Raw genomic sequence first — 576,716 nt, forward strand, 5'->3', positions numbered from 1 at the left:
AATGGTAGCTTGAAAGTATATTTTTCGTGCAACGAAGGGACAAAGCAGCAAATGCAAAAAGAACAGATGATGGACGGAATGCTGAACCAATCATCTATTCACCACCAGCAACAGATCTGGGTTAAATCTATAGATTTTTTGCAGGCCACACCATTACAGTTTAGACCCAGCCATATGCAAATCAGTCTTGACTCTGCTCCTCATGGGAACAGTCCAGCCCGAACTGCCAGGCCTTCCCTGCACCATAAACAAGAATTCTGGGACTGGTTTTGGGTTTCACCTCTCATCAGCCAGGCTAGCTTGAATCTGGTGGCGTAGTGAGCATGGACCCACATCTAGGCATACCTTTCCCACTTAGGGCGACAAATACAAAAAGAACAGATGATGGACAAAATGCTAAACCAATCAAACTTTCAACCCCAGTCACAGATCGGGGTTAAATCCATCATATATTTGCACGCCACGCCATTCTAGTTTAGACCCACCTATATGCAAGCAAAGCAGTCTTGACCCTGCTTACCATGGGACCAGTCCAGCCTGAACTGCCAGACCTGGTTTTCCCTGAACTAAAAACAAGCATCCTGGGCACAGCAAATTGCAGCTTTAAGGCCCCCTCCCCCCTAAAAAAAATGTATGGACTGTGAGGGGATTGGGGAGCAACATGGGTGTGTGAGCATGAAGATACCAAAATAAATAAAAGAAGCGGGAGCCAGTGGACAAGCTTGGGGGAGAGATGAGGGAGCAACAGGGAGTGCACAGGTGCGGTGGGTGTTTATGGGAGGGAAGCACAACACAAGAGAGAGAGATAGAAACCACACGCTTTTTCAGAAACCAATCAGTTCTATCCCATATTGTGCTGAATTTCCAGCAGAGAAAGCATCAAGGGTGGTAAGCGAGTACTGAGGTACATAGAGATGAACAAACTGATCCTGGAGTCAGACTGGAAACTCACAAACCTAGCCTTGTAACTTATCCTAAAAGACTTGACGAGTACGAAGGAGCTAATACCAGAAGCTGTAGCAATAAGCAAAATCACAGTGATTGTATGCTATGCACACTTGGCGCCACCGACAGGACTTTTGTGTTTATTGTACCAATCGATCCCAGGTCCTGAGGTTCATTGGGTCACCCCATTAGATTGTAATGCACTTGGCATACCAGGCCGAGCGGGCAATGTGAACCAACACTGCTCATTCTGCAACTGCGAACCGACATGCAAATCAAAGTAGGGGTTCCTTTATGAATGCTTAATAGAATAACCAGTGACAGTAATGAGCTGTGTCAATGCATGTCACCCTCGGAGAGCAGTAAAACTCACTGAGAAGTGCAGCAACTACACCAGTGTACAATGACACAGCATCCTGCTCTAAAAACCGTGCACCATTGGGCCTTCTCAGGGCTGCTCCCCTTAACAAGTCATACAAAAACAATATCCAAACATTTATAAGAAATATTAAAGCCGCCGCTCCCTTAAAATGCTCATTTTATATAAAAGCAGAAAATATGTGATTAGTAGAAACATATATGGATCTGCATTCTATGATTCATTATGTTATGTGCCCCTATGTGCACATTATGGATCCAAGTAACACAGCGGCACTACAAAAAATAGTTTTCCTTGGTCATAAACATATTCACATATGTCCCATATTGCACATCACTGTGGATTGTTTCACTCATTTTGTCCACCACCATATCATTAAAGTTGCTTGATAGTTAGACATGTGGAATATGTAACACTGTGAAGGTCATAACTTTTTCATTTTAATAGTAAGCCCTGCAACATGAGTTATTTAATTTCTGGTGAAGAGGACTTTACCAGCTTGAAACGCACATTATATCAAATCACTGTAAACTGAGATAGATTTATTATTACACCTTCGCAAAACAAAAATGTACTGAGTGGTTTATGTTACCAACACAATGTGGTGATGTTACCGTATGTGTCCGCGACTACAGATTAATTGTTCACGATCAGAACTAGAAACAAATCTTTACTGTTGATTAAGTATCTATTCTGTGTATAAAATTATCGGTGCACATCATGTTTTATTAGATACACATAAAAAAGAAGGAACAGCTCAGTGTCCGGCTCTTACATGGCGCATTGGAGGTTCCAGGTTACTGTTGGCGTGATAAAATTGTCACCTGGTGAAGAACAGCAGGATTGGGGATGTTGCGCTAGCACAGAAATGAAAGGGGGTGCTATGATGGTGTAGCAAAGAAGGGACACGTTGCTAGGGGGCACTACGAAGAGAGCATGGTGTTGGGTAGAAATTACTTGGGGGAAACTGCTGTGACACTGGAGTGATGGGGGCACTAAAGTGTGTTGCTTCTCATCTTATTGTTGTAATTGTTTCTAATTTATGGTCATGTGGCAGCTGGTCATTTGAGGTGGGCAATAGGGAGTTGGTTACCTTATATGTGACTATACTGGGTGGTGCAGTAACTTATGCCTAGCTGCCATTCTTTGTTTAAAAACTCCTACCCAGGATGTCTGCCGCCTCCTGCAGAAGTTTGGGTGGATTCTGAACTTGGAGAAAGCCCATTTGTGCCTCACTCATGAACTGCTGTTATTTGGGGGTAGGGGTCTTTAACACAAGGGTGGGGAAGGTATTCCTGTCAGAGCCTCAAAGGCTGACCCTGGTACAAGAACTGAGTAAGGTGTTGGTCTCTCCTTCGTCCACGACTCGTCAGTGGTTGAGGGTTCATGGATTGATGTCTACAACTGTGATGATTGTTTCCTGGGCCCAGCTGCACTTGTACCCTCTGGTGAATCATGTTCTGGGGCATTGGTGTCTGGGGTCTCAGGATTACGACCAGTTGATTCCGGAGGGTATGGAGATTTCCCAGGAATTGTTCTGGTGGCAGGAGGAACAGAATCTCCTTCAGGGCTCTCCGTTTGTGTCCCAGGAGCAGTTGGTGCTGACTCCGGATGACAGCGAGCTAGCTTGGGGGGTTGTGATGGCTCAGTAGTCCATTCAAGGGAGCTGGTCGGTCCAGGAAGCAGGGATGTCTTCCAACTGGAGGGAGTTGAAGGCCATTCAATTGTCCTTGACACATTTTCTTCCTTGGATCCTGCAGTGGGATGTACTGGTGAGAATGGACAACACGGCGGTGGTGTGTTATGCCAACCGCCGGGGGAGTGCCTCAACTTGTTAGCACAGCAGATTTGCCAGTGGGCAGAGTTGAACTTGTTGTCTCTGAGGGCGTTACACCTGCCAGGGGTGTTGAACTCGGAGGTGGATCGTCTAAGCAGGTTTCCCACCCTGTTGGAGATGTGTTTGAAGCAGGAAGTGTTTGGGGTGTTCTTGAGAAAGTTTGGGGTCCCTGTAGCGGACTGGTTTGCAGCCCAGGGGAATGCCTTGAGGGAGAAGTATTGCTCTCTGGTTCAGTCGGACTCGGTTTGGAGGGTGGATGCTCTGTCCTTTCGGTGGGATGGGGGGCTTGATGTATGCCTTTCCTCCGATTGCCTTGATTGCGAGAGTCCTGCTGACGGCCAAGTGGGACCCGGCATCTGTGATCCTGGTGGCACCTGCCTGGACCCAGAGGCCTTGGTTTCCTCTGTTGTTACGGTGGGGCCTTGCTGTCCGTTGCCATTGGTTTCCTGTCCCCTGTCATTTCCTCCTCCGTCCCAGGATTGTCTGGTCCGGTTGTATCTGGTGGCCTGGCTGTCTAAAGGATGAACCTCGCGGCGCAGTTCATCCAACAGTCCCGGCACCATTTGACTCTTAAATCCTATGCTCAGCATTGGGTGTCTTTTCAGGATTGGTGTGTGGATAGGGACTGGTCTGCTTTGGAGGTGGATCCTGTGCGTGTCTTGGATTTCCTGAAGGATGGATTCGAATTTGGTCTGGCTATTTCCTCGTTGCGGGCTCAGTGGGCGGGAGTGAGGGCCTTTTGGGGTCAGGCCTGTGAGACGGTTGTTCCTTTGGCGTCCCAGCTGTTGAGTTGTTTCCTCAAGAAGCTGGTGGTTAAAACCTTTACGGGCCACGGTCTGAAGCCCTCTGGTGCAACTCTCAGTAGGTGGCTGAGTTAGGCTTCCTTGGCTTGTTTTCAGGGGGCGTCTATGGCTGATATCTGTAAGGCAGCTACTTGTAGTACTCCACACACCTTTATGTCCCATTATCGTTTGGTGGTGGTTGGGACTGGGTCTGCTGGGTTTGGGGACGCTGTTTCGTGTTCTGTACAGGTGGTGTGACTTTTTGCTTTTTTGTTCCAATAAAATCTGTTTACTGCTCTGTGGTGGAGCTGATTCTTGCTGTGGTATCTGCTCATATGTTAAGGACTGTGACGGGGAGGTCTGACGAGGTGGTAATGCCCGGTTACTTACCAGTAATATTCATTACTTTGAGTCGTAGACCTCCCCGTCACAGTCCTGGTTCCCATACCTCTCTCCCTGTTCAGCTTTTTTGCTTCGTGCTACAGGATGTGATGCAGTAGGTCAGGGGTTATGTGCCACAGGATGTGGGAGTGACCTGGAGGGTAGGGTTGGGACCAAGGGAGTTTTTCTCTTGGAAGTTCTGCGGGGAGGAACTATTGCTCATATGTTAATGACTGTGACAGGGATGTCTACGACGCGGAGTAATGAATATTACTGGTAAGTAACTGGTAATTTGCTAAACATGCACATAATGAGTATAACATACTTGTAATTGTTAGGAGGGGGCATGTCAATAAAGTCCATTTACAAACTCTTGAATGGTCCTTGGGGCGGGGGAAAATGACCTGGTTCAGTGGGCGTGCCTTCGCCAACATGATATTCTGCACATACAGTGCAACTTTTACAATCTTTGAGCTTCTTGACAGAATTGATGAAACCAGCAACACTGAGGGTCGAAATAAGCATAATTTCATTCAGTGTGTCTGTGTGTAATGAAGTCTTAAGAAGCTTGTTAAAAGTACAGTTGGTTAATGCTATTTCTCTGGCTTTGCAATCAACAAATGTATTACCCATAGCACATAGTCTTTTTGAGGATATGTAAGCTAAACGTTTCATCATTTTTCAATTGGCCGAAATTATGAGTGATACCAAGTGCATACTGGCTATCAGTATAGATAATGACCTTCATTGTAATAGCAATAAAACAGGCCCTTGTCAGGGTCATCAGTTCCGCTGCTTGGGCACGCCTTATACCCACCAGTTGCTGACCTTTAAACAACGTTTGTGCAGTGCAAACAGCATAGGAAGCCCATAGGGTGCCTCACTGGTCCCTCAAACAAGTTCCATCCACAAAAAGGTCGCAGCGGCATCAAACAATGGTGTATCTTGCAAATCGGGGCTTATTTTTGTATAGCGGTCAATAGCCAATACACAATTATCGAAAGCATTGTCACTCAACAAATCATTATGAGTAGGTAACAATGTAGCTGAGTTCAAGGCTGTAAACTCTTAATCATGATATGTGATGGCAATAATGTGAACTCATACAGCTGTGAAGCCCTCGAACAAAGGCACGGGGCAGCCCCATGGGCACTTTGTCTAGTGTTGCAGAGTAGTATGGAACCAGGTGAAAGTAAGGGCCATGCTTCTGTGTCAGTCCAAATCTCCCTTTAAGGCTTGGGAGAAGATAGAGGGGCTATCGGTATACCCCTGCAACAGACGAGTCCACGTGTCCCTTTTATTTTAGAATTGGAAGGAGAATAGGTATTGGCTGTCAGGATGCAGAGGTATAGTGAAAAAGGGGGAACTCAAATCTAGGAGAGAAGTATTTTGCTATAACTTGGATATTTGGTCAATACGGTGGCTGGATTGGGCACCATAATCTAATTCATTGCCTTTAAATTCTTAACAAAGCAAAAGACAGAAGTCCCATCCAAGCCCTTGGAGGTTTTTTTTTACAGGGAGTATCCGAGTATTACAAAGGCTATCTCTTATTTCCCTCAATATCCCCTGTTGTATGAGAGCTTGGATAACTGGTGCAATTCCCAATTTACATGCTCTTGAATGTTTGTTCTGGGGTATTCTAGGTAAGGGGGCTTCAGGGCGAAACTAGATCTGGACTGGAGAGTAGTCCAGGACCCGTCCTACATCTTTGGGGTGTCGGGCCCATGCATGTGAGACGACACAATGTTGGAGTTCAATGCGCGTACTTGGAATGATTGTAGTAACAGGCCCGTAGTCTTGCTTTCAAGAAAGACACCATCTGGGCTGCAGTGAATGGTGCATTGTAGTTAGCACAACAGGTCTCAACCCAGCAAATTTACAGGACGAGTGTGGCTTAGGAGAAACTGGTGATGCTCGGTGATAGGTCCTACTACTATTTCGAGATGTTGTTCGCTTCTCTACAACAAATTCGCCTGTTAAGCCAACTGCTGTTATAGCAGTTCTCGAAAGTGGCCATTGGGCACCTCAGATGCCTTTAGAATACATATTGTAGCTCAAGTGTCTATTAATAACGGCCCATTATTCTTCCAGTTACATAAGGGCCCTTTTTGTCTATCTGGATAGAAGGAACTAGGAGGTAGTCGTCACCTTTTGCGCAGCCATAAAATGTGTAGTGAGGGGGTAGTACCCATTAGTTGTGCCCTGATCTCAAGGCCATTGAGCCTGAATCTGTGCGGTGGCTGCTGGGCTCGGGAGGAAATGGTGCCCCAACCTGGGCATGGGGTGGGGGAGGTGGCACATATGCAACAAAAAGATTGAGGGTGTAGGGAGTAGCTACAGGCCCTGTGTATTTATTTATTTTGAAGGTTTTATGTAGCGCTGGCTGAACCCGGGGGTATCAGAGCGCTTTACATGAGTGAAGCTAATACAGGCATACTACAATTGTTCAAATCATGGAGCTCATATAGGTTCGATTGAAGAGAACAAGTAGCAAAATACAAATTAACATATGTCGCCGCGAGAGGGATAAGAAACATAAATAACTGGGTACAAGTGGTCGAGTAATATATAGCATCCTGAGATGGAGGAGGGCTTGGAGGTAGTAGGGTGGAGGGATTGGGGCGTGAATGGGGGTAGAGAAGAATAGACAAAGGAGGGGGGTAGTAATTAAGGCGAGGGAGTACAGAATGAAGATGGTGAAGAAAAATAAAACATAGCTGCTCTGTTTGCCATCTGTAACATTGGGCATGCATTTTGCCAGTGACCAGGCTGGTTACAGTTAAAACAGGTATTTCCTTGTCCACCCCCTGGCCCAACAGGCCTTCCACTGCCTCTGCAATGCCCTCACCATCTTCCTTGGCCAAGTGCTCCTCTGCCTACTTTTCCTGTCTGATTTGCAGTGTTGCAGCATTGGTAATATTGGTTGCACACCACCATCAGCCTTTCCTTCTCTTTTTTAAGTTTCCACTCTTGTTCCTCTGGCAGTCGCTGTTGATAATCTGCACAGGATTTGGCAGCGCTAGTATTTTTTCAGTAGGTTCTTATTGCCCGCAAAGGAAATGCATTTTAATGTGAGGGCGGTAACAAAAGCAGGCAGATACTCACCCAGGAGCTTCTGCATGCTGCTACTTGCAATAATAGCTCATAACAGACATGCACTGTTTCATCTTTAGTCAGTGGTACTTATAATTTTAGACCAATCAACCCTGTCCTCGGTAACTTACTTTCTAGGATCTATCAGGCCCACCTCTAGTTTCTTGCTGACATCTGGCCCTCAGCCATTGTTAGAGGATCATGGCAGTTCCATTGCCAGCCAATCAACATCTTTTTTTACAATCCTAACCCAAAAATTTGGTGCAATAATGTTAAACAGTACATCTAGGTCTGTGAAGAAAGGTTTTCCCATGGCAATTAAGCAATTCAGTTCAGTATATCAGCAATGGAGTTATGTTATTCACGCAATTTATAAGTCTTTAGTAAAAGACAATAGGTCAACCGGTGACCAGGGAACATGAACATGGGCTGCTGGTTGATCATCAGCAGTGGGACTTCACGCTGTGGAAGCAGCCGGGCAGGAAATGCCTGCACTCGACATTACCCCCCCCCCCCTCCCTGTGAGTAATGCAATACATTTAGCCGTGAGGCAGCTTATAGCCGCTTTTTCATTTCATTGGGCCAGATGTACTAAGATTTATTTTTAGGTCGCAAACGGCCCGATTCACAGAATCAGGCCATTTGCGACTGCAAAAAAGGCTTGTTTAATGTACAAAGTGATTCGGTAAACTATTACCGAATCGCAAAATGGGTTTGCAATTTGGTATTAGGAAGGGGCGTGTTAAGGGCGCCCCATCCTAATATCGAATTGCAATGGTATGTGTGAATGTTTTGTGACCGAAATGCGGTCGCAAATTATTCACATTTTACTGCCTACTTCAAGTAGGTGGTAACCCATTTGCAAACGGGAAGGGGTCCCCCAGGGACCCCTTCCTCTTTGTGAATGTTTGTAAAACGTTTTTTTAGAGCAGGCAGTGGCCCTACGGAAAACTGCCTCCTCATAAAAAAAAGAAAACTTTTAATTTTTCATTTTGAAACACATCTAGTTTTCCTTTAAGGAAAACGGACTACATATAAAAAGAAAAAATAATTGCTTTATTTAAAAAACAATCACAGACATGGTGGTCTGCTGTTCCCAGCAAGCCACCATCCCTGTGATTTTTGCGATCTCCTAAGGGGTCGCAAACCAAGACCTACCTCATGAATATTAATACGGTAGGTCTATTTGCGACCCACTGGGAATTGCCAAATGTGTGAAACACACATTGTGCGTAGCTGTTTGCGATTACCAAATTGCGAATCGCAAAAATTTGCTATTACGTAATTGCAAACTCAAAGCTATGTACATCTAGCCCTACGTTCAGTAACCGCTTGGTCAAGATAGGATAGCAATTTAGTGCAGTCCCCACCATGTAGTTCAGAAGCATCAAAGCAATATTCAGTCGATGACTACTGGTATTGTGAAGGCAGAGAGGTGCATTTGCCGACCAAGCAATGAGCATAGGTGGCATGAAGTTTAGGAGGTGTATCCAACAGACACTGACAAGCAGCTACAATTCGCAGTAATAATCTTGGGAACACAAGGTAGGCAATTGAGATACCTGAAGCTGACCATTTATTAAAGTGTTTAAATGTCTGGACACTTGCTTTTATCGCATCTGAGAAAGGGTTTGTCTTGAAGTGCTAGCACTGCCAGTGATGGCGGCGGAGAGATAGGGAATGGGGAGCTGCGGATAACATAGTAGAAAGAGCAGCTCTTGCATGGCAAAGTTTAGCAAAAGTAATTAAAGCTCACAATTAGTTGTTGAGTGGGAGAGACAGACATGGTAGGGCAATGACATTCATCAGAAAGGTCAGAAGAAATAGATACCTTGGTAGTATATCATGGTGATAATAAGGTGTGGACGTCCTCATAGGCAGCAGTTGAAAAATCAGTGGTGCCCTTTATTAAAGCAGACAGACAGACTGCATCAGAAATTGCCCAGACAGCAGATTCTAACAGTTCCTTTTTTGTTAATTTCTGTACTAACTCATAGCAAGATTGCGCTATCGGGCCGGTGTTGTGTCCTTGGAGGTATGGGGTACTGGTGTTGTCAGGGGGCATGTGGTAAGGGTTTGGTAAGGTGTCCAAAGAATATTCTCTAGCATGGGGTCAGACTCACCCTTGACTTCCAATGCCTGTGTGCTAGAAACGGATAATTACCCACCAAATCAATGACTTCCTGGTGCAAATTCTCCTTCTATCTCTGATTACAAATCTTTCCCGTAGTAGACTTGTGTAAGCTTAAAAGCTCTCATGAACTTTACCCTTAAAATACAGGGTGGGTGCACACTGTCTTGGCACCCCAGCACTCAGTTCACTCAGATGTAATCTGGTAAATGCAGGGCATGGTAACACATGTGACCTGAAAACAATGTGAGCAGCATTTCCAACACCTCTAAATGTATGTGTTACTCTCTATTGGTGAAGGACAACTATCCTGAAACATGACCTTATGTCTAGAGATACTCAGCATTGCCTCACCAACCATGGTGAAAACGAAAGATTTTTTAATGGAAGTAAGTGTTATCATGCACTGTATTTACCAAAATGCATGAGTGAACTGGGTGCTGGGATTTCAAGGCAGTGTGCTCCCTCCTTTTTTTTGTTTGATAGGGAGCCTTTGAGCTGAGGAGCTCTGAGTGATGCACCTATGCTCCAGAAGTGGTATCCGCTAAACTCTAGATAAGCCAAAATTGATTGAGGAGGTGTGCCTCGTGATAGACCATGTGGCATGCAATAAATCTCCGGGGACGGATGAGTTTCCTGTGGAATTTTTTTCAACCTACAAGGCGAGCCTTGCACCAAGGCATTTCCAAATGTTTCAGCGTGCCCAAAGCAAGGGAGCGCTAACTGAATCAATGTAGGAAAGTTACGTTCTGTCGAAGATCTTTCTTTGTGAACTTTTCGTGAATTGGGCCCATAGTGTCTATAAATCAGCCTTTTACATTAAAAATAACTTTAATCTCGCAACATTGACTTTTCATTCACCCAGAACCTCACAGCATAATTGAAGGTCACTTAGGGAGGGACGCGCGCGAGCCTCTTTAGCACCCCCTGACTCACTTCACGCATAATCAAAGGAGGGTAAATCCTACCAATAAACTCCAGAAAATGAAAGTGTGGGGTCGCGTGGCCTCCAGGAATTCCATTACCGCTTTTTGCTGCGTGCCATGCAAGAGGTTATTTTACAGTCTGTACCGTCTGAGGCACGTTCAGCTGATCCCCACCCCCTCCTATGACACGATCGTGCCTAGGTGCGCGGTTGCCTTTCCGTGTTTCTCCTTGCGTATGTAAACCTGCCAAACCCCAGCACAATATCCCTCGCTGTTCACCTGCAGTCCATCCGTCCCCTCACCCAAAGATGTCTGCCTTTGACCGAAACCTGATACGAATCATGTCCACATCAAGCCGTGAGCGTGCACGCTCCCGAACTTCGGTTTCAGGATGTGCACGCTCACGGCTGTCGTGGGGCGGGACTTCCATCTTCTGCGAGAAGCCCGCACCCACGGAGTGGATGGCCCAGAGGAGCGGTGGCAGCAGAAGTCAGGAGTGGCAGCTAAGGCCGCTGATGTGGTAAGTGGGGCTTAGTCGGGGGGGGGGCCGCGGTGTGTGTGTGTATGTGTGTCCGTGTGTGTGTGTGTATGTGTGTCCGTGTGTGCGCGTGTGTGTGCGTGCCGGCCTGCGTAAGCGTGTCCACAGACCCTGATCGGCTCCTGCACCGGTCTGTACCACTTGGAAGGGAAAACAACAACAATAGGTCTCGCTGGCGACATGCGTCACCTAGTGCGAGACCTAAAAACGAAATTGGCAGTATTTTACTACCAGGACATGTAAAACGCAACAGTACATGGCCTACCTTTTAAATACACTGTGCCCTGCCAATGGGGCTGCCTTGGGCCTATCTTAGGGGTGCCTTACAAGTATTAAAAGGGGAAGGTTTGGGCCTGGCAAGTAGGAGCACTTGCCAAGTTGAAATGGCAGTTAACAACCTGCGCTACACAGACACTGCAGTCGCAGGCCCGAGACCGGTTTGCTGGGCTACTCGTGGGGGTGGGAGAGGCACAATCAGTGCTGCAGGCCGACTAGTAGCATTTGACTTACAGGCCTTATGCACACCAGGTGCACAGTACTAGGGACTTACTAGTAAATCAAATAGGCAAGTCATGGAGAAACCAAATACCATTACATTTTAGACTGGAGCACTTGTATTTTAGCACTGGTCAGCAGTGGTAAAGTGCCCTGAGTCCTACAGCCAGCAAAAGTGAAATCCAGCACACAGTCAAAAACAGGAAGTCAGAGGCAAAAAGACAGGGGGAACCATGCCAAAAGAAGCCAGGTCTAACAGCCAGGTAAAGAAGAAATCTTTCATAGTGACTTGGGTCCACAGTGTATGTTGAGTATTGCAGGTGGTCCCTCATGACACCAGTCATCAACCTGACCTATGGTAGGAAGGATGAGGAACAGATTAGGCACTATATCGGTGATACTCGAAGTACAACCCGGGGGCCGCATGCGGCCCTCCTGACCTTTACATGCGGCCCCCTGGGCAGCAGCTGCATTGGGCTGCTGTTTACTCGAATCAGCACTAACATGAATACAAAGGTTTTAGTAATACCTTCATTTTTAAAGACCGCAAACATGTAAAAATACATATATTTCATTGACCTGTAGAACCATTTCACCTTAGTAAATCAAATTTCAGCAGTGCATTCAGAAGTATTTTTCTTAAAGTGATGTTTATCAAACCTTAATTTAGAAACGTTCAGTCTCTTCTCCCCCCACCCTGACAACAATGCCATGATTACATCCAAGCACAGGAGATGGTTTTGAACAGCACACATCCTGAAGTCATGTATTTCGAGTTTCTCTTAAATATGATAATGAAAAAAAGGAGGGAAATTGAAATAAAACAATTGCCCAGGGTCACACAATTCGGTCAAGTGGAGAAGCCGAGATTCATCCCAGGTTTTCTGTTTTTACATTGCACAATTTTCAGCCACTAAATATTCATGCTATGCTTCACCTACTCCGACTTTACACCCCCGCTGGCAGCAGTGAGGCCATCGGTCCCTCGATTATCTGCAAGATGTAGGAGGATGGATAGGTTGATTCCAGGATGGTTCCCTCATTGTTGTAAACTTGTTTTCCATCTATCTCCTACACGGTGCAAATGATGATGGTGTTGCCATAACGTTGAAAAGATGCCATGGGCTGCCCTGGCTGGTTGTATTTCTTTGCCTTGGTAAACAGCAAGAGATTGATACCCATCAATAATAAGGCTGCTTCTGGGGGCACGTGGTAGCAGGTTGGAAGCCTTTATGCTTTCATGGGGCACATGGTGCTGTTCACCCCTCGGCTGACACCAGATAACAAGGACAAAGCGGGTATGGCCTGGGCACATAAGGAGGAAGCACTTGTCGATTGTCAACTGTCAGTTGCCTGGTGGCACATCAGAGTGGCAGTATAGACCACAGGACATGGTATATCTCTCATGGTATTTGCGGTTTGCGCGACCACCCATCAATGTATTTCTTATATATATCATCAAAGAGAATGACATGGGGTCACAATATCAGTATATTTTTGGCTGAGTGTTTGCACATATGCCAGCACTCCTGATTTAGGCAGAAGACTTGTGATCTTTCGAGCCACAAATTGTTTTATTTTAGAATTCTCGATATTAGAATTCATATCATATGAATGAAAATTAATACAGAAGTTATAGTCCCACATTTTTTATCTGAACTCCCTCTTTGATGCTTCAAAATGTTGGCAAGAATGTGTGTCTCTTTTGACAGGCCAGACTAATAGAAAAACATTCGTTTTGGGGAGTGGGGATAGATAGTTTATCTTCAATTAGAACTAAAATTTAGTAGCCCTGTAAATCACCCAAGAAATGACATAAAATGGAAACATCTGGACCAGGCTTCACCAACAAGTGGCTTGCCAGCTGTAGCTCTCTATGAGCGTGTAAGTAGCTCTCCTATATGAGCCTACCCAGTCTACTAAATTAAATATTTTTTCTTGGCTGAATTAATATATGCTTACCAAAATTTAAAGGTGTGTATTAAGGTGAAAACGTGTGTATTTTCAGATCTCGGAAGCGGATGTTTGGAGAACAATTATCGAATTTCGAAAACAGATTTAAAGCTGGCATTTGAGTGATAAATCATGCAGCTTTGTGGGGACTTATTACAAATATTATTACCTTGGTGTGAGGGGCAGTGCAGCTGTGGGTGTTACGTATTACCTCATAGAGGCAGTCCACATTGACAAAATCATTAATACATTCATTCTTGCAGCCATGTCAATGAACTGTGGTGGTCACTGCTGATAATCTTGCATGTGATGGCCACCGATGTAATCTGGTCTGATCTGGTCGCTATAACAACACTAATAATTCAAGAAGCTTGGAATGATTTTCGTTCAACATAAGTAGATTTTCTTTTTTACTCGAAACATTTGTTTATTGGTTACCAGATCATTACAAACAATTCTGCTGTGAGGACCACAGCCAACCATATGCAAGGAAGAAAAAATCATAAACCCAGTACATAAAGGTATAAATAAACCCTAACTGGAATAAGAAAAGAAAAATAAGGGGACAAGGAAATTAAGCATCACAAACTTTAATGACATGCACCTAATCCCTCGTACATTCTAGGACATAGTGAGATCAAAATCCACCCTACTAATGGCAGTACTCAGGTGGCCAAAACTGGAAGTGCATGGAACTGCGGTGCCAAGAACAACAAGTAATCTTGTATTAGTGCAGATTTTGCAAGTCTACCCGAGGGACAGCACTTGCTAGTTGTTTTAGATGAATATAGTAAGTACCGAGAAGTTGAAGTTGTGGGATCTATGATAGCTGAAGAACCTGTCACCAGAAAAAAATGTCAGCCCACTCAGAATTCCACAGGAACTCTGCACACACAATGGCCTATGGTTTCAAGGATGTAATTTGGTGTGCTACCGCCAGTCTCTCAGCACAGAAAAATAATGCCCGGTGACCCTGTGCTAATGGAGTAACTGAACGCTTCAAGGAAACACAGAATAAATTCATCAAGATATCTGAATTTGAGCGAGGAAATTAAAGGAGCCATCTACAAATTCTTCTGAGATTGCAGTATCACACTGATTGCACCAAGAAACAATATCACAACTGTGATGCTATTTAAATGGAAACTTTTTGGTATCACACCGAGCCACGCATCTTGCGCTCCAGCTCTCATCATACACAAGTCGACACAGGAAAAGAGAAAGCAGAACAATTAAACAAATGACAGATTATTACCAAACTTCTAGCCAGCAAGAGCATGGTTCTGATGTTACTTTGATGCCCTCACTGGCTAAGGAACTGGCGAACACTTGCTTGAGAAACTACCCGAAAGCCCCCTCCCTGGCTCAAAAGTACAAGGACTATGACACCTGAACGCAGAAGACATGACTGAGCTTGGTAACTGTTAACCTTTAGCTTATGTTTACCTTCCTGTTTTGGGACGAATGTCATGTCCAAAACCTTTGGCTGCTGGGTTTGCCTTCACATTACACCCTGAATGCATCCCTGTGTTATTGTTTCTACTTAGACTATCCTAAGTGACATCACTGCATAAATACAATGCCTTCCAAGAGCAGTGCACCCCCAGGTGATCACCTTACTGTGGTGTGTCCTTTATTGTTAACACTGCACGCTGGTCGAGTAATGCAACCTTTAACAACTAGTTGGATTCTTCATATCAAACCGGGTGTATGTCTCCTAGGGTGTGAGGGTTGGCTAGAAGGCTGCTAGGATGTATATGTTGGGTGGTTCAAAAGTGTCGTGTTCACTGTCTTTCGTAAGACATGTCATGCATGCCAGCAGACCCCATTCAGGTGGGAGACACAATGTTTTTAAGCCAAAAATTGCTTTATTTTAGCTGTCTCCCATCTAAAATTGCCTTTGCCCTAATATATGCCAATTAGGAAAATTAAGTAACCCGATTTTTCAACAACAGAAATTTTGCAGAGAAATGTTTTCGTTTCATGCAGTATCCAATATTTTTTTAATAGATCAAAACAGGACCTCACAAATGTGAAATGGTAGGGTGTCACAGAGAATATTTGCTGAAATATTAGTGAGCTGCTGCTGTGTTACAATATCAACAAGCATTTACAATGCAATGGTTTCGCCTTTGGAAAAGTTAGAGCTATTGGCATTGTAAATGACAAAATTTGTATTTATGTGTTGGTTTTGAAAACAGATAAATAAATGGCATTGTCATTTACATTGCCATTAGCTTAATCTCTCGCAAATGTGAGACCTATTGTACCCTACAGACGAGCTCAGCAGACAGCAATTACTACCACACACACACCCAGAGCCACACACACACCCCCAGAGCCACACACACACCCCCAGAGCCACACACACACACAGAGCCACACACACACACACACACAGAGCCACACACACACACCCAGAGCCACACACACACCCAGAGCCACACACACACCCAGAGCCACACACACACCCAGAGCCACACACACCCAGAGCCACACACACACCCAGAGCCACACACACACCCAGAGCCACACACACACACACACACACACACACCCAGAGCCACACACACACACACCCACCCAGAGCCACACACACCCAGAGCCACACACACACACAGAGACACACACAGAGCCACACACACACCCACCCAGAGCCACACACACACACCCAGAGCCACACACACACACAGAGCCACACACACACACCCAGAGCCACACACACACACACACCCAGAGCCACACACACACCCAGAGCCACACACACCCAGAGCCACACACACACACACCCAGAGCCACACACACACACCCAGAGCCACACACACCCAGAGCCACACACACACCCAGAGCCACACACACACACACACCCAGAGCCACACACACACACACACCCAGAGCCACACACACACACACACAGAGCCACACACACACACACACAGAGCCACACACACACACACAGAGCCACACACACAGAGCCACACCCACACCCACCCAGAGCCACACACACACTCAGGGGGCAGGGAAGCAAGCACAGCGAGGGGGCAGGGAAGCAAGCACAGCGAGGGGGCAGGGAAGCAAGCACAGCGAGGGGGCAGGGAAGCAAGCACAGCGAGGGGGCAGGGAAGCAAGCACTGTGAGGGGGCAGGCAAGCAAGCGCAGCCAGGTGGCAGGGAAGCAAGCACAGCCAGGTGGCAGGGAAGCAAGCACAGCCAGGTGGCAGGGAAGCAAGCACAGCCATGTTGCAGGGGAGCAAGCACAGCCAGGGGAAGGGGAACAAGGGGGCGGGGGAGCAAGCACAGCCAGGGGTCAGGGAAGCAAGCACGGGCAGAGAAGCAAGCACAGCCAGGGGGCAGGGAAGCAAGCACAGCCAGGGGGCAGAGAAGCAAGCTCAGTCAGGGGGCAGAGAAGCAAGCACAGCCAGGGGGCAGGGAAGCAAGCACAGCCAGGGGGCAGGGAAGCAAGCACAGCCATGTTTCCAGTGCTTGGCTATTCTGAACAAACCATTGGTATCCGGCCTGCCACTCAAACGAATACAACTCCCAGAATACCTTAAATAGCTAAATGAAACCTCAAAAGTAGAAACATTATGTCCTGACTACACGAGAGAGGCTGCAATTGTAACTGCGAGGGACAAATACCACCTGAACCACACACCGCGGATCCCCTACAAAACGACAAAGTTAAATTGCCCCTGTCCAACTACTTTGCCAAGTAGCGATATTTGCTTAAAATGTTGAAAGTGACTTTGCATGTCAGAGTGTATTGCTCAATATCTAAATATAAAAATACAAGCACACAGATGTAAGCACATAGATACAACACCTTTGTAGGTGGTCCCACCTGTTTATTGTGTAGCCCAATGTGTGCACTCTAAAATGTACTTCCAGAAACGCCACAAACACCAAATCACACTGCGCAATAAACACGCCCTCCAAGACGCACACCCACAGCCTCGACCCTGTGCATGTCTCCAGACCACTCACGCCACTTTACTCCACTCCTGCAGCACACCTCGTGGGCGTGGTCGGAGTGCTGTGCTACATGCAAGCGAGTAGTTGGGGGGGCGGCAGCGCTCCTGCGTACACACCGTTGTTATCGCTGAACGCCCAAGATTTGCTTTAACCAACTTTCTGGCTGGTTTTGACGCCATAGTAAGAGTCCGTACACCGAGGGCTATAGCGCTAGGTTAATCTTCTCACTAGCCCGCCCTACAAACCGCTGCAATCCTCATACTCCTGTGTATTACCGAGGCGTGGCTGTGCGTTAGGGGCACCAGAAGGGGTCCTTTACGGAGTAGACGCAAATCTACGTCAAAAGAGCCAACACACACCCCTCCCAGTCACTGCAATTTGGACAGATTAATGTGCAGAAGCGCTTCAAAGTTGCCCTAAAACTGTTTTGAAGCGAGGCGAAGTCTGTCCGGAGCCCCCAAACGGAGGAGTGCGGGGCAAGAAAATCGTCTGAGCCCAGAAAAGTTTTGCAATCCAGGGACACTCTGGAGCCCGGGGGGTGTCCAAACACGGGGAGGGCTCACGGACCAAGCTTCGAACCCAGGAAAAGTTTCCGAGCTTTGGTTCCGGTGCAAAGGTCCAGTTGGGTCCATAGCAAGTGGGCGCAGGTGAGCTCCTTACCTGTCCTTTTGGGGGTCGGGCTTCTAGGCGGCCATCCCGGGGGGGGGCTCCCTGGTGAGGTCCACTCCGGCTCTCGGTCTCTGCACACGCAAAGCTGAATGCCCAGCTCGAGTCCCGGGGCTGGGCTCTTGTAAAATGGGATGGGAACAGCCAGGAGCGCCTGGGTGTGTCTAAACAGAGACACGGACAGCGGGGGGGGTGGGGGGGGGACGGACAGCGGGATACACAAAGACACGGACAGCGGGAGGGGGGGGACGGACAGCGGGATACAACCATGCGGGACCAGGACGATTTTAGCAATGAGTAAAAACATCCACGTTAAAAAAAAAAAAAAAGTACACGCCCACAGCCACATGACGTGGGCAAAAGCCTAAAATTCTCGGGAACGCCCACAAATCTGCTCCGGCATTGACGGACAGATCTCTGTTCCAATGGCTAGCCTCCATTTATGGAGCTAGCCAATGGAACAGAGGGGCGGGACAACACACACATACTGTACACATAAGATTTCGCCTGTGCCGAAAAGCTGCGCGGTGCGCAGCTTTCAACAGGCGAAATCTAAAAATGGCCATCTTAGCCATGACACGTGTGCAAGCATCAACGCACTTTAGGACATCAGTATCCGTCTTGGAATGAGTTTTTTTTAACAGAAAACCTATTGCACGATTGCTACCTAGGCTTGTGCATTAATCTTGAAACATCCAGTTGGGGAAAAAAGCTTCTTTATGTCATCAATGGGCAAACACACTTTCCTTGTGACACAAGACATTCCTGACAGCTAGCTGCACCACAAAGGCATTCCCAGCATCCGTGTGTAACAGCACCACTGCCTGAACTGCTGTGTGAAATGGTTCAAACTGGTACAGCCTTCAGAAGACAACTGAAACTTCAATGACAACTGACTAGCACCATAATGTTAACTATAAAGACTGTCCACATCCCAAATGGCATTCAGATGGCTAAATGCAATACAGCGGGCACCAACTTCTCCAATACAGTCAGCCTTGGAAAGGCAGCTGGTGTGCACGCACAGAATGGGGGAAATCTGGTTTAGACAAACATCCACATGAACCAATCGTGGCTAATTACTCCAGAGTGCCAGAGGAACCATCCTTTTCGAATCTTGAACCACTGCAGATTCACCACAAAGTATCTCAGTTGAAGTGAATGCCCACCCTTGGGGGAACTTGCAGGGCCTGGAAGACCCAACCCGACATACAACATCAGAGGCCCAATTCCCACAGGCCACAATCTGAGTACAGGAAAAAAAGAAGGCACCGTGGTCATCCCTGGCCTACCTGGGAGGGTAGAATGGCCATCGGACTCAGCAGGTTTCTTACTCAGATATAAAGGGGGAAAAAAAGCCCAGCAGATCACTAAGCAACCAAGAAAGAAGCGTCTAATTTCTGGTGGGGACAGACTAGCAAGAAGAATTCTGAACAAAGTGGGGCATTCATGACATGCACAAAAGTAACAAAAATCAAAAGCATAAGAGAAGACATAAAACACTGTGGAAGCCGGCGATGACCCCATAAGCGGTACCTCCTGAAGGATCGTCGGGGAGGCGAGATGCAGGCCGGCTCCAGTGGGGCTGAAGGGTCTAAACGCCCTGCTCAAAACACCCGCGGTCCCGCCGCGTGGAACGAAGTGCTGGTGAGAACGGGAATCTATGCAGAATAAACCCATCACGGGAGAGAAGGGGGGTTTTCCTGTTAAAAGTGAAAATAAACTCAAGGCCGCTGCCATACCACGACGGGCAGGTCATGCAGCGAAAAGCACCCGCCACTCCCTTCTGGAGACAGCTCTGTAAATGTGTAAATGCCCGGAGACACGGGAGCCCTGATCAATCCAATTAGAACACACACTGCAAAAATACCTAAGGTCTTACACAAGAGCACACGTTACAAGCGGCGAGGGGCTTTGCAGCGGGCAGCTGCCCTGCAAGCCTCGACATGTCTGCGCCATTCCAGCTCCGTGTGGACAGCCTGGAATGTCAGCCTCCCGGCACTGCCCTTTCCACTCACCGCAGCCTGGCACCGAGGTGGCAGCGTCTGATATTAGTTCAAGTTAAGATGTGACTATAAAACAAAGCACTTGTGCAAACCGTGGGTCTCAGTCTGCCAACAGCTATGAAGAAATATTCGCAGGCGCCCTCCCGTCTAACTTTCACACACGGGGAACCGGTTTCTCCGGTTTGTGTGTTGTGTGTGTGCTTCGCTTACCATTGCTCGTCCGTATACAACAGCCACACATACTCACTCCACTGTAAATATCACCGGACTTGGCAGACTGCTGCTTCAAGGAGCTCTGGGCTAGCGAGCTGCTTGGAAACGGGAAGACGGGCTTCACCAGGGCATAACACGCAAGCAGGTCTCCCTGTCTTAACAATGCGTGTAACAACTTCGATTTACGTTCTTTACACGGATGCTTTAAACGGGCTTAAGGGGGGGGGACAGCGGGATACACAAAGACACGGACAGCGGGAGGTGGGACGGACAGCAGGATACACAAAGACACGGACAGCGGGAGGGGGGACGGACAGCGGGATACAACCATGCGGGAGCAGGATGATTTTAGCAATGAGTAAAAACATCCACGTTAAAAAAAAAAGTACACGCCCACAGCCGCATTACGTAGCGAAAAGCCTAAATATCGCCGGAACGCCCACGAATCTGCTTGCAGAATGACGAGCAGAACTCTCGTCCAATGGCTAGCCTCCATTTATGGAGCTAGCCAATGGAAAGAGAGGGCGGAACAACACACACATACTGTACACATAAGATTTCGCCTGCGCCGAAAAGCTGCACGGTGCGCAGCTTTCGACAGGCAAAACCTAAAAACACATACCTGAATATCTTTGATGTAAACACATTTAGACACCCAGAAACTTTTAAAGAAACTGTTGAACACCCTAAACGCCTCTGCCAGACCCATCCTGAACATCCCCCGCTGTAGCCATGTCACTGGTCACCTGAGAGACCGCCACTGGATAGTGATCAACAAAAGAATCACCCTCAAGCTCCTCACACACGCCTACAAAGCCCTCCACAACGCCACACCTGTATACCTCAACCACGCCCACCGGACATCTCCACTCTGCCCAACTGACCCTGGCCACCATCCCATGAATCTGCACGACCTTGGCTGGAGGAAGACCTTATCCTACTTCGCTGCGAAGACCTGAAACTCCCCGCCTCTACATCTCAGGCACTCACTGTCACTGCCTCAATTCAGGAAAGACCTCAAGAACTGGCTCTTCAACTGAACCGCAGACCCACCCCCACAGCGCCTTGAGACCCTAATGGGGGGGGGGGGGGGTAGACGTGGTGTATAAGCTACCTGGTTGATTGAGGAGTGTGCCTGTCTTCTGTCAGTGATCTGACCAAAGAGGGCATGAAAAAGCTGAAATTGGATCATAAATTCAAAGTTGTTCCGAACAGGAGCCTCTAAAATACGTTTGGCCCCGGGCCCCCAAAATCCTTAAGATGCCCCTGCATGTCTGCCTGCTGCCTATGTCATTCAACGGCATTGAGTCTTTCTTTTATTACACTCGTTGAATTCCGTTAGAGATGTCCCTGGGGAGGGAGGGAGGCATCTTAGTCCTTCGTCCATGTTCACGGCCCTGTTTGGCAGTCGGATTCCCTTACGTATGGCGCATTGACGTCACCGCCGCAGCTAGCAGCAGGGCTGGGAGGAGGAGCCGCCATCTTGGAGGCTGGTGGTCTGTGCAGGGAGCGGCGGCGCCCGAGACACGGGCTGGAGGGACAGGTGAGAGCCGCGGAGAGAGGGGACGAGTCAACCGTGACAGACGTCTCGGGAGGAGCACGGGTGACGGCCGGCGGGGCAGGGAGGGTTCTGGCACGCAGAGATGTATGAGTGGGTGGGTCTCGGTTTTCCTGAAGGGGGTGTCGACTGTAGCCGCCTGTCTCGCGCTTCCCGAGGTCCTGACAGCTCGCATACGTCTCGGTAAGCCCCCGGGGGGGCGAGGAGCGTTGCTGTCCCCAGTGATGGCAGCTGACACCGCTGCTGAGATGAGGGTGGAGCAGACGCCGAGGACCGGTGGTGTCCGCTACCCGGCTGGTAGATATTAACGGTGACACCTCCGGTGCGTGTAAGGGAGATGCATGGGGGGTGACAGGCTACCTCCACGGGGTGCAGAGAAGAGGCATGGGAGCTGAGGTTCCCGGTGATGGATGCTGAGAGGCAGGCAGCCTCCCTGGGTGGGGGTGGGTGGCAGAGCACGGGTGTGTATACAGTATCTCCAGGGGGGCGGGCAGAGGCATGGGTGCTGACAGACTGGCTATCTCCAAGGGTTGTTGGGAAAAGGCATGTGTGCTTGTAGACAACATCCAAGGGCGTGGGGGAGAGGTACGGTTTCTAGCTTGCATGCTTCCTCCAAGGGGTGTAGAGTAGATGCATGGGGATGACAGGCTACCTCCACGGGGTGTAGGGAAGAGGCATGGGGGCTGAGGTTCCCGGTGTTGGATGCTGAGAGGCAGGCAGCCTCCCTGGGTGGGAGTGGGTGGCCGAGCATGGGTGTGTATACAGTATCTCTAGGGGGGCGGGCAGAGGCATGGGTGCTGACAGACTGGCTCCTGTCATCGTATCCAGATATAGAATACCACAAGTAACGTTACACCTAGAACAAGTAACGTGACTTACACCTAAAGAACTATTGGCTTTGACAATGGTGGTTAGTTGCATAAAATAGAACAGCAGCAACCATGGCTTCCTTGAATATAATATAATGAAAATGCGACAGTTCTAAAACGATGAGACTTTAATCCTTTCCTTTGATCTTCTTTCACCCCTTCCTCTGATAACCTGGATTCTCACAGGCTGTGCGGAATAGGCATGTGCGCTTGTAGATAACATCCAAGGGCGTGGGGGAGAGGTACGGATTCTGGCCGACATGCTTCCTCCAAGGAGTGTAGAGTAGATGCATGGGGGATGACAGGCTACCTCCGCGGGGTGCAGGAAAGAGGAATGGGAGCTGAGGATGCTGAGAGGCAGGCAGCCTCCCTGGGTGGGGGTGAGTGGCAGAGCATGGGTGTTTATACACCCCCTCCAGGGGGTGAGGGCAGAGATATGGGTGCTGACAGACTGGCTCATGTCATTGCATCCAGATATGTAATACAACAAGTAACGTTACACCTAGAACAAGTAACGTGACTTACACCTTCAACAAGCCAGAACTATTGGCTTTGTCAATGTTTGTTAGTTGAATAAAATAAAGCCGCAACCATGGCTTCCTTGAATATAATATTGAACATGCGATAGTTCTAAAACGATGAGACTCTGAAAGAACTATAATCCTTTCCTTTGATCTTCTTTCACCCCTTCCTTTGATGAACTGGATTCTCACGGGCTGTGCGGAATAGGCATGTGCGCTTGTAGACAACATCCAAGGGCGTGGGGGAGAGGTACGGGTTCTGGCCGACATGCTTCCTCCAAGGGGTGTAGAGTAGATGCGTGGGTGCTTATAGGCTACCTCCTCCAGGTGTGGGGCTGAGGCATGGGTGCTGACAGGCGGATTACTTCCAAGGGATGTGGCTAGGGCTGCAACCTTGACATATGTTTTGTGGCTCTATAGGCAATGTGCCGATCCTGTAATAGCAGTTAATATAACATCATCTGTTCTTGTGTTCCGTTACAAACATCATTCAGACCAATAAAGGCTGGTTATGTGGCAGCCCTAGGTAGGTTCATGTGTGCTGAGGTCTCCGGTGATGGTCGCTGGCAGAGGTGTTGTTGGAAAGGAGCGTTGCAGATGAAGTGTTGACATTGGTCCCTCTCTCCTGTGGGTGACTTTGGGGCAGAGGGATGGGTGCTGACTGACCGGCTACCTCCAATGGGCGGGGCAGCTCGTGAACGGTGCTGGGGAGCGAGAACCCTTGTACAGGATGCTGAAAGCCCAGCCTCACATGGGCTGTACGTGGATTTAGTGCCCAATCTGTTATATTATTCGGAAGATGAGCATAATCATCTAGTTATGTTTTGGTGTGCTCATGGTGTTTCTTTTTTATATCAAGTGGTATCGTATTAGTCACAAATTGGTAAACTATGCGCACAGTAAGCTCTGTTTTGGGTAGTAAGCGCTATATAAATGCAATTACAATACAATGCTAGTTGAAAGGAAATGTGTCGATAGGAGACCAAAACGGAAGCTATTATTGGAGAAACCTTGCGAGTTGTAGGCAGTGATTGAATTTACAGTTCTAAAGCGCCGACCAGCACCGCACGCCGATCTCCTAATTGATGCATTTTGTTTCCGTAGAATGAGGTGACGAATGCTCTAAAGAGGGGTTATCTTCCCACTAATTTCCCATGCTCCTTTTCATCTGAATGTGATGTTTCGAGAAGCCACGCCTGTTGTACTGAGTTATGTTGCTCAGCCACTGTTCTTTGAATAGCACTATTGAGCATTGGGGCCATTTCTGGAAACAGATGAATGAGGGACGTCGAGCAGTGGGTCTGATGTTACAATGTGATGCTTTGCGGTACCAAATGTGCTTTAGGATATTAAGGAATTCGTTTTTTCATGTAGTACAATCAAATTATCACTTAAGGTAGCCAGCCACAAGAAAACACCGTGCTGTCACTACCTGTAGGATTGTTTTCGTCCCCATTGATAGTCATTTTATAATGGGACCAACATTGTTTTGGTTTTAGCTCGTGGCAGTTTTCTCTGCCCATGTTCTGACCTGTTGTTATTGTGAAATCCGTGGTATATTCGTTTTTCGGCACTGTGAATACTCTTGTTCCTCTTTGTGTACCTTTTGGAACTACCACTGACTGATGATGTCGCAGTTGGAATGCGTTTTCGCTGCTATCGGGGTTGGGGGGCGGGGGAGGGGTCATTGATAAGGCAGTGACTGTCACCGAAGACCCATGTCCGCTGGTATTATCCGGGCTTCTCTCGGGTCATGGCTTTGACAATGGTCTGGAGATGTTGACTATGGCAGTGTTGATAATGTGTGACTGCTTCCGAATTACATTGTTTTGTTGAGGGAGGTGATGAAGTTAGGTTTCATAGCACAATATCTTCGCCCTTGCTGTTTTTTTGGCATTTTTTGTACTTGGCTACCATCCTATTGTTCCATACAGTAGGACAAAAATGTGCATAAGAATCAATATTCTAAGGTAGCCCTACATTTACATATGTCAACTGAAAATGAAAGTTCTCCAGACTACTGGTGCAGTATGTTACTAAATACATAGGTGGGTTAACAGTCCCACACTGTCACTGCTGCTTGCGAAAAAAAACTGTCTGTTCAAATAATAGACTACTTTGATGTTGCCCTAATTGCATGTAACACAGACATTTTTCTGCATGTCAGAGTTCTTTTCCCTAAACTACCTTTCTATATGAGATCACACATTTTGCATAGCACATACCACATGCTTTATTTATAAGATTCAGTGAGATGACGAGCCGGTATTGTCCTAGAGGTCTATGGCCTTTTGTCAAGTCCAAGCCCAACCCATAAAATGTTACCCATTATGGATGATTGATAATTGGTGAATGCCTTCTACTAACTATTGGGTGCGAGTCAGTTTGGTGATAAGGGCAACCTAGTGATGGGGTTGTAGAGAATAGGCTGAATCTAATATACACATTTCTGCTGTTGAGAACTGGTAGCCGAGCAACAAACACTAGTTGTCTGCGAAGGTTTCCTACGATGACTGATCTGATTCTAAGAGGAGATTGCGTATCTCAAACAGCAAATACGAATTTTCTGCTAGTAATAGAAAGGGGTTGGAGTGAAGAAGTACTATTTTAACTCCTACTTGCAGCTTTTCTTGATTATCTTTTATTCCCCAGCTTTGTGTGTGTGACTTTTGCTACAGTTTCTTTTGGGAGTGTTTTTTAGGCCAAATGTTACATCTACAGCCATCGTTGAGACTGATTAACACTGGTACTGCTACAAGAATTTCAGCATCATGCTTTGTTTACTGGATAGCTACGAACTGCAGTTTTGATTGTGTTATGCTTGTGCCTTGAATTTGGTTTATTAGTGTACAATATTCCTTATGGACCTTCGCCCCTCCAAAAAAAAGCCTGCTGAGAAGCTACTGGTTTGCAGGGCTGGCGTTTGGAGCTGCATGCAGGACTCTTGCTTGTCTTCTCCACAGGCCTGTCCTGCCCCACTTCCGTCTTCCCCCGCCTTCCTTCCTCCCTCTCTTGACAGCTGTAGAAGACAGACATGAATGGCAGATGCCCCAATGCTGTTAGTGAGCACGCCCTGTGCTCGTGTGTTTATGTTTATGTTTTTGAATTTTTTATTGCACACAACTACCCGAGGGTGTCTCGGCTTGAGCGGTGTGCCCACTACCCACACTTTCAGAATAACCCTTCCATAATGATGGCATATTGTGGCCATCCATGGTATGATAGCGCCTGTCTTTGGCATATTGGTAGACTAGGCAGATGTAAATTCATGATTTATTATGGGCATCCATGGCACAGTGGTGCCCACCCATAGCCTAATGGTTGCCCTGGCATTATGTTGGAAGTTGGTGGCGTATTGTAGGCATCCATTGCACATTTGTCTCCATACTTAGTATCATGTTTACCCTGGCAGAATTGTGGTAATTTCTGGCATATTGGGGACATTCATTTCACAATGCTAGTGATTCTCGACACTGTGCACGTCCTTGACATACGAAAATCAAATCTTTGCTCCTATTTATGACAATAATTCCTAACCTTTTTTGCGCATGTCTGCCATGATTGTGCCCACCAGTGCATAATGCGGGTTCTTGCTTAGTGGTAAAACCAGCTCTGTTGAGGTTACGGTGTTGCTGGTGTTAAGGCAGGAATGCAAAAGAGTTATGAATACACTAAAGGCCCTGAAATGCAGAAGCAGAGCAAGTGAAGATGTGTAATGTATATGCTAGTGTCTGCCCAAACCCCAGAACTCCATGTCTTTAGCTATGCCTGCATTTTAAAGAGCGGTTTGGGCAGTGCGAAACAAATTGCTTTTGTAAATTGTTTTTTGTTTTTAATATACTGCCTTGCTCTTAATCTTGGCTTTGTTTTTTTAAGCACCGTGGCGCCGGCATTTTGCTGAGACCATATCTTCTTGGCCTTCAGGAGAATGCACCGGAATTTCGTTAGTTAACCCTTGCACTTGAACAGTTGCGTTTTCCTTTCCGATAAATCCCCTCCCCAGAGCAGAAGATAACCAGAGGGCCAGCTGCCTGGATGATAAGCCACGACCAGCCCCCACCCCTTCCGCCCCACTGGCTGGATCCTCTCCATGGAGCTCCGGTGTCAGACTAGAAGCTGCTTGTTTTCTATCTCACTTCTTTAGTAAACGAATTGATGTACCAAGTGGGAGAGGTGCCCAGAGTGACGTTTTCTGCTCCCTTTCTTAGCCGGTACTGGTGAACTTCAGGAGGCTTCCTGAAAGACGATGGCCTGTAGAGCCCAGCTGAGCTAGTGTATGTGCACCCGCCTGCAACATGTGTGTCATTAGAGAAATCTAACGACTAGATCATATAAGCCACCCCTGTCCCTTTTAGCAAGGACATCACTTTCAGGCATGAAGCTGCCTTTCTGTGTTCCTTGTGAACAGAGTCGAAGGATGGATGTGTCTAGTGTTTTTGAGGGATATGTGCTCGGCATCCTGTTATTTCCCTGTGGCATAAGTAATGTGGTGCCCAGTTGGGCTGTAGCAGTCAGTCTGTTTTACAGATCTTTAATGGGCACATGCCTTTTCCAAGTTTTTTAGTTAACCTTTTTAATGGGGTCTTATATTCTGTGCGTTTAATAAGTCTTGCGCTATGCAATCGGGATACCTGGATGCACACATTTATGATTTTATGCAGTGCATTAGAGCTCTGCTTTTGATCACTTCTTATCATAGTATCGAGGCCTGGTGGGCTCATTACCCCACCGTCTGGCTTGTGACTATCGTGTTGATGCTGCTACAAAGGTGCTGATGTGGCTTGTTGTGCACCAGGTGCTTGTGACTGTTAGAAAATCCCCAGAGACTCTGAAGTCATCCCTGCGAAGTCTTAAATTACATGACTAAAAAAATATATATTTTGACTGCATTTTTCAAAGACAACTAGTTTAAAAGCTCTGAAGTGAAGACATTTCGAGTGCTGTCATTAGCCAAGCAAATGTCTTGCTTTTATGAATTGACTGTTTGGCCAGTGTACCTGGGCCACTTGTGCATGTAGTGTGTGGCTTCTTTACTGTGTGGATGCAATAGATTGGAAGGGGGGGGGGGTGATTATCAAAATGTATGTTTTGTCTATGTTGATAGTGTGTTCTTCTCGTCGCCTAAAATTGGGACTTTGTTTAATGCTGAAGTGCTTTACATAAGAACTGTCAACCTTTTGTGTTTAGATTAAGTTGGTCTGCAGTTGTAGTGCATACAGTATGTCACTTACTTTTTGTCGGGCAGTGTTGCATGCTTTTTTTGCTCCGCAAGAAATTAAAGCTGCGTTTGCATGCATTAAAAAAAATATGTAACTGTTTGTAATTTTAAAAGCGGTGATGTTAGATTCCCATTGCAATCAGTTTATGTTGTTGTTTTTTTGCCATCACCGTGTCGAAATTAACATCAGCTGTACTATTGTCTTAAACCCTTTAGCTAGAGGGAGTGAAGTATGCCAAGATGGTAGATGTCTTCCTTTCCGTCTCTGTTTGGATGGTGTAGGTTGTAGAAAGTTACTGAAAGGCTTGTAGGATCTTTCTGTTGTGATTGACTCTCGCAGCATACCAGATCAGGCGAAGGAGCGGGATAAAAGTGCATGTGGATAATTGGCCTCAGCAGGATCTTGAGAATTTGTTTTCGTAGTACTTACGAAGCTTCAGCCTACCCTCTAAGGAAGCTAATAGCTGTACATAGTATCATGGAAGGATCCTGCTGCTGGACCTGTGATTTTACAAATAAATGCAAGTATGTTTACAATGAGAGCTGAGGGCAAGAAGCGTGAATAAATGGAAGAGAGATCCGAAACGCAACCCAGCAGTTCAGTGAAATATGGAGGGAAGGGATGTAGTCTCAGATTGTACAGTGTTCGAAGAAGTGGTTTATTAGCTCTTTCCCGAATTGCATCAGCAAAGGAGCCAGTTTAACTTGCGAGGGGAGGTTGCTCCAGAGTTTGACCCTATGCAGAGAATACCTGTTGGTGAGCTCATTCTTAAAGTCTTTTGGATTTCCTGCGCAGCCAGGAATGCGCACCAGTTAGTGCTGATGCCACTGAAATGGCAGATTTTACAGGCATGGAAATCTGAGTTATTTGGCTGCATACCTGATCACGTAGCAGGATTGAAGTGGGAAAGCGAACTAGTGCAGTTCTTTAAATGTAGGAAGATGTGCTTAAACTTTCTTTGGTAGGTGATTAGTTGTCTTCTTACAGAATGGCTTTGATAGGTGTCTCTTGGAGGCAAGTAATTCGTGTTTTGCCTAGGAGGAGGTCTTCCACCATAGTCTGGAGGTTTAAGGGAGGAATGGATTCATTTTTGGAATGATTGCCCAGAATGAAGTTACCCATGGTTGTCTGTAGAGTAATCCCAAAATGAACTTTTTTCTGCAACCTTCAGCTCTTTACAGAGTAGCTTTTAGCATCTCACCAGGCTCTGAGTGATGCACATTCTTTCTGATATGGTTCAGTAACTGTGCATTGAGGGTCCTTGGATATATGTAGTGTTTAAAGGCACCCATGTCTGGTAAATTGAGTACGATTACATTCTGGTAGTCTTCCTAAGACTAGGAATAACTAAGTTCAAACTGAACTTTACCTCTTTGTCCTTCAGAGATCTTGCATACAAGTATTAATAAAGCCGCCAAGCTTTTCCCGGACTTTCATATAGCATAAACCATGCAAGCAAACACATTCTGCAACACCTTTTGTAATTGTATTACACTGTGAGCAGAAGTAATCTACACCAAATCTGTAATTGCAAGGTTTAGTTTCGCTCCAACCTGCAGTACTGTACCAAGGTATGGGGAGAAATCAATGGGGCTGCCCTATATGTGTCCTTCTTCTCTTCCTGTGTTGCCACCATATTGGATCAGATCTACACCAGAGTATAAGCCATGGCATTGATGGTTCTTGGCCTGAATACCTTCTTTCCTGGCCAGCTGGTCCAAAGCTGATACATTTTCAACACCCTCAGTTGACTGTGATAACTCCACGTTCTATGGTTTGTTCAACCTGCAAGTTCATCGAGAGATCATAAATAGAAACCCCTGATTTCGATAGAGATACCATAATGTAAATTAGGCATAGAAAAACTACAAGAGTCTTCTGACTTCAGTTTGTATCAGATGGCTTTGTAGACATTTAATTACTCATAAGACAGTCCATTGATTCTTAAAGGGAAAACTCTGACAAACCAAGGCAAAACACCCCTGTAAGAATTTAACCCCTTATGTGTCTACTCTTTTAAAGCACATCATTGGATACAGTGCGTTTAAGTGTAATCATGTCATCTAGTAACCATAGTGTCACCTCTTAAGTTTGTGAAGACATAACGTCCTCTGCGTCTAATGAAATGTGCCTTGCATGGACATATCAGCCATATTCAGCCAACAATATGTCATATAAATGTGCAGCAAATCTGAAATTGCATCTTTTTAGATTAATATATCACAAAATTAGGATTGCCAGGTTACTTTTAGCTATTCAGAGCAGTTAATATTGGTACCTAAAGTAATATGACAACCCAAATTGTGTTATACGGTAATAAAAACATTTAAACATGGAAATACAGAATTCCTATACAGCCTTGAGCATTCATATTTTCAAATAATTAAGCATGGTACCGTAACTGGATTGATTGAAGCAGACTAACATTTAAACTTCAAAAGAGCACCGAATTGCAGGATTATAACCGAGGGCAAAAGCATATTTAGCAAATATGGTGAGACATTCAACCTTTGGCACGTGCCATGGGCTAGAATTGCAAACTTCTAACTAAATATATTCGATTGATCTTTATGGTGTTGACAGTTTGGCATATTAATATACCTGTATTGAAAAAGTTTCCAGATGGCATCAGTTCAGATTTGTTTGCTCCAGTGTGTGTGGGGGCATGTTTATGTTCTCGTAGTCTTACCATTGACACATGTTTACTCTGCATCTACTTTTCTGGAGACTTGAAGGTTTCCATGCAAGGTATGCACATAATGCGTTGTTTACTGGGCAGACCGAGTTTTAAGATGGCCATCTAAATAAAAAGGTTGTTACTTCCGACACCTAGCTTCAGTATTTTTATTAAGTGCTGGATTTACGTAGTTCAGCTGTACCAATGGAATCCAGAGAATACTCTTTGCCAGGTGAATAGGCTCAACGTCATCCGTGAAGCTTGATGCATGCATTCCCTCAACCAAATGCAAAGATGTGAAGATGTCATGACATACCTGTATTCCATATTTTAAATGCATTTTTCATGGATTAATGCTGTAGTTGTCGTTCATAATCAGTCTTTAAAAGTAGTGTGTGTGTGTATATGTGTGTATATATATATATATATATATATATATATATAATCTTTTGTTAATGTGAACGTGATTCTGCAGCAAATGGAAGACATGATTTTGTTTTTTGATAAACATTCTGCTTGGTTTTTGGCATTGTCAGTACTAGATGACTTGCAGTCCAGTAGAGTGGGTCAGCTTTTGTTTTATGTCGTAGAACGAGTGCCAGCCAATGAAATGACATCTTGGCATGCTCTGCCGCGTAGCCTGGCGCATGCATAGGTGTAAATTACCCCTTGCCCGTTTCAACTCCTTGGCTGTACTTGATAGTCATGGAGATTCCATGATGTGTAGGTATTTGATCCGTCTGACTCAAGTTATCTCTTGCAAAATGTGGCTAACTTACCCCTTCTTCAGCGTAGCTGTGAGTCCGTTTCCGTTTTTGTAAACTTCACCTAACTCGCCTCGATATTGAGATGAATTTCATACTAATGGGCCCTATTTCTGCACTCTGGGAAATGTTCATCGCTGCTTGCACACAGTGGTCTAAATTACATCCACCCCATATTTTTTTAGATTTTAGTGACCTTCATTCTTGTGGAGGGGCACATACTTCAATAATTACGGTACTTAATATTTCAATATTTGTATCAGGCATTCAATAATTGATTAGTATCAATTGCTTCATTGGTAGTAGTGTTGAATAAGTGTGCTAACGGCTTTAAGAGCACAGAAATAGCCCTGTAGTGGATCCTGCAACTCGTGTTTTGTTCGAGGCCCTAACCATCACCATTGGGCGTCTAAAATCTGCTTTACTGTCTTCAGGTTTGTCAGCTTCCTGATTAATCAATAGCTGGTCTTCTAAAATGTGTTTTTCGTGGGGTTTTTTGTATTGAAAGGGGTACAGCTAGATCAAGTGATTAGTGTTTGGAATCAAAACTCATGTACTGACTTTAGATGGGCCTGACTGAGTATTTTTTCCTGTAATCTTTTTTTCTGACAAGCTTTCTCCTTTAGCCTGATTGACTTGATTCAGTGGGCCAGCTTTGCTTGGTTGGTCCATTTATATTTTAATATGCAGTGAACTGGTGTTAGTGTCTTATTGATTGTTGACTACCCATGGGTGGAACTACATTGTCTAATTCGTTTTTTGCTTTTTTTGAGGGGATTGGTGTGGGTGTTTTATTTTTTTTGTTTAGTTTTTTTAGTTTTACTTTAAAGGTTATGTCCTACCTCCCTAGCTTCTTTATTAATACTTGGGTCAGGGTTTCGTATTGGGGGATTATTTGTTTCATGGTCTGGTAAAACATCCAGAGCTAGAATCTCATATAGGAGAGTAGTATGATTCTGTCTCAGAATTACTCTGATAGCTGAATTTGGATCCATTGAAGAAAGGTTATGAAATCATGTGTTTTAATAATGTGTGCATGATATCTAGGACTTCAGCATATATTGGATCCTTTGTCGATTATTTTACCCCTCTGCACATCTGGTGATCCTTTTGCACAGGGAGAAGAGCAACTATTTATAAAGGGTACGCTGTGTGCAGCAATTGTACAGCTCTTCAATCCCTGTTGGCACAGCACCCAGGGTAATGTGCTGCATGAATAAACACTTATACGGTCTTGTAATGGAATAGTACGCGCCTCGCCTTATGCCAAAGATCTTGACAAGCACAACAAAATCCTTAGGAAAGTGTTGTCCATTTAGTTAAATAAAGATATGACTGTGAAGTTGGAAAAATGCAAGTTTTCCCCGAATGACTTGGTGTATCTGGGACATACCGTTTCTTGCGATGGTATAACGACCAAAGATGGATATCACAAGAAGGAAAAGGGGCTTGGGAGGTCCAGCACACATGCCCTAAACAAATATCCAAAATCCAAAAGTGTATGCTGTTCCTATGAGGGAGTAGAAAATTGGGAATAGGAGGTTAGGGGAGGGTTTTCAACCAGGTGCTGGAACAAGAGAATGCGTAGTTGGACTGGGATAGCTCCAATGAAGAGCAAAGGCCCTCACACACCGAGGGATATCATGCTTCATCATAGGGCAGCTCCTCGTTGGGCAGGCGCTGCAATGCCCAATGGGCCCTGTGAGGAAGTTCTTTGCCAAAGGTCTTTCCTGGTTGCCGTCATGAAGCTAAGGGTATTGTGAGAGGGTTTATGTGTCGTGAGTAGAGGTGGGATGAAGTGAGTTTGATCTAAAAATTGCTACATGGATCTCCAAGGGTAGTTTTATTCACTGGGATCTTGTGCTATGGGTTAAATTACCGACTGATGAGTCGTAGCCTTAAGGGGGAAATTATATTATACCCGCTTCAGTTTGAGGGAATGTTTAAGGTGTGCGGAGGGTCGACACATTTCATGCCCTATAACGTCCAAAAGGATCTAGGCATTTCTTCAGTATTTAAATATCTTCTACTCATAAGTGATTGCTTTGACTAAGTGAAACTCAAAAAGAAAGTCCTGTCTCCTAAAGTCTGGACTCAAAAGTAGTCCTGCGAGTGGTGAATAAAAAAGGTTAAAAAGTATACCTTCTGGGAGAAAGGCACCTCTTTTGAAGGATTAATTATCCCCAATTGTATCCGGCCAGGGTGACTGCTAATTTAGCGATTGAGAGAAACTCCAGTTGAGTTTCCAATCTGTGCGGGACCTATCCACATCTGGCCGTCACGGGACCAAAGAGTCATTGACTAAAGCCATCAGTGATGCCAAAGCCTCAGAGGACCGAGATGCCCATCGTTCATTTCTTAGTTTGGCAGAATACTATGCATGGTTTGTCCCTGGTTATGCACACTCTGTTGAGCCACTAAGAATGTTAAGGAAAGGACAAGTTTGTGTGGCTGGAAGCGCAAAATATAGCTTTTGAAGTGGTCAAAAAAACGTATCATAACAGCCCCAGCACTGAGTGCGTTTTGTGAAATTCTTCTATCATTACAGCGGATGCCAGAGCGCATGGTTTGGGCACTGTACTCAAAGGGTTAGTGGCAGTGAGAAAACTCTGGATTTTACGTCCAGGTCACTCAAGGTATATGAAAAGCAATACAGTACCATCGAAAGGGAAGCTCTGGCCTGTGTGTTGGCGGTCAATAAATGTGGAACATATATTTGGGGCACTAGGTTTTATTTGTTGACTGATCGCAAACCTTTGATGCACATTTTTACGAGACGTGGCAATGGAAATATGTCATCTTGGCTTACTAGCTTGGTTTCAAAGTTGCAGGAATATTACTTCACCATTAGTCACATCCCAGGTGGAAAGAATTTTCGTGCAGACTGTTTGTCACGCATGGCACTTGAGGAGGAAGATATCTCTGTGGGATGATGCGGAATTGGTGGCATTGGTTAATGCTATTTCTGAATACAAATCAGTTGTAAGTGAGCAAGACTGGATCAAGCCTTCAGAGGAGGGTACCGTGATGATTAGTTATGCAATACACAATCAAAGGATGGCCTGAAGTGAGGAATGTACAAGGAGAGTTGAAAATATTTGCTCAGGTTGCTGATGAACTTTCGGTGAAAATACATTTGTGCTCAGGAGAGCTTTTGTCCTGCCAAGCTATGTGGTATAGTTATATCACAGGCTCATGATGGACATTTGGTGTGTACCAAGATGAGTATGAAAATTAAGCAACATTGGTGGCCATCTTTGGATGCTCAAGTTAAATCTTTGATCAGTGTTCTGAGTGTTTGTCTGACAAGAATTGGAAAGGTAAGAGTATCCCATTGTGTTCAACCCCCTTTCCTGATCAAACTTGGGGAAAAATTGGGTTGCATTTTTCTGGACCTTTTTCCCCCTTACCAGAATCTGAGTTGTACTATATTACCATGCATTTGTTGCATCAACATACTCCGTCTTGAGTTTTTTTAGACCAAATATTTGTATTGGGGGGGGGGGGGTAATACATTTCTGGCCCCAAACAGTGGCACACATTTCGTTTCTGAATGCATGAGGAATTTTTTACAGAGCATGTATGTTGAACATCTCATGGATTCATTGTATGCACCATCTTTTAACAGTTTGGTTGAGCGTGCAAATAACAATTAAAGAAGGGTTGCAAACCGCTTTGGCTTCAGGACTGGATGTTACGAAATTTGTTAAACGCAAAGTCTGGGCATATTATAATTCTCCTCGTTGCACTATTATTGAGAGGTCAGAACATTCATACTACTTTGTACCCTAGGCGGTTGAGTGAAAAAACGCAAGTAAATGCTGAAATGAAGCCAAGTAAGAGAATATTAGCTGCTAGAGGTGGTGCACATGAAAACCAGATTTGATGGTGAACATAGTAATTCTGTTGATTTACACGCAGGTGATTGGGTTATGATAAAAAATCCCATTAGAACAACGAAAGGGGAGGCAACGTTTTCTACTCCTGTACAGATGGATATAGGGTAAGCAAAGGTTCTGCACTTATCGTGGGAAAAGGGTGGTGGAATAAGAGACGGCTTGTCAGACTGACCTCTGATCAAGTGACTATCATGAGCAAAAGCAGAGAAATGGCAAAAGAGGCAGGTAGTGATTACTTATTCATAATCCCCAATCTTAAGGTACACTTATTCAGGCACCCACAGCTGCCACAAGTAACATATCCTCTGGGATCATGGTTACAGCTCCTGGTAGTACCTGCATGCATTCGTTGGGTTCTCCAATCAGGAGAATTCCAAAAAAATGTGGTGATTGTGTGTCTGTTTCAAATATATTTTGATTTGTCAGATAAAAAGGGGGGACATCTTGTAATGGAATAGTAAGCGCCCCACGCGCAGGGTTACCTAATATTCTAGTGCCGAACGGGCTCACTCTGCACACCTGTTATCTATTGCAATGTTTGTGTATGTTTGATTGTTGCCTACGTTCGTGTCACGGGTGTTCTCTTAGGTTCCCGTTAGTCCGTTCCTCTGCCGGCATCCCAGTGGACAGAATGTGCAGAGTCGTGGGCCATAATTTATTAAATAATCTTACCTTGAATAATCCTTTCCACTTGTGGATGACAATAATTTCAGGTCCCAAAGGAGAGACCTGTTGGCTATGGCAATGCTTGTTTCTTTTTCATTCAACACTCCACGAGAGTGCATGTTTTTCTAGCTCTCTTCCTCGTGTGCTGCACCCAAACCGTATACCCTCCTTGTGCCGTTGGTCCCCATCGCTCCCAGTTTATCTGTAGAAGCACTGGAAGAGGATTATATTTGCAGGGGTACAACCAAAGAGCAGACTTTAAGGGCGTTTTTTGTATCTTCTGTACTCCACATATTGCATAAATGAAAAAGCCTTGGCACACAATGGCTTTTATAGCACCGGGGTAGGGTACCGCTGCCGCAGTCTCTCAGCTGGTGTTTGATTTGTATTGGGCTTTTAGCTTGACTGAATAGGAGCTTTCTCTTCTCTGGGGGAGGCATAAATCTGCTTCCTGGAGAGAATTAAATAGCTGGAGCAAATGTCATTTCTGCATCAAGAGGAAAGTAAAATAGGCCGGGATGAGCGATTTCATCTAAATTCAGACACTTTGTTTTCTTTTTAAATGTTAGGAGTTTCCTGAGTGACGTATTTGAAACCTATGCAGGCCATTTCTAAAAAGTGACTATTGAATTGAATGACTACTGCTTTGAAATTTGTGAAGACATGCGTTTAATTTATCTCCTGTATTTTGATTTTTTTTTCTTTTACTTTTTTTAAAACCGTGCTTTACAAACTAGCTTTTTCGTAAAGCCAGTAGCTTGGCACTTCCGTTTAAAGATATACCAGTGATACCAATGTTGGTTTGCTTTTGTATACTGAAAATATTAACAGGGTTTGGTCATGGACAGACGAGGTTGCGCTTGAGGAGCAGTGGTGTTCTTCTGTTGCTCATATAGAGGGACTATTGCACTCCGGCTGCACATGTCCTGGCTACTTCTTTGAGGAAATAATGCACTGCTGCCACCTATTTTGGTAGCTCTTATTTTTGTGTGGAAAGCATATACTACTGGTGTCCATGTGATCGTGTTGTACGTTAATAGTTAGTGAACGCTTTTTCACTGTGTCCAAGTCAACTTTAAGATTGGGACTATCAAGAGGGGACTTGGTATGCAAAGTGAAATACTTATCTTTCCCATACAGAATCTATGCAGCACAGGCAACACCATTGCTACTTTTCACTGCACCCACACAATAGGTACAACATGGGAACCAGCAGTGATAAGTGGAAATGTATTTGACACACATCGGGTATAAAGCAAGCAGCAGCAGTTCTTTCCTACCACAGGCACTGCCAGGGCGTCAGCGTAAACTTCTTGTGCAGCACATCAGCCTGAAGTTCCTTCTGTGTTAGTGCCCTTACAGCAACTTGGCTCTGTTGCATTAGTCCACGTCTGTCAACACCCACCAGTGTTTCACTGTCTGTCGACTCATTGGATCATCAGCTCGCTGGTTACCTGCTTGGTCTGCTTGCCTGCTCACTGCTGGGATAGCTTAGTAGCTTGGAGTATACTGTGGTTTCTCCGGTGGATTGGGGCTATCGATGTCATGGCACTGTGTTGAGTTTTGGGAGCTTGGTTGCCACTGTATAATGGAAGATGGGGAGTCGGAACACAACGCTTGTTGTATACACTCCGGTCTGATCTAAGATAGAGGCATGCCATTCTGACGGAATTAGGTGCTATATAGATCCTGGAGAGGTCATGACGCCTTGTGGCAGTACTGGGGTAGCCTGGAGGAGAATTACTTTTAGTCCAATAGTTCTGAGGCATGAGGTTTTCTTCTCTCCCTTTTAGGGATTGGTGGAGCCCAAACACTTTGCAGTGACAGTTAAAAGAAGACTTATTAGGTGGTGCCTTGTGGTAGTGTTGGTGCTTAAAAGTAGGGAGTTAATTTCGTGCTCCTCGAGGATTCTGTGAGAAAGGGTTGATGATGCGGTAAGGAAAACAACTACTTTTTAGAACTAATATACTTTACAACTAGAGGTTTGTTTTGTTCCTGATTTTAATTGGAAATTGGATCAACTACTTTATATTCTCTTAAATGATAGATTGCAGTTGGCAAAATGACAATTAAAAAAAACTCAGAAGCAGGCGAGTGAACAGTTCCACGTTACAAGTAACAATCGGTTCTGTCGGGTCAAACAATTTCTTTGTGGTATTCAAGTAATTAATATGAAGGAACAATTAAATTTACACAACTTGAACACAAACAAAGACAAATTTGTCTCACTCGGAGTAAATGATATTTTACTTCATATTTGTTAACTCAATGGTTAAGGTAAAGAATTACCACAACATTAAAGGAAAGAGTCTTTCCGATAATTCAATTAGAAAAGTGGCGCATGTGAGCCCGAGTTAAGTGACTCAGTGACAATGCGTATTATACAATAAGGTGAACTAATACTGTACATATATTTACACAGAAAAGTATTAGAGACAAGATCCAATTAGACATCAGATAGTGGCAGTCACCCTGGCTAGGTACATAAATTACATAAATTAGTGTGCTAGGGGACCTGGTGCATGGACAAGACAACCGTCGACGTTTCGACCCTGACAAACAGCATAAATTAACAATGTCGACGTGGCTCTTCAGGACAGACGGGGGTGGACAGCCGATGCTTCAAAAATCTTTTGGGGCGCACGTAAAACTCTTCCCCCAAGGGCTTGGGGTGAGTACACCAGGTGTTCGATCCGATAGGTGGTTAGGCTGACTCAGTTGCCTGATTATGATTAGGTAGACAATTGTTCCTGGCGTACAGGGATCTCAGTCAGGTTGATTGAATGATTTGGAGGCACTGGTGAGCAGTCACATAGCTACTGCTTGTGAAACTGAATTTCTAAATGCTCTGAAAAACACAGGCGTTTGGACGTGTGAATCGTACCAAGCCTGACTCCGATATGAATCAGGGCATCATACTGACTTTGCAGTGCTGGCCGGCAGCAGATATCCGTAAAATGTGAACAGTTCCAGCAATTGTTAGAAACAGGAAATCAGCATGTGGAAGTGCTCTGAGCGTGACCCCCCCCCCCCCCCCCCCCCCTCCGGGAATTCACTGCCTGATATTGATGTGGCATTTCAGGCTTCTTTAACATTGATCAAAAAAAGTAAGGTCTTTTTAACAACACTTTGAGTGATGATTTCCCGCCTTTGGATGATATACCAAACATCAGATATTCCTATGAATGTTTGCTCTTATCATCTTGGACACTACATCAAAGAGGTAGAGACCATACATGTGTTGCATGGTATCCGTGATTCCATCTTAAAACTGATTTTTGAAAAACAGCTAATTTAACTCTGGTCATGTATTGGCATACTACCTATAATAATGTTGGCGCCTTACATAATTCTTTAGGTCAATCCCATGACTTGAATACTAGATCTATTCCAGAATCAAGATAGTTAATAAAGTTTGCAGGGGACAATGAGTCAGCAATTGTAAATTTTTTGAATAAAAGAAATACACCTACCTAAGCTGGAAACGCAGCATTTGGAAAAAGTATGAAACTGACACTGCTTGTGTTAATGCCTTCCTTGAGTAAATTGTCCACAGACAGCATCAAATGTATTTATATCCCCTAAATCTGATCCATCTTCTCAATCTAATGCTTCTCCTTCTTGTTTCCCGATTTTTATCACACATTCATAAAGAATTGTGCAATCTCAACCAAATAGAATTTGAGAAAATAAGAAGGAAAGTTCAAAGGAAAGTGATTCTAACAAGTAAAATAGTAAAAGCAAAAAAATTTAGAATAACTAAAAAGCGATCAAAACAAGTAACATTCTCTCCTGATCTATTAGTGCTGAAGCCATCTAATAATATAGATAATGCTGTTATAGGGAAATATTCCATTCCAGGATATTAAAACTATTGTGGTTTTATATCAAAGGCTTTATCTGTTGGAAGATGAATTTCAAAACAATCCCACAGCTATCAGTTGGCGAATGGGACACTGGTGCAAATAAGAAACAGTAGTATAAATACTGGTTTTACAAACTCGTCACTACGGACAACACCCCACTAAAAACACACACTATGCTAGCTGGATGAAATTAAGTTAGGCCAGTTTATTGATTCGTACAATCAGTCAAAAGGAAATGCAGATTTTTGGTGAAGTCTAGTGCTATCCACATAATTGAAGTAGTTGTGACGTCTTTTGGAAACAAAATTGACATATTGCCAGTTCAGTCTATTTAAATCTCCCATATATACTTTCAGGATAAATGATGATACACTGGGATATTTAATAATGACTTTAGTACATCTCAAGAAAACACTTTGGACCTACAAAATCACACACTCAGTAATTATCCAGGTTAACTCTGACAGTAGGACTGTCGAAGCCTTTCAACAGGCTATTCTTGATGGAAATAATGAAACTAAACAATTAGTTTAACCAAAACGTTTCACTCCGCTCATGGAACCTGTTGGGACTACAGGAGGAAATAATTAATCATCAAATACATCTTAATGCCACTATTCTATGTATTAAGTAATCCTGAGCCATCAAATTTTGCAGTACAAAAATTGTAATTTAGTTGCCCTGTCAAAATGGAACATGTAAAAAGGGTGACTAAAGTACGCATATCTGTAGACTAGAACTGGAACTATTGGATAACTTCATGTTCCAGTAATACTCTGCAATGTATTAGGATTGGTTTTCCTAGGGTGAAACATACTTGGAGCAACACTTTTCACTTATTCACTATTTACACTCTCCCTAGTCAATAATACAATTCAATGTTAATTTCTATTTCGATTCCAATAAAAGGGAAGGAAAAAGACTTAATGGGGATTGATGATCGGATTTTTTATTGCCAAGGTAGCGAATAGCATTTTTCAGGCATATAGTAATATAGAGCTAAAAAAAAGGCTTGGGTTATATCCAAAACTTTATTTCCAACTAAGGCTGATCAATTTTGTTTGCTGCTGCCAAAACAGCTGAAAGCCTTGGGGGATTTAATAATAAATAGGAGATTAGAACTAAACACCCTGGCTCACTCATCCAGGAAAGGGAATACTGATGCTTCAATAATTGACTAATTACTACCCATTGCTTCCAGAAGTAAAATATATTAAATATAATTATAGCGATCATTCCATATTTCAAGCCATTCTTGAACTTCAACCCACTACCGATTGGTCCTTAGAAATTGGTAATGGTTAGGTTGATATTCAGATAAGTAGTGGTAGTTTACACTGGAATGGGTTTTATAATAATTTTTGCCCGAATGATATTTTCTTATGTTGATGAACGTATTTTTGAGTTCGGGTCCTATATACAACATTAGTAAAGTATATGGAAACATAAGAAGATCGAATACGTTTATTAAGGAGTCTATGGACTTAAAATTATAATCAAAAAAAACGTATTTGCAAACCATTTTAACAGTGGTCCATAAGACAGCTGACGAACATCTGGCTACTTAGGAAAAAACTAAACATAAATCTCTATTTTTCAAATAAGACCAATCTGACAAAAGTGGTAGGATCTTCAAATGGCTGCACAAAACTAAAATTCCAGGCGGTTTTAGTGAATTGCAGCAAAAAATTGTGGGCTAAAAATCAACATCTCAGTGAATTTTATTTTGCACTGCTCTGGATAGGTTACATCTCTAAGCTATGTGTGGTATATGCAACTACTTAAAACAAACGGTTTTTATCATCCTCCCCAGGCCTCCGCGAATATATCTCTCCCCCCAAATTGCGGGCAGCTATGGGTCCGTTATATAACTGGTATTATTCACTGTTAATTGTCAGTTAGTATTCTGTTTCCCTTCTATAAAATAGGCTGTAGTAAAGCTCCTAGTAATTATAGTCAGATTGGTTTCTTAGATACAGTTGGGAAGGTTTTAGCAAGGAGTGTGTACTAGAGCTTTTTCAAATGTGGACCCATTAGAAACATATTATCCTCTAAGAACAATCAGACCTCAGAACAATCTGTTCATTAACACAGTGAGAACATTGTTAACAGTAGCTATTTCAACTAATTAATTGAGATTTGTTTATTTGATTACATCAACGTGGTGTAAAGTACTACTGGGGTAATAAAGGTCTATAACAGCTGATAAAACCACAGAATGGTCTGTTGATTGGCTCCCCTCCTAGTTTTCTCTGTCTTCATGATCTGCCGATTCAATTTGTCAATTTAAAGAACTTCCAGGATTCTGTTCCCATGTATTGCATGTTTTGGTTATGTTTGAGCACGATAGGCCTCCAGCACAATTTAACAGAGTAGAATCAATATGCCTAAACCGTTTATCAATATCTCAAAAACAACGATAGGAGCCTTCAGGGGAAAGAAACAATGTAAACCCTACTATTGGACTTTGGGGTAAGACTATTGAGGTCGTAAAACCAATTCATACCTCAGTAGAACGTTTGAGTGACTAAGGTAATGAGTATCATTTTAGTCAACTAGGGAATAAGGCTCAGCCCTGAGGGATATCTTCAATCAAGATTTGTCCTGTAGTATTGATAAGGAAAGTACCTTTACATAAAATTTAAAATATATGCGCTTGACAAGTTTGGTCTCCACGGAGTATGCAATAATTTCTGAAAATTTCTATTCCATTATTTACCTATATCTCAATGTAAAGCTATGTGCAAAGTTAAAAATCTGTTATTTCCTGAAAGCGTATCACCCAAACAAGCCCGGTTATTACATGAAGATATAGTGCGTTAAGACTTATGATAAAAATAAACATGACATTTACCACTTAAATCCCTATTAGAGAGAAAAGCAGGGCAGACTTCTGCTCAATTTAATTGTGATCTGTCAGTGACGGAATCACAGCCTCTATCATGTAGTGTGCAACAGGCTTGTGCTGCAGTCTAATTTATTTTTAGTAGTTTAAAAAAATATTTTTTCAATAAATGTACGTAGGTTGGGAGATTTTGTTTTATGTTATGTTTATTCATATATTGTTTCTCAGTTGAGGTCTAAATTAATTATTAATAAACTTGAAAGAGCCATGTGCAGATAGCCACACCTGATAATGCATGGGTATTAGTGCTGCAAACTTCATTTGGTGTGCAGCTGGAGCTTGGACTCCAAGAAATTGGAGTATCTGGCACCCCTTCTCTGCAAGGCAAAGTCACTGTCTCTCTAAGCCACTGGCCCTGTAAGGCGGCCGGTAGCATGAAAGGTATGTCCAGACTCGGGATGAGGTCATTCTGAGCACTGGGTGCACACTTAGCACGGCAGCAGCAGGCGGAACATGGGTTGCACTGACAGTCGGGGTAGAGGGAGCGAGGGGCAGATGAAGGAGCAGCTGGAGGCGATGTGACTGCAGAAGTCTCACCACCAGAGCTTCTCTGTGCAATGTCCAGTCAGACAATTCCTTCCATAGGAATAAATTGCTTGCCACCATGGATTTAGTTCACATTGGTTACCAGGGTCTTTGGGTGACTCACACCTGGCATCGGCTCACTGAGATGGGCACAGAGACATTTGCTGAGTAAAGAGCTATTATTTGTGTTTTCGTCACTGGAATCCTGAGCCTAAATGGATACCGTAGGAAGAAGGCAAAGGAAATATTTTACCATGGTTGGGTGAGGGGGTTCTCCCTGTGATCATCAGCCATAGAAAAGGGAAAAATAGAAGCTTCAGAGAGACGCGTGACTCTAGAAATAAAGCTTAAATGGCAACCCCACGTTAGTCTCCAGACCTGTTATGAGGCTAAAATTGCAGATAATTAAACCTCACTAGAATTACAAATCCTTCCTCTTCGGGTCTAGGCTTGTGTTTTGCCAGTGTTTTCCCCAGTGTGCCACTGAGGGTGGTATTCATTGACTACAACTACAATTAAAGATTAAATCGACATAGTTTACAAAACTTTGTACAGAGCAATTATGATGCTAATGGCTCGACTGTCAGGCTTGAACATCAAAGAGGAAAGCATGCCCTGAGAAGTCTTTAGCTCACTGATCTCTTTAAATCCTATCCTATCTGCTGATAAGCGGGAGTGGATTTGCTTTAGTGACTGCTTTTGTGTGGAGAGGCTTTTGCTTGGCTATGGGTAGCTGTGCACCCTGCCCATGTTTTTCTGAATAGTCCTGTATTTTTTCCACTTAACTAAACAAGCATGCATGAGCAGTGGAGGTGGTCTGTTTGATATGATGACATAAGGGGGACAAACAGCCTGTATCCACTTTCTCTGTGGAAGTTGACACTTCTCACTCAGCTTAGGCAATATGGAGAGTATGGTGGCAATGTAATTTGTTTATACCAGGGGGTGAACTTTTTTACCTCCCCCTCTGGCCAGACTTCTTACCTGCTTTCCCCTGTAAAGATCCATTCATTACATAGAAACTGGGTACTTTCTCTTCTGTGGAAGTCATAGTTGTGAGACGTGTAGATCAGGACCTTGGGGGTGGAGAGGAGTGACAGGTTTGAATGGCGGTGTCCATTTGTGCTCTGCTCATGCCCATTTCACATCAGAGCCTGGACATACATTCTTCCTTTAGTAGCCCAACCCTAACCCCCTCTCCACCCCTCCACTGTGTGCCTGCTCGGTGGGCAGAGTTTCCATCTCATTCCTAGTTTAGAATGTATGAAACTTGCCTACCACCCCTTTCGTTTGCTTTAACCATCTCATGACAGTGGAAGCAGATGCAGACTTCAAAGCAAAGCCAATACATTGAACACCTTTATCAGTCAGACGTTTTGAATTGTACGCTCTGGCACGGAGGCCCATCATATCTTGTCAGCAAAACAGAATATTCCTTTTGGATTTGAAGAGCAGGCAGCCTCTGAATTTGGCAAACTCCTTTCTTAGGGTTGGATACTGAAGCTAACCAGATTGGTGTAAGAACTTGGACCCTTTGATCAGTATTTGGTTAATTGTCTGGGCAATGAGGAAGCCTGCACAACAATGTAGGAGAAGAGGATAATGGGTCAAGAAGTGAAAAATGTGTGTGAATTCCCTTTTTCCTCCAGAGTGGAACCTAATCCTAGTCTACTGCCCCTCTGCATTGCCACAGAGCACTTTATCTCGGTTGCTGTCTAGTTTGAACAATAGGACTTCTAGAGCTGAACTGGAGGCCTGGCTAAGTTATTTTTGTGATTGGCTCTGTATAGTGTCCGACCACTAATGAGCATGTAATGGAATACTCAGAAGATCTGTTGTATGTTAGCCATGTGGCCAAATCTTTTGAGCGTCCAGGAAAATAATTTTCTCTGAAACTGCTTGTTTTTCTCACAATCTAATTTGCATTTAAGAAAAGTCAGTTGCCATCCTGATTGTTCCAGTAAGCCTGTGCGTTGGTGGAATTGAATACCGTAAAAGATTCTAGGTGGATATCCAGAGAGTCTGTTGTAAAGAGTAAGTGATATTTCAGGTGCTAGTTTGGGGCACCATTGTATACTTTGTGGCTAGAGGTATGTTTTCCTGCCAACCTCCTTGCAGAGACCTTTTGAATGTTTGCTAGACTGTGCTAGTTAATGGAGTACCCATTTGTTTACAGTAGCATTTTAACCAATTTACTTTTATTTTGGGAGAGCTATTTTTGGCAGGGACCATCTTCTGCACTTTTTTTATGACCATTGTCAGTGTTGAAAAGACTTCGGTTGTAGAGGGTCAGCTTTTAATTTGAGGTTTAAAAAATATGCACTCTTAAAAAACAAATTACTTAAAATGTTTTCTCAATGTTTAGGCAGAAAAACAATACTATGTGACCTTATCAATTGTTCAATTGCAGAGGCAACTGCCAAAAATAAAATAAAAGCGGTGGGCTGATAACCAGTGCCTTGATCATGATGTGACATTGTGTAAAAGAATGACAAACACTGCAATTGGAAAATTCTCTGCTCTCCACCTTCCTTAAACTAAAATACTTGGCTTGAAAATACAAATCCAGGATATAAACGGGTAATGAATCTGAGTCACCGACAGAATATCGACTACCATAATATCGAGGTTCAAAAACATCGTGACCTAAATATCGATCTCAAGAATTTCGACATCCTATCTACATCATGGTAAGTACCAAAATACAGAGGAAAAAAATATAGTTGTAAAAAATATCGTTGTTAAAAATCGTTTTTTAGGTTTAAAAATAATATAAAATAAATACATATAATTAAAAAAGGTAGTTATAATTATAAAATGTTTAAGATTAGAAATAATAAATATAATGTAAAAAAATTAAACACATAAATATGTTTAATAATAAACAATTATTATAATACATTATAAAGTGAACACATTTTTTATATTTCTATATATCAGTAAAATATGTGTGTATATATATATGTGTATATATATATATATATATATATATATATATATATATATATATATATATATATAATATTTTTATTCTCTTAAATTACATTTTACACTACAATAAAAGCAATAGTAGGGAAAGTGTTGTATGGCGGAGAGGAATAATTTACTATTCTGCTCCTGCGAGTGCAACAGTAGGGAAAGTGTTGGATAACGTAGGGGTAAAAATTACTATTCCCACTCCTGCGAGTGCAACAGTAGGGAAAGTGTTGCATTGCTTGGGTGAATAATTTACTATTTCCACTCAAACAAAATAATTAAAATTAACAAACAATTAATTAAAAAAAAATTGCCTCCAACCATATTACCCTATAAATGACATCAGTGTGGTAAAACAGAACACTATTAACATAATTATTAATTAATTAAAATTAGCAAGCAATTTAAAAGCAATCAATAATAATTTAATTCACACAATTAACCGTATAAAACAAATTAACCCCTTCGCTGCGGGGGGTAGTCCCCCGCTGTGCTGGGGGGCGCGCACACAGCGCCCCCATGCTCATGACGAGCTCAGCTCGTCGTGAGGCACGGCACTCCGGTGCTCATGACGAGCTGAGCACGTCACAGCTGCACCCGTTCCTGTGGAACGCTCAGCACAGCAGGGGAATTATCCCCGCGTGTGAGCGTTCCACGGCTCATGACGAGCTCAGCTAGTCATGAGCACCGGAGCACCGTGCCTCATGACGAGCTCAGCTCGTCATGAGCATGTAAGGTGTTAAAATACATTTTATAATAAAAAAATTGACTTTGAATTACTTCCCAGCCTACTCCCCTAGCAACCCATAACGCGCTCTTACAAAAATGACACAAATAACATAATTCATAATTATTATTAATAACCAATTAATAAATAACAATATATTTACCACAATTTACATTATAACATGTTAAATACATAAGTATTAATACAAAATATACAAAAAATTGATTAAATTATTTCCCACCCTACTCCCCTATAAACCCACAACCCGTTCCTAAAAATAACACAATTTACATATTTACTAATTAATTATTAATCAAAAAACCATAACTAATTAAGAATTTATTAACCACAATTAGCAATATGAAATCATAAATACTTAATTATTAAGTATTAATGAATTATAATAAAATTACTTCCCACCCTATTCCTCTATAAACCCACAACCCGCTCCTAAAAAAAGAACACCAGTAAGATATATGCCAAATCATCAATAATTAACCAATTAATAACTAATTAATAACAAATTACCACAATTAAAAATGTAAAATATATAAATATTAACTAGCAAAATATTAATTATAATTAAATTACTTCCACCCTAATCCCCTATAAACCTACAACCCGCTACGAAATAAAAACGCAAAATTTAATTAAATAACTTCTAAAAATGATTGCGTTTATTATAATTAATATACTTACGACCCTATTCACCTATACACCCGCTATGGAACTAAAACACAAAAGGTACCTAAACATTTTTTTAACTTCTAAAAAATGTAATGCATATATAAAAAAAAAATACTTAAAAATATAGAACACGTACGTTTAAAATACATAACACTAATATAAACATCGATATTATTAACCATATTTTTACAAACCATATTACTGACTTCGATATTCATTAAAACTAAATTTCTTACCTTCAAGACGATTTCTGGTCCACGATATTCTTGCAGTCGATATTCTGTCACTTTGATATTCACAACTCAATATTATGGGACTTCGATATTCCCCCCTCGATATTATGTTTGTGCACCATAGAGGGAGAATGACGTTCAGGCTAAATCATGAAGAGTCCATACAAAGTGATGCTATTTTGGAAACATGTCTTTATTGTTTGTGAGCCAAACCCAGTCATTTGAATGGCTAAGTCATACTGGGTTGCCTTGTGGCATTGCTGTTTGGCTTTTCAGACTAAGATTAGAGCTCAAAATGGTAAATCATAGGATTGAATATACTCTGATTGTAGATTTTAAATGTCAGTTAAAACCATTGAGGGCTTTGGGTCCGCGTGGATTATCGATCTATACTTAAATGATGGCCACAACAGGGGGCCTCCTTATTTTAGTGGTTCTTGAAGCAGTTGATCTAACAGGGAGCTGGCATGGTGGCTGGTGGGATTCTTCTTTATTTCAGATTCCCAAAAAATTAGTGATTTGTATAACTTAACATTTTAGCTGGTCCCACCCTCTATAATTTTCTCACAGCGGTTCTAATAATTACATCAGTGGATGGAGTTGTTGACCGTTATTACACCTCACAATCTAAATTCAGTAATGTTATGTCCACAATGCACATTACACCACAATGCACATTGCAGCGGTGGTGCTGATGGCAAGCAATACAGCGTTGCTTGATGTCACTATAGTGCATTTGTGAACTTGAGTAGTGAATTTCACAGTATTGTGGCATAAGTTGCGTCATGAGGGAGCCCAAATTGTCTTTTCATTTTGATAAGTTTAATTGGACATAGGTAGATATGTGTAATTTGTCCAATAACAGTTATGTTGGAAGAATGTTGCCTCTACTAATCAGTATATCAGTGACTTGGAGAAGGAGATTAAAAAGCACACCGTTTTTTTACTCTTAAAATTAATAGGATTTTTTTCCAGCCTTATTGTATATTGTGCTACTTGCTGTACTCCGGTTTCAGGCTTTTTCAGCGTTTTGATATTTTAGGGTTTACTTTGCTTTAATCTGGTTATTAAAGTTATTAGACATTACCTCTTTAATTGCAAGTGTAATTTCTTTCTCTTCTAAACTGAAAAGTGAGATTAAGTGGTAGGATTTGGCGGATAGGCTGTCTGCTATTGCTGGCACCACTGAAATCCAGAGGGCTCAAAGTCAGGGTTCCCATAAACTGAGTCGTTTTTCCAAACGCGTTTTGTTCTGCCTACACAGTTGCCGCTGTGTGCTTTGATGAAACCACTCTACAACATTTGTGCTTGAGATGTGCAGCAAATGCGTGCATGTCAATGTAAGATGTCGCCTTCAAGGGGTTTCCTTGGAAGAGCATGGCTACTATTAGTAGAAAGAACATGTTAGGGTCTCAAATGAGGTTCTTGTGGGCAGTCTCTGGATAACTGTAGGAAACCTTCGGCTTCTGATTTTAGGTCCACACTAGCTTAATAATGAAAGGCACCTTTTGTATTTTTCAGGGACACTACACATCTCCGTGCATTATATGCAAAAAAGAAATCTGAGCAGCCAGGAAACCCACCAGCATCCCTTGTGGTTTCCTTCCTCCCATATCTATTTCCTGTTGGATTTGTGGGCTGGGAGGGTGTACGCAGGCTGCTCCTCATTGCAGCTACAACTTCCTCTTCCGTTTCTTCTCGCCTAGTCTCCTTCCCTCCTCCAATATTTCAAGCTTTTGGAGAACATCCAGCATAAAGTGCTGACGAGTCGTTGTATTCTAGCTCTTCCTCCTCATCACGAGTCACTCTCCCTAAGATCCTTGTGGCAAGAGACGCATTTGCAAATGTTTTTTTTTTTTACGATGCATGCAATCTGGGTGATTATTTTGATGTGTCCTGACCAAGGTTGTTGTGCAGATGTGTGCAAACATACTGGTTGATCCACACTTATTCTTGTTTTAAACAGTTTAGGCACTTAAAAATAATTTCGTTTGTCACTTGCTCATGTCTGTGATGTTGGTGGTGATGCGAAGGTTTTGTAATTCACTGACGAATATGGCACCCTTAATTTTGAATAAACTTCAAAAATGTATTAGATGGTGTGGTCATGCTGTAGGAAAAGGGATGCTGTCCTGCCTCTCCAGAAGGTAAAGAACGAGGCAGACCCTATTTTCTGCAGATTTTACCATATGTATTGGCAGGCCATCCTATTGCCTCTGGAGCAAATGTCTTGAATTGCATCAGCTTATATGCATATTGATGCAGGCACCTCAAGTACTGTTATTGGGTCCCTACGTCGTCTTCTCCAGTTTTGTGCTTGTGTTCATACCGGCCTCCACCAGGTACATATCCGGCTGCAAGGGCAGTATTTTCCTCGCAAACTGGATATTTATCCTGCACAAAGACCCCTTTTCACCAACAGTTGGCCCTATTTTCTTAAAGCAGGCTTCTAGTTGTGCTCCAAATGTCAAAGGTAATTATTTGTTTATGATTTGCTTTTGTGAATGCAGGTTTCATTTGATACACTTTGTTTGTTTTTCCCTGTGATAACATTGTTTTCATTTCTGTTTAACAGATCTAATTTAACAACTATGGGAAGAGAAAACTAAAGATTCACCATGATTGGAGGGCTGTTCATTTACAACCACAAGGGGGAGGTCCTCATCTCCCGGGTCTACAGGGATGACATTGGGTGAGTACTCGGTGCTCTCTGCTTTCCTGTTGTACATCTCAAACCAGCCCCTTCTTAAACATTGTCTATATGTCTGTTTGGTATACTGACGTGTGCTGGCAGAACCTGTGGAGGCTAGAATGTTTTTTAACAATGTTTCCCCCGAATATTAATACGCCCCTTGTGATAGGAAAATTGTGGAAGGATTGAGCTCCACACAGCGGCTACAGGTAATAGTTACAAAGATGATCACTTCAATTGCTGAAGAAACTCCATACATTGTTTTGCTTTTAGTTAATAGTTAATTTCTGTCCTTGTCCATCGAAATGAAATCGCTGAGGCAGCTGGGTGTATGGGGCGTTTATTTGATGTAACTGCAGAGATACTGCCCCCTGGGTGTGAGGCTTTGACTGCCTAAACCTGTATTCTGAATTCAGGGCAGCTGGGGTTTCGTGGGTAGCTGTCTCAGGAAAGTCTGAAACAGAAAATTGACGCCCAGCCTTTTGTAAAACTATGCTGAATGCAGCTACCCCACCTCCAGCTAACTTACTCGCCTAGCGTCCCTCATTGCTTGTCGCTCACATTGGTGGGTTAGAAGCTCCCTCTTCTGCCTTGAGTGTCACATGCTGCTGGGATCCACCACAACTGTATACATTCATGCCTGACTACACAAATAGTTGTGAAGCACTTTATCTGTATTTGAACTTTGATCTGTTCTCTAGAACGATCCCTCATTTTGATGGCAGCATCTTTAATATCACATTTCCGCTTCTGGTGAGGCGGTGCAAAGGTTTCCTGACACTCCTTTACTCTCTTGATGTAATCCACCTGTCTGACTTTAATTTCTTCTTGCTTTGAGTTATTAGTTTACCTTTTAAATTGTATGGGAATCTTCGCCTTCTCAAAGCATACATCGGGTAGAAGCAAATAAGTCATTTAATATTACTGCGGAGCTTTAGGTATGATTTGTTTACTATCTTTTGCATTACTCCAAGCAACAGACTCTGGAAATGTAGAACGAGAGAAAGGCAGAAAAGAAAGGTAGGCAAAAAATCAGAAAAGGAGCAACCACCGATGGAAAAAGAACCCTTACCGGTGAGTTAGACCGAGACTGAAAGTGTAGGATAGAGGAAGCAAGAGGCTTGAGATGGAATGAAAACTAGACAGCCTTGATAATATGCAACACCAGCCTTCAGCAGCCATTGAGATTGGCTCCTAAGTACTTGTTCACTCATTTATATTTTACAACGTAAAGAGTGGCCCTCTGTTGGCTGTGACAATATTTGCCTTGGATTCACTGCTTCCTCCTCGACGTGCCTACAAGCCTCTATAGAATGTTCCTGGTATTTTTCTTTTCAGCCCCTTCCTCCGGCAACCTTTGAACTGTTTTTTTGTTTTGCTTTTACGGTCTTGCGTTGTATTTTAGTTGCCTGCTGCTGAAGCCCTCACTGGAGCTTGTTTTACTGTTTTGGTAACTCCCCCAATCTTCTAACTCGTTCAGCTTCTGTCTTGCCCCTGGTTCTCCAGGAAAAGTGTTAGTTAATTCCCAGTGACTGTGATGCATGGTTGAGTGAAATGAACCAATACCAAGCCTGGTACTTAGGACAGGAAAAACGAGCATCAACATTCCGAAGGCTGTCTCTGATCCTTCCCACTGTGTAGGAAACCTGTTCCCGGAGCGAATAATTTCTCTTGACCAAAACTGATGGTGTGGTTCCAGAATAAGAGTGGATTGTAACTGTAATGTACAAGTCTATTAGTAATTTACCGATGTATTCCTGTGAGTGTCAAGTCTGTAATACACAAACAGTGATAGATAATCTCAAAGTTTATCAGGTTTTGAACAAGTCTTTATAGGCCGCCTCCTAATATCTGTCCCTTAGGAAGCACAAGTGAAAAAACGTGGTTTATGGGGGTTCCTCTTTTTGGGTTGTGTCTGGCATAGTCTTGTAGCAAGCAATGGCTCGGACTTCATGAGACCTGTACCAAGAGTAATACATTGACCCTTTGTACATAGTACCTCCGCAAATATAAATTTATATGATTCTGATGAGGGAGAAAAGCAGCTCCGAGAAAGAAGCCATGTTCTGCTTTCTTTTAGACCCTTTACTGATGGCTACCCTTCTTTGGCAAATCATTCTTCTGACAGGAGTATGCTTTGCTGCCAGTTCAGTGTGGGAGCTTTGCGATCACAGAACACAGTAACTTGTCAAATCTGCAACTTGGGTAGTATATGTTAGCAGAAATGTCTAAATAGTGTAGTATATCGTTGTGAGGCAAAAGGTACTAAACTACAAATGTTTGCGGCTGTGAAGATGTTCTTAGTGCAGAATTAACCAGACTCCAATGAAAAAACCTTTGCTGTGGACAGGGACCCACTTTCTCACTGATGAACTGGTTCAGGAAAATGTGACAGTCATTGGAACAGGTGTAAAATCCAGTGCCGTGGTCTCAGTGGCTCCCTGTTAATTTGGTAGTGCTAGTTTCTTGCACAATATATCTGTGTCAAGCTACAGAGATGGCTCTTTAGCTTTTACTCCGTATGAAGCAATCATTTTGTTCTGAATAATCTATTTTTATAAATATCAGCAATGGAGTTTGATTATGAACTCGAACCAGAAACTGCAATTCATGACTCCGATTTTATATTAATCTGTTTTAGAGTAGCGTCTCAATTTGCCAGAAGAGTATATATCTTAGTCTGATACGATCACGTTTTTTTGTATGTCTGTTTGGAACTGACCACTTGGATCAGCACTTCAACGGATCTCTTAAAAATCACTCCTACATCAAAGCCTGCTTAAACATGACGCCACAGACAAATTAAGATTCCTTGGATAAATGTGCTATCTATGCTTTACTGCTCTCAGATACTGTTATAAATCCTAGCTACTCAATCAATTAGTAGTTTAATGCAGATCATAATGTGAGGTCAAGAAATCAAGGTTAGTCAATACAGGGTTCACTCAATGTTGAGTCCATTATACATATTATATCTTTATACATTAATGAGCGCTTAAAAGGATGCTTGTGGCTTTCCAGTTATTCTTCAAACATTCTTTCAAACTGATGACTGTTGAGCAGCTATATTCTCTTCATTAAACACACGGGTCATATAGGAACCTTCCATTTTTGGAGGGATATGATGTCTTGTACTGTGTTGAAAGATTTTATATCCCGATCCGTGGTTTGTCCCCTGTCTCAAGGCTTAAAATTTGCAGTAATAGATTGGATTACTGTGCATCTCAATTAAAGAATGAATGATAAAAGTGAAGGTACAGAACCATAAAAATAGCCTTCTGATCAAATATTTAATTTTAAACTATGTCCGCTCAAGGGAGGATGAATCAATGACAGTACAACCTGCAGCAAACAAAAGAGAAATTGGTGTTAAAATAGTGGATACTTTATGTTGAAAAAGGAGTGCCACAAGCGACTATCATTGCGCATGATAAATTTACCAAATTCTAGTACTTTCCTCCCCTTTTCCTTAGCCCACAATTGTGGGTACAGCGCAAGCTCTACAAACTCTAAATAGGATGAAACGGTCAGAGAGAGTAACACTAATTCCTCAGTGACCCCTCAGTTAATACTCCAGGCTGAAGGACGATGTGTGCGTTAGCAGGTAGTTTCTGCTGTGATCTAATCTAAAAAGAACAACTGATGGACAGAATGCAAAACAATTTCATACATTCACCCCAGTAGAGATCTGGGCCTAAATCAATCGTTTTTTGCTCCCCATGCCATTTCAGTTTGTACCCAGCCGTATGCAAATCAGTCTTGACCCTGCACCCAATGGGAACAGTCCAGCCTGAACTGCCAGACTAGATCCTCCCTGGACTGGAAACGAGCATCCTAGGACCGGTTTCGGGGTTTTCCCCCTTCATTACCCAGGATAGCTTGACTCCAGTGGCATCATTCTTAATCTAAAACAATCTGAGGGACTGGTAGGGAGAGGGTGCCTGGGAGGGGGAGGGAGGGAGTAGATGCCTGAAATCTCACTCTCTGGCATCATTTGGTGACTGGCACAAGCTAATGAATATGCAGAGGTAAGTTTGCGAAAGACGGACATGTTCATTTTATTTCACCAGTTCTGTCTCCATTTCTGGCACAGGGTTTGATGTGTCGCCAATCATCAGTTGGTCTTTTCCTTCTTTCTGTTGGGTTCATTGTGCTTTTCTCTGTTTTTTGTGTGTGTACTTTATTTTATTTTCTCTAACCCTTTCTCTTGTTGCTGTCAATCTCCTTTCCTTGCTGGTGCCATTTCTGTCCATCTCATCTCCTCATTGGCTGCGATAGCAATAGGTAAGAGGCGCATGGCAGACTGTGTGGCGAACACTCTTCCATAAAATCTGTGTTCAATAATAAATGTTAAAATGTTCTATGGTGATACTTCTATTCCTCCTCAAATGGTATGGTGATCACGCGGAGTCATACAGTTGTACACGAGTCATGCAGTTGTATAGTTGGTCTCCTGGTTTAGTGCACTGGGTTAGTCAAGCATGGATATTTACAGCTCCCTACTGGCACACTAGTATCTTGAGTAATATACAAAATAGTTTGCATGAGCCTCCTATTTCTGTTTAGCGATAGTTGGCAAGAATAGGGCTTCTCAAATGTCACTGCATGCTGAACCCACGTCTCCATCTTCCGTATTTAATTGAATCGTTGTTACTCCAGAAGTTATTGTGCACAAACTGTCCTTCTTGAATACAAGGTCCATCTTTGGGAGCCAGTTTTCCTGAAAGTTTGCAGTGCCTGTGTTCCACTGTAGGCACCATACTGAGACTGTGCCCAGCTGCACCCACAACGTATGATCTGTCTTTACTGTGGTTAACTATCCGTCAGTCTTCATTCTGCCAATCTCTTCCCTAGCCCTTGGATCTTGTCTAGTCTCTTCAGTTCTGTCAACTTTGATGTCCCTCCCTAGCACTGCACCCTCCTTCCTTGCCTTCCTTCTTGCTGACAATTTGTCAGGTTTGTGGTGATTGGCTGTACTCAAGGGAACAGTGGTGAGGACCAATTAGTAAATCTAAAAAAATAAATTCTATTAAAACATGTATGTCTCTGTGGAAAGAGAAAGATTTGCATCACTAATGTACTAGTAATCTGTCCAAAACCCTCTTGCTCCTTATTGGGTGAAAGTCTTTCCAACTTGGAAGTTCTGTCTCAAAGTCTCCACTGAGTTACAACTCTCTATCCGTCATATTGCTTGAGTCTGGACACCTGTTTGTGGGAATAAAGGTGAAACCTCTTTTGGCTGCTCCACTTTCTGAACTGTTCATTCCACTTCCTTACCGACCATCCTCCTAATGACTGGCTACTTTCCACAGGACAAGTTGGGCTAATCTTTGTCTCCACTAATATACAGCCAGCCTTTTCAGTACCCTTTCCTTGGTTGCAAACATTGACCAGAGGACTTTATGTCCACGAACTATAAAGAACACAATAGTTAAAACATGCAATTGCGCAACACTAACATCCCGGTTTCTCAGGAGGATTGTGGCCACATGAATGATTCGGATCTTACTATTTCCAAAGAGACGGTTGCACAGTATTTTATATCAGGTTGTCTCTGGTGACTATTTTTTGTTTTCTGATTGGTACTACAAGGTCTGCTCTCGAGGAATATTTGCTTCACTTTCGCTACAAACGTATCGTACAAAGTAGTCGCATTCAAGAAAATACATGTCCCAATAAATGCTGGTTATCATGCACTAATATGCAGTGCCCTATATGTTGAATAAGTTAACCTTTTGCATCAGTGTTCAAGTATAACCAGCTCCTATAGGAACTTTTACTACTCAAGTCTGTGTATTCCAACTTGCCAACCACGCATTCAAAAGAGAAAGATATTGGCTTGCACTCTACCTCTCACACCTGGTAGAAGGATGCACTTAGCTGTTGTGTTGAAGCCAAAGAACGGTGCTTCATTGTTCTTCCTCCACCAAGTGGTAGATCTGCTCCTCTTAAGCTCCTCAATGCGAAGAATCAATATCTTGAAGTATGTGGTATTTATAGAGCCTGCTACCCAACATACCTGCCAGGAGTGCACGCTCGCTGGTCTTGAAATCCATGGGTTGAGAGGCTGTGCTTCCCATTCTTTTACTCCTGTGTCTGTAAATGTCACGCCATCTAAAGGCCCTGCCCATTTGGGCAACAACACCTAAGACGTCATTGAGGCTTCTCTCAACCAGTGCTTAAATTGTAAACGTATAACTGCCAGTGCCTGATGCTTCTCTCAGAAGCCAGCGGCCGATGCAATTAAGTCAGTTCGCCTAATACCAGGATGGTAGTCTTAAATCTACTGTATGCCTCTTAAATCCACCACCAGACATTCCCTGCCCCTTTAGCTCTTGCAGGTTCCAGCTTTTTCTCTTAGTGATGGCTTTGCATGCTTTCTCTTCCTTCGCCTTTAAGACCTGTGTATTTTTCCCCTGTCTTGCACGATAAGAGAAAATAAGTGCTGGTCACAAAAAATAAGTACTGGTGGCCCTCACCAGCAACGACAAGTGCTTATTAGGCACTGCTGTCAATTAGTATCCTGCACTGCACCTGTTAAAAAAAGATAGAAAATACCTCTTTCTTGCCCAAATCTGCCAGAATTCTCCCAAGAGAAACACCCTATTTGTTCTAGTTTTCTTTTTTTATTTTTAATGTTCGCATGAAACCGTACAAATTATAACTTATGGCGTCAGTTTACCGAGCACAACAGATGCCTTATAGTTGCATATATGCACAGTTGCCCTTCCAGCTGCTCCCCTCCCCACTTGAATTCTCAACACGCATTATCCTTCTCTATGATGACTCTCTCATGCATCTTCTATGTAATATTTAATGTAGGTGCAAGAGTGGCTGGTCTATTCCGGGATTCCCTTCTGGCACTGTGACTAGAAGTTCCAGCAACATTCCTGTCCATTCAAAACAATTCTCTGCCATTTTATCATCCGTTCTAACCTCTCTTCATTCTTCAGCTAGTACCCATTCTCTAGATTCAGCATTCTATTGTGTATATGTCGGGCCCATAGATGACCGCCCTCTAATAGCTACTCGTCTGTGTGCTAACACTAAACCTGGCAGTGCTAATCTATAGTGAACCCTACACCCACTGGCATGGTAATAGGTGTAGTAGACAATGACTGGCAGTATTATCTATATAGATCTGTCACCACCTGTTGTTGTTGGATAGTATCCCGGTAGGGTACCAACACCTTGCCATACCAAGGGCATATGTCTGACCTAATCAGATTTTATGCAGTCTCGTCTGCGACAAATAAGCACGATGCAGGACATAAAAATGTGGCAGCTGAAAACGCACATTACAAGGTATGACCCTCAGCAGTGCACATGCTTTACTTTAGTCCCCATCCCCAAGAGCGTTTGTGAGGTCTCTGTCCGTCCCACGGGTTTGTGAGGTCTCACCGTCCGCGGGATCTTGGGCCTATCGGGTTTGAGTATGCTATATAAACGAGATGCCAATTTCCAAGGAGAACCCATGTCCACCAACACCTGCAATGTCCATGACTGGTCTGACTTTTGTGGAAAGCCCGTCCATTTTTCACTAGCTGTTTTAAATAACGTGGTAAATTGCACAACCTGCCTGTTGTGTACTCCCAAATGTCTACTGTGTCTCTGTAAAAATAATGCACCTCTATCCCGGATGCAGGTCCCATAATGTTTCGCAGCCGCCGTCTTTCCAGGCGGAGACAGACCTATCCTTTCTAATGTACACGAGGGGTTGTAACTGCCATGTTGGTTACATTTCTAGAGAATAGAGGTTTTTGCAGTGTGTACTTAATCGCTAGTTCCCATGTCTGCGCCATCCGCCTCACTACATAGGGGCAGCTGTCATTCAGGCGAGCACCCTCCATGAGACCTTGAGGTAAATTTTCTGCACCCTGCGTTCCAGCCAGCAACTGTTTTTACCGTTTAGCCCATCTGTGCACCACTTGGGAGCATGCTAGAGTTGTTCCGTTATATAGTATAGTTCCATGTCCGGTAAACCAAGCCCTCCTCCTTCCATGTCTTCTAGTTTCAGCATTTTTAGCCCAACTGTGCTGCGTTTTCTAGCCCTTATGAGTGAAGCTTAGAGGCTGTCTAGTCTTTTAAACATTTGTCGATCTCTTGGGCATTTAGGCAGAAGCACCACCTTTGCTACCTTAATCCTACCTGTAACTGACAACCGCAGTTTATTCCAAGAGACCACTGAGGCCGTAAATCCGGTCACCACTCTGTATATATTACACTAGTACTGTTTCTCGGTTATATGCGTCACCTGCATACCTAGATATTGAAAGCTTTCCAGTTCCCACCGTAAACCTAGGTCAGGGAAGGAAGTCTTTACCACCTACGGCCAGTCTTGTGATGGGTAATATTAAGAATTTCGCTACATTGATTTTTAAATTTCTGCAGTGCAGATATGAAAATCTGCACAGCTTGTTCTGGCTATCTCATGTACACCAGGGTATCTGTGTGGAGGTAAAGTGTGTTCTGCATCTCCCACCAGTATCCCCAACCCCTGTATTACTGCCCGCAGGTAGGCCGCCAGCGGCTCTAAGGGAAGCGCAAATAAGAGGGGAGGCGAGGTTCCTCTTTGTAGTTTCCAACCATCAGAGATATCTCACAGACCGAACCTTGGCTGTCTGTGCGGAGTACAACACAGATCTACATCTTAGCAAGTTTGTGCCAAATCACATGCATGTTAAAACGGCCCTCATAAAATCTTACCCGATCATATCAAATGCTTTCTTGATATTTAGGATGGCAACCGCCATTTCATTATGTTGGTCCTGTACAGAGTAAATGACGTAAACATCCGGATATTCTTGAGGGTCCCTCTACTGGGGATAAAACTGCATTGATCTTCATGCACCAGTTGTTCAATAACCCCCTCTAATCTATTCGCTAGGATTTTGGAAAGAATTTTCACATCCACATTTAATCATGCAAAGCTGGCACGAGGAGCTGTCCTTTTCCGGATCTGGTTTGGGGAGCATGGATGTAAGGGCCTCTCCTAGTTTGTGGAAGTATTCCCACATACTTTGTTTTGTGAAAGACCTCGAGGAATTTCTCTGAGATCACTTCTGCACATGTAAGGTAAATCTCTGGAGGCTGTCCATGTCTGGTGTTTTGTATCTTGGCATGTCTTTTATGACAGCCAGCATCTCCTCTTTAGTGAGTGTCAACTTTTAAGTCTCATTTGTGAAGTCTCTAGTCACGGTAAGTCCACCAAGAGCTCATCTACTTCAATAGCATCACAGTCTCCTTGTCGCTGGTATAGCATCCCCAGATATCTTTGAAGTTCCCTGTTGATTGAGGGGTATGTCATGACCGACATACTGTCACCTGTCTCTAGGGACATGATCAAGTTTGTCTGTCTCTCCCTCCGGAGAAGCCACACCAATAGTCTGCCAGGTTTAGCCCCTTCTTTGTGTAGTAACTTCCTGTACTCTTTCAGGGTAAATCTGTCATGTCTAGCTTAAGTTACACTTGTTTTAGTTTTCTTTGTGCAAATTGCTGGTAGTGTGATCCTTGGATGCTGCTCCCTGACTCAGTCCATTTGTTTCCTCCTGTTTCTACAGCTTCACACACCCCTCTACAAGTGTATGTCCTCCAAAGCACTTTGGACATATCCTTTTCCTACACACAATCATTCTGAGCTATTTAAATCCTTTTCCTACACACAATCATTCTGAGCTATTTAATTTCATCTTTTGGGGTCTAATATTGTCTCTTAGAAAGACACTCAAATTCTCTACGGAGTTAAAACAAACTGCCTTATGCTCAAACTGGATACATTCAAACTAATCGGCTTCAAGGTTATTTCGCACAAATATTTTGTCATCATTAATCCATTTTTCTTTACGTGTGACTTTCAACCTTGGAATGACATTGCATATTGCTCATCGTGAAAAATACATCTCCCTACCTCTCCTTCCTCTCTGGCAAGACCCTGATTGAACCATTGGTCCTCAGCAAACTGAACTACGTCTGCAATATTTATCTACACTTTCTTTGTGATTTTAAACCCCTCAATCTCCGTTCTTTCACTTCCACCCTGTTCAACTTTGCCTACATGCAACAATCAGTTTGGCTTGTAGGGTGCTATAGATCAATCTGAATAGTTCCTTATACTTGTCTCATAACCTTCAAATGCCTTCCATCACGCTCTCAGTAACTTGTTTTCATGTAGTGCTTCATTCTACTCTTCTGCCGTTTTTAAGCGCCATAAAATAACAGATGTTACTCTTGGCCTGTAAAGATACTACCTGGCATAGATTACTCCAATCTCTATCAATACCCTGTCATCAGAAGCTCTCCCCACAGCTAAACCTTCTGCACATCTAAGATGCTCCTGTTTTCCCTTGTGGCACTTCAAGCCCCCCAACCCCTCCTCCCATCAGCACTTAAAACCTATCCTTGAAATCCATCATTTTCAAATGGTGGTGTCTGCTGCTCTCTTCCCCTACATGGGAATTATAATTGCATTCTGGACTGAATATTTCCCTTTTTTTTTTTTAACTATAGGCTAGCAGTTTATCTTTTTCCCAGCTTAACATATTAGCCGTTCTGGGCAGTGCCAGATGCTACCACTAATTTGTTTTACTTTTTTAGGCTGGATCAAGATTTGAAAAAGACTAGACTTTATTCTATATCCCTTTTCTTAAAATCTTTTGAGAATGGTTTAATCAGGTGACACCCTTACAAAACTTGTTAGCGTTCCAGAATTATATCAAACAAAATAATTTTTCATTGCCTGCAAGTTGCGGTGGTGGTTGTCCAAAATCTGACAAAACAGCAATAATTACTTCCACCAGTACAGCTAAGTTTTTCTTTTCTTTAATGTTATTTTGATTCAGTGTAAATGTCCCTAGACAGAATATGAACCTATAAATAAATCTGTTAGGTAAGCAGTTTGTTTTCTTTCTGTAAGCTAAAATTTCAAATTGCGGGAATCTGACAAAAGATCAGCTGTTTTCAGCAGTTGCAATTCTCCTTTAGTTGCACTAGCTGCCTTTGGATCGCAGAATTCTTTTTAAGACTGTTTGACCCATAATGCCTATTATGGTCTAGGCTCGGATGCCATTAAAGCAATGTTTCATCGCTATGTCCCTACCAAGCAGCTACGGTCTGCCAGGAAGAATTTGCTGGTAGTCCCCAGGTACAAAATGGTTAGATGGGGAGGCAGGGCCTTCTCTACTGCCGCTGCTAGGTTGTGGAACTCTCTTCCTGATGGCTTATCAGGCCTTGTGTCACATTCTCTTTTTCGTAGGGCTTTGAAAACCTGGTTGTTAACACAGACTGTGATATGATTTTCTTACTCAGCCGTGCACTAGTTCTCTGTAGCCCCTTGATGCCCTTGGGCTAAGTTTTTTGCGCTTCATAAATGTAATATTCAGTCATTATTCATTCATTCACTGTATCCATCTACACTAAAAGCACGGATCCGTTTCTTTACTTTTACTGAGTGTTTTTACAGGTTTTTATAAGAGCATCAATTCTTAATAAATGACCACAGAGCATGTCAGTAGGGATCTGTGAAAAGAAGACCCACTTCTAAAACCATGAGACCAAATTTCACACTTACCCAAAACTGCATGCCACATCTGGACTCTGGGCAGCCTCACTGTTTTTCAGTTTGACTGGTCGAAACCCCAAAATAGAATACATGGGTACATTTTTACATTCACAAGTTTGAAGTGTCCTGCTGATTAACCATATAGAATGCTGCTTTTGCATGGACTACTAGGAATTCTTGACTTCAATATGCGACTATTACTTGAAATGCATTAATGGATAATATTGTATTGTGAAATTGTATAGGCCAGATCAATAAGACAGCTGCTTCATGAGCATATGCTAAATATGATTACCATAAACCACATGTGTAGCTGCCTTTTTGGGACAGGTAAGGGGAGCTGTAGTAGAGGACTTCACCAAATGGTGGATTTACCGGAGACTTGATATTTTAATATGTTGCTGTTTGCTCTTTTCCTTTGATCATGTACAGTATACTCATCTTCCATTGCCATTTTCTCCTTCAACAGAATGTCCATTCATAATCATAAGCACTGAATAGTCCTGCCCACGTGCAGCAACCCCAGAGCACTGTTTCCAAGTTCACATTGTGTGTAACGTCTTCGCCTTACTTTGGAAAGGCCAGGAAGTACATGTGAGGCAGGTATAATTTAACAACCAGAAAAGGCTAGATTCCTTTTCCATTCATTTGCTTTAAAAACAGGGGAAATACATAAAGACTTGGGGAGAAAATTCACATTTTAAAAATGTCCATCAAAAACCCTTTTGATTTTCTTTTAAAGTGAATGAAAGGGAAGGACAGGCCAATGTGGCTCTATATGCTGCAGCTATGTTAGAACTGTCGACATTGCACCTTTAAGGTTACCTAGATCTCCAGTGTCACATCATGCCCTATAAGTGGAGGGTAACTCATTTCTGTTGTCCGGCTGTTGCTGACAGGATCTTCAAGTACTGAACTCTGCATTTTTACACCACAACTATTTTCAGAACCTTTTTGTTATTGGTTCACTTTGTGTCCTTTAGGGCAGAGTATTTTTCATTCCCTCCTTTACAGGGACCCCTGAGACAATGTTCCAGATTGCTGTCATCACATTCCTGACCTTATCACGGGTCTAGGTCAAAGTCAAGCACACATCGTCGCCTGTATATTTCCCAATTCCTCACATTCCCAGTCGCAACGCAGACCTGATTCCACATTCGGATCGTCAAGTGCTTACCACTCGTCCACATAGACGCTCTCATACACTATCTTGTTATGTATGGACGTCATTAGTACTCATAAGGAAGTTCTTATAAGAGGGGTAATACAACTAAATATCATGGTTCGATTTGAGCCTGCCATGACAGTTTTTGACTCCAACCTCTGGTAAGACAGTTTCTTCTAGTTGTCAAAAGTACAAGTCACCAGACATGGATCCATCTTTCCTCTGCATGGATCTTCCCCCACATTCCATCATTGTATCAGTTACTCGTAAATTTAACACCACTGCTCCTTTAGCTACTTTACCTCCTTATAAGGAACAAATAGCTGGATTCGGTAGGAGGGAAGATATGTGGCATAACTGTCACCACTAGGAAATCGGGGGGCGCCCTCCTAGATTGCTGCGATAGGTCATTCTGGGACTTACTCCAACAGTCAATGGACAACCTTTAAAGATACTGATGTAAAGACTTAAGAGAAATCTTAAATGAAAGTTTGATGGTATCCAATCAAGTAATCAGTGCTGCAGCAGGCACGTCTCTTCTCACAGCCCAAGGATGCTGTTGTGGTCTGGCTTTATATAATTTTCCTTGCTAAGACTCGCAGTTCTCAAACCTGAAGCACATGACCAGAGTTTGAACCTCACTTTTTTTGGGGGAACGCATAATTTTTGTCACATGCCAATGATGAGATGTCTTGAAAGAAAACTGAATTGGCCGGTCTACCAGCAGTTTATTTTGAGAAAGTTATATAGGAAATAATCGTGCAACCCTTACAACCGTCGATATTACCTCAAAGAATTTAAACCACTCGATAGCCTCAAGGTAAACAACACCACCGGAGGTGGAATCGGCAGAGAAGGCAATCCAGAGGCCTAGGAGGTTACCAGTAATCTTCCTCTGATGCTAAATCTATCGCTTGTGACAAGCAAAAAGTTCTCACATCCTCTTTTCTGTTGACCACTTCGGTAGAGGAAAGCTTAATAACTTACACGAAACAGTGGAAATCCATGACTAGCAACAAATCTGTTCTGAATATTGGGTGAAATAGATACTATCTTAGGTTCAAATATCGTCCACCAGCAATTCTGAACAACTTTATTTATTTTATTTATTTATTTATTCAAAGTTTTATATAGCGCGAACAAAGTTTTATATAGCGCGAATTTAGCAAGAATTCCCCGTTCTCTCGAATAGGCTGTCCAGAAGGTCCCTTCTCATACAGGTGGGGGAATTTATTCCCGTATTTTCTAAGGGCCAAAGAATGAATTCAGAACAGGGTCGTACTGGCCTATAGGTCAATCGGGCAGTTCTGGAGGGGCTGGTCTGATAGATCAGTGTGTAGGCTGTTTTTGTGGAGGTTTGTGGGCCTATTTTATGGTATGGTGGTTGTGTTTTTACTGTTTATTTCGATTATATTAAAACAGGCATTGCCTGCAACAAGCAAAAATGCATGCAGTCTCCCGTACCTTGCAAGATACCCTTACACTTGTCGCTACAAGTTCTAAACTGCCCTATTTTCAGCGTGGGCCACTTTTATTTTAGCTATCTTCTTTGCATATTGCATTGATGGTTGTTTGTTTCCATCCCACTGTAGTTCCTTTGTTACCTGGGAGCAGTTTTGGATACAGTAAACACAAGTGTTCCCTTCAGAAGAGAGACTATTATTTATCTTTGAATTGCCAAATCTGGGTAAACATCCTTTCAAAGAAATGAGGCAAATATCTTCTCTTCTAGGTTCAATGACAGACGTTTGCAACAATATTTGAAGGATCTATTGGAACCGTTCTCAGGCGACTGGGAAAACCAGTAACACAAACAGAGCAATCATTCAGTTGGTGTCTTCAGCAAAATCTGCTCAAGGAAATGAGTTTTCATTAAGACATTCGAACACTGACGATAGTAACGGATGCCTCCCTATCCAGTTGGGGTGTTCGCGTGGATCATCTTCATGGCACTTTGTCTCTGAAGGAACAAGTGTACCATATCCACCTCCTAGAGTTCAGAGGTGCACCTAGCCGTTCAGCCATTCCTTGTCCAGATCCACAGTCTAACTAATCATGCATTATCTGTATAAGCAGGGTGGAAGAGTTTCAAAACCTTGTCTGTAGAGGCCCCAATAATCTGGAAATGCCTAATATTCATTAATCTCAGGAGTACAGGTGTTCATCATCCAGGCATCCAGAATGTTCAAGTGGACTCTCGGACATTGTTCAAGAGAACAATGCAGATTTGTAAGGCATATTTTGCCATTGGTGTTTCCTGCAAATGGACCTCTTTGCAAACAAATGAAAATAAATGCCCAAACCTAGTCACTAGGTTTATCAACAAGGCAAATAGGGCAATTCCCAATGAATCAACTGGCCAGGCACATTTTCTATCCCCCCCCCTCAATTCCCATGTTGCCAACAGAAATTATCCAACTGACTTATTCGAAGGTCAGAATGATACTTATTGCTCTAGGGTTGTGCAGTTAATGGTGATTCACAGACCCTCTCAACATCAGAACAACACACAGGATACTTCTGTACAGACTGTAACTTCTGCACACGTTTGGAGGCTATATTCTTGCACAGGTGTTTTTATAGTAATTGGGTAGTAATGAGCACTTGCCCCCAAATTCCTCCCGTATCTTCTCTCACATTTTAATGTTAATCAATTTATTACTTTACAAATGTATTCAGAATCCCTCGTCTCGGGCAGAAAGGTCCCTCCATACACTTGACTTGAGAAGTGTTAATGTTTTATCTAGACCAGACAAACTACTTTAGTTCAGACAGTTGTTTGTCAACTATGGTCCATCAAAATCTATGTAGATGGATTGTCTCTTGCCTACTTCTGTGCTATCGAAAAGCTAACAAAGCTTTACCCAATAGATCAAAAACCCATTCAACCACAGGTAAAGTTGGTTATCAGAATTACTGAGAAATATTCCTTTTTAAAAAAAAAATATTTTTTATTGTTTTTAGAGTATTTTACCCCCTAACCGAGGGTAAGAGGCACAGCGTATCATAAAATAAAATTTCTTTTGTACAGTTAAAGTATAGCATACATGAATTTAAAAAGGCATATAATATACACAATTCAAAGAACAGAAAAAAAGAAAAAGAAAAAAAAAATATTAGAAAATCAAAAAGGTGATAACTTAAATACATCATAAATACTTCATCTTATCTCAATGGTTAATAAATTGATACAGCTCTATATATAATTCTATTATCCTACATCTCTTCCTTCCATCTAGTTATTGGTCCCCATATTTTCAATCCCAATTTCCTCCCTTTCTTTCCCCTTCTAGCATAGATTGCTTTTTCCAGATTATATACATTCAAAATCCTTGCCAGCCAATGTTGAAATGTCGGTGGAGTTGGGTCGAGCCAGGCTGAAGCAATACATAACCTAAAAATCGCCATAGCCACAAAAGTAAAATAACATTCTTCCCCCTGAATACCATCTGAAGTTACACCCAATAAGATTAAGGAGGGGGTTAAAGTAACTCTTAGTTTCAATGCCCTGTGCATATAAGTCTCTATTTCCCTCAAAGTTGTGCATAATTGTGGGCATATTGCAAATACATGTACAATATCTGCTTGTAAACTTCCGCATCTTGCACAGTTAATACCTGTTGTAGCCCCCCACTGTGCAATTTTTGCCGGGGTGTAATATAGCCGATACAATGTCTTATAATGTTGCGCCTGTAGGGCTGCAGAACACAAAACATTCTGACCCAACTCTAATGATATATTAAAGCAATCCATTTCAACATTTAGTTTAGTTACCCAACTTTCCCCCCATTTCTCCAAATCATCTTGTTTTGATTCTATTAATTCATAGTAAAACCTTTTGATACTACAATCAGTTCCTTGCTGTACCAACTCCAAGATATTATTTTTCTCAAACCCAGCAGTTCCCCCTCTTTTGTTTAACAAAAAACTTCTCACTTGCAAATACTTAAAAAAATACCTTGTTTCTATCCCATATTTTGTTTGTATCTCTGAGAACTGCATGAGGCCTTCAGTTCCCATCAAATCGCCAATTTTAATAATTCCTTTTTCAACCCAATCCATAAACACTAGATCGGAAAAGATTTCATTAGGAAAATTAGAATTATTCTTCATTCTTGTATATCTATTATTTTTACCCAAGCCATATCTCTTACTAAAAGCCTTCCAGATATTATAAGCTGCCATCAGTGTCTTAAAACGTGTCCTCTTATAATATACTGAATCAAAATTTCTAAGGAGTACATTATTGACATCTTCTCCCAAGAGGAGTCCATAGATTGCCAGAGTTCCTAGTTCATCTTCCCCCTCCCTCTCTGCACCACCAATTAGCCCCACCATGTATTGCAGGGCAGCTGCCCAATAATAAAGTTTCAAATCCGGTAATGCCCAGCCTCCTCGTTCTCTTGGTAGTGCCATAAAGCGTAGTGCTCTTCTAGTCTTTCCTTTAGACCATATGAACCTATTAATCAAAACTTCTAACTTTTTAAACCAAGAATTGTCAAACATCAATGGGATCGCCCTAAATATATATAAAAACTTTGGTAGCACTAACATCTTTATAATATTTATTCTGCCAACTATTGACAGGTGGAGATTGTGCAACCTGTCCAGGTCCCTTCGAACCTTAGTTATAATAGGGGCTATATTCAATTCCACTACCGTGTCCAATTCTGAGGTAATTGTTATACCGAGATAAACGCCTGTTTGTACTACCCTATGATCCTGACAGACTACATTATTATTCTTAATTATTTGCGTTTTATTAGTATTAAAGGAATAGCCTGAGACCCTTCCAAAACTTTTTGCCTCTATTTCCACATGTCGAATAGCCTCTGTAGGTGATGATGTAAGAACTGCCACATCATCAGCATAAGCAAGTATCTTGCATTCCCCCCTATGCGTATTCAGTGGAACTATGTCTTCATTTCCATCCATTCTCCGAATCAAGGGATCCAAGTACATAGCAAACAGTAAAGGAGAGCACGGGCACCCCTGTCTTGTCCCCCTCTTAATTTGGATCTCCCTAGTTAACCCCGAATTTACCCTTACAGCAGCTACCGGATTCCTAGAGTGTTTTTATTGCATTCACGAATCCCTCGCCAAACCCCACTCTTTTTAAGACACACCATAGATAGTCCCAGGAAACCCGATCAAAAGCCTTCTCGGCATCTAAAAACAATGCCGCCATCGGGCCCCCTGAGACTTCCATGGTGTCCAATAAAGTAATAAGTTTCCGAGTATGGTGGGTCGTTCCGCGTCCTGGTATGAATCCATGTTGATTAACGGAGACTAATGGTGTTATCACATTTGCAAACCTTACCGCTAGTGCCTTAGAATAAACCTTTGTATCAGCATTCATAAGTGTGATAGGTCTGTAGGAGCCCGGTTCACTTGGTGATTTACCTTTTTTTAATATAACCACAATTTCAGCACCTGACCAGGAGCCTGGTACAGATACCCCTATCTGTGCTTGTTGCAGGGTCTTCACCATATCCTTTCCTAGTACTTTCCAAAATACTTTAAAGAACTCCATAGGTATTTGATCAGGCCCTGCTGCCTTTCCAGAGGGTAAACTCATGAGGGCAGCTTCAATCTCCTGAGAATCTAATGGTAAGTCTAATTTCTCTCGTTCTTCCTCTAGTAACATCACTTTTTCAATACTTTCTAAATAAAGTGCAATTTCCCCAGGATCTTTTTCTTGCTGCTCTTCGTATAATTTCATATAGAAATGTCTAAAAACTTCTCTAATCTCCTGCGTATCTGTTACCTCAATCCCTAAACTATCTTTAATTGCCCTAATCTCTCCTATCGCAGTTTTTTGCCTTGCTCGTACTGCTAACGTTCGCCCCACCCTTTCACTAGCTTCATAGCACTTCTCTCTATTTGCTACGTATATTTTTGCTGCCTTGGTTGCTATATTTTCCTCTGCCTCACTCCTTATCTTTGCTAATTTAATAAGCAAAGCCTCCAATGATTTTCCTGTTACTGTACATTCATTTAGCTCTTCCTCAGCAAGGAGCATTTGTGATTTTACTATTTGAATTCTATGTTGTTCCTGTTTACGTTTATTCGCACTGTAACTGAGTCTCCCCCCTTATCCCCGCCTTGAAGCTATCCCATACAATACCATCTGATGCAGTACCTCTATTTATTGACAAATACTCCCCAATCCATTGCATCATATGTTGAATATAATCCTCATCCTCCAAAAGCACTCTTTCAAAAGTCCATCTTGTACCCCCCCTAGAACTCCGCTTGGCAGTGTAATTTAAAATTAACGGGTTATGATCAGACAATAAGCGTGGCATCCTCTCAATCTGAGATTTAGATAAACAGTTACTTGATATCAAAAAGTAATCTAGCCTTACACTGACCCTGTGTGGGGCAGAGTAATATGTAAATCCCTTGTCTTGTGGATTTAAACTATCCCATAGATCTATTAAGGCATTGTTCCTAGCCAAAGAGCAAATTGCTCGGAAAACTCTTTTCTTCCTACCTTTATATGTTGTATAAGATCCTGTATAAGATCCTTCCCTTAATCCTAACCCCCCTACACCATTGATATTAAAATCACCTCCAAGAATAATACAAGGTGCCCATGCAGCTAGCTCTACGTCCAAGTATTCAAAAGTTTCAGGATCATCCTCTGTAGAACCATAGATAGAACCTAAAGTTATCCATTCCCCCCCGACCATACACTCTACCAGTGCCCATCTCCCCCAAACATCCTCTAATTTCTTCCTCGTAACAATAGCCCTACGTCTTGATAGTATTGCCACCCCCCTATTTCTAGATCCTTGTCTCGAGAAAGCTAAGGTTACAAAACCCAGTTGTTCCAATAAATATATTTCAGATGCCATAATGTGTGTTTCTTGTAAAAGTAAAAAATCAACTCTCGTATTTTTTAACAAAAGAGATACCTTCTGCCTCTTCTGCCTATCATTCAGGCCGCATATATTCCATGTCATTATTCGTACAGCCATTAATGGACATCAAACACATATCCAATCCTTTTTAGCCATTTCAAATCAAATGCTTGTTTCAAAAAATATAGCCTCCACCTTTTATTGTTTATTTTCTTTTGATTTCTTTTCCTTTTCATATATAGTTTTTCCGTACTGTGCCTCTTACCCCCAAACCCTCCCCCCCTCAGAGCCCCCCCCGTCTATCCCTCCCCCCCCTACTGGCAAATAGGTCCGTGGGACCTATATGTGGCAACTGTGACCCCCCCAAGGGTGACGCACTCTCTCTCCCATCTCCATTTCCCCTATACCACCCATAAAGCACACCACTATCCCCTTCATTACCCCCCTGCACTACCCTTCTTCATATATTCCCCCCCCCCCCCTCAGACTCTTGAATATATCAGTCTCGTAGTCTTCTTTTCAGGTTCTATTGTTTACATTTTCTGGTTTCCGTGAGAAATCAAAGCCACTGTACCATCCTGAGTTCTGTTTTCTCTCAACCACTTGGGCCTTTATCTCCGAGTAAAATACTTTAAATTGCCCATTCTTCACTACCTTTAGTCTACTAGGAAACATCAAATATGCCTCATATCCTAATTTTTGAAATGGAGTTATTAACTCTCTCATCCTCCATCTCCTCTCAACTGTTGTGTGGCAGAAATCGGGCCTAGCAAAAAATCCAACATCTTTATATCTGCATTTAGCCTGGGGTTTTGCCTTTGCCATGATTTCTTCCCTTAGTAAATAGTTTCCAACATATATAAGTATTGCCCTAGGTTTAGCAGACATATTGCCCTTACTCTGTACAAACGGGAATCTATGTGCACGTTGTATTTCACTTTCCCAGTTCCAACCTGTTATATCCGGCAGTGCACCTCTAAGCAATTCAATTACATATGCCCTCACGTCTTGGCCCTCCTTCCCCTCTGCCACACCTAGTAATCGTATGTTATTTCTTCTCTGTCTATTCTCAAAATCCTCGAGTTTCCACAACACATCTGACGTAGTTTTTTCTTGATCTTGTTTAAAGTCTTGCCACTTGTTAACTTCATCTTCCAAATTTCCAGTTCTCTCCTCAACTTCAGTAACCCTCCCCACAAGGTCTGTATATAGTTTATTAACTTTCCTTAGAGAGCCTTGTATCTTCTTACTCTCTTGTCTCGCTCTGCGGCTCTCCACTCTAGCCTCCACTTGAATCTGTTTCAACATAGAGTACATTGTTTCAAATCCAAGTGGGTCTTGGCCTTGACCTGGAGTCTACCCCTGTGGCATATCTTGAGCTGGTGCAATACCCGTTGTCTCTTGGTACAACTGAGATGTCGCAGAGTAGTCCCAATCGTCTTTTTACAACCTTTACTTGACTTACACCACTTTTAGATCTCCTCCTCCTTTTTCTCGCTAGGGTCTTTGATATACGTCTGGAGGGGGGTTTATGAGCTGTTTCCTCCCTCAATTCCGAACTATCTGAACTATCTGAAATATCAGATTCTAATCCGGATGGGTGTAGTTCCACTTCAACATCAGTATCAGAACCTTTTGAGACATTAGTTGACTCTGAGCTTGAGCCAAATTCAGTCCCTCCCACCGCTCCTTCTTCCTCTTCATCACCGCCCTCATTGAGTGAAAAGAAACAATCGTCACTTGGTGAACCTGGATTTTTAGGAGACTGTAAATTAACACTCCTGGGATTAGAGACCAAAGCTAATACCGTTTTATCAATCTGTGACTCTGTTGATTTGGTCATTATCACCTCCATTTTTCCTTGTTCCTCTATCCCTATAGTTTCTTCTACAAGGACCGTATCATTATTCACCTGTATTATAGCCCCTACCTCCTCCATACCCTCTAATACTAACTCCGCATTAAAGTGTTCCTCCCCCTCCCCCAGCGTTACCTGCATTGTCTGCATTTGTTTTGTCCCCATGTTAACCAAGGTCTGGATGGAAGCAGGAACAGTCTCGAAATCCTGTATCTGTTCCCCTTCATTACCCAGCGCAGCATCTGACCGTTCTATTTCATTCACGATGTGTAGCGGAGCCTGCCCTGACCTCTGCTCCAGGGACTCCGAGTGCCTCGCCTGGTGATTCTGTGAGGCTTGCCCTGTCTGCTGCTCCATTTGTAGTCCCGCCTCCTGCACAGCCTGTGTTCCTCCGGTCCTCGCGCCTGTCTGCTCCGTAGCGCCGTTAGTGCCGCCATCGAGTATACCGGTGAGTATCACATTCACCTCCTGATGACTCGTTAGAGGGCGTACCTCAGGATTCATTGACAGCGGAGTTTGAGGGATTGCTTTACCTGCCGGTTCAATTGTTTTAGCGTTCACCATCGCCTTAACGTTCAAATGCGTTGTAGCAGCTGCAGGAGAAAAAGCCTCCAACACCGTGGGCTGTCTCAATCCTGCCTGCTCAAGTGTCTTCGTGCCGGTATTATTCCTCCTGGCTACGTTAGACTTTTCTTTTAATTTCTCCTTTTTCTCTTTTTCCCTTTGGTTTGCCGCCACACTGTTAGCAATTATCTTGATTGATTCAGTGTCTCGATCCTCCATTTCCCGTGTGTTTGTTTTGGTTCGGAGATTTGCCGCTGGAGCGTCAGGATCGCTACAAATTACTTTCTCCTTTGTATTTTTGTGTTGTTTCGGTGCCATGATACACTCCCTCCAGCGGTGCAAACAGCAATGAGTTGTAGCGATAATTCTGCCAAACAGTTCACGAGTGCGAGTCAGGCTCCCTTTAATGCTATCCTTTAAATCCAGGACATACCATAAAGTCTCGGTGTGAGAGCCAAAGTCGGTTGATAACCAGCTCACCGTAGATAACTTCCTTTGATATTTAACGTCGAAGAAACCTTTAATTTTCATCGGGAGGTTTTTCTTTTCAGAAGGGACTCTTCATTAATCCTTCTTTCATCCCTGTCAGTTAGCCGAGTGGCGCGCTCTGTATTCCATTCAAACTACAGCTTCAGGAGTGAGGAGAGAACACGTCTTCCCTCTACGGCCTGCCAGCGGCCATCTTGCCCCCAAATTCCTCCCGTATCTTCTCTCACATTTTAATGTTAATCAATTTATTACTTTACAAATGTATTCAGAATCCCTCGTCTCGGGCAGAAAGGTCCCTCCATACACTTGACTTGAGAAGTGTTAATGTTTTATCTAGACCAGACAAACTACTTTAGTTCAGACAGTTGTTTGTCAACTATGGTCCATCAAAATCTATGTAGATGGATTGTCTCTTGCCTACTTCTGTGCTATCGAAAAGCTAACAAAGCTTTACCCAATAGATCAAAAACCCATTCAACCACAGGTAAAGTTGGTTATCAGAATTACTGAGAAATATTCCAATTTCTGAGATTTACAAGAACCCGGAGACCTGCTCACACCTTTTCAAGATACTATTGTCTTGCTTCATATTCTAGCGCAGATGCCCACATTGGGCAAGCCTGTTTAAGAAATCTTTGTTTAGGTATATTCCTTTTATCTCTTTCTCCGCAGCTTATTGGATGAGCTAGTCATTCTATTTAGTGCTAATGAGTATCAATGGAGATCCCCTAAAGGAGAAGGAATTGTTTGAGCTGCAATTCTAGTTCTCCTTCAGGGGAATTTCCAGTGAAATCATAAGCTGCCCTCCATACTCTCCGATGGAAAAGATTTAGTCTAAACTTACATTTTTACTTGCGGCATGGAAAAGAACTGTTAACTGCCACCTACAAGGCATGATGGGACACTCGACCATGGTCTAAGTGCCTTTTAAAGGTACAGTGTCCATTGTCATTTTAACTTCGCTGCAGCCTTCAGAGCTATGTTATTGGGTTTTGCTTTTCATTTGCTTTAAAAGAAAAACAAATGGTTTGTTAAGAATGCTTTTTAAACTTCATTTTTCCTCCTTATGAGTGACTTCACAAGGTGTTATGCATTTCCCTTCTGTCAATATATTTCCTCACGTTTCCAATGTGAGGTGAAGATGTTACACAAAATCGGACTTTGAAAAAGTTCTCCGAGATCATTGCACATGGGACATATGCTTATGATTTCAGTGGAGATTCCTCTGAAGGATAACTAGGATTTCAGGTAAGAAACAATTGCTATGTGCACCTAAAATCAAACTACCATTTGAGTTTATTTAGAATAGTCTTAAGATCTCAATTCATTCTATGTCCGGAGTTAAAGATCATTCTGTCGGGGACTAAACGTACTAGAAACACCATGACTTGATTAACTTCTCATTTATAGGCATTTTGTTCTTTCAAAGGTTTAGTAGGGTATTTTTTTTGTTTGTAATTGGTACCTGTCTGATCTCAAATGGTGAATGTGCTAACATCATAGGGGTCCGTGTATTTACTGTTTTCATCTCCATGGCTCATTACTCAAAATGTAATGTTATGAATAATTTAGTTTTGCACAAGGCATCCATGTGCAACATTTTATCTTACTTTTTTTGATGACATTACACTAAAGCAAGATTTTTTTTATATACTTTGCCTCCTTAAACTGAAGGCATGTCAAACAGTCCTGATAGTTTCTTTGATGCTTCGCGTCTTCTTATTATTGGTATAGGGATTAACCGATTTTGTAGGTCTGTTTGAACTTCCTGCTCACCTGTGTTCTGAACCACACATCTGAGCAGATCCCCAATTTGATTATAGTGTTATGTTCCACCAGGAATGGCCATCTACAGGCTTGTTGTGTGATTTTAGGTGGACTTTTCTTCAGAAATAGATTACGATCACATCTAATGTACTCCTTTGTCTTCTTGTGTGTGGAATTCCTGCAGACGGAACGCAGTGGATGCCTTTCGTGTTAATGTCATTCATGCCCGGCAGCAGGTACGCTCCCCTGTTACCAACATCGCCCGCACAAGCTTCTTCCATGTCAAGCGCTCCAACATTTGGCTGGCAGCCGTCACCAAGCAGAATGTCAACGCTGCCATGGTATTTGAGTTCCTTTACAAGATGTGTGATGTCATGACCGCCTACTTTGGCAAGATCAGTGAAGAGAACATAAAGAACAACTTTGTGCTGATCTATGAACTGCTTGATGGTGAGTAGGACCCTTACTCTGTACCCTAACTGGCCTGTTGAGCTTCTGGTACTAAGTGGGGTCCAAATATTTTAAGGGGCTCTGGGATGAGCACCTGTTTTCTCTAGGAGGTGCTGGATGAAGAACAGACATTCTTGAAAAAAGTTAAGAGATAATTTGATTTATGAACTTCAGGATGACTTTGTAGACCATGCATGAGGTAGGACATTTGTCCATTTTGCACCTCCATCGATTCATTTGCAATCTGATCTTCAAGCAACCTTGCACCTAAAGCAGGTGAATGGAATGCATGAGTACTAATTAGGTACTTGTGATCGGTCTGCTATGCAGACTTGTGACTTTGCAGTCCGTCTAATATTTGGACTGCTGGATAGCGCAGAACCCATTTAAAAAATGTTAGTGAGCTGGATAGAGGAATTATCGTGGTGCAAATTGTTAGTCTCATTGATCTTTGTATATCTAGACATTAATGGAGGCATATAAGGTGATGTCTGACCACAGTTGTGTGTGTGTGGGGGGGGGGGGGGGTGATGCTAATGGACTATTTTTGGCAGGATTTGTTCATGATTCACAAAGCATCAGTTTGCTCTATTCTGTGGTTCTTATTGCTTTTACTAGCTCAGAGGTTCTTATCCTGTTACAGGCGCTGGATATCAAGGGTATGGTATAAAGTGTTGGCACCCTGGTACAGCAATACCTAACTCCCTGGCATTGCCATGTACAATAGGCAGATTATTCATTTATGCACCTGCCTTAGGCTGGCCATACGTGTTAGTGACAAAGGTTCAGTGCTTTAATTGGAGAGTCAAATGAAGCCAGTAATGTTATTGCCATCTTGCATTGCCATCAAAATCTAAATACAATGTACAGTATCCACAATCAGTCTACTTTAGTCCTGTATCTAATGTGTTGGCAAGAAGATTAACGTCCTAATAGTTCCTTCCTTGTTGGAAACATTTTCCCTAACTCGTGCAGAGGTGGTGTCTTTATCCTATGTCTCAGAGTAGTTATTGTAGCTCCTTGATGGGCTATACATACTCTGCATATTTTTCTAAAGCTGTGGCACCTGCTCTGGAAAGCCTTTTGTATTTATTTCCCCAGTGATTCAGCAATCAAGCAAATTCACTTAGGGTGTTTCTACTTTCTACTTTGCTTTTGTGAGGCATTAGAACCAGACTCAGAAGCCACGGGTCGACCAAAGTGCCCTCTTTGTGAAAGTGGCTAGTACCCCCTCATCCCAGACTGAGAGGCTGATAGTTGTGGCAGTAGTGGGTATACAGGTCTTTTTTCCCTGTACACCAATTTACCCATACACCTACACAGGGACAGCCTACTAGCTACCTCCATGTATAGTAGATGCAGTTTTCCATAACTGGGGCCTTTTATTTTCTGGATGTCTGGGAGGGATCGATCTGGTGGTGTCCTTTCACTTATGTGCTTGGTTTGGAAAATGGTTGAGGCCATCTCTCTCCACTTGTGTTCTGTGTGCTCACATCTCCGGACTCCTCCCCCTTCCAGTAAAAAAAAAAAACAGGTGTCCACTGGGTGCCGAGCGGGTTATAGTGGGTGGAAAGTAAGAGGCTTAGTACATCAGATTTTCTGTGATACAGCTGCAGTTTCCATGCCATAGTCAAACCTACCTACCCCTTTCCTGTTTGAAATCTGCATCTCTTCTGGAGTGACCCATCGTCTGGAATCATTTCACCATAGCTAGCCTCAACCTAGGATTGGCAGGATAGCTAGGACACAGGCTTGAGGTGATCATGCAAGGATCACCGCCCTCCAGACCATTTGATTTGTCAGACCTGTACATCACGGGAAGATTAAGACTGCCCTTATAAGGAAGTACCTTATTACCTGGATTGTACACAGGGGTGTTCTCTGCAGCAGCATGAGGAAGAAAATGTAACATTCTCTTTACACATTGGGTCGAAGTCTGGGAGAAGTCGCTGAGTCACTTTTCTGTTTACCCTATGTTGAGGAAACCTGCCTGCCATGAAGAGTAGAACTGCACCTACCGGGAGGATTGACTTAGACTGCAAAAGAGGAGCACTGCCTGGAAGGGCGTGCATGTTAAACATTGCGATTAACTGAGGCTTACACAAGAGCCAAGGTATCCCTAGCCAGCTACCCAGGAGATGACATCCTGGTCAAGGAGAACCCTTCATGGTCTTCAGCCATAGAGAATGGTGGGCCGTCTCTGCCCCCCCTCCTGCTTATAAGTTGACTGTACCTACCTCACTGGCCACCCCTACAGTCCTGCGAAAACTTACCTTTGACCCCTGGCCAGTGACCCCATCCGATTAGCTTGAGGAGGTGGCCCCCATGCCAACATGATGATCTTGCTCGCTGTTACAATACCATAGGTATCTTAGTTTGAACTCCTTTGTTAAGTACCCAATTGTCTAGACTAATTACCTGACCACTGCAATTCCTTCCTAGTGTCTGATGTGGATGGCCCTGCCACTAGAAAGTCCGTTCCTGTTTAAAAGAAAGGCACATCTTGTTGAGTTAGAGATCTCCTGCATTCGTACATACCAGCCCCTTCCACCTCGCAGTCCTCTCTCAAAGGATTGGTCTTTCAGAAGGGCAGGAAACTGTCTCTGCTCTTACAGGAGCATGTCTTCCCATAAGGCGGTATCCATGGGACGGTGTCTACCACTCAGGCTGTCCAAAATATTTAATATATTTGATATAGTCCATTACCATTCTCCCCTTTTGAGTACCTCTGGCAGCATGTACAGGTTGTGCATGTCTGCTAGCAAAATTTTATTTTTACCGGTCCGCATAATCATCAAGGCACAGTACTTAATGTTGTAGCTGCGTGGCTACATAATATAGAAAGACGCCTGGTAGTCCAAGGCCTCCCGTATCTCCAAGGAAGCTTTAGTGTGTCTAGTTTTACCCATACCAGAGCACCTAATAGCTTATCCAATTGCACAAATGTGTAAAGCTCAACCTGGCACATTGCATTCTGCAGCACATATAATGCAGCAAAACGATTTTAGCCACTGAAATTCTTCCCATCATGGAGAGTGGGAGTGTTTTCCAGAACTCAATAGACAGAGCCAGTCCCTCCAGCATCCTGTCCATGTTAAAGTCCTACTGTGTTCTGGGGCACTGTGTTACCACGATCCCGGGGTAGCAATGTCTCGCTCTCACTGTAGCCCCCAGTCCTTTGGGAGGGCTAAATCCGTGCACCCCAGTCCGGCTAGAGGAAAGATCTACGACTTCACTCTGTTTGTATATAGCCCAAGACATTTGCAAATCTACTCGATTATTCCAGCAGAACCGGGACTGACTTCTCCGGATCACTCAAAAACACCAGGGCAGCCCCGTTAAATAATTTAATTAAAAGCTGGCTTTCTCTGTTTCCAGGCGGTTTTTGTTAGTAGTATGAGGTTCCGAACTCTACTTTGTCAACAAGGGTGGTGTTCGCAACACACCCGTCTTTTAGAATAATGGAAACATGTGACATCATGAGATTTTCTGTTTCGGTCTGTTCCCACATTCTTCTGATGTGTGGCACAATTCAGATGTGGGGTGCATCCAAAAACAGGATCACTGCATGGATCTTCACTTCCTCTCCTATCACACTGTAAAATAATTGAACAGCTAGTTTCATTTTCAGTAGAGATAAGGCTGTATTCCTTGCATTTTAACAGCAAATATTTACAGGACAGCTACATGGGGCACTCCGTAGACAACATTCTGCTAATACTTGCTTCTAGTTGATATTTATTGCACAGTTTAATCCTGTGTGGTCTTTTAGAGCATTTAAACTTAATTCTCAGGCATCATGGCACTATCTTTTTTATCTCCATAATTTGAGCTCTTGCTATGGAATTTAGCCACTGAAAAGGATAAATGAACTTTCATAACTGTAATTCATAGTCCATATGGTCTCTCCTTTGTCCAACCCCGTAATGCCCCAAAACCTCTCCTTGCTCATTCCCTACATCTAGATATGCCTCATTTCAGAAAGCTGACTCTGCAGATGGTGTCCACCTCTTTGTGTCAGAGATGCCATCCTGGTTGCATGAAGTACCGCATGCATGGTACTGGCCAGCCAGTGCTTGTACTTTATCAGCTTTCAGAAGCAATTTCTGACCCTGCTGTCAGCTAGTAGGGTTCTCGGAGGTTTAAAATTAACTTACCAGGCAAGAGGAGGATAAATGTCTAAAAAAAGAAGTTCTTTATAGTGAAGTTTAGCAGGTAGGAAACCTTTCTCCGCTGTGTTAAGACGTAGCAAGCATTACTTCGCATGTAAATCTGTCTGTAGTAAGAGTTATGACCAGTCTACATAATATTCTCATCTTTCAAGAAGTTGGAAGGAAAATGTTGTTTATATTGGTTGTTTACTCTTTCTTGTTTTTTTATTTGCTCATTTCTAGAAATCCTGGATTTTGGTTATCCTCAGAATTCTGAGACTGGCGCATTGAAAACTTTCATCACCCAGCAAGGGATCAAGAGCCAGGTAAAATAACTGTCCTTGTAGGATGGAGAACAGCAGTATCATTCATGATTTCTTTTAACACAATGACTCATGTTCTAAGGTGGGCCATCTCACTGAGCTCACAAGCACCGTACCTGCTACTTAAGGTAGAAAGGAGAGATTTCAACATCACCCTATTGGGAGAATGAAGGAGACCCGCCATCATTGCCCCACATTTTTTTTTATTCTTCTAGGGGTAAGAGTGGTCTGATGTACACTGGTTGCTTCTACACCATATATATCCTTGATGAGAATTCAGCTTAACCGCTTCTGCACCTAAAGTATAATGTATTTCACTTGAAAGTGCATCAGTACCTTCTATTTCTTTATATATAATGTTCAACAAAGTAGCACTGCTGCTTTCTCTGAAGGGATTCAAAGTTTTAGTTGAAATGTGGGCACTGCTTCTCTCGATTTAACCACACATCTATTCCACGCTAGTGATCAGAAGAAAGGCAATTGCTCCAGTGGCCAGATAACTGCCCCAGTGTGGCAGATAATAATAAAATAAAAAGTAAAGCTAGCCGTTCTCTCCCACGAGGCATTAGCTTTTCTGTATAAACTGTGGCTTTAATGGATTGCAGAAATTTTCCTCAGTCTATGGACCTGTGGGAAAAGGATTTAATCTTGGCCAGTGTTCCTGATACCTTTGCCATCTTGTAGAACTGTAATTATCACTCATGTGCTAGTGAGCTTGGTACTACACAATGTCCTATAGATTGCGAGCGATGGAAGTGTCTTTGCTTGCTAAAAACATATATCGGAACCGGGTTGGATTGAAATTCAATAAGGATCAGACCACCAAAATACGTGACCCAGTTAACGAACCAGATAGCTAAAAAAGTGTTCAATTTGCAAATCGGGGTAGTTTTGAACTTATGAATACTTTTTCTAGGTGTTTAGCCAAGTATTGGAGACAGCATGCATGTTGTTTTTGCTAATATTGAGAAAATCTGCAGTAAAAAATAGGTCAAGAAACGACCAAAAAACTACCCACAGACTGACTTGCCAGACCTGCCATTTTGGCACTCCTTGTTTGCCCTATAACCCAGCCTCTGTCTGTATAAGAGCCTCTAAGCCATTGCTTCAATTTACATCCTTCCCACTTCCACATATCTACTTGTTCAATTTTAACATCCACATTGCTTGGCCCACAACAACTTGATGCATCTACACTTCCACTTCTAGGCTTCTTATCTCCAAAATTCTACCTATGCCACTTCTGCTATACCAACTCATCTACTCCATTCTCCAGTACCAACTCATGCACACCTGTTACGCCGCAATTTCCCTCACATTTCCTTCCAAGCCTACAGTTCTCACATTCACCTTACCATTTCGCTGTCGATACCATCTGGCTCTAATTTCTTAGTGTTTATTTACTTACACTTTTTCGCTAGTCTCTTTTCTACTTATATCGGATCTTCTCTCCCCCTTCTCTCCCTATCTTCCTCCTATCTCACGTTGCTAGCCTGCCCTGAATTCCCCTCACCAGCTTATGCCTTTCTGTGTGTATAAATTGAGGGCTCCATGTTTCCTGTTCTCTTTCCACTTGCCTTTAACTACAGTCAGTGACTGTCAATGCAGTGTAGTCGCCATTGTGTAGTCAAACTACCCTACCTCCATTCTGATCCTCTGCCACATGGACGCAGCTCCACACCCTCACTTATCCTCACTCCTTTGACAGCCGTATTTAACCTGGCTTTTTTAAATGTTTTTGTTTCCTCTTGCCTTATGACGTGCTTGCCTGTTAATCCTTCGTGTGCTGCACCCTTGCTGCTCTCCTTGGCTGCTTCTGTCTTTTGCTGCGTGACTGAACCCATCTATAGCACCAGGTATGAAAAATAAATCCCTTGACTGATTGCTAACACGGCTCTTGAACTTACAGGTGCCAGCGGATTCAAAAGGCTGTTCAATTTTACTTTTTCTGTTTAGGTTTCAACATTCTGAAATTCATTTATTTTCTCATAGAATTTTGAAACCATTACAAACAGTACACCCAGTCTCACATTTATGCCTAACTTCTGAATATGCTTAAATTACAAGTTTTTCAACCTCCTCCTATATCCTATCCTTTATTTAGTATAAAACCATTTATTGTAGTCCTGACACTTTTTTTAAGCTGCCCTTCCATTTTCGTTACTCTGCACCACTTCTGCTCTTACGCTTGAGTTTTTAAATATTAAATATAGTTTTCAGTTACTCCACAATAAATTTGGGAAGTATAGTAATTATGAAAAAAATAACTGGTGCAGAGCTGTAAGAGTTCTTTACCTCTTGTAGAAACACTGTGGAGCTCATCACGTTTGACTTTATTTGGAAGGATGCTCGGGAGGGCATTGACAATGCATTGATTTTATACTTTGTTGAGTCACCCTAGTTATAGCTTAAGCTCCACAAGAACTGTACGTGATCCAGTGCTCTGCATACTATCATTATGAGACCATGTCAGGGTTGTGCGGCAGTGTTTGATTAGTAGTATCCGTGTTGGTTACTGTTCACTCTAATTGGGTAATCAGGTTTCTCTACTGGTACGCTTGTGGTTATTGATGGGTGCCGTCCAATCTTACTTGATGAGGTAGTAAAGAGTATGGCACATAAATAATGTAACACAATTAATGGCTTTCCAACTCTGTATCTCATTTGAACTATACCTCTACCTTTAAAATAGTATTTGCACCCACTGGAGTTAAATCTAATAACACAGAAGGACCTGTCCTCTTCTGGTGCACTGCATCATCAAACGGGGCCTTGCTAACAAATACCATGGGACGCAATAGTCAGTGCTACTTTAAGGGCAAAGATCTTGTTGTCTTCGGTAGTCTTCGTGAAGTCGAAGAGAACCTAATTTTAACATTTGTCCATCAAATAAATGGTTCAGATATAATACTAGAGTTTCAAGCTCCCAAAATAAGTCTTCTAATTTTCCTATTACCTGGGAGTATGGTAGGCATTTAAATGTTTTATTTAGCTCCTAATCCAGTCAGTCATCCCAAAATGCGAAGTTATCCAAAACAAGATTGCCCAAAGGAATTCTTTAGGGCGGCAGGAGTCCAGTGGATCAGTCTCACTATCCAGTTGAAGGGGGCACCATACTTGGGGCACTTTTCAGAGGGGGCCAGTGAAGGGGATCCAAATAGTGCAAAAGTGCAGTGTAATGGTACTCCTTGTCTGCAATGTAGCCTGCTCCCCAAGTACATCCCATGGGTATGCCAACATCATCAGAGCCAGTGTTGTGAAGGTGGCTCGTCTGCTGGGGCTGATAGGATTTAACTAACCGTAGGTATTCTAACATGTTTTGCAGGTGGTGGAATTCTTGGACTTTCCTGCCTTTATTATTCAACATATTTCACTCTTAAAAGCTTCCAGAAAATATTAACATTAGTAGCTTACTAAATGTTTGGGCCTGGTATAGGAAGAATGGGGAGGTAGAATGGGCGTGGTCCATGAGAGTAATTAGTGCAGACTGGGAATTAGATTTAGTGTCAAAACAGGACTTCAAATATCTCTGGAAGATTAAAAGGTAGAAAGATAGTTGGAACAGTTCCCCATGCCCCACACTGAAGAGGACAAGTGTTTGTGCCCTTCGGCCTAAAAAGAACTGAAAGTGGGCAGATACAGCTTCTCTTGCTGTCATGGCTAGGCAGCCTAACAACACCTGAATTCCTGCAGTGTTCTTAGCTGTACTTTACCCTCTACTAAGTCCGAAGAATTATTGGTTGGCTCTCATTAGCTGGACTGGAAGCTCCTCATGTCTAATGCACTTCCATTTTCGAACTTTCATTTGGGATTCGGTTAGGTTATCGTGGCTTCTGACTCTAATTGGTCACGATTGGCAGGTATCACCAGCAAGGCTTTTACAGTTCTTATGCCGAAGTTAGGCCTTGGGGTTATAATGGTCACAAACAATCCCACACCTAGTAAAAACTTTTGAACTGGTGCACAGTATCATTCGAAATCCAGTTGAAGTGGTACATCAAGCTAGACTATGTCGTTATTTATCCGCCATTGGATCTTTAATAGATTCACATGCTTGAATTATTCTGTACCAGTCTGGGAAGCCTTACTAATACAGATTTTCCTGATTGAATCAATACGCACTTTTGACATGCAAGCCTCACAGTAATTTTATCATAGCAGTGACACCTCTAATTTCCCTGAAGGGCCTAAAATGGCAAACATTTAACTTAGCCACTTCATTAAAAACGACCTGAACTCCAACCCTGCGGTGACTGCAAGCTGAACCCCACTCACTGTGCGGAGGCTGTAGCTCATATTTGTACCGCACATGTTGTGTGGAGGGAGTTCTTTCATATGTTTGCCACTCAGCATAGAAGTCCAACCCCTTTTTCAATTTTACCTGCCTTGGATTCTTCGCAAACCCTCTAGCAGTTCCGCTGTAACACCCTGGGTAATTTAGGGTATTCAGCCAAGTATTAAAAAATTTGTGTGATTTAGTGTTTGATGGACGAAGGGGAGAGGGGAAAATCTAGTTTGTATCTTTACAGTCTCTTGTGAATAAATCTAACTCCGGTATGGCAAAATGCTTTATTATAATTACACAAATTACCCCAAACCCCACCGTTGTGGCCCAGTAACTCCTGCTTGTTCTGTGCCCGACCCAAGAGGTTCTGACAGTGGCTATGAAACTCCTTCAAAAAGTGGTGACCAAAATAAGCAGGCATGTGCTCAGAGACTGAGGGAAAGGGCATGTATTACACATTCCAGCCACAAAAGTAGTATGCTATGACCATAACTCAGTCTGTGTCCTCCTCTGTATCATTTCACCAAGTTCCTGTTCCACATTTGCCTTTTACAAGTAAGTAAGTGCACAGTCAATGACACACTGATTGGCGACCAAGCTGAAGGTGCTCTCTTCAACGACGAAAGATTTGCAGATGGTGATAAAGCAGATGGACCTGCCTGTAAATATAGAAATGCCTTTTGTTACCCTCTTGCACATCTGACAGGTGTCCAGCAACCCACTATTAAAGTTTCTTGAAAAGGAGACTAAGGAAACGGATGATAACAGACTATTACGAGCACCCCTTACAATCCTGGCAGCTGCAAAAAGGACAGAGGTGGAGGACGAGGATCAAGGCCAGGGTGATCTGTATAACCAAGATATGCATTCCCATGGCCCAGGATGCCCTTGCTATGATGCTTAATATGATGGCATCTTAATCAGCTGGCATCTTCAACTCCACCAGCCCCATTATGTAAACCGCCACAGGTACTGCTGAGACCTCATCCAAATATAGCTCCGAACACACAGGTCATAATCTGTGCATGACGAGGGCACAACTTAGTTACTTGTGATTTTCAATTTTTTGGGGGGCGACGGCTACAGATCAATTGAGGAGATATGTAATAGTTGTGGTACTTTTCGAGGCATGTGACACGTGTATGATATTTATGCCCCATATGTAGATCAGAAAGTATCCGTTCCTGAAATTGGGAGGATAATAGCCCCGCACATGAGCTACCGAGTAATATAGGTCGGGGACTTTAACTGTGTCCTGAATTTGACTATGGATAAAGTTCCCATGCCCCCACACCCTTCCCTCCATCTAGACCTGTCATGAAGTGGGGTATGGTGGCGGTGCTCACAGAAGCTGCTATTGTTTTTGAACTAATGGGCGTTTGGAGATTTCATCACCCGCAGGATAAAATATACTCCTAACTCAAGTGTGCATGCAGGGGGGGTGGACACAGCAGGTTCCATTACTTGTAAGGCTGTAGTGAGGACATAGTATGTTTGAAAGCTCTGCCTATCTAAATCGGTTCCTTTCTGATCCTGCACCATTGATTGTTACCCTGAGGCTATGATATGCCAGACTGCCCATACCTTTATGCTCAATGCGTACTGAGGTACTGACAGATGGGGCATTTATTGAACACTTGAAGGAATATACCACTCAATTCTTTACACATCATTATATATCCACTGACAGGGCCATGGAGTGAGAAGCATGTAAGGTTGCTTTGGGGAGGGGGATGTATGGCTCAAGTAGTTGAGGTTAAGCATCAGTTTGAGCTCTCTGACCGAACTAGAAAAAGCACAGGCACTACTGGACCTACAGATGACTATCGCTCCTTCGGCCTCTCGAGAAAGGGTAGCCACGATGAGACCGAGGCCACCTGGGCAAGGTTTGATAAGTATACACAGATATGCCTGCTAGAAAATGTGGGACAAATGCTGGTTATTGAAAAGAGAAAAAACTAACTCATGTAATGAAGTTGAGAGGTGAAAGAGAGACTGACACCAGCCAGGGACCATATCAATGACAAGTGCAAAGTATACTTTAGATAGTTTCTCTTAAAAATTGAATGTCCCCATATGACATGGTGAACTCCAGTGTCTGACATGGTACAGAGTCTAACTCTGGAGACCCCGAATTAGAGTGGAAGAGCTTAAGTGGCATAGGCGAGTATAAAAAAAAAGTGAAATTATCTGGAATGGGCAGAATCCTTGCAGAGTTACCAGGTGATGGTTGCCCTCCTGTTGGAAAAGTTCCTGGCAGTATTTACAGAGAAGCGCAAGAAGGAACAACTCCTTTAGTCCCAGAGGAAGGTGGTAATGAGGCTCATCCCAAGGAGTTGCTTATCGCCTACATGCCTCTGTCAATGATGCTACACACTGACATGAAACTGCTGAGTAAAGTCCTTGAGAATAGAGTTTTTGGAGTGAAAGGCTCATTGATTGCCGCTGACTGGATAGTGCTTATTCTGGGTATGAATAAAGGATATAATATAAGGAGACTTGCGCATTCGAATCTTCAGAAGAAAAATGTGTGGTAGGATCCCTTGTTGTGAAACTCTTTTGACACTGATCTGGAAGCTCTTTTGTACTGTTCTGATGATTATGGGGCTATTGGCCTAGCTACATAAGCTAAGACAAACTGTTACAGATGGAATCTAGGTCGAGTATGTACCGAAGGCATAATATCTGCCTTGTGGGTTTTTGAAAGGGGAGCCAGGCAGGGCTGCCCAGTATCACTGCTATTATTTGCATTGCAAATTGAGCTATTCGCCTGTGGGCTACAGAGGAGCGATTGGGGAATTCAATTGGGTAATGAGACACGCACCTTATATGCAGTAGATGTGTTGGTATATTCAAGGGACCCATGTACATCAGTTTCACATTATTTGGAGGAACTTGACAAGTCTGTTGCAGTGTCTTGCCTGCCTACTAACTCCAATCTGGTCCCTCTGAGCAGGTTGAAGCTAACCGAAGAAGACCTGCCTACAAGTGTAGGACTTGGAGTGGGAACGAAGTAGTTCAAGATTTTTTTGAAGTGTGAGTAACATGATGCCGGCAAGTCCAATACACACGTTTGCTGCATGCTGGCTAGATTTGACCGCTCTGTACAATTTTCCTAGGCTTCTGCCAAAGTATGCCTGAGAACTAATCTGAAGATTATCCTGAAATTACCTGATCTCATACACACATTCCTTATGTCACAAAGACTTGTCTTATTTTCCTGGCTCAGTTCATAATCAGATTCCAGGCCTTTGTACCCTGTACGGGGAAGAGTTAATTACTCTCCTCTCCAGCAGAAATATCAAAGACCTCCCCACACAATAGTCATTAATAGTGCTTCGCTCCGTTCCTGGGAAAGGAAGGAGACTGACGGGGGGTCTGCATCTGTTAATTAGCCTGGCACACTTCACCTGGGCTGGGACACACGAACAAAGGAAGTGGTCCAGATTTCAGGCGCTAACACCAGAGGTGCTCACCTTTGAAATGTTGGTGGGAAGGATCGGGCAGCTGTTTCAGCTAGAGGTGTAGCAGAGATTCTCAGAGCTTTTTCCATGGAAATGTCCATATTGGCTTTTCCCAGGATGCTATGCTCGAGAGCTGGGACGGGGGCTGGACTGATGTGGCACCCTAGGATTGGTCAGAGGTGGTCTAGAACTATCCACCATGATTTAAAAACCCATGCACAAGGGAGAAGCAGATGAGATACTGGGAGTGGCAATGGCGAAAGAATGCCCAGCTAGAAGGAGAGATGACATTATGCCCTGCATGTTTAGACTTAAAAACCTTTACTCCAGCTGACCCCCAGGACTAGGATGGGCCTTTCCAAGACCAGTGCCCCTAATGCCCCTCTAATCCCGGAGGATCAGTTGGGGGAATGAACCTTTTGTTGGACCCTGATTGATTCCCCTGGGACTTTTGCAAACTAGTCCTGCAGCTTGGTGACCCTCTTCAGGAAGGTGACCTTGACTCCGGGGACTCACAGGTGCTCAGCAAGACAGCCAAAGCCAGGGCGGGTGCATCTGAGGGTGTAATAGAGGGGGCTACGCATGATACCCACACAAGCAAAAGAGCACCAGCAGTCCAAGCAGAGGTCTAGTGTAATTCAACGAGGCAGAAGATCCTGCCTCCTACAACAAATCGCACTTCAAAGGCCAGAACGGCTGAAGAAAATGCTGCTGTTAACTAGGGCTGGCCCCCAACAGTGAAAACTATTTGTACACTTGTTGCTCTAGGGGTTATGGAGTAGAGAACATAGTGCTCTGCTGGGATTTCTTCCAGTACCCCTGCGAGGAGTAAGCAACTGGGGTTTGGCACCAAAAGCAGCAAGGGATAATTAATGGGGAGTGAACGTGCATGGGGCCCTCTCACCATGTACAGATTTGCCCCTTGCAGACACCATCTTTCTGAGGGCCAGGGGGTCTTGAGATTGTCCTGGAAACCCTAGCCACTGGGACCAAAATCCTGAGTAAAACGTGACTGGTTGGCTCCCGCCCCATGCCAATGTGAATGTGGGGTAGTTGGGATGGGGGGGTGTTGGCATTCATCATCCCTGCCTACTGCCAGCACTGGCAGGGGAAACTGTTTACTCCCGCCAGTGGGTGGGAGCTGAGAAGTAGATGGAGCAGGTAGAGATGCAACACCTTTCTCTTGCTGCCAATGGGGCCTTGTGCCATCCCTAAGGCTTTCAACAACAACTCTGGCTACGGGTGCCCCGAGTAGGACTGGTACTCTCATAAAATACAAGCAAAACACTGGCACAGGGTCACCAGGAAAATCTTCAGGGGGTTGGATTTATGCCTCCATGAGAGGTTGGGTTTCTTGCTAGTGTTTCTTGAACCTGTGCTTTTGTACAGGGGCTCAGGAGGGCTCCAGATAAGGAGAGCAAACCGATAGACGCTGCAGGGAAAAGGGATGCAGCCCAGGGTGCCCACCATTAGCGCATTGCTAATTCCCAGGTTCTCCTAGTGTGGTACGACAGAGCTCACTTGGACGAGATAGAGGACCTACTTCAGTACCTCCCAGAGGAGAACAGAAAAAGGGGTTGGCAGTCAGTAGCAGAGTGGCAAACCATCACTAATACCTCCATACGGTGTGCCCTAGATGCAGCAGGCACTGCAGCGCAGAGAATTAATACCAATATTCAAAAGTGTCTGGATTTCTGGTTTCAAACTGAAGGTTCAACAGGCTGTTCTTAACAGGCCTTGTGTTAAAGAGCACTTCTTTGGTCCCAAGTAGATTCTACTTTGGAGAAGATAAAAAAGACCTAGAAACTGCTAAATCCTTGGGAGCAGTACAGACACCTACTCCCAGGGGACTTTTCGTCGCCCAATCTACCATGGGACCCAGAAGTCTGCCTCTGCATCCACTTTGTAACAAAAGCAGTTTCGAAGCTCCGACACCAAAAGCTACTTTCATGGCTCATTTAGAGGCCAACAACAAGGGTAGAGGTAAGGGTGCCTCTACTTGTGAAGCAACACCCTCTACCAAGCAGTGATTATCCTATCCTACCCCCACCTGCTCAAACCCCCCCCCCCCCCCCCCACCTCAAAAATCTGTCATGGGCAAACCACAACATTTCCATCCAACATGGCATTCGATCACCCTGGACAAGTGGGTGGTAGCCATTATCCACCATCGCCATTGTCTGGAGCTCATTACCACACAGCACAACATTCCACCTCAAACTCCCAGATTAACTCAGGAGCATCAAACATTACTCGGGCAGGAAGTTCAAGCCCCCTCCTCAAAGGAGCCATAGAGCCCGTTCCTCTTCAACATCAGGGCTCAGAAGTATACTCTGTACTTCCTAATCCCCAAAAAGGACGGGTCTTTAAGGCCAATCTTCGCTCTCAGGCCCTTAAACAAAAACATCCTATCAGAACAGTTCCACGTGGTTACCTTACAAGATGTCAATTCGCTTCTTCAACAAAGTGACTTTATGACAACACTAGACTTAAAGGACTCCTACTTCCACATACCAATCCACGCACCCGGCTCGCTGCAAATACTTAAGATTTGTCATAGTGTGCACGAATTACCAGTTCAAGGTTTTTCCATTCGGGCTAACCATTGAATCTCGAGGGTTCACCAAATGCCTAGCAGTGGTCGCAGCACATCTGTGCAGCTTAAATGTCCAGGTATTTCCTTACCTGGATGACTGGCGTATCAAAGCCAGCACTCTTAATCAGTGCCAACAATACCCTCAGATGACCATAGATCTTCGCAATTTAGGGTTTACTATGAACGCTCCCAAGTCTCACCTGCAATCATTACAAGTTCGGCCATACTTGAGAGCAACCCTAAACATACAAATAGAATTTGCTTCCCCCAATCTTGCGAGAATAAAAAAAACTTTCAGGCAATACTACTTCAGTTTCAAATGAGTCAACAACTCTGTTAGGATGGTCATGCGTCTGCTAGGGATGATTGCTTCCTGCAGTGCCTTTGTGTCCAGGCAAGATTACACATATGCCAATTACAGGAATGTTTAGCTTGTCACTTGACCAATCTGTTGTTGGTAGACCGCCACACTCGCTGTTCTCTGCAATGGTGGAACACCAGCAACCTGTTTATGGAGCAGCCTGTTCTCGACCCTGTTCCCTACATCACTCTCATGACACTCCTCACAGGCTGGATGGGGTGCTCACCTATAAGACCTCACAGGGCCTATGGTATGCTAAGCACCAGTCTCTCCACATCAGCGACCAAGAGCTTCAAGCTGTTCAACTAGCATAACTACCTCACGTGACTCACAAGATTGTCCTAGTCCGCACGAATAATAGGACTGCCATGGATTACCTACAAATACGGGGGTGGGGGAGGACACTTTCTACACCACTCTCACAGCTGTTTCAGACCATCTGGAACTGGGATCTACATCCCCCGACACTCACATATGAGCAGAATCCCTTCAGGAAACAGACAACTTTGCGGACCTGCTCAGCAGGGTGGAGGAGCTAGTCCACAAATGGGATCTACACCCACTAGTCGTCCTACTCTACCTCCAAAAAAAGGGTGGATTCCCTCAGATTCACCTTTTTGCCACAGTAGAAATCGCAAAATGCCCAAACGTCACATCCAGGTTCCCACTCTAATTATCCAAGGGCAATGCTCTATGGATGTGCTGGTCAAAGATATTTGCCTACTCTTTTAAGCCTCACCCGCTCCTTCTCTTTTTGGATTGGGAGCTCAGGTACACTTCTCTAACTGATCCTAGTAGCTCCCACCTGCTCTTGTCAGCCTTGGTTCACATTGCCAGACCTTTCATTATTTCCACGTGGGGTGCTCCCCAACAGACCGGACCTTTTCACTCAAAATCACGGACAAATCAGATATCCAGATCCAAAGCCTCTCATCCTAGCAATCTAGCTTCTGAGATCATAGTTTGGTTATCTTAACTTACCAGCAGAATGTATTGACATTCTTAAGGAAGCACGTAGACCTACCACTAGGTCATGCTATGCAGCAAAATGGAAATGTTTTGTTTGCTACTGCCACTCAAAACAAATTGGCCCTTTCACAGCTACAGCACAAAACATTATTTGCTATCTACCTCACTTACAAAGGGCTGCTTTAGCATTCGCTTTTATAAGTTTGTATCTTGCTGCTATGGCTGTCATCTCCAAAATCAACACCACATTTCGCCCTTCAAAATTCCAGCCAGCAAAGCCTTCATGGAAGGACTTAAACATGTTATTTGACCTCGGATTCCTCCTAAACTTTAAAGAACCTTAATATAGTACGCACAAAACTCATGGGTCTCCCTTATGAATCCTTACACTCATGCCCTCTTCAATTCTCATCTTGGAAGTTGACATTTTTAGTCACCATAACTTCTCTTCAACGTGTAATTGAGCCCCAGTCTCTAACCTTAGAAGAACCGTTCTTCCAAAAACACAAAGACAAGGTGGTTTTCCACACCAACCATATATGTTTAACTTAGGTAGTCTCTTATTCAATCCATTGATTTGTCAACCCCCCCACCCCCCCCCCCCTCCTGCTCAACCTGATTCTATGGTGGAACGAGCACTACCGGACATTCGATATCAAGAGTGCTTATGTTCTACATTGATAAAAACAAAAACTTTCAGAAAGTCCAAGCAACTTTTTTTCACCTTTTCACTACCACACAGAGGCAACCCTATATCAAAATCGTTTGGTAGAAGCTAAAGACAGCTCCAAAACATAGAACAAGCACACACTCTCTGATAGACAAAGTTTTTATATGTATTAAAAACAGAAAAGGAAGACAATATCCTGGAATTACTTCATTCCACTACATTGCTAGTCAATACGTTAAATTCGTGAATAGTGACAATAGTGATTAAAGTGACAAGTGCAATCTATATGGTGACACTTATATACACAACAATTATTTACAATAAAACCACAATGGGAAAGGACCTGGGGGGGGAGGGGAGAGGAAAACGAGGTGTTTTCTGTCGTTTCTGAGGCCAGTCTTTTACAAGTAAATATTCCAAGGAAAAACAAATGGTTAATGTCCAAGTTCCTGGAGTTTAGCTTGGCCAAAATAGTAGCGTCGACGTTTCGACCCTGTTAGCGCCCCAGTTGGTGGTCGCGGCGGGTCTTTATCAAGACAAGGGGCTGGAAAGAAAAAGGGAGGTGTCAGAGAGGTGCTTGTGAGTTAGGTAATTGAATGACCTGAGTAACTCAGGGTTACTTACAAGGGAAACGGTCAGGTGGCGAATTATTCCAGTGGGTCGCCCGTTGGTCAACCTAAATGAAAGGAGAACTTTTTAGAAACCTGTGGTGTAAGAATTACACAACCACATTTCAGTCTCTCATTGCGAAGCCTGGATGTACCCTTATACTGCAGAATCACAGAGGATGTTTAAGTGCCTAAGTGAGTTGGAGCAAGGAAATGTCTTAGTGAGATTACATAAATTTAACTTATTCTTAACCCCTTCGACGCTCATGACGAGCTGGGCTCGTCATGAGGTAGCCTCCTCGCACGCTCATGACGAGCCCAGCTCGTCATGTAAAGTGCACTTTACGGATTCTCAGCGTACGGGCGGAATTCCGCCCGCACGCATGCGGTTAAATACATATTAGTGCAATCAGAGTCCTGAAAAAGGGGAAATTATTTTAAGGCGACAAAAACACTCCATCATTGAGGCTCCGAGGCCAAAGTGCATTCGGAACGGACATAGTGTGGGCTTACCCTCGAAATGGTGTCAACCGCGATCTGAATCCGCGGTAAAGTTCAAGACTTTGAACACCGAACGCCAAAAGCGAGCTGTCCGTGGCTAATGCTCAAGATTAATGGGCTCCGATTGGAATGACTAAATGCTCGTAACCTCGCAACCCAAACTGGGATTGAGGCTGGAGCAGTTGTAGCCAATCAGAAGGGGCGCAGCCTTGGACGACGTCAAGTCCGTCTCCTCGAGGACGCAGTATGCGTCAGTTGCCAAGCAACGTATCTGAGGCCACAGAGAGCCGAGATGTGCTCAGTCATAGAGTGGGCGTGCTTCCTTTGGAATTGGTAATCGCCGCATGTTTAACAAAAAACTTAAAAGCAATGCAAAAACGCTCGCAATGCTTCCTGATTACACAGAACTTGGAGCCATTTGCCAGGGGTACAAAGCATAGTCTCAGAGAACCGGTTGTCTCGATGTTATTGCCACAGGTTAAGGATACACAAAACATACCATTGTACAAAATTACATACAATTGTACAAAATTACATACTCCATGGAAAACAATAACAAACAGCCGCATTAGTATGTTAAAATATGAAGCAGCTCATTTTCCAAAAATGTACACATTGTATGTTATATGCAAATACAGATAACGACCAAACTTAGTGTCATATAGGAAACATTGGAAAAACAGGTTACAGTAAGGCCATCTGTTTGGAAATTTCCTCATGTTCATTCAATCCCTGACTCAGAGTTCAAATTGTGGATCCATTTACACTATTTTCTCCCCAGTGTAGCGGACACAGAACCACCTCTTGGATTCACATGGATTTTTTCTAGGATGCGCCAGCGCAAACTTTCAGGGTCGTGGTTCTGAGTGAGGAAATGGTCTACCATAGGTGCGCCCTGTACCTTACAACGGATCCTGCTCATATGTTGCAATATGCGACACTTTACTTTTTGGGTTGTTTGTCCTACATAAGGTTTGTTACATGGACATAGGATGATATATACAACATTAGTAGTGTTGCAATTAGTCAGGGTAGGCAGGCTGTATGTCTTGTTGTTATACGTGAAGGAGGGACCATCTATGCACATGGGACATGCCTTACAGGTTCCGCATCTGACATGTCCACTTATGGGTGGTAGACCCAGGTGGTCTCTGAGGGTTACTGGTTTCGGCGGTTCCAGGAAGGCTTTGACCACATTGTCCTTTATATTCCTGCCTCTTTTGAATGCAAAAAGTGGAGTTGCTTCAGTTTTTAGTTCAGATGCGACTAAGTTCCAATATTTCTTTACTGTATTCTTCACCACATTGCTCTTTGTATTGAAGGTGGTGACGCAGACCAGGCCCACCGTGTCAGGATTTTTTGTTTTCGGGGTCAGTAGTTCTTCTCTCGGACAGTACCAAGCTCTTTTTTTGGCCCATTTCAGGAGTCCCACTGGATAGCCACGTTCACGTAGGCGTTTAGTGAGAATCTCACATTCATTGAAGAAATCCGTTTTCCTGGTGCAATTGCGCCTAATCCTCAAATACTGACCAAAGGGCAAATTATCTCTTAAATTGCGTGGGTGATGGGAATCATATTTCAATAGGGTGTTTTTCTCCATCGGTTTCCTATAGAGATCACATATTATCATCCCTTCTTCAGATTTAAAAGAAAGATCCAGAAATGCAATATTCCTTTTATCATAGTTCATGGTAAATTGTATGTCTGTACTCCTTGTATTGAGCCAGAGAAAGAAATCCTTTAGGTCAGTTTCAGAACCAGTCCAAATCATGATCACATCATCGATGTAACGTTTCCATATTGATATGGAGTCAATGAATGGATTATCTTCGGTGTACAAGTGTCGTTCCTCGTATTGGTCCATATATATATTAGCCAAGCTCGGAGCATAGGTAGCTCCCATTGCTACACCTTTACATTGTATGTAGAATTGTCGCTGGAACACAAAATAGTTTCTCTTCATAGCAATTTCCAGAAGACCAATTAAGAAGGAGGTAGGTATCCAATGGGGTGCAGGCCGTTTCTCTAGTACGTCTTGGATACCCTGGATAGTACTGTCTTGAGGTATCGATGTATATAAAGACGCAACGTCTAGTGTCACCATGAATTGTGTGGCTTCGTCATATGGTTGACCTTCCAGGAGTTGTATGATGTGCATTGAGTCCCGCACATAAGATTTTGTTTCAGGTACCAGTGGTTGTAAAAAATGATCAATAAATTGATTTACCGGCTCTAAAACAGATCCACAGCCAGATATTATTGGTCTTCCAGGGGGGTTGTTTAGCCCCTTGTGAACCTTGGGTAACGTGTAGATGGTTGGAATCCGGGGCTCTTTCTTGATCAAAAAGTCCCTTTCAGGCGGACTCAGGAAACCTTTGTTGACCCCATCCTCAACCAGGGTCTTAATCAATGCTTTTATGTTGGTGGTTGGATCCCTAGGTATCAACTGGTAGCTTTCCTTAACAGCAAGTTGGCGTGTGATTTCAGCTACATAGTCATCCGTATTTTGCAGTACCACTGCTCCACCCTGGTCTGCTGCTTTGACAATGATCGAGGTGTTTTTGCTGAGGTCTCACTCAAAGACCTCAGCAAAAACACCTCGATCATTGTCAAAGCAGCAGACAAGGGTGGAGCAGTGGTACTGCAAAATACGGATGACTATGTAGCTGAAATCACACGCCAACTTGCTGTTAAGGAAAGCTACCAGTTGATACCTAGGGATCCAACCACCAACATAAAAGCATTGATTAAGACCCTGGTTGAGGATGGGGTCAACAAAGGTTTCCTGAGTCCGCCTGAAAGGGACTTTTTGATCAAGAAAGAGCCCCGGATTCCAACCATCTACACGTTACCCAAGGTTCACAAGGGGCTAAACAACCCCCCTGGAAGACCAATAATATCTGGCTGTGGATCTGTTTTAGAGCCGGTAAATCAATTTATTGATCATTTTTTACAACCACTGGTACCTGAAACAAAATCTTATGTGCGGGACTCAATGCACATCATACAACTCCTGGAAGGTCAACCATATGACGAAGCCACACAATTCATGGTGACACTAGACGTTGCGTCTTTATATACATCGATACCTCAAGACAGTGCTATCCAGGGTATCCAAGACGTACTAGAGAAACGGCCTGCACCCCATTGGATACCTACCTCCTTCTTAATTGGTCTTCTGGAAATTGCTATGAAGAGAAACTATTTTGTGTTCCAGCGACAATTCTACATACAATGTAAAGGTGTAGCAATGGGAGCTACCTATGCTCCGAGCTTGGCTAATATATATATGGACCAATACGAGGAACGACACTTGTACACCGAAGATAATCCATTCATTGACTCCATATCAATATGGAAACGTTACATCGATGATGTAATCATGATTTGGACTGGTTCTGAAACTGACCTAAAGGATTTCTTTCTCTGGCTCAATACAAGGAGTACAGACATACAATTTACCATGAACTATGGTAAAAGGAATATTGCATTTCTGGATCTTTCTTTTAAATCTGAAGAAGGGATGATAATATGTGATCTCTATAGGAAACCGATGGAGAAAAACACCCTATTGAAATATGATTCCCATCACCCACGCAATTTAAGAGATAATTTGCCCTTTGGTCAGTATTTGAGGATTAGGCGCAATTGCACCAGGAAAACGGATTTCTTCAATGAATGTGAGATTCTCACTAAACGCCTACGTGAACGTGGCTATCCAGTGGGACTCCTGAAACGGGCCAAAAAAAGAGCTTGGTACTGTCCGAGAGAAGAACTACTGACCCCGAAAACAAAAAATCCTGACACGGTGGGCCTGGTCTGCGTCACCACCTTCAATACAAAGAGCAATGTGGTGAAGAATACAGTAAAGAAATATTGGAACTTAGTCGCATCTGAACTAAAAACTGAAGCAACTCCACTTTTTGCATTCAAAAGAGGCAGGAATATAAAGGACAATGTGGTCAAAGCCTTCCTGGAACCGCCGAAACCAGTAACCCTCAGAGACCACCTGGGTCTACCACCCATAAGTGGACATGTCAGATGCGGAACCTGTAAGGCATGTCCCATGTGCATAGATGGTCCCTCCTTCACGTATAACAACAAGACATACAGCCTGCCTACCCTGACTAATTGCAACACTACTAATGTTGTATATATCATCCTATGTCCATGTAACAAACCTTATGTAGGACCAACAACCCAAAAAGTAAAGTGTCGCATATTGCAACATATGAGCAGGATCCGTTGTAAGGTACAGGGCGCACCTATGGTAGACCATTTCCTCACTCAGAACCACGACCCTGAAAGTTTGCGCTGGCGCATCCTAGAAAAAAATCCATGTGAATCCAAGAGGTGGTTCTGTGTCCGTTACACTGGGGAGAAAAGAGTGTAAATGGATCCACAATTTGAACTCTGTGAGTCAGGGATTGAATGAACATGAGGAAATTTCCAAACAGATGGCCTTACTGTAACCTGTTTTTCCAATGTTTCCTATATGACACTAAGTTTTGTCGTTATCTGTATTTGCATATAACATACAATGTGTACATTTTTGGAAAATGAGCTGCTTCATATTTTAACATACTAATGCGGCTGTTTGTTATTGTTTTCCATGGAGTATGTAATTTTGTACAATTGTATGTAATTTTGTACAATGGTATGTTTTGTGTATCCTTAACCTGTGGCAATAACATCGAGACAACCGGTTCTCTGAGACTATGCTTTGTACCCCTGGCAAATGGCTCCAAGTTCTGTGTAATCAGGAAGCATTGCGAGCGTTTTTGCATTGCTTTTAAGTTTTTTGTTAAACATGCGGCGATTACCAATTCCAAAGGAAGCACGCCCCCTCTATGACTGAGCACATCTCGGCTCTCTGTTGCCTCAGATACGTTGCTTGGCAACTGACGCATACTGCGTCCTCGAGGAGACGGACTTGACGTCGTCCAAGGCTGCGCCCCTTCTGATTGGCTACAACTGCTCCAGCCTCAATCCCAGTTTGGGTTGCGAGGTTACGAGCATTTAGTCATTCCAATCGGAGCCCATTAATCTTGAGCATTACCCACGGACAGCTCGCTTTTGGCGTTCGGTGTTCAAAGTCTTGAACTTTACCGCGGATTCAGATCGCGGTTGACACCATTTCGAGGGTAAGCCCACACTATGTCCGTTCCGAATGCACTTTGGCCTCGGAGCCTCAATGATGGAGTGTTTTTGTCGCCTTAAAATAATTTCCCCTTTTTCAGGACTCTGATTGCACTAATATGTATTTAAGAATAAGTTAAATTTATGTAATCTCACTAAGACATTTCCTTGCTCCAACTCACTTAGGCACTTAAACATCCTCTGTGATTCTGCAGTATAAGGGTACATCCAGGCTTCGCAATGAGAGACTGAAATGTGGTTGTGTAATTCTTACACCACAGGTTTCTAAAAAGTTCTCCTTTCATTTAGGTTGACCAACGGGCGACCCACTGGAATAATTCGCCACCTGACCGTTTCCCTTGTAAGTAACCCTGAGTTACTCAGGTCATTCAATTACCTAACTCACAAGCACCTCTCTGACACCTCCCTTTTTCTTTCCAGCCCCTTGTCTTGATAAAGACCCGCCGCGACCACCAACTGGGGCGCTAACAGGGTCGAAACGTCGACGCTACTATTTTGGCCAAGCTAAACTCCAGGAACTTGGACATTAACCATTTGTTTTTCCTTGGAATATTTACTTGTAAAAGACTGGCCTCAGAAACGACAGAAAACACCTCGTTTTCCTCTCCCCTCCCCCCCCAGGTCCTTTCCCATTGTGGTTTTATTGTAAATAATTGTTGTGTATATAAGTGTCACCATATACATTGCACTTGTCACTTTAATCACTATTGTCACTATTCACGAATTTAACGTATTGACTAGCAATGTAGTGGAATGAAGTAATTCCAGGATATTGTCTTCCTTTTCTGTTTTTAATACATATAAAAACTTTGTCTATCAGAGAGTGTGTGCTTGTTCTATGTTTTGGAGCTGTCTTTGGCTTCTACCAAAGGAATTGTTTTTGCTACCCAACAGAACCATTTTGTTTGTTAATCGCATATACCCAGGTTCTGAGGGACACAGGGTTACCCCTTTTTTATAAATCACTATATCAAAATCGGGCATAGCCCGATGGATAGTAAAGTGTATTCAATGCTAAGGCCAAACTACCTTTACCTGTTCCTCCCAATGTGTACTCTACTTGCAAAAAAGGAACAACTATGGCCTTTTTAGGAAATATTCCCGTACCTGACATATGTAAAGCAGCTATATGGCCAACTCCACACACTTTCACCAAACATTATTGTGTGGATGTTGCAGCACGCCAATAAGCCAATGTAGGACAGGCAGTGCTATGTACCCTTTTTCAACCCACTGCAACACCCACAGGTTAGCCACCTCTTATACGGAGTGACTGCTTTACAGTCTATGCAGAGCATGTATATCTACAGCCATACATCGCATCGGACGGAATGTTACTTACTCTGTAAGCTTCTGTTTGTGGCTCGTACATTGTCCAATGTGCCCACCCTCCTCCCCAGACACCTGTTGCCATTGCAGTTTCTTAAATTTGCTAGTTTTCACTATTTATACATTTAGCATGGTAATCCCATTACTTGCACATACTTTACACTCCTCTCTCACCCGCCTGCGGGAAAACAATGGAGTTGATTGCATGCACCTTACCACCAAGGAGAGGAGTCACTCCATCTCGTGACTTGGACTTCTTCAAAGAAAAACAACTTGCAGAACTCCAGACCCGATACTAGATGGGAGGAGTATGCAGGTCATGTGAATTTACAGCACTAGATGCCACAAACGGATGCTTACAGGGTAAGTAGCATATTCCTACTGAAGATAACTAACTTGTTCTGTGTTCACAGCATATGAACTGTACTCATGTTGTACTAAACATTTGGGAGCAAGCTGCCCTCCGTGAAACAAATTATCATTGTATAAGGTAACGAGTGAAGCGGGAAGACTAGTAATCAAATGCGATTTTCAAATTGTGGCCCCCACCATGCTGGATCTGTTTGTGTTACAGCAGAATTTCAAATGCTGTTTTTTTTTTTTTTGCCAGAAGGTGTTATACAGGGACACTGGGGGGGGGGGGCTTTTTGTGATGCAAGCCCAATGAATAGGTGTGCCTTTTGACCGATTCCGCTAGCTTCTTTTAAAAACTGAGCAGTATTCTGATGTTAGTAGCCCCAGCGTGAGCTTAATACACTTGTGCATGTACCTATGGAGAATGTTATTACACACACTGATAACCGGTAAAGCTCAGCCTCACTTCCTGACCAAGAACAAGAAGCAGGTAGTGTACCATGGCCTACCTTGGCTCCCGATGCCTTCCTGGATATAGAAGGCTTAGTTTGACTCCTTCGGTCTCACCATGCACTGTAGGGGCACAGTGGAGGTAGTCAACCTACGATACAACATACTCTCAAATCGAGGAGGTTGCAGGGTAAACATTTTAAATCATCTGCTAGTTTAACCACGAGAGCGCTTTCTTAACTGGTACAGCTGGAAAACTCTATCATGAAATACTCTTCAGAGAAGCTGGGACCAGTCAGCTGCAATCTTGTCTTTCTCATCAAGTTCTAAAGATGTATCTGAGGGGTTCTCCTTGGCCCCTGTATGGACGGTCAGTGAAATTCTGGCATTCTCAGTCAATGTACCATCCCTCAAGTTCCACGATGTTACCCCAACTGAAAATGCATCCCCTTTTTGTACAGTGGAAAGTTGTGATCGATATAGGCATTGCTTCCTCACAGTTCCCCAAACTAGGATTGTTTTAAGTCTTGGATACAGAAAGTCAAATGTCTTTTGAAAATGCATAATTTACAAAAAGTATGGGGCAGCCTATGCAGGAATAGGTAAAGAGAAATGGGTGGAAGATCAAAGGGGCAGCTATGAAAAGGGAAATGATTGCAGTGGTCCGAACACCATTTCATTACAATGCTTCATTTTACTGTGCTCCAAACTCCTTCCACTCATAAATATTTGTTTTTTTAGACAAAAGAAGAACAGTCTCAAATCACCAGCCAAGTGACTGGGCAGATCGGCTGGAGGCGTGAGGGTATAAAGTACAGACGAAATGAGCTGTTCCTGGATGTGCTGGAGAGCGTGAACCTGCTAATGTCCCCACAGGGTAGGCATGCACTTCACTTGCTTAGCTGTTATATTTTCTCTCTTCTCAACTGTATATTCAGAAATAACTGTGTAATATGGGGTTGGAAAAATGGTTTCCAGAGGAATAGCGGTCACTTTATATGGGTGGAGATAGGCTCTTTCTACTATATTGCAAAAAAGTCAAAATATTTATCAGGATTTTGAATTTAAATACAAATATTTTTTTCTTATTAAAATCAAAGCCATGTTATCTGTTTTTTTTTTTTTTTTTTTCTTTTTGAAAAACTGCTAGTGACGAGGTAGCAGTGGAATTATCCAGTAGGGGGAGGGGAGTGGAGTCTACGTCCAACCTTTTCTGTAATAAGATCAACTTTTGTGCAATGAAAGTTATCCCCTAGTGATCACATCAGACAAATGGCCATTCCATGCAAGATTAAAAGAAGCGATCACCTTAGCTAATGATGCAGGATTGCCAGCAGCAATGTAAAAAGGGCTTTATCAATTTGGATACCTCTAAAAGTGTACTACATAGCATCCAGAGCTGCAATGTACCAAGTTAGCAATCAGTCTCCCTAACCTTGTTTAACTTCTCAAATTTCAGCTTTAAATAGAACATAACATGTACTTCTAAAGTGCATTTTCAACCTGAAAAGAATCTTGGCACTTAAATAATTGTCACCCAGCTGATTGGTTGGAATAGTCGAATTGTAAATTCAACTGGAAATCCAACCATTTTTCTCCAAACGTCAGTTTGAGTTAGGCATTTTTGTCTTGAATATATGGTTTTCAATTTTGGTATACATAGGTTAATTCTAAAGCTTCAAATTTATTAGGCTGGGGTGCCCACTGTAGAACTCCATCTGGGTAGCTGGGGTGCTCCCAGTAGCTCATGGGCAACTAATCGCAAGCATGTAGTGGGGTTGGAGAATCAGACCTGTTTTAAGTATATTTACTTTAATATTTAGGGTTGCTCTTTCAGACTTATCAGGAGGCAGAATAGAACACCGTTAGACACTCAGTGATGTACTAGGAGCTCATTTAAGGATTGTAGAAGGGATCGCTCCTTCCCATTATTCCCTTGGCAACAAGGCATGCTCTTGTCTTTGTTACATGTGTGATCTAGTAAGAGTTGCCATTTCCCCCCACATTTGCCACCTTCAAGCACTCTTCATTCACCCTCATTGTTTTATGGCCATAGCTACAGCAGATCTGTCATGCATCCCCCGCCCCCCATTTACTCTTATCTACTGAAATGCATTTCCTTTAGTGCACTAGAGTGCACCTGGTAGTTTGCCTGATGCTTACTCGCTACTTTTTATTCCCTCTGCTACACGGCCGTTGTGTGCACCATAGCAGAAATGGAGTGGATCTTCCTCATAAACATCAAATCTAATGGACCATGCAAACTGTTCCCATGGCACACTACTCTCCTGCTATCTTGTGCTCATGAGGTGAATGCAGACTAGTTTGTTCATTTTCTTTTTGGACCCAGAAGTGACCTGTTATTTCAAAGGATGCTCTTGCCACTTAGCACTTGTAAAATAGTAGTTCTTAATCATGTGTTTCTCATGAACTCTTGCCTTGTATCGGAACCTATATTTCCTTCAGGATGTGTGCAGCACAGATCTCACTCTTTTTTTTAATCTTTAGGTCAAGTCTTGAGTGCACACGTCTCCGGCAGAGTGGTGATGAAGAGTTACCTAAGCGGGATGCCGGAGTGCAAGTTTGGAATGAATGACAAGATTGTGATTGAGAAGCAGGGCAAAGGCACAGCAGACGAAACTGGGAAAACGTGAGTGTCTGTCTATTGGAGTTTTCAAACTTATATTTTTCATTTTCTAACTGCTGTAATGAAGCGCTAACCATTTGATGTTGTCATCTGTCCTCCTGCTGTGCAGTTAGGGCTTATAAGACCTGTAAAGCACATGCTGTGCAGAAGCTTGTTGATATTGCGATTTTTGCGTAATCTATACAGGGCCTAGTAAAGTAAAGCTATAATAGATCCTGTGGTTATAGCAGTTACGGTTTAATCCAGCTGCCTCTCCTGAGTACCCTATTTCTTTACTCATATGCTAATATTGCTATGCTCTTGTCCTATTTCAGTGGGAAGCAGTCTATTGCCATTGACGACTGCACCTTCCATCAGTGTGTGCGACTTAGCAAATTTGATTCAGAGAGGAGCATCAGCTTCATACCACCGGATGGCGAATTTGAGCTTATGAGGTATGATTACATGGCCCAGTCCTTGGTCTCATTCGGATCAGTGTTGTGAAGCTTTCGAAGCTATTCTTGTAAAAATAGTGGCATCTGTGAACCACATACTTGGGTAATAGATGACCAGTTAGTTGTGTGTCCAGTTAATAGATAAGTTAGTTTAGTGGAGTTAGCCAGTAGCAATGCCTTATTTAGCCGTGGCAGTAAAACTTTAGTTTTTTTAAGTTTGACTTCAACTGTATCGTGTTCCCATAAAATCAGTCTTTGTGATGCACAGGGAACTGACCTGTGGTTGCAAGGCCAGGTTGATTTTTATCTAAAAAGGACATTTGTAGGTAGCCCCACCAATGCTGTGTTTTCGCTAACATTTTTTTTTAAAGTGGAGAACCGGTTTATTGCTTATAGTTTGGAGACTTGGCAAAGGGTCTGAGAGGATTTGCCTGGAGTGTGGTTAATTGCTGAGGGAATGAGGAGCCAGCACCAAATCTAAATGTAGTAGGTCTGTTTGGATGATTAATTTAGGATGCAGTCTGTCATTAGTATGACTGAGGGTTGGTTACCTTCTCAGCATGGTTTTGAGAATTCAGTCTCTGATCGTGTATTTGGTTTTATTACTTCAATCAGTAGTATTGAAAGAGTGGTTAAATGATGATTCTGTGTGTATTAGTTTGTCTTCAGGGGGTTATTGACCTTGAGGGTGCGAACTTATACCTTAACCCACGCAGGCATGTGTGTTCTGAGAAATCTGATATGCTGTAGCTTGGGTATTTGCACGTGTGCGATGTCTGAACATATATTGCTCTGCAGAGGATCCACTGTATACTTCGACCAGACAGGATTGATAGCTTGTGTTATGAAGCAGTGCAAGGTTTGTGAAGAATATGGTGCTGTTGAGGGCACCACATATATATATATATATATAACTCTGTTCTATCAATTCTGGTTTTGGGTATGTACGGTGTTTGGTCTAATTTCTGCTACTGCGTACATGTTGGTATGTGTTTAACATGATTGGTACTGTTTTGAACTTTACGTTGCCCAGTTATATGCCTGAGCTGTCTTTAATATGTAATCAGAATTTGTCTGTGTTTAATGTATTTTGTGTGAGGCTTGGAGGGAGGTGGTGTTACTTTTTAGATGGGGTGGTCATGTACCCCTCCTTCTGTCCTGAGATTTCCTTTCCTGCCTCCGATTATGCCGGTAACGTTGTTTGTAGGAAGTCTTCTGCATATATGTTGTCCTGTGGCTGGTGACAAATTCCATCCAAGTTCCCAGATTTCCACTATCTACAAGTACTTATACCTACAGTGATGCAGCAATTAAGGGTGGTACATTTCTGACATTGATTGCTCAGTGTAGCTTTTGAGAAAGGGGACCACTAGTCATGTAAAAACTGCTTCCCTTTTCAAAGCTGTCCGTGTTACAAAGTAGAATCTTTCTAAGGCCAGCACTGTACAAAACTCCTAAAATAAGTGAATGCATCAATATATGTACTAAGACCAATTCCTTAATGCAAGAGATGAACATTTGAATGTTGATAATGTAGTCTGATTCTTCTCAGACCATTGCACGTGAGTGAAAGGTCTGATGGGCTGCTTGTTTTCTGTGGTGTCCTACTCCTTTTTGGCAGCTGTAGTACTGGGCTTGGGTGTATTGTTCGTAAGGGTACATTGGGGGTTTGAACCCGGTCTTTGCTGTTGAGTTATTTGGATGTTCTGGGTTTAATTTTTGTCTCTTAAACTCCAGATGGAATCTGCTGATGTTGATTAGAGAAAATACGTAGTCTTGGCAACAGACAGCAGTTTCAATTGAAAATAGCAATTCACAATACTTAATGCTCTTCATTGTTGGCAGTACTAAATCAGGCCTGTAAGCACCTGCTGTCTCGACTAACTGGATGCTAGATTAGCGACACTTTAGCTCCAGCTCCTTTCTGCTTACTGCAATTTCTATTTTACTTTTTCTGTAGCGTTTTGATGCTTTATCAGGTTCAACAGGTCACAATGACATGATAGAGGGTTGGCCTGCAATTAATAACTTCAAAGTTGAACTCTCCACATTTCCTCAACTGGTCAAAGAGAAAGTCATTGATGTGGCAAGCTCAGGTAAATCAGGCTTGCCACTGGATCCTGCTCCAGTAGATAGCCTACTAAAAGGGGGAAATTTGATGCTTTCTCTCTTGACAGATATGCATAACCTGTCTCTGAATAATTGCAGCGTTCCGGAGGAATGGAAACACAATATTAGCCCGCCGCTCAAGAAATCCACTGTGGACCCGGAGATGGTAGAAAACTACAGGCCCATATTGTTACTCCCTGGAACTCCGTCTTGGACAAAACGATAGACCTGCACCTTACAAAATACCTGGAAGCTAATAACAGCTTCTACCCCACTTGCAGATTAACGTTTCGGCTGTAGCACAGAAACAGCATTTTTAAGAGCCACTGAAGATCTTAAAATGGTTCTGTATCATTGTGGCTCAACGCCACTGATCCTCCTTGATCCAAGTGCTGCTTTTGATATGGTCTCATATCCTATTATACTCCATCGGCTAGAAGTTGGCATCACTGGGAATGCCTTAAATTGGCTTGCCTCGTTTCTGGAGAAGCGAAGCTTTCAAGTCAGTGAGGGGGCCGTTCTTCTCGACAAGTCATAAGTTGGAATGTGGGATACCACAGGGCTCCTTTCTGAGCCCTACACTCTTAAATGTGTACATCCGCCATCTTAGATATCATCTCTTCATCTGGTTCCACGACGCAGACGATTGTGTCACTGTCTCCCAAAATAAACGCCACCTCCAAAAGATTCAAACTGCCTAGAGAAGGTGTCAAAATGGATGGAAACCAGCTGCCAAAAATTAAATGGGGAGACAACCGAGGGCATGGTAGTCTGGAATAACCCTCTGGAGAATAAATAAGTTGGCCCCCCTTCCCTAGGAGAACGTGTATATCCCAAGTTGGAAGTTAGGAGCCATGGGATCACTTTGGATAAGCATCTCATTCCATAGCCTCTAAAGAAAAGAAGGTGGTGGACAGTTGTTCTGGCCTCCTCTGACCCATAAGAAAGACCTTGAAATGGCTCTGTTAGTCTCAAAGAATTGTGATACAAGAATGTATTCTTTCTCGCCTTGATTATGACAACTCACACTATCTGGGTAATCCAATCGCAGTCCTCCTACAGCTTCAAATAGTTAATTACTCTGCCACTCGAATACTGTTGGGTATCCTGAAAATGCAGTCATCACGTGCAGCCCCTAAGTTGCAGAACGCAAGTCAAGGCACTATGTTTGACACATTGGGCAAAACCCAGAGTGAGCCCACATGTCCATCAGCTGGTTATATCCCCCCGCCCCCCATTCAAACCAATAGAACTCTTAGGTCCAACACTCTTGATCTCCTGGCTGTCCCCATGATCAAGAGAGCCAAAGTGGAGGCCTCTCCTTCATGTACCCCGCACCTAAACTCTGGAACTCCTTACCTGTTAGCCTGAGAATGAATGATTACTTCATGAGTATCAGAAAGAAACTAAAAACGTAACTTTTCCCCTTAACCGTTTTTTACCCTCACTCTGGCTAGAATTGACAGCGCTGGGAAGCCCGGTGTTGGGTAGACATACACTTTAAAAAAAACGGTGAATTGAATCTTATTATTTTAAGAGCCTCTTCCATGAAAGCTTTCTCCATTTGAAATATTTTGTTTCACTAGCTTATTTCTCGAACAAATTGCTACGGCATACATTCAAGAAATAATAAAAATGCCCTTACACTTTAGTGTCAGATCTTTCACTCTTTACTCACATAGTATGATTACTTTAAGGTACATGCAAATATGAAAGCAGACTCCATTTCTGCTGATGGTTTTTGTGTGGATTTCCTTTTTAGTGTATTTACTGAAGAGCCATAAAATGTTTTGAAGAAAAAAAATAGCCATGTTTTAGGGAATTTTCCAAATTTAATTTGGGATTGTTTCTTGGAAATTACTATCACAAGTTTATTCCACCGTTGTACTCCCCGGACCTGCAATGCTGTTTCTCCCTATTTGGTTTTGAGTGGAGGAGAATTTCAAATGTGGCTCAATTGTGTGATATCAGATTAAGTGGGGAGTATAGGTCCTAAATTTATTAGAGACAATCTTAGGTGCTGTTTTATGGCCCCTTTGTAGCACTTGCTGCAGTAGGTCTCGTGCCCTGCAAACGCCTGTCTAGTGTTGGGTGTAGACTTTGTGCGTGTTCGTTCAAAGAAGTATTGAGATATTTCTTGACTTCTCCCTAAAGCCCACAATACACTGAAATGAAGACTCCACTTAAGATTGTTTTTTTTTTTATTTTACCACCTTGGCTTTCAGTCAAGCATCTGGAGTACCGGGACCTCCATACACTTTGCTGAATCTTTCGGTTCCAGATGTTGATTGTTTGCACATCCGAATCAGTGACTCATCACTCCCCTCACCGTGTCGGCTTACATCTGCATTGGGGCATTTATTGAACTCTGGTAGTTAGAGAATGACTCTTGAAGGGGAGGGGTGCTATGTAGAATACATCATTCCAGTACTGCTTAAAGTTTAACCCTAAATGCCCATTATCTGCTCAACATCAGGTTTGCACCCGTTGCCTCCCTCGAGACCACAAAAAGGTGATATATTCAGCCTCGAAGGCATTAAAAAATAAGAAGGAAATTTGCTATCAGAGGAAGTGTCGCTTGGCCCTCTAAAGGGTGCAGCGTTGAGACCACACTGAAATGCTGGCCCCACTCTGCTTTGAGGAGACAATAATAGATTAAGACTAGGGTTAGGGCCAATCAAGCTCTGGTGGCACGGTAGAGCTGATTCATCCACAGAAAGACCCGGACCAAGGTCTGCAGACTTCATGTCGTCTTCTGCCGTCCATTCTGAGTATTGCTGGGACGCCCCGTTGCTGGGATAGCCATGTGCTTTGCAAATATCTCAACCAAGCAACTGCTCAAGAGAAGCCTTAGATGAAACTGATGCTGACCAACACACTCCACTCGAGGCTGAAACCATCCTCCCTTTGAATTGAAATGGTCTTTGAGACCGACTCTGGGAAAACGTTCGAATCCGAGTTTTTCAATAAAAGACCCCATACCTGCCATCAAATGCCTAGTAGTCCTCCGTGTTAGCTCAAGTTTTGCATTCACCCTTAGTCAGGGAAGATTTTAGCTAGCCCTGCAGAACAGGAACAGGAGTAGGAGCTAGGCCAGTCAACATAGTTGAAAAAGAGAAAGATGGTATTTAAAAAACGATTCTCCACAGAGTTGAGTTCTCCTCTATAATAAATAAGTAGAAGCCATCACCACCACAGTCGCCACACAGATCACCATCACCATAGGAGTCTGTTCATTCATTCAATACAAACTCTGACCATGATAGTTGCAAGAAAGTGCCTCTTGACTTGGTTAGCCCCACTTTTTGTCTGGTTCTGATGTGGTTTCGATTGTAGTGCACAGGGTCCCTGCCAACCAGGTCCCCTGTGCCATTGCTTCTTCCCTAAAACATATCCCCAATTGGCACTTCTGCCCCGCTGTAAGTCCCTAGTAAGTGGTACCCTGGGTACCTAGGATGTGGGAGCTGAAGAGGGTCCCCTGGGACCATACCACTGCGCTTGCAGCTTGCATGCCCTTCTAAGGGGAAAAAGACAGCCTACATGGCACCCTGCCTGTAGGTATATGTCACCTCTCCAGCAGGTCTTACAGCCCTGAGGCAGGGTCCACTATACCCCAGGTGAGGGCATATCTGCATGAGTAGGTAGGTTCCTACAATACACAAGTAAATTCTTAAATATTGTAAGTGCCAGGGAAGCCATGAGAAGTACATGGGATGGAAACTCGACAACTCTTGTTCCCCAGCACCATGATGGCTTCACTGAAACCAGGAGTGTTTGGTACCGAACAACTCATTGTAATAAATCCACAATGATGCTAGTGTGAGATTTATTAACCCATGTTCTCAAACGACACCTCAGAGGGGCCCCCTTAAAACCTACCAACCCTGTAGTGGTTCCCGACTGGTTTTAGGCAGCCTGCCACACACAAGACATGTTTCTGGACCCCTGGGTGGAGAGCCTCTCTGGGACCAGAAACAATGTGTAACACCTCCTCCTCCTGGATGCGCCCAGTGCTGTAAGGGCTAGCAGCAGATGACAGCCTTCGGTTTACCCACTCACTTTAGGCAGGAAAACCGGCAGGAAAACGTAGATGGGCTAGGAGGTTTGCCCACCTTTGCCAACTCAACCCCTCAGTTGGAGGAGGCAAAGTTGAGCAACTTTTCAGTCTCTTCGATCTTGAAAATAAGGTGACTTCTCCAATCAGAGATAGGTCTATGCCCCCTCCCACAGGAAGGTGGCATAATAACGGGCATAGTCACCGCAGGTAAGGTGCCCATTAGCCATACCTGCTATTCCCCTAAAATGCCCCCTAGATTTAATATTTAGTTGGCTCCACCAGTCCCAGAAACTAGTTACCTGCGACCTAAGCAGGAGGTCAAAGAAGAAGCCTGAAAGGGATGACAAACATTTCCAGCCCTATCGGCCTGGCTCTAGCTTCCAAGACCCTGCAAGAAGACGACAGCACCTGTCCTGCAGCCAGCGACTTCAGAAACCCAAGGAAGATTGCCTGAGCTTTGAAAAAGACCAGTACGCGGGAGGACCGCAGTTCAGTCCCCAAGAATTCAAGACAAAGGACTAAGGTGCCCTGCAGATTTGTGAGTCTTGCCCACTCTGCACCCCACTCCTCCGGCCAGTGTCCAGGTGGACCACCGACCCATAACGGGTTTTCCAGTTATCCTGACCTCAAGTTCAGCGTTGGCTGACCCCTCCTGGACTCGACGATGACACCTGCAGCCTGAATCCAGAGGCTTCCCCTGACCCTTTACACGATAGATCAGATTTTTGATATATCTCCTAAAGAAAGCAAACACAAGGGGATGATTGACGGAGCGCTGAAACTTTTCAGACACTCACCCCCAGTTACAGATCTGGGTTGAATCCATCATCATTCTTTAGCTCACTTCGCCACCTCAGTTCAGACCCAGCTATATGCAAATCAGTCTTGATCCTGTGCCGCTTGGGAACAGTCTAGCCCGAACTACCAAGCCAGGTCTTCCCAGAACTGGAAACAAGCACCCTGGGACTGGTTTCTGGGTAACACCATTCATCAGTCAGGCAAGCTTGAGTCCAGTGGCAAAGTGAGCAAGGGACCCACGTCTGGGCATACCCTGACAACTAAGGGCGGGCAAAACAAACACAAGGGAATGATGGACAGAGCACTGAAACTTTTCAGACACTCACCCCCAGTTACAGATCTGGGTTGAACCCATCATCATTCTTTAGCTCACTGCGCCACCTCAGTTCAGACCCAGCTGTATGCAAATCAGTCTTGACCTTGTGCCACATGGGAACAGTCCAGCCACATCTCCTGGTGTATATATCTCATAAAGAGCTAGCTTCCTACACCAACATGTGGAAGATGCCCTAAAATCTGATATCAAGACAACAAGTTCCTTGGGGTGCTGCATTCAGAACAGGTTTCAACCCTTTCGAGATGCAAGAGGACAAGGGCAGTGTTCCTATAGAGGAAACTCAAAATCATACGTGTCATCCTTCATCTCTACAGCAATAGGGGTACTGCCAACAATACCCACAGCAACTTATTCCAGACAACCACCACATAAATGATCTGCATAGTCCTGCAGAGGACAGAACTCTCAATGACACCTTTCCGGCACAGTCATTCCCCCGCGGCATGTGGGTGGAAGACTCAAATTTGTTAAACAGCTGTAGATCTATTAACCCCTTCGGCGCTGATGACTAGCTCAGCTCGTCATCAGTTGCGCCGCTCGCACGCTGATGATGAGCTGAGCTCGTCATGTAACGCGGCTTTTTGAAAAAAGTCGCGCAGCGCGCATCCGGTTAAAAGTGGGTGCTGTATATTTTTCAACATACCATCTCCTCAAAATCCCCCTCGTAGGTGGTTGCATCGTCAAGTTCATCTATTAAAGTTGGAAATTCATTCCTCTACTGAGATGAAGCCATAGAGCCAGTTCTTTATATTCAGCACAACACAGACTTCTCTTTTCTTTCGAAGCAAGAAGAAATCTGGTCAATTGAACCAAATACTCTGTCTTCTACAGGTAAACAAATTAATGAAAAACAATTTTGCATGCTTATGTTGCAGGAAATCCTCTGATTGCTAAACCATTTAGATTTTAGGACATCACTGGATCTCCAGGATGGTTATTTTCATTTTTCAATCCATCCAAACCATCAACATTATTTAACGTTCAAGTTGACCAGATACCATTACCTATTCAAGGGCCTACCCTTTGGCCTCAAAACTGCTCTTCAGATTTTTACTCAATGCATCCCCCTGTCGTGGCTTACCTGAGGAGGAAAGGACATGGAGTTTTCCCATACCTAGATGACTGGGTTCTAAAAGGGCCTCTTCAAACCATGAAGAGATTCTTGAAGGCTTGTATTCAGTTGTTCAGAAGTCTAGATTTAACACTAAACTAAGAAAACCTTACCTTCAACCCAGCACAGAGATGACAACTCCATGAGTGACTTTGGATACTATCTCATGCAAAGCCTTCTCTATCAAAAAAGATTCAAAAGATAATCAACTTGGCCACTTACTTCTCAAAAAGGTCTTATGCCCTCCTACTTTTTGAGTATCCCTTCCCATCTGCCTAATCCATTTTAGACCGTGTCAAGAGGAAATAGGAAGCTCAAAGCTCAGGAACTTTCAAAGATCTCCTTCAAATCACGTCCAAGTTGAAAGCCACAATACCATGCTAGATGCAGAGACAGTATATCAACAGGCCTAACGTTTCTAAATCCCCGTCCCAATTTGAGATGACAACAGATTCATTGTAAACAGGAGGTTCAATGAAAATGGTCATAGCAAGAAAACAAATTTCATATAAACCTTCTGAAGCGAAGGGCATTTGCCTTAGAGCTTCAATTATTTTCTGCCAACGATTAGTAACTCATCAGTGCTTGTTCGTACAGACCTGAACGTGCAGGACGGAACAAAGTTAGGACTTGTAAACAGAAGTCCAAAGGATATGGAAGTGGGTTTTACATCTCCAAATGAGGTTAAAGGTGGAGCATGTTCCTGAAGTGAACAACCAATGGGCAGGCTCTGTAAGCAGAACATTAAGAGACTGCCATGAATGGGAGTTAGATCAACATCCACTAGCAGTAATTTTTCAGATCTGGGAAACCCCAGAGCTGGATTTTTTGGCAACACGTCCCAATTGTAACTGCTGATTTTTATTCTTTGCCAGTAGATACCGTCATAGATTATTGTGGTGTAGTGCTGTCCAGATACCTGGAAAGGAATCTTAGCTTCTGCATTTTCCCCACTTACCCTAGTTCACAGATTGCAGAAGAAGCTGAAGAGACCATGTTGCATTATTCTCACAGCCCCAGCCTGGCCAAGATAGTAGTGATACACAGAGCTACTTCTCCTATTGGAACATAAACATATTCCATTCAGACCAGTACTTAATCTGTTGACATTGTACAATGGACAAGTTGTTCATCCAACACCAGAATCTCTCAATTTATTGACCTGGTTCCTGAATTCGGTGACTTCAACCACTTAAATATTTCACAAGACTGCAAAAAAATTTGATCTAAAGCTTGTCTGAAATGACTAGCACAAAATATAGAGCCAAATGGACTCGCTTTTGCATATGGCTCTCTCGGAATGGCATGCACCCTATCTATTGGTCACTTGAACCGATTTTACCATACTTATTGCATCTAACAACAAGTTCAGATCTCTCTCATAATTTGGTCAATATCCACCTTACGGCAATTTTGTTTACGAGCTCCGTAGGACAATTGATGCTCTGGTCTCATAGCCTGGTAAGAGACCCTTAAGGGTATATTTAGAACCTATCCCATAAATAAAAAAAATAAACAATAAAGGAATACTGTTCTTGGAAGTTGAATATAGTCCTCTCCCAAATAATTAGCCCATTTGAACCTATTCATAAAACAGGCCTTGAAGATCTATCTTGGGAAATAGCTTTATATTGGCATTCAATTCTGAAATCTTGTATTTTTGCAAATTCCCCCTATCACTATAAAGGAACAAGGATGTGGGATTCCTATAGCCAGACACCCAGGACATTGTGTTTATGGTCAAGGGTAACAAGTTTTCATGTGTATTTTGTCCTTGGGACAAGTAGGCCCAATCCCGGCAGCACAAACCCTTTGGCTGCCAGTTTGCTGTACCACATTATGAATCAGGGAAGGGCACTGTCTGCAGTTAAGGTAATATTTGTGTCCATATGTTAATGCTGTTCAAGCTTGTATTCATGGCTCATTAATTAAAAGACTTTATTAGGGTGAGCGCTTTAAGTAAATTTTGTAAGCGCTGACTGCACTACTGACAGTGGTTCCAGTATAAAAATGGGTACCCAAGTTGTCATAGTTTAGCAATATGAGACTATGTAATGCTCCCAGAATGCTCTCATTTGCTGCAAATATTGGCAAAAGCTTGAAAGCAAGATTGATGATTCTTAGCTTTCTAAATAAAATGTTCATAAAAAATGAAAGTTGGAAAAAACATTTTGTTAAACTGGTGTAAAGTTTCAGTTACCATTTCTTTGCTGCATCAATTAGGAACTTGTGGTGACGCATGCTAGTATTTTCCAAAAATATTTGTAATGGAAAATCAGTGTAACCAGTTTCACTAAGATTATGGGGAGACCTAAACAAGCATTGGCAAAGCCAGTAGGCCTGAAATTGTTGGTCAGCTTTTTAGTTTTGTCAATGTGTGAATTGTTTTGGCATGCTTTTTGTAAAACATTATTGGTGTGGGAGCTGCCCGGGCCGCCACCTTTATAACAAACACTGGCAAAAGCAAAAATTGTCTTTGGTCTCAAAGCACACACTGCCACAGTAGTTACTGGCTCTGAACAAAACTGTTTTGTGTGCCGATATGCTCCTCGTGAAAGAGAAGAATGCTGTCACTCATAGTGAAACCAGCCGATACGGAGAGAAAGAATTTTAATAATTGCATAAGGTCGTGGTTAACGCCAGACCTAACTAGGGGCCCAATTATTAAAGAAAGTCTCAAAAGTGCACCCATGGTATATGTCCTTGCATTAAGTTCAGCTATACAGCTTTCTTGAATTTCCAAGAATTTCCAGAAGTAGGACAAGAAATAGTACTCCTAGAAAATATTGGTGAACTGCATTTTAGCATGAGCAAATTTGCATGTGTTTTGCTCATGCGAAAATCTGAGTGTTTGCAAGTTCACTTTCCCTCTAACCACTTTTTTTCCAAACTCTGGAAGAAGGTTTTACGTATGCCATTGTCGGGAGTAAATTTCCAACATTTCTTAGTATGGGAAAATATTAGAGAAGAATTGTTGAAAATCCTTACAACATGCAAGTTAGTATGTTTGCACAGACTCAAAAGAACATTCTAACCCTGGAACTATTGTTACCACTACCTTCTGCCCCAGTATGTAGATCTGCGGAAATGTGGCAACATAAGGGGATTGCAAGTATTCAAACACTACTATGGTGTGAGCCCTGGCATAATCAGAGAAGCTATATCAGAGCTCTTATATTTATTTATTTATTTATTTTATTCAAAGTTTTATATAGCTCGAACAAGATCTTTGCAGATATCATAAAGAGATTGCTGCCATAATTTGTCGCTGCACTACATGGCACTGGAGGGACAAGTGGATTTTGTTGCAAGACAAGTAGATTTATGAAGCAACTTGCCCTATGGACAAGTAGATATTTTATTAAATTCCACACCCCTGAAGGAACCATACATGTAATTTAAAAATGACCGTCTTACTGTTGATTACCACTTGTTTCGTCCCCAAGGTTCCATCAGACTTTCATCTGAATGATCCTAAAGTCCTTGAGTCTTTTTTTCTTAAACCTTTCTAAAGCAGCATTAAGAGCACTTCATACTCTTAACATCAAGCAAAGTCTCAGGTTTTATTTGGACAGGACTAAGACTTTCAGGAAGCCTGGTTAACTGGTTAACTGATGGTTGCACACAGACCTCCACTAAAAGGACATGCTGTGCCAAGATACAGTACTTTAATGTCTGTTTCTCACCTCCGCTTGTATGTTAAAAACAAGCATGCAAATCTATTAAAGATTCACTATTGGAGAAAAAACAAGTTACTTACCTGTACAGTGTTCTTCTTCAGTATTCACTTTTCATCGATTCACATGCTGACCCTCCCTTCTCTCCGATAGCTCATCACATTTCTACCTCCTACATGTTACCTTTCCACTAGTACTCTGAAATATGAGATATTGTGGCCTTGAGGGAAGAGTGCTTCAAGTTTCTTTCTCATTGACTGAAGTTTTTTTCATATTAAAAATAATGTGACTTGATTAACAATGCTACTTGCCTAAGCTGTGCAGTGCAATACTTTTCTTTACACTAATTATAATTTACATGAGACTCCCACTTCAATGAAAGGGAAGATTCAAGCATATCAATCTATGAAAGCTGTCCATACTGTAGAACTACAGTGTAAGATAAGTAACTTATTTTATCCTTTTCATGCTTGCCTATTCCCTGACTGGATGGGTCATTTCTCTCACTTCCAAATCAGATGTTACTTTACTCCCATTGTTATTCTTCCCCATGTCTTCTCTCAAACACTTTTCATAATGAACGGAACCTGGGTTTGGTGATTCTGGCCTTCTGGTAAAAACAACTGTTGTAAAATATCGGTTAGATGGATGCATTGGAGCAGGGTGGGCTTACCAGTGTTTGTTTTTGCGCTGTTCTTTTATTTGATATTCTGTCATTTCTGATTTGGTCTTGATGTATGAATACCTGTCTCATTGTTTGTTGCTGAGTTAATTGTACTTATGTTGTTTAGCGTCCAAGTTGGTTTTCTCTTAGGTTTATGCTGGTAGTCCTTGGTTCCTTAAGAGTCAAATTATGATGCTTTTGATTATATGATGACTAAGTTTATCTTTGAGAGCTCATGTGATGTGCTGTGCTTTTTGTGGTTGGTAGGGGATCTGTAATGTGCTTTGAGAGATGGTTCTTGGTGTACGGGCATTAGAGCCAAATATTGGGAAAGAATAGGTTGCAAATATTTTTCTAAATGATGGGTGGTTGTGTATGGTGCTTTTGAAGGTCATTCAATAGTTTGTCAGCTTTGAATGACCTTGTTTCCTGCAACTTGGACTGTGCTGAAATCTGTGCTTGGTCATGATCTGGGGAGTATCTTCGAAGAGGAGTAGTTAAAACTGCACTTTGGGAGCATAAGGCACTCCTCTATCTGTAGCTCATACTTTTATGAAACTGGACTTCATAGCTTCTCATGAGATCCTACAGAAGTCTGTGGATATTAGGCAGTACTGTGAAGGTATTGTCTTTAGCCTCTGGTGCCTCAAGGCTAGAACACTGAAGTTCTCCAGCTGGGTAACCAAGTTATCCCTTTCTGTAACATTACAGACAGATAGCTAGGGAAGGACTCCGGCTGGAGTGTTTTACAGTATGCCACCAGGAACACCTAATGGCATCCACGCCCAGGCAGTACATTATTTTGGAAACGAAAATGACTTTGTTACAGGTAACTAAACAGTTAATTTACAACTAGGAAGGACACAACAAAGGGAGTGCTCCCAAAGTGTCTGATAACATTTTCCTTATGACTATTGTGTGTGGAGCTTGGTGTGGTTCTTTATGGAGACATTTCTCTGGCAAAGAGTTCAAGAAAACGTTCAATTAATGCATATGTTCGCACTCTGGGTCCAACTTAGCTCATAGACCGACAGTAGCTACATGTCACTGACGCCAAGCTCCCTTAAAATAAAGATCCTCACAAAACCTTTCACCCAAACAGACCCGTATTTAACATAGTCTCTGGTGTTCCTTTGCCCTTGTACCAGTGTCTAACTTGGAACACATTCCATAGAGTACAGTCTGTAATCTGTGTAGTGATATTTGTACCGCCATTGGATCGAAGTGTTATGCAGTATCTAGTGTTTTTGCACAGTTGTTCATTTTTATTTTCCTTAATCAAGGTACCGAACCACTAAGGACATTATACTGCCGTTCCGTGTGATCCCGCTGGTACGAGAGGTGGGACGCACCAAGCTGGAAGTGAAGGTGGTGATAAAGTCCAACTTCAAACCCTCTCTGCTTGCTCAGAAAATAGAGGTAAGTACTTTAGATGTGATAGGAATCCCTGAGAATGGCTGCTTAGTAATCATGATGCACTGTTTCATACATATAAGGGGGTTTGAGTGAGCACGCGGCCCAACTTTTATTGGAAAGGAGAACTGTTCTTCAATATACACTGTACCAGTAACATGGATCAGGTTCTTAATGGCCTCCAATGGAGTCTGAGCCACTGGAGATATGGTGGGGAAGGCAAAAGCTAATTATCCAAATTGAGAAAAAGGAGGTAATGATTCAAACTATTGATCTGCATAATGTTGAGAAACTTTTGTACTGTCCCATAAAAACTGCCATTTATCTCCATGCTCGAAGTTCTACGTTTTTAGCCATAAACCTTGAAGCAAAAACCTTATTTAAGATGGTCTGCTCTATTCATGTAACTTTTTGTGATCTGCTTATTTCCCCTATTCCTTTAATAGCATGATTAGTTGGGGTCTATCTTTTGTTCTTCTCGTGGATGCTAGTGATTCCAATTTTTATGTAAATCCTCTTCATCTATAAAGTCCCTTTCCATCTGTGGTTTTATCTGCTTATAGAGCTAATCATTTCACATTTATTGCGTCTTTAAAAGCTTCCTAGGGATTCCTTCAACCCTGTTGAAGGTGATCAGACCCACTAGTCCTTTCTTATAGATCCAGTCCTTTGGTAGAGTGGTAAATTGTAGGGGTCACATTGCCTTGTATTTGGGCCCATTTAAAACTTGCCAGCTAGGCATGATAGGAGATTGATATGAGGCCTGTCTAGTTTCTGCATCTAGTTTCAGACACAAAGGGGTATTCAATGCACCAGTGCGAGCTATGCACGTACCTAACCAGGTATAATCACTGTCTTAGTGTACCTCTCAGCATGCATTTCTTTCTCACAGCTTTCACTTGCGAGTATGTCTACTCTCATCATCCCTTTAAACAACGACCACTTGGTAAAGAAACACATGGTGTAGAGCGGTAAAAATACCATGTGCGCTTCTTTGCTGAAGTTGTCTTTAGTAGTAATGAACACTTTTTAATTGTTTTCTCTAGGTAGTTCATTGGTCTCTTCACTCTCCTCACCCTCAATTATCAGTGCAAGTAGTGAGGTAATGACTGTAGGAGAATACCTCTTTTTGTGTGATCACTCACCAACCCCCCACCACTGTTTGAACTGATACTGCTGGTTTTCTGACTCTGGTGCATTGCGCTCTCACTGCCAGAGTTCCTGTACAATTGGTGAATACCCGATTGCCAGATCTTGTAAGCTATGTTTAAATGCCACAAGTTAACTGCACCACTACCTCAGTGACCAGGTGAAAATGGGACTCTAGGTCCTCCACTGCTGCCTAGTCTGGCAGATTTAAACCTGACCACTCAACGTGGGAAAATAAACCCTTTTGCCAAGTCAAATCTTTCCTTTTTATTACTAATAATCCTCCCCTCTCAAACACGGTGCTTATTAAAAAGCAGGGCATGTTAATTGTGTGCTGAACATTCCCTGACCGTGAAAACACAAAATTGCTGTACCTTCCATTTGGGACCACCAAAGATATCACTCCTCTGTTTCAAATTGTATTGTAATTGCATTTATATAGCGCTTACTACGCCTGACGAGCGGTGAAGTGCTTTTTCGGCAAGTAGCACGCTACTAAATGAATCCTTACAATAAACCCAATTAATTGCTGAAATTGGATTTAAGGTAACTTAAGATGAAGGTGATTTTAGAAAGTCAGCATAATGTGGCCAAGAGCTCCGTAGCCTTTCCTGTCTGTTTGCAGCAGTTGTCATCCGAGGCAACATGCTGTCTCCTGTTGGAAAGTGTGAAGCGCTCCCAGGAATATGGAACAAAGAGAATTGCCTAAGGGAGGTGTGACCTTTTCCAGCAGGATGACTACTGCAGTGTCAAAGCTGCTACTGCCTTAGTGAAGCAAATGGCGAGAACTCCTGCGCCTGCTCGATCCTTGTGTAAACAGACTGGCTGCTATCCTAACAAGCATTTACAATGCAATGCTCTCGGCATTGTTAAAGTTAGAGCTATTGGCATTGCTCATGACATTATTTTTATTTATGTTTTTGTTTTAAAACATAAATAAATGACATTGTCATTTACAATGCCAATAGCTTAATTGCTCGCAAATGCGAGACCTATTACATTTGCACCCACACACAAACACAAAGCCACCCACACATAGAGCCACCCACAGTCATTCACACAGAGCCACCCACACACACACAGAGCCACCCACACACGCACACATATTATCCATCCTGCTTGATCCCACTAACTTAACCAGACGTCGATGTGATTAGAGAGCACTTAGAGTCCAAGGAGTCCGTTACTGGAAGAAGCACGCGCAGGCAGAGAGAAGGGCGGCGGGGGGTTGAATGGAAAGCGTGAGATGTGGGGTGCTGAGTTGACCTATGGGTGGTGGGGGTGAAGATGGGAGTTGACTGGAGAGGAGGGTGAGCCGTGAGTGAGGAGGGCGGGGGTAGAATGTGAGGAAAGTGGAGTTTAGAGCTGCCTGTGGGAATGGGGGTGGTATGTGAGGAGGGTGGTTTGTGAGAAAGGTAGGGGATAGAACTGTGAGAATAGTGGGGTGTGGAGTTTGGGGGTCTGTGAGGGGGGGGTGAGCTGCCTGTAGGCAGCAGTGGTACGCCTTGAGGACGGGTGGGTGAGAGAGGGTAGAGTGGATAGGTGGTGAAATGTGGGGAGGGAGAAGAGCTGTCAGAAGTGTGGGGTAAGCTGTGAGTGTTATGTTAAAGTTTTGTACCGCGCTCGGTCACCATACGGTTTCATGCCGCTCATAACAAATGCGGGAAGGCAAAGGTGTGTATTACTCAAAAGCAGACTGGAAAAGGTACGTTTTTAACATTTTACGGAATCCACCATAGGTGGGGCAGTGTCGAAGGGCGGACGGGAGGGAATTCCAGGTCTTAGGGGCACAAAAGGAAAAGCAGGAGCCGCCATGTTTTTTCCGTTTAATTTTTGGGACAACCAGCAGATTGTGGCCAGAAGAACGAAGGTCTCTGGAGGGAACATAACATTTCAATTTAGAGGAGATAAAAGTGGGGGCAAGGTCAGAAAGGGCTTTAAAGATTGTGCAGCCCAGTTTAAAAGTACAGCGCTTAGCCACTGGGAGCCAATGAAGGCTCCGCAGTAGTGGCGAGACATGCTGGTGTCGAGGTTGATGGTAGACCAGGCGGGCTGCCTGATTTTGCACAAGTTGCAATCTGTGAAGGAGGTATGCGGGAATACCGACATACAGAGTGTTGGCGTAGTCAATTCTTGACGTGACCAGGGCCATGATGACGAGGATCAGTGCGTCTCTGGTAAGAAATCTACAGATTTTACGTATCCTGCGTAGATGGAAAAAGCAGGATGACGTAACCACACTGATCTGGGGCCCCATGGATAAGTCACTAGAGATGACCACGCCAAGGCTCTTCACGGATTTGACAGGGCAAGGAGGGGGCCCAAGTGAGGGAGGCCAAAAGCTGTCGTTCCATGGATTGGCTACTCCACCCACCAGGACAAGCTCCGTCTTAGTAGGATTCAATTTGAGTTGGCTATGGTACATCCATTCCGAGATCTCGAGCATGGTGGACTGAAAAATAGTGCGGGAGGAAAGGGAGGTGTCAATGGGAATGATTAACTGTAAATCATCCGCATAATTGAAGATGGTAGCGGCAGAGTTATGCAGGGAAAAAATCAGAGGTTGCATGTATAAATTAAATAATAAAGGGTATAGGGCGGAGCCCTGAGGGACACCGCAGGACAAAGGAGAGTAAGAGGCAGAAAAAGTGGACAGGTGCACTGCCTGGAGGCGACTATCCAGAAAGGACCGAACCCATTCCAGAGCCATGCCCTGAATGCCGGTGTTCCTGACACGGTCGATCCAAATAGCATGATCGACCGTGTCAAAATCCGCCGACAGGTCCAACAGGACAAGGGCCTGGGAGATGTTATTATCGGCACCCTTTCTAAGGGTGTCCATAACAGCCACGATGACCGACTCGGTGGAATGGAGAGGGCGAAATCCGGCTTGCTGGGCCTCCAATAAAGATGAAGATTCAATGAAGGCACTCAGGCAGCGGGTGACATGAGTTTCCAAAATTTTCTCCAAATAGGGGAGAAGAGAGATGGGTCTATAATTACTCAAGACGTTAGGGTCAGCATTGGTCTTTTTTAAAATTGGTGTCACCACTGCCTGTTTAAAAGAATCTGGGACCACCCCTGTGGCCAACGAGTTGTTAAGTAGGACCAGGGGAGGACCAGGGCAAGCCAAAAAGACTTCCCTAAGAAACTGGGGGGGGGGGCAGCAATCAATAGGGGAGCCAGAGCTCACTTTGTGCAAGAGTAAACAAAACTCAGAGAGGGAAATCGGGGGAAAAACATCCAGGCAGCAGGGATTTCTGGGAGGTAAAGGAGGGGGATGGGGGGATGAGGGCAGAGGAATGTTGTTCTTAATGGTGATGATTTTGTCCATAAAAAAAACATTAAGTGAGTCACATAAAGATTGAGAAGGTTGGGGTTGAGGGGTAACTCGGTCTGGTAGAGAAAGCTCATTCACAATGGCGAAAATGTCCTTTGCCTTAGAGGCAAACTCCATGATTTTTTGTGAGAAGTAGGTAGTTTTGGCCAATAAGATTGATTTTTTTTATAGGCTCTCAGACGGTCAACGAAATCAATTTTCAGCTGATGGTCATAATTACGCCTCCAACGGCGCTCCGCCTGTGAGGGGGCCAACGGCGCTCCGCCTGTGAGGGGGGGGGGGGGGGGGTCTGCCTGTAGGCAGCAGTGGTACGCCTTGAGGACGGGTGGGTGAGAGAGGGTAGAGTGGATAGGTTGTGAAATGTGGGGAGGGAGAAGAGCTGTCAGAAGTGTGGGGTAAGCTGTGAGTGAGGAGGGAAGCGTGGGTTGTGAAGGGAGTGGGAGCTGTGCTGTGGAAGAGCCTGTGACTCCTCGACTCGGGGCTTCCCGGCGCCTTCTATGTCTTTTTCTGACTCAAGTGCAACCTTGCTGCTGAACAAGGTAAGGCTGAGCTCCCCTGGTGATAGACAGAGGTTGGGGTAATAAAGCGGGAGGGCCCAGGAATGGGCAGCAGCCATGGTCAGTTCGCCCCTCTCTGCTGTCAAAATGCTAGCCCTTTGTTTTGAGGTATGCACCTCCACTCCTCCATCTCCTTTGAAACGCCCTTCCTCCCCCAACACATGCACACTCAGACTGATAGCCATTAGTCTGAGCTGAATTTCATATCAAATATGCCGCTCCTCAACCGAAAATATCTGAAATGACAGCGACCGCTGGAGGGCAGGAGACAGAGGGTGGGGGCGGATGTTGGCGGTGGGCAGCCCGGGGCAAACCTGGCGGAGGGAGTCCATGGGCAGGAGCATAGTCTAGTGTGGTAGACCGATCACCTCAGATGGAGGGGTCCAGTGTCCGACCGAGACAGTGGAGGGGGGAGGGGCAAGCATGGGCTGACAAGAATCTTGGGAAAGGGTGCTAGGATTGCTCCCCAGATATTTATAGAGGGGTAGGGTCTGACATACGATTTCAACAGGAGGGTGGAAATTGCTGCGGAGGGAGGGACGTGGATAGACTGACTCAGTTGGGACGTGAACAGACAGACCCGGATGGGGGAAGAGAGCGACTATGGACAGGCGGAATACCATTGGAGGGTCGCTGGAGAAGGGCAGGGTTTAACAGAGAGACACTGACAGACAGAACACCCAGAGAGGCAGTATGGGCAGGACGGTTTAAATCAGGAATTGGCAGATGGCAGGAAACAGCGTGGGACAGAGGCGGGTAAAGACAGAGCTGAGGAGAGCCAGGGGCGGGAGGAAGGGAGAGGCACACACAGGCTGAGCCAGCGAGGAATAGGGGCAGGCATCTGAGGGCTCTAGTTGATGGAATGGCTGGGGGGGGCATGTTGAATCACAGAAACACTAGGTGGTAAAAGGTAAGGCCGAGGAAGAGGAGATGGAGACAGATAGGCACTGAGCGCTTAGGGAAGAGGAGGGGCAGACAAAGATTGGCAACAGGCACAGCCAAACTCATGCTGACTGACGACCGTAGTGAGGAGCTGACACATTCACTTTCAAAGCCGGTGGGCAGCGCACCGAATCCCGCCAGAATCACTTACAAACCCCAGAAGTAGGCACAGGAGGACTGCAAAAAGCGACAGACATGGACAGGCACCAAAAGGGCTCTGATAGAAACCGACAGAGGCTCTGATATGGAGCTAGAGACCAGCCCTAGCAGACGCTCACTGACAGACACCGTCAGGGCCACAGAAAGCCACAGATAGAGTGGGAAAGAGGCGGCTTGAAGGCACTCAGACACCCTGGTCCTTGTGTAAAACGCTGAGCTAATCAATGCCTCCGCCGCGGGCGCCGACGCTCGGCTCCTCTCCGCCAGCCACACGCACGAGTAACGAGAAAAAACAAAACTGGTCACGCGCACCATTAAGACGCGCCTTCGGATTGGCCCGCGCAACGTCACGTGAGCTATCTACGGTAGAAGCTCACGCGCGCGACCCGATCCGAAGGCGCACGTCGGAATCCGACGCTGCCATAGGGAATGCTGGGCGCGCGGCCAGCTCTTGTCTCCCTTCGTCGCGTTCTTTCTGCTGAAACGCCAACTATAGTTCTCTGGCGAACGCGCTTTCAGCGCGTTACTAGCCGAGACCTAAAAAGGGTGGACAACCGTTGCAAAACAGGTTTCCCAAGAGTACTGTCTCAGTATGCTAGGTAACTCCTAGAGGTGTGCCCAGCGCTCCTCGCAGAGGAAGAATGATTGAACTATTTTGGATTTGGGTAGAGAGGGCTCCTGGGATTGTCTGGTGGCTAAACCCACAGGAAGTGATATAAAGTGGGAAGGGTTGCCCTGTGGGAATTGATGCTCCACTGGCTAGTGAGCCCACCCCCTCCCACAAACAAGAAGATGGTATAAAAGTGGTACCCCAGACCCACAGTCCTCGATCACTACTGACTGGAAGAAGACCGAAGGACAGCCCTGCTGCTCCCTAGCCCCAGCAAAGAGGAGGACTTGGGCCTTCTATGCCCAGTTAGGGAAAGAGCTCCACTTGTGCCATGGCGCAAGTGACTACATAGGGGTAGGGGCTAGTCTCCCGTTAAGCTTCAGGGCCACCAAAAGTTCAAGAAATCTGTACCCATTGAAAGCCCAGCTGCTAGGAACGCCTGCCCACTGCTGGACGACAAAATGCCTGCTGGGCAACTAATTTCAGACCTTACCAATGTGTCCCCACGCAGGTGAAACCCATAGCCGATGTCAAGGTGCACTCATTTACCTGCACGAAACAAACACGTACTGCTGACACGGTCTGACCAGGTTGACCAGTGACAACTGGACCTAACTGAACCCCCACCCTGAAAAAAAACACACACCCAGACCTGCTGAGGACCAAGAAACCAGACGCCTGAAACCACCACTGCACCCGACGCCCTTGGCCTGAGTGAGTGACCTACTGGTCCCAGCAAAGTCCCCCAGTGCTCCAGAGTCAGAGTCCACTGTGAGTTGACCCCTCCAGGACCTGACGTCGCCTGCAGCCTCTGCACAGAGCACCCCCTCTGCACAGAGCATCCCCCCCCCAACCACGAGTGGCCCGGTAAGGTGAAATACAACCTCAAAAGACACCCCTGAATCCAGCCACCCTGCGCCCTGGAGAAGAGAACACGAGGTGCACCTACGTCCCCAAGCCCTCCAACTTACCTGCCCAGCTGTTGGTTCCTCCCAGAAGTCTTCCTGGACCAAACCTGCAGCCAAAATCCAAAAATGGCAACTCCCATTGAAAACAGGGCACCCTGCACCCAGCTGCCGCTGCACCTTGGGTGCTAACTCGGATCCCCCTTTGCCCTGGCCCTAACACCAGGAACTTTGCTTCCACAACCCTGTGGCCTGCTCGTGAGCAGCCATCAACCAGAGGCTCCCTATTCCCTGTTGGATAACATTTAGCCTCAGCACTCTGAACCCGGCCGCCATAGTGCCGCTGAGAATACAAGCTCCCACAAATAAGTACTTACCTGCAAACCGTTAACTTCATCTTTCTCCATAGGAATACAGTGACTTTTTTTCCTTGAAAATTGTTATAAGTGTGGAGTTGGTTTGTATGGAGGGTTAAAAAAATTGCACGGGTACAAAAAGTGAATTACTTACCTTTTGTCTAGGAGATGTCTCAGTGTGATATCTAGGCATATCACACTGATTTGCAAAAGTTATCTGAAAAGTAACATACATAGTAATCTGCAAAGTAACTAGAAAGTAATGTCAAACTGTGACTTACGTGTAATTCAACCAACTGCATTTGAACCTGCATTCAACTGTAAATCATTGCATAAGAATTTGCTAAGTATCATTTCACTTACCTGCGCCAGTCTTGGCTTGGTTCTAGAAATGAAATAACACTTTTTTTTATACAAACACATTGGTTTGAGTTCAGATTGAGTGTGTGACATAATTTGCTGCCTGAGCATGTACAACAAATATTTAACACTACCCTCTGATAAAGCCTTACTGCTCACCCACACTACCACAAATAGAGAGTAAGGTGCTATCTACTTTTACTCCTGCCTACCTTTCGGGTTCCACTGGCTTCTGTGCACACTATACCTCATTTTAGTATAGTATGTACAGAGCCATCTTCCTTCAGCTAGGACCTGCTCAACAGATTTACAGGGATTTATTGCATCTTTTAAAAAGAATTTACTTCTTTTTGAAAAATTATCCGTTTCCCCTCAAAAGATTTTTGTAGTTTTTGTGTCCAATTTAAGATAAAATAATCTATTGTTATAAATTGGTGTTGGATTTTTACCTTTGTGTGTCTTACCTTCCAGTTGTTGTTTTGGTATTTTCAATGCTTTACACTTGTTCATTTAATATATCCTGACTGCTCTGTGCCACAGCTACCTAGGACTGTGCTAAGGATTTTCTTAAAGAAAGCTAGATTGTGACGTTATCACATGGTGAGGTCTCACCACCACACCACACAATTCACTATCCACTTTGCAAATGCATGGATATACTCACCCATAGGATCCCAAGTGTTTTCACTTTTTGACCTGTTTCGTAGGTCATCACACTTCTCTAGCAGTTCTCTTGAGGATCTGTTGATGGCCAGTATCTTATTTTGATCCTCCATATCTCCTGCCTGCTCCATGAGTAATTTCACATTTGTCCTACAGAACAACGAATTTTTTTTTATAGTGGCTTAACTTGCTTTTCAGAGTTGGCACTTTGTTGATCCTTGACATCTTTCAAAACATTGACTTGGGGATTTTTTGAAGAGGGCAGGTTTTGCAGCTCCTACTGGCCAGGCAGTGGTCTCAATGGTCCAGAAGTTTCTGCAGTGGTGTTGCTTATTTTCTTCTGAGAGCTTTTTGCCAGGAAGCCTTAAAATCTATGCTAAGCCATGGTTATTTTTCTTTATAGAGGGGTCTGTTTCTCCAGCTCCTGATGAGACCTTGCTGTTAAAAGTAGTCTCAATCCCTTCTCCACCAGGGAGCAAAGAGCAGAGCCTTGGTAGTTTGCTTCGGTTCTCTTGCCCGCCTTTGTTACTTCACTGTTGCCAAAGAAGTGTAGGGGAGAAAAGGCTGTTGTGTGGGGGGAGGCGAGGGAAGCAAGTGGTCTGGTTTTAATGGATGCTCTACCACTCTGGCCATATCCCATCAACCTGGGTGACTTTGATGGAGTTTTGACACTCTCACTAAGCCTCTATTTTGATAGATAACTCATTTTGTTGATTTGATCATTACAGTTCGATTCAAGATTCCTGTTCAGAGCAATTAGCAGTTCTTTTCAGCTCTTTCTGGGGTACCTTGGAAGGTTATTCTTTGTTGGTATTTGCAGTTGAACAAATGTGGGTGAGGTGTGGTGCAGCGGCCAGAGCGGTTGGCTGAGGAGCTCTGATCTCATGGTTTATTATCAAATGCTGTGCTTCCAAACTAATTTGGTTGCATCCCCTTTGGCACACCTTCGGTTCCTATGAATAAAAGGACTCCACGAAATCTCTTGATTCTTTACATTAGTTTTTAATTGCTTTGACGTTTTGTCATTAATATGAAATTTCCTTCATTTCATTCTTCATGCTTATTCAACAACCAGCAATCCTACAGTTTCCACATACACTTTATTGCTCCAATGCATTTCGGGCTGAAAGCCCTTCTTCGGGGAGCATATCTATAGAAACGAATTCATAGCATCAGCTTTTATTACAACCATGTGTCATGTGTCATAGCCTATATGTGATGTTATCATGCCATTTAATGTGATAATTATAAATCCCATCCCTGTCGACCGCTTCGCACCATGTGACTCTGGGCAATAGGACATACACCATCAGAATCCCGTCATGGAGATTAAGTGAGCTACTGTCTGTCGTCTTAAGAATTTATTTTGCACTTTTCTATTCGTCCTCATCATTTTCATGCTTCAATCCACAGCCAGCTGCATGTTTCCATGTATTCTCTGCTTCACTGTTGGGTTTAGAGTTGCGGTCATATTCTACCATTTGTTACAAAAATTGTTGGTCATTCATCAAAACTTTTAACAGCAGTTTGCGAAAGAAGTAGTCAAAGGTATGCTCTTAAAATATTGAAACGTTTAATAATTCCTCCACTTTACAATGGAAAATATCAAGAGTGAAAGAATAGTCAATCATGGACTGTACAAACATAACCACATTAGTTCACAGTAAGTATTATTTTAAGGGGCACTTAAAAATGTTGAAACCGTCTTAAGCCTATAGAACTATAGAGGAGTAACTGGTATGTTCATGTTTTTCTTGGTGACATCAAATAGGCAACAAGAGCAAAGCTTGAGGAGTCTGTCACTAAGAACACCAAGATTTTAAAAAAAGTTCACTTTTTAGCCATCTATAAATGTATGTTGTCCGTCACAACTCCGCAAAACTCCTCTGCTCCCAATATAAACACAGAGGAGCAAACGGGGATCCTATATAAGATGGACTGTCCTCTAAATGTTGGGAAAAACTGCCTGCGTGCAACCCTATCATGAGATTAGGTTTCTACATTGCTCTACCACTAATTAAATGTTGTATCCACGTTTAGATCTTGCTTAGCGTGCTATCTGGGAGCACCGTCCATTCCAGATTGCAGACATGTAAAAGCTCCCTTGTTTTCTGTACTCAAACTTATAATCCCACAGATGCATAGCTTTAACGTAGTCTTGCTAAAACACACTAATATGACCATAATTTTCTTAGTTAAAAAAAAACCTTTTGATGTTTGAATAAAAATCAGTTCTCCGTGTTACTTCAAATCCCAAAATAGTGGTGAATTGTCTCAGTTCTCAAATCAATCTTCATTTAATTATATCCTCTTTTGTCACACGATGCGCAGTGCAATTCAGACAGAAGCCCTTCATCGGTGGTATGTTTTACATTGTTCGGATGTCAAAATATACAATGTGAACTACAAATCAAAAAAATATATGCATGTATCAATAACCACACGTCAATTCACAAAATGAACAGCAAGACTTCAAACTACACTGTGCATTATTTTAGGTACTCACTGTAACATTAAATGAGCTCTTTACCTTATTTGTATAAGTCCTTATTAGTGTATCACATCTATGCCACAACAGTTGGTGATTCCTGCATTGTATGCTTCTGGTAGTCAACATCAAATAAGCACATGGAATCGAATTCTGTGGTACGTACATGCGTGATAAAGACTCATGATGTCCTGCATGGTAGAGACCACGTAGTAAATGTTACATACCCATGTACTTGTGAATACTACATTTATTTCATCATGAAAAGGGTATAATAGATCTATAGATAAGGAAATTTGAAAGTGTCAAATTAACCTACTTTTTTGTGCCTTGTGTGGTACATGGAAGTTACTAGTCTGGTCATATTCAGGTGAATTTTACTGTGTAAGACTGTTTATGAATGTGCTATGAATAGCTAGTTGTTTCCATTTTTGTATGGAAAAAATAAGCTTTTGGAAAAGGACTGCAGAGTTTGGGGTGGAGGTAAGGGGTTATTCCGCACTCTGCACTCACCAAATAGTAATCCTTAGTCTTTACATACCTCCCTAATCCGCCAAGCACCAACTCTGTACATAACACATTTTTTTAGTAGTAGTCCTACCGCCATTATTGCAGACTTTGCCCCTAGGGTTGTGCTCTGAGATTTTTTTACCTAAGGAAATTACTTGTCACCTCTTTTTGATTTCATTGCCGACATTAAATTTTTTTTAAAAAGACATTTGCCTGTACTGTTTTTAGGTCGAGCTGACGTTAGCATTCATGCGAAGCATGAATGCTGTCAGCTCGACAACTAATGTGATCCGTTTTTAGGAGAGTGGACACCAAAGTGTTACGAGCGTTTTCAGTGCCGGATTTCACCTCGGGAGCGCGCAGCATTGTCTGCAGTGGCAGTGTCAGTTTCGCTTTTTTATTACTTTCGTTTTTCCCGAGGCTGGCTGAGGCTGGCTTGGAATGAACAGGCTTGCCCCCGCGCATGCGCAGAGTAACTCACAGCCCTTGCTTTTACAGACGCAGGCAGGCAGCCCCCACCCCTCTGCATGCACGCACGCACGCACACACAGGCGAGCGCATGCACACGCAGGCACACACATACAGGCACACAGACACTCGCTCACACACACACACCCCCCTCCCCCACAGTCACACGCACGCACACATACATACAAAGCCCGCCCGCCCGCACATGCTTTCCCCGCGCCCCCCCCTTCCCCGCGCCCCCCGCCTCCCCCTTCCCCGCTCAGCAACGCACTCACCGGCTTCCTTCGTGCGGCGGCTCTCCTCAGCTGCAGGGCCCGGCAGCAGGACTCTTCTTACCTCCTTCTGCACCGGGGCGCAGGGTAGGCTCCTGCCTGCTCCGGTGCTCCAAACACGGCGGCTCCGTCCAATCGCGGCTCTTCCGTGGGAGGCGGGGTAGGCTCCCGCCCTCCTACTTCCTGTTTCCTGTTGACGCGCCGGCCTGCCTGACTTCCTGGTCGCAGGCCGGCAGAGTGACGGCAGTGATTTGCGGTATGTATTTAGTTAGTTATTTATGCATTTTTATATAGCGCGGACTTTACCCGAAGGCGCTATTTTTTTTTTTTTTTTTTTGGGACGCTACCTTTTTATTTAGTTTTAAACATTGATGGCTGAATTTTATGGCACTGTACTTCTGAAGTCCCCTCGAGTTTGGTTACAATACTTTCTATCCAAGCCGATAGCGTAAGGCGTTTGGATATGTACTGATCCTGGACCCCATATCTGAACCGAGTCATCACATAATTCATAAACCGATCGAGCACTCGAAATCAAGACACGGCCCTTTTTTACACCCTTTTTAGTTGAAGTCATTTACTTTGTCCATTACCTCATAAACCGGCTTTAATAATGTTACCGCTCTTTAGGGGCTAACATGCAGAAACCCTGCAGCCTTTCGGGGGGATCCTATTCAGCCCAAGCTCATTACATATCTGCGAGGCATGCTTTATACTCAAGAGCCTCGGGGCCTCTTCGCATTCTGCAGGGGGGGCATCATTTTGCGCTCCGCCACAGCAGGCTGCCTCTCTGTGCCCGTTCTGCATTGGCGAAGGCTTGTACCCCAGCTCTCAGGCAATTCACGGGTGCTCGGACAACGGCTTTTTAACTAATTTAAATGATAAGGTTTGCGGCTATCACTTGTTTGTTTAATATTACGGGCATGTGGGTTGTGTGATGCTGCATAAACAGATGCGTTTGGAGTTTATTTACCGATCCGCTATGGAGGGGCTTTTCTTTAATCTGTTGGTGGCTGTTTTTTTTTTTTAATTTATATTGCGTCTTCATGTACACATGATATTTGACTTTTTTGAGCAATTCGTTACGTTGGGCTTTTGTATAATTTGATACTAGCTGTTATTTTATTTATATTGCGTCTCCCGATGGTTGTGTGATGCTGCATAAACAGATGCGTTTGGAGTTTATTTACCGATCCGCTATGGAGGGGCTTTTCTTTAATCTGTTGGTGGCTGTTTTTTTTTTTTAATTTATATTGCGTCTTCATGTACACATGATGTTTGACTTTTTTGAGCAATTCGTTACGTTGGGCTTTTGTATAATTTGATACTAGCTGTTATTTTATTTATATTGCGTCTCCCGATGCTGTGTTTGCCTGCCCCGCCAGCTCTCCAAGGTTGCTATTTGTTTCTTTCCCATCTGCGTACATCACTTGCGGGATACAGGTAAATCTGCATTCTAGAGTTGCCTTTATTGTTTTGAGGCCGGGCGCAGGGGCTGCTCCGATGTTATCAAGGCTGCTATCCCACTGCTAAGGCGGTGCTGCACTCACTGCCTTGTTTATATTTGTTTTAGTTCCGTGATGCTCCGATCTTTGCCCCTTCCGAGTGGAGCTTCCGAGTGGAGCTTCCGAGTGGAGCTTCCGAGTGGAGCTTCCGAGTGGAGCTTCCGAGTGGAGCTTCCGAGTGGAGCTTCCGAGTGGAGCTTCCGAGTGGAGCTTCCGAGTGGAGCTTCCGAGTGGAGCTTCAGAGTGGAGCTTCAGAGTGGAGCTTCCGAGTGGAGCTTCCGAGTGGAGCTTCCGAGTGGAGCTTCCGAGTGGAGCTTCCGAGTGGAGCTTCCGAGTGGAGCTTCAGAGTGGAGCTTCAGAGTGGAGCTTCAGAGTGGAGCTTCAGAGTGGAGCTTCAGAGTGGAGCTTCAGAGTGGAGCTTCAGAGTGGAGCTTCAGAGTGGAGCTTCAGAGTGGAGCTTCAGAGTGGAGCTTCAGAGTGGAGCTTCAGAGTGGAGCTTCAGAGTGGAGCTTCAGAGTGCAGAGTGGAGCTTCAGAGTGCAGAGTGGAGCTTCAGAGTGCAGAGTGGAGCTTCAGAGTTCAGCTTCAGAGTGCAGAGTGGAGCTTCAGAGTGTCAAGAGCAATGCCAATAGCTCTAACTTTAACAAAGGCAAAACCATTGCATTGTAAATGCTTGTTATTTTACCGAATCACATGCTCATGCTGCTGCCTGGTTTGTCTACATGCACACAGGCAGAATCACTCGGTACAAAATGGCTCCTGTTCACTCGTCAGTACGGTCTTGCGCCGCCCCACCTTCCCCCTGCCAAATACATTCATTCCAAATACTGCTTATTTTCATATCAGACTGACTTCTCACATCTGGGATAGCAGGGGCACCTTCCACAGTGATTAGTGCTTCACAAAAAATAATTCTCGGCTAGCGCTCAGAAGCCTTGAAGCTTTGATTGAATGACACTGCAGTTTGATGCCCCGCTCGTTTTTTGATGCTATGCGTTCCAGACACTGATTTTATTAAGACTCACTTGGAGCTCTAAACTGTCACTTGATCTTTCTTTGGGTCATTTCGTTTGCCCGGAAGGACTAACATATCTGTGAAACCCTCTTCTTTTATAGTTTGAGCATCGTCTTCGTTTAGCAGGATAACATTATACATTTGAAAATACAAATATCCGGGAAGAGCAGAGAGCAAATCTCCGCGATGTTGGGCATTCTCCTATCATAAAGGAAGCGTGTTGGTGGGACCTGTGGCATCTAACGCATCATTTAACCCTATATGCGTGGGCACCTACCACAATAATGTATAGGATGAGTTTGTTCCGTTCCCGTTTTTAATTTGATGTAAAACTCAAATCACTGCACACTCTCTACTACACACTCTCTACTACACACTCTCTACTACAGTCACTACTCTCTACTACACACTCCCTACTACAGTCACTACTCTCTACTACACATTCTGCTACACACTCTCTACTACAGTCACTACTCTCTACTACACACTCCCTACTACAGTCACTACTCTCTACTACACATTCTGCTACACACTCTCTACTACAGTCACTACTCTCTGCTACGCACTCTACTCTCTACTACACTCTACTACACACTCTCTACTACACACTCTACTACACACTCTCTACTACAGTCACTACTCTCTGCTACGCACTCTACTCTCTACTACACACTCTACTACACACTCTCTACTACACACTCTACTACACACTCTACTACACACTCTACTACACACTCTCTACTACACACTCTCTACTACAGTCACTACTCTCTACTACACACTCCCTACTACAGTCACTACTCTCTACTACACATTCTGCTACACACTCTCTACTACAGTCACTACTCTCTGCTACGCACTCTACTCTCTACTACACTCTACTACACACTCTCTACTACACACTCTCTACTACAGTCACTACTCTCTACTACACACTCCCTACTACAGTCACTACTCTCTACTACACATTCTGCTACACACTCTCTACTACAGTCACTACTCTCTGCTACGCACTCTACTCTCTACTACACTCTACTACACACTCTCTACTACACACTCTACTACACACTCTCTACTACAGTCACTACTCTCTGCTACGCACTCTACTCTCTACTACACACTCTACTACACACTCTCTACTACACACTCTACTACACACTCTACTACAGTCGCTACTCTCTACTACACACTGTACTACACACTCTACTACAGTCACTACTCTCTACTACACACTACTACCCACTCTCTACTACAGTCACTACTCTCTACTACACACTCACTACACACTCACTACTACAGCCACTACTCTCTTCGACACACTCTATACTAGACACTCTCTACTACACACTATCTACTACAGTCACAACTCTCTACTACACACTGTACTACACACTCTACTACAGTCACTACTCTCTACTACACACTACTACACACTCTCTACTACAGTCACTACTCTCTACTACACACTCTACTACACACTCACTACACACTCACTACTACAGCCACTACTCTCTTCGACACACTCTATACTAGACACTCTCTACTACACACTATCTACTACAGTCACTACTTACTACACACTCTACTACACACTCTACTACACACTCTACTACACACTCTACTACACACTCTACTACACACTCTACTACACACTCTACTACACACTCTACTACACACTCTACTACACACTCTACTACACACTCTACTACACACTCTACTACACACTCTACTACACACTCTACTACACACTCTACATTACACACTCTACATTACACACTCTACACTACACACTCTCTACTACACACTCTCTACTACACACTCTACACTACACACTCTACTACACTCTACTACACTCTACTACACACTCTGCTACACACACGCTCTACTACACACTCTACTACACACCCTCTACTACTCTCTACTACTCTACTACACATTCTCTACTACTCTACTACACACTCACTACTTTCTACTACACTCTACTACAGACTCTCTCCACACTCTCTACTCCACACTCTCTACTTCAATCTCTCTACCTCAATCTCTCTAATTCAATCTCTCTACCTCAATCTCTCTACTTCAATCTCTCTACTTCAATCTCTCTACTTCAATCTCTCTACTTCAATCTCTCTACTTCAATCTCTCTACTTCAATCTCTCTACTTCAATCTCTCTACTTCACATTCTGTATTACACACTCTCTACTACACACTCACTACTCTCTACTACACACTCTCTACTACACACTCTACTACACTCCCTACTACACATTCTCCTACACACTCTACTACACACTCTACTACACACTCACCACTCTACTACACACTCACCACTCTACTACACACTCACCACTCTCTACTGCTCACTCTCTACTACACACTCTCTACTACACACTCTCTACTACACACTCTCTACTACACACTCTCTACTACACACTCTCTACTACACACTCTCTACTACACACTCTCTACTACACACTCACTAGTCTCTACTACACACTCACTACTCTCTACTACACACTCACTACTCTCTACTACACACTCTACTACTCACTTACTACTCTCTACTACTCACTACTACTCTCTCTACTACTCACTATTACTCTCTACTACTCTCTCTACTACTCACTCTCTACTGCTCATGACAATGCCATTTATTTATCTGTTTCCAAAACCAACACATAAATAAAACATTTGTCATTTACAATGCCAAAAGCGCTAACTTTTGCAAAGGCGAGACCGTTGCATTGTAAATGCTTGTTATAGGGAATGTGCCTTCAGCAAGAAAGTCGAGACAGCTACTTTCTCGAGCACTATTCCTTAGGTGCTCATGCTTGAGCTGGTTCACAGGTGGGACTGGCGCCCTAAGCTATGGTACTCTTTTTGTCAATTTGTGGCTTATAATTAGGGTGTCCTGTTTTCCGTTTTTACAGAGAGCAAGCCATTTATTATTAAGTTCGTTTTTATCCACATTTTAAAATAAATACAGACATTGGGTTGCTTTTTGAGTGATTCTAAATGCTGTCGGCCATGACTGCCAGACCAATAGCTGTGCAGATTGATAGGTAAAGGTATGTTTTTAAAAAGGGATTTTAGTAAAGAGGCTTAAACAGCAATAATGCAGTATGCATGCGATACTACAATGATAAAATGATTACGCACTTGTATAGCGCACGACTACCCGTAGGCATCTCTGCGCTTGTACGAATACCGCAGAGGAACCCTTCCTGACCTTTCCCTCTGAGGAGCCCACTCCTGGGCACCCGCAAGGTGAAGTCGGGTATCCTCAGCGTTGTTGGGGCCGTTGTAGAGATTAAGCAAGCTATTGCCCAGAGGTGCAGAGTGGGACTCATGATTAGAATAGGCCCCGAGGCGAGAATTATCAGGTCCGAGGAAATTGAGCCCGAGACCCGCCGAGGCGGGAATTGAACCCTGGTCCCAACCAGACTACTGCATCAGGGTCTGCCGCTCTAACCTTGAGCCACACTTCTCTACTTCTTTGCATTGATTTATTATCTGTGGTTGTAAAAACATGTCTGGTATTCAAACACCAACTCTCATTTATTGTTTGGTTAATTCATCACTGGACCCCTATAGACCCCTGGTTTTTAGTTTTTCAGTAGCACAAGTAGTGCAAAATAAATCAAGACTCAGCTGAAATGTAGTATTCCTTTGACCCAAAAGTTTAGAAAAAAAAACTCTTTATTATATGGGCAGAGTTAGTGAGTATTAGGGAGTGGGTGGGGAGAATCAGCGTGTTTGGTTGTGCCAGGACTCCTGAATGGTATGTTGGCACATTTGAGGAAGGCTTGGGATTCTATCTGGCAGTGGTGAATTACGTTGTTCTTTGGGTTTGGTGAAGGATACTCTTACTGGTGGATCATTGAGTTGTGTAATATGCAGGACTAGGTTTCTTTAGGGCTACTAATGTAAAATTGCTGCCCTAAAGCATTTTTTTGAGTGATCCAGAAGACCTTACATGGTGAGTGAGAGAAACTGTCCTGTTATGGGACGTGCTGCTGCAAACCTTCAAAGCTGTTGGCCTTCCTGCACAATAACACTATATACGCCACCCGTCGCCCCCTACCACCTTTGAGTGGTCGCTGAATAGCTACCCAGTCTTCATAGAGCCAGAACACCCATTTGGCATTAATACAAACTTTTTACCATCCACAAATCTGATAGTACAAAGCAGCTCCGAGCCCGTCCACGGTCACAGAGACCGACCCAGACTCAACAGACCAGGTTTAGACTAAAGTCTTGTGCATAATAAGGTGGTGAGCTTAGCTGGGGCAGGGAGGGGGAAGTTGTTTTGTTATTTTGCGCCACAAATGCTACATCGTTCGTCACACACTCATCTATCAACCTTTATGTACACCCAACTGTCATAAACTTTACATATATGTAGCACCTTAGCATAACACTTCCGTTGTAACCTAAGCACTGCTATGATGACCAGCGATGTATAAGAAACGCATGTGTGTAAGTTATGTATCACAAAATCAAAAAAGTTGTTTAAAAAAAAAGAGAAACTGTCCTGTTGGAAAATGCCATCTTGCTTTTTTTATTGTCTTGAAAGTATGAAAAAAATTGATGCATCATCATAGGTGCCCCTCCATTTAATGCTGGCCCTTAATTGCTAGTGGAGTATAGTATTGGAGGTTTGGCATAGGCTGATGCATGTATTTACATGTGTTCTATTTGTTTGCAGGTGCGTATTCCAACACCACTAAACACCAGTGGTGTACAGGTCATTTGCATGAAGGGGAAGGCAAAGTACAAGGCGAGCGAGAATGCCATTGTTTGGAAGTAAGTGTATTCTGCAATCCATTGTCCAAGGCATAGTCAGTTTTGCAGTCCAGTTCTGTTAATTATCATGAAATACATTCATTTCTGCTGACATGTATAGTTGAAGGAAAATGTGCAATGTAACTTAAATGGAATTTTTTTGAGAAGAAACCTACTTGTGGTACTGTGGAAGATAGCCAGCACTTGGCATTGTCCGTCTTGGCAACTACTAGTCTGGTCACTACTAGTCGTCGTGTCCCGTGCCCCCCCCCCCTTCCCCCCATGGGGTCCCATCCCAGCCCTGCAGTTGGTGAAGGAGCAATGGTTTGGGAAGATGATCCAATGGGCTGCCAAACACTGTTTGCAGAGTCTCTTAAACATTCAGGCCCAATACTGTTGTATGATTGGACCACCCCACACTGTAATGACTTTTCCCTTTCTCCATAGCCTCTCCGGTGTGAAAGAGAGTTAAAATATTTAAATTGGATGAGGCGCAGAATCGCTCATACAGTTAATTGTCTGGTTGCCATCTTACCCATAATTCGTTAATCATCCTCCAGGGCACCCATATCCTGTTAACATCATTATCTAAGTTAAGTGCCCTGAAGGGTCCATAGAATTTATTACAAGTACTTTGTACAGCCTGGAGATACCCTTTGCCACCAATATTTCTGTTTTAGTTTCTGAGGGATTGAAGTCTGGCATCGGGTCAAGCCTGTCCTTATACCCCTCTGGTTCAATGCCATAGCTGTGATCTATGAAGGTCATACTCTCCAGATAGTAGTTCAGAGTTTATCATATAGACCGGCACCCACAAATCCTCAAGTTTAGATATCCAGATCATGTCCCAAGCCAGAAATCCCACCAATTGGAAGATATAGTCCGGCACCCACAAATCCCCAAACTTAGATATCTGGATCATGTCCCAAGCCAGAAATGCCTACCTTTAGATCTCCCTACGCCAAATTCCCTTCCAGAGTGGGATCTGTGTCAGCTGGCCATGCCACCCAATCCATTTCCACGCCCTCCACTAGTACTCGATGAGAACAGCAGTGACCTTTAATTGGATGCAATCCTTTCGGAGTAAAGTAAGCAGGCCATGTGTGCCCATAATTTCAATTCTAATCTAATGGCCGGGTAGCTCAGTTTCCCCGAACATAAATCTCATTGATAGGGAGGAGCTGGGCACCCAATAGAATAATGTCATGTCCACTATCCCAAGCCCACCTTCAAAGGGCAACTGCACACATACTGCATGCTACCCTACGGTGTCCACCAGCCACAAAAAGTTAAAGAAGATTACAGTGTGGAAAAGAAGTTGGCAGGGAATCGGTAAGGGTAGTTCTGTAGTATGTACAGAAGCTGTGGGAGCATTTACATTTTAAACCTGGTCACCCTACCCATGATATTTAAAGGTAGTTTGCTCCATGTGGGCTTTACATTTTCGTAGCACAGGTATGTTGGAAGCTGGCTCTTTATATAGTGGACCAAAATGAGGTACACTGTGTAAAGAGTCCAGGTAAACCCCAGGTGGTTTACAGAGGCACACGTGATATCCCAAATGCTCTTTTGTGGTAGTGTAGGCGAGCAATCTGAAGGAAACAGGTTAGTATTAGATTCCTTACCTTAGAATATCCCCAGGCGTCAGACTGGATCCAGAAACTTTTGCGTAGCAGTACCCTTGCGCGTCGGTAGGTGTTGCCTGCTGCTCCCCATCCGTCGGCGCCGGGATGACGTCGCCGGAGTACTTAGACGCTGCCCTCGTGCTGACGTCCGTTATTTTTTCCGCGCCAGCAAACGCCGATCCAGAAAAAGTGGTACGCATAGTCACTTTTTGACTAAACTTTTTCGATCATTTTTGATCTTTCTTCGAAGACGAACGACTCCAATGGTGCCGGTAGGGATGCCCGGGTTCAAGCCCTGCGTCGACTGCAACCGCCTGATGTCGGTTACAGACCCCCATCGCCGGTGTCTACATTACCTGGGGCCCGACCACGATGACGTCGTGCCCCGACTGCCGGGCCTGGACGTCGAAGGCTAGGCGGGAGTGGTCACAAGCGCCTCGAGCTCCGGCAGTCGGCCCGCGCCGTTCGAGGTCCCGGTCTAGGGACCGGTTGCGGGGCCGGAGTCATCACGGCTCGGAGAGTCGACACCACTCCTCGAGCTCCAAGTCCTCAGGTAAGAGGCACAAGAAGTCAAAGAAACGACATCGCTCTTCCGACTCCCCCCGACGCTTGCGCGACGCGTATGGGGGTTTGTGCGACACCGCCCACGCGGCTCCGCCGGTGCCGCAGGCGTCGCGGCTTGCTCCATACCCGCCGGTCCCTGGGCAGAACGCGATGCCGGAGGAGATAGACGCCTTCCTCACTGCCATGAGGTCACTCACTCCTCCGTCGGGTTCCACAGCGCCTTCGGGCCAAGCGGTCCCGACTGGGTGCCCAAGCGGGCCGGGTGCTTTGGCCCTGGCTCCGTCGGGTGCTTTGGCCCTGGCTCCGTCGGGTGCTTCGGCCCCGGTGCCGTTGGCGAATTCGGTCCCGGCCCCGCTGGATCCGGGTCGTCGCCGGTCGACCGTACGACCTCGCCGGCCCCTAGGGTGTCGCCCCCGGTGCAGTCCACGGATGACGACGTCCCTGATTTGCCACACCCCCCCGACCCGGTTCCGACGCCAGAGCTGCGTCGCTCGATGCCGCATTCGACATCGAGAGAAGACTTTTTCTTCTATGATCTGGTCCCTTCATTTTACCCTGAATACCAGGAGATGGGTGGCGTAGCGGATTGGGAGGGGTCTGAGGACCCTCTGGCACGTGAGTGCCAGTCTTATCAGGACTGGGCAGGTGAGCTAGGGGATGCCAGTGGTTTGGACACTTTGCCAGACACTAGTTTTGTCTCCCCTCCTACCGTGGCTTTGGAGGAGGGGGCTGCCTATAGTGTGGTGTTGACGCGGGCGGCCAAGGCCTTATCCCTTGAACCCCCTGTGAGGACTAACCTCCTCACTGCGGTCCTTAACCTGATGCGTGCGGGCGGAATTCCGCCCGTACGCTGGGAATCTGTAAAGTGCATGTTACATGACGAGCTGGGCTCGTCATGAGCGTGCGAGGAGGCTACCTCATGACGAGCCCAGCTCGTCATGAGCGTCGAAGGGGTTAAACCGCAAGCAAGCTCTTTGGAGCCTCTGTTGGCATTTAATGAGGCCTTGTCTGACGTTCTTTTGGGCACTTGGTCCAGGCCCGCTACAGGTCCCCCTGTAGTTAGGACCGTGGCCAGACGCCACCGCCTGGCTCCGTGCGACCCTTGCTTCCTGTTAACACCGCGTGCCTCTTGGGCCGTTCTACCCACTCTCTGTGGGACACGGTCGAGGACGTGCTGCCACAATGTCCGGAGGAGGCCCGGACTAAACTCGCCCAAGCCCTTGGTCGAGATGCGGCACGGTATTCCATCCGGTGTGGGCTGGATACAACGGACTCGCTGGGCAGAGCGATGGCATCGACAGTGGCGATTTTTCGCCACACCTGGCTGAGGTCCGCCAACTTTTCGGCTGAAAACACCCTTATGGACATGCCGTTTGATGGCCGTCGCCTCTTTGGCGACAAGGCAGACAGTGCGCTTGAGCGCTTTAAGGACACCAGGGCTACGGCCAAGTCCTTGGACCCGTCGGCCCCACGCCAGCAAACTGCTGCCTTTCGCCCCTTTCGTGGCCAAGGAAGGGGCGCCCCCACACATCCTGCCAGCCACTGACTAACATCCAGCGCGGTGGCGGACGTGGTAACCGCCGTGGCGGTCCCCGGGGACAACGGTGAGGCCAGTCCACATCCACCATCGCAGCATCCGCCTCAAAGCCCTGCTAGTCCGAGCTTTCAGGCCCACGTGACGCCAGTGGGGGGTAGGGTTCGCCAGTTCCACTGGCGCGACATCACATCGGACAGGTGGGTGCTGCAAATCGTCCGAAGGGGCTACTCCCTCCCCTTCGAGGCGACTCCTCCAGGCATGCCACCGCAGTACCACCACGTGTCGGGGGGTCACTTGAATCTTCTGCGAGAGGAAGTTACGGCCCTCTTGGCCAAGGGGGCCATCGAGCGCGTTCCTGGGCCAGAAGTAGGGTGTGGTTGTTACTCACACTACTGTCTGGTTCCCAAGAAGGGCAAAGGGGGCCTACGCCCTATCTTGGACCTGCGGAACTTCCACGGCTTCCTCCAGAAGGAGAAGTTCAAGATGCTGACACTGACTCAGGTCTTAGCTGCCCTGGATGGTAGCGTTGAACTTGCAGGACGCATATTTCCACATCCCCGTCCTGCCGGCCCACCGGCGCTACCTGCGGTTCACAGTAGGCCACGAGCACTTTCAGTTTACCGTGCTCCCCTTCGGCCTTACCAGCGCCCCACGGGTGTTCACGAAAGTGATGGCGGTGGTCGCAGCTCGTCTGCGCAGGTTGGGGGTTTCAGTCTTCCCCTACCTCGACGACTGGTTGTTGAAGGCGGACTCGCCCCAGACAGTCAGCCACCTCCAGACTACGGCCGACCTCCTGCACCTGCTGGTGTTCTCCATCAATGTGCCGAAGTAAAGTAAAGTCCACATTTGTAAAGTACACAATCACCCGTAAGGGTCTCTAGGCGCTGGGGGCCGTCGGGAAGATTAAGCGAGCTATTGCCCAGAGTCACATGGTGCTGGGCTAACCTGCCGCCGGAGCTGGGGATCGAACCGTGGTCCCCAGATTCCAGCGTCAGTCGCCCTGGCCGCAGCGCCACACCTCTTCCCAGAAGCTCCTCTTCATCGGAGCAGTTTCGGGTTCGGGATATTCAGGCTCTGATTCCGATCTTTCAGCTGTTATCCCGAGTCTCGGTCAGGTTGATGCTGCGGCTTCTGGGGCTGATGGCCTCCTGTATCCTTCTGGTGCATCACGCCAGGTGGCGGATGCGGGCTCTGCAGTGGGACCTGAAGTTTCAGTGGGCCCAGCATCAGGGCAACTTGTCCGACCATGTCTTGATCTCGGAGGGCACTGCAAAACAGTTGCAGTGGTGGCTCACGGACCGCGATTGGGTCAGCGGCAGATCCCGCTCTCAACCCCAACTGGAGCACGTAGTTGTGACTGACGCGTCCCTCCAGGGCTGAGGGGGCCACATGGGAGAGGCGGAGATCAGAGGCCTCTGGTCTCCGGCGGAGTCCCGGCTCCACATCAACATTCTGGAGCTGCGGGCGATCCGGCTTGCACTGAAGACATTCCTCCCCTCTGTCCGGGGGAGTGTAGTGCAGGTGTTCATGGACAACACCACCGCCATGTGGTACTGCAACAAACCGGGTGGGGTCGTGGACCCTATGCCAGGAGGCTCTGTGCCTCTGACAGTGGCTGGAACATCGGGGCGTGACCATGGTGGTTCAACACCTGGCAGGTTCCCTGAACGCCAGGGCGGACAAACTCAGCCGTCGGTGCATGATGGATCACGAATGGCGTCTGAACTCGGACGTGGCGCAAGGCCTCTTTCAGCAGTGGGGAGAGCCTTGGTTAGATCTATTCGCCACAGAAGAGAACGCGCAATGTCCTCAGTTCTGCACGTTGGAATTTCCAAGGCGGCGGTCGCTCGGAGACGCTTTTCATCGCGAGTGGAGTTGCGGTCTATTGTACGCTTTTCCGCCTATACCACTTCTGCCCAGAGTGCTGAAGATGAGGCGCGACCGGGCCCAAGTCTTGTGGCTCCGGACTGGGCACGAAGATACTGGTATCCCGAGCTACTAGGCATGTCTGTCGATCTCCCGATTCGTCTGCCCCTTCAGGAGGACCTTCTGTCGCAGCAGCAGGGGACCGGTCCTCCACCCGAACCTGTCCAGTCTCCACTTACATGCGTGGAGATTGAGCGGCGGCAGTTGAGGCCATTTGACTTGCCTCCTAAAGTCTGTAATGTGATTCTGGCAGCCAGGCGTCCTTCCACAAAATAGGTATATGCCGGCAGGTGGAACAAATTTGTGGCATGGTGCACAGCAAAGGCTGTGGATCCCCTTTCTGCCCCTCTTTCAGAGGTTCTCCTCTTTCTTCTTTCTCTTGGCCAGAATTGCTCTGGGCACTCTGAAGGGCTACCTCTCGGCCATTTCCGCCTTCTTAAGGCTCCCTGATCAGCCTTCTTTGTTCAAGTCCCCAGTGGTAAATAAGTTTTTGAAGGGCATCACTCATATGTTTCCTCCTGTTTCTTTCGTGATGCCTCAGTGGGACATGAACCTTGTTCTGACGTATCTGATGTCCATTCCCATCGAGCCACTTCATAACTGTCCTCTTCGTCTCCTTACTCTCAAGACTGCATTCCTGGTTGCCATCACCTCTGCCAAGAGAGTGAGTGAGCTCCAGGCCCTTTCTTCTAAACCTCCTTTCCTTTCTGTCCACCCGGACAAAGTTGTGTTGCGGACGCGACCCTCTTTCCTGCCAAGGTAGTCACAGCCTTCCACATCGGGCAGTCCATCACCTTGCCCACCTTCTTTCCGCCTCCGCATCCCTAGGAAGAGAAGCTCAACCGTCTGGACCCAAAACGTGCGCTCTCCTTCTATCTGGACCGCACACGCCAGTTCCGGGTGGATGACCAACTCTTTGTTGGTTACGTGGGCGCTAAGAAGGGACGGGCGGTGCACAAACAGACCATTTCTCGATGGGTCGTCTTGCGAATCAAGGCTTGTTACTCTCTGGCTAGAAAGGAGCCTCCTGTGGGGCTACGTGCCCATTCCACTCAGGCCACGGCGGCTACTACTGCCCTGGGCCGGGGAGTCCCCTTGCAGGACATCTGTCCGGCAGCTATGTGGGCCTCGCTGCACACGTTCGCAAGACACTACTGCCTTGACAGCCAAGTCTGGAGAAATGGCTTTTTCGGCCGTTCCGTTCTCCAGGACTTCCTGGTGTGATCATTGGTTTGCAGACCCACCACAGGGGTTGGTATTGCTGGGGTATCTAAGGTAAGGAATCTAATACTAACTGGTTTCTTTCAGATGCACAAGTTACTTACCTTCGGTAACGATATATCTGTAAGAAACAGTAGTTAGTATTAGAGTTCGAGGCATGTGGGCTGCTAAATTCATATCTTAGCATTAGATCGCCGCCTAGTGTTGGGCTCGGATGATTGCACATTGTTGTCCTGGAAGAGTCTTCGAAGTATCCTGAGATAGGTGGCTCCTCCCCTGGACTACAGTGCGCATGGGCATCTGAAAGAAACAGGTTAGTATTAGATTCCTTACCTTAGAATATCCCCAGGCGTCAGTCTGGATCCGGAAACTTTTGCGTAGCAGTACCCCTGCGCGTCGGTAGGCGTCGTCTGCAGGCGTCCCCTGCGGCTCCGCGTCGTCGGCGTCGTGCGCCGTGATGACGTCGCTGGAGTATATAGACGCCGCCTCCGCGCGCTGACGTCAGTTCTTCTTTTTTCCGCGCCAGTTAGCGCAGATCCGAAGAGCAGTACTCCGGTCTTTTGACCTAGTGTTTGTTTAACTTAATCTTCTACGGTGCCGGTAGGATGCCTGGGTTTAAGAGCTGCGACGAGTGCGACCGCATGATGTCGGTCACCGACCACCATCGACTCTGCCTCCGGTGTCTGGGCGCGGACCACGACGTGGAGTCCTGCGTCGACTGTCGGGCCTTGACTGGAAAAGCTAGGCGGGAGCGGTCCCGCAAGCTTCTCGAGCTCCGGGTGTCGGCCCCGCGTCGAGAGCGGTCCCGGTCCGGTCGGAGGTCGAGGGAGCGGTCGAGGGAACGATCGCGGAGCCGCCATGGGCGCTCCGGGAGTCGCCACCATTCCTCCGGCTCGTCAGGTAAGCACAAGAAGTCGGGGCGTCGCCATCGCACCCCCGACACCCGCGTGCTGCGGCCGGGGGCTCGGGTGACCCCACCCCCGCGGTCCCGCATGGGTCGCCGACGCCGTCTACCCCACACCCGTCGGTCCCTGGGGAAGGCGCGTCGCGTGAGGAGATCGAGGCCTTCCTCATTGCTATGAGGGCGAGGTCTTCTCCGGCGGGGCCTTCGGCGCCTGCGGGCCCGTCGGTTCCGTCTGGGAGCCCGAGCGGGCCGGTGGCTCCGGCCCCGGCGCCGCTGGTTCCCTCTGGTTCGTCGCCGGCTGGTCTCCCGGCCTCTCCGGCGTCGGTTCCTGTGGGACAACCCGTGGTACCGCCCCCGCGTGGTGCAGCGACTCCGCCGTCGGCCCCGGCCGGCGTCGGGTCACCTGCACCGACGCCGCGCGGCGCCACCCCCCTTTCCTCCCCGACTCCGGACGCGGAGCCGGACCGGCGTCGATCGGCGCCGGATCCGACGCCGATGGGGCCCGTTGACCCCGATGTCTATATCGTCGACCCAGAATATGGGTATGACGAGGAGGAGTATGGAGAGGGTTGGGAGGGGTCTGAGGACCCTCTATCCCGTGCCTGCCAGTACGATGTGGACTGGGTAGGTGATCTGGGTGATGCCAGTGGCCTGGACGAGTCGCCCAACCCTGGGTTTGTCTCTCCGTCCCCTGTGGCGTCTGAGGCAGGTGCTGCCTATTCGGTGGTCCTGATGAGGGCTGCCAAGGCCTTACACCTTGAGCTCCCCGTCGCGAAGGTCAAACCGAATATTCTGACGGAAGTGTTTAAACCGCAGTCATGCCCCCAGGAGCCTCTGCTGCCGTTTAATGAGGCCCTGACGGATGTCCTTCTGGGCACCTGGTCCAGGCCCGCTTCTGGTGCGCCGGTTGACCGGAACGTTGCCAGGCGCCACCGTCCGTGCTCGGACGACCCTGCCTTCCTATCCACCCATCCCTCCCCGGAGAGTCTGGTGATCCAGGCCTCCACTTCACAGTCCGCATTCCCGTCGGCTCCGCCCGACCGGGAATCAAAGAGGTACGACCAATTTGGTAAAAAAGTATTTTCCTCTTTGAGCGCTGGACTACGGTCTTGTAACACCGCGTGCCTCTTGGGTCGCTACACCCACTCCCTGTGGGATACGGTCGAAGAGTGTTTGCCGCAATGCCCCCAGGAAGTGCGGGACAAGCTCACCCGGGCCTTGGTTGAAGGCCGGGATGCGGCGCGGTACTCGATCCGTTGTGGTCTGGACACAACAGACTCACTGGGACGGGCCATGTCCACTACGGTGGCGATTCGTCGCCATGCCTGGCTGAGATCTGCCAACTTCTCGCCAGACGTCCAAAATACGCTCATGGACATGCCATTTGATGGCAGTCGCCTGTTTGGTGACAAAGCGGACCACGCGCTGGAGCGCTTCAAGGACTCCAGGGTCACGGCCAAGTCCTTGGGTCTCTCGACCCAGCGCCAGCAGACTGGTTCGTTTCGGCCCTTTCGTGGCCAAGGGAGGGGAGGTCCCACACGTGCTGCCAGCCACGCGACGCAGAGCGCTCCCCAGCGCGGTGGCGCCCGTGGTTTCCGCCGTGGTGGCGGTAGAGGCCAGCGTCGTGGTCAGTCCACGCCCCCCTCCGCTGCTGCATCCAAGCCTTCCTAGTCCGAGCTTTCGGGCTCACGTGACGCCAGTGGGTGGCAGGGTTTGCCATCACCACTCCCGCTGGCGCGCGATAACATCGGACAGGTGGGTGCTGCAGCTTGTCCGAAGGGGCTATGCCCTCCCCTTCGAGTCCACTCCTCCAGCCATGCCACCGCAGAACCACCGTGTGTCGGGGGACCACTTGACACTTCTGCAGGAGGAAGTTACGGCCCTCTTGGCCAAGGGGGCCATCGAGCGCGTTCCTGGGCCAGAAGTAGGGTGTGGTTGCTACTCCCACTACTTTCTGGTACCCAAGAAGGACAAGGGAGGCCTGCGTCCTATCTTGGATCTACGGGACGTCAACGGCTTCCTCCGGAAGGAGAAGTTCAAGATGTTGACTTTGGCTCAGGTCTTGGCTGCTCTAGACCCACAAGACTGGATGGTAGCGTTGGACTTGCAGGATGCGTATTTTCACATCCCCGTCCTGCCGGCCCACCGGCGTTACCTGCGGTTCACGGTAGGCCACGGGCACTTTCAGTTCATCGTGCTCCCATTCGGCCTTACCAGCGCCCCACGGGTGTTCACGAAAGTGATGGCGGTGGTCGCAGCTCATCTGCGCCGGTTAGGGGTTTCAGTCTTCCCCTACCTCGACGACTGGCTGTTGAAGGCGGGCTCGCCCCAGACAGTCGTCCACCACCTTCAGATGACGGCAGACCTCCTGCACGAGCTGGGGTTTTCCATCAATGTGCCGAAATCACACCTGTGTCCCTCTCAAAAGCTCCTTTTCATCGGAGCGGTTCTCGACTCGGCGCAGTTTCGGGTTTATCCTCCGGAACGGCGGGTCCGGGATATTCAGGCTCTGATTCCCATCTTTCAGCCGTTATCCCGGGTTTCGGTCAGGTTGACGCTGCGGCTTCTGGGGCTGATGGCCTCCTGCATCCTACTGGTGCATCACGCCAGGTGGCGGATGCGGGCTCTGCAGTGGGACCTGAAGTTTCAGTGGGCCCAGCATCAGGGCAACCTATCCGACCATGTCCTGATCTCGGAGGGCACTGCGAGACAGTTGCAGTGGTGGCTTACGGACCGCGATTGGGTCAGAGGCAGATCCCTCTCCCTTCCCCAACCGGAGCACGTGGTTGTGACGGACGCGTCCCTCCAAGGCTGGGGTGGCCACTTGGGAGAGGCGGAGATCAGAGGCCTCTGGTCTCCGGCGGAGTCCCGGCTCCATATCAACATGTTGGAGCTGCGGGCGATTCGCCTAGCACTGAAGGCATTCCCCCCCTTTGTCAACGGGAGTGTGGTGCAGGTGTTCACGGACAACACCACCGCCATGTGGTACTGCAACAAACAAGGCGGTGTGGGGTCGTGGACCCTTTGCCAGGAGGCTCTGCGCCTCTGGCAATGGCTGGAACGTCAGGGCGTGACTCTGACGGTTCAACACCTGGCAGGTTCTCTGAACGCCAGGGCGGACGAACTCAGCCGTCGGTGCTCGGTGGATCACGAATGGCGTCTGAACTCGGATGTGGCGAGAGGCCTCTTTCAGCAATGGGGAGAGCCTTGGTTAGATCTATTCGCCACAGAAGAGAACGCGCAATGTCATCAGTTCTGCGCGTTGGAGTTTCCAAGACGGCACTCGCTCGGCGACGCCTTTCGGCGCGAGTGGAGTTGCGGTCTGTTGTACGCCTTTCCGCCTATACCACTTCTGCCCAGAGTGCTGAAGAAGATCAGGCGCGACCGGGCCCAAGTTATCCTTGTGGCTCCGGACTGGGCTCGAAGGTACTGGTATCCCGAGCTACTCAGCATGACAGTCGGTCCCTCGATCCGCCTGCCCCTTCAGGAGGACCTTCTGTCGCAGCAGCAGGGGACGGTCCTCCACCCGAACCTGTCCAGTCTCCACCTCCATGCGTGGAGATTGAGCGGCGACAGTTGAGGCCATTTGACTTGCCTCCTGAAGTCTGTGATGTCATTCTGGCAGCCAGGCGTCCCTCCACGAAGTCGGTATACGCCTGCCGGTGGAACAGATTTGTGGCATGGTGCACAGCAAAGGCTGTGGATCCCCTTTCTGCCCCTCTGTCTGAGGTTCTCCTCTTCCTCCTTTCCCTTGCCCAGCAGGGCTCTGCTCTGGGCACTATCAAGGGCTATCTTTCTGCCCTTTCCGCCTTCTTGAGGCTACCTGATCAGCCATCTTTGTTCAAGTCCCCTATTGTGTTAAGATTCTTGAAGGGCATCACGCACATGTATCCTCCAACTCCGTTCGTGATGCCTCAGTGGGACTTGAACTTGGTTTTGACTTTCCTGATGTGCGCTCCCTTTGAGCCCCTTCATTCCTGTCCTCTCCGTCTTCTCACCTTAAAGACGGCCTTCCTGGTAGCCATCACCTCTGCCAGGAGAGTGAGTGAGCTCCAGGCTCTTTCTATTCAACCTCCTTTCTTGTCTGTTCATCCTGATAAGGTGGTTCTTCGGACTCGACCTTCTTTCCTGCCCAAGGTAGTCTCTGCTTTTCACATTGGGCAGTCCATCACCTTGCCCTCCTTCTTCCCGCCTCCGCATCCTTCAAAGGATGAAGAGCGGCTCCATCGTCTGGACCCAAAACGTGCGCTTTCATTCTATATGGATCGCACACGCCAGTTCCGGGTGGATGACCAACTGTTTGTTGGCTACGTGGGTGAGAAGAAGGGAAGGGCGGTACAGAAACGGACCATCTCTCGGTGGGTCGTCCTGTGCATCAAAGCATGCTACTCTTTGGCTCGGAAGGAGCCTCCTGTTGGGCTGAGGGCCCATTCCACTCGGGCCACGGCGGCTACTACTGCCCTGGGCCGGGGAGTCCCTTTGCAGGACATTTGCCAGGCGGCCACGTGGGCCTCGCTGCACACCTTTGCGAGGCACTACTGCCTGGACAGTCAAGTCCGGAGGGACGGCTTCTTTGGCCGTTCGGTCCTCCAGGACTTTCTGGTGTAGGTTGTATTGGTTCGCAGACCCACCACCGGGGTTGGTATTGCTGGGGTATCTATTCTAAGGTAAGGAATCTAATACTAACCTGTTTCTTTCAGATGAACAAGTTACTTACCTTCGGTAACTATATATCTGTAAGAAACAGTAGTTAGTATTAGATTCCTTACCGCCCCACCCATCCTCCCCGTTCTGCGAACTGATACCTAGGGTTAAGGACATCCCTTTCAGGGCCCTAGTTTCAAATGGCACCAGTGTTAGTTCTCACATGGCTCTGCGTGTTCTGGCGCGGAAAAGCTGTGTGCAAAGAACTGACGTCAGCGCGCGGAGGCGGCGTCTATATACTCCAGCGACGTCATCACGGCGCACGACGCCGACGACGCGGAGCCGCAGGGGACGCCTGCAGACGACGCCTACCGACGCGCAGGGGTACTGCTACGCAAAAGTTTCCGGATCCAGACTGACGCCTGGGGATATTCTAAGGTAAGGAATCTAATACTAACTACTGTTTCTTACAGATATATCGTTACCGAAGGTAAGTAACTTGTTCATCGGCTCCATCCCCAGATTGTTTTTTTCCGCCATTGGGTTCGGATGTGGTCTCGACGTCTTACTGTCGGAACCAAGAAAAACTAACTTTTAGCGGCCAAAAGGCCTCGATTTTCTTGCGTCGGTATTGTCTGCGCACGGTCTCGAGTCTTCCGTCTCTTGGAGCCGGAATAAGCGGAGTTTTCTTCGCTCTCGGAACTTTGAGGCCTTCTCATCGCGACACGACTGCAAACCTTTTCGGACATGGAGCGGAGCCCGTTTAAGTACTGCCCGCTCTGTGGGTCCAAGTACCCACACATCGATCTACACCCCGTGTGTAACAAATGCCTTTCGCCTGACCACGACGACGGCAAGTGCAAGTTGTGTGCACAGTTCCGCTCAAAGAAGACTCCCAAGCTTCGGCGCGCGATGCGCATGGAAGCTAAACAAGCGGCCCCGGATCCGGAGAACATCTTCGGCGACCAAGACGAAGAGGACCAGGGTCATCATCTCCAAATCTCCCCACCCGAGACGGAGGTCGAGGCGGATCCGGGAGACGACGACGGAGTCGCGGGTCAAGGCCTTGAATACGTCGACGAGGTAGGAGACGACGATGAGATTTATGGGGCCGCGGCGGATAGCTCAGGGGACGAGCTCTGCCCCGAAGGTTACGAGGATACCGACCGGGACACGGGATCGCCTGTCGGCCTTACCCAAGACCCGTTGCCGCAAGCCACAGCCCCGCCTTCGGGCCCGGCCACGGACTTACTTGCTGGGCAGACTGTTTCGAAACCGAAACCATCGGGATCGACGACACCTAAAATGGCCGACCCGAAAACGAAACCGAAAGTTAAGGACTCGAGTGTCCCTAAGATGGCTACCGTGCCGGTGAAAACGACGGTGCCCGCTACCCCATCGACTCCGTCGACCTCCGGTCCGCAGAAGTCGAAGAAGTCCGTCGATTCCGATGCTGCGAAATCGAAACCGACGCCAGAGGAGGGGTCCTCCAAGAAAGATGGTCGGCACGGGACAGCGGCTACGACGCCGTCAAAACCCGCCAAAGTCGGCTCCAAGGAGGCTACGCAGGCACACGGAAAGAAGTCTGTGCCCCGAACGCAGGAATCGGAGGCGGTAAAGACAGGATCCGCGCCCAAAACGCACAAGGCCCACAAGGACGTCGGATCCGAGGGGAAAATCAGACCATCCTCGTCAGCGCCGACACAAACTGTGAGTGTGCCGTCCCCCATAGCCGAATCACTGAAAAGAATCAGGGAGAAGGCCTTTGCCCCGTCGGCTCCGATACCATCAACGCAGCCGCGAAAAGACACTCCAGAGAAGCCGTCTGGGAAACTTCTCTTTATTTTGCCGCCGAAGGAGGCGCCAAAAGCATTTTCAACCAAATCGGCACCGAAACAGGTGATTTCTTCACCGACTGGCCCACTTCCACGTCAGGTACTCGAATCCGAGGACGATTCGGAGCATTTCATCGACGCTGACACAGGCAAACTGACCCTCTATAAGAGGAAAATCACTTCGGAGCCAGTGGACCCCTATGTCATCCCACTAAAGAAGAAGAGGGTGCCCCTTGACGCCTCAGGCCTCACGGAACCAATCCAGCCTCCTCCGAGACGGAGCCCTACTCCCTCCCCAGAACACTCTGCGGGTGAGGGGTATGATGAGGACGAGCAGTACTATTTCCCAATCAATGAACCTGATGTGCAACCGGATTCATATGATGACACTGGTGACCAGAACACCCAAGGTGCGGGGCAGGACCGCAGCCTTTTAATGCACGGGCATCCCCGACTGAGGATTCAGCAGGTTTTCATGCACTACTCGAAAGGGCGGCAGCCAATCACGATGTGGACATGCATGCCGACCCTGTTGAGGAAGACTTCCTTTTCGACACTTTTTCAGTCTCTGAAAGGACAGTAAAGACACTGCCTATGCTTAAAGGAGTCCTCAAGCATGCTGGGGACATATTTAAGGAGCCTACGAGAGCGAGAGTGGTCAACCCTCGCATTGAAAAAAAGTACAGACCTGCACCTGCAGACCCCGCATACATTCGGGGACAATTGCCACTGGACTCTCTTGTGGTCGCCAATGCCAGGAAACGTGCCAACTCCCAGACTACGGGTGAAGCTCCTCCCCCGGATAAGGAATCCAAAGTGCTAGAGGCAGGGGGCAAAAGAGTAGCTGCACAGGCATCAAACTTTTGGCGCATCGCCAATACACAGGCGCTCTTGGCGCGTTACGATAGGGCGCACTACGACACCCTAGAACAGATTGTACAACACCTGCCTCCACAGTTCCAAGAGGGCACCAAACTGCTTATTGAGGAAGGAAAGCTAATCTCAAACGCAGCCATCAAGTGTGCACTTGACGCTGCGGACACAGCTGCTAGAGCTATCAACACTAGCGTTATGCTGAGACGACAAGCGTGGCTCCGCATCTCAGGGTTTAAACCGGATATTCAGACAACAATTCTTAATCAGCCAGTCAATCCTGATAGTCTGTTTGGTCCGGATGTTGACACCACCCTAGAGAAAATAAAGAAAGACACAGAAACTGCTAAGTCTATGGGGGCCCTACAGTCACAACAGTTTCGTGGCAGCAATTTTCGTCGCTCAGGTGCACGTGGAGTCACCAGAGGACAAATGGGTCAACAATCCCAGTTCTCAAAAGGTGGGGCACAATCCTCGTTCACTAAACAGAACAAGGGAGGTTACAGGAATAACAGCAACAGAGGTCGCGGCAGAGGAAACAGCTCCCGCACCTCTACTCCAAGCAAACAGTGACTCTCTGTCACTGCCCCCCGACCACCTAACACCTGTCGGGGGGAGACTGCAGCAGTTCCTGCCCGTCTGGAGAAACATCACCACAGACAGGTGGGTGCGACAACTAGTCCAGTATGGTTATTGCCTAGAGTTGAAGTCCACTCCACCCAACATCCCGCCAAGGCAACGGCCTATGTCCGCAGAGCACTTGCTCTTATTGCAGCAGGAAGTAGTGGTGATGCTGCAAAAGGGAGCAATCGAGCTCGTGCCGGTGGGGGAGGAAGGCACGGGGGTATATTCCCTGTACTTCCTTATTCCAAAGAAGGACGGATCTCTCAGGCCCATTCTAGATCTACGTCCCCTCAACCTGTACATACTATCAGAACATTTCCACATGCTTACACTGCAACAGATTCTTCCCTTGCTAAACCAGGGAGACTTCTTAGCAACCTTAGATCTCAAGGATGCTTATTTCCACATTCCACTACACCCGTCACACAGGAAATACCTCAGGTTCACTATTCAAGGCAGGCACTACCAGTTCAAAGTCCTACCCTTCGGAGTCACAACAGCCCCGAGGGTGTTCACCAAGTGTCTGGCGACAGTAGCGGCGCACCTCAGGAGGCAGAACATCCATGTCTACCCCTACCTAGACGACTGGCTCGTGCAAGCCAAGTCAGAGCAACAGTGCGCCGCAGACATGTCGACTACAATTCACCTTCTTCACGATCTGGGTTTCTCCCTGAACTACCCAAAATCGCATCTTCAGCCGGCGCATGTCCGGCAGTTCCTAGGTGCAACGATCAACACCCTGACGGCCATGGCTCAGCCAAACCAAGTCAGGATAGACAGCATGCAGGCTCTGATCCAAAAGTTCAGGCCACAACACTCGCTTCCAGCGAGAGTGTTCATGCAGTTGATAGGCATGATGGCCTCCTGCATCTTCATAGTCCCTCACGCACGGCTACATATGCGCCCGCTCCAGGAGTGCTTAGCGAATCAGTGGACACAGGCTCGTGGGCAATTGACAGACCTAGTGTTGGTTACCAGTCGGGCATACGACTCTCTGCATTGGTGGACTCCACACAACCTTTGCAAGGGCCGACTGTTCCAAGAGCCCGTGCCGCAGATTGTCCTGACAACGGACGCATCTCTCCAGGGATGGGGAGCTCATGTGCTCACTTACACAGTGCAGGGACTATGGACGACGCAGCAACAAAAGATGCACATCAACTATCTGGAACTGATGGCAATCTTCATGGCGCTCAAGTCCTTCATTGTACATCTGTGCAACAAAGTCGTGCTAGTCCGGACGGACAACATGACCGCGATGTACTACATTCAAAAGCAGGGAGGCACCCACTCGCCACAGCTGTCTCATCTGGCTCAGAGCATGTGGAAGTGGGCCATTCAGAGGAACATTTTCCTCATGGCAGAACACCTCCCAGGAAAGGACAATCAGATGGCGGATCTGCTCAGCAGATACAGCCATCAAATGCACGAGTGGGAGATACACCCATCTGTTCTCCACCCGTACTTCCAGCAGTGGGGTCATCCGGAGATAGACCTGTTTGCCACAAAAGAGAACGCAAAATGCCAACTCTTTGCCGCCAGGTTCCCTCACCCACAGTCGCAGGGGAATGCGATATGGATGAACTGGTCAGGCAAATTTGCGTACGCTTTTCCGCCAGCCCCTCTAATACCGCTGGTCGCAAGAAAGCTAAGGCAGCACGAGATGACTCTCATCCTGGTTGCTCCAACGTGGGCGCGCCAGGCTTGGTACACCACGTTCCTCGAACTCTCAGTGGTGCCGCATCAAAGACTGCGCCTCACGCCCAGTCTTTTGACGCAGAACCATGGAGACATTCAGCATCCAGATCCACAACAGCTCAACCTGGCGATCTGGCTCCTGAAGTCCTAGAGTTTGGATACCTTAACCTACCTCCGGAGTGCATGCACATCATCAAGGAGGCGAGGAAACCAACTACTAGAGCATGCTATGCTGCAAAGTGGAAGCGTTTTGTCATTTACTGTACAGCCAATGACATCAACCCGCTAGATGCATCTATCCCCAACATCATCTGCTATCTGTTGCATCTTTACAAGTGCAATCTAGCGTACACTTCCATTCGGATACATCTATCCGCCATAGCGGCTTATCTCCAGAACAGGCAGCACCTCTCTGTCTTCAGGGTGCCTGCCATTAAAGCCTTCCTTGAAGGTCTGAAACGAGTCATTCCCCCAAGAACACCGCCAGCTCCGGTGTGGAACCTCAATGTCGTTCTCACCAGACTGATGGGACCGCCATTTGAGCCACTGCACTCGTGTGAACTCCAGTTCCTTACGTGGAAAGTAGCTTTCCTTGTAGCTATTACGTCTCTGAGGCGTGTCAGTGAGCTGCAGGCGCTCACAATCCAAGAGCCATTCATTCAAATCCATCCAAATAGGGTAGTGCTACGCACTAACCCCAAATTCCTTCCGAAGGTGGTGTCACAGTTTCATCTAAACCAAACTATTGACTTACCAGCATTCTTTCAAAACCCGCAAACGGTGGCGGAAAGAATGCTCCATACCTTAGATGTACGGAGGGCGTTGATGTACTACATAGACAGAACACAACCCTTTAGAAAAACAAAACAACTCTTTGTTGCCTTCGCACCACAACACAAAGGCAACCCGATTTCCAAAGCAGGGATAGCCAGATGGATTGTTAAATGCATCCAGATATGTTATCAAAAAGCCAAGCGCACTTTAACAATACCCCCCAGAGCGCACTCCACACGCAAACTGGGGGCATCCATGGCTTTCCTAGGGAACATTCCTTTAGAGGATATTTGCAGAGCAGCCACGTGGGTTACACCACACACCTTTACTAAACACTACTGTGTTGATGTGCATTCCAAGCAGCAAGCTGCTGTAGGACAGGCTGTTCTGAAGACACTTTTTCAGGTTTCTGCAGCTGGCACGGGCAACCGCCGCTGATGGAGGGACTGCTATGTATCCTATGCTAAGATATGAATTTAGCAGCCCACATGCCTCGAACTGAATATGCTACTTACCAGTATGCATCTGTTCTTGGCATGTAGGGCTGCTAACATTCATATCGCCCGCCCTCCTCCCCGGTGCCTGTCGCAGCTGCAGATATACTATTGTATTTATTCATTAGCATGGACATCCTTTACACTTTTCACTCCATCTTCTGCCACAATGGCGAAAAACAATCTGGGGATGGAGCCGATGCCCATGCGCACTGAAGTCCAGGGGAGGAGCCACCTATCTCAGGATACTTCGAAGACTCTTCCAGGACAACAATGTGCAATCATCCGAGCCCAACACTAGGCGGCGATCTAATGCTAAGATATGAATGTTAGCAGCCCTACATGCCAAGAACAGATGCATACTGGTAAGTAGCATATTCATTCCTTACCGCCTCACCCATCCTCCCCGTTCTGCGAACCGATAACTAGGGTTAAGGTCATACCCTTTCAGGGCCCTAGTTTCATGGCACCAGTGTTGGTCTTTATTCATGGCTCTGCGTTTCTGGCGCGGAAAAGCTGTGTATAAGAACTGACGTGAGCGAGGGCTGCGTCTAAGTACTCCGGCGACGTCATCCCGGTGCCGATGACTGACGCGGAGCCGCAGACGACGCCTACCGACGCGCAAGGGTACTGCTACGCAAAAGTTTCCGGATCCAGTCTGACGCCTGGGGATATTCTAAGGTAAGGAATCTAATACTAACTACTGTTTCTTACAGATATATCGTTACCAAAGGTAAGTAACTTGTCCGTTAGGCATATCAGAGGGTGGTGCAAAGCATTTGTTGTACTGAGGCCCTAAATGAGAGCAATACATGAATAAATCCGAGACCAATTTATAAAAATAAGTTGTGTTCTATACATTTTGATACCAAGAAATTCAATAGCAAGTAAGTACTTTTTTAAATATTGAATTGTGCAGGTAAGTAAAACAGTTACTTAAATGTGCCTTTACACATAATGCTGTACTATGGGAGAAATGGCATAGATAGCATAGAGATATTTACAGTCAGCTTCTGGGGTCTCCTTCGGGTCTTAAGGTTGTAGGGGGCCAAGTTCCAAAGTACTACCAGCAGTTATTCAAAACCTGCCCTGGGGTGTACGGGTGCAGAGGTGCTGGACACCTTGGTAGCTGTGCAAGGTTAGCTGCAAGGGGTCCTTTACTCTGGTATTGCTCCTGTGCGGCTTTGGTTGGTCCTGGTGCCCTCTCATATGGCGAGGGACAGATGCAACCTTCAGGCGCACAGGTACCTCTTCCTGAGGAGTGGCAGCGTCGGGCAGTCCGTTAAGCTGCAGCTCAGTGAACTGGATTTTGCTTGTCTGTCTGCAGACTGCAAGGGAGTCTCTCCTCGACTCCAAGTAAGATTGTTGGAAATTTCCAAATGGCTGGCAGTCTCCCAGGGTTCTTGGAAGCTGGTCAGCTGCGGGACGAGTCGCTGGTTGCGATTGTCGAGACTTGGTGCTAGCAGGCAGGGTTTGGCGTCAAAAGTCCAGTCAGTCTTCTGTTCTTGCTTTTCTTGTGTCTCTTCGTTGTCCTCGCTTCTTGATCTGTCGAATCTGAGCTCCTGGTGTCACGGGTGCCACCTAAATACTCAATTTATGGGCATTCCATGGGGTGACAGGACCCTCTATATAACTACTTCCTGTGGGAAGTGGAGTGGGCATAACCCTGACCGCCAAATTCCACCAAAACCAAGATGGTGGAATTCTAAAAGTTGTCGTTTTCCGGTAGCCCACATTAGGGGTGGTACTAGCCTGAGAGGAGAGGGGGAGGGGGGCACACCTCCTGACTAGCTAATTTACCATTCTGTCCTGGTGCCAAATGGGCCCATGGCAGGGTATGGCATTTCCACTGTCTGGGGAAGCATGGAGTCTCGTATCAAAGGCAGCAGAAGCCTTTCAAGCCTCCTGCCTTGATATGCTGATCATTTAGCCATCTTGCTGGGAGGCGGTGACAGCATCTCCGACCGGAGCAGGCACTGTTTTTGCACTGAGTATGTACTCTCACCAGTCTGCCAGCACACTAGTAGTCAGGTTTTCAGGGGCTACCTCTAAGGTGCCCTCTGGGTGCATGTATTAATAAATACATCACTGGAACCAGTGTGGAATTAATACGAGATGTTTGATACCAAACATCGCTAGTAGCAGTGAAGTCTTCATGTAGCTGGGCAACTCTTAATTACCAGTGTCCATCACATGTACTTAACAAGCATTTGCAATGCAATAGGTCTCGCATTTGTTGGAGTTGGAGCTATTGACATTGTAAATGCCAATGTTTTTAGTTATGTTTTTTAAGTGGAGTGACAATTTAAATAAAAAAGTGCACACTATACCATACGCTTCTATAGCAAATCTACAGTAAAACTAAGGCTGTTATCGTAAAGGGGTGTAAATGGATGAATTAAAATACGAGAAAAGGATCTTAAAATGCAAGATGGAATGTATAGATGGGGAGCATGCAGCACCCCCACCTGCAGCACCTTGTGTGCCAGGGTAGGTGCAGCACCCCCGCCTCCAGTGCTTTGGGTGTCAGGGTAGGTGCTGCAGAGCAGTGCTGGACTGATTGGGGCGTGCTGGGGGAGGACCGGTGTCCCTGGGGAGGGAGAGGCTGGGATGGGAGCAATGACTGGGGAGGCTGGGTGAGGATGTGGGGCAGGCTGGGGATGGGCCAGGAGAGGGCCGCTGTCCCTGGGGAGGGAGAGGCTGGGGTGCGGGCAGTGACAGGGGAAGCTGTGTGAGGTTGTGGGGCGGACTCGGGATGGTTCAGGGGAGGGCCCCTGTCCCTGGGGAGGGAAAGGCTGCAGGAGGAGAGAGTGACGGAGGAGGCTGGCTGAGGATGTGGGAGGAGAGAGCATTCCTCGCCTGGACCGGGGAAGAGCAGGGGTCCTGCTAAAGCCGAGAGACGCACAATGCAGCAGGCTGGCACACACACACCACACCTTGCACATCAAGCTGACTATTACTTATAGACACACTGACACACACAACTTGCACACACGCACTTAACAGGCTCTGACACAATGATGCGCACCTTGCACTACGCGATACCAGTCTTGGTAATGGCTGCTCTGATGTCCGAATCCATAAACATCAGCATTTACCGTTGGGGGTCTGAATTTCACAGGCACCGCTTTGCCACCTACACAGTGGACATGCACAGAGAGTAGATATGTTGTGTTTCACACAAGGATGCTGCGCTTTGAATAGGCCCTTCACCCTAAAGTCGGTGTGCGCACAACTACTGACAGTGTAGGTTTACACGCTCTCCAATTCGCATTGAGTGTGCTGATGCTCTGGATGACACAGACCAGACACCACAACACTGCTGGAACTTACACCTGACTGCCACTGCTCCTGCGTGCGCCCTCACATGAGGATCTAGGCCTTTGAATGAGTTTCGTAGTAGTCATACACTGAAGAGCAGTGCTGACACTGTTGGCACCATGCCTTCAGCTAGTGGCCACATACTATGTTCCATTTAGTAATGCCCAGTGCATTCCTGCCCTCTCCAGTATATGCCACACACCTGGCTCTGTGGCTTCTGAACAGACAAGCGTTCTCTCCCTCCTATTAGCGCCATTGTTGTGTGTGTAGCAATGAAAGCAGTAGCGGTTGCACTGGTAATGACATTAGTAGTAGTAATCTGGAATGCTTGGATCTAAAGCACTGAAAGTTATAACTGAAATCCTGATTCAAATGTCCTTTCGTTATGGATAAATTGAAGTAGTAACACAGTGACGTGCTTTCCTCCTACTCTGTAAAGAAATTGTGTGACATTCATCCCCAGATGAGAATATTGTTACGACTCTCAAATTAAGAAGCCCCAAATCTCGTGATGTGTTGGGGTTCCCGCAATGACCATGCTTGTATACTACAGCAAAGCACCGCCCGTTACTGAAGTGCTAAGTGTGTAGTTATGGACACATCCTCTGCCATCATTTGAGCACTTAGAAGCTGGCTAGCATCAACATTAAGCGCTACACTAATTGGACCCTTACATTCTGTGGCACACACCGGTACATACTGCCTCTCCCGTGGTACTAAAATGTGCCTGGCTTGGTCACGGCAGACATTCTGCGCCCCTGCTAATGAAATTGCATGGCTCTTACTGGAAGAAAAAATTATTATTTTTTATAAAATAGGAGAAGTGCAAACAAAACCTGCCTGACAGGATCAATAGATAATTCTACTATTGTTGCTATCTTCTGCAAAGAAAGCACGACAATGGGTACTTGCCAACTGTCTAAAAAGTCAGAGACGAATCACAACATTGTTTGCACTTCTTTCCCAACGCCAGCCTGAGCGCACAGCTCCAGAGGAAACCACTAACGCGTTTAAGATGACCGCTCTCCATCCCGACCAGTGATCGTGCCTCATCATACACACACACTGTTTCTGCACCCAGTTCTTTCCTGTTTGGGGAAAAAACCAATTTCCTCACATCACAGGGGAGAACTCAAGAAAACAAATAACACCAAAAAAGACCGAACATCGGCGCAGACACTGGCAGGTTTGCTGAATACAACACTGTAAAGTATGAGACCCAGGAGACGCATTCCAGTAGGTAAGCAAGGGGAAATGCCTGCCCTCAGCGACAAGACAGAGCCTTCACTTTTTTGTACCGGTTAGGAAAAGAAACTAGTAAGGAACAAATGTGTGCATTTTGCACAAAACCCAGCGCAAGGGGTCGGGCATCTCTCGCTACTTACTTACAGTGCTGCGCAGCTCCCAGAGGTCCCCGAATCACTACAGTTCTGTTGGCTGCCGTGGGAGCCAACTGCATTCCTCAATGCTCCGCTGGGCGCCAGCAACCCTGTCCACCGCTGCCACTCCGCGTTTTCCATGCACTACGCTGCGGCCACAGTAAATCCCAACCAGTGGTGCGCGCACACCACAGAGGAGCGGGGGCAAGCGAGCGATGTCGCTTGCTGCGTGTAACAGACGCGAACGGAAATGGGTGGAGCAAAGGCAGGACATGCGCCCGCCTTTGCCCAATTTCTGTTTTTTTTAAATTTAACACGCTGAAGCCAATGGAAGCCGGCGAAAGCAAAACCACACGCACAAGCGTGTGGTCAGCTTTCAGAACCCCGTACAAGAGGTCTTGCACTGTGCAAGCAATGCTGCGCACTGTAACGCTAGGTGCGAGACCTAAAAATAAAATAATTACCATGTAGGCATAAGTGGTACACATGCACATACAGAGAGAACAAGGAAAGCACAGGTAGTAGGTGTACAATTTCCGCTCTTACAAAACGTTTCCTGAAAACTAGCAGTGCAAGCTTTGCTCCCAAATGCAAAACGAAAAAAACAGCATTCCTGCACCCCTCCCCACACACACAACTTTAAAACCTAGTACAGTACAAGTAAGATGAGAGCAATCTTCAAGCACACCGAGAAACTGATTCAGCAAAGGTAGCAGCAGTATAAACTGCCTTTGTCCTTGAGCACCTTGGAGTGCTCATACTGAATGACATCAAAGGCCCCAACCAAGAGTAATTGAATGTGGGAGTGCAAAGTAAGAGTTCTAACCAGTAGACAAGGTATGCTATATTAAGAATATACACGGTGGTTGTCATCAATGTGGATTGTTGTGTCCATTTCTGAAACCCATATCATGATTACCTTGTCCCACTCTGGTTCTATCAACAGTACTGTGTAAAGCTCTAGAGGTCATCTTTGTTGTGCTACATACACTTCAGAAAGCCACCTCTGGCCTATTTTGTACAGCTATAGGGGCTACCTCTAGCATATACTTAGTGCAGATCTAGAGCCCATTTTCTGAACTTGCTTCAGGTCGCAGAGTGCCAATGAGAAGCTCTCACTCTGGTGCGTCTCATTTCCATTAAATTCTCAGAACTGCGACATCTGAAAGGCACTCCCCTTTAATCACATAGAGTAATGCCTCTTTTGCATCAAGTTTTAACACACTTGTTCATGTAAACAGATAATGTAACAGTCTTTTTTTATAAGGTCACTTAGGGGGGTGCCCACAGCATAAGATCAGTGGCCTCCTGAGGGTGCTTAACACGACCAAATGATTAGTCTGTCTAATTTGGCAGTTTTGACCTTATGGATTTTCACTGCTGCATTATAAAATGATTATCTAATGCAAAGCATTTAAACAAACCTCATCAATACTGAAAATATAACGACCATTCTGGGACAGAAATGACAACCCATCTAGAACTACCACTGAAATACATCGGACTATGGGTCTATATGGAATATCACAGCATGTACGTAGTTCTTCCTGGATTGAAAATGTAGTTAACATTAGGGTTAGGGTCTAGAGCTGCGAAATGCAACTTTGCAAGTACACTTCCATGTTATCAACAGTGTTATACATCTAAAAATGAGTGCACTCAGTTTGTCAAAGTCTTGACGTGGATCCACTAAAGAAGTAGGAGCTGACATCAACCATTCACATATGTATCACTCAAGAATTCTGAGATGAACTTGGGCGAGCATTTTCATTCATACTCATCCTCACCATACTGGAGCACAGCAGTTCTGCATGGTCAAGTGACTGAGGGCAGCATGAGGTCCTCCACCGTTCCAGCCCAAAATCCCCCCCCTCGCATGGACGTTTTTAACCTCACTTTAGGCATGTTTACAGTCCATTAACCGCTTTCGTTCAAGGCAACGATCCGATCCACCTGCTTTTACCAATTCTAGAAAATATGCAGAGTGGCCTTTACTTCTCTCAAAGATTTCTATTTGTCACACATCGTGCCACCATAGAACGCTTCGATTGCTATGCATAAGGTAATATTTAACATCTTAAAAGTATACAGAATCTCCGTAGATAAAATTATTTTTGCACACCTAAAGCAGCCACTTTAATTTGTTTTTTTCCACTGCAGTAAGTTTTATGAAAAGATATACTGATAAATACGTATCGAAAAGCCTGGATTAAATAGATCAACTCATACACGCACAAATTATATTTGCAAAGTTTCGCACACAAAAGCCGAAATTTTTTTTCCCTACTTTTAATGGCATTCAGAAGCAATATATAAGGCACTTACCCTGCACAGTGACATTTTTCTAACTTAGGCCCTCCCCTCAGTCAGTATTACCTGCCTTCCTCAGCCACCCTATCTGGGAGCCGGACACTGCCATGTAGTCCGAATCGGCGATGACTCGCACTCCGCGCTCGTGAAGCATCAGAACTGCCCTGCCCAGGTGCAGACTGGAGAAGAAGAGGACGCAGAGCTCAAGCGACTGCCTGGCGGAGAGCAGGTGCCGCAGTAACCGGTTGAGAGAGCTTTCGACGTGCGGTAGCTTGCAGGTGCAAGGCACGGGCCATTCGGGGTGCAGCTCAGCGTCGGTACATGTCACCCCCGCAGGGAAGAACAGCACCTCCCGGAGGGGCTTCTGCCAACGTCTCAGCAGCTGCACGAAGCACTCCACACTCAGGGCCACAACGAAGGTTGAGAGGCCTAGAAGCTTCCAGGAGTAGGAGCAAAGCATGACACCTCAATACTGTCCCGTGTGCTGCTGCGCGAGTCGGACTTCACGGCCGCGGGGGCGGAGTTACCAAGTCCTACCATTTCAACCTGCCTACAGACTTTTGACACCGTCGACGCAGCGCCATGAACTGTCACAAGTCAAACCGAAACCTAAGAGCCGCGCGCGTGAGCTTCTACCGTACACAGCTCACGTCGCGCGGCTCTTAGGTTTCGGTTTCCAAGGCGCATGGCAGAGTCGGATTCTGACGCGTGCGACCCAATCCCAAGGCGCGCGTCGGAATCCGACTCTGCCATGCGTCTTAATGGTGCGCGTGGCCTGCTCTTGTCCCCCCTCGTTAGGTCTCGGCTAGAAGCTGACACGATCGCTATAGTTCTCTGCGAGAACGCGCTTCGCGCGCTTCTAGCCGAGACCTAAAAATGGCTTCCCTGTTCATCTAAGAATCACATTAGACATTGCAGGGACATATCTAGATATGTCCTCACATGTGGTATAGTGCAACCTGCTGTAGGGCTGCAATGCCTACTGTAGGGGTTACTTGCCTATACTGCATTTGTTGGCAGGCATGGCACACACCTGTGTGCCAAGGCATGTCGTCACTTTTTGTCTGCACCAGGGCACGCAGCCTGCAATGGCAGATTGCATGCTGGTGCTGAGGGGTCTCTTAGGGTGACACAAAACATGCTGCAGCCCTTAGGTACACTCTTTAGTACCCCCCTGCCCTAGGCACCATGCTTACATTTAATTAGTGAGTTACAGGGACTGCTAAACGGATTGCCAATTGGGAAACAATTGTAGAGTTTTAGGAAAATATCTTGCACTGGGCACCTGGGTAGCATGAACCCAGTGGGCTTTTGTCAAAATTGCATCGGATAGAAGGTAAAAAGTGGGGGTGAGAACTAGTCGGCCAGCACATTAGTAGTTGGTTCTCAGGGGGCACCTCTAAGGGGCCCTCTGGATACATGTATTAATAAATCCATCACTGAAATCAGTGTGGGTTTCTCAAATATAAGATGTTTGATACCGAACACCATCTATTTCAGTGAGGCCATCATGTAGCTGGAGAACTCTTTTACCTTTGCCCAGCACATGTACTTAAAATTACTTCCCTGGTCACTTCTGACATCTAAGAATTGACTGACATCACAGGGACATATATGCTCGTGCAGATATGTCCACAAATATAGTATAATGCACCATGCCTTAGGGCTGTGAGGCCTGCTGTAGGGGTGGCTTACCTATACTGCGTGCAGTTTCTGTAGCCATGGCACACAGGGATCTGTGCCATGTCATGTTTTCAATTTTGTCTAGGTGTTAATCCCCTTTCCTTGTGCCAAGAAAGGGCAGATGGTTTTATCCTATTTCAGATCTAGAACCTCAGTTTCTTCCTGAGAAATGATAAATTCAGAATGCCTGCACTGGCCTGGATCTATTCGCCCCGGGATCCAGTGCAGATAAAACCTGGATTGTTGAACCTGCAAGATTCTTATTTCCATATGTCATCCTAAAAGCTGACAGGCATTACCTGCAGTCCGAGGTGGGCCATGGGCAATTTCAGTTTGCAGTGCTCCTATTTGGCATTCCTGTGTCCCTGGGTGTGTTTACGAAGGTGATGGCAGTGACCGCAGCATACCTTCGGAGATTAAGTGTCAGTCTTCCCCTTACTTGACGAGCTGTTGAATGTGGGCTCACCACAGTCTGCCATAGACCACCTCTAGGCAGCTGCAAACCTAATATCGTTCGGATTCCCGGTCATTGTGCCCAAGTTACACCTGACTCTGCAGACGCTCCTTTTCATTGAAGCCATCATGTATGTAGTGCTCTTTTGGGTCTTCACTTTAGGTCAGTGAGTCCAGGACAATCCGGCTATGATCCTGATGTTTCATCCTTGGTCCTAGATCTCATTAAAGTTGGTTCTGAGGCTTCTTGGCCAACTTGCATCCTGCTAGTCAACCATGCCAGATGGCACATGCGGGCCCTGCTGTGGGATCTGAAGCCTCTTTGGGCTCGGCACAAAGGGGACCTGCCAAATTCTATCCAGGTTTTGTTTTTCTGATGAATACTTCCAACTGCAGATTCCGCACCTTTTGAATGGATGCCAAAGCAGTACTTCCCAAAAGGTGGATGGCCTGAGGAGTGGACTTAACACAAGAAATGTCTCGCAGAACTGAATAGGCAAAATGGCGATCCAGGAATTAATTGAAGCTGCTCTACCTAGCAGCCACAGCGTCAATCTCTCTAGGAAGCCTGCTTCTTCCAAGCTGGCCAGCAACTTCCTTGATTTGAAGCCTTTAGGTGGGTACGAGTCTTACTGGGTTCAGGTGCCTATCTTCATAGACAGGAAGTTCCACTTCTAGTTTACAGTGGGCACTTCTTCAGCAGAGATGTTTCGCACGTTCTTTGTCTGCCCAGCTTAAGCTCGTCCCCGCAAAACTGGAGACGCTTAGATGAGCATAGTCACTCCACTGCTCTTCGCATCCTGAGATCTGATTGCAGTCTAACTTTTGTGATCCCAGCAGCCAAGTTTTTGGGTGCCATGTGGACAATTTGTAACAAGCCCCCCCCTTTAATATTATGCTGTCTATTGTGACTGATCTCTGTTCTCTTAATGTGTGTCCGCAACCCTAGTTGGCCTCCTTGTGCCATTTCTGTAGCCTGTATACTCTAGTTGATATTAAAATGTATTGTATTTATTTTCCCCACTTATATATTTGAGTTTTGAATTCTTCATACTGAAATGTACTGTTTTATCTATTATATATTTTTTATCTGCGTTTGCATTTTTATGGCTCTCGAGGCCAAAAAGGTTATTTGACTGACTCACTGAATAGGCAAAATGGCCATATCTAGGTTTGAGAGTTGACATTTATGCCTGGTGAAGGTGCGGATGAACGCCATGTAGCAGTGTGGCAGATGCCCGTCAGTGGAACACCGCCACTACCCCCCACCCCTCCCACAATGTTGGCCTTGGCTCTGGTGCAGTGAGCCCGAAGACCAACAGGAGCCTCCATCTTCTTACTAATGGGGACAGTAGGTTTAAGAATTATTTTAATTTAGAATGCCTATTCGCAAAGCTTCTGAAAACTGAATAAATGTAGCAGTTGATAAAGCCTTAAAAGGAAGAGCACGTCATAATTATAAAACATACAAGATTGTAAAAGAAATCTCCAGAATCTTTCATCTAAAAACCATCATGTTATAAAGCTAGCAAAAAGCTAAATGAAGTGTTATTCATACGAGGACAAATTATTAATCAAATAGCTACGGAGTTCCCTGAAACTTTGTAGAAGTGCAAAGGAATGCCACACTTTGGCAGAATGCTAGAAGTGACAGTTCTATTCTTGGGCGCCTGGAGTGAGGCAGTAAGAATTAAAGTACCTGAGCTGGATCGTACCAATACAACGATGCCAGAAAATCAAGAGATTTTTTTATGCTGCCCGTTGGCGATTACCAATGCTTTAAAGACAACAGATATGCAGTGGGATTCAAAATAATGTGCCTAAGATAGACCTGGTTACAGCGGGACACACCTGTAGGGGGGTGCGCTGCTGCATTCTTGCCTGTTGGTGCATACGAATCACCTTCTTGGAAGTGGCTAAATAGACCTTGTAGCCATAGTCCAGTCAAAAAATTCAAAGGCATCAAAACATGCCCACGAATTTTGCTCTGTGTAAAGGAACATTCTCCAAGCTTTTTGATACTTCATAAAGTAGCTGCTAGCAGGTAGTATCCAAGGAAAGCGTGCAATCTATTTAGATACTCTGGTTGTTTATCACTTCAGCAGGAGATGGTGCTGGACCAAACACGGGAGGCCAGATAGGATTTCCTAGTGGAAAGCGTTCCCTAGTATTGAGAAATTGTCTTTAACGGATGGCACTTCAGATTTAGAAACGAGTGATGTAGCAGCACTAACCCCAGACTCCACTAGCTGGTTGTGGCGACCTAAAGATGAACTGAGTGTCATATGCGCATACTTTAAAAGCTACAAATAGCCAAGTGCAGGAAATTTGCCTGGGATTTCATGCACAGATTAAACACTAAAGGAAACTGAATTTTACAAGGCTGGACACGACAGATAATGATTTAGAGCAGAAAGTGGTTAGTGAAATAGGCTCTTTACTACTTGCCAAGAGAAATTGGTTCCAGTCCAGCTTTAGAAAATCTTGATATGACATGGTTTGAATTAATTGGGATATTATTTTTGTATGCATTATATGGAGAACTGTAGGTAATGGTTAAATATCGATTTCCAAAGCCTACCGTCAAATATGTACTTGGTTGCAACCCTTTCCTTACATTTCATGGATGGTTTTCTCTTTCAGGATTAAGCGTATGGCTGGGATGAAAGAGTCTCAGATCAGTGCTGAAATAGAGCTCCTGCCAACTAATGACAAGAAGAAGTGGGCACGACCCCCTATTTCTATGAACTTTGAGGTTAGTGTGAGGTGGTTTAGAAATATCTGAAGTCCCTGTGCCAAAGTAATCCATGTAACTCATTGCAGGCAATGTCCTAAGCCAAGAACTGATGTGTCCTCTAGATTACTAAACTCTTCTGTAGTCCCACTCTTCGTAACCACTTGGCATCCCCATCCATTATTTCTCAGGAGCACACGTTCGAGCCCATACTATCCCCTCCTGAGTCAGGTTTTGAAATTTGTATAATTCTGGAATACTTAAATATCTTGCACTTGGATGCATTAACTGATGTGTGCTCTCTCTCGCTAGGTGCCGTTTGCTCCCTCTGGTCTTAAAGTCCGTTACCTGAAAGTCTTCGAGCCAAAGCTGAATTACAGTGACCATGATGTGATCAAATGGGTGCGCTACATTGGAAGGAGTGGGATCTATGAGACGCGGTGCTAGCCTTCAAGGACGAATGAGGGGCCATCAACTTCCCCGATAAAAGCTAATGAAAACGGATGGGATTGATCTAGATTCGGGAATGTGACTCCCCTCTGCTCACCCGGTCACCAGATTGAAGCTTATCAGTGTCTCTTCGATTCAGTCTTTTTACTTGAGGGAAGTCAGCCTTGCTGTAACCATTTACCCTGAGACTGCAGCTACATTGTTCCATGGATGGAAGTGTACATGTCTTCTGAAGGGTGGGGGTAGTGAACAGCAATCACAGCCGGGGCTGTCTTTTCTTGGGTGAGGGAAGGCAGGGACACAGCAGCGTAGGCTTGTCATCATCCCTCTCCAGTCTAAGAGTAATGATATAAACCATGCTCCATCCATTGCTGTCTTACTACATGCTATATCATATCCTAGTATTTTTCAAATTATCTTGCATATATGTACCGCTAGAATAGTTAAACTGAAAACTGTGGAAAATGGATGCATTCAACCTGCTCCTGTCTTCGTAGCTGGCTAGCAATGTGTTTTATCAGTGTGCTCTGATGGTGGCAGCAGTCCCTTCCTCATGACACTCCTGCCACAAGATACCTTTTGATATAGAGCATTGCCATGAAAGTTACCTGATTTTTCCTGATTCTTGCATTTTTTTTGTTATCATTTTTTGTGACCAAACAAAGATGTGATATTTGAATCCCTTGGCTGCTATTGATCAGGTGAAGGGGTACAAATCATAAGCCTGAAAGAGAGACCCTGTCTTTTCACTTGACTGTCTTTAGGAATAATAGCAAGAAACATTTCCTATCCCTCACTGCCTCTTGATTGCAGTGATACAGTTGGTGAGCTAGCGCACTATGGTTTGATTTCTGTGTTGAGGCAAGGTTCTCCCCTTTTGTTGCCTCTGGCAGCATATCTGATTGGTAAATGGGAAGTATCACATGAAGGAGGCACTTAGTAATGCCAGGGGGCCACAGAAACGTGTAATGAGTGGAGATACAGCTACTGTCCACAATCTCTGGTTCCTGATGGTGTTCTGTTCGTTTTGTACACTCTGTGATTGTCCAGTTATGAATCCAATAAACTATGTACACCTCATTTGCCTGTTGACTTCTCTTTACTACTTCCTTGTGAGGTGGAAGTTGCATACCATTGCCCAAACTTAATTCTGATGTTTCAGTCCGGTACTCTCGCCGATCTTGTTTGTCCACAATTCTCTGGAAGCCCTTCTGCTCTCAGGTGGGTGCATATCTGTGATATAGTTGTATAACAAATGTAAGAGTAGACAAGTCCAGCTTTCTCTAGCCATGTACTCAATACCTGCTGCGCCAAGCCGGAGGATGTGCACTGCGGTTGTATAACGGAACCACACTTGCCATTACCACGCATGCCTTAACTCGGTTATTACAGCGACTGCATCTTCACCATGCATGCCTTAACAATGAAAAAGTATTTACACGTTAAGTATAAAGAATATGAATATATATATATATATATATATATCTAACAAGGTTGCCCAGGTGAAGATGCCAACTCACAAGGAGCTTTCTCCTTCTTTAATGAGGATCACAGGAAAGTCAGTTGAACACCACAAACCAAATATATAAGCCTTTTGATCGTTCTTGTTCACAGGCAAAGATCATCAAGCAGCAGTTGCGTTGTTTTAAATATCTGCATCACATAAGTCCCGCCCCAGTGGGCGTAGGCAAGAAATTGCCGCTGCTACTTGCAGTTTTTTAAAACTGCATACTTCTCAAGTGAGTGCTGCCGATTCTGACAAACCACTGTATTACCCCAGTGGGATGGAGCAAACAACCAGCTGCCTGTCTTTTACTCAATCCTCAAACGCGGACCCCCCCCTTTCCAAAAGCGTGACCTGTGTGGGTCACTGCCGAATCCGCCTCAGCAGCAGGGCATCTTCGCGACCGGACCAGTCGCAACAAAATCCGTCCAACAAGGTTGGTCCGCGACATCACTTATGACCTCACAAATGACATCACAAAAGACCCCATCCAGTTAGTGTAAGTATTTTGTAAGAGTTTGCTTGGTAAAAAATATATACTAATGAACTACAAAAGTTAAAGTAGTATACTAGGTGTACTACTAACACACGGGGAGCTTTCTCCTTCTTTAATGAGTATCTACTAATGAGTAATACTACGTTCGAAGCATATGAGCATAGATCTCCATCTGGTGTTGGGCCCAGATGTTTGCACTTCGTTGTTGTCCTGGAAAAGTCTTTGGAATTCACGAGATAGGTGACTCCTCCTTTGCACCATAGTGCGCATGGGCATCTGCTCCATCTTCAGATTGTTATTTTTCCACCATCGGGCACAGATGTGGTTCTCGCGCTCCAGTTCGGGACCGTCACTGATTCCACTTTCGATGCACTAGCCTTCACCCTTTCTACGGTATTGTTTTCGATCGCGATCCCCTGTCGTTGCGTATCTCTCCAACTTCATAGTCCTCAATTCCAATCATCGACAAGGGCCATATGGCTAATGGAAAGGACTCCATTCAAACAGTGTCCTCAATGTGGGTCGAAGTTTCCCCATACCGATCTGCATGAGTTGTGTAACCTCTGCCTTTCACCAGAGCAGGAGGCCAGAGACTGTGCAGCGTGTGCCTCTTTCCTCTCCAAGAAGACCATTCGGGATAGTCGAGCACGAGGTAAAATGGCTCGCTCGCTGACATCCATTCCCGATGACCTCTTCCAAGAGGGCGACCACTTACCTGAACAGGAGCGAGTCCAAGAACTCATCCGCGCCTCCGAAGCAGAGGATTCCGTCGAAGAACTCACTCCTACGCAGCAAGTCGTAAGTAAAGACATAGTCCCTCACCCCCTCCATACACCATCGAAAAAGGCTTCGGTCACACCTTCACCTTTTTGCCCAGGTGCACACAGACTGCTTCCCATGCCCCGCCCTCTGGCTCGGCAAAGAAGCCGATTAAGCCTGCAGGCGACTCTGGCTCGAGTCAGTCAGCCACCGATACCAGAACCCGGTCACTGGCACTGAAACAGAAACCGCCCTCCTCCTCCTTGCCGATCGCTGCCTCCACATCCAAGCACTTGGCACCTAAATCTACAAGCACAGACTCATCGACTCCGAAAAAACACTCTGAGCAGAGCAAAAAGCTGCTCCCTAAAAGTTTGGATCCACACCCTTCGGTGCAAAAAAAAAAAACCTTGGAACCAAAGAAACAACTGGTTCCACAGACCGCCACAGAGACTGTAAAACATCAGTTCCAAATCAAAAGACCACAAAACTGTTCCGGAGTCAGTGCCGCGTAAGAATCGAACAGAAAAAGTTGGTGCCAAAAGATCAGCCTCCATCAGAAAAGCTTTTTACACCAGACCCTCTACCAACTCTTCTAAAAGACCCTAAAACTGGTCAGCTCACCCTAAGTTCGTAGAAGAGACCATTGGATACGCCTGCACCGGCTCCACCTCCTAAAAAGAGGGTCATTGCCACGTCTCCCCTCATGGTCCCTCCTCTACCACCACACCATTCTCCTCCACCAGGAAACGATGATGACACCTTTGATGAAGGGGGAGGGGGGTGCGGATGAGGAGCCACTAGGGGACCCTAGTCCACCTTCTTCCACTGATCCCTGGGACGATTACCACACCAGATGTCCCTAATGTTCCACAGGAGGAGATCTAACCCTCTAGGCCTTTCCCTACAGAGGATCCAACAGGTTATAATCAGCTACTTCACAGAGCTGCCCAATACCACAGGGTTAACTTACGTACAGACCCGGTGGAAGAGGATTTCCTAATGGACACCTTCAATACCTCACAAAGCTCCACTTCTAATTTGCCTATGCTAAATGGGGTCATCAAGCATGCACCTGAAGTGTTTAAAGATCCTGTGAGAGATAGAGTTATTAACCCCAGGATTGAGAAAAAGTACAAAGCTGGCCCTGCGGACCCATCCTACATTAAGGGCCCTGTACCTCTACATTCGCTAGTAGTCTCCAATGCTAGGAAACGGGCCAAGTCTCAGACATCAGGGGACGCTCCACCCCTGATAAAGAGTCCAAACTCTTGGACGCCTCTGGCAAAAGAACAGTCACCAGCAGCTAACATATGGCGTATTGCCAACACTCAAGCTCTGTTAGCCAGGTATGATAGGGCACATTACGATAAACTCGAGTCCATATTGCAGCACCTACCAGAAAAATATAAAAACAGGGCCAACTACCTCATACAGGAGGGAAAAATCATCACGAACACCTCCATTCATTGCAATAGCAAATACCGCCTCCAGAGCCGTCAATACAAGTGTCCTTCTGCGTGGACCTGCTTGGCTACGCATTTCAGGTTTTAAACCTGAAGTACAAACTTCCATTTTAAACCAGCCATTCGATCAGGAACACTTATTTGGACCTACTGTAGATTCATCACTTGAAAAGATGAAGAAAGACACAGACGCAGCTAAGTCTAAGGGAGCCTTGCAATCACAAGCTCCCAGACGTTCCTTTAGTGGCTCCTTCTATAAAGGCACCTCCAGAGGCTACTCCTCTGACAACCACTCCACCTCTTACTAGGCTCCCACCCAGACTACATTCACCAGAGGTTACCAAAGAGGAGGCTACAGAGGCAACAATAACCAAGGTAGAGGCAAGACCAATAATACCAGATCTGCCTCCACCCCTGCCCAATGACTTCCCTCCGCTCCCCCGGACCATTCCACTCCAGTTTGGGGGGGGGGTGGTGAAACTACAACAGTTCCTTCCTGTCTAGAGCAACATCACCACAGACAGTTACTGTCTGGAACTCACTTCTACCCCTCCCCAAACATGCCACCGAGGCAGCACCCAATTTCACTAGAACACTTATCACTGTTAAAACAGGAGGTCATCTCCCTCCTGCAAAAACATGCAATAGAACCGGTACCCCTGCATCAGCAAAAGACAGGGGTTTACTCCCTATACTTCCTCATTCCAAAGAAGGACTGCTCTCTCAGACCCATCCTGGACCTCAGGCCCCTAAACCTGTACATACAATCAGAAAACTTTCACATGGTCACGCTTCATCAGATCCTTCCTTTGCTCACACAAGGCGATTTCCTTGCCACTCTAGATGTCAAGGACGCCTACTTTCATATTCCCATTCACGCCTCTCACAGGAAATATCTCAGGTTTGTAGTGGACGGTCGGCATTATCAATTCAAGGTTCTCCCATTCGGAGTCACCACAGCACCCAGTCTTCACCAAGTGTCTGGTAGTAGTGGCTGCTCACTAGGGGTGGGTGGAATTTGCGTAATCGCGTTGCACAAATTTCCGCGAAACTGTAAAAAAACCTCTGCGAATTGCTTGTTCGCTGTGCTTTTTTACTGTTTGCAATCGCTGATTGCGTGCTCGGGGGGGAAATATCCCGCAAACACGCATTTGCAAACGCAAACAAGCAAAAAAAGTGCGAAGTAGTGGAACGCAGAATTTTGGGCAATTTCACACGAAATTACCCAAATTCCGCAAGCGGAACGGAATTTACTGCCCAGACCTACTGCTCACCTAAGAAGGCAGCATATTCATGTCTACCCCTACCTAGACGACTGGCTCATAAAAGGCAAGTAATACAACCAGTGTGTACACCACACTCACGCCACAATCCAACTGCTACACGACCAAGGGTTTACCATAAACCACCCAAAGTCTCACGTACAACTGTCCCAAATACAACAATACCTCTGAGCTACCATAAATACCTCTAAGGCACTTGCATATCCCAGTCCAGCCAGGATAGCAAGCATTCAAAGCCTTGTCACAAAGTTTCAACTGCAACACTCTCTTCCAGCTAGAGTGTTCATGCAACTAATAGGGATGATGGCCTCTTGCACATTCATAGTACCTCACGCAAGACTCCAGATGCGTCCCCTACAAGAATGTCTAGCACATCAGTGGAACCAAGCTCAAGGTCAGCTGACAGATCTGGTGTTGGTGGACGGACGCATGCATCACTCTCTACAGTGGTGGAACACAAAAAAACCTTTCCATGGGGCAACCGTTCATCAAGCCAGTCCCACAAATTGTGCTAACAGCGGACGCATCGCTCTCCGGCTGGGGAGCTCATCTTTTACATGATATCATGCAGGGCAGGTGGACACTCCCAACAAAGGTTGCTCCACATCAATCACCTAGTTACTAGCCATATTCCTAACGTTGAAGTCGTTCCAGAAACACATTCTGGGCAAAGCTGTCGTAGTCCGCACGGAGAATGACAGCAATGTATTATTTACAAAAACAAGGCGGGACACACTCCCTGCAACTCTCCGAACTAGCACAAATTATATGGAGATGGTCTATTCCTCAAAACACTTTTATTCTAGCCCAACATGTTCCAGGAGTCCAGAACAATACAGCAGATCTGTTAAGTCATCAAACACAACAAACTCACGAGTGGGAACGTCATCCGCAAGTTCTTCAACCATTTTTCCAGTCTTGGGGGCACCCAGAGATAGATCTCTTCGCCACACACAAACGCCAAATGCCCAAGCTTCACCGCCAGGTATCCACACCCATTGTCCAAAGGCAATGCGATCTGGATGAATTGGTCAGGCAGATTTACGTATGCTTTTCCGCCTCTCCCACTCATTCCACTGGTGGTGCGCAAACTGCAGCAACACTCACTGACTCTCATCCTAGTTGCCCCAACGTGGGCCAGACAACCGTAGTACACCACATTACTGGAACTATCTGTGGTCCCGCACCAAAAACTGCACCTTTCTCCACACCACCTAACCCAGAGCCATGGAGAAATCAGACACCCAGATCCTGCACAGCTCAACCTAGCGATTTGGATCCTAAAGTCCTAGAGTTTGGTTACCTTAACCTTCCCCCTGATTCCATGAATGTTATCAGAGAAGCTAGACGCCCCACCACTAGAGCTTGCTATGCATCCAAGAATAAACAATTCGTAATATACTGCAACAATAACATCAATCCCTTAGATGTGTCAATCCAACACATCATACATTACCTGCTACATCTAATCTAGCATACACATCTATTAGGTTACACCTTGCTGCTACAGCAGCCTACTTAGAAAACAGACATTTGTCACTATTCATAGTACCAGCCATCAAAGCCTTTATGGAAGGACTCAAAAGAATAATTCCACCCAGAGTACCACCCTCATTTGTGTGGAACTTAAATATTGTTCTCACAAGAGACTAATGGGTCCTCCATTCGAACCCCTACACAAATGCGAATTGCAGTTTCTCACATGGAAAGTCTCTTTCCTAGTTGCCATTACTTCCCTTAGAAGAGTCAGTGAGCTTCAAGCACTATTCAAGAACCGTTTTTATAACCCCATCATAAAGTGGTTCTCAGAACAAACCCAAAATTCCTTCTTAAAGTAATTTCTCCCTTTCATCTCAACCAGTCTGTAGAGTTGCCAATATTTTTCTCGCAACCACAAACAGTCGCAGAAAGAGCTTATCATACACTAGACGTAAAGAAAGCACTCCTTTATTATATTGACAGAACAAAACCTTTTCGCAAAACTCAACAACTTTTTGTATCCTTCTCACCACCACATAAAGGCAATCCTATATCAAAAGCTGGAATTGCAAGGTGGATTGTCAAATGTATACAAATTTGCTATCAAAAAGCAAACCGTACATTATCTTTTCCTCCTAAAGCCCACTCTACCAGAAAAATAAGGGCTTCAATGGCATTCTTAGGGAACATTCCCTTTGACACCTGCAGAGCAGCTACGTGGTCTACACTACACACATTCACAAAACACTATTGTGTAGATGTGCAAGCAAAGCAACAAGCTAGTGTGGGCCAGGCTGTACTCAAAACACTATTTCAAATAACTGCAACAGATACTGGTGGTCGCCGCTAAGGTGGAGTACTGCTATACAATCTATGCGCAGTGTGAGATCTGCAGCTCATATGCCTCGAACGGAAAATGCTACTTACCAGTATGCATCTGTTCTTGGCATGTAGAGCTGCAGATTCACACTCTCCTCCCCGGCTACCTTTACCTGTTCCAGTATCATCTTATTTAGATGCAACATAGATGGGCATCTTTTCTGTGTCTCACAAAACTCCATTTCCCTAACTGGCGAAAAAACAATCAGAAGATGGAGCCGATGCCCATGCGCACTATGGTCCAAAGGAGTAGTCGCCTATCTTGTGACTTCCAAATACTTTTCCAGGACAACAACAAAGTGCAAACATCCGGGCCCAACACCAGATGGCGATCTATGCAGTGTGAATCTGCAGCTCTACATGCCAAGAACAAATGCATACTGTTAAGTAGCATTTTCCTTTTAATATACATCATGTTAGTGGCTGTGTGACTGTATGTATCCTTGTGCATATCAGTGTGAGAGTGGCTGTATGGGTGTATAAGTGGTTGTGTGAGTAGCTGTGTGGGTCAGTGGATGTGTCAGTGGCTGTATGGGTGGGTGAGTGGATGTGTCAGTGGGTAATTGGGTGTGTATTGACATGGGTGAGTGGATGGTTATATGATCAAACAACTACCTTGTTAATCACGATTGCCTAAACCACGAAGGCTAAACCACGATGAAAGGCAAACCACTAATGTATTGAACCACGACTTCCTGAACCACGAAAAATATTTAATTTACATATATCCCGAATCTCCCACTATTTTCAAAACGGAACATACCATGAGCAACCTGCTTTCTGCACGTCACATCTAAACGTGGAAATGTCATTACATCCAAACTGAGCCGGCGCACTGCTCCATGGAACGTCACACAGAAGAAAAGAGAAGAATCCAGCCTCCTACACGGCTCCTAAAGCTCGAGGTAACCATTTTTAACACATGTTTGTGCTATTTTTAATACACTCACGCTGGTTTTAAAAAGTACGGGGCAGACCTCAACATTAAAAAAACACGCCCTCTAGCTCCTCAGCTGCGCACAGTATTCTTTTTCCAATAATTTCCGGCGTATTACCGTGAGTAGATGTCCCTCCACGTTGTTATACATTACCAAATGCTTAAGGGAAAGGTACTCCGATTTTTTTTTTTTTATCCCACGGGCATTATTCTGGATTAAATAACATCTATGCATGCAGCGTAGACAAAATGGTCACAACGCCGCAGCAGTCATCAACAATATTTAGTAACTAATTTTGTATTTCATTTAGATTGCCTACCCGAGAACCATCTACATCTGACCCAGAATTGAAAAGACATATATACACTCTAAAACTATTTAATTTGTAATTCTTTACCTTTAATAACATATTATATAACGTATGTAACCTATTATATTAACATATTCTTTAACATTAGTGCCACCTATTGGCCAGTAATGAAGTTGTTGTTCATTTAATTCGTTGTTTAGTGTTTCGTTCTTCATGTAAGTCGTGGTTGATGATGTCGTGGTTCATATAAAGGTCGTTGTTTTGTATTCGTTGTTCAGTTCAGTCGTTGTTAAGACTTCGTTATTGAGGCTGTTTCCCGAGTGGATGTCTGAATGGCTGTATGAGTTAGTGATGGTGTGTTAGTGGCTTTAGGGGTGAGTGGCTGTTTGAGTTTGTGTTTCGTTAAGTTACTTCGTGTGTGAGTGACTATTGGACAGTGGGTGTGAATGGCTGTAGGGGGCGAGTACAGGAATGTGAGTGCTTGTATGGATGTGTAAAAAGGCATGTACGTGTTTGTGTGATTGAGTGTATGAAGGCTTGTATGGGTGAGTGGATGTGTGACCTTTGTAGGTAAATAAGTGGGGGTATGAGTAGCTGTATGGGTGAGTGGTTATGTGACTGGCTGTATGGGTAGGTGAATGGTTATGTGAATGGGTGTGTGAGTGGCTCTGGAGAAGTGAGTGGGTGTGAGTACTGGTATAGGTCTGTGAGTGGTTATGTCAGTGGTTGTATAGGTGTGAGTAGGAGTACGAGAGGTTGTATTGGGGTGTGAGTAGGTGTGTGGTTCTGTGGATATCAGTGCCATTTGAAATGTCTAGTGATATCATGAGTGATGTAATATGTGAGGTCATAAGCAGTGCATTGCAGGGGGCATAAGTTATAGTTACCTCAAGTACCTTTAACAGCCGAATTAAAGTGGTTTTGTATAAGTTCCAACAAAACATCCTCTCTCTCCTTGCCACACTGAATCCCTTAAGAAGGAAAAACCTTAGGTAGGAAACATGAGCGCAAAGTGAGAGTCTAAATCGGATGAGGATAAACTCATTTATAAATCTGCATTTAAAAAATATTGAAACAAGCATTAAAAATGCAGTAGGTCTCGCCCTTGATTAAGTTAAAACCATTTGGTTTGCTATACAATACCATTAGCAAAGCAAATGGCTTTAACTTAATCAAACTTTTTCCCCTCCCCCCTAGCACGGATGCGCTTCCCAACACCTACCCTTTCGCTAACGCCCCCAACACCCTCATCAGTTCCGCCTCTCCACCCGGACTGCCCCCTGTCAACGTATTCGCCGGTTCAGCGCCAGTACCCCCCCCAACACCGCGCCCATCATCACCTTGGACACTATTATGTCTACCCTCCTCCAATTGAAAGAAGAATTACACTCCATTAAAGAGTTGCTCTTCACGCACCCCAGACACCCCCCCCCCCATCACCACCCTTACCACACCTAACACCACGTCCCCCTCACCTCCTACTCGCCCTACCACACAACACTCCACACACCGGACCTCTATCCCCCCTCGCAATACCAACAATCGCAATAACAATTGCAATCTTATCACTACCAAGCGCAATACTCCTCCTTCTACACCTAACACTTCCTCCTCTCCTCCTACTCGCCTCATCACACATCTTTCCCCACATTGGACTTCTACCCCCTCTTGCAATACCACCAATCGCCCCAGACGTACTTCCAACACGATCTCTGACCATGACGTACACACCCTTCTCCACTCTTACAACCCGGCTCCCCAAAAGCCACTAGCTACCAACATGTCCATCCCAACGATTATATCTAACCCCCTCAGGCACCAAAAGGATAACAACAGAGGCGCTGTCCCCAACAACCTCACTAATGTACCCCTCATTACGGAATCGTCCTCCACCCTTTGCACCCCTAGCCTTAAATGCATACTTCTCAACTGCAGATCGGCCCAAAGACATTCCACGGAGGTCGCCGACCTCATCATGTCCCTGGAACTGGACCTAGCCATTCTGACTGAAACATGGCTGTCTGATTCCTCTACACCTATACTGGATATCCTAGTCCCTCCCAACTACTGTATCATTAGACTTGACAGGGCCATAAAGATAGGCGGTGGAATTGCCTGCATCTACAGAAGCAACCTCTCAGTCTCCAAAGTGGCCGTCCCCTCTCTTACTTCCTGTGAATACCTCTGCCTTGATCATCAGCGAAAGCAAACCGGTATGCTCACTACACATTATATACCACCCACCTGGGGACAATCTCTCCTTCGTCCAACAACTCATGGATACAATATCAGCCAACTCAGGGCAGCAGCACACCCAAATTTTCCTTGGCGACTACAATCTCCACTGGAATGACAGCAGTGACACAGTGGTAAACAGCCTCAAAAGCTTTTTCAACGCACTTGATCTCAACCAAATATGCAATAGCCCGACCCATAAGAGAGGTTCTACCCTTGACCTTATCATCTCCAAAGAGGGCGCTATTCAACTGGAGTCAATCCAACCTTGTGACTGGTCAGATCATTATATTGTCTCCTTCCTCATCAAGGAAAAAATCAGACTTAACTCAGTTCAACCCCCTAAGCACAAAGTGTGGAAAAGAGACTTGAAGAAACTCAATCCAAACTCCCTACCGCCTAACAGCTGCAATGGCCTACTTCCCCCTCCCGGCGTTACAGACGTTCAACTTCTGACTGACTACTATCTCAATACTATGTCCACAATAATCAATGAGGCGGCGCCCATGCAACTGAAAAGAGTCTCGTCCAAGAAGACTTCCAACCCATGGTATGACGGTAGCCTCAATGAGGATAGACGGGCCATGCGAATGGCAGAGCGCACCTGGAGGTCAGCCCCTTCTGCAGTGCACCTAAAAAGTCTAAAGATACAGAGAAATGCCTACTTCAGGAAAATATAACGCTGCTAAAAACCGTCCAAGAAAACTGTTTGAGTTAGTCAGAACACAATCCAAAGAGCAACCCCAGACACTCAGCTCCATGGACGTTACTCCTTCCTGCGAAGACTTCTCTGCCTTCTTTATCCAAAAAACTGAGAGAATAAGAAGCGATCTCCTCAATGACGCTATCCTGTACTCCAACCCCCGACACACAGCAGTGCCTCAACCAAAGAACAACGCTACTTGGTCAGCCTTTGACACCTACTCCGAAGAAGAAATTGGCAGACTGCTCAGCACCTTGAAACCTTCCAATCACCTCTCTGACCCCCTTCCTGCTAACGCTGTAAAAGACTTTTCCCCTTGGCTTCTCCCACTCTGGTCTAAGATTATCAATAGCTCTCTTCAACAAGGATCCATCCCCAACGCCCTCAAAGTAGGGCAAGTCACACCGCTACTAAAAAAAACAACAGCAGACCCCACTGATCTAAACAATTACCGCCCTATTACAAACATTCCCACTCTCGCTAAACTGTTGGAAAAATGCGTACAACTACAACTGACTAAACACATAGATACGTTTGATCTCCTAAACGCTCATCAGTCAGGCTTCCGAGCAGGGCACAGTACCGAAACTGCCATGACTCACATAGTGGACGATGCCCTCCAAATCCTAGACCAAAACGATACCTGCCTCCTCATCCTTCTGGATCTCTCCTCAGCATTCGATACAGTTAAACATGAGGACTTACTCGAACTGTTAAACACAAGAATGGGCATATCTGGGACTGTTCTAAAGTGGTTCAGCTCATTTCTACACAACCGGACACAAAGAATCAAAAGCAACAACCTGCTGTCCTCTCCGGTACCTGTATCGCTAGGCGTCCCTCAAGGATCCTCCCTCTCCCCAACACTGTTCAACCTAGTTATGGAACCTCTCACTACGTTGCTACAGGCATCTAATGTGCACTTTCACATGTATGCCGACGACACCCAACTTTATCTCAAAATACAATCTCCCAAGGACATCATGCTTCTGAACACCACGATCAGAAACACCCAATCCTGGCTTGCTGAGAATCACCTCAAACTCAATGCTCTGAAGACCGAGTTCCTCCTGATCTCACCTCCCGCTAAAATATCCACGGCTCAAACATGGCTTAAGCACTTAACGGCTCTAAATGTACAGCCCATCGTAGTAGACTCAGCAAAATCTTTAGGCATAACACTGGACACCAATCTCAACATGCAGCAGCACATCAGCAAGGCAACCAAAGGAGCGAACTTCCAAATCAATACCCTGAGAAAACTTAAACCCTTCCTTCCTGCCAAAGACTTCCAAACTGCAGTACAATCTATAGTCATCCCGCACATAGAATACGGTAGCACCGCCCTCTGCGGGCTCCCCCTAACTACAACGGCACCCCTAAGAGCGTCCCTTAACCCCTTCCACGCTCATGACGAGCTGGGCTCGTCATGCAGTAGCCTCCTGCTACGCTGATGACGAGCCCAGCTCGTCATGAATAATGGTGTTCATGGGTTTCCAGCACAGGGGAAAAATCCCCATAGCATTCAAGAGGTTAACGCCGCAGCGAGACTCGTCACAGGATCAAAAAAACACTCGCGTATCTCCCCGGACTTTAAATCACTGAACTGGCTACCTTTTGAAGCCAGAATACAACTGAAAATCACATGCATGACACACAAGGCTGTGCACCTGAATTCACCCGCCTACCTCACTCAAAAGCTGACAATTTCGGGTGGCTCCCGAACTACTAGAAGCACAAACATTCTTTTGCTGAAACCTCGAAGATTTCGGAAGGAAAAAACTTATAAACGCTCCTTTTCAGGAATGGCACCCAGGATCTGGAACTCACTCCCTCCGGAAACAAGGCTCATCTCCTCCAACACAATCTTTAAGAAGGAAGTTAAAGCGATCCTCATGGCAAAATACACATGATCTATTATTCCGTATCACTCATGAATCTGCTCTGTAAGTCCTGCCCGACCCTGGTCTATTGTACCACCCGTATTATTGAATTACGTAACTGTATACGCTCACTCTTTGTATTTTGTTATAATGTTTGACGCACCTGGTTGATTATGTATATTGTTATATTGTTGACGCACCTGGTTGACTTTGCACACTTTACCCTCTCCACCTCAACGTTCCTTACTTCCCTACTACTGTCGCACCTGTGGGACTATACACCCTGCTCACACCCACCTCAACTGTGCCCACCTTTAAACTCTAAATATTCTAAACACGCTTAAGCAAGTATATGCTCCTTATTATTGCACTTTATACTATTGACGCAATTGTTTGTCTATACACTGTGTACCGACACTACCTCACCTGTGACCTACCTCATGTCCTTTGACCCACCTATGTAACTAGCACCTTGTACCTAACTACCTCATATATTACTTTGTATATACGCTTTATTACTCTGTATTTTTTATCCCCATGCCCTTGTAAAGCGCTCTGATATCTGCAAAGATCTTGTTCGCGCTATATGAAACTTTCAAAATAAAATAAATAAATAAATCAAAGGTGAGACCTATTGCATTTTCAATGCTTGTTATAACTGTTGCTCTGCCGCCAGGAAAGAAATGGGAACGCCTATGACTGTTTTGTAAGGCGCACAGCATTCACTAAATCAATGTTGGATGCAGTCTAACAGTAAGGCAGTATACATCTTTAAAAAAAGAAACAATGATGAAGCAGTATAGTGAATAAATGTTATCTTATTTAGTTGTGCTTCACAGAAAATAAAAAAGCGAGTGTTGAGTAGATGGGCACGCTTATAACCAGGACATTTCCTGCTGTGAAAACAAGGTGTAGAAACTGTCAGCATGTGTCTAAAAGCAAAGACTGCTTGCTTTAGCCTGTGAATTTAAGTCGAACCCAAAATAGCGACACAGATACTTTTTGTTGGTTACAATTGCTCTGCCGCCAGAAAACAAATGGGAACGCCTGCAACTGGTTTTTAAGGCACATATAGATACTTTATATAACTGTTGCTCTGCAGCCAGGAAAGACACCCAAAGAATGTGCACCAAGTTCCAAACCACGCGTTTAAGTAGAATAAAGACCGCATTGAACCCGGCAAGCTGCGTACTAAAAGCGGCATTTTGATGAAACGTGCCGGTATCTTTAAAGTATGTTAACCTGATAATCAATAACACAAACAATGCACACAAAGTTCCACGCTGCGCGTTTAAAGAGAATAAAACACCCTGAACGCGTCCAGTTCTCGTGTCCGTAGTACTGCTGGTCACTGCAAACTGCACAAAAATGCTGTGACTGAAAGAAGCATGGCCGTGAAAGTGACGGGGACGTGAAATGCAACAGAGCCGTGAAATGCAACAGATCATCCCGGGTGCGTGTGCCTACATCTGTGACAAGCTGCATGCCGCATTTAAGCAACAAATAATCCCGGGTGCGCTTAACGCGTTAAATTCTCGTGTCCCTAGTACTGCCGGTCACTGAAGAAGGCACAAAAAAAACTAATAAAATAAACACACCCTGAACATCCGCAAAATAACAAATAAAAAAAATAAACGCACCCTTAACGCGTTAAATTCTCGTGTCCCTAGTACTGTGGTTAAATTAATTTTAAAAGCGGCTGCAGCGCAAGTGAAATAGTTAGTTTTATTAAAGTAAATTAAGCGGCCGCCATGATAAATGCGCAGTAGCGCAAGTGAAATAGTTAGATTTAAGACTAGACACTGGCAATGCACAGACAGTAGACAAGCTGATTGCAGCAAAAAGACAGAAGTGGATGCCTGCTTGTGCCCCGGTGGAACTGCAGGACAGAAAAAATAAAGCACACGCAAAGCGGCATTATCGTTGCTATGGCAACAAAATGGCGTGTGACTGTCCACAGTCCCTACAGACACATGCATTTGTTTGCAATGGACAAATGGCGAGAGCAGCCATGTTTGTCCATGCAGATGCGTGCATGAAAGCCCTCGGCAGAATTGATTCCAAAAGTTACTCGCAATAGCGAGAGGAGTGCATGCGCTGCTTTCGCCAGGCGAGACCTAAAAACTCCAAGAAGGACCCACATTGTCGACAGAACAAACTCTACAAAGAACTCTTCAAAAGAGCTTTTTAAAATTTTAAAGGAATTCACTATTCCGACCATCTGTAGTTCCACCATCCCATCATCTCAGATGGTCTGTGATGATCTTGCAGTACTTTTTGAAATTTCAAATAATGTGGCATTGACAACCAGCTTCCCCCGAAGTCCTAGATAACACCTAGTCCACCACCCTGGAGCTTTTACTTCTGCTACCCAAGTATTGGATCAGCCAAATAGGATCAAATCAGGATCCCCGTTGGCTCTCACCCCCCTTATGTTATTGCCACTCTGGCTCCAATACTTTTTTGTTTAAATAATTTTTATTAACCTTTTTTGTTTTGTTTGTTTTTGCATATTTCTCAATAAAACATAGTCGGAACAGCACTCATGTAATCGATGGAAAAGGGAGGGGGAGAAGATTAATTCAGATTGCATTAGTTACATCAAGGCTAGTGACAATATCCCAAAAAAAGACAGTGGTGTTGACAAATCCCAGCATCGGGTAGTATGCATAGAATTCAGGCAATAAAACATATAGCCAGGGTATTACTTATGTAACAGATGGAGAAGGAGAGAAAATTGATTATCAACGCCAAAGCATTCTTTGGCTGATAACCTGACAATGAAAGTTCAGAGTGCACGAATGACATCAAAGCTTGTGGCAATATCTCAAGAAAGACTGAGCGATGCTGGCAAATCACAGCATCAAATAGCATGTAAGTATTGTGAGACGTAACCTAGGACATAGGGCACAACAAAATGAGGACAACGAAAGCGAAGGAAGGGTAGAGCAGAGTCCCGTAAGACCTGTCGCCATAGCCGCTGGAGGACCTCAAACACTTCTACGACTCAGTGGCAGCGGGGTTCTGTGGTAGAGGGGCAGTGGTGATCTGGGCGTCTGTTAGTCCGCAGTCGCGTCAGGGGGGGGGGGTATTCTGAGTGATAATCCTCTGTGACGCAGGTGGGGATCCCGTGTCTGTTTAAAAAAGTTTGGAGACCATCGCATCCCATTGAGGTGCCAGGGGGGAACATGCGAATGCCAAGCAGGTCTTCTCTGCGTAGCGCTGCACCCTCTGCCCTCGCCCAATTGTATAGGGATCAACGCCGAGCAAGAGCGTGAGGCGGTAGGGGGGATTTCCATCGATTGGTGATCAATCGTTTGACTGTTATCAGACCTAAACACTGAGTGGCAGCTCGATATTTCTGGTTTCTGCTGAAGAGGCGCAGTACTTGGGCTTCCCAGGTCGGGGTGAATGGTGTGGGATGTGCAGCTTATGAGGGTAGCTGTCATGGTGTTTCAGTAGTCAGTCAGGACAGAGCAACCCCAAAGCATATGTATCAAGTCGGCATCCGATTGTCGGCAGCGGGGGCAAGCTGCATTCAAGCGGAGGAAGTATCTGTTTATGTGGGCTGGGGGGTAAGGTAGGCCCGATGTAATATGAAAAAGTGTATCTATCGGAATAGTTGATTCTGGGGGATGAGTGTCGGACCGCTACGGGCAACCATTCCCCATCTGTGAATGCTCTACCAAGGGCCTCCTCCCAGTGAAGTAGAGTGAGATCTATTCCCGTGTGCTGTTGAAGTGAGGATGCAAACCAGCGCATGAGGTGTGGTCCTCTCCCCATCACGTGAAGGTATTGCAAAGTATTGGGGGGGGTTCCTGAGCGAGCGCACCCCATTTGGACGCTAATGAGGCTGAGTGTTTTGTGTAGTAAAAACTGCCCAGGATGTATATTCTCCCCTTCCCCTATTATAAGTTCCTGAAATGGAATAAGAGCGCCGTCTCGAAATAGGTCCCCCACATCTTGTATCCCCTCCGAAGTCCAGGGATGTAGCTCTGCTGCCGTTGTGTAACTGTCCCCCCTGTGGGGTTCCCAACAGTGGGATGGCAGGTGCGTATGGAATGGTGGTTCCAGTGAGGAAAAGGCATCTGCGCGCTACAGTGAGAAGGAAAATATCTGGAGGTCTAAGCGCTGAGATGGGGTGGAAGATCTGGAGTAGAATTTTTCAGCTGCAGCGGGGGTCGCAAGGAGGCCGTGTCTAGTAGGTAACGGGAAGACATCCACCTGGCGATCCATTGCAACTGGGAAGCCAGGTAGCAATGTTAAAAATTTGGTACGCGAGGCTGCCCAGCTCCGTAGGTATAGTTTTCCCATGGACGCCCTATGGCGCGAGGTCCCCCATATGAAATCTCGCACTACACCCTCCCGCTGCCTGAAGAAGGGGGGGGGGATGATGAGGGGTAGAGTGGCAAAATAATAGAGGCGGCAGGGAAGGACCACCATTTTAACCAGGGTGATTATACCAGAGATCGCTAAAGGGAGAGTTTTCCAGAAACCCACCTGGGATCGAATCAGTGGTAGCTCTGACAATTTTTCCATCCAAGAGGTCAGCCTTGGCGTGATAAATCTGGACGCCTAAATAATGGAAAGGGTCAGTGCACCAGGCCACCGGTGTCCCCCTGAGCGTATAGCCTGGGTCCCCGGGTGTCCCTTAGGAACGGGGAGAGTATGGACTTTGCCTGGTTGAATCGCAGCCCAGAAGCTCGCGCAAAAAAGCTAAGTGCACGATCAAGGGAAGAAGGAATATCATGAAAATCCCTGGCATATATTGACAGGTGATCGGCGTAGACAGATATGGTGTGTACGCCAGCCCCTAGTTCAATTCCCATGTCAACGTGAGTGCGGATATGAGCCGCCAGCGGCTCCACTGCTAACGCAAACTGTAGCGGGGACAACGGGCATCCCTGCCGGGTCCCTCGTCGCACTCTAATCGGATCTGAAATATATGGGCCCGTCCAAACACGGACCGATTTATTACAATAGAACAGCTGCACTAAGCCTAGGAAGTAGGGACCAACTCCAAACCGAACCAGAGTAGCGAATAGGAAGTTCCAATCTAGCAAGTTGAAGGCCTTCTCAAGATGTAATACCATGCAACTCCGGTTGCATGGTATTACATCTTGAGAAGGCCTTCAACTTGGCATGGCCAGGCGGTTGGGGCATATTCTACCAACCAAAAGTAGCGGGGCAGATTCAGGGCCATGTTACGCTGCGGAACAAAACCGTTCTGGTCAGGGTGCACCAGATCAGGGACGAGTGGAGCCAGCCGGTTGGCCAAGACCTTTGCCAGGATTTTATAATCCGAATTTAATATAGCGATTGGTCGGTAGGAGCCAGAGGATGTGGGGTCCTTACGAGGTTTCAACAATGACACCACGTTAGCAGTACGCATGGTTTGGGGCAGGGTCCCTTCCGAGATTGCCTCCAGAAACCATGTAATTGCGGTACTAAATGTTCCATGTAAGTTTTGAAAAATTCCGTCGAGAGTCCGTCCGGTCCTGGAGTTTTACCCGAGGACAAGGCACGCAACGCAGCTCATATTTCGTCTTCAACTATAGGAGAGTCCAGCTCCAGGGACTGGTCCACAGCGAAAGTAGGTAACTCTACCGTGTCTAGAAAGGATCTTACATCATGTGTGTTACCCGTCAGAAGGGTGTCGAACAGACTCGTGTAGTGCTCAGTCATCAGTACGTGTATGTCTCCCTGGGTGTTACACTCTCTACCGAGATAGTCGAGTACGAGATGTATGGGGCACTGTGGAACTCTGGCTCCAATACTTCTTGCCCCCCATTACAGACCTATGCCATCTTTCGTTTAAGCTGGCAACTCTTCCATCTAAATGAAAAACTGCATGGATTAGACCCATTTTTAAACCTATGGCTAATCCTAGAGACAAACAAAATTATAGGCCCATATCACTGCTCCCTTTCAACGCCATAGTTAGTCATTGGTAAACCAACAGTTGGTGTCTTTTTTTAGGAATCCAACTCCCTGTTAGATTCCTCCCAATCATACTTCCGTGCCTCTTATAGCACAGAGTCAGCGTTAATGGAGGTTACTGCATTTGACACCATTTCCTACCCAATTCTAATCTGGAGATTGGTGTCAGGGGTAAAGCTCTGAAATGGGTGAAAGTTTTTTTTGAGAGAGAACTCGCAGTACAATAGATCCCTATCGTTCTAGAGCAATGGTCTTGGATAAAGGGGTGCCACAGGAATCTATTTTGAGTCCTACTCTTTTTAACCTATAAGTGGCTCCCTTGCCAGGCTTATCAGGTCGTGTGGTTTCGAAACAATTTCTTTTGCTGATGACACGCAACTGGCCTTCACCATGGATTCTAATCCGGAACTTACCAAAATCAAATGTAAAAATTGTTTGCCAAAAAAGCATCATGAATGACAGCTAACTTCCTTCAGCTCAACACTAGTAAGACTGAAGTCTTGCTTTTAGGGAAGGCCCACTCAGTCTTGTCTACTGACTGGTGGCCATCCGAACTTGGATAGTCCCAGATGCTTTAAAAAACTGGTCAAAAACGTGGGTGTCGTTTTAGGTTATGATCTCTCCATGAACGAGCATGTCAAAACTATCTCTGGAATAGATTTTGGCCTGATACTCATGCTTAGAAAAGCTTTTCACTGGGCTCCAGGATGCCAGGAAACCCTAGTCCAGGTGCTGATAGTGAGCCGCCTGGACTATGGGAATTCCCTTATGGTCTCAATGAATGAAGGCCTATTTTCCTGACTTCGGGTGGTACCGAACACAGCAGCGCGCCTAGTCTGTAATTATCCTCCGCAATCTCCATATGAACCTTTATTACGTTCCATTCACTGGCTTCCCATATAAAAGCATGTGTCTTCAAAGTTATGTGTTTGGTCTTTAAATTACTACATGGGAATGGTCCATGTTATCTTTAAAAAAAAAAAAAGAAAACTGCAGCCATATATCCCGGTATGCCGGCTCAGATCCAGTGAGCTACTATTGCTACGCCCCAAACGTATCCGTACATCTAATATAGGGTGGCCGCGCCTTTTGATTTTTAGCTCCCGAACACTACTCTTGCCTCTTCGTTCCTGCTCAGACCTAATCACCTTCAAGAAACTCCTGAAAACATGGTTGTTCGATCTTTTTTTTTTTTTACAAATCTTTTTATTATTTATAGAAAAACAAAGAACAAAAAGGTGTATTGAGTGCAATACAGTCAACGATGGACGTTAAATCGAATAATTGTAAAATCAGGATATCAGCGGGACAACAAGCAGGACACTGAGACCCAACGCCTATAGTTAGTCAAAAAATACAAGAACAAATGACATTTACGATATACCCTCAGCGTGCAGCACTCAGGTCCCGCCCACCTACTGAACCAGGATATCTAAGCTTGTGTAGCCCCCTCGATATTGAAGTCATATGCAGGATAAATTATGGACATCGACATCTATCATAAATGAGTCAGAATCGTAGAGCTTGTACTGCCACCCGATACTGCAATATAAACAGGATAAATGGCGGATATTCGTACTTGGAAAGACCAAGAAAAGGAAAGGAACCCAAAAGAAAAATAAACTGCGCAGCAAGCGCAACTCCCCACCCTGTACCCCTGCATATAGCTTACGCCGACCCCCAACTAGCAGTGTGCCTGTCGCCCCATCTAAACTAAGTTAACTAAAAGTAGTAATCGGAGGAGGACCTTCATTCAGGCTCCCGGCCTCCTTTATTTACAGAATAACTAAATATTACTCAAACAGACTGAGAGTTGGGGAATAGTTTTTCGCCAAGTTCACCCCGTTACCAATGTTTTGTAAGTGAGTCCCACACATCCACCAAGCCAATAAATGTCTCCAAACAGTCAGTTGCCCTCAGCCTTGGCCCGCTCGATCAGGGGCACTGATATTTCCTAGCCGGACTGCCGCCATCTCAAGAGAGTAGAATGGCCAAAGAAAGTCGTCTAGCTGCACACAGATGCAAGCCAGGAACAACTGGGCATATTTGACCACACTGTCTCTGAGTTCCGTCCGCACCGACAAGAACCTCCTGCAATGTTTCCAGATCAGTTGCTTAGAGTCCGGAAAGGGCCATACAGTCAAACCACCCTTGAGTCTCAGTCCGATCAGTCAGTAGACTAGCGCCACGCAGACTTTCCACCACCGGCGCTGCAATTGAGTGCCAGGCTTCATCCAGGACCTTCAGTGGTCAGAAAGTAGTAGATGTGTAGTCTAGACACTCCCGAATCTCCGGTTTTCTGGGGCGTATGTCGTTAATTGGTTTGGCTGCTGTGGGCTTCCTGGCTCTCGGTTTGTCGATCGGTGGGGTAATAGTCGTTCTCATTAGCCCAAGTTCAGAAGTTATAGCGACCAATTTATTTTCCAAGGCTCGGGCTCTCTGGCCCAGGGAAGAGTGTAAGTTTCCGATAGCCGCCATGACAGCTCCAATCGTCGGTCCAGCCCCGGCCAGCGCTAATTCTTCTCCCCTATCTTCGACATTCTTACCATCCTTGGACAGGATATACCGACCCAAGTGGTGTGTTCGATCTTTCTCGGTCACTTTGGAGGAGCGAGTCTGATTTGTGAGTAGTTCAAACTCGGGCGCCATTTCGTTCTTCTCGATCGCGGCTTGAGCCCCGTGTTTATAGATCTAGACCCCGCTTTACTGTTAAGTCACAGTCCAGATGTTAACCCATCGATTTGTTGGGAGATTTCAGGGTAGTGTTCAGGATTGCGCCCGTATCCAACGGGCCGAGTCCCAAATAATGTCCAAATCGTACATACTCTGGGCTGCGTGAATTGGGGCGATCCAAATATTTTCCGCCGTGCTATTTTATCGCTCCACTCGCGCCACTAATCAATGCGGATGTTTGCCGCTGGAATTGGGCAGAACTCCATCTCCATGTCAGTTGACCGGTCCCTCCCGGACATTTATGGCCGATGTTGTTCAACTAGTGGCCGGCTGCTCCCATACTCGAGGCCCTGGCTCAAATGCTGATGTAGGCCGCAAACTTCAAGGTGACCTTTCTCCGTCCTAGAAGCTGGTGGATCGCTTGGGATCACTCGATCAGGCATCGTTACGATTCATCTGTACGAGGGTGTTGCATAGGCGCAGGATAAGTAACAGGATCTTGTGGCAGGATAAGGAGGTATACGGAGCCGAGAGCCTAAGTGGCCATCTTGGTCGCCAGCTTGGCTCCTCCCCCAGTTGTTGGATCTTTAATTACCTATGGAATTGTGACCTGTATCTGACATCTTCGGGCCCCAAGAGATCCCCTCGTGGATGATGAGTGTGCCTAATAAATAAGTGAAATCTGACCCGAACTATAACGTTCCTGTAACCTTGTGTTTTTAAAAAAAAATTTAATTTCTTAGAAATCCCGCTGTGTGGGATTTACTGGAGACAAGTCCCACACAGCGGGATTGCTGAGATCTGATTGGCTACACCCGGTTTCTCCACCACTCTGCAAACGTGCCTCCTGGGGCACTACTAGTAGGGGGGATATGGTCCCCTTGGCTATTAAGGGTCTCTGGGGGCCAACTGCCACTCCTGTTACCTCCAGCATGTCCCACACAGTAGGCTGAGAAGGTTTTCGGTGGCCCCACCCCCTTTCTCCACCACTCTGCATACACACCTCCTGGCGCGCTGCTGGTTAAGGGTATAAAGTCCCCTTGCCTGCTTAGGGGCCAGCAAGACCTCCTGTTACCTCCAGTAAGCCCCACACAGCTTGATTGAGAGGTCGTCAGGACATGCCCCCTTTCTCCACCACTCTGCAAATGCGCCTCCTGGTGCACTGCTGCTTGGGGTAAGAAGTCCACTTTAGTCCTGTGACCCTCAGGAAGCAAGGGGACCTCATCCCCCCCCCCCGCACCCCACCCACCAGCAGGGTGCAGAGATGCGTGTTTGCAGAGTGGTGGAGAAAGTGCATCTGGCCTCTGACCACCTCTCAGCAAACCCACTGTGTGTGGCTTACTGGAGGAAACAGGAGTTCTTGTTGCTCCCTAAGGCCCCTCAGTAGGCAAGGGGACTTCATCCCCTAACCAGCAGCGTGCCAGGAGGTGCGTTTGCAGAGTGGTGGAGATAGGAGAAACAACCACTCACACAGAAGGGGGCCCCAGATGTGATGCATAGGCAGGGGGAAGAGGGGAAACTGATAAATAGATAAGAAGAGATCCCTCTGCCTGATGTATATACACACATGCATGAAACTGGCCTTCCACAATACGAAATCCAAGTTTATTGGATACAACTTTATCAAATGTATTCAATATATTACAGAAAATACGAATGTTTGAGGATTAATATATAATAAACAATAAATGACCCAAGCGCAACCACCACAGCACACGCACTATAGTTCATACAGACCAGTGCATACCTATACATACACATACGTCCTAAAAAATAAGGGTTCAAAACATTATCAATTCAGGGTTGTTTCATAGCTATAAAACAATAGTCCAGGCGCTGTAATTTCTGTTTCCCCCTGTTATAAACAACTATGCTAATAAGAAATTGATTCTGCCTAATGATTTATATCAACTATTGTTTTCTAGCTATGAAACAACCCTGAATTTATAACCTTTTCCCTACACTTAACCATTGTGGATTTTGGGTATATACATCAGTGACAATTAGCTCTCTTATTACATCCTGCAGGCAGAGGGATCTCTTCTTGATTGTATTTCTCTGGTGGGGCTAGGAGGCCAGGATCCGGTGAGTTGCTGGCTTTTTTTTTTTATTTAGGAAAGGGGCGGCATGTGGCCCTCCCTACTGATCCATTTTTGGCCCCTGAAACCCCCATACCCTTGGCCCTGCCTCTTTTTTGTTTATTTATTTTAAAAAACAAACACTCTGCCCGGGCAGAAGAGAAACCAATTCCTCCCAATGCTACCAAGTATGCTTGACCAGGGCAGGGAAGCATTTAAGGAGCCAGCAGCAGCCAAGGCAACAACTCCAAGGGTGGAGAAAAAGTATCCCTACTCATCAAAGGATCCACCTTACAACAGCGGGAACGTACTAGCTGATTCCCTTATTTTGGCAGCAGCACACAAAATGCAGCACTCTTAACGTCTGACACCACCTCCTCGCAAGGAAAGCAAGAGAGTAGGCATGGTGGAGATACAAATGGAAAGAGCAGCAGCAACACAGTGGTGGATAGCCAGGATACCAACTGGAATGCCCTGCTGAACAGATTTGTCCACCAACAGTGGGATGAAATGGAGGAGCTCATTGAATACCTGCCAGAGGAGTTCAAGAAAAGGGCACGTGCAATGGGGTCTGGAGGAGCAGGGGAGCTGAGCAGTTGTGAACGAACTGTAGCTTGGAGGGCCTCCTAAGTAAAGGTAATTCCCATAGTCCAGGCGTGATAGAATAAGAGCCTGGACCATTATCCTTCTTGCCGGGAGAAGAGTAAGTATTTTGCGAAGCATCCTTAGAATGCCACAGCACGTGGATGATAGTTTCGCCGCCTGATATTCAAAATTCAGGGCGCGATCCAGCCACATGCCCAAGCTTTTAATCTGGTTCTTTGGTTCCGGAGCGGGGCCAAGACAGTTAGGCCATAGTAGCCCTGAATTGGAGAGTTGCCGAGGAGTATAATCTGTCTTATCTTCATTTAGTTTCTGGCACAAGAGCTCCATCCATTTGGCTACCTTCTCCAGGCAGCGGCCTAGGCCATCGGATGACTTTTCCAGGTGGTTTAAGTCCTCCATGAGCTGTATCATGGCGTAGGTAACTATTTTCATGCCAAATGGCTGGACTATCTCTGCCAGCGGACTCAGGTAGACATTGAACAGTGTAGGGCTCAGGGAGGATCCCTGAGGCACACCGCAGCTGAGAGACATACGCTTAGAAATGATATCTCCTTCGAAGACCTGAAAGGACCTGTCTTCTAAGAAAGATTGCAGCCAGGTGATGACCCCCGTCACCCCAAGACTCTCGAGTCTAAGAATTAAGAGGTTATAGTTGACGGTGTCGAATGCCGTGCTGAGGCATGTGCCTGAAAATCCATGTTGGATGCAGCGGGCACTTCAGTAGACAGCTCTGTACGGCCATCACTTTACGCCGATACGATTGTCTGAGAATCTTGGGATTCAAACAGGAGGTCCAGTCAGCCCTAATCAATATGCCCTTCACAAGGAACAGTCTAGAGAGGCGGTAGACTAAGCACTTCAGCACATGAATAAGAACAAGATTGCAGAGGCCGTGGGAGCCTTATGATCTAAGATAACTTTCCAGGGAGGCATCGCCCAAAGAGGACCGCGTCATCAAGTGGAGATATGCAGCCATATAGACTCGCACAACCTTCAGCAGCCACCCCTTCCCCCACAATGGCAGTACCGCTCCAGCCAGCACTTTTGCTGTTGCGAAAGAGGAGGAACCTCGAAACGGTGAACCTACACTAGCAAGCGACTGCACACAAGGAACTCTCCTACACGTCAGGAGGAAGAATGGGAGTATTCCTGAAGGAATGTAAGATCACCTCTGACATACTAAATATCATAAAATGTGGTTACTGCATAGAGTTGACAGTCGCCTCCAACACCACCACCAAAGAGGATGAAGGTAAACTAACAATGACTGACTCCAACAGGAAGTTGAAGAATTTTGAAGCAAGGAAAATATAGAAATAGTACCCCAGAATCAAAGACTTAATGGGGTGAACTGAACATATTTCCTGCTACTAAACCAGATAAGATATTAAGAACACTACTGGACTTGAGGTCACTAAACAAGTTCATAAAGACACAGAAATTCTAAATGACCGCTACAGTAAAGTATTTCTCTGTTAAGGGAGGTAGACTGCACAGCAACCACAGACCTCAAGGATGCCTGCCTGCACATACCAGTAAACAAGCAACACAAACAATTCCTCGTTTTGATTTGAACAAGACACTACCAATTCAAGGTTTTAGATTTGGAATAAAATCAGCTCCATGGGTGTTCACCAAATGTCTAGCTGTGGTCGCAGGACACCTCTGGCGATAGGGAACACACGTCTATCCATACTTAGATGCCTGGCTTGTGTAAGCAAAGACCAGCAACCAGCACAGAATGAACATAAACATGGTTGTACAAACCATATACTCACTAGGGTTCTCCATCAATTACGAGAAAAAGTCACAGAACCCAGACATAGAGAAATCATTCCTGGGGGCAATCTTGAACTCTGACCCTGAGGGCGAAACCTGTGAATTAAAGGGTCAAAGCGATCCTAGTGATCCCCACTACCAGAAGGGGCAATGTCTGATGAGAACAGTGGGGAAAAGGACGTATGATGGCCTTCTGCATGCGCCTGGTGCCACACACAAGACTACACATGAGACCAATACAGGACTGGTTTAACGATGGCAAAATCAACCGTGAGTTGGGACGATCTAGTGGTTGTTACGAACAAGGTTCAGAGAGAAATGCAATAGTGGAACCTTCAAAACTTAACACTGGGGAAACCATTCAAACCACTAACTCCCCTGGAGAGCATCACAACAGATGCATCCCACATGGGATGGGGGAGCTCATGTGGACAAGCTAAACATTAGAGGCCTCAAACTCCAAGGTAGCAGTGCAACACATAAATGTACTACAAATGAAAACTGTGTTGCTGGCAATAAAGGCCATTCAGAAACCTAAAACAGAAAGAAAAGGTTTGATTCAAACAAGTGACGTAACGACAATATACTATCTGAACAAACAAGGGAAAAAAGTCCCACCCGCTATCAACCTTGGCCTAGGAGATTTAGAAATGGGTGATAAAGACCAGGGTATCGGTAATAGCAGTATACCTATGAGGAAATGAAAACACAGAAGTGGACAGGCTAAGCAGAAAAGTGAACACCACACACAAATGGGAACAAAAACAAGAAGTGCTTAGGCAGATCTTCTAGATCTGGGAAACACCGCAAGTAGACCTACTCGCAACACCCAAGAATGCAAAATACCATAGCTTCACATCCAGATTCTACCACCCAGAGTCACTGTGGAGTGCTCTGTTGATGAATTGGTCAGGGAGATTTGCTTACGCCTTTCCACAGATTCCAATTATAATGAAGGTGATCCAAAAGTGCAGGCAAGAACAGGCCAACCTAATCCTGATAGCCCCACAATGGGCTTCATAGATATGGTTCTCAGTCCCGGACATGCCCAAGGACAGTACATTGAACTCCCAGCACACCAAGACTTATTAACGATACAGGAGGGACAGGTATGGCAACCGGAACCAAACACACTCTCTGGTGGCATCTCTCCTGAGAACTTCGAGTTCGGCCAATTCAAGTTGCCAAGGACAGCAATGGAGATTCTAAAGGAAACAAGGCGACCAACAAAAGGATGTGCTACAGCAAGGTGGAAGAGGTTGAAACAATGTTCTAACAGGCCTGTGAAACAGAGACTGGACACATGACACCACAGTCATTAGATGCACAACGCATCTACTGGAAAAGCATCTTGCCTATGCCTCTATCAAGGTCCACCATGCAGCCATTGTAGCGTACCCAAGAGGCATACTAGGTAGAAGTTTCTTTTCCACACCAGTGGTAGAACGCTATCTAGAAGGAGCAAAGAAGGTAGAGAAGCGTGCCAATGCCTAAATGTAACCTGAATGTTGTACTCGCACAACTAATGACATGAGACATGATCATCGGTACATACCTTCAAAAAACATTACGGTGTGGACATTCAGATCAACAGGGAGGCAAAAGTGGGACAAAGGGTACTGAAACATTTGTTTATAGACACACTTGTAGGAAAGTCCCTTTTTTTGTTATGGTCACAACCACTTTTTGATGTGAGTTTGCCTGGAAGTGCACTAGGTTCCTGCTAACCAGGTCCCCAGTGCAGATCTCTGTCAAATCTGTATGATTGTTTCCGCAATTGGCAATACATTTAGCACTCTTTGTAGGTCCCTAGTGAATGTACCCCTGGTACCTAGGGCAAGGAGGCTAATGAGGGTCCTCACGGGCTGGAGCACAAATGTTGCCACCCTAAAGGACCATTCACAAAATGCATACAGACAGCATGTTTTCCTGCAGATAAAAGTGAAAACACATGGCACACATCCCTATATGCCATGCCCACAGACACTGCATGCAGTATAGGTAAGTCACCCCGATAGCAGGCCTTACAGTCCTAAGGCAGGGTGCACTATACTACATGTGTGGACATATCTGCATAAAAAGATATGCCCCTGTGCTGGTCAGTTCCATTACTTGCCATTACAAGTGACAAGGGAAGCCGTTTTAAGTACATGTGCTGGACACTGGTGAAAACGAGTTCCCAAGAGACATGATGGCTTCACTGAACCCAGAGATGTTTGGTTTCAAACATCTCTTAATAATACGCCCACACTTATTCCAGTGTTGGATTTATTACATCACCCAGAGGGCATCTTAAAGGCTCCCTCTGAAAACCTACCACCTTCTTGTGTGCTCATATACTGGTGTTAGCCACCCCAGACAAGTTTCTGACCCCCAAGGGTTGAGGGCCTTTGCTCTAAGGAGGTCAGGAACAAAGCCTGCTCAAGCAGAAGGTGGTTACAACCCCCCCGATGACCTCCAAATTAGCATGGCAAGGCAGTGAGCTTCAAAGAGCCTTTGATATACAAATTTGGCTTCCCACACAAGGAGTGGATGCTGACACCTCCCAGTCCCCCTTTTTAGGTCTCTCCTACGCAGCGCATATGCGCTGCATAGTAGGACCTTTAGCCGTCGCTCTGGTCATTTTCAAGCACACTCGTGCTTGTGGCGGTATACACCTTGCGGGAGCGAGTAGGGGCGCTCCAGAAGCACGAGTGCAGTGCTTGAAAATTAGCAGACTGCGCGTGCACGCGTGCAGCACTCCCAGGCTCTCGCTCTCTCTCTCCTCTCGCTTTCTCTCTCTGTCTCTCCCGCTCTCTCTTTCTCTCGCAGGACTGCACACTGATTTTTATGTGAAGCTGAAGCTGATGATCTCATACGAGTTTGTTGGTACAAGTTGAGAAGAAATAATTGAAACTACACAAATACTGTACTCGGCACCCCCAACCAAATCGGAATTATTGATTGTTTCATATGCACTAGAAAAGCATATATTGACTGCATGTCAACTCGCATAGTGCATTTCTTCCCTTTTGCGATGCTAACTTACAATAAATGCATACACTTTTGCCCATTGTTTGCTTGCTATTCCTTGCAGCTGTCCTTTAACTTGTCAACGTCATTAAGAGGCAACTCTGTCTGGTCAGAATGCGTTTCATTAGATCTGAAAATAAGTAGCTTCTTCCCACCTTGCAGAGTCTTGCCCGCTGTTTATTTGCTTGGGGTTCATTAATAACCACCCCACTACACATGCTATTGACTCGTTTTGTGCCAATGCAGAGTAGCCACTTAGTTTCCAGCATTCAGGTATTATAATTTCATTAAATTGCACTCCATAACAAAGTTTCATATTTCTTGTAATGGAGATGTTCTTATCTTGTAAGGACCGATGGGCTAGATTTTCAAGAGCCATTTAAAACTCGTGACCAAGTGCTACATTGTTTTTGTTAGTCTCCTGATTAGAAGTGAAACCTCGTTCTAGGTTACATTTCCGCATTTGGATAGCCCATATTTTATTAAAATGGAACACTTACTTTGAAAAGTCGGCAAAAGTAAATTTGCATTTCATACTCCCTTTTAACATTAACAATTCAAGCTATCCCATTTGCCCACAAATATAGTTTTACAGTTAATAATGTAAAGCGAATTTTAGAGCGCTGTGCTCTATGAAAAGCATTTTATTGCTGGACGTCCCTTTTCAAAGTGGTGGCTGTATAAACCTTTAGACACAATAATCGTGTACAAGCTTTAAGCCAGTCCTTTGTCACTTGTGTATTGGCATCATTTAATGTTACTGAGTGGGTTAACAGAAGCTTTAGTGATCGTTGATTCTGAACCTATAATCTCCGTTTCACACTTGAACAAGTTTGTGTGATAATGCGCGCACCATGATCTGCCATCTTCAAGGCACTCACAGACATTAGGCGTATACTATGCAGCCTACTGGCGCCTAGAGAGGGCTCTGTTTAAGGTGTTGCACTATGCGAGTGTCCAAGGGTGGGGACTGAGCGCTGTTATTCCTCCTGAATCGCTCGTAGGTTTACACAGCGTCCTTTTAATAACTGTGTCAGTGTGCGCACACAGCGCGTTGACTTGGAACTGGGCAAGGGTCCTGCGTTACATCCATACCTCCTCAAAAAGCCACCTTTTATTGTAGTTCAAAGCATTTAATGTTGTTATAACTAAATCTTAAAGTCGATTAGTTTCCAAAATAGTAGTGCCTGTATCCGAATGTACACAAAGAGACACTGGAAATCCTAGAGGATGTACTTTTTGAAGAACATTGGACATACCAAACACCGAGACATGTTGTCCTGGAATGTTGCCGCCTGGCCCTCACAGAGAACTTCTTCCGTTTTGAGGAGACACTATACCGCCAACAACACGGGACCAGCATGGGCAGCACATTTGCGCCAAGCATAGCCTGCCTGTACGTACACTACCTAGAAAAGAAAAAAATCCTCACTCTGGAAAATCCGTACATTAGCCACATAAAGTTGTGGAAACGCTATATCGACGATATTCTGTTGATATGGGAAGGTGACGAGAAAGTGGCGCATACTTTCTGCAGGTGGTTGAATGAACAAGACCAATTTCTGAAATTCACCAACACGATGAGTACATCTCACTTGGTGTTTTTGGATCTAAACATCTGTGCCAAAGATGGGATTTTGACTACAACAACTCATTATAAACCAACCTCTAGAAACTGCTTATTAACTTATAACAGTTTCCACCCAAGACACCTGAAACAGAATCTCCCATTTGGACAGTTTCTACGGTTGAGACGCAACTGTTCTAACAAACTGCATTACTATTCACAAGCGGAAGAATTGAGCAAGAAATTGAAACAACGCAACTACCCGGAGAAAGTGATTCGTGACGCCAAAAAGAGGGCTAGCAATAACAACAGGGATGCCCTTCTGGAACCCAAAATTAAGGATTCCTCTGCTAATGAAAGACCAATTTGTATCACTACCTTTGACAGAGTATCTGACCAGGTCACGAAAATTGTCAAAAAACACTGGCCAATACTGAATAGCGGTGAGCTCAATATCCCTACACCGATGTTTAGCCATCGCAGAGGAATGAACCTGAAGAACTACTTGGTTCACACACGACCAAAACCAATTGACAATACCAACAGGATGAAACCACTCCCTAGCGGTCACTACCCTTGTAACAACTGTAGTGTCTGCCACCTGACGTCAGTGAGGAAAGTGGTAACCTTCAACAACGACATAACATGGGAACTCAGAAATTTCTCCAATTGCAATACTAGTGGAGTAGTCTATCTGATTACCTGCACTTGCAATTTACATTATGTCGGAATGACCTCGAGGAAAGTAAGTACTCGTATTGTCGAACACAGGAGCAACATTCGGTGTAAAAGGTCCACCACACGCATGACCAACCACTTTATCGAAAAGAATCACACACCAAATGACCTCAGATGGATAGTTTTGGAATGTGTTAAAAACAAGGAGAATCAAGAAAAAATTCTGCATGAACATGAACAACGCTGGGTGTTCAAGCTCCAAACAGATGTCCATGGGCTGAACGATGACATACCGTGGGGTGCATTCAACCCCTGAGATGACCGTCAAGACACTAATCCAAACCCCTAAAGACCAGCCTTTTTCTGACCCATACAATACCGAATGTAATGTTGAGTGAATTCCAAAGTTACTTAAACAGCCATACCTGACAAAGATCTCCTTTCAATCTGAGTCTCTATTTATTAATTTTGTCTATATTTTAATTTTCATTTCTAGGAGTATTTCCATAATGTCTAAAAATCCTCATAGCTACAAATTATGCAATAGAGACCTTGCACCCCCGTATTTTGAAAGTAAGAATCGATTAACCACGCACCCAGCGCTACGGATAAACACTTCCACATTTTGCGCAATTACATCCTCTCAACATGGCCGTCTCATCTACACGGTCTAGTCTTTACTTAGACGTACCCGGAAATCAAAACAAACAAAAGAGATCCCAACGGTACGCATTCTAAGATGCGGTCCGAGAGGGAAGCAGCCAGGTAATCCTGCACGGTGTTGCCAGATAGGAAGTAAGTGACGGAGCCTCCAGTAAGGTCACGAGCGAGGACCTAACATCTTCCCGCTCTTGTATTTGTAATCGTGTCCATTCTCTCCCTTAAATAACGGTCTGTTCTTACAAAGTATGACCTTTACAGCATTGCTTCCACCGAAGCGACACCGCCCCTCCCAGAGACCATGAAGTGCTATTAAGCACCTTGAAATGTAATTATTGGCATCCTTTTCAATCCTTTTCTTGTGTGTTAAATGTAGTGTGTCTCATGTTTGTGTCACGGCTAGTCTCATGTCAGTGTCTATGTATATACGAGCACGTGTTTTATTTCACCACATGCCGGACCTGAAAGCCTGCACGCACCAGTATGGGGCAACTTGCACCATATAGAGCATGCATATACACGTATATGTATCGAAATGTGCAGCATGAAGGACTTACATAGTCCCCGATCTCCTAAAGAGAAGGGAAAGGTGTCTATTTAATGTGTTTATTAATTTTACAGGTTCTCCAGTGAACAAAAACATACGTCAGTAAGTTTATCGCGTATGAATGTCTGAACCTCGCATGTTTATATATTGAGCAGCGGTCAGTACTATCTCATTTATTTATATTCACAACCTAAAATTAGGTATTTTAGGAGTGGAAATTACAGGGCGGGTCCCTGTGAGGTCCTGAAGAAACGCTAGGGGTAGCGTGAAACATGTCGACCATATACTGAACCCACCTCCATAGTTGGTCGGTTTACAGTATAACCCCACTTTTAATATACCAACCTAGAAGCAGAATAAAACATTGAGGCCCACTAGCACGGTATTTTTAAATTCACTAACTCACCCACTCCACCCCACAACACTACTTTTTTGCACCACACATAGTCCTTCATTTTACAGTGCTCCTACGTAATTCGCAAGTCGCAGCACGCCCCTTTTCGTAGAGAACTGGGATGGCCCCAATGATGAAGCATGTCACCGTGAGGAAACTCCGGTGAGTGAGGGGACTCTAAAAAAGATATTTTTTCTTTTTTCTGACCACATCAAATATTATTTTGTATCTGGCCACAACACGAGACAGGTCTACGAACCCAGACTTTGGGCTCATTTTTTCATATGTATCCGAAAGTAAACATTTTGAGCTGAGTTGTGTGAACGTGTGCTTCGATGCAAATATGTGCACGTATCACATAATGTAACTATGACCATGTGTGTGTTTATTTCACATTGACTATATGTATATCCAGATGTATAAAGTGGCATATATATGGAGGGTGTACAGCAGGCCGCTGTGTTATTTCCTTAGGTTCCATTAAAGGCGTCTGGTGCCACAACATCTCCCCCCCCCCCCCCCATCCCCCCCGCACTGAAGCCCAACGCTTTGTCTGTCACAATGCTTCTTTTTGTGCAGTCAAGCAGAAATCCTCTTTCACCTCACGGATTATATGGTGCTCTATCTCGGCAGCGCTTTTTTCTCTTCCGTTCTACTTTGTCTGTCTTTCTTTCTCCCCCCTCGCTTCTTCTTTACCTTCTGACTATCTGTCTCTTTCTCACTCCACGTGACTGCGAGAATCTCATTTCTCTACATCTCTCCCGTTGCCTCTCTTTCAGTGTGGCTGACTGTCACACTTGCTCTCTCACTGTCCCGTACCTGCCTTTCTGTGTTGCCCTCACCATTCTCTTCTCTGACCTGCTCTCCTTTCTCCGTCGGTTGATCTTTTTTTGCTCCTCTAGGAATGTGGCCATTCTTGTTTATTATAACTTTTCTACATGCTGCACAGCAGCCACACTGTTCTACTACATAGCTTAAAAACAAAGGCCAAGCCAACACCTCTGGCTAAGCAGTTATAAGGTCCCAAAGACAAGACCTATTGGCTATGCTAATGCTTGTTTTATTTAACCAGGGCCCATTTGGCGGTTGGGCAAGGCAGGAAAATTAGTAGTCATAGAGGCGTGTTCACCTTCAGGCTCGTTCTACCCTTAAGGTGGGCTGTCTGTAGTGAAGACTAAATTTGTGTAAACTTGGTAACTCAGGTACAGGGTTATGCCCACTTCCCATAGGAAGTGGCCATATCGGGTAGGTAGCCCATTGGCTACTACCAACCACTCCCCTAATGCCCCTAAATGCAGTATTTAGGGGATGCCAGACACCCGGAAATCAGATCCTGCCGACCTGAAAGAAGACAACGGAAATGGAGTCGCAAAGACCAAGAACAGAAGAACCAGCAACAGACTTGATGCCAATCCTGGCGGCCTGCCTGCTGGCTTCGACAATTGCGGAAAGAAGACCATTTGTCCTGCATCTACCGTGTCTTCAAAGCCTAAGGGACTTGCCTGCACTTTACCCAAGAACTCTGTGTCGCAATGGAGCTTCTTCCCTGAATCCTACAGGCACCCCAAGAGACCTGTGAGGACTTTAGACCGCAAAGACCTGACACCAGAAAGCACCACTGCACCTGAGCCGCCTACCCCAACTTGAAGTGGGCCAACAGTGCCATCATTGAACTCCGGAGATAAAGCCCACCTTGGACTTGCCCACTGTGGACTCAGATGCCGCCTGCAGCCTAGGTTTGCAGGGCCCCTTGACTGAGAGTGCTCCCGGTGACAGAAACCTGATGCCTAAAGACAACTGCACCCGTTGTCCCTGGGCTGTGGAGAAGATGAATAAAGGTGTCCATATGTTGTCAAGCATTGTGAGGCTTCAGCCCCTTTGTTGGTTCAGCCCAACTAGCCTCCCAGTTCAAACCTGCAGCCTCTTTTCACTAAGACTGATCCACATAGACTAACATTGTGCACCCAATGCTGTATTGCACCACGGCACCAGGACACCATAGTACTGCTGGAGGTGACCTTGCCCCATGCTCACCTTAGGTCTAGTAGATTGGTCTCGTAAGTCGCTGTTTTCTACCTGTATGCCATTTTTTGTTTTTACTCTTATAGGATAACATTGCAGCTTCTGAAAAATGCAGTGTTGACTTTTCAAATGTAAAAGTATTTCTCTTGCAAAATGTACTTACCTGATCATATTGAATCTGGTGCCTAAATATATATATATAAAGATACATGTTATTTTTATAAATTGGTATGGATCTCCTTATTGAGTTGTGTGTTCCATTTCTATTGACTTGTGCATTTCCAAATGTTTACACTACTCTGATAAGCTTAAGGCTGCTCGACCACACTACCCCGTAGAAGAGCACCTTGTAATTGCCAGAGCACATCCCTATCTACTCATAATGGAGTACCTGGACTCTCTGCATGATATACCACTTTTTGTATATCAGATAAAGAGCCAACTTCCTAAAACACTCTAAAAGGCCCAGCCTACCTACAGGAGGACAAACCGCTCTGCAATCAATGCACAGCACGTGAACTCAGAAAAGATTCATTCTGCAAAACAAAATGGTTACTTGCCAGTAGGAGGAGAATATTGAAGAATGTTCTGGTTTGATATGCAACCCACCTCCACCGGTAGAGATGTATTTACAAACGACTTCAAGTAACACTGATGAGCATAAAAGAAAAAAAGTATCTGAAGATAGTGACCGCGTAGAGGATGTTCGGGTTGTATGTCTGAGGTCACACAAGGAAGAACTTAAACCCAAATGGTTGATGCCCACAAATAAGTCTCGCCTTTGTTAAAGTTAAAGCAATTTGTTTTTTTTTTGTTTTTTGTTTTTTTTTTGTTCCTCATCTCAACTATGGCATAGTCCGTCAGTACCGTGGACAGGGAAGAGTGAAATATATGAGATAGACAAGCTGTCTCAGTGCTAGACTGGTTGGGGTGTAATCGTAGTTCGAATCCGTCAAAACCCTACAGCAATGTCATTCTCTCAACTGATCCCTACCACTTATGTACCATTTGACAGATAGATACCATTAACCAGGTTCCACCATTGCTATTAGCACCAATTTGCCTAAGAGAGAGGGCGAAGAGGTAAAGCAAAAAAAAAGATATCATGGCTTCGTAATCATTGGAACTGGGGGGGGGGGGGGGGAGAAACCCAGCTCGAATCATTGGGACCAATCGAGTTTCAGCCAAAAAGCTCTTTTGTCAGGTTTTCCCGCCCTGGAAAGATCCATTTTTGATATTTGTAGCACGGAGGAACACCAGTCATGTAGCGACGGAGGAGATACCTCTTTCCAACGCTTGCAGATTTCACGTCGAGCCACCAACACAGAGTAGAACAAGAGGTTGTTATTTGGACTTCGCTTGTTTACCACTACTCCAAAAATTACTAGCCGGAGATCTATAATCACGGTGAAGCCTATTGAAGATGTTAATTTATTGCCTATTGATTGCCAATAAGATGTTAAAAGTTCGCCTGTTGAAAATGTAGGCAATCTCTGAGGAGAATAATAAGCCCTGTGAAGGGTATAGAGGTGGTTTCTACGAAGCCAAGCAGGTTTGACAATATCCCAGAGAACATTGCAGGAGGTTAACCATAGTTCATGCAAGTTTATAGCAGGCAACAGGGAGCCCCACAACTGGTCTGGAAGATGGAATTCCCCATCAATCTCCTCTAAAATTAGGTTGTAAAAGAAGGAGACCTCCTTGGGCGCAGGAGTCTTGTCAAGTGAAGAAGATTCCAGTTGGCTACTTCCTCCTAGAGGTAGTTGCTGGCGGCGAGGAGGCCCAGTTCTTTGTGCTTGTGCCCAGCTTGAGATTTGTAGAAATTTTAATCTAGAAAAATGAGGGCCCACCTTACTCACTAGATGTTCCCAGGAGAACATATCCCCTTCAAAAAACAGGTCTCCCCATGTAGAGATTCCAGCGTCTTTTAATGGACTTATCAGTGCGTCGTTAGCCCAACCAGGAGGAGCAGGGAGATCCCATATGGGAGATTTATTAGAGTGATAGCCTATTTTAGTGGTGACTCTAAGATTATACCAGGTTCTTGCTAGGCCCTGCAACACCTTTAGTTTATTCTTTTTAAATAATTTAGTGTCACCGAACTTGAATAAGAACCCCAACTGACTTAGACCTTCACACTGTAGTAATGTTGAAAACATCAACCCGATGCCTCGATCAGATGGGGTTTTAAGTAGCATTCGGGCGTGTGTCAACTGAAAGGCCCAAGCATAGATCTGGAGGTCTGGACCTGCCAAGCCACCCCTCTCCCTACGGCGCCTCAGCTTCCTCCAAGCTATTCTTGCACTCCTGTTCTTCCAGACGAATGAGGTTATGTCCCTCTGCATCTTCGCTATCAATGTTTTATCAAAATAGAGTGGTAGACTATTGAAGATAAAGGTCAACCTAGGTAAGATAGACATCTTAACTAAGTTTGACCGGCCCAGAAGTGTTAGTGGAAGATGTCCCCAAGAACTCATTAGTTTCCGGCATTCTTTAGCCACCAAAGTGAAGTTAGTAGAGGCGATCAAATTGATATCCTTGACAATTTTTATGCCTAGATATCTCATGTTGTCACAGGGTTGCACAGAAAGCCCCATTGCTACGCTGTTCCACACCATGACCTCGGTCTTGGTGGCATTTACTTCATAGCCAGAGATGTTACCAAATTGTCGTGCTAAGTTTATGACTGTCGGAAACGCAGAGCTGATATCTGAAGTTATAATCATGATATCGTCAGCATACAGGGATACTTTTTTTTCCCAATCTCTATATCTGAAAGGTATAATGTTGTTGTCCTCCCGATTTTTTTGAGCAAATGGCTCAATAAAGAGATCGAAAAGCAGGGGCGATAACAGGCAGCCCTGTCGTGTTCCCCTTGTGATAGCAAATGGTTCCGACAGTCCGCCATTAACCAAGACCAAAGCAGATGGATTATGGTATAGCAGTTCCACCGCTCTGCGGAAGGCCCGACTCACGCCGAATTTTTCCAAGGCCCTGACAGGTACACCCAGTTGACCCTGTCGAAGGCCTTGGCTGCGTCCAACGTAAGAATAGCTAAGGGTGACGACGACCTAGTTGCCATATCGATCGCCCCTATTAAGTCGTACGTCAATTCGAAAAGCTGGCGACCTTTAACAAAGCCCTTTTGATTAGAATGCAGGACTGAGGGAGCGACCTGCCCCAACCTCTTAGCTAAAAGTGACGCGAAGATCTTGTAGTCGGCGTTGAGTATTGAAATAGGGCGATACGAACCGCAGGCGGTGGAGGCCTTTCCTGGTTTCAAAATGAGCGTGATGGAAGCATTATTCCACGATGTGGGCGGTAAATCACCCTCCATCAAGACTTGATTAAATAACTTAGCAATGAAAGGAGCAATATCAGCCACAAGATGCTTATAGATCTCGGCAGGCAAGCCATCTGGCCCTGCCGCCTTTCCGCTCTTGCTGTTAAGTATAGTAGCTGATACCTCTTCTGCCGTTTATAGCCTGATCTAGGAAAGCAACTTGTTCTGTAGAAAGTGATGGCAATCAGATTTTACTGAGCCAATTCTTTACATTTTCAGAGGAGATGTTGTTATCCTCTTGGGAGATTGCCTGGAAGAAGTCTTCAAATGCTGCCCTAATTTCTGGGTCAGAGGATACTGTAGCAGAGCTAGTAATTATAGACCCAATATTGTTACGGGTCCGATCAGTTCTAGACTTCCAGGCTAGTAATTTACCCGCCCCTTCACCAAATTCGAAATGGGCTAATTTACTAGCTTCCCACCTTTGCAGAATGCGCTGGTTAAGTAAAGAGGCTAGTTGCCCTTTGAGATTCATCAACTCCTCCCGTTTAGCCAGTGTGACATGCTCGGGGGCTTTGTTGAGATTTTCTAACTCTGATTGAGCTGTCAATATGTTAGTCTCTATTAATGCGACCTCTTGGGTATACTGTTTCTTTCGAAACGTAGTTTTGTTCTTAATAACACCTCTCAAAGAGCATTTAAAAGCGTCCCATACTATACTAGGACAAGCGGAACCGATATTAATTTTAAAGAATTCTTGCGTTTATACTCTAATATACTCCAAATCGTCAGAAGATGTAAGGAGAGACCTATCAATAGACCATGATCTAAACAGAGGTTGAGATTGTAGTTCAAGATCTAAAAGTACTGCCGAATGATCCGACAGGTGAGAAGGTAAGTAGGTTACATTCCTGACTGAGTTAATCAAAACTCTACTTACTAAGAAGAAGTCGATCCTGGATCTATGGTGATATTTATAGTTTCGGAAGGAAAAAGCAGTTTTCTGTCCTGACCTTGCTCTCCAAATCTCAATTCCATATTGATGCAAAGATTTAAGTAAAAAGTCTCTGGATTTAGAGAGAGCAAGTTGTCGGCTAGAAGTGTACTTATCCAGCATGGGATCGAGCATGATATTAAAGTCTCCCGCTATTATCATTGGTTCTGGAAAATGCAAGAGCTCAGAAAACAGCAATGTCAGGGCAGAGGGGTCGTCTCGGTTAGGCCCATAGTACCCCACTAACGTGAGACATGAACCACCTATCGTGACAGACGCTATAGCCCACCTACCCAAGGGATCAACCTTCTGCTTCAAGAATCTAGTAGTAATCGTTTTTAAAAAAAAAGGAAGGTAACCCCTCTAGTGTTAACTGTCTGAGAAGTATTAACGGATAGATCTATCCAGCTGTTCTTTTTCACCAGGTCCAATACCTCAGCTTCAACTAGGTGTGTCTCCTGGAGTATAATGACCTGCGCATCAAAATCACGCATATATTGTAAAATCGTGTTTGATCTAGGTTTGGTGCGCAGGCCATTAACGTTCCAGGAGAGAATCTTAATGGTACTCATAGCTGATATATCTAGTGAGGCTGGATCCTGCTGAGTTACACCCCTTGGTACTACTTGAGGATACACAATCCGTCCATTTTTTACATATGAAATTGTCAACAGCCATTTTAGAGATGAGAAACTTCTTGTGTTTATTTACCCTAACCCTCACCCACCACGTGAACCCCCCCCTCACCCCCCCCCCCCCCCCCCTGAGGAACCCTTGATTGACCAACCGGAACAGGTCCGGTTTATGATACCCCGACCCAATCCAGGCTTAGACGAAGCGTTATTAATTGTAGTGTTGAGGACTAAACAAATCTAACTAGAGTTAAGCCTATTGTGGCCACACTCAAAATTAATTGAGTTGTATTGAATTAACTCTGAAGTAACTCTACAAAAATTTTTTGTAATTGTGTATAATTATTACCTTTTTCGCCTTACTTTTCCCTTTTTTATTTTTTTATTTTCTTCTTTTTTCTTTTAAGTCCCCTTATTTTTTTCATTTATTAATGCTTAGTTCTTTCTAATTTATCTTGTTTTAATGCTCTTTTATTGGGAAGGTTTATGCTAACCTGAAGTTATAGTATATTCATAAACATTCGTGTATAAAGTCTATAGACAGCAATAGAAGGGACCCCCCAGATTTTTCAAATTGAGTCTAATCTATCGTCAATTTTTAGGAGTGCCAATATTCATCAATAGCGCATCTGCAGCCTGAACTGTACGGACGTTGAACATTTTGTTATTAAACATGATCCTCAGTGCCGCAGGAAAAGTTAACTGCACAGATGCCCCCTTGTTCCTAAAGGCCTCCATTCTCTTACCCAATTCCCACTGTCTATCAAGGGTTGCCCTTGAAAGATCAGATCGTATTTGGAAAGTAAAGCCCCCCCCCCCCCCCACCCCACCCCAGAAAGGGTTTTTAGCTTGAGGGCTAAGTTAAGAATGTGATCCTTCAGTTGGAAAGTGTGAAAGTTCACCAGAATCTTCCGGGGCTTCGTCCGCTGCGGATTCCGCCTGAAGGGATCCCTGTGAATCCGCTGGATGTCCACATTCAGTTCCTCCTCCGTATGCGTTAGATTTTTTAAGGAGTTGAATGATATATGGCTTGATGTCAGTTCCTTCACTTCCTTCAGGTACATTCAGATGCGGATATTGCAGCGCCTCGCGTTGTTTTCCAGGACCTCCATCCTATCAGCCAATGTGATATCCTCTCTTTTGAGTTTCGCTATTTCTTCCTTAGCATTTTCTAATTCTAGAGACATTGCAGCAGTTGTTTCTTCCAACGCCCCAGTTCTTGAAAAAAGCCTGTCTATTTTGTTGTCTAGTGATTCGCAGTACGTCCTGATCTCTTTCTGAATTTTGGATGATGACTCAAACCCACGTTTGATATCGGCCGACGAATTAGAAAACATAGTCAGTACTGAGGAGAGATCTGGGGGTGCAACAGATGCAATGGTACTAGCAAGTAATTGCATGTCAGGACTAGGAGGAGCGCTGTGAGCCGGTTGCAATTGAATATTCTGATTCACTTTTGAGACCTCAAGTTGTAGTTGTTGATTTCCTAACTCTGCTGGCTCGAAACATGTATCTGACTCCAAACCGTTATATTTGTCTGGGAGGCTGCAGTCTTCCACTTCCGTGATGCTAGTTAATGCTTCCAGTATCAAGACAGGTTTGTTCAGGCTTGAAGAGCTTAAAGAGTTAATAGGGCTGTTGGTGCTGTTAGTACACTGCTCCATTGGCGCCTCTGAGGAAAGAGTAGTTGGACCTATATTTGCTAACGTAATATCTGCCAATATGATATCGGTAGATGGGCGTTCCATCTCGCCAGGTTGGCTCTCATTATGTAGCTCCTTTTCCATATTTTGAGAGCAGGAGACTGAAGAGGCCATACAGCCCGATGTAGCTAAGCTAGAGTTTGTGTCTGAAAGTGCACAAATAGGAGGGGGGAGTGCTCTGTGCAAGATTTAAGACCTGAGGTATGGCCTTGAAATAAGATCGCAGAGAAGGAGTTATCTTTGAACCTGAATCCAAAACTGATTTAACTACCTTGGATTTCTTGGCTCGTTTAGGTTTAGCTTCTGAGGAGAGGTAGGAAGAGGGTTTAGATGGCGTTTTAATCGCGGTACTTATATGGCTAATATTACTACTGTTTTTGGCAGATATTTCGTTGGTTGGGTTAATTAGTTTGGATCCCACTGCAGTATAGTCCTGGTCCTCTCCCCCAACCCCCTTCGTGGTTTCCAGAGCTGAGGCACCAAACGAGTTTAGTTTCCCCTGATTAGTCTTCCTCCCCTGATTATGATGCAGGTTCAGGTTTTTGGCGGCCCTTTTTCCTCTACGCCCCTTATTAATTATTGCTGGACTTAATTTTGAGGAAAACTCAGGTTGAATTGGGTTTTGGCTTCTGAGGAAATATGGATTTTTAACCTGATTAGACCTCTGCTTTACAGACCCAGCTACCGATTTTAGCCCTTCCTCAAGCCCAATTGATCCCTCTTCAAGTCCCTCCTGAAACGTCTCTTCTAGTGCCTTCAGAGGTCTGATAACCAGTGCCCCCACAGTCCCCCCCCCTCTCCTTGGCTCCCCTTCACCTTGTTCGTTGTTGGCACGGGTATGCCGGATTCCACCGCTGCTTCCGTTGCAGAGGCCAAAGCTGACGCCAGAGTAGATACAGCTGTGCCTCCTAACGCTGCCTTGCCCCCTTCCAGCCTGGAACCTTGAGGTGAATATCTCTGCAGAGGGAGCGCACTTGCCTCCCGCGGCGGAGCTCCAGGACGGCCCGGTGCCACTTCCACGGCACCACCGGCGTCCGAATCCGTGCCTGCTGCGACAGGTGAGCTGGTAGCGAAGTACTCGAGAGAGCTCGAGCAGACGCCGAGTCAGCCTGAAACACGCCCCTGTAAACGTGCATGAAGAGTGAAAGGAGACCGGGTCAGACGGTCGGAGGAAAGCTCTTCGTTTTCCGTAGAAAGAGGTATTTTCAAACACGAGTGCGTCCAGGAAAAAGCAGAAAGCGGAACTGCTAAGAATGTCGATAATATGTATGTAACTGCAATTTGAACGACTAAACTGCCTATAAATTTACACCTACATGTGCGGCAGCATGACGAAGATGATACGCACCTTGCCATGTGGAATCAAGCTACGAGTGTTTAAATCTTTTCAAGTGGCTGATCGAATTTGCCACTCAGCAGGCCCCTCCAGACACAAATACCTCACCCCGATGACTGTGAGGTTGGGTGGCACAGCAAACAATCAGTGGTGCTGTTGAGCAGAATGTGTGAATGCCTCCGAAAACACAATAAACCCCTGTGCCTCAAGAGCTCTCATCCACCCAACAGCTGCTCAGTAAGGGGATTTGTGAATGCTGAAAAGGACATTGACAGACTGCAAATGAAACGTTGAGCACCACACTTGCCCCTCTATTTACCTTTGGCATGGGGAGAAGGAAGCGGGAAGAAACCGTGTACTTCACTCCCCTAGATCCGTAGCACGAGCAGGAGGCGGAGCACATGCGTACACATAGGATACGGTTTCAGATTTATATTCGATCTCGGACCAGTGGTGGGGGCGGGCAAACACGGAGCAAAACTTAAGGAGACGGATGGTAAACAGACCCACGAGAGCGAGCAGGAAAGAGTCAAGAGTGCGTCCGAAGCGGACTGCGCTTGTGTAAATAATTAAATATACAAGCGCGTCTGAGGCGGACCGCGCTTGTGCAATTTAGTAAATGAATAAACATGCGCAAAACGTATGCACTCTGAAGAAAGAAAAAGAGCCCAAGCCCCACGCGCCTTAAGCCTACATATTAAAAAAATCACCAAAAGCCCCACACGCCTCGAGCCGAGGTAAACATCAACAATAGAAGGGAATGCATCCCACACGCAAGACGCAGCATGCAATAGCAAAAAAAAAGTGCAGAAACCCAATATAAAACCCACCGTCTCACGCCGCTAGTAAAACATCCAGTCCAGGTGGATGTGGCCTGAAGTGGACGGGATAGCAACCAGAAGGGGCTAAAGACACAATGGTGCAATTAAAAACTGGGATTAACATAAACACTGATGACAAACGATGCTCGCCAATCAAAATTACAGGCGGAGCAGAGACACGATGTCTAAATCTGTATTGATTCCAAGAGGCCCTCGCATGGCGAGAGCAGCGCATGCATGCTGTTAATGCCAGACGAGACCTAAAAACAAAGAAGAGAGACTTCAAGGAGACTATTCCGGACCCACCCACTAGATGGTAAACTAATGCACAGCTTGTGAATCCAGAATATTCTTCAAGCTGTAAAACTACTCCTACCAGTAAGTAACCATTTTGTTAGTGTTGGCATAGCCTGCTAAATTTGACATATTTCTCTAGTTTCTAGTTTTTGGATAATAGCCATAGCATCCCTTGAGCTGACATTTTTGAGGGGAATACAGATGTCAAATATTTTAAGGCAATCACTTATATTTTATTGGCGTGCTCCCGGGTATTACACATAGACTGGATTATTCAAAGTTATTAATTTCAGTTTAGATTTGCAGGAAGGAGAACTACAGTTGCAAATAGGTTCTTTTCTGCGATGGCACAATCAGTTGTGGCCTAAAATAAGCCACATTCAGGCCCCCTAGGGCCTCATTCTCTTTACCGTACTACAGAAGCTGGCACAAGCCCCCGTTTGGGCCCAAAATAGTATTAGAACTGGTATGCGCACCGTCCACTTCATAATTGTCTTTACAATTTGTTGCAGGTAAATTATGCAGATTCCCAATTTGTGCACCTCTGAATGGGGGTGCATGTTCTCTTTTACTCATTGAAGCTGAAGGTGCTATAATTGTGCACCAGGTAAGTACAGCAGCCATTATTAGTATTTACTGGAAGAGCATTTATTACCCTGGCTTGTGATTATAAGGGTTGCAATTCTGATTACAATAATACAAGAATACTGAATTCGACTTTGTTTCATCAGTTCGTTAGTTGTGACATGGTTTAACTTTCTAAATTGGTCTTAGGTGTACAGGTGTGCAGAGTATGTTCTGCGGATGTTACTGAAGTGTTTTGGTCTTGGGAAGGTATAAGGGGTCGCTTTGGAGCAAGCTCAGCTTAACATGAACTAAACAGATGCAGCTTTTTGTTTTTTTATGGACCGCTGTCCGTGGTTGAGAGATTCTTGTCTGCATCAAAACATTTAGGATGCATTTTCATTTTGTTTCACAGGAAAACCTTGATTTCCCCTTCAAGATGAGGTTCTAACGAAATGCTAATTAGGATTGGAGACCACGCCATTAGTGCAGTTTCTGCTGCCTTCAACCTAAAGAAATCCTAAATGATGAGCTTGTTCTGGTGTTTTACAGTCCCATCCAGTTCCTATACCTGAAACCCTTTCTCCAATGTTATCTGCAAATGCATTAAAGCTTAGATGCATCAGCTAATCAAGAGACTTCTCCAGCGTTATTTCTTTCGTTGATTAACATGCTTGAATTTTCTTGAAGAGGGAACTGTAGGCAAGTGTCCCTTATGGCATGGTTGCCCGCCACTTTTTGCCTAAAGTTGATGTACTTTGACTGAGTGTGCCATGGGTTCCTGCCAATCAGGTACCCAGTGCCTATGTTCTTTCCCTAAACTCTACTGTTGCAAAACCTAATTGGCAACTCTCTGGCCGTGTATAAGTCCCTTGTAAAAGGTAGCATAAGTACCAAGGGCACTGTGACTAGGGAAGACTTCTATGGGCTGAAGCACTTTTTGTGCCACCCTTAAATGCCCTGTACCTTTACACACACTGCCATTGCAGGCTGTGTGTTTTGGTGAAGAACAAAATGAAGTCAACATGGCACACATCCCTGTGTGCCGTGCCTACAACCTACTGACCTGGCATAGGTAAGCCACCCCTCTAGCTGGGTGCACTATACCAGTACCCTACAGTGTCTAAGTCACTTCTTAGACATTGTAAGTGCAGTAATGCCATAAAGAGTATATGGTGTTGTCATTACGAACTCCACAGTACCATAATGGCCTTATTGAAAACTGGGAAGTTTGGTATCAAACTTCTCAGCACATTAAACAAACACCGATGCCAGTGTGGCATTTAATGAAAAATGCATTCAGAAATAATCTTAGAGATGCCCCCTGAAAAACGAGCGGACTCTAGCATCCTAGCGTATCCCCAGGCATCCCAACTTACCTCTCCAACCAGTGGTCACTTCCAGAAGATCTTCATCCACCAGCCTGCAGTGTTTGTTGGAACCGGATAATCCCCATTGAAATCAACAGGACATCTGATGCCAAAACAGCACCCTCCATCCAGCCGCCCATGTGCTGCTGTGGGTGCACCTTGTGTGCTAAATCGGATACCCCTTTGCCCTGAGCCTAACACCAGGAGCTTTGCTCACACAACGTGGTGGCTTGCTCGTGAGCAGCCACCAACCGGATGCCCCCTATCCCCCATTGGATAAAATTGGGCCCCAGCACTCTGCACCTGGCCACCCTAGTCCCTCTGAGGGCGATTTGAGAGTGCACCCTGGGGGAACCCTGGTTCTATCCCCAGAAAACCAACTCTCAAACCTAAGTACTTACAGTTAAACCGATAACATTGTTTTCTCCCATAGGACTGCTTTCTTGTGAAAACTGTTGTGTGTGGAGTTGGTTTGTATGAAACCTTAAGAAACTGCATATGTACAAAAACTGATTTACCTACCTTTTCGCTAGGAAATTCCCAGTGTGATATCTAGGCATATCACACTGAGAAGAAAAAGTAACTTAAAAAGAAATCTGAAAATTAACATACAAAGTAATCTCAGTAGTAACTGAAAAGTAATCCCAGCTGATTTATGAAAAAGTGGCTTATCTGTAACCAACCAATTGCATTCAAACTGTATTTAACTGCATTATTCTTACAAAGTATTATTACACTTACCAGGCCTGGCTTGGTTCTAGAAAATAAAATACTACAAAATAATATTTTTTTTATACAAACAAATTGCTCTGAGTTCAGTCTTTGAGTGTGTGATATCTAGTCCACCTTCGATTCCTGACATAAGTAGATGTTTTTGATGGTGCAACATAAAGCTTTGTTGTAAACACCTAGGCAAGCACTACACACACATCCAACACAGAAAAGATGTGCCATAAAGTTGGGTATGACCGGGTGCGCAGCAGCACACAGCTACTAACACTAACCACTAGACCAAGTACTAAACACAAACCCAAAACGGGCCAGATATGGGCATCATTGTGCTCACAACCGCACCGTAAACAAGGCACAGCACAGACTAATATATAACAAATTAAGACAACTCTGAACAAACGCCCATCGCATGCCACATAATGAATTCGCTGGCTATGACTGCAATTGGCACTGGCTTCATTAGCTGCCTCTCACACCCGTACAGCTGAAGGGCAGTGGACAAGTGTCCCGGCCAAGAACATGTCAGTCCAGCCCGCCCATCTCACACATCAAAAACTCATGACACGTTACCCAACAGAGCTGCATTACCAGCCACTCGCCTGTCTGCAGAACTCCCTGACCCATATCAATGTCCGATCCGTGTTGGAAACCTGGGAACAGTTTTATGGTCAACTAAGAACTGCAGAAGGCTATATGCAATAATGAGAAAATGTGCTTATTTCTTGAACTTACATCTTTTTTTTACAAAAGTATTCAAATAAATTATGCACATAGTAAAAATATACCTCAGTTTAAAAGAAAGCACTGAACAGATAGTACACGGGTACATGATTATATGACAACCAAATACATAGCACCCCTTACTAACAACTGTAACACAACAACTTAAAGCTCATAGAGGTTGCCCGTAGATGTCGCCCATTTAATGGTAGAAATTATCCTATGAGAAAGAGAATGACATCTATTGCGAATCATAGAGGGAATGGGTACAGAAGAACCACACGGAATAAAGTCATTAGGTTCCACAGAGTATATTTGACATAATGCTGAACTATAGGTCTACGGCCAATATGCAAAAATATGTCGAACGATGTCTCCCTGTGTACGGGTAAATGACAAGTCAATGGAGTCTCCTTCTCCAATACAAAAATAGGCCTGCAGACTTCTCATTATCGGGTTTAAGAGAGTGTATGACATGTCAATAGCAGGAGGAGTGTCGGCCTCAAAACAAGAAAATGTTAGGAAGTCTGGTGTTTTTGGTTGACTGTGGTATGACCCCTGTTCGAGCAGTAACGACAATCCTAGTCAGGGTAAGATAAGGCACAAGAAATCTCCTAAATTAACCTGTCCTTACCCTCCAGTAGCTTGGCACAGAGCAGTAACGCTTAACTTGGAGGCAATGTGTAAAGTATTTGTCCAACACTTCAAACAGTAAAACAGTGAAAACACCACACAAAAAGACTCCACGCAGGTTAGAAAAATAGACTTCCATTTAATAAATAAAACAAGACCAGAGCAATACAAATCCAATCAGTAGAGCTTGAGATATTGAGTTTTAAAGAGTAGAGTGAAAAATAGCGCCAAAAGCACATGGTGCTAGTGAGGGATATCTATTTGTGCCGGACTGGGACAAAGTCAAAAGATTAGGCCACTGGCGATGAAGCGAAGGCCAGCTACAGGGACCGAGTTAGGCCCACTAAACAAAAGTACCTTAATCCTAGTTGCGGAGCGATGCGTGTATCCGTGGCATTGATTATGCGTCATACAGCAGAGGCAAAGCATCCGTTCTGAGATGCAACAAGGCTGCGGTACGAGGTCCTGATGCATCGACTTGGAGGATCCTGTTGACGGGGCTTTCAATGTGAAGGCCGGTGTAGAGGATGTAAGGCACAGCTGAGATGTTTGTCATCTGATAAGCGGTGTAACTGCGATGTGGAGCATGCGCCGAGAAAAGCGTTGCGCTGTGTCTGTTTTGAAGGTGATGTGTTGCTCCCTAATGCGGGATGCAGGCGCGATGAGAATCTTCTATGACAGGTCCAATTCACGTAACAGCAGCAATGCAGCGGTTCTGCACAAAGATGAGCCACTCAGCCGAGTACATGCGTAGGTTCTGCTTGAGGATGCATCACTCAACAGCGGATGCATCGGTTTCACTGGAGAAACACCTTGGGTCTACCTCCAAGGGTCCAGGACTGGGGTTGCCCCACTTGGCAAGACAGACTCAAGGATGGTAAAGTCAAGGTGCAGAAGCAGCGTGGCTGGAAGTCTTCAGATCAGGAGGCCAGCCAGCTAACCCTTGGAGTCAGTGGGACTTCTTGGTCGGTGGATTGTGTAGGGTAATGGCGCTCCTGGGAAATACGCAATGAGTATATATATATATACTAGTGTACAATTATGATTGCAGTGCATAAGGGTGCGGAGAGCCACCGTCCTCCCCAATGTGTGGATAACCACTGATAAACCAAAACTACAGTCCCTTGCATACGCCAACAGTATATATTATGTATCTGACAATAATAAACAACACTCTTGTTCCTCCGTTGAAACAGTCACTTCAGTTTAATCTTGAGATCCTTAGCCAACACATGTTTCGTTGTGCACAGCGAATTCTTCAGGGCTAAGAAACAAACAAGTGTATAGAAGTTGGGAGTAAAAGATATACATCACTAACATCAGCTGTCCATTACCCTTGCGACAGTATGTGTATCGCAAAGAGCGTCTCAAGTATAGTCCTTGAGCCTGTGGAAACCCATGCTGTTTTACTAAAACATATTACCATTGCTGTATCTAGACAGACTTGTGCAGTTAAAAGATGATCGCTACTCCAAACAAAAATTGTCAGCAAATGAAAATAATCCAGTTTCTGGTGACTTATTTAGTGACATCCAATCTCCGAACATTTAGCAGTGACTTTGGGAGTAGACCACCGACGAAGTATGTAAAATTTGACTGCCGACAAAATGAAGGCAATCATTCAGAATTTGTTTGATGTAAGAGTCGACAATCCTCAGGTGTCATGCACAATCGCCAGCGGAGCTTGGAGAGAAGTAATATAGCCAAGAGTGAGTGTCTTTGTTGTACTCTGTACATGAAGACACTGGTAGCCAGGTTGTAAGTTCTTAAAGTCTTCTTTATTAATCCATGTCAAGTGGTATCAATCAAGGATCAGCCATATACCAGCTCTTACACCAGCTCCCATATCTCCTACGCCAGCCCCACCAGGAGCAGCCTACCTAGCTGCTCAGCCCATCTCCAACTGTCGCCACTCATCCACACAGGCACCCAGGCATTCCATTCATCACAGGCACACCAACATTCCGTCACCATCGCTGTTATGTAAAGAGGACAGAGTCTTGCGTAGGTCCAATCTTGTATTTATTTTTGGTTATAATTGCCAGGTAATGCACCCACAACCAGAGCCGTCCAGTCGTGAGGAAGCCAACGTCCAAAGTGACGTTCGAGGAATCCTCACGACTGAACATAAAGATTCTAGAACCACAGTGGAGATCTCTCGTGCTTGCAAGCACGAGAGAACAAAAGAGGAACTAAGTAATCATAAGTATATAACATCTTCCCCACTAAGAAGGGAAACAAAGAAAACTTATAAGAGCAAACATGAGCAATTACAAAGTTGAGCAAAATTATTCTAAAACATAGTCTCTCAATCTGCAGGATAACTGCTTTAAACGAAAAGCCCTTTTTGTTGCCACTTCAGAAGTTTCCTGTGAAATCGAATCGTGTGATACGGGTAACTTTGCAGGGACAGAGGTCTGTGGTAAAGCAGAAGTGGAAGGAAGGGAATCTGAAGGAAAAAGGGAAAGAGCGGGAGCAGTAGCCTCTGAGGATGTAGAGGTTTCAATACCTGGATTGGAGGAGGATTCAGCAACTGGATTGGATGAAGTGGTTTGAGCATAAAAGAAATCAAACCAATCACAATGCTCAGAATCTGAAGTGGCATGTTCCTTGATGACATGGGCTTGAAGTGGAGAAATCTTAACAAGAGCTCGCTTGTTCCACCACCCACTGTCCTCAAGAAGGGCTGAGGTTTTACTAACTTGTGTAACCAAATTTGGGGAGGAAAATTTAGACCTTCCTTTGGAAACTCTCTTGGGATTTTTTATACAAACCATATCTCCTTTTTGCAAAGGATGATCAACAGAATGTTTACCTTCCTCAAAACGTGATTTCATTGACAATTGTTTGGCACTCACATGATTTTGAACAGAACAAGAAGAATCAGACAAATCACAATCCTTATGTAACCAACTAGGATTGAGAGCAGAATGAACTCCTCTTTTACGAAGTAAGCTAAAGGGTGAGACGCCGGTGGTAGAATGTGGGGAGGTATTGTAGGCCCACACTTTGTCATGAACGAAAGCCAAAGGGTCAAGCCTAGAAGAAAAAGCAGTTTGAATACCCTCCTTAATAATGCGATTACATCTTTCTACTAGACCATTTGAGGATGGTGAATACAAGGCAACTTTGAAGTGAGAAATATCGTGACACTTGAGGAAAGAGCACATTTTTTGGGAGACAAAATGGGTTCCATTGTCAGTAACGATGAACTTGGGAAAGCCTTCGACATCAAAAATAGACTGTAAGAATTTAATGGCGTTGTCAGTAGAAGCAGAATTGCAAAAGGAATAATAGAGCCATTTAGAGTGATAATCAACAAGAAGAATAAGAAACTTGTGTTCAGAAGGTAAAACATCATATGGACCAGAAAAGTCCAAAGCTACTTTGTCCCATGGACCAGCCGGTAGAGGAACGGGACATCAAGGTGTGGAAAGAGTTTTCCAATGCTTATCGGAGAGAATGCACTGCGTGCAATTGTCAATCATTTTCCTAATGTGAGAGTCCATGGAAGGCCACCAGTAGAATTGTTTGATGCGTTGACAGGTTTTAACAATACCAAGGTGACCCTGATGGGCAGAACGAATGATATGATCACGAACAGACTGAGGAGGAACAAATAAATCGTTGCGCATGACCATATCATTAACTAGAGAAAGTTCTTCTGAAACATTTGCAAAACCTTTAAGCTCAGGGGATAGGGTTCTACGTTCAGGCCATTTGTTGATAATGAAATCTTTAACTTTGGAAAGAACAACATCATTTTTATAAGCTATATTCCATTGTGTTACAGAAATGGGTTGACATTCAGCAACTGCATCGACTGTGGCAACAACACACTCAATATCATCATTAACAATTGAATCATCAGTTAAAGACATTCTTGATAGGCAATCAGCCCTGAAATTCTTACCCCCGGGAATGTGTTTGATGACAAAATGAAATTCATGGAGTTTGGAAAGAAGACGAACAAGTCTGGCAGAAGCTCTATTGGAGGTACTGTCGGACAGCATGTGCATAAGGGGTTTGTGGTCTGTGTAAATCTCAAACTCCCGACCCCAAATGTAAGATTTGAACTTTTGAATTGCCCAAACGCAAGCCAGAGCTTCTCTTTCAATTGTGCTGTACCTGGTTTCGGCAGGAAGGAGAGTTCTGGATGCAAAGGCAACCGTGTGTTCTTTGCCCTCGACCCATTGTCCTAAAACGGCACCCAAACCAGTAAGACTGGCATCTACAGTGATAAAACACTTAGAGCCATCACAAAAAGGATTTAAAGCAGGTGAATCTTCGATGATCTTCTTGACTTGGTCAAAAACTTTTTGCAAGTCTTGAGACCAAACGAATTTAACACCTTTTCTCAAGAGTGTTCTTAAAGGTTCAATAATCTGAGCGTGGGGAGGAGCCAAGCTCGCGTCCGAGATGGCCGCGCTTTAGCTCTGCTCCGTCAACTTTCCTGTTCGAAACATAAATCCTGCCTTTATCCTGCCCCGGGAAGACAATTTCTGCTACGCTGTGGATCTACGGCGATTCATAGACACTTACCGTCTGTTCCGGTTGTCTCTGGGTGCCGTGGTTCCGGAACTGTGCCTTCGCTCGCTTCGGGACCTCCGGAGCGGACTGGCCTGATTCTCCTTGGCGGCGCCCGGACGGGGCGCTACGCTATGGCCGGCCCTTGATGGCGCAGTGGACTCGGCCGACGAGGCGGTTGTGCAGAGAGGCCGGTCGCGGCTTTCTGGTTTGATCAGGCGGTCCCGCGGCCTGGGGTGGAGGCGCTGCCTTCTGTTGACGGGACTGACCGTAATTGTGGCTTGTCCCCCCCTTTGTTCTCCGGTCCGGCCATTTTGAGTGCCTCCGCCCGGACTCGGAGAACGGGGCCGGCGGCATTGGGGGGCCGACGATCCTCCTTCTTCTGGTGGCCCCCCTTCCTGCTCTGGACGTGCCTCTGCTGGTGGTCGACTGAATTCCGTTTGCCTTGCTGTGGCCCGGTCGGGGGTCGGGGATCGCTGCGACCCCGCCGGGCTTCCAAGATGGCGGCCGACCCTGTATATCTCAGCCGGGCCGAGATGGGCGGCGGTGGTCCACGATGTGGCACAGAAACCGGATACTGTAAAGGTGTTCCTACACTTAAGGACATCCTCGCCGCCCTGCGCTCCTGGGATACTCCTGTGGCCGCACCCGCTGTTAACCTGGAGGAGGCTCGTTTCGCTGGGCCGTTTGAGCCCCCCCTGGCGTGTGCGGCTACGTCGCTGCTAGGTGCGGCTGGTTCTATCCTGGAAATTATGGACCCGGTGGCTGCCGTTTCTGCTGATGTGCGGAGTTCCGCTGCCCTCCATCGTGATGTGTCCTCTCCTGTGCTGTGGGTCGGTGGGCCGGGTCCTGTCCGGGCCGGTCTTGGTGGTTCTTCCTGTTCTTCATCTCCTCGAATGGCCGATCGTAGATCCTGTGCTGACTCCGCTGGGTCAACTTTCCTCGGATCATCTTCGGAACTGTGCCTGCCTTGTGTACAATGGTTTCTGACTGCTCCGGATCATTCGAGTGGTGCACGGAACATCTTATGCGGTTTGAAGTTTGACCTCCCTGTTCTCTGCCTCCTGTTCCTTGTGGTCTGGTTTTTCGTGAGGCGGACTGCTACAGATTTGGAAAGAAAAGGACAGGGATGAGACGATCTTGCCTTTGTGGACTGTTGTCTTGCAATGGTTGGATGATCAATTAGTACGGTATGACCATGTCGGACTTTTGTCGTATTCCTGCTCTGTATCCTTCAATTCTTCGTCTTCCCGTGGACACTGATGTTTCGGACGGGAGGGTGGGAGCCGTTGATTCTGTTATATGGCCCTCTCCCGTGTTCCTTTCTCCCTCATTCCTTCTTTTCCCCCCCTTTTTTTGTCTTTATGGTTCTATCTTGCTTTAGCTCTTCTATATTTCGGGTTCTGATTAGGGCGACAGGCACGCTGCTGGGGGGTGGGCCATAGCCTTCTGCAGGGGTGCAGGGTGGGCTTGCGGGGTGGGGGGGGGTCTGTCATTTCTTTGGGGGGGGGGGGGGGTTTCCCCTCCTTTTTCTTATTTTTTGGTTCTATGGCTCTTGTGTGTCCTCTTTTTCGGGACGCGGTCTCAGCATGTGTCCCCCTGGGTGGGTTGTTCTTGATGCGCTGGCCTTTGGGTCTTACTGTGACTTTGGCTCACTATTTAATTTTGCTCTGGTTACTACCGGTTCTGTATACCGATTTGTGGTTTCCGGCCTCGTTTGCCATGGGGCACATGCTTGAGGTGGCGTTCTTCCTTTCGCTTTTTGTCCCTTTTCCCTCTTTTTCCTCCCTTCCTACCCCCTCTCGTGGGGGGGTTTTTTCCTTATCCCCTGGGTTGTGTGACGGAGGGCTTTATTTGATAAGCTTTTTTCGACTCTGTTTGATATGATATGTTCTTATTGTGGTGGGTGGCGTTGAACGGCAGTTGCCACTGTTTTTCTGGTGCGACTCATATTCTGCCCTTACCGATAGGTATTTGTCATTATTGAGTTATCCTGTATCTTTTACCATGGCTGTTCGCGGCCCACCACGGCCCTCCGAGACTTCCTACCTGTTTATTATCCTGTTGTACCCGTTTCTATATATTAGAAAATCAACCTTCTCGTATCCTGTCCCTGCTGGTTGCTATATGGCTTTTAGCCCTTATTTCCTGTATGATTTGTTGTGATATTCTGTATGCGTTTCTGTATTGTTGATTATGCTCCTTATCTGTGGTGGCCGGCCCGCTGGGTTGTAGGCCCGTATTTGTGAGCCTTCCCTGTACAATAAAGGTTTTAAAAAAAATAAAAAAATAAAAATAAATAATCTGAGCGTAACCATGAACGAACCTGGCGTAGTATTCGGATGAGCCCAGGAAGGAGCGAAGTACGTCACAATCCTTGGGAGGTTTAGCATCTCGAATGGCTTTGATTAAAGAGAACTTGGGTTTAATGCCATTAGGAGAAAGGGAGTGGCCCAAGTAATCTAATTCTTGAACACCAAATTTACACTTGTCGTGTCTAACAGTCATGCCGGCTTTTTCTAAGACTTGTAGGACGGTATTAAGAGTGTGATTATGCTGCAAAGAGTCGTTGGCGTAAACCAAGATGTCATCTTGATACGCTTGCACGCCAGGGATGTCTTGAAACAGATTGTCCATTAGTTTTTGGAAAATACTGGCTGCCGAGGCTAAGCCAAAGGGAAGCCTGAGGTACTTGAAGGCACCAAAGGGAGTGATGAATGTTGTTAACTCTTGAGAACTGAGGGACAAGGGAATCTGGTGATAAGCAGATCTGAGGTCGAGGAGGGAGAAAAATTTAGCTTCACCCAAATTAGCCAATAGGTCATGGATTTTGGGAAGAGGGTGACAATCCACGATGATATTGTTATTTAGTGAGCGTAAGTCGGCACACAATCTCACCTCTCCAGATTTTTTGCGAACTAAGACAATGGGGGAAACCCATTCAGACGAGTCACAGGGAGCAATGATTCCTTCGTTGCAGAGATTTTTCAGAACGCTTTTAAGTTCATCTCTAGCGCTCAAGGGAAGAGGACGAACTTTGTGAACAACCGGCTGAGCATTGGGTTTAAGTCGAATTTCATGTTTAAAACCAAGTACTGTACCAACCCTATTTTTAAATAAGTTTGGAAAAGAACTCAGTAAAGTGTCCATTTTGACTATGGGAAAGGAAAGATTTGAAATATTGAAGATCCCAGAATCATGACTAGTATAATAGTCATGAGGAATGTCGCCTAAGGCAATGGGTTGATCAGATCCAGGTTTGAGAATCAAACCCATTCTGGCTAAATCGAACCAACCTACAATATCCCTGCCCTTGAGGGCAACATAGACTTTGGTGAATGTGTATCTGCCTAGACAAGCAATGTTAGAATAAAAGAAACCTAACATCGATGTCCTTTTCGCCAAAGGCCTTGGGATTGACATCTGACTTGGAAAGGACAACATGACTCCAATTAGCATAAAATGTGAGGTCGGATAAAATGGTGATGGGAGAACCAGAATCAGCTTTGACCTGGATTGTAATTGTACCTATCAACAATTCACACAAGGGATTCTTAATTTTAGCAAATTCGAGAGAATCACATTCAATGGACAACATAACATCATTGAGTCTGGTGGAACAAGACTCTACATTTTCTTGAAACTCAATATTATTGACTCTAGTGAATCTTTTGCGACCTCTGCAAACAGAAGGAAAATGTCCAATTTTCTTGCAGGAGGAGCATTTTTTGCCAGAAGCAGGACACGTGGGAGAATTGCCAAGATGATTCCTAGATCCACATCTGTAGCAAATGAGTGGTTTTCTATTTAGTTGTCTTGAAGAATTGTTAACAAGGTCAATGGAAGTAAAACCAGAAGATTGATCAACTAAATGAACAGAGGGTTGAGATATACTTTCTTGTAGAATTTTAGAGGAATAAGTTGCGCGTTCAATCCCCTTGGCGATATCAATTGTTTCGGTTAAAGGAGGATTTTTGCAACTTAATAAACGTTCTTGGATTTTTTTTGAATAACAAGCAAAAATAAATTGATCTCTGATGGAGGTATCTGTACTAGCACCAAAGTCGCAGGTAGAAGCTAGGATTCTGAGTTGAGCGATATAGTCTTCTACGCTCTCATCAATACTTTGTTTACGTTTGAAAAAAATTATGACGTTCCAAAACGATACTAGGTTCATCGTCATATTGTTTATTGAGACGAGCAATGGCTTCTTGGTAAACATTCCAGTTGTCACCTGATTCACCAGTGGGAGAAGAAATATGGGGTAAGTTTTCAAAAACTTGTTGAGCAGCAACTCCCAAACAACCATAAAGAATAGCAACCTTGCGAGGAGGATCATATTTGGTAGCATCGATGGCTACCAAATAGTTCTCAAAACCTTTGATCCAGTTGCGCCAAGCAAGAGTAGGTTTTCCAGGAGTTTGCAGGAAAGGAGCTGGTGTTTGGAATTGTTGAGATGAGGCCATGGTGATATAAGATAAAAGGATGAAAATAAACTGTGACATTGTTTGTGATGTATGATGAAATGTTAAACGAACTTGGTAGGCAGTAAAGCGTGCCTATCGCTGTGGTTGATAAATGACTTTGAATGAGAAAAAAGAAGAAGTCAAATAAACATGGTAGGCAGTAAAGCGTGCCTATCGCTGTAGTCACTTGAAGACTTGTGATGTAAAAGAGATGTTAAATGGACATGGTAGGCGATGAAGCGTGCCTATCGCTGTAGTTGAAAATGAAATAAAGGAAAGCAAAACGTGCTTAATGTTGCACAGTAATGCTAGATGAAGGCTTAACAGGTCGTTGAAAATGGCCGCCAGCGTCGTCGTCAAGGTAACAGCACAACGTGATTTTCCAAAGGCGGTGTGCTTGTCTGGAGATTGTGGCGTAGCGCGCGTGAAGTCGCGCGATCAGGAAGTTAGAACGTTGTGCGCGTGTCTGAGCGCGAGGCAGCAACCGTCAGAAACAAGCAGGGCCGGTAAAAAGGCCAGAATGGAGAGAATTTTACGCTGGGGGCCAGGTGATGGACGGGGAAGGTGTCCAAAAGTATACGACCTGGTCGGACTGGAGGCTGATTGATTTGAGGAAGCAGGAGACGAGCAGTGGTCGAGTTTTAGTGAGTCGTGAAGACTTGGCTGGTGGTGGGTGCGGCAAAATCCCGATCGTCGCCAAATATGTTATGTAAAGAGGACAGAGTCTTGCGTAGGTCCAATCTTGTATTTATTTTTGGTTATAATTGCCAGGTAATGCACCCACAACCAGAGCCGTCCAGTCGTGAGGAAGCCAACGTCCAAAGTGACGTTCGAGGAATCCTCACGACTGAACATAAAGATTCTAGAACCACAGTGGAGATCTGAACAAAAGAGGAACTAAGTAATCATAAGTATATAACAATCGCTCACCCTGGCTGAGCAGCTAGGAGGACCTAGGCTGATTCACATATACATGAAAATCTTAGGATATAACAGACTTGTATAAGGGGATCGGCCCCATCCCAGAAATTCTTAAGAGCAGGCCAGGACCAGAGAATGTGTAGTATGTCATAGTCACAGCTGTGACATCATCAGCAATCCGATGTGGGAGTCAATCGTGCCCTGTGTAATTTATCCGGTGACCAGGGCCAGTCTTGTAAAACCTTAAAGTATCAGAACTTCATTTGAGCTTCTCTCATACCCCTGCTATGAGAGGCAAGGAGCTCTGATCATTTTGCCAGTGAGTAATCAATTTGTCATCAATTCTCCCGTTGAGTCCGGAGAAGGCGTTCTAGAGGCTCGGAAAACATCTTGAAGATCAAGAGACTATAAAGGCCAGAAATCAGCTTTTTATAAGTCCCCCATTGCACCAAATATGTGTGGAGCGAAGACAGAAGAGCAGACCAATTCCCTGTGCATCTCTATGAGTAGAGGCTATGTCGGACCTGGAGATCTCAGCGATACAAAAGGGGATGATGGACGGAGCGTTTGAGCAAATCAAACACTCACCCCCAGTCAACTGATCTGGGTTTAATCCATCACCATTCTTTAGCCCACTCAGCCACCCCATTTCAGACATGGCCATATGCAAATCAGTCTGACCCTGTGCCTCATGGGAACAGTCCAGCCCGAACTGCCAAGCCATGGACCGGAAACAAGCATCCTGGGACCGGTTTCGGATTCATAATCCTCATCAGCCAGGCTATCTTGAATCCAGTGGCCAAGTGAGCAAGGATCTCTCCAGAAGTGGGAGAGTGGAAGATGGAAGTCTGCAGCAAAACTTTCAAAGGATTTAACACCCTGACCCTGGTTACACGTATTATTCCTGCCCTCATAGCAAATATGTTAGGATTGATTATGTATTTACTACAAATGATTTGGTCAGCAATGCCACAATTAATAAAGAACCCAAAATTATCTCTGACCATAATGCACTAACCTTCACTGTTAATATTACATCGACTAAGAGAGAATGTAGAAGCTGGACCTTTGATAGGAAGTTGCTAGCCAACAAGGAATATATTAGTCACATCACTAGTTGGGCTCAAGAGTTTTTTTTACATAAATAGATATAGTGCCTCTAGGACTGTTGTCTGGGATTGCTTTAAAGCAGCTCTAAGAGGTGAAACAACGAGCTACCAGGCTAGAATATGGAAGGAAAATAGCATGGGGTATCTTCAGAAATTGGGTGATCTGGCCAGAGCCGAGGAAGAACATATAGCGAAATAGCGCAAGGTGAAAATGGGAAGCTAGCTATGTGCCACCTGCTGGTTTTAAAAACCGAGCTCAACTCTGGCTTGACTCAGAAAGCTGCTGAGACATATAAATCACATCGGAAGGAAGTATATGAGAATGGGGAAAAGGTTGGAAAACAACTTGCACTACATACACGCCAGCAAACCTCTTATAATGCCATCACAAGTATACAATCAGGAGGGCAGACGCTTACACAAACACCTGATATAATTAACACTTTCCAACAATACTATCAGACCCTCTATCAGGATGATAATATAACTAGCAGGGCAGACTCAGACTTGTTTTTGAGTAATCTTCTTGAGCATCAAGAGGCAAATAAGAGTCTAGACGATAACATCAGAGAAGACCTTGAGAAAGAAATCACACTTACAGAAGTTCAGCTTGCCCTGTCCTCACTGGCCTCCGGGAAAGCGGCGGGTCTGGATAAAATTCCCCTTGAATTATATAAAATCTTAAGTCATACCCTAGGTCCGCTCATATACGATCTATTTTTAGGGATTCAATGGAGCGGTATTTCCCCTAAGTCATGGAGAGATACAAATATAATTATCTTTCCAAAAAAGGCCAAACTCTTCGGAACAGTTATCATCCTATCGCCTAATATCCCTAATCAATTCTGACTCCAAATTATATGCTAAAATAATGGCCATCTGGCTCGGCCGGGTCATCGAACATCTGGTCTCCCCATGGCAGCACGGGTTCATCCCCGGCAAAGGGACGACCGACCACACTCGGAGAGTCATATCCCTGTTTGATATAATGTCTGCAACGGGGGGCCAGATGTCGATGATTCTTCTCGATGCTGAGAAGGCCTTTGACCATGTGTCTTGGAACTTTCTATGGGCTGCGCTGACCCGGTACAATTTCGGCCCCAAATTTGTCAAATCTATAATGGCTATGTATATCGAACCAAAAGTAAAATTACAAATAATGGGCTCTGAATCTAGTATAATTAGAGTATCCAGAGGCGCACGACAAGGCTGTCCCTGTTCTCCAATATTATTTGCCCTTTATATAAATCCTTTAATTTTGAAACTTTTAGAGAACCCACTAATTACACCTATAGTGATTAACCAATTTGAAACCAAAATATTGGCTTACGCCGATGACATTGCGGTACTAACATCTAACCTCTCCGAGGCAATGTCTGAAATAGAGGTAGTAGCACAAGCTTATGGCCTCTACTCTGGGTATTCACTAAATAAAGAAAAAACAATTGTGCTGTGCACGGATAATGTCGTCTGCAACGACCGTAGGAAAACCGATAAAGCTACATACCTAGGTGTCAGCATAAGCTCCGATGTCACACAAATCCCGAAACTCAACTACGAGCCCTTATTAAGTACTATAAGGAAAGACCTAGACCGAGTAAATAGCTTACAGTTATCAATAATCGGTAGAGGTAATTTTTTAAAGATGAATATCCTCCCCAGGGTGCTTTATCTGTTTCGAGCTATTCCTTTGATTCCTGATGAGAAGGTCCTCAAAATATTAGAATCTTTTATGTCTAAATTTATGTGGCAACAGGGTAAAATCAGAAGATCCTTGAAGCTTCTGTCACTACCTCAGAACAAAGGAGGATTAGCGGTTCCAAATATTCTGTTTTACTTCTGGGCTTCATTTCTCCAACAGATGGCCCTGCTTCTTTATTCTAATCCTAGTCTAGAGAATCCCGAGGCTGCACCAATTCCATCTATTTATGAGCTGTCCCTAGGTGAAAAAGCTAAAGGACTGTTTCTGAGGCAAGTGGAGAGTAGCTATTACAAAAAGAATAAATTCAAAGTCATCACCAGCGCTTGAAAAATTTGGCTAAGAACAGCCAAATATATGCATATTCCAAAGTTTAATAGATATTCTCCATTATCGCACTCTAGCCTACTTCCCGAGCTAGGGGTTGATGCCATTTCAAAGAAATGGCAATCCTTAGGAATTACCTCAGTAGGTGACTTTTTGGGGATGAACCAGGCTTCTACTTTTGCAGACTTACAACAAAAATGTCACCTTCCAAATGGGCACTATCTTAAATGTATACAGATTCACACTATGCTTAAACGTAAGGCCCCCAACATCAACTTGGGGAGAATTGAAATTATTGACACAATAGCTAAAAAGACTACAAGACTAGGTACAATCTATGGCAACTGTTGGATAAATTACAAGATGATATAGAATATACAGAAACTGTCTGGGCAGACAAACTTGACAACCCAAACGTAGATATTGATATGAGTCTTTGACTATCATCACGCTTACTTATGTCAGCTAGCTTAAAAGCCCAGACTTATAAAACTATATATAATCTATATTATACCCCGGCTAAACTATACGCTTGGGGCAAAAGGGAGAACGATCACTGCCCTAGATGTCTGAAAGGCCGCGCAACATTAATACACATGTTCAGTGATTGTGACCAACTAACACTAATTTAAAAAATGATCTGCGAGTTCTGGGAAGAAGTGTTTGGCCACAAAATACCCGACTCCCCCACTTTATATCTGCTAGGCACTGACAGTACACTTAATCTGAATAGTGATGAAGAGGCAATGCTTTTTATAGGCTCTGCAGTCCTCAGGGTAATACTAGCAGCACGTTGGAAAGACTCAGATCCACCAAGCTTTCAAATGTGGTTAGCCCGCCTCCTTGGTGTATTCCATCAGGAAAGTGCCATCTATGCCACTAGAGGGCTAAAAACCGCAATGCGCGGCAGGGCGATTTGGCAGCCCATCAATAACTGGAGAAGGGGACTTTGCTCAGTGTAACGATGAACTATGTTAATTTGCCTTCTCGTACGATTAATTTCTGCCCTCTTTCTTGTCCCTTCTCCCATTATATTCTTTTTTTTTTCTCTCTCTTCTTATCTTTTCTCTCTTTTTTATTTCTCTGTGAGGACATACCATATATGTATGTGTTTGTTTATCATACTGTATTATTGTATTTTGACTTCTGTCTTTACTGGTTCTGACAAATAAAAATAAAAAATAAAAAAAAAGGATTTAACACCCTTCGACAGTAGATGGGGTATCTCCAGAATCCTCGCACGTTTCTAGTCCAACCAAAACAGTAGCGAGCGGTCAATGGTAATGGATCCATTGTGTCACAGGAGTGCACTCGTATGTAGAAAGCGGTCTTCCTGCAGGAGAGCAGGAGTAGTTTTCCAGACCGCATTCATCTCTAGTAGCATGGGATTGCATGGATCTTGTGATGTCCATGGACCTGCATACAGAACCGCGAGGTCCAGCATGTCATTATAAAAGTGTTGTCTGATCTTGACCCATAGAGGCAATTCGCTGTGTCAGAGAGGATGCTGTTACCGCTGACCATCGCTGAGGGAACTAATATAGGCACCGAAACATTTAGAGGAACTTAGGTCCAATTCCAAATCTGGCCATGGTGCGGAACAGGTATTGGCATTTGAAATGATCAAATGCCTTGTCTGCATCTAGGGAAAGCAGTAGTTTGCCATCCAAATAAGGCTTAGTAGGCCAGATGACATGTGCCAGTGTTCGTAAATGATTACGAGACAAAACCCACTTGGTTATCGAGTATCGGAGACCTAATCACACTTCCCAACCTGGTGACCGGAACCTTGACCGGAACGTTGACCAGTATTTTCATGTCACAGTTTAGTAGCGAGACGGGGCAGTAATTGGAACAATAAAGATGATCTTTTGCCGGTTTTGGAATGAGAGAGATGTGTGCTCTACTAAATTCAGGTCGGAGAGAGCCAATGGACACAGCTTCCTGAAGCATAGCCGTGTGGAGTGGGACAGTTTGGGCGTTGGTGGCTCTAGAATTCTAATGGAAGCCCTCTTTCCCAGGAGTCTTGCCTGTACTCATGGTCTTGATAGCCTCTGCGACTTCTTCCTCTGAAATGGCCTATTCTAGATCCTCTTGGTCACTCGCAAGGAGAGTGGGAAGTCTAAGGCCAGACATGAACAGTTGTCCATGCGCGGTATCAACTGGGCAATCTGCAGTGTAGAAGGCTAAGAATTCTTGCACAATGTCCAGTGGATATGTCAGGATGATCACAAGCCTCCAAATAGCCGGGATTGCTGACCATTCTTCTTTCTGCTTCAACTGCATCGCCAAAAGGCTTTCTGCTTTTCGCCGTGTTCAAATTAGTTCTACCTGGCATGGCAGAGGGCTTTTTTTGCCACCAAGTTTTAAAGACTGTTACGGTCAAGTTTCTTTGCCATAAGAGCCCTCAGACACTCCAGGTGGGAAGACCTCGGTACTTCTCTAGAGGGGATTGTATCTCAGCTTCTGGTGTTGTCTTCTGCATTGCCTGGCAATGCTGGTTCATTTCATCAGCCTCCCTCGTAGATATGCCTTCCCTGCTTCCCATAACATTTGCTTGGAGGTAGCTGTCGGTTCATTGAGCGCCAGGTAGTCGCCAATAAGGGTTCCCGGTCTGATTTACTACTTTATTTTTTTCTTCTGGTGGTTTGAGCCGTGAGGTATTTAACCGCCAAGTGCAAGATTGGGCAGGATACATCCAAGTCCAGGCACACATCAGAGTAAAGGAACAGTATGTAAAGTCACTACACATTTTGTGTACAATCAAATCAATGAATAATGAAGATAGTGTTGCTTTGTCTTTAATTCCGTATTCAATCCGACCAAAACAAAACCAGCCGACACGTGTTTCGTCGCATGTGGAAATAGTTCCGCGACTTCCTCAGGGCTGAATGGTGACGATTAAAGTCTTTGTAATCGCGCTGCCGGTGATAATTCCAACCCGGCTAGGCTATATCGTAAAGTCGTACCAATCAATGTACGAAATGCGTCTGAGAATAGACTGTTGGGGTTAATATCTTGTAGCGGGTGCCGTGAGGGAGTTTAGCGTCAGACGGTGGCTGCACTGTAGCGAGGATGCTACGGACTGCCTCACGGATGATCAATGTGTTCCGGGTACGGACTGGGCAGGTTCAGACGCAAATCTAATGTGAGGGCAAGATTCTTCAAGCTATGTCACAGTGGAGCAAATAATTGATTCCTCTTTCTCAGGACATACACAAACTTTCACTGCAAATCCCTGTGAGCTTAGTTCATCCGTTTATGAAGAGACATTTGTGGGGGCAAATTAGTTTACTCTGACCCCACCGGACACCAAAGGAACAAAATGTAACACATATCTTTATTTGTTCCCTCAATGCACCAAGTAGGCGTGATAATATCATTCCATATGCGGTTATCCCTTACTCACTAACTTTTATCACTAGTTAAATTTAGGGATGATTTTTTTCTTTTTTACTAAGGTTTGGATTACTCCACATCTTAGTTAGATGGTGTGTTAACTTCCATACCTTGAAATAAAAGCCCTGATCAGTCATTTTACGGATGTATGACGTTACAACGCATGCTTTTACATCGCATGCCTTTACAACGCGGTTTTTACATCGCATACCATTACAACGCATAGCGCTTTTGGGTGTTGGATAGTGAATAGTTTAATTTACTATTCCAACTCCAGTCCCCGTGGACACTAGGGAAGGTTGTTGGATAGTAAATTAACCTATTCCCTATCCTAGAGCGCCCCCCAGCGCAATGCAGTGTAATAGTTTGCGTTGTAATGACCGCGTTGTAATGGTAGTGCGTTGTAAAAGTTTCGTTGTAAGTGATGTTTACCGTCATTTTACAATCCTCATTTTGTCTGGGTCCCTCATTCCTCTATGCCACACCACAATACTGAGAATTAAGGACCAAAATTGAGTAGTCCACGCTTTGAAAGCTATACAGTGATGCCACAATGGTTTACACCTTAATATGGGTTTGAAACAATTGCCACCAATTCCTCCATCTGCTGCATAAATTGCAGACGTAAACAAAACAAATATGACTTCTAGTTTAAAAAGATCAAAGATTATTAGGAAAGCTGCGCATGGGAACACTGTCCAGACAGTGTACACAGTTATTGGTTGCTCTACTCAGGAATGTTGAGAGGTGTCAGTTTTCCCAGATGATGTTAACGGCCTGTTTGGTGCACTGGGGAAGGGCTGTGTCCACTGCAAGAAACTGCAAAGTTCACAAACGAAAATGTAGTTCAGAAGTAGAGATAATGGTTCCTTCTTTGCCAATGTATTTTTTTTATACATTTTTTTTGTAGGCACTGCCTCGAATCAGCAATTATTTACAAGGGACTGTTCTGTTATCACCAATCAAAATGTAGGAAAATCCCAAATGTGTTGTAAGGTGTGATGCTTTGAAGGCTGAAACACCTTCCAATGAGACAGGGGCCTGATAACTGTGCATTTTACAGACCTTTTCTTCAGGACTGTTAGTGGAAAGCAGCGTTTCCTGGGCTGAGTGTGACAGGACACTCCCGGCGGGGGGAGCAGCTCACAGCTGAGGTGGGGGCTGCTGTTGAACTTTCCATGGCTGCCTCTTTGTTTGCAAGGTCGTGATCTCGGGGCGGCGTGAAGTCAGGAAGAATGAAGGAGCTTCAGGGGCGATCACAAGCCCAGCCTTGTGCACGAGGCTTCGCTTTCTTCCGGCCTCCGGTGCCGGGCCCGGCCGCTCTCACACATGGAAGTAATCACACAGGGAGTGCAGGGCTCGGAGCCGAGGCGCTCACTAACCAGACACACTTGGAAGCGAGTCCTGGCGAGGCGCTGTACAGCCATCCACAGCAAAACCAGTCCTGCCGAGGCGCTGCACAGCAAAACCAGTCCTGCCGATGCGCTGCACAGAGACACCCTACAGCAAAACCAGCCCTGCCGAGGCGCTGCACAGCAAAACCAGCCCTGCCGAGGCGCTGCACAGCAAAACCAGCCCTGCCGAGGCGCTGCACAGCAAAACCAGTCCTGCTGAGGCGCTGCACAGCAAAACCAGCCCTGCCGAGGCGCTGCACAGCAACCCACAGCAAAGCAAGTCCTGTAGAAGCACTGCACAGCCACTTCACCCCACAGCAAAGCAAGTCCTGCAGAGGCGCTGCACAGAAAACCAGTCCTGCCGAGGCGCTGCACAGACACCCTACAGCAAAACCAGCCCTGCCGAGGCGCTGCACAGCAAAACCAGCCCTGCCGAGGCGCTGCACAGCAAAACCAGTCCTGCCGAGGCGCTGCACAGCAAAACCAGTCCTGGCGAGGCGCTGCACAGCCATCCTACAGCAGAGCTAGTGCTGTCGATGCGCTGCACAGCCATCCTACTGCAAAACCAGTCCTGCAGAGGCGCTGCACAGCAACTCACAGCAAAGCAAGTCCTGCAGAGGCGCTGTCCAGCCATCCTATTGCAAAACCAGTCCTGAAGAGGCGCTGCACAGCAAAACCAGTCCTGCCGAGGCGCTGCACAGCAAAACCAGTCCTGCTGAGGCGCTGCACAGCCATCCTACAGCAGAGCTAGTGCTGTCGAGGCACTGCACAGCCATCCTACTGCAAAACTAGTCCTGCCGAGACGCTGCACAGCAACCCACAGCAAAGCAAGTCCTGCAGAGGCACTGCACAGCAAAACCAGTCCTGCAGAGGCGCTGCACAGCAAAACCAGTCCTGCAGAGGCGCTGCACAGCAAAACCAGTCCTGCAGAGGCGCTAAACAGCAAAACCAGTCCTGCAGAGGCGCTAAACAGCCACCCACAGCAAAGCTAGTGCTTTCGAGGCGCTACACAGCCACCACAATCCAAAGCTAGTCCTCCAGAGGCGCTGCACAGCCAGTGTCCTCCATCTTGGTTACAGACTGGTGTTACCGCTGCCAGGGCACACCGCTCTCTCCCTGCTCTTGCGCATAGAACTCAGGCCCTGCACCTGCTGCCGGGCCATAGGGCAGGCCCCTTATTCTTGTCTGTGCCTCGGTTCCTGCTCCTGTTCCTGCAGCCCTTGTTCCTGCGGGGGGCGCCCGGTGACTTTAGTATATGTCTAGCTGAGCTCTGCATCGAGGCACCCGGGTGTGCACAGGCCAGGGGCGCCCCCGCTCTCCACAGGCCAGTGGCACAGCTCGTGTGCACACATCCGGTGACTGCGAGAAGTACAGGTCGAGGCACCCCACATAGTGCACACTGCTCAGTGATCGGCAACGTGCACAACTCCAGCGAGGCGCTGGGACTGGGTGTAAGCAGGACTGCCTCCTACTGGCCAGACCCGGTGTCCAGAGGATGGAGGGGGTCAGGCGGACGCGGGGGCTCGCCCCCCGGTTGCTGATGGGGGGACTCCTGCTTCTCGCCATGTGCTGGTGCTGGGCGCTGCATGGAGGTGCAGAGGTGAGTGCATATTATCATTCCATGTTAGCATTTTATTTAAGGAAACTTGTTATGATAACCTTCAATTTATATTGTGTCATTTTTATTGAAACATTCATTTTAATATGGAAAACATTTTAAAGTGATGTTTTAATTCTGTTTATTTATTCGAGTGCTTGTGGATACATGTTATTTTTTGTTTTTCCGTCTGGTGCGTACACGAATGAATCAGAAGGTTTTCCGACACGTGAGCTGGCCACATACACTTGTCTATTTGAGAAGCACGGATTCTCCAAATCTAGTGTACACACTTGCAGCGATTGTCCTTGTGCTTTGTTGATGGTCATTGCAAAAGCGAGTCGCACCGGAAACTGTAAACGTTCAGTTTTGGAAAGATTATGAGGGCCCTGGGAGGCCGGGGGGTCGATATTTAACCAATTTTTTTTTTTGCCAGAATCCTTCGCGGGAGTGTACTCAACAACTTTTAACAAACTTTGTTTTTTGTAAATTATTATTATTTTTTTTTGCCAGAAACCTTCGCGGGAGTGTACTCAACAACTTCCGAAAGTTTCATGGCGATCGGATGAATGGTGTAATGCATAAAGGACAAGCAGACATACTTTCGTTTTTATATATATAGATAGCGCTTTATATGACGAACGAGGCTTCAGAGCACTTTCTAGGAAATTGAGTAAACAGCTACATCTTTTTGTGCTTGATTGGTAGAATCTGCGTTTTATTGGGTGTCTATGGGCAGTATTATGGCATGGCATGGCATAAAGCAGAGAGATGTGAGAGGGTCCGAGACACGTTTCCATGGTGCTAAAAATACAAAAACAGTGCGAGTACAGTGGGGCAATTTAGAAAAATCGCATGCACACCAGTCCCTGGCCAAAGCCAGCCTACAGTCTGGCCTCGTTAGATACTAAGAAACATCATAGTATCTTTAAACACATATGAATCACGTTTTTACAGTGCATAACATGAAGAGAATCACCTCTGGTTGTTCCCAAATTTGGCTGTGAAGAAACTCGAGGCACTAAGCTGCAGGGTGGTTTGCCCAGGATCATACAATTTGGGTAAACGGGGACGCTGGGATTTGAGCCTAGGTTTTCAGTTGGCATTATTAAGCCACACGAGGTATCTGACCGTCTCTACTTTTGCAGAAAAAAAATACCTTGCTTTGTGTATTAATGAAGTGTGCTCAATAAAACTTGCATGTCGAATATAGGAACCACTTGCTAACCAACCTGATACTACAGAAGACGTCTGTCCATATAGATAAACCCTATGTAATCCAATCACAACAGAGCAAGAAAACACATTTTTATGTTGGTGTGCAGGGGCGTAGCTTGGTCAGGATGATTTGGGGGGTGGGGATATGAGCTTCAGATTTGCCAACAATCACACTGGGACATCTTGTTAAAAAAGTATTATATGAGAAGCAGAACATGAGGGGGGCTTAAGGGGTAGTGCAAAGCGAGAGGAGGGCGGATAGGTATGGTACTTAAAACGCAATATTTTTCAAACAAATCTACTTTTTTAAGGCCTTCACAACAGACGGGAGAGAATGTGTGTTTTTGTCAGTGTGGCCATGTAAAAATCCCAGATGTATTATGACACTTCACATTACTCAACTGAAATCACTTGTACCCAACCATTTACTACAGAATGCAATTTAAGGGGGTGTAACACCCCAATGCCCCCTCTCCGGATCTATGTGCCTGTGTGACTGCCATCCCTTGACTTCACAAACAACAATTGTCTATGCCGCCATTCACTGTAAAATAAATTCTCTGATAAGTTTAGTATACAGCTCTGTGTTACCAAGGACGTAATGCTTATCTTATAAATATTGTTGATTTCAGATAGGAGTTAAAGAACAAGTTACTTACCTTCGGTAACGCTTTTTCTGGTAGATACTATATCTGCCTGTGGATTCCTCACCTTGTGAATACCCCTTGCGAATACCCCTTGCGTCAGCAACATTCGGAAATTCTTTTTTCGTAGCCTCGCGCCGACGTGGACTCCTGACGTCATAGAGACACGACCTAGCTCGCGACTCCGCTGACGTCACCGACGCCTATAATAGGCCCACGCCGGCGTGATGACATCAGTTCCGCCCTTTTTTCCGTGCCATCGAGGCACACGGACGGACCAATGACAGTAGAAATATACAAGTATACATAGTACACAATAATCAAGGCAAAACACACAGTGTTAAGCAAAAGCAGGAAAGAAATTGGAACATTTCCTTGACAACAAAATATATATACATTACAATACAGTAACTCTGGCAAAGAAGAGTGGACAACGGGGAGGCGGGTGGGTCAGTGAGGAATCCACAGGCAGATATAGTATCTACCAGAAAAAGCGTTACCGAAGGTAAGTAACTTGTTCTTCTGATAGATACATCTGCCGTGTGGATTCCTCACCTTGTGAATAGAGTCCCACAGCAGTCCCCACTCCCGGAGGAGGGTGTCCACTCTTCTAGACCAGGAAATCCTGAAGGACAGAGCGTGCAAAATGACCGTCCCTCCTCACCTCGGAATCCAAGCAGTAATGCTTCGCGAAAGTGTGGAGGGAAGACCAAGTTGCCGCTCTACAAATATCCTCAACAGGCACACCTCTAGCCAATGCAGAGGTCGAAGATTTAGCTCTAGTTGAATGAGCCCTTATACCCTCTGGTGGTTCCTTACCGGCCAAAGAGTAGCAGATCTTTATGCAGAGGACGATCCATCTCGATAAAGTTCTTTTATGGACCGCTCTTCCTTTCTTGCAGCCAGCAAATCCAACGAAGAGCTGGTCCTCCAAACGAAAGTCCTTGGATCTGTCCAAGTAAAAGGACACCGCCCTCTTAGGGTCCAGACGGTGCAGTCTCTCTTCCTTCTTAGAAGGGTGAGGGGGAGGATAGAAGGAAGGTAAAGTAATGGACTGTCCTAGGTGGAAGGGAGTTACCACCTTAGGCAGAAAAGCAGCCCTGGTCCTGAGAACCATTCGATCAGCATGTATAGACAAGAAAGGGGGCTTGTGACAAAGAGCTTGAAGCTCACTTACCCTCCTTGCCGAGGTTATTGCAACGAGGAAGACCATTTTAAGGGTAAGAAGCCTCAAGGGACATTTGTGGAGAGGCTCGAAAGGAGCACCCATCAAAAAGGTCAAGACCAGATTCAAGTCCCACTGAGGCACAATAAAAGGGACAGGAGGAAACTTATTAATAAGGCCCTTTAAAAACCTTAAAACCACAGGTGACTTAAAAAGAGAAGGCTGGTCAGGCAAACAGAGAAAAGCTGACAGCGCAGAAAGATAGCCCTTCACTGTAGCAACGGCAAGACCCTGTTGCGCCAGAGAAAGGGCAAACTGGAGAACGTGAGACAAATGGGCCTTCAAAGGATCAATAGACCTTTCCCCACACCACGAGACAAATTTCGCCCATCTATAAGAATAGATGGACTTAGTGGAGTCACGCCTGGCTGACAAGATGACATCCACAACGTCAGGCGGGAGGGAAAAGGAAATCAGGTTGCCCCGTTCAATCTCCAGGCATGAAGGTGCAATGTCTGGAGGTGGGGGTGTAGAACCTGCTCCTCCATCTGAGAGAGGAGGTCTGCCCTGTGAGGGAGACGGAGCGGCGGGTGAGAGGAGAGGTGGAGAAGATCTGTATACCACACCCTTCTTGGCCAATCCGGGGCGACCAATATGACTTGGGCCCGGTCTAGGCGAATCTTCCTCAGAACCCGAGGAATCAAAGGTATGGGGGGAAACGCGTAAAAGAGTTGACCTTTCCAACTCAACTGAAACGCGTCCCCCAAGGCTCCTTGCATCGGATACTGGAGACTGCAGAAAGACAGGCAGTGCGCATTCTCGTGAGTGGCGAACAGGTCCACCCGAGGAGTCCCCCACATCCGAAAGATGTCGTGAACAACCTCCGGGTGAAGCCTCCACTCGTGGTCGGCAGAGAACTGCCGACTGAGACTGTCTGCACGAACGTTCAACACCCCGGCCAGATGATTTGCCATTAGACAAATCTGATGGTCCTGAGCCCAGGACCAGAGACGCAGAGCCTCTCTGCAGAGACACTGCGACCCCACTCCTCCCTGCTTGTTGATGTACCACATCGCGGTCGTGTTGTCCGTTAGGACCTGAACAGATTGACCGCGAAGGGAAGGGAGGAAGGCCTTGAGCGCCAAACGTATCGCCCGCAATTCTAGAAGGTTGATGTGAAGCAACCTTTCCTCTGGAGACCAAAGGCCCTTGACCTCCAGATCCCCCAGATGAGCACCCCACCCGAGAGTGGATGCATCCGATATCACCGTGGCCACCGATGGGGGAAGTTGAAAAGGCTTTCCTTGGGACAGATTGCCTTCCACGCCCCACCAAGACAGATCCGCTGCAGCTTCTCTGGAGATCCTCACTGACTCCCTGAGATCTCCATTGTGCTGATACCACTGCTTGCGGAGGCACCACTGGAGCGCCCTCATGTGCCAGCGTGCATGGTTGACCAACAGAATGCATGAAGCCATCAGACCGAGCAGGCGAAGGACCTTCAGGACTGGAACGACCGCTCCATTGTAAAATAAAGGAATCATCTCCCGTATGTCGCGAATCCTTTGAGGGGGAGGGAATGCACGACATACGGTTGTGTCCAGTACTGCACCTATGAACAGGTTGCGCTGGGAGGGCACCAGGTGAGACTTGGGTACATTTATTGAAAAACCCAACCTGTACAACAACTGGGTTGTCTCCTGCAGATGATGAAGCACAATCTCTGACGACTCCGCTTTGATCAGCCAATCGTCTAGATACGGGAATACCGGAATCCCCGATCTTCTGAGATGCGCCGCCACCACTGCCATCACCTTGGTGAAGACCCGAGGTGCAGTAGTAAGTCCAAACGGAAGGACCGCAAACTGGTAGTGCTGCGAACCCACCGTAAAACGGAGATACCTCCTGTGCGACTTCAGGATTGGGATGTGAAAATACGCATCCTGCAAGTCGAGTGACACCATCCAGTCTTCTTCCAGCAGAGCCTGAAGAACCTGAGCAAGGGTGAGCATCTTGAATTTCTCCTGCTTCAGATAAAAATTCAAGATCCTGAGATCCAGGATCGGACGAAGCCTGCCATCCTTACTGGGAATCAGGAAATACCGGGAGTAGCATCCCTGACCCCTTTCCTGCTCTGGAACCACCTCTATCGCACCTTTTCTCAAAAGTGTTTGGACTTCCTCCTGTAGGAGTAACAGATGTTCCTCTGAGCAATATCCCTGGCAAGGAGGGTAATTGGGAGGGAATTCCCGAAAGGGAAGGGCATACCCATTTTCCACGAGATTGAGAACCCAAAGATCTGATGTAACCGATTCCCAATCTCGTAGAAAGTAGGTAAGCCGGCCCACCACTGGACCCACATGATCCTGAATGGCGGATCTAGGGCTGCTTTTCTGTGGCTGGGGGGTTGGAGGAGGTGGAGGAGGAAGAGACCTGACGACCTCGAGGACGTGATCTCTGTTTCCCTCTGTAAGACCTATACAAGGTATTCTGCTGCTGCTGCTGAGCGGGTCTATACGACCGAAAGGAAGAGCGACCAAACCCTCTAAACTTTCTGGTCGTAGAACCCCTGACCTGAAGGCCCAGAGATCTAGCAGTTGCCCTGCTGTCCTTGAATCTCTCCAAGGCCGCGTCTGCCTTCTTTCCAAAAAGCCCCTCGCCATCGAAAGGCAAATCCAATAATGCAGACTGCACATCAGCTGAGAAGTCAGATGACTTCAACCAGGCTGAACGCCTCGTGGCAACCGCCGTGCCCATAATTCTTGCCACAGAATCAGTTGTATCAAGTCCACTTTGGATGACCTGACGAGCCGCTGCCTGAGTGTCAGATAAAGCCTCTTCAAAGTCCTTTCTACTAGCTTCAGGAACCTTAGGGACCAAAGAACTTATAGAGTCCATAAGAGCATGGATGTACCTTCCCATGAGGCAAGTGGCGTTAGAAGACTTCAAAGCCATGCTGGACGAAGAAAAAATCTTCTTCGCGACCTGATCTTGTTTCTTTGCCTCTTTGTCGCCAGGCACCTGCGGAAAAGCCCCAACAGACTTCTTAGAGCAAGCGGCCTGAATTACCAAACTTTCAGGGGAAGGATGCGAAGATAAGAAAGCAGGATCCTCAGGAGCCACTCTATACCTCCTAGCCACACTTTTTGCAACTGCAGGAGCAGAAAAAGGCTTTTTCCAAACTTCCATTATAGGATCCTTTAAGGCATCGTTAAATGGGAGCAAAGGTTCCACTGATGAACTAGGAGAATGGAGAACCTCTGTCAACAAATTCGATTTAAACTCGACAGAGGGCAAAGTCAGACCTAAAAGTCCTGCTGCCTTCTTCATGACAACATGATAAGGTTGGACATCTCTGGAGGGAGCATCAGGTCCAGAAGGCAAAGACCACTCCGGTGAAAACTCAAGACCACTAGCATCCGCCAGGTCTTCGAAACAATCCCCTTCCAATTCACCTTCTTCCACCTCAGAAGAAGAATCATTAACTCTCTGCTCCTCCAGAAGTCGTTGAGCCTCTCTACGAGACCTCATTTTGACTCGAAGTGCAGTCGAATCCAACGCCGAATTCGACGGCGCCGGAGCCGACTTCGGAATCGAATCCGAGGGCTTGGAAGGCTGCCCCATAGAATCCAAGGGAGTCGGCGACGCCGGGACCGGAGTCGTCGACTTCGGCCGAGCTGGCGTCGACACCGGCGTCGACCTCGGTGGAGCTTGGTACTGCCACAATGGAGTCGGAGCCGGCATATACGGCATGAAGGGTGCCGGAGCATACGAGTGTGGAACACCCAAATTGAAAGCCATTGGACCCATGGGACCCGAAGGTGCTCCAGAGGGGTACCACGACTCGAGAAAACACCATACATCGCGTTTAAAAACGCAGAAGGGTCCTGACCTGGAGTCGGGAATGGTGGATGCTCAGGCTGACCACGAGGTACATTAGAATCTGTTTCCTCAACAGGATTCGAAGCCCCTTCCTCAACAGGAACTCCATCGGCGTCTTCCGGAGCCGGAGATGGAGCCGGAGACGGAGCCGGAGACGGAGTCGGAGTCGGATCTGGAACAGGAGTCGGAGAATGGACCACCGACTCCGAAGGTGAAGCCTCACCTACCGACTCATGAGGAGGAATCACCTTCGACTTCATCCTTTTGGGAGACTTTGATCTGGAATGATGACGTGATCTGTGTCTCCTCTTCTTATGCTTCTTGTGGGAACCGGAAGCATGCCCAGATGATGACTTCGAGGCCGACGCCTCTCGAGACCTTGAACTGGATCTCGACCTCGACTTCTTCGGATGCTTTGAGGATCTTTTAACCTTACTTGCTTTAAGTTTGGCAACAAGAAGTTTAGATTCCCTCTCACGAAGAGCCTTCGGATTCATCTTTTGACAAGATGAACAATCATCGACGTCATGATCCGAGCTTAAACACCAGATACAGTCTTGGTGAGGGTCCGTAACGGACATCATCTTCCCGCATTCTCTGCAAGGCTTAAACCCGGTCTTCTTTGTCGACATGACAACAGAACAGAAATATCTGAGAATGGAGAATCGAAGAAACGAAGTAACAATGTACTAAGGCTACAGAGTATCCCGAAACCGTTAGCGTCGACGACGCGGAAAAAAGGGAACTGATGTCATCACGCCGGCGTTGGCCTATTATAGGCGTCGGTGACGTCAGCGGAGTCGCGAGCGAGGTCGTGTCTCTATGACGTCAGGAGTCCACGTCGGCGCGAGGCTACGAAAAAAGAATTTCCGAATGTTGCTGACGCAAGGGGTATTCGCAAGGGGTATTCACAAGGTGAGGAATCCACACTGCAGATGTATCTATCAGAATTGCAGCTACTGAGGTGAATGAACCAGTACTAACAAATCCCATTATATATTAAGTTGTTAAACAAAAGTCCAGGACTAAAACTAGGCCTGGAACTATGCTACGCTTGCGTAGTTTGCGCAACTACGTGCTAAGCGAATTGCACGTAGCACAGTGCAAAAACGTGTAGCGGGCATTTTTTGCTTGCTCACGGTCCACAATGTCAAGTCGGCGACTGCGAGCAAGTAAAATAACATCCTTGTGAGATTTTTTCCTCGTTCGCAATCAGCAACATCAACTTGCCGATCGGGAGCGTGGAAAATAAACCTCCCGACGAGATTCTCAACGCGGGGAGGTCAGGTTTCTCATTGCGAGTGGTCGCGTATGCTCGCGGCGGCTTGCGATGGGAAACTACCAGACCACATTGAGAAAGTTGCCGCTCAAGTACAAATCTACTCGAGCAGCAGAAAATGACCGCTTGCACTGTGCAAGATGCCGTTTTCAATGACTGCACAGTGCGGACAAGCATCCGGCACTGTGCAATCAGCATTTTGCACAGTGCACTACTCAGCTCGCGTAATGCGAAGTGCACTTCGCGTAGCTAAGCGTAGCGCTACTACGCAAACTACGCCCAGGGTTAACTAAAACACTCTGTCCTTGGGGACATGGAGTCATCTGGTAACCTTAACAACATAATAATTAGGTGCTAGACATCTCTGGGCGCTTCAGCTGAGCTGTAGTTCTCAGTAATAATAAACTTTCCTATAATGCGTGTATATCAAACTGCAATTTCAGTGTAAACAGAAAGCACACCCACTGGCCACTGAAACTCTTTGTGGCTGGTAAAATGGCTCAGAGAATTAAGTTTTAGCTACTCACCAGCAGTCCAAGAGCTCAGATCATCCAAGGTCAACAGGTTATCATCCTTGTGAGGTCGAGGCAAAATGTGCTATGAAGCACTATAAAAAAAACAAGTTATCAGTCAGCCTTTGATCTTTTTTTGGTTTCACATAGAACCATAAAAGAACACACATACGGAATCAATAAAAAAAGAAATTATTTAACGAAAAAGAAAGAATAAGGTACAATATTAAAAACCGCAATGGAACAGCCCATGAGAACACACATCATACAGCAAATAAAGTTTTCCTCAAATGGACTCCACCAGATGAAACATAAGCTAGGTTACAACAAGTCAATATAGCCAGTAATAACACAAAATAAAACAGAGCGGGTCGGATTTGTGCAAATTGTTTATCAACTAGCAATGGGACAATAAAAGCATTCTTAGGTGCACAGGCACATGTCGCAAATGGGCTGATTCGCAGAATCGGCCTGTCTGCGACCGGTATTGAGCTATTTGAGATGCATCAAGCCCAAAGCAAATCATAAAATAGGAAAATGCAATTTATGCGATTACCTATTTTGTGAATGCATTTAGGAAATCACATTTTGCGGTTCCCCTAAATGCAATACAGGAAGCATGACAAAATTGCGACCCTGCTTTAAGGATTCGCAAATTACCACCAACTTCAAGTTGGTGGTAATTTGCAAATCCTTAGAAAAATGTACTTTTTTGCAAGTGCCGTGTGACGCACATAGGGCATGTATGTGCACCACATGTGCACACTTACCTGTATTGAGGTGCATCAGGGTGGCCTTTTGGCCCCCTATCACCCTTGCAAATTGCATGCGCTATTTGCGAGTACCTATTTGGTACTCGCAAATTGCGACTGCAAATGGTAAGTAAGTGTAAAACATAGTAAAGTTCAAATTGTCCTGGGCTGAATAGTTGTCACAGCTACAAGTGATGACGGTGGTACCATATTAACTTCCACATGGAACTGCTACTAGATGATGTACTAAATTTAATCTAAAACGAGTTAGCAGGAACAAATGGTAATAAGACAGGTTATATAAAAAAACATGGTTCTATTAAGGGATAGTCTTTAAAGGTAAATAAGCTTTTACTGACTGCTTAAGCAATAATATCCCCCCCATAGCTCTCCAAAACATGTTATCATTAGGGAGAGGGTGTGTGTCTGTCTGGGTAACGAATGTCAACTGAAGCATTCATTAAAAAAAACATGGGCACACTGTGAACACAGGGGCGGCTGGTGGCATTTGACAGTGGTGAGGCGTAAGCTAATTTGCATATTGTAACCCAGTTAATAACAAGGTTCAAGACCCAAGCAAAGTAAAATCATTTGTGTTGCATGTTTGTTCTGTTCACCACCAATGTAGCAGACTACCAATTTGGAACGGTTTTAGCTCATGTACCTGTAGGCAATGAGCACAAGTAAAGTTACCACAATCATACAAGCCAAATTATTTTTGTGTAGAAAATAAAATGTAATGAGGTAAAACTAGTGAATGCTGAGTGCAGCATAATCATGATAGCAAGATCGCTCATCAGATGCTAATTAATTTACCACTACTCCTGGGCTTTTATTAAACAAATTAGTACAGCCAGGGAATTTTAGTCTTTGTTGCAGCCCGGGTGAGGAAAGGAATCAGTAATCCTATTCTGAAACAAGAGGGTCAAATCTAGCACATTCCTAACATACAAGTATACAGGGGCAAACTAATAGACCTCCTGGTTGTTTCTCGATGAACAAAAGGTTTTCCAATAGCAGTGGTAGTTGGACATCGCAAATAAACAAGGAAGTTCAGTTTATCATGTTCTTTATTCAAAATTCCATAGAAATAAGCTTGACCAAAAAAAACAGCCGACACGTGTTTCGTCAGTACTAGGGGTAAGTACTAAAGACTTTTTCAAGGCTAGGCAGGACGAAAAATAACGTTGTGTGTCACATAGGGGCTTGTCCAGACATGTAGATTTAAAATATGGAACCATATACAAAGAAAATCCGGAAGGTCAAGTAATAGTCCAGGTATTGAAGAATATGGACTCAAAACATCCTGGTCTGGGTGTTGTAAAAAAGCACCTGGGAAGTTCTGCATACACCAAACGCAGGGCTCCCCCACACGGATGTCGTAACCAAGTATGCTCAATCAGGACGAAGGAATGATCGTTGTCTTAAATGAAATGTTCCAATAGTAGAGAATGAGATTATCGGGGGTGCAGTCCAGTGCTCACATGTGAGTGTGTGAGCTTACATAAAGAACGTCCCTGGAGGAGTATTCCAATATACTGCAGCCAAGCCCCACTGCAGCGAAAATCATGAGTAGTCGAGTCCGTATAATAGCGGAGTAAGTGAGTCCTTTCCTTTTGGATACACCACTACCGTTTCTCCCTCTCTAGTAATCCTATTCTGTTTATTCAGTAATCTTCAATACGTCAGTATGAGAGATCCAAAATGTAAAAGCTTTAGACGACCCGCATGAGATAACGTCGTCTTCCCCCAGTGGTTCGGGATCAAGGACGCTATCGTAACTAGGATAAGGCATTTGGACTTAACGTCGTCTTCCCCCGCAGCAGTGGTTTGCTAAGTCCAAATGCCTTATCCTAGTTCCGATAGCGTCCTTGGTCTGGAATTCGAACCTGGCAGCTGTGTATGGCACCTCACCGGGGAAGTAGACGTTATCGCATGCGGGTCCTCCGTCTAAAGCTTTTAAATTTTGGATCTCTCATACGGACGTATTGAAGATTACTGAATAAACAGAATAGGATTACTGATTCCTTTCTTTATCTGGGCCGCTACATTGGCCGGGACGGAAGTATAACTGGCAAGAAGGCCAGATGCCCTACACACCAGTGAGACAGCCCTGACGAAGTCACGGGTGACCGATCCAACAGGCGACGAAACACGTGTTGGCATGAACAACTGGAATAAAGAAAGAAAATAAGATTGAGAAGACCATCTGTTGTTGGCTTATGTGTACTAATGTTATGAATATGATGATATGGGCTTATGCATAAAAGCTTATGTGTCTCTTGGCCTGTGTGTCTGTATGCCTGTGCATAAATGCCTGTGTGCCTGCTGGCCTGTGTGAATGAGTGAATGTATGTCTGTGCATAACTGCCCGATGTATGGCAGCCTTTGTGTCTGTTGGCACCCAGCTAAGGTGATCTTTCCAGGAAAAATTCAAAAACGGAAAGGGTGCTGACACCCACTCATTTCCCACCTAAATATAATTCAGTCTCTAGAGTTTAAGGGGGTCATTTGGAGTTTGTCAGATCAAGTGTCTCACTGTAGTTCAGCGGGGCCTCCTGCCTCACCAAAAGTGTGGTTCCCATGTCCAATGTAAATGTTTCTGGCAGCACAGTCTGAAGGCTCCGCCATCGAAACCCACTGACCGGAGGCCCTTCTGTGTCAGGACCCACCAGCCATGGTAAGGCCTTCTGGTGGACACATTTCCTGAGGATTGCCTCCATGCATGGAGAGAACCCCTCCCCCAGTGCGTCAGGTCCGGTGCTTTTTTCATTTCCGACACAAGTCTGGCTGTCTGCCATGAAATGGCCTCCGGGCCACATGACTTTTCAGAAGTAATTGTTTCTTTCCACCGAGTCGCCCGGGGCACTTTCGCCAAAACGATTCCTGCCCCATGGTGAAGACCTGTCCTGTGTCCTTCACTTCACCCCCTGGAAGTGCTTGTTACTGGGGCACCGGTAACTCCAGGGTCCGAGGAAAACTAAATTACAAATGAAAACCCTGAAGTTCCCCAGAGAAATTAGGAATTACCAGGGGAACCCATAATTCTAGATCAGATTTCCTCTGTAGTTCCTGAGACGACTTTTAAATTTCTCATAGATTTCAGCAGCAGATTTAAGGCACATAATGTAATTCTGATAGGACAAGTGCCCTCCGATACCGGCATCATCAATCAATCAATCAAGCATTTATAAAGCACGCTACATACCTGTGAGGGTCTCAAGGCGCTGGGGGGGACGGGGGGGGGAGCTGCTACTGATCGAAGAGCCAGGTCTTGAGAAGTCTTCTGAAGGCCAGCAGGTCCTGAGGCTGTCGTAGGCTGGCAGGGAGATCGTTCCAGATCTTGGCGGCGAGGTAGGAGAAGGATCTGCCGCCGGCGGTGGTTTTCCGGATACGGGGAACTGTGGCGAGGGCGAGGGTGGCAGAGTGGAGGTTGCGGGTGGGGGTGTGGAAGCTGAGTCAGTTGTTGAGGTATGATGGTCCGGTGTTGTGTAGCGCTTTGTGTGCGTGGATGAGGAGTTTGAAGGTGATCCTCTTGTTGACTGGGAGCCAGTGCAGGCCTCTCAGGTGGGGTGCGATGTGGCTGCGTCGGGGGACGTCGAGGATCAGTCGTGCCGAGGCGTTCTGGATTCATTGTAGCTGTCTGAGGAGCTTGGCTGCTGTTCCTGAGTAGAGGGCGTTTCCATAGTAGAGTCTGTTGGTGATGAGGGCCTGGGTGACGGTTTTTCTCGTGTCGGGAAGGATCCACTTGAAAATCCTGCGGAATCAGAATTAGAAGAGACTTAGTCATCGAGGTCTGTGTGGAAAGACTTGAATTTTACTCTTCATTTTACTGCTCCAAACTTAAATCTACGGGTAGTGCCTGTGTGAATGAGTGTGTATATATATGTCTGTGCATAAATGCCCGTGTGTCTGTTGGCCAGTGTGATTGAGTATGTATGTATGTATGTGCATATGTATAGCAATGTTAGAATTATGTCCAGACACTACTCCCCGATTTGACCCTCAAACCTAAATTAACACTTCCCATAGGTGATATCCATAGGATTCAAGGTTAAGAGGAGTACCTCACGTGGAGAAAGCAGTGCAACCCTGGGGCTGGCATTACTAGTGCTGCTAGAGGCAAATGCACACATTCATTCGTGTAAATATAATCACTAAAGCAGGCTTTCACCAGTGGTCACTTCAACCTCATGCACTGCAATGGAAGCACTATTTTGCAGGCGTACAGGGAGTGATGAGGAAGGATGCAGTAATTTGGTTTGTCACTTCCGTGTCTTTCGAGCCCTCTTCTTTAACATCACTGCTACACATCACACCCAAGCGACTGGGTCACTGGAGGGTAGAACGTACAAATCATTGTCCAGTTGCAGGTATTGCTTTTAAGACAGAAGGATCTACATTAATGCTCCCTAAACCTATAAGACAGTTCAACCAAGACATTCATAAATAGACTGGAAGGTTCTAGCCCTAAGAATCCAGAGTTTTTTTCCTAAACAGTCTTTCTGCAAGTTTGGGGTCCACTGATGTGTCTTATGCAATTGATGTTTGTTAATGTTGTTCATTGGGACAAAGTTTATTCAGTGGCGTGATGACATCCAGCTGTGTGGTTTCAGCACCAGAGATTGTTTTGGAGGTGTCCTTAGACCCCTTCGTCCTGAAGCCCTCCCGTGATGGTCTCCCACGTGGAAGGTGATGTTGTGATCGCATTCAAGGATAACACGTTGCCTGTGGGTTCCTAAGGTTGCGAGACCTCACAGTTGGAATAAATGAGGATTTCACTCTTTCATGAATTAGTAATGACTGCAGTCTGAGAAATATGATGGAAATGCATACAGACATAATGGATCTGGTCTACCGTAGTAGAGAATAGATCCCCATTTCAGTGGGGGACACCGGTTCTGACCTGGCTGTGCCCTGGCCTGGGATGGCATTGTGGATGTTGGTGGCACCTGGACGGCAGATCGACACGTGGGGAGACCTTAGTTGGTCAGGACGCCAATTCTGCCAGCAGCGGTGGACCCAGATCATGGAAGGGTAATTACCTCCTGTGGGTACCCTAGTGGTAGGACAACAGCCCTCGATGGACCAATAGGATTTTCGGCACCACTTGTCAAAAGCTCTGGTCTTGGCTCAACCAAAGTCAGTACAAGGAAAATGAGGGGGAAATGGCATTGGGGCTGCAAGTCACATTCAGCGGGGACATACCCCATATCTATATGTATATTGTTGGAACACTAAAGGCTTTGTGCAGGCCCACACGTGGTGAAAAGCAACACCAAACATTGTGTTCATTTACTTACCATTTTAAATGCATGGGTAAATCTAATGATTCTTATAAAATCCAACCCCTGTTGTTGTACAAGTTCTTGGCAGAGATAAGGGTGATCCGAGCTGGTGAAGGGACAGAGACTTGTGCGCTGCTATTTCACAGCAAGGAGAGGGTGGGTGATCCATTCTCAGCAAGTGTCATCTGATGCTATAGGGCCAAGTGGTGAGTTTGTACTCTGTAATGATGCCCATATGTTTACAAGATTGACTGTTTCCATAAATATTCTACAATTCAGACTCCTTAATACCTATCGCTCAGGGTTACAACTATACCTCACCTGCGACTCTCCCACTCAATCACTGCCTTGGTCTACGGCAGTCTCAACCATCTCTGATCCACCTTTACTGCATTGTGCCTCTATTTGCTGAACCTTCCCTCCATTACTATCTTTGAATGATTATGTTGTGCATTCTTATTACTGCTCTCTATATGGCAGCCTCACTCAATGCCTTTTACTAGCTGATCTCCAAGTGGGATAGGCAAACCCATTTTTGACTCCCGAAGCTCGCTGTGGAACTTAAGATGCAGTTAAATAAGGAGGTCTGTTGAGGCCACTTGGGTTACTGTTCTGAGGCAGCTTGGTCTATCAGCCCAGAATGTGCTGTCCCTTCTCTGATTTGCATATAGTTACTTCCTCTTTGTTATGCCCCAATCAGCACATAAGGCTAGAGCAGAATGTGGCCCAGAGTAGTAGGTGGACCAGAGGGTAAGATTGTGTCAAGCAGGTCCAACAATCACTTGTTGCTTTTCATTAGAATCTCTGGTCCAGGCTGGGACTAGTCTGTCTCCATCTCCATCAATGACAATCTTGCTCCATGTTCACCTTTGATGCATAATTCTTCTCCTCTTGTTTTTCCACGCTTTTCTCTATGGTCATCACAGGACTATTCTATTGAAACCACCTCCTTCCATAACAGGTTGCCGGGCGCTTAAAATATTCATAACTCTCTGATCACCTGCTTCTAACACCAAGTCATTGTATAACCAAACCATTTGAGCTGTGTTGTAACCAACGCCCGACCCTTACAAGTACCCATTTTTTGTTTAACATTATACAGCAAGACTATATAATTGTAAGACCAATTTGTTGAAAGACGTGACCAAGCCATGCTTTGAAGAACGGTGTCCATTAACTTCTCAATCCATTACTCAATCACTTTTTGTGTTACAGAAGAGAGAAGACGCTATCGGTATGAAGGTTTTGGCGACATCGGATCACAAATCAGGACTTCTACCATCTAGAAGGAAACGATACGCCATCAACCCCTTAGGATACAAGTGGGATCATCTAAACCTCACATACAAGTGAGTACACACCCACCCTAGCTCATTGGGCTAGTCAACATTCCATTCCTCTACACCACATCACCTGTGGAACTAAATTGAACAGGCTGCTACCGCACTTCCTACAACAAGGTCACCACACCTCCAAAAATAACCATTTTTTTGTAATTGTCCACAACTCCTTCTACAACAATACTCCTAGAACCTGACCACCTTTCTTACAACAGGCCCATTTCTTCTGCAGATAGGCCATACTACTTCCAATACACTCCAGTCATGCACTTAGATCAAGCTATCACACTTTCCTCCACCCACCTGTTTCAATTACCATTTCTAGATTATACTTTCTATCACTAGTCTATGTCTGCTGATATACAGCAACACTGTCTGATGCTCAGCCATGCCTAATGTGTCTGGGCCATGCTTCCATGCCAAATGACCTGGGCCATACTTTTAACAACTATGCCACATAAAATGGCAAGAAACAATTCTACATGTCACTCTACCATACAAACTGCCACTAGACAGTGACTCCTACTAGTAATGTTACTCTCATGAGTGAAGAACACACCTCTTTCCACGAAGCAGTACCTTAAACTTGACCTCGTTAAATGCAAAAAAGCCATTTAATCTTGAAGGAATGCCACACATCTCCTGCAGGGAGATCACACCTGTAGCCAAAATACAGCACTTCCTACAGTTAGACCACACATTCTACCACCATGCCTTGTGCAATTAAACTATAACCTCAACATCAAGACCACACGTATTGCACACAGACCACTACTTCTACCACAATATTTCATGTCTTTAGACACACCACATGCAACTAGTTTACACTTGTGTTACTAGGCAACCTCTTAACATTCAACCATGCCTAGGACCACTGGGAATCATAACTCTTTCAACGATTCCAAATCAAAGCCCATCAAACAACTCCACCAGACATCAGTCTGCGCCTATAATGCACCCGCCACACCCTAAGCAATTATTCAATACCTACTGCCACTAGACAATGGACCATATCACCAAACTAAATCCCTTGCATGTAAAACACACCTCTTTCCACCAGACATACCACATTCCTCTAGACAACACCTTTAAATGGAGCACACCTCTAGACAATAACGTCTATCGTCAGACCATGAGTACCACACCTGACCACATTACCAACCACTAGAAACATACATTCATTCACCAGATTTTACAGCCTCCCTGATTTTACAGATCTTGCCTCTAGGGCATAATTCACTCTACTAGACCACTCCACCTGCCACTTGACCATACCTATTGGCACTAGGCCAGATCTTCCACTACTAAACCAGTTTGATAACCACTAGACCATCCCAGCCCCTATACCATTATTAACTATACCACTAGATCATATCTACAACCACTTGACCTGGCAAGTCACTGGCCAGTCTTACATTCTGGTTTTATTTTACCATATCGAATACCACTCTATTGACTTACTATTATATGGCAGCCTCAACATAGACTTACCACTACATTGTTCATATTTGTGGATAATATATTTGTCGACTACACTGACCAAAACCAATCATATCCCTAGCATCTACCATGATCATAACCTTCACTCTATCGTTTGTCCTAACTCTAAGACTAGACAATACCCATTGCCACTAAACCACAACAGCGGCCAACAGACAACACATACTGTCCCTTGACCATGCATATAGGTACTAGACCATACCTACAGCTACTAGACCAGACTAATGGCCATTAGACCCCACCACCTGTCACTAAACCATACGCAATCTCACTGAACCATTACATCTTCTATACTATACTTGCTGCCTCTAGACTATGGCACTAGACCATACATGCCTAATCCCGCTGGTGCATACTTGCTAACAGTAGACATACCTAATGCTACTAGATCATACCAACTGCCACTAACACCACGCCACCTGCCCCTATACTATTCCTTACTACCACTAAATCATCTGTACAGTCGCTAGATCATAACTATTGCCACTAGATGATAGACATTGCCACTAAACCATAACTGCTAACAGCATACCATACCTATGGCCTCTAGATCCTACTTACGGCCACTAGACCACATTCAGCGTCACCAGGCAAATCATGGTGCTCGCTACTCTATCATACATCTTTACACTAGATCATACCTATTGCAATTAGACCATATCTTATCCAACTAAACCAGACTAATTGCCACTCGACCTCACCACCCGCCCGCCCCTATGCCATACTACTAGAGCATTCCTACAGTCACTAGACCATATCTATTATACTGCTGACAAACAATATGTGCTGCCATTAGACCGTACCTATTGCTTCTAGATTATAATTACTGCCACTAGATAACATTTACTGCCACCAGATCATTCTTGTTAACACAGCATATTGCATACTACCACTCACCCATATGGGCTGCTGCTAGATCATACCCATCACCACTAAACCGCAGTAACAGCTAACAGACAATACATCCCGTCAGCAGACCATTCCCAATGCCTCTAGATTATACTTACTGCTGCCAGGTCACATTCACTGGCACCAGATCATTCATATTGCCCCCAAATCATACTCACTGCCTCTAGTCATTAGACCACCCCTTCTGTTCCTAGACCCTAGACAACACTTGATGCCACCGGGGCAAGTCACCACACACTAGTCTACAGTACAAGGCAGTGGGCCATTCCCACCACTTCTAGACAGCATTGCAATGTATTAGTCAACAGATCCCATCATTGAACCAACGCTTGTGCCTATAAACTAAGGCCCGGGTTCACTACGATTTCAAGCAACTCAGCACAGCGAGGGAAGTTACTGCGTTGTGTTGCATGAAAGGGAGAGAGCAGAACTGTGCCATATTTACAAAGATATGGGACCATTCTTCTTTCCCCAAGAGCTAGCACTCTAGTGTCTGCCTAGCAACAACACAGGCACCCCTGCATCATGTAGCAACGGTGCCTTTGTTGTGGTTAGTATAGTTTTTGTGCAGGAAGGAAACCCTTCCTGCACAAAAACTATCCTTTGATTCTTATTCCTCTGGGTTGTGTGCTGCAGAACACAGCACACACCTCACATGCAAAGAGGAAGTAACGAGGAGACCTAAAGATATTTATCCTTGTTACACACCCTTTTTGGAATGAACCCATGCCGACAAGGTTTTGTAAATATGGGTTTGTGTCAAAATGCAGGTGTGGATGCACCGGACCGTCCATGCTCCACCCATGTAACATCCACCGCATTACCTTTTTTTTTTTTTACAAAGCCACACAAATCAGGCTTTGTAAATCCAAAAATAGATTTTGTTTCGGGGCTGCTTTAAAAAACAAACAAACACATAGAACATATGAGGTTGTCGAGACAACTAAAGCCGTCTCTGTGCTATATCTACAAAGATGAGACTGTGCGCAAATTTTGGTGAGCGTCCGTATTTTATTTAGGGTGACTACGTCACAGGTTTACAAAACATTACGCTTGTGTGGGCACTCACGATTGCTTTGGCCACCTTGCTGCAAAATCTGATGAGGGCCCTCTATCATTCCACTGAAAATGCCTCCAGCATGGATGGAAAAAAGGCCTGGGGCGGAGCATGGATCCCATTAGTGGTTCCTCTCGCCCGCATTGCAAGGACAGCAGAGGCCTTCTTTATTATCAATCCATGCACATGCTTGGCAACCATGGATCTGAAGATAGCAGACCTGTTGTACATTCAGCAGCTCTGGCTTATATCTGAAAATGCCTCTTCAGTCATTGGTCAGTTTAGGAACTCAATAAGAAACCATTTGTACATCCTCACTCATCCTTGTACTCATGAACCCGTTCATCTACCTAGAACTAATACTTGAGTTCACTCTCTTACCCATCCACAATAAAACACACACAAAAGCTCAACAAGCACATGAAAGATAAATTAAAAGATGAAAAGTAGAAAAAAAGAAAAAATGCTGCTGCCTAAATGTGGGAGGCATATGCTTGCAATAAGAAATTGAAGTACATCCGTCTAGCAATGGTGTTGTAAATTATGTATTCTTGTTTTAAAGTTTCAACATGGCTTTCAAGTTTAGAAGCAACACATTTGCCATCTTGCAATGATAAAACAATAAAAAAAACAATCATTTCAAGATGGCTAACAGTGAAGAACCAGTGGCCATGAGGGATGTAGCACACTGCAGATGTAATGAGCGGCAAGCGAACAGCCCCATAGCATTGTCTGAGAAGCTATAGAATGCTCGAAAAACAAAAATTAAAAAGTAAAGAAATGAAAGGGGAGCTAAAAAGGGTAAAATGGAAAACTATAAGACTACCCCAACCAGCCCTGGAACTAAAGCACACTCCTTTTCAGAATGCTTTTGCTCCGTACGCAATAGAGACAAGGGCTGATATGGTCTGACCCATTCCTCCATGGAGTAATGGGGGTGGACACAGAATGTAAAAGACACTCAAAAGGACCAATGACAGAAGAACACTGCCCCAAAGGCCTTTTTTTTTTTTTTTTTTTTTTTTTTTGTAAAACAATTTTTATTGCAGAAAATAATTCAAGCATTACAGTTATTTTTCGTTTAAGTACATGCGGGATCTCAAAATATCAAAGTCTCTGCAATACAAGTTCCCACATCATTGTGACTCGTAGTTTTGGGGCTGGGTGGTAGTTGTCACACCAAGTGCTTCCCCTTCATCACTACTCAATAGCTTATCTGATGATCAACCGCTGTCTGCTTTTAACTTTACTTTCCCCCTCCACCAACCCCCCCCTTCCAGCATCCGGTCTGTTCAAACTGTTAGGTCGGTGTCAGTGGAATGTTGCAACCCCCCTCCTTCCCTTCCGTACCCGCCCCCCACCCACGGCGGTCAATGGTGTCTCGTGTCTAGGTTGTCGCATGCTGGAGCGTGTTGGTGACCTGCGGAGTCTGGAAATGTCTAAGGAGTGTGTGTGTCCATGGTGGGAGCTATGGTGGGCACCGCCACCCCAGGTTCCCCAGGGTCCTCTGCCTCTTCTTCCTCCTCGCTCTCTACCGTGCTATCCCTAAGTGCCTGGACTAGAGTTTCCCAAGCTAGCGCCGCTGCCTGGGCCTTCTCGTCAGGCCCTCGTCGAGCCAGTTGATACCTGATCGTGCTCTCCGCCGCCGCCCATTTCTGGAACTCAGTCAGCCATTTCCTATGTGTCGGTGCTGCCTTCGCTTTCCATCCCCTAGTGAGTTCCCTCTTCGCAAGGAGTAGGCCCATGTCTATAAATTTGCTAGTCAGTTTATTCTTACGTGTGTGCGGAAACCAGTGTAGGAGTGTAGTTGCGCTATCGTAGTTTAGCTCCCTCTCTGTGACCGCGTTCATGGTATCGCCCACTTCCTTCCAGAAGTCCTGTAGGTGCGGGCAGTCCCTCAGCATGTGCAGTAGGTCTGCGTCCAACCGTGCGCATCTAGGACACGCTGCGTCCTCTGCTCCAAAGTATTGCGCTATTTTGTGCGGAGTAAGGTAAGCCCTATGAAGGATGTATAGCTGTATTAACTGGAACCGAGCGTTCCTGGTACTTTTCCTGGGCCTCTGAACCAACTGGGCCCACGTCGTATCCGGGATCTCCCTCTGCAGATCAGTCTCCCATTGGGTTTTTAAGCGCGTAAGAGGTCGTAAGGTGCTCTCGAGTATTCTGGAGTGCAGGCACGTGACTGCCTTGACCGTGCCTGCGGCCATCATCACATATTGACATGGTGGCGACGTCGTGGGTTCACACAGTCCCTCGCCCCAGTGCGCTTGGATCCCTCGTACCACAGCTGCGTGCAGTAGATAGTCACCTCTCGGAAGGTCGAACTGCTCCTGCAAGGATTGGTACGGCGCGAGCACCCCGTCAGTGAAGAGGTCTCCCACCATCTGTAAGCCAGCCTCCTCCCAGCTCTGGAGGCTCGACCAGTCGCCGCCGTGCGGCAGCGCCGTGAGCATACCCAGTGGAATTTCGGGTGCGTACGGGTGTCCGGTGCCAGCGCGCTTTTGCACGCGGTTCCAGCAGAGCCTCAAAGTCCGCTCCTCTTGAGATAAGTCTCTGAGTGCTAGCTTCTGCTGCAGGGTGATGTACGCCAGCACATGGCGAGGGGTGCCAGTGTCCCTCTCCTGCTCCGGGCCTCGGTATACCCTTGCCACTTCCTGTGTAAGGAATTGCAGCTGGGCGGCCAAATAATAATACTCGAAATCAGGGACCGCGAGTCCGCCCTCGTTCTTCGGGCGGGTCAGGGTTGCCAAGGCTATTCTCCGCCTGCCAGCTCCCCACAGAAAGGACACTACTTGGGATTTTAGCCGTCGAAATACGGCACTTGGAATCCACACTGGCAAGGTTCGAAAGAAGTACAGTAACCGCGGCAGGGCGATCATTTTAAGCAGCGAGACACGGCCTGTCATTGACAGAGGGAGGGTGGCCCAGAAAAGCATGTTACCCTGCAGCGCTCGGATGCAACGGTTTATATTGCCCTCCAGCAGGTCTGTGGGTTCGTGATAGATGTACACCCCTAGGTAGGGCAAACAGGCCGGCTCCCAGCGGGGCTCGGGACGGGTCATGGGGCACCTCTCCGCTTTCCGGAGGGGAAAGAGGCAAGTCTTCGCCCAGTTCACCTTCAGGCCCGATACATCCCCGAAACGCGCCAGCAGGTCTTCTGCCCCCACCACTGCCTCTTCGGCATTCTCCAGGAACAGTAGGAGGTCGTCCGCATATAATGATATGTAATGACGAATCCCGTCCACCTCCAGTCCTTGGTAGGAGTCACCTTTCCTAGCCAGTGCTGCCAGAGGCTCTATTGCGAGGGCGAACAGCAAGGGAGAGAGTGCACACCCTTGTCTAGTGCCCCTAAGCACTGCATATTTATCCGATATCAACGCCCCTACTCGCACCCTAGCGCCCGCTGACGCATATAGCACTTCCGTCCACCGCACGTACTCATCCCCAATGCCGAAGCTTCGCAGCACTCTGTACAAGTAGCTCCATTCCAGGCTGTCGAAGGCTTTTTCTATGTCGATCGCCATCACCACCGGGGCTCTGGCGGTCGGTGGGGGGTTCGCTACGAGCCTCAGCAACCTACGGATGTTATGAGACGTATTCCTAGTGGGGATAAAGCCCGACTGATCCATGTGAATCAAGTCTTGCATATGGGCCATCAGCCTGGTGGCCAGTATAGTGCTCAAGATTTTATAATCCGTCGTGAGCATCGACAGTGGTCTGTACGATGCCGGGTCAGAGCTGGTCCTATGCGGCTTGAGCAAGGGGATCATGAGCGCCTCGCGCATCGAACAGGGTAATCCCCCCCTCTCTTTCGCCTCGTTATATATGATTTGGAGCCGTGGGGCTAGGATATCAATATATTTACCGTAGAACTCGATGGGCAGGCCGTCCACTCCCGGTGTTTTCCTGCGCGCCATCTTCTTTATGGCCCCCCTAATTTCCGCCAAGTCAATCGGGCCCCCGAGGGCTTCCGCTTGGTCCGGATCTAGGCACGGCAAGTGTATCTCAGACAACAAGTCCTCCAACACCTCGGTTCGGTCCGCTGGGCCTCCCCTATACAGTCGCTCGTAGTACGCTTTAAAGCATTGTAAAATGTCCGGCTGGGTGTTACACTCGGTACCGTTCGCATCAATCAGGGACAATATTGGGGCAGCACCCCTATTGGGGTTTGCTAACCAGGCTAGGAGCGTCCCTGTTTTATCTCCCTCAGCGAGCGCTTTGGTTAAGTACGTTTTGTGATCAAAACAGCGAAGGCGCTCCACCTCTACCGCCAGCGCTTCCCGTGCCGAGCATACTCTATCCTGCATGTCGGGGTGGTTGGGCCGTTGTTTCTCCACCTCCCGCAAGGCTCGCTCGGCCTTGTCCACATCTTCTGCCAGTGTTCGCCGCACACCCGCGAACTTCCCTATACAATGCCCCCTTACCACCACCTTGAGCGCGTCCCATTCCACTGCCCTGGAAGAGGCAGTCCCCTCATTTTCGGCAAAGTAGTGGGTGATTCTATCTTCCAACGCTCCGCTGAACGGCGGATCGTCTAAAGTGTCCGGATGAAGCCGCCACGTTGGAATTGGTGAAACCACGTTCATCCAGGCAAAGGTAAGAAGAAGGGGGTTGTGGTCCGAGATCGTGCGTGCTAGATATTCAGTTCGGGCAACCATTGGCAACACCGACTGGGAGCAGAGGAACGCGTCAATGCGCACGTGGAGGTCGTGCATACCTGAATAGAAGGAGTAATCCCTTTCAGTTGGGTGTTGGGCGCGCCATGCATCCGTCAGGTCCCACAGCCCCTGCCAGTTTGATCTGTGTTTTGCTAGTCTGTGAACTGGGGATGCGTGTAGAGGCGGGTGCGACCTATCGAGAGTGGCATCCGCCACGGAGTTGAGATCCCCCCCCAATAGTACTGAACCCGTTAAATAGGAGGCTAGTTGTTTGGTCAGTCTGTTGAAGTACGATGCCTGCTCTACATTTGGCGCATAGGCGCTGCAAAGTGTCAACTGACGCCCCCGGAGCAAACCCTCAACCGCCACATACCTCCCTTCCGGGTCTACTGTGTGCCTAGTAACTTGAAAGGGAACCCCCGCCCGGATCCAAAGAAGCGTGCCCCTGGCAAACGCCGAGTACGTGGTGTGGAATAAGTGCCCCCTCCATCTCCTCTGCAGTGCGGTGCCCTCCGCTTTAGTTAAGTGGGTCTCTTGGAGGAAGGCAATGTGTATCCCCCTGCGAACCAGGTAGGCGTGTACCTTGTGTCTCTTAGTCATGGAATTTAGGCCCCGCACATTCCAGGACACACACTTCAACGAGCCCATGTCAGCCATCACCCCAGTCAGTGCAGGTCAAATCAGTAAACTTTCGCTTCCAGACACCAGACATTTTCCCACCACCACCCAACCCCACCCCCCCGCCCAACTTCCCAACCCCAAGTGCACCTCGAGTCACCCCAACTACTCCAGGTCCCCCCTCCCCCAGAACAGGACTCAACTGCGAAGCTGAGACACCCATCCAAACTAGTGAGCAAACGTGCTCACGTAAACTAGTAGTCCGTAGTAATCACCACGGAGGCCTTATGGGCCCTGTGGTGCGTGAGCTGGCTACTGAACCACTCAAGCCTCGGTCCCAGGTCCCTCTGCCCCACAATACTCAATGCGACTTATAAAAGAAAAGTCTCACATTAGTCTGTTCCAATATCCATGGGGGGGCGCCGCCTCCAGGTCCTCTTCTCCCAGAGGCCGCGGACAGCTGTCAGGGTTCAACGATTTCCCCCGATGTCTGGGGGGTGACCTTCGGGCCCCTAGCCCCCTCCAGCCCCGAGAAGTCAGTGTCCGATCCCGTGGCCAGGGCCTCTGAGGCTGAATCTCTTGCCGAGTGGACCGGCGCCGTTCCCGACACCTCTTTAACCGCCTGCAACGCAGCTCTCCGTTCTTCTTCAGTTTGCGATGTAGAAGGCTTCTTGGATCCCCGGTTGCGCCCCCGGAGTCTTCTCGATCGCCTGACCGCATGATTCTGGCGCTCCTCTTCGGCTCGAAAGCGAGCCCCATCCGTGCCCGCCTTGTAGGTGTCCCACCAGGCCCAGGCATCCGCCGGAGACTCAAAGAACAACGCCTTGTCGTCGATTATCACCCGTAGCTTGGCCGGGAACAGCAGGGAGTATTGCAGACCCTCGGTACGTAGCTCCTTTTTGATGGTTAGGAAGGAGGCTTGCTGTTTTTGGGTCTCAAACGTATAGTCCGGGAATAGCGTGACGTTACTATTGTCCACCTGAAATGGGCCCGCTTCCCTGGCCCGCTGAAGGAGCCAGTCTCTATCCTTATAATGGAGCAATTTGATGACCACCGGTCGCGGCGGGAGACCCTGGCGTGGGGGTCGGGAAGGCACGCGGTGCGCCCGCTCAAGTGTGAAGAAGGGAGATAAGCCCTCCGGGGCAACCACGGTTTTGAACCAGTCAGTCAGGTAGCCCACCATGTCCGTGCCTTCTTTTTTTTCCGGCAGGCCAACCAGGCGTACGTTATTCCGCCGACTGCGGTTTTCAGCGTCCTCCGCTCTCTTCTCCAGGGCCTGTATCCGCTCCATCGCTTCCGTAAGTCGTCCCTCCATCGATTTGTGGGCCGGCACGACATCTTGTAAGGCAACTTCTGCGGCCTTGACCCTGTCTTGTAGCTTCGCATGATCTGCGCGCAGGTGCCCCAGCCCCGTCGCTACTTGACCAATATCGTGTTGTAGGGCCTCCTTCGTGGCAGCAATGGCGTCTAGAATCCGGTCCTGCATCAGCTGGAGCTCCGTGGGGGGTTGCGGGGAGTCGTCTGGCGCTTCCGTGGCTGGGCTCCCGTCCCCTTTGGGTCCTCTAGGTTTTCCCATCCTGCACTTCCCAGCAATACAGGACCCTCCGGGCGGTCCGGCGTCAACGACGTCTCCCGCAGTAGTCCGCTGTTAGCCTTAATATAGTCTCGCTACCAGCCGTCGTCGGGCGGTGAGCCGGGTCTTTGGGGGTCGTGTGGCCGAGATCAAGAATGGCGCCAGTGATCCGCTAGGGCCTATCCGCTTCCCTCGGTAACCAGGCGCCAGGGGTCCGCACTGGGGTCCACCAGCCGGCCCCGCCCGCCGGGCAGCACTCCGTGGAGCTCCTCTCAGCGTTATAGCCGTGCCAATGACCCGGAGCCACCCTCCACGCAGGGATCACCACCGGGGGCCAGAGGTGGGGGTGGAGAGTGTAGGATACACAGGGCCCCAGCGGGCGTATTCCTCCCTCCGGTCCCGGTTCCCCGCCTCCCACGGATCTAGGGCCGATTCAATGCCCCTCCGTCGCGGAGACAGATGCACCCTGCACGGCCGGTCCGGGTTGGGCCACCGCCCAAGCAAGTCACAGGCCCCGTCGTTGGGCCACAATGCGTCCCCTCTGAGCAAGGACGTACACCCTCCGGGCAGCCTCAACTCACGGTGGTCCTATATGGCCGTCCCAAAGCAGGCCTGTTGTGGCACGGCCGCATCCGGGGGTATGTCGCCGGTGTAGGACTCAGTGGCGCCCACAGGGATCGCAGGCCTCAAAGCCGGGGCCTCGAGTAAGCCCCCTCGCGGTTGTGGGCGGAGCTCCGCCAGAATCCCACTCCCGGGCGGACCTCGCGCTGACCGCAGGATCTGCCGCTGCTCCAGGGGGCCGCCGCCGCCGCTCTCCACCAGTCCCGTACTCCACGGTGCCCCACGCTGTGGCCGCAGGACCTCCGGGGCGGTCACGTCGCTACTCCGCAGTGGCTGCGATGCAGGGAGCCGCCATCTTGTCCCCAGCCGTCTCGGGCACCTCGCACCCCTCAGCGTCCGTTATATTCGGAGTAGCGGCGCACTTTCCCAGTCGGAACAGACCTGTGGGTTGGCGCCGGGATCGACCCGATTTCCACGGGGATCCCGGGTCTAATTCAGGATTAAAGGCGGATTACAGGGCTGAGGGTCGGGAGCCTCGCTAGGCTGCGACCGTGTCCATCGGCTGCTAGCCACGCCTCCCACCCCAAAGGCCTTTTATGTATGTATATGAATATATATATATATTTGTTTAGGAGTGTTTTTTATTACAAGAGACTGACACAACTAAACCTGTCAGGTTCTCCTAAGAGGGTCTAACAAGGGTTATCATAGTGCAATTTTTCTACCCCCAGGGTTTGTCAAAGGGAATGGGGTAGGTAACCCCAAAACCTAATCTGTGAGATTCCATGTTAGAAAATACCTGCCTATCTGTGTTTATATAGGGTAATAACGACCCACTCTTAAAGACCTATTGGCCTTAAACCTACACTTTTCATAATAAATAAGTCATGCCTACTGCCTTTGTTGTGACTTTTCCTAATAAACAGAGAATACTTATGGCATCTGATATTTATTTTCCCAATGAACCAATCATCCGTTTTGCCTTTAAAATTGGATTGTCACTATAACAAATTTAGACCCGCTCTTCCGAGTATGATTTTTCTCACAAGGCAACAGTCAATCATACTGGCCTACCATTTTAACAATGGACACAATTATAGTGTGCAACACAATATTCAATCCCTCTAAAAGTGCAAACCTTCTACCCCTAGGTTTTGTGAGATGGGGTTACCAGCACCACACCCATGCCTACTACGGTAATCTGTGTCATGGGTCTGATAAATGATGTACACTCATGTCAACTTCTCAGTGATATTGCAGAAACACAATTACCACCAGAGACTTCAAGTGAGAAAAGGGGAAGGAAGAGAGAAAGAGAGCAAATTGCTGGCAAGAACTTGTCCTTCCAGACTGGAAGTTTCGTTACAACAAGGTACTACCTTGTGTAAAATAGAAAGTATAGGGCTAAGTGCTGAAAGATATCTATCGGGGACTTTAAAAGTGTTAATTCACAACAGGGTGTGAAATAAACAACATTTTGAATCATATACTGTTCAAGTGAAAACATCAGATTTATGATGAAAAATCACTGATCTAGGACCATAAGATATGTCCTAAAACGGCTTTTCAAATGGTGCATCTTTTGACATTTTGTAACTTTTGGAAGTGAACCACCACCGTGGGAGATAAAAAAAACTGTGTTTACAGTAACTTATGCTCTCAAAAGCCAAAAACACAAGATTTTGAGTAGAAGTCTATGGAAGTGGCCGATTTGGTCACTTTGATGCCCTAAAAAGTCTTCATTTACTACAGGCTGTAAAATAAACAACATTTGGAATAATTTTCTGTTCTAGCTAAAAAGTCAGATTTTTTATTAAAATCACTGAAAGTGTGCCTTAAGAAATGCCTCAAAATGGCCAAAATTCTTTCTTTTCAAATGTTACATCTTTTGAGTAGTTATTAATTTTGTAGGTGGATCAGCCTCTTGTTGAGGGACTACAACTGTGTTTACAGTGATTTTCATGCTCTGAATAGACCGAAACACAAGATCTTGAGTAAGAGTAAAAATCTATGAAAATTGCTTACTTGGTCACTTTGAGTCCATTCATGACCCGGTGTGAAATAAACATTTGAAGTAATTTTCTCTTCAAGCAAAAACGTCTGATTTAAAAAAATGAAAATTGTTGATTGTGGACCTTAAGAAATTCCTGAAAACAGCCGAAAGTGGTTTATTTTGAAATGATGCACCTTATGATTATTTATGAGTTTTAGATATGGATCATCACTGTTTGAGCGAAATTAACCAACACATATCAACAAGTGTGGCTTACTGGACATTCATGCACTGGAGTAGTACCCATCCTCCTCCAGCCTGGTAGAAGCCAATTACACCTGTCTCACAATAAAGTGGTCTGCATTTAGGGAAGGAAGCTAAGAGGTTATGCAGAATACACTATGATGGAAAATACTAACACCAAGGGAACCGAGGTATGGAGCCAAATAGGAAAAAAACCAAGCATGAAATAGAGAGCAGGGATGCTTTAACAGACGCACCAGTGCCAGGCGAAGCCGCAGTGTCTGACTCATGGTTAAAAATGGCGGCCATTGCGAAAACCCAAGAAGCAAAATAGCTTAATCTAGAAATGCTCTGTCACAGGACTCACCAAAACACTTGACCACGCCTAGACATTTTCTAATGTCCCATGTTTTTGTTCTCCATAAGCACCATGATAGGTGTCTGAGAAACTGTAAAGCTTTGTCACAACCTCTCCGAGCCCCATATCATACATGTTGCTTTCCTCGATAGCAAGAAGATGGTCAAACTCTTATTTTCTAAGCTCCGTAAAACTAACAAGGTGTAAGATTCCAAATAACAAAAATACCTGCCCACATGTAATAGCAATCCACAGTTAGCAGTCAACTGACTTTAACATATGCTTTTCACATAAAAGAAGTCAGGCCTACTCGTTTTGTTTCAAATTTTCCTAGTAGGGGTGGTACAGGTGTGGCGCAGTAGCCAGGGCGACTGACGCTGGAATCTGGGGATCACAGTTCGATCCCCCGCAGGAGATTAGCCCAGCACCATGTGACTCTGGGCAATAGCTTGCTTAATCTTCCTGATGGCCCCCAGTGCCTGGAGACCCTTACAGGTGAATGTTCGCGCTTTACAAATGTGGATTATTATTATTATAATATACAGAGCTGACCTGTGGCATTAGACGTGCCTTTTCCCAATGAATCAACCAAGCCCATAGCCTTGTCACCATAACCTGGGCAAGCCTACAGAAGTGACCATAAGCTTTCCCACAAGGTAACCATCAGAAATATCATTCTAAAATTACAAATATGTACAAGTGGTGTGTCAGATGGGGTGACTAACGCCAAAGTACTTGCATACTATGGTAATATGTGAGATTCCACATAACATTTCGTGTTTACACCATTTACCAAGCTTAATACCAATCCACCCTTTAAGGGCTATTAGCTTTAATAAATGCTTTTCACAACTAATAGGCCAGGTTTACTGTCTTTGTCATAACATTTCGTAATAAACAGATCAGACCTATGGCATCTGATGTTACAATAGCAAACACATATACACCCCTTTGCTAAGAAGAGTTAATATGAATTATCACAGTGCAAATCTTCTATATACAGAGTTTTTCAGATGGGCAACCAACTTCAAAACTTTTACTAAGGTAGTATGAGATTACACACAACATTTTGCAGGCTTCAGCAAAATGACTGCACCCTTCAACATCTATTGGATTTAATATGATTTCAGAATAAATGTTAGGCCTACTGCCTGCATTGTAACCTTTCATAATAAATAGATCAGTTCTATAGCCTTGACCCTTGGCTTGTCTCCACAATCAACTCAATCTTGTAGGATTAAACCTAAACCTTCCCACAAGGCAAAGTGTGCAGTAAAATTATTCTATTCAGTGGGAGTACTCCGTTTCTGCTCAATCAAATGCTGTACTTGAACAGAATCAACATTTGGGCAGAGCTAAAACCTAACTTTAGTAGTGCCTCTCAAAGATCTTTTTTCTGTTGACCACATAGGGTCTGGCCAGACCTAACATGAATATCTCTGTCAAGAAACATCTTCTGTCTCCTCCAATGTGTACAGTAAGCCTTTTCAGTGTACATAATTGTAAGAGAAGGTCACTGCAGAGGAAAAATGGGATTGAATTGGAAGATAAAAGGGCTGGGGATGAAGACTGGATAAATCAGAAGGAGTAAAAGAATCTAAAAAGATAAAAGGAGGGTTAACAGTAATAAAAGGTCACAAGCAAGTGCATATTGCAAAAGAAAGAACAGCAGTGGAGAGAGAGATGTTTGGGATATAACAAAAGCAATAGGAAGAAAGACAATGTGTGGAAGGATTATGGAAGAGGCAAGACATTACTGGGAAATTATGTTTCAAAATAGTAGTAAATATAGGTGGCTGAGAGACTAACATTCACCATAGCTCCTCCCTTCTGTGGCCGTCAGAGGATTTGTTATGGTATATAGAATTTATAGAGCGCATCTTTCACTCCGTAGAGTATCATGGCGATATGCAGGACCCTAGACAAGGTACAGAAAGTAACTCAGAGCTCAGATAAGTGAGAGGCATAAGATGTCTGGGGCACACAAATTCCAGGTTTTCAGGGTTTTCCTGAAGTTTAGTTCTGTCTGAATAAAATGAAGATGGCTGGGAAGAAGACTCCAGGCTTTGGTCCCTAGGACAGCAACTGATTTGCCTCCCTTAGTGATGCACCTAAAGCTAGGAGGCTTAAGGAGGTTCGCTGACGAGGATCTGGGAGGTGCTGCGTCACATAGGAGGTGAACTTAGACTTTTGGTATATAGGTCCTGATGATCTAAAAGCTCTGTAGGTAATTACCAGGATCTTTAAAAGGGCTCTTTTATGCATGGGAAGCCAGTGGAACGACTTAAGGGCTGCTGAGGCTGAAAAGCCTAGTGTCCACTTCAGGACTAAAAGTGCAGCTGCATGTTGGACTATATGTAATTTGTTGAGGACGGACTTAATGGTCCCTGCATATAAGCTGTTACAATAATCCAATCTCGAGGTAATTAGGGCTACTACCACTGCCTTTCTCGCCATGCAGGGGAGCAGGTCAAAGAACTTTTTAAGGAACTTTATCAAGTGAAAGCACGGGCCTGTCACAGCCAGAGCTTGTTGATGAAAGGATAATTAGGAATTGAATTTCACTCCCAAATTCTTTACTATGTTTATTGTGTTGGGAGGAGGAGGGATATCTTTAGGCCACCATAGGCAGGGCGAGAAAGTATTGGATTTTTCTAGTGGCAAAATCTCAGTTTTTTTAGTATTACACTTGAGGTGATTCCCTGCCATCCAGTGAAATACAGCTGTGAGGCAAAGTTGGAGATTCTCTTCGGCCTTGGTGGAGTGTTTGTCTAACACCAGAATTAACTAGTATCAGCATACGAGATGGTGTTAATGTTGAATGAGGATATCAGATTAATGAGGGGGGCCATATAAAGATTAAACAGCACTGGACTCAAAGCAGAGCCCTGTGGAACCACAGAAGGTGAGGGTTTTTCTGCTGACTGATAATGGCCAAGAGTGACTACTTGTCTCCGGTTGGACACAATAGATTTCAGCCAGGTCAAAATGTTTAAGATGGTCCAACAAAATGTCATGGGAGATCATATCAAATGCAGCTGATAGATCTAATAAAATAAGCACCGTGTTTTTCCCCCGATCTAAAGCAGATTTGAGAGTCTGCGGGGTGTGTAATAATGCCGATTCTGTTGAATGCTTAGGCCTGAAGCCTGATTGGCTGGATGCAGAATATAAGCCTCTTCTAAAAAAGAGATCAGTTGGCTATTGACTAATTTCTCTGTGATTTTGCTGAGGCACGGAAGCAGGGAGACAGGACGGAGATTAGAGAGAGTCGTAGGGTCGGCTCGTTGTTTTTTCTGAAGGGGTTTAACTGCTGCGATAGGATAAGTGAAAAAGGATGGATATATATGATACACAGCAGGGGTTTCATGGACCCAGGAGAGAATGAACTTCACTGGGACAAAGTATGTTCATATCTCATGTTTCCACTTTCACTCATTTTAGCCAGTTGTTTTTACAAATTACACCACCTGACACTGCTGGGTCGCCACACCTTAACACTCCAGACTGGTTTTCATCTCTGTTCCACTTACAGGATCGTCCAGTACCCCAGCACACTGAACAGAGAAGACACAGACAAAGCTTTTGCCATAGCCTTCAAGATGTGGAGCAACGCATCTCCTCTAACCTTCAGGCGTGTGCTGTCGCAGGAGGAGTCTGATCTCAAGATAGGTGAGTGAAGGCTCCAGTGGTGGTCCACAAGCACTTGAATTTTCTTTTTTTTAAGTGCCAGGGCCCAAATTATTTCCTATGAGGCCACCTCAGATTGCACCCCAAACTGATCCTGCCAGAGCTCTACCAAATGCCAGTACAAATAATAACAAGTAATTCTCACACTCCTACAAATGTGACAGTTTGGACTAGTCAAGGTCAGGAATGATCTGGACGCGCTCTAATTACTATTTTTAAGGTATGTTAAATTGATACATTTTAAAACAATCTGCTGGTGTGCTCTGCTCAAACATAGGTATAGATTTCCACAATATGGTGGCCTGTCACAAATAAGTGTTGGTGCCAATCACCAGTAAACACCAGTACAAATTAAGCACTGACGGAAGCTAAAGGCAGCCCTGGAAAAGTGTTGTTTCCGGCCCTCATTGTACCTAGTGTAACAAGTGTGCCCAACCATCTCCAGGAAGATTTAAGGTGGGGGGGGGGGGAGGGGGGGAAGTCAGCAAATTACATACATGCCTACAAATACATTGTATATTGTGTGTCTACCACAGGGCTGTATAGCAGGCTGGATAGCTGATGATCCCAATGTCCATCCAATCCTAAGAGCAAGCCCCTTCATTCTCAGCCCACTGTTTTTTTTTCTCCAAATATCCACGTTTGGTCAGTTGAGCTCTGGAGGAGGTCTTGGATGGACATCATGCTGATCCATTGTTCTCTCACCATCCTCCTCTCTATGGTTTATAGGAGGCCACAAAAGGAGAAATTGGCAGACTAATTCAACTGGGCCGGAAAACTTAGGGGCTCATTATGATGGCGGAAATACCGCTGAGTCGGCAGTGGTGGTCTTTCCGCCATCACAGAGGAAATTCCCATCGCCAAATTAGGTTGGCGGTGGGAATCCCAATGTGCCCGCGGCGGACGGAAAGTCCGTATGACACAGTTCCGCAAGGCGGTCCTTTTCCATCCGCCTTGCGGAACCAGGACACAGGGCAGCATTGCGGTAGTGCCTTGCAGGCACCGCCGTAGGGAATACGGAATCCCTTTCCACCTGTCTTTTTGCGGCGGTCATCCCACTGCAAAAAGACAGGCGAAGGGTGGATTAGGGGGGCCGTTGCGGGCCCCCTCCGTGTGTGGGGGGGTTGCACTGGGGAGGGGTACCATTTCCATGCACCAAGTGGCAGGCACTACGTGGTGCAGGGAAATGCTGTGCAACCACTTATGACATTGCATGCGGTGCTACAGCCAGCAGCACCGTCCGCAATGTCAAAAGGCCGGGCGCACGTCTGGCGGGCGATCCCAGCACCGCAACAATGGCAGGCGGACATCAGTCCACCCGCCATTGTAATGAGCCCCTTACTTAGCAGTACAAGAACCTCTGTTACTAAACTCCACCTTTCCCCTCATCACACCACACCTCCACAACATACAAAACTGAACCACACTCCACTGCACAATAAACCTCACTTTGCACTAGACCACAGAAGGTCAAACACCACCCAGCATCATACCAAGACCACATTACTCCATGCAACACTATACATAACACATAATGGCACTGCACTGATTCACTCCGCATCATTCTACTTAACCCAGTATTTCATAACAACATAACGCAGCATTGACACCTCCTCGCCCCACAATACTAGACACCATCATACTATTCAACTCCTCATTACACTGCTCTTCAAAGCACAATACCCACAATGCATTGAACAACATTACATCAGACTACCCAATTCCATTGCAAACTCTACCATGTCTTACAACACACATCATTCTAATATTACAAGAAACCACATCATATCACACAACACCATGAAATGTGCCAGACCTGACCACATCACATTGTATCTCTTCAGCACATCTGTCACGCTTCATCTCAACACACAATAACCATCACCATATCACACCACTCCACCAAATCTCTGAGTACCATGGTAGAGCATATACATCACAAATCTACACCATACCTCACCATAGCAACATAATCCTACACAACCAAACACCACTTAACACCATTAAATACGTCACACAACATCACATTACACATTACCCCATCATAGAACATCACATTACTTCACACCATAAAACATAACAGCACACCTAAAGCTGTGGAACACCTTGCGACAGTACACTACACAAGACTGTAAGAACCACATCACACCATCCAACATTATACATACCATGCTACACCACATATCTAACCAACTGCACACCACATTACACCATTACACAAATGCCAGTGCGATATCACTCCTTACCATAGTGCATCACATCACACTGCTACACTCCATACAACACACAAACTTAGCTATACCATATTACAATGCGACATTCGATCAAACACCACATCTCTCCACAACACACTGCTTGTCCAACAATTTTCACAATATGGACCGCATTGCATCACATCTCACTACACCACTTTACACAGCCTACCCCACCCAATCAAATGACACCATATCTTGAACCATCATGTCGCTCTGGATCACACCAACCAACAACACATCACACCCTAAAAATATCTCTCTACCACTTTGCATACAATATTACCCAACATACCACACGCTATAGAACACACTATACAACACCACTGCACACCACACACTTCCAGGACATTGGCCTAGTACCAGACTATTGTCTGACATACAAATTGAGTCCTAAATATTGTCTAGAAAAGTATCACCCAACTGGAGTTACCAATAGAAAATCTAAACCCAAGGGGGTAATATTTTAGTTAACAGTATTTAGGACACAACATGTATGCCAGATGATATTTCTGTAAACTATTATGACATACAACTCACTACACCACTCGATATATAGTATGCAGGGACACAGACTTAGGAAGGTTGAGGAAGTGCATCTCACGAACATCACTGAGGTGTCTTAAAGTTTAAAATGTGTAATTTGTTTTGAAGTCTACTTTCAGTTGTCATTTACTTTATAAGGGATTTAAAATGACTATTCTGGTAAAAGGGCATGATCCTAAAAAGGTGAAATGTTTTAAGAAGTGTTTAATTTGAATATGTATCAATTTACAATCCTTCTGAAATTCGATTTTAAGGAAGGCTTTTGAAATTCCAAATAATACATTAAAAACCAACATTGTGAAAAACAATTTCAAACAGAGCTGGTCTCCTATTTATCTATTATGTGTGCTGTACTGCTAGGGCAGACCCCTCACCCACTTGCATAGTCACATACATCCTGGAAGAGAGGAGTTTCTCAGGACCAGCAACTTGTTAAGTTTATAAAAACGTCGGTGTGCAGGCCAAGAAAGAGTGTGATCACAGATAAAAGTTCCCTTTATTTTAGCAGCCCTACTAACTTCAACTCCTGTCTGCACTAGGACCAAATGACTCTCAGTAGAATCCCCCTACAGATGACATACTAACATTCCAGGCTGAAAGCCTCAATGCTCTACAATCTGCAGATCATTTTTCTGCATCAAGAAATCCTTACCTCACCTTCCGGCATACCCTTTCCACTCCTTTCTCTATGATTATTCTTTGTGTCTTTGCTTTTCAATCTCTTCCTGCTTTCCTACTCTTTTGTACCCCCACTGTATTACTTCTGTTCTGTATTACCTCTCCTTTACTTCCCTTCCCTATTTTACCTCGTGTTCCCCTTAACACTTCTCTTTCTGTCACATTTGCTCTATTTTACATTAAAATGTTACCTACATCTTCTATCACTTTAACTCTTTCTCTTCTGCCCTAACTCTTCTTCCTCCTCTATAGTGGCTTCTCCATCTCTCACCTCTCTCTGCTGTCTAAAATCGTTTTCTTGACTTCCTTCCCCTGCTCCACCTTTACTGTAAATCGAACATGTTCTCTTTATCCCTTACCTTTCATTCATTCTAAGAATTAAACATATTTTCAATTAAAATCTAGAATGCCTCAGGCTTGCATAAAACTATAACTAAACTACCTCCTCCATATTCTGTACCCTTAAGATGCACAGTAATGCCAACAATGTTTATTTAAATATAACAGACTTAACATACAGGTTACCACCAAACTAAGATTTTTTTTTAAATCTGGATAAAACGATATTTCATCTTTGGGTCCCAAAGTGCTGGGGTGAAAAGCCTCTGCCGCCACAAATCACTATGTGAAACAAATTATCTATTTTATTATTGGCTACAAGAACAAAAGCAGTATTTCTTCCAGACACACTTTACATAGTTGCAGAAGTGTTACATTAGACCATGTGCGGCATGGGTAAATCCATATGGGTAAATCCATTAGGAAGAGGGAATCACAAAATCATAAAGAAAATGTATAGATGTACCTAGAGAAGATTGAGGAGTTGACACTCTTAATTCTTGGGCAAATACTCTCAATTCCATACTGTAATCATGTATAGTTTATTTGGTGCAAGGTATAGCGATTGATGTTATGTATTTAAGTTGCTTGTATTTTAATTATTTGTCCTATATATTCAATAATTTTAGGTGGTTTATTTATAATTGATTGTATATGATTAAGGATTTAGTGTTGTTTTAAGTGTTTGTTTAGTTTGTTAAATCCTATGAAGTTTGTTTGAGGCGGCATTCTTTGTGCTCTGCAAATAACACATGATATAATAATAAATAAGCACTGGCAAAGTCACAAAGCCTGGCTTGCATTTTCAGTTACAAACAACATAAAGTGGCTATACCAAAACCAATAGGTTTGGTGATATGTTTTTAACATCAGGCAGGTGTGGAAGAGCTGCTCGGTGGATAGTATCAGTCTGGTGGCTTATTCTATTTGCTAGGGACGTCTAAGGATTGTTTGTGTAATGGACACAATTAGTGGACTCGTCCTTTGGCTTCTCTAGCAATAAATTATTTTATGGTAAATTGAAATAACCTGTCTCGCAATAAAAAAAAATGTTTTTTGTATGGAGCAAATATCAGATAAATTATTGAATGTGACAAGAAGTGTGAAGACTGAGTGTACTCCTCAGACGTAAAATAGTCTCGTGCATTTCAAAGGAATCAGTTCATTGGAGGCAGAAGGATATGCATTTGGACTTATTCAAGATATGATTGACAATGTCTCAAGCCAAAGGATGCAGAGACTCAATCAAACAAACCAGTGGTTTGCTTTCTGTGTGTTGTACTCAAGAGGTTGGCTTTGCCAGACATAACAATTATACATTTTATTTTGTAGTTGATAACAAGTTTGTGGTGGCCAGGTTCAGATGTTTAGGCTAGGGAGTGGAAAGAGCAGTTTCAGGAGGGGGTCAGATGCCACTATGAGGCTCGAGTTTGGTGGGTGATTTTTTTAGGGCAGTTTAAAATTCCAATGAGATGTTAATGCCCGCATGTCTTCTGAAGAAGAGTTTCAGTTTAAGGGGCTCAGGAGGCAGAATCTTGAAGATGCGGTTGGTGGTATAGAGGTTGTAAGCAGAACGTGGTTTTTGAAGGAGTTGAAGCAAGACGTATGTTTGTGGAGTATCAGGCATTTCTGTTTGGAAGGTCTTGAAGACTTTGGTAAGCACTTTGTATAACATCCTATTTTTAGTCTCTGGCGAGGCAGAAGAGGGTTTCTGTTGCTAAACGGTGCAAATGCATACTCAGCAAAGGATGGCTGGGCCACTGTTATATCAACCAGTATTGCTTGCTCTTTGTGCACGACTTTTTCAGTGTGCTGGGGGCTAATGTTATATATTATCAACATAAAGTACCTTGCTGTGGTGGTTACAAAGGTTTCCAGGCGCATACTGGAGTTGTTTATTATGTTTAAGGTTTCTCACTGTGAGGGACTGTATAAGAGAGTTAAGACAAACAACCTCTCTATTCCCCATTTCAAACTGAAAGCTAAAGAATCTTAGGAAAACACGGTCCTTCCTTCTGCATTTCACAACCACATGATCAAAGGCACATATCCTCACTACCCATTTTCAAGAAGCACCTTCAATCACATCTTTGTTACTTAACTTTGGACAACTCTCACCAAGTGACCTTTTTTGTAGAGTGCACCTTACAAATGTCTTTAATTAACCATAAGAGAGTCAAGTGGAAGCTTCCTAGTGTGTGATCTGAGCTGTGGGTGGAAGGAAGTAGTCTATCCCTGTCTCAAGCTAGCTGGTCTTAGTCATGTGAGCTGCTCAGATTAACTCAAGCATTCGACCCATCACGTTTTAGTTTTTAGGTAGAAGCCTACAAGACAGCGGAAATACTTCTTGTGGACATTCTGAAAGCTTCCCTGAGAATCTATTCTGCCCATTGCTTACCATTGGCTTTGTGGTTTGTAACTCATATGTACTTGTTTTCTATATGCTGACTTTATTTGTTTTAGGCTGTCCAGCTTGAGGTAGTCAGTCTTGTGGAGCATAGCCTGTTTACTGTAATCCTTCATGAGTGCCCGCTTTCCATAAATAGCCCTATAAATGTTGTTCTTATCTTATCACTTTTGCTGTGCATTCAAAGACAGAGGCCAAATGTCAGACTCTGTGTTCCGAGGGAGCTTGGTGTTTACTTTACTTTCTCTGACCTCAAAGTGAAAGGATTAACATGACAATCTTGCTGGGTACAGGAAAGGAAAGGTTTTTTTCTTTCACACAACAACATTTAAATGTATGTAAATGAACAATGCAAATATTTCAGAATAAGGAATGTGCAAATCAAGCACATTTTTTGTAATTCTGAAGTGTGGTGGAAACAAATATTTTAATATTATCAAAACAAATCAATTTCTACACATCATTGTTTGTGCACTGTATAATTATATCAGTAAAACTGGCTGTGCAAATTAATTGGTTATTGTAATTGAAAATGTGTTGTCTGTAATGGCAGTGTACGATCACACCATGCATACTCCACTCTACTCTATGACACTCCACGATACTCCTCACTATGTCACTCCACTCTGACACTTTATTCCACTTTATTTCACTCTATGCTACTCCACTCTAGGACACTTTACTCCACTCTATGCCACTCAACATCCCTCTACTCCACTCTATGAGACTCTATGCCCCACCATGACACTTTAGTCTACTCTAATACCTTCAACTCTGCGACCCTCCCCGACACTCTACGCCCCCCACTCTATGCCGATCTACACCACTCCACTTTACTCCACTCTACGACATCCACTCCATTTTACTCCACTCTATGACACTCCACTCATTTTTACTCCGCTCTATGACACTCCATTCTTCAACACTCAACTCTATACCATTCTACTGTACAACACTCTATTCCACTCTATGCCACTGCGCTGTACGACGCTCTTCTCCACTCTACACCCCTCCAATGTGCACCACTTCATTTCAGACCACACCCCTTTCATCTACAACACTTTATTCCACTGTGCCTCTCCATTCCACACTACTCCACTCCAATCTACTCCACAACACTTCACTTCGCACTGCGGTATGCCACTCCACGACACTCTATGCCACGCTACGACACACCACTCCAATCCACTCTTCTCCATTCTATTCCACGACACACCACTGCACACCGCTCTCCTCTATGCCACTAACATTTAGCCATGCTAAATCAGCAGCCGCGCTGTTGTACAATATGGCTAAAACACATTGGCAAAGCCAATAGCTCTTGCATAGGAGAGACCTATTGGCTTTGCCAATGTTTGCTCTAAGTGAGACCCCGGAGTGTGACTGGTATCCCTAGATGTGCGCCCTGTACGTCACTTTGCCATGCAACTCAAGCTGTACCTCACTTATGAGGCCCAACATGATGGATGTGAGTCTGGGGTTGTTTGTGTTTTCTTCTAGATGGAACGCGGCCTGGTATTTCGGTCTGGGCTGATGTAATTGGCACAGGACAAAGGCTGATTTGCATATGGCTGCTCTCTTCCTGGTGTGCAATAGAAATGACGGGTGGGAATGTGGCCCTTGGTAATTCCCAGTGGCTGGGATTAATTGAAGCACTGAATACACACTATCTTGTTCTTCGTCATACTAAGGTCGTTTCCTAATTTCACACCCAAGAAACGCTCTCATAACAGGCAAAGTCGATGGAGCTCAAATTTTTGGCCAGGCCCCACTCCCTACACCGGATAATGTATAATATATCCACAAAATACAGGACTCTAGAGCCAGACTGTGTTCCCAGAAAACCTGCAAGTCTGCCATTGGGCTGCTGGCTCCAGATCAGACAGAGCTTCTTTCAAAGCCTTGCAGGGCCGCTCCACATACCTCGGGAATAGATTCCAGAGATCTATGCACTGACTCTGCAATAAGAGGCCGCAGTCAGCTCTCCTTCCGAGGCAGCGCCATCTGGACAACTGAACCCGGCCTTCCTCCAGGAAACCTCGAAACCTTCCTGCTTCCCTGACCTACCAGGACGTCTCCACCAAGGGGCTCCTGAGCAAGCTCACAGTGCCTAGATACCGGACTGGCTCTCTCTAGGCGCTGATCAGAGAGCACCAGTTGAACACTTAGGGGCCTACTAGGACGCCACCCTAGTGGTGCTGGGCCCGGCCGCCAGTGGTGCGGTGGTCCCGCACCGGCAACTAGGATGCCACCACACGGTGGCATCCCCATCCACAACATTGCGACGGGCGGTGCACACAGCACCACCCGCCACAATGCTGTGGCTGCACTGTGCGCATTTGCATGCACAACGGGGCAGGAACCACGCGTTGCCTGCCACATTGTGCATGCAACTGCTGGAGGTACCATAGGTACCCCCCCATTACCCTGGGGACCCGCAACGGGCCCCCACATACGGAGACCGCATGCCTTTTCGAAAGGCTGCTTCCCGCCTGCATAGTACTATGGATGGCGGTGTCTTGCAAACCCACCATCCATAGTAGTTCAACCGTTTTCCGCCTGGTTGACACGTCAACAGGGCGGAAAAGCGGTGGACGGTCTTCCCGCCGCGGTACCCCCAGCCATCATAATATGGCGGGGGAAATGGGAGGCGGGCGGGGGATAATGTCGGGCGGATCGCCACCGCCATGTGGGCGGTGGCGATGCGCCCAACATTATAATAGACCCCATAATGTTGCTTCTTTTACGGTTTTCCATCTCCAGGAGTCATGCCATCCCAAAAGACTCCTCCCATTACATTCCTAAAGCAGTGCAAAACAAATATCATTAATTTAAAAAAGTTCAATTGCTCCTCTCTCCCTTACCTTCCATACTCTGCATGTCACCTCTCTGTATATGGCTTGGAGCAAAATATTCATTTGAGAACACAAGATTAAGCAACAACTGTTAAAAACCAATGGATTAACCACTAACCTTGGGCTCAGGAGTAGCATGCTACTAAGTGCTTCAGCGTCTAGTAAGGGATTGTAAGGGCTTTATAAATAAAATTACAAAACAATGTAGTACATAATAATTTAAAATATCCGCTCACTCATGTCAATCATCCAAGCCATCACGATTTGCTTGAGATTACCCGATGACTTCATGTCAACAGGGGCACTATTTTCCAGGCTTTTGCTGTCTTCCGATATACTAAATGCATTCTGGGAGTTGTAGCCTTGTTTCATTCTGATGAAAGCCATTGAACTCCAAAACTCGAAACCAGTGATATGTCAAAGCAAAGACTGACTGGAACAAAATGTCTCTGATGGCATGGAGTCATCTGGTAACCTTAGCTTGTCCAGTCTTGGCCTCCAAAGCGACTAGATACAGTGCTGGCTCCCTTTAGACACTGATCAGATACTGACCAACCAAACACTACATTCTCAAACCGCACATCAATTGTGTCAATCATTCCAGATTTTCTGTCCAATCAGCATGAACTTTGTTAGGTCACTCATTCAGTTAAAGCCAAATGAACCCACCGCTATTCTGATTCACTGCTCACCTATGTGGCCCTTTAAATTAACTAAATAATTCCACATTTGTAAAGCGTAAACATTTCACTCCTAGGGGGATCCAGGAGCTTGAGGGCCGTCGGGGAGATTAAGTCAGCTATTGCCCTCTGCGTGGTCATCAAGGATCCTGTCGACAAGGACTTGAAACGCAGAAGGCCGGTGTCAAGTATGCATTGTGCAGTCTGGGTGGTGCATCGGTTCCGACGAGCTGCGAGGCTGCGATGCGGAGTCTGGTGTCGTCGTCAAGGTAGACGTAGACCAGGAATGCTAGGGAATGCGTCAAGGACGCATCACGCAGTGGCAGTTCCGATGGAGTGGTGCGCTGCAATGCAGGTCTTTGCAGTGTTTTTGTTCCACGCAGCAGTGGTGATGCATCGGTTCGCTCATGGTTGTGCTCCGCAGCAGAGGAGATCCATTGGTTCCACTGGATCAGTGATCCTCATGCATGACACGGAAATACTTCCAAAACAGGATCAAAATAATGACAACATCCTTCCAACCACACACCCTTCATACATGGTGTATCATTCTTCCCAAGTAGGCAAGCGCCTCAGTGCCCTACATAGGGATAGTAAGCGCTATATAAATGTTTTATTCAAATGTGTCCTTGACGGGGCGTTATGGTAGGAAAGAGGACTCCTGGGAGGGCAGAAAAGGCTCTTTTTTAAGGCCCTCAAAGCATGCGGAGTGAGTGCTGTAGGTAGTGTGCAGGAAGCTGGGACCCTTCAATCTTTGCCAACACAACCCTTCCAAACTGTGAACGATGTAAGAGGAAGGTAGGAAAAGGCATAAGAAAGAACACGAGACAACAGGTGTGAGCCACATGTGCAACTGCGCACTCAGCAAAGCCCACAGCACGAGGCGGAAACCGGCTTTAATAGGACATGGGAGAGCTGCTGGTACCCGCCTTCCATGGTACAGGGGAGAGCTGCTGATACCCGCCTTCCATGGGGTAAGGGAGAGCTGCTGGTACCCGTCTTCCATGGTACAGGGGAGAGCTGCTGGTACCCGCCTTCCGTGGTATAGGGGAGAGCTGCTGGTACCCGCCTTCCATGGTACAGGGGAGAGCTGCTGGTACCCGCCTTCCGTGGTATAGGGGAGAGCTGCTGGTACCCGCCTTCCATGGTATAGGGGAGAGCTGCTGTTACTCGCCTTTCATGGTATAGGGGAGAGCTGCTGGTACCCGCCTTCCATTAGAAAAGAGAGCTGCTGGTACACGCCTTCCATGGTACAGGGGAGAGCTGTTGGTACCCGCCTTCGATGGGGTAAGGGAGAGCTGCTGGTACACGCCTTCCATGGTATAGGGGAGAGCTGCTGGTACCCGCCTTCCATGGGGTAAGGGAGAGCTGCTGGTACTTGCCTTCCATTAGAAAAGGGAGAGCTGCTGGTACCCGCCTTCCATTGTACAGGGGAGAGCTGCTGGTACCCGCCTTCCATGGTATAGGGGAGAGCTGCTGGTACCCGCCTTCCATGGTATAGGTGAGAGCTGCTGGTACCCGCCTTTCATGGAATAGGGGAGAGCTGCTGGTACCCGTCTTCCATGGTATAGGGGAAGAGCTGCTGGTACCCGCCTTCCATGGGGTAAGGGAGAGTTGCTCGTACCCGCCTTCCATGGTATAGGGGAGAGCTGCTGGTACCCGCCTTCCATGGTATAGGGGAGAGCTGCTGGTACCCGCCTTCCATGGTATAGGGGAGAGCTGCTGGTACCCGTCTTCCATGGTACAGGGGAGAGCTGCTGATACCCGCCTTCCATGGGGTAAGTAAGAGCTACTGGTACCCGCCTTCCATGGTATAGGTGAGAGCTGCTGGTGCCCACACTCCCTAGGACAGGAGAGCTGCTGGTGCCCACATTCCCAGGCCAGTAGAGCTGCTGGTGCCCACATTCCCAGGACAGTAGAGCTGCTGGTGCCCACATTCCCAGGACAGGAGAGCTGCTGAAGCCCACACTCCCCAGATGAAAAGAACTGCTGGTGCCCACATTCCCAGGACAGGAGAGCTGCTGGAGCCCACATTCCCAGGACAGTAGAGCTGCTGGTGCCCACATTCCCAGGACAGGAGAGCTGCTGAAGCCCACACTCCCCAGATGAAGAGAACTGCTGGTGCCCACATTCCCAGGACAGGAGAGCGGCTGGTGCCCACATTCCCAGGACAGGAGAGCTGCTGAAGCCCACACTCCCCAGGACAGGAGAGCTGCTGGTGCCCACATACCCCAGATCAAGAGAGCTGTTAGTGCCCACGTTCCCAGGAAAGCTGCAGGTGCCCACATTCCCAGGACAGGAGAGCTGCTGAAGCCCACACCTCACAGGACAAGACAGCTAATGGTGCCCACCCTCCCCAGGACAGGAAACTGCTGGTGCCCACATTTCCAGGACAGGAGAGTTCTTCACACCCACATTCCCCAGGACAGGAGAGCTGCAGGTGCTCACATTCTCCAGGACAGGAGGACTGCTGAAGCCCACACCCCCCAGGATAGGAGAGCTGATGGTGCCCACCCTCCCCAGGACAGGAGAGCTGCAGGTGCTCACATTCTCCAGGACAGGAGGACTGCTGAAGCCCACACCCCCCAGGATAGGAGAGCTGATGGTGCCCACCCTCCCCAGGACAGGAGAGCTGCAGGTGCTCACATTCTCCAGGACAGGAGGACTGCTGAAGTCTGGTGTCGTCGTCAAGGTAGACGTAGACCAGGAATGCTAGGGAATGCGTCAAGGACGCATCACGCAGTGGCAGTTCCGATGGAGTGGTGCGCTGCAATGCAGGTCTTTGCAGTGTTTTTGTTCCACGCAGCAGTGGTGATGCATCGGTTCGCTCATGGTTGTGCTCCGCAGCAGAGGAGATCCATTGGTTCCACTGGATCAGTGATCCTCATGCATGACACGGAAATACTTCCAAAACAGGATCAAAATAATGACAACATCCTTCCAACCACACACCCTTCATACATGGTGTATCATTCTTCCCAAGTAGGCAAGCGCCTCAGTGCCCTACATAGGGATAGTAAGCGCTATATAAATGTTTTATTCAAATGTGTCCTTGACGGGGCGTTATGGTAGGAAAGAGGACTCCTGGGAGGGCAGAAAAGGCTCTTTTTTAAGGCCCTCAAAGCATGCGGAGTGAGTGCTGTAGGTAGTGTGCAGGAAGCTGGGACCCTTCAATCTTTGCCAACACAACCCTTCCAAACTGTGAACGATGTAAGAGGAAGGTAGGAAAAGGCATAAGAAAGAACACGAGACAACAGGTGTGAGCCACATGTGCAACTGCGCACTCAGCAAAGCCCACAGCACGAGGCGGAAACCGGCTTTAATAGGACATGGGAGAGCTGCTGGTACCCGCCTTCCATGGTACAGGGGAGAGCTGCTGATACCCGCCTTCCATGGGGTAAGGGAGAGCTGCTGGTACCCGTCTTCCATGGTACAGGGGAGAGCTGCTGGTACCCGCCTTCCGTGGTATAGGGGAGAGCTGCTGGTACCCGCCTTCCATGGTACAGGGGAGAGCTGCTGGTACCCGCCTTCCGTGGTATAGGGGAGAGCTGCTGGTACCCGCCTTCCATGGTATAGGGGAGAGCTGCTGTTACTCGCCTTTCATGGTATAGGGGAGAGCTGCTGGTACCCGCCTTCCATTAGAAAAGAGAGCTGCTGGTACACGCCTTCCATGGTACAGGGGAGAGCTGTTGGTACCCGCCTTCGATGGGGTAAGGGAGAGCTGCTGGTACACGCCTTCCATGGTATAGGGGAGAGCTGCTGGTACCCGCCTTCCATGGGGTAAGGGAGAGCTGCTGGTACTTGCCTTCCATTAGAAAAGGGAGAGCTGCTGGTACCCGCCTTCCATTGTACAGGGGAGAGCTGCTGGTACCCGCCTTCCATGGTATAGGGGAGAGCTGCTGGTACCCGCCTTCCATGGTATAGGTGAGAGCTGCTGGTACCCGCCTTTCATGGAATAGGGGAGAGCTGCTGGTACCCGTCTTCCATGGTATAGGGGAAGAGCTGCTGATACCCGCCTTCCATGGGGTAAGGGAGAGCTGCTCGTACCCGCCTTCCATGGTATAGGGGAGAGCTGCTGGTACCCGCCTTCCATGGTATAGGGGAGAGCTGCTGGTACCCGCCTTCCATGGTATAGGGGAGAGCTGCTGGTACCCGTCTTCCATGGTACAGGGGAGAGCTGCTGATACCCGCCTTCCATGGGGTAAGTAAGAGCTGCTGGTACCCGCCTTCCATGGTATAGGTGAGAGCTGCTGGTGCCCACACTCCCTAGGACAGGAGAGCTGCTGGTGCCCACATTCCCAGGACAGTAGAGCTGCTGGTGCCCACATTCCCAGGACAGTAGAGCTGCTGGTGCCCACATTCCCAGGACAGGAGAGCTGCTGAAGCCCACACTCCCCAGATGAAAAGAACTGCTGGTGCCCACATTCCCAGGACAGGAGAGCTGCTGGAGCCCACATTCCCAGGACAGTAGAGCTGCTGGTGCCCACATTCCCAGGACAGGAGAGCTGCTGAAGCCCACACTCCCCAGATGAAGAGAACTGCTGGTGCCCACATTCCCAGGACAGGAGAGCGGCTGGTGCCCACATTCCCAGGACAGGAGAGCTGCTGAAGCCCACACTCCCCAGGACAGGAGAGCTGCTGGTGCCCATATACCCCAGATCAAGAGAGCTGTTAGTGCCCACGTTCCCAGGAAAGCTGCAGGTGCCCACATTCCCAGGACAGGAGAGCTGCTGAAGCCCACACCTCACAGGACAAGACAGCTAATGGTGCCCACCCTCCCCAGGACAGGAAACTGCTGGTGCCCACATTTCCAGGACAGGAGAGTTCTTCACACCCACATTCCCCAGGACAGGAGAGCTGCAGGTGCTCACATTCTCCAGGACAGGAGGACTGCTGAAGCCCACACCCCCCAGGATAGGAGAGCTGATGGTGCCCACCCTCCCCAGGACAGGAGAGCTGCAGGTGCTCACATTCTCCAGGACAGGAGGACTGCTGAAGCCCACACTCCCCAGGATAGTAGAGCTGGTGAACAGTGGCACAGTGCACATGAATTGTGACAATAGTTACAAATAAAATACAGAAGACTCAAGGAAGTGTGAAGCGAGTTGGATGGTAAATGCAAACAGATACAAGGTAAGGCGTAAATAACGCATCAAGCCAAAACTGAATCGTCGATGTTTCGACCCGTGAATTAAGAACGGGTTCGTCATCAGGACATGTGAAATGCACCTCTTGAAAGATTATGGCGGGCCAATTGGACAAGAGGGCAAAAAGAAACAATCAATTACATAACTGGTGATAACAAGCAATTGCAATGCAGTAGGTCTCACATTTACGAAACTCTGAGCCATTGGCATTGTCAATGTCAATAGCTTAAATTCTCGCAATGCGAGACCTCTTGAATTGCAATATTTTTTGTTTCCAATTGCCCTATATTGCGCCTGTACTTGGATAGAGGCCACGCTTCTTTCTCTAGACGAGCCGCGTCTAAAGTTAGGGGCGTGGCCGCCATTAAAGTGAGACTGTTTTATGGGGCGTTTTTACCAAAAAAGCATTTGTTTGAAAAACAAATGCTATTTTTGTAAAAGCGCCCCAAGCAGTGCTTTCATTTTAATGGCGGACGCGCCCATTTCTTTAAATACGGCCCATCTACAGAAAGGGGCGTAGCCTCTATTAAAGTGCAAGTGCGCATGGGGTACTTGGAAACAACCCAAAAAAATCTGCAAAGCAATAGGTCTCGCATTTGCGAGAGTTTAAGCTATTGTCATTTACAATGCCAATAGCTCAAACTCTTGTAAATGCAAGACCTATTGCATTGCAAAGAAGCGGCCGCCATTGTGCTAGTCGCTTGGAAAGTGAAAGCGCGCATGGCGCACTGAATGTTGCAGGAAAGCATGTTGTGCCTGCAGTAGGAGAAACTCATTAAAGAAAATAGTGCTTACAAACTAAATAACACAGACTGGGTAACAACAGAAGTAAAAGGGCCAGTCCTCCTGGGAGGTTACCAATGAAGACAAGGCAGTATCAAGGAGGGACTAACAAGCCAATTACTGAATCAGAAGCCAGCATTCACAAAGGACTAAGACACAAGCCCATGAAAAATATGAGCGGACAGTGGGAGCTTCATGTCCATACTCTTACAAAGCAGCACATGCCCTGCCCAGGCTCCACCTAAAAAACGTTTGTGGAGAGAAAAAGATGATGATACAGATAAGTAAGTTTAGCCCATTTGTATATGAAGGTTAAGGCCTTAAGAAATATAAACTGCAATGGAAGGCAGCAAAAGCCTGTTAGGATTGTGTAGAGAGACTACATCAAAACGCAAACACATGGAAATTGCATTGTATTATATTGTAATTGCATTTCAATTCAATTCAAATGATCTTTATTCGGATTTAATACATCCATAAAAGTACATACAGAAAGAAAATGCATTTAAAAACATTATTAGAAACACACGGTTAAAAAGTTAAAAACGAATTATCCAATTAGATTTGAGCAGCATGTATGGCATAAAGTGCATAGTGTATAAAGTGCAGAATGCATACCACATAATACAAGAGGAGCATTAGTCCTTTGATGTCCATAATTACAAAATATAGTTGTATTCTCCCACAAGAATTGATTCAAACTAAACACATGTACAGTGGAATCACTGTTTAGTAACTAGTGCAATGGTAAGGTACACAAATACATGGGATAGCATAGTACTGTTGTCCATTAGCCATATTCCATACTTGCCCTCGGTTTCACACAGGCTTTTATGAAACAACTAACATGGTAAATGACATCATCATTGTGTAACATTTGCAAAAATTGCAGAGCGGGAATGGAGTCTCGTAAATTGTACTTACGGAGGATTGGTTTTTTTTTTTTTGGTTTTTTTTTTAAAACCTTTATTGTGCAAGAAGTAAAGAACAAATACGGGCCCACAACCGTCCGGCCGGCCACAATACTTTGAAGCACAAGTGCAAGCAATACAGTACCCCAGCGGCAGCGGACGACATAGCAACAAGCAATGTACATTACACTGAACAGAATCGTGTCGCTGAGGAGAAGGAGCATCAAAGGTTAAGTTTTAAGGTTTTTCAATCTAAATACAAAGCAATGAAGAATAAGAAATAAGGAGAACTGAGTCCATATTATAGCATCACGGTATGGGCAGGTGGCCTCACCACTGGAAACAACAATGGAAGTGAAGACCTAGAGCAATATGGCGGCACGAAGTAATACAATCAAATCATCAGACATCATTTACACACCATACACAGCGCCACCCCCTCCCCATTAACCCCTATCGCGGACCCAGAACAGAAACAGATTAAGAAAGCGCAGAAAAATAGGAAAAATAAGGCCCATAGAAACTAAACGAAGTAAAATAAGTCCCACCCCCCACCCTACACCAATGCGGAGGCTACGGCCTACCCCCCCCCGGCAGTGTGTCTGTCGCCCATTAAAGAACCCGAAATACAGACAAAGAAAAGGAAGGAAAAAGGAATCGAAAAAGAAAAAGGAAAGAAGACCCCTCACACTTGAAATATAGGGAGTAAGAAAAGATTAAACTAATCCATAACTCCCAGAAAAAGGAAGGAAGGTGGGGAGGAGCCCACCCAATATCAGAGCTCCCGGACTTTCCAGGCATACACAACCGTTACGCCGCGCAACAGGAGATTTGGAGGACCGAGAAACAGGAGAGTATCAGAATCAGGCACACCCAGAGCCCCGGGCCAGCACAAAACAACATAGCAGAAAACAGTGCAATCCGGGACCCCGCCAGCCAAGCAAACAATACTAATGAGGGAAACACCCACAGCCCAGTCCGAACGTCAAAATCCCACCAGGCATGGCCATCGCTGAGAAGAGGGGCAATTCAATACATTCCCGGTCTCCCCAACCACAAGTAAACCCTCCACCCCGAACACAACTGTACAGCATGAAACACAGGAGAGAATGGGGAGAGTCATCTCACAACCGTAACATACAATGAAGAAGCGCCCCATCTCAAAGTCCCACCTGCCAATCAAGCACATGGCCACAGAGAAAAATTTTCCCTAGCCCCTGCCAGTCCGAAAACGTATCCCAGAACATGGCTCCCTCGGAGGGCCCGCCCCAATCAAAACAAAGAGACAAAATGGCCGCACACGACCAAAAGAAGATACCCAGAGACAAGTTGGACTGCGCCAGTCCTAAACAGCGCCATCAATCAAAAGGAGCAGCCCCGGAGGAGGGCCCAATGTCCGAGTCCCGGCCTCCATACCAACACAGACCTAAAACACATAAATTATGCCAAGGCGAATACAAAGTCATCGCCACTAATACGGAGTGATATCCCAAATAGAGCCCCTGCGTACATCAAGACAGCGCTCCAACCCGAGACCCCTCTAGCCGAACAGAAACAAAATTCAGGACCCCCAGCAATATCAAGCACCCCCAGACACCCAGCCCGCAAGTACATCCATCCCGTTAGGAAGGGACAAAAATCAAGCATAGCAAGTGCAACCCAAAATAAAAAGGACCATGGAAATTAGTAGCAATTGCATTCTAAAAGAGGGAAGCACACACATGCAGGATAAGCAATATATCGACAAGTGTTATAGTCCGGGCACAGCCAGTCGATCAGGCCAAATCAGAGAGAGAGACAATATCAGCCCTGGCCGGAGCGCTGAAACCCCTCCATGCATGGCCGCCGCTGCGAGTGCACCGCAGGCGGAACAAAGGAGCAAGATGGCCGCCCTCGGCATAGAAGAAGCAGAGGAAGAGGAAAGAAGTGTCCCCAATCACCGATCATCACCGTGTCCAAGTTGACGAGCACTAGTTGTAGGCGAACAGTCCAGCAATGTAGAAAAAGTCCCGGTAGTATTTGCAGCGGTAAAGTCTCAGGTTTCGGAGTGGAAGGAGACTTCGCAACTGAAGCCTCGCCAAGAAGGGCACTCCCGACACTGTAGCAAAGGACAGAACGCCCTACAGTAGCCTCATTGCGCAACATTGTATCCACCACAGGAGAAATGAGAGGTATTAGGGGGCCAGCCAGCCACAGTCGTTCCCTGTCAGGCACCACACCGTCAATCCTCCGCTCCAGCTCACGGGCATATCGGCGCCAAGTCGCACCCAGGTCTGCAAGGGCTGCCAGGATATCGCCACAATTCAGATCGGTCCCCGGCTTCGGCCGGGTAGCAGTGCGCAGCGACGCCCCCTTAGCATCCTCCAGTACGCAAAGAGACAGGGCAGCAAGGACTGGGGATACGGGAGCGAACACTGTGTCGGGTCGGTAGTCAGGCGCCAAGTTCACCCCCGCAATGAGCTCACGGCGGAGAGGGGGGGGCGACTCCATAATCAGGAGGGACGTCAGGCAGGGCCCCCAAGGGAAACACGGCTCATAGTCCGAGGCCAGCGCGGCGTGAAAGCCCCCTCGTTTTCTATCAATGTAGATGGTACACGGCAAAGGGGGCGCTCCAAGATGGAGGCAGATCAGACTGCCGGCCGCAGAACAAAGGAAGCGTCGGTTGCACGGCCACAGCCTCGCAGGGATCCACTCCGTCGCCGAGGAAAGTTAAGCCAGCCAGCCTACCTCCGCAGCCGGTCACTGTATATTACACTCCAGCCCTGTCCCAACTTGTCCCACCGAACAGGACCAGCAGCGTCCGGCGGTGACGATCGGGGCTGAGTCAGGGGGCAGAGTCGGAAGTCGGCAAACCTCGCAAATCCGCAGCCAAAACAGCCGGCGGGGATGTCGGAGGAACGCGGGTAACATCAACTCGCTCTTGGCCCTAGTTGCGCACGTTGTGGGCGAATATAAATGCCAGGATGTCTTAAAATCAGCAGACGGTTTACGGAGCCGGGAGCTCACCCGTCCGGTCCGTCCGCCATCTTGGCTCCTCCCCCCGAGGATTGGTTTTAAATATTGATAAGTGTACGATTTATAATGGCCACAGAAGAAGAAGTAGTGTAATAAATTTTGTTTTCCACCTTGAAAGCAGGGGCAGTCCAACTCTTCTAATTTTTTGTTGTTGCCAATGGGAAAGCTAAGCAAATAGACTATGCTTCCCTCCCGGAATCTAAATAAGAGACTCCGATTCCATCTTCCTATAGGCATTGTCAAGTATCTTATGGAGTTATATGAATTGTCAACGCCTAAATCAATATTGCGCAGATATCTGCTGACCACTGGTTTGATAGATTCTAAACTCATCCTTTCCTCAGTATATAAGTCCATAAATGCCCGTTTAATACTATTCTTGTGAGCGGGTACAATAGAATCAGGGGAGCTAAATAAAGATCCTTGTCCCACGCGCTGCAAACTGTTTTTAACTGCATTAAGCCAGGGTATGTAATGAGATCTATCACTGGACAAGCAGTCAGTTATGATACTGCGCGTTAATGTTGCCGCTGGATTTAGCCATATTTTAATCCAAAAAAGGGCAGGCCTCGACTTAATAAAATCGGCATTATATATGGCAACCTTAATTCGTTGTGACAGATCAGAGTAGGAGCACAAGGGACTCCCCCTAACACCCTCCTACAAAATCTATTTTCCTCCACCTGGAGGGCCGAGCTGTTACAGTAGCCCCATACTTCAGCTCCATAAGTCCCAGTTGGTCGGCATTGGGTACGATAGATAGTAAGAAGGGGGGTGACAACGTCAGCCAATTTTGGTTGACGAAGGGATAGGATCGAGTTAATTGATTTGCCAATTTTGTTACTCGCAAGGGCAGCATGTTGATGCCATAAGCCTGAGTTAGAGAATAATAACCCTAAGTAAGGGAAAGTGCTGGTGCATTTTAGCGTGTTATTGCCAGATTTAATTGATGTAATGTTATACTTCTTTGGTCCGCAATTCATTATAAAAGATTTTTTAAAATTGGTGTTTAGACCAAGATCGGACATGAAGGTAACAAACCCAGAAATTAAAATGCGTAAAGCATTCGGTGTACGCCCCATTAATACAGCGTCATCCGCATAAAGTAGCGTAGTAATGGGGGAACCGTTTATTATTGGAACATCCTTAATGATCTCACTCAAAGTACTACTTAACCTATTGATATATAAAATGAAAAGCAGTCTGGCGAGTACGCAGCCCTGTCTGACTCCTCTGCTAATAGGGATATCATCGGATAAATCGCCGTCATTATTAATTCGTACTCGCGCTTTTAAATCCCTATGTAAATAAGAAAGAAAATACACCAATGAGTCGTCTAAACCATAATCAAGCAAAAGTGACCACAACCTAGAACGATTAACAAAATCAAACGCAGAACTCAAATCCATAAAACCTAAATAAAGAGGGGATTTTTTAACACTGATATATTTAGCCATAATCAGATTTAAATTTAAACATTGTTCAACAGTTCCTACTTTACTTCTGAATCCCAGTTGGCTACAATGGAGGACATTGTTATCTTCAGCCCAGTCCCTTATCCGTTTGAAAATTACCCTTCCCAAGACTTTTAACGTATTATCGATCAGTGAAATCGGACGGTAACAGGCGGGATCAGACCTGTCACCTTTCTTAAATATAGGAACGATGACACTGTTCGACCAGGATTCGGGAATTGAGCTGTCATTCAGGTTATTAAATAGGTTGCATAAGAGAGGGGCCCAAAAATAAATTTCAGATTTTATCTGATCAATAGAAAGACCATCAGGGCCTGGGGCTTTATTACTAGCACTATCAATAATTGCATCCTCAACCTCTAGTAATGAAAAAATCAAAGGTTCAGCACTATGGGGTAAAGGGACAGTATCTAGAGGGGTAGCTGATAAGGCGTAGATTTGGGAGAAATGTTCTACCCACGCCTCGCCTGTTATATTGCTATTAATTGGGTTGATGTTAGAACCAAAGGATCTTAAAGACTTAACTTCTTTCCAGAAACCCATTGTGTCCTTCAGTTTGGCAGTACGCGTGAGGGATTCCCAGTGATTAATTACTAGGGCTTCCGATCTAATTCGTAAGGCACTTTTATATTCCGATCTTAATTCTCTCACGAGTTGAGAGTCCCTTGGGTTGGTATTAAGTGCTGCCCTCAAATCCCTATTAGCCCTGGAGCAGGAGGAATCAAACCAGCGAGGTCCCTGGGCGATGTTCTGCCTTGCGGGTTTGGACGTTTCAGTTCTAATGGCCCTGCATAAATCACCAAAAGCGCCAACCACCTCATTACTAGGACTTATATAAGACAGACAAGTCTCAACTGTCTCAGGGTGTTTTTTAATTACTCTGGAGAGAATTCCTTTATTATCAGCTCCCTTCCATAGTAGTCTCAATCTGTCCGTTGATAATGCTAGATTTTGAGGCCCAACCTCTTGCTTCGCTGCAACCCTTGAGGTCTGGGGATTGTGTAAATTAATTCTAAGCGGGTAGTGGTCACTATAGATGGAACAGACGACTTCTGCTTTTAAAATTATTTCACCTAATCTTGGGCATGTGAAAATATAATCTATTGTGGAGGCACAGCCCTGACCTATGAAAGTGGGGGTTGTTATATTGTTTGCGCTTGTACCTACAATTTCCATAGCATTAACTAAATCACGGGAAGCTATAAGATTTTTCAGTTCTTCCCCATTTTTACATATTGGACTATGGCGATACATATGTGCATTAAAATCCCCACCGATGCAAATACCATCAAAGGGTCCGTACTTTTGCCCCCCCATGATTTCATCTATAAAATTAAACAATAATATAAAATTACCATTTGGACGGCTAACAAAATCATTATTATAAAAATTGATAATACATAATTTCAATCTGTTAATGTACTTCATAGCCATAAAACAACAATTACCTGGTGTAGGGATCAATTTAGTTTGCACCCCACATTTTATTTTGGACCAAATAGATAATCCCCCACTAGGTCGCCCCATATGAGACGGGGAAGCCTTGAGATTATAACAACAGAAACCCTCAATTGTTGGTGATGTTGTGCTCCAAGTTTCTTGTAGCAACAATATGTCACAGTTATTATCAACCCAGTTATGCCACTCTATGATTTTCAATTTAGATTTTAAGCCTGCTATATTCCAGCTAACTAAAGATAGTTCAGAGTCCAAAGGCAGATGAGCAAGGGTCTGGGGAGGTTCTTTCAGGGTACTTTGAGGCGAGGAGTCAAGAACAGTCACAGGTTCGGATGACGGAGTCAAAGGTAGTTCGACAAAAGTAGTCGGAGATGGTCAGCCTTGCATATCCAGATCCGAAAGGGGTGCAAATCTATTATACGTTTGAAATGGGAAATAAGGTTGTTGAAATTGCATAGGTGATGGCCGAAAATGCATAGATGATGGTTGGAAATGCATAGGTGGTGGTTGGAAATGCATAGGTGGTGATTGGAAATGCATTGATGGCAAAGGGAATTGCATAAGTTGTGGGCGTGGTTGTGTGGCCGTTTGTCTATAAAAGTAATTCAAGGGTAACATAGTTGCGACAGTAGAGATGGTTGAATAGTTGCAGTTTCTGTTAAGGAGGTTTTTTACGGTCCCCGGGTTATTAAAGTTAAGAACTATACAATCACCTTCCTTGTCCTTGAGTAAAGGGCCAACCCACGATACCCTACGAGCTGTTATAATCTCTCTGAGATGTCGAATCCAACACCTTTGTGTTTAGTCAGCCAGTCTATGCTCTTATTTCGCAATTGCACCCATGATTCCCCCTGGTCCTCCCTCAATGGTGGAACACCCGCTAGAACCAGAACAAAAGGACAAGCATCTGGTGGCAAATGTAGGGCTGGTCCTTGATGTTTAAAAGGTTTAGTAGACCCTTGAGAGCCGGTCCCAACATTGTTAGTAGCAGCAATCGGGTTTGGAGCTGCAGTAGGTTTAATAGGACCATTGTTGCTGTTTGGAACAGGAATGTTAGAAGTAGATGGAATAACAACTTTCCTGGGAGCAGGTATGGGAATCGGTTTTGTTAAGTTAGCTTTATTCATAGTAGGCCCTCTTTTAGTAGTTGTGGGTTTGATTATTGAAGACACAGTAGATGGGGATAAAGATGCAGGATTGCTCAGTGCCCCACCCAAGGTGCTGGTGGTGTCCTGTTTCTTTGATGACAGTATATTGTTTGTAGTTTCCAATTCCTTCAAGAGGCGATCTGCTCTAACTTGGTCCAAAACAATTGACCCCTTCCTTTTTATTTCCCCAGTCTTGACCAGATTGTCTAATCTATCCAGTCTTTTAAAAACATTATTAAACTGACTGATCATTTGCTTTTCAATCCGGTTAAAAATGGTGTCGACTATGGTTTCTATTATATTCCCGTTCTGTCTAGATAGATTGTAATTATCACCCATTAATGCTGTTTGGGTCCATGTGGTTTTAGAATTCCCGCACAGGTGAGTGATAGATGCATCAGAAATACTATCCGTGTCAGCAGAATCTTTATCCTCTGTAAGGACAATTTGTGCCCCTGTAGATTTATTTTTCTTCCACAAACTTTGCGGTGTGGGCTGGTTTTTGTGGAATAAGGGCTGTTTCCTTTTGTTTGCCATTTGCTTAATTGAGCCTCTTTTACGTTTTTCCCTCCCCGGTTTGTTACTACTGAAATCGGTGGTGTCCAGATTAATTACATCATCCTGCGGAGCAGTTATAATTGTAGGGACACTCTCTGTCTGGAGGGAAACTGAGGATGTCACGGTCAGTGTTGGCTTAGGCATTGCTGCCGCTGATGTTGTAGAAGCGGAATCTTGTGCTATGTAGATGACAGTATTTTCATCATCCAAGATAGTGGGCACGTCAACAAAGGGATGTGACGATTTTACCACGGTTATTTCCGGATTTATGTGAACGTCTCCCTTGGGACAGCTAGTACTACTTGTAAAAGTCGTTTTATTATTAATAGAAAGGGAACCCATAGAAAACCTTCTCTCAGTCTCCACTATTTCATTAAAAGCAGAGTCTATCATTGACTCAAAGGAAGTGATAAGGGAGACAGAAGTGTTAACAGCCTTATTTTCTGCATCAATGTTATTACAGTCACCCATTTTGCACTCCACAGTAAATTCTCACCTTTAGTACAGAAGTTAGAGGGGTGGCCCGCCCGTCCACTGCAGTCCACTGACGGCCCGCCCTTTGCCCGGGCTTAGCCCCGGGCGTCCCGCTCGCGTCCCGCGACGCGGGGGTTCCCGGTCTTTATGGCAGCGTTGGCGCTCTCTGGGCGCGAGCCGCGTCACTCAGCACGCGCCGCCGCGAGGCCTGCCGGGATTTGTGGTCTCCCGGAGCGGCGGCGCGGAGTCCGATGCCTTTGGACTCTTGGCGGTGGCGGCGATGTTTGCTGGAGCTCCCTGGTGCTGTGTCAGCCCTCAACTGACTCTCTGCGGTGGCGGCAAAGGTCAGTGCTTCCCCCCGCTCTGCCGGGGTTCCCGGTCTTTATGGCAGCGTTGGCGCTCTCTGGGCGCGAGCCGCGTCACTCAGCACGCGCCGCCGCGAGGCCTGCCGGGATTTGTGGTCTCCCGGAGCGGCGGCGCGGAGTCCGATGCCTTTGGACTCTTGGCGGTGGCGGCGATGTTTGCTGGAGCTCCCTGGTGCTGTGTCAGCCCTCAACTGACTCTCGGCGGTGGCGGCAAAGGTCAGTGCTTCCCCCCGCTCTGCCGGGGTTCCCGGTCTTTATGGCAGCGTTGGCGCTCTCTGGGCGCGAGCCGCGTCACTCAGCACGCGCCGCCGCGAGGCCTGCCGGGATTTGTGGTCTCCCGGAGCGGCGGCGCGGAGTCCGATGCCTTTGGACTCTTGGCGGTGGCGGCGATGTTTGCTGGAGCTCCCTGGTGCTGTGTCAGCCCTCAACTGACTCTCGGCGGTGGCGGCAAAGGTCAGTGCTGTAATTGCATTTATATAGAGCTTACTACCCCTGACGAGGCATCAAAGTGCTTTTTCGGTGAGTAGCACGCTACTCTGGAACCCATAAAGGATTAGCGGTGAATTACTATAGTGAAATATGAAATTAATTTGGGCGGTGCATATGTTAGTCTTATTTGGATTGAGAAGGATAGTGGAGGGATAGAAGAGGGAAGGGTCTAGAAAGTTTTTTGTTTTTTTTACTTCTAACCACACCTATACGACTTTAACAAAATATGCTGATAATAAACGCTGCATCAAAATCTGGGCTTGGCCGCCAACAGTGTCATACCCCTGGGGACAGCCTTCTTTGCACCTCGCTATCAGAACCACACCCACATCAGTAATCCAGTGAAAATTTTGGAAACCATGGAACCTGGGGGAATGGATATTAATCCTGGTCTTCAGTTATCTTTACAGGATTGGACACATTTAGAATTTGGCTTAGAGTTTGTAGAAGTGTGTGATAAAACTGGATTGGAACCCAACACATGCTCATTGGATATTATGTCTTTGAAGACTGTACCCAGTCTTTTGGTTCGCTCTTCATTATGTAGTGCAAAACCAAGATCCTGGGAACAAGTAACAGTTGTAGTTTTGGTTCTTCAGATTCACCAAACTGTCTGATCTTGTGCAGATATGAAGCAAGTTGTATAAACGTTTCTATGGTCGCAAACAGTCCAAATAGCTGTGTACGAGAGCAGAAATGTTTTTTTGGTATTTACTAAACCCATTTTATCAGTAATATTTTAACGGCTTCTAAAATGATTCAGTTCTTGGAAGGGCATATTGGAAGTGTCTCTTTCAAAAGCCCAATTGATGTGAGTTCAGCCCCATTTACTATAAGGACAATGGGCTAATTTAAAAAAAAAAAAAAAAGAATAATAATCTTCATTTGTAAAGCTGAGACATGGTGGTCTGCTGACCCTTGAAGATCATTATCCCTGTGATTGTGTCCAATCAAATCGAGTCGCTATTTGTGACCTACCTCATGAATATTAATTGTGAATCATTAAGATTTAGAATTTGTACATAGTTTGGGTCCACACAGGTAAGAAAAATACTGTTCGTAAATTGAGACTACTTTATGCGATGTAATGGTACACTTAATCCCAATGCCTTTGCTGCTTTATCTTTTGATAAGAAGTTTGAGACAGGCTCACTACCAAATTTGAGTACCAAGGACAAGCATAGTTTTATAATCTGGCATGTTTAGAATATTATTTTTATGGCTAAGAGGGAACTAATGGCAGGTAATGACTATCTGGCACACCGTGGTCCCTGGATAATGAATCACCATGTGTAGGAAAGTGCCCTTTCTGTATGGTTGTCCCCTAACTTTTTGCCAGTTACCTGGTGCAATTCGACTGAGTTTGCCCTGGGTCCCTGCCAATCAGGTTCCCAGGGCCTGCGTTCTTTCTCTAACCTGTACCCTTGTTTCCACAATTCGCACAACTGTGGCCTACCTGCAAGTCCCTTGTAAGGGGCACCTATGGTACCAAGGGCATGGTAGCCAGGGAAAGGCCTCTGAGGGCTGCAGCATGTACTAGGGCACCCTCAGAGACCTCTCACCACAAACAGGCATTACTGCCATTGTAGCCTGCGTGTCGTGGCGCAGCTAAAAGTGAAGAGTGGACATGGTACACAACCCTGTGTGCCATGCCTGCCCAGCACTGCATTAGGCCTAGGTAAGTCACCTTTATCGCCTTAACCGCGGCGGCAATTTCGCCGCGGTGCGGGCGTTCTAAAAGGTGGGCGGGGTTGCGACAGCCGTTGGCCGTTCGCAGCACCAGGGAGGGAGTGCTCCGATCGGCCGTTGGCCAATGGGAGCACGGAACGGGTTAAGGTAGGGTGCCCTATACCTCATGTGAGAATCTATCTGCATGAGCAGACAAGTCCCTATAATATCTAAGGCCATTCTTAGATAGTATATGTGCCCAGTAAATCCATCCTGAGTATATGTTTTAGAAACTGGTCATTACAAGTTTCCTAGCACCATGTCTTTACTGAATCCTGGGATGTTTGGTATCAAACATCTCAGAATAAAAAACATGCACTGATGTGCTCCAGAGAATTACCATGTAATGATGAGGGTAGGTAATCACCTTTTAGCAGGACGGAAATAGCAGAAATCAATTGGGCTAAAAACAGAGGCGTCAATACAGTTAAACCAAATGTAAAAATTGGCATGGATCTAAAGCAAGCCAAGGGAGAGACTTATGAACTTATTCAAATGTATAGGACTGATAGATCGGCTTGAATAATGAATGAAGCTTGAATAAACATCAGAGGCAAAGCGGGGACCTAATAACACGCTCGCTGTACAAAGAGAAGACTTACAGCGCTCTTGCCAGCTGGAACCGGCAAACATCCGCATGTTTGAAATAGAGGTAGAGCCTCTGCCAGGGACTGGCCTCGCACAGACTGGGAGAGCTCCGGGTACTAGCCTTCCCCATGACAAGAAGAGATGCTGGCACCGTCCTTCTCCTGAAAAGGGAGTGATGCTGGCACCAGCACTCTCATGAAAATGGGGGTGATGCTGGCACCGGAGTTCCTAAAATAGGTAGCCTTGTAGCCTGCGTGTTGTGGTGCAGCTATAAGTGAAGTGTGGACATGGTACACAACCCTGTGTGCCATGCCTGCCCAGCACTGCATGAGCGGGGAGGCACTGCCTCCTCACTGGAGACAACACTACTACAGACCACTGCAGCACCTGAATGCCGTGCCTCCTCACTGGAGACAACACTACTACAGACCACTGCAGCTCCTGAATGCAGTGCCTCCTCACTGGAGACAACACTACTACAGACCACTGCAGCACCTGAATGCCGTGCCTCCTCACTGGAGACAACACTACTACAGACCACTGCAGCTCCTGAATGCAGTGCCTCCTCACTGGAGACAACACTACTACAGATCACTGCAGCTCCTGAATGCAGTGCCTCCTCACTGGAGACAACACTACTACAGACCACTGCAGCTCCTGAATGCAGTGCCTCCTCACTGGAGACAACACTACTGCAGACCACTGCAGCTCCTGAATGCAGTGCCTCCTCACTGGAGACAACACTACTACAGACCACTGCAGCTCCTGAATGCAGTGCCTCCTCACTGGAGACAACACTACTACAGACCACTGCAGCTCCTGACTGCAGTGCCTCCTCACTGGAGACAACACTACTACAGACCACTGCAGCACCTGAATGCCGTGCCTCCTCACTGGAGACAACACTACTACAGACCACTGCAGCTCCTGAATGCAGTGCCTCCTCACTGGAGACAACACTACTACAGACCACTGCAGCACCTGAATGCCGTGCCTCCTCACTGGAGACAACACTACTACAGACCACTGCAGCTCCTGAATGCAGTGCCTCCTCACTGGAGACAACACTACTACAGATCACTGCAGCTCCTGAATGCAGTGCCTCCTCACTGGAGACAACACTACTACAGACCACTGCAGCTCCTGAATGCAGTGCCTCCTCACTGGAGACAACACTACTGCAGACCACTGCAGCTCCTGAATGCAGTGCCTCCTCACTGGAGACAACACTACTACAGACCACTGCAGCTCCTGAATGCAGTGCCTCCTCACTGGAGACAACACTACTACAGACCACTGCAGCTCCTGAATGCAGTGCCTCCTCACTGGAGACAACACTACTACAGACCACTGCAGCACCTGAATGCCGTGCCTCCTCACTGGAGAAAACACTACTACAGACCACTGCAGCACCTGAATGCAGTGCCTCCTCACTGGAGACAACACTACTACAGACCACTGCAGCACCTGAATGCAGTGCCTCCTCACTGGAGACAACACTACTACAGATCACTGCAGCTCCTGAATGCAGTGCCTCCTCACTGGAGACAACACTACTACAGACCACTGCAGCACCTGAATGCCGTGCCTCCTCACTGGAGACAACACTACTACAGACCACTGCAGCACCTGAATGCAGTGCCTCCTCACTGGAGACAACACTACTACAGACCACTGCAGCTCCTGAATGCAGTGCCTCCTCACTGGAGACAACACTACTACAGACCACTGCAGCACCTGAATGCCGTGCCTCCTCACTGGAGACAACACTACTACAGACCACTGCAGCACCTGAATGCAGTGCCTCCTCACTGGAGACAACACTACTACAGACCACTGCAGCACCTGAATGCAGTGCCTCCTCACTGGAGACAACACTACTACAGATCACTGCAGCTCCTGAATGCAGTGCCTCCTCACTGGAGACAACACTACTACAGACCACTGCAGCACCTGAATGCCGTGCCTCCTCACTGGAGACAACACTACTACAGACCACTGCAGCTCCTGAATGCAGTGCCTCCTCACTGGAGACAACACTACTACAGACCACTGCAGCACCTGAATGCCGTGCCTCCTCACTGGAGACAACACTACTACAGACCACTGCAGCACCTGAATGCAGTGCCTCCTCACTGGAGACAACACTACTACAGACCACTGCAGCACCTGAATGCAGTGCCTCCTCACTGGAGACAACACTACTACAGATCACTGCAGCTCCTGAATGCAGTGCCTCCTCACTGGAGACAACACTACTACAGACCACTGCAGCACCTGAATGCCGTGCCTCCTCACTGGAGACAACACTACTACAGACCACTGCAGCTCCTGAATGCAGTGCCTCCTCACTGGAGACAACACTACTACAGACCACTGCAGCTCCAGAATGCAGTGCCTCCTCACTGGAGACAACACTACTACAGACCACTGCAGCTCCAGAATGCAGTGCCTCCTCACTGGAGACAACACTACTACAGACCACTGCAGCTCCAGAATGCAGTGCCTCCTCACTGGAGACAACACTACTACAGACCACTGCAGCTCCAGAATGCAGTGCCTCCTCACTGGAGACAACACTACTACAGACCACTGCAGCTCCAGAATGCAGTGCCTCCTCACTGGAGACAACACTACTACAGACCACTGCAGCTCCAGAATGCAGTGCCTCCTCACTGGAGACAACACTACTACAGACCACTGCAGCTCCTGAATGCAGTATGTGCCAGCCTTTCAAGTGGAGAGGCACTGTCTCCTAACTGGAGACAACACTAATACAAACTACTGCGGATCCAGAATGGTGTACGCACCAGTCTTTTAAATAGGGAGGTGCTGTCTCTCTACAGACCACTGAGGCTCCAGAATGCAGTATGTGCCAGTCTTTCAAGAAAAGAGGGCCCGGGCTGGAGTTCTGGATCATCAACCATTATGGAGAATCTGTAACCGTGACATCGAAGTACCATGTCACTCCTCCCTACAGATGAGTGCGCGGATTTAAGAATATCTTTGTAAAACACGATGCACAGAACAGTGCCGAAGCATTTACAATCCTAATTAATCCCCTGGCAATGAGATTTGCTACGCTCAGGATCCACTCTTCAATGAGCTAATAAAGGTTGGTGGTAATTTAAACAAGCATTGGTAAATGCATTAGGTTTCACCTATGTGATTAATAACACGGTTTTTATTCTAGTGCACTATAACTTGAAAAAACTCCATAAAAGTGTCATGACTTACTTACTGAGAAAGGCAATATATTGTGGAGTATCTGGTTGTAATATAAAGGAGGTGAGCAAAACAAAGAGCAGGGAAGAGGACGTGGCGGGTCAAAAGCTCTGCAGAGGGTGGTGAGTTAACATACCATAGCGGTCATGTGGACAGTCAACTATTTGTTCTGTCACTAAAGTGTGTACTAATGTCAAACATTGAAATGGGAGCGCCTAAAAGCAGGTTAGAATGCCGGTATTACCTGCTGTATGTAACTAACATGACATTTGTACAGCGCACCCACCGTTCACAGCCTGTGTAACCGTAACCTGGACATAACGTGTCAACACATTTTAAACATTTACAGCAACGTGTACATAGATGTTGAGCGGCACAAGTCAAAGTGCTCCAGGGATTCAGGCGCTCACCTAATGCATGAAACAACCACCAGACTAAACAATTATGAAGTAATTAGAATCAGTTTAAATAATAAGAACCAATAATAAGAACCAATAATAAATACACTACACACAGCACAAAATGAAAGGTCTCATATGGAGTGCGTGGAAAAAAAGCATTGACAAATCCAATAGAGGTTATATAGGTGAAACCTTTTTGCTTTGACAAAGCTAGTTTTTCTATGTCACGCCCATATGAGCTGTGAAGCACTGCTCTTCCAGTGGCTCACACAAGCCCATGTGAGTTGTGACCCCCTGCACCTTTTTACACCTTACACAGGCCCACATTGATTGTAAGCCACTGCACTTCTTACTCTTTTAAACAAGTATCAGCAAAAGGACAATTAAGAAATATTTAGTCCATATACCTAAGGTACAGGGCAGGTCGGTCATTGATTTACTTTTTTGGGTAGTGAGATGTACAAACCTTGCATGTCACAATAAAGAGCCGAACACTCCAATTGATGTGCTGTATGCAAGAAATAGCGGTCCCAGAGAAAAGTACAAGATGGCCGACACTGTTTTGGAAAGCATAATGGAAATGCTTATTAATTGTGCGTTCCAAAGGAGTCTCATCCATCTTACATGGTGCAATGGCTATGGCGGCTGAGGTTATTGGTGGCCCCAGTGCCATTGCACTTGCTGCGTCAATTGAAGCTACTGCCCTGACTTTATATACATCCAAAGTAGACATGCTGAGATTTTTTTTTAAGCTTTCAGAAAATGAAAATACTCGTCCTAGAATGCAAAGTTTATTTGGCTACAACAGCCGGATGGACTGAAGGTGTCACATATGACAAAGACTCACTCCCTGGCTGCTACACTTTGAGGCTAAAAGTCTGTAAGAAAACGCCTGAAAGCGCAAAGACGCTGTATTCCACAAACAATGCTTATTATGCAGATCACTACATGAAGGGGTGAGTTTGCCCATTATTAGTTAGTGAGAACAGACACTGAGCCCTGTCACACTTGACTAGTTTCCACCTGCCTTTTTGGTAAAAACTCACCCTAATGCTATCTTTCCAGGAAAGGGTGGAGTTTCTTCTTTGACAGTGGGTACCTTGTTCAGAAGCGCTTTGCCTCATTCTGTTTAAAGCCGGTTATGTTTGCACTTCCGCTCAAGGGGTGGGGGCACCTTCTATCTCCTTCGCCCATTCCACGCAGCAGTTTCCTGGAGCACTGATCTGACAAGCCAATCCTTGTTTGCTGTGAGGCGGAGCGGAGTGCACCCCTTGGGGCGCACACTGTGCCAAAAGCATCAGAGGTTGGGGGGGAGAAGGGCAGAACAGCTGCTGCGCTGGGGGACACCCACAAGGCCCAGCTGCTGGCCCGTGCTCTGGCTGAACATCTGCTGCTTGACGTAAAAGGTAAGCGACTTGGACATCAGTGTTTATTTGCTCCTGTCTCAATGACAAGGACTTCCCAGTGCAGCGCAGCCTTCATTCCTGGTCACTGAGATTGAGATGCTTGTCGGGACAGGAGCTGTTTTTAATGATAAAAGTAGTACTTCATATAGCATTTTTTCTGGTCTCCTCGGAGGTGAGCCTGTTCAGGGCTGGAGTGCAGAGGGCATGCAGGCTTGAGGCAATAAGCATGTGAAATGCGTTTAGCCAGGGGGAAGATTATGTAGACCAGCCCAGCACAAGTGCTGTAAAGGTAAAACATTTTTAAAAGTGCCCCAAAAGCGGATGGAAACAGTACTTGGGCAGCGGGATAATGATAGGAGACTAGCTAAGTTAGACAAGGAAAAACAATTTTTTTTTTAATTTTTCAAGGACTCAAGTATGTTTCGTCGCGGGTTGGTGGCACCTGGTAGGTGTGCTCATGAAGCCCTCACCCACCAACCTAGTTGGTGGCATGCTTCATCATCGGGCCCACCCAGTGACACCTAGCGTGTCCCGGGTGTGCTTCGACGCCTGATTACAGCGGAGCAGGTATGTCGCTGTGTGTGCGGTGAAGACTGTGATGATTAGTGAGTTTAAAACGGCTTGGCGGGGATCCCAGTGCCCGGAGGCAAATTACACTTTAATAGCTGGGTCACCGTCAGCGGTTAAAAATAAGGCTGTTGGATGTTAGAGGCGAGTTACGACCTCCCACATCCTGAAATGTGTCAACATGTTTCAGCCAGTGCCTTATGAATAAGCTGGCTTTCTTCAGGACGGATAAAAGGTGTGTGTGGTTAAGAACTAGTGGGTGTATATTTCAGACTATGTGTATACACGCCCTAAAGTGTTTTTCTATGTGTGAGTGGGGAATTCCCATCTCAAAGAAAACACCTGTACAAATAACATATAGGACATGGACAAAAACATACAGGGAGAAGATAGTCACTTGACTGTATAATGTTATATACAGTTGGTTGCCGACTTTATAGCGGTTTGGGTGCTGGCTATAAGCGGCTATGGTGTAATGGTATTGGTGGTACCATTAGAGTGGGGTTCGCACTGGATTTCGGAGGTGGGGTGGCTAAAACACGGAATGTACATAGTTGGTGCATGGTGGTACAAAATAAGAACATAAGAATTCAGTCTTACGCTAGTTTTTCAATAGTGCTACTTCAAGGTTTGAGAAGTGGCAAGGGTTGACCCTGTAGGATAAAAACAATAGTTTTGCCACTTGGTTAAGGAGAGAGAGAGAGAGACCTGTAGGAGAGAAACGCTTACCAGTGATCTTGGTCGGTCATAGTACTCACAGAATTCTTGGTCAGAGCCTGCTGTGGACCTGTAGTGCCTCCTTCGCAGAACCGGTTAGGAATGGCCCTGGTGGTGGAGGTTTTTATACTGTTGGTTAATTGCCCAATTGAGATCACCTGCATGGTGGAGAAAGGGTAGAGAGACTCGTTCTGTCGAGTCATCGCGCTCGCGAGCGCTAGGGATTGCAGCGGTGTGGCTTCGCGCATGTGCGTTGCAATGCGCCTTACCGCGCATGCGCGGGAGAGAGCTGTTTCTGCGCATGCGTGCCTGGGGGAGCGCGTGAGCGCTATGCATGCGCGAGCGAGATAGTGCGAAAACTGCTGTTTCTTGCACATATGATGGGGAGGCAATTGGAAGCCCATCATATATAGATGGCATAAAGTTGGGGGTGTTATCTGGCTAGAGTTTATGAAGTCAAAGACATAAGTTGCATGAAGTCAAAGACATGAGTGGAGGTATATAGTTAGTATTAGTATAAGGACATTGGATTCATACTCCGTTATAGCCAAACGCGGGGACACAGTCTAAGGGTCACGTATATATTACGTGTATGACAAGGAGTTCCAGGGAATGGCATCGTTGAGCCCATCGGTGGCTGTTGAAAGACGATATATCCATCTTTGTTCTTTGCCCAGGAGTTTTTTGTCGTTCTCAACAATGCTCTCAGGGATTTGCTCAATTACTGTCCAATTGAAGTCATTGGGTGTGTGGCAGAGAGTGATGAAATGGTTTGTCAGTTTGCTCACACTTTTCTTGCATCTTATGGTGCTTCGATGCTCAGTGATTCTGGTTTTGATCTTCCGTGTGGTCATCCCCACATAGCGGAGGCCACACGTGCACGTCAGAAGGTATATTACATTGCGTGAGTTACAGTTAGTGTGATTTTGCTGTGTCCATATTTTGTTTGGCTCAAGGTTCAGTGTTTTGGTGTGTGTGGTCAGATGACACACACTGCAGTCGTTGCAGGGGTAATGTCCAATAACTTTGGGCAGTCCCCAAGCGTTCAGAATGGTGTGCGTAGGTTGTTTAGGTGGTGGTCTTGGTCGAGTGCTCACCAGTTGGTCCTTGAGGTTTTTGTTCCTTTTATAGGCAAATCTTGGAGTGTCCCAATTCCTTTGTCCTGAGTTGATGATCCTCCAATGTTTTTTTATGATTTTGGTCACTGCATTTGATGCCGTATTGTAGGTAGTGACGCAAGTGATTGGTTGCTCCTGGTCCTCCTTCACGTGGGTCTCTAGGAAGGGCATCCCGGTTTTGATTTCTCGCCCTTTTCTGGGTTTTGCGGACGATGGTTTTGGGATAGCCGCGGTTTTCTAGTTTGGTTGCTAGTTCGGCTGATTGTGCTTTATAGTCATTCACGTTGGTACAGTTTCTCCGGATGCGTAGAAACTGTCCGAAAGGTAGGTTTTCCTTTAGAGGGCGGGGATGGAAGCTCGTGAAGTGGAGCAGAGCGTTCCTCGCAGTTGGTTTGTAGTAAGTCGTTGTGGTTAGAGTTCCATCTTTTGCTCTGATGTCTAGGTCCAAAAAGGGCAGTACTTTGTTGCTTGCGGTGCTAGTGAACTTCAAGTATTGATCCCTGGTGTTGAGCCAAATCATGAATCTGTCCAGTTCAGTCTGTGAGCCTTGCCAGATGACCAGGATATCATCAATGTATCTGTGCCATTTCAGGATGTGGTGGTTGAATGGGTTATTGACCGTAGCAATGTGGGAGCATTCAAAATGGTGTACATATAATCCTGCCACGCTGGGGGCAAAAACGCTGCCCATGGACGTACCATTTGTTTGCAAGTAGAAGTTGCCTTCATACTCAAAAAAGTTTTGTTTGAGGGCCAGGGTGGCACATGCCAGTATGAAGTCCCTGGGGTGTGGTAGGGCCAGGGTGATGCCATTAGGACATCATGGAGCACTTTTAAAGTGGCGTCCTGGGGCAGGCTGGTGTATAGGCTCTCCACGTCTAACCCCACCAGGAGTTGGGTGTCGGGGTCGAAGTCCATCTTGTCTATGACTTGTAACAGGTGTTTGGTGTCCTTTATATACGTTGGAGTGCGTTGCACCAAGGGATTGAGGAAGAAATCACAGTATCGTGACAATGGTTCCAAAAGGGAGTTTATGCCTGACACGATGGGTCTGCCAGGGGGTGGAAGTTTGCCCTTATGTACCTTAGGTACTGTGTAGAAGTACGGTGTCTTCGTGTGTTCGGGACACAGGTATTCGGCTTCCTGTTTGGAAATGTGTTCCGCATCTGCTGCCCTTTTGACCAGATTCTGGATACTTGTCCGTAATTCATTGGATGGGTCCTGTTCCAACCTGCGATAATTCCTATTATCGCTTAGAAGTCTCCGGCATTCGTTGTCATAATCCGTCTTGTCCTGTAAGACAATGCCTCCCCCTTTGTCTGCTGGTTTAATGACCAGTGTGGGGTTGTTCTGTAGGCGCTGCATTGTTTGTCTGTCATTCCAGGATAAGTTGTTGAAGTGGTTGGTTGGGTTCAGATGCTCAATGTCGTGGTACACTGCTTGTTCAAAGGTTGCGATTTCAGGGGGAATGGTGGAAGGAGGAGGGACAAATGTGGATTTGGTTCTGAGGCCGGTGATGTTCGGGTTTTCTTGAGGTTGTTCGTTCTCAGGGTTTGGTTTTTCGAAGAAAGACTTCAATTTGAGCTTTCTAAAGAACTGTGCCAGTTCAACATGTAGTTGGAATTTGTCGAGTCTGGTGGTCGGCACAAAAGACAGTCCCTTCTCTAGGACTGATTGTTCTGTTTGGGATAACGGGGTGCTGGATAGATTGAATACCAGTGATGGTTGGTTGGTATGGCTTAGGTTTTGCTCGTTCCTGGGGTTGCTTCCTTCGCCTTCTGGCGAGTGTTCGAGCTCACTGGGTTCTCTTCGCCGGCCCATTGGACCTGTGTTTGTTGTTGGAATGGTCTTCGTCGTCCCCGAGCTCTTCGGCCCTGTCCTAAAAAAGGAATATGTGGACCCTGGTTACCTGGAAATAGGGGCATAGGTCCCGGGGGATACATAGGTGGGAAGCCATAGTAGGGATTTGGCATTTGACCTAGGTTTGGTGGAAAGCCATAGAAATTGCTTTGTTGTCCTCCTTGCCAATTATTGGGCCATTGTTGTCCTCTTCGTCCTCTTCCTCCTCTTTTTTGTGAGCCATTGCATCTGGCAAGGCTCACAGACTGAACTGGACAGATTCATGATTTGGCTCAACACCAGGGATCAATACTTGAAGTTCACTAGCACCGCAAGCAACGAAGTACTTCCCTTTTTGGACCTAGAAATCAGAGCAAAAGATGGAACTCTAACCACAACGACTTACTACAAACCAACTGCGAGGAACGCTCTGCTCCACTTCACGAGCTTTAGAAAGCTCAAATTGAAGTCTTTCTTCGAAAAACCAAACCCTGAGAACGAACAACCTCAAGAAAACCCGAACATCACCGGCCTCAGAACCAAATCCACATTTGTCCCTCCTCCTTCCACCATTCCCCCTGAAATCGCAACCTTTGAACAAGCAGTGTACCACGACATTGAGCATCTGAACCCAACCAACCACTTCAACAACTTATCCTGGAATGACAGACAAACAATACAGCGCCTACAGAACAACCCCACACTGGTCATTAAACCAGCAGACAAAGGGGGAGGCATTGTCTTACAGGACAAGACGGATTATGACAACGAATGCCGGAGACTTCTAAGCGATAATAGGAATTATCGCAGGTTGGAACAGGACCCATCCAATGAATTACGGACAAGTATCCACAATCTGGTCAAAAGGGCAGCAGATGCGGAACACATTTCCAAACAGGAAGCCGAATACCTGTGTCCCGAACACACGAAGACACCGTACTTCTACACAGTACCTAAGGTACATAAGGGCAAACTTCCACCCCCTGGCAGACCCATCGTGTCAGGCATAAACTCCCTTTTGGAACCATTGTCACGATACTGTGATTTCTTCCTCAATCCCTTGGTGCAACGCACTCCAACGTATATAAAGGACACCAAACACCTGTTACAAGTCATAGACAAGATGGACTTCGACCCCGACACCCAACTCCTGGTGGGGTTAGACGTGGAGAGCCTATACACCAGCCTGCCCCAGGACGCCACTTTAAAAGTGCTCCATGATGTCCTAATGGCATCACCCTGGCCCTACCACACCCCCAGGGACTTCATACTGGCATGTGCCACCCTGGCCCTCAAACAAAACTTTTTTGAGTATGAAGGCAACTTCTACTTGCAAACAAATGGTACGTCCATGGGCAGCGTTTTTGCCCCCAGCGTGGCAGGATTATATGTACACCATTTTGAATGCTCCCACATTGCTACGGTCAATAACCCATTCAACCACCACATCCTGAAATGGCACAGATACATTGATGATATCCTGGTCATCTGGCAAGGCTCACAGACTGAACTGGACAGATTCATGATTTGGCTCAACACCAGGGATCAATACTTGAAGTTCACTAGCACCGCAAGCAACAAAGTACTGCCCTTTTTGGACCTAGACATCAGAGCAAAAGATGGAACTCTAACCACAACGACTTACTACAAACCAACTGCGAGGAACGCTCTGCTCCACTTCACGAGCTTCCATCCCCGCCCTCTAAAGGAAAACCTACCTTTCGGACAGTTTCTACGCATCCGGAGAAACTGTACCAACGTGAATGACTATAAAGCACAATCAGCCGAACTAGCAACCAAACTAGAAAACCGCGGCTATCCCAAAACCATAGTCCGCAAAACCCAGAAAAGGGCGAGAAATCAAAACCGGGATGCCCTCCTAGAGACCCACGTGAAGGAGGACCAGAAGCAACCAATCACTTGCGTCACTACCTACAATACGGCATCAAATGCAGTGACCAAAATCATAAAAAAACATTGGAGGATCATCAACTCAGGACAAAGGAATTGGGACACTCCAAGATTTGCCTATAAAAGGAACAAAAACCTCAAGGACCAACTGGTGAGCACTCGACCAAGAGCACCACCTAAACAACCTACGCACACCATTCTGAACGCTTGGGGACTGCCCAAAGTTATTGGACATTACCCCTGCAACGACTGCAGTGTGTGTCATCTGACCACACACACCAAAACACTGAACCTTGAGCCAAACAAAATATGGACACAGCAAAATCACACTAACTGTAACTCACGCAATGTAATATACCTTCTGACGTGCACGTGTGGCCTCCGCTATGTGGGGATGACCACACGGAAGATCAAAACCAGAATCACTGAGCATCGAAGCACCATAAGATGCAAGAAAAGTGTGAGCAAACTGACAAACCATTTCATCACTCTCTGCCACACACCCAATGACTTTAATTGGACAGTAATTGAGCAAATCCCTGAGAGCATTGTTGAGAACGACAAAAAACTCCTGGGCAAAGAACAAAGATGGATATATCGTCTTTCAACAGCCACCGATGGGCTCAACGATGCCATTCCCTGGAACTCCTTGTCATACACGTAATATATACGTGACCCTTAGACTGTGTCCCCGCGTTTGGCTATAACGGAGTATGAATCCAATGTCCTTATACTAATACTAACTATATACCTCCACTCATGTCTTTGACTTCATGCAACTTATGTCTTTGACTTCATAAACTCTAGCCAGATAACACCCCCAACTTTATGCCATCTATATATGATGGGCTTCCAATTGCCTCCCCATCATATGTGCAAGAAACAGCAGTTTTCGCACTATCTCGCTCGCGCATGCGCGAGTGTATAGCGCTCACACGCTCCCCCAGGCGCGCATGCGCAGAAACAGCTCTCTCCCGCGCATGCGCGGTAAGGCGCATTGCAACGCACATGCGCGAAGCCACACCGCTGCAATCCCTAGCGCTCGCGAGCGCGATGACTTGACAGAACGAGTCTCTCTACCCTTTCTCCACCATGCAGGTGATCTCAATTGGGCAATTAACCAACAGTATAAAAACCTCCACCACCAGGGCTATTCCTAACCGGTTCTGCGAAGGAGGCACTACAGGTCCACAGCAGGCTCTGACCAAGAATTCTGTGAGTACTATGACCGACCAAGATCACTGGTAAGCGTTTCTCTCCTACAGGTCTCTCTCTCTCTCTCCTTAACCAAGTGGCAAAACTATTGTTTTTATCCTACAGGGTCAACCCTTGCCACTTCTCAAACCTTGAAGTAGCACTATTGAAAAACTAGCGTAAGACTGAATTCTTATGTTCTTATTTTGTACCACCATGCACTAACTATGTACATTCCGTGTTTTAGCCACCCCACCTCCGAAATCCAGTGCGAACCCCACTCTAATGGTACCACCAATACCATTACACCATAGCCGCTTATAGCAGCACCCAAACCGCTATAAAGTCGGCAACCAACTGTATATAACATTATACAGTCAAGTGACTATCTTCTCCCTGTATGTTTTTGTCCATGTCCTATATGTTATTTGTACAGGTGTTTTCTTTGAGATGGGAATTCCCCACTCACACATAGAAAAACACTTTAGGGCGTGTATACACATAGTCTGAAATATACACCCACTAGTTCTTAACCACACACACCTTTTATCCGTCCTGAAGAAAGCCAGCTTATTCATAAGGCACTGGCTGAAACATGTTGACACATTTCAGGATGTGGGAGGTCGTAACTCGCCTCTAACATCCAACAGCCTTATTTTTAACCGCTGACGGTGACCCAGCTATTAAAGTGTAATTTGCCTCCGGGCACTGGGATCCCCGCCAAGCCGTTTTAAACTCACTAATCATCACAGTCTTCACCGCACACACAGCGACATACCTGCTCCGCTGTAATCAGGCGTCGAAGCACACCCGGGACACGCTAGGTGTCACTGGGTGGGCCCGATGATGAAGCATGCCACCAACTAGGTTGGTGGGTGAGGGCTTCATGAGCACACCTACCAGGTGCCACCAACCCGCGACGAAACATACTTGAGTCCTTGAAAAATTAAAAAAAAATTTGTTTTTCCTTGTCTAACTTAGCTAGTCTCATTTTGATTTACAATATATAAACCGGGGGATATGGACTAGCTATCTGGTCCTCTCTCTCTCTCTTGATACACGCATAATGATAAGAGAAGCATATGAGGAGCAACACAAAACAGAAAACAGTATGCTACATTCAATAGAAATGGAGGAAAAGTAAGTGGCAAGTACAGGAACCAATGAAAAGCAAGGGGAGGGATGTAAGCCCCTTTTAAGATTTATATTGAATAGAATAGATTTCACGAGCACAGCGCAAGCCCTGTGCGGGCGAAACTTAAAAAGGTATATTATTGCAATCAGTTGTTTAACAATGTATTATACACTTCATTGCACTTGTGTGGATCTATATGCTTTTGTGGGATTTTCTTTAAGCCGTTTGTCGGAATCAATAAAGGTTTGCGCTTTTTGTAGTCTTAGAAGTGGATGCTGTTCAGTTCCACTGGGGTCTCTGGGCTTTATGTGCAGTACTTGGCTTGTGCCAGTGACTTTGACTTGAGAAAGAAAGGGAGGAAATGGAGAAAGAAGGAGAAGGGTAGAAAAACCCTGAGAAAGGGAGAAAGCAAGGATGAAAAACCATTTAAGAGTGAGATCAAGAGACAGGACGGTAAGGGTAAGGAAGAAAGAGGCATGTGGTGCAATTAAGACAAGTCAGCCTTGGTATTCAAGAATTCTGTCGTTCAGTAGGAAAGACATCAGGGCCCCTGAACTTTTGTTTTTTGAAAACTAAGATCTGCATTTATGCTGTTTATTCGAGTTGGATAGCAAGGTTACTCTGTAAACTTGCTTCTAGTGATGGCAAGTAGTCATGGCTTACTGTAGAAAGCAGTACAGGGTTTGTAACGAAGGGACTTGTTTAGACTTTGGTGGGCTGCAATACTTTCTGCCAGGTCAATGGCCAAATGTACTTCATTGCCCTGGTGGAGTACAACCCAGCCTCTTTAGAGATCTCCGTCAGGCAGGGAAGATTATTCTGAAGGAAATTCCACTGGTTGTGTCTGCTCCGGAATTTTCACTTCCTAAAGAATTTGGAGGATTTTCCATTACTCCAACTCTGAAACAGGGCCATATAGACTTTTTACCGCAGGTAATAATGCAAAACTCTCCAGGTTCCTGTTCACTTCATCAGGTGTTGGAAAAGTGTTCATTGGTAAATATCCCTGTAGGACTATGAAATAAGTGCTAACACTCCTGTTATTCTGACACAGGTTTCTACACCTTCAACCACACCGACTGCTGGTTCTCACCACTGCACCCATGCTTTGACGGCTTAAATGGAGAGCTGGCCCATGCATTCCTGCCCCCGCGGGGAGACATCCACTTCGACAACCACGAGTTCTGGATCCTGGGACGTTCCCGCTTTAGTTGGAAACAAGGTAAGTAGGATCTCTTTTTTACTCTCCAGGACTGCATTTGAATTTATTTAAAAGGTGCTTTTGGTAACAAAAAATGCCTTTCGGACAGGAAATATTAACATAAATCAAAAAATAAAAGTGAATGTGCAGACATTAGGAGGTCCAAATCATATCTCTCACTGCCATCAGTCTTGAATGTCCTCGGTTAATTTGAGAAGAGCCTAGCCTGCTGGTCTCAATTGAGAATGGGTGTGTCCAGATCTGATTTGTCATGGATAACACAACTGCCTTTCACACTAGAAATAGCAACATAGCATAAAATAAAAACAAAAGTACAGACATTAGGAAATCCAGGTCATTTTGCTTATTCTGACCAGAGTTTGGTGACTTTGTCTTTTTAAAAAAGTGGGCCTGCTTATCGTAGTTAAAGTCAAGCAGATGTTAATCTTGTTTATTGTGAAACGCTCAGTGAGACTATCTTGGCTGACCCATCAGGACACGAGGCTTCTGTTGATCTGATATGTCCTTGCTGATCCTTCAGGAGACATGCTGCAGGACTGTTTGAACTTCTTTTTTCAAATTCTTTTCTTAGGTCTCAGCTTTTGATGAGAAGCCTGTGTGGTTTGTTAGCTCCTTTGGGATGTCACTGAGCAAGAAAAAATGTATTTTCCGACACAGAGTAGGCAATCATTGATTCATCCAGAGATGAGATATACTACATTTGGTTCTCTGCATAGTTTTGTAAGCCTTCCAAGCCCCCCATAGGTTTTGTTTGTGTACAGTATCATGGGTTGCTGCAGGATTAAACTATTTCTTCATAAATCCACCCCATGGTTTACCTCTACTTTCCCATATGTTTCGATAGTGGGAGCATCGGACAATTAGCTCCCTAAGAGAGAGTTTAACTACCATTATTTTTCCCATGGTTTTCGTTTAATATTGAATTCCCACAGGTTAATCTAAGGTACCATTTGGTTTCACAGGGAACAGCTAAGATGCAGTTGGGAAGCCCAAGATTTGAAATAAAGTGGACTTTTTCTCCCCAGAAAAGGCTGACTTGGGATCTGGTATAGATAAACTACCATGGCTTCCCACAGGGTTTAACTAGACTACCTTTGGTTGCCGCACTGTTGCATTGGGCAATTCTGAGTTCTCCTTAAATCCAGACAGATTATATACGGGATGCATTCATGGTACCCAGTTTTAGCTAGATTACGCCTGGTATCTCTAGCTTTTAATCACATTACCATTAGTTGGGTTTAACCAGACTAGTACTTTTCTTCCAGGGTATAGCTAGGTTCAGAGTTTAGTAAGACTACATTTGGTTCTCAAGGGTTTTGCTTAGCTTTTGTAGGGCTCCAAGGTTTAGCTCTAGTATATTTAGTTCACCCTGGTGTAAGGTAGGCCACCATTAGTTTCCCCAAAGTTATGGCTAAACCGCTACTTTTGCCCGACGGTGTAGCTGCGTTTGGATGCTTCAGCATTGATTTGGGTAGTCTCGATTCATAAGGGACTCAGTTGGACTACCTTTGCTTCTCCCACTACTACGCTGGATTATCACATTACCCAGGACTTAGGCTCTGTCAGTGTGTCACCATTATTGAGCTGGGCTACCTTACGTCCTTTCATGGTTGAACTGGGATACCACAAACCCAAAGATTGATGTGGGTGGCTGGGCCTCCAAATTCTTCCTCTATGTTTGATGGGTTGCCAAGTATACTACGGGAGGAAAACGCTGCCAGTATGATTGTCATTAGATGATCATTCTATGTCGCATGTCTGTATTGTAAATCTTGTCAAAGGCTCAGGATTAATGTGGTCAGCCAGAATTTCTCTGTGGCTAAAACAGGATCATTAGATATATTCTGGGACTGAGATAAATTGGCTGGGAATACTCCAAGATCCAACAGGTTAATTTAGGCTTCCCATGACCTGTGAGCAGGCTCCTTTGGATTGGGTCGCTGCCAGCATTTTCACCTGGCAAAGAGGGGTTGCTGAAGTTTTTCAAAGGGGTGAAAAACATTGGCCATTTTTGTATTACTGCCATGTGCTCCTTCATATTAAAAAAACAATCAATATTTTTAGAGGCTTACCTAGGTAGATTTGCAAAGGTTTCTTGTTCACTTGAAACCGACTGCTGTGAAGACTGCAGCAGTTGCCCTATAACAAACTCTCCTATGCTGTTGCAATGGATTACCAGGGGGTCTGCAGTTTTAAGGAGCATGTACTGTTGTTCTCTCTACCCGAGATAGGCAGTCATTTGATTGCTAGGGCGGGTTTGGGAGGGGGGGAGCAACAGGTTCTTGGTGAATTCTGTGTCTTCCATAGATTTGACCTGGTTCTGGTAGATAGTCTGGTTTTCCTTCATGGCTGGTGGATCTTTATGTTTGAAGTAGACTGTGCAGGCTTTAATGAGGTGCCAGAGTTTAGAAGGACTGGGATGGGATCACTGTTAACCAGCTGGCCATGGAAGCAGTTGTCCAGGTTGTCATGGTCTACCAGAGAGATCATAAGTGTTGAGAACCTCTGTAGTGGGAACATCTCAGTGTCCCCGCTACTCTCTGCAGGAAGAGTCTCTGACTTGAGATTGTGCCAGGGCACAGAACCCCTGGCTTGGGTGAATGTCTGCTGAGGATTTTATGGTGTATTGTAAGATTGAGAAAGGGTCATGGCGGACTCCAGCTGCCTGATTGGTTGCACTGGTTGTTAATATAGTCTTTGAAAGAGGACATCAGGGTAGTTCCTGGATGGGCAATCTACCAAGACCATCAAGTGTTTCTAGTAGCCGATAATTCTTATGCATTTCAGGTTACTTTGGATGCCCATTCTCAGGTAGCTATGCGAAGGGGCACATCCCATGACTAGCCCGAAACCTTAGTTCCATTTTTCTAAACCACCCTTCAGAGGGCCCAAACCCGAATTCCTATCCACAAGAAGTATGAACGTCTCCCCCTGGCAGAAATCTCTACTTGTCCATGGCAGCATTGCCCTTCCGGGTTTGCATGGTTGTCATACCATGATGCAAAAAAGCTGAAGGTGATGATAGATATTCAGTGATCAGTTGTTTTAATTTCACATACCACTCTCACTTAGTCTTTGTTTCCTGTCGCTAACTCTCACTTTGTTGTCTTCCTCTTTCTTGCTGCTCTATCACTCTCTCCCTTATCTCCATTTTAATCTCACAGTATTACTCTTTCAATGTGTTCTATTTTGTATCTCTTTTTTGACCTTTGTCTTCCATCTCTTTTTTCCATCTCGCTCACTCTCTTTGTTACTCGTACCTTTTCTCTCTGGCTTTCTCTGCACCGGTCTCTACCTTAACCCTCCTCACCTATCGTATTTCCAACTCACTCATCTCTTCTGTCTACAGTAATCCTTCGTCTGAGCCATCTCCTTTTCCTCACTCTTTTTCTCCTGCACTATCTCCCTGTCTCTCTTCCAGGTGTTTGGTACAATGACTTGGTGCAGGTGGCGGCCCATGAGATCGGACATGCCCTAGGACTATGGCATTCCCGCGACTCCAGAGCTCTTATGCACCCAAATGCCACCTACACAAGGACCCGCCACATCACCCAAGATGACATCTGGGGGATTCAGCGACTCTACGGTAAGTCAGTTTCTTTATAAATCAACGCTTCCTGAGCATCCTGAAAATCGAATGAATGACATAACTAGCCTATTTTTATACTCCAACAAGAATGGTTTTGTCTTTTGTTCGCCAGTGAGACGTCCAGGTACAAAAAAGTTAAACGCCATTCACAAAAAATGTAATGAAATCTTTTTGGGACCTTGGTAAAAGGATGAATATGGAGCGATGCATGTGACCTACTTATATTTCAGTAGAGCCTTACTACTGTTCTGTACAGAAACACTAATAGCAAGATTAACAGCCTAGGTAAGTGGTGAGGGTGGTAAATTAGGTTAAGGACTATGATAGCGATAGGCGACAGAGTGCTGTAAATAAGGTGCTTACTGGAAAACAGGTGACCTAAAGCGGGGATCCACTGGGAACAGGTCTTAGGTGCCCTTCACTGCATTCATATGTGACAGCACAGAGCAACTGCTGGGTAAATTATCCAATATTAACAAAAAGCCTTGTATACTAAGATTAGGGACATATTGTTTCATTAGTACAGGGTAAATATATTTTAACACCAGGTACTTACAGAAGAACAGTTCACAGGACAAGAACCAGCTAGAGTGACAATCATCTACCATTACATGGTCATGTGGGGTCAGGGTGCAAGGGAGAGGCTTCGCTGGGAGCACGCGGTTGATTGGAGGAATGCATTGCACACTCTTGATAGTCATGTGAGATACAGGGGATGGGGGAGGCTGCAGTTTTACTGTTTATGTGAGGTGGGATAGCATTTGTAGTCTTGGCTATCCTTTAGAAAGATGGATAGTTGGCTTTCAGTGTGTATTTGAGTTGAATGGATTTGGAAGCAGGAACTGACTAGTCATTAGTTGGCTGTGTGATGTGGTCAAGGCACTGGTACGTTTGTTTTTTAGTGGTTGTGTGAGGTGCAGAAGGAGGCGCGTGGCATGGCTTTCAGTGATCATTTGAGTCACATTGGCTTCTCAGTGGCTGTGTGAGATAGAATGGCAAAGTTTGAGGTTCAATGGTCATGTGAGATGGGGGTCCTGGGGACAAGCAAAGGTTTTATGGCTGTGCACAGATCATGCTTGTTTTGTTATCTGCTGCAGGCTGTCTGGACCAAAGGAGGCAGTGTGAGTCCGGGTCTAAGCTCGGCTTCTGCGACACACGACGACTCTTCATGAAGAAACATTGCTCAAAGACATGTGATTTCTGCTCTGGTGAGTGACTTGTGAGTCAGTGCTGCTTGGGGCTCTCCCCTTTCACACCCAACTCTCTCCTCCAGCAGCTTGCATTCCCAGTTCAATGTGTCCCTTGAAACTCATCTTCTGACCTTTCCCAACATTCCTCACTTATTTCTATATTCCTGTCTATGGTTCCATAACAGATCTGTTCTCTTCTCTCCACCTTCCAGAAATCATCTTCCTCTAACTCTGCTTTCACTCCATATGCATATGCTTAGATATTTTTAATGCTCAAAATTCTAAACATATTTGTTTACTGGGATATTTCAAAATCTTAAAAGTCTCTCCGTCGCTTGTATGCTTATCTATACTGAGATATTTATAATGCTAAAATTTACCCCCAAGGTGGCCTTGTCGATCTAAGATTTACTAAACTGAGTCTAGAACGAAACCAATGGATTACATTGTAAAAGACCAGGTTTTAGTTACTATATTTATGGGGGCATTTCAACTCCTTCAGAAGATAGTTTTGTAGTTCAAATTAAACCTATTTTGGTAGTGTAAATACAATGAAATAAAAGCTGTTACACCAGGATACTTCTTTGAAGCCACTGTCATGCTTTATGAATTCTATTCCATTCCATAATTCCTATAGAAAGGGCAAACGTGGAATTTCTTTTTTTTATTTGAAAAACAATGACTGATCAATCCTCTGGTTTGGGGGTATATCAAAGGAATTAAAGTTGTGAGTGGGGGCTACTCAGGCAGGCACCTACTGCATCTGCTCGAAACCTTTTTGATCAAAGATCCGACAGTTCTAAAAAAAAAAAAGAAAGAAAATGGTACCTCTAGTTTGATTTCATTTTTATTCAATTCTGTCACATTTTAAATTAAACTAAATAAACACTGGATGTGGGCCAACATGAAGATTCACCAAAATCTTTGCTTACTCGATACAGTTCATAAAATGAATTCAAAGGGTTGAGTCAACTTCTGGCACATTCCCCTTCAGTCCTTACTCTGGGGGCTTGTCTAGTTCCTGTGTGTGACCTGTGACCTGGGTGCTCATGCTGATCATCACTTCTTTCTAAACTTCAGGTCTCCTCCTTGGTCGAAAAGTGCCTCTTGCAACTTAAAGCAGAAGTTGTAGAATCTCTGCTTTCCATTTTATGCCCCTTCTTTCTCAGATGCATGGGCCTTTAAAAATCCTTTACCGGGCCTTCTAACTTCTTAACTCAGTTATACCCAATGTATTCATAACATGTCCATCCTTCTCCTTACCCAAGCAGGCAAATAGATCATATCACCCCTTCCCTCTGAGTCCTACTCTAGATGCCAACCAGCAAAGGCTTCCAGTTGAAAACCATGAACAACTATCGCAAAGAAGGTACCACCTTCCACAGCTCTAAATTCAAGCCTACTCTGCTGACTCCATCTTGTTAACAGTCTCTGCAAATCCTGCAATAGCTTCCTCAATTTTGGGATCATGACATGGCATGACTATGCAGGAGCACCACACTGATGACAACGGAGAAGACTCTGATTTACAAGGAAGCCGTAGAACAGTCTAGCTTCTACCTATTAAAAAGAGGTCTTTCGAAGATGTAGCCAGAGCAGGTTATGGCATATCAATATCTACTGATCGATTGAGCTTTATCAAATACAGGGGACTGTGCCTTTAGCATATCAATTAGAAGAGATGTTGTGAAGGATGGCTTAAAATACCATAGGGGTCAATCGATTTCTTTAGTTGTTCAGTCTCCGCTCATTCTGCAAACTCATAAAGGGAAGACGTGAGACCGTCTCAAAAACGGCACTATCTGATGGATCAAGGAAGATTTTCTTTAGGTGTGGTTTAATTCTGGGTATTTAGAGGAAATGGGAGCAAGGAAAGAAAAATGAATCAAGCTCTTCTCTAGGTAGCCCCCTTTCTATATATTTGCCTACTCACCTCTTCTTCTCACTTTCATTTTGTACTTCTATACACCTTGCTTCTTTCATGCCTCTTTTTTCTTTGTGATGTTGGTGAACTTTATTCCTTCTATCTACCCTATTTTCTATTTGACCTTTTTTTGTTAATTAAATAATTTTAACCGAATGAAAGATATGATCAACACATAAATAACACAAAATTTATACTTTTTTCTTACAAGATAGAGAACAAAACAATAATTTCGGATACCTGCAACCAAAGAATTAGTTAAATACCCTTCCAGTAAATGTAATTAGTAAAAATATAACCATACCTGGAAAAAGCACAGGATAACATCCGCTTCCCAACCAAAGCCTGGTCATTGTGCTCCTGGTCCTCAAGTAAGCTCAAGAAGTGTGGAAGAAGCATGGACCCCTATGACTTGAAGCTCCTGTCTTGGAAGGATACCTTCCTAGTCATCATAGCTTCTGTCTAGAGTATAAAGTGAGCTTTATGTCCCGTGCGCCTCTGAACCATACACTGTGGTCCTTTGGGACTGAAAAGCCCTAGGACTCCTCTCACTTTTGTTTTTAAGGTATTGACTGAATTTCTATGTGACTGTGACATTTTGCTCCCCACATCATCTCTACTGAATAACCTGCTATACTCTAAGTTTTAGTTTTGATTGAGCTAGGCATGGTGTTCTATTGCCCACATTCCCATATGATGTGCACAGTATACCTCACCGCCAAGCCTCTGCATGGGAAAGACTCTCCACTGGGTTTCTGATTACAATATACCTCAGAGTCTAGAGGTTGGGCCCCTTCCGTGGAATTCTGTAGACCTGAATCTGTGAGAAGACTATGTAGGGTGCCTTCCTGGGCTAACCCATACACATTCTGCAGGAATTGCACACTTAAGCCTCCCCCCTGAAGCCTTATAAAATTCGGATAAAAAGGCTCTATGAACCAGGTTGCCAAGCCTGGTATGTCTGATGCTGCCTTCACACAGGCAAAGTATGTGAAAGAGCCAGGAAGTAGGAGTATAACAAAATTGCCTGTATGGAGGTTTTCTCACAAGAAGTCTCTGGAAACCAGACACGGGCAAAATGTGAACGTTTTGTTACACTGGCATAATTCTGAGTAATTTCTGGCATTTCACATTCCTTTTGTTTAACAAAATTCCACACATTATGCCATATTTTGTAATTTCAAGTTTGGGTAAAAATCTTATTGCTGGAGCGCAGAAACAACGAGAACGAACAGAACGTGAGCTGCTGTTGTTCATTTTTCTGAAATTTTGCATAATTATGTTGAAGGAAACTGCACAAATTGTGCAAACCTCCAAGAATCCTCGCACTATCAACCCACCCTGCCAACCACTGAGCATCGGATGAAGAAAAACACGGAATAACTCCCTTCAAAAGATGAGAACTGTCAAACGTGTGCACCCAGGTTAGAGATGGCACAAGCCAGCATAGTACCAGGCATGCTAAGCTCTATTGGCGCTAAGGAAGCTATCTGCGGTCTGCCACTGAAATTGATGGTACAAATCGCCGTTGAAAAATGATTATATTCTTTGCAGCTAGTACAGAAGGCATGAGAAATCATGTTTACCACACTTTCCAGTTATTTAATTGGCTGCCAGTTTAGTTTGTAAGAGACCTATTTTTAAATCATTCTCTGTCATATGTAAGCCCTCTATCAAAATATACCAGACATCCTGGCCAGCAACTTTCAAAGCAGCTCTCAATCTCAGGTTTTACAATCTGCTAACCTGACATTACTCACAGTAATGAAGTTGGTTCCTTTCAGTGACCGGGGTTTCTCAATGGCTGCCGATAAAAGTTAGAGCCCACTGTATGTCCCCAATCATTTAGGAACCATCCTTTGGAGGCTTAGGAAATTACTAAACACTTGATTATATAGCCCCTAAATCCTCCATCTATTCCCGTCTCAGCAGTCATATTTGTTTACTTCAAAAGAGCCCAGACACCTTGGGGAAATTTTGACTTTGAAAATTAACTATAAAATAATGCAAATGAGTCATAGGGTCAACGTAAATCTAATTGTATCCTTTCAGTGTGGACTTCAATTACTCCAATTACTTCACCTTTCACTGCATTACAGAAGATTATTTTGTTTCTTGAACATGCAATAAGCTACATAATGTGTAGCGGGAACATGAGGTTACCGTGGTTACTTCGCCCTACATTAAAAAAGATTAATCCGATTATACTGCCGATTATACTGCCTTATATTTAATTGCAGACAACGTCGCTCTCCTACATATATCCTTTGCTTCATTAAATAACTTTGATTGTATTACTGTTCATTTGAACTCCTCAACAAATTACTCTTGTCTTGCATTAGAATACAGGCAGTTTGCTTAGTTTATCTTGCATTAGATCACAGTACCATAACAAAATTACTGCTTCAGCCAGTATTAGATAAAAGTACTCTCATTACTTAACTCTGTATTAGAATACTGGAGGCTCTTTTTATCCAGTAAGTGTGCACATAAGGTTACTCACTCTGGTTACTTTATCATGTTTTACAGTTCACAAAATTACTCTGATGTTTTGACCATTTAGATTAAAGAAGTCAAGTGAAAAATATTGTTTTGATTACTTTACGCATATTCAGTTAGAGAATGATATTAATATGATTTCCTCATTCTGAATGTCAATGTAGGCCATACATTTAATTACATTTCCTTCAAATGGATTACAGATTATGGATATTTTGATTGGTTACCCCTGTATTAGATTACAGATGGTAACTGTTTTTTTTACTTATTACATTACAGAGTGAGCATACCATGATATTACTGGGTGGCTGGGTGCAGGCAAGTGAAGTGAAGGATTACCAAGGACTGGGCTATTTGATGGCAAGGACACATATGTTCAGCGTTTGTTTTACAGAGCTGCGCCAACACCTGGTTGATAATAAACTCACTGACACCAAGGAGCTTGCTAAGGGGGCGGACCTGGCAGTGACCCCAAGAAGGGTGGTTTAGGTTAACCCCAGCAGAGTAAGGGAAGTTAAGGAAGACACTGACAAGTCCCAGAATAAAGTGGGGGGAAGGGTTTCATAGTCCCTTCTGAGAAACCAGGAGGAGGTTCTGGTGAGCGATTGCACAGGGCGCCCCATTTCCAACCCCAGTGCCTTGATTGTTCTCAGCCAGTACACAAGCAGGAACAGATCACCACGAAGCAGCCAGCTACTCCAACACCGTGAGACCCTCACAGGTGATTTGCTGCACTTTATAAATTCTTGATTGATTGAAGCAGGGGGATTCAGTCTGTCCTACGAAACCACCCACTGGAGGGAATTCTAGAGGAGTGGCCAATGTGGTCTTAGTGGGAAGTAGCCCCCAGGGGCAGATCATAGACTATGCCACAATCTACCTTAGCTCAGAGACAGACCCAAAGGGTGAGTGAAGAGGATCCCTGTCACAGCTTTGAGAGACACCGAGGCTAGCCAGGCCATGGTAGTGGAAAGTCTGGTTTCTTCAGAGCAGTACACCAGCCAGGTGAGTAGGGTAACTAAGGTCCAGGGATAGGTCTTTTTCTGCCTCATGACCACAGTATCCTTGGAGTCGGGTGGGGAGATGACCCAGAGGAGGGTCATAGTTAGTCCCCAGGTGCCCATAGACTGCATTCTGGGGAATATGTTGAAAACCCAGTCTCAGGATTCCCCCTGGGACTGGTGGGAGGTACAGTGAAAGTAGCATGACTAACACCCAGGCCTGTTGCCCCCACTCTGAGAATCTTCAGAGGTCAGAGAACCCTGAATGGCCTGGGGCCGTGCTCTTGACACTGACATCTGTCAGTGACCTTTGCTGGTTGCAGCGCTTATGGGCTTTATTTTCCTTGGGTTGGGGACAGAAGTCTGATCCACATGGCGGAATAGGCCATATCACCTTGTTGGCCTTGGCAGTAATGTCTGCCTATTGGGCATGCATTTGTGAGCAAGTTAAGTTTAGAAGCATAAACAGATGAGGCCCACAAGTGAGGAGAAGTTTTCCACAAGGGTCAGTTCAGTGACTCAGGAGAGTATAGACAGAGGAACCCAACTGATTACAGAGAGGCGAGGAACTGACAAGTGCTCCTGCACAACAGGGCCTGTGTCCATGTTCTATCGCCTAAGTAGGGAAGCCCATCCAGGTATTGATTAGTCTACCCTGGGTTTTGGCTGGAGTGGAGTTATGTTGGACTTTGACCGTTCTGCAGGCCAACCTTAAAGTTTTTGTGTTAACTCTCAGGTTTTCTGAACATGTTTTTGTTGGCTTTTAGGACTCTACTCACTTTACCACTGCTAAAGTGCTTGTGCTCTCACCCTTAAACATGGTAGAATTGGCGTACACCTAATTCGCACAGTTAATGTATTTGTAAGTCCCTAGTAAAATGGTACGACATGTACCCAGGGCCTGTATATTAAATGCTACTAGTGGGTCTGCATGAGTGTAGAAGGGGTAGGCCCTTAGAACTCAGGACCTGGGTCCGTAGGTCAGTACACAAAGAGTCGGTCTGAGTTACAAGTATGTTATTGTCACATAATTTTGTAAATTTTAGTTAAACACACGATCACCATTAAATTTGAAAAAGTTGAAAAGAAGTTGCATATTTTTCATTTCATTCTTATTGGCATTTATTCAAGCAAAGTCAAGATACGATCAAGTTGCAGCCAATGTTACTTAATAGAAAGTTGAAATATACACATGTAATTGTATAATCATACACACTCGGATACAGGACGCCGACGGAGCGGTATCCCTCCTGGGAGTTCACAAACCAAAGTGAGAAATCCTTCCTGACCCCCTTGAGAGGACTGAACTGCCTGTGCGCCATGACCGAGTGTTCACTAGCACGTAACTAAACATTCTGTGGAGCTTGATGTGAGCCCTTTTCCCAGACGGAACAAGAGATGACCGTCTCACGATGCTCTCCACTCCTTCCTGATGAAGACCCCAACATGAGGCCGCAAACCGCCCTTTAGCGTAACCGGGGTCGAAACGTAGAACTACGCTGCCTTTCCACACACCATAGGATTCAAATATGAGATTACTTCTCCTTGTCTATGTGTGATGTAACTTCGGGAACCTTTGCTCATTTATTTGTTTGTAGAGGTTTTGCTATTTTTAAACTTGATGTAACAATTATGTCACAACACCTTTACCCTGTCCCCCTCACCTTTTCACAAACCCCCCCCCTTTCACTGAGAGCACCTAATTCGAATACCGAATGTAATGATTATACAATTACATGTGTATATTTCAACTTTCTATTAAGTAACATTGGCTGCAACTTGATCGTATCTTGACTTTGCTTGAATAAATGCCAATAAGAATGAAATGAAAAATATGCAACTTCTTTTCAACTTTTTCAAATTTAATGGTGATCGTGTGTTTAACTAAAATTTACAAAATTATGTGACAATAACATACTTGTAACTCAGACCGACTCTTTGTGTACTAGTGGGTCTGCAGCACTTATAGTGCCACCCACTTAAGTAGTCTTTTTAAACAGGTCTCAGTCCTGCCATTGCAGCCTATGTTCGCAGTTTAAACTGCCATGTCGATCTGGTAAAATAAACCTTATGCCAGGCCTAAACCTTCCTCTTTAAAACATATGAATCACCCCTAGGGTTGGCTCTAAATAGCGCGCAGGGGAGGGTGCAGTGTATTTAAAAATTTGGACATGTACTTTTAAGTTTTACATGTCCTGGAAGTGAAAATTCTCAAATTCGTTTGTAACTACTGCAGGGCCTACCGCTCCCATAGGATAACATTGTGTTACCTTTTACATTTCATAAGTGATAACTTTCAATTTAAAGCAGGTGGGAATATAGAGTTTGGTCTCTAAAGCATTGTAATTTAACAGCCGCTTTAATGGTAAAGTTGGATTTTTAGTCACAATTCTGAAAATGACACTTTTAGAAAAGTGGCATTTGTTTGTCCCGACCATTTGGATCCGGTAGTCTGTACCCTGGGTCACATGACTAGGTGTAGCTGGCAGGTGAGGTGGACTTTGTGTATTGAAACCAGACGGGTATAGGTGTTGGCAGGATGGGCCATCTCTGACTTGATGGGGGAGGCAAAGCTGCCACCTACTGCACTTGCACATCACAAAGACTGAGCCTCAGCACATAGACAACGGGTTTCACACTAGTCATTTGTACCCCCAGAAAAGCTGAGGTCAGGACAGGAAGGCAGGAAATTCTAGACACCTCTGGAGGTGGAACTCTCTAGTAGCTTCTCTCCCTTGAAAGCGAGCATCAGTTATAAATAATGGACTTTCAGACCAAACTTCTCAGTACACATCTGGACCTGTGGAAAACCAGAAGGACTGCTCTGCTGCAAGAAGGACTGCTACTCCGCTACCCTGCTACTCTGCTGAGGGAGAAGGACTGGTGCAGGGCCTTACATAGCAGCTTCCCAGTATCGCTGCAGTGCAACACATTCTCAACGCAGGGCCTCATATCACAGCCCGCTACTCATCAGAACAAACACTGCTCAATGGACATGCATTGGACTTTTCTGGTGTTGTTTTCACTTTATTTCTGTTTTTGTGCTGCATAAATACTTTACACACTGCCTCCAAGCTAAACCGGACTGCTTTTGTGCCAAGCTACCAGGTTAATTTGGGGTTTGCTTGCATTTCACCCTGACACGAATTGTGGTTGCAGCATGAGTAGCGTGTCACCCGCCTCAACCAGTAACCCAATTTCCTACACTTATGTTCAAACAAATGATCAAACTCTACATTTTGCAGTACTTTGTTTGCAAAAATATTGCACCATATTGCAAAAATATTGTACCATCCTACGTGAAGGCTGTTGTTGCAATATTAAAGTAAAGTTACTCTTTCAAGGTGGCTGTTTAGTATAGAGTAGTAAACCTGTCACATGGAAGCAATTTATCTTCTCTCAAGTGAATCAGATTGCCATTTTTGGACCCACTAGCACCTCCAACAAGATTAACTCTTTAACTGTAGCTGTATAATGCATTACTTCTACTTCTTTATCACTATTACACTAGTTTTTCAACTAGTTGCCACTGTGCCATCACATAAATAAACAATGGTAAATTATTATTATTATTATATGAAACTTGTAACGCGCTCAGCTTACCCAGGGGCATCCCGGCGCGACAGACCAAAGAAGAAGGAAAGACTCGATTACTCACTGCTATGGAAACAAGTATGTCTTAAGAAGTTTCCTGAATAGTAGGAGCTTGGGCTCTGAGCGAATCTTAAGGGGCAGAGAGTTCCACAGAGATGCCACCTGTACCGAGAAACGCCTGCCCCCAGTTCTAGCTCTCTTAACTCTCGCAGATCGCAAAAGATGTTGCTGGTCCGAGCGCAAAGGGCGTGAGGGTTTATAAGGACGGGCCATATTAAGAAGGATGGGAGGGCCTTTGCCATGTAAGATTTTATGGGCCGTACACAGCGCCTTAAATTTCACCCGCTCCTTGACAGGGAGCCAGTGAAGCGCTTTAAGGGCCGGGGCAGCCGACTGCCTTCTAGGGATCTCCATCAAGACTCTAGCGGCTGCGTTTTGCACCTGTTGGAGAGTTTTAAAGGTCGCTTCGGGGGCACCAAGAAACAGGGCATTTCCATAGTCAAGCCTTGAAAGGATTAAACCACGCATCAGGAGCTTCTTGGCTGAATCCGGAAGCAGTGGTAGCACCTTTCGGGCTGACTTCAGTAAACCGAAGCAGACCCCCGCGGTCTTCCTGGCGTGAGTCCTAAAGGACAGATCTTCCTCCAACCATACTCCCAAGGACTTGATCTCTTTCTTGGGGGATGGTGGGTCGCCAAGAGACCGGGGCCAACAGCCAGCAATAATGGAGGGACTGGAGTTACCCAGGAGCATCAGCTCAGTTTTTCCTCCATTCAGCTTAAGAGCCGAGTTGGACATCCACTGATAGACATTGTCCAGGCAGTCATGTAGCACATTGGGTTGCTCCGCCAGCTGAGTGAGGCCCACCACCAGCTGAGTATCATCAGCATAGCTGATGATCTTCAGCCCCGAAGGGGCTACCACTCGTTCAAGTGGAGTCATGTATGCATTGAACAAGGTAGGGCTCAACGATGAGCCCTGCGGGACTCCACATTGAAGAGGGAATAAGGAAGACTGCTCTGCCCCTTCCCAGACCTGGTAGAAACGGTTGGAGAGGAAAGATCCCAACCATTTCAGGGCCGTCCCTGAGACACCTACCTCTGACAGGCGTTGGAGGAGCACCTGATGACTCACGGTATCAAAGGCAGCACTCAAGTCAAGGAGGATCACTGCCACTGATCCTCCAGAGTCAAGAGTGCTCCTTGCTTCCTCCACTACCGCCAGCAGGGCTGTGTCCGTTCCCTGGCCGGGACGGAAACCAGTCTGGGAGTCTCCCAACAGGTGGTTGGACTCAAGATGGTAGGACAGCTGACGGTTAACCAGCTTCTCGGCGATTTTAGAAAACCCCGGCAGAAGCGAAATTGGCCTGAAGTTAGTCAAATTAGCGGGATCTAAGCCTGGTTTCTTCAGTAAGGCTTTTACTACAGCCCTTTTCCATCTTTGAGGGACTATGCCATGCGAGAGAGAAAGGTTAATAAGGTCGGTCAGCGGAGCTGACAGAGTACTAGCCACAAGTTTAAGATGTTTCATGGGCACTGGATCACTCGGGGATCCACTCTTCATCTCCAGCAGGACCTTTATAACCTCCTCTTCCGAGAAGGGGCCAAAGGAAACCAATTCAGTCAGACAGCTTATTGAACCAACAGCCGGCTCAGAGAGTTGGGGCATAGCGGGCAGAGAGGATAGGATGGTATCTATTTTTGAATGGAAGAAACTGGCCAGTTCCTCACATTTATCTTTAGGATTGGCATACACTACTGGCGGGACCGGGGCGTTCAGAAGTTCTTTAAAGATTTTAAACGATTCTCTTGGAGAATTGCTTGCCCTCTCAATCCTATCACTAAAGAACTTCTTTTTGGCATCCTTCAGTGCACTTTTGTATTTCCTCATATCTCTTTTATAATTAGCCCGACTTTCTTCCGTCTGTTCTCTTCTCCAGGCACGTTCAAGCCTTTTGCAAGAAGTTCTACAACTCCTAAGTTCTGGAGTGTACCAGGGAGCCGAGGCGATTCTTCTCTCCCTGATAAGCCTCCTTTTTTTAGGAATCAGTAGATCAAGAGAGTTAGTGAGCCAGTTAACCAGGTGTTGATCAGCAGTGTTAGGGTCCTCTACAGGATCAGGGCGAGATATAGCTAGCTCTTCAACCCAACTGTCAACCGGCAGCTTTGACCAGAGGCGTTCCACAGTGTGTTGTGTAGGCACAGGCTCACCCCGGTTCTTCAACAACCAGCTGAAAGGAATAAGGTGGTGATCCGTCCAGGGAAGGGCCAACATCTGGAGAGCTTGCAGGTTAACAGTGTTAGCAAGAACAGCATCAAGCTGATGACCTCTGTTATGAGTGGATCCCGAATGTGCGAGATGGAGATCAAGTGCACCCAGCGAGCTCAATAAATCCCTAGCTACTACATCATTGGGGTCATCAAAATGAAGATTAAAATCCCCCAGAAGTACAAAATTGCACGAAGCAGCAGCTATCGGTATAATGGCCTCAATGAGAGAATCAACAAAGTTCCCCAGCGTGGCAGGAGGTCGATACAAAAGGAGGCCGGAGATAGAGACGGAAGAAGAAATGGCGAGGGAAAAATGACAGCTTTCAGAATTGGTGATACCGCAGTCTACGGCCTTACACACGAATGTGTCTCTGTACACGATGGCCACTCCACCCCCTCTCCCATCCGGTCTATCGAGATGGAAAATGAGATAACCCGGCGGAAGAGCATTAACAATGTCGGGACCTGAACACGCGGTCAACCACGTTTCCGTCAGGAATAGCACATCCAAACAGTGGTCCAAAAGGAGGGAGTGTATTTCCGTCGCGTGACAGGGCAGTGATCTGCAATTAAGCAGAGCCATAGTGAGTGAATTAGTAGTCACACAGCTATTAGACAAACGACACCCAAGACAATGTTTGAAAGCAGTACCCTCAACCCAATAGTAACGGCAGCTAGGCAATTTAGGTGCGCGAAGCGAGAGTAGTGAGTCCCGTGAATACCTGTGGGGGGGGGCCAGAAGTCTAGATGGATTGAGTAGAGTGACGTGCCCTCGGCCCGTCTGGGCCCGGACGGGCCCAGACGGGCTTGACTCTGGCGAAACTCCGGCGATATTCCGGCATCCCCGCTGCGCGTCTCCGCTGCGCGTGGACATGGCTAATTATTATACCCTAGTCGCCTCCTAGAGAGAGGACTAGCGCGTCCAAGCTATTCCCCCAACCTAAGATGGCCGCCGTCAAAAAACGGGGACGAGGGACCCGCAAAGAGCGGTGGTTCCACCGATTAGAGTGCAAGTGAGGGGAAGTTATTACAGGTAGGCGATGGCCAGCACAGTTAAAAGCAAGGTAAACAATTTAAACACAAAATAACACAAATACCAAAAACTGGCTATTTAAAATGCTAAAAAGCAGCAGTCAATCAAGAGCGCGCTGAGAGTAAGAGCGCTGCTAGTGGTGCGCTGATGGTCAAGGGCGAGCTGACCTCAGTTGCCTATTTTTATACCCTAGTCGCCTCCTAGAGAGAGGACTAGCGCGTCCAAGCTATTCCCCCAACCTAAGATGGCCGCCGTCAAAAAACGGGGACGAGGGACCCGCAAAGAGCGGTGGTTCCACCGATTAGAGTGCAAGTGAGGGGAAGTTATTACAGGTAGGCGATGGCCAGCACAGTTAAAAGCAAGGTAAACAATTTAAACACAAAATAACACAAATACCAAAAACGGGCTATTTAAAATGCTAAAAAGCAGCAGTCAATCAAGAGCGCGCTGAGAGTAAGAGCGCTGCTAGTGGTGCGCTGATGGTCAAGCCATTAGGTGTGGCCTTGGTATGCTGCTGTAGTGGTTACTGTTTTATTAATGCTTTCTTGCAAGCACATTCCACAAAAATACAAATAAAAAAGGGAAATATGTCACCTAAATGTAACATTCCCCAATACAGATGTTGCACTAGAGAGGTTTCTGTGCCATACATTTTATTACTATTATTTATGAAGTAGGCAATCATCATTCAACCAAATCGCAGGCAGCAACAATCTTACAATGTGACTTAAACACTTTATAACAAACTTAAAGAAAATAAAAAAGAACAGTTTAGCCAGATTTGTACTTGAAGACAAGGGAACTATCTTTAGGCAGATGTAAAAAAAACGACACCGGCTTGTACAGTCACTCAAAGTATTGCAAGACAAATATCGAGGCTAGGAATATCGAGAGACACCAAAATCATAGATAGAATATGTATGGACAAAATATCAAAAGGTAAGTGCATATAGAGGAAGTATTGATTACTGTTCTTAACTTCACATATATGCACCTTGGAGATGTATATCGTCAAGGTAAATATGTCGATTTAGTTATAGAAAATAAATGCTTACTTTCCTTTCGATTTTGTGTCCACGATACTTGGTGCCGGATGTATGACATTACAACGCATGCTTTTACATCGCATGCCTTTACAACGCGGTTTTTACAACGCATACCATTACAACGCATAGTGCTTTTAGGCGCTGGATAGTGAATTGTTTATTTACTATTCCAACTCCAGTCCCTGTGGATAGTAGGGAAGGTGTTGGATAGTACATTAAACCTATTCCCTATCCTAGAGCGCCCCCAGCGCAATGCGTTGTAATAGTTTGCGTTCTAAAAGTTGCGTTGTAAAGGCACTGCGTGGTAAAAGTTGCGTTGTAAAGGTTGTTTACCCTTGGTGCCATCGAGATTCCTACCTCAATATTACGGGGGCACGATACTCAACGTGAAGGGAGCCAATGGGTAAACTCGGCTGTCCAATTGGGCCATGATGTATGCTGTGGAGGGCAGAAGCAAAATGGCAATGACAATTTAACAGCCCAATGTATGTATATTATGTATGATTCTCCTTGGAAAAAATAACAGTCTGGCGAAACTGCCTCAAAGGTGAGACCTAAAAAAATATCAGGATAATAATCTAAATAAGGGAGCAAATGGGTTTATTAATTTGGGAGGGGTGTACCCCTACCAGCTTAATGAATCAGAAACCTTTAATGAGGAAAAGATACCAAGATCATAAAAGTAGGTTATGGGGAACCAGAGATATGGATTTTAGAGTTTTGAGGCAAAAACTGCAAAAAAAAAGTAAAGAGCCAATCAAACATCACCATTCACGGTTGACCTTGAACTAGGAGTGATTTCGCACTGACCACGATAGAGTGGAGGTTAGATACACTAAATGAGATGTCCCAGTCAAAGGTTTTACCATTAGCCTGTCAAAATGTTCCAGCTAGACACAGTGTAAGGCTGTAGCCAGTAAGGGTCTCTCAAAGTTGGATACGCTCATCCAGACCCTGCTGATACCGTTGATTTTGGCTCCTACACCTATCAGTGGAAAAAACGTGGATTTTGTACCTGAGGATACATATGGTGCCTTACCTCTGTCCAAGGTTTTACTGCATATTTATAAGTAAACTTCCACAGAAGCGCAATGCTGTAAGCTAACCCTGAGGAGGGATCCATGAGGCCGGATACCTTTGCTGCAAGGTACTGCTGAACTAGTTTTCAGCGCAGCAAAAAGCTCAAACCAGGATGAACCAGGTTTTGTTGCCAGTTGCCTTACAAACAGGTCAACCACTACACCCTTGGAAAGCAGTTCCAGATGCTGGTGCCAGTAGGAATCAGGAGGCCCAGAGTTCTCTTTTACCAGCAGCTGTCAGGAGTCTTCTTGTAGCAAAAGAACTTCTTCAAATGCAGTCTTCCCCCAATCAGCAATCTCGTGAAGAGGTGGTGGTTGAGGTGTAAGATTTACTTTGTGCAATTGACAGTGACTGGAGAATTCTCCAACTCAATCATATTTTCATTGACTTCCCGCCTCCTATTTGCCTTATTGTAAAATTATCCAGGAGCCCTTGTTTCAAGATGGCAGAACACATCTGCCAACAGTCAGCCCTGTCATTTCCATATTTAGACGGGCTCTCTTTTCATCTGACAGAGTTAAACTGTTTTTCTCACCTCCTGTGACTGGAGCTTAGCTTTCTTGGAGTGTCCTGGGAAAAAAACAGGAGAAGCCATCCCTGGCATTTCCACATCAAGAGGTAGGGCTAAAACTGCCCTTCGTTCTGCCAACTGTTCCTGACCACTCCTGCATAGCTAACTAATCTCTGCTATGTGGTCAGCAAGCTGGTTTTAGGTCAGCTTTGGCTCAGGCGCAGAGTCAATTTTTATAAAGTTACTTTTCCACTTAAGTTATCAAACATCTGATTTCACCACTAAATCACATTTTGACAAAGTAGAAAGAAATAAGTGTGAAGCATTTTTCTAGCATCTCCCCAAGTGGCAGATAGGAAATACAGTTTGTAATCCCATGTAGGCCTATTCAGGGAAACATCTAGTAACGCCTACACAGTGAAATAGCTTTTGGGTTTTATTTCACTTTGAGGGCACACTAGGTGCCCACTTTTTTATACATTAACACACTGCCCTGGGGCACAGAGTCGTAATACAGGTCAACGTTGATTCCAAAACAATCTGTGGTGACCATGAAGGAAAGGCAAATGTGCTATATTTTTCAACACAGGCATTGCCGGACTTGCTTCCCCTTTACACAATTCAGAAGCCAGACTGGAGTCAGCTTCTCATGTCATTTAAAAGAACATGCTGCACAAAGCAGGAACTGTAAACCTCAACCAGCCAAAAGAGAATGCATCTTCTACAGACAAAATTTCCAGGACAAAAGTGGTGGCAACCCTATGCTACTGATACCTCCAGGACATCATAAAAACAATAGATCCTTGAAGTTCCTGTACCGAACCGAAAGTTGTATGCCAGCCCAACATTGCTCCAAGCGAGTAGAATTATCAAGCAGACCTTACTATCCTCAAGGAGTGGACTCCAGAATATACTTGAGACCAAACAGGATATATAGGTATTAACCCTTTGCATTAACTGAAATGTAACACTAGGCTCTTTTAAAAACTCGTTAATAAAACATATATAAATGTATTGGCTACTGAATTATTTAGTACCAGAAGTTCTGATGGAGAACTAATGGAATATTCCAATACTGCAAAGCCTGCCACAGTACCCAGAAGCACAATTTTTTGTACAACAGCAAATCATGCATGTGGCTATGGGAATATTCTGCTCTCTCGATGCAAGACACTTGGTGTACAACAAAGGATATCGTTTTGCCACAGGAGAAGAAATGGCAAGGCACTGTGACAGAAGGAGGTTACTCATTATCCTCAGATTATGGACCTTATAAGAGCATTACCTCTGCATGTAAATCATCAATGTCTGCTCCACATTCCCCTGTATGTAATCATACATTGCCAGGGCAGTTTGCACACAGCCCCTGTATGTAACATGTAAGCCTTTTTCCATATTGCCCTTTATATACAGCACAGATATGCCATGATCTTTCCACTTTTCGGTCTCTAAACAGACAACTGCTGTGTCTATTTCCACATTACCCAGTTTGTAATGGAAGGCACATACAATTAGACTTTCCATATTGCCTTAAGTGCGAATGAAAATGTGTCTTACTTACTGGGCAATATGTAAAGTATTTGCATATTTTGTTGCATGTAGAAAGCATACAATCATTCAATACTATTTATACCTGTCCTTAAAGCACTTAATGCTGTACCCCGTCCCACACTGCTGAGTGCATTAGCCATCCCACTGCATCCAGCACAAAGCCCTGCGCCCCTGTAACCGAATCCCAAACTCTCAGCAACCAACTGATAGTACATAGGCCCAGCACTGAATTTGACTTTCAGCGCCTGCCTGAGGGTAATGAAGCAGAAGGGCTGCCGGCTGGCAAGTAGACAGAGTCCCACTGCACCATTCTGATAACTCAACTGGTTGGATGCACGACTTAAAAATGTGTAGCTGTTGTTATTATAATGGGAATGGAGCTAAAAAAGGGCCATTGTGGACCTGGTGCAAACTGACCTCCAGGTTTCCTGCCTTGCAGGTGTTTGTCCAATGTATCCAGTTGGACAGCCCAACCTTCTCATTTGAGTGCCATGAACACTTTGATATTATACAAAGATCGAATTCCTGGAAGCAGCCAAGTATCCCAAGCAGTTGGAACCCTATATGACCTCTGAAAATCCTAAGACCTGGTATTCTGTTTGAGACTTGCTGCCAGTATACAAGAGGATGGGTATATATGCTAAACCTAACTAGGTCCCACTGCAACAGGTTTCTTGTACATTTTAAGGGTTTGTTTGGCTCCTTGCTGTTTTTTGTACTATCTCGAATGATGCAGATGTGTTATTCGTCTCTGTTAAATCTTAACACTTTTACCTCTTACTCTTTCTATTGGGTATAACACCACTCTGAACCCTATGTATTTTTTCTTATCGCAGAGGTCATGAAGTCCCACCCCTCAGCAGCGCCCCAGAAAATCAAAATACAGATCACATATGTTCCTAAGGGACGCTCTGTGACGTTCCGATGTGGACTGGTCTCCTCTGGGCCCCTCCTGAGAGTCAGGTGAGAGAAGAAAGATCTCCACGTGCAGGGAATGATTCAGTAGAACCTCAGTGCTTGCAGGTCAGTCTATGAAGAGGGACGTTTGATCCCTAAAAGGAATCAGGGAAGGCAGTCTGTCCTTAAACAGAAGACTTCAGCACCCTTCCAGGGGCTGCCAGGTGTGTATGAAGGTGATCTAATAGTTCTGGACAAAATATTCATGATGGCCTTCCTTCAGTGAAGGCAGCTACCTCAGCCTGTGGACAATGACCATTTCTAAGTCAATCAAAGAGTGCAAACAACCACAGCAGACCTTGCATGTTAGAAGTTCATGCTTCATTTGAAGGAATCTACCTCTCCATCCACATAAAAGCAGCAAATGAGGCAGACTGCAGCAGCCACGTGTTCCTACAAAAGGACATCCTCCAGTGTCTTACAGCTATTGACAAGGAACAGTACTATGTTCTGTACAGTGGTTATTCTTAGTTTTTGACTGACCAAATATAATTTGGGTGTTATTCCTGCAAAAGAGAAACGGGTTCCTAGATGCTGGAGGATGGCGTTCAACAGTCCCATGTAGAGGTTGAACAATGGGTACAGAACAGAACGCTCTGGGATGCCACATCTCTGATTTTGGGGGTCAGATGAGAATGGATACAAATAAGTCATCTGTTGACGGTTGGTGAGGGAAAAGGTGATCCAGTTAATAACAGTGTTTTTTAGACCAGCCTTAGATGTTTTTATTAAGATGCAGTGGTCTATGGTTTTTGAAGCTACCAAGAGATCTAATACTACCGGAGCCCCAATATCCCGATTGTCTATTAAGTGGTGCAAATCATCCAAAACAGATAGAACAGATGTTCTGTATTGTGGCCTTACTACCTGGAAGGAATGGGTCTAATCAGATTTCTTTCCAAAAACTGTTGAAGTGTTGTTGGAACACTATTTTTTCAATTCTCCCCCCCCAGGCCAGCCGAGAGAGAAATGTGTCTAAAACTATTGCGGTCCTGTGGTTGCAGAGAATATGTTGTTTTCAAAGGGGACTTCACCTTTGCGACTTTCCAGGCCTTGGGGACAATATGGTTCTACAGTCAGCAGTTAAACAGCTCCAACAGTTGGGCCTTGTAGATAGAATATAATGGTTTTGTGACTTTGGCTAGATATGGATCGAAAGTTGAGCCAGCAGGGAGGTAGCAGCTTCTCAAAATGGAGTCAAGAGTTGGGGTGTCGGAGTGTTAAAGGAGTGAAAGTAGAATTAGATTTAGTCAAAGTAGATTCTGGAGACTGATTGTCAGGAGTGGGAATATTTCCTGTGTGGATATTTTCCTTGATTATTTTCATTTTGCTGAAATAATGGCCGTGAAATAATCACATGGTTTTTGAATGTGCTGAAATTCAGCTTGGAAAGATATTGGGGTCTGTAGTTCGGATACTATGTGGTATAATTTGCGAATAATTCTTTCACAAGATCTGTGGCTTGGGAGACACGGTTTGTAAAATATTTTTTCTGAGTCTCTCTAACTTTACCTTGTAAGTAGCCATTAAGGTGATACAGCTGGATTTTGCTTTTAGGGCAATAGTCTTTGAGCTAGTGTCTGTTAGCCGTACTCAGAACGTACATTATTTTTGTTCTTCTGAGAACCAAGGGTTCTGTTTTTGTGGCCAATATTTTGGAGTAAGCTATAACTCTTTGACTTATCTCCTGCAGATCAAAGCTTAAATAAAGGATATTTGGCAATTCAGTGAACCAGCAGTAGTGCCAGGCTTCTATGGATCCAGGGACAGCAGCAGTATTTGTCACAATTACTGTTTTCTTGACTTTGGTTCCCATTACTCCAGAGAACTGGCCCGACATTTCTGCATGCCTGACTCCGTCAGATGTCTAGATATTGGCAAAGTGTCATACACTGAGAAAGTCAGGTGGTTTGGTGTTTGGCAGCTACAACTTGTAGTACCAAGCCATGGTTGGTGGTGTATTTCTTGGCCGAAGATAGGGCATTAAAGCTTTTGCTGGGGAGTGTACCTACAGTGGACAGAGACTAACTCCTGAGACACCAGCATTCAAGCTCAGAGATTTAACAAAGGAATGGAGAAATCCTCTAACTTACGTTCTCCCACTATCCAATGACTTTCATGAGAGCAAGCATACAATCTTTCTCTATGCAAGAAACATGGCAGGACAGGCAAAAGTGCTACACATCTGAGACACTTGACTGCCGTGGGTGGTTTGAGGGACTCATGGAATCAGGACTTAGGGTGAAGGCATACAGATCACATTCCTTTCAATTGTACTCCTCAGTTCTTCTGAAAGGCTCTTAAAATGTTCTACATTGACTGACTGAAAAGAGAATTAATACCTAGGCCAATACTGAGGCACGTTTTGGCAAACTTATAAAGACCTGTGAATTATTGCCTTTTACTTCTGCTTTTGAGAACCATGCAGCTTCAGCCTGTAAGATTGCTAAAACAGACACCATCGGAAGGAAAAGTACTTTTTTGTAAGATGTAATTCAGTGAGAAGTATCAACTCAAAGCTGAAGAATGTTTTGCTTCACAACAAGTTGATGGGGTGAGATTCACTGATTCTGGAATATCACACCTTCTATACCTCTTCTTACGGCATTTGCATATTGTTTAGTTATGGGGCATTGCTGCAGCTCTGAAAGTGTAAAGTCTCTCTTGCACCTTCCTATGATGAGGGTCTTCATTAAATGACTTGGCAACAGTCTCCTTTTCAACTATTTCTTGCACCAGCTTGAAGACTCAATAACTAGAAGGAGGAGGCAGAATCTAGAGCTGATGTTCCTTGTCGGGCCATTGCAGATCTGAAAGGAACATACATGTGAAAGCCAGCACTGTTCAGTGGCACCCCCCCCCCCCCCCATGGAGTCGCCAGTGCAGGTGTGCATCAGATATTTGATGTTTGAGAAAGACATAAAATAGTAGTGAAGATCAATTGCAGCAAATGCTTTGGCAAGGATGCGTTGGCTAAGGAGGGACAATTGAGGGGGAAAAAACGCTGGTTAAAAATAGGAGAATACATGGACACAGGAGGGTACAATTTATCCCAGCTTCCTAATTTGTTCAAAACTATGATGTCCTGGGACAACTCTTAGTCTCCCTCTTCCTTAGTTCTCATACATGCAAAAGGCTAATTTCCCCTATAAAGTGATTGATAAATAGAATACTTTACATTTTAGCCTGCTCTAAGACTAGACTTTGTACATGTTGATTGGGCAGTATAGAAGAATCACCAATGCTCCCGCTATGATGCTGTGCTGTTGCGTGAGTTTTGTTTTCCAGAGTCCTCGCCAGCCTCTTTCTTCAGGACAAACATGCCTTCACGTTTTATTAGTATGATAGCTTGAAGGATATTGCTTTGATTTAAAGAGGAGTGTGTGCACGTGCGCCCACAGTCATCAACATTGATAGTCACATTATCTATGTTCATCAGCGTTGAGTTAATTGGGTTGCTATTAGGTGGTAACCCCTCAGTCACCACCTAACTTCGAACCCGAAGCATGACAGATCAGACCTGAACTTGACAGGTGGGAATAATAGCATTGATTGAGCTTCATCCATGGCAGATTCAGAATAATAGCTGACAACAGAATAGTTTACTTACTGGGGTGAAGCACTAAGTTCTTGCGGATCAGGGCTTTGGTATATGAAACCAAAAGTGCTGCCTACTACACAATTTCCCCATGCTAACCTTTCACCTTTCTCTATTTGCAGCTGGTACAAAGATGGGGAGCTGCTGTCTCGGTCTGTCCCTGATCACTTCACCCTCCTAAATAAAGACCTTATCATCATCGCCAATGAAATGAATGAGGGAAGGTACACATGCCTAATTCGACGTCAGACAACAGTCCTCAAAGCAAATGCCTGGGAGATTAGGCTTCAAGTGAACCAAACACATTGATGAGTTAATCTCAGACCGTAGAATCGAGACAATCCTTACTTGGAGAGACCTGCCCCTCTTCATCCATTGCAAGCCGACCCAGGTTCCCTTCTCCTTAGAACGTCAAACCCGAAGCATGACAGATCAGACCCGAACTTGACAGGTGGGAATAATAGCATTGATTGAGCTTTATCCATGGAATCACGCATCGAGACAAGGCAGTCTTTCATTAAAAAACAAATGCCATTAAATCATCAAACTTTGCATAAATGTCTATTTGGTCAAACAACACTTGTGCAGTTAACGTCGACGTCTCGACTCCCCTCCCCCATACACGAGTGTGGGTTGGCAACATCTCCGTGGGGCTTCATCAGGACTATAAACCAAGAGTGTACAGCCTGTGTAGTAAAAAGATAGGTATTTCAAAGTCAGTGTGTGAAAGATAAACACACAAAATGAAAAGTCAGAAGAGTATTGTCCATCTCACCTGTTTACGGTAGTTCTTTATGCAGGTTTTGATTGACTCTGAGGGAGAGTGCGTGATCTATTTTCATCATCTCTCCAAGAGAAGCTTTCTTAAACAGGTGAGATGGACAATTGATAGGCCTATATCAGTGAGGACAAATTGATCTATCAAGTAATTTCCTTCTTCGTTGGCAGAACCTCTGTCCGTATACTGATGAACAAAAGAGAGGCCTTCAGGTCTGGAAACGTGTGGACATTACCCCACTTCAGTTGGAGATCAGGCTTCCTGGACAATGCTTTTGTCACCAGTTCCCCTTTGCTCAGGATTACATAGCTCAGGATTACAGCGTTCAAGCAGCAGAGTGCCAACTGAACCTCTAGACAGCAAAAGTACGGCTCTTGTCACATCCACCATTGTCGAAGACTCAATGTCAGGCACTTTCCTCTTCTGAAAATCCCTAATTCACAGGTCTTTGTCAAGGCGTTCCACAAACATAAATTGTGCAATACATGTGGACATTTCACTGAAATAAAGCATGTACAACATTTTTGAATAAAGAAATTGAAAATTCTTTTTTTTTAAAGTTTGAAAATAATTTTATTTGCAACCCTTGTGTTTGGTCATTTTTATTATCTATAGCTGAATGTGGGACTCAGCTTTAAAATATTAACAGGTTCCTGAATACTTAAGGTTTGAATATAAAGAGTAAAGCACAATGTAACAGAAGGCAGGTAAAGAATATTGCCGTCTATTGCAAATGTATTGCTTCAAAAACAAAAAAAAGTGCGTACCAGTACCTCTAACGAAGAGTCAGCTCTAAAAACATGAAAAGTGTGCATGCTCGACCCACAATTCATCCTCCCCCTCCACCGTTGTCTTGATTATGGCACATGGGTGTACGCAGGGTCTCTGGCACATTGTAGTGCAGGGGTGTGGAATTTAATAAAATATCTACTTGTCCATGGGACAGGTAGCTTCATAAATCTACTTGTCCTGTACAAAATCCACATGTCCCTTTGGTGCCATCATGTAGTGCACCGTCAAAAATTGGCAGCACTCATATAAGCGCTCGGATAATAGCCTCTCTGGTTATGTCAGGCTCATAGTATAGAAGGATTTGAATACTAGTGATTTCCTTATTATGCCTCTTTTCTGCAGATCTACCCATTCATCCTTTCATTCACCCACTGATATCTAGCATTTCACCTTTACATTGGCTTCCATGCATTCTTTTATCAGCCTTTCACCATTCTGTTTGTCAAAATCTACCCATCCATCCCCAAACATATCCATCCATCTCAGCCATATGTCCATCCTTTCGCTCACCCATTCTTCCGCTCATCCATCAATTTACCCTTTCACTCTTCCATCCTTCCGCTCATCCATCAATGTACCCTTTCACTCATCCATCCTTTTACTTACTGATCCATCCACCCTGCAACCCATCTCTTTTCACCCTTTCCTTCATCAGCACATCCATTGTCCATCCACAATCCCCATCATCGATCCTTTCACTCCATCCATCCGTCCACACAGCCATCCATCCATCTGTCCACCCAGCCATCCATCCGTCCGTCCATCCATCAGCCATCCACCCACCCACTCCATCAGCCATCCACCCACCCCATCAGCCATTCAGCCACTCTCTCTCATCCATCAATCCACCCTTTTATTCAACCATCCATCCATCCTTTCACTCATCCATCCACTTTCAACCAATCTATTCACTCAATATTTCACTCATCCATCAATTCTTTCACTCATCCATCTTTGCATCCATCATTTCACTCATCCATCCACTTTCACCCCATCCATCAATTCATTCACCCTTGCACTCCTCCATCCATCTATTCTTTCACTCATCCATTCTTACATATATCCTTTCACTCATTCATCCATGTATATATCCATCCACCATTTCATGTTAATTATGAACCTTTGTCTGGACCTGCAGAAAGAAGAGGCCCATTAAGAACTCCACAGCTGCTGTAGCTGCTAAACCAGCGTGTTAAGAGCCCCCTGGTGCAGCACAAAGTGAGACGAGAGGCCCAGTGCAAGGAGAGAAATGAGGGTGCGCCTGAGGATTACATCAATTCCCCATGGGCAAACTTATTAACTTTAATGTAAGCCCTGGATGCAATAAAATATGAGAGGCCAAGGGGAGCGGGTCAGGGCAGTCAGAGGGGGCAGCAGAGGGGGTGGGGTGGGATTAGCAAGTACAGGCACTGGGTGAAACATAAGGTGTACAGGCAAAGCAAAGTGTAAAGGAGGGTTGTGCAGGGGCTGCATGGGAAGGGAAAGCATGAGCTTTACTGTAGGCCCCCGGAGGAGGCGAGGGTGAGGAGGGATATTGGGGCCGATGTGAGGCTCAAGGGTGAAGCACAGAATAAAAGGCAGTGATGTCTGTTCTGGAGCTGCGTCTTGTGCTTGAAGAAAATGAAAGGACCAGGGGAGGGCCTAGAAGCCACACAAGAACCTTGGGGAGAAAGCAAAAAGACTCTTACCTGACCATGCTATGGATATTGTATATGGAGCTGCAACTTTGAGCTCTGCTCCATCCTATTGTTGTTCTGCTTGGGGGAAATTGAAGGGCAGGCCCCAGATTTTGCATTGACCCTTTCACTGCCAATAAACTGCTCAGAGCTCCTTATTAACTGGCTGTGACCAAAAGGGTTGAACAGCTGTGTATCGGATTACCGTAAGACTGTCTACTTCTCTTTAGACACGTTAGAAATTAAAACCTCTCGCCCTTGTAAGAAATCTAGCTGTATTGGGCGTCGGGAGATAGGAATTCCCCACCCCTGGTAGTGCTTCCTGGCACTTGGGCAACCTGATATCCCCCCTGGTCCCTGTTAGCTCTGACCATTGGCACTCGCCCTAGGGGGCTCCCACCCATAATTGGGCACGCATCTGTAGCTTTGGAGAGGAAGCGCGCTCCGGAGCCCCAGACCTCAGACCCCAATGGATTCTTGACTTGCAGCCAGGGGCGCCCACCCGGCCTCGGCCTGTGGGGACCGTAGCTGATCTGCCCTGAACCCTACCCCCCGCCGGAGCTCTATCCAACGCTCGCCATGGGGAAGGACGGAGGTCCTAAATTTTCTGCCACCCATACGCAGACGAAGATTGACCGATGCACCGCAGTTGAGCATGATCCCACGGGGCATTGCGAGGGCGGCCATTCTCTTCATGGCAAAGACGTGGCCGCTATCCGGCATGTAATCAGCACGTTCCAGGCCTCGGTGGAAGGGAAGATCGGTGAGGTATGGGTAGCTGTATACCTTATACGACAGGACCTGCGCAAAGCCACAGCCCGCATTACGGAGGCCGAATCGCGCCTCTCCATGGTCGAGGATGATTTCAATCAATTAAAAGAACAAGTGGCCCCCTTGCAGTCCCACACCAAGGAGCTCCACAGACTCGCAGAGGACGCCGAAAACCGCTCGCGCTGCAACAATCCTCGCCTAGTGGGATTTCCAGAGGGCGCAGAGAGAGAGCAGATTCCACCTTCATCAAATCCTGGTTCTCCTCCTGGATGCCCAAAGACACGCTCTCAACATGGTTCGCAATGGAGAGCTCACCGGTCCCTCGCGCCTAAGCCGATGCCCGGGGTCCCACATTGTCTCATCATAGCCCGGATCCTCAACTTTAAAGACCGGGATGCGATCCTGCGTGAGGCGCGGTCACTGGGGCCCCTAAAATTCCCAAACCACACCATTATGGGGTTTCCCGACTATACCAAGGAGGTGCAAGATCAGCGACGTTCCTATATAAAAGTGAAGAAGAAAATGCAAACTCTTGGCCATCAATATCGACTCCTGTTTCTGGCCCGCCTCCTCGTCATCTTCCAGGGAAAGACACAGTTCTTCAGCACGCCCCAGGTTGCCTGGACTTGGCTAACTGAGGGGCACCCCTTTGGGTCCCAGTAGAACTCTCCGCCCTTGCCCTTGGGCCCCTGGCCTCTGCGGCCTTGATCCCCCAGGCACCAATGTCATAGGCGTACACAGTCCTGTAGGGGGCATCAGTCACACAGAGAGATATCTAGATCGCTGAGCCTAGCCGCCAGCGGGTCCGGAGGCTCTCCTAGCCTCCCGGGCTCCCCATCTCGCCAAAGAAAACATTCGACCGGCAGCTCTCTCGAAGAGCACCTCCCACTAGGCCACCGAGGCTTGGCGGCGATGGACTCGGACCTTTCCCGCAGCCCAACAATCTGACGCCCTCTGGAGGGAGGGGACCAAGACAAAGGGGGTCAATGTCGCTTCTTAGTTTAATGTACAGAATGCACGATGTCGCACAGTGGAACTGGGGGTACTGGCAAGCGGCCTTCTTGCGGCCAATGTTGGTGGGGTCGCCCATCCACACCATGGAGAACGTGCACTCCTGAACATCGCCTGCCCCCCGTGGCGATCCGACTCTATAAGCCACCCGGAACTGAACTGTGGTATATCCTACCGGGCACCTCCGCAGTACTCTGTTGACCCTGGGTTCCTTACGGCCCGCCACACCTGGTGGGAGGGGCCCATCCAGTGACACGTCCTCACTGTTCCGGCACCAAAGGCGCCATGGCAGAGTTTTCGCTCCAACTTGTTTGTCTATCTGCTGAGATACTGAACATCCGTCTATGAGGAGGGGTCCTCCACTCAATCCAACCCGAACGTTTTAGATTGGTTCCTCACTTTGCCTAAATTGGGACGACAGATGCTTCTGTTCCTGGAGTATAGGTAGAGAGGAGGGGATAGGGGTGTTGGGACTGTTATCCCATTATTGATGTTGGTTTAATGTGTTGCCTCACCAGCTTTCTTAATGCTCACTATGATGATCCCGTGTACTGCCTGAGAACCATAGTCACACTTACTGTCCCGCACTTGCGCCGGATCCCATTTACACCCACTGCTAGCCCAGGTCTTGTGACCCTTCGCCCTCACCTGCGCCCACTATGAAGTGCACGAATAACGCTGGAGTATCCCTCCGCACACTTTCCTGGAAAGTTAATGGGCTCCTGGATAGGGTCAAATGAACAGCTGACCTGCGCTATGCCCAACGCCAGGCTGATGACATTCTCCTGCTCCAAGAGACTCACCTTGTGGGGAACCACTGCCCCTTCCTAGCGAGATATGAGCCACTCCCGACCCCCAGGGAGGATATGTGGCTTTGTATGGAACGTTGGGTGGGAACTCTCTCAACCTCGTCTCCATCTATTCACCCCCATCAATGCTCGCAGTGACTTTGGAAAACCCCACCGTCCTCCTCACCTCCTTGCCTCTGGGTGCTCCAATAGTTGGGGGCGACTTCAATGGAGTTCTCAACCCCCACCTCGAGACTACAGGCTCACTACAGGCAAACTGGGCTAACTCCCTGGGCCTGTGCAAAGCCTGGAGAATCTGGCATCCCCAAAGTAGGCAGTTTACTCACACATAAGCTGCACACCAAACCCATAAGCATATAGACGCAATATTCGTTCCCTCTATTGACTGCCAAACGGTTAAAGACATCCATATCATGCCCAGGGGTACCTCAGACCACTCACCCGTACTTCTCAACATTGGGGAACCTCCACCCTCGACACGCCAAACCTGGCGGATGAACGCTTGGTTTCTCCAGGAGAAGGAGTTTAAAAAGGAGATTGGGGCAGAACTTCAACAATATTTCCTCGCCAACACCGGCTCTGTTTCCTCTCCGGGCACCCTATGGGAATTGGACAAAGCCACCATCCATGCCTTTGCTGAGGGCCAAATTAAACTCCAAGAGGCCCAGGTATTGCTTCTTGAGCAATGTCCTCCCGATGACCGCGACGAGGCCCTGGAACGGCAACTCACATGCCTAAGGGGCGAAATCAAACCGTTCTCTTTGGATGCCGTTAAGCTCCTATGGAGATCATCTATAGCTAGGGTGTATGGAGGGGGTGACAAGAACGGGAAGATCCTTCATAGACTAGCCACATACCCAAGGGCCAATCGCATCATTCCGGCAATTGTGGGCCCAGATGGTCTGGCACATCTTTCTCCTCTGGCGATGGCCCGAGCCTTTGCCTCCTACTATCACAAGCTATACTCAGCGCAGCGCCCTGAAACTTCCCTTTCCCGATTGCTTGGCGCAGGCCGTCTCCACATCCCTTGCCTTAGCACCGCAGAGTCCACTGACTTGGACCTCTCAATCACCCACGAGCAGATCAATGAAGCCATAGCGCATACCTCACTGGGCAAGACCCCAGGCCCTGCCACTGAATCCTCTTGGGAGGGTCGCCTGTTCAAAATGATGATTCTCCCCAGATTCCTCTATTTGTCCTTCAGAACACCCCCTTCTGCTTCCCTCGGGCCTGGTTCAGAGAGCTGGATAGCACAACCACCAAATTTCTCTGGGGTGGTCAGTGACCCCATATTGCTCTACCCCGTTGCCGGATCCCACCCTTCGATGGGGGCATGGGGATGACTAACTTATATTTGTATTATCTGGTGACCCGCCTACTCACTTTACTTGATTGGTTTAATGGGGGATGGTCGGATCCAGCCTACAGGCTCAAGCTGAGTGAACTGGGTCTCTCCCGAATCCAAACTATGATGTACGGGGGGACATACTTAGCACTTTACCTGGGGTGACACATACCGTTCTTCTGGCATGGTGGGCATCACTGCGCCACACCAATTGGACACATAAACTAACCCAGCATACGCTACTTTGGCATGGAACGTGGCTAAGGGAAGTTAGTGGGCTAAAAGGATTTAGGTCTTGGGGTCTTTTCGGGATGTCCCAACTCGGGGATGTGTGGGCCTGCAGCCACATAAGCTCCTTCCAGGACCTACAATCTAGGTATTCCTTACACCCATCCCAATTTTACAGATACCCCCAGCTGCGTCACGCTCTCCACTCCTACATACCAGATGGCACAACATTACCGGTGTATCACCCACCTGATGCGCAAACCATGATGGGGAACCAGGGGAAGGGTGGCATCTCCCGTATTTATCGCACATTAACCAACAATACCCATAGCCACGCTGGGCCGGCTCAGAAGCCAATGGGAGGAATGGGTAGGTCCACTGGAGGAGGAGGACTGGAGAGACGCACTAATGGCGCTTAAGACAGTCACTGCATGGGCCAGACTCCGCCTAATCCAACTGTACTATTTGCCTATTTAACCCCCACTCACCATCACAGGGCCGGCATATACCCAACTGCCTCCTGTAAATGCTACGGCCAAGATCAGGCAGACTTCTACCACATGGTTTGGTTTGGGTGTGTCCCCTATCGGCGCAATTCTGAGGGGGCTGGAGTATAGAAGAGGAACTCACAGAAGTCCTGGGTTGGGAAGTCCCTCATGACCCACTGCACACGCTCCTTGGGATCACAGATGGGCTGGAGGGGTCCAGGAATGAGAATCTGTTTTTTAAAACAGCAATGATTGTAGCTAAGCGGGACATAGCCGCCAATTGGAAACGTCCTACTCCGCCTAGCATCAAGAAATGACGTGAGGGCGGAGCGCAGGGGTGTATGGTTAATCGCTTGCGACTTGCCAGCTATGTTAATGTTAAAAATGCAAATAAAAATATATTTTTTTATTTTTTTTAAAAATGACATGGGGGGGTAGACTGGTGTGCCGCACTTGAAAAGCCTCTATATGCTGCGGGATGTCCGAAGAAATACCGTAAGGTGTGGGGCAAATGGATGGGTCTAGTGGCTTGATTAACTGGTTGTACTATCTGGGACCTTTCGAGATCATGAGTTCCAAGGGTATACCATCTAACCAAGTGTGGGATTACTCACTCGTGTTGTACTGTGCTATATTGCTGGTTGCTTTTACCATATCTAAAATCAATAAAATTGTTTATCCAAAAAAAAAAACATGAAAAGTATCCATCTTTCAACTTATAACATTTTTATAGATTTTGTGATGGATACATTTCATGTTTTTAAGATAAATACATCAAAAATATCAATGACTAACTGTGATCGTGGGCGGTCGGCTGGCTGGAAAATCAGGCAAGGAGGCCGGATATAGCGTGCAATAGTGTTGTTTTATTGCATATACAGATAGTCTGTGTAACGTAGTCCAAATAGAATGGGGGAGAGAGGAAGAAACCAAAAGAATGACTCCGCTGTAGGTGTTTGGTAAGGCGAGGGAGGACTCCGAGGGATCCGAGTCTTGGGGTGCAGGTCCGGGTCTTGGGGTGCAGGTCCGGGTCTTGGGGTGCAGGTCCGGGTCGGATGGGTAGAGATGTCCGCTCCTTGCTGGGGAGTTCTCCGGAGGGCAGTAAGAGGAAACAGAAAAGGAGCCGTTAATCCCACCGTACTGGGAATAATAGATCCTATACCAACACCGGGTCGTGAGGGGCTTGAAGAGTACCGTGAGGAGAGCGGGGAAAAAGGGGGGGGGGTTAGGACGGCTGGGGTATGGATGGAAATTGCAAGTGCTAAGGCAGCAGCGTGACACGTGTTGGGAAAGGGTAGTTAGTACTTCAGGGCTATATACATTAAAGGTGCTTTACACGCATTTACAGTGAGCTAGCTGGGTTAACGTGCCTAAAATGTGCTCAGTAAGAAAGAAAAACGCTCTATACTATATACAGGCACTTAAGGTGCAACAAAGAGGCTAGGTGTTACTCACACGCTCCGCCGCAACTCTCCCGGTGAGTTGCGGCCGCTCTTCAGCTTCCTCCTGGGGACTCCACCAGTCCTCGAACCATTCGTCTGCTTCTCCGTTTGCTTCGCTCTCTTCCTCCGCTCCAGTCGCAATCTCCTGCCACGATCTTCCGACACCTTCCGGTCTCCCGCTTCCGTCTTTTCTGTCTGTTGCCGGCGGCGGGGAGGAGGGACTTCCGGGGTCAGGCGGATGTGCTTCCGGCTCTCGACTTCCCTGGGTTGGTTCCTGCAAAACAGAGAGGGGAGGGGTTTCCGTTGTCATGGACGCTGTTTGTGAATGATCCGCCAGGAAAGATGAGTGTCTGAGGGGCGGTAGCCCTGGCGGCTTACGTGACGGTGTCCCCGGGGTCGCCTCCCGAGGGGCCATTTCACACTAACCCATTACTCTGCTGGTACAGAAACTCAAGAAAATAGGATGTATGTCTCCGGTTGAAGGTGCTGGGCACCGGCACTCTCTTCTGCAGACAACAGCTTATTTTATATCATCAGGTCAAAGGCAAAAAGGAGGAAAATAAAGCTAGGAAAACAGTGACAATTGGAGAAAGCAGGGTGTGCTGCGTCAAAGTGAAAGTAAAATGAGCAGATGGGCTTGTTTAACTTTCACTTAATCAGTGCTCGGGGCATATCTCAGCCCCCCTCACCCACCCCCCCCCCCCAACAAGTCTTATGGGAGAAGTACTGTTGGGAAGGGGTGAATCTCCCCTTTCCTATGGCACTTCTGCCCAGTGGATCTCTGCTTTTGGCTCGCCACAGGAGAGCCATACCCACTAGATCCACCCACTAGACACCAGGCATAGGGGGGGACCCCATGGGCAAGGGCTTGTGCTACCCCTTGGAAATATATATATTTTAGTCATTCTGCCCCCGTCTAGTGGGCAGAAAGCCCACTAGACACCAGGAACTTTTTTGTTACATACCATTTTGGGGTGAGGCCTCCCAGCATTGGCATGGCCATGCCCCCATCACAAATAAATAGGGCAAAAGTCTTTCTGCTCTCCGGGGTGGGGGGGTGACTGGGATAAAGCCCACTAGACACCGGGGATTTATTTTTTAATATAAGGGTGGAGGCGGCCCAGCATGGGCATGGCTTTGCCCCCATCCCAAATAAATGAGGCAACAGTCTTTCTGCCCACCCAGAGGGGTAGATGGGGGGTAACGCCCCCCCCCCCTCTGCCTCCTTGGGCAGGCAGGAAGCCTTCTAGACACCAAGGACAGTTATCCTTTGTTTTAAATATAGGGTGGGGGGCTGCCAACCATGGGCATGGCTATGCCCCCACCCCAACTAAATGGGGCAACAGTCTTTCGGCACTAAGCCCACTGGATGGCAGGAAAATATTCTTTTTATAAAATAATGGGGTAGGTCTTGTCTATCCTAACAGGCCCCGCCCTCAACCCTAAAATCTTACCAGTCTTTCAGTTCCATTGCGGACTAAAGCATCCCATCCCAATGGCAAGCGAGAGGACAGCTGATTCTTTTGGGTATTGTTTTTACATATGGGCCAGGAATGTGTGGCAAACTCCCAATATCATCCCATTTGTAATTGTGAACAGTGCGCTTTTTGAGCTTGGGAAGGCTGCCACCTGGAAAAAACTACCAGACCCAGACAGTGCTGAAAATTAAACATCTGAGGGAGTCCAGGGTGTTGTGCATTGAATGCATCCTACACCATTTTCTTACCCACAATGCCCTGCAAACCTCAAACTTTGACTAAAAACACACATTTCCCTCTCATTTCTGTGAGGAAAACTTCTGGAATCTGTGGGGAGCTGCATATTTCCTACCACACAGCATTCCCCCAAGTATCCTGATAAAAAGTACCTCACTAGTCGGGGTGGGTCATGAGACCTCGACATAAAAGGCTCTAAAGTGCTAAGTGGAGAGATCACCAATAGGGGTAGCTGCTTGATTTGGGACCATGCTCGGCCGCCAGCAATGGAAATCTACCAACCACAGAAATATTTTAAAGTAGAAAACCAGGGAATTCCTGTGTGGTGTGTCTTGCGTGAATCCAATGAGATTTTCTTACCCATAATGCTCCACAAACCTCAAACTTTGCCAGGAATCACACATTTTCCATATATTTTTGTGATGGAAACTTCTGAAATTGGCAGGGATCCACAAAATTCCTACCACCCAGCATTGCCCAACTTGTGCCGATAAAACGCTGTGCCACTTGTGTGGTTGGGCCTAGTGCCTGGGGCAGGAATAGATCAAACCAACATCAATGGGAGTCCCCACGCAAGGGCTCCCATTGACCTTGGTTTGATCCATTCCTGTCGGTGGCACTAGATCCAGCCACACAAGTGGTGCAGTGTTTTTCCCTATATGGAAAAACATATGGGCAACTCAAAATCCAGTCATGGGATAGTCTATATAACAGTGGACAAGAGAGGTGGTGATAAGGAGTTACTCCTAAGACAACTGAATATAAATAGTTATGTCGCTTAAGATCAATAGGAAATGGTCAAAACACAGATAATAATTTCACAAAATTAGAAGGATGTTCTTTAGTATATGATGAGGGAGAACTTCAAAACTGTCCTCCCGGACATCTGATTTCCTTTGGTTGAGGATCCCTTGCTTAAAAATATTCTTATGACAGGAATGCAGTTCTTTGAACTATCGGCGTGTGGCACTTAAAAATATGTTATATGTAATAGGTGGTAATGGATAGGCTAGATATTATATAAATTAACTCGATTCTATGTAGAGATGGATACGTTTTGATACTCAACTGGGTTTTAATATATTGCACCAATTGTACTTGCATTGAATTAACTTGGTTTGGGCACTCTAAAAACCTGCCCTAAGAACACTGGTTTGATTATGAGTGCTGAAGATGGCGCCCATGTCTATGTATAAACATTAAATGTAATGCATAACGTTGGCATGGTTCTGCTATGCTAGTAAATATTTACTTACTGTGTTGACCTTAGGGATGGATTGTGCGGTCATAAAATTGAAACCATACTCAGAGTATTGATTGTATCAACTTTGGAATAGCTGTTCCTTTTATGCTTGTAGATGGCATCCAGTGTTGTGACCATTTTTTTTTGTAAGAACTTGTGAGTTGGCCACATACTTGTGGTGTAGTGGCTACAATCGAAGAGCAGTGTATAGGGGAGGAGTTGATTGTGCCGTTTTGTCAGTAAATACGATTTAGTTTAGCAGTCATAACAGCACAGGTGCACCACAACATATGGCATTTGATTTATAATTCCGATAAATCACGGAGAATGGAGTTCCTCGATTTGATTTCTTTATTTCAAAAAGGTGAAGCACCATACAGCCGACGCGTTTCGTCCCAAAGAGGGACTTCTTCAGGGCTTCTGCTAATAGAGAGAGACTTCAAGTAGAGGTGGTAAATGAAGATCTAAAGGAGTAGCACCACAAAAGACGGAAAGGCTTGTCTCATCAGATTGGGACAATAGGTCAAATTATTTCTATTAGATGTATCCGCTGTATTTCAAGAATTTTATGTGGTATCTGTTGATCAAGAGATTACATAAAACTGCGTGTGGTAATAGATCTATCTGTCATCCATAACGGACGTATTGTCCCACAGCGCATAGTCAAAGATTAAATTATATAGGTTTGATGCCCCAATCGGTATCTGATAAAACCGATCGGCAACGTCAAGAATACACCCAGCAGTAACCGCGGTGCATCCTCCGGCAGCGAAAGAAGTTGATTGTGCCGTTTTGTCAGTAAATACTATTCAGTTTAGCGATCGACAAATGTCCTTTTGTCATCTGGACTGACATTGATCGTACTCATTGCATCGACACTGGAACAATAGTGCATTTTGCTGTATTCACAGATGGAACTTAGTTTAGTGATTTTCTTGGTTGAGAGGAACTAATCGTTGTTCATGCAGGTGCGGTGCGACACAATTGGGGAGTAGTATATAAGGAAGTTTGTTCATGGCAACCCTTCTTTTTCAGTCCGCTATGTGCTGGACACAGACTCTGGTGAGTAGGATTCGGGGTATGAGCAATTTATATGCTTTGTGTGTAATCTAAAATTGGGTCATTGTATTGAGAATTGTATATTGTGTTTGTTCTAATTAAACTACACGCACTCTGCCTGGACATATGATTGCTGTGTGTGGCTATGTTGGACTGCTCTTGTTATGAAAGCGCTTTAAATGGAAAGTTTTTGAGAGTGAACATTCACTGCGGAGTAATGGAACTTTGGCACGAGTTAAAGATGACGTCCGACTTTGCAAAAAACGTTATTCTTTCTTTGCTGGTGGGGCTATGGATTCTGTCATTTCCACTGTGCAGCTGGCAATTAAATCTGTAATGCCCCTTTTCTGTTTCCCATTTTGGTAATCTGGCACTTGTTTAAGGATACAATAACTTCCTGAACATGTAATTTTTCCTTTTTTCCTATATGTTCACATTTTGGTTTAATGTTCGAGATGGTTTGTATTCTTTCACCCTATCAAGTGTCGTTATTGGTTATTTATTCCCACAACACACGGGGTCGTGAGGTGGAAAATATCTGTGTATTACTAAAACATTATATGATTGAAGGCTGGGAATTATTTATTCCATAAAAAAGAGTGGAAGTAGTGTAAAGAATAAACTACACTATTTGCACATCCTGAAGGAATCTCGAGGATATAGGAGTCTTTACAGTTTATATGGTTAGTAACATCAGCATTTTCATATATACTCTTTGAACTGTGTGGGTCACAGTGCATATTTTGTTACCTAGGCAAGACTCTTGGTAATGAATTGAGATATGATCATCCTTTGTCTCAATAATAGAATTCATAACGTGAGGAATTGTAAGTACAGTTGATATACATTTGAATGTTTATTTATATTTAATGTTGATTAGTTGTTTATATGATTTCTTGTCATATGACTTTGTGGTGTGTTAGTTGTGTCTACTGGATAATAATGTTATTGTAAATTGTTATATGTTGTGATTGGTCTTGTAAGTGTTGCAAATAGTTATGTGTTTAAATATGTTTTAACCTGAATTATATCTGCAGCCCTTAAGAAGTTCACTGTAGATAAACGTGTTGGCTGGAATTATTATGCAACATGAAGAGAATGTCTTGAATTTACTAAAGAAGAAATATTACTGATCGAATCAGACTTTTTAAATTGTTGTATTCTTATTTGGGCGCACTCTTTTGAATACATTATGCAGTCCTCTGCTTTGCAGCAGAACTATTAGCAGATTGTACTGCACAGAGTATGCACCCAATTGTCAACAAGGGACAAGTTGGATGTGCTATGCTTTGTACCTACCTGCTAAGTGAGTTATTTGGCTGATGAGAAGGGGTTGGAGCCCAAGTCTGGCACATGCATACATGCCAACATTTCAGAGCAGGCAAGAGGGAAATTTTATACAAATAGTCTGCGAATGCATTTTTACCACTGACATATTGAAGCAGAGGAAATCTGCCTGAATCGGGTCTATTGGTATATATGGTGACGGACAATCAGCATTTCATTTTTGGCAATTTAATAAACATAGCGCAAACTAAAACAGAATACTAAGCTCTTTTTAGTTTTCACTATGTAAAATTGCAAAAAATAAACTGCTGAAGCCCGTCACATGCTCTAATCTCCGTACAGAAGGGAAGTTGCAACAAAATAAAGTCAATTTACTCCAAATGCATCCAGAAAATATCTTTATTGTCGTAGAAAGTAAGAATTGGACATCAGCCAACGCATTTTGTTCCACAGATGGAAATTCATCAGGGCTTATATATTTGAATCAAGGCAAGGTCTGCCCATGTATTCGAACCAAGGATGTCCTAAACGGTATAGTTCAAAAACATCCTGAGATGTCAATAACAATTTTTGCAAATGTGAGTTCAACACATTCGTCCAACACCCCACAGTAACGGTAACGTGTATAGCGACCAGTATCCTTGATAAGATACGACGTCGGCAGCAGTGTTTCCTCATACAGTAATTTGAAAAAGACGCGAGAGTACGAATATATATAATGAGATACTCTTTATGTAATACTTTTTATTTTTTCTTTACGGTTCGTTTGACAAAATTGTCACGGTTTTATTACATTTGAAATTTCACTTGAATTAAACGTTGGGAGTAATACCCCAATTATTGGTATATGGCTATTATATATATTTAAATACAGGATGTATAGATGACCAATCATGAGATATTTACGCTGTATCGGACACCCTTCCAATATGGCAACTGTCTGTTTGGCCGTTTCTGAGTGTGTGCAACAGGCATCAACATTTTATTTTTGGCAGTTTTACAAAACTCTGAATTTGCATTCTGCATGCAGGAATCAGGAGGGGGGAGACTAGCCTTGAAATCTGTAGTATCCTTCGTGAATTGGCAGTGTTGGCATGTATGCATGTGACATACATTTACCCAAGTGAAAGTGGATCTCTTTGAAAATCACCCACTTGCATAATCTGGGATGTTTTTTGGAAAGTTAGGCATGAAACAAGATTTCAGAAATGCATTCATGCAAAAGACCCAATTCAGGAAGGAGACTCCTGGTTTTTAAGCAAAAAATGGCTTTATTTTGGCCGCCACCCACCTGATATTACCTATAATTCGATATAAGTCAATAGGGGGGGAAATAAATTCTCCCAATTATTTTTTTTTTTTAATTCTCCCACTTTGCCATACATGCCAACATTTAAGAATGAAATGTGTACCCTGCTGTGACAGGTCACATGCCAGAGTGACCTATCACATGCCAGGAATTCTACCCATACTAAAGCAGCTGGATGCCTAATGAAACTATGGCACCCTGCGCTTATTTACTATAACTGTATTGTTAAAAATATAGAGCTTACTACCCCTGACGAGGCGTCAAAGCGATTTTCGGCAAGTTGCACTTCCAGGATTAGTGATGAATTAGTATACGGAGATTTAAAATGAATTTGAGCGGTGGACATGAGAGTTTCTTATTTGGATTACAATATTCACAATGATAATAAACGTCTGTTCATTAAAATATTTCTTCCCCTCCGCAACGCACCTTTTCAACGACGGCCGTTTAATTAACGGTCCTGCTGCTAGAATGACTTCTTCGGGGTACCTGTCCTTGTTGTCCCTTTTCTGTTTCTACGGCGTGGCTCGTCTGAGGAAAGCCGCGTCAAACTGGGACACAGGCGCACTTTATTCCCGGGTCGCTAGAGGTGAGGCGCATGCGTAGTAAAGGCGACTTTTGCACCTACTGGTGACACGACGCATGCGCAGTTGAAGTTTGGTCTTTGGCAGGACAAGCTAGCGGAAGTGCGTCATTAGGCGGCGCCCCCGTGAGTTGCAGATGACTACGAAGCCGGCTGGACAGAGAGGCTGACATGGCGAGCATCGTGGATATCTTGAGCGATGAGTTTCCTGGCTTGGATTCAGAGGTGCTACAGTATGTGACTGGTAAGGAGCGCGGGCAGGGCGGCGTGTAGTCTGAAATGGGGAAGTAGGGTAAAGGAATGAATCATTTAAGAATGAATAGCGTCAGTGTATGATAGGTCAGCCATTAGATGGGAAAACATTGTGGAATGTAAGGTGGAAAGCATTGGGGCCTAATCGGAGGTAGAGAGCACAGTCTGTGACAAGTGAGGAGATGACAGGAAGAGGAGGTAGTGTGCCTCAGTTAGAGGCCAAGTGTGATGAGTGACAGTTGAACAGGGGATAGCAGTCTTCATCTCATGATTGATTGATCTTCTGAAGACGATTTCTGTATTTTGTCTAGCAGTATGGCTTGGGGACAGGTAGGCAGTGTATCACGTGTGAGATGGGGAATGTGTGGCAAGAAAGGGATTTAGATTGATGCAAACCCTGTTTCAAAAAGGACCTGAAACTCCTGCTTCTCAACCAATACTTCTCTGACCAAGCCAACCAACCTAGGCATCAATTGACTAATAGACCCCTCTCTCATGCTGACTTTCAATGATGGGGGTCATCTGACTGTTGCAACCACCTGCGTTTTTCACTCCTTAACTGTATATTTCAGTGTGATGTCTTTGCTTATATATTTATACATCCTCATGTCCTGTGATGTAGTGCAACTTTTTGTGTTTGTAAAGCGCTCTGATACCCACGGGTCTAGCTAGCGCCATATAAAACTTTAAAAATAAATAGATAACTTGAAAAGGGGAACGAAGATGAGAGGCACTGTGTTACTTGGAAAGGAAACAGGACGTGACATTTGAGTGTTAGAGTGAGTGTGTGACAGGCAAGATACCTGTTAAAGTCGGAGTTTAGTTTTGAATAGTTGCAAGACATTCTCATCCTTTTACTATTGTATTGTTCTTGACTACTGAGAAAGATTGTTGAAACATAAGGGGATGGCAAATGGCAGAATATTTCTGGGCCATTTTCATGACTCGCCCCTACAATAAATACCAGTGCCTAAGAAGTTTGAGATCTGTTCTCCTTCACGTTTGCCTCCCATTAATTCTGCTGTCCTTATACATGGCATTATTCAGCAGTGACTGCTTCAGGTCACTTAACACATCTTATACCTGGACTAGTAAGTCAGCCTGGAATAATTTTTCCAGCAATCTTCACGTTTCTAAAGAATTAGTTGTGCTTATGAGTCTCCGTCGCTTGTATCTGTGCATTAAGACTACTTCAAAAGTCCATAATTTCTTATCCCAATGTAGAAAATTATGAATGAATAAGATGTACTTATAGAGCGCGCGGCTACTCCAAGAAGTCCTGGTGCTAAATTCGTGACTATTTTGGGGTAACCTTGATGTGACCACCTAGTGAAGTTTTTGTTCCATGGGGCATTGCTCGATAACACTATACAGAAGCAAGTGATTATAGCAAAGAGTTGTCCTACTTACCACCTCATGCGCTGCCTCCTTTCCTTACAACTACAGACCGCATTTGTGCGAAGTCCAAGGTAGGAGTGAAGTATGAACTGCTTAGGAGAGAACGTGAGCATGCATGGATGTAGGAGGACCAGAGAACCCCAGTGGAGCCATAAGGAGACCCATACTGTGTGATGTAATGGCTGCAGCGGTGGTAAAGGTGTTCTCTGGAGCCTGGGGGATGAGCACTTGACGTGCCTTGTTAGAGAGAACTTTGTAGTCTGTTACATCCAGGTCACCAGTGGAACCAGAAGTACAACAGTTTTTTTTGGTTCTTGGATGGTGTACCTAAAATTGTGTGATAACATTAAAATGCTATGCATGTGTGCGGAAGAGTGACCTTCCAAGCCACAGCAATTAATCGCTTAAAGAGAACCACCACCAGATCAACTAGCTTTATGCAGTGTCTGGTACGCTTAATTCATTTTGTGATCCTCAAAAGACAGAGGAGCAGGTGGGTCTAGGGGCAACTGGACATCAATCACTGCCGACACATGTTCCATCACATTCCCAAACAATATGAATAAATGGAGCATCTATGTAACTGCATCTCGGGCACGTCTGGGACACCGCTGGAAACATTTTGTGTAGGCGGTGCTTTGTAAGGTAGGTTTGATGCAGGTAACTGAATTGCATGAACTTTAAACAGGTATCACGTGACACCCGCTTCAAGGCTATGATCCATTACTTAGTTGTCAATTCCGTTCCTAATCAGTCATCCCATTTGGGCTTGCCTTGGGTCAGATATTCACTGTATAGAAGCTGTCATACCAATGTTTTTTAACTGGTTCCATCTATAACACTCCCTCCATTACATATTTGATTGGATACTTGATAAACCACACAATTTGCTGTTTGATATAAATGTGATTATCCTCATACAAGACTTGGACATTGCTTTTTACCTTTAAAACATCACTAGCTTTACAAAGTCAATTGTGACATAACCTGTGTCCGCTATTGCAGGTGTCATTCTTTTGGCTTGGACAACTATCAGAATCTACCCATGTCACATCATTGTTCTACATGTGACTAAACTAATGAATGTAGATGTGTGTTTTCTCTGATCACAGCAGTATTGTATTATTTTTTTGACCTATTAAATGGGTTTACAACAACTGTTTGACTCAAACACAACAAACTGTACAACTGTTTGATATCCTTTGCTTTGGTATGCCCCCAACAAACCTTACATAGACCAGGGATTGGTTATTAAAATGCTGGTTTGCTCTTCTGATGTTATTCCCATGTCTTGCTTTGTCTGATTTCGACTGTTGGCAGGAGAGCAGAAGTTGGACAAGTAGTGGAAGTTTTTGAATCCTCCATAATGTACCGGGGTGGCTATGGCAGCGAGAGCAGAGCGAGAAACGACTTGCTGTAAAGTGCTACCTTTCCTCATATTGTTAAAAAATAGTTTCCTGAAAAGGGATGGATTGATGACTGGCAGCCATGGCGAATATTGGTTTTAACCTACAATTTTGGGTGGCATTCCAGAAGTTAACTTAAGAACACCAAGTGAAGTGTGGTATCTTATTTTGTATTTCCAGTTTGGCGCTCAAGTGTCAATTGATGGATACAAATACATGTAACTTGTTGTCTCTTTCATATTCGTTTTCGTTTCAAAAACTTTTATTTCGGTCACCAGTACCATAAAAAGTAAGCACAGGTACAGAATAACACACATTATTAAAATACTATATATCAGGATTAAAAAGGAGCACTCAGTTTATAATACAATTCCCAATTTAGAAGCGGGTACGATGGGTTTGACCAAATAGCCAAGAGGGGGGGAGGGGGGCATTAGATTAGCACTGCGGGAAAAATGTATGTCCATTGATGTGATGCAACCAACCATCCGCTAGAGAGAATAGCAGCAATAGTTCATTCAATAAATAATTAAAAATGACGAGATATAAGAAATTAATACTATTTACAATTCTATATACAAGATAGTCTAGTGCTAAAATTAGTATCTAACAGAAACTGTACACATAGTAGTCACATTTATAAAAATGCTGCTGATACACTTTTAATAAATTATTACCCTTCTGAATAAAAGCCCACCTCCTGCGCCACATTGTGTATAAATATCTTGAAACAGCAAACACAATGGGTTTGGATGTATCATATTTTAAAACCCAAAAGCCTCGCTACAGTACTCAAAGCCCAAGTTCCGACAAAGCTGCACAAGCCAATAGCGCCTTGCATTTTGGTAGCCAGGACAGAAAAATAAGACCTGCATTTCTGTTTCTTCTTGTGTAATGCATACGGGGCAACCCTCCTCTTTCTGTCCGACCCATTTGTTAGTGACCGCACGTACATGCAAAGTGCTATAACTGAACTGTATGTACAGCTTTCTTGCAGCCTGGGGGAGGATATCATCCTTAAATATTTCTTACTTATAGTTGTCCTTCACTGCAAGAAACTGTGTTGTGAGGGAGCCTAATTTGGGATTTGCTTGCATTGCTCCAAGCTTTAAAGTACGAAAAGTCTTGGGCACTAGAGCGCAAGGGACTGACGGGCAGGTGTCACCCAGAGTGCTCCACATAAAGGGTTGACTAAGCCTATCGCACTCGTGCTTTACATGTGCAAACCGAAGGACCCTTTTCAACCAGCCTGGGTAAGATGAAAGCTAGTTTGTGTCTGCCTGGTATGATGCTAATTCGGGGGTTGCCCAAAGTCTTCGCCAAAACATCAACGGTTTTAGGGCAATCTTATCCTCAATCGGGGAAATGCCCAAGTCTAAGCGCAAAGGGATTAGCGGGGTACTCGCCGGGAGACCCATTATTTGTCTTAAGAATCTATACTCAGTTGCAACGAAGGCGAAGAATGCCCCCAGAATTCTGCCCCATACAAAGTTGCAGCACGCGCTTGAGCCCTGTACATTTCAAGTGCGGGCCAATGGGTTTAAAAGGTGACTCCCTGGCTAGTTTGGCTATACTCCTGGCAATCTGTGAAAGCTTATGCTTGGCTTTTGCTATTTGGGGATCCCACTGCATGTCTTCTGATAGGGTGACGCCAAGGTATTCAAATACAGACACCCTATCCAGACAAATGCCATTCAATTGTGGGTTAGGGCGGGTAGTCTTGGGAGAGTTGACCATCATGAATTTAGTTTTAGCAGTGTTGATCGCCAAACCCCTCTTACTACAAAATAGGGCAAAGCTATCCAGTAACCTCTGGATGCCCATTGGTGTCTTTGATAGGAGGAGGGTATCGTCAGCAAACATCAATGCAGCCACCTTGGTGTTAGCTAACTTTGGGGCATTGTTGTTTGCTACCTCGGCCAGAAGCGGAATTAATGCGTTGACAAAGAGGCAAAACAGGGTCGGTGTGAGCACGCAGCCCTGCCTTACACCTTTGCCCACTAGAATTCTGCTGGTCAGTTCTCCTCCCCTACCACATCTGACTTTGGCATAGGTGTTACATCCTGCCTCCAGGACCTGGCCAATTGGATGTCAAACAACTGTCTCAGATTAAACGGAGACAAGACGGAGGTGCTCATTGTAGGCAAGTCTCTGTCTGTTTGGACATCCGCATGTTGGCCCCAGACTTTGGGCCCCTTACCCCAACCTAAAGATCAGGTCAAGAACTTGGGTATCTGGATGGACTCCAAACTATCTTTCGAGCATCATACTAGACGTGTAGCCGGTACTTGCTTTGGCATTCTCCGTTGTTTGAGAAAGACGCTCGATCTGCTCCCAGTGTCAGCAAGGAGGGCCCTGGTCCATGCCCTGGTGACCTCCAGGCTGGACTATGGGAATGCCTTATATTTGGGAGCTAACGCGAGATGTCTCCAACGATTGCAAGGTATCCAAAATGCTGCTGCACGCCTAGTATTGATGCTGCCAAAAGGATCTTCCTCCAAAAAGGCCTTGGGGACGCTTCATTGGCTGCCAATTAAAGAGCGTGTCCAGTTTAAGATCTTGTGTATAGGCCACCGGATCGCTCACGGTAAGGGCCCCAGCTTCCTGCGGAATTTGCTCACATTGTATAAACCAACTAGGCCCCTCCGGTCGGAGGGCGCTGGGTTAATGGTTATCCTGAAGACCAGCAGAGCCAGGATGGGCGGTAGATCCTTCCGCCTCGTGGCGGCCCGGAGCTGGAACACTCTCCCCCTCAGACTCCGGACGGAGCCGTCCGAAAAAGTTTTCCGTAAAGAACTTAAGACACACTTGTTCCCCCAAATATTAAATTGTATTTTTTTCATGAGCTGCACTAGGGATCATTTAGGCCACTGAATAGCGCGGGGACACACTGGCTAGTGTAACCAGGCGCTCTATAAACTCAGTATAAATAAATAAATAAATAAATCGTGCAACTTGATCAGTATGTCAAGTAGGTAGACCGGGATCCCCATATCTGTTAAAACCCCCCACAATTTGGGCCTGGGGACGAGATCGAAAGCGGTTCTGGGGTCCACAAATATCATATCCCGACTCAATAGGGCAGATTTAATATTTAGCCATTTGTTTTCTTCCCAGGACTGTTTTACCCTAGAAATAACTTCTTTATAGTGGGCTCGCCTGCTTTTTATCAGTATCTTTTCTTCCCCTTTGATAGCCTCCAGCAATTCTTTCTTGGCCTTACGACATTCGTCATTACACCAGGAATGTGGTGAATCTTTAGTTTTCCTTGGGCGACTAATAGGATTTACCATATCAGATAGATTAGCTATAAGCTGATTATGGAGCGTTGCAACCGAATGTAAGTAAGTAGGGTTGGCCCCGTCAACCCTAAGCATGCTTATTTCCTGCAGTATCGGGATAATCATTCCATAAAGCTCTAGCAGTTTCTCCGGAGATTGTTTCATAGCTCCCCATTTTAACCTTCTCCTGTCGTTGGCAATAATTAACCTATCGCCAGTCTGAGACTCACTAGGAGGAGAAATACCTGAGTCTGGAACCCTGAAAGTTAGTGAAAAGGCATTGTGGTCACTGTCCATCTGTGGGATGACCTCGAAGTCCTTCACTTGGTCCCAGGAGCTGCACTCCACCATGATATAATCTATTTGGGAGGCCTGACCAGTTCTATTAAATGTCGGCCTACTGGGCCTGTCCGATGGAGCGCGGCCATTACAGGCCCTCAGGGAATGTGTTCGGGCAATAGCATTAATCTGCAAAACCAGAGATGCCTAGGATTTTACTGGGTACGTTTGAGGGTCGGGTATAGCCCATTGTAGATCCTCCTCGCCGATGACCGCATCATGTGAACCTAAAAGAGGTTTGAAGTGGCAATTTAAGTCGCTCCCCCACTATCAATCCTGAATTAGGTGGCACCATTGGGATAAAAAGATTTAATTATTCCAATGTTTTTTATTCCTGAGCAAGCAATACAGGGCGAGAATAGATATTAATAATTGCTAATCTCAGTTTGGATTTAAAAGTGAGCAATATTGCTTGGATGTCTTGTGAGTGGGTATTCAGGGTGGTGGGGTGGTAGCCCACATGAGAACCTACCCATATAGATAGTCCCCCCATAGGCCTTCCCCTCCCCCCTGTGCTAGCAGGAATATTATAAGTAGCAAAGCCCACCCTTCCACAATCCTCTCTTGCCCATGTCTCCTGAAATAGGCAGACATTAAACTGATCAACAAACTCACCCCATTCAGGAGACGATAGCTTAGCCTTAATACCTGCCACATTCCATGACAGGATCTTAAGATCCCTACTTTGCTTTGGTGTCTCATCAGGCAGCCTAGGGATAGTTTCCGATTTAGTTTGGGGGTTAGAAGAATTTAGGGCGTCCATAACAGTATTGATGGGGGTGGTGAATGAAATTAAAGCAGTGGGAAATACCCTTGCCCCTCCCCAGACATTATCCCCACAGGTATATCCAATTCAGGTTTCGCAGCAGCCATGGGTAGACCCTGTTGGTTCCCCAAGCTTACCATTACATCCCCTTTCTGTCTGCCCATGGGACTCTTGCCACAGCAGATGGCTTTTGTGTTAAATAATCAATCCGCTTCTTCTAAAGGGCCGTATTGGTTGCTAACTTTCAAATTATACAGTGGCAGCCTATTAGGGAAGTGGTTACGTGTTGACTGGTGTCCCTCCAACCTCTGGCTATTAACACCTGTGAGCGTCCTAGGTAGCTCTTGGTCCAGATGATTATAATAGAAGTAATCAAGAGGGAACATTCTCATTCCGTTGTCGGATCCATTGGGTGGGCTTCTTTGGTTCAGTAAAGAGGTTACCGTCAGGGGTGTTTTAAAGTTGATAATCACACAGTCCCCCCCTAGTATTTTCCTGTTTGATCCCACCTATTCTACCCTTCTTACCATCAGAATATCCCCTGCCTTCTCATAGGGAAAGTGCCTATGTGTTGCCAGCCAAAACAAGCTCTTATTTCTGAGGTCCAGCTGTGACTCTTTCTGGGATGCCTTTAGAGGTGGAACCCCAGTTAAGACTACTACATAAGGTAGTGATTGTGGGGGGAGGTCTATGGTTGGCAACACAACATTACCCCTGCCCCATGTATCTATGCTGCTTGCATCCTGTTTCTCCCCTGCAATTACAGGATTAGAAGGGGTGCAGACCGGTAGGTGGCTACTTCCTGTCATGCCTGGTACTAATGCTTGTGGGCTATTATTACGCAGGGCATACTCAGATTGAGTAGGCAGGGATTGTTTGGCGCCTTGGGTAGAGGCTTGGTTATTGCTAGGCCTTGGTCTGCTAGTACTCGTTGGATTGATCGTGGGTCTCCTGGGGCATATACTAGGTCCTTTTGGATGGACTCTCCCCTCTTAGGCCATTGCTTGTGTCAGGCGGAGTAGAGTGTATCTGCCTCGCTATTACCCTATCTGTCAGGAGTCTCACTTGATCAACTAGCGGTGCGACCTCTTTATTAATTAAATCACCCAGTTGTTTCAGGAGGTCCGCAATCAGAGACTGGGCCCAGTCTGGGTATTTAGGTGCAGAAGTCACACTAAAAGTGGGTTCTCCTCCAGAATCCCGGGCTCTAAAAACCTCTTCTCCCTGATCGCACCTCGTCTTTTCCTTCTTATTTGTGGTTACTTTCCCAGCTGCTAGTTTATACTTCCCTTTTTTCCATGTGGTCATGCCCTTATTAGCCAGTGATGTTACACTTACAACAGGATCCACATGTAATAAGGCTGGTGCTGTATCAACTACAGGTGATGGCGCTGTACCAGGTGAGTTAACTTCAATGGGAAGATCTGGGGTGGGGCAGCAAAGCTCCGGGGTAATGGAAAGCCGCCTTTCGGTTTGTTGTATTTCTGAGGTAACAACACCCAGGGCCCTTTGCAACATTTTGTCAATTGAGGTCACTGGTGGAGGTGTTGCTACAGCAGACTGTCCCCAAGCTGCATTTTTCTTAGTAATGCCCATATTCTTCCCCCTAATTATTGCCTAGTGAAAATTCCCTAGAGGGATCACACCTTAACCTGGTTACTGTAAAATACACTTCCACTAGCTAAATGAGACCAAATTCCAATATTGCCCCGGAGACACAACCCAACACACCCAGTATTGGCCTAAGCTTGTTACACCCAGTTACCACCCCACAAATGGCCGTCTCTCCTTGCCCCTCTAAAAGTCACTAGCGGTAATTTAGAGCAAGGAATGATACACTGTGGCTAAATTCCACGCTCCCAAAGGGAATAAAATTACTTGCAGTCCTTGTGTGTCTTCCGGTTGCAGTCTTTTATCATGGAGCTTATTCTGTGGAGGATCAAGGGGAATGGCCCTACCCGGCCCTGTTGCGGACTGGCGCGGGACGGGCCCGCCCTTGGCCCGGGCACTCCCGCGATGCGGGAGGCGCTGTAGTGATTTAAGCGCCTCCGAGCACTTGCGGATGGCGTTAATGGTGCGCGCCGTATTAGGCAGCCTGTGAGATGTGGTTCTCAGGCCCCAGGACAGCCCCCACAAGCAGCCAGCGCAGTTGGCGAGGTCCGCGATTTCAATTCCCCCTTCGCGGTCCAGAGATAGTGTCCAGCCCCCAGCAGTGGTCCTGGGCTCAGGCAAGAACAAGGTATGGTCATATTCATAATCCTCTCCTGCTGCTGAAAGTGCCCTTCTGTGAATCCTGTATTACACAACTCACAATTTTGGTGCACAAATCTCTTCTCTGTTTCTCACCTTGCTAGCACATTTTCATGGTTTTGACCATTGTGTTCTTATAAGCATTTGAAAAGATAGAAGGGGCAGTGACAATACTGCTCTAACTTGAAGCCAATAAAGTGGTTTCAACAGAGGATCAGAAACTGCCTCACTTGGCTAATACCATTACCATTCTGTGTTTCCCCCAGACCCCCTGTGTAACTACTCTACTGCTTCACCTGCATGTCAATTCAGTATTAAAACACAATAATGGCTGTTAATAATATCAAAAATACTACTACATCATCCAGAAAACCATGTCTCCCTTTAATTTTTAATGTGCTGAAACTCAGTATATGATTTGTTCCCCTCTCTACAGGAAGACGTGTTGTAAATCGTTTTATTATTACTTTCATATGGGTATACAAAAATATTGTACATCACACAAATGTATCCAACAGAAAATCCCACATTTGAAAAATGTAAAGGATCCACATTAGTGGTGCTAATTCGGTAAATCCACTTTCACGATGTTGGTGCACTTGGCAATGGAAATTGTATACCCATGCCACCTTCATCGGGACATACATAAGACACAACATATACTGGTATTGGGAAGATACTAATCATGTAAGAAGGGGTTTTCCTCCCTACTAGTCTCTGTTTCTATTTGGTTATAATTGAGACCTCTTCTCTCTCAGTAATGTATATCAATATTTCTCTGGATTCACCAAGTTGTCACCTTTAAATATTTTCATACTTCTAAGGTAAGCAATAGATGCCCTTTTTCGGGCAGTTTTAATTATTTCAAAACTGTCTCCGAAATATATTTTGAAGAATGATTGTGTTCTGTTTTCAAGCTTTGGAATCTGTCCTTATAGGAAAAGAGCATATTTAAAATGAAAAATTCCAGAATTTTCATAATGCTGTTTCCAGTCTGGGTGTGCCTTGGTCCGTGCACTAAATACCAATAAGAAGTCATACAGCATGTGCCCTTTGGATTTTTGTGATGTTCGTTCCCCTAACTATGGCCATGCAACTGTTTTTGTCTTATATGGCTGATTACAACTTGAAGTAGTGGCACAGGATGCCCTTTCCATCTTCCTTAATAGCCCCGGTTCCCATACCCCTGGACTGCTTCATGGTCAACAATAAGGCCATCCATGGTTACAAAACAGTCTTCACATTTTTCACCTAAATGTTACAAGAAGGCCACTGAAGTCAAATAGTGCTTCAGAAAAACCTTTCAGGCGCCTCTCCCTTTTATCCGGGAACACTTGTCATAGTCTAGTAATTTTATGTTCTGAATTGTGCTCAGCTCCCATGTGGGGTTGACTGGATGATTTTCTTTGCATCTTTGAATTTCACTTTCAGCGTTTGATGGCACATTCCATTTTTCTCAGGTATTTTGTCCAGTAGCAGCTCTGACTTTGAGTCTGAGGATGACTTGTTTGAAGCTGTAGGGGATCTTCTTCAGGATGTTTCTAGAGATGTCAAAGATGATGTGGATATCCGGGACGTCTGCCAGAGGATGTATAACATCTTGCGTCTGTGAGTATAAGCAGTCACTCACTTCTATTGAGATACAGGTCTAGGTCAGTTGCTGAACTTTGTGACTCTCTAAACGGATGTGAGAATGTGTTGGCTGATGGGTTTATGATCAATAGGAATGTATGCTGCTACTTGGTGAAACATTAATAGACATGTCAGTTCAGTGGTTACTGCTACAATGCAGACTTACTACATCAGAGTTGCTAAAACCCTTGGGCCTTGTTTGTTTTAGGTATAGGGAATTTGTCTAGTCTGTGCTCGGCACACTTGTGGGTGTAAGCACTCCTCTAATGTCTGTTTGACTTTATATGCTCAAGTGTGAACGATAGAGGCTTAATATGTTTTAGTAGCAGGCCTTCTGTTTTGATGCTTGCTAAGGAGTTTTACGTAGCGTCATAAAGCCTTGCTTTTACTTCAGTGCACTAGCCTCTAGTTGTTCAGAATGACCGTTGTGGGGTACACTTTAATTCTGAACATTTATTTTCTCAGGGATGGTAAGTCCTGCATGGGACAACAACAGGTACTTCTGGATGCACCTATTCAACTCTCCAAAATTACTGATGGATGTGGTAAGTCTTTTTCCCAAATGTGCGCTACTTCATTTACTATTTATGGTATTGATATTAACGAACACCCAAGGGGCCATTAATCATCTAAACTGACTGTAAAGGGATCCCTCTCTAAAGTTTTGTCTTGCTCATTTTTTAAACTATAAAACAAAATCTACGTTGGCAGGTAGGTATTACAGTATTAAGGAGGTAAGAAAATCGTTCCACTTTAAATGTCACAGGCTCACCCTTAAATCTCAGGGTATTGCTTTGGCCTTTGACTGATGATTGTTCGCCCCAATGTATTTAGTATCATTGAAAGCTAGGCTGTGCTGTTTTTTCCTTTTATTTGACCAAACGCAGTCAGGTTTCTTGATTGGGAAATCACCTGTTGATGTGAGCTTCACTCTTTTGTTTTTGTGAGTGACTTCTGTTTTGCCAGCTTTTGCATCACAAGGAAACCTAGTGCAGTGACTGTTCTAAAAGTGTTCTTTGTATGGCAGGAAAAGCCTGGAAACGAACAACATTACTTGTGTGTCCTGTGCCTATCTAGTGGTCACATTGTTCAGGAGTGCTCAGAATGACTGAAAATTTCAGAAGGCAATTGTCTTAACAGTACTGAATATTCCAGAGTCCACTTTGAGTGATTTCTATCCTCATCCTCTCACTCATCCTGAAGTGAGAGTCGCTGGACTCTGCTTTCCTTTGCTTAGACTTACCATCTGATTCGGCCCGTCTCTGTGGTGAGAAAATGCAACCTAGCCGCCACAATACCTCTGCTTGCCACAGGATAAAGGCATTATTAAAATAGATGCAATAGCAGTAATATCTATACACTTGGCAACAGCATCTCAATGCATCTCTTGTCCTAATTAAGTTCCTCTGATCCTTCGGTGCACAGCAAAAAAATAATGAAACTTCCTTTTGGAGGAAACACTCTGTACTGGCTGATGTGCCGATGACAAGATGTAGAAGATGAAAGTGGACGCTGATACCCTAAAATCCATATGGCTGGAGAGGGAGGTGCACCCGGAGGATATCGAGATCCTTTTAGCTTTGCATCTGTGTTCATCAGTATTATCTGTCCTGTTGGCAGCAAGCACACTGCTAATATTTAAAAAAAAACTCAGTTTTAGCAGAAAAGACCCTTGAGAGGATTACAGCGGCACCTGCCTTTGGCATCAGCAGGGATTTTCCCCGCTATATTAAAAAGATAAATACGCCTATACGCTCTGCCTGCTGTCTTGTAGGGGTTGGAATCGTTGACAAAAAAAACAGAGTGGTTATGCTCTAACTTTCAAAACACTGTTGCGAGACATGGCACCCACAAGGTATTCTTAATTCGTCTCGGACTGCTGATACAGTAAGCATTTCTATTGTCGAAAAATAAGAGACAGAGAGAGTACCCAGGTCCTACATCTCGCATAAGGTGATCCTTTGTGTTCAATAAGAGTCTGAAAAAGAAATCTAGCGATCATGGATCCAGAATTTAGGAAAGAGAAACTCCAGGTATTGGCACTTATTCAGATTTCCCCACAAATTTAGTGGAGTACATATGTATATATAGTATTTTCTTCACATCAAATGGTACACAACTCTTGCACGTTCTCCTTTACATGCTATAGGAGCTCTGCGAATGTTAAGGCCCTACTATTTTGCCTTAAATATGCTTCGAGGACATGCTTAAAATGCATGACAGTAGGGGAATCCTATCTGCAAAGAAGAGGTGTTTACTTATCATGAATGACTAGTTGCACCACGTTGGCTCTTTGATGTCTACCAGACAGCAAGAGCCTCCTGTCTGGATTAACAGTTGTACAGTCAGTTTGACCAGCAGTAAAGCACTGCTTGGTGATGAAGCACACAGGGGCACTGTGCTAAATAAAGAAGTTGCGTGAGACTAGATTGTAGACCCTCTAGAGAAAGTTCATGTCATTTGGTACCAGGGTACTGGATGGCTGGAAGAGCCTTTCCGTTGTTTACGTCGACCGTCTAAAGAATAAAGAACAAAGAACAATCAAGCAGATGCTTATAGCCTATTCATCGTAGAAAGTCACAATGGGTCATTTGTCATCACCCTCTTGGGCAATATTCCATCTCCTGGGAGAACAGATGGACCTGTTTTTAGAGCGATCGAAATGACACATATGCATACACTTTTAGTCCAAGTCCATGAATGCCAGATTCAAGAAGAAAGTTTTCAATTAACTAGTCAGAACATTCCGTTATGACATTTCACTATTCTGTCTGATCTCCCAGGTTGATCTAGTACATGCAAGCCAACAAGAATGATTGTTGCTCAATCTCATGTGACCTCGCCACTGGTTATTCACAAACCTGCTTGACCTATCTGCACAAGCACAGAGAAGGTTGCCTCACAAACCAGGCTATTGAGACTATTGAAGACCGAATCCTGCAACACTGCTGAGCTCACTGGATTGACTTCTGAATCTATTCAAAACATTAAATCGTCCACCAGATGTTTGTGTTCAATTGTAAAATATTTTGCATTTGGAAGAAATCCATTGACCTAAACTCAATGCCCCGTAACCTCAGCCTTGCATGACCCCCATGAGCCAAAAATAAATGGTATTAGACTACATTGTGTGCTTTGGGAAGTCAGGTCTACAATTCTCTTCCATAAAAGTTTCCTTGGCAGCTATCACTGCTCTTCTGTAGTCTTCTTAACTTTCCAAGTGACTTGGGCTATATTCTGTATTATAACCTTCCAGGCAATTAGAGTACTCGTTTGACCAACAAATAGACCATTATCATTTCCTTTCTTAGAAATGTCCCAGTTGATGAGATCTGCGTCACTGCTGCCTGGAGATTAGTCCTCCTGTTAAGATCCAGACTCTAGACCACTGGTTCAACCGAGTCAGCAAAGCATCTTCGTGAAACTATTTTGCTTAATTTCTCTTTTGACTGTTCACCTCCTTTCCCCTCTCTTGTTTCGGCATTTGCCAGTAGAGCAGTTTTATTCACTGTTAATGAAAATCAGCCAGGATGCCCTAATATAAGGCAACAGTACTTCTTTTTTATCCTTAGTTGTCAGTCATCGCTTAAAACCCATATACCTTATTCAAACTTCAGCGTGTACTGCCAGTCGGGTACCAAAGCAATGCTCTTTGGTAATGCGGGGTGAGTCAAGGGCTTAAATAGCATAGTGCCACTGTTTCTTTCTGTCAGATTGTATGTATATGTATGGTATTTCAACAGTGTGATATAATGTAATGTAGTCAGGGTTGGGGAGATCATGATGGATATGGGGATATTATTCCTGATCCTGGGTACATAGATAGGAAAAGTTTGTCATGTTTTTTTTTTCTTTTTTACAATTCGTTTGCAGTCTGATGGTGTCCTAGCTGCGTGTATGCCTGATAACCACCTGAAATGGTGAGCTTGTCTGCAAGACAAGCCGAAGTGCTGTTTGAGATGGCTTTGTAAAGTATCCAGCTAGTTTTGAAAATGGTGCGGGCCGGTGAGGAGTGTCCATTGAGTTCCACCATATTAGGGGTGATGTGATCATATTTCTTCATGCTCTGGATAAGACATGCTGTGGTGTGTAGGAAGCCAATTAGAGGTACCAGCGTAGGGTCCAGGAGGCCACGAAGTAGGGCATTACCACCACCCGGGTGCAAAGGTACAAGGGACTCCTCAGGTGATTGAGTTCTTTTGTGACCTGGAGGTACACATGTGAACAATCTGGTGTCTGTCTACAAAGGTGGGAGAAGAACCACAGAAGGACATGGCTATAATGCACATCGACTCAATTCTTTTCATTACTTTTCAGTTTTTCTAGAAGCAGTAGAAAAGGATTGAGGCTGCTGCCAATACATTGTTGGTTAAGGGGTTTAATTGACAATTTGAAATAATCAAGATAGTCACTGTTCATGAAATCAGCAAGTATTTCCGTGAACTTAGACTACGAGTAACTAACCTTTCCTTTTCAAGGCCACCTATTTATTAAGAGTGATTTTATTGGGATCTTGTTTATACAAGCCTTATGTGGAGCTTGCACGAAAATGAGTGCTTTAGTAGCAGAGTCTGATGGTTAGGGGGATTCGAGTTGATTTGCAGATACAATTGTGGCGCTGTTGATGTGGTTAGACAGTAGGTATTAATCCTGATCGGAGTGTGCGCACAAAAAATAATCATGGAGTTTGTCACAATCTTCAGATAAGCGTCTTAGGTGACTACTATTCTTTTCTGGCCTCCCTTTCAGATCATACGTTCCCCCTTTTCTTTGGGAATAGGGGAGACCCGATACTGAAGTTTTGGAGTACTCATGGGCTTCAGATGGAGAGTTGTAATGGTGTGGTGCCAAGGAGGAGAAGGATGGATTAGGATTTTAGAATGGCGTGGTGTTGGTCAAAGACTCAAAGTGGTTCATCTCCCACCTTGGTTGCCTGTTAGCAGCATTTAAAGCAGAATGAAAGGAGAATATTTTGAATTTAGCAGAGTTGAGATTGTTGGAATTTGCATAAGTGTCTGGGATCACTGTCAGACAGCTAACACTAAGTTCTCTGGTACCACGAGATGCGAGTCTTTGCTAACAGTGGAAGATGGAAGACTGCAACAGCTCATAGTGAATCTGGTTTTGTATCCTGCTGGCTCCTGGCATGTTTATGCTCATGATGTTGATCATATGTTCAGTATTGTTCACTAAAACCCAATGTTTTCTTCTTCAGATCTAAACATTGAGCCTGTGACTGTTTTATTAATGAAGAAAGACCAGACTTCGGTAAGAACTTTATAAATCACTTTAGCAATAAGTAATGTAGGAGCTTTGGATCTAAACTAGTTGTCTTTATTGTAATCTGACACTTCATCAGACCCAGCCTTTGTGGACGTTACTTGTTTGTCACCAACTAAGTACTGTTAGCTACTCTCGCATCACACCGATTTTCTTATATAACTACTTTTCCTTAGTATGTATCCCTGCTCAGCCTTAGCTATCCTTGGCTTAATACACCCTGTTCTTATTGCTGTTGCCTTTGTCATGTGTCTCTCCCTGTCTTTTCCATTCCTACCACTGTATCTAATACATATTTCTGTACCATATCTTGCTCTGTGTTCCTGGGTTTGTCCTAAGTGGTCAGGGTTTGCCCAGACGTCGGTCCCTTGCTTGCTTTGCCACTGGATTCGAGTTAGCCTGGCTGATGAGGGGCGATACCCCGAAACCGGTCCCAGGACACTTGTTTCCGGTCAAGGGAGTACCTGGTCTGGCAGTTCGGGTTGGACTGTTCCCATGAGGAGCAGGGTAAAGACTGATTTGCATATGGCTGGTTTTAAACTAGAATGGCAAGGGAAGCAAAAAAAAATCACAGGGGATCTGAATGTTCTTTTTTCCTGCTACAAGCAGGAAACTTTGCAAATAAAGATGGTATTTTTGTGAACACAAATATTTTTCCTGTCACAGTAATGAAAAACTCCAGGGGTCAAAAGGCGTCGAGAGAAGTTAGTCTGAACCAAATTTTAAGATATTTAAGAGGTTAAGAAAAAGGCCAAAAAGTCCAAGCTGGGTGCTCCCAGATCCTGTCACTAGGAGCTGTAAAAAATAACTGCAGTAACTGCCACCTGCTGGGCTTAATATTGAAGGGCTGTGGGCCTTTAAGGCGCAGTGTCCGTTTTCCTACTTGCGTAGCTGCATCCTATATGTCTACATTGACCTGATTCCTTCAAGTCCATATCCTTTGAAAAAAGTTTGTCCCCGAAGTTTTTCTATTATTATTATGTTGCCATTTTTGAAAACAAATTGAATAAATTGGCCAATGTATCCTATTTTATACTCTGCAAAAATATTTAATGTTATTTTGGAAAGATTTGGCCTTCAAGAAGAAAGCCGAAATGGAACACTTGGGAAGATATATTTGAAATAAGCGATTTGGGATCCCGTGGGTGGGACTATTCTTTGCTTATAATTTCAATGGCGATCCCCTGAGGAGAACATTTTGTTCCACTCATAGGACAGCCTTGGAATGTTTGACTTGTCACGCACTGTCAGTGACAGGAGTCTGCCTACTTAATGTCTGTTTTCGGAGGTACACCCGCACATGGGTTTCATGCACACTGCGTCAGTGGAGCCCAGCTGTACATGACTGGTGAACCCATAACCAGGGTGAAACCGGTCCTGGGTTTCTTGTGCTTCAGTTCAGGAAGGAACTAGTCTGGCAGTTTGGTCTGGACTGGTCCCATTGGATCAGATTCAAGACTGATTTGCCTATGGCTGGGGTCCAAACTGAGTTGGCATGGGGGTGAGAAATGATGGATTGAGATGTGGCCCGAGTAATTACCAGGGATTGAGATTAATTACAGCATTGTAGCCATCTCTTTTGTATGCTTTAAGACACTCCTACTGAAGCACTTACATTTTGCTGTAGAACTGCTTACATATGTTTCACCTTGCTTGTACTGAGATGAAATCAAGACGTATTTTAAGTCAAGCCTGATCTTGGGCCATATAAAATACAACATCTCTGCTTTTTTTGAGTTCTGTCACTTGTGCTGCAGAGATTTGTCCATTATTGTAGAAAGGCTGATGTTTCGGGCATCCCTAAAATAAAATGGTATGCTCTGATTAACTGGGTTTAGGTAAGTTAATTTGGAGTGATGTTTTTTTGTTGTCCGTATAGGTCACTGTTAAAACTGGTTTACCTATACCCCAATTTTAACAGGCCTGTGCCGTGAAGTAAACTTTAATTTAGTACACTGTTCTTTGACAGCAGTTGTGTTTAACAGCCATTTTGTTTTGCACTTTATAGAATGTCAGTTCCAAGAAACTCGAGAAAGCTGAAGCCAAACTGAAAGCCAAGCAAGAGAGGAGGACCGAGAAGGATTCCCAGAAGTTATCTGGACCACTGTAAGAATCAGTCTCCTCCTCTGTTAAATCAGTTTCATCGTGCCTCCCTCCATTCTCTGTACTAGCAGTTTCTAGCCGAACATCAGTGAAGCATGCTGCTGATAGTAATTTTCTATTCTTTCAAGTTGTGTATGTGTTGTGAAGCATACAAAAAGTGATGGGTTGAATGCATGAATTAATCTCGGGTACTAGTAATTACTCGGGCCGCATCACAAGCCACCTCAGTTTGAACCCAGACCTATGCTTATCATTTTTTACCCTGCTTCAGTAGGAACTATCCAGCCCAAACTGCCTGGAGCAAGGTCAAAACTAATATTCATATGGTAGGTCCAAACTGCGGTGGCATGATGTGCAAAAGAACGATGGACTGGGATTCAGCCCAAGTAATTACAAGTGGGTGAAATTAACTAAAGTATGCAATCTAACACCTTTTTGTGTACGTGATGTCTCATACAGCTGCTTTGCTTCGTCTGGTTGCTACAGTACACATTCAGAGTGTTTAAACTGATAATGATTCCTAATCGTCAAATGATAAGCCAATTGCCTGCCTGGAACATATTCTCTATGATGCATTGCTCTCTTCTGGAAGGAATGGTGAAGAGTTAATGGTGTCAAAGGTGTTACTGTTTTTCTTCTGTTTGCCAACACTGTCCTTTGTATTTTCAGAATACTGGAAGAAGCTTCAGCTAGCCAAGCTGCCAGCAAGAAAGAGAACCGCATGGAAAACTCAGGAAAAAACAAGTCTTATGATGTGCGAATTGAGAACTTCGATGTTTCTTTTGGTGAACGGTGAGTGCTTCGCAGGAACCGGTCACCTATTCTGATTTTACATTTTCTAACAATTACTCATCTGCTCATGGTATGTTTTTCTGCTCCATGAAAAAGTGCAGCACTTTACAGTTTTCATTTTTTTGCTTGGAAATGTCCGATTACCCCAGCCAGTGGCATGGCGAATGGGATGTGAAGAGACCACTGATGGTTCACCATATTGTGCGTGTGTGTGTTATCTTAGCAGTAAGCCTACCAGATGTCCAAAAAACCATGCTGTTCACAGCGGTGTGTTGGGCTGACTGAGTAACTTGTGAGCCCCTGATGGAGGCAAGATTGGTGTTTTGCTGGTTTATTGAGTGCTGGTAATTTGTAGTGCTATACTGCAGAGGAAGGGTTCTTCTGATTGAACAGTGTTGATTTCTCCAGTGGCATTTGTGTATAGGTAGCTGTTGTCTTGGAGGAACAGAATATCTTGCTACTAAGGGCCAACATTTTTTTCTAGTGAATCAGGGTTTTGTGTAGATATGGGACAGTCTGGAGATGATGGTTTTATGTTTAAAGAGGTGAACTGCGCTACTACAGTAGCACAGTTAATTCATTAGGTAGACTGTCCTGGTAGTGTGGTGCTTTTAGGAGTTGGTCCAAAACAACTGTGCTTAGCTGGGATTTCCTTATATATCCAAAAGCCGTCCAACCAGGTTTTTCCGTCAGTGACTGTATTAGTGTGACTTCAAGGGCTCACTTAACATTAACGGATGGGTTTAAGGGCCGGACAAACTTAAGTAAGACATTTACCTGTGTAGATTTTGCCACTGCCTGTGACAGTGCCTGCTTTGCTATCTGAACTGTCCCTGGCATGTGTGCTGAAAGGACACTATTTAGTCTTCAGGCTTCTTAGTCTTTAGCTCTGATTAGATCTCTAGCTGGCTTATTTGACACTTACCCTCTGTGACTAAAATAAGTCAATAAGTGTGTGTGTGTGTGTGTGTATGTAAAAGAAACCATTGGTGTAACTACACCACGCATAGCATCAGAATTTTTTTTTTCTTTCTAAATGATTCACTGTGCATGGCAGAAGGTTGTGCGCAGAGGCACCTTGGTTTGCACTGGTATTAGCCTTTGGCCAGGCTAGACTCCCAAAGCTATGCTGTGCTCAGCCAAAAACCATGGCTTATGGTCCTGGTGGAACTAGGCCGCAGCCTGATCACAGGCCGTGCCTTGCATCTTGAGCCTACGAGCTGCTGGTACACTGGTGCAGTGGATGGTGCTGAGCTATATCCTGTGACCAGAGCCTGCTGCATACACTTAAGACTTTGTACAGTATATTAAATAATTATGGGTACAACATGAAGCAGATCATACCAAAACCCCTCAGATTCACACAACAAAACATTATGGTTTATGTAGTGGTTAACTTTTCAACATGCTTATTTAAACCTCCGAAAGTTGTTGAAGGAACAGTTACGTTGAAGTTACAGTTCCAAAGCATTACCTATTATTATTATTATTATTATATTGCCAGTTATGTAAACCATACCTCCCACCCTGACCGCCATGCCCTACTCATGTCCTCACTCATGATGGCTTCTCAGATGACATCATTGATGATATCACCTATGACCTAACCACTGATTTCACTGTATTAAGTATAGTGTGATGCATGTTTGATGGGGGTTGCATTAATTACTGCACCTCTTATTGACATATGCTTAGCCAATACTCAATACTGAAGCTCTTGTGGGCAAAGTGTAGGAATATGTGCACCAGCATCGCAATACCGAAATGCATATATGCCAAGAGAGTAAATTTGCTTGCTTGCTCAGTAGGGCAAGTGTCTGTAATGCATTGTGCCATGTCTTCCAAATGTCCAATAAAGTTTGTTTACAAAAAAAAAGTATAGTGTGTGACGCTGTCTGTATGTATGTAATGCAAGTACACGTGTTAATTTAAGACCACGCTGTGCGCTTTCACAAAAGGCAAAATAACATTCTGCACAGTTAATGTCCAGGAGACGAGTTGGGATTTTATTAATTTCTTTGAATTATTTGTATTTATTTCACACAACTCTACCTCTTCAGGTATTAGTGCACTTTTCAGAAGACACAACAAGTAGAGATCTGTGTTTCTTGACACAAGTTTGTTTGATTTGTTGACTTGTCTATATGAAAAAGGTGTTTTACTAAGTGGGCTTTATTTTGTCTGTATCCCTGTTTTAAATTCTATTTAATGGAATCGTTGCTATCGAGGTTTAAAATCCATAATTAAAATAAGACTACTTAACATAAAAATTTAGTCATGAAATTCTTCACAAAAAAGTGAAGCAATGCATTTCAGCTCTTATTTCAGCAGCATTACACCATATAAGGCAAGGCACAGTGAGGAATAAGGAAAAGAAATGGAGAGGGTGAGTGGAGGAGAAACGTGGAGAGGCAGATAGACAAGGGAGATCAGTCAAATGGAGGTTTAATCTGATTAGAATTTAAAGAGTGGAGGGTGAATGTAGGAAGAATGTACTTCAGGAATATATTGTTTGTAAGAATCTAGTGCAGAGGTCTTCACACTGTGGGCGGCCCACCCAGGGGTGAGGGGGGGGGGCTTAATAGATCCCAAAAGTGTGTGGGGGGGGGGGGGCAGGCACTGGCGAAGGAAATTGAACATAACTGCAGTGTTTAAATACGTTTAAGCATATTTAAACATTGCCAATTTTATAGAATAAAACAGTGTAAAAACGGTGTTAATTCTGGGGGCACTGTGATTGTTCTTTTTCTACTTCGGGGTGTGGGAAGCTATTGAAAAGTTGGAAGACCACTGATCTAGTGTGACCTAAGCAACACACACAGTGTAACCACCTACTGTGACTTAAGGTCATGCTTACAGATGTTCAGAGTTCTTGAAATTCTGTAAGATCTTCTCAAATGCCATTGTGTAATCTAATCATGCACTTCGAGGGGAGGGTCTGTGCTAAAGTCCAAACAGTGTATGCTACATACTACTAAACAACGTGATCTTATTGCCAACATTATTTTCACGTTTAGTAGCACTAGTAGGAACTGTGTAAGAATGTATGTTCAAGATTTATTTTGTCAATTATGTATGGATATCCTCGTAGACCAATTTCATGTTTCAATAAAATTGAGTGTCTACAGTAGTGATGTCATCAGTGTAATTTGAAATGGCATCAGTGAGGTCATCTGCAGTGAATGGTGGGGAATTGAGCTATGGTTTGCCTTCCATAATTGATGAGTGAATTTTAGGACTGGTTTGACAGTTGCATGACCTCGTGATCAAGAAAAAGTTTTCAAAGTACTATTGAGAGTAGGGCTTAGGTTCCACTCATATGTTGGTTCCCCCGAGTACAGGATTGGAATGGGCCAAAACTGCATGTTTCCACTGGAAAGAAATGCTTGTATTGCACTTTGGGCCTTGTGGCAAAGTTTATAGCAATAAGTTGGCTGTGGTAGCAAGGCAATGATCGTGGCGGCTATAAGTCTGATCTGTTCATTATGAAATTGTAATTGCAGTTGTATTGATAAATGTTTTGATAAAGGCAGATGGCCTGATGCATTTGTTGTGAATCCATTTACGGGTGAATTGTTCTTAATCTCTTAGAAATTCCACAGCAAATTATTTTGTTACATGGAATCTCGCCAATTACTGTATTAGGCAAGGATTTTGGTGCTGGTTTCCCCCTCTGACAAACTGTGGGGATAGAAGATTTGCACTGTGAGGCTCTCTTAGGTGAGATAGTATGTTGCTTGGCCAACTGCAGATTAGTATACATTTGTAATTTTATAAATGTATGCCTGATCATTGCTATGTGGGAAAGCTTAGTACAATAGGCATTAGTTGGGTATGGTACGAAAACAACAACTACAGGCCTGATTGGTTAGCTGGTATAAGTTATGCCAGATGACATAAGTATGTTTATTATGAAAGGTTACGATAAAGGCAGTAGGCCTGGCTTTTTTAGTGGGAAAAGCATTTGTTAAAGCCAGTAGGCCTTTAACAGTGGATTGTTATCTCATAGTTACAGGCTGTGGACAAGTTCTTTTTTTCACTTTTTATGTTTTGCAGTTTACCATAGTAGGCAAGTGTTTTGCTGTGGGTCATTCTCGTTAGGCCCTATTGAGAAGAGTTGTATCTTGTTTTGCCAACTTTAACTTTTTACATATTTGTAAGTTTAAAACGGCATGCATGATGGTTGCCAGATCAGGCGCACTGCAGTAGATCTGTGTTGGTTAGTGTCAAGACAATGGTGACGGCCAAACCTTACTGGTTCTCTTGGAAAATGTATGTTCTATTCCTTGGGTGTAAACTGGTTGTAATAAAATGTTATGATAAAGCATGTGCCAGGGGTGTGGAATTTAATTAAATATCTACTTGTCCATGGGCAGGTTGCTTCATAAATCTACTTTTCCTGTAACAAAATCCACTTGTCCCGTTGGTGCCATGTAGTGTGATGACAAATTATGGCAACAATCTCATATAAGAGCTCTGATATAGCCTCTCTGATTATGGCAGGGCTTATGCCATAGTAGAGTTTGAATACTTGCAATCCCTTTATGTTGCCACGTTTTAGTAGATCTACATACTGGGGCTGAAGGTAGTGGTAAGCAATAGTTTCAGGGATAGAATGCCCTTTTGAGTCTGTGCAAACCTACTGACTTGCATGTTTAAGGGTTTTTAACAACTCTTCTCTAATCTTTTCCCATACTGAGAAATGTTGGAAATTTACTCCTGACAATGGCAGACGTAAACCTTCCAGAGTTGAGGGGGGGGGGGAAAGTGGTTGGAGGGAAAGTGAACTTGCAAATTCTCAGATTTTTCACATGAGCAAATCTACACATGCACATTTGCTCATGCTAAAATGCAGTGCACAAATATTTTCTAGGAGTTCAATTTCTTGTCCTACTTCCGCAAGTTCTTGGGAATTCACGAAAGCCGTATAGCTGAACTTAATGCAAGGACATATACCACGGGTACACTTTTGAGACTCTCTTTAATAATTGGGCCCCTAATTTGGTCTGGCATTGACCATGACCTTTTGCGTTCATTAAAATCTGTCTCTCTCTCTCTCTGTATCTGCTGGCTTCACTCTGTGTGACAGCATTTTGCCCTTTCACAAGGAGCATATCGGCACACAAAGTAGTTTTGTTCAGTGCCAGTAACTACTGTGGCAGTGTGTGCTTTTTGAGACCAAAAACAATTTTGCTTCAGCCAATATTTGTTATAATGGTGAGGGCCCGGCAGCTCCCACACCAATAAGGTTTCACAATAACAATGCCAAAACAATTCACACATTGACAAAACTAAAAAGCTGACCACTAATTTTAGACTTACTGGCTTTTATTTTGTTTCCCATAATTTAATTGAAACAGGCTACACTGATTTTTCCATTATGAATATTTTTGGGAAATACTAGCATGCATCAGCACGTTACTAAATGATCCTGCAAAGAAATGGCACCTACAAATTTTCAGTAGTTAGTAACATGTTTTTTTTTTCCTGCTTTCATTTTTTTAAGAACATTTTATTTTGAAAGCCAAGAATCATCAATCTTGCTTTCAAGCTTCTGCAAATATTTGCAACAAATCAGAGAGCCTTCTGGGAGCATTATACATAGCCTCAAGCTTCTAAACTTTGAAAACGTGTGTGCACATTGTTATATTGGAACCACTGTCAGTAGGGCAGTCAGAGCTTACAACATGTACTTAGAGCACTCACCCTAATAATAAAGGCTTTCAGTTTTTGAACCATAAGTACAAGTTTGAACATCATTAACAGATGGACAAAAATGTAACCTTCACTGCAGACAGTGCTCTTCCTTGATCGGGTTTGTGCTGCAGGGGGTTGGACCTACTTGTCCTAAGGACAAAAGGACAAAATACACATCAAAAAGTGTTGCCCTTGACCCCAAACAATATGTTCTGGGTGTCGGGCTATAGGAAATCCACATCCCTGAAGTGTGCCTGTCTTATTATGATAAGACTGTGTTAAAGGCAATAGACTTGAGGATGGATTATTATTGCGTCGTGTGAAAGCCTAACGGCCGGTATTTGTGACAAATCTTGCAGATGACAATTGCAGGCAAGGTGTTAGTTGGCCACCTAAACAAATCATGGAGAGAGGTTTGCACTATGATAATCCTAATAGGCTGTTCAATTGGTTTGACAACTGTAATTGTGTACATATTTGTGATTTTATTGGAGTGTGCCTGATTGTTGCCTTATGAGAATGCTTATGCCCAACACAGTAGGTCGGAGTAGGTTATGGTGACAACACAATGTTAAAGGTCACGGATCCAATTGCTTATCATGAACAGTCACGATAAAGGCAGTAGGCCTAACCTATTGATTGTGAAAGGCATATGCCAATAGGCATTTATGGTGGATTGTTAATACCTATCTATAGGCTTTAATACAGAGTAATATATCTATGGAATCTCACAGATTACCATAGTGGACAAGGCTTTGGTGTTGTGGACAAGGCTTTGGTGTTGGTTACACCCATCGACAAACTGTGGGTATAGAAGATTTGAACAGTGAGAATCCTTGTTAGATCCTCATAGGATAGAGAGTATTTTGCTTTACCTACTGTAATTTCGTATGGTTGTGTAATTTTGAGACTTTGTGCCTGATGGTTGCCTTGTGGGAAAGCTTAAGCTTAGTACAGCTGGTTAAGATGACATGCCAATGATAACCGCTATAGGCACGATTTGGTTCACTAGGAAAGATAATTCAGAATTCATAAGTATGATCAGTTTATTATGAACCGTTATGACATTGGCAGTAAAGGTGTATTTTTTTTATGCACCATGTTAAAGCCCGCAGTTGGTCTTTTGTTGCATGAGATCTGAAAGATTACCTTTGTATGGAAGGATCTTAGCATTTGTCAACCAGTTTGATAAAGTGGGTAGAAGATGTGTACTGTAATAATTCTTGCTAGAATCTCTTCTGAACGCCTAACCGGCTTAGCTGTCTGCCAGGATCTTGTAATAAAAGAAAAATCATTAAATAATACTTATATCCCTTTATGTAAATAGTTACCCATATTGGATCAGCCCTTTTCAGTTAGTGCTCTGTCTGAGTGACATTTATACTCTGCTTTCCTCAATGACTGAATGGGACAATGTTTCAGTCCACATCAGTCACTAGCTCTGTGTCGCTGTGAATTACTTTATTTGCTGATGATGTGCACACGTAACTACAAATTATTGTGCTATAGTGACCAGCCCGTTAGTTTTAAGTTTTTGTCTATTCTAGTTTGTTTCATGTTTTTTGCTTCTCCTGCTTTCTATTGAATTGTTTCCTAAGAGGATACTACAGCTCCCCAAGCAGTGCTAACAGGCTGCTTGCTTGCCGCTAATTTAATCTCTTGTGTACTGCCTTTGAGATGGCTACTTCCTCTAACCTCACAACCATTATGGAACTCCATTGTCCATAGTGTATTATTGTTTTACCATTCCAAGATGGCCAACACTTTGGTTCTAAATGTGGCAGCCAGGCGGAAACTTTAAAACAACCAAACACTGCTAGAGGTGAACTATTTTAAGCATGTGTCCGCCGTGTTTTTTCTTTTATTCTATTTGGGTTTTTTTGCTGTTGCATTTGTGTATTTCACGTTGGTTATGTTAGAGTGAGTGCAATAATTAGTCAGTGGCTGGATGAATGGATACAGGAGTGCAAACATGAGTGACAGAGTGCATGTATGGTGGCTTATTGAGTGCCTAAACCCACCAATGACACCAAAAGCAGTTTTGTTCATGAGCCCGGCATATTTACATTGCAGCCTTGCTTCGGCAATGTGAATCACACTCTGATTTCTTTCCTTCCTGATGAAGGCAGTGGTCACAATACAACTCAACTGAAACTTTATCAGATTTGCTCTGGTGTTTTCACTACATCTCACAATGTGGACGGTCAAAATAATGTTCAGATCTATAGGCAGACCAGTATCTTATCAAAGGAATTTTGGTTAACAGTCAAAGTATGGAACGTTTAATTGAAGGGTTTGTTTACTGGTACTGTAAAAATAAGGAGTCGCCAGACCATCTCTCTGTTCAAGGTGTAGGTATCGTCCATATCATTCTTCATTCATTTCAGCTGCCCTGTAGTAGTGGAACCAAATATTTATAATCCTTAAACAAGAGCATCTCAAAAGATTGGTTAATTAATCTTTCAGACATTTTTCATTAGTAGCTTTAATGATTTGCCACCAATGAGATGATGGATTCCGTTCTGGGTTTGGCTATTTCTTGTCTACGTTTTGACAAGTTAATCTGTGTTGGCATTCATTCTTTTTTCAAGGTTGCTTTTGGCAGTCTTTACTTTGGGGGCCAGTATAAGAAAGTGCTCTCTTTTTGCATAGTTGCCCCCACTTTTTGCCAAACTACTGATGTCCTTTGACTGAGTGTGCCCTGAGTTCCTTCCAAACAGGTACCAAGGGCCTATTTTCTTTCCCTAAAACTGCATTGAGAGGAAACCCAAATGACACTCTTTGGCCTTGTAAATGGTACCATAGGTACCAAGGGCACTATGGCCAGGGAAGGCCTCTAAGGGCTGCAGTACTTATTGTGCAACCCTTAGAGGCACTGGACCGACCGACCGACCAACCTCCGACACACTCGCACCCCTTGCAGGATGCGTGTTTTGGTGCAGAACAAAGTGAAGGGTCGACATGGCACACAACCCGGTGTGCCATGCCTACAACCCACTGCCCTGGCATAAGTCAGCCACCCCTCTAGCTGGGTGTACTATGCTAGTGGTGAGAGTACAGGTGCTTGAGCCCTGTACCCCTACAGTGTCTAAGGCAATTCTTAGACATTGTAAGTGCAGTAATGCCATGAAGAGTATATAGTGCTGAGAGTTTGGTATTACGAACTCCACAGCACCATAATGGTTTTACTGAAAACTGGAAAGTTTGGTATCAAACTTCTCAACACACTGATGCCGGTGTGGGATTTAATGAAAAATGCACTCAGAGGGCATCTTAGAGATGCCCCCTGAAAAACGCCTAACTCTAGTGTCCTGGCTGAGTGGCTGCTCGCCAGTTCCACCAACAGACATATTTCTGGACCCCTGGGTCGAGAGCCTGCTGCTCTCGGGGGTCTGAAACAATGCACATCCTGGGACGAGGTGCCAAGCCTCCTCCCCCAGGATGGGCAGGGCCCACGAAGGGGAATCTTCAACGGCTTGCTGCTTTTGTGAGCTACCCCAGACCTTTGCTGCTTCCAGCAACTGGCTCTGACCCCCACTTTGGGCAGGAAAATTGGTGGAAAACCAAGTGAGGAAGGGAGGTGTGCCCACCTTTGCCAACCCCAACACTCAGTTGGGGGAGGCGAGGTGAAGCACAACTCTCCGTCCCCATAATCTTGCAGATGGGGACCAAGCCAACCAGAGAGCGGCATGTTCCCCCTCCCACTGGAGGGTAGCCTAATAGGTGGTGTACCCACCCCAAGGAAGGGATCCATTGGTCCCAGCCTTTACATACCTGTAACACCCCTAAATCTAGTATTTAATGGCAACCCTGAACCATGCCACCTCAGACGAGAACCAACCAGAAAAAGAAGGACCAAAGATACTGTGCTGAACTAAGAAGAGGAGGATGCCCACCGACTTGGCCCCAGCGCTACCGGCCTGTCCCCACCTCGAACCTGCTCCAACGAAATACTGGTGTCCTGCAACAACCCCAAGAACCCGAAGGACCTGCCCTGCCTTGCAAAACCAAGACTTTGTCTACTGTGAGCATCGAATTTGCTCACCCACAGACTCTGGCTCCGGTCAAGTCTGCACCACTCTGCACCCAACGCCCATGGCCGTGTTCGAGTTGCCAACACCACAAGGAGGTATCCCCGGCGATCCTGATCTGAGATCACTAACCTGCCTCAACTCTTCAGAGCCTGCAGTCTCTTTCTGGAGGACCCCCACTACCGTAAGAAAACCCAACGTCTAAAGACACCCCTGCACCCGACGTCCCATGTCCTTGGGTGGCCAAACCGACTGTGTCCCAGCATCCCCAGGCCGCCCAACTTCTCTCCAACCAGTAGTCACCTCCAGAAGATCTTCATACCCTACCCTGCAGTCTTTGTTGCAACCAGAGAATCTCAATTGAAATCAACAGGGCACCCGATGCCAATACAGCACCCTGCAATCAGCCGCTGCTGAGGGTGTACTTTGGGTTCTACCTTGGATCCCCCTTTGCTCTGAGCCTAACATCAGGACCTTTGCTTCCACAACCTTGTGGCCTGCTCGTGAGCAGCCACCAACAAGAGGCCCCCTATCCCCCATTGGATAACATTGGGCCTCACCATTCTGTACTCAGCCGCCCTACTGCCGCTGCGTGTGCTTAGAGAGCGCATCCTAGACCCAAGGGGAATGCTGGTTCTAACCCCAGAAAAACAAATCCCAAACCCAAGTGCTTACCTTTAAACCGATAACCATATTTCTTCTCTTAGGACTGCATTTACTGCTTTCTTGTGAAAATTGTTTTAAATGTGGAGTTGGTTTTGTATGAGAACTTGAAAAACTGCAAATATCTAACAACTGCTGTATTTACTTTTTCTCTAGGAAATGTCCCAGTCTGATATCTAGGCATATCACACTGAGTAGAAAAAGTAATTCATAAAGTAATCAAAAGTAATCTAACAGTAATTTCAACTGTATTCAAAGTACTTAAAAACCTGTAACAAAGTCATTTTCATTCAGCTTGCTTGTATTGTTCAACCTGCCTGGAAAAGTACCATTTACACTTACCTGCACCAGGCTTGCTTGGTTCTAGAAAATAAATCTAACTAAATAATATTTTTATGCGAATTGGTCTGAGTTCAGTCTTTGAGTGTGTGACATCATTTGCTGCCTGAGTGTGTACAACAAATGCTTAACACTACTCTCTGGTAAAGCCTTACTGCTCTCCCACACTACCACAAATCGAGAGTAAGGTGCGATCTACGTTTACCTCTGCCTACCTTTGGGCTTCCACTGGACTTTGTGCACACTATACCTCATTTTGGTAGTATATACGGAGCCAGCTTCCTACAGACTGTCTTGAACATTCTGTATTTTGAAGCCAACCATGTTATTTTTAACCCTCCTGTCTTTCAGAGTTCTACTGACTGGTGCAGATATGAACCTTGCTGCTGGCCGCCGGTACGGTCTGGTTGGCAGGAATGGCTTGGGAAAAACCACACTGCTAAAGATGATGGCAAGTCGGAGCCTGCGGGTGCCGTCCCACATTAGCATCCTACACGTGGAGCAGGAGGTGGCAGGAGACGAGACAGGAGCATTGCAGAGTGTGCTAGAGTGTGATACAGTGCGAGAGAACCTGCTGAAGGAGGAAAAGGAACTAAATGCACGCATCAATGCTGGCAAGTGAGTCGTGGGAATGAGGGACCTTTTGGAAATTTAGATATTTGTGTGGCATTTTGCACATCCAGAAATGGATTTTCAGACTTCTTCAAATCGGATAAAGACAATCACCTCGTTTCTTTGAAGCATCTTTCTATGGTGGAGATAAACTATAGACAACCTGTTTGTAATTACAGGGAAAAAGAAGAGTCGCCACCATGGAATCCAACTCTGGTTCATGTGCTTGTAATAATATGCTGGTTTCAGAAAAGACCTCTAATGCAAAAAAAAAATATTTTTAAAGTTTTTCTTTGTTGTTGTTTTTACGTCACAAGGGCTACAATTTTTTGATGAAGGGGAAGATTCCTATAGTGGTTTGTATGTGTTTTCAGGGTTTGTAACATTCTGGTATTTTTCAAACCATTTCAATGGATACTTAAAAAAAAAAAAAAAAAAAATCTTCCTTTCACAAAATCTCTTCTTGAGCAGCTCTGGGACATCTCCGTAGATTCTCAACTTTGTGACTTGTATGTACATTAAAAACCTACACAGGGGCCGTTTCTATTACCTATGTTGTTTAAGGGGACACAAGTGGCTGTTTCCAGGGGGCTCTCAACATGTAATTCTAATCGGAAATTAAACTGGAGATGGTGTTAATAACTTTTCTTTGAGTGCTAGCTGAATTTGGGTTGTCTCCACCCCTGTGACTCAATAGGTTTCAGTAGGTTCCTCAGCACAGCTTGTTTATCTTCTGAAGGATCGCTTTGAATGTTTTACATTTAATGTCTGTATCGTTAGAATTAGATCTTGCAATCGTGGATGTTTTTAGTAGTTCTCGAAATTATTATATTTGTTTGCTTGGCATAACCTAACCAGGTAAGGCTTGTTTATCGGCTAGATTGAAACAGATAGGGCAAAGTGTACTTGGTGTGCTGAAGCTTCACCTGTAATTGTTCTCTCATTCTGCAGAATCCTTGGGACGGAGAGTGTCCGGCTAAGTGAAATCTATGCAAAGCTGGAGGAGATTGAGGCAGACAAAGCCCCTGCCAGGTATGCTTGGAACCTCAGAGTTTGTTTTAGGTGTGTCTGTCACCAGAAAGGTATGTCTGTGGAGTGACTGATCTCTCCCTTCCCCCTTGAAGATTGGCGGGGAACCTGGGCCAACAACTCTTAGGAGCTGCCTTTTCAGTGTGTTCCCCTCGGACCAACACTCTACAACCTTTTGCTCTAACATAGTGTAATTTACTGTGAGGTGTTTGGATGAAGCATGTTGTTTGTGTTAACTTAAAGCTGACAAATGTCTTCCTCTGAAGTTCACCCTTAATTCTCTTCTTTGCAGGGCGTCTGTGATTCTGAATGGGTTAGGTTTCAACCCCAAGATGCAAACTCAGCTAACCAAGTGAGTCTTCATATCACTGATCTGTGTGTTTTTATTGCTTTGCATGTGTACACTATCCATGAGCCACACACAGGCAGTTTTGTGATGGTCACATTTTGGGAGCTTATGTGAAGAGGCTAGAATTCAAATAGATAGTAAATACTACTTCGCATTTTATTTGAAACAGATGTCTGAATCTGTCCTGCTAAATACAGGATGTGAGAGTGAACATATGTTACGTTTACATATCTATTTAAATGCCTATTTTACTACGGTTTTAGTTCTTATGCAAGAACATTTGGTATTCAAATGTTTGAAGTTAAAGATTGCAAGGCAGTGTTACTTCGGGAATGAGAGGCAATAGAAGCACTGTGAAGCTCCAATAATGTTGCTTTCATGTGGATTTAAATTAGTGAATTACTTCCTGTGTTGGAGAACGATTTACTTCTGCATGGTACTTCGTAGATATATTAGGCATTGTTGGTACCTTATTATTGAAAGGTTTTTGTGTTTTTTGTATTTCTGCCCACCGCTAACACTGGATTGTACCCTGCTCCCTTGTTTATCTCCTCTGGCCAAATATGGCTTGGAGGAGAGCTAACCTGTGACACTCTGCATCTGTGAGGTTATTTGAAAGCAGGGGAATGGAAAATTTAGCAGGGGAAAAGTGGACGATATTTACCATACAACGCGGATTTTGGTGTGTTAACACCCTAATCCACATTACATTCCCCATTAACTCGTAATAGGTACTATTTATCGCACCCAACAGGTAGCTTTTACTGATTAATTAGGCATGTTCAATCTGTGAATTTTGTTACATCTGCAGAGCACAGTCTACCAATAGTTTGACCTTCTAGGGCTGCTGGCATTCTGGGATTGGTAATCTCTACAAGTTGTCATCGTACCACAATTTTCTGAAATGTTTATAAAAAGCTTTCACTCCACTATTACTTTTGTATACTGTTTTTGTTACGGTAATGTTCGAAATCACTTTAGGAACTGCATTTTTCTTTTTTCGGCAAATTTTGTTTACCATTTTATTATTGCTTTGCACTGAAAGTATTGGGCATAAGATGGTTTGGCCCTTCACTTGCTCCGTATTCAATGTGCAAGTCTTTTTGTCAATTTTATGGTAATAGTGGTGCAGAATACTACGGTCAACTTATTCTAGCTGAGGTTTTTATGCTGAACTGAGAAGCTGCATTTTAGGGCTATAATGTTTGCATATGATGAATCTTTAAAAAGCACAATATTGACCAAGCTATCGCTAAGCACTTGACCATTCTGGAACTTCAATAGCATTAGCTAATTAATGTGACTTCTGTAGTTTGCAAAGCCTTCAATGGCTGGCAGTAATTGAACATTCAGAGATTGGTTTATGGTAATGGTAAGAGAGTCAGTGTGGTACTTGATCAACAAAATGTTCAGGACGGTTGGGTTGAAAGTAATGCGCAAGTAAGCAACTTAACTGGCCAAGCCATGGCTGAGTGATATGAAAATATTCTGAACTTGGTACTTGTGTAAAACGTGCATGTCTTAAACACTGACCCCAATCTCACCGGAATTCAAGTTCAGTTGTTTCCTTCTAGAAAGCACAAATGTCCTCATTGGCTGTTTTTAGTCTATCTAGCTCCACCATTCTGCATGATTACGAGTTTTGTAGGAAGGTTATTAGAAGTAGTTGGCATAGTGAAGCTAAGAGGTGGTGATTCCTCCACAGTGACATGGTCGTGTTTGGCTACGGCTACGTACGGGAGAATACTCCTCAGGAATATATTTAAAAAGCAAATACCTGTGCTTAAATTACCTTTTCAATATCTGTATTTTTATCCTCTTCACTTTTCTCCATATTACCTAGTTGAGCCTGAACACTCTACCACTCCCATGTTCGTTCCCTCTGCATGACTCCTGCCCCATCTCATCTATTTAATCATGGAAAGTTGAATCATCACTCTGTCAGGTATTTTGAAGAGAGCCTGTTTTATTACACTTTCACTGATATGTTGTTTTTTAACACAGAGAGTTCTCCGGAGGCTGGCGGATGAGGCTTGCACTAGCCAGAGCTCTGTTTGCCAAGTAGGTATAGCTCGATGATTACAGACATTTCCATGGATGATTTGTTTGTTAGATTTACTGTTAAATGTGTTCGAAGACCTTGAATGATTGTGAAGGTTTCATTTGTTAGACTTTTGTAGTGCAAACCTTTCCTCATTTTTTTAGTTTTTTGCATGTTCACTTTGCTCTCATTGTTGCACAGTCTCTTAGCAGCACCCATTTCAGCTTCCTGCAGTTAAACAAGGCTGTGTTAGGCTATCAGGATTTTTTTTAATGTACATTGTTTGATACTGAAGATTGATCCATCCTGTTTCATAGCCCCCATTCTACATAAATTGGCTTCTGGTGTAAGATGTTAATTTTGTGATGCTATCGATTTCATACTAGAGAGACCGGTTTCTCATTGTGATCTTACCTGCTGTCTCTAACCGCCTGATATTCACACACCAAACAGTAAAACACAGGTAGTGATATACCTGGATCAGACTATGGATTACTTCATCGGGCAAGACTCCCATAGCTCCAGTCTTATGGAGGTAACAAAGTTTGGGCTCTGATTTTCGAGGTTAACCCAGCAGTTGTCCATACAAAGCTCAGAAAAAGTTCATTATAGAAAGTTTCCTTTATGGACTTCCCATGCAGTAGGTACAGTTTGCTACTCTGCCCAAAGCATGCAATTGTAGAGAGGATCTTTTGTTGGCTAAAAATAGATCCTTTAAAATATGGAATGCTTCAGCAAAGAAATCCTTTAGAGTTCAACTCAACCCATTCTTCTGTTAGGGAGGCAGCTTATGAACTCCGTTTGATGTTGCTCCTTAAAAGAAAATGAATATGGTGTCAAGGGACAGAAAGTAGTTGCATTCACAATATTCACGGTCGAACAGACTTAAGGTCTCGGAGTTAAATGCAGTGCTCTGGGAGATGGCATGCTGTAAGGCGATAGGCCCCGATGGGCTACCGGTTGAGTACTATCAAGCATATATTTGGTTACTGCTCCCCTGCTTGCTAGAAATGGTCCTGGAGGCATGGGAGCGGGAGATACTACCGCTGTCCATGCGTGAAGCCCAGATAGTTATGCTCCCAAATTGGGTAAGGATCCGTTGGGCCCGGCTCTTTTAGGCCCCTGTCTATGCTGGGAGTTGATGCAAAAATCCTTACGAAGGCTCTTGCCACTAGGCTACCCACCAAGGTCACTCATTTAGTTCAAGAGGTGGTGTTTTGACACTTATGACGAAAAGACTTTCAACACCCTCGATTGGGAGTACCTCTGGGAGGTTCTACGGAGAATGGGGCTTGGACCAATGTTTATGTCCTGGGTGAAGCTACTCTATACTGGTCTGGTTGCAAGAGTACAGACAGGCCCCAAGGTGTAGGGAGTGTTTTCCCATTGAGTGGGGTACTAGACATGACAAGGAGGTAGCAAGCAATGTGAGATTGAAACTCACACAGTTTTATTACCTACACCACGCCTACCTGACTCCACTACGAGCACACAGGATCAATAGGGATCGCTTGGCAGAGAGCCTCCGTGGTCTTTCCTTCACTAGACCTGGGAATGTGGTGCATTATGAGGGTACTGGAAGAAAGTCTTGAGGGCACTGCAAGGAGTCATGTGGAGATTGGTAGAGACCTCTGTGGAGCACTGCTTGATTGAAGTACCCCTGACGCCTAAACGTGGGGCCAGCATATGCCATAGGTTCGCACTCCTGGGACTGGTGCTAGCCAAGTAGCGGCAAATTTGATGTCTGTTGCTAGACTATTGTTAGCTTACAGTGGGCTTGGAGCCTGTCCATTGGTTGACTTCATTGTCAGTCTAATTTGATTGCTTCTTATTTCTTAGTGTATGTAGCCTTTTCCCTGCAGCACTTGTCCTTTCATTGCACCCTTTTCAGAGAGTATTATTTTTTTTGTACGCATTCTACAAGAGTATGTGTCTTTTCCAGTAGTCTCCCTTGTAAACTTCCTGTCTGCTGCACTGAACATGTTGCTCTTTCACTGCCTGTGTATTTCTCCCCTGCCCCCTATTGTGCTTATACAGTGTGTTGTTTTTTACCCTGTTTGCTCCCACCGCTTTACTCTATCCACTCATGCCCTCAGTCTTTCCTCTAGTTGGCCCTCTGTTCATTCACCCCCCCCCTGCAAGCCCTGAGTTTCTCCCCCCGACCATCCGTGCTGCTCCTGCCTCTTGCGCCTCGTGTTCTTTCACCGTCCTTGCCCTTCTGTTGCTCCTCACCCCTCCATGATTCTGCCCCACTACCTTGTCCTCTGAGTTGCCTCTCTCCAACTGCACTACTTTTTTCATTTTGTTCACCAATCTAAATTCGATTGGCAGATAAATAGAAAAAAAACAGCTCTCATTCTTTTGTAGGTGTCAAACTGGCACATGCACAAAAAATTACTTTGGCAGTCATATCATAGGCTTTTTTTCCTTTTTAAAAATGAATTAATGCGAAGGCTGTGTCACAATGTGTTGAGTTGGTGAAGGAATTCCAACTTTTGAATTTATTGTATGTAATCACTGGCTGTACGTGGTAACAATATTTGGAACATTCCCTTTGCCAGGCTGATTAGTTCCCCTTACCTAAAGCGCCGGGACACTCTTTTTGAGTAACCGTTGCGCTATACAAAAGAATAAATAACATAACATAACATAACATAGTAATCCACACTTTCTGTGGCTGTTTCTAAAAGCTATCTGAATTGCTTTTCATGAGAATCTTTTGCTTTTCCCCCTGCACAGGCCCGACCTTCTATTGCTTGATGGTAAGTTTCAGTTTATCCCTTTATCTTATCTGGCCAGGCCAGGCTTTTCATTTGGTTTTTAGGGAGAGTGGTGACCGTATCGGACGTGAATTTTTTTTTTTTTTTTTTGCTATGGGATGTCAGTGGAGATAATGTACTTGAATTCTAGCAAATATTTAATTACTTTCACATGGAGAAAAATTGGATACAATTTAAGATGCCTTGGTAATGGGCATGTGGTAAAATGGGTTCTGAATTGCCTCTCAATAGGTTAATACTACTTGTAGAAAGATGGTCACTCCTTGTATGGGATTATTGGGTAGCAAAAACATCATTACTTACTCGTTTTTTCCAGTATGTCAAGAACATTGCAGGTGAGTTGGAAGGTTAAGTAAGTTGCTTTGTAGATGACACTGATAATTGTAACTGGTTAATACCCAAACAAGTGTGAGGATAATTTGAGAGTTTTAAGATTGTTTGGAGTGATAAGCGGTGTGGTGTCTGAGTCATGCACAGTCATACAGTTGGGTGAATGAAACACGTGGGCGCGTTAAAAAAAAAAAATAGATTGAAGGAGGAAAGCGTTCCTTTTTTTAAATGAGTGGTGGGCATGTAAGGTAAGTAAATTGAGTATATGGAGTCCCAAATGCTGTGTACTTGGGGGAGATTTAAAGGGGCATGGGCCTGGAGATGCCAACACTAAAGGTAAAGGGATATGCCATTTGTGTAGATAGTAGTCGCTGAATGAATAGTCCATGAAAGGTGTAGGAAGCAGGACTTTTGTTGCAGGCCTTCTCGACCCCCCCCCCCCCCCGCCCTCTCTCTCTCCCTCGACGTGTACTATGTCCCTGCTAACAGGATTCCAGTACCAGTGTTGCTTCCCTAAAAGCTGTACAATTGTTCTCCCACTTGGCAAAACATGTATAACCCTCTGTAAGTCCCTAGTGAATGGTACTTGGGGCCTGAGGTGCTTTTTTTTTTTTACACAAACTTTGTTTTTTTTCTTTTTGTTGTTTACCAATCAATAAAACTGATATACTGCGCATGTCTTCGTGTACATCACCTACGTTCTGTTATATTATATCTGCATGCAGTACGTTACTTAGCCATCATCATTATCATCCCTAGAGAATTCAGCCAACATTTAGTTCTGTGCATTAAGTTCTCCAGGATGTATAGCATATTCATCAGAATAGTCCTAATAAATAAGTAACCAAATACCCAGTCTTCCCTACTAACAGCCTTATGCACCCCCCCCCCCCCCACCTCCCCCGGCTCAAACTATGGAATGTGCAGATCTATTAGACGTCTCTAGGTAATTTGAGTTTCTATGTCCAATGTCTGATTCCACTACTTGAACTATTACCCACGGGGGTCAATCCGCACATTATCGTGTGATCCCAGTAACTATGAAGTGTTTGGAACGTCTGTAGCAGCATCCGGGGGGATGTTTCTAAATACTTCCACCATGGCATCCCAATCTAGTTAGATTGAATGTTTCCTTAGGCCACGGGCCTCCTCCCTAAGCAGCGCCGCGCTTTTATCTCCCATCCATCGTAGCATTTCAGTATGCCACCCACCTAAGGTGGGGTCTCTGGCTGACTTACAGTGCATGGTAATGGATCTTTTTGCGACTAAGGGCTAGGTCCAAAAAAAGGAAGTTGAATCTTGTGTCTTCGTCCGTTTGCAAACCCCTAGAATGCATTCTACAGCCGTGTTTCTCATGGGCAGACATGTGATGTCTCCCAACATATGTGTAACCTCCCTCCAAAACTCACCCAGGCAAGCGCAGGACCACACCATATGGAGGAGGTCAGCTTTGGGTATTCTGCATCGGGGGCAGCAGTGCGCAGTCTCCGGGCACATCCTATGCAGCCTTTGCGGCGTCAAGTAAGCTCTATGTATAAGCATGCATTGAATAAACTTGAATTTAGCATTGCGCGGTAGTTTCCGGGGGTATGCCAATATGCCCCCCCCCCATTCCATGTCCATGAGGTCCCGTCTCACGTCCACCTCCCATTGTGGCCGCGTGACATCCAGCGGAATTTGGGCATGTGTCCCGATACTGAAATATAACCACTTAATAAGATGGCCACCACACCCCATGTAATACAGGAATTTAACCAATTCATTTGTCTGGGGTTCCTCCTGCTGTGGGACCCATTGTCTTTTAATATATTGCAGTAGGGCGGCGTGTGTCGTGTAGAGTGTGGGAGGAGCTCCTGTGGTTTGTATGAAAATAGGGCCTGAGGTACTTAAGATGGCCCCTAAGCGCTACAGCACAGATTGTGCCGACCTAAGGGACCCCTCACCAAGCACATGCAAGACTGCTATTGCCAGCAGCGTGTCTTGGTGCAGGCAAAAGTGAAAACACAACATGTCACATCCCTGAGTGCCATGCCCCCAACACTGTACGTAATATTTGTAAGTCACCCCTACAGCAGGCCTAACCACCCTAAGGCAGAGTGCTAAATATTACATGTGAGGGCACACCTGCATAAGTAGATATGGCCTTGTGCTGGTCAGTCCTATTACTGCCAGTATAAGTGACCCGGGAAGCCATTTTAAAACATGTGCTAGACATTGATGAAAGCGAGTTCCCCAGCTACATGGTGGCCTTGAAAATTGGGGTGTTTGGTATCTAACATCTCGTATTGGTAAACTCACACTGATGCCAGTGTTGGATTTACCAGTACATGCACCCAGAGGGCACCTTAGAGGTGCCTCCTGAAAACCTACAATCCTCTGGTGCCCTTGCTGACTGGTTTCTGCCAGCCTGCCACCTGAGACGCTGTTCTGACCTCCTAGGTGGAGAGCCTTTGCTCTCAGGAGACCTAGGAAAAAAAGCCTGTCCAGGAAGAGGGTGTAAGACCCCCTCCCACGGGATGACCTGCTGATTAGCCTCCTTGGGCCGGTGAACTTCAAAGAAGGATCTGCCTTTGGTATGCAAATCTGGCTCCCCTCACAGGAGTGGAAGCCCCTACCTCCCCTTGTTCAGGTGCCTTGGAAAATTAGCTAGTCAGGTAGGCATGCCCCCTCCAGGCTAGTACCTCTCCTAAGGTGAGGCTACTGTGAGGTGGACTCGCTTTATCACAAGTAGCCATCTTTGTAATGACATACTTCAGAATTCTGGGACAGGGTTATGCCCACTTCCCACAGGAAGTGGTCATATAGAGGGCGTAGTGACTCCCAAGGGTCAGTAGCCCATTGACTACTACCCAACACATGCCTAAGTATAGTATTTGGGAGAGCCCCTGGCACCAGAGAAACAGATCCTCATGGCATAAGAGGAGAGAGGACACCGAAGAGCTGCAGAAGAGGAGAGAAGAAGCAGCTGACCTGGTACCAGCCCGCTGGCCTGTCTACATCCCTCGTCGAAAACTGTGCCTACGTCGACGGGTCCTGCAGAAGCTGACTCCAGAAACCTGGGAGGAATGCCAGCCTTCAAAAAAGACTAGACCACTGGTGAACAGCAGAACTGTTCTGAAGAAACTCCAAAAGAGAAGACTCCGAGGCCTCCTGAACTGCCAAATCCTGACACTCGAAGTCACCACTGAACCCGTCGCCTCCGGTCTGGGTTGAAGTGGGCTACTAGTCCATCAACAGATGCTCACAGTCTGAATGAATTTGTTTTTTCTAAATAGAACTTGAAAGCTCACAAGCTAACCAAATTGTTTCTCTTTAACCCAAAAAGTGTGCTTAATGCCACTGCAGAATAAAAATTGAGGATATATATTTATGCAAGTTAAATTTTGTCAGTACTTTCCTAGTCTTCAAAGTTAACGGTCCAAATTGCATCCATTTGAAAGTTTCTTAAAATATCTTCCTGTCAGTTGGTTAGACCCGCTGTGCCAGCTATTTTCTGCCAACCAGGAGCTCTGATTTGTCAATAATTATTTTTCATATGGTAGCTTTGAACCACCTCTTTTTCACAGTGTTTGTGCAGTCTAAATAGTTGTGTACATGTGAGGTGAGCACAGTGCTTCCTTCATCTATTTTACTCATTGGTGATGAAACCCAGACACATAACCGCTCTGCTGCAGTGATCTGTACAACGGGAGAGGAATGAACTGCATATGGACATACGGTAGGAGAGGGCATGCAAGATCTTTTTTGGGTTATTTAGTCCCTAGCATGGTGAAGCAGCCTAGGTTGCTCCAACCTGTTATGTATTCCACAACATACACACAAAGACAAATCTACCACATGCACACTTCTCTCCATAACCGGGTTTTCAGTGCCAGATCTCGTTCCCAAAAACTGTACAATTGTCCCCCTAATTGGCAATACCTTTAGCACTCTTGAAGTCCCTAGTAAATGGTACCCAGGGCCTGAGGTACTAAAGAGGGTCCACAAGGGATGCAGCACGAACTGTGCCACCCTAAGGGACCCTTTGCCAAACTCATGCAAGACTGCCATTGCAGGCTGCGTGTTTTGGTGCAGACAAAAGTAAAAACCCGACCTGACACACATCCCTGTGTGCCATGTCCCCTAAACACTGCGTGTAATATTTGTAAGTCACCCCTACCACCCCAGGCCTTACAGCCCTATGGCAGGGTGCCTTATATTCCATCTGTGGTCATATCTGCCTGAGCACATCTGCCCCTGTACTGGTCAGTTCCAGTACTGCCAGTACAGGTGAACAGGGAAGCCATTTAAAAAACATGTACTGGACACTGGTGAAAACGAGTTTCCCAGCTACATGCTGGGTTCACTGAAAATAGGGATGTTTGGTTCAAACATCTCGTATTCACAAACCCACCCTGATTCCAGTACTGGATTTGTAAATACATGCACACAGAGAACCTACCAGCCTGTGATGCGTTAGCTGACTGTTTTCTGTCAGCTTGCCACCCGAGACTGGTTTCTTACCTCCCTGGGTGAGGACCTTTGCTCTCCAGGAGGACGAACAGACGACCTGCTCAGGAAGAGGGTGTTCACACACCCTCCCACAGAGTGACTTGTTGATTAGCATCCCAAGGCAGGGGAGCGTCAAAGAGGCCACCACTTTTGAAATGCAAATGTGGCTCCCCTCACTGGAGAGAAAGCCGATCACTTTTGTTTAAAGCCCTTTGGCACCCGGACAGGTGGGAAAATTAGCTAGTCCGGTAGGTGTGCCTACTACCCCCAGGCTAAGGTGGTACACCCCTAAGGTGGGCTAAACGGAGGTGGACATGACTTTACAGAAGTATCCATCTTTGTAATGGCATACTTAGGAATTCTTGGGCAGGGTTATGCCCACTCCCCACAGGAAATAGTCATATAGGAGGTGTAGTGACCCCAAGAGTATGTAGCCTATTGGCTACTATCCTTCACTCCCCTTAACTTAAACTTGGAGAACTGCCCAGCACTTCGACACCCAGTTAGCATTTCCTTTGGGATGGAGGAGCCACCAGCTGCAGGGACCAACAAGCATCTGCCCGGCCCACCATGTTGCTGGCCATTGGCCCCACCAAGGGAGAAGCACTCCAGAAAGATGTCTTTGTTGCTCTAAGAGGTGTGATTAGTCTCCTTGTCAAGTTTGGTTACACCAGGACCTCAAGGAGCAGCCAAACACCAATACCCTGGGTACCAGAGCATTTGCAGCGACCAAGGTTTGTTGTGTGTCCAATGTGGACACTGACCCACCGACGAGGGACTTAAGGATCCATGAGGGCTTCATCCAGAGAGGCCCTGCTTCCCTGTTTCCTTCCTCTGTCCAGGTCACCCAAGAACTGTGAGCCTCTAACTCCTGTGACCAGCCGGACAAAACCCCGGGTCTGGTGGCTCAGTGGACTAATGCGTCCATTACAGGGGCCTGTGTTCGACCTCATGGTCACAGGTTCAAATCCCGCCGGGTCCACTCAGCCTTTCATCCATCTGAGGTCGATAAAATGAGTACCATTGAGTTGGGTAACAATAAACATCTGCTATTCAGCGCCAAGACACCTACGGGTAATCGTGCGCTTTACAAATACACATGTTATGTTATGCACCGAGCCTCCCAGCTCAAGCCCATTGAAACAGATGGTGTCTTTGTGGTCCTGACACCATCAAAAGCCGAGCACCCCCCATCCCCCCCCCCCCCCCCCCCCAACACACACACCTCTCTTTGGGTTATGCCAAACTGGTGTTCTAGTCTCTACTTGCAGCCTTTCTTTGCAGGTTCTGTTCCCCATTGACTTCTGCGTGTAGCATTCGAGGCTACCACTGCTGAAAGCACCTCTGCTCCCAGATGCCCCAGGGCAGGTAACCTTAAACTCTTGGTGCTTTCTTAGACCATGTGAGTCGTTTACAAGTGACCCTATGCAATTTAGGTTTCTCTTTCTCCCATAGGATAACATTACCACATTCGAGATTCATGCCTCAAATCTGACAGCTGTATTTTCTAAGTCTCTGAAAATTGTTAACACAAAAAGTACTTACCTGATCCCGAAGATCTCAGTGTCTAAAATGTTACAAAAATCTGTGTTATTTTTACAAATTGGCGCCTGGTTTCCTTATTTAGTGTGTGTCTTATTTATTGACTCTGTGTCCAACAAATGTCTAACACTCCTCAATGGTGCGCCTAAGGCTGCTCGACCACACTATCACAAATGCAGCACCATGGGATTGTTAAAGCAAGCCCTTGTACACTAATTCGGGATAACTGGACTCTACACAGTGCGCCTCATTTTGGTACATTATATAAAGAGCCAGCTTCCTAAAGGAATCCTCTCGTATAATAATATATTAACAATAGCGCCCTGTTCATACGAACCACTGTAATGTTATGATGTTTCACTGGGATCCCAAGGAAAGATGTACAAGTTCATTAGATGATTTATGGTATTAAAATTGCTAAACCAAATAAAAGGTTGGCATATTCCTCGAACGTGAAAATGTGCAATAGACATGGTCACCAGAAAACATTGGCTTGCTTACAGTTTGTAGGAACTTGTACGTAATTTAGCCTTGACAATTTGGACTAATCTCACAGTTTCTACATGCCAAAGTAAAAACATTTGGCTGACAACAAATCTTCGACCTTACCCAGTGCAATATTTTCGTAAGGTTATTGGTACAGGATTCTTTGTTGAGCTTCAATATTTGTGTCTGTTTTCTTCTAACTTCCTAGCCAGTTTTCCATTTGCAACGGTTACCCTTGCACATATTTTGCTGCATGGATTAAATGAATGTCACAACTGATCCCTTTCCTTAAGCACACCATTTACACGCATACGCTTGATTTTCAGAACCTACAAACATGTTGGACGTCCGGGCTATTATTTGGTTGGAGAACTACCTGCAGGTATGTGCTATATTAACTAAATTAAAGATTTGTTGTAAATAATACACTTCTGCTGTTTCTAAGAAAATAACAGTATGAGATCCAGATTCATTACCTCTAGAATTTAAAGGGCTTAGTTGGTGTCTTTGGGTATCCAGTTCCTACTTTTTTTTGTTTTACTCCTACTCCCCACCCTTTACCTCTAAACTCTTTTATTGCCTCTTCCTGATGGACAGCCTTGAACTGTGGACTTCCCTTGTTTGACCATAGCATCCACAGTAATCGTTTAAAGGAGCCTCCCTTAAACCATGGAGCAGGAGACAGTAAGCTTATGAAGTGTTATACGTGTGGCACATTCTCCATCATGCCCTGCACATCAAATGTTGGTTCCTTGATACTGGACCTGTAAAGAGCTATATGTGCCTGCTACATGTACCATCTATCTTGTGAGTTTGGTATGCCTTACCCATCTAAAGGCCCTCAACCGTTTAAAATGGATCTTCTGGTGTAGCTGGTTTATTTCCTTTTGCTATTGGAGCTGGTTATTTTAACCATAATTTGTATTTTGATCCTTGACTGCAACAGTGTGTGTGCATATATATAGATAAATAGATGCTCTAAGAGATGCGGTTAGAGCATAATGATCATATGTATACAACCTAGTCACCTGACACAGATATAGATGGGAAATAACCCAGACAAGACATGTTTTCTTAAGGCCACTTTGAACATTTGAAAATGCATCTGGCACTGTGGTGCTTGGGCATCACAGCAGCTAAACTATTAATTCAGGATGGAACTGAAGACTGTTCTATTTGGTCTCAGCCTGTAATACTGAAGTTTGTCCTATTTCTATCTGTTCAAATCTGATGCATCACCTAGCGTTCTAAGGAGAGAAAGAACGCGTTTACCCTAAAATAGTCATCAGTCTTTTATTGAGCAGTGGTGATAATTGGCAAGTCTGTCTTCCAGTGACAACAGAGCAGCACTTTTTGGTTTGGGCCTTACTATTCCACAGTCTTTCTCTCTGTGCCCTAACTTGGCACAAGGTCTGTGCTAGATCATCTTCTTGGGCTCTTATGCCCTGGGATTGCATCACTCTTTCTCTATTTCGCACTGGGCTTGCCTGGCATGTGCTGCCCTTTATTTCGTTCTGGTGTCTGTGTAGTCCCCAACCTTTTAGCTCTGTTCAGCTCCTAGTCTCTTATGTGGAGTGTTCTTGCAGGCACGTTGCCTGATTAGTCCTTGGTGCAGTAGGGGAGCCCTTCTCATGGTTTTATGTTTGTCTCTTCTGCTGCCTTTCAGAATTACTTGTGACTTTAGAAAGAATAGCATTTTTTTTTCGATGATTCTAGCTTGCCTTGAACAATGAAAGTTTTCCTTCAGCTCTATTCACCTGGTATTTCTTTTTAGCTAAATTTGGATTTCTCCTAAAATGTTGCTCTCCTATTTGTTGTTCTGTGCCCAACCATATTTTATTTGGGTTCTAGGTTGGATCCCATCTCTTGCCCTAGTGTGTGTCTGTCCTTCAAGCTGTTGAATACCTCTTGCCCTTCCATCCTGTCAGTGCGTACATGAAGCTCTGTTTATTATTTTGTTCTTTTACAGACTTGGCAGTCCACCATCCTTGTAGTTTCCCACGACAGGAATTTCCTGAATGCTGTAGCCACTGACATCATCCACTTGCACTCTCAGCGCCTAGAAACGTACCGTGGAGACTTTGAAAACTTCATGAAGATCAAAGAAGAACGTCTAAAGAACCAGCAGCGCGAATTTGAAGCTCAGCATCAGTACAGAGAGCACATCCAGGTACAGAGTCTTTGGGGCTACAAGCTGGCATTGAAAGGTCTGATTAATTGTGCCCTGTAATTACACTGTTATAGTTTATTCACTCCTAAATACACTGCTGTAAGCTGAGTAAGTTGCATGTTTGAGACTGGCTCAATCACTGCTTGGTTTCTTCTGCTACCAAACTTGCAGCACGTATCAACATGCATGATGTTCGGTCATGTTGATATTAATTCTGCCCTTCCTGCACACCACAATATTGTAAATTAGTGTGTCCCTGTTTTAGGTACTTAACCTAAAATTTCAAATGCCACCTCTGCAGCATGTTTGAAGTTAGAGGCTCCATATCATTTACTCTTCAGTAACAATCTGTTTTCTGGTCTACTGTACGCTTGCTAGAGAGACTTTTGACCCCCACCACAGAATGCAGTTTCCTGATATGATTTGGCAGCTGGTCAAGGTGTCCCATTTGGAGGCCTCTGGTTTTAATCTCTTGCAGTCAATGTTAAGCAGCATTCATTTTGCAATCTTAACTTTTTTGGGGAGGCCAAAAAATGGTGAACTGTAGAGAAGGCTTAATTAAGGCCCCAATGTCTACATTTAATTAGTTAATTGTCTCTGTTCAGTTCCAGTGGATATTCTTCCACTTTGCTAAACATCGTAGAGAAGGTTTGAGTATGAAGTCTGATTTACACTGTGAGGAAATACTTCTTGCTGTAGACAAGGTTCTGGGTATCTTTGATAATACTTCCTTCGCCATCATCTTCACACTAGTGCTTAAAATACATTCATTAACCATCTCATAACTTTTGCTGTCATTTTCTGGCATATTCTATCTATATTGGGAATCCCCAGAAATCCTAAATAGCAGTAAAATGGGCATAAGCCTCAACAACAGTGTTGATTTAGTAGCACATGTACCTCATTTGAGGCAACACAAACTTCTTCTAGTGGATCGGAAGTGCTGAGCACTCCAGTCCCTTTAGATGCCGCTACAGTTCATATTTTAAAGCACAACTGTGTAGAATATTAATTTAGAAGTGAGCCTCGGACCATGAAGGAGGGGGGTTCTGGTGAATATATGAGAGATGCTAATGCTGGATAACTGGAGTTGCAGTTTAGTAACTAATTTCTTCTCAAGCATTGGATCTTTGATATATTTGACATACTTGAGTCAGAACAGCAAGCAGTACATCACATTTGAATAAGGCGGGAAGCAGGCTAAGCTTTACCGGCTGATTGCGAGAAACTGTCTGCCCAACTGCTAAGTTGATGGCTGCGTTCGAGGAAGTAGTGATTGGCGAAAATGACCCTGATTTTCGACATAGCAGCACAGCGAATGTCTTGTTACGACCCACTAGTATTATGTACAGTAGTTTGTCAACGTGCTACTTGTAGAATATGTCCTCTCTCTGCCCAGGAGTGGACACTCCACCTTACTGTGGCAAAAGGAGATGCTGGCTCATAGCCAACTTGCTGTGCCCTGTTTGGATAGTGTCTGGCCTCTTTCTGACTAGCTGAAGGACATTAACAGCTGGTCCTATATTTGTACATCCTGTGCTTTGGCTGTGTTGAATTTAATGCACCTGTGGACATCCACCGAGTGCAAAGCTTTTGTTGCTGATGTGGAAGGAATTGTGAGATTAGTAAATTGACGTACACACATAACAAAATCCGACTTGGGCTTGAGTAATACCAGGTAGCTAAGGTCGCACATGAACTGTAATAGAAGAAATAGTCTATATAAAAATGTGTCTCTGTAAACTGGAATATTTAGGTATGACAACCAGAAATGTAAAAACCATATAATAGAAAAAAGCTGTACCATACATCAGACGAAGTGAACTACTATACTTGTCAATCACTTGGTCTCAAAACACAATGAAAATGACATTATGGACTATTTTTGACTTGCACCAAAAGATGCCTTTCATCTTTGTTCATCACTCATAGTTATATCAAATATATTTTTGAAATACCATTGAGGGAACACATAACAGTGTGTTTTTGATCAGGCTCAACCATTAGGATAACTGCAGAAATGAATAAACAACAAAGTAGACAGGCTTCAACGTGGAGCCAAATTTTTTTCATAAAAAGATGCATTCACGCCGAGTGAGGCACTGAGGTAAGAAATGACTATTGTGCAGGTACGCAGAGCAGGAAACGCAGGAAGTGTACCTTGAAATGGGCAGTCAGAGGCCAAAACATTCATTGTTCAGCTTTCTCGCTGGCATACTGCTGAATGGGGTGACATCAATTGAGAGTACCACTTTGTCTGTATAAATTGTATATCCAATTCATTATAACTCTTCTCCTCCCTCCCCCACATCCCCCCATCCCCACACACAGCAGACTGCCCAACAAGCTCAAGCCTGGAGGCACTTAATAAGGCCTTCAGGTTCTGTTCAGACTATCTCGGCTCATGACTGGAGGATCACTTTTTGTGAGAATGGAGATGGGTAGGGTGTGTAAACAACACATACAGTGATATGTGATTTGTGGTGATCTTGGGAGCATGTAATACCAACCTCCTTATGTATGCTGTTATATATATATATATATATATATATATATATATATATATATATATATATATATATATATAAAAATCCTTAATGTAAGCATTTTTTTTCCCAGTCACTATAACCAGAGAATGCACACAGCTCTGACCGGTGTAGAGTAAAAATGTCTTTCTAATGTTCACATTTACGGGTCAGAAGGACAAACCTATTAACATTTAGGGTCACTATGCACATGTATGCAAATGGTGTCACAACCCTGAAGAATGCCCGGGATAAATGTTAGACCTTAACAACGGGGAAACACTCAACACTGTGCAATATAGCTTTCAAAATCCTGTGTTTTTAATTTGTGATGGGGAGTGTGAATACGTTGATTGAATTACTCCAATACACTAACTTTAAAGTGATGCCTACAGGACCAGAAGAAGCTTCAAATGAAGGATAATCACTATTTCATGACGGAGGGGTCCGCTGATTATGCATGTCACCTCAGTGAGTGAGGGCCTTCATTTTCTTTTTAGGAAATACCCCTAGATAAATCTGTGTTTTCAGCATCCTTACAGCTCATGAAAGTGGAGTTCAGTTTGTGATCTAGTAACATTGGGAGGGTGAGCTGAAACTCGCTATCCCTCTGACTCCCTTTCCTTCGTATAAGACTCTCTCATACACGACATGCAGTTGAAGTCTGAGCTATGGTGGCCTCTAGGGGTAGTAGAGAGCTCAGCACTTCCCCGTCTTTGGCTGAAGTTCGGGTTGTTTCATTTGAGGTGGTTGTGCTACTAAACAAACACTGCTGTTGAGGCCTACAGACGTTTACACTGTTTACTGCTATGTAAAGTTACAGGGGGATTCACAGCCTGACAGGGAATGATTCAACCATGCAAATATAAGAAAAATCTAGTGCTGGATAAGACAAAACTTCAAAGCTAATTAGTGAGTGCTGGAAAGTGCTGCTCTGATGAGTACAACTTGAATGTGTTGTGACACTGTTTTCAGGGACTGATGTGATCTTGCTCCACCTTTTTCTCTCTTAGATATTCATTGACCGTTTCCGATACAATGCCAATCGAGCGTCTCAGGTCCAGAGCAAACTAAAACTACTGGAAAAGCTGTGAGTACGTTCTCTTTTCCCTTATGTCAAAACTGTGCGGACCTTTCACTCTTATTCTAGTGCAGCAAGAACATTGATGATACCAAAGCGTTTCAACATTTTGCAGGTATTTGTGCTGTCTTGTGCCTGCATTGGAATGACTTGACTATACATCTTTAAATATACTGTGGTTCGACATGTAATTGTTTTTTTTTTAAGTTCATAATATTTTATTGGGATTTATATATAGACAATAAACAAGGACAATATAAAAAATATTACTTTAGGGCCTAAATACCTAAATATATGTCAATAAATTATCGAAGGCATATATAAATTACAATAGGTAAATAGAAATTACATATTCATATGAAACCTAAAAAAGGGAAGGAAGGAAAGGGGTAATTACAAAATCAGAGCATTAAATCTTAATGGCGCTACTATAACAAAAGGTACATTCATTGAATATATATTCAAGCCAAAACGACAAATTATCCATACATTACTTAATAGATAAATATACATCAACAGGTAACCAAAACGATTGAAAAGAGATCGAATTATGAAGAATCCCCTTGAAAGATAGTTGAGCACCTTTTCTCGTAAAAAGAACCCATGACCACCATGCATTAACAGATAATAAAGAACTATCTTTCCAACAATAAGTAATAGATTTCAATGCTGCTGAAATTAGAAAATTGAAAAGTTTACTTTCTAAAACATTTACATTTTGTGATAATATAATAGATTTGCATAATAACACTCTCCTTGAATTTTTTAAATCCTTGTTATAATATCTCAAACTTCGAACCAGAACTTAAGAACTAAAGGACACTCAAATAACATAAGGTGCAACGTACCAGGTTGTAATTTACAATGCCAACATTCTGCAGAAGGAAGACGTTTAGCATGGAATAAACGTAATGGGGTCCATTACCGATTAAGTAAAATATAAGAATTAGTTTGGTTAAGTGATACAGGTAGCCAACCAGATATACCACTAAGCCATATATCTTGCCATGTGTCAATAGATAAAGAAAGTGACAGCTCTTTATTCCAAAAAATTGAAAACATATATATATTGCTACCAAGAGTATTTGATAACTTTTTATATAGAATAGAAACACCATGAGGTGAAGTAGAAACAGTTTGAATGTATATTGATAAATCAGCTGCAACATTAGAGGGAATAGCATCTGGGAAATAATCTAAAATTGAATTGCACAAATATTGGTATTTAATGATATTGGATTGAGATCAACCAAATCTGGATTGTAAAGATTCAAACGCAATGAATGTATTATTGGTATATACATGTTTAAGATACAAAATACCCGCTTTGATCCATGAAGACCAAAAATTTACATTTCTATTCAATTTGATGACATTACTATACCAAAGTGAAATATCTTCAGTATTATTCATGGGAGAAAGAAAAATTAAGTCTAAATCATGAAACATAATTTTAGTAGATTTAATAATAACTGCTTTATGAAAAAATGATGCAGTATTAGACATTGTTATGAAAGAAGGAAGTGGGAGAGGATTTACTAATGATTTCTCAATAGATAGCCAAGCAGGTGGGTTATTTAAAAATGAATGATTAAACCATAGTGAACTTTGTTTTAAAATAAAGGCTTTATGGTATAGAAAAAAGTCAGGGATACTAAATCCAGCATTATGTTTGGGTATTTTTAATATTTTGTAACCAATACAAGGTGATTTGTTGTTCCCTAAAAACTTAGATAAAGATTTATCAACATCTTTGTAGAACTGTAATGGGAATTGAGTCGGAATCATTGCAAGGGTATAAAAGATTTTAGGCGCTATAGTCATTTTGATAGAATACAGTCTGCCCCACTATGAAAGATGCAGTGACGACCATTTATTTTTTTTATTTTTTATTTTTTTATAAAACCTTTATTGAAACTTGCAAAGTATTACATGCGCAGGCCCACAACCACAGGGGCCGGCCGCAAGCGTATCAAATGAATCAGGATGTAGAAACAAGAACACGACCGAAAAAAGCAATATCATAGATACGTCATGTGTGAGTGCGCACTGCAAAGCATAAGGATATATGAGGTTTTCGTTTTTTTTAAAGTTATGTAGAGTAGGAACGGCTGCAGGAGCAATGGCGTCACACCACATAATAAAATAAGAAGAGGTAAGGGGGGGACGTACCCCGCAGAGCAAACAGAATCAGTTGATGAACCACACAGTTGTCAAAACAATACAGTCGTCGAGGCGGACCTAGAGCAAAAACAATACGACAGCAAACAATAAAGCAGAGCACCATTCTGAAAACTCGCCCCCCAGTAACCTAAAGGCATAGTTGAGTGTAGAAGCCTTATAAGAAAGGAAAAAGGGAAAGAAAGACAGCCAACCCTACTAAAGAGGTAAAGAACCCTCCCAGAGACAGACGGAAAAAGAAGAAAGGGACCATAGAACAAAACAAACTAAAATAACAAACCCCCCCCACACCTGCCACCCTACACCACTGTAATGGCTACGGCCTACCCCACTAACAGCGTGCCTGTCGCCCAGGAACTGCCCCAAAGGAGAGGGAAAGAAAAGAGAAAGAGGAGGAGGAGAAAGCAGACACACTCCCGGACTCCCATGCCCACCGCCAACAGCAACCACCCGAAGACACAATAAAACCAATATTCAGCAATTATACAAACCAGTCACGGTAGGATAAATAACAGCCACCCAATTCCCATCACAATATAGGCACAACCCCGGCATTAAGAAAAGCTATCATATCGGAACCCAGCGATAAAGTTCAGCCCTGGCCAGTACGGTCCGTCCTAAGAGTCCTTGCCACTCGAGCCGCCATTTTGATGGAAAAGGCAGAGCGTCCATAAAAGTTCTTTGCAGCATAAGAGGATCGAAAACAGGATAAAAGTACATGGCTCGAACTAGGAAAGATGTCCAAGAACAGCGAGCATCCGAAACCATCAGCAAGTAACTCGTGGCCACATGGAAGTTTGTCCATAGAAGTGATGGGTGGCAGCAGGGTCAGGCAAAAGACACTAGTGAGAAGCACGGGCTGGCTAGCCGGCAATAGGGGACCGTCGAGAATCATAAAGCCCGGGCGATGCACAGGGACCCCGACCTCTGAGATGCCATGCATCGCTGGTACCATCTCCAGCTGGAGACCAAACGAGGTGTCGTCCTCAGGTGCCAGGATACCGTCCACTTTCACCATCAGTGTCCGGAACACAGCGACTGTGTGCGAATGGAGCGCCCCAATGGCGGCCACAACGGCCCGTAGTGATGGCGTGCCCTCCGTCCGCTCCATCTCCTCTCGGTAGGTGACAGAGCCGGGTTCGGACCCCGGAGGCCGGCTGCTCCGGAGTCACAGGCCACGTAAATCTGATCACAAATAATGGGCGCTCCTCGTCTTATAGAACACACCTTCGCCGTCAGGGAGGACCCAGCCCGTCGACCCCCACGGGGCAGAAAGGGCTCCGGGCGCCGGGCCTCCACCACAGCAGCCGGCGTGGCACGCTGGCGTGTCCCGGGTGTGGATCGTTCAAAGGATCGTTAGAAAAATCAACAATTCAGGCACTCTTCGGGAGACCGGGCTCAGTCCAGGTCTCACGGCCGATGTTGTTCAACTCCGACTCGGGTAGTCTAGAAATCGAGGCCCCGGCTTCAACACGATGTTAGGCCGAGAATAGAAACACGGCGTATCTTCGTCAGCCGATAAGGTAGAAATCTCGGGATTGCACCTCTGGAAGCAGTAGACCTTCATAGACAAGAAAATCAGGTGTGCAGACAGGATGAAAGACAGGATAATCGAGCTGTTGGCGGAGGTCGACGGAGCCGGGAGCTTATGCGGCCATCTTGATTCGTAGCGTAGCTCCTCTCCCAGTGACGACCATTTAGACGTTTTGTCTTTAATATAATTTAATATAAAATCACAATATAAAAGGATTGTTGATTTTATGGATGAAGAAAATAAAATACCAAGATATTTTAATCTACTCTTTTTCCAAATGATACCATTCATGGGAAGCATATCGGGAGTACAATATATATTTAAAGGGAAAATTCAGTTTTGTTAGTATTTAAAGTGTAACCAGAAACTGTAGAATATTTTGCTATAATGTTAATTAAAGAGGGGAAAGAGAATATAGGGTCACTAATAAATAAAAGCACATCATCCGCACATGCAAGGGTTTTAACAAGAACATCCTTAATAGTGATTCCCATAATATCATTACATTTTCTTATTGAAGAAAGGAAAGGTTCAATGCCAAGTAAAAATAAAAGTGGAGAAAGGCGACACCCTTGTCTCGTACCCCTAAAAAGAAAAAATTGATGTGAAATTGTCCATTGATATATAAACGAGCAGTAGGGGCAAAATATAGAGCTGAAATCATACGTATAAAAGACAATTGCCAATGAATTTTATCAAAAGCTTTTTCAGTATCTAAGGCTAAAATACCTGAGGGAAGCGTTAAAGTAGAACTTTGTTCAATAACGTGTAGCAAAGTTCTGGTATTATTTGCAGAGAATCTATTCTTCATAAAGCCCGATTGATCAGGGTGTATAATGGAATCTACAATAGGGCCTAATCTAGTATCGAGTATTTTTGCATATAATTTACAATCTTGATTAATTAGAGATATAGGGCGATAGTTAGATACAAGAGTGGGATCTTTATCTGGCTTTGGAAATACAAAAATTAATGCTTCAGTAAAAGAACCAGAGGTTGATCCTGTAGATCCAAAAAACGAAAAAAGTTGAAATAAAAAAGGTAAAAGGTGTGATTGAAATTCTTTGTAAAATTCTGCTGGTATCCCATCCGGACCAGGAGTTTTATTATTTTTAAGGGATTTTATGGCGGATAAAATTTCATCCTTGGTGATGGGAGTATCAAGTCCATTTTTATCAGATTGTGAAATCTTGGGTAAACCACAAGAAGCTAAAAAGGAATCCATCAAAGAATCATCATGAAAATCAGGCTTATTATATAATTTGGAATAGAAATTCAAAAATTAATTAACAATATCGTTGTGAGAAAAAGCAATTTTACCATGAGGACCATGAATTGAATTGATTTGAGTTTTGTCCTTTTTTTATGCGTTGATAATTAGCTAAGAGAATCATTGGAGGTAATAAAATTTGTTCATTTTTCGCAATTTGTTTTTGTAGATCTTTAATGTTCGCATTAAAGGTTTAGTTATCAAGTGCCATAATGTAGATCGTTACCCCCCTAAAATAAGCTTTAAACGCATCCCATCTGTTAATCATAGAGGTAGAACCTTCTGGATTAAATAAAAAATAGTCTTTAATGGCTGTTGAAAGTTTTGGTTTGTTCTTTTCATTTAACACTACACCAGTGTTAATTCGCCATCTAGACTGTTTGATATATTTTGATTCTAAATTCAAAACCAAGGAAATCGGAGCATGGTCTGAGACATCAATGTTACCAATTTGAAGATCTTTTACTGAATTAATTAAAGGCCTGGAAATTAATAAGCAATCAATTCGAGAATGGAAGTTGAGGGCTGGAAAAAAAAGTAAAACTTTTTTCTGTGGGAAAATGTATTCTCCAATTATCTACAAATTTAGTGGTTTGAATAAAGGCTTTGAACGCAATATACACTTTAGAAGGGTGAAATTTAGTAAGACAGAGTCTATCTAATAAAGGGTCAGAAATAACATTAAAATCACCTCCAACAATTAAAGGAACATTTCCAACTTTTAAGACCTCTGTAGTGACATTGGACCAAAAAATAGGATCATCTGCAGTAGGACCTTAAAGATTTAGTAAAAATAAGAATGAATCATGAACTTTAATTTTAGCGAATATATATCTGCCATCTTCATCTGAATTTTTACTTATAATTCGACAGTGTAATTTTTTTGCAAAAAGATTAGCCACACCATTTTTCTTACCATTAACTGGAGAGGAGACAATCATATCAACCCATTTCTTTTTCATATAATCTAAAATGTTGTTGTCTATATGAGTCTCTTGAATAAAACAAATGTCAGCTTTACAACTTTCTTTTAACTGGATGGCGCAAAAATTTAACATTTAATGACACAACTTTAAGATTAAGAACATTAGCCATAGTAGAGGAGAGGATAAAAGAAGTCAAGAAGAGAGATGTAAGAGAAAGGAAAGCAAAGGAGAAATAGGATGAGAAAAAAGATGAGAAAAAAGTAGCTCCGTAGCAAGCCAAAGGAAAGAAGAAATGAAAAAAATGGAAAAAATGACAAACAGAAGACATAAATGTGAAACGCACACATGGTCTACAAGCATGGCCGGAACCGCTGGAGCCCAATATAAGAAAATCTTAGTAACCTGTCAGAAAAGGCATAACTGGTAGAACTCAAGTAGTAGAGTCATTAGTGTCCATTGAATGTTGAGACTGTTGATCTATAAAATGCTTTAAATCTTCAGGACGCTGAAAAGATTTAGAGAAATTATCCTTCCATATGCGCATCGTCGATGGATCAAAAAGTCCATATTTGAAGCCAAGACGTCGGAGTTGAGGACGAAGAGCTGTGAATGCTTGCGAATTGAGACAGTTTTTTTGGCAAAATCTTGATTATGAAAATTTTATTTCCATTAACCATCAGTGAAGGAATTTCTTGTGCTGCTTTTCTGATTAAAACCAAATGATGGTGACTGAGAACCTTAAAGATCATTTGACGCGGTTTGGTGTGATGAGGGTTACGATGGGAGGAAATTTGATTTGCAAAAGACCAGGGATCAAATTTTCCAAATACAATCTGCAGTTAGCTCCCTCGACATCTTCAGGTAAAATAAAAATGCGAAGATATTATTGCCTGTTGCGATTTTCCATATCTAACAATAGGAGAAATGTTTGCCACTAGAGGAATAAAAGTGTCAATTTTTGCCTTAATATCTTGAATTTTAATTGAATTGTCTGATATTTTCATTGACAAACTTGCCATTTCCTTGCGTACATTTTTGACTTCTGACGCAATGGTCTCTGTATTAACGGGCAGAGCCTGAATTTCTTCTAAAATTAAGGATAAGGCAGGTTCAGATGACTCCACAACTTTTAATTTAATAGGAGGTGGGAAAAATTGCTACCTCCTCTTATTATTAATAGGAGCTTTATTTCCATTTTCTTTGAGAAGAAAATTAAAATATAAATAGCAGAAGTAATTTAATCCCAAATGCAGCAAAATACTGTGGCGATGACTGAAAAATAGCTGGTGCAGCAGCTAAAATGGGCTGTGGGCGTGGCTAGGCCCAAGCCAGGCCCTCTCTCAGCAGTACACTCCATCCTCCGGACAGAGAAACTCGGCTGTACCTCAGAGTTGGACTGGGTGCAGGAAACGGGCAGTGAAAAGAACGTCTTCCAGTGCCCCAAATCGCAGGAATTTGCTGCACAGTACAGGTAGGCACTTCACATATGTACCGACCTCCTTCTAGACGATTTATAGACCGGAATCGTCGTTAGTTACAAAAACGGGTGAAAAACGCGCTAGAGCAGGAGCGGGGCGGCCATCTTGAATTGAGCACTCGCGTGTCTCATGTAATTGATTTATTGATTTAACAGTTATGTATAAGCACTCAGCACTGGCCTGCGCACCAAGACGACGCTGAGAGTCACGAGTACTACCAACACACAAACTCTCACAAGCCACACACCTCAACGGGGCACCTTCCCACACCCAAAGTGGTTGGCATCTAGCCCCACTTAAGCCATCGCCACATTTATGTGTGATGCTGCCCTCACCCTCTGGTCGACATCGAGGCACGGTATCTGATCAGAGTATGGATCCACTCATAAAAAATCTAGCCCTCTATCAGCCTTCAAGCCTAAAGTCACATCTCGGCCCCAAACACACTTCAAAACTGAAGGCCTTGTCAGCATCTCAGCCACATTCGGCACCAAAAACTCTGTCTGCCCCGAGACCAGCTTCGACGGCTGGATCCAAAGACTTTGACAGGCCCATCCTCACAGCTTCACCGTTAGCTTAACTAGAGACAACACTGTCATCAGCCACCCCCAGATGGTAAAGAGTTCTGCTGGCCTTAACTCTGGCTTGCCTTTGAGAGCAATCCTGCACCTGATCCCTGGTCGGACTCTTGGCTCCTGCACCGGAAAAAGGTACTGATTGACAAGGCCACCAGCCATCCACAACCCCTTCTTCCCTTCACCTAGACGTCACTGTTGTTCTTTTGGGCACAGGTAGTCCTAGTCCTTACTCTGCCATAGAAAGGACTTTGATGCCCCACTCCACCTTCACCCTACTTGATTTCCCACGGGAATACTATGACATAGTACCCTCAGGGGTATCCTGACCTTGAGTTGGTCCTAGTCGAGGCTTCCACCAGAAATTACACCACTGCATACCATAGGGCATCTTATGTGCAGTGGCCTCCCACAAAGTAGACTTGCACACCATTGCTGAGGATTACGACTTCCTGGTAGAGAGACTCTTCAGGACAGAGCGTTTGATCCAATTCTTCCCCAGGCTCAGGGGCATGCTTAAGACTGCCCCTGATACCTTCAAAGAGCCTGTCCTACTCCGGATGGAGAAGTACAAACTTTCTCCCTCCAACCCCTTCTACATCGGAGGACTTATGGTTTTTTTTCTCTGCTGGGAAGAGATCACATCAGATCGATGGGTTCTTTCCATCATAGAGCATGGCTACTTCCTCATGCTCCCCTCAACCCCAACAAACATCTAACCTCACAGACACACCCTCAGCCTGGAACTCATCGCCTTCTTCAAGAGGAGGTTCAGGTGTTCATCCTCAAGGGTGCCATAGAGCTAATACCACTGCATCTTCATGCATGGAGATGTACGCATCACCAGAATGGACTGGTCCCCAAGGCCCAAACTAGATTTCAGTCCCCATAACAAGTGCATTCTCTCAGAACACTTACACATGACTACTCCGCAGTATTTCATCCTGTTGTTAGGCGACTTCATGATGGCACTCGATCTGAAGGACGCCTACTTCCGCATGTTTATTCAACCTGCTCACCACCGATACTGCTGCTTCATGCCAAGTGGCCAGCATTATCATTTCAAAGTTCTGCCATTCAGCATCGCTACACACCCAACGTCGTTCAGCAAATGCCTGGCTGTGGTAGCCACACCCCTCAGAATGGGTGGGGCATTCACATGTTCCCCTGTCTTAACTATTGGCTGATCAAGAGCGCAGGCAAGCAGCGGTGCCTGGCACACACCCAGGACATGATTTTCTTCTTCACAAGTTGGGATTTACCAAACATTTTGCCAAATTATATCTCCATTCCCTTCTGATTCAACCCTTCTTTAGAACCATTCTCAGATCAGTCACCAGCAAAGCTTACCCTAGCCAACCCAGAACGCAAACGTTCCAACAGCTGCTCCCTCTTTTTCAGTCATGTCGTCCGCTCACAGTCAGAAAAGTGATGCCTCTTTAGGCATGATGGCCTCCTGCATAGACATTGCCCCATGCCAGATTGCATATGCGACCTCCCCAGCTGTACCTATTGGCCAATAGGTACAGCTGGGGATCCCTTAATTTGACCACTGAATTGGAGAGACCCTTCGCACCAGGTTACCACGATAGGTACTGCTAGAATATCACTGTAATGTTAAGAGTAGCTTCAGTGAAAAGAGGGGATGAGCCCAGTTGTTCGTTTGTTGTCTTTCTGAGAGAACACTCTCTCCCCCGTTGTGAACAGACATGCAGTGGACTAGGCTCCAAGAACCTCTAAAGGCAAGCTAGCTATTCCATGCTCTCATAGTGTAGCACATAGAAGTAGCTTTAGTGTAGGCTGTAGGTCTGTTCATTTTAATTTAGCTGCTAGCAACACGCACAAGTGCTGTTTTAATTATATTCTGTGTGGTTATTACTTGTGCTAAGCAACAGGACGAAACTGTCAAAATGATACACTTTTAAATACCCAACATTCTGTGATTCTGGGGAAATCACTTAATCTCCCTGTGCCAAAAATACAATTGTGTCCTTCTGTAACACACCTAGTGCTCATGTAAAGCGCTCTGATGCCTTCGGATCAAGTTTGTGTTATATAAAACTCAGAAGGAAAAAAAAGAAAATACATAGCGTCTTTTCTCAGTGCAGTGCCTGCTTGTGCTATGAACTAAATTGGGTTTGAATTACCACTGCATCCCTGAACCCTTTACAGGACTGTTAGTAAGCCAGAAAACATGGACATAGCAGCAGCAGAAAGAATCAGTGCGTGGTGTGTGGCCACAGTAACGTGGACTCAGCGATGGTGGTCTCATCTAAGTACCTGTGGGTTAGCAATCCAAACCTTGTAGACATGTTCACTAGACCCCAGGTTACGCAACAGCCAGACCTTCTCACGCAGAACCAGGGAAGATTCAGGCACCCTAACCAGCTCAATCGAGCGAATCTCCTTAAGGTTCTAGAGTTTGGTTACTTCAATCTCCCTCAAGAATGCATGGGCATTCTTACAGAAGCACACAGATCCACAATGCGTACCTATTTAACTGCCACATGAAAAAGTTCTGTCCCCTACTGCATTCCAAAATACCTAGACCCTCTCAAGCCTGCAGTCCAAAATGTTGTCTGTTACCTCCTTCACCTGCAGAAGTCAGGCCTACCTTATACTTTCATGCGCCTTTAGTTATACACTATTGCAGCCTACATTAGGACAGTAAACACTCTTGGTTACTTAGAATCCCTTTCATCAAAGCTTTTTGGGACTGACTCAAGCGGATCATGCCACATAGAGTTCCTCCTGGCCCAGTCTGGATCCTTAATGTCGTTTTTACAAGACTTGAGGTTTTCTTTTGAACCACTTCCTTTCTTGGAACTTCACCTTTCTCTTCGCTGCTACATCCCTAAGGTGTTAGCGAGCTACAGGCACTCACTTTAGAGGAGCCTTTCTTCTGGGTGCATAATGACAAAGTTGTCCTCAGAACCAACCCCAAATTCCTTCCAATGGTGGTATCCATTTTTTAACTGCTTTTATTTTGTACTTTTGCAGAGAGAAAGAAAAACAAATGGAAAAAGAAGGGGGCGGGGTGAAGGGGTACACATGAGCGGACATAAATTTCCTTACATTTTCAGGTTCAAGTAACCTAAAGAGACATACAGCAATCAATTCAGACTTGTAGCAGCCCAACGGGCAGAGCCTTGTGTTGTTAAAATATGTGTGAAAGTTTTAGTGTCTAAGATCATGGCCTGCATGTCCATAACAGCGCTATCATCCGAATGGGACATGCGCAGACACTGGAGCAGCGAGGAATCTGAGACATTGCTGTGACTGCAACCCCCCCCCCCCCACCCCCCCCCCCCCTTCCGACAGACTCTTTTCATACAAGTCCTAAATGGGCGCCATATCTGGTCGAACTTGTATGTTCTATTATGGATCATTGCAGACAGTTTTACCATGGTGTATATAGAACATGCCTTCCCCCACCAAAGGCTGAGCATGGGGGGGTTTGGGGGGGTCACTCTGCAATTTCCACATTTGGGCTGTGCTAAGGAAAGTCCCCTAGAAAAGGTTCTTAATCAATCGTTCTAATGGAGTGGTCGTGGTGTACAGCCCTGACCACCAGAGTACCCAAGGAGTTTCATCGGGATCATGTGGGAGTGTCATTTTTGTAATTGAGCGTATGAGTGAGAGGACGTCTCACCAGAAAGCTTAGATGTGAGAGCTTGACCACCATCAAGACATGTGATGCAACTCTTCACACACTTGATGTAAAACACACCCTAATGTACTGCATTGACAGGTCCAAAACGCAGTAACTTTTTGTTGCATTCGCTACACCTCACAAAGGTCATCTTCCTTCAAAGGTGATTATAGTCAGGTGGATTGTCAAGTTCATTCAAACCTGCTATTTCACAGTCAAGAGAATGTTACCACAACCTCCTAGGTCGCATTCCACCTGTAAGACATTGACCACTTTGGCTTTCCTTGTTAATACCCCTATAGCTGGCATTTGTAAGGTAGTTACATGGTGTAATCCACACACATTTACTGAACACTTTTGTGTGCATGTCCTAGCTCGCAAACAAGCTAGAGTTGGTCAGGCTGTCTTAAGAACTTTGTTTTAAACATCTGCACCATTCACTGCCTCACAACGGATGGGGTACTGCTTTACAGTCTATGCAGAGCGTGTGTCTGTCCAGCCACACGAACTATGAATGGAAAATGTTACCTACAAGCATCTGTTTGTAGCATATAGTGCTGTAGATTCACATGTGCCCACCTGCCTCCCTGATAGCCAGTGGCTGGTACAGATATTCTTCTTTTTCATTTAAATATTTAACTTGTTACACACAACTTCATGCATAGTCATCAAGCTATCCTACTTACTGCTCCATCAGTACACTCGCCCACAATGCGAAGAACAGTAACAAGGGAGCAGACCCATGTGCATTGACAACTAAGGAAGGAGTCACTATACCGCCATACACTAATGACGACTTCGATAAAAAACAAATTGCAAACATCCAAGCCCAAAACTAGATGGCATGGGTTTGCAAAGCATGTGAATCTACATCACTACACGCTGCCAACAGATGCTTACAGTGTAAGTAACATTTTCTTTTATAAGTTTGTTGTCGAGAGCTGCAGTTATTTTGGGATAATTTCAATAAACAATGTTGAATTGAGTTCTAAATTCAACTTCCAAGAAAGCAGGGTTTCGATTCTTTCTGTGTTTTATTGATTTCGTTCATAACTATTTTTTATGAGAGCTTAAGTTGTTTTTTAAAAAATATAAAATCTTGCACAACTGGAGTATAATTCTAAAGACTGAGCATGGCACCTGTGTATCCATATTTACCTATGATGAAGTGAATGTCTCCTATCTCACAGGAATCAAATTCCTAAAGTTACTGAGGGAGATTTAGCCAATCACCAATTGAAAAGCTACATATGATTGTCTAAAGTATCTTCATACAATGGGCAATTGTGGAATTAACACTTCAGTTCAGGAAATAAATACTCGTGTTAATGCAAATGACTTTGATGGATCAAATGTTGCTCCTAAACCAATCAGACTCTTTTGGCTGACCCCTGCTCTAGACGTTTAGAGTTCCAGCAAATCCCAGGTTTCCTTGCCAAGGTGCTAGGTGGTTGAGAAATCAGGAATTCTGGTTAATATCGCCAAACAAGAGATCTAAATTTCATAGACTTGCAGTAAAATCTATCATGAACAATCAAGTCACTCCTTTGCAAGTACAGGGATAATTTCATAGGAAACTGAGCTACAATCCTTTGGGGTATCCTACTCAATGATATTTGTGAACATTTCTGTGCAAGCCATATCTGTGTTCCAAAAAACCTACTGCTTAAATTCTGACTCCCTAGCCACAGATCACACAACCCACTCATTGCTCAGAATTGTATGCAATCCTCTCCAAATGGACTCACTAATGCGTGTTCATATTCAAACATAACATGATTCTATATATTGCTCTGTAGACAAGATGCCTGTTAAGTGTAGATTCACTGTATACTCTCATACCATGAGGTGGTAATTAGGGAATGCTAGAATGCTGCTAAAATGAAAGCCATAATTCTCAGTGGCTTTTGTGTGGACTTGACGATGGGACTTGTGCAGTATCTGCCCCTGGCCTTAAGTGAATTATTTAAAAAGAAAAGTTTAGATTGTGTGTTAGCAATACCCAGCCTTAGAAACTCCCCCCTACTCACCTTATGTTTGTGCAGGTAGGGCAGTCAAAAAGGTTGTTGTATAGCGTTTTAGAACCCTAGTGTAATTTTCCCGATTCATGCCCTTATATAGGTATAAAATACTGTATCCTTATATAGGCATTGAAATCATAACCATATTAAGACATAACTCAAGTAGTCCTAATACGGCTTGGCTACTTCCACTAGTTCCGAAAATCTACAACGATTTCTTGGAAAAACCCGCCTTCAGCAGTCGGGGACCTCCCACTGCATGAATTTTGATTTATCCAAGAACTCGTGGAGTTTTCAGAGAATTAAATCTCTAATGACGTTATTATGTCCAACCTTACGTCAATCTCGGCACCTTCAACGTATAAATATGCCCACACTTGTCCAAACACATGGTGGTTTGGAGCAGTTCGACTATCTACTTGCCCGACGCGCCCTGCTGCAGCAAGTGCCGAAGGAAGCTGGCCCGCCAGCTGACGCACTGAGAGGCGCTGTACTTTCTCCAGCTTAGAAATCCAGCTCCAGTGTTTCCAGGCTACCCTTGCGGGTTGCTGGGAAATCAAGTCCTGAGAGAGAGATACCAGCCCTCCTACATTCTAAAAACCAAGGTATGGAGCTGATTAGACCCTAAGAGAATTCTTGGGTCAGATTCTTGGCAAAAGAATACTGAAACTAAGCTACACCTCACGTACTTCTTCTCATACTAGACCTAGGTTAGGTACACCGGGGTAGGCGTATTTTAGAAGCACCAGTTGAGTACTTTTTAGTCATAATTTATTGATGTATGTATTTTATGGCTTAGAAACCATATCATGCTTTTACAGTATTATATTATAATACTCTTCGTACTGTACGCATTGTACTGTGCAACCAGTATTTACGATTGTAGCAGTTCATTCCCTCTGCATGAGAAAGACTGTTCAATAAATCCTTTTTATTGAAAAATGCCCGTCTCTCTATTTTCTCTGCACCTCTGGTGAAACGAAGCATGCACGATTGACTGAGTGAAATAACCATCTTTTGTTTCCGCGACTCTGGAGATACATTTCTTATTCTGGGGAAACAAAGTTGTCAAGTTTTAAGCGGTTGTCAGAAACTATTCCCTTCTTGTGAATTCAAGAAAGTTTCTAGTGACCTCTGAGCTAGCTGGCACTCTAGTATATTTGATAGAGACCTTGTAGACCTCAGTCCTACGTCAAATCTATAGGATATATTATTCCAATGCGCAGAGCCTATTGGGAATATAGGAACTACACTACAAGGTCGCCATCATCAGATTGTAATTAATGTTCATTATTACTACAGTAGGTTCTGCTTTGTTTGGGATCTTTGAACAAATGTTTTGAAAGAGAAGCACACTGTCGTCCTTAAGTTTTGTTTTTCAATCGATATCTAAAATAAATAGCTGAAATAAAAAAGGAAATGGACTGAGTTCACATTTTCGAATTCTTTTAAGAAAGGAAAGTGATCAAATATTTGTTTGCCTCCATGAAGAGGAAATTTACAATTTAACTTAAAAGCGTCAAAGTTCTATATAGTTTTCTAATGCAATGTAGTGCCTTTTCGCTTTTGAGTCATTCATTTTTTTACTTCATGAAGCAAGGGCCCCTGACAGTGTTTAGATTTTCTTCATTCATGTTTTTTTTTTTGCTTCACTTTCATCTTTAGACATTAGTCCAAACTTGCAGTCAGGAGGTAAACTGCTTTGTTTACACAAGGAGCTGTCACATATAATAAAAAAGTGTCCATGTACTGTAGATCAAGGACTCTTTCTTGTAGCGGAGGACTTTCCACCTAAAACTGTACCAGTAGTTTGCGGCCTCAACAACATGCATACTCCATACACCCAAGATGGTTCCCACTATGGGTGCCATCTTAAGTGTATTGGTACCATCTTAAGTACATTGAGTCCACAGACTATTATCATTATGGGCGTGTCAAGTCTGCGGCCTCTGGAAATGGTCTCCAGAATACCAACACATTTGTGGTCTATATTAAATTGAATTACTTATCTTTTCCGTCTATGTGAGCATCCTGAAGGTGTGCCCTGGGACTGCTTTTAAATCCTACTCAACACAACTCTTTCTTTAAGAAGTGTAATGAGTCAGAGGCACGTCTCACGAGACTGCACCATTGTGGTACACTACTTGTGAGGTCCGCACACTATTTTACATTGTAAAGATCATTTTGAAAAGCTATTCTGATTGGCTGCCAACTCTGGAGACCTTGCACCATAAGTCAAAGTGCAATTTGCTTGGTAACAAGAGGAAGAATCTGCATTTTGGAAAGCACAAGACACCTAATTGGTTTTGTTTGGGGGAAGGATTAAGCTTCAGGAAAGTATGGCAGACACCAGCCATCAAGATGTGGCCGGACAATTATCAGCAGCAACTGAAACAGATTAGGTGGTGGTCTAGATGATAGAACAAGAGATTACAACAAAAAATGCTTAGTTTCTTACCTGTTGGTGTAGTTTTGCAGCTTGGAGAATTTTCTGTATTCACATGCTGTGCATTATTCCGCCATATAGTGGTTGGGTCCCCAAATTCTCCTAAAAATCTTTTGTCCTTCAACTACTTTTGTCTTTTGTGGGTGGCAATGTACCTCCATTTGGTGCCCCTTGTGATATTGTTGTGCTTCCTCCGGAAGCTCTCTCCTTTGTCCCCATCTTAAAAAAAAATGTTGTTGCTGTTTTTCTCTCAGCGTGATTCACGTGCTGTGCTGTGGCAGGAATTTGTTACTACAGTGGTGGTTGGATTGAAGATGAGCAATGGTTTGAAAATAGATGTTGTAAGACCCTTTGTCCTACTTGCACTTCCTTGTTCATTTGAATATCTACACAATAGTGTCTTGTGAACGTGTGCACTGATGACCATGTTGCTGCCATAGAAATATCTTGTAGTGGAGTATCTGCCAGGAAAGCGATGGTTACTCCCTTCTTTCTTGTTGAATGTGCACCAGGAATGTTTTGTAACGTTTCTCCTGCATTCTTGTGGCACAACTAAATAGTCTGTGCTATCCATTTTGTAATTGTGTTTTTGGTTACCGGCCTTCCTAGTAAACCATTTTCAAATGATACAAAGAGTTGTTTTGTTTTCCTGTTAGCCTTTGTCCTTTTGATGTGATAACATTATTGCACATCTTGCATCCAGAATGTGTAATGTTCTCTCTGCATACGTTTTCGGTTTTTGAAAGAAGCTTGGTATCTGAATACTTTGGTTCATGTGGGAGTGTGAGAACCTTTGGCATGCATTTTGGGTCGGTTCTCATGACAATTCTGTCTTTGTGAACTTGAAAATAATGTTCCAGTAACGTGAGAGCTTGTAACTCACTCCGCATAGTGATGTTATGGCTACTAAAAAAGCTGTCTTTTAGTGTGTGCATTTGTAATGTAGCCTTGTATAATGCTTCAAAAGGTGCCTTCATCAATTGTGTGAGCACAATATCTAAATTCCACGTGGGAGCTGGTATCCTCTTTGGAAGTGCAATTATTTTTGATCCTTCTAAGAACCGCCTAATGACTGATGAGTAGAAACTTCTTTTAATGTAACCTATTGTGTACGTCACTATTGCTGCTAAATGAACCTTTAAAGATGCATAGTTCAGCTTACAATCTAGAAGGTGTGTCAAGTACTTCAGTAGTGTTCTTTCCCTAGAGATCCCTTTTTAATAATCCTTTTTTCAGACACCAGAGTGAGTATCTTTTCCATTTAGCTACATAACACTGTCTAGTTGTTGGTCTTCTTACCTCTCTTATGACCACCATTGTCTTTTCCAGTAACTTTAGGTGTCTGAATTCTAAGTCTTCAACAGCCATGCTGCCAGCATTAAAGACTCTGGTTCTGGGTGGAGCTTCCTTCCTTCTTGCATTGACAACAGGTCTCGCCTGATTGGTAGTTTATGAAACCTTCCCTGTGAAAGTTGCATTAGTTCTGAGAACCATGTTTGTGTTGCACACTGTGGTGCAAGTAGTATCCGGGTCATGCTGCTGATCTTGCATTTGTTGATCACCCTGTGAAGAGTGGTGGGGGGAGCGTATGCAAATTTCCTGAACCAATCTATCAACAGTACATTCCCATGGACTATTGGCACTGTTGTCTGGAGGCAAAGCATTGGTATTTCGCATTCTTGGGTGTTGCTAACAGATCTGATCTATTTCTGGTGTTCCCCATTTCTGTTTGGTTCAGTTCCCACTCGTGAGACCGTGGCGCTTGTCTGCTCATTCTGTCTGCTTCGACATAGTCCTTCCTTGGCTGGTGGAGCGCTAAAATCTCATCTTCCTTTGAATAGCCTAGACCCACATCTCTTGTGCTAGTCTTGACAGTGTTGGAAACTGTGTCCCTCCCTGTTTGTTATATAAAACATTGTGATTATGTTGTCCATCTGGATCAATATTCATTTACCCCATAGCTCTTTCTGTAAGGATTTTAAGGCTAGGAATACTGTCTATAGTTCTAGGATGTTGATGTGTTGTACTACATCCTCTTGGTCCTTCCAGACTCCCCCCGACTTTGAGATTGTACATGTGTTCTCCCCATCCTATCTGTGAGTACGGTCACAGTTGGAGTGGATTGCATAAATGTTCTTCCTTGTGTTATCTGTCATCTGTTTCACCACGCAATCTCTTCCTCTATCCTTTGCGTGACAACTACTGGATCTTTCCAGCTTTGTGCCCATTGATTTTGTAGCAGTTCCTCAAATGGTCTCATGTGGAGTCTTGTGTTTGGTATTAATGGGATGCAAGAAGCCATAATTTCTCGCAGCTTCCCCACCGTCCTCCCTCTCCGAGCTTGCCCCTTCCGGTACAGCTGTATCTCCTTTAATAGTGCTACTGTTCTCTTCTCGCTGGGAAATACTTTCCCTTGTATCGAGTTTATCCTGGCTCCCTAGAACATTTTCTCCTGTTCTGGTTCAGGTAATGACTTCTCCAAGTGTATTGAGAACCCTAGCTGATCTAGCGTTATTACTTGCTGCGTGTGCTCTTTGCATTTCTTGTACAAGTTTGCCCGTGCCAGCCAGTCGTCCAGGTAGGGATACACGTGAATTCCCTGCCTTTACAGGTGTGCTGCTACTGCTGCTAGACACTTTGTGAATATTCTTGGTGCTGATTCTATTCCTTGTACGGGTAGTGTTGTTGTTTTTTTGTCTACCACAAATCTGAGAAATTTCTTGTGGCTTGCTTTCATGAGAATGTGTAAATAAGAGTCCTAAAAATCTATTGTTGCCATTTAATCCCCAACTTGCATTTGCGTTATTACCTCTTGCGGGGTAGTTATCTTGAATTTTCGAGTTCTTATGAACTTGTTCGAAAACCTAGAATTAGGAAATATGGAGTAGTTTCCCATGTTTTTCCCCGTCTTAGCTCTAACTCTATAGCATCTTTTGACAGCATTTCTTATACCTCCTTGAGTAGATTGGCTTTTTCCTCCTTTGAATGTACCATTCTCGTTGGTCCTTTGCATGGAGGCGTCTTGTTTGATGTGAGGTACCTGTATGGAAGGAGCCCCTTCTTGTAGGTCTTAGTTAGGGTACTGTTCCCCTGCGCATATATTGCCTCTGAACTGTAGAGCCCCAATTGACTTGGCAGTTTCAGTGTCCTTTTTTAACTGATTCAGAGTCTCGTCACCAGCACTCCCGAATAGTTGTTACCCAATTAAATGGTGCACTTAGTATGTTAGCTTGCACTTCTGGTTTAAAACCTGAAATTCTTAACCAGGCATGACGTCGTTCTGCGATACCCACCATCTGCTTGATGTTTCTGCTGCTTCCAACGCAGATGTTAAGCAGGTATTGGCGATGTTTTTGTCATACTCCACCAGCTGTGCTGCCTCTTTTGGTACTGCTCTGGGAGATGTTTCATTAACTCTCCTCCCAATGTTGGTAGGCGTGACGATTAAGCAGTGCCTTGGAATATGAAATACTCCACTGGTTTGCAGCACTCCTTTCCACCTTTTCCCCAATGAGATCCTTTCCCTTACTCTCCTTATCCAAAGGAGGCCCCATTGCGCTTGGGATGTTTGCTCTCTTCCCAGCTATAGATGCTATTATTGAATCTGCAGGAACTGTTCCCTTTACGTAACTTGGATCCCTAGAAGAATGTTTATACTTACAGGGGGCCCCCTACACGTGCATTCTCCAGAACAGTTACTGATGATACCTTGTCCTGGTCCCAGAACTTCTCTGGTATGTTCTTTTGATGTCTTCTTCGCTCCGGTGGACCATTGGCGATTTTTTTTCTCAATATTCGGCAACTTTTTCATTCAGATTGTTGGGAGAGCTTTCTGCATGCATCCAGACGCCATGGTGAAAAAAAAATCTGAACATTGTGACTAGAGGGCATCAAAGGGATGTACGTCGACGCCCTCCATCAACAAAAGACAAAAACGGTAGAAGGACAAAGGTTTATTTAGGAGACTTCCAGACTCCACGACTAGATGACAGAATAATGCACAGCATGTGAATCCAGAAATGATTCATGCTGCAAAACTCCTTTGTGTGGGAGTTCTGCTTACAGTCCCCATGCAAAAAAAGTAAGCACTCACAAAGTGACCTGCGAGCTGTGTTATGAAAAACTCAGCCTTGGCCATCAGGCATGCAAAGATGCCTCTGTTCTAAGCATGGGAGGAAGTATATGAGGTGCCTGCCGGACAGGATCAGAAGAGAGAAAGTGGAGAGTGCACCAAGAATGCTGCAGGAGTTGCTAACCTGTTGGGAGGAGAAAGTGAACTTGCACCGAGGGATTTTGCTCTATAATGTATAGAGGGGTAACTCTAAATCTGGTGTGGTGAACAATATAAGATCTGAGAGGATAGCATATCCAAAAGTTCCATGAGTTAAACAAATAAAAGTGACCGTATGCCACTGCAAGTGAGAAATAAGTAAACCGCCCCCACCCCCAAACATTATCCAGTGTGCCTCCAAAAACAGTTCTTCTGCAAGCAACCCCACCCGCTAAAACACATTGTCTGTTAAGCATGCTCTGAGTTGGGTACACTGCCTGGCCACAGGAAAAACCCGCCTCACAAAATCAAAGGCTGTGTGTGGTGGAAGTTGGGATTTACGGCTTATCATAAATAATCCTGGAAATGTTAAAGAAACATTCACCGTTCGATATTAACTTATGGTTCAGTCTCAAATTTGAAAAACCACTGAAAATCACCAGTTATAGTTTACAAAGCCACACTACAACTCGCGTCATCCACTGTGCACAACACCCATTTTCCTGTTGCATTGAAAAAGGTAGTTTGGTAATAGTAAAACATGTTGTATGATGTGATTTGGGGGTGAGTTTCATTGCATTTCATGAGTGGCGGGTTTCAGTGGTTTTCTTGCTGGCGCCAGAACCATAGCTCAGATTTTTTTTTTTTTTCTTTGAATACATGTACAACACACAACACAAAAAGGATTACTTGTGATGCAGTCACTCCTTATGTAGCCACACACATTGTGGAGGGTGAGCTGATGTAACCTTGAAATGGGAATGAGGTCCTGCTCCATTTCTCTGCACGCTCTCTACACAGTAGTGTAGAAACTTGCTTTAAAGATCTTTTGTGCCTGTCCATTTTCATCCCTGAATATTTGTAGTCTAAAGATTTAAGAAAGACAGGCTGAGGGGAGTAAAAATCTTTTGTTCTGTATCTTTGGCTTACTATTTTTTTCTTTTTTGATTAATTCTTTATTTGCATTAGTAACTTCAAAATCCCGCACATATATCGCAAAAATATTCAAGGTGCCAGGCAACCGGTATCCATATACATCATGATGTGGAGGAACAACCATACTCCTCTTTGGCTTACTATTAATCAGTGCTGGTATGAAAGCATTTGGTTTTAATATGTCCATCTACAGAGATCTGTTTGTAACCAAAAGGTTACACGGTCAAACCCCGACAAAGTCACTATTCTTTTATTTTTCTGTATGTGAGCAACATGAGTACCATTGAGTCGAGGGATTTTTAGCGCGCGTTATTCATTTACATTGCCATGAATAGACAAACTGGAGTAAACCAGCAAGATATAAAAACAAATGTGAAATTTGTGACTCTTGTGCAAATATGCTTTGGAAACTAATGTTTTCTTGTATTATTGGCTCATTGACCTTTCTCCATAAAGATACCATAGGAGTACTTGACCCTTATTTGTTCAGGTGTAATTTAGCGGAACTACTTCACTAAGCCATGTGGGGTTTTTGAAGTAGTAAATGGAATGCTAAACACATTAAGTAGATATGAATGGCATTGTAGCAACCCCATACCCACTCCAGACTCTAATTGTATCTTTCTCTATTTTAGGCCTGAGCTGAAGCCGATTGACAAGGAATCTGAAGTACTTATGAGGTAAATCTCTGGTTTTCCATTTTAATTTCTCTTTCTAACGAGAAAGGTAATTTAGATCACCTTCAGCACTCTGGCAACCAGAAATTCGTACATTCTTTAATGTGACAACGCCGTCTCCAGTCGGGGATTAGATTTGAAATGCCTTACTACTATTGTGGAATGCTAATTCTTGTCTGCAGCCTTTCAAAGTATTGCTCACCTCTCCATCTTGTCTGTTTTTCCCTTCTCATTTTAGTTTGTTCTTGGTAGGAGGTTGTTTTATTCAGTTTTGTTCATGTTTAGAATTCTGTTCATTTTTCTGCAGGTTTCCCGATGGCTTTGAGAAGTTTTCCCCACCCATTTTGCAGTTGGATGAAGTGGACTTTTCCTACGGCCCCAACCAGGATGTCTTCAAGAAACTCTCAGTTTCAGCTGACCTAGATTCCCGCATCTGTGTGGTACGTTTTAACAGTGCCGCTGGAGTTGTGGGCTGTTTTGCCTCTTAATTCATGGCTTATTAAAACATTGTCCTGGAATCTTATAGTTATTTGTAGGACTTAACCTTTCATAAATAATCTAGAACGTGCCTCTATCGTTAATGATTTAGTGTCTTTTTCCAGCCTTTCTCTTTTTATAACTAAAGTTAACAGACGCAACCATGTCCGGTACCGTGTTCACTAGAGTCTCCAAGTTAGAATATTTCTCCACTACTACAAGTTGGAACTGTGGATTTGCCACTACATGGCTTGTATTGAAAACCCAATTAAAACCAAGCCATAATGCATTCCACTCTGCTACGTGCCAAATCATTCTTGTATGTTAATTCAAATATATGGTTCACACACCAGTGTCCTTATACACAGTGCAGTGTATCCACCATCAAATATTACATCAGCTCTGACTGGGACCCAGTTTAAGAACTGGTGTAGACTAGAGTGCTTTGTGTTTTTTAATCCATACACTAGTTGGTGCCTTGTTTTTCTGCAGTACTTGCAAGAGTCTTATTTATTATTTATTTACTTTATTTTTAAAGTTTTACATAGCGCGAACAAGATCTTTGCAGATATCAGAGCGCTTTACAGAAACAGGGGGTAGGGGCAACAGGAGGGTGATTAAACAGATTATTGGGTACAATATAGTGGTCAGTAATAAGTGAATAGCATAATAGGATAGCAGTCATGTAAAAAAACAATCAGGTAACCAATAATACAAAAACGGTGCAAAGTATTTGATCCAGCAACAATAGAGTTCAGGTGAGCTTTGGCTATAAGGATGGCTATACCTCTTTCTTAAAAATTACAGAAAAACACGGGGTAGGGGCATCAAGAGGGTGGTTAAACAAGCTATTGGGTACAATATAGTAGTCAGTATAAGTGAGTAGCATAATAGGATCGCAATCATGTAAAAATATAATAACAATAAACAATCAGGTATCCAATTGATACAAAAGCGGTGCAAAGTCTCTGATCCAGCAACAAAAGAGTTCAGGTGAACTTGGCCATAAGGATGGCTTTTACCTCTTTCTTGAAAAATGCAGTGGAGGAGATGAGCCTGATTTCAGGAGGGAGTGCATTCCAGATCCTGGGTGCCATTCCTGAGAAGGAGCGTTTGTATGTTTTTTCCTTCCGGAATCTACGAGGTTTCAGGAGTAGATTTTTTGTACTTCTATTGGATCTCGAACCTCCTGATATAGTCAGCTTCTGATTGAGGTAGTTGGGTGACTTGTGGTGTACGGCCGAGTGTGTCATAACGGCAATTTTCAGCTGTATTCTGGCTTCAAAAGGCAGCCATTCCAGGGATTTTAAGTCCGGGGATATGTGTGAATGTTTTCTTGAACCAGTAATGAGTCGCGCGGCAGCGTTCAAGGAGGCTCTTAGGGGTGCGGTTGTTGATAGGGGGAGTCCGCTGAGGGCCACAATTCCATAGTCTATGCGGGGGATGACTAGGGCTTGTACAGCAGTTTGGAAGTCCTTGGCTGGGAAGAAGGGTTTAAGTTTCCTCAAGGTGTTGATTTGGAAATTAGCTCCTTTCGTTGCTTTGCTAATGTGCTGCTGCATGTTGAGCTTGGCGTCAAGTGTGATGCCTAAGGATTTCGCAGATTCCACGATGATGGGTTGGACATTGAGCGCAGTTAGGTGATTGAGCCAGACTTGGGTGATGGCAATTTTCACAGGAGGTGAGATCAGAAGAAACTTAGTTTTCAGATCATTTAGTTTGAGGTGATTATCGGCCAACCATGATTGGGTGTTTCTAAGTGTGGAGTTCAGAAGTTCGATGTCTTCCGGGGATTGTAGCTTGAGGTAAAGTTGAGTGTCATCGGCATACATATGGAAGTGTACATTAGATGCTTGGAGCAGGGTGGTGAGTGGTTCCATGACGAGGTTGAACAATGTGGGGGAAAGGGAAGATCCTTGTGGGACGCCTAAAGTTACAGGCACAGGTGAGGACAGTACGTTGTTGATCTTGAACTTCTGAGACCGGTTATGTAGGAAGGAGGTGAACCATTTGAGAACAGTCCCGGATAAACCCATTCTGGTACTTAGCAGCTCCAGTAGGTTCTCATGTTTGACCGTATCAAATGCTGAGGAGAGATCAAGAAGGATGAGGAGGCAGGAATCATTGCGATCCAAGATTTGGAGGGCGTCATCAATTATGTGCGTCATAGCTGTTTCCGTGCTGTGTTTCGCTCGGAAGCCTGATTGATGCGGGTTGAGGAGGTCAAACTGATCAATGTGTTTTGTCAGTTGGAGTTGTACACATTTTTCCAGCAGTTTGGCCAAGGTGGGGATATTGGTGATAGGGCGGTAATTGTTTAGGTCAGACGGGTCAGCTGTAGGTTTCTTGAGTATCGGCGTGACTTGCCCCACCTTGAGGGAGTCTGGGATGAGTCCTTGTTGAAGGGAGCTGTTAATGATTTTAGTCCAGAGTGGGAGGAGCAGGGGGGTGAAGTCTTTTACAGCATTAGCAGGTAGGGGGTCTGTGAAGTGATTAGAGGGCTTCAAGGTGCCGAGCAGTTTGTGAATTGCTTCTTCAGAGTAGGTGTCAAAGGACGTCCATGATGCGTTGTTTTTAGGTTGAGTGGTATTAATGCTGATGGGGCTGGAGTATCGGCTTACATCATTGAGGAGATCACTTCTCATGTTGTCGGTCTTTAGCTCAAAGAAAGCAGAAAAGTCTTCACAGTGTGGAATATCGCTTGTTGAGCTGTTTGATTGTAAGGGTTGCATCTTGGTTTGAGTTTTGACTAGTTCGAACAGTTTTCTTGGTCGGTTTTTTGCTTGGTCTAGCTGGAGGCTGAAAAAGTCAGATTTCGAGCGCTTGATTTTCCTAAAGTAGGCATTTCTCTTGTTCTTAAGCGTTTTAAGGTGCCGTGCTGAGGGGTCAGATCTCCAGGTGCGCTCTGCCATTCGCATAGCACGCCTGTCTTCATTGAGTCTACCGTCATTCCAAGGGTTCAAGTTCTTGGTGGAGACTCTCTTCAGTTGCAGTGGGGCGGCTTTGTTGATTATTGAGCTCATAGAATCGAGGTAGAGGTCGGTCAGTGATTGAACATCAGAGGCGCCCGAAGGGGGAAGGAGGAGACTGCAGGTGTGAGGAGGCAAGGAGTTGGGGTTAAGATTCTTCATGTCCCTTTTCCAGATCATGGATTTGGTGGGTTGAGCCGGGTTAAGTTTAACTTTTTCGTTGATGAAGAAAGTGATAATGTGGTGGTCTGACCAGTCACAGGGTTGGATCGCCCCCAGTTGGGTAGAGTCCTCTTTGGCGATGATAAGGTCGAGTATCGAGCCTTTGTCGTGTGTAGGGCTGTTGCATATTTGGGTGAGGTCAAGCGCATTAAGGAAGGTTTTGAGACTATTCACCACTGCGTCTTTCTGATCGTTCCAGTGGAGATTGAAGTCACCCAGGTAGATTTGAGTGATCTGCCGACCGGCGTTGGATGAGATCGTGTCCGTGAGTTGTTGGGTGAAGGTGAGGTTGTCACCAGGCGGGTGGTAGATGAGATGTAAAGCGCATACTGGTTTGCCCTCGCTGGAGATATCGAGGCAGAAGAGTTCACATGAAGTGAGGGAAGGGGAGGTGACTTTAGTAACGGAGAGGTTGCTCCTAAAAATGCATGCGATTCCCCCCACCCGTCTTGCCGGTCCTGTCGAGTCTAATGATGTGGTAGTTGGGGGGGGGAACTAGTATGTCCATTATAGGTGTAGAAGCTTCAGTTAGCCACGTTTCAGTCAGAATGGCTAGGTCACGATCCATTGTTATGATGAGATCCGCGATGTCGGAGGAGTGTCTCGGGGCCGATCTGCAGTTGAGTAGGATGCATTTAAGTCTGGGGGTGAGAAGGGTGGTCGAGTGTTCTAGGGGGACTTTTCTGAGATTATTGGGGACGGAGGTTCTGTTACTTAGCGTGGGGGGCCTGAGGGGATTTGTGAGAATTGTGGGTATGGGGAGGTGTGTGGTGGTTGTGTGTTTTAAGGGGCCTGGGCCAAAAGAGCGGAGGAGGGTGCATAAGTCGTAGTCCGAAAGGGATTTGAGGGCGCGCCGGGGGCAGTGGGTGTGATTGCGAGCGGGGATAGAGGGCCAACGCGGGGAGAATTGAGTGCGTTGGTCTTTGGGGAGGGTGGGGGGCTTGTTATGTGAGGAAGTGGTGGTAGGTCGGGGTTGTCTGGGGTGTGTGTAAAGAAGTTCTTTGATGGTGTGGAGATCTTCTTTGACTTGTAGGAGGGTGGATAAAATCATGTCCAGAGGTGGATTGGGGATGGTGTTGGGGATGAGAGGCGAGTGGTTGAGTAGGGAGCTGGAAAGGGAACTGGGTAGGGAGGGAGGGGGATATGCTAGCGTTAGTGCAGGGCTCTGCGGTAATAGTGAGTGGGGTGGCATTCGATGGATGAGAGAATGTGTGGGCGAGGGGTGTGGGTGAGGTAGGGGGAAGTTGGAGGCATAGGTGGGGGCGCTGGTGGGAGGCGGCGCAGGTGAGTTGAGGGATGAGTGAAGGCTGAAGACGGTAGGGGTGCACGGAGGGTAGTGGGGGCTTAGAATGGGGGGGGAGAGTGGAGGAGGTGTTAAGGTAAGGGAGGTGGTGTGCTGGGCAACCATATCCATTCTTCCTTGAAACTGATGGATATGCCTGGGTGTGCTACGCATAAAAGACACCACATTAATCATGCTCCATCGTCAAATTTACCCATTTCAAATGGGAAGGCACACAAAGACCAGTGCAAACCCTATGATGCTTTTCCCATGGCGTTCATGCATTCTGTAAAAGAACCTGTTAACGTGCTATAATCTAAATATTTAAGTTTCATCTGTTTCTAGGTAGGGGAGAACGGAGCTGGAAAATCCACAATGTTAAAGCTCTTGATGGGAGACTTGAGCCCCACAGAAGGAATTCGACGTGCACACAGGTAACAGGTGTATTCCAAGTATTTTCCTTTCCCTCCTCATTTTTTTCAATGGCTTTTAGAATTTATAGTGAGGGATCAAAAAAGAGTTTTAATTAAGTGAAATATATAACTCAATAATAGTTAATACACCTAATACTAAATTAGTGCCTTGAGGCATTAACATTGGGATTAAAGAGGAAAAAGAATAATCGAGGAAAGGATCTGGATTCCACTTGCATATCACCTGAAGGACTATTTCAAATTAATTAGGAATGAAATCACATGGGCAATCACTGATCATAGCTTTGAATATTGCATAGACCACTATAGACAAAGACCATTCAAGGCAAAGGATTGGGAAGTACTATTTTCACTTCTTTCTCCCCTCCCAAGTCTAGTGTTTCATTATTGACCACATCTAGTGGCATAGCAGGCTTAGCATGTGGTCTCCCACTCTCCACTTCTTTTCTGTTATGCTCTCTTGACACTTCTCCGGCCAACCCCCACGAAAACATATCAGCACTTCATTTTGTATGCTGAAAAGGTGTACATTGTGTATTTCAATGCTAACCTTGTGCTTCAACATCCATCACGTAGTTGCAGTCATTGCTGGCTTTGTTCTCTTTAAGAGCAGTTATATTTGTTCTATATGATTTTGGTAAATGCACGCAAGTTATAGATTTATATTTACAAGATATATTACTAGGACATGCAGAATCCCTGTCCTGTGGCAGACAGAGCCTTGTTAAACACATAGTCACTGAGGCACTGTCAAATTGACACACTTTACATGTAACTTAAACTGCTTTTCAACAACGTTCAGCTAATTTTAATTTTGTAATCTTATAAATTGGGTAAAACCTTAAGGAGTATTGAATGATACATGATTTGGTGTGTAGCAGTGTGAAGCAATCTTTTCCTTCTGTGATTTGATATATTGAACTTGACTCCTCTAAACATATGCACAAATAGTTAAACCCACCCTCTTGAACTTCCTGATAAAGGAGGGCTTCTCCTGAGTAAAGTGATTGGGTTATACCTTAGACTCGCCCTTCGTCCTAATTTATCACAAAGGGAACAAGAAAATTCTTCCCCCGCTCACTCAAAATAGCCAAGCACTTATTCTCCCTGACTGCCTGGAAACTGCTGCCAAAGCTTTAGTCACTTCCAAGCTTGATCTCTGATATACCATAAAACTGCTTCTGTCCCCCACACTCTTCTGAAAGCCATACTACACTTTGCAGTTAGTTGAATCACTGATGATAAAGAGGGCTCCCGGTTTTGTTTTTTTTATTTTATTTTTTTACTTTTCTGCCTGTATTTATCCATATTTATTTTTTTACCATCTTATTGGTATTTATCCATATTTAATTTGTTGTGAGAATAAATGGAGTTGTAAAATGGTATATTTGCACATTAATTTAACCAATAAACATGTACTCATACTTTGTTACTTTCCACGTTTTCACAAATTAAGCAGCCAAATATAGCAAAACATCACACCCACAGGTGAATTTCAGCATTATAATATTCATATATGTAAACATATGCCTGTATTCTTGGAAATCTGAACCTCTTTTTGTAACTTCACATTCTGTGTAGCTGTTTGGCTGTTGTCCTGGAAAGCAGGAAAGACAGCATGGAGAGTAACCTACAAAAAGCATCATTTTCAGGATTTTTTTAGCTTTTAAAAATAAATAGAGAGAGAAAACACATTGTTTTCTGTCTGAATTTATCTGTAAAAACCAGTAAAAACGGAAAACTGGGAGCCTTATTGATAAATAATTCAACCACATCACACAGATTGCACATGACTTTCATTTGCTGCCCATTTAAACAAGGTTAACTTTCAAATTATGCTGCCTCACCTTTAAAGCCTTGCATCAGGAAAAATGTGTATTTGATACCTCTCTTCACCATTTCAAGCAGCCAAAGGGGTCTTGAAAGTTCTACAGTTGTAAGTTCCTTGCTTCGAAACCTCTCTGGCACTGAAAGACTGCTTCTTTGGTGCCCCGTGATATCTGAACTAAACTCACTCTCCTGCAGTACAGTAAACCTCTTTAAAACTCCTCTCTTCTGCCTCTGCCTGACCTAAGACAAATCACACCACCATGCCATTCATAATCTGAAAGAGACACGTTAGTATTAGATTCCTTACCTTAGAATATCCCCAGGCGTCAGACTGGATCCGGAAATTTTTGCGTAGCAGTACCCTTGCGCGTCGGTAGGCGTCGTCTGCGGCTCCGCGTCCGTCGTCGGCGTCGTGGGCGCCGTGATGTCGTCGGAGTACTTAGACGCCGCCTCTGCGTGCTGACGTCAGTTCTTCTTTTTTCCGCGCCAGCAAGCGCAGATCTGGAAAAAGCAGTAACCCTAGTCATTTTTTGACTAACTTTTTGATCACTTTTGATTGTTCTCGAAGTCTTTCGACTCCAACGGTGCTGTAGGGATGCCCGGCTTTAAGCACTGCGATGATTGCGACCGCCTGATGTCGGTCACGGATCCTCACCGCGTGTGTTTATCTTGTCTCGGCGTCGACCACGACGACAAGGCCTGCTCCGACTGCCGGGCCCTCTCTTCGAAAGCCATGTATGTAGTTGAGCTTATATATAGCCTATATAGTTGAGCTTATATATAGCCATACGCGAGCGGTCCCGCAGGCGGCTCGAACTCCGGCAGTCGGTCCCGCGCCGCGAGAGGTCCCGATCCCATGGGAGGTCGAGGGACAGGTCGCGGGCTCTGAGCCATCACAGTTCCGAGAGTAGGCCGCACTCCTCCGGGTCGAAGTCGTCGTCAGGTAAGAGGCACAAGAAGTCCAAGCTGCGTCATCGCTCTTCGGACTCCCCCCGACGCTCGCACGATGCGGCCGGGGGTTCGGGTGGCACCACCCACGCGGCTCCGACGGAGTCGCAGGCGCCGCGTCCAGCCCCATACCCTACGGTCCCTGGGCTCAACGCGACGCCGGAGGAGGTCGAGCGCTTCCTCATGGCCATGAGGAAACTCTCTCCGACGGGCTCCGCGGCGCCTTCGGGCCCAGCGGACCCGTCTGGGACCCCTAGCGGGTCGGGGGGGATCTGCCCGACACCGTCGGGTGCTCCGGCGCCGCCAACGCCTTCGGGCCCGGCGCCGCAGGTTCCCGTTTCCCGACGCCGCCGGCGCCTTCGGGCCCGGCGCCAAGGGGTTCAGTTGTTCCAGCGCCGCCGGCGCCTTCGGGCCCAGCGCCGCAGGACGCCGCTGGACCTCCTTCGGGATCTGGTTCGTTGCCGGTGGACCTTACGACCTCCCCGGCGTCGGACCCTCAGGTGTCGCCTCCGGCGCCGTCCTCGGGCGGCGCCGTCCCCGGTTCCACCTTCGTTCCTGTTCCGGCGCCGGGACGGCCCCGATGGGCGCCGCTCCAGACGTCGTTTGGAGAGTTTCACTTCCATGAACAGGCCCCATTAGTTGAGAACCCAGAGTTTCAGGAGATGGGTGATGAAGAGGACTGGGAGGGGTCTGAGGACCCTCTGACCAGAGAGTGTCAGTCTCACGAGGACTGGACAGGAGTCCTTGGGGAGGCCAGTGGCCTGGACACCTCTCCAGACACTGGTTTTGTCTCCCCTCCTACCGTGGCTTCGGAGGAGGGGGCAACATATAGTGTGGTGCTGATGTGGGCTGCCAAGGCCTTGGGCCTTGAGATCCCCGTCGCGGCCGTGAGGACTAACCTCCTCACTGAGGTCCTTAAACCGCAGTCAAGCTCGGCCGAGCCTCTGCTGCCCTTTAATGAGGCCTTGACCGACGTTCTTCTGGGCACTTGGTCCAAGCCCGCTACGGGTTCGCCTGTAGATAGGAACGTGGCCAGACGCCACCGCCCAGCCCCGGGCGACCCATGTTTCCTGTCCTCCCACCCTACCCCCGAGAGCCTGGTCATCCAGGCCTCCAATTCCCAGACCGCATTCCCGTCGGCCCCGCCGGACAGGGAATCCAAGAGGTATGACCAGTATGGGAAGAAGATCTTCTCATCCCTTAGTCTGGGCCTGCGGTCTTCCAACACCGCCTGCCTCTTGGGACGTTACACCCACTCTGTGTAGGATAAGGTCACGGAGGTGCTGCCAGAGTGTCCGTTGGAGGTACGGGCCAAACTCGGCCAAGCCCTTGTGGAGGGCCGGGATGCAGCCAAGTATTCCATCAGGTGTGGGCTGGATACCACTGACTAGCTAGGTAGAGCGATGGCAACGACGGTGGCGGTCAGACGCCACGCCTGGCTGAGGTCCGCCAACTTCTCGGCAGATGTCCAGAACAAACTCATGGACATGCCGTTCGATGGCCGTCGCCTCTTTGGCGACAAGGCAGACCATGCGCTTTAAGGACTCCAGGGCTACGGCCAAGTCCTTGGGCCTCTCGGGCCAGCGCCAGCAATCGGCTGCCTTTCACTCCTTTCGTGGCCACGGAAGGGGTGCGCCCACACGCGCCGGCAGCCACGCTCCGCAGGGCAATACCCAACGCGGTGGCGGCCGTGGGAACCGCCGTCCGGGCGGTCGGGGGCAGCGGCGAGGTCAGTCCACACTTTCCCCCGCAGCATCCGCCTCAAAACCCTCCTAGTCCGTGCTTTCAGGCCCCTGTGACTCCAGTGGGGGGCAGGGTTCGCCATCACCACCTCCACTGGCGCACTGTCACATCGGACAGGTGGGTGCTGCAAATCGTCCGAAGGGGCTACTCCCTCCCCTTCGAGACGACTCCTCCAGCCATGCCACCGCAGAACCACCGTGTATCGGGGGATCATTTGCGACTTCTGCAGGAGGAAGTTACGGCCCTCTTGGCCAAGGGGGCCATCGAGCGCGTTCCTGGGCCAGAAGTAGGGTGTGGTTACTACTCCCACTACTTTATGGTACCCAAGAAGGGCAAAGGGGGCCTACGCCCTATCTTGGACCTAAGGAACGTCAACGGCTTCCTCCGGAAGGAGAAGTTGAAGATACTGACACTGGCTCCGGTCCTGGCTGCCCTGGACCCAGGAGACTGGATGGTAACGTTGGACTTGCAGGACGCTTACTTTCATATCCCCGTCCTGCCGGCCCACCGGCGCTACCTGCGGTTCATGGTTGGCCACGAGCACTTTCAATTTACCGTGCTCCCCTTCGGCCTTACCAGCGCCCCACGGGAGTTCACAAAGGTGATGTTTGTGGTCGCAGCTCATCTGCGCAGGTTAGGGGTTTCAGTCTTCCCCTACCTCGACGACTGGTTGTTGAAGGCGGGCTCTCCCCAGACAGTCGTCCGCCACCTCCAGACGACTGCAGACCTCCTCCACCAGCTGGGGTTCTCCATCAATGTGCCGAAGTCACACCTGTGCCCCTCTCAGAAGCTCCTCTTCATCGGAGCGGTTCTGGACTCGGCGCGGTTTCGGGTTTATCCGCCCGAACAGCGGGTCCGGGATATTCAGGCTCTGATTCCCATCTTTCAGCCGTTATCCCGGGTTTCGGTCAGGTTGACGCTGCGGCTTCTGGGGCTGATGGCCTCCTGCATCCTACTGGTGCATCACGCCAGGTGGCGGATGCGGGCTCTGCAGTGGGACCTGAAGTTTCAGTGGGCCCAGCATCAGGGCAACCTATCCGACCACGTCCTGATCTCGGAGGGCACTGCGAGACAGCTGCAGTGGTGGCTTACGGACCGCGATTGGGTCAGAGGCAGATCCCTCTCCCTTCCCCAACCGGAGCACGTAGTTGTGACGGACGCGTCCCTCCAGGGCTGGGGAGGCCACATGGGAGAGGCGGAGATCAGAGGCCTCTGGTCTCCGGCGGAGACCCGGCTCCACATCAACCTGTTGGAGCTCCGGGCGATTCGTCTGGCACTGAAGGCATTCCTCCCCTCTGTCCGGGGGAGTGTAGTGCAGGTATTCACGGACAACACCACCGCCATGTGGTACTGCAACAAACAAGGCGGGGTGGGGTCGTGGATCCTTTGTCAAGAGGCTCTTCGCCTTTGGCAATGGCTGGAACGCCAGGGCGTGACCCTGGTGGCTCAACACCTGGCAGGTTCTCTGAACGCCAGGGCGGACGAGCTCAGTCGTCGGTGCATGATGGATCACGAATGGCGTCTGAACTCTGACGTGGCGCAAGGCCTCTTTCAGCGATGGGGAGAGCCTTGGTTAGATCTATTCGCCACCGAAGAGAACGCGCAATGTCATCAGTTCTGCGCGTTGGAATTTCCAAGGCGGCACTCGCTCGGAGATGCTTTTCGTCGCTAGTGGAGTTGCGGTCTGTTGTACGCCTTTCCGCCTATACCACTTCTGCCCAGAGTGCTGAAGAAGATCAAGCGCGACCGGGCCCAAGTCATCCTTGTGGCTCCGGACTGGGCGAGAAGGTACTGGTATCCAGAGCTACTCAGTATGTCAGTCGATCCCCCGGTTCGTCTGCCTCTTCAGGAGGACCTTCAGTCGCAGCAGCAGGGGACGGTCCTCCACCCGAACCTGTCCAGTCTCCACCTCAATGCTTGGAGATTGAGCAGCAACAGTTGAGGCCATTTGACTTGCCTCCTGACGTCTGTCATGTCATTCTGGCAGCCAGGCGTCCCTCCACAAAGTCGGTATACGCCTGCAGGTGGAACAGATTTGTGGCATGGTGCACAGCAAAGTCTGTGGATCCCCTCAATGCCCCTCTTTCTGAGGTCCTTCTCTTCCTTCTTTCTCTTGCCCAGCAGGGCTCTGCTCTGGGCACTATCAAGGGCTACCTTTCTGCCCTTTCAGCCTTTCTCAGGCTGCCTGATCAACCTTCTTTGTTCAAGTCCCCTATTGTTAATAGATTTCTTAAGGGCATCACACACACGTTTCCTCCTGTTCCGTTTGTGATGCCTCAGTGGGACTTGAACCTGGTTCTTACATTTCTGATATGCGCTCCCTTTGAGCCACTTCACAACTGCCTCCTCTCCTTCTGACTTTGAAGACTGCTTTCCTGGTTGCCATCACCTCTGCCAGGAGAGTGAGTGAGCTCCAGGCCCTTTCTTGTACTCCACCTTTCCTTTCTGTCCATCCGGACAAAGTGGTGCTGCGTAGCAAGCCTTCTTTCCTGCCCAAGGTTGTCACAGCCTTCCACATCGGGCAGTCTATCACCTTGCCAACCTTCTTCCCGCCACCGCATCCCTCTAAAGAGGAAGAGCGGCTCCACCGTCTGGACCCAAAACGTGCGCTCTCATTCTACTTGGATCGCACACGCCAGTTCCGGGTGGATGACCAACTCTTTGTTGGTTACGTGGGCGCGAAGAAGGGGAAAGCGGTGCACAAGAGGACCATCTCCCGGTGGATCATCCTGTGTATCCAGGCATGCTACTCCTTGGCTAGGAAGGAGCCTCCTGCTGGATTGCGGGCTCATTCTACCCGAGCCACTGCGACTACCACTGCCCTGGGCAGGGGAGTGCCCTTACAAGACATCTGTCAGGCAGCTACGTGGGCATCGCTGCACACGTTTGCAAGACACTACTGCCTGGACAGCCAAGTCCGGAGGGATGGCTTCTTTGGCCGTTCCGTCCTCCGGGACTTTCTGGTGTGATTATTGGTTCGCTGACCCACCACCGGGGTTGGTATTGCTGGGGTATCTATTCTAAGGTAAGGAATCTAATACTAACGTGTCTCTTTCAGATGCACAAGTTACTACTTGTGTAACGATATATCTGTAAGAGACATTAGTTAGTATTAGATTCCTTACCGACCCACCCATCCTCCCCGTTCTGCGAACCAATATCTAGGCTTAGGGTTGTCCCCTTTCAGGGCCCTAGTTTCAATGGCACCAGTGTTGGTTTTTAACATGGCTCTGCGTTTCTGGCGCGGAAAAGCTGTGTCTTCGAACTGACATCAGCACGCGGAGGCGGCGTCTAAGTACTCAGACGACGTCATCACGGCGCCGACGACGGACGCGGAGCCGCAGACGACGCCTACCGACGCGCAAGGGTACTGCTACGCAAACATTTCCGGATCCAGTCTGACGCCTGGGGATATTCTAAGGTAAGGAATCTAATACTAACTAATGTCTCTTACAGATATATCGTTACACAAGTAGTAACTTGTGCGTCTCAGAGCCATGTATGTACTTGGTTCTAAACTGATTTTCCAATGTAATTTGCTATTTGTGTCAGTTGCAGTGTAACTAATGTTCACATGGTGAAAGAGGTTCTGTGTAAAGCACCCTAGTATTCCCTGTTGTGCATGTATCCCGTATAAAAATTGCATTGTTCATCTGAAAGAGTAGAATAGTTTAGTTGTGTTTTGCACAACAAGTAACCTGTCATGGTTGTTAAGTGTTCTTCCACTGCAAACCTTTAAAAAGGTGTCCCTGTGAATGCCAGCAGATGTATTTGTAGTTCTCCTGTTTAAATGAATTTGCAAATAAAATCCTTGGCTCCTCTGTGCGCTTGACAAATATAGTCTGGTGAGTGTCTTTGCTCACAGGAACAGCTTTGTGAGTAGTGCTAGATATCAGTTTCACTAATAGTGGGTTCAAAACTGGAGGTTGGCACAAAGTGTGGAGACTACCTCCTGTGTGAGCAATCGACCACATCTATTTGCAACTGCTGACGTGTTCCACTTCTTGTAGGAATCTGAAAATTGGATACTTCAGTCAGCACCACGTGGATCAGTTGGATCTGAACATCAGCGCTGTGGAGCTGCTTGCTAGGAAGTTTCCCGGTGAGTGACATCCCACCCCCACCCCCACCCCTAGTCCTTCTGTCTTAAACAAGTTTTATTTGTCATTCTCTTCTACTAATTTTCAATGTACATTCCTAACAATTGTGAGGTGCTGAAACGGTCTATACCAAAATGTTATCCGAGCCATAATTCAGCAGCTAATGTGTCTTGAATTGGTCTGTTACCCTAGCCATTATACTCATGAGTGGTAATAGCCATTATCAAAAGCCCTTTAGACAACATTTTCATAGTAATTTGAACATCTGCCATTCATAGTAGTGATATTGCTGTGTATTCTAGGGAAGACTGAAGAAGAATACAGGCATCAGATGGGCAGCTATGGCATCTCCGGCGAGTTGGCTGTCCGGCCTGTAGCCAGTCTGTCTGGTGGTCAGAAAAGCAGAGTGGCCTTTGCACAGATGACTATGACCAGGTGAGAAAATGGATTGGATTGAAGAGGAATTGTCTACAAAATTAGGATGGTATTTTTAATACATAATTTCAAGGAACAGAAAGGAAAAAGTAATGCTTGCACCATGTATTCTTGTAGATCGCATGCTGTACTTTATCCTGCAATCTAGTTTCAATTTGGAATACAGAAACTAATTTCAGATTCAGATTTACAATAAGTTTATTTAAACAACTGTCCTTAAAACAGCCTAAAAAAAGTTACCTAATAATACAACGACTTTAAAAACAACCAGTCTGCTTACCGCTGGTGGATCCATCTTGGGTGCCGTCTGACTCCCTGGGACCTGGTACAGGACAATATGGATAGCAGTACAAACTTCTGTTCCAGCACAAAGACCTGTGCTGGTCCCTTCTAAATAAATAGTGGTACCGTCCCCACTAGCACTGGAAGAGACTCTGTTAGGGATCTAGATATCTGATAGAGACATCTAGCCGCAGATTCCTTAACTAAGAATATCCCCAGGAGTGAGACTGGATCCGGAATTTTTTTCCGGCGCCACACGACCCTGTCCATACGTAGTCCTCATATGTGACGTCAGCGAGGTCATATAAGTCCCTCCCGGGGCGCTGATGTCCGTTTCCTCCTTTTCCGCGTGCAACACGGATCCGAAGTGAGCTCCTCTGGCCTGTTTTAAGGCCTAATTTTCTGCGCTTCGCATCGGGAACCTGTTTTAAGGCCTAATTTTCTGCGCTTCGCATCGGGAACAGTGTGTTCGAGGCATGTGGGCTGCTAAATTCATATCTTATGCATAGCTTGCCGCCTAGTGTTGGGTCCGGATGATTGCACATTGTTGTCCTGGAAGAGTCTTCGAAGTATCACGAGATAGGTGGCTCCTCCCCTGGACTACAGTGCGCATGGGCATCGACTCCATCCCCAGATTGTTTTTTTCCGCCATTGGGTTCGGATGTGATTTCGACGCCTCCTTGTCGGAATCGGACACTTACTTCCTTAAGGCCAAAAGGCCTTCGATACTCGCGTCGGTATTGTTGCGAACGGTCCCGAGCATCGTCCGGCTCTTCGTGTCGGACTTCTGGGGAGTTGCTACTCTTAGGACATCGAGGCCCTGTACTCGCAGCGAGACACCGACGACATCATCATGGAACGGAGTCCGTTCAAGCGCTGCCCCGTGTGTGGGTCCAAGTACCCACACATCGACGTGCATCCAGTTTGTAATAAATGTCTCTCGCCGGATCACGACGAGGACAACTGCATGGCCTGCTCCAAATTCAGGTCAAAGAAAACTCTCAAGCATCGGCGCGCGGCGCGCCTCGAGGCCTTGCACGCAGCACCGGCACCCGACGACATATTCGACGACCCCGCAGAAGACGGCCGAAGCCATCATCTTCAAATTTCACCACCATCAACGGAGGTCGAGGCCGATCCAGACGAATACATCGAAGGACAGAGCCAAGACCTTGAATACGTCGATGAGGTAGGGGACGACGAAGAAGTCTTTGGGGCCGCGGAAGATAGCTCCGGGGATGAGCTATGCCCCGAAAGTTACTCGACTCAGGCTCAGGTCACGGGATCGCCACTCGGCCTTACCCACGACCCTGCACCGATATCCCCAGCCCCGCCTTCGGGCCCGGCCACGGATACACCGGAGGAGCCGTTGTTGCGCGTATCGAAACTGAAACCGCAACCAGTACAGTCGACAACATCTAAGATGGCCGACGTCACGCCTAAAACGAAACCGAAACCTACGGTCTCGACGACATCTAAGATGGCCGAAGACACGTCGAAACCGAAACATACGGCTTCGACTACGTCTAAAATGGCCGACGTCCCGTCAAAGGCGAAGAAGGCCGTCGAGTCACCGGCGCCTCACGCGGTGGCCAAGGACACGTCCTCGAAGAAGGTAGTCCATCACGTCTCGACAGCTGGAGCTTCAACCTCCAAACAGACGGTCGAAGCAAAGACCACTACAGGCCAAGATCCGAAAGCCGGAGCCGGTACTCCTCGGCACAAAGACACCGGATCTGCATCAACGGCGTCGGCGCCTAAGAAAGCTGCAGCGCAGCGAACCGTTGCAGTCGAGGATTCTTCGGTGCCTTCTTCTGCCACGCCGAAGGCCTCCAAAGCGGACGAACATGAAGCATCGGTCGTCAAACCCTCGGCTTCATTTACTAAACAGGTCACCGAGTCCCTCAAGAGGATTCGGGAGAAAGCCCTGCCGTCCACAAAGACTGCGCCATCGGATCCGAAACCGATGGAGCCACCTGCCAAGAAGGCGAAGAAACTTATATACACACTACCGCCAAAGGTGCCACCAAAGGCGTTTGCACCCCACACGGTGCCGAAGACCTCAGGGACTTCGGAACATTCCACGTCCAGTGCTATTTTGCCTCGCCAAACAGCATCTGAAGACGACTGTGAGCATTATATCGATGCCCACACAGGGAAAATGACACTTTATAAAAGAAAGATCAGTTCCCAGCCACTGGAGTCATTTGTAATTCCACTGAAAAAGAAAAGGCAAACACAGGACATACCTGCCCTTGTTGAACCTCTGCAACCTCCCCCAAGGAGGAGTCCAACACCTTCCCCCAACCAATCAGGGGGTGAGGATGATGACCAAGATGAACAATACAACTTCCCTACTGGCAATGACCCTGATGTGAATCAGGACTCGTTTGACGACGCTGGGGACCAGGGAAGTCATCATATGGTACATGACCCACAAGGTTTTGGGGCACGTACTTCACCAACTGAGGATTCAGCAGCTTTCAATGCTTTAATTGAGAGGGCAGCTGCGAATCATGATGTAGATATGCATGCTGACCCAGTGGAAGAGGATTTCCTGTTTGACACTTTCTCTGTCTCCGAAAGAACAGTCAAAACACTTCCTATGTTGAAAGGTGTCCTTAAACATGCGCCAGAGATCTTTAAAGAACCTACAAGAGCGAGAGTGGTAAACCCACGTATTGAAAAAAAATACAGGCCTGCGCCTGGGGACCCTGCCTATATTCGGGGACAGTTGCCTCTGGATTCGTTGGTGGTCGCAAATGCCCGCAAGAGGGCGAACTCCAAAACAACTGGTGAAGCTCCTCCCCCAGACAAGGAGTCGAAAGTGCTTGAGGCATCTGGCAAGAGGGTGGCTGCGCAGGCTGCTAATGTATGGCGTATCGCAAACACACAGGCACTGCTAGCGCGTTACGATAGGGCGCATTACGACACCCTAGAACAGCTCCTTCAACATCTGCCTGATGAGTATAAAGAAGCTGGAGAAATGCTCATACAAGAGGGAAAGCTTATATCAAACGCTGCAATAAAATGCGCACTTGATGTAGCGGACACAGCGGCTAGGGGCATTAACACTAGTGTCATGCTAAGGCGCCAGGCCTGGCTTCGTATATCTGGATTTAAGCCTGACATACAAACTACAATCCTCAACCAGCCAGTCAATCCCGACAGACTGTTTGGCCCAGATGTGGACACCACACTTGAAAAGATTAAAAAGGACAACGAGACTGCTAAGTCCATGGGGGCACTTCAGTCACAACAGTTCAGGGGCAACACTTTTCGTCGCTCAGGTGCGCGTAGTGTTACCAGAGGACACATGGGACAACAACCACAATTCACGAAAGGTAGTGCGCAATCCTCGTACCCCAAACAGGGTAGAGGGGGTTACCGAGGTAACAGTGCCAAAGGCAGAGGCAGAGGGAACACCAACTCCCGTTCCTCTGCCGCAAACAAACAGTGACTCCCTGTCACTGCCCCCCGACCATCCAACACCTGTCGGGGGAAGACTCCAGCAGTTCCTGCCGGTTTGGTCGTCCATCACCACAGACAGGTGGGTGAGAAAACTAATCCAGTACGGGTATTGTTTAGAGTTAACATCCACTCCTCCCAACATTCCCCCAAGGCACCGTCCTATGTCGGCAGAGCACTTGCACTTATTGCAGCAGGAGGTACTAGTGATGCTGCAAAAAGGCACAATCTAGCTCGTGCCAGTGGAAGAGGAAGGCACGGGGGTCTATTCCCTGTACTTCCTCATCCCAAAGAAGGACGGATCCCTCAGACCTATTCTGGATCTACGCCCCCTCAACATGTACATACTGTCGGAACACTTTCACATGCTGACACTACAACAAATACTTCCCCTGCTCAATCAAGGGGACTTCCTGGCAACCTTGGACCTCAAGGATGCTTATTTCCACATACCACTCCACCCATCCCACAGAAAATACCTCAGGTTTACCATTCTAAACAGGCACTATCAGTTCAAAGTCCTACCCTTCGGGGTGACTACTGCCCCCAGAGTGTTTACAAAATGTCTGGCGACAGTGGCGGCACACCTCAGGAGACAGAACATACATGTCTACCCGTACCTAGACGACTGGCTTGTTCAAGCAAAGTCGGAACAACAGTGCGCCGCAGACATGTCCCACACTATTCAACTCCTTCACAGCCTGGGGTTCTCGCTGAACTACCCGAAGTCGCACCTTCAACCAGCCCATGTGCGGCAGTATCTGGGCGCGACAATAAACACCCTGACTGCTATGGCTCAGCCAAACCCAGTCAGAATCAACAGCATTCAGTCGCTGTGCCAAAAATTCAGACCGCAACACTCCCTCCCAGCGAGAGTGTTCATGCAGTTGATAGGCATGATGGCCTCCTGCATCTTCATAGTCCCGCACGCGAGGTTGCACATGTGCCCGCTCCAAGAATGCTTGGCAAATCAGTGGACACAGGCTCGGGGACAGCTAACAGACCTAGTGTTGGTGACCAGTCGGGCATACAACTCTCTGCATTGGTGGAATCCACACAACCTTTGCAAAGGCCGACCGTTCCAAGAGCCAGTGCCACAGATAATCCTCACAACGGACGCATCTCTCCAAGGGTGGGGAGCCCATGTGCTCCACTACACGGTGCAGGGACTGTGGTCAACACAGCAACAGAGGTTGCACATCAACTACCTAGAATTGATGGCAATCTTCATGGCGCTCAAGTCCTTCAGAGTACATCTGTGCAACAAGGTCGTGTTGATCCGGACGGACAACATGACAGCCATGTACTACATCCAGAAACAGGGAGGTACTCACTCGCCACAGCTGTCTCATCTGGCTCAGAGCATGTGGAAGTGGGCCATTCAGAGGAATATCTTCCTCATGGCGGAACACCTCCCAGGCAAGGACAATCAGATGGTGGATCTGCTCAGCAGGTACAGCCATCAAATGCACGAGTGGGAGATCCATCCATCAGTCCTCCAACCGTACTTCCAGCAGTGGGGTCATCCACAGATAGACCTCTTTGCCACAAGGGAAAATGCAAAATGCCAACGCTTTGCCGCCAGGTTCCCTCACCCAGAATCGCAGGGGAATGCGATATGGATGAACTGGTCAGGCAAATTTGCGTACGCTTTTCCCCCAGCGCCTCTCATTCCGCTGGTTGCAAGAAAGCTAAAGCAACACTCGACTCTCATCCTGGTTGCTCCGACATGGGCACGCCAACCATGGTACACCACGTTTCTAGAACTTTCCGTGGTACCGCATCAAAGGCTGCATCTCACATCCCGGCTCTTGACGCAGAACCATGGCGACATTCAGCATCCAGATCCGCAACAGCTCAATCTGACGATCTGGCTCCTGAAGTCTTAGAATTTGGCTACCTCAACCTGCCTCCGGAATGCATGGACATCATCCGGGAGGCACGTAAGCTCACTACCCGAGCTTGCTATGCAGCTAAATGGAAGCGGTTTGTCATGTACTGTGCAGACAACAAGATCAACCCGCTGGATGCATCCATTCCTAACATCATCTGCTATTTGTTACATCTTTACAAATGCAATCTAGCGTACGCTTCCATTCGGATACATTTATCCGCCATAGCGGCTTATCTCCAGAATAGGCAACACCTCTCTGTTTTCAGGGTGCCTGCCATCAAAGCCTTCTTAGAAGGACTGAAGCGAGTCATTCCTCCACGAACACCACCAGCTCCAGTGTGGAACCTCAATGTGGTCCTCACTAGGTTGATGGGCCCACCTTTTGAGCCACTGCACTCCTGCGAGATTCAGTTTCTCACATGGAAAGTGGCTTTTCTCATTGCTATCACGTCGCTCAGACGTGTGAGTGAGCTGCAAGCGCTCACAATCCAAGAGCCATTCATACAAATACATTCCAACAGGGTAGTGCTCCGCACTAACCCCAAATTCCTTCCTAAAGTGGTGTCACAGTTCCATCTCAACCAAACTATTGACCTGCCTGCATTCTTCCAAAACCCACAAACAGTAGCAGAAAGAATGCTTCATACATTAGACGTTAGGAGGGCGCTAATGTACTACATTGACAGAACACAACACTTTAGAAAGACACAACAACTTTTTGTTGCCTTCTCAGCACAGCACAAAGGCAACCCCATTTCCAAAGCGGGAATAGCCAGATGGATTGTTAAGTGCATTAAAATCTGTTATCAAAAGGCTAAACGCACATTAACAATACCCCCAAGGGCGCACTCCACGCGCAAATTGGGGGCCTCCATGGCTTTCCTAGGGAACATTCCCTTAGAAGACATTTGTAGAGCAGCCACATGGGCTACACCACACACATTTACCAAACATTACTGTGTGGATGTGCATTCAAAACAGCAAGCAGCTGTAGGACAGGCTGTTCTCAAGATACTTTTTCAAGCTTCTGCAGCTGGCACGGGCAACCGCCGTTAATGGAGGGACTGCTATGTATTCTATGCATAAGATATGAATTTAGCAGCCCACATGCCTCGAACTGAATATGCTACTTACCAGTATGCATCTGTTCTTGGCATGTAGGGCTGCTAACATTCATATCGCCCGCCCTCCTCCCCGGTGCCCGTAGCGGCTGCAGATACTCTCTCTATATTCATCATTAGCATGGACATCCTTTACACTGTTTCACTCCATCTCTGCCACAATGGCTAAAAACAATCTGGGGATGGAGTCGATGCCCATGCGCACTGTAGTCCAGGGGAGGAGCCACCTATCTCGTGATACTTCGAAGACTCTTCCAGGACAACAATGTGCAATCATCCGGACCCAACACTAGGCGGCGATCTATGCATAAGATATGAATGTTAGCAGCCCTACATGCCAAGAACAGATGCATACTGGTAAGTAGCATATTCAGCTCTGGGGCTCTGGTTCCCGGAACTTTCCTGACGTGTGCTCCCGACGGACCCCCCATCCGCCCCCTCACTCTATTCGCTCTTTCCGGGTGTGGGGGCGACTCGGGCCCAAATGGAAGCCTATGCTACAGCCTTGCAGGCCTCCCTTGGGTCCTCTCCCGTTCCTGGGGCGTCCTCAGGACCTCCGCTTCTTGTGGGGTCTCCGACAGACTCGCCGGCGGGTTCGCCCCCCGCGCCAATTGAGCACTTGCCTCACAGGAACGTCGGAGATGTGGTGTCGTTAGGGCGCGGCCCGGCTGGGTTCCCCTCTACGCTCCACGTGGGGTCGTTCGGGCATGGCCCACCTGGATCCCCCTCTTCAACCAACGGCGCCTCTGCCGCGCTGCATAGCCTCGTGGGGCTCCCTATGACGCCGCAGGTGGTTGCCCGTGCTCAAAGCCCTGACTTGAGCACACCCGAGCCTTCCGGGCAGGCCGCCCCCTGTCCGGAGCCAGGGCCGGAGGCTCGCCTCCTCAGCTCTGCCTCTGCTCCTTTCTCCGGAATCGGAGCCCGCTCTGGATGAGGCGGAGCCGGCGCTGGGTCGGCGCAGGAAGATTGCCTCACCGGCCCTGGCAACCTCTTCAGAGGGGGAGCTTGTTATAGTTTTGGAGTCGGCGTTTGACGAGGCACAATCGGTGCCGACACGTGTCATTTCGAAGCCGATTTCTGGATTCTTCTATAGAGGCCTATGGAGAGGGTTCGTCGCCGGAGGTAGTGTTGCCAGTGCCCCCCTTGGAATTTCTGGAGCCTCCTCAGGAGCTCCCAGATCCGGCAGGCTGTTCGCCTCCCCAGGAGCCCCGTCAGGATCCTCATTCTTCCATGGGGCTCCCTTTGTGGGGCATTTGCCACTCCCTCAGTGTCTGTATTCTCCTCTGCTGAGGGCTACCGAGGCTGGTGCAGCTTTTTTGAGAGTGGTCTCTTTGGCCACCCGCATTTTGAATATGCAACCCCCCTTGTCGGTGGACCCCTTGCTTGAGGTCCTCCACCATGGGTCCGGCAATGTGGAGAGACTTTTGCCTTTTGAGGCTTCCCTTTATGATGCCCTCTTGGGTACCTGGGTCTGACCTGCTTCAGGGGATCCGGTGGCTCGTTCAGTTTTGCACCGCCACCATCCAGCTGCACATGATCCGGTCTGTGTTTTTGTGCACCCTGATATGCAGGGGTTTGTGTTGCAGACTGCCTTTCCTTCTCTGCCCCCCTCTGACGCCTCCTCCCTCTCGGGAGTCCAGGTGGCTTGAATCATGGGGCAGGAACGTCTTTGCATCCACTAGTACAGCCCTTTGGTCCTTGAATACCGTGTGTGTTTTGGCTCGGGCTACCTCTGCCCTGTGGGACTCTGCAGAGTCTTTGCTTACTGCCACCTCCGAAGGTGCTCGCGTTGATCTCCTTCACTAGATTCAGGATGGCCGCGACCTGGACGAATTCACAATCCGTTCAGACTTGGATACGGCGGATTCTTTGGGCCGAGCCATGGCGAGTTTTGTTGCCTTAAGGCGTCACGCTTGGTTGCTAGATACAGTCTTCCCTGAAAATATACGGGAACGTCTGGTTGATTTACCCTTTGATGGGGTTTTGCTCTTTGAGGCTCACGCCGAGTCGGTGGTTCACTGGCTGCTGGCGGGCTTTCGTCCTCCCACTTAGGTCCTTTTAGGCCTGTCTTCTGTGGTACTTTTTCATTTCGCATCCTTTAGATGCTCTCTGTGTTTAACATGGGCAGTGAGTCTTTAGATGCGCTCTGTGTTTAACATAAGCAGTGAGCCTTGCGTCTTATTTTTTTATGTGGTCAAGGGTGCTTACCCTTTTATTAACATCTCTTGGATGCGTTTTGCTTTCAGTTGCCTATTGGCCTTCTGTCCACAGGTTGCTGTGTCCTCTGCTTGTGGCTTTCAGCCGGTGGCTCAGCTCGGTAATGTCTTTACGGCCACAAACTCTATTCATGGGTTCGGTTAGTTGCTGCATTCTTTTGGCCTGGCTTATTGCCCTAAGAGGTGTCCCCTGTTGCCGGGGTATACATACTCCATGTGGGGTACTTGTACGCTATTATATAGCCGTTCTTATTTCACCTGGGCCTGGAGATCATGTGGCTCCATGCGCCTATTGACGGTCCATTGTACGGTGTTCTATGTTTTTCCTTGGTGCCATCTGCTTTCACCATGGTTATCCACCTCTTTTGGAGGTTTCATGGTCTCCTCTTCGCAAACCGATCATACCAGCTCTTAATGTGCTAGGTATGGTCCGGCATATACATTATGTCCACATACCGGTTGCCTTGGTTTCCTCTTCCTACGTCTCCACCTCTTGTCGTGGTTGCGAAGTTCGGACCAATATCTCCATGTGTGGGGGAGCCTTTCTAGGTGGTTGCAAGTTGCCATAGGTTCCTCCTTGCTTCCACTTCCTGGAGTGATTTTCCAATTGTCATATGCTCTCTTTTTGGTGTTCAAAGCTGTCCGTGTCTTTAAGAGTGTTGGTCTTGGATTCCGAGACTCTTCCCACCATTCGTTGACTTGACGTTTTTGGGCTTTCCCTTCGGATATGCCTACTCTTGTTAAAGCTACGCCTGTGGGACAGTTCCTCTGATGGCAGTGGTCATTGATTACTGTCTGTAAGTCTATATTGTGGTTGTTCCTCCCTTTGGCTTCATGCTGCCCAGTCGGGCGCTCTTCTGTTCCTGTGTAAGCCAGTTTGGGATCTCTATTGCCGTTTGCCGGCGGCATATTCTACCTGCTTCCGCGGGTTGGGGGTTGATGCTATTGCCCCTCTTTACCTTTTTAGGGTTGGGTATGCGCTTGGCGTGCTTCTTGTCCTGCTGGCTATTTCCAATACATTGCTCAGGTTCTGGCTTGCCTTTGGGCTCTTGCCACCAGCACTTTCGGCTTCCTTTTATAACCTAGGCTTTTAGGCGCTGGTTGCATCTCTTCAAGTTCATTCCAAGCTTTGGTTAATGCACTTTTCGTGCCCATTTAGCGGAGACTGATCCTTTTCTCTCTTTCTCTCTCTCTCTCTCATACCATTCTACCGGTCATTTTTATACTGGTATGGTGTGGCGCCATTCTGGCATGTTGTCGGATATCTTCTATCCTGTGACTTCTGCTCTTCGAGCTGCTGGGGTTACTATTGGACTGTTCTGCCACAGTTTTTCCCCTTTATCCGTCACCCTGTTGCCGGATCACATGCCTGGCGCTTTCTGTTGTCCTGTCGCAGACCCGCCTCCCTTTTGGGGTATAGCTGTAGTATCTATTCTAAGTTAAGTAATCAGCGGCTAGATGTCTCTATCAGATGTACGAGTTACTTACCTTCGGTAACGATGTATCTGGTAGTGACGTTGTCTAGCCGCAGATTCCTTAACTCCCACCCAGCCTCCCCGTTCTGCGAGGACCTTTTCTGGTGGTGTTCTCCACTGGCCTCTTCAGTTGGCATTGGGTTTTATCTTCAGGGGGTTCAGGTTGTTGCACTCCCCTGGATTCTTTCATCTACAGTTAACCTGTGCTGAGGGAATTCTTTTCTGTTATATGGTGCCTTTGATTCACAGGAAGGTTCATTTTTCTTCCAGTTCCCTTCCCTTCAGTCTGCTCTACTGCCTCGGGGTCCTGGTCTCCTCGTGGTCATCCTCTTTGAGGGTCGGATGTGCTCTGTTTCCTACCTAAGTTTTTAGAGGGGAAAGGCTAGTCTTCTCTTTCTTTCCTACAGTGGACTGTTCTTTCTGTATTCCGTCCTTAGTGGACGGCACAGTTCCACATGGCACTATCAGTCTATTTCTGTCTGTTGTGATGTTCTTCCCTTGTTGCATTCGGGAAGCGGCCTCCGCTTGGCTTGCGGGGCTCTTTCTCACAGCCTCCACTTATATGTGCAGGCTGTGTCTATTCTGTCTTTAGGATGGTGTCTTCCACCATCCCCCTTTATTCACGGAATTTTCATTCCTTGCACACTGTTCCCATACTTTACACAGTTTTTTAGTTGGTGGCTCTGCGTTGTGCAGCGGAAAAGTTTCTCTGAAGAAAACTGATGTCAGTGCGCTGGGAGGGACTTATATGACCTGGCTGATGGCACATATGAGGACGACGTCAGGGCCGCATCGTGTGGCGCTGTCCCCCGGCGTGCAGAGGTGCTGCTGTAGAAAATTTCCGGATCCAGTCTCACGCCTGGGGATATTCTAAGTTAAAGAATCCGCGGCTAGACAGCGTCTCTACCAGATGCATCATTACCGAAGGTAAGTAACTCGTACATCGAACACCAAACAGACTTCGGCTCAGTCTCAACCATTGTAGCACTACAAAATCAAAAGTGCAACCAGTTGCCCTGCACCCTGACTCTGACCCGGTGCCTCTACCAGGGCGTACACACCAGCAAAGGCTCCATTATGTTTCTGGCTCTGACGCTGATTAAAGGACACCCAGGATGGCGATTGCCCTCCCACCCCGTTTTATTTTTTTAGATGTTTTTATTGTCATTTTTACCAAAGGTTACAGATAATTCATTCCACCACAGTGATGAAAAATATCAGCAATAAAAGAGGTTCAATTAGACTACAGTATGTTTTTATTGAGTGTATCTGAATGAACTGCGTGTGTGATGTTGACCTTGTGAGGTGTATAGGAAATCTGTTGGCAGTCACTAATAGTGTTGCAATTTGCTGCCATGCATGGATGTGGTTCCCAGGATATTTTGGGTATGTGCAGGCTTCCCTCATGGCTATGCCCTTTGATGAGGTCACGCTTTTTCTGTGAGGTCTGGCATAAGGCAGAAACAATCTCCCGTATCTGTGCTGCAGTCACCCCCAGTCCTTTTGAGGCTGTGGGTCTAGGTAGACCCAGCCCCGGACAGCGGAAGGGAGTTTTGGGTGAATGTGAGGCTTCATTATTTCTTACGTGGATGGTGATCCATTCTGTTCACAGATGGGGTCTTACAAACCTCTCAACATGGATATGACTGGCCTTTTCTTTTTGCCCTGTCAAATATTTCACCAGATCAAATTTCAGACAAGCACCTATCCATTCTACTGCAATAAGTACACGTCTTACTTTCCAAGGTGATATTAAATACGCACCACCAACAGCAAGAGGAAAGGGTTGCTGCTCTCCCTGTGTCCAGAATGCCTTCCTGCTGAGTGACAAAATAGAAATGCTCCACCTGGCCCAGTGCGACTGGATGGCTGGCCTTGGACCTGCAGGATGTGTATGTTCATATACAAATCCCGCAGTCTCACAGAAGCTAACTGCAGTTTAAGGTACTCCAAGAGCATTTTCAGTTTGCTGCACTCCCTTTCGGGTATACCAGCACTCCTCAGGTGTTCATAATTGGTGATGGTCGCTGCCCACCATTTGGAGGTTGGGCAAGCTTCCCCTACCTCAACGACTGACGGTTCTACACAGTCAGTCACTGACTACCTCCAGATACTGGAAAACTTTCGGATATCATTTGGGTTCGCTACCAACGAGCCAAAGTGGCAACTGACTCCTTTGCAGTGGCTTCCATTCACTGGGTCCTTTAGTTTGCACTGTCATTTCTGCTGTTTTTTTTCTTCAGTTTTAGTCATTTGTGATCATTTTATTGTGTTTCTTTTATAGTTGTTCGTTTAAACACACCAAATAAAGTTTTTTCAATTTCGAGTGGTGGAAGCATTACGAGACAGGGGAAAATAGTCCTTTGTGCATAACATTAATGCAAGGTCTAACAACAGCAGTGGAAGGATACAAGTCATTAACTCACATTGCAGTGGGAGAAATGCTCCCTGGGTGATACAAACGCAAGAATAGATAGCAAAGTCATTGAATCAGGAACAGGGAACTAAGATAGATGAGAAAGCCATTGAATAATGAGTGGAGGGTGGACTTTAAGCCCACCCAAATTCTATGTGGGATACAGTAAGATGCAGTATTACACAGTTGATCTGCTGCCAATTGATAGCTAAAGCTACCTGTATGCAAGACCTTAAAATAAAGGACACAGATTGCAGAATCAGTTGGTGCACTGCATCAGCAGTGGTCCTTCTAGAAAGGACAGCAGCCTTTTAAATATCTATGTAAAGATACTTCTTTCAAAATGTAAATGTTGTAGGATGTCATCTCTTTTAAGTCAAGGGGACTTCAATCTGCTTAATTCCATATACTAATTCATCTTCCTAATGGCCTATTCTTACATTTTGCGGTAGGTGCAGAATATTACCAATTCAAAGAGTTATGGTTTAAAATAAAATGCACTCCTATCGTTTTTACTTACTGTCTGTCTGTAGTGACTGAGCATCTGTGAAACCGATAAGATGGCTTATCAATATCTAACACACTAACAATAGCAAACAAGCTAGTGACACTGCTGCACAGAGGTTTACACTTCATTTAAAAAAATCACTTCTGCAACACCTTAGAGAGCGCAGATAATCCAGAGAATGCTTCCTATTTACCAAACACCTCAGTCTGACAGAGCGAACGTTCTAAAACTATTAGGATTAATGGCTTCATGCATTGCTTCGGTTTTTAGTGCACTTCTACACATCCTGCCGGAGTGTTCAGTGACCCCCATGGGCTCAATCAACAAACTTTGGAGACTCTAGTATTACTGCTCAAAAGTCTGGCAGAGGTTGCTACGATGGAACAGGAAATATCTTTTGTGGGCAGATACTTTGCAGGCCCCCATTAAAATCTAATCCCTAATAATCACGGCCGATGCCTTTCTAAAAGTTTAAGGGGGAGGCATACATAGCACACTGACCCAAGCAACAACTATTCTGACCGACCCAAGCAACAACTATTCTGATATGACTTAATCTAATTACATTAAAAAACAGGGTGGAAATCTTTCTCTGTAAATGTCCAAAATTGTTCATCAGATGTATTTATACAGCGCAACATTAATCCGTAACGATATCACAGTGCAAAGGAGAGCACATACAAAGTGAGAGAGGGGTTCTGGAGGGGCGTCTCTAGCTTGCTAGTCAGATCTTGGGAAACGGATGCGGTTTTAATTTTTTCCTGAAAACCAGGTAGTCGTTGGTAAGCTGAAGTTCTAATGGAAGTTTATTCCAGTGGGTCACTGCTAGGTGTGAAAAGGAACGACCCCGCCCTTCTTCATGTGTTTAGTTTTGGCCCGTCCCTGGTGGCGTGACCTCAAGTCCCTTCTGGGTACATAAAATTAAACTCTTATCCTGAAGAATTCAGGGGCCAAGATGGTGCAAGACTTTGTGCGCATGGCTTAGAAGTTTAAATATAGCCCTTCGACGCACAGGGAGCCAATGGAGCATCTTCATACATTCTGATGCTGAGCTGTACTTTCTTTTATTGCATACCAGCTTGGCAGCCGCATTCTCACTAGATTGAGAAATCCTCAAATCCACTTAATAACAGAACAGTTTCCAAGGTTGGAAAACAGCCTTGCATATGTCCTAACCAGACACACTCGAGACACTCACAAGTCGACTATCAGGACAGAGGTATTAGGCAAGTATTTCAGAAGTAGTACAAACCACAAAGATCTGTTTGCCACTATTGAAAATCAGAAATGTTCACTGTTATCCAAACCCTCTCTCTAGGCAATGTGCTGTGAATAGAGTGGGCAGGGATATTTCCCTCCCTCCTCACCCACTTATTCATTACGTGCCGCTGAAGATATGTATGGCAAGCTCCAGTGACCAAGATCTTTGCGGCACCCATATGGGCAAAACAACCTTGGTCAACGTAACTATTAGAAAAGACTGCTTAGCAGTATTGCAAACTTCCACATCTGCCAAACTTAGTAACTTAGTCTTAGAGTTTGAGAATTTCAAGTTACCTCAGGAATGTATAAATGTTCCCAAAGAAGTTAGTAGTCTTACAAGATGTGCTTGTTATGCTGTGAGATGGAAATGGTTTTCAAATTACTGTAAATCTCGATCTACCAATTATTTGCTGTTTTTTTCATAAGACATTTGAAATATCTGCTTGCACTACCACATTGGATTAACCTACAGTTTTATTTGAGCGTGTTTAATGGTAATAGACACACACTTTCAAAACAGATAGTTCTGATAGAGACTTCTAAATGTAGATTACTCACCTTTTAGGTCTCGCGACCTATCAATGCGCGCAAGCGCATTGAGCGGAGCGAGAATTCAAGTGCTCAAAAAACTCGTGAAACCAAGGGTTTCGTTCGTGCGGTTTTCTTTGAGTTTACGTGAATCACGTGACCAAACAAGCACGCGCATCAGCCTCCCTCCCTCCTAATTGCATTTTTTCACGGCCGCACAGCACATCAAAGGGCTTCTCCCAGCGTGTGCTGTGCGGCTTCTCCTCCCCGAATTATTCATGGCTGGCCGGTGGCCAGCCGTACTTTCAGTTAGCTCACAGCCTCTCGTTCCTTAACCCAATAACACTTCATCTATCCCAGCCCTCTCTATTCATCCCTCGAACAAGTTCCTTTGTGCCAGAAATCCTCAACTAACGTTACCATCGAAATGTTAATCAAATTTACCATAAAGGACGCACGTAACGCTTTCCCTCCGAGCAGCGGGCTTAGCCTAATATCCAATTAACCGCTGGATGGAACTGTTTGCTTTAATTCGTCCTCTTACTTTCACAACTTTCTCAAAATTGTTTTATTCAGAGCTTCACGCTGGCTGCACGCATTAATTTCCCCTTTGAAGAGTGGCTTCAATGTTTAACACGCGTCCGTATTTGTTTTCAAAATGCAGCGTTTCTATCAACTGCCTCGCCCTTGACTTCACGAGCGCTTGGCTTTATTCACTTCGAAAGAGCAGTCTTCACTCTGCCTCACGCTTGACCACACGCGCGCCTCTCTGTTTATCTTCAAAGGACAGCTGTAGTTTAATGTGCCTCGCGCTTGGTTGCATATGCGCTAAACTCAAAGGTTTCAACCTTTCACAGCATCGCGCAGCCTTTCGCCTCATTTAAAGTCCAACTCGGCATCACGCAGCCTTTCGCCTCATTTAAAGTCCAACTTGAACAAGTACCGGGCTACTTACCATAAAGCGCCTCAAGCCCCATCAACGGTGGTGAAGCTCTATGCAACGCATTTACTATAAAATAAGTTACCATCCGCGGGATCCGAACCCGTGACCCGCAAGACACCCCCAGCTCTGTAGCAGGGCAGGGAATTGACCACGAGCCACGTGACAGACAACCTGTGACGTGCAGCGCACACGCAGACCACTGCAGCTGGAGGTGCATTAACCACCCAGGGTAACTCACAACAACCACGAGAGCGAGCAGTTTATAGTCTCTCTCTCTGCCCCCCTTCTTTCTCTTCTCCCCCTCTCTCTCTTCTCCCCCTCTCTCTGTCTCTCCCTCTCCTCCGCTCTCCCTTTCTCTCTCCCTTTCTCTCTTCTCCCCTTCCCTCTCTCTTTCTTTGTCTCTTTCTCTCCTCTTTTTCTCTCGCCCCCCTCTCTCTTTCTCTCTCTCTCTCTCTCTCTCTCTCTCTCTCTCTCTCTCTCTCTCTCTCTCTCTCTCTCCCCCCCCCCCCCCCCCCCCCCGACCCTGTATCCGCCTGAGGACGAGTGCACAAACACATACTTCTGATACATGTACACGCTTCAAAGTGAAATGCAAATAAACAACATCGTTTTGAGGACCAGCAAATCCAATGCCATGCACAAAGAGTGGCGTGCAGGCACACGCCAACATACACAACACATCTACAGATGCACTGGCACTAGCCATGCACTGGCGTTGCCAATAGGTTTCGCATTTGGAAAGTTGGAGCTATTGGTTTTGTAAATGACATTTTATATTTATATATTGTTATTGACAATGCCAATAACGATATATAAATATAAAATGTCATTTACAAAACCAATAGCTCCAACTTTCCTACTGCGAGACCTATTGGCAACGCCAGTGCTTGTTTAATATTCCCTCTGTGTCAGACTGAATCCGGAACCTTTTCAGTAGTGCCTCGGTGTGCTGGAAGGTGACACTGTGTTTCTCCGCACTGACACCGTTCCCGAAATGATGCGCGGGCCTATATAGGCACCACTCCTGGGTGCTGACATCAATTCCTTTCTTTCCGCACCACCAGACACAGGTCTGGAACTCCCTTTTACCTCACAAAGACACTTATCTCTATATTTTCCATATATGTTCTCTATTGTGCAAGGGATTTCACCCCCTAAAACAACAACTTTCAAGCCCTGTAGGGACTGTCACAAACAAATGTCTGCGACGGATCTTCATCGGGTGTGCTGGGGTGCTTGGGGTTGAGCCACACAGGGCCTTAGGGCCAGATTTCGATCTCGGTGGACAGGTTACTCTGTCACAACGGTGACGGATATCCCATCCGCCAAAATATAAATCTCATAGGATATATTGGGATTTCTATTTCGGCAGATGGGATATCCGTCCCTGTTGTAACGGAGTACCCCATCCACTGAGAAATAAATCAGGCCATTAGTCTTTTGACTATGAGCGAAAATTTTACAGCAGCTACTTGGACTTTCATATTGAAAACAATTGTTCCTGTTCAACTGAACAGTAACCCTGTAGGTCAGCGTCTCTGAGGAATGTGTCTGGCTGTATGGTAGTTCCCTTTACCTGTATTGACTTGCTCATGCAGATGTTTCTTTCCTCCAGCTAGAATAAGTGTGCTATTCTTTTTTTAATCTAATTTACTCTTTTTAATGTAAATGTGATTTTTCTTTCTGAAAAGAGAAACTGCCTATCTGCAGCAATGGATTATGTATGAACTGATAAAGCATGTTTTATAAAAGTGTTCTGTGATCCTCTGCATAGGTGGAGATGTTTAGTGTTTCACAAGATCAACTATTTCCACACCACCTGGGACAAAAGCTCCCCAAAATATTGAGTGGGCCTCATTGTGTAACTTTTGTAGGAAGGTGCAGTCATGATGGGTATTGAGTGGTCAATAATGGATATAAGAGGGACAGAATGTGCTACAGAGGTGCCATTGGAAGGTGAGCAAGATGATACAGAGTAGTTTAATGCTTTCAGACCGATCACTCTACAGTCAACCAAACCGGCTATAAACAGTTTGACCTCTCATTCTTCAAAGTCTGTTTCCATAGAAAAGCTCCATCTCTAAAATATATTTTTTGTGATTTTACAGCCCAAACTTCTACATCCTTGATGAGCCGACAAATCACTTGGACATGGAGACAATTGAGGCACTGGGAAAGGGGCTGAATAAATTCAAGGTAAATGTGGCCATTGTGTTCTCTACTACTACTACTACTACTACTGATGAATTATTAAATGTAACATAATTCACTGTCTCCATGCTGTACGTTTACCAAGTCATGGTAAATGTCCCAATCAATACTCTCTGCCCTTGAACCTTAATCAAGTAGGCATCTCTCTGCTACATAGAGGTTTTGAATGTCTTGCAGGCCCCTATAAGTCCTTGTATTTTAAATCTTTCTTGAGAATACTTGTGATGAGTTAAAAGAAGTATGTGTTGCCTCTGCTGATGCTTTCACTTTGTAAAAAAAAAAAAAAAAAAGGTCAGGGAAGAGTGAAACTGAAGGTGGTGGTGAATTTGTTTCTGCTGCCAGTCTCCCCCCACGTGTTTTTTGCTCCTTTTCCATCCCTTTCTTTCCCAACACCCCATTCTTCTTGTGTTTCTCTACTAGTCTTACAAAACTGCTAACATGACAGAAACCTAGTACTTTACTATTAAATATGGTAAACTTGCTCCTACTTCATCCAGCCAACCTTCAGGGTTTCGTGTAGCTTGGCTGTCTCAAACTCTCCTTCTGGGAAGGACTGGGATGTGGGACACCCTATGTCTTTCCAGCGACAGGAAGTCAAGTGGTGTCAGTTCCTGGTATGAAGTGTGAGCATGCCATAGCTCCATGTACTGTACTACTCCTCCCCTCCCACCCCCCACCCTTTCGAACTTCAGCTATATGGACAATGTCTGCAGGACACTTTGGTCCCAGTAAATGTTGAATGCAGCGGTAGATTTCTCATTGGAGAGGCCAATGATATGCACTTCAGTATCTCTTCTAATCAGTCTGCATTCAGGGGTCTGATAGGAGAGAGAACCAAGTACACATTTACTTCATTGCCATCTGCACATGAAAACTCCCAGAGAGTGCAGCAAGTCTGACCTACCCACCTGGTCAAGATCCCAGCCCCTAGAGCTCACAGTAAAGGAACATACACGTTTGCAAAAAGACTCGCATGTGTTTGTTTGTTAAAAATTTGACATCTGATTGTGACGCAAGCCGCCACCTCTCTAGGCAGTTACAATTTATCTTGAATAGCAGCCCTTGCCACGTTCCGGAGTGGACATCTTCTCCTTCTATCCTTTATTACATGAGATCAAATATCCTTAGACATTTTTATTGGGTGGGTTGGTGGGGAAAAGTGTAAACTGGTCAGGTCTTTGGGATTGTGTGTTTTTTCCAAAGCATGATTTACATAAAACATGAAGAGAAACTCCTAACTAATGGTCAGCACTGCCCAATATGTCATTAATTGATGTATGCCAACCAACATTACCAATAGTTTCCTTTAAAATGGCACTCTTTGAGCATTCCTACCACCCTAGATGATGCTTAAGTGATGTAGTACAGCTCCCTTGTTTCACCCATCAAGCACCAAGAATATTGAACCTCGTCCTCATTAAAGATGAAGCATTTACCTTATCTAGAGACTTATACTTTCATATTATTGATAGCACCACTTCACAAGCCAAATCGGGTCTACAATGGAAACCTCAATCATTAGGGTAGTGGCTCCCGAATTACTAAAAGCACAGCAAGATCATAACATTGGTAGATTGTGCTCCATACAAATGCCAATATCATTTGCTTTATTTAACAAATGTCCTTCCTGTGGGAAGAAAGTGGCAAAATCATACCCACACTCTGTGTGCATTGTGTATACCATTGTCACACAATTCAGAGAAATGTTATTACTGTCAGCAATTCTCCCGAAGAACTTTGACAGAGAGAAGATAAGACTGCATGCCATATTGGAGAGATGAAAAGAACATTCTCAAAGTGGTCTTGAGAGCAATCCTGCCATCAAAGAGTCCTCCTCTCAGGAAAGACACGGTAAATGTCATCGATCGGCTTCTCCAGCATCCAAAAGGAAGCAAATTCCTGATTGTTCACCGTCGAGATCGATGTCGGAATAGCAAGCAAGGCATGCAGCGACATCGAGGGACAGATCGCCTTCGAAGCGGCAAGAGCCTCCGTCACCGGAAAGTAAGTAGACGTCGAGGCATACAACTTCGGGCTCGAAGTATGTTGGTCTCGAGATACCTAAGTCAAAGTCTGGGTCGATGTAGAGAAAACATCTGTATATGTCGGGACACCGGCCGGCTTCTAGATCGCCCCAGCCGTCACGAAGGTCGGCATAGAGAGGAACGGCGTTGAGGACTCCACCACAGTCCGGTACACAGTTGACATCGAGGGGACCGACGTCGAGGGCATCTTTGCTGAGAGAGTCCCCAAATGCCTCACCGAACAAGAGGTAGACGTCTAAGGTGGCACCATCCATGTCGCTGGCGAGAAGGCATCCTTCGACATCAAGGGAGGAATCCTACAGTCCCATCAGGAGAAGGGGCTAGAAAGGCCAAGATCGACGTTGAAGACCATATGGTCGACGTTGAGGGGAGTGTCCTCTTCGCCTGGCATTAATATTGTGCAGATCACACCAAAGGGATCCCCAGTCCGGGAGAAAAGATTCCTCCTGTCAATCTTTCCCCAAGCTGACTTGAGTGTTTGACACTGGAAGGTTCCACACAGAAGTCCGGGCTCGGATTTCTCACAAATGTACTCTCCATTCAGGGTCTCTGCTGGGCCTCCTCCTACTGCATCCACAAGGGCATCTACTTGCAGGTCCCCAAGGAGAGCTAGGTCTCCATAGGCTCGATGCTCACGATCCAGGACACGGGGACGATCTGGATCTCCTCCTCCTGCCACCCCAAATAGGAGACCGAGGTCCCGTCTTGGTCCACTTCCTCAAGATCTTCTATAAGACTATTCACCAACATTATCTGCGACACCTTCAGCCAGAGTGTCCCCAGTTGATGATATAGGGACATTTAATGAGGTTCTATGCCGGGGTGCCAGAAAACTGAACATTGATAAGTTGGCACTAACCGTTTCTTCTTTAGTCATATTTGAAACCCTGCACCACAGATCCTCGGCGAGGCCTCTACTTCCTTTGGTCCCAGGTCTGCTAGAACCAGCGAGGCAGACTCCGGCTACAGTGGCCTCCGCTTCCCCATGTATTTCTAAAAGTACAGGACCCACTGTTTCTCCAGTCGGATCCTCCTCCAGATTCGGTCATAGTGGCGGCAGCCAAGAAAACACATCCAGCAGCAATATCCTCCACAATCCCGCCGGAAAAGGACAGTAAAAATATGTACTCGCTGGGCAAAAGGATGTGCAACACATCTGCATCAGTAAGGAAGGTGGCTAGTGCCTCGGCGCTTCTGGGGAGGTATGACGGGTCTCTCTGGGACTCTTTGGCCTGATTCACGGAAAAGCTGCCTAAAGAAGATCAGCAAGATTTTCAGGAACTCCTGCAGGAAGGCGGCTTGGTGGTAAACCAGGTCATTAGGGCAGCTGCTGACGCATCAGATCTGGCTACTCCCATGGCATTTTCTCTCGACTCTCAGCCTGGTTGCGTCTCACGGGCTGAGACCTGATGCACAGCGGAGGATTGTAAATCTCCCCTTCAACGGCACGTCTCTTTGGATTTTTCAGATGATATGTCCAAAATTAAAACTGAATTGGACACTGAAAGCCCTTGGACTGGAGAAACGAAAGGAGATTAGATGCAAGTTCCGACCTTACGACCGTGCTCTTTCCAGGAGAGGGTTCAAACCCCTCACTGGTCGACGCAGCATCAACATCAGCCCAGGTGTCACTATCATCAATGAAGGCCTGGTCTAGGATGGGGAGCTGCAAGCCAAGCATCTTCTGCAACTAAACAATTGGCAAAACAATGAGCTATGGCTGCCCCCCATTCCCGTTAACCACTCCGGTGGGGCTGGGGGCGGAGTATTATGTTTCATCTGGATGAGTGGAAGAAAATAACAAAAGACTACTGAATATTGTGCAGAATGGCTATTTGCTCAGATTTAAATCCCCACCTCCATCAGTGCCTCCTCGAGAATGATTCCTCCAAAAATACCACTTGTTGCAAGCGGAGGTGAACAGTCTGCTGCAAAAAGATGACATGGAAACAATCCCTGTTCAGCAACAGAGGAAAGGAATCTATTCTGGTTATTTTCTGGTACAGAAAAGAGGCTCTACCAGAGAGTACCGACTAATACTCTACCTGAGACTTTTAAACAAATTCATCCGCAAAGAAAGATTTTGGATGTTAGCACTGCACGAAATCTTTCTTCAACTGCACCAAGGGGCGTGGATGGGCTCCATAGATCTGCAGGAGGCCTACTTTCATGTACCAGTTTCCAGGAAACATCGGAAATTTCTGCGGTTTCAATTAGCGCTCCAGCACTTCCAGTTCAAGGTTCTCCCGTTTGGGCTCAAATCAGCCCCTGCATGTTTTCGAAATGCATGGCAGTTGTAGGAACATCCCTCCAAGGTTAGGGGCCTACTATGGGTCCTCTTGTGGTGCAAGGGCTCTGGTCAGAGACCGAACAAGAGTATCACATCAACCTCTTAGAACTGAGAGCTGTACCTCTAGCACCCAAATCACTGTTCCCTTCCTTCCAGTCACGTTCCCTGTTGGTTCAAACAGACAATACCACAACAATTATCTGAACAAACCAAGCTTTCTCTCTAGAGTCTCAGACCATCTGGAAATGGCTTCTCACAAGAAATCTGACCATTGTGGTGATTCATCTCCCAGGAACTCTCAACGTCCAGGTAGACGCCCTAAGTATGGACTTTGTCGAAGCTCACAACTGGGTACTAGACGACGTTGCACAGGACATTTTCCACCAATGGGGAGTGCCAGACATTGGCCTGTTTGCAGAGGCGGCTAACGCAAAGTGCCCCGTCTTCACATCCAGGTTTCACCAACCAGGGTCATGGAGGAGTGCGCTTTTGATAAAAAATTTCTCAGACATTACTTTACGCTTTCCCCCCCAATCCCATTATTACCTACTGTGATCAACAAGTTCTACAGGGGCAGGACCAGAATGATACTGATAGCACCAGAATGGCCTCAACAGTGGTGGTACCCGGACATTCTTCAATTATCAGAGGTTCCACACAGGAGGTTACCCTGTCAACCAGACTTGCTATCCAAGAACGAGGGGAAGTTGTTCCACCCCAACCTCTCATCCCTACAATTGACGGCATCGCTCCTGAAGTCCTTCAATTCGGGCACTTAGACTTGTCTTCTGACTGTATGAACATACTTAAAGAAGCCAGAAGACCTTCCACCAGCAAATCGTACGCTTTCAAATGGAAGCGATTTTACTTATGGTGCATGAACAATGGTTATGATCCCGTTCCGGGTCAAGAGCAAATGATTTTACAGTATTTGCTGTACCTGGCCTTCAATTTTCCTCTATAAAGGTCCATCTAGCAGCTATCACAGCATACAGAAAGTCTCCTATGCAGGTTTCCTTTTTTTAAATTCCTGTGATGAAAGATTTGGGGTTGAAAAAGGTCTACCCACCGATCAGAGCTCCATCTCCACCTTGGGAGCTCAACATAGTTCTGGCTTGATTGATGGGTGCTCCATTTGAACCTATTCACAGAGCCTGTCTACAGCATGTGTCATGGAAGACCGCTTTTTTAGTGGCCATCACCTCTGCGCGCAGAGTGAGTGAGATTCAGGCTTTGTACTGTAAATCTCATGCGAACAGAGTGGTTCTTAGAACCCATCTGAGTTTCCTACCTAAAGTGGTCTCCGATTTCCATATTAATCATGCCATCACTCTGCCTACATTTTTTCCTAACCCGTTGAACCCTCCAGAGAGGTCCATTCATTCACTAGACGTCAAGAGGGTCCTGAAATTCTACTTAGACAAAACCAAGGCGTTGAGAAAATCAGACCGCCTGTTTGTAATCTATGGTTCCATAAATATGGTTGTGCAACTTCCAAATGGTCCATCTCTAGGTGGATAGTTCCCTGTATCTCTTTGTCTTACCAACTAGCCAACAAAGCCCACCCGGGCAACCCAAAGGCTCATTCTACCAGGGGAAAGGTATCGACCACTGCTGTCCTTAGAAATGTACAGATTGCAGAGATTTGTAGAGCAGCCACATTGCGATCAGTGCACACTTTCACTTGCCATTACTGTTTGGACTCTGACACACAGGCAGATGCTCAGTTTGGGCAAGCCTCGCTAAGAAATTTGTTTGGATAATTAATCCTTAAAGTTTTATCTTTGCTGTACTTATGCTGTTGCTCGTCCGCGGGAAAGTGGGCATGGGCTTGCTATTCTACTTGGTGCTTATGACTATTGATGAGTATCGCTGGAAGAGAAGGATAAGTTACTTACCTGTAATCCTAGTTCTCTTCCAGGGGTATACTCGTCAGTCATAAGCAACCCTCCTGGACAAGTATTGACAGCATAGTAGCCTTTTGCACCTTTATGTCCTGGTTCCTATAGGGGAGTACACCGTAAAAAAAAAAAAGAACTGACCTGTCACCTGTGGTGCATGATTGGAACAGGGGGCTCCAGGAGGTCTTGAAGGCACAGTGTCTAGGGGCTTGGATGTCTTAAATGCAAGGTGGCAAGTTTTTTTTTGTATTGTGATGTTTTTTCATCTATGCAGGCTATGGGCAAATTGCCTGCTGTTGTTTTCTCTGAAAATAAAGGGCTGTTTTGGAACACTATTAGAGAATATGTTCTCTATTACAGTATTTATATGCAAAATTATTTTCCTTAATGAGAAACCCATGTCATTTTGGCATATTAGCCTATTTAAGGTATAATAGGATGCATGTTTATATATGTATGTTTTGGATGTACTCCGTACTCTAGCTAAAACATACACATATATATGTATTTTTGTATATGCTCCAGGGTCCTGCATGTGGGCAGTGATAATTCAGTGCGTATGACTTTGGTGAATATACCCCTGGAAGAGAACTAGGATTACAGGTAAGTAACTTATCCTTGCTGGGTCCACCCCGCACCGGACATGACATGACGTTGAGTCCACTGATGTCCGTTCCTTTCAATTAGTGCCTGCTGACTAGGACCAGAGGCTCTTGAATCCTTTCACTCTAGATATTAATTTCCCTCAAAATTTCTGCAGTGTGCAGACAATGATGACTCCTAAAACAACTGGGTTAAACCATTTAGTGAGTGTCACCAGCAGATATCAGTGACAGACACCCATGACATCAGTCATTGGTGCCTAAGCTCCAAACACGACTGCATTGTCTGTGCTGTGCAAAAGTTAACAAAATGCTTTCCATGACCAAGAGGTCAAACTTGCTGTTGCCAAATTCCCACGGTCTAGGTCTGAGGTCACAGGCCTCAGGTAAATCGAAGAAATCCCGCAAGAAATCTAACCATCGGTCTCCTTCATTCCGCAACAGAGTGGCGAGACTCCACTAGTACGTCTAGGCTGTGGAGTCATCTACCCCTTCCCCCACTCATCTGATGCTAGTCTCTGTTTGGTTTCATCCTTAATGGAAATCGATGCCAGAGCAACACAAACCGCTGAATTCAGCTATGGACCACATTTTCAGTGCCACATCAGATCCCTCTGGAGAACTTTCGGCAGGGACCCACAGATTTTTTTTTGGGGGGGGGGGGGGGGCAGGACTTCCTCTGTCCCCCGTCAGCAGATCCATCCACGTCGACTGCCACCCTCGACCTTGCTTTAGGCAGTCTTTGTCCTAGACTATTTGACTATTCCCAATGCCTTGCACAACACATTCAGCACCATGACCAACGCTCAAATAGGCACCTCTCTCGAGGTCACCAGTGCTGGGATGTGATTGTACTCTCGGAATCTGAGACACTCGCTCTACCAGTCAGGCCTACACCATATGGCCATTCTGAACCAAATTATGCCCCCATTTTGAATTGGGCAATCTTGACGAGGATGACAACTAAGTATATGATGGAGGCAATATCTTTGACCTCCAGGATGCCAGCGGGCTAGACCGCATGCCCAGACATTGGCCTCTTCTCACCAAACCGTGCCATGGCTACAGAAGATTCTGCATCTTATGCAACAGTGAGTTGAAGGGCTGCTGAGACGCTGGACCACATCCTGCCAATGCAGGAAATCGAAACTGCTCTTCTAACCGAGGTTCTTAACCCTGCACAATCTACTCTTGAGCCACCATGTTAGGAGGATTTTTACAATGAAGTGTTGCTGTCTGACAAAGAAGCCTGCATAGACCAATTCCACCTCTGACCATATGACTAATATAGATTGACCCAGCTGTTGCACGGAATGAGTTCTAGAGAAGGCCAATAGAAAAGACACTGATCGAACATATGTTCTATAATTTAAAAAAAACACAGCAAAAAAAACAATCACCCACAGAACAACCCACCACTTATGTCAGCCTGGAATACAGATCTGGGTCTAGAGGTATCATATGACACTAAGGGAGAAGGGGTGTTGACCAGGGAGTTGAACTTTTACATTTGTGTACTACACAAGGAAAATGCTTATCAACTCCTTACCACATGGCACCTTACCCCACCTGACTGAAAGCAGTAATTGGCGGTTCTGACCTCTGTTGGAGAGGATGTGGTAAGAGGGGAGACATGCTTTACATGTGGTAGGTCCTGTCCAAAGGTACGCGCCTACTGGCAGGAGGGAAGCCAGATGATGGAGGCAGCTATTGGAGTGAAACTCCTAATGGATCCTCTTGTCCTGGGGCGGGCGGTGGCCCCAAGCGAGAATTCTTTATATCCAATAACAGCCCCAGCAGGTAAACGCACGACTTCGCTACAGCTGACAAGTTGCTTTGGGGCTCCAGGCACGGGTGGTTCTCCTCCGGGGCTTATATACTAACCTGCTATATTGAAGATCATGAAATGTAATTTTGTACAAGAAGTAATGGTTTATGTATCATCACTGCAACTTAAATTGGAATCACCAATGATAATGAAGATGTATGCAATATTACCTGTGGCCATCAATAAAAGTTTTTTTTTTTAAAAAGAAAACCAAAAACAGATCTTGGACGGACAAGATGTAGCAAAATATTTGATCAAGTCTGGACATCACAGACTGTCTGTGAAGGGCAGTCTGCACCTACGTGGTGCTTAAATGCCATGCCTAGATTTCTCCCACAGGCTTTTCTGCGGATTTCCAACTGTTTTAGTTCCGTCAGCTCAGTAACACCGCACCAGTCGATTCTTCAGTAGGGGCTGCCTGCAGAGACAGTAGCTGCCTCAGCACTAACAGGCCACTCCTTTCAAGATTGTGGCCAGGAATCATGCCAACAGCGTCCAGACTCCAGCCCCTTCCCCTGCAGCCACTGGAAAACCGCTTTAACTTGTCCTCTGCAGCACACCATCAGCCAGTATGGGGGTCACATCACTTTCCACCTCCACTGCTGGAGGAGCATCAAGTCCAATCAATGGATGGGCCAGATCATGTAGGATGGTTGCTTTCTACACTTTGTCCTACACCCCAGATATGCCACCTGCCCCACACCACCTGGAGGACCGCTTGTTCATACAGCATGAAGAAGTTCAAATTCTATTGGCCAACTGAGCAATACCGAGGGTGCCATAATCCAAAATCAGGACTGGTTGTTACTCCCGTTACTTTCTGGTGACAAAGCAGGATCGGGGGACCTCTGCCCTATCCTAATCCTTCACCGTTTCAATGTCTTCTTCTGGAAAGACAATTTCAAAATTCTGACTCTGGGCCAAGTTCCATCTGCCCTGGATCCAGGAGACTGGATGGTAACGCTGGATTGCAGGGAAATATTTTCACATCCCCCTCCTGCAGTCCCACAGATTCAACGTTGCATATGGTTTGAGGTATGCCAAGAGCACTTTCAGTTCACCGTGCTCTTCCTTTGCCTTACTAGTGCACTTCAGGTGTTAGCAATGGTGACAATTCATCTGCGGAAGTTGGAAATACCATGTTCACGTCAACATCATTGGGGTTTTCTATTATGGCAGTTATACTCTGGCACAGGGCATATTCCACCAATGAGAGAACACCTGCTCAATCTATTCGCCACCACAGAGAATGCGTAGTGTCCTACCGTTTGTACATTGGAGTTCCCAAGGCAGTCCTCCCTTGGAAATGCCTTTTTCCTACACTGGAGTGTAGGATTTCGGTACACCTTTTTGCCCTTTCCTCTCCTGCCCAGAATACTGAAAAAGATCAAGGGAGACCGGGCCAAGTCATCCTAGTGGCTCCGGACTCGGCGAGGAGAGTGTAGTACCTGGTACTTGTGGACATGAGCATTTATCCTCCGATCTGGCTGCCTCTTTCGGAGAACCTCCTGTCGCAGCAGCAGAGATGAGCCCTGTACCTGAGCCTACACAATCTACACCTCCATGTGTGGAGATTGAGTAGTAACAGTGGACGGCTTTCTATCAAATCCATGTATGCAGGACGCTGGGAGAAGTTTTTTGTCTGGTGCTCTTCCCAATAGATACAACCCATGAAAGTGCAGTTTGCGAATGTTCTTCCATCATTTTGTCTTTGGGCCAGCAAGGTCTTGCTGTGGCAACATTTAAATGTTACCGCTTTGCCCTTTTTGCGTTTAACTGACCAGCCATTTCTCTTCAAGTCACCTTTTCCGATGAGTTTTGTTTTTAAGGCGCTGGGTCATATATTTCCACCAACTCCATTCATCATGGTGCAGTGTGACCTGAATTTGGTGCTCATCTAATTGTTGTGCACTTCCCTCAAACCAATGCACAGTTGCTCTCTTTTTCTTATCAACAAGAAAGCATTCCTCATTGCCTTAACATTGGACAAGCAAGTGTGCAAACTCCAGGTATTGTCCATGGTTCCCTTATATACATCTTTCTTTCTGGACAGATTAGTCCTCCGGACAAAAATGACATTCCTGCCATAGGAGTCCTGCTCTTCCTCATAGGCCAATCCATCCCCTTGTCAGATTTCCATGCACTGCTTTACCCCTCCAACGGAAAGGAACAGCTTCTTCACCTGGACACTAAATAGGCACTTAGCTACCATGTGGACTGAACTTGAGATTACCAACAAGGCGAACAACTTGTCTTCGCTTTCCCTGTGGCTAAGAAAAGCAAAACGGTGCAAAGGAGGCCCATATCAACATGGACTGTATTATGCTTCAAGATCTGCTATGGGCTAGCTACAGTGTTCTAGTCATTGACGTTTGCCAGTCTGCTACGTGGGCGTCCCTCCTCACATTACCAAAACATTACTTGCAGGATGGGCATTTCTTGCAATCTGTCCTGCAGAATTTTCTGGTCTGAGCTGTCCACCAACACACAGGGGTAGTACAGCTTGGGTATCTGTTCACAAGGTGAAGAATCTGCAGTTAGGCGTTTCTATGAGAAGAACAAGTTACTTACCTTTTTTAACTCCATTTCTGGTAGTGACTTGGTCTTCCTGCAGATTCTTTACCGACCCACCCTCCTCCTCATTGTGGGACTCATGTAGTCAAATAATAAGATTCCACCCTAACGTCTGCAGACTGCCATAGTGATTTAAATGGCTCCACGTCTGTCAGCAGGGATAGATATCTGAAGGAAACTTCTGTCAGCGCGCAAACATATAGTGGCCCCCGTGTCATGTCTGGGGTGAGACCCGATGTCACCTGTCGACATGCGCAGGAATTGCTACGAACATTTTTAGATCCAGTCTGCTACCTGGGAAATTCACAAGCTAAGGAATCTGCGGTTGAATTGTCTCTACCAGAAAAGGGGTTACCAAAGGTAAGTAACTTGTTCTTTAAGATGTAGCAAAATGCTCTGCCCACTGAGAGTGCCATGTAGCCTCTGTCCATTGCTTAAACATGACTCCACATCCGTCTTCCAATCCTTTTAACGTGCAGCATTTTCTCTGTCTTCTTCCAGGGTGGCGTCATCCTGGTATCCCACGATGAGCGTTTCATCCGCCTGGTGTGTCAAGAGCTATGGGTGTGTGAGAAGGGCGGTGTTACAAGGATAGATGGTGGCTTTGACGAGTACCGCAACATCCTCCAGGAGCAGTTCCGAAAGGAAGGCTTTTTATAGGACTGCGTCATAACTGGATCTAACAAGGCAGCCACACACAGAAGGACAGTGGGACATTCAGTTTTTGTATTTGTGGAAGAAAAGCTGTCCAAGCCTGCACATCACTGCATTGCGGGACTCCTAAGAAGGATCTGATTTGGATGCTGGGGTTCAAAGGCCTCTGTCAGACGCATAAGCTAAGGGTTCTTTGGGATCTGATTAACACATCCCTCGGCTTTCTCTGACGTAACATTGCTTAAGCCCACAGCTCCAAGGAATGGAATCAAGATGTCGCATTTAGCTGGCCAGCCATGTACAGTGACACTAGGCTTCAGACTTGCATCTGGAGGAAGACAGCTGGTGTGTGCTCTGGATTTGTCTGGCTTCACTTATGGAGGCCATGGTAACTCTTGAAATTTATATGCAGGAACCTGTATGGAGTTTGAGAGATATTGTGACATTGTGACCCCTGTTCATTTGTGTGTGTATGGAAACTAATTTGACATCTGACAAGATTGCGACTGTGGGACAAGGCCTTTTATGGTATAAAACAATTTTTCATTCCTTAATCTAAGTTTGAAAAACTGTTTTTTTCCTTTGTAAATTGCCAAAGTAAAAACTGTACAGAAATCTTTGGAAAAAGAAGTGTCGAACAGGAGTGAGTTTTGGCCATGTCTGACATGCCCAACTTTCTTTTTGTTGACAGTATTTTTTGTGCCCTTCTTGTTGCAGACAAATTAAAAATGCATCTGCTTTTTAAGTGATGAGAAAAATAGTACTTTACTGTGCAGAAATGTTTACATCTTACCTGTTTATGGTTATGGGTACATTGAAAGGTGCAAATAACCCCGCCCTCCTGTATAACTGACATGCGGTTTGGCCCTTGGCACCTTCTCATCAGTCGTTGGATCAGCATTGTACACTTCTCTCCCTACTCTACAAAACTGTCCAGAGCTGTTTCATCCATGCCTAGTGTTTCTGCACTTTTCTCAGATCGAGCAAGTCTCCCTAACTTTATAATGAGACTCCCCAATATGCAGTCAACTATCTTGGTTCATTAAGTCTCAATACAGGTGACTCACAATGGATTTCACAATCAGTTGAATACCACACCGCCTCATTGTCGGAGACCTTGCATCCATGCTATATTAAATAAAAAATAAAATTACACAACTGAATTAATTTATTACATCCTAAAGAACAGCCATCAGTAAACTGAATCTGAACCTGTAAATAAAAATTATATAGTGTTGTGTAACATTTTTGTACTGGAATGTTATTTTTATGAAACTTTTTGAATTTATTGTAATAGAAAATCGAACATAGAGGGCAGCCCTCAATATTCTGAGCACAAAAGAGATACCCCGGTTCCCTCTAACCCCCATCTTATCACCTACTATCTGAAAGAGACTATTAGTTATAGGTACCTTACCTTAGAATTACCCTTGGGCGTCAGACTGGATCCAGAGATTTTTTCTTTAGCAGTACCCCTGCGCATCTGTTGGTGGCGTCGGTCGACTCCACGTCTGTCAATGGCATCGTATTAGCCGGAATGATGTTGCGGTGTCTACTTAGACGCCACCCTTGCACGCGTACGTCAGTTCTTTCTTTTTACGCGCCAGCCAGTGCAGATCCGGAGTGAGCAGTACCCTTAGTCATTTTTTGACTTTTGTTGACTTTTTTTTCCGAGGAGTTTGACTACTGATGCACGGAGAAATATCCCATCGACGGACCGGCTTCAAGCCTAGTGACTCCTGTCACAAGCTGATATCAGTCACGGACCCACTGCTCGTGTGCCTTTGGTGCCTGGAGCACGACCAGACCCAAAGTCATGCTCCAACTGTCTGGCCATCAACCCGAAGTCTTTGTGGGAGCGGTACCGAAAGCCTCTGGAGGCCCGACAGTCAGCTCCACGCCGCTCAAGGTCCGCGTCAAGAGGGTGGTCGCGTGACCGGTCGCAGAGTCACCACCATCACTCTTCATTGAAGTCTTCGGGTAAGTCTGAGCACAAGAAATCGAAGAAGTACCGTCACTCTTCGCGTTCTCTCTGTCCGTCGGCCGAAACGGGACGCGGAAGATCACTGTCCTTCGGCTCCGCCCGCAGAGCCTACTGGGACGGCTCCGAGCTTCCCTCGCTTTCCGGGAGCAGGAACATCCCCTGCACATCTTAGTCAGTTTTACGAAGCTCTCCACTCCATCTTTGGTCAGTGCGACTCTGCTGGCACGCCTTTGGGCCCCGCGGACTCGGTTGGGGGCTCTAGGCTTCGACGCTGGTGGCACTGGCCCTGGCGCCGCAGGGATCCAGGCTTGGATCTGGTTCGGTGCCGGTTGACCTCACAACACCTCCTCCGCCACTGATACCACTGACGATGCCTCCGCCACTTCCGACGGCGGTTGTGTTCCCGACCGGGGTTGGCCCTGGCCTCCCCTTGTCTTGGACACAGAGCTGGACCGACGCGACCAGTACTTTTGTACCACTGTTCTCCCTATTGTTCTCTATCGCCCTGAGTGGCAGCCAGAGGAAGGTGAGGAGGACTGAAAGGGGTCCGTTGACCCTTTGGCAGATCAACCTGAGGAGTTTGGGGAAGCCAGTGGTCTGGATAACCTCCCCAGACTTTGGCATGCTTTGTCACCCTACCGTGGCCATGGAGGAGGGAGCCTCTTATGTTGTGGTGTTGCGTAGGGCAGCTGAGGCCTTGGGCCTTCAGCTTTCTACTGTGGCAGTCAGGATGGATCTCCTGACTGAGGTACTTCTTACGGCAGCGGCCTCTTCGGAGCCTCTGCAGCTGTTTAATGAGGCCCTCACAGACATCCTTCTAGGCACCTGGTCCAAGTCTAGCACAGGGGCTGGATAGGATGATTTCCCGAAGCCACCACTCTGCCTGATCTCATTTTCCTCTCCCAACACCCTACCCCTGAGAGCTTGGTGGTCCAAGTCTCAACATCCAAGGGCGCTTTGCCTTCTGCTCCCCCAGATAGGGAATCCAAGAAGCTGGACCATCTTGGGAAGATGTTTTCTTCCACCAGCTTAGGACTGCGGTCGGTGAACACTGCATGTCTCTTGGGCTGCTACACCCATCTTGTGTGGGATTCGGTTGCATAGGTGCTGCTGGAAGAGACCCAGGTCTCACATTCCCTTGCGGTCGCAGAAGGGAGAGATGTGGTTAAGTTCTCCATCTGCTGTGGGCTGGACACCGTCGACTCGCTGGGTAGAACAATTTCTACGTCAGTAGCTCTAAGACGCTATGCCTGGCTGAGATCCACTGGCTTTTCTGGGAATGTCCAATCAACCCTTTTGGACATGCCCTTTGATGGCTGTCGCCTGTTTGGCGACAAGGCAGACAGTGCGCTCCAGCGCTCAAGGACTCTAGAGCTACGGCCAGATCATTGGGCCTCGCTACCCCCTCTAATCCTGCACAGTCTGCCTTTCGCCCGTTTTGTGGCCAAGGATGGGGTGCCCCACCACGTTCCGCCCAGGGCCACAGGTTGGCTCACGCCGTGGGTCTGGGGGACAGCAGGCAGGCCTCTCCACCAGTGCCCCCTCTGCAGTAGCCTCTAAGCCTCCTAGTCCGACCTTTCAGGGCCGCCAGTGGGCGGCAGAATCCAACATCACCTCCCCCACTAGCACAACATCACGTTGGACAGGTGGGTTTTGCAGATAGTCTGAAGGGGTTACTCCCTCCCCTTCGAGACTACCCCTCCCTCCATGCTACCAACACTCCATCGCATGTCAGAGGATCACTTGGCCCTTCTCCGTCAGGAAGTCACAACTCTCGTGGCCAAGGGAGCCATCAAGCGAGTCCCTATTCCAGAAGTAGGTCGTGGTTGCTACTCCCACTACATCGTGGTGCTTAAGGAGGACAAAGACCTACGTCCTATCTTGGATCGTAGGGACTTCAACCGCTTCCTCCGGAAGGAGAACTTCAAAATGTTGACGTTGGCTCAGGTCTGCCCTCGACCCTGGCGACTGGATGGTAGCGTTGGACTTGCAGGACGCCTATTTTCACATCCCTGTCCTGCCTGCCTACCGGCGTTACCATTGGTTCACGGTAGGCCAACGGGCATTTTGAGTTTACTGTGCTCCCCATTGGCCTTACCAGCACCCCTAGGGTGTCCATGACCGTGATGGCGGTGGTCGCAGCTCATCTGTGCAGATCAGGGGTTTTATTCTTCCCCTATCTCGATGACTGGTTATTGAAGGCAAGCTCGCCCCAGGCAGTCTTCTCCCACCTCCAGACTACGGTGGACCTCCTGCATTCGCTGGAGTTCACTATCAACGCGCCTAAGTCGCACTTGATTCCCTCAGAAGCTCCTTTTCATCGGAGCAGTTCTGGATACAGCACAGTTTTTGGCTTATCTGCTGAGCTGAGAGTCTGGGATATTTGGACTATGATACAGCTGTTTCAGCCTCTATCTCGGGTTTCGGTGAGATTAACCTTGAGGCTGCTTGGCCTCCTGCATCCTGCTGGTGGACCATGCCATGTGGCACATGCAGGTTCTGCAGTGGGACCTAAAGTTCCAGTGGGTGCAACATCCGGGGAATCTTTCAGATGTCGTCCAGATCTCGGACGGCACTGCACACCAATTGCAGTGGTGGCTAACGAACCAGGATTGGGTCAATGGCCAGGGAAGGCATGGCTTGGCAATTCGGGCTGGACTGTTCCCATGAGGCACAGGGTCAGACTGATTTGCATATGGCCATGTCTGAACTGGGGTGGCAGTGGGCTAAAGAACGGTGATGGATTAAACCCAGATCTGTTGACTGGGTGTGAGTGTTTGATTGGTTCAGATGCTCCCTCCATCACCACCCCCTTTTGTACCACTTTGTTCGCCATAAGTTGGCAGGGTATGCTCAGACGTGAGTCCCTTGCTCCCTTTGCCACTGGATTCAAGCAAGCCGGGCTGAAGACGGCTGAAATGCCAGGAACCGGTCCTCGGAAGCATGTTTCCGGTCCAGGGAAGGCATGGCTTGGCAGTTCGGGCTGGACTGTTCCCATGAGGCACAGGGTCAGACTGGTTTGCATATGGCCATGTCTGAATTGGGGTGGCAGAGTGGGCTTAAGAACGGTGATGGATTAAACCCAGATCTGTTGACTGGGTGTGAGTGTTTGATTGGTTCAGATTTTCCGTCCATCACCACCCCCTTTTGTACCACTATGTAAGAGAGTAGTCTGTGTGGATGAAGGGTGATAGGCATACCTATGTTAGTGCATGGTGAAAGGTGAATTTGTTTAACAACAAGGGGTGGTGATGGACAGAGTTTCAGAATTAAGCAGAATACTCTCACCCAGTCAAGAGATCAGGGCTAGATCCAACACCGTTTTTTTAGCTCACTGCACCATCCCAGTTCAGAACCTGGCTATATGCAAATTAGTCTGTTCCTGTCCCAGTGCATGATGGGAACAGGGCAAACCAAACTACCAAGCCAATTCTTAGACTGGGAAGGAAACAAGCTTCCGGGGACCGGTTTCTGGTATTTCAGCCGTCATCGGCCCGGCTTGCTTGAATCCTGATGGTGCAATGAGCAAGGGACTCACATCTGAGTATACCCTTCCACGCTTAGGGTGGACAAAATATTTAACAACAAGGGGTGGTGATGGACAGAGTTTCTGAATTAAGCAGAATACTCTCACCCAGTCAAGAGATCAGGGCTAGATCCAACACCGTTTTTTAGCTCACTGCACCATCCCAGTTCAGAACCTGGCTATATGCAAATTAGTCTGTTCCTGTCCCAGTGCATGATGGGAACAGGGCAAACCAAACTACCGAGCCAATTCTTAGACTGGGAAGGAAACAAGCTTCCGGGGACCGGTTTCTGGCATTTCAGCCGTCGTCGGCCCGGCTTGCTTGAATCCTGATGGTGCAATGAGCAAGGGACTCACATCTGAGTATACCCTTCCACGCTTAGGGTGGACAAAATATTTAACAAGGGGTGGTGATGGACAGTGTTTCTGAATTAAGCAGAATACTCACCCAGTCAAGAGATCAGGGCTAGATCCAACACCGTTTTTTAGCTCACTGCACCATCCCAGTTCAGAACCTGGCTATATGCAAATTAGTCTGTTCCTGTCCCAGTGCATGATGGGAACAGGGCAAACCAAACTACCAAGCCAATTCTTAGACTGGGAAGGAAACAAGCTTCCGGGGACCGGTTTCTGGCATTTCAGCCGTCGTCAGCCCGGCTTGCTTGAATCATGATGGTGCAATGAGAAAGGGACTCACATCTGAGTATACCCTTCCACGCTTAGGGTGGACAAAATATTTAACAACAAGAGGTGGTGATGGACAGAGTTTCTGAATTAAGCAGAATACTCTCACCCAGTCAAGAGATCAGGGCTAGATCCAACACCGTTTTTTAGCTCACTGCATCATCCCAGTTCAGAACCTGGCTATATGCAAATTAGTCTGTTCCTGTCCCAGTGCATGATGGGAACAGGGCAAACCAAACTACCAAGCCAATTCTTAGACTGGGAAGGAAACAAGCTTCCGGGGACCGGTTTCTGGCATTTCAGCCGTCGTCGGCCCGGCTGAAGTTCCAGTGGGTGCAACATCCGGGGAATCTTTCAGATGTCGTCCAGATCTCGGACGGCACTGCACACCAATTGCAGTGGTGGCTAACGAACCAGGATTGGGTCAATGGCCAGGGAAGGCAAGGCATGGCTTGGCAATTCGGGCTGGACTGTTCCCATGAGGCACAGGGTCAGACTGATTTGCATATGGCCATGTCTGAACTGGGGTGGCAGTGGGCTAAAGAATGGTGATGGATTAAACCCAGATCTGTTGACTGGGTGTGAGTGTTTGATTGGTTCAGATGCTCCCTCCATCACCACCCCCTTTTGTACCACTTTGTTCGCCATAAGTTGGCAGGGTATGCTAAGACGTGAGTCCCTTGCTCACTTTGCCACTGGATTCAAGCAAGCCGGGCTGAAGACGGCTGAAATGCCAGGAACCGGTCCTCGGAAGCTTGTTTCCGGTCCAGGGAAGGCATGGCTTGGCAGTTCGGGCTGGACTGTTCCCATGAGGCACAGGGTCAGACTGGTTTGCATATGGCCATGTCTGAACTGGGGTGGCAGAGTGGGCTTAAGAACGGTGATGGATTAAACCCAGATCTGTTGACTGGGTGTGAGTGTTTGATTGGTTCAGATTTTCCGTCCATCACCACCCCCTTTTGTACCACTATGTAAGAGAGTAGTCTATGTGGATGAAGGGTGATAGGCATACCTATGTTAGTGCATGGTGAAAGGTGAATTTGTGACAGTGCATGGAGAGAGGTGAGCTTATGTGAGTGCATGGTGAGATCTGAGCTCTTGTAAATGCATGGGCGCCAAGGAGAATGTAGGGGATATTTGAGCCCTTCTAAATGCAAGATGAGAGATAATCCTTAGTGAGTGCATGGGGGACGATGTTACCATGTTAGTGCACAAGGAGGGGTGGGCCTCTGTGAGTGAGTAGTGGGCTACCCATGTGAGTGCAGGTTGAGAGGGGTGCCTATGTGAGCAGAGAGTGAGTGAGTGATGTCAGTGTGTGTGCGTGCAGGGTGAGTGGTGTGCCTGTGTGAGTACTGGGTGAATGGTGTGCCTACATGAGTGCAAAGTGGGAGGCGTGCTCGCTTAAGTAGAGGGTGAGTCATGTGAGTTAAGGGGGAGTGTGTGACTGTGTGAATGCAGGGTGAGAGGCACATCTGAATGCATGTGAAGAGGAGGGGCTGGGTGAATGAAGAGTGAGAGACATGCCTGTGTGTAACGGAGTACCCAGAAAATTTGAATATCCTCCCACTTCGACCCCAAGCTCTGATGGCACCAGGCAAGCGCAACAAGTGAGTCCAAAACACCCTAGAAGTGCTCATCTGTCTCTTCAATCCAAGCATCTATTCATTCATCCTTTCACCCTCCCATCCACCTTCTGCTATCAATCATTTCACCTTTACATTTTGTCATCCATTCATTATTTCATCCAACTTTCAATCGTTCACCATTCCATCCATTGGCCATTTTATCCATCCATCCATCCTCTAAGATTTACATTTACTCTACCATCTTTTCACCCTTCCTCAAATTTCCCTTTACTCTGTCATCCTTTCATCTTCCCTTGTATCGATCCTCTCACATAACATATGTATTTGTAAAGCACACGTTCATGCAGGAGGGTATTTTGGCATTGAATAACAGATGTTTATTGTTACCCACCTCAATGGTATTCATTTTATCGACCCCAGTAGGATAAAAGTCTGAGTGGAGCCGCCGGGATTTGAGTCTGTGACTAAGAGATGAAACACAAGCCCCTACAGTTGCCGCATTAGTCTACTGAGCTACCAGACCCACTCATTCACCTATCCTCTCTCTAGTGACGTAACAATAGCCCCCGCACACCCAGTGATGCAGGGTGGGCCCAAGCTCCAGAGGGCCCCCTCCAGCACTGTGCATGAGTGGCTGGACCCTGGCCTGAGAGCTCCTGAATGGGTCCAGCGCTTGGGGGGGGCCCTCTGTGTACTTTGCAGGGGGGGGCTCAAGTTTTGTTACGCCGCTCTTTAAGAAATATGCAGTTTGTTGCACGACTATTTCAGAAACCTGCTAAACAGTGGAGAGCGCCTTCGAGGTTCTGTTTAAAGCAGCCTTTATAATTGCCTTGAAACTCTTCAGGCTATGGTTAAAAATATGCGAGGCATAGGCGGGCTGGGGACTTACCTGTAACTACAGTTATCCAGTATTGGAATCTTTCATAGATTCACATGCCTGAATCATTCCCCGTCGCCGAGGCGGGAGGTCCCACGGTAAAAATACATATAAAAGCAGTGCCTTAGAATAAGATTGTAGTAGGCTGACAAGACAGTAGGCCTAAAAGGCCCAAAGCTTAGTAGCCTATGTATCTCATTATATGAAAAGAGCTGAAAACAGCTCCAACCAATCAGATGCCAGCACCCTCTAGAACCTTCCCAGCAGAGGCAGTTCTCCTCAGATTTTCCTTGCACAAGTGAGAAGTAGATTTCCCCATTAGAGAACTGTCCTGCTGGGGTGGAGGGTGGGTGCATGTGAATCTATGAAAGATACCAATACTGGATAACCATAGTTACAGGTAAGTAACTTGGTTTTTTTATCCAGTATTGGGGTATCTTTCATAGATTCACATGCCTGAATCAGAATAGCAAGCAGTAAGCCCAATAATGTCGTTTGCGGAAGGTGGGAGACAAAACGTAAATCTCCATATCTCCCACGCATCCGGAAGGTTATAGAGCAGTAGACTATGTAAATACATAAAAATGCAGAAACCTTCTGAATGAAATAAATATAGTCAGGTAACATTCTTCCTATTAAGAAATATAATCTGACCACCAGAAACACTACAGTGCATATGATTATACTCATACATCAGAAAAATGCAATCAGAGAAACATTAAAATCTAACCTTAATGAAGGAGATGTTTCAGAACAGCTTGTCCCACTGCTGCATCGTCCTGCGACACAGATTGTAAGCAGTAGTGCTTCGTGAATGTGTGGACATTTTTCCATGTCGCAGCACGACAAATGTTCTCCAGTGAGACTCCAGCAAATAAGGCTGTAGAAGCCGACATAGTTCTGGTAGAATGTGCTTTAACCTTTCTGAGCAAAGGTTTGTTGGCTTTATCATGGCAAAACTGTATGACAGAAGATAACCATCTGGCTACCGTTGCTTTTGAAATGGCTTGTCCCATCGTGGCTTGACCATAAGCGATCAACAGCTGATTAGATTTTCTTATATCCCTAGTCCTTCGAAGGTAGAACTTCAAGCAACGTTTCACATCAAGAGAATGCAAAGCCTTTTCTGCCGGTGTAACTGGATCCGGGAAAAAAGTCTTTAGCTTTACTGGCTGGTTCAGGTGGAATTGAGACGGTACCTTTGGAATGAATTTTGGTTTTGTTCGATAAGTAACGTAATCCTTAGAGAAATGTAGAAAAGGTTCTGAAATCGTTGTATGCCTGGATTTCACTAACCCTCCAGGCTGAAGTGAGAGCTAACAAAAGCGCCACCTTCCAGGTTAAATTTTTTAGTTTAGATCAGTCTTGTGAATTGGTTCAAAAGGTCTCCTCATCAATTTAGATAAAACTGTATTGAGATCCCACTCTGGAGGTGGAGGTCGAACTGGAGGAAAAGCCCGGAATAGCCCTTTTAGAAATTGTTTGATAAGTGACGAAGAACAGAGTGATGGCTTGTTAGAACTCTTTCTGAATCTAGAAATCGCAGCGAGATGGACTTTGATATATGAGAACACTAGACCTGCTTTAGCTAGTGATAGTAAATAGGGAAGAATATCCTCTGGTGGGGCCTGAACCAATACTGCTTTGGCCAGCGAGGAGCAATTAGGATAAGACTGCAATGTTCCCTCTTCATCTTTTGCAAAACCCTCTGGATTAATGGTATCGGGGGAAAAGCGTATGCATAAATCCCTGACCATCGCATGGACAGGGCATTCCCTCTTGATCCCCGTTGAGGAAATCTGCTGGCGTAATAAAGGCATTTGCTGTTCTGTTATGTTGCAAACCGGTCTAGAGTTGGTGTGCCCCACATTCGGAAGATCCTGTTCACCTGCAATTGCTCCAACTCCCATTCGTGGCAACCTGCGAGAGATCTGCTGAGGTTGTCGGGTAGGGAATTTTGAGTTCCTTTGACATGCTCTGCTCCGAGGGTTATGCCATGCTTGATAACCCACTCCCACATCTCTTGAGCTTCCTGCGATAGGGAGAGAGATCTCGTCCCCCCTTGTTTGTTGATGTAATACATACTAGTGGTATTGTCAGTACGCACCAGCACCGAAGAGTTTGCAGTTCTCGGAAGGAATGCTTGCAGAGAGAGGAAAATGGCCCTCAGTTCGAGACTGTTGATGTGTTTTTGCTGATAGTGTCGAGACCAACGACCCTGAATTTGAAGGTCTTGGAGGTGTCCTCCCCACCCCTCTATAAGATGCATCCGTAGTCAGGACAAACTCTGGGAAAGTGGCCAGGAACGTGAGACCCGGAGACAGATTGCTTCTTTTTGACCACCAGTGGAGAGCATGTATCATTCGTGTGGTCACCTTTATGGAATCGTCGAATGACCCTCCGGCCTGCTGCCATTGTTTGTGCAGCTCTTCTTGCAGCGGTCTCATCCTGAGTCTTGCAAGTGGGACTAGACTGATCGCTGAAGAGCACATCCCCAGAAGAGAAGCGAATGTTCGGACAGAAACTGACTTTTTTCTTGAAATCAACCTTGCCAGGCTTTGTAATTTATTCTGGCGATCCTGAGTCAAGAACGCTTTGCATTGTTGGGTGTCTAGTGTTGCTCCCAGAAAGATTAGAACTTGGAGGGGTTGCAACTGTGACTTGTTGGCGTTGAGAGTAAGTCCCAGATTTGAGAATAGATGGAGGCAACTTTTTACAGCTTGTCTCGTAGCCTGCTTTGATGGACCCTTGAGCAGCCAATCGTCGAGGTATGGAAAGACTTGTATTCCTTAAGACCTCAGCATGGCTGAGACTGGAGCTAGGCATTTTGTTTATATTCTTGGGGCTGATTTCAGCCCGAACTGAAGCACCTTGAATTGAAACTGGACGCCAGCCACAGTGAATTGTAGGTATTTGCGATGTTTGGGGTGTATAGGGATATGGAAGTAAGCGTCTTCCACGTCCAGAGAAGCCATAAAGTCCCCTTCGTTGAGGCAACGCAACACATCTGTTAACGTCACTATCCGAAAAAATCTTTTTCATCAGAAACTTGTTGAGTCTGCGCAAGTCGAGAATCGGGCGCCACTCCCCCGATTTTTTTCTTTATGAGGAAGAATCGAGAGTAGAATCTTTTCCCTTTTTGCTAGACTGGAACTCTTTCTATTGCATTCTTGCAGAACATCTTAAAGGCTTCTTTGAACAGTAAGTGAAGACGAGGGGGAGGGGGACCCTTGGGCGGGGTCGTAGGTGGTTTCCTTAAGAACTCCAGAGTGTGCCCTCTTCGAACAAGGTCGAGGACCCACTAATCTGATGTGATGTTCTGCCATTGTTGGAAAAAGGCTGAGATCTTCCGGCAAAGCTCATTGTCGTTTGTTTGAGTTGCGGCCTTGATTGCTCGATCGTCGGCGTCCGCCTTGACGAGAGAAATTGCTTGAAGATGATTGCCTGTACAACGACTGGTAATAAGGCTGTATGTATTGAGACTGGTATCATCTGTTTTGCTGATTGTGGTAATTTCCTCTCGAGGAAAAAACACGACCCCTAGATCCTCTGAAAAAAACCTCTCTTATATTGCAGGGCACCCAGCGACTTAGCCGTGTCCGTGTCTGTTTTGATGGTCAATAAAGTGTCATCTATATGCTTACCAAAGAGTGATTCACCATCGTAAGCCATATCAAGAATCTTAGTCTGCACCTCCGGTCTAAAAGAGGTCGCTCTGAGCCATCCCAGGCGTCTGAGAACAGCAGCTCCTGCTAGCTGCCTAAAGTTAGTGTTTGCAATGTCTAAGGCACAATCAATTATCTCTGATGCAGCCCGTTCTCCTTCGAGCACTATCCTTCGTGCTTCCTGCTGACGATCTTCAGGTATCAGCTCCAAAAATTCCGATAACTCTGACCACATCTGGCGGTCATAACGTGCCAGAATTGCCAGAGAATTAGCTGCCTTGATGGACGACGCAGCATTGGTGGAGAACTTTTTTCCTATCAAGTCAAATTGTCTGCCCTCTTTATCTGGTGGTGTAGAAATTGGGGTAGACAGATTTTTTTACCTCTGTTGTGCGGCCTGCGAAATTACAGAATCAGGGCGTGGGTGACCCAACAGACAAGATGGAGCATCTGGTGTTGCCCGATATTTCTTCTCGATTCGAGGAAGGACTGCAGGAATAGATGCAGGCGTCTTCATAATCTTAAGGCCTTCCTTCCAGATGAAATCTATATTCGGTATAGCCCTGGTGATTCTCCTATACCCGTCTTTAAAGTCAGTAAGAAAACAATCCGACTGCTCAATAGTGACCAGAAGTTCCAAGCGCGTAGCAGCCCTTTGCATGATATTATGAAAGCCGCCAGAATCCTACGGTGGTGAGTCGGATGGTTGCGGTATAGGAGGCGAAGGCATGGGGATCACATATTCATCCCCAGGATCTCCAGTCACATCATCCTGAGGCAATTCGCCTTCTTCTCTTCCGTCTTCATCTGAAGATGAAGTATCCTGATTACCTTGTGGTATTGGCTCTACAAGGTGTCTTGGTGAGGCAGGCTTTTGTGACGGTGGCGTAGGTGTAACCACCGGTACAGTCGGAGTAAAGGTTGTAGGTGGAAACCTCTGCCGATAATCGGCCAACATGGCTTGTAAATCCTGAATTAATGAAGGAGGATGATGACCTGTGTCCTCCGAACATGGATCCTTATGTGACTGTCTATGATAAGGCGTAGACAAGTCTTCTTGGTAAAAATGTTCATGGAAGCCATCCTCTTCATCCTCTTCCTGACATTTTATCTGTAACTCTGATGGATGGCGTGCAATCCCAAAAGGGCCTTCCTCCTCATCATCATCTTCATCAGAATCTTCTTCCTCTAATATGTCTCTAAGATATGTGTGGGTAACAAAGGGGAAATGTTGGTACATTCCTGTCTATGGTACGTCTTCAATTGAAAATGGGTATACGTAACAGGGGATGCTTGAGACCCTTGAGGTAACACAGACCAAGATTTCAAAGGTGGACTATTGGTCATAAAAGGGCTCTTCGTCAACATGGGCGTCTTGACCAAAGGTGCAACAGCCGACTGTGTCATAGATGGGCTCGTTGTCGACGGAATCGTCGTCGACGATGCTGCTGTCGATGGGCTCTTCGTTGACGAGGTCGTCGTCGATGGACTCTTCATCGACGGGGTCGCCGTCGAAGGACTCTTCGTCGACGGGGTCGTCGTCGACGGGATTACCATAGACGGAACCGTCATCGACGGGGTTGCCGTCAACGGGGACGTCGTCGATGGGGCAGTCGTCGACGGGCTCTTCTTCGATGGACCTGCCGTCGACGGGCTCTTCGTCGACGATGACTTCTTTGATGGTACTGTCGACGACGGGATTAACGTCGACGAGGTCATCGACGACGATTTTGAAGAAGTAGTGACAGAAGCAGATTCTTTAACCCCAGATGTTTTCTTGGAGGCCGAAACTTTAGATGACACTATCGGAGAAGTTATAGCTCTAGTAGATACCGTAGTAGAAGAGCTTGAAGTAGAAGAAGTCACAGAGACTGTGTGAGAAGACACCAGTGAAAGAGTCTTGACTTGGGCTTTGCTCACTGTTTTAGTTGCTGAAGACTTGGTAGATTCTGAAGGCGGAGGTAAAGATGATCATGAAGGAGGTGAAGACGACCTCCTTGAGTGATCTGAATCTCTATGAGAGGATTTATGATGTTTTCTCCCCTCAGGAGAAGAGCTGTCTCTGGATCTGGCTCTTTTGCTGGAAGTAGAGGCCCTGTCCTCATCATCTGTATAAGTCGATTTGGGCCATAAGAGAACTCTTGCCTCCCTGTCCCTGATGGTCTTGGCAGGGAAGGTTCGACAAATCCTACAATCCTTTACAATGTGATTAGGATGTAGGCAGTAGTTGCAGTCTTTATGCTGATCATCTACATGGACCCTCTTTTTATCACAGGTCCTGCAAGCCTTGAAGAGAGCTTTCTTTTCAGACATCCTGAAAGAACAAAGAAGAAAAAACTGAGTAGGCACTCAGGGAGACTCGTACGTGCGGTGAAAATCTAAGGACAACTGCCTCTACTGGGAAGGTTCTAGAGGGTGCTGGCATCTGATTGGTTGGAGCTGTTTTCAGCTCTTTTCATATAATGAGGTACATAGGCTACTAAGCTTTGGGCCTTTTAGGCCTACTGTCTTGTCAGCCTACTACAATCTTATTCTAAGGCACTGCTTTTATATGTATTTTTACCATGGGACTCCCGCCTCGGCGACGGGGAATATTCAGGCATGTGAATCTATGAAAGATACCCCAATACTGGATAACTTCACGTTTCATTTACACTTGAAGATGAGAACAGTGATGAAATGGAATAAAATGAATCAGCGATGAGCCAGAACTGTGGTAATCATAAAAAAATAGCAAACACACCCCAGCCTATTTTTTTTTCTTCCAATAACGGCTTTAGCTTGCGGAAGAAGATAGGGGAGGGGGTGTAGCAGCAGTCGCAGTCAGCCACAAATCACATTTACTTGTAAGTGCCCCTCCACAGATGCTTTTTAATAAGGGCTCCCGGTTTTATGGTATTTATTTTTTTGCCATTTCCGTCTGTATTTATCCATATATCTTTTTTGATACTTTTATCTGTGTATTTCCACATTTATTTAACCAATAAATATACACTCATACTTGAATGTCTGCCAGGTTTCAGTGCTGTGAGCACCCGCAGAAGATAAATCAATGCACTTATATGAACATATGCAAATTTAAGTATCAACCTTGTGCATATCTGCTTCTGTTAAAGCCTCTTTACTAAAATTCCTTTTCTTTTTGAACCCCCTTATCTATCAATCCACAAATCTTTGGCCTGGCAGTCATGGCAGACAGTATTTAGAATTACTCAAGCAGCAACTCAATTTCCGTATTTATCCACATTTAAAAATAAATACATGACAGGAAAATTAATAATTTCTGTCTGTGTTTATCTATAAAAATCAGTAAAAACTGAAAACAGAGAGCTTTAATTTTAATGTATTGTGCAGAATACATTATGTACCAGAAAGAAGAGATAACAAGCATTTGCAATGCAATACGTCTCGCAATTGCGAGATTTTGAGCTATTGGCATTGTAAATGACCATCCCCCAGCAGCATCAAGCATCTCAATTTGAGATTCCTTAAATGCAATAGCAATTTAAGTAATCGCAATTTTTCAATTTCTTAAATTGCGATTTTTGCATTTGGGATGATGCATCCCAAATGCAAAAATACAGGGCGCAAAGGGCCCTTTGCGACCAGATTTTCCTTTGATGCATCTGGGCCATGCCTTTTATTTATGTGTTTAAAAAACCTGCAATAATTAAAAGCATTGTCATTTACAATACCCATAGGTCAAAGTTTCTAAAATGAAAGACCTATTGCATTGCAAATGCTTGTTGTTCTTGTATTCAGTTTATGCGAACGAGTAACTTGTCTAAAGTATCGTGGGGTTTAAGCAATATGCGTAAATGATATCGAAACGCACGTTAGGTGGAATATTCCGCTGCTACAAAACGTTGTTAATCTCACTTTTGGAGAATTTATGAACGTTTAAACTGCTTCGGTGGTGAAAATGTTTAGTTCACTAAGCAGGTCTGGTTTCGAAAATAATAATCTTTTTTTGATTTCAAATCATTTTTTATTGAATTTCAAGAAAAGAACAAATAGTGAGACACAGTAATAGTGCAACGAATTTACAAAAATTAGTTTGCGGAAGTTCCTTTGCTGTCAAGTCATATGAAGTAAAAAGTAAGTCGAAAGAACATCAAACCAAATATAGAGAGAGAAAGATAGAAAGGAGAGAGAGAAATAAATAATAATAAACTACTCAAGTGCATTGTCACGTTAAAAACAGTGAAGAATAATATTTAATGCGATGCTGGTATTTGTACATAAACAGATTATTTTAATAATGACTGCGGGAGAGGGAGTTTCATAGTTTTCACAGCAGATGTTTGAAAGGAAATTGGAAATAGCGTGGTCACACCCGAGGCACACTGCTGAAGGTGAATAAATGACTAAAGGGCCATATGTATCAACATTCCATTTTGCGATTCCTAAATAGCGATTTTTAAGGAATCGCTATTTAGAAATCGCAAAATGGTATGTATGTAGAAATCAGCTTCTTTTTAGCGATTTCTTAGAATTCCTTAATTGCGATTAGCAAATTGCTAATCGCAATTAAGGAATAATTTCCCATTCATTTCTATGGGCCAGGAGGCCGATAGGGATGAAGGGGAAATGTGCGATTGGCAATTAGCTAATCGTACATTGTGCATATTTTCAAGGGTGCGGGGGTGTCCAAAGGACACCCTGCTGCACCCCTGAAAATGACATGTGTGCGTATATGGCGCACATGTATGAGCGTCACATGGCACCTTTTGTTTTTAAAAAACAATTATTTTTTTTAAAGGAAATCGCAACTTACCACCAACTTGTTGGTGGTAATTTGCGATTCCTTAGGGACAATTAGCAATATTTGTTTGCATCATACATTGCATTTAAGGAATCACAAATTTTGCGATTCCTTAAATGCAATCGCAAAATAAGGGATAGCAAATTGTGCGATTCCTTATTTTGCACCACATTTGTTTAATACATACCATATTGAGTATTCGCATTCGCAAAGGCCGAAATTCTGCGAATTTCGGCCTTTGCGAATGCGAATTTCAATGATACATATGGCCCTAACAGTCGGGTCGAGTCGAGTCGAGTCCGAGCTATATAAAAATACAAAAAAAAACTGCAAAGGCAGGGACGGATGATGGGGTGGTGGCTCCCCCTAGAGGCAGTGAAGGGGCAAGAAGAAGAAACAAGCTGTTCATCGCGGGTCCTGTCAGCAGGAACAGGCACCGAACCCGCCGGCTCAGCAGGAGCGCCCACGGTTCACTTCATTAAAGGCAAAATCTTTCAAGCAATTAAACCCCGAGCAGCGATCAATACACGGGGAGAGGGGATTTCGGAAAAGACCGAGGTTTTACTTTAAGGTGCACTTAAAAAAACATTAAGCGGGAAAGAAAAGACGCGTAGCTACAAAGAGACCTGAAAACCACCGGTACCGCTGTCGATGGTGCACCGGGTGCAGTAGCACCGGAACCCGGAGGCGTGCGTCAGGGTGGTTTACTAGCCAACATGAGGTTTTTTTTTGGGGGGGGGGGGGTTAATCCTTGCTTGCATTAGGGCATGCCACTGCTGAGATTAAGGATTGTTTTAAATTAAGAGGCAGGTGTGGGATTTACGGGATTTTTAGGGGGGTGTACGTGGGGGAGGCTGAGTCCTGGGAGTGAAGGTGAAGGCGCAAACTTCAGTCTGAATTACATATTCAGGGATCTGAGCAGTTATGGGAACGGATAACTTTCCTTAGCCAAGTCTGAAATCGAACGGGAACAGTTCTAAAACAAGTCGGCTACAAATTACGATTGGTCCCGAAAACGGTGAGGCAAAGTGGAAATGGAGAATTTTCACAAGGTAACTGTAGTTCTCCTTGAGGCATTTCCCCCCCCCCCTGATTTTACCGGCCACCTCCAAATATGGGGGGAAATGGTCATCAAATAATGTCACTTCAGGTAAGATTTTTGTGGCCATTTGCATCTTTTAGCCACAGTTTAACAGAGAACAGACCACTCTCTCTATTCAGTCTAAACTATACAAAATAATATCACCCACATTGATAAAATATGAAAAAATATAGTCACGTTTTACATTTGCTAGAACACGTGAAAAGGGGGGGCATACTACTGTGCTTTGACAATATGTTAATTTCTTTTTTGTTAATGTGTTATGATACTGACGGTAATTAAAGACATTAATAATCAACTTTAGGCACGTCAAGAATCCAATGTAGCCCATTCATCAGATCATAGTTGAGCACACAGTCGCATCTTTCGATAGGATTTTTGGGGTGGGTGGTAAGTTGACGTCACCTATGACCTTACTACCTTCATGCAACACTGCACAATAGAAAGGTCGACCCACACCAGGAATAGCATTAATGTCAATTCCTACTACAGATGCTCTAAGTCAGTAAATCGAATGTGTTGTACCTAAATCCCCTACTGCTGATTCTTTTAAGCTTGTTTACATTTTCCAGTTAACCCCTTCGCTGCGGCGGCAATTCCGCCGCAGCGCTAGGGGGTTGGGGCATCCGCGTGGCGCTCCCATGCTCGTGACGGAACCGCTCCGTCACGAGCCTCGGGTGCGCTGTGCTTATGACGGAGCGGTTCCGTCACGGCCCCGCCCGCTCAATGGAACGTCCAGCACAGGCGCGGCGTCCGCGCCGCGCAGGCACGCCGAGCGGGCCGTGACGGAACCGCTCCGTCATCAGCAAAGCGCGTTCGTGGCTGGTGACGGAGCGGTTCCGTCACCAGTATGCATGTGGTTAATGAATTGAAATGATTTGTTGTGTAGGATTTACAAACTGCTGGAAGGAAAAGTTACCCATCTTCAGTAACAATATTTGTGGTGCCTAGCCCTACTCGACCGAGGAGAGACGGTGACTCTGATCCTCCTAGCAGCCTTCAATAAGGCCTGCCAACACACACTCATCCAAGGCTGCACAACATAGGCATCCAAGGAGCCGCTCTCCCATACACCACCAACACCAAGATCAACTTCCACAGCTGTATGACAGATGTTGCAAACTGGATGAAGGACAGCTGTCTGAAGTTCAACACAGACAAGATAGAGATACTGATTTTTGGAAACAAAAGCTCCCCATGGGACGTATCCTGGTGGTACTCAGAACTCAGACCAAATCCTTCCCCCATTGACCATGCTAGTAACCTAGGCATCATTCTGGCCAATAAGGTAACCATGATGACTAAAGTCAACTCTCTCTCCGCTTCCTGCTTCTTCAACCTCTGCATGCTTCGTAAAATATTCAAATGGCTACCCCACAGCTCAAGACGCACCATCAACCAGGCCTTCATCTCCGGCCAACTGGACTACAGCAATGCTCTCTAAGCAGGGATCGCAACGCCCCCTCTCCGACAACTACAGACCATACAGAACGTCACAGCCTGACTCGTCCTGGATCTCCTTAGATGAACCAAGATCACCCCCTACCCCAGGGAACTCTACAGGCCTCCTGCACAGAAAAGAGGCCAGTTCAAGCTCCAGGCCCATGCCACAAGCCTACACAACTGCGGACCCACCTACTTGAACCACTGCAGAAAGATCCCTCAGACATTACCGCACTGCGTCCCTTTCTCTAACACTCACCCCCCACATCCAATGTAGCCGATGCGGAGGTCGCTCCTTCCCCTACCTAGAAGTGAAGACATGGAAAGAGCTACCCTTTCATCTACGGACCTGCCCATCTCTTCCAGAGTTTTTAAAGTCTGGACCTGCCCATCTCTTCCAGAGTTTTGAAAGTCCCTGAAGCCATGGCTATTCAGCGAATCAACTGGAACTTGCCAGCGCCTGGATATCACGGGTGACAAGTACACTCTACAACTCTACAAATTGATTGAACAAGATGACTCAGCTCTGCGCTTGGAGCCGGACCTCTTCCCTGAAGGAAACCCCAATGTCTTCTTAAATGGGCCTTGATTCACAGAGACCCATGCAGATGTCACACAAGTCACCCTTGTGACTTGGTAGGAGACACTTAAACAATGTGCTTGGTATAGAAAACTGATGCAGAAATCCAACTCTGTAAAGGGGAATACATGAGGGAGATGTTGACACTGTGCAACTATAGAGGGAAGACAATATTGGGGTCTCCAAACTTGAAGACGAGTGGCATGGGAATCATATGAAATCAGTTACTGATTTCCAACACAATTACAACTTTCACAACTCCCATTTATTTCTATTACCAAAGCTGAAGCACATCCTAGAGACATACAAGGATCAGTTATTGAAACTCTCAAAGTGTACCCCCTAAAAGCTAAGTTGAAGCTTGAGACTTTGGGCTGAAATGGCATATTGTCAATATATTGCCCTTTCAGCAACTCCACAGACTCCAAGGCAAAACTGCGGGATGGCTGGGAGAAAAGACACTGGCACCACTGAAGACATTAAATGATAAGAGGCAAAGATGGCACCATGTGCCCTTACCATACATGCACAGTCGTGGCCGATAAAACTCAATTACTTTCACCAAACATACTATACCCACAAAAGGCTATGGATGATGCAAATGATGTCCAGAGGCAACAGGCACAGTTCATCATGTTACACTGGTGACAAATTCACTGCTCTTTTTTTGACAGCGGTGGTGAGACGAACCGAAACGATTTCCTTAATTGGAATACAAGGCAACTAGGGTGTACCATAATAGTAATTGGCTGCCTCATAGCAAATAGGGATATTGCAAAGAGATGGAGAACTGAAATTCCCCCTTCCTAGTTTTCCAGGAATGGGTTATGGGAATGGATCCTTTTGCATCCCTAGAGAAAGATATTTAAAGAGAGGGGTTGCCCCAACAAAACGATTTGGGGGATTTGGCGGAATATTCACAAAGCGAAAAAGTTTCAGTACTGGCCTTGTCGTACCTCAGAACTTAGACCAGAAACCCATGTATGCTACATACCACTAACATACAAAATACAAAACATACCAATGTGTGTACATAGCTTTGTTTCTGTGTGTAATGCCTCCAGGCTGAAGACTCTTTCATTGCATTCCAACAATGTTACGCATGGGGTGAACTTGGAGGAATGCTCGTTGTGAATTTACTCACTTAGCTACTGTCAATGAAGACCTGATGTCAGTGCTGTCTGCATATGAAGTTTTATGTGATATTGTAAAAAAACTGTAAAGAATGCTATAAAAATAAACCACTCAGTAAAGGACCCAGCTCATTTTAGTATAATCAAAATGTATTTTATGATTAAAATAAGGGAAAAACTACACAGATTGGATCAGTCACTACAAAGTTATAGCTTCTAAGTAACAACTCCTTCTACAAAGCTTCTCCATTCTACATGGGCAGTCATTAAAAATTCAATTGCAGTACTCATTAGTGGCCACTGGAGGCTCCTTCCCTCCCCAGTAACAATGCACAACTACTAGGCCACCTCTACTGCCAGCCAGTTACAATGGGACAAATCCTCTGCTTCACAAGTTGAGTCTGCTGGGTGCTGATTCTTTTGTACAACAAAACACATGAGGTTTGGTCAGGGTGGATCACCCACCGTTCAGCTGTCTCGCACCCACTTCCACGTCCTGCACTACATACATTTATTGGTCTGGTCGTCTTCCCTCAGATATCTATTTATGTTCCGTCTCTTGGGAGTCTCACAAGTCTTGGGTGGGTGGCTAAAAGGCCACACCCAGCCACCCACTGCTTCCTTCTGGGCAGGGCCTCTGTGCACCGGTCTTGCAAGGGACAGGCAGCAAGGTATGCCTGAGTATAATTAGATGCTTAATCTACAACACCTGCAAAAAGAACAACTGATGGACAGAATGCTGAACAATGTCAAATATTCACCCCTGTACAGAGATCGGGACCTAAATCCACCGTGTTTTTTCTCCCCGTGCCATTCCAGTTTAAACCCAGCCAAATGCAAATCAGTCTTGACCCTGCACCATGGGAACAATCCAGCCTGAACTGCCAGACCAGGCCCTCCCTGGACTGGAAACAAGCATTCTGAGACCGGTTTCGGGCTATCACCCCTCATCAGCCAGGCTAGCTTGAGTCCAGTGGCATGGAGAGCATGGGACCCACGTCTGGGCATACCTAGCCCACTCAGGGGTGAATGTTTTATTTATTTAGCATTCCATCCATCATTTGTTGCTGCAGCATTCTTCACCCCACGTGGGATGGGTATGCCCAGATGTGGGTCCCTTGCTCACTTTGCCACTGGATTCAAGCTAGCCTGGCTGATGAGGGGGTGATACCTCGAAACTGGTCCCAGGTTCTTGTTTCTGGTCCAGGGAGGGCCCGGCATAGCAGTTCCGGCTGGACTGTTCCCATGCTGAGCAGGGTCAATACTGATTTGCATATGGCAGGATCTGAACTGGGATAGCGTTGTGAGCAAAAGAACAATGGATTTAACCCAGATCTCTTGACTGGGGGGAAATGTTTGATTTATTTAGCATTGCGTCCATCAGGCATAGTACCTAGCAGAAGTGGGAGGGAACACCTTTACACAGATTCCTCAAACACACAGTTTACTACGGTCTCCGATGTACCGTGAAAACTCAGAGTGGATGATTTGAAGCAATCAAAATGCCATAAGAGTAACAGCTAAAAAAATGGGCTGCCCTTACATAAACTATTTATACGGCTTACTTCCTGTGGAGAACCAAAGGTAGCCTAACCAAAGCTGGTTTGGTAACCTCTGATCTTAGACTTCTAAAAAGAGAAATTGCCTGAAATCTATTTCTTTCCTTTCTAGCACCCCAACTTTGCTGGTCTTTTAAAGCTTCGCTGTAGGAGGAGGCCTACCCTCTCCCATATACATTCCTCTCTCATCTCTTCTTGTGGATTCCTAGGAAGGAGCTGTCACCCCTCCTCCAGTCTGTCTGCAGATTCCTGTGAGATCCTACAAAGAGAACCAGCCATTCTGTAGCCCTCTCATGCAAAGAAAAGGCCTGTTTTGGGACCTGTGGCTGAGAAACCTGTTGGTGGTTTCTCAATGTGCAGACTCAAAACACTAGAAGTATCTAGCAAAGAAAAGGATCGGGACCATGCAAAAAAGAAGATTTTCCACACCGGTGATGTGATCAATGTGGTCAGTGCATGGGAATAGGATGGTGCTGCATGTGGACAGCCTTCATTTTTGTCAGATGTCTTTTTAGGAGGGCACTAAAGGAGAATTACCATAATTACATGTGCATATCAATTAACCCTTCTACTGCGCCCGCGCTTTTGCGAAAGTGCGGCAGTTCCGCAAAACGGGCGGGGCCGCGTCGGCCATTGGCCGACGGCAGCACCAGAGAGGTAGCGTTGCCGTCGGCCAATGGTCGACGGCAGCATGGAAGGGGTTAATATGGAAAACTAGGGCATCTGTGGTTTCTTGGTAGACTAGGCTTAACCACCAAAGCCAAATCTGGCCATCAAGACCTAGGTGTTAAGTTAGATGAGGTGACACAATCAGTTAGTGATCTATCTGCATGGTCCACAGCTTCGCCTGGTGGAGCACTGAGATCATATGCGTAATTGTTAAACCAAATCAAGGGTCCATACAACTCTGCCAGCTAGCAGTGGAAGTGTGAGAGTAGGGCACTGAACTGGACATTCTTTGACTGGGCTGCACATTGTGGACCCTAGTTCAACAGTGGACAACCTAAGCTGGTGCCATGAGTGGGAAATTCACCATAAAGTCCTCAGCATGTGGTGAGGAGCGTTGACAATAATGTGCACAAAGGTGTTTCTGTAATCCTGGAAGTCTTGGACATGTTATTCGCCCAGAAGTCCCAAAGCGCATTGTGGCTTATATCAAATTTTTCATACGAATACTTCAGTGTTTCGAGATTTACTCAGGAATAGATGTTGATTTTTCTTCCACAAATTTGGAGGCACTACTGAGATAGGCTTGAAGGAACCGACTGTCAGATCAGATACCCTACGGGGATGGATGAGTGAATCGCTATCTGTTGCAAAACAAAACTCAGTAGGAGGACAACACTGCGGTAAGAGAGATTCTTGTCCTGGCAGTTTATTGTGCCCAAGAGCAGGTTCTTCTTGCCCCAAGGGTCAGTGTTTTAATGGCTCTCATTTTGTAATGGTATCCATGTGAAACAGGGCAGGAATCTGGCATGTATGTGTTCCATAGAACAGGTTTACTGAAGTTTGCATACCCTTCCTTGAGGATGCATGCTTTTTGTCAGTAGACGGAAAGCATCATCATTCTCTCTCTGGGAAGCCGCAGAGTGGGATGTTGTGCAAGATGTGACTGGACCCTCAAGGACACAAAGGTTGGTAAGATCACGGATTAGATTTACTGACTGCTACAATTGTAAGATTTCCTTAAGTGTGCTGGGTGTCCACACCCTCTCTGAAGTTCCGATCAGCACTGGTGAGGAAGAAGAACCATACAGAACCCATATCCACCAGACTACTGAGAGGCAGGAAGCTTGTGACGAATGGTGACTCTTCACCTTATTGCCGTCTACCTGATGGGTTAGACAGGGTGTAGGTGGAACCAGACTCCCTACTTCAGGGAGGGAGCACCTTGCACACAGAGCCAAGGTCTGCCCTCCCATTGATAGTAGAATTCCCTGAACCCCTCACATCAACAAACTGAATTTGTCATTTCTGATGACCGCACTCTATGAAAGATGAGGGAATCCCTTAGGTACATTTGGGATGTTAGAAGTATCCCAGTCCCGCAAAGTAGGAAGGCGCCTACAACTTCAGTGTTGAAACACAGAGTAACTATGACCTGGGATGGCAGAGAGAAGTGCATTTGACTTACAGTTTGCAGGTGTTACTTTTTTTGTTCACCACATTGGCCTATCTGCAAAATAATATGTTTTTCCCCCCATGCTCACCCAAGTCTATGTATGGTGGGCCCGTTTGATATCCGTGACATAGTCATGGTCACTGGATTTGCAGGGAAGGGTCAAAATATCTGGCAAGTTGACTAAATGAAGTGTCTAAAAAGGTACATTATATGGCGAGACATATATGCAAGTTTTGTTCGCAGCTCAATGGGTGCACTTTTGCAACTTAGCTTCATAAGTGCCTAAGCTAGGCGATCTCAAAACTACCCCTCTTCAAAGGCAGGTAAAGCCCGATATACCTGGTTAATATAAGGAGAGTTAAAACTGCAATAGAAAGACCATATTTGTCCACAAACAGTTCCTAATCTTACACCGATTATGGTTTTATGTCCTCACGTACTGTCCACTGGGCATCTACACATTTTGCTCTGCCTAGGACACTTTTAGTACAAAAATGCGATGGATGGAATGCTTGAATGAATCTCAGTCACTCGTAATCACTCGGCCGCATCCCTAGTCCATTGTTATTTTGCGCACAATGCCATCTCAATTTGGACCCAGCCATAAGCAAATCGGTCTTGACCCTGCTCCAATGGGAACAGTCCAGCCCGAACTGCCAGGCCAAGTCCCTGCTTAACGAGAATGCAAGCAACCCAAGATCGTTTTTGCCCTAGTTAGTTATAGCCTGGTTCCAATAACACAGTGTACAAGAGACCCACTTCTGGGCATACCCTTCCCACTTAAGGAGACACGCTAAAGTATACAAGAATGTGATGGATGGAATGCTTGAATTAATCTCAGCTGCTGGTAATCACTCCGGCCGGATTGAAGACAATCGTTATTTTACACACTATGCACATCAGTTATGCAGCTCTGCAAATCAGTCTTGACTCTGCTTCAATGGGAACAGTCCAGCCCGAACTGCCAGGCCAGGTCGTTCCTGATCCGGAACACAAACAACCTGCATATGGCTGTATTCAAACTGGGGTGTCATAGTGGGCAAAAAACAATGGATGGGGCTGCAGCGAGAGCGATTGCCAGTGGGTGAGATTCATTCAAGCATTTCATCCATCACCTTGTTTGATGCCCAAGGACACTTTTAGAGCAGTCCCCACTACTGCTGAATATAGTGATTCAATTTGGACCCCCAGAGTGTCGTGGCCAAGGTCAGGGGTGCTACTGGATGTGGTATTTAGCTTCCCCATAGAGGAATCTTCCACACTGAACTTAAGCTCTGTCCCCCATTATTGCAAAATCTGAAAGATCTTTAAGGTATACAATGAAGAAATGGCTAAATCTATGCATTGCGGTATGGTTACATGAACTAAGCAGCAACTGCAAAGGCAGGCGGCTGAGATGGCGACACTAGAGAAACAAAGTGGAATCCACTCAGGGTGATAGTGATCTCTAGAGTGATGGGGAACACACAATGTTGTTTAAATGCCCCTCACACACCAACAGGCCCCTTGGTGTCATGCTTCATCATCGGGGCCTTCGCACCCCTCTACGGAATGCGGCGTGCTACGACTCGCGAATACGCAGGAGCACTTGACGTGAACTAAGTGTGGGGGTGTGTGTTGTACAAAAGAGTGAGTGAGGTGAGGTGAAAAAAGGTGAGTAGTTAAAAAATACCTGGCACGTGGGAGAAAAAAACTTTATTAAATCCCCGGCTGGTATTATTAAAATGAAAGTGCAGGGCGTGGTTATAAAAGATACGTGTAAGGGTATCAAACCACTGTATTAAAAGTCAACATGTTTCGGAGGTCAAAGCCCCCTTCTTCAGGACAAGGGTTAATGCACTAACCCCCCTTACTCACATGTAAGATGTAAAAGTGAAAATAAAAATTATTACCACAATGTGTAATGTTCCTCACAATGTTAAATGTTAGTGAGTGTCGTTGCGCCCAATTGGCGTCAGAACCTGTGGAGACAAAATCATAGATAAACATACAAGTCTAACTATCACAGGATTTAAGGAGAAGAATGTTCCTTCTCTGAAAAAACATCAGGTAAGACCCCAAAAAAATAATTGGTACCTGGAAAGAAAAAGAAAAAAAAAAAGGACACTACAAACATATATACACGCAACACCAACATAACTCTGTGCTCAGGTGTCAAGAGAGCACAACAGAAAGGAATGCAAATCTTACTTAGAGTTCCCAAATACTGGACTTCATGAGCCTTTAGCGTATAGGGGAATCCTTCCTTTCTTAATCAGAAAACCTACAAAATCAATGTCAGGGGTTCAGTAGGAGAACTATGTTTTCAGAACGACACAAGTACAGTGAAAAACGACTTCTGTCTGTGGTCTATAACTCACGGTTACTGCAACAGCTAATCGCCTGCCTTCCCTCAACGCGGCTCGGATGAAGTGAGCTGCAAAGGGATCGAGGCCCTTATATATGTTGTGCCTGTTGGTAATTCGCGGAGGTTAATTGAATAATGCAACCCGGTGAATGCCCAAATACGGAGAGGAAATCTCCGGGCATCCGGTGTTGCGCTAGCTCCCTCCGCTACTTTGTCGCGCATGCGCACTACCGCTATGGAAAGACGCCTGTGCGGCAGACATGGCTGGTGCGCATGCGTCAGCGGAGACACTACGCATAGACGCGGAGCACTCGGTAATGCGTTAAAACGCCATGGATAAAGTGCTCTGGTGACAATAAGGCGAGGCATTAGGGCAACTTGCTGGCCGAACAGGTCAAGCCAAGGTGAATCTAGTATCTTACAGAGATGTATTTGAATATGTAGTTAAATGGACTGCTATTACGTATGGATATTAACACACGCCGGTTCAATGAGGAAAAAAGGTTGTGAATAGGGGAATCCCCTGGAACTTAATCCCTAAGGGGTACCTCCACAATTACAACTCGGTGATATCTACACTCACACCACAATCCATATGAACCCAACAAAAAGACATTTGTTGTATGTAACCACATGTGAACACCAACCACATTATGATGGGTAGTCAGATCAAGTGTTTATCTGAGAAGGTTCCATGGAATGGAATCGTTCAGCCCAGTGGTATCCGTTCCCAACCGGAACACCCACCGTTGTTCTTTTTCCAGGAGACCTGTCTCTGAGGGCAATTGTTCAATTATTGTCCACTGTAGCTCATTCACACAGTGTTGTTGTTCAATAAAATGAGTTGACATCTTAGTCGTTAATCTCTTACACCTGATGTTGCTTTTATGTTCATTTAACCTGACCCTAACAGGTCTGGTGGTCATGCCCACATATTCCTTACCACATGGGCAGGTGATAAGATAGACTACATTTTTACTGTTACAATTCGTGAATGCACGTTGTTCCCATGTTGTTCCATTGGTGAAAATTAGATTCTTACTCTTTTTTGTGAGGTGGCAGTTATTACAGTTGCCACACGGGTAGTGCCCATGTACGCCTTGTAACCTCGTCTGGTCGTTGATAGGAGGGGGTGGTCTAGTGTGAACTAGTATATCTCTTAAGTTTCTACCCCTTCTGTGAGCAAAAAGAGGTTTCTCCAAAGTTAAGCCACCACTCGTTAGAGTGCGCCAATGTTTGTGGACCAGTTTTGTCACTTGGTTGCTGACCGGACTGTATGTGGTGACACAAACAGTCCTATTTTCGGCATTCTCCTTACGTGGATTGTCCTCCAAAAGGGCATCCCGATTGTTATTTCGTGCTCTGGTGAAGGCTTTTTTGATCACAGTCTCCGGATATTTCCTCTGTCTTAGTTTGGCACTGAGATCCTTGGCCTGAGTTTTGTATCTGGCCACATCAGTACAGTTCCGACGGAGGCGTAGGAACTGTCCATAAGGAAGGTTCTCTCTCAGATGACGCGGGTGGAAGCTGTCAAATCTGAGGAGACAGTTCCTTGCCGTAGGTTTGAAATGTGTTTCCGTTTTTAACACGCCGGCTTCGTAATAGATATTCAAATCTAGGAAAACCATGTTGGTATTAGATGCCTGGTGAGTGAATTTCAAAAAGGCATTTTGATTGTTAAGCCAGTCGATGAATTCAGTTATCATGGTTGCATCTCCATCCCAGATGACCAGGATATCATCAATGTACCTTCGCCAGGTGCGAATCCTCGCCCTGTGAGGATTGTCTTGATGCAGGATTTTCGTAGATTCCAAATGGTGGACATATAGTCCAGCCAGACTCGGGGCAAAAGTGCTGCCCATGCTGGTCCCATGCTTCTGCCAGAAAAGAGTGCCCTCATATTCAAAAAAGTTTTTCTTGAGTGCCAGTGAAATGCACTCCAACACTACATTCCGTGGGGTGTGGTATTCCCAATTCGTAGAATGCAGTACCTCTTCAATGATTTGGATGGTTTCGTCGTGGGGGAGACTCGTATAGAGGCTCTCCACATCCAGGCTTAGCAACATCTGTGAAGTAGGATCGAAGGTTTGATTATTTAACAGTTGTAGTACTGCTTTGGTGTCCCGTAGGTAGGTGTCAGTAGCCTGTACAAGTGGCCTCAAGAATGCATCCGCAAACTTGGATAAAGGTTCCAGGATGGATGAGATTCCGGAAACTATGGGGCGACCAGGGGGGTTCTCCAGGTTCTTGTGCACCTTAGGAATGGTGTAAAAATACGGAATGCGCGGGTTCCTCTGTGTCAGGAATTCGGACTCTTTCTTTGTGATCCAGTCATGTGTAAGTGCCTCTTCCACCATACCACCTATCTGGACTCTCAAAGATTCAGTGGGATCTTCCGTCAGTATCTGATAGTTCCTGTTATCAGAAAGGAGCCGCCTGCATTCCTTATCATAGGCTATGGTTGTTTGAACAACCACTGCACCACCCTTATCTGCTGGTTTTATAACCAAGTTCTTATTCATCCTTAGTTCTTTGATGGCCTCATTCTCTGTTCTGCTCATATTCTGAAAGACCTTTTGTCTGATTTCTAGACCTTTTAATTCCTGCATCATGGCTTTTTCGAAAGCCAATACTTCAACAGGAAGCTGGTTGTCAAGTGGAGTAAATGTAGACTTGGGTCTTAGACCAGTGTCAGAACTCTCTGTTGGTGGATCCTTATCTTTGAAGAATGCCCGCAGCTTTATAGTTCTTATAAACTCCTGCATTTCCTTGTGGAGTAGGAAAATGTCTGGTCTATTGGTAGGGACGTGTGTGAGGGGCATTTAAACAACATTGTGTGTTCCCCATCACTCTAGAGATCACTATCACCCTGAGTGGATTCCACTTTGTTTATTCGCATGACCCGGGAGACTGAATCCACTGACTCTCTCTCTCTTCCCCCTCTTGTTAAAATTTGACACTAGAGAAACTCCATATTGAGACGGCAAATCGGACACCTCAGCAGACATAAATGGATTACTGCTATCCCACAGGGAAAACACTGAACGTGAAGTTTAGTAACTTGGCAAAGTCACTCAAGTACGTTGCTATTGTGAAGGTGAATGACCCAGTGAAACATGAGCATGGCTGCTGAGCGGTCCAAGCAGCATGGGACCCATAGCAGCCGCAGTCCACGACAATAGCGGGGACTATATCTATGGGAGGGGACCATACCGAGCAGCCTGGATGAAGATGATCTTGCCTAAGTAGCCAAACTTTTTTATGAATACTCAATTATTCTCATTGCTTAGTTTGGTAAAAAATAAGTGCCTGGGCTCTTGTCAGGAGGCCACTGTAGCTTGTACCACACATTGCCAATACCATGCTGCCAATGCTAGTAACAACACGACTTACCATCACACTCCTACAAGTGGCATAATTAGGACTATTTCAGGTCCCCAAAGCTCTAAGAATGACTTGGGCGGCAGGTAAAGAACTAGTTACTTACCTGTACACTATGGTTCTCCAGTATTATCTTTCATAGATTCACATGCTTGTATCTTCCCCGTCGTCATGGTGGGAGTCTCCCGGTATATAATAACCATAGCAGTAGAAGAAAAAACTGCCTGGAAGCCATAGAGTAGTGAAACCACTAGGTAACCTCTCCTCCTCATTATGTGGCCCAAACTACAGCCAATCAGCAGCCAGCACCAGCCTACACCATTCCCAGCAGAGCCACCATACCTCAGATTTCCTACCGCCCAAGAGTGAGCTATGCAGGAAACCAGAGATAAAAAAGGTGGTCTGCCTAAAGGAAACGGGGAGGCGGGAGGGCGCATGTGAATCTATGAAAGATAATACTGGAGAACCATAGTGTACAGGTAAGTAACTAGTTCTTTCTCCAGTATTCAATCTTTCATAGATTCACATGCTTGTATCAGAGTAGATAGCAGTATTTGTAGTTAGAGCGTTTCTAGGCTAGACCCCTTTCTTTTCTCGGGGCTGCGTGCCATAAATTCCTTTCAGAAAAAGAAAAAATACTAACAATAAAACTTTGCTATTTCAGATATTAGCACATATGGAAAAACCACATTATATAGAAAAAACATTTGAATAACATTCATAAACATGTACCTTATTTAAAAAGATGTCGTAGAACTGCCTGTCCCACTGCCGCATCTGTTTTCCATTCCGTGTCCAGACAGTAATGTTTCGTGAATGTATGCACATTCGACCAAGTCGCTGCTCTGCATATGTCTGGAAGTGATACTCCTGCTAGCAATGCAGAAGACGTCGCCATCTTCCTTGTATCATGGGCCCGGACTTTCATGTCGAGAGGCCTTCCTGCTTTCTCTTGACAAAAAACAATGGCGGATGCAATCCATCTGGAGATGGAGGAACGTGACAGGGCCAGACCTTTTCTGGGCCCCGAGTAGGAGACAAACAGTTGGTTTGATTTGCGAAAGCTTTTAGTCTTTTCAATGTAGAACTTTAGGCATCTGCCAATGTCTAGAGTATGGAGAGCTTTCTCAGCCACTGTAGAAGGATTTTTAAAATATGTAGGTAGGATCACTGGTTCGTTTAGATGAAAAGACGAAGGTATTTTAGGTACAAACTTCGGATTAGTTCTTAGCATCACCTTATCTGGCCTGAATTGTATGAAGGGATCCTGTATAGAAAAAGCTTGGATCTCGCTAACCCTTCTGGCTGATGTTAGCGCCAGCAGTAATGCAACTTTCCATGACAGAAATTGCAGTTCAGATTTGTGAATAGGCTCGAACGGAGCTTTCATAAGTTGTGACAAGACTGTGTTAAGTTGCCATGTGGGTGGAGGACGCTTAATTGGAGGGAACCTTCTGAATAGTCCTTTTAAAAACTCCTTGATCAGTCTGTTAGACCACAAAGATGGACATCCTGGAGATCTTCTGTATCTAGATATTGCTGCCAAATGGACTTTAATAGACGAGTGCGCAAGCCCTGATCTGGCTAAATGCAATAAATAAGGAAGAATTTGCTCTGGAGAAGACGTCAAAGGATGTACTGCATGAGCAAGGCCCCAAATACAGAATCGCTTCCATTTAGCGGAATATGTTTTGTTGGTAGACAGCGCTGCGGAACTTTGCAAGATTTCACGACATTCCGGGGTGATATTTAATGACTGGAACTCGTGCTCAAAAGGTTCCAAGCCGACAATTTTAGAGATGTCAATTGCGGATGAAGTACTTGGCCTTTGTTCATGGAAATCAAATCCCTGGTTGGTGGTAGCTGAATTCTTGGCTCCACCGACAACTGGAGAAGCTCTGTATACCAAAACTGCCTCGGCCAGGCTGGGGCTATCAGTATTATTTGGCAAGGTTCTGATCTCATTTTCCTCAATAATAAGGGAATTAGGGGAAAGGGAGGGAAGGCATAAGCAAACATCCCTGTCCATCGGAGGTGAAGAGCATTCCCTCTCGAACCCTGTTGGGGGAACCTGCTGGCATAATGTCTGCACTTCTTGTTGTCTCGAGTTGCAAACAGGTCCAGACTTGGCTTGCCCCACACATTGAAAATCCGATTCAGCTGGATGTGACATAGTTCCCATTCGTGGCAAATGTCGGATGACCTGCTTAACAGATCCGCTTTTGAGTTGTCTACTCCTGGAACATGTTCCACTTGCAGCGATATGTTTTGACACAGTAGCCATTTCCAGATTCTTTGTGCCTGAATCGACAGAGGTTTTGATCTCGTTCCACCTTGCTTGCGCAGGTAAAACATTGTTGTCGTGCTGTCCGTTCGCACTAAGACCGATGAACCTTGGATCCTGGGAAGGAATGCCTGAAGGCCCAGGAAGACAGCTTTCAATTCCAAGAGATTGATGTGAAGTGTTGTCTCCTGAGGAGACCAAAGGCCTTGAACCTCTAGGTCTTGTAGATGTGCCCCCCAACCTCGTAATGAAGCATCTGATGTCATGACGTAGCTTGGAGATTGAGTTTCGAATACCAGGCCCTTTGTTAGATTGCTCCTGATACCCCACCATGACATTGCACATTTGATCTGATGGGTTATGACCAGCTTGTCTTCGAAGGAACCCAGGGCTTGGACCCATTGTTTGTCCAGGGCTTCTTGCAACGGTCTCATCTGTAAACGGCAATTGGGAATCAATGGGATACAAGAGGACATCATTCCCAGTAATGACTTGAATATTCTGATGGAAGTGAACTTTTTTGTTGCTAGAGATGCAGTCAGATTCAAGATTTTTGTTACCCGTTCTTCTGATGGGTAAGCTTTCATTTCCTGAGTTTTCAAGATTGCTCCTAGGAATTGCAGAGTACAAGTCGGAAGAAAACATGATTTTTCTTTGTTTATCCGAAGGCCTAATTTGTGGAAGAGATCTGTGCACATCCGAAGGGATCTCTGTGTTGCCTGAAACGATGGTCCTTTTATTAACCAGTCGTCCAGATATGGAAACACCTGGAGACTTTGTTGCCTTAAATGCGCCGCTATTGGAGCCATGCATTTTGTGAATATTCTGGGGGCAGACTTCAGGCCGAAAGGCAAAACTCTGAACTGGTAATGGCGCCCCGCCACCATGAATCGCAGATACTTCTTGTGTTTTTTGTGTATCGGAATGTGGAAGTATGCGTCCAACAGGTCTAGAGAGACCATGTAGTCTCCCTTGCGGAGCAGTAGAAGAATTTCCTGCAAGGACAGCATACGGAAAGAAATTTTCTTTATGTATGTGTTCAGATCTCTGAGATCCAGTACCTGCCTCCATTTTGATGATTGCTTTTTCCTTATAAGGAAGAAGTGTGAATAAAACCCTGTTCCTCGCTGGTCTGATGGGACTTCCTCTATCGCTCCTTTCAGAATGAGTGATGAGATCTCTGCTTTGAGAGCTGTCATATGTTGATGAACTCTGCAGAGAGGAGGACGATCTGGAGGCCTTTGCGAAAATTCCAGGGTGTGACCCTGTGTAATGATGTCTAATACCCATCTGTCCGATGTTATGGACTGCCAATGCGGAAGAAACTGAGAGAGGTAGTGGAACTGGTCGATCTGAAGAGGAATTGGAGGCGCCTGATAAATATCACTGTCTGCGACCAGAGTCTTGTTTCCCTCTGGCGGCGGACTTTCTTCTTCCTTGTTGTTGGAAAGAAGAGTTCGAGGACCGGTATTGTTGGTTGGAGGAGTATTGGCGGTATCCCTGTTGGTTGTAAGGTTGGTACCGATTTGATTGGTAAGAGGAACGTTGCTGTTGAAAGCGTCCTCTGGATCCTCGTCCACGAAAGGACTGATAACGACCTTGCTGTAAAGATCCCAAGGATCTAGCAGTATCAGTATCTGCTTTTATCCCTTGTAACGTTTCATCAATCTGTTTACCGAAGAGGCTTTCGCCATCGAATGGCATGTCCAATATTTTAGCCTGGACCTCCGGCCGAAAGGACGTAGCCTTGAGCCATCCTTGTCTCCGTAGGGTTACCGCTCCTGCCATCTGGCGGAAAACTATAGACACTATGTCCATTGCCACGTCTATGGACTCCGACGCCGCTCTAGCCCCATCCTGCAGGATGGTATTCGCCTCCTCTTTCTTGTCCTCCGGAAGGTGCGACAATAATGGAGCGATGTCAGACCACATCTGTCTATTGAATCGGCTCAGAAGGGCCATCGCGTTGGTAGCCTTGATGGAAGCTGCTGCCATGACTGCAAAACGTTTACCTATGCCGTCCATCTTCTTGCCCTCCTTATCGGGGGGCACCAGACATGTTGCCATAGGGTTCTTGGAGCGCTTTTGCGCTGCTTGAGTTACAACTGAGTCCGGTCGAGGATGACCAATAAGACATGCTGGAGCCTTCTCTACAGCACGATACTTTTTGTCCAGCTTGGGTATAGATGCTGGGACTGATGCAGGATTCTTCATTAGTTTGAGCCCTTCATCCCATATATGTTCAATAATAGGAATGGCTCTTACCGACTTCCTGGAGGACTCCTTGAAATCATAAAGGAAGCATTCGCTTTCCTTGATTGGCATATCCAGCTTAAATCTCTTTGCCGCTTTTCCCATCAAATCATGAAAGCTTGCTATGTCCTCTGGAGGAGAGCTTGACTGAGGCAAAGGTGAAGCCGGGGACGTTGGAGCAATATATTGATCCCACTCATCTCCAACTTCCTCATCCTGAGGAAGTTCCCCTTCCTCCTCTTGATCATCCTGATCTGAATCATTTAAGTCATCACGAATTGTAATAACGTTTTGGACCTCCTTCTGAAGAGGAGGAGGCGGCGGCTGAGCCAGTGGTATTTCCTTTGCAGGTTGAGATATTTTTCCAGTGGCCGCAGGAGCATTATCTTCAGGAAAGCGACGATAATAGCTATCAATCATGCTTCTAAGGTCCGATATTAAAGAAATAGGCACCGACATGGCCTCTTCCCGCACAGGCGTATCCACTTCTTCTTCATCATCATAGTGGTAGGCCTGGTGAAATGACTCGTATCTCATCTGGCCTTTGACCGGCCGCTCCGTAAAAGAGAAGTGTTCCTGTGCCTCCTGGTGGTCTTCCTCCTCGGAATCCTGATGTTTAATATGGAGTTGCGAAGGACTGTAAGCAACACCAACAGAACCTTCCTCCTCTGATTCCTGACAGTCCAGAATGGTAGAGGGCAGCAAGGGTGAAATTTTGGGCGTAGAAAATTCACCTTTTTTGCTCGTCAACGCTCCCGTCGACGGAGCAATGCTCTTTATAGAAATATATGTTGATGTTATTCTTGTTGGAGATGGCATCGCCAACGATTTTTTCATCGTCGACGGGGCCGTCGACGGGGCCGTCGATGGGACAATCATTCGCATCGTCGGCGGGATACTCGTCGACGAAGATCTTGCCGTCGACGAAGGTCTGGCACTCACCGTCGACGGAGTCGTCGTCGTCATCGTCGTCGACGAAGCTGTCGTCGTCGAGATTGTCGTCGTCGTCGTCGTTGACGAGACGGTCGTCGTCGAGGTCGTCGACGGCCTCGTCGACGGTCTGACTGGAATCTCAGTAGATTTCGTCGACGGAAGCGACGACGGAGCCTTCTTTTCTGAGGAAGGCTTGAGAGGAGTTGGAGGGAGTGAAGTAGAAGGTTCATCTTCCTTAGATCTTCCTGATTTTTGTTTCTTCACCTCACCCTTTTCCTCAGAGGACCCTCTTTTCAATTTCTTAGAGGTGTGTCCCTTGGCTTCTCCCTCAGACTCCGAGTCATGAGTTTTCCTTTTCTGAAGCCATAACAAGAGGCGCGCTTCTCTATCCTTCAGTGTTTTAGCAGAGAAGGTCCGGCAATATTTGCAGTCCTTAGGAATATGCTTAGGGTACAAACAGTACAAGCATTCCTTGTGAGGATCTTCAGAATACAGTCTGGCCTTGCCACAGGACCTGCAAGCTCTGAAAAGGCTCTTCTTGGAGTTTTCAGACATATTGAAAGAAATCAAGTTTGATAATAAAGAACAGTACCTGACTTCCAACTGTGAAAGGTCAAAAGTTCAGTGAAGAGAGAATAAACTGAGCAGAGCTCAGGGAGACTCCTTCTCACACGAAGGCGGTTGGAAATCTGAGGTATGGTGGCTCTGCTGGGAATGGTGTAGGCTGGTGCTGGCTGCTGATTGGCTGTAGTTTGGGCCACATAATGAGGAGGAGAGGTTACCTAGTGGTTTCACTACTCTATGGCTTCCAGGCAGTTTTTTCTTCTACTGCTATGGTTATTATATACCGGGAGACTCCCACCATGACGACGGGGAAGATACAAGCATGTGAATCTATGAAAGATTGAATACTGGAGAATAGTCATTTTCTATGTATAGTAAATTAATACAATTAAGACAAATAAGATTGAAACTGATCTCCGAACAGTGCAATACAACAAAACGATTGCCCCATTCCCTACTAACCCTGCATCCCGCCTCTACCTCAGCCTCTCCCTGCTCCAGGTTTCACACCCAAAAATAACGCCTTCTGCAGCCAATTCACTCCCTTTGACGAATTCTCTACACTCAACCTGCTTACTATTTTTAAACCCTCAAACCGCTTCAGTGACCGCTTACCCTCAAGTTTCTTCAATGAGATGAAATGGTCCTTAGTCCCTCTCTGGACCAAAATAGTAAATTCCTCCTTATGTCAAGGTATGATCCCTGATCGTCTAAAGGCAGGGCAGGTTACGCCCATTCTCAAAAAACAACCTCTGATCAATATGACTAAGTTCCGTCCTATAATTAGCATTTCAACTCTATTGAAGCTCCTGGAAAAATATGTACATGTCCAACAATGTAACCACATTGATCAATTCCAGCAGTTAGATCAATTCCAATTGGGCTTTCATCCGGGCCATAGTACTGAAACGGCTCTTACTCACATAGTAGATGACGCTTCAAGAATGCTAGATCGGAACGAAGCCTGCCTTCTAATCCTCCTTGACCTCTCTTCAGCTTTTGATACGGTCAAACATGACAACCTCCCGGACTTACTGGAAGGAACGAAGGATGGGTTTTTCAGGTTCAGTGTTAAACTGGTTTGCCTCCTTTCTTAATAACAGAACACAAAGATTTAAAGTCAATCAAATCCTCTCCAACTCTACGCCATACACACTTGGAGTCCCTCAGGAGTCTGCACTCTCACCCCCCTCTTCAACTTGTTCATGTGGTGGAGTGGTGTGGCTCACTGGTTAGAGGCGGCAGACCCATAAGCAGAGGACGGCCCGGGACCAGGGTTCGATTCCCGACGCGGCAGGGTTGTGGACCAGGGTCAGCGGGCTCGATAATTCTCGCCTCGGTGCCTACTCCAGTCAGGGACCACACTCGGCAACTCTGGGCATTAGCTTGCCTCATCTTCACAACGGCCCCCCAGACCGCCAGGGATACTTGGTCGCACCTTAGAGATACCCATTAGGGACCATCTCTCAGGGTGAGCCAGGACGGGTTCCCCAGCGGTGGAAGCGCGGAGATACTCCGCCGGGAGTTGATTCTAGCGCTATATAAACCCACAATGTGTCCACCGTCTCATGCCTAGAGTGGAGATAGATTGCTTGCTGTATTGATGTTGCTAACTAAGGCTGGGCGGTGAACTCAGCACCATTTGCAGAGTTTTATTCACTCTGCTGCGCGGAGCACAAGGAGTTCCGAAAAGCTCTGCTTCACAAAGCACAGCAGATTTTTTTCCTCACTCCGAGCGAGGAAAATCCATCTCCCAGCACGATTTCTCAATGCGGGCGGTCACGGATGGTCGCAACCACTTGGGTTGCGAAACCATCCGTTCCTGTTGAGGAACCTGCTGCTTGAGTAGAAAATCGACACGAGTGGCAGAAAGAAGCAGCGAACACTTGCGCTGCGCTTGGTGCTGTTCCAGCTGATTTTCAAGTGGGGGGATAACACCGGCACTAAAAATCAGCATGGACGGCACGACATAACGCACTCAGTTGCTTGCGGAACGCCGCAAAGTGCGGCAGAGTTTTTTGGTACTTCACGGTGTTCCCCAACTCCTCGAACTCCCCCAGGCCTATTGCTGGCTAAGTGTAGGGTGGCCATGACCTTCATCACAGTGCATCTGCCGAAGAAGAGAATAGTTGAGGGATGCTGCTTTTTGCAATGGACATACAAACACATTTTTCTCCATCTGCCCATGAAGAGTAGGCCTGTGGATCTATGGGGTCCACTGCAGTCATACGTGATTGGGAGAGCAGGGAGTCCCGTGCTCTCCATGCCACTGGAATCAAGCTATCCAGGCTGAAGAGGGCTGAAAGCCCGAAACCGGTCCTTGGATGCTTGTTTCCAGTCCAGTGAGGACCTGGCTTGGCAGTTCGGGCTGGACTGTTCCCATGGGGCACAGGGTCAAGACTGATTTGCATATGGCTGGGTTCAAACTGGAATGGCATGGTGAGCAAAAAAACGACGGATTTAGGCCCAGATCTCTGTACTGGGGTGAATGTATGACAATGTTCTGCATTCTGTCCATCACCTGTTGTTTTGCAATTAACTTAGTGACACAGGTGCCAGGGGTAATGCTGGGTAATTAGGGTGCACAGAGAATGAACGTAGTGGCACATGATCTGGTGCCTGGGGTAGTGCTAGGGTCATGGTTCCTCTTTACCCCTTACTGGCAATTTTTGGCATGTTTTGGCACATGCAGAAGCGGGGGAGAAAATGGCTGCAGTTGAATTCCACATTGATGGGGTAAGGGCATGTTGACTTTATTTCCCCCTTTCTTATGTGTCTAAGGGCCAGATGTAGGTAGCCAAATACCGGTCGGTAACGGCCGAATTCGGCCGTTACCGACCGGTATTTGGCTTTTGAGATGTAGGGGGCAGGAAACAGGCCATTTCGGTAATTTTACCGATTCGGTAAATTTACCGACCGGTATTTTTGCAGAATCGGTAAAATCGAGATGTAGGTGGGACTCTTCTGAGTCCCACAAGCCCTACAAAATCGGTATTTTACCATCAAATTCAATTTGATGGTAAAATACCGATTCCGGTGTGCATGCACATGTGTGCATGCACACCTGTGCCATATGGCAGGCAGACCTGCCCTTAGGGCAGGTATGCCTGCCACATGGCCCCCGAACCTTTTTTGGGGGTGCCAGAGGGTGTCAAAGTGACACCCCCTGCACCCTTGTCAAAATCGGTATTTACCGATTCGGTAAATACCGACCGGTAATGCCCCATTCATTCCTATGGGCTTCAAAGCCCATAGGAATGAATGGGGCATTACCGGTCGGTATTTACCGAATCGGTAAATACCGACTTTTAAAGATTCGGTAAATCCACATCTGGATTTACCTACATCTCGGTACTTCTATTTTACCGATTCATAAATACCGAATCGGTAAAATTCGGTATTTATGAGTCGGTAAAATAGAATTACCTACATCTGGCCCTTAGTGCCAACAGCATCTACGCCGGGCCAATGCATGGAAATGTTTGATTTTCCTTTAAAGTCAATTAAGTTTGGAAAAAATAAACAATAGAAAATTACAGCACAGGGACCATCGAACCACTCATTTTACAAAAATATAGTCCATGTATTGCATTATAGGTAACAGTTGTTCCTGTCCAATTGTAGGTGCCACCTCCATAGCCTAACCTAACAATTTTTTCCAGATTTTACTTTATCCCTCTCATATAAGAGTTGCACGAGACACCTGCAGAATCTAAACCTTTGCTGCAAACAAGAAAAATGACTAAATCAACTCTCTAGAGAGCACATTAAGGAAAACAAAACTCTAAAGATAAATATACACAGCTCTCAAAAATAAGGAAAGCTCCTTTTCAGAAGCCAGCAGTTTCCAAGTCCCTTGATGCTCTGTACAGGCAACTGCTGTAAAGGCTCAGTTCTTTTTGAGGGAGATTTGCAGTTTTCAATGTAACTGAATCATCATTTGCGTTCAAGAGTGAGAGACCGTGGAGGCGCGAGGGTTGTTTATGACTTCAGTGACAATATCTGCAATGCAGAACTAGGATTACAAGTAAGTAAACATTTCACTCTGCATCGTAGGGTAAGTGCTGATCTTCATAAATGCAGACTACAGTAGCAAGTTTATCCCCCATAAACATGCTCTCAATAACCAATGTCAAAAACAGGTTAGTAAAGTACCCTTACCATCAATACCTTATCCAAAAAGATTCTTCACAGCAACTTGACCAGCTCACTTACCACCTCTAGAACCTTCACCTAAATGGTAATGCTTGGTGAATGTGTGTGGACAGCTCCCACATGGCTACCTTACATGCCTGACAAGGGGACATTTCTTAATCAAGCTGCAGAGATGCTTTTCTTCTTGTAGAATGAGCATTAGGTGTGCCAGGAAGAGGGTTGTTGATGGTCAGTTGATAGCAATAGGAAATGAAAGAAAGAATTAATGTGGAAATGGACAATTTAGAGGAGTTGAATACAGATTCATAAATCTTTACCTCCGTCCACATGCCATTATAATACTCTCCTAACTTCTATCTAGGCGATGGAGGGACCTTGCTGCCAGAATGGATGGATTACTGTAGAAAGACTACAGTGAAATCATGTGGATAATTTGAAAGTTAGGTGTTACTTTTAGTGGAAACAAAGGATATGCCCTCAAAACAAACCTACTGTATGGAAAAGGTTATTTAGGGTTCTCTTCCAGGTAGATCTTGGAGTGCTCTTGCTCGGTGGGCCAATGTAATGACTATCTTCCAAGTAAGAAGCTGCAATGATGCTTTATGAATAGGCTCAAAAGGAGGAGACATCATTTTAGATAGATCCCAATGGAGTTCCCCTGGAAGTGATAGATTCTTTCACTGGAAAAACACCTTTTTTTAGACTTCCATCAAGTGTTTTATAACAGGACTTGTAAAGAAAGATTATTTACTAGCCTTGGGGGCTAAAGGACAAGCAGGGGCTGTGGCTCTCAATCATGGCGATGAGGATCTTTGCTTCCGATGTCCCGAGCCCCATCCTACTATGGTTCTACAACTGGGCCAAGTCGTAGGCTTCCCGGAGAGGTAGGGTATCCGCGCCCGAGCTTAGGTCTCAACATAAACAGCAAATTGAAAGTCCAGGCCAGTGCTGATCTTTGCAAGAAAAAAAAGTACTAAAATAACATAGTGGCACTCAATTTTACACATTACAATAATCAAGACAAGTTAGTATCTCTGGGCATTTAGTTGGGAGGTGATGCGCCTACCATGGTGCCTCTCTATTCCCTCTGTCCGGGAAACAGCCACTACAAGGCAGCCGTTTCCACGCTATACTTAACCATGCATGCTTTACAACGCATGCGTGTCAATCGACCACTTCCGTTTATGACGTCAGACGCCGGAATTCCACCGATCGGAGCTAGCTTGCGGTAGAAATCAGAATACAGCAACATTTATACCTGCGCCGTATTTTATTCATTCATCCACAAAGGCTCGCAAAGTTCTATGACTTTTATCCAGATAATCAAGAAACTGGCTCTAGCTCCGTGACGTTTGATTAGTCTCATTGTTCAAGAGATAAGGAGACCGATATCCACGACCATTTGAATACATCATGTATCGATCCTGATATTACTGAAAAGGATTATCTCTAAGGAACAGGTTCTTAAGATTATACTACTCCCCAAAAAATGTTATCACTACAGAAAATACAGCAAAGCCATCTATGTTTTGCTTGTCTTCTTGCCTTCAAATTTTATCATTTTAGAACTTTATCATGTCAAGTAAACACTGCAAGACCATCTAAGTTTTGCGTGTCTTTGTACAATACAAGTGTGGTAATTTCCTGAAGAAGGCGTATGTTACACAGAAACGCGTGTCGATAATTACTACTGTGCCTTGGTTTTATAAATACAAGTTTTTAAAGATTTCAATGTATTGTTTAGAAGAAATGGATTTGATGATATGCACTGATTTATAATTTGTCCCTTTCTTTATTATTGTAGTAATTTGATTTTTAATAATGTATCTTTATAATACAAAATAAAATATATAGTATCTTAGACACAGAGTTTATTTGTTTTTGTCGAGTCCTCCATACAGTACTGTTATTATTATCCCACAATTGCCTAGGAAGTATTCTTTCGCACGTTTGGTTACCACGTATAGCCTTTACCACGCATTCCTTTACTAAGAAATACATAGTAAAGGAATGTGAGTAAAAGGAAGAATTAAAAAAGGGGGCTTGGGGGGTCTCCCCCCCCCAAAAAACGAGTGGGTTTAAATAAAAAAGAAATAAAAGTCTTACATGAAAAAAGCTCTTCTGTACTTCTTATCTGTCTTTCAATGAGCCTCAATAACTACATAATAACGGACGTGGGTCTACGTACTGAATTTACAAAAAAATAGAAAAAGGACCACTCAAATCAGCGTATGAAGAAGGAGAAGTCCGTCGATAGAAAAATAAGGAAAACTGGGAGTAATTTTAATTATTATAATAATTTTTAATGTTAGGCATATTTAAACTAAAAAAAAGCACAGCAGGCGGTAAGGGTGTGGTAGGATTGGGGGCTGGGGGAGGAGGGAACGTATTGGGACAGGGATCGGAGAAAGCATTTACCATGAAAATGCCATTATCATGCATAGTTATACAACGAAAATCGCTGAAGAACTATGGGTGGTAAAGGTATTTTCGTGGTAAAGCATATTCGTGGTAATTGCATTCGCGTTGTAACGCATGCGTGGAAAAGGCATGAGTTGCAACGGAATGCGTTGTAACAACATACAACCCCTCTGTCCCCAGTTTTCTTCCCTGGTTTTGGGCTCCCCTCTCTCTCATGTGGTAAATAGGCACAGTTTGAATTTAGCACAGGTGCAGTTCAATCACACCCAATGTGTATGTGCACTCAGCATCAAGCCTCTTACTCCTTCACAGGAAGAGTCAGTCCTCTAAGAGTTACTTTCAGCCGCCTGCTGCCCAGAAGACACGCCTGCTCTCATGAGAGAAAATCCTTGGCCTCCAATCCTCGCTCAACTAATTCCAACCAGGTAACACAACACAAATCCATTTTCAAATGGAGCACCATCCAATCTCTTGCCCTCTTTAAACCTCTGAAGGTACTGAGCTGGTTTCAGTCCAGACCCACTGATCAGGGCTTCCTATATTCACATAGTTTATTTATTCAGACATAGGTATTCTCCTAATCTCCACTCACTAGAGTATTACAAATATGTCAAAATCATGCGAGGGGTACTCACTCGTACTTTGTTTTAATCACTGCTGGGCTAACACGTGTTTCAGAATTTCTATCGATTCATCAGACCCATATATATATATATATATATATATATTAATTATATCAATCACTTCAATTCTCAACTCCTGAATTTCCCCACTCGATTGATTTATGAAAGATTTTCCGGACAAAAATAAAAGTTCCTTTTGATCGCTCTGTGGTAACTGGTATAGTGCCATTTTCCAATCAGTATTGCATCATGAAAAATATCAAACAAATCAATTCAGAAATTGAGAATTTAAGTGAACTGAAGGGAGATGCATTTATATCCCCTTGATGAAACAATACAAATCGCAAAACACGCGATGGCCCAGAATTGATTTAAACAATAAAGAAGTGATTATGATTGAGTGCTCCTCGAATAATTTTGTAATTTTTGTAATTTTCTCATACTTGCTGAGCAGGCTGCAATATATTTGAGGGTGCATAGTGCCGGTCTAAAAGAGCGTGATTGCCCATATCTGATTCAACTCATGAGAGTAGCCGCTTTGGATGCATCATTCAAAGCCTACACTCTACAAGCGCTGTCAAAGCTCACCAAATAACTTGGCCAGGAGAGTTAGAATCACTTTTCCCATGCTGCCAAACTGAGCATCTATTTCTCTAAAGCTATCCTCTTTCTCTTCATTTCTCTCTTTCTCCATTTGCTGCCTTTCCCTTTGCCTCTCCTCACACTCCATTTTCCTTTCTCTCATAAGCCCAATTCTCTTGCATAGGTGTACGCTTGTGTTGTTCACGGCAAGTTTATCTCAATTTCTCCCTCTCATACTCCCTGGGCTTTTCTTCCTTAGCTATAGCCTTGTCGAGAGTCAACTGCAAGTTCAGGGTCTCTGCTAGACCTAATCCAATGGAATAACTCCTGGAGTTGATGATAGCGGTACTGCTGAAATTAAGGGGCTGGAGTTGTCTTTGGGAAATACTGGAAAGCAAATTTGGGGACACACTTGGAATATGCCTGGGGAAAACCTATGCTAAGGGGCTTAGAAACCACAACATCACAGCACTCTATCCCTGGGTTCCTATCATGGTACCTTCCTCAGATTCCACAACAGTTTCTTCCCTACTGTTCAGTTTCTCTAACCATCCCTTAATAAACCTTCAAGAACATCCCTGTCCATGACCCTTGTCTCCTTCCCCCTACCCAAACACAGATCACTCTACTGATCTAAGAACAGAATGTTAAGGTGTAACACTAACCTTATACCGGACACTGTACTGTGTAGGCACTACTGTGTATACACTGGAATTTATTCTTCTTTTGAAGAAAGATGGAATGGACTTCTGAAGATCTAATATCACTTGTTGTGAACGGTCAGACCCTACTCAGGGCGGCACAAGGCAAACTGCAGGTACTAGGCCTCACCATAGGGGTTGAGGTTGTTTGCCCCTGCTGGCCTATGGGTAGTTGCAGCATATTGAGCAGATGCAGCTCTATAGGGGACGATCCAGAATTCAGCAGATGCATACCCGAAGAGGCCAGTCACAGATTAGGAAGATGCAATCCCACACGGGTGAACAGGAATTCAGCAGATGCAGCCCCATATGGGTCGGTCACGTATTTGGCAGATGCCGTCCCACATGAAATCATTTCTAATTTGGCAATACAGCCCCATGAGGATCAATTACCAAGACACGCTCATAGTCCCAAACAGGACTCAGCAATTTTGTTGTAGTGAAGTCACTGCTTTTGTTTGAATCTGCTGGAGGAGTTTGGTGGGGTGGGGAGCCCAGGTCCTACAGATCACTTTTCAACAAATTGCTTCTTCTGGGTGCTCCACAGCCATCGGGGACAAGCTGGACCGTGCTTATTCCTTGACCCTCTCTCAGCAAGGAGGAAGGCTTCTAGTCACTCCAGAACAGGTACACAGCTTCTCAAGTTTAGAGATCCCAACTTCAGGTGATGAACCCTCACCACTGGGAGACTGGCTGTCAGGCAGACACGAGCCTTGGTTGAACAGCAGCCTTCGGAGTTGGGATTCCACGTTAATACACAACTGGCAGACAGAGTATGAGGATCTACTGTCTCAAAGTGTAGAACCAGTTTTAAGTGTTTTCTCTTTCAAGTGTCCTTTCCATACTCTTCCCCAGACACATCCTTTGCATAGAGTGATGGTTCTCACAGCAGGGTACTGTCCATCCTATTGCACCCACAATGGAGTCACAGAGAGGAGTGGGGTTTCTTCATATGGCTGCCATCAGCCCAACCAAGTGAGTAATTAGGGAAAGACAAAAAAGGCTGCCTCACCTGAAGGCTTCCTCCCCTTTTAGAATAGTCACACTCCTTACCCCTAACATCCACCACATGGCAATGTCCAGGAAGACTAATCATCAGTCCCATGCTAAAAAAAGGCCTCATATAGCATCTAAAGGTCTCCAGTCCCCTCCTTTAAGTGGATAGGTCTTCTACTTCCAGCTAAAGGAATAAAATAAATCCACTTCCACTGTCTGGGGTTGTAACCCCACCATCGTCTTGTGCACACGAACAGGAAACTGGAACCCCCTGGCTCTCCTTCACGCTGTTTCACTCTGGCGCACATCATGCATGTATCTTGCGGGCTCCATACATACATATAGGCTTACCGTTTTGGGATGTTAGAGAAAGGATCTAGGTCTGGCGTGTAAGAGCAGAACTTTACACAAGTGGGCCGGTGGGCCACCAATCCTGTGAGACAGATAAAAAGGTCTGGTCACGACTATATGATCACTGAAACCCAGTATGCTGCCGCCACCACCACTTTACATTCTAGTACCCGCAACAGGGTTGGTAGTCCGATGTCACTAAGGAGAGCGTAATTGGTGCATCTGTTGAGCATGAGGCTGGTGCCAAATATTTAAAAAATCAAGATATAGCGGGTTAAATAACTTGTAGGAAAGTAGGATCTGCTTTCACGGTCCCCCCACTTTTTGCTGTTGTCATTATGTTTTTCTAACTAGTTTGAGAGGATACTGCTAATCAGGACCCCAGTCTCTGTGCTTCTTCCCTAAATTGGACATGGTGTATTCTTATGTACACTCCAGATTGGATGCTGGTGTGCCCTTGTAAGTCGCTAGTATATGGTACCCACGTTACCCAGGGCATTGGTACACCAGGGGTCCCCCATGGGCTGTAGCAGGTAGTATGCCACCCATGGGAGACCACTCACATTGTGACTACAGGCCTGCAATTGCAGCCTGTGTAAGCTGGTGCTAACACCACTTATGAAAGATATAGGTTTTTCTATATCTGAGGTCACTGCACTTAAACCCTACAAGTCACCCCTAAGGCAGACCTTTCAATCCTGACGGCAGGGTGCTCGGTTATAAGTGTAAGGGTCCCCTGCATGAGCAGGATACCCCAACAATCCACGGAGTCCATTCCCCCAGGTTGTAAGTGCATCAGCCATTACGATACATAGAGTAGGCATGCATCATTTCACAACGGCTAACTCTAAATTGGCTGTAACAAACCCTGGTAAGTTTGCTATCAAAGATGTTGGAATCATACCTCAACACCATAAGCGGTGTTGGAGGTATGATTCCATGCACCGTAGGGCCCCTAATGGAAGCCCTCTCCGCTACCGGTACCAGTCTTCCAGACCCGGACAGCAAACTATGGTTGCTGCCAACCAGAGACACGTTTCTGCCCTCCTGCTGCTGAGCCAAGCTTGAGCAGGGGAAGGCAGGACAATAGGTTTCCTGTCACAGGGAGGTGTGACCACCTCCCAGGCAGGACTTACTGTACTGGGCCAGGGTGGGGGCACTTGACAGCACCACTAGACTGCTTTGAAGGGCACATTTGGTGCCCTCCTTGCATACTCCAGTTGAAACCAGTTCAGGGAGTTGTTGGCTCCCGCTCTGGCACGAAACTGGACAAAGGACATGGGGGTCTCCTCACCACTGTCCAGCCCCTCCTGTAGGAGGCACCCCTTCTTAGGGTACTTAAGGGATTACCTATGGGTGGTTCCTTAGATTCGTCGTGGGACAAGATTCAGACCTGAAACCACTTCATCTTCAACCGTCTGGGCACTTTTGACTTTGCTGGACTTTGCTTTGGGAACCGAGACTGCAACCGGGAAGACTCCTGCTGCTCCTGGTCTCGTCGTCCTGCCAGTCATCTGCGTCGTCTGTGCTCCATACAGGTTCTTCTAAAGGGCTGTGGACATCCAAGACACCCAAAGGAATCTCCCTTGATGCGAAGGAGTCAGTTCCCTGCACCTGCTGGCACTGCAATGAAGCTGATCGGTCTGGTGTCTCTGAGCTCCTACAGACTCCCAAAAATTCGGCAACAAAGGTTGTGGTCTGCAACTCCCTCGAGACCTGCAATGTCTTCACAGCAAGTTTGAAGCCATTATCCCTCGTAGGAACCGCTGGAGTAGTAACCCTGAGCACCGCATCGACTTGCTGTTGCCAAAGCTTGTTGACACTCTTCACCAGAGATCTTCAGCCTCCAAAAAGCTCCAGCCTCAAGCATCTCTTGCTACCAAGATCGTCATCCTCACTGCATCCTTTGCACCGTGGGTCTTCATTATAGGTGAGCTGCTTGAGTTCCTCCTCGTACTCCTGTGCCTTTGGCCCATGGGTACTCTGATGGTCTTCTTTGGCTCAAGTGGGCTTCCCTGCTTGCTCTGGCCTGCTCTGACTTACCTAGTCGTGGTGAATCACTTGGACCTCGCTGGTCCCGACACTGCACCTTTTTCGCCTACTTTGTTGGTTGCCGTTGCAAAGGCTTGTTGGTGCTCCCGACCGACACCGACCCCCTGACTCTTGACATCGGACGTGGGACAGCTTGTGAATGGCTCCTGGTCATCCACAGCATCACCTGGTCTGCACAGCTGCTGTTTCAAGGTCACTGTAAACTCTCCTGCATCTCCGACTTTGGACTCTTTCACCTTCTTCGCCAGCGGCATCTTCACTCAAGTCCTCGATTGTGGTCAACGGCTGTTTCCGACGTCACTTCGCACCTATGCACCTGGCTTCCCTGGTATAGGTATCCTGGTTCCTGGGGTCTCCATGGGTGGGGTGACTCTCCAACCTCCGTCTTCCACTGGGTTTCTTCAGGGTCTCTGGGAAGGGTCCTTCTTCTTAAAAACTGCAACTGCGAGTCACCCATTGACTTGTATTGAGCACACAGTTGTGTTTCCACTCTGCACAAGGACTCCGTGGGGTGCCTGGGTACTTACCTTGGGTGGTTCTTTGCACGTCTTTGGGGTCCAGTTTCAACTTAGGTCGTGGTTCGCATTCCACTTTCATGGTACATGGTTTGGTCTCCCCCTGGAGACCACTGTGTATGTGTGCTACTTACGTGTTCTATAACTAAAGTATTTTGTGTATTGTGGTTATGTCTCAGGTAGGAGATATTGCAATGTGTTAGGGAGTGTTTATAATAAATACATATTTTTATAATTACACTGTGCGGTTCTTTTTCATTTAACCAACACTATATGATTAGCAAAGGTAAAATAAGCGGATTTACACTCCTTCTGGATTACGCCTGAAGACTGCTGTCCAAAGCTACCTCTTAGAGAACTTTCTAAGGTTGTCTAAGACCACTACAATCACCATAATGGTTGTTTGGATTAGTGCAGGGTGCTACACTTACATAAGTGAGCACCATATACTAAGCCAGCCTCTTACACAACTGCACTCCATGCAGGGGACATTCAAGTCCTAACAGTCAACCCTCTCAGACCAGAGTACTGGAACCATACTCCACTGTTGGAGACATCCAGTCAATGTATGGCAAAACCAACGGGAAAGTGCATCTGCATTCCAGAGGTTCATTATAGCCTTATGTTCCACTGTGAAATCTAGGCCTTGCAGTGAGATAGACCATCTCAGCAACTTGGGATTCTCACACTTCATTCCCATTAGCCACTTGAGTGGCTTGTGATCTGGCTGGACCACAAACTTAGTGCCAAATTATGGGTCAAGAAACGGCAAATTATGTGTATAGTATTACTTCATTATTTTGTAATGTTTACACATAGTAATGCTTTCACCATATTAGTACCAGATTAACAACCAAATACAGAAATAAGTAACAGAAAGATCAATCAATCAATCAATCATAGCATTTGTAAAGCGCACCACACACCTGTGAGGGTCTCAAGGCGCTAAGGGGGGCAATGCTGCTTCTGTTCAAAGAGCCTGGTCTTGAGGAGTCTTCTGAAGGTCAGTAGGTCTTGGGTCTGCCGTAGGCAGATGGGGAGGGTGTTCCATGTCTTGGTGCCGAGGTGGGCGAATGATCTGCCGCCGGCGGTCACTCTTCGGATGTGAGGGACAGTCGCGAGGGCGCGGTCTGTGGAGCGGAGCTGCCGGGTGGGGGTGTAGAAGCTGAGATGGCTGTTGAGGTACGCTGGTCCGGTGCTGTGGAGTGCCTTGTGTGCGTGGGTGAGGAGCTTGAAGGTTATCCTTTTGTTGACAGGGAGCCAGTGCAGGTCTCTCAGGTGGGGTGTAATGTGGCTGTGGCGAGGGATGTCAAGGATCAGGCGTGTTGAGGCGTTCTGGATGCGTTGGAGCCTTTTCAGGAGTTTGACCAAGGCTCCTGCATAGAGGGCGTTTCCGTAGTCCAGTCTGCTGCTGATGAGGGCCTGGGTGACCGTCCTCCTTTCGGTGGGGATCCACTTGTAGATCCTGCGGAGCATGCGGAGGGTGTTGAAGCAGGAGTAAGAGACGGCGTTGACCTGCTTCGTCATGGAGAGGGTCGAGTTGAGGATGCCCCCTAGAGGTTGCGTGCGTGGTCGGTGGGTTTTGAAGCGGCAGCAGTCATAAAAAAGGCTCTCCTTTCAGTCTGGGTGATGGGCAACTCCCATTCTAGGACTGACTGAATTTTAGCAACCCGTAAGTGAATTCTTCCATTCCCCACCTGATGCCCAAGGTAGACCACAGTAGACTGCCCCACTTGGCACCAGGTTGCCTCCCAGGTTTCATCCCATCTATACCAACCAACACCTGTTCTTTGTGCTTCAGGTGGTCCTCCCATGAATTGCTGAACACTGTCATTTCATACAGGTAGGCCAAACAGACCTTTTCTAGCTTGCTGGACTATGCTTTACCAGCTACTGAAAAGTGGCTGGAAAATGTATCAATTAAAGGACCATTACCGTAAACGGAAATAACCCCTTTGGCACAGAAAATGCGGTCTTCCCCTTGGCACATGGCGCCAAAGCAATCAGCCAGTCACCACTGGTCAGATCCAAGGTGCTTAAGTAGCAGCTCAGGAGATCGGATCTGTATCTGTCTAGGTCACTTCATTTAAGGTGCTGTAGTGCACCCAAAAACATACTGTTGTGATCTTGTTTACACTGTGGCTCCGCTCCTCGAGCCATGGTGGACTGTTATGGTGCGAAGATTCTAAGGAGCGAGGCGCACGCTGACCTGTCAGTTGACAGTTGCTGGCTGAAGGCGGAGGATGCGCTGACGCTGTGTTCGCTGTACTATATTAAAGCTGTTGAACTCATACCTTGTCTCTGCCTCATGTTGTAATCACAACACATACGTCTAAGGAGCCACACGGAATGACTTACACCACAGGAATTGCCCAAGGACTCCAAGATCTCCAAGTCAACTCGCAGTCCAGTATCGTGACCACCTCTGCCTTAATGCATTCCTAGACTCGGTCCGACATGTGATCAGTTTTATTCTTTACAGGAAGACTATCTCCTGTGTCAATCTCACGAACACAGACCAGTGTCAACACTAGAGTCAGAGAGAATAAGTGGGAAAATCATCCAAGAACCTCTCTACATTCTTTCTGTTGCATCAACTCTGGTGCAAGCTGCACCTCTTCCACGTATAGATCCTTCATGCCACTATGCTCGCGGTCTTTCTCAACTTCCTCTGCCACAGCCATGATGTTCACAGTGTAATCTCTTTGGATGCAAGGCTTCAGTTGGTTCACATGGAACATATTCCTGGGCTCCTTTGTGGCACCTGTGTCCACTACGTAGTTCACATCAGACACCTTTTGCACTACATTATACAATAATTCCAAGGTGTAGGTTTTGTAATTACAAAAATTAGACTTTCACCCACTTACTCCTCTGTTGTTTAGAGTTTGATAATCCCCATTGTTCTCTCCAGAAACCCTTGTTCCTGTCTTACGGGTGTCGTACATGCAAGGAGACTATATGGTTTTGTCTCACCTTTTTAGATACTATGGTCTTGGCTCGCTATGGACATTTTCTTTTAATTATTTTAAGATCACGTAAAGGCAGGGCCTCGTGCACATAGTATTTCATTGTGGTAAACTATCTGAGTGAGGTTAGGAAAATATTTTAATGTAGACCCTTCACCCCTGTGCATGTTTTAAATGGTGTTACAGTAATCAAATATGTTTTACTTGATTTTATAATGATGGTGATTGTATTGTTGATGATTTTAATTAATTGATTTTTGACTGACTGACACCTAATTTATATGGCCCACGACAATTATCCAAGTTTAGACAAATGGCCTTCAGCACCTACACCTCCTGATCTTCCTGGTATCCATGCTTATGTCCACACTGTTCCTTCATCAGCCCTTGGCTAGCCTGAAGGTTTGCTTTGCCCCATGTATTGCTCCTTCGACTTCCTGAGACCAAATACATAGTTTATTACATCATTTTTAGGTCATTCAGGATTTCCTCCCCACCCTTCACTAATCAAGATGAGCAGACCCCACATTAGGTACCTAAATAGAAGTTCAAAGGGAATGTAACCCACTCCCTTCTGTGGAATCTCACAGTAGGCGAACAAGAGACATGGCAGGAGAAGATCCCACTTAATCCTGAGGATCTCTGGTAGACCTTCCCTCAGGCTCTTGGGGTCATGTTTAACCTCTCCACATACCCATTAGTTTGTGGAACGTATGCCCTGGAGAAGTGGTATGTCACACCAGCTTACTCCCCCACATCTTCCTCATATAAGAGGAGATGCAATTGAGTTCCTGGTCTGAAATCACTGCCTTAGGAAATCTGATCATACAAAAGATGACTAGGAGAGCCTCAGCTTCATCTTTGCCGTTGTGCTTCTCAGGAGTACTGCTTCAGCATACCTGGTGGCACACTCCACCAAAACCAATATGTATTTCTTGCCTGATGCCAAGGCTGGTTTGAATTGGCCAACAATATGTATTCACACTTCTCAAATGGAACACCTACAACTGGTATGTGCACTAAAGGCACTTTGGTCTTACCTCCCGACTCAGTACTCAGCTAGAAAGCAGGACAGATTCCACAGAACCTCTCTCTATTCTGGCACATCTGTGACACATATAAAAAAAATCTGGTCACAACTATATGATCACGGATACCTGGTACAGTGCACCACTGCTCTACATGCTACTACGTGTGAAAGGGACTGTAGTCCGCTGTCACTAGGGAGCGTGTGCTTGTTGCAACCCATCAGGTCCTGGAGATCACCAGTGCCAACATACTAGGCTAAGCTTTTGTGCACATGCTAGATTAGTGTGACCCAGTGGCCCAAAATGAAAGTACCAGATGCTCGCAGTTGGGCACTCAAGGCTATCAGGCATGACAGCACACCGCCCACAGGCTATTCCTCTCCAAACAGATGCCATGCAGTGTGGTGACAAACTATGCAAGTGTTCCAATATCAGAGCTCTGATAATATTATGCCAGGTGTGTGTTATGTCAGGGTTTGGATTCCAGTAAGGTTCTGATTACGCCACATTTCGGATTATACCAAATGTTAAACATGTAGGTGTTCCATTTTTGTCACAGAGTTGAATATTTGCGGGCTTCATTTATGGATGGTCTCTGTCAGGGGCGGCCTTAGGCATGTGCAAGCTGTGCACCTGCACAGCGCCGCCAATCCCCAGGGGCCGCCACGCCAATATATATCCCTAATATAATAATCCTCTGAGGATGGATACATATTTGCGTGGCGGCCCCTGGCAGGGATTTGGCGGCCTCCGGCTCTGTTCCACTTCAACGTTTTATGAAAACACCTTCCTGAGCACCAGGGGGCCCCGCTCAGCCCAGACCTCCTCTTCCGGGGCCCCCTACCTACGCTCCCTGCCCAGGGCCGCCATGAGCCTAGAATCGCCCCTGTCTCTGTTAAGGGTAATATTCTGATTACAGTAGAGCTCTGAATATGAAAACGCTTTTGTTAAGCCGGAGTTCTGACTGCAGCAAAGATCAGGATAGACTATTGTTCTAACTGAGTCACTGTTCTGTTTCTTAAGATCCTAACAAATCATCTAGTAAAATGCTTTGGTATGTTTAGTTATAGGCATTCACTTGATTTCACAAAATGGTACTGTAAAAAACATAGATTACAGTCACAGTCAAAAACAAAGTTTATTTAGACCATTGATCTATAAACCAGTTCATCATATAAAATCTACATCTCACAAATTCATATTCTTAACAATTAAAAGTCATATTGTCCTAAAAACTACATTTATACAATTTAAAATCAGGAAGTCATTTGGATTATAGAGCTACTAGATACTTTTAAGCCTCCAGCCTTCCAGGGAACTTATACACACCCTGCATATATTTCCCGATAGCTATCGCAAAATCTAAATTTTTCATCTCAACTAGTAGCTCCCGTGCTTGTGGACGCTCCTTAACATCATATTTTAAAAATAACGGGTGCAGAAACTGTTTACGTAAATTAAAAAATATATAACAATCCAATAAAATGTGCAAAATATTACATTTCATGTCTAATTTACAAACACATTTACCATCAGGATGCGTTAAGGCAGTTTTTATTGCACTATTTGAGAATATCGGGTTAATACCTATTCTTAGCTTAAAAACTTCTATTCTTAGCCAACGGTTCGGTAGCAAATCTATATAAGGAAAGCTTACATCTTTCTCCCAACCAGAGCACATAAATTTTACAGAGTCTTTCTTTTTCAAATATTCTTGGTCTGTTACCCTAGAAATCTCTTTACCCTGCACTTTGAGTACACTCTTTATTACATTTATTTGGAGTGTCCTTGGGTCAATATTCACATTTAGGTGGTCACAGATGGCCAGGAGTTTCCTTCTCGTTTCCTTAGCCCATTTTAACTCACTGGTCTGAATTTCCCTCATGCACCATTGCGACACCTTTGTAATTTCCCCCTGCCCCAACCGATTCCAGAATCTGAGGAGGCTCTGCTGCACCTGTACATTCCATGCGGTTAGGCCTAATTCTAGTCTCACTGCCTGGATCATTACTGACCCAGGAAGATACAATAGGGATTTTAAACATTTCCCCTCCTCTTTGTCCCAAGAGCTTTTACCGTCAATGCAGAGTATTTCCGCCCCATATTAGAATTGCGGGGGGATCATGGCCTTAAAGTCTGTCAACTATGGTTAAATCTTTCCACCCCACATACCGCTAAGTGTGCTTTCAATTTCTGTGCTTCCAAATGTGAGCCCCACTGCAGAGACCTTGTAATCCATATTCCTAGGTAGTTGTATTCGCTTACAGTATCCAGCTTGGTCTGGCCCAGGTACCAGCTACGTCCTCTTCTTCCCAAAGCACAAAATGTTTGTTTTGTCCATATTTACTGTAAGTCGTTTTGTAGTGCAATAATCATTGAATACATTTAGCTTCCTCTGAAGCCCCACCTCTGTTTGATCCATTATTACAAGGTCATCAGCATACAGCAGACAAGACAGATGTCTACCATTTATTTTTGGGCTTGCACCTCTGGCCGTGCCCAAGAGAAGCGGCAAGTCTGCTAAAAATATGGCAAAAAGCAGCGGGGCCAAGACGCAGCCTTGCCTCAACCCATTATTTATCCCTATTTCCATTGTAAGGCCGCCAGAGGTGTTTTTAATTACCTGTGCCCAATTTTGGCTATGCAGTTCCTGGATTACCCACAGGAGATCGGCAGGGACCTCATACTTTCTCAATATTGCTCTATTGGAACTATTGACTGCCACTCCGCCCACTCTTTTAAGCTGCCGAGGATTATTATTGAGAAGACCTTTTCCCCAATGTCCAATAAGTTGATCAACCTATAATTTTTGCGGTCCTTTTTTTCCCCTTTTTTATGCAAGGGTCTAATTATGGCCCCTCTCCAGGATTTGGGGAAGTGGCCTGAATCCAGAATTGCTATAAACATATGGGATAAGAATCCTGCCCACCAATATATCTGAATTTTAATTAAGACGGCGGGAAGATTATCGGGGCCTGCTGCACATGATAAATTCAACTTCCTAATTGTTTCTTTTACTTTCTTTACAGAGAAATCAGATTTTAGTCCTTCTATACCCCCGTCCAAGTTGGTCTATTCATATCGATTTCCGAGGTCCTATTTGCTTTATATAGGTCGCTTAAATAGTTTACCCATGCCGCCTCTTCCACAACACAACTCATAGCACCTGGCACCCTTCCTGCAGCTTCCTGTATCAACCTCCAGAAACCTTTTATATTTTTATTTTCAATTGTCTCTAGAAGGGTTCCCCAACATTCTTCTTTAAAAATCCTTTTCTGCTGCCTTGCTTGAGATTTATAATCTTTTTTCAAACTAAGTAGGAGCTCTACATTCCCAGGGTCATAGCTCTTCCTCAGCCGTCGCTCTAATTTTCGAATCACACTTTTTTTACTCTTACATTCTTGGTTAAACCACCTGGGTTTCCTTTGCTGGGCTGTGTTTTTACCTTTGCCTGTTTCTTATCTTTTAGGTACACTCTAAGACACGTCACCGCTTGTACTATTATATCCTCATACCATTCTACCTGGTGACCTTCGAGCCTATCCTTCAGTAAGTTTTGTTGAAAACATGCCAGTTTCTCAACATACTCGTCCGTCAGTTTCGTAGTCAAAGGCTTGGGATATTCCACATTTTGGGGGATCGCCGTTTCACAATTACTTAATGCCCCCCTATAATTTCACAAAACAAGGCATTATGATCACTGTCCCTACGTTTAATTACTTGGAACCTTTTTACCAGTACGTAGTTCCAGGCCTGGATAAAGATATAGTCTATGGGGCATTGTTGATTTTCTACTCTAAAGGTCTGCGATGCAGGGCGGTCAGGATCCATCCTGCCATTTAAACATATTAAACCTTTAGAACCCAAGAACTTCCCACGGGCTTCATCCTGACTGGAGGTTAGACACAGTGGGAAATCTGCTGGTCCTATATTATAGGCACTCCGCATGTCCTCAAACCAACAATCTATCCTTCCAAAATTTAATTTGTGGTTAAAGTCTCCCATTATCACCAGAGTGACCTTCCCATACTTTTCTATTAGGTCAATTATATCCTTCTTGAAAAGGCCTAATTCCATATCATATTCTTTTTGAGACCCCCATTGAATGTATACATTTATAATAATCAAATGGGCTTCCTTCCCTTCAACTCCCAGGTGACATACCTTACAAACCAATAGCCATTTACATAAAGAGTTAATTAGTTTGGTCTCTTTCACAAGCCTAGTTGAGGCCAGAGTCATAATGCCCCCTGACGGGCGACCAAATGTTTTCTTTTTACTGGCTGGTTTGTGGAATTGAACAAACCCTTCAACTACCTGAGTGTCGCCGCATATCCATGTCTCCTGTAGACCGATAATATCAACGTACTTTGCAACCTGTTTTAAACCATCTGCCTTTGTTGTTCCTCCCAACCCATTTATATTCCATGAGATCAGTTTCAGGCTATGCGGCAACTCGGTAACCTAGTCGATCTCACTGAGGCACCCTGACTCGTTCAACCCCCATGAGCAGGCACTATTATCCAAGCCCCAGCTACCCCAGTCATTACTAGGCTTCGGGTTCTCTACAGCTATGGTGATGTTAGCCTTCTCCCCCCGACCCCTAGTTTCCCACCTCACCCTTCTTTCCCCCAAAACTGCGTGAAACCTCAGAAAGCCTCCGTCTTGCTGTTTCCCTTCTTCTACTTCTTCTTCCGAATTACCCTTATACCTTCTTTTAGGATTGCTTTTTCAGCTTTCTGAATTGCCGCTTTAACGAGCCCTGAGTAGACTAGGACCTTTGTATATTCGGCACCATTCTTATCCCTGCCGAACCCTACCTGTCTCAGGTCCTTTGTACCAATTTCTTTCAGGGACGAACTTTTTGCAAACGAATGTAAGAGATGGGAACGATTTAGTGGGACTACCTTTCCTTGTTTTTTCCTTCCATACACTTGCTCCCTGGGTTTCAAGTAGATCCACATTGTATTATTGTTGCTTTTATATCAGGTTTTTAAATCCCAATCGCCTCTTCTCTCCTGTACCTTTGTTCTAGGGAGTGTGTCTGCTAAGCTACCTCGAACAGCTGAACTTCTTTGGGGTTCTTTCCCTCCTATCTTTTTACTGGTAGTTTTGGTGTTCACCACATCCCTAGGGGGTCTATTCGTATCTCTTCGTGGTGCCCTTTTTCTTTTCCAGCTCCTGCAGGCACGGGTTGCCTCCCAGTTTCCCTTATTTCTCTTCCCTTATTTTTCCGCAGGGCATTTTCTTTACTTATTGCCTTAGCCTGCCTTTCCTTGATCTTCGCTTTATTTTGGACCCTCTGTCTTCCCTGGGCATGGGAAAGACTTTTATAGGAGTTCCTAAAGTTCTGATGTTTAAAAGAATCTCCCCGCCTCCTTACCAACATTGGCCATCTAGAGATATAAACATTATTCTGGGAACCACCCTCTACTGTTTGCTCTATGTTCCCTTCGATCTGGCCCTCTGTCGCTGAGTCATGTACTGATCTGACCATTGTGGGCATCAGTCCCCTTATCCCCTGTAATTTCTCTATCATTTTCTTGAACTGTATTTCATGGTTGTTTAACTGGGTATTATTTAACACAGACACCTCTAACAGACCTTGCAGCATTTTTTGTATCATCAACATAATGTCTAGCATCGAGGCAGAGGATGAAGTTGTAATATCCATGCCCAATGTACCATTCCGTAGTATTTCGTTTAGGGAGTCTAAGGGTTTTGGACTTTGGTTTTCTACTTGCTCCATACTTCTGTCAAAACTAGTTCTTGCCGCAGGGTTTGACATATTGGAGCTATCCCCCACCTCTTTGGACCCAAATCCTACCGAACCTTCCTCCTCAACCCTTAGTGAGGAAAAGATTCTCGGAGAGGATGAAAGTCTTGGTTCAATGGGCAGGATCCTGCGGCTTAGATCACTCTGAATAAAGGAGGAATCAACAATCTCCACGACGTCTTCTATACTTGGTATCTCCTTATTAATCTCATGGACTTGGGCTTCAGCATGTCCTTTTCCCGGTGTGAGTGTTCTCTTAAAATGCTTCCCCACAAAGTCTTTTATTGATTTGGACACTAGGCCGCCATCTTTCTCGCAACCTTGAAGTTTACTCTCAATAGTAGCCTTCTTGGTAGTTTTTTTCCTCTCTTTTTTATCATTTACCCCGGGAGAAACCAATATAGCCTCCTCGGGTCCTTCTGCGACCGCTGTCACGTCGAACTCATCAGCTTTTTCCAGATGGTCTAGGCATATTTCCTTTGGCTTTCTCTTTCTTGGGGCCATATCCAAACGTCTCGCCTGTTCCTTGGGTTTTGCCAAGGTTTTGCCAGGAAGAATGGCCTTTCCCCTATTCCACTGGGGGGCCTCCAAACCATTTAGGCTTTTCCTCCCGCCCTTCTTCTTATGCTTACTTTGTATTTACTTGCGCGCTAATCCAAATGGTTTAAAAAATGTAATATAACATATAAAAGCTATTGCCACTTACCTTCCCTGTGTGCCGACTAACTGGCTGTGGCTGACCAAGATTTTCTTCTGTGGGCTGCCTTAAACCTGCCCAGTACCCACGGGGGCCCCTATATCGGGCGTCTCCCCGGGGTTTTTAGGCTTCCTTATCACAGTTCAGGGGGGAGCGAATTTCTAATGCTCTCTTGTTGACAGCTCGACGCCCCCGCCTGGCCCAACCTGCACAAAATGAAGGACCCAGGGCAGGGGGGGGCGGAATCTTCGGGAGGTATGGCGTTTCTTCGCTGAAAAAGCCTCTGTACGGCCCTTTCTCTGCACTCCCGGGCACGCCCGAGTTGGCGCTTTCCTCCGCGATTCCCCCGCGGGGGTGGGAAAGGGGGGGGATTAAACTTGGTGCGTATTACTCGCCGAATTACTGCTCCGCTCACCGCAACACGACTTCTCCGCGTCTCCGCTTGTCTCTCTGCCTCCGTCGGGCTTCAGCGTCACGTTCCACGTACGTGCGTATGTCTGCCGTCAGCCGTCAGCCACAGCTTGCAACACAGGGAAAGGTTACATAGATTATATTTGTGATTTAGTGCCTAGGTTGCCAACTGAAGACCAACACCAAGACCAATGAGGCTGACCTTCTCCACTTGAGCACATTGTGTAATTCTTGGGCAAATCAGTTCATCTCAATCTTCCTCCATAACCACAAGCATATACCAGGCACTAATTTAATGACTGGTGTACATTTGTCAACTAGATAAAACCCTGCAATGTCTTGTCAGATTTAAAATTGTATGGACTCGATTCGCGAAGCTTCTTATGCCCGCAAGAGCGGCTTTCACAGGCAAATGTTAGTTTTACACCTGAAAGGATTTACTCACATTAAGATATTTGTGTAAGCAAATCTACTCAGAGGTGACTGAAGTGGATGGGTAATGGTACTTACAGGACTGGAATGCCCTGCGAGGTTGTCCTAGTTGAAGGGCCCTCACCAACTCTTCTCCAACCCATTCCAATGCTGGAAAATGTTGGACATTTACTCCTGTTAAGGTGAGGAGTAAAATGTTTTTCAGGGAGGCAAGGGACCATCTCTTCTAAAAACAAAATAAGATGGGATGTAAAAAAGGCGTTTCTCCATGAGGAAAAAGAAAAAAAGTTAAATAAATTAATTTGCACTAGCTATGTTGGTTTTTTGCTTGAGGAAATGTATGTGTTTATATCTGTTCATGGAAAAATGGAATTCACTAACGTTTGCCCGAAGTATAGTTTCCAGGCCTCATTCTGTAAACTTGTAAATTCGTGAAAGTCATAAGTCTGCACCAAAGCAACGTCATAGTGCTGCCTGTCAGTTTTCTGACTTATGAATGCAGCTTCTAATTTCTTTTTTTTTTTTTACTTGAGATGTGGTCATACATTGTACTTTATTTTTTATTTTCCCTGTCGCTAATACCAATGCCCTTACTCTTTTGACATTGAGTCTCCACTATTATTTTTTTTTAATGCTGATCTGCATCAAACATACTCAGTTGACTGACGACTTAGAGGAAATTGTATTTACAGATGTCTTTTAAAAATGTATGATAGTTCCATAAAACTAGCTGTGACTTTTTTCTTTTTTTTATTGCAAATATTATTTGGGTACATTTTGAACCCCAAGCGCACTTTCATTCTAATGCATATAATTGTATATAATCAATAAACATTCTAGGAGCATAATAAATTGCAGGTGTTACTTCACTCCTTCACTATGGCACTCAGCACTACAGTATAGCAATGTACATAGCAGGCACAACAATTCATACCATAACAAGCCTTTTTTTAATGTATATGGCATGCACAACTATAACGTGTAAGTGGCTGAGGTGGGTGGAAACCCTTACCAAGCAATAACCACAATCTTTGTCAGGGTGAAACAAAAAAACTCAATAAATTAGCCTGTGGTTAATCCGTGGGCAGCTTGGCACAAAAGCAGTCGGGCTACAGGCATTGTATTAATTATGTATGCAGCACCCAAACAGAAATAAAGTGAAAAGACAAGGCAAGAAAAATCCCAAACTAATTTTGGGAAATAGAGTACATGAATAATCTGACACCCGTAACAAATTAAATCCAATCAGCAGAACCGTAGTTATGATTTTTTAAAGTTTTAGTGAAAAATTCGGCTTAAAAGATAAACGCGGCCAACCACCGGTATCTTGTCACGCACAAAGTCAAAAGGTAAGGCCGACGGCAATGGAGTGCGGTTTAGCAACACAAGATTGATTGGGTCCGTTCTCTGCTTACATTTGGTCTTAGAACAACTTTTGAAGAAAAGTTCCAGAGAAGGTAAAGTTCAGTGGGATGGAGGTGCCCGAGGAGGAGGCAGATTTCCAACTGCAGCCTTTGTCACTTTTTTGGAAGTCGAAATTCTCCACTGAAGAAGCTGCAGGCTGTAGTAGACAAGGGTTTCACGAGGCCGCATGCCTTCGCTGAGAGGTCCCACTAAACAGGATTTGCTGCTGGGGAGAAGAACTTAGTGGGAGCTACCAGGGATTCAGGCCAACCAGCAATGCACCTTGGGACAGATCCCGGTCTTCTGTCAGTTCTCAGGCCACTTTTTAGTGAAACATGTTTCCAACTTTTAGGTTTAGTCAGGAACAGCCTCGTCAATACCATTTTCAAGGGGCCAGGACTAAAGGGGCACCACTTAGGGGCCAGGACTCACTCCAGCAGAGGCCAGGTGCAGGGTTCAAGCTCTCTGTAACTTGTTATGTCCCTGTAGCTCACAAAGGTCAGCCAACTAGCCCTTGGAGTCACTCTAGGAGTCCTGGGTTCAAGCAGCATGGCAGGTCTCGAAAGGCAGGGCAGTCCTCTGGCAGTCAAAGGCAGTTGTCCTGATGTCTCCACAGTTCCAGGAGTATACTGAAAAGTTTCTCTGAGGGTCCAATATTTATACCTGGTGGCAGCCTTTCAAGTGGGGGGACCTTCTGGGCTAACCCCCATAATCTGGTTCTGGGAAATTTGAGCCCAAACTTGACTGTCATATCTATTCCGAAAAACGAATTTAAGAATGTTTCCACTACCAGGACTTGTAAAATGTAAAAACTCATGCCCTACTTTTTAAATACAATGCACCCTGCTCTTTTTTTAGGACCTACCATAGAGGTGACTTATATGTATTATAAAGAAATGCTTATGCCTAGCAAAAGGTTTATTTTTCCAGGTCGAAATGGGTGTTTACCGCTGCACTACAGGCTGCAGTGGCAGGCCGAGACATGTTTGACAGGGCTACTTCAGTGGGTGGCACAATTATTGCTGCAGGCCCACTAGTAGTATTTAAGTAACAGGCTCTCTGAACATGGCGCATCAATGTGCCAGTCAGGTGTAGGCCAACTTTGCCATGTTTTAGGGAAAAACCACAAGCACTTTAGCCCTGGTTAGCATTGGTAAAATGGACAGAGTCCTAATGCCACCAAAAACAGTAGGTGTGAAGGCAAAAGGTTTGGGAGAAGAGCACCCCAAGCCTTTTGTGTCTAACACAATGCAATCTACAATGCTTTTAAATGCATTGAAATTAATAAATTGTGCACTCTACAAAATTCAGCATAAGGTACTTTAAAAAGCTAAACAACAATTTTTCTCACAGGGAAATACAGATAATTAAAAAAAAATCTAACCGGAAAATCAAACAAAATTAACTAAATACAATTGATTTTTTTTTCTTTTTTCTCCAGGATCAATAATGTAACAAATACAGTTTACAAGTATAAGCTGAAATCTACCAAAAAATATTTAAAATGCATAATAAATATATTACTTAAAAAATATAAATGTTTGCAAAGCTATTACTATTTAATTAATCTCTTTACTTATATTTATACTTAATTGTGAATTATTTTTTTTTTAAATATATTTTTATTGCAGCACCAACATGTGTACAATCAAGTCGTCGTTCAGGGCAGCATCCTGCAGTCGTGGTACAAAAGCTCTGAAATAGTGAACTTAGACTAACACGGCCATTTAGCTCACACCCCGGAGGTCGAGCGGCAGTAGACAGGAGAGTATTATTCGCCAATAGATGCATAAGTACTCACATACAACTGCTTCTTGGGCAGTACACAGGGCTGCGTTTCTAACCATCCGGTTCCTCCCGCATCTGATCCAGCTAGCTCCGAACAAAATCAAACATCACACCCCCCCTCCTAAACTCCCCCCCTAACCCCCTCCACCCCTCACCCCTCTACCCCTCTACCCCCTTATTCCACCCCCCTACTCCCTCCCCTCCCCCCCGGCGTGTCAGAGGTCCACAAGAGCAAGCTGGAAGCCCTCGCGGGCATTGCAGTTCCGAGACCAACAATCAGGAGTAACTAGTAGGAAAGTGCAGTCAACACGTGGGGGCGGGGGACGACCCAAGGAAAGCAACAGGCCTAGCACCCACCTAAGCCGGGGTGTCTAAGGACCAGGACTACCTGCGGGGGAGCCTTCGCTGTCAGAAGCCGGAAGCGTGAGTTCGAGTACCAACCGCTCCCAGGCCCGGGCCCGCTCCAGAGCAGTATCAGTGCCTGCCCTAAGTGCTAGCTGCAGACGTACCTCCCCCTCACAGCGGGCCCATTTAGTGAGCTCCGCCCGCCATCTCTCCACCGTGAGACCCCTATTTGCCTTCCATTGGGACGTTATGGCTCGCTTCGCTAGCAGCAGACCCAAATCTAGGAATTTACTAGTGATTTTGTTTTTTGCTGTGTGTGGGAAATAGTGTAGAACGCAGTGTGCCATTGTGGGTTGCAAATCCCTCTCAGTGACCTCCCGCAGACTCTCCACCACCCCCTGCCATAAGGAGCCCAGAGCCGGGCAGGACCAGAACATGTGTTGGAAATCGGCCACTTCTGCCGGACAACGCGGGCAGGTCGCCGAGTGTGCCGGGAAATACCTATGGAGCTTGTCAGGGGTCAGGTATGCTCTGTGTAGGACGTAAAAATGCACCAGCTGAAACCTCGCATTGCGCGTCCCTTTCCAGGCCCGTTCTACTATACCAGACCACGCCGTCTCAGGGATCTCCGTTGTTAAGTCCGCCTCCCATTTCGCCTTCAGAGCTGCGAGCGGGGCCTGAGCCTCCGCAGTCATGCATTTATAGAGGCACGTTATAGCCTTAACCGTCCCCGCAGCCACCACCACGTATTGACAACCCATGGACAGCGGAGGCTCCACTATACCCGCCTTCCAGTGTTTACGGATCGCCGCAGTCAGTGCTGCATGAAGGAGGAAGTCTCACCTCGGCAGTCCAAAGCGATCCTGTAAGAGGTCGAAAGGCATTAGAGCTCCGTCGTCATATAGATCTCCAATGGTCGCCAGTCCCTGGTGCTCCCAGTTATCAATTCGGTGCCATGTGGCCTCGTGCGGGAGCGCCCAGCAGAGCTTGAGCGGGATCTCTGGTGCGTATGGCACCGCAATGTGACCTCTCCGCAGATATCTATTCCAACACTTCCGAACCGTCGTGAATTCCTGAGTAAGATGTAGGTCCCCCATCGGGAGGTCCAGTATGATCCGGGAGATCACCTGCACCGGCCCCGCTGGTTCACCAGATCCGTCCTCTTCCCTCGTGGCTCTCGCTGCCCACTGTGTCAACCACTGTAGCTGGGCCGCTAGGTAGTACAGCTCGTAGTCTGGCACTGCGAGACCCCCCTCAGCCCGAGGCCGTAGAAGCGTGGTAAGTGCCACTCTGCGCCTACCCGAGCCTCATAGAAAACCGGTCACCATGGTTCGTAGACGACGAAAGTAGCTCGCCGGGATCCAGACCGGAAGAGTCCGAAAAAAATAGAGCAGCCGCGGCAGAGTCACCATCTTGAGGAGTGCCACCCTTCCCGCCAGAGATAGGGGAAGCGTACTCCAGAAGTCAAAGTTCGTATTAGTGAGTCGGATCGCCGATCCGATGTTACCCTCCAGAATGTCTAGGTTATTATGGTAGATCGAAGTGCCCAAGTATCGAAGGCTCCTCTCCTCCCAGTTAATTGTGAATTATTGTTATATTAAAATATACATGAGGTTACAGAGATTATTTGAAACACATTAAGTCCTAGCACATAAATAAATGCACTATCCCCTTTAAACAGCCCATTGGAATGTCTGTGTTTTTTTTATTTTTAGGAAAGACAGAATGTTATGGATGATTCCACACAATCAAGTCCTGTATGGACTCCACAAGTCACCACCCCGGTACCCTGGGGGTCACGAAAGTGAAGCAGCAGTCGTACTTGGAATCGAGGACGGGCCCACTTGTGGAGTCCATACAGGACTTGATTGTGTGCTTCCCGGACCACACTTCCCAGAATTCACAGTCTCATTTGAGCCTCTCATTGGTGGGTGTGTTATATATAAAATGGGGAGGTGGGTCGGCGGTTGCGCACACCGCTTCCGTTAAAGCCCCTGAAGAGAAGCATATGGAGCTTCGAAACGCGTCGGGCAGATCCCGTACGGAGCGGCGTCTACGAGTGGATCCCCGTCCTCACCTATACATAAACCAAGCTGCTGTTCGCGTGCTACTCAAAGGTGGACACCTTCGAGCATTGATTTATACGCGGCCGTCCAGCCGCGGAGTATGCACCACCCCGGTACCCTGGGGGTCACGAAAGTGAAGCAGCAGTCGTACTTGGAATCGAGGACGGGCCCACTTGTGGAGTCCATACAGGACTTGATTGTGTGCTTCCCGGACCACACTTCCCAGAATGCACAGTCTCATTTGAGCCTCCCATTGGTGGGTGTGTTATATATAAAATGGGGAGGTGGGTCGGCGGTTGCACACACCGCTTCCGTTAAAGCCCCTGAAGAGAAGCATATGGAGCTTCGAAAAGCGTCGGGCAGATCCCGTACGGAGCGACGTCTACGAGTGGATCCCCGTCCTCACCTATACATAAACCAAGCTGCTGTTCGCGTGCTACTCAAAGGTGGACACCTTCGAGCATTGATATATATATATATATAAATATTCAGTGAAAAAACCATAGGCTTCAGGCACGTTAAAGTTAGAATTTTAAAAAACCTTAGAAATTCACGGAAAAAAACATAGGTTTCAGGGACGTTATAGTTAGTTGGACATTTCACTCGTACAAAACCATAGAAATTCCCCCGTTATAGTTAGTTCAGCTAACTATAACTCGCGCCCCCGCAATGCACTGCTGATGACATCACATATTACATAATTCATGACATGGTTAGTGACATCACTGATGACATCTCAAATTACATCACTGATGACATCATCCAGTGACTGTGTGTTTCTCTAAAGTTTAAATATGTTTTATATATATGCCAAGGTGTATTGAAGAATGAGTGCGTGTATAAGTGTCTGGATGGAGGATTTAGTATGTGCGTGACTGACTGCATAAGTGAGTGATTAAATGCGTCTTACTGAATGCATGGGTTAGTGACTAAACTGTCTGAATGTGTGTATCAGTATGTCTGTTGTTGTGTAAGCTGCAGCTTGTGTTGGTCAGTAGCTACATGAGTGTCTATATGGGTCATTGATTGGTTGCCTGAGTATTTGTATGGGAGACTGAGTGTGTGGGAGGTGTGTGACTCTGTGCATAGATGTGTGAGTGGTTGATTCACTGGGTGTATGGGTTCAAGAGTGCATGTGGAAACAGCTGTATGGGCGGGTGAGTGTGTGTATGGGTGTGTTGGTGAGAGATTGGATGTCTCAGTGGTACATGTCCAAGTAACTACATATGAAAAGGCAGTGTATGTGAGACTTGGAGTATATAAATGATTATACGTGAGTCAGTGATTGTGAGAGTGGCTGTATGGATGAGTGTGTACTTGTGTCAGTGATGTATAAGAGAGTAAGTATGTGTTAGTATATGTTTGAATAATTGAGGTGGTGTGTTTATAACTGTATAGGTGAGGAAATTGGAGTGTGATTGATTCTTTGCATGACTGACTAGGTGTGTTAGTAACTCCATGGATGAGTGGCGGTGTGTGAGTGTCTGTATAGGTGTATGAGTGCATATAATAGTGTTGTATTGATGAGTGACTGTATGTATGAGTGATTGTATGGGTGAATGAGTGGATGTGTGTGTAGACCTAGGAATCAGTGAGTGTGTATGTAGTAACTGGTATTGGTGTGTCGATGGTTTCGAAAATGGTAGTCTGCATTTGGGTGGGTGCATCAAAGATTATATTAGAGTGTGAGGAGGTGCATCAGATTTTGACGTGGATGATATCATCAGTGATGTCATTAGTGATGTCATCAGTGATGTCACTGACCATGTCATGAATGATGTAATATGTGACATCATCAGCAGTGCATTGCGGGGCGCGAGTTATAATTAGCTGAACTAACTATAATGGGGGAATTTCTATGGTTTTGTACGTGTGAAATGTCCAACTAACTATAACGTCACTGAAACCTATGTTTTTTTCAGTGAATTCCTAAGGTTTTTTAAATGCTAATTTCTAACTATAACGTGCCTGAAACTGTGGTTATTTTCCAGTGAATTTCAATGGTTTTCTAAATGCTAATTTCTAACTATGCCTACAAAGTTAGGACATGTGAAGAAAGAGGAAGAAAAGCGCAGCAAGAAGCAAGACAAATGCAGAAAGAGGCAACAGAAGTCCAGAAAGACGAAGAAAAGTGCAGGAAGAAGCAAGAGATGTGCAGAAAGAACCAACAGAGGAGCAGAAAGCCCTCCTGTGCCCCCAACTTTTTAGTGAAGAGTACTGGTAGTAACAGACTCTGACTAATCAGGACGGGAGCCAGTGCTATGCTGATAGACACTTAGAATACAGAGAAAACACCTACATACACTTGGGAACACTATGCGTTGGGGTACCCTTGTAATCAGCATGACCTCCTCTGTATTTGCCATGAGTTAATGCCTGGGTCACTCCATGAGTACATGGGCACTGACTGGAAGATTAGAGTGCTGCAAGGAGAGTGCATGGTGATTTTATAACTGCTTGGGTTTTGGTGGAGTGATTGGATAAGTACATGATGCTGGATGGCTGATTTGAGGAGTGCATGGGTAGTGACAGAGGGATTTCTGGAGTGCATGGGTACAACCTGGGTAATTGGAGGAGTGAATCAGTACTGTGTAGGTGGTTAGAGGTCTGCATGGGTAGTGCACAGGGGATTGTAGCAGTGCATGTGTTAGTGTGTGGGTCACTCCATGAGTACATGGGTAATGACTGGAAGATTAGAGTACTGCAAGAAGAGTGCACAGTGAATTTATAAGTGCCTGGGTTTTGGCGGAGTGATTGGATAAGTACATAGTGCTCGCTGGGTGATTGGAGGAGTGCATGGGTAGTGACAGGGCAATGGCTGGACTGCATGGGTGCTGCTCAGGGTATTGTAGCAGTGCATGAGTTAGTACATGGGTCATTGCATGAGTGAATGGTAAAACACCTTCACCCCGCAACTTTCACTCTGCATACCTTCACTCCTCATACCATTACAACGCAAGTACCATTACTCCGCAATACTATTATAACGCATACCATTACATTTTATATGCTTTTACCACGCATGCTTTTACAACGAAATTCGTTGTAAATGCATGAATGGTAAAAGCATATGTTTTTAAAATTTAAGTTTAAAGTAAGTATATGGTTTTAGTTTGGGGGTGTTGGGGTATATGTTTTAGGGGTTCAGGGGTATTTTAAGGGGGTGGTTTGGGTTATGGGGTACAGGGGTATTTAAGGGTTAAGGGATCGGTTTGGGTATTGGGGTACAGGGGTATTTTGAGGCTTCAGGGCTAGGTTTGGGTTTTGGGGTACAGGGGTATTTTTAGGGTACAGGGCTAGGTTTGAGTTTTGGAGTACAGGGGTATTTTTAGGGTTCAGGGCTAGGTTTAAGTTTTGGGGTACAGGGGTGTTTTAGGGTTCGGGGCCAGGTTTGGGGTACAGGGGTATTTTTAGGGTTATGGGGTAGGTTTGGGTTTTGGGGTACAGGGGTATTTTTAGGGTTCAGGGCTAGGTTTGAGTTTTGGAGTACAGGGGTATTTTAGGGTTCAGGGTTAGGTTTGAGTTTTGGGGGACAGGGGTATTTTTAGGGTTCAGGGCTAGGTTTGGGTTTTGGGGTACAAGGGTATTTTTAGGGGTACAGGGGTATTTTTAGGGTTAAGGGCTAGGTTTGAGTTTTGGGGTACAGGGGTATTTTTAGGGTTCAGGGCTAGGTTTGGGGGTACAGGGGTATTTTTAGGGTTCAGGGCTAGGTTTGGGTTTTGGGGTACAGGGGTATTTTTAGGGTTCAGGGGTAGGTTTGGGTTTTGGGGTACAGGGATATTTTTAGGGTTCAGGGGTAGGTTTGAGTTTTGGGGTACAGGGGTATTTTAGGGTTCAGGGTTAGGTTTGAGTTTTGGGGGGCAGGGGTATTTTTAGGGTTCAGGGCTAGGTTTGGGTTTTGGGGTACAAGGGTATTTTAGGGGTACAGGGGTATTTTTAGGGTTCAGGGCTAGGTTTGAGTTTTGGGGTACAGGGGTATTTTTAGGGATCAGGGCTAGATTTGGGTTTTGGGGTACAGGGGTGTTTTTAGGGTTAAGGGCTAGGTTTGAGTTTTATATCCAACCAAAACTCCCCTTCAGAGAAAAGAAGTACGCCTGACCAGACTTGCACTTTTATTTTTCTAAGGACAGCTGAGTAAAAGTCCTGACGCGTTTCGGGGCCATGACAAGCATCACAGTGCATTTCGTGAGTTTTCCTATGAAGAAGGGGCTATGCAAAGCCCCGAAACGCGTCAGGACTTTTACTCAGCTGTCCTTGGAAAAATAAAAGTGCAAGTTTTTACCTGAAGGTCTGGTCAGGCGTACTTCTTTTCTCTGAAGGGTAGTTTTGGTTGGATTTATAAGGAGGCTGTCCGCCCCCTGCGCCCTGACCGCCCTGAAAGAGGTACCTGCTCCCTGCGGACGAATGGAGGCTGGAATATATATATATATATATATATATATATATATATATATATATATATATATATATATATATATATATATATATATATATATATATATATATATATATATATATATATATATATATATATGTATATATATATATATATATATATATATATATATATATATATATATATATATATATATCCAACCAAACCAAGTCGCTTCGGATCCCTGCCGCTTCCGGTGGCGGGCCTCGGACGGGGTAGCGAATCCCAAATGTTCCAGCCAAACACTCTCTTTAGTATGAAAGAAAGAAATCCGGGCCACTTCAAGTTTGCAAAGCGTGTTTAATTCACAACCGGCTTTCTCGACGCGTTTCGCAGGTAGGACCTGCTTTCTCGTGAGAAAGCAGGTCCTACCTGCGAAACGCGTCGAGAAAGCCGTTTGTGAATTAACCGCATGCGTGCGGGCGGAATTCCGCCCGTACGCTTAGATTTCCGAAACCGCACTTTACGTGACGAGCTGGGCTCGTCATGAGCGTGCGAGGAGGCTACCTCATGACGAGCCCAGCTCGTCATCAGCGTCGAAGGGGTTAAACACGCTCTGCAAACTTGAAGTGGCCCGGATTTCTTTCGTTCATACTAAAGAGAGTGTTTGGCTGGAATATATATATATATATATAAAAAATTCCACTGAAAAAAACAAAGGTTACAGGGACATTATATTCAGGAAATAGAATCTAAAATACCTTAAAAATTCACTAAAAAACAAAGGCTACAGGGACGTTATAGTTAGGTTCAGATTTTACATAGAAACCATAGAAATTCAGCAGTAACTGTAACTCATGCACCAAGGTACCTATAACACACGCCCCCGCCATGCGTTTTTCTCATCAATAAGTTTACAACAAATCTTGCAGTGATATTATCAATGATGTGATAGAAGATGTTATGAGTAATGTAATATGTAGGGTAATTAGCAGTGCTTGGCCAGGCAATACAGCCAAACATCCCACCCCCCAGCTCTCCGCAGCCAGCCTCAAGCTGCACATGGTCTTCGGCCGTTCATAGCCCTCCATGCAGCAAAACCAATGTGACGCACAGCCTTTGGCCGTGCACAGCGGGAGGTTAGCCTCAGGCCAACCCCCGGCATATAGTCAACCCCACACCGTGCATGCCCACGGTCAACCAGGGAGGGGGGCACGCAGTCCCACAGTACGGGCCCGCAAAAGTTTCTTAAGGAAGGGGTTACATGGCCACACTCCTCGGGCCATATTTGGCCCCAGGGACCCCATTCCCCAGGGCCCAATATCTAATTTATGGGGGAGAGGTTGATTACAGACCCAGGGGACCCCATCTACCGGGGTCCGGCCATATTGTAAATGGGGAAGGGGGCAGGCAGGCCCACCCGGCTGATTCCTGACCTAGGGACCCATCTCCCAGGGCCCGGCCATATAATAAAGGGGAGGGCACGCAGCCCACTCCCCGGGCCAAATTGGCCCAGGGACCCCATTCCGCATGGCCTGACCAATTAATAACAGGGAGGGGGGCTGTGCGGCCCCCCTCCCCAGGCTGATTTCAGCCTTGGGGACCCCCCCTCGGGGGCCCAGCCAATAAAGAGTGGGTGCCCTGGAGCCCACCCAGGGCACCCACTTCACCATTGCTAGGGGATGCAAGGGGAGCTCCAATGCCCCCACAACCCCAGCCGGCTCCCCATCTACAGCAGGAGCTGGCATTGCTCCCTCCCACAAGGAGCAGTTAAAAATGCTGTTCCTTGCGGGCAGGGGCAATGTTTTCATCTGTCTCCCTGCCTGCTTCACTGCAAGCACGGAAACAGATGAAAAGCCCGCTCCCAGCGGGCGGGAGCGTTTTTATGCTCCTAACCGCTGGGAGAAGACTTAGTGTTTGCGCTAGCTTGGCCCGAGCATTGAAACTGCTCCTGCCAAGCGAGAGGAAACCTAGGTTTCTCTACCCTTGCCAATGTGGGCAGGGGAAGTGCTACATCCCAGGGGTGGGCACCCCAGGGCATAGCTGGAGCTGGCCCTTAAGGATGGGGTCCCCAGTGTCATTAATTGCTCTGAGAGGGGGGCCGGCCAACCTCCCTCTCTCTTGAATTTGCAGCCGGGCCAGGGGGATGGGGTACTTTGGGCCGAAATCGGCCCGGGGAGGGTGGCCACATGCCCTCACCATCCCCTTTGGTATTATGGCCAGACTCCAGGGGATTTGATTTGATTTGATTTTAGGATATATAAAGCGCATGGCTGCCCTAAGGCTTACCAGCGCTAGTGATGAGTGCGAAGATCGGTATGAGCCATATTAATGGTCTAAGAGGAACAACCAGGTTTTAAGCTTTTTCCTAAAGGACAGTTAATTTTGCGTTGCTCTTAGGCCAAGAGGGAGCTTGTTCCACAGTTTGGGTATCAGGTGTGCAAAGGACCTTCTTCCCCATTGGGATTTTTGAATTCTAGTGGTGCTGAGGAGGTGGTCTGAGGGGAACGTGAACGGTTATCAAATGTCGAAGTTTTTCCAGGCCTTTATAATTCACTGCCCTATGAGCAATGCAAAGGGATTTAAACTTGATTCTTGCTGCAATTGGCAGCCAAGGTAGCTCTTTTAGGGATTCCCTTACCGAAATATGTCTAGGCAGTTTAAGCAGGAGCCTTGCTGCCGCGTTCTGCACCATCTGGAGTCCCTTGATCACATACTTTGGTGATTCCAGGAAAAGCGAGTTGCCATAGTCCAGGCAAGAGACTATGAGGGACTGCAAAACGGGTTTCCCTTAGCTGATCTGGGATAAGCTCTAGTACCTTTCTGAACATTCTTAGGAGCCCGGAGCAGATGCCTGACAGATTGTTGGCCTGTTGATTCATTGAAAGGGTACTGTCTAGCCAAATGCCTATGTTTTTTACAACCGGCCTAGGGTCAGGTGGATTTCCCATGCAGGCCGGCCAGGTCTTTAACGGTCTGTGAATGGCCATGTTACCTAACATCAGGAGCTCAGTTTTCTCTCCATTCAGTTTTAGGCAGCAGTCTGATAGCCAGATAGACAGTTTGTTCAGGCAGGGAGCCAGTTGATGGATACCCTGGCTTGGGCCGTTGGACAGAGAGACTATGAATTGGGTGTCGTCCGCGTATGATACACCCGAGATGCCAAATTCCTGCAGGATGGATACCACCTGTCTAACATATATATTAAATGGCGTGGGGCTAAGGGAGGAGCCCTGTGGTACTCGATACTTTATTGGTAGGCGGTCTGAGAAACTATCCATATCCATTATCTGGAAGGAACGATCTTCCAGAAAAAAATTCCTCAGTGACTGTCAGGAGGGCATCTTTGGTGCTATGTTGGGCCCGGAAGCCTATCTGCGTTGGGTGGAGTAGATTCTTCTTCTCGCGGTATTTGACCAATGACTGATTAACATATTTCTCCAGGAGTTTATCGAGAAGCGGGAGTAATGAAATAGGTTGCAAATTACCAACAGTGTCAGGATCAAGGTGGGGTTTTTTCAGAATTGACCTTATTATGGCATATTTCCAGCGTGGTGGGTCCAAGCCAGACTCGAGTGATTTGTTAAGGATCGTCAACAATTAAGGAAGTATAGCCTCAATCCCTTTACTAAGGAAATGCGGGGGCTGAGTCTAGCAGGGAGGCCAACTTAGTGGAGTTAATCAGTTCGATTATAGCTTTTTCATCGAGCCACGGGAACTTAGATAAGCGTGGGGCGGTGGCCTTCCTTGACCCCTCGTGTGCTGGAGAGGTGGGATTTTGAAAGAGACTGTAGATGTCTGCCACTTTCTTTTGAAAGAAGGCTGAAATTCAGTTGCATCTTTCTTTAGTGCCCTTTATAGACCCAGTGAATGCTGGAGGTGTGGTCAGAGATTTAACTACTCTGAAAAGTTCCTTCGGCGAGTTAAGCGCCTGGGTTATTTTTTCCTTGTAAAATTTACCTTGTGCAGTTTTTAATTCATTATGATAGGCTCTGATGGCGGATTTATATTTTCTCTTTAGGGCTGGGTCGTAATCCTTCATCCAGTCCCTTTCTGGTCGCTTACATTGTTTCTTCAGCACCAGCAGTTGGTTATTATACCAAGGGGTTTTTCGGGTCTGAGGGTATTGTTTATGCGTTATTTTCTGTGGAACACACGACTCTAGCGACTGGCTCATCCAATTTTCCCATTCCTGGGATCGGGGCACCGGGGCCAAATCAGCCCGGGAAAGAGGCAGCGTGCCCCCATCTATACAAAAATGTACTTTCCCCTAGGACCTGGCCCACCCAGGGGGCAAGTAAAACACAAGCGCAGGAAACCACACTTGTGGTTTTTTTTTTTTTCCTGCGGATCCTGCGCAAATTTGGATTCCACCACCAGGTCGAAGGGGTCAGGGTATTCCTACACTGTCCTGTATTTTTTAAATATTTCTTTCTTGACAGTCAGCCGAGTCCCAAGATGGCTGCCACCACTTCCTGGTTGAAGTGGTGGCAGCCAATCAGATCTCATTTTAAGAACAGTCTGATCCGCGGACCCTCCGCGTCCCTAGATATCTATAAATCTTCTTTCTTTAGTAACTCCAAAACTACTGAACTGATTTACACCAAATTACAAAAAGATCTTTCTGGATCAAGATCTAACTTTCGGTCAAATTTGGTGTAATTCTGTCCAGCGGTTCGGGTTGTAGTTGTGTCTAAAATCCCTATGGAAAATTGCATTGGGAAAACAAGCTTTGGGACCCCACTTTTTTCTCAGTTCCCGCTTGATGAATCAACCCAAAAATTTCAAGACGGCAGCTGAAGTGAGTGGCAAACTAATTTTGCGCATTTTGGGAAGATTCATCAAACCGCACAGTCTCTGGCCTGATAGACTACACAGGCTGCTATAAATTGCTGTTTTGTTTGCATTTAATTTATTGCACAATTGTCATGATTTTAGCAATTCAGTATATAATGAATTTGAAGTTTGTCCCGTAGGGGCCGTATTCTACCAAGGCAATGAAGATTTAATCTACAATCAGCATAAATTGAACAAAGAGTAGTTATTTAATTGCTTGAGGCATTTAGGAAAGTAAAATGCATACAAGTCCAACTGCTAACGTAGCTGATTAGTATTGTGTTTATGTTTGTCTTAATAGAAAGTACATATACCTGCAGCAAAATGACACTAGTCAGGTGAACAGTCAAAATGCATTCTGTGCCAAGCTGCTGATTTAATAAACAGTTGAACTTCTCCTGTATTCGAGTGCCGTCTTTCAACCTGAGCAGGGGAAGTTGTGTGACATTTAATTTCCGTGGACCAGCAGCACTTTGGTGCAAGCTGGCAAAACTGCAGTTTTGGAGGATATATACATACAGATATACATATGTATATGTATATGTATATATATATACATGACGGTGGTGACGGGGCCTGAGGTGACGTATGCAAACACGCCCTATGGCGCGTTTTAAGTTGGGGTAATAATTCCCATTCAATCCTGAGGGCCCATGGGGGAAAACTAGTCCACCAGGTGCTTCCAGTAAGCGCTACTGCGCTGCGTTGCAGAGAGGTGGTCCAGGCCGTGCCCATTTTTTCTGCAACGCAGCTCTGTGGTGCTAACTACAGATACCTGAGGGGCTAGTTGTACCCAAGGGACACTCAGGATTCAAGGAGACTTTATCCCCCAAATTAAAACGGCCACAGGGCGTGTTTGCACACGTCAGCTCAGCCCCCCCCCCCTTCACCAGTGTGCAAACGTGCCCTGTGGTGCATTTTAAGAGGTAATTTCAACCCCCCTGCCCTATTATGTACTAGGGGCTTACAGAGGAGGTCATGCTAATAACAGGGGTACCCCAACGCATAGTGTTCCCTAGTGTATGTAGGTGTTTTAACTGTATTCTAAGTGTCGTTTAGCATAGCACTGGCTCTAGGACTAATTAGTCAGAGTCAGTTACCACCAGTACCCATATGAAAAAGTTGAGGGTACAGGATGGGTTTGCAACAAAGCCTCTTTATGTGACCTCGGTTTGTTCTTTCGGCATGTCTTCCTGCACTTTTCTTCGTCCTTGAGGACTTCTTTTGCTTCTTTCTGCATTTCTTTTTCTTCTTTCTGTGTGTTTTTTCTTCTTTCACACATGTCCTACCTCTGTAGGCATAGTTAGAAATTAGCATTTATAAAACCTTTGAAATTCACTGAATGGTTTTGAGGCACGTTATAGTTAGGAATTAGTATTTAAAAAAACTTAGAAATTCACAGAAAAAACCACAGGTTTCAGGGGTGTTATAGTTAGTTGGACATTTCACTCGTACAAAACCACTGCTGATGACGTCACATATTACATCACTCATGACATGGTCAGTTACATCACTCATGACATTACTCATGACATCATCCTTGTGATAGAGTGGCAGACCTCCTCTCACCCTAATATAACCTTTGATACACACATTCAAAAATAGAAAGTAAAATGTTTTTAAAAATGGACATACCAATACCAGTTACAACAACCTATTCAGTAATTCCAAGATCTACATACACATCCACTCATTCACCAACAGTCCTATATAGTCACTCATACATGTACTCACTCATCATATGTACTCATACGCCTATACATCCTGTTACACACCGCCACTCATTCATAGAGTTACTCACATACATAGTCACTCATGCTAATGAAGAATCAAACATCCATTTACTTGCATATACAGTTATACACACACCACTACACTTACTTCTACAGAAACGTACACATACTCTCTAAAACAATCACTTATAAAAACACATATTTATTTTTACAGGAACTCTTACAACTCTCACTCTCACATATACTCACTTATATACACCAATACTCACATATACTAGTTTAAAACATATGTAGTTACTCATAAAGACACTATTGAGACAGTCATTCACTCACTAACACACCCATACACACACTCATCTTCCCATACAGTCCTGCAAACATGCTGTCTTCAACAAATAAAACAGTGAGTCACTCGTTCATGCATCTATGCGCTAAGTAAACCCCCACCGAACCATACAGACAGTCAGACACTCATACTGATGCTAAAAAAAACAACTAATAACCCATATAGACACTCATGTAGCTACTCACCAACCCATGCAGCCACTTATACACAAAGTGAGAGACTGATACAGATATTTACATATTTAAACATTACTCGTTAACCCATGTGTTCACTAAGATACACTTTATCAGTCATTTATACAATCTACAAAAAAACATCAATTTAGACACTTATTTACCCATTTATTCTTCCATCGACCTTCAGATATACATATATAAAAAATATTTAATTTTCAGAAAGACACACATTCACTGGATGATGTCATGAGTGATGTCATCAGTGATGTCATTTGAGATGACATCAGTGATGTCATGCGTGATGTCACTGACCATGTCATGAGTGATGTAATATTTGACGTCATCAGCAGTGCATTGCGGGCGTGCGAGTTATAGGTAGCTGAACTAACTATAACGGTGGAATTTCAATGGTTTTGTACGAGTGAAATGTCCAGCTAACTATGACACCCCTGAATCCTAGGTTTTTTTTTCTGTGAATTTATATATACATAAACACAAATATATAAACACAAACATATATACATATATATACAAACATACATACATACACTAATAAATATATATACATACATATATATAATTTTATATAAATATATATATATATATATATATATATATATATATATATATATATATATATATATAATTATATATCCAAGAAAGAAGTGACTCAAACAGATAGATTCACCAAAGAACAAAAATATATTTCCACTACAACGTTTCAGCTTCCGCCTTCCTCAGGTAGTTTCAAGATGGTAAGCTCAGTGGCTGCACAGATGACACAGCTGAATTTACAAAAAGCATCATGAGTGAAGATTCCATTTGGAATGTGGAATCAATGCAGTCCTGAGAGTTCTTGAGGTATGCAGTAATCAGGTTGTATTGTCAGTAATGTTCAGTCCATCTGGATGCAATGATTTTAAACGGTACATCCAGAAGTTTTCCCTGGAGGCCAGTAGTTCTTCCTTTGAGACATGTTCCACGGGGAAAATCTTCAAATCTGATAGTGAATGATCCACAAGGTTAAAATGATTGGCTACAGGCTGGTCAATTTTCTTATTAATTATTGCTGATTTGTGGTTCCTGAATCATGTGCGGAGGTCATTCACTGTTTGGCCTACATATTGTTTTTTACAGCTTTGCCGTTGGCACTGAATCACATAAATAATGCATGTTGAGCGACATGTAAGATGCTGCCTTATTGCATAGGTCCTTCTGGTAACATAACTAGTAACTGATGATGTTTGTAAAAGGTATTCACACGTGATGCACCTTTAATGGTCACAGCAATGAACCCCTGCATTTGTTGCAGGTTGCTTGAGTTCAGCTCTCACAATAAGAGATCGTAAATTTGGAGCTCTGCGGTAAGCAATGACTGGCGGTTTTGGAAAAACCTTTAGCAATTTTTTCACAAGTGGACAGTAAGGGAAATGTTTTTTGCATTATATTTCTGTAGTTGGGAGCTGATGGATGATAGTCAACTACAAATGGAGTTCTGTCACTTTTGTTTCTGGCGTTGGTATTCCAAATACGTGCTTCTCTGGGTAACTGCAAAGACTTGTCAATTTGTTGCTGTATGATATGCAGAGGATGGCCTCGCCTTCTAAATAATGTAGCAAGCTCCTGTAGATGGTCTTTACAGGTTTCCTCATTGCTGCAGATGCGTCTTATTCTGAGTGCTTGGCTGTAGATGATGCTCAGTTTAGTGTGATGTGGGTGACATGCAGTCCAGTTTAGATACAAATGAGCATCTGTAGGCTTGTGTAGGCTTATATATAATTATATATATATAATTATATATATATATATATATATATATATTTATATTTTCGAGGTGGGGATAGAACTAAAGCGTTACGCACTCTGGAGTCGAAATACATAATTGATCTTAAAATCATGGCACCGTGGGGGCTCAATAATGATGAAGAGATGTGGGTCCACTTATAATGCCTGAACCATCTGCAGTTGGATAGAACTGAAATCGGAAATATGAAAATGTATGAACTGTTGAACCATTGTGAGAAACTGATACCAGTAGAACTCTTTATTGAACTCCGCTAAAGCAAAGACATTGTATTGTTGAACAATGTGAAGTTACGCCCATTCAGGGCCATATAAAGACTACTCAATAATGAAATTGCCCATTCAGGGCTTGATAAATGACGAAAAAATGTTAAAGGAAGGATGCATTTTTGTCATGTTCAAAGTTGGTATTTACTGTGATATATTATCAGTTTGCTATCACATTGTTTTTAAAGGGTATGCACGAGAGCACTTTATTTAAGAAACGTCATATAGAAAGACACAAATGAAATATGTGAAGGAACATACTACAAGATGGCCGCCATTATGGCTGCACTAAGAGAATATACCGTCTTCTATGTTGTTGCACAGCAGTGTAAACGTGTCTTTAAAATGGCGCTAGTACAAACACGCAAACTGACACTGACGAAGCTTGTTCTAAGCGAAACGCGTCTGTTAAGGGTGAGAGGGTTGCAATAAACACTTTGAAATCGGAGACCTGTGTGCTGGCTTGTTTTCAGCCCTACTGGAGTGAAAAGGTGTTCGTATATATATATATATATACAACCCGGGTTGTTGGTCCACGATTTTCGTTACATGCTGGAACCGAAATGAATAAATAATTCAAATTTGAGCAAACGCGCCTGTCTTCGTTGGATTGTGAGAGGCGGGGTTGAGAGTGCATTCGCACAGCGGCCGCTGTGCTGTGTGAGAAACAATTAGTTTCCAGGGCGACCTCTATCCCTGGTATGCACGCAGTTGCAGGTCCCGGTGAAACGGAGGAAGTGAACGCGGAGATATATATATATATATATATATATATATATATATATATATATATATATATATATATATATATATATATATATGCTCTTTAATAAAGGACCACACGGAACTCACTGTGAGGGATAACTATTTTCAATTGGGAACTCGATGTCCCAACATGCAATGTACTATACATATGCACTGCGTATGAGCCACTGGGGGTCTCTGCATGTATTTAAATTCAACAATTGGAATCATCTGCGTGAGTTCCGGAGCTGTGTCCTTGAAATGCATTGTCGAAAAACTTTTACCTGAAATGAAGATGCCGGTTATCGGTGAACAATAAAGCCAGTTGGTTTTCAACTGCTGGGAGTGCGTTCTTTAAGCATTCGGGTTTCATTGTATAACATATATATACACACATATATATATATATATATGTGCGCAAACTCCAAACGCCACCTCCGGTCCCAAACTCGGAACGGCGAAGCAAACAGGAGACGGACCACCAGGATAATTACAGGTTTTCTTTATTGCATTATATATATATACACACACACACACACATATATATTACCTACTGGCGGTCGCCAGTAGGTATATATAGTTAGGATTTTTTCTCTATGGGATTTTTGAAAATTCTATGTCTAATAACTTTGGCGTTTGTGGACGGAATTGGCTGAAATTTTCAGGAAAATGGAACATTTTGTTTCTGAGCAGCCCTGAAAATTTGGGGGGGGGGTCGTCAAGGGGGGGCCGAGAAAAAAGGGGGGTCCCAAAACGTGTTTTTGCCATGCAATTTTCCATAGGGCGGTTGGCCTCACTTTTAGCTCGAACGGCTGAATGGATTTCCACGAAACTTGGCAAAATTGTAGATATTGTTTGCCCGCTGTGCCTTTGCTAGGTCTCAAGATATGTGGTCCTGTGAATTTTGAGTAAATTAGGTTTAAAAAAAGATATATATCTAGAGCCGCGCCCGGTACGCGTACCGGGAAGCGCTCCAGGCGCGCCACGCGACTTGCGCACGGCAAGCTGATTGGTTCTCGGGTGTCTGTAAACATTAGAAACAGTCCGCAGCGGCCGCCATCTTGTGTCTCGGTAGGATTGAGACACAAGAGGTGGCAAGAATCAAAGGGGGGAAATGAGCAAAAGGGGGCAGGGTACACCCCCCTGACCCCCTACTTTTGATGTGGGGGCCATAAAAGGCTCCCGCGGGTGAAAAAAAAATACAAAAAAAATTCGATTTTCGCGGGGGGGAGCGCCCGGTACGCGCACCGGGGAGCGTACGGGGGAGCGTACCATGGAGATTAAAAATGACAGACTTTTTAAAAAAAAAAAAGCTTCTTTTTATAAATTGGAGGTAGTTCTGAAAAGAACTTTTTTTTTGATTTTGTTGTTTTATATATATTTTTTTGTTTTTGTTGTTTTATATTTTTTTTGACTTTTTAAAACAATTTTATATTTTTTTGGGATTTTTGTCAAGGGAAAAACAAAAACAAGGATTCCAAAACTGCTCAACAGGAGCAAAAAAATTAGAAAATTTAGGGACTGGAAGAGCAGCGGTGTTGCTGTTTCTTTAGGGCAATGAGTTCAACACTCTGCTCCCCATAGCAGAGCAGTTCGTCACACTCCGTGCACAAAAATTTGATGCCTGCAAACACCGGCTGAATGTTAGGGACCATTCTTCCACGGGGTGGTCCCGAAGGTGTTGCTCCACCAGTGGAGGTGCTGCCGCCATCTATTGGTACATTCCGTGCCAGCTCTCTGACACTCTCCCTGGCAAAGTTGTTAGGGTGTCTTCTTTTCACATGCCTGATCAAATTAGCATTCCCAAAACTATATTTTTTCAGAGGATTGCCTCTGGATAAACTACTCCCACATATTTTGCAGGTTACTTTGGGAGCGTTGACTTTTTTCTGTCCTTCAGGGATGTCGTAAAATTTCCAGATGAAATGGGTTTTTTTCTTTTGCTGAGGAGGGTCCTCATCTAAAAATCCATCTGAATCACTGCTGGATGACTCTCTTGCAGCCATTGCTGGAGATCAGAAAAGTAGGAGATAGAGTAGACAGAACAGCTCTTGCTCTCTCCAAGTACAAAGCAATAGTGAGAGAAATGGGTGGGTTTCACACAATTTGAAAAAAAAAAAGTTCTGAACCAATGAAAAGTGTTATTTTAAAGTCACATGGTTTGACGCGCTTACGCTACGCGCCCCGGGGCGCGTCCCGGGCGTGTATCGTAAGCGCATCGGGCGCTTATGTTGCGCGATCGTATGCGCTTCCGGGTGCGCTTACGCGGTGCGTCATAAGACGCATCTCGCGGCTACGCGATACGTGTCTTATGACGCAAGGCGTGGCGGCTACGCGATACGTCACGATGTGGTTTTCGTTCGCGGCAATAGCGCTTCCGGGACACGCATCAGTACGCGCCCCGGGGCGCGCCGCAAGATTGCGCTTACCCGTGCGTTCACCTGTCCGCGCCCCGGGAGCGCACCAAAAATAATATAAAAAAAAAATTAAAAAAAAATTTCGATTTAAAATGTATTATTTTTATAAAGATTTGCTATTAAAAAACCTATGAAATTCACTGAAAAAAACATAGGTTATAGACCATATATAGTTAGGAATTAGCATTTACAAAACCTTGAAAATTCACTGAAAAAACCATAGGTTATAGACCATATATAGTTAGGAATTAGCATTTAAAAAACCTTATTTTACTCACACAAAACCATTGAAATTCCATATATAGTTAGTTGTACTAACTACATATCGCGCACCCGCAATCCACTGCTGATGATGTCACATATTACATCATTCATGACATGGTCAGTGACATCACTGATGACATCACTGATGACATCTCAAATGACATCACTGATGACATCACTGATGACAACATCCAGTGACTGTATGTTTCTGTAAAGTTAAAATATGTCTTATATATTGAAGAATGAGTGGATGTATACCGACCGGATCAACAAAGCTTTAGATTCGCTGATTCCAGCGAAATGGACAAAGCCACGATCCCATGAATCCAGTCCTTGGTTCAACAACGAGCTTACTTTACTAAGGAAAGAGTTAAAAGTAGCAGAACGTAGATGGAGAAGGGACTATGATTCCACGTCCAAGACCCCATATGTCCAGCTACAAAAAAGCTATCACCGCAATGTATGTAGAATCAGAGCTGCATATTATGCCACTGAAATTCACAACAGCCAGAATGCTTCTAAAACTATTTTTAGAATCCTGAAAGAGCTTAGTGCTAAAAAAAACTGTAAATAACCTTAACATCTCTCCTGTTCTCTGTGATAATTTGGCCACCTTTTTCATGGATAAAATTGAGAAAATCTACAACTCCTTTCCGACTACGTTCCAACCCACTTCCATAACTGACTCTCACAGACCCAAACTCTCCATCAATCCGGCAATTAGTCATGAAAATTATCTGACACTATGCGGCAAAATTAAATCTGGGTCCCCCGCAGATCCCCTGAAACCTGAATTTTTTAGAGAAGCCGGTGAAATAATACTAGGCCCACTCAGAGACATTACTAACTCCTCCTTTCTCACGGCCAATATTCCCGCCACCTGGAAGCAAGCATGGGTCTCTCCTATCATAAAAAAAACCTCACTTGACCCTAACCTACCTGAGAATTTCAGGCCAATTTCTCTGCTTCCTTGGCCAGCCAAAGTGGCGGAAGCTCATGTTAATTCCACCTTGACCAACTTTTTGGTGTCTAATTCCATTCTAGACAGGTCTCAACATGGCTTCCGGGCCGGGCACAGCACCGAAACTGCCCTCCTGAGTGTCATTGAACATCTCCGGACCATACTAGACTCAGGAGGAACGGCAGCACTGATTCTTTTAGACCTCAGTGCTGCTTTGACACGGTTTCCCACAAGGTGCTGTTGTCCAGACTTGAGGAAGTAGGGGTCCTCGGCCAGGCTCTTAGCTGGTTCAAGGCTTTCCTGTCAGATAGAGCCTTCAGGGTCTCCATTCCACCTTATCTCTCCAAGGAATGTCCCGTTGAACAGGGAGTACCCCAGGGGTCTGCTCTCAGCCCCACCCTGTTCAATGTTTATGTCCTTCCGTTGGCATAGGTAGCCAGGAAGCGCGGGCTCTCACTGGTGTCCTACGCCGACGACACCCAGCTGGTGGTAGCACTGAAAGACGAGAGTGGCCTGAGTGCACAGAATTTCAAACAAACTCTCGCAGATATCACAAGCTGGATGTCATCAAACTACCTCCAACTTAATGCCGGCAAGACGGAGGTCCTGCTGCTAGGTAAAGACACAACGGCCTGGGGAAATAACTGGTGGCCTGAAACTATGGATCAACCACCTGTACCCAAAAATGTGGTAAAAAACCTAGGAGTATGGGTGGACTCTGCCTTGAACTTTACCCACCACACTAAAAAAGTGGCTGCCACATGTTTTGGAATTTTACGAAACCTTCGGCCTATTTTAAAATATTTTGACCATCAGACCCGCCAAGTGGTGGTACAATCAGCAATTCTCTCGCGGCTGGACTACGCTAGCTCCTTGTTGTTGGGAACTAACGTGGCCCAGAAAGCCAGACTACAGCGAGTTCAAAACGCTGCCGCAAGAGCCCTGACGGGTCTACCCCGGCACAAATCTGTATCCTCTACTCTCAAGAGCTTACATTGGCTCCCAGTTGAAAAGAGGATCCATTTTAAAACCTTATGCCTTGCTTTTAAAATTTTGAAACTCGCCTCCCCCCCATGCTATGTCCACTCCTCTCATCCTACGTTCCCCGGCGCACTCTACGGTCGGAGGGACAGAACCTGGCTACCATCCCCCCGCATTAAACTAAGCCGAATGGGCGGTCGCTCATTTAGATACCTAGCCGCCAAGCTCTGGAACGGACTCCCAGCCCAGATTCGTGAGATGAAGGATCTTTTATCCTTCAGAAAAGCCATTAAAACTCACCTTTTTAGTTAGTTATGTTGTGTTCACTTCAGATTACATCTTTAGCAGTCTCCTTTGGACAATGGCAGCTAGCGCCGGGACGCCCCTTGGCTGGGGCAGCCGTGCGCTATACAAACACCTATAACATAACATAACATAACACGGATGCATATCTTGTCCCACCAGGAAACAATCCTCTTACCACAATAATAATGCACACTAAATTGGCAGCCAAGGGTTTCATGCTGCAGGGATTTACATCTAACTGTCCACTTAACACAATAAACATGAAAACTTGCTGTCCTTGACCCCAAACAATAATTCCTGGGCATAGTGAAACAAGTAGGACTTTATACACAAAATCCAGAAGCCAGGAGACAGTTTCAATATGTAGCTTTATTCTTCATGAAGGGTCCCAGTCATCCACTCTCATCAGCTGCTGTCAAGATCTGGCAGACCCACAGCTCCTAAGCATTCCACATGACATAACATCATTCCACTAGAATGGTTACCTACACACTACAGGTTTAAACATATACAGGCATCTAAGATGCCACACATAGGCCATAGGAGTTCCACACCCCTGATGTAACCAGTTTGCATTAGCTGTATGATCCACTTATTATATGTTCTCTTTTGCCACTCTCTGAGATGTTTAGAAAGACTCCCTCCTACTAGATCAGAGCACAGAGAAGAGTAAGTAGATTGGTCACTGCCTTGAGTGAGGCTGAGGTTTCCCATAGGGGGAAGCGCACAGATGTTTCTGAGGCCCTTAACCTCTGCCAGCTCTCCTATTGTTGAGGACTGCTGTTGATGTCTACCTTGAAGCTGAGGCGGCTAGGACCACGGGTGGAGAGTAAATCCTCTGGCAATCCCAGAATGTATACTGTAATCTAACGAAATGTCTTCTCTTCCAGTTCTCCAGCTTTAAGTCTCTTAGCTTCATTCCTTAGCCTCTGCATTTCATCATTGGTGTGGGGCCCAAGGAGTACTGATCCAATAAATAGCATGTTCATGATCCTAAGTTGTGCATCTGACTTCAGTGATATGATGCGCAAGGGTGATGCGCGTCCAAGTGAAATGCCAAAACAGAACTACGAAATCTGCAGAGTCAGTGGATGTGCTGATGACCTGATTGGATGCCAGCAATCCTTCTCACAGCACCTCATGAAATCCTGTCTTAATTGTTTAGGAAGCTCTTCTGCAAAACCATGCAAGGATTCCCACAGGGCTTGGTCATGTCACACTAGAAAGACTGCAGCTCTGGCTGTCTTAAATGCGGTCACTGCGGATGCAAAGACTTTTCACCCTGCTGAGTTTATTCTTTTGCTTTCCGTCAAGAAGGACATGTGGTATTTGGGCCCTAGGCCCTCATGCTAGTAATGAGGTGACGCAGACACAGGTAGCATAGTTGGATAACTGGCCCTGAGCATGTGCGCTCAGCCATTTTTATTAGCAGGGTCACCGGACGGATGATGCCTGTGGTGGGTGGATGTTCAGTGTGGGTTATACCATACTGCAACACTAGAACATATCCCTCACGATACTACAGGACAGATGTCTCTAGAGCCAATACAAGCTTCTCCTTGACAAATGAGACCATTAGTGAATCTGGTTTGAGTTACTGACTTAGAAACACAAAGACCCTGATCGGAGGACTGTATTTCATGAAGAGCCAAGGTGTCGGCTTTTTGACAGTGGCTGGAGTGAGATGCTTCTCTTCTGCCACCTCTACAAATCTGGGTAGCATAGGCAGCACAAGCCTTGGAGCAGCTCAAGGTAGCAATGCCTCCATAATTACAGAGACTGATGTTTGTGGGTCTTCCACCCATGTTTTGTTTTGCTGCATCTCTAAATAATTGAATGTTGCAAAGCGGTCCACAGGAAACAAGCTAGAAAGTGAACTGTTGGTGAAGTTGGAGTACATGAGGTGTAGGAAGAATCCGTACCCAAAGAATAGTACTAGGAAATGTGGAGGATGACTTCCTATAGTGTCCACTAGTAGAATCCACAGGTGACTGATCAGGTTGATCACGGGTTCAGATGGAGAGGTAGAAAGTAACATTGATGGAGGCATCTTCCTGAAGGGGGTCACCAAAGTGCCCCTCTGAATCATTAATGATCTTGCTGGAAGGTTCAAGGGTAGGAATGAAGGTTGCAGTGGATCCTCTGCAAGACACACCATCTTAGGTCATCTTGATGGTAAAGAAGAAAGTGGCGGTGATGCTGAGAAAGGCAGATGTCAGAAGTGAATACGAAAGCACTGTCACCGCTGATTGCGCTGCCATTGACCTCTTTGAAAGCAGGTAGCTTGACATCACTTGTCATTGATTTTCTTGAGCAGCAAGAAGAATGCTGTTATAACTTACTTGTCTCTTCCCAACTGCTCAGCCAGAGTGAGTGCTTGTGTACTTGATGATGTTTGGAATGTTGGATGTGTGTGATGTCACAGAATGCATGTCACGGGATGCTTAGGGTCTGGAGATGTGTGGAGTGGCAGTTGGTGGATGCAGGCTGAGCAGCAGGGAGGCTGTTCCTGGTGGGGCTTTTGTCAACTTAACTTATTTACTTGAAACTGAACTTGGAACTAAGCTTTATTAAATCCAGCTTGTTTAATACCTGGCTCTAGGACTTCTTTAATTACAACAAATGCCTTGATGGAGAATGTCCTGATGTCAACATGGATGGAGAGTATTTCCATATGTTTCACTTTGGTATTGAGGAGGGCTTCTACTTGGACAGTTGATGGAGCGCTTTCTTTGGCATCAATATCATACCTCCAGTTGAACTGGCTTTCATCGCTGAGTTATGCTTGGATGCAGAGACATACCACGTCAAACAGCCATCTCAGGAATGGCAGAACAAGCATCATTGGTTGTGACAGCAATTCCACTTCTTCTCCCTAGAGTTCTCTTTTTGGGATTCTTTGCTGGAGCATGAATGTTTTAGAAGAGGCACTTCCTTTGGCCGGTCTGTGCTGTTTTTTCTGTTGTTCCTCTGTCCTGCCCTGAAATCCCCCAGGGTTCTCCAGGGCTCTTTTTGTCATTTCTGTACAGAACTCACACTTTAAAGAATGCGAGAGGCATGCAGACCACAAATAGAGCATTTGGAGCAGAGGCAGCCTTCTTCCTCCCACAGGAATTACGCTTTACAAAAAGTGAAGGGATGTCGAAAAAAATCCCCCTTCAACAACGTAAAAATAAAGATGGGTAAGCTTCAGACAGATATAAGACAAAGACATCAAATAAAGCGAAGAACAATAAGACTCTGAGGAAACACCTAAAAAAATAGGGCTAAGAAACTCTAGAGGTGTTCAGAGATCCTCTCCTTATCAACTGGAAAAATGAACTGAGCCTGCAAGTCATCTGCCAGTACAAAGCGTGCTGGGAGATGGAACTTGCGACTCTCTTTAAAGTTCAGCTCAGGCTCGGCTGTTCCTATTTGGAAAGGACCAAGTCTGATTTGTATATGAATGTGTCTAATCTCAGGTGGCATGGTGGGCAAAAGAATGATGGGTTGGAATGCTACCCCAAGGAATTTCCAGTGGTTAGGCAAATTGCGATAATTCCTGTCATCACCATTAGTTTGTTTGATGTTTCGCCCTAGGTGGCCAGGGGTATGCCCAGATGAGGGTGTGTCCCTTGATCACTGAGCAACTGTAGCCAAGCTGCATCTGACCAATGAGGCCCAACTAGGGTGAAATAGGTCTTCGATTGCTGGTGTTCCGGTTCAGAGAACTGGCTTAGCAATTCTGGCTGGATATTTCTATTGGAGTAGGACCAAGACTGATTTGCATTAATCTGAGGTGGCATGGTGGGCAAAAGAATGATGGGTTGAAATGATACCCAAGCCACTGCCAGTGGTAAGAAAAATTGTAAGCATTCCTTCCATTGCCTAATGTGTGTCTGAGGCTTCTTAAAGTAGTGGCTATTTTTTTTGGGATCTGCGTTTGGCTAATGACAGCTGTTACCTCCAATGCAATATTTTGACTATATTTTTACAAAAGTGTTCCCAGGGTCCCTGCAAGCAGGGGGAACAGTTTACATTTTTTGACTACCAGTGAAGATTTTATGATGTTGACAAGACATAGTTGACACAACCGTGTGACCTTTGGAAAAATTGAAGCCCCTTTTAAACCAACTGGAGAACTATCATTGCTTCAATTTCATATTGTTACACATACAACACAAATTGTTTTTATCTTTGTATATATACACACACACACACACACACACACACACACACACACATATACATATATATATATATATATATATACACACATATACACATACACACAAAAGAGAAGCAGAGCACTCTGGGTAGTTCTCAAGCTTAGGTGGAAAGCACCTCCTGTTAGAGCACTCTCAACACCAATGACACTCTAGATCTGCTCACCTCAAATGTCTGCTTTTCTATCACAGTCTTTAAGCATGGGATTAGCATAGTGCCATGCACACCGAGATAGAAAAGGACAAAGTCTTTTGCCATTTCTATAGCAAAGTCTTTAAGCATAGGACTAGCACAGTGCTGTCCATGCCGAGCTGTAAAAGGACAAAAGCCAATTACCACTCAAGGCACAATATTACAGCTTTGAATTGGTAAAATACCAACCAAGCCAACCTGAAATGAGTAAAAGCAGCCCATGAAACAGTGTTTTGCTCTACTTAGAGCTCTTCAGAGAGGTATAGCTTTGTCCAGACACAAGGGAGCACACACACACTCTTACATTTCATAAGGACTTTATCCACAGTTTGTCAGAATCACACATTATCGATCCCTGGAATCCCTAGTTTTGTTCCCTTTTGCCTGAACCCCATGTCTCTAATGTGTCTCTGGTGGACTTATCTCTCTTCTACCAGGGCTTGTGCCACACTCGAGGTACAGCAAATCACGTAGAGGCCGTATAAACAGCCTCATGTACACCACTGATCACCAAGAGTTATGCAATGCCCAGCAAACCCAGTGTGTACAGTTAGAGGACTCCCCAGATCCAGCCCACTGTTTCAAAACATGTTCATACTGGGACTCAAGGTCTCCCTTCTGCGCACACCTGCCTAGTCCAAACTCCAGGATATACCAGCAAAAACAAGCATGACTGTTGCTCTTGTGCAAGATTGATATTTCTCATAGAATGAACACTAGTGCAAAATATGACAAGGAATCCCTCAAGATTTCGAGGGCATCTTGGTAGCATTTGAGATTTAAACTGGACCCAAGAACTGTTACCTAGATGGCTTTGAGGTTGCATTCTGAAGCGGGCTTATATAGCCCATTCTCCAGAAATCAGGTATAACCCCTGCAGTTCTCCTGGCTCCTCCTAAATTCTTTAGTGAGGAAAGTAACATGTTTGCAGTATTCATGAACCCACGCTGTTACACTTACTATGCTGTCACAATTGTCTATCTTAAAGAACACGCGAAGGTAGCATTTGTTCTTTCATACCTAGGAAAGAATGCAGGAGTGTGGTGAGGGGATAGCCCATTGCTGTAGGGCTGTCAAGCCTGTTGGGCCTCATGAAACAGGCCTTTTTCTGTCAAAGTAGTGTTCAGTGAATGGACAACAAGCTTCTTAACTTGAGAATGCAACCCAGATTTGTTAACATATATTACTGTGTTCAACATACTGTTATCAGAGGCAAAATGCCCAGAGGCAAAAGGATTGACACTTTTCTCTAGGGGATTGAGGGACTATTTAAAAAATATTCTTGCTCAGATAATTAAACCCCCTCCCAAATAATTCAGACATGATAGACACGTTCTACTAGATAAACGTGATCACTGTTTAGCTGACAGAAAGGGGAAAAAGAGAGGAACAGTCATTACCAAACTCATTCTGTGCAAGGAAGCAATACCAAAGACACTAAACCTTTAACACACCTAAACACAGGCAAATCAGGGAGGTGTGGCTCTATTGACCAGAGAGGAAAAAGGAATTAGGTGAAAGCTACACAGTTGTTGTATTGTGGCAAAGCTGCCTATTTGTAAAAGAATGTCACGTCAAATTAAAAACTCATTACATTGTAGTTGTAGCCTCAAACCCTGTGCCAGAATAGCCAGAAAAAGATGCTTCTCAACAGTAAATGAGACCACCTTCTCTACATACAGTAGCAGATGGTCTCACATCATCCTCTTAACACCATAACCCCTACCACAGAGTATCTAACTACACCAATAATCCTAGAACAGGGAACAAAATAACCAGTCCAGGTGAAGATCCTTCTGGACTCCATAACTACTGAAAACGTTATGGACTTCACCTATGTGAGAACTCTGGCCTTTTGCATAGTAGCTAAAATAACATCAGAATCTGTAAGAGCAGTGGATGGTTCTTGGCTCACTTATGAGCTGATCTCTGTGCAAACTGTACTTATTATAGTCATATGCTCTAAAGGACTTGAAGAACAAATTTAGTTCAATCTCATTGATAGTCTCCAGTTTTGAGCTACCTTTGGGAGTCCCTGGTATCATCTCCATAATCCCAAGATACTCGGGAGTACACACACTTTTATGTTTGATTACAACTACTGCCAAAACATCTGTTATACTGGCTTTCCTAGCACATTGGTTCCAGTTGAATGGGTTACCACCTGCAACTGTGATATTATGCACTTGTTGAATGAATACCGGGATTTCTTGGGGATTTTGTGATGGTCAAGGCTAGTATGGTGGCCCCCTCATAGGGAGTTCTGCTGTCGGACTGACCTCCAACCCTGAGGTGTTTTGCCTTGTAGCCATATTGACACACTTACAGGAATAGAAATTGAACAACAAAAGATATACACTTCCGAGTTGCTGGCTAATGGTATCACAAGGCATTCAAAATCACTGGTGGCACCCCTGTTGTTCTTTGTGCCGAAGAAGGGAGGTGAACTCAGGACAGGTAGTGACTAACATGTCAACAATAGGATTACTGTCAAGAACAAGTATCCCCTACTTTTAACCCTAGTGTCCTCAAAGCTACAGATTATACCAAACTGGGCTGGTGAGGAGAATATCATCTTGCCAGAGTTCAGGAAGCCAACAAATGGAAGACCACATTTTTAAAGAAATTCATCTCTATGAGATAAGCTGATGCCTTCTGGGTCTGTAATGCTCCAGTGGCTTTCCATTTGTCTATAAATTAGATTCTCAAGGACTTTATGGACATTTGCATATAGGTATACATTGATGACATTCTGATTTATCCCAAGACTAGGCAAGGTCACATGCAACACACCTGTTCTGTGCTGCAGTCGCTTTGAACAAACAACTTTTAAACTAAGCCAGGTAAATATGTTTTTCACATGGATTAATTCCTTGTTTTTCTTTCACTTAATAAAGAATCCAAATGGATGTTGGAAGCCTATGCCGTTTTCCAATGGCCAATTTCATTAACAGTCAAAGAGGTGCACAGCTTTCTTAGCTTTGATCTTTTGTACAGGAGATTTACTGCATAATTCTCCGCAGTGATTACTTCCATTACCCGGCTATTGCGTAAATCGGTCAAATTCATTTGGACTGTGGAAGCAGAAAGAGCATTTTGGACCCTAAAGATAAATTCACGTCAACACTGTTGTGTGAAGCCCAAACCCAGAACTACTGTGCATTGTCAATGCACATCACAAACTGTTGAAGGTTCTGAGTCGGAATACGCTCTTCCAGTGACATTGCCTCTAAAGTGAATAGCAATGGAGCAAAACTACTCTGCAACAGACCATTTCCAATAATGTAGGAACTTCCTGCCTAGTGAAAATCACACTGTGACTCTTTGCACGACCATGGTCATTTGCAATGGTTACTCTATGCCAAGGCCTGCCAACAAGGCATTTACGATGGACCCTGTTGCTTACTGAGGAAGATTTTAGTAAAGAAATACTAACCAGGAAGCAAGAATACCAAGGCAGATGCCTTGTCCAGGTGAGGTCAGGTGCCAGAGCAAAGGCAGGTGACTTCCCAGCATACAATTTTACCTGAAAGCACATTGATAGGAGCAAAAGGCTGCTTTAGAGTTTATGGATCCCGTACCTCATAATAACTAAATTAGTAATAGACAAGACTAATATCATAGTTGATAATCTATTCTTTAAGGAGAATGCATTGATTCTACCAATCAATATGCTTTACGATCAAGCTCCACATGACTTAGCCCTTGCATTTTATCTGCAGAACACAGAACCATGTTTTGGCTGGAATCAAAAGACAAGGATGTAATTTTGTTCGTACTTGAGCCATGTGTGCCCAAAACAAGACTACTCATTCTAAACCATCTTTTTTGCTGCACCTATTCCATTCCCACACAACCAATACAACACTACCTCAATGGATTTCATTGTAGAATGGCTTTACCATTATGTTGGTGGTTGTTGATCATTTAACAGACATCCCACCATGTCCATCTCAAAATATTACAGACAGCACAAATCTTAGCGTACGTTGCCATACAAGATATAGTATAGTTAAATGGTCTAGTTTCAGCCATATTATGTGTAAGTTCTTCAATCAGTCTCTCGTTTCTAGAAACAGCAATGCAATCTGCTGAATCCTGATGCCAGTTTGTCCTCCGCATACCTTCTGCAAATGGAAGGACAAAGAGCCTGTCAATTAGACACTCAAACCATACCAATGGTGTTATGTCTGGATGGTACAAATGTGGGTTGCTTTCCTATTGTTAATGGAGTTCCCTCACTGTAATGCCTCTTGACTGGAATGTCTCTGTTCTTCTGTTTTATGGGACATGCTCCTAATATGAAGCCTCTGGAACTCACAAGAACCAGCACCACAACAACCCTACAAGAACATCATGACAATCCACTACAGCTCTTACACTCCATGAAAGAATATTTTTAAAAACCTGAAGGATGCTTACAAGGATGATGCCCAACGTAAGCCCAGACCATCAATCCCACAGATAAGGTTGTTGTCTACCTGACACCTGCATCGCAAAAGGCCAGAAAAATGTCTCCCTCAATCCCTATGCTAGTGCCGAATTTTTAGCATAACAAGCCCAGTGAAAGGCAATCTGTATATACTTGGAGCATTAATTATCAAATCTTCTCCATTTCATGATAAAAACTTGTAAAGACAACACTTGATTAATTGCACCACCTCCACCACTGAATGTAGAAGGAGAACCACAGTATGATCTCAGTGCAGTGTTAAGACTTAAAACATGTCATCTGTACAATCTCTCTGACTGGAAATTATACAATCCTGAAGAGCATGTGTGCATGTTCCTCGTTTGGTGTGTTTGTTCCCGGCCTTAGCCTGAGTTGTGGTCTTTAAGAGGTGGGGGTAATGTCAGGGATTGTTCTTTGTGCTAAAACACAGGTATCACAAATCACATAGCTGTGCAAAGCTCTGTAAATAGGCACTTGAGCACCACTGATCACCAAGAGGCGCTGTGCACAGCAATCCCTTTGTATCCTGCGTGGAGAGGTGTTGTGTAGCAGCCAGGGCAGCTGACATCGGAGCACAGGGTTCACGGTTCGATCCCCGGCTCCGGCGGCATCTCAGCACCATGTGACTCTGGGCAATAGCTCACTTAATTTCCACGACGGCCCCCAGCGCCTTGAGACCCGTAAGGGTGAGTAGTTCACACTTTACAAATACGTATTTATTTATTTATCCTGTTATGGATAATAATTCCAAGGGTCCAGACCCTTGTTTTCAAAACATGTACGCAAGGGAGGCATGGTCTAGTCCATCCCCTGTAGGGTTCCTCCACAGGCCCAGGAACAAAGAAGCATTCCTGTTACTTTCCCATGAGATTAGAGCTTCCTATAGGCTTAAAGAACGAGATCTCGCTGGACCCCACAAGATTGGGCAGACATCTAGGGGATTGTTAATATTTAAACCATGTCTAAGTACCATCACTCACTTGGCTCTTAGTTTTTCCAACCATAGCAGAGCCCAGTCTCCAGAAATTCTTCTGGATTCAGGCTTACCAGTTCTGCTAACGCCTTGGTGTTCCACTGCAGCCCTATCTGTGTTGCGGTTCCAGATTCGATGTTCCGCATACTGACTCTTAGCCGACATCTTGCATCTAGAAAATCCTAGAAACAAATCAGATAAGACAACAATGTTAGGATCATTGAGGACATTGACTGTAGTAGTAATGGAAAAACAATATAGAATCGGTAAAGCAAAGATCAAGGCTTAGTGCAATCAGTAAATCAAACACTGTGGGAATACAAATCAGGATAGCACAGTAAGAAACTCCCGGGCAAAAGTATATTGAAGTATCATAGCATCACAAGAACTCTGGAACTATATTAGGGATGTGGAATTCCTATAGCCCGACACTCAGGACATATTGTTAGGGGTCAAGGGCAACACGTTTTCATGTGTATTTTGTCCTTGGGACAAGTAGGCCCAAACCCCTGCAGCACAACCCCTATGGCTGGCAGTTTGCAGTACCACATTATGGATCAGGGAAGGGCACTGTCTGCAGTTAAGGCAATATTTTCGTCCATATGTTAATTGTTTAAACTTGTATTTATGGTTCAATAATCGAAAGTCTTTATTATTAGGGTGAATGCTCTAAGTAAATGTTGTAAGCTCTGACTGCAATTCTAACAGTGGTTCCAGAATAAAAATGTGTACAAACGTTTTCAATTTTTAGCACAATGAGGCTATGTATAATGCTCCCAGAATGCTCTCTTATTTGATGCAAATATTTGCAGAAGCTTGAAAGGAAGATTGATGATTCTTTGCTTTCAAAATAAAATGTTCATAAAAAAATCAAAGCAGGAGAAAAACATTTCACTAAACTACTGTGAAATTTCATGTACCATTTATTTGCAGTATCATTTAGTAACATAGGTTCATGCATGCTAGTATTTCCCAAGAATATTCATAATGGAAAATCAGCGTAACCAGTTTCAATAAGATTGTGGAAAACAAAAATAAACAAATATTGGCACAGCCAGTAGGTCTGAAATTGGTGGTCAGCTTTTTAGTTTTGTCAATGTCTGAATTGTTTGGCATGGTTTTTGTAAAACCGTATTGGTTTGAGGAGCTGCCGGGCCATCACCATTATAACAAATATTGGCAAAAGCTAAATTTTGTTGTTGTTATATATATATGTTTTAATTTGGCAAATATAGCCATAAAAAATGCCACACTACATACATTTAAAATGTGAATTATACAAAGTAGGAAAAGGGTCGCTTATACATTAATATATACATTTATACATCCGTACAGGATATTCCTAAGTCATGGGTAAAGTTATGTTTCTACCCCATGCTCATTTCAAATTATATTGCCAATTCCTTCAGCGACTCCTGTATTACAATTAAAAACCTTCCTATTGCACATTCCACATTTAAAAATGTCATATTTATCAATAGCCTAAGTGCTAAAAGCAAAACATATTTTTGGTCTCAAAAAGCACACACTGCCACAGTAGTTACTGGTACTGAACAAAACTACTTTGTGTGCAGATATGCTCCTTTTGAAAGAGCAGAATGCTGTCACTCACAGCGAAGCTAGCCGATATAGAGAGAGAGCAGAATTTTAATAAACGCAAAAGGTCATGGTCAACGCCAGACCAAATTAGGGGCCCAATATTTGAAGAAAGTCTTAAAAGTGCACCCATGGTATATGTCTTTGCATTAAGTGCAGCTATTATTTTAACAAACAACGGAAGAGTGACACACCAGGTGCAATATAACCCAAGGCCAAGTGTTTAGCCTCGGAGCTCCAGACAGAAGTGATAGGTGAATGAACTACAGTTCAAAAAGATCCCTCATGCACCAAACAAGTTGGTGACTGGCTTCATCATTAGGTTCATTTTTGAGGGCTTGTGATTTCGTGCCCAGGTGTGTGATAGTGAAGTTAAAAGAAGACACAACTATTCCCTATACCCATTTTAATAAAGGGATAGCTGATTTACATTAAAAACAAAGTGCAGGCGGACGACTAGTGGTTAAGTGAAATTGAACCAGTGTGTCCTATAAGGTCATCGTTGAAAAGATGTAAACAAACATAGAAGTATGTTGTAAATTAAAGATATGTTTATTCTTAACACCCTAACCATCAGCTACCAGGCAGCAACTGAATACACAGGAATATTCATCATCTTAACATTCCATGTTCCATGGTACAGACATATGATAGATATAAAGAGAATACTACACATCCTCTTTCTTATAACAAGATAGAACTTACAGATGAAATACAAATGCATCAGCTTCATTAAACAAGCATCAGAATCACAGAATAAAACAGTATGCAGGGAAAAGAATCATAGCATAAGAAAATATAAAGAAACTTTCAAAAGGTGTAATCCTTGAGATAAGTTGGAACTTTCTTTACACGTGTGCTAAATCTATTAGGAGGTACCTCTGAGCTATTAGAAGAGACAGAATGATGTGCACAAGAAGCCAAATCAGAATTGCATTTTTTTTACAATGGCAACACAATTTAAATTCCATATTTTTCCATTTTCCAACTTCACAGAATTACTAAAACATTTAATAACCTTCATGGGAGAAGAGTATTTAGACCAGGACAAAGAACCTACTGGAGCTCTGACCTTTACTTCATCCCCAACTGCAACCTTACCTTCTCTTACCCTTTTCCTTTCATCAAAACACAACTTATTCTTTAAACGCAGATTTATCTCTCTTAGTCTCCATTCACCAATACCATTATCCTTCACCCCTTTGCCCCAGAACATCCAAGCCGGACTCAAACTAGTATTAGGAGTTCTTCCTTTAAATAATTCAAATGGAGTTTTCATTGTAGACATCTGAGGTGAAAACCTATGCGCCAGAATACACTTTTGCAATTCCTCCTTCCAATCTAACGCATTAACCCTAGAAAGCTGAATATTCTCCTTTATCACCCTATTAAACCTTTCAACGGTTCCATTGGTCTCTGGGTGATAAACCGAAGATCTTTTATGTTGAATGCCACAGGATATAAAAAAATCTGACATCATACCATATGTTAGGCAAAGGAAATTTGTCAACGACAACTTCCTTATTGAGTGACCTTAAATCACAACATAATCTTATATCGCCATTGGGTTTGTTGGCGACAACAATTGGAGCCAACCATTCCGTTGCCTCAACAGAAGTAATTATATCTTGTTCTTGTAGTTTTTTCAATTCTTGTTCAACTTTTTCTTGAATAGCTATTGGAATCCTCCTAACCTTAGCAACTACAGGAACAGCATCCTTCCTTAACTTTATACAATGTTTGTAGCCTTTAAGATAACCCAAATCAGATTGAAAGAGTTTAGGAAACTCCTCCATAAAAGAGTTATTTTTTGATACAATCTCCTGAATTTGAATCAGTGGATTAGAATTTGGATTAAGTATGACCCCCAATAGACGTTGGTGTGGCCACCTAATTAAGCAATCTCCAACTTTAGAAACATAAACCTTCCCAACAATAATTCTTTCCTTGAATTCAATGCAAGCATTGAAATAACTCATCATGCTTATAGGGGGCACCACCGTAACCTCCTGCACTTACATCCATTTTGATTAGTTTGATTTTCATCTTTAAACATTTTTCATAAAATTCTTTTGATACAATTGTTATTCGTGCACAAGAGTCAAATTTCATCTCAAGTTCAATTCCTTCAATCTTAACTATTCCCGTTGGATAATCCTTTTCTTCTTTGTCCTTCACTTGACATATAATTTCTTTAATTTCTTTATTAACTATTTTTCTTTCCTTAGATTTGCAAAATTTTACAAAATGACCTTTCTTCCCACAACCATGACAGAGAAAACACATTGCAGGACAGAATTTTGAATTAGCCTTATGACCAGATTTACCACATCTATAACATGTTACAGCTGACAAAGAAACCTCCTCTTTACTTTTTTCATTCATCGAGGCCTTACTTTCTTTCACCTCCTTTATCTGTGAAACATCTTCCTTCACTTCTAACTTTTCTACCTTTTCCTCAGTCTTCCCTTTGTCATGTTTTAATTCATCAACACATTTGATCATGTGTTCAACCCTCTTTGCTATACTTACAACTTCCTCAAGAGGTGGTTCATCCTTGAGCCACAATTCTTCTCTAATTTTATCCTCTCTACATTTCAACACTAGCTGATCCCTTAAACGTTCCTCATTGGCAGGACCAAACTTGCAAGTAGAAGATAATTTTCTCAAAACAGTTAAATATTCCTCAACTGACTCTTCTTTACCTTGTTCTCTTCTACCAAAATGATATCTTTCCATTATGGTACTCACACGAGGTAAATAATGCTTGTCAAGTTGTAGCAAACAAACCTCATATTCATCCAAACCCCTCTGTTCCTGATGAGACAAAGCAGGCAAATGTTCTAGTACCTCTTGCCCTTCCCCACCAAGACAATGCATTAATAAAGAATATTTTCTTTCTGCACTTAAATTTGCGCCACAAACTCTAGCATAATGCGCGCAAAAATCTTTTTCCATTTACTCCATTTTACCCTTGGTTCTCCAGGATCACTCAAAAAAAACGGAGGGGTTGTTACATTCTGCATGTTCTACCTAAATAGTAGAGTTATTAAATGTGCAGTGCAAGATTTCTAATAACTTCTTGCACCTAAATGTCCTTAAACTACAATTAAATGTTATCTTCCTAGCTAAACATTAAATATTACACAGTAATTCTCATTACATATACATGTTTCTTCTCCTTTTAAACAAAAGAACACAAAAATAAAACGTAGTAATTTTCTTTTCCTCGGGTTACCACCACGATATTCCTTACTGATCTGCTCAAATCCATAAATCCTCGTCACGTTTTGAAGAAAGACTGCCAAACAAATAAAATTGCAGACGCTTAAATTACACGAAAAGATTCAGGCAGTTCAAAGGAGACGTTTCCTTGCAAGCGCGAAGAGAAACCGCTGCACGAGATCTCACGATGACTCATGCGTGCCCTTTGCCAACTCCCATTGCACGTTCCACCACGTCATCACTCTTGAAAGAACACCGACCAAGGAAGAGCTCGTCTCGCTGATTTATCGTTCAGCTCAAGAAGAAAACGGTAACAGAAAGCAATGTTTCTTTTGCTTTAACTCAACCGCATTTTCCTCTTTAGATTAACGCTGTATTTTCACACCTTCGCTTCCATTCCTTCCCAACCCGATTTTTTTTAACTGCCGCAGGAGAAGTCACAATTACAATTCCTCAATAATTTTAAATAAATAACTTCTCTTTGCACCTTTCTGCCGCTGGGGAAAGAATAGAAATAAATTTGCCACAACGAAATTATCGAAGCCTTCCTTATAGCCTTCAGTACGCTTCCTCAGATTTAACCAACTGCCGCTGGGGAAGATCTATAATCTCCCATTTAAATTTACAGCCGCTGGGGAAGCTCAAAGTCAATATAGACAACGATGATAAACGTTGCAATATTCCAACTCCTTACGTAGATTTAATAAATGTTAATCTTCATACTAATTTCCACAAAGTCTCAAAAAAATAGCTCAACCAAGGTGTCAAACTACTTAGCTTGATGTTAAGGTGTTCTTCTTCTTTCCTTTCACTTCATCCCGTCCTCGTCGCCAATGAAAAGATGTAAACAAACATAGAAGTATGTTGTAAATTAAAGATAGGTTTATTCTTAACACCCTAACCATTAGCTACCAGGCAGCAACTGAATACACAGGAATATTCATCATCTTAACATTCCATGTTCCATGGTACAGACATATGATAGATATAAAGAGAATACTACAATCATGGTCAACATGTTTCTGCTGTAATGAGCTACCTATGCTCAGCATTCATCAGGACCATAACCTATCCCCTTGTGGAACACGCACGCTAAGGCGTGATCACTCTATAGGGATACGCAAGAATACAATAAACTCCCGGAATTCCCGTGTAGATTCTCCTTGTATTACCAAGGGTCTGCAATTTTTTCTTTCCGGTGATATGTCACCTTAGGCGCGTGGCAGGGCAAACCTTCACGCCCGATTTTTTATAATCCGGCGACTACCCACTGTGAACCTAGTCTGTTCACATCCACGGCCTGAAATGTTTCAGGCCGTGGATGGGAACAGACTAGGTTCACATCCACTAGGTACTAGGTACAAGGAGAGTCTACACCGGAATTCCGTGAGTTTATTGTATTCTTACGTATCCCTATAGAGTGGTCACGCCTTAGCGTGCGTGTTCCACAAGGGGATAGGTTATGGTCCTGATGAATTCTGAGCATAGGTAGCTCATTACAGCAGAAACATGTTGACCACGATGACCTTATAGGACACACTGGTTCAAATTCACTTAACAACTAGTCGTCCGCCTGCACTTTGTTTTTATTGTAGTTCAGCTATCCTTTTATTAAAATGGGTATGGGGAATAGTTGTGTCTTCTTTTAACTTCACTATGTTATGTTATATGTTATAGGCTGATTTGTATCGCGCACTGTTAGTCGAGACTGTCCTGGCGCGTAGAGGAAACAAAGACAGCATACACCAGGAATCTAGAGGGCTTGTTTAAACAGATCTGTTTTTCATAGTTTTTAAAAAATGGCCAGATCCATCGTATGCCGTAGTTGGTTTGGCAGGGTGTTCCACATATTGGCCGCTCTAACCGCCAAGGATTTGCGCCCTAGGCGAGCTTTCCGAAACCTAGGGACAATCAGGCTTCTAAGTGCTGCCGAGCGTAATTGTCGCGTCGGCTGGTAGAACTTAAACCTAGCCCTCAAGTATGGAATGGAATGGAATGGAATATGCACTTATATTGCGCATGGTTACCCGTAGGCATCCCAGCGCATTAGGATAACCAGAAATGTCATAGCCATTCAAGGGAAAAGGAAGGTTTTCAGCTGTTTCCTGAATTGTAGGTGGTTAGGTTCAAAACGGATCGATTCAGGGAGTTGATTCCATAGTTTTGACGCGTGTAGCGCAAATCTGCGCCCGCCAGAGCGAGCCCGGCGAATCCTTGGGACTGTCAGCAACATTTTATGGTTGGATCTGAGGGTTCGCAGTACCGGCAGGCGTTGAAACATCGGTAGAAGGAGCGATGGCCCATTACCAGTGAGGGATTTGTGTACAGTACACAAAGATTTGAACACAATTCTCTGTTGTACAGGAAGCCAGTGAAGCTGACGAAGTGCTGGCTTAGCAGAGTCACGTCTAGCCACCTTTAGCAGTAGGCGTGCTGCGCAATTCTGAACCAGCTGAAGGGTCTTAATGGTCCCCTGTGGAGCGCCCAAATAGATCGCGTTGGAATAGTCGAGTCGTGATAGAATGAGGGCTTGCACCAACGTGCGCCTAGCATCAAAAGGAAGAAGAGGGAGGATCTTCCTCAGCGTTCTGATTAAGCCATAGCAGGTGGCTGCGACCTTGCGAGCTTGTACCAGAAAACTGAGACCGGGGTCAATCCACACGCCCAGACTCTTAATCTGGCTCTTCGGCAGCGGCCTAGGGCCTAGTACTGCTGGCCAGCTAGGATCAAGATTAGTTGGGGAAGCATGACCCAATAACATGACTTCGGTCTTGGAGCCGTTAAGCTTTAGAAAAGAGGCATCCATCCACTCCGCTACGTTGACCAGACAGGATTTAAGGTTATTATTAGTCTGGTTCAGCTGGCTGAGTGACACTACCAGCTTAGGGTGTCGTCCGCGTAGGTTACCAAGTGGACCCCCCAGGAACAGGCTGGACAGGGACCATGGAGGGCTTTATGAGTCAAGACCAAGGCCTTGTAGCATACTCTTTGGGTCACCGGAAGCCAATGAAGTTCACATAGTTGTTTGCGGACACTTAGTCTCCTAGGGATGTCAAAAAGGAGCCTAACCGCCGCGTTTTGTTCCCTAAAAGAAACGCAGGGGAGCCAATATACAGGGCATTGGCATATTCCAGGCGCGAGAGTATGAGAGCCCTGGCCACAGCCTCCTTAGCTGCTCTAGGGAGGAGGGGAAAGAATTTCCTTAGGGTTGTAAGGGTGCCAAAACATGTTCCCGCTAATCTTTTGATCTGTTCTCGGAAGCACATATCAGCCCCAAACCAAATCCCTAAGTTCTTGGCTATCCCACAGTCACCCTTTGGACAAGGTGATCCTGTGGGCCACAGTGATTCTTTAAAAGCTATCGGGAATTGTCCGTAAAGAAGTATTTCGTATTTCTCCTCATTACATTTCAGGCTGGCCTGGGCCAGCCAGGCAAATACTGACGACAGACAGTTCTGAGCTTTCCCAGTCTGTAAATCATTACCTTTCCAAGTGAAGAGGAGTTGGGTGTCATCGGCGTAGGCCATAATTTTGGCATCCAAACTCTCTGCCAGGTAGACCAGGGGGGTCATATAGACATTGAAGAGTAGGGGGCTAAGTGTTGAGCCCAGAGGGACCCCAGTTTCTACTTTGTTATCAGACGAGTGGAATGGAGGCAACCATACTTGTTGAAAGCGGTCTTTAAGAAATGATTCCACCCATCTTAGTGCCGAGTCTGTGATGCCGATGTCCGACAGCCTGGAGAGGAGCTGGAGATGGGGGACCGTATTGAACGCGGCAGAGAGGTCCAATAAAATCAAAGCCGCTCTGCCGCCCCCATCTAGGCATTCTTTGATGGCCTCCGAGACCTCTACAAGCGCCGTCTCGGTGCTAAAAGATGATCTAAAGCCAGATTGAGCAGGGTGCACACTATCACACACCTGGGCACAAATTCACAAGCCCTCAAAAATGAACCCAATGATGAAGCCAGTCACCAACTTGTTTGGTGCATGAGGGTTCTTTTTGAACTGTAGTTCATTCAACTATCACTTCTGTCTGGAGCTCCGAGGCTAAACACTTGGCCTTGGGTTATATTGTACCTGGTGTGTCACTCTTCTGTTGTTTGTTAAAGTTTACTTAAGGGGTGTAAGAGTGACAATCTGAGCCTTTCTCTCTTGCTGTTTGACTATTAAGTGCAGCTATACAGATTTCGTGAATTCCCAAGAATTTACAGAAGTAGGACAAGATACAGTACTCCTAGAAAATATTTGTGAACTGCATTTTAGCATAAGCAAATATGCATGTGTAGATTTCCTCATGCGAAAATCTGAATGTTTGCAAGTTCACTTTCCCTCAAACCACTCTTTTCCCACAACTCTGGAAGATGGTTTACGTCTGCCATTGTCAG

General features: G+C 45.3%; 3 protein-coding genes and 1 long non-coding RNA gene across 5 annotated transcripts; 3 read left to right on the forward strand and 1 right to left on the reverse strand.

Annotated features, from left to right (window-relative positions):
* The first annotated feature begins 21,704 nt into the window (after window positions 1–21,704).
* Window positions 21,705–170,500, forward strand: AP2M1 (adaptor related protein complex 2 subunit mu 1). Of its 2 annotated transcripts, none has more exons than XM_078666028.1 (11): window positions 21,705–21,862; window positions 50,987–51,103; window positions 75,554–75,819; window positions 80,214–80,296; window positions 101,782–101,917; window positions 103,549–103,690; window positions 104,002–104,121; window positions 118,158–118,293; window positions 138,295–138,392; window positions 168,880–168,991; window positions 169,283–170,500. In XM_078666028.1, exons 2-11 carry the CDS (start codon window positions 51,030–51,032, stop codon window positions 169,415–169,417), a joined length of 1,302 nt encoding a protein of 433 aa, XP_078522154.1. In that variant the 5' UTR covers window positions 21,705–21,862; window positions 50,987–51,029; the 3' UTR covers window positions 169,418–170,500. The 2 variants fall into 2 exon arrangements, with proteins under 2 accessions (XP_078522154.1, XP_078522155.1); XM_078666029.1 differs by having other exon boundaries at window positions 21,810–22,199.
* Window positions 128,885–356,048, reverse strand: LOC144791354 (uncharacterized). The gene is made up of 3 exons (XR_013602366.1): window positions 355,932–356,048; window positions 246,551–246,630; window positions 128,885–129,731 (listed from the first exon to the last, which is right to left on the reverse strand). It is a non-coding gene; the product is annotated as an uncharacterized LOC144791354 (long non-coding RNA).
* On the forward strand, window positions 237,548–340,801 carry LOC144791352 (matrix metalloproteinase-23-like). The gene is made up of 8 exons (XM_078666030.1): window positions 237,548–237,838; window positions 253,791–253,924; window positions 270,921–271,057; window positions 313,539–313,706; window positions 317,128–317,292; window positions 318,393–318,503; window positions 335,831–335,957; window positions 339,672–340,801. Exons 1-8 carry the CDS (start codon window positions 237,734–237,736, stop codon window positions 339,856–339,858), a joined length of 1,134 nt encoding a protein of 377 aa, XP_078522156.1. The 5' UTR covers window positions 237,548–237,733; the 3' UTR covers window positions 339,859–340,801.
* Window positions 356,049–356,159: 111 nt separating the features above from the next.
* ABCF3 (ATP binding cassette subfamily F member 3) lies at window positions 356,160–473,618 on the forward strand. Its single transcript, XM_078667090.1, has 21 exons — window positions 356,160–356,329; window positions 367,238–367,385; window positions 367,875–367,954; window positions 372,625–372,677; window positions 374,698–374,795; window positions 375,462–375,584; window positions 386,666–386,932; window positions 387,878–387,958; window positions 388,248–388,307; window positions 390,309–390,365; window positions 393,085–393,107; window positions 400,301–400,356; window positions 401,944–402,144; window positions 405,683–405,759; window positions 427,675–427,719; window positions 428,024–428,156; window positions 433,012–433,100; window positions 441,632–441,723; window positions 442,024–442,156; window positions 460,379–460,466; window positions 472,223–473,618. Exons 1-21 carry the CDS (start codon window positions 356,257–356,259, stop codon window positions 472,379–472,381), a joined length of 2,136 nt encoding a protein of 711 aa, XP_078523216.1. The 5' UTR covers window positions 356,160–356,256; the 3' UTR covers window positions 472,382–473,618.
* The last annotated feature ends 103,098 nt before the right edge of the window (window positions 473,619–576,716 follow it).

This window comes from Lissotriton helveticus, chromosome 11 (genome assembly GCF_964261635.1).
Source record: "Lissotriton helveticus chromosome 11, aLisHel1.1, whole genome shotgun sequence".
In the NCBI taxonomy this organism is placed as follows: domain Eukaryota; kingdom Metazoa; phylum Chordata; class Amphibia; order Caudata; family Salamandridae; genus Lissotriton; species Lissotriton helveticus.

Excerpts from the sequence above, each read along its gene's own strand:
- AP2M1 (XM_078666028.1), top strand. The coding sequence starts at position 51,030 with ATGATTGGAGGGCTGTTCATTTACAACCACAAGGGGGAGGTCCTCATC. Across the intron at positions 80,297-101,781 it reads AGCAAGGGATCAAGAGCCAG|ACAAAAGAAGAACAGTCTCA; the intron begins GTAAAATAACTG and ends TTGTTTTTTTAG. Across the intron at positions 168,992-169,282 it reads CTATTTCTATGAACTTTGAG|GTGCCGTTTGCTCCCTCTGG; the intron begins GTTAGTGTGAGG and ends CTCTCTCGCTAG.
- LOC144791352 (XM_078666030.1), top strand. The coding sequence starts at position 237,734 with ATGGAGGGGGTCAGGCGGACGCGGGGGCTCGCCCCCCGGTTGCTGATG. Across the intron at positions 271,058-313,538 it reads GGAGTCTGATCTCAAGATAG|GTTTCTACACCTTCAACCAC; the intron begins GTGAGTGAAGGC and ends ATTCTGACACAG. Across the intron at positions 335,958-339,671 it reads GGGCCCCTCCTGAGAGTCAG|CTGGTACAAAGATGGGGAGC; the intron begins GTGAGAGAAGAA and ends CTCTATTTGCAG.
- ABCF3 (XM_078667090.1), top strand. The coding sequence starts at position 356,257 with ATGGCGAGCATCGTGGATATCTTGAGCGATGAGTTTCCTGGCTTGGAT. Across the intron at positions 367,955-372,624 it reads CAAAATTACTGATGGATGTG|ATCTAAACATTGAGCCTGTG; the intron begins GTAAGTCTTTTT and ends TTTCTTCTTCAG. Across the intron at positions 375,585-386,665 it reads GATGTTTCTTTTGGTGAACG|AGTTCTACTGACTGGTGCAG; the intron begins GTGAGTGCTTCG and ends CCTGTCTTTCAG.